The sequence below is a fragment of the Lutra lutra genome, chromosome 4 (assembly GCF_902655055.1).
Source record: "Lutra lutra chromosome 4, mLutLut1.2, whole genome shotgun sequence".
NCBI lineage: Eukaryota > Metazoa > Chordata > Mammalia > Carnivora > Mustelidae > Lutra > Lutra lutra.
The window spans coordinates 163,283,779-163,828,985 of record NC_062281.1 but is presented as its reverse complement, the minus strand read 5'-3'; the positions used below and the strand labels follow the sequence as shown (position 1 = coordinate 163,828,985).

The window sequence follows — 545,207 nt, the reverse complement described above, 5'->3', positions numbered from 1 at the left end:
ACCAGATATACCAGAACAAACTTGCTTTTTCCATCCCAAGATCCAGCATGGTGCCCAATTCCAAGAAATATTTGGTTCTCTTGGTAAAATGTAACTTCCTCAATTTAAAGACCTGAACCCTGAGCCCTGGGGCTATGTATTTATGTCATTTTCTGAATTTATATAATTTCATGCAGCCTGTAGCAGAGCCTTTATCTTTTCAAAGTCGTGAGTTTATGCTGTTTGCATTTCACTCCGACTTCCTTAAGCTCTTTCCTACCTTGTTCTAATACAAGAGCATCTTCATTTCTTTTTTGAGCTACCAGTCTTTATACTAAACCCTTCTATACAGCAATGCTCAAATCGGATTCCACAGATCATGTTCTATATTTTCATGTCCAACCATGTGTTCACTTACAGGTGCCTAGATGTAAGAATAGCAGCATTCAAGTGTTACTCAGTTATTGTTATTTTTTTGAGCCACTGAAGGTGCATCACTAAGGTTTGGGAACCGATCTTCCCTGCTTTTCTCAGTATACCCACAGTAGTCCATATCACACAGACCCGTGATTGCTTGGAACCACCTTGGAAAGGAAGTGAAGTCTTCGGTAAAGTTTTCCTTTCATAGCTTTCTCGTGGATCCAAGCACATCATAGAGAAATATCCACGGTGCATCCACATTAGGACTCTCCCACTCAAATTTCAGCGCATTTAAACAGAATCATCTCACACACACAGTACGTTGAATAACATCATTATACAAGACAGCATGGAATCATTTTATGAAAATTGTTTGCATGAATGATCATATAATATTCTTGGAAAGGTATTATCATATTTGCTGTTTCATGTTATACGCCCTTATCTTGCAAAGAAGATTTCCTATAACTGGCCCTTTAGTTTCTATTCTGTTGCTGGTGGTCCGGATCACATCCAGACCCCCTCTCCTTGCGCCCTTCCCTTACATGTGCGCACTGTTAGTGACACACAAGTCCCTAACAGCCTTAACTAGTGCCAAGTTATTTAACCAGATACCCCATGCAAACTTTAAACTTGGTTAAATACAACCAATGTATGTGTGACTCAAAGGGCACAGGTGTGAATATTCAAAAAGCTGGGGTTTATATTGGAAATTTTGAAAAATCTCAGCAACCCTGAACAGAATCCTATCCTTCCCTTGTTTAATCTTTACACATGTGAATTCTACTCTGGGTGTTATGTACCTACTTTTTGCTTCTTGTTTCTTTTTCAATATGTATCAGATATATGTAGGGAATATATTTTTAGGAAATATAAATAAACTCAGTCTACCTTACTGTTCTCTTCCCCTCTAGAGCTTTGGCCGTTCTTTCAACTGCATTTTATTCCAAAATATGTTAATCCAAAAAGATTTTAAATATCCAAAAGATTTTGTTATTAAGTAATCTCTACACCCAACATGGGGCTCGAGCCCCCAACCCCTAGATCAAGAGTTTCACACTCTATCGACCGAGCCAGCCAGGTAATCCAAAATATGAAGACTTTTATCATTCCCCTGCTGATGAACAAGATTGCCTCCAAATCATCACTATTACCAACAATAAGCATTCTTGTCTATGTTTTATGTGTGTGTACAAATACAAATATTTCTCCATCATCTGTCCCCTAAGAGGACTTGCTGGGCCATAGGACAAGGGCACTGAAAGTTCTAATTTGGGGCGCCTGGGTGGCTCACTTAGTTAGGGGACTGACTCTTGGTTTCAGCTCAGGTCTTGATCACAGGGTCATGAGATCAAGCCCCACACTGAGCTCTGTGCTTAGCACAGAGTCTGCTTAGGATTCTCACTCCCTCTCCCTTTGCCCCTCCCCGTTGCTCTCTCTCTCTCTCTCAAATCAATAAATCTGTCTTTTTAAAAAAAGAAGAAAGCTCTAATTCACCACTAAATTGCTCTTCAAAGGGTTTTATCAATTTGTATTCCTTCTGACAGTCTGTCATAGAACCTATTTCCCTATATCTTCATCAATACTGAATCATATCAGTTTTTAAGATTCTTGGCAACCATGGGATGCCTGAGTGTTTCAGTCTCTTCAGTGTCTGACTCTTGATTTCGGCTCAGGTCATGATGTCAGGATAATGAGATCAAACCCCACGTCGGATTTGGGGCTACATGCTCATCAGGGAGTCTGCTTGAAATTCTCTCTCTCTCTCCCTCTGCCCCTCCCCTGCTAAAATAAATAAATAAATCTTTAAAAAGATATTTTCGCCAACCTGAAGGGGAAGAAATGTCTTTTTTTTTTAATTTTTTAAAAGATTTTATTTATTTATTTTTGAGAGAGAGAGCGAGCAAGAGAGCACAAGCAGGAGGAACAACAGAGGGAGAAGGAGAAGCAGACTCCCTGCTGAGCAGGGAGCCTGATGTGGGACTCGATCCCAGGACCCTGAGCTATGACCTGAGCCAAAGGCAGCCGCTTCACCCACTGAGCCACCCAGGTGCCCTGGAAGAAATGTCTTTCAAAATCAAGTCCTAGGGGCACCTAGGTCCCAGGTCCTGGGTTCAAGCCCCACATCGGGCTTTCTGCTCAGCAGGGAGCCTGCTTCCTCCTCTCTCTCTGCCTGCCTCTCTGCCTACTTGTGATTTCTCTCTGTCAAATAAATAAATAAAATCTTTAAAATAAAGAAAAAAATCTTAAAAAAAAAATCAAGTCCTTGATTACTACAGAGGTTGAACATCTTTCCAGGTGTTTATTTGCCATTATTATTCCTTCCTCTGTGACTCACTCACTGGTAACCTCTGTCCGCTTCTCAGTTGGATTCTTAGTATTCTCATGAATCAGTTTGTGGGTGCTCTTTTTTTTTTTTTTAAAGATTTTATTGATTTATTTGTCAGAGAGAGAGAGGGAGAGAGAGCGAGCACAGGCAGACAGAATGGCAGGCAGAGGCAGAGGGAGAAGCAGGTTCCCCGCCGAGCAAGGAGCCCGATGCGGGACTCGATCCCAGGACGCTGGGATCATGACCTGAGCCGAAGGCAGCTGCTCAACCAACTGAGCCACTCAGGCGTCCCTGTGGGTGCTCTTTATAGAAATTCCAGACATTACGTCTTTGGCTCTTTTGCTTATCTTTCACTTTATTTAAAGCAACATTTGCTGTTCAGAGTGGAGGAGGAGGGCGGCCTTTCCTTGGAGGTTCTTGCTCCCGTGTGGAAAGAAACCTGCCCTCTGTCTTCCCCCGGGGCGAAGGAGTGACCCCCGCGGTTGGTAACTTGGGCAGAAAAGAGAAGCCAAAATGCTCAGTTCAGTCCCATCCTCCCTGATCTCTGTAAGAAAGCACTCCTACTCTGCCGGGGTCTCAGCTCTCACTGGCCTGACCTCAGGGTGGAAACGCAGCAAACCTGCTTGCCTGGCAGACCTAAGCCATATTGTCCAGTATCAGCGGTGGCAGTCATGAAAGGAATATTTGTCTCTCCATCTGTCACACTCCTGTGTCTATCTCTTGATAGGTTCTTGGATCAGTCAGAGTCCAAACAGAAAACAGATGGCACATTCAAATTAGGATAATTCAGGAGATTTTAAAAAGGCACCATTTACGGAGGTGTGGGCAGGGCGTACGTGAGATCTGCGGGCTAGCCCAGCAACCCGGGGCTAGGAGCAGCAGGTCCGCCGCCATTCCCAGGCCTGGCAAGGTGAAGGGGAGGGGGGGCGGGGGAACTCGAATCCAGGATCATGTGGAGACAGCTGCCCTCCAAGGAGCAGAAGCCCTCCATTGAAGGACACTGGTGGCTTGAAGCGGCTTGCCGGGAGGAAGCCGGAGAAATAGGTATCCAGACCTTCCTGTCCTCCGTGCTTCCAATCTCTAGATAAACCAAACAGATAAGCCAAACCGAGCAGACACAGAGAACAAAGGAACCCATTGATGTAATCCACATAGATCTGCCTACTTGGACAGAGAGCAAGGAGAACAAGCTCTGGAGGGACACACACAGTTCATGTCGCTCCTCCCTGGGGATACCCTCTCATCCTGCATCTGATTGAGAAACTCATGTCCCAATCCACGGGATACACAGAGTCCCATTGGCTCCTGTTTTGCCATGAGGCAATCTTAATCTGGCATAATCCCCTCCCCCAAAACTAAAGCATTATTACCACTGATCATCTTCAGGTAAGGAATCAGGTGAAAGTTAAGGGAAGTGAGCCAGCAGAATCCCGAAGTGTCCTCTGAAATTCCTTCTCCCAGACATATGCACACCTGCTTTCCAATGTTCAATCAAACACTCATTTAGGTACTGCTAGAAAGAGAGTTTGCAGATGTCATTAATGTCCCAAACCAGTTATGAAAGGGAGAGTACCCTGGGTGAGCCTGACCTAATCCGGTGAACTCCTGAAAGGGTGAGGGCTCTTCCTGGAAAAGAAGGAGTCTATGGAAGCTTCCAGCCTCCGGTCACAGGGAACTGAATTCTACGCCAACCATGTGCTCCTGAAAGCGGACCCTGAGCTCCAGAGGAGAACACAGCTCATTACTGATATTAGCCTTCTGAGGAGAGAGCCCAGCCATGTTCACCATGCCTGGACTTCTGACCTCCGGAATGTGAGCTGATGAATGGGTGTTGTTTTCAGCTGTTGTAGTCGTGATAACGTGTCAGATAGCCATAGAAACCAAACAGGGGGTGAGCAGTAAAGTCACGTAAGCATAGCTGTTACCATCCTCATCTCTAGCTGATGATAGGCCCAAAGCAGATCCCAGCAGGCTGCTGCCAACACCGATCCAAGTCCCCTCTGCCCTCTTCCAGCCCTTCGTAAGGTCAGTGGGATGACTCACGCCTTCCTTCTGGAGGAGACGAGTCATCGGTAGTCTTGACGGTACTGGGTTGTCCATCTTCCACTGACCAGAGCTTCAGAGCAAGACAAGAAAAGAGGTACTGGCCAGAGTCCTCCTTGCCCTCACGGGGACAACACAGTTTCTCCCCCGGCGATCAGGAGTCCTTGCCCCCCTCCACGTTTGAGAACATCTGCGCTGGCTGTGCAGGAACACGAGAGCCTAAAATAAGCAGGGTCCATTTCAGCTTCGCGTTCATGAGCACCATGACATTCTTCCTGTGGAAGAATGGCATGCTAGAAGCTTCAGATCCCCCGGGGCCTGCGGTTCCGAGGGCGAAAAGCCAGAAGGTCTTCTCTGAATCACACGCATCCTGGCTCTGGGGGATGTGGCTCATACACTGGCCTCTGGCTTAAAGCCTATGCTCTTTTTCCTTTTTTTTAGGTTTGTTTGTTTGTTTATTAGTAATCTCTACACCCAACGTGGGACTTGAACGCACAACCCTGAGATCAAGGGTGGTGTGCTCTTCCAACTGACCCAGCCAGGCGCCCCCAAGCATATGCTCTTTGGAAGTCATTTCCTTCCTGATGGCACGTAACCCAGGCTGTAGTAATCCCCTTCATCGTTCTCTCCAGCCACTCGGGCCCAGGCAGGAAGCCAACATGGTCGTACCAGTGAAGTTCACAGGCATGTGCCCACGGCCACACTCCTTGTGCCATAAAAGGCGTCTCTTGTCTGAGGTGCGGTGTCTGATACCTCAGTGAAGGCTAAGGCGGGCTGTAAGTCTGCACGTGATGCTGGAAGAAACGCATCAGGCAGAGAAGACAAAAAAGCAGAATACGTATTTAACCCACAAGAGCAAAGCTCTGCTCCATCCACGATGGATTTGACCCCGGTCCTCCCTCTGGCCCCAACGTGTCCTTCATTGTGCTGTGACATTCAGGAGCCAGCACCTTGCCTTTCACTCTAGAAGGAGGCCCCAGACCCTTGAGGCCACAGAAATTGCACCTACGTGGTAGGGTTCTCAGCCTCCGGCACACACACACATCTTAGAGAAGCATCTAGAGTGCTAGGCACTTCGCCCGCCCCAGGTCAATTAGCAGAGCAGCCGTCACCGGAAGGAACCAGGGTGACATCCTGTAGGATATCAAGATGACTGAGTCCCCCTGCCACAATATGATGGCAAGAGGAGGAGACACAGCAGCGCAATTCATACCCATAGGCCTGTGCGTGTCAAGGACTGTATGCAGTCTGGCCTACGTCAGTCACTTTCCAGTGGTACCACACAGCTGGTTTATTTTGTTTTTGTTTTTCTTAAGATTTTATTTATTTATTTGACACAGAGAGAGAGAGAGAGAGAGAGATCACAAGTAGGCAGGGTCAGGGGGAAGCAGGCTCCCCGCTGAACAGATGTGGAACTTGATCCCAGGACCCTGAAATCATGATCTGAGCCGAAGGCAGAGACTTAACCCACTGAACCACCCAGGCACCTCCAAACAACTTATTTAAAAATCCTGTCCAGCTTTTACACTTGTTCCCAGGGGGCAGGATGGTCCAATACAAGCTACTCTCCATTGCCTTTTATGATATTTAGGTGTTTTTCTTGGTTATACTTTGAAATACAGAATTTATTCAAAAGGATATGTATAACATACAGATAAATTATTAAAAACAATAAAAGATAATACATGTTTTAACAATATAAAAAAATAAAACATAATAGTGAGGTGAGGGAGAAACTTTGAGGTTTTGCCTGTGACCCTCTTTAAAGGCAAATTCATCCTCCTCCCTGAACCCAGAGTTAGCCGCTCTCCCAATCTGATGTTGATCATTTCATGGCTTTTATTGTTTTTTTCTTTTTTTTTTTTTTTAAGATTTTATTCATTCAGGTGCCTGGGTGGCTCAGTTGGTTGAGGGACTGCCTTCAGCTCAGGTGATGATCCTGGAGTCCCAGGATCAAGTCCCACATCGGGCTCCCTGATCAGTGGGGCGCCTGCTTCTCCCTCTGACCCTCCCCCTCTCATGTTCTCTGTCTCTCTCTCATTCTCTGTCTCTCAAATAAATAAATAAAATCTTTTGAAAAAAGATTTTAGATAAGATTTAGATAAAATCTTTTTATTTATTTATTTATTTTTATTTTTTATTTATTTATTTTTAATTTATTTTATTTATTTATTTGTCAGAGAGAGAGATAGCACACACAAGCAGGCAGAGTGGCAGGCAGAGGCAGAGAGAGAAGCAGACTCCCCGCTGAGCAAGGAGCCCAATGGAGGGCTCAATCCCAGGACTCTGGGACCATGACCTGAGCAGAAGGCAGATGCTTAACTGACCAAGCCACCCAGATGCCGCATACCCAAATATTTTTTTGAGTGAAGTGTCTGTTACAAACGTTTGCCTATTTTTAAATCGAGCTATTTTGTTGTTACTGAGTTTTGAGGGTTTGTTTTTTTTTTTTTTTAATGTCTTCTAGATCCGTATCCTTTGTCAGATATGTTTTGGGCAGAGAGTTCCTCCTAGTCTGTGACTTGTCTTTCTATTCTTCAGCAGGGCCTTCCACAAAGCAGAAATGTTTAATTTTGATGAAGTCTAATTTATTTTTTTAATTAAAGTTGTTATTTATCTTTATTTAAATGAATCATGCTTTTGGTCTCCTATATAGAAAAAACACAGCAATTCTCTTTTATGTTTTCTTCAAGAAGTTTTATAGCTGTAGGTTTTACATTCAGCCTGTGACCCATTTTGAGTTAATTTTTGTATAAAGTGCAACATATGTGTCAAAGTTCAGCTTTTACTTGTGAATATGCCAATGTTCCAGCACCATTTATTAAAAATATCATTCTTTTTCCACATTTGCATTTGCATCTTTGTAAAAAACAAAAAAAAAGCAAATTGACCACATACATGTGGTCCATTTCTGGTCTCTCTTCTTCTTTCCTACCTTGTTTACTTTCTAGAACTTTTGTTCGGTTTCTTTTCAACTCTGCCTAATCCTTCCTGATGGTCTGTTGCTCCTTTTTCAAACTTTTGGTGTCTTCTGCATTTCTTGAGGCGCCTGGGTGGCTCAGTTGGTTGAGTGTCCAACCCTTGATTTAAGCTCGGGTCATGACCTCAGTGTGGTAGAATCAAGCCCCGCATTGGGCTCTGTGCTCAGCACGGAGTCTGCTTGTCCCTCTCCCTCTGCCCCTCCCCCTCTCTCTCACCCACTCAATAAAAATTAAAATGAAAGGGGCACCTGGCTGGCTCAGTCAGTGGAGAGCATGATTCTTGATGTCAGGTCATGAGTTTGAGCCCCATGTTGAGTGTAGAGATTACTTAAAAATAAAATCTGTAATAAATAAAATGTGTATGAACTCATGTTCTTTGGAAATTTCTCTGAGCAAAGTGAGATCTCGGTGCAAACGTGTTCCTCCATGGAGGAATCTTCTATGTTCACTTCTGCCAACTGATTGGAGACACCACAAACCTAGAATCTATTCTAAGTTTCAGACTTGAGAGGTTTTCTTGACACACAGTTATCAGGCATCACTTCCAAGTGAGGACAGCCTCCAGGTCTGGAGACAGAACATCCTCATTGTCTTTTTCTGTCGGTAGTATTTTTCAGTTCAGTCATATCTCTAGTTCACCCACAGGGAATCCCAGCCTCACCTGGAGGTTTCCCATCCAAAATCCTTCCAGGCACACCAGAGGTGGTATCATTTAAATCAACTTTTAATACAACATTTCCAGGGCACCTGGGTGGCTCAGTTGTTAAGCGTCTGCTTTTGGCTCCGGTCATGTTCCCAGGATCCTGGAATCAGAGCTGCACATCAGGCTCCCGGCTCAGCGGGGAGCCTGCTTCTCCCTCTGCCTCTGCTGCTCCCCCTGGTTGTGACCTCTTTCTTTCTCCCTCTCTCTCTCTCCCTCTCTCTGTGTCAAATAAATAAAATCTTTAAAAGAAAAAACATGGGACGCCTGGGTGGCTCAGTTGGTTAAGCAGCTGCCTTCGGCTCAGGTCATGATCCCAGCGTCCTGGGATCGAGTCCCACATCGGGCTCCTTGCTTGGCGGGGAGCCTGCTTCTCCCTCTGCCTCTGCCTGCCATTCTGTCTGCCTGTGCTCGCTCGCTCTCCTCTCTCTGACAAATAAATAAAAGAAAAAACATTTTTCCACCCTATTTTCTGTTGCTCATGGGGGCGGGATATCTAAAAGAGTCATGAAAACCTATTATTAAGTGAGATATCCCCAACATAAAAAATTGTACTAATATTCACTCCTTTAGTGGCTCTGGGATTTTTACTCCTGCGTATTGCTTTACGAATAAATCAAACATATCCAAAAATCTGTATTACAAAGTTTCTTTCTAATAATCCAATTTTATCACTTGATCAGAAGGAAGAGGGAACTAGGTCTTCTGACATAAGGATGAAGCAAACACAGGTCAACATCATTTCATGTTAAAAAAAAAAAAAATCAGGGGCGCCTGGGTGGCTCAGTGGATTAAGCCTCTGCCTTGAGCTCAGGTCATGGCCTCAGGATCCTGGGATCAAGCCCCGCATCAGGCTTGTTGCTCAGCGGAGAGCCTGCTTCCCCCTCTCTCTCTGCCTGACTCTCTGCCTACTTGTGATCTCTCTCTCTGTCAAATAAATAAATAAAATCTTTAAAAAAATAAAACTAAAATTAAAAAAAAATTTTAAATCATACATTTTAAAGAAGGAATTTATAACTTTGGATTCTCAAAACCAAAAGTCATGCTACAACAGAATTTAATATCAGTTTAAAGACCAAGTCAATTTTCTATCAGGCAAATTCACTGCAATAGATGGAAAACAGAATATGTTGCAAAATAATTTACAGTGTGTTTTTCATAAATTTTAACATAGGCAGAGGAAAGAGTACACTGCTCAGCCCCCTTCACATGTAGGCAGACAGACGTTAGAAAGAGAACATCAGTTCACAGCATAAATTTATATTTTCAATCATGTTAAATTGTTACTTGGGAAGCACAATCTTAAGGAAACAATAATTTCTGAAGCCCTATAAATACTGTTTTTTGTTTGATTGGCCCTCAATCAAGCTAAAATATCAAAGAAGACCTCTAGAACAAAGCTCTCTATTCCAGATATCAATCCCACTTAGAAGAAAAGATATTAGGGGGGAAAGTTAAACATGCTTTTTAAAGATCTATTTTTATTTTAATCAGTGACTACAATTCATGGGTGGGGTTGGGGGGACCTCTTCTTGGTTCTTCTATTAAGGTATAATGTTATTATGTACAATAAAATGCTCAGATTTTAATGGATTTTGACAAGAATATGCATTCAAATATCATTACAGTCAAAATATTAAATATTTCCTTTGCACAAAAAAGTTCCCCCTGCCCTGTTCCAGTCATCCCTCACCCTCGCCCGCAGACATAGCCACTATTCTCATATCTGTTGTCATGGTTGTTTGTCTGGATCATAGGTTGAAAACTCTTCTGTAAATAAGAGTATTCTGTAAAGAATAACAGAGCTCCTGGCTGTCTCAGTCTGTGGAGCATGTGACTCTTGATCTCCGGGATTGTGAGTTTGAGCCCCATGTTGGGTGCAGAGACTCCTTAAAAATAAAAGGTCTTTAAAAAGCGACAAATAGTAAGTATTTCAGGCTCTCAACCATTTATGATTTGTGTCATTACTACTGCTCTTCCTCCTCCTCGTTTACAATCCTCTAAACATGTAACAACCACTCTTAGCTCAAGGTCATGCAGAGAAATAGGTATCAGGCCAGATTTGACCAATGGGCTGTCTCTCATCTAGAACCCCATATAAATGGAATCAAACAGTATGTACTCTTTGGGTCTGGCTTCTTTCACTTAACATGCTTTTTTTTCTTTTTTAAAGACTTTATTTATTATTTGGCAGAGAGAGAGTACAAGTAGGCAGAGGGAGAGGGAGAAGCAGGCTCTCCGCCGAGCAAGGAGCCTGATGTGGGACTCGATCCCAGGTCGCCAGGATCATGACCTGAGCTGAAGGCAGAGGTCCAACTGACTGAGCCACCCAGTGTCCCTTAACATGCTTTTAATATTCAAACCATGTTATACATGTATCAGTCACCTGTCTTTTTTTTTACTGATTTGAGGGTTGTTGATTTTTTTTTCTGTTTGGTCTGTTTTCTCTTTCATTTTTTCTACACTTATCTTATTATTTCTTTCTCCTTTATTATCTGAGTTTAAATTTGCTCCTCTTTTTCTAGAATTTTAAGGTGGAAACTTAGATCACTGATTTGTAATTTCTTGTTTTTTTCTACACATTAGCATTTAAAGCTATAAATGTCTTTCAAAGTGTTGTTTTAACTGCATTCCCTAAATTTTGATATGGTATGATTTCATTATCCTTCACTTCCAAATATTTTTAACATCCCTGTGATCTCTTAGTGATATATAGGCTAAAAGTGAGTCCTCTAATATCTAAATGTTTAGGTATTTTCTGGTTTGTAAATTATTTTTGTTTTTAACTGACTTCCATGGTGATCAGAAGAAATACTCTGTATGGTTTAAGTCCTTTGAAATTCACTGAGACTTGTCTTATTGCCTAGAAAATAGTCTACTTTGGTAAATGTTCCCTGTGCACTTAAAAAGAAGATGTATTCTGACGTTTTGAAATCAAGGTTCTATAAATGTCAATTAGGTCAATTTGGTTGATAATGTTAGTTCAAATTTTATGTATCTTTATGATTTTTAGTGCACTTCTTTTATCAATTACCAAGAAGAGATAACAATTTGAAATAGGCTTACATACCTGTATCAATCAGCTCCAGGCTGCCATAACCAAATACCACAACTGGTGGCTTAAACAACAGATGTTTACTTCACATGGCTATGGAAGCTGTGAAGTCTAACATCAAAGTGCTAATAGACTCAGTTCAGAGCAGGAGCCCTCTTCCTAGACTGCAGACAACCAAGCTTGTCCCTGTAACCTCACATGCCAGAGAGAGGGAGAACCCTGATTTCTCCCTTTTCTTTATTAAGGACACTAGTTCATCATGAGGGCCCACCCTCATGACCTCAATCTAAACCTAATTACCTGCCAAAGGCCCTACTTCCAAAAACCATCATTTCTGTGGATTAAGGCTTCGGCATATAAATTTGGGGCTGGTGAGAACACATCCAACCATAACAGCAGCTAATAACAGCTTCAAAATACATAAAGCAAAATTGACAGAACTATCAGGAGAGCTAGTCAAATTCACAATTACTGGAGATTTTGCCCTCTTTCTTGAAAGGCTGATCCTTTTATGACCAAGAAATGATCTCTTTATCTCTTATAATATTCCTCATCTTAATATTCCTTGTCTTAAAGTCTACTTTTTCCCCCTCCTCTAGACTTTATTTTTTTATTATTTAAATTTTACTCAGTTAACATTCAGTGTAATGTTGGTTTCTGGAGTAGAATTTAGCAGTTCATCACTTACACAAAACACCAAGTGCTCTTCACCAAAAAAATCCACTTTTTCTAATATTAAAACAGCCATAAATGATTTCTTCCAGCCAAAATAGAGTAGCAGGGACCAGATTTACCCTCTCACTGGAAACAAACAAAAACCGGCAAAATATGTGGAACAGAAGTTTTCAAAATAGTGAACATCAGGCAAAGAAGAACAGAGATCACTGAGAGAGGGGAAACAACTGATTTAAAATTCCTCTGATTGTCAGGGTATCTGGGGTAGCTCAGTTGGTTGAGCATCTGACTCTTGGTTTAATCTTGGGGGCCATGGGATCAAGCCCAGCATCGGACGCTGCTTGGTAATGGAGTCTGCTTGGGATTCTTCTCTCCATCTGCCTCCCACTCTGTCCCTCATCCCACTCACACTGTCTCTCTCAAATAAATAAACAATAAATAAATAATTGTTGTTGTGGTTGTTTTTTAAAATGACAGCCCAAATTTAATGCCTGGGAGAGGTTTCTAGATCATGGCATAATGGAAGGAACGTGGGGCAGAATCTAGAGATGCCAGGAGTTGAGAATTGGAACTCAGAATCTGGAGACAAGCAGCTAGAGTTTACAGGACAAAATATAAGATTACAGAGAGCTGCACAGAGAGAAAACCCTGAAGGTTTACAGAGGGATCTCATTCCATATTCAAGCAGAGTCCTTGTCAGCGTATGTATGTGAGGACCACATCCTGAGACCAGAGAAGAATCATCGAAAAGGAGTAAAGGGAACAGTGCCTGACACTGACACAGTCCACACTAGAAAACTCTAAGTTCACCAGGTATAGGCACAGTACTCAGGCATTTATAGAATGCTCCCCAGGAGTGAGAAATAATTGATCTTAGACTGAGCACTGCTGCAGACTCACCTAACACATCATAAAAGCAAGACCTAAAAGGATCAAACTGTCTGAAAGTAACTTAGTTGCATCCCAGAACAAAGCCCAAGAAACATTAAAGGGCCCTGCTTAAAACAAACAAACAAACAAAACTAGTCTGTCAATTTGTACCTTTTAATTGGGATATTTAATCCATTTACAGTTAATATAATTATCAATATTGTTGTGTTTTAGTTGACCATCTCATTACTTGTTTCTATTTATTCCCTATGTTCTTTCTTCTCTTTGTTTTTTTTTTTTTTAGTGAATATGTATTCTTTTTTTTAAGATTTTATTTACTTATTTGACAGAGAAAGAGAACACAAGCAGGAGGAGCAGCAGAGGAAGAGGGAGAAGCAGACCCCTGGCTGAGCAGAGAGCTCAACATGGGGCTTGATCCCAGGACCCTGGGATCCTATGTGCTGGTATTTTTAAAACTATAGTTTTAGGGGCGCCTGGGTGGCTCAGTGGGTTAAAGCCTCTGCCTTCGGCTCAGCTCATGATCCCAGGGTCCTGGGATTGAGCCCCGCATCGGGCTCTCTGCTCAGTGGGGAGCCTACTTCCTCCTCTCTCTCTGCCTGCCTCTCTGCCTACTTGTGATCTCTGTCTGTCAAATAAATAAATAAAATCTTTAAAAAAAAACCAACTATAGTTTTATTGCTTCACATGCCATACAATTCACCTACTTAACATATAATATTCAATGGTTTGAGTATATTCACAGAGTTGTGCACCCATCACCACAATCAATTTTAAAACATGTTCAACATCCCCCCCCAAAAAACCATATACCCTTTAGTTTCCCTTCCTTCTGGGGGGAACCGTCTCCTAGCACTAGCCAACTACTAATCTACTTTCTGTCTCCATAGAATTTCCTATTCTGGACATTTTGTATAAATAGAATGTTTTATCATTTATCATATGGCCTTCTGGGTCCAGCTCATTTCAGTTAACATAATGTTTTCAAGATTCATCCATGTTATAATATGTATCAACACTTCATATTTTTATTGTCAAATAATATTCCATTGTATGGATATACCAATTTTGTTTATCCATTCATCAGTTGGTGGACGCTGGGTTGTTTCCCCTTTTGGGCTATAATAAATAAATCGCTATGAACGTTTGTGTATAATAAGTTTCTGTGTAAACGTGTGTTTTCGTTTTTCTGGAGTATCTACCTTAGAGTTTAGTGTTGGGGTTATATGGTAACTCTGTGTTTAAGCATTTGATGAACTGCTAGATTGTTTTCCAAAGCAACCCATTTTACATTCCCCTGGCAAAGTATGAGCATTCCAATTCCCACATCCTCACAAATAGTTGTTATGATATGTCTTTTTTATTATAGCCTTCCCAGTGAGTGTGAAGTGGTATCTCATTGTGCTTTTGATTTGCATTTCCCTGATGGGGAATGATGTTGAGATCTTTTCATGTGCTTATCGGCCATTTGTATATCTTCTTTGGATTCTATTGGCTTTTTACCTCTACCAGCAAAAGGGAGTGGGATGAGAAAATTCTAATAGCAAGTAGCAGGTGGACTGTGTCAAGATCACTTTCCTTTAGGGGATGGTAGGGGTCCATCAGGCAGATTACCTCCCTAGTGCCCACCAGCTGATTCCTGACTGACTGGTTTAATATTCCATTTCTGGAAGAGGCTGAAAAACTGTAATTAAGTCTCCGTTTCGTGATGTAGGGCTTTACCTAAGTGACTCCATTTGGGGCCTATTGTCTAGTTTTTAAGAACTGCTTCTCCTAAAGTGGGCAGCTAGTAAAGTCTCTCTGCTCAGCTCTTTGAGGCTTCCAGCTGTTTTTTCTCCCGTAATCTCTTTGGAGTCTCTCCACTCATGTAGTTTAGGGATCAGCCAAGGGTTTTAGAAAAATTTATATATAGATTCAGTGCTGCCCCTTCTGTAACTCCCTCGTTTCTGGTTTTCCCTCCTCAATGTCCTACTGCTTTGGCAATCCCAAACTCTGTCCTGTGACTACTCAGGCTAAGCTTTCTGGTTTTTTCTCTATCCCTCTGTTTTGTAACAACTGGGAAGTACTCTCAGAGGAGAAACCATAGAACTGTGGTTCTCACCCATACAGTTGCCTTCTTTCAAAAATTGAATCCCCTCAAGTTTCTGTCCGCTTTTTGTCCTTCTTCGAGGGCATCCCAGTCATTTGTAAAAAATGTTCTGACCAGAGCTTATAATTTTTATCCACAAGAGGGCTAATCTGCTGTAAACCAAACTGCCAGAACCAGAAGTTAGGACCTTGTTCCTGCACGGTTAGCCTTTTACTATTGGTTGTAAAAAGTATTTATTATCGTATCGGGGTGCCTGGCTGGCTCAGCTGCTGAAACATACAACTCTGATGAATCTTGGAGTTGTGGTTTGAGCCCTATGTTGGGCCTAGTAGAGATTACTTAAAAAAATAAGATCACAAAAAGAAGTATTTCTATTTTGTTATACAACTAATAAATACTCCTGTTGAAAAATTACCAAATGATACAGAACTATACGAAAGAAAAATTAATTTTTTAGTAATTAAAAAAAAATACATCACTTTAGTTCTTTATTTATTCACATCTCACACCCTTCTCCAATAATAGTTTGATGTCTCTCCTTTATTAACACACACACATTATTTTTACATGAATGGTATGATGCTATGCGTGTGATTGGACAATCTGCTTTTTGTTCCCTTACTAGATGTTTTAGAGCTTTTCTCTGGGTACCTATTTTTTCTTTCATCACATATTCATAGAGCATTTACTGTGTGTCAGGCACTGTTCCAGGTCCTGGGAACCAACTCAGTGAACCAAACATACCCAAAACTTGGCTTCACAAAGCTTATATTCTGCCAATGGGTAGGAAAAGGTGGACTGGAAATAACCACTACATAAAATAAATAAGGTGCTAAGTGCTGCAGAGAAAAATTAAACGAGAAAGGCAGTAGAGTCCTAGCCCTTTGGAAGCCATGAAGGAAGGTGGAATCTACATGACATTCCATGGAAGAGGACATTTTGACCCCTTGAACCATTAGTATGTTTTCTTCGGTTGATACCACATAGTGTTCCTGTTGAACCTGCCCGCACCATCCGCCCCCCCGCCCAATCCAGTGAATGCTCTTCTCCTCTGCTGAAGGACAAGTTGGGGCCTGGGTCTGTCTTAGTAGAGCTGCAACCCAGTGATAGTTTCCCCAAAACAATGCCATGCCAAGGTACTCTGGCCTAAAGGGCAGCTTTCCCTGTGATCTCTAGGATACTCATTTTGAGCCTGGATCCCACCTTCTTCATGGTCATTCCTCCCTTGGAAATCATGGTGTTCTTCCCGCCAGCAGACCTACATCAACACTTTGGTGCTCCATCTGACCAGGTCAGGTCTGCTTACGGTCCAGCATCAGAAAAGGAGGGCTCTCACCGCCATCCCTTCCTTCTCACAGGCCTGGGGCTTCCAATGCAAATCAGCTTACCTTCTCCTCACAGACCAAGCCTCCACACCAAGGGCGTATGTAAGAATCTTGCTTTTATGAAGCCACAGAAGGCTTCATCCCTCCATTCCCTCAGGGCAAGGGGTGCCTATCTAACTCGCATTCCCATAAATAATGGATACCACTAAGGCTATCCTTCTCTGAAAGGAGGAGACTCGTTTCAAGGTGAAGCATTAAATCCGCCTAAGCTGAGAGGAGGGCCAGCAGCCGGGCACTCTCTTACATATGGATACATCGTAATTTAATTGATTGTTCCTCTACTTTGGGGTATTTGTTCCCCTCGTTTTTTATTATTATAAATAATTCTGCACAAGTATCTTGGCATGAGTGCAGATATTTCTGTAGAAGATTCTTGAAAGCGCAACTGCTGGGTCAAAAGACACATGCATCTAAATGTAAAACATTCCCAAATTGCCCTACGAAACGGCTTTACTGATTCTTACTCCTGTGCCTTGCCCCACTCCATCCTCATCACGAAATATTAAGAATCATTTTTCACTTCTGATATTAATATTGTTTCAATTTCCATATCTCTGATTACCAGTGAACTTGAACATGTTTTTACGTTTATTGACCATTTTTCTCTTGCTGTAAACTGACTGTTCGCAACCTTTGCTTATTTTTCTATCGGATAGTTTGTCATTTGCTTATCTTGCACACATTGTTTTAAGTGTATTCCTAGGTATCTTGAAGTTATCATTGTTAATTGATTGCTGCAGACAAATAGAAAAGCTATTGATTTTGGTATGTTGGCATCCTTTCTGAACATTTTTCTTGATTTTAATGGTTTTACAGTTGATTCTCATTCCTTTCCTACAGAGACCATCGTATCATTTTCAAATAAGTTTACAGTAATTACTGATGTATTTGGATTTATGCCTACTGTTTTATTCTATATTTACTATTGATCATGTTTTCTGATTTCCTTTTTTCCTTCTCTGCCTTTTGAGGTTTGATAGCACATCTTTGATTCTTTTGTGGTCTGGACGTTCTGCATTCCGTTTCTATCCTTCTGTGGTTGTCCTTCATGTTTTGTTAAATACTGAAACACATTTTTCTATCAATGTCAAGAATCAAATTAGTTAATGACTTTTGCCCAAGCAAGGTAAGATCATAATACACCTGAACTCCATTCCTGATCCCTCATGTCCCCTGTTTTATTGAATCATTTGAAATCTTAGCACTGGATTATTTTTTAAAATCTTTTTTCACATTCCATCTCTATTACTTAGGAATCCTTTACTTCATGCTTTTTGCTATACAGAATGCTCTGGGGGCAAACGGCTGGCTCAGTCGGTGGAATGAGCGACTCTGATCTTGGGGTCGGGAGTTCAAGCCCCAAGTTGGGTATAGACTACTTTTTTCTAAAAGCCCTAGAATGTTCTGTTTTCTTTTGTCACCTCCTTTGGTTTAAATCATTGTGATCATTTTTTAAATTTTATTAGTGATTGACTTTTATATCACCAGATATATTCTCAATTTTTTTTTAAATTTTTTTGAGAGAGAGAGAGAGAGAGAGAGAGAGCATGAATGGGGGTGGGGGGAGACTGAGGGAGAGGGAGAGAGAATCTTTTTTTTTTTTTAAGATTTTATTTATTTATTTGACAGAGAGAGAGATCACAAGGAGGCAGGGAGGCAGGCAGAGAGAAGGAGAAGCAGGCTCTCCGCAGAGCAGAGAGCCCGATGCGGGGCTCGATCCCAGGACCCTGGGATCATGACCTGAGCCAAAGGCAGAGGCTTTAACCCACCGAGCCACTTAGGCACCCCAGGGAGAGAGAATCTTAAGCAGACTCCCACTGAGTGCAGAGCCCAAGGCAGGGCTGAGATCACCACCTGAGCCAAAATCAAGAGTCAGTCACTTAACCGACTGAACCACCCAGGTGCCCCAGATATATTCTCATACCTCTATTTCTCCGATTAGAAAAGTTAAGAACAGTCAGCATCTCTTAACTCCCTTCCTCTACCTCAGATGAAGACCTCAGCATGCCTCTGCCTGTCTTGTCCTCTCCCCACTCGCTTCTCAGACTTTCTAAATATAATGGGGTTTATAAATCCAACTTACATTTCAACCATCTATATCCTTATTGTTGTTCAATTCTTACGATATATTTAGTTGGTTTTAATGCTCACAACCCCATCTTTTATAGTATTATAATGTTCCCACTTTCAAGTTCTTGATTTTAATTCATTTCTGGAGCAGCTGAAGTGCATCTTCAAGTTGTTTACTTAGAACACAGGAGTGGTACATTCTTTTGGACATTCTTCTCTGTAAATCTGGAATATATTTCTGTCATTTGTGCAAGTGAATGACAGTTCGTTGGGTACAGAACTCTTGCGTCACAGTCTTTTATCCCGAAGCTCAACCATTGCTCCCTGTCGCCTAGTGTTCAGAACTGCTGAGGCAAAGCCTGTGTTCCCTTTGTCACCTGACTTAACGTATGGATCCATACAATATTTTTCTCTCGTCTTAGAAAAAATAATTTTTTCATTGCCAGGATATGCCCTCATACAGTTCTTCATTAATTTTCCCCGAAACTCATGGGCTTATGTTTACCTCATGGCTTCTCAGCACAGGAAATCATTTCCATTGGGTCTGTAAATACTACTTCCGTTCATTTGCTCCTAATGATTGTAAATATCGCTTGGCTGTGACTTCTCTCTGTGATCCCTCTCCAGGGCCAATACAGTCTCTACCTTCATTTACGACCCTTGAGGCTGTGGACCCGGATCACTTTGTTCACGGCTCTGAACACTAGCTCCCCCACTGCTCTCAAAGTATGATCCAAATCCCGAGTGTGGCCACTGTAGCCTCAGGTTAGTGCCTCACCCCACCCACCACCTCAGGGCCCACTAACCTCCCCCTGCTCCCTCCTCTCCGCCCTGCTGGCCTCCTCCCTCCAGCCCCACCTTCACAGATCCTGTCCCTCTACCCTTGCGGCCTGGCCAACTCCTCTGTGTTCTCTGGAGGTCAGCTTAAATGTTGCTTCCTGAGGAAACTCTCCTCTACTTTCACACCTTTTCTCTGCTATGTCCGGAACTTTGTCCTTTGTTAATTTTTTTTTTTCATTAAATATTTACTGAGTGTCCCCTATATGCTGGGCACTGTTCTAGACCCTGAAGGTAGGTCAGTGAACCAAAAAGACAAATGTCCCGCCCATACAGGGCTTAGTTCAATAGGTATTCTGCATAGCGCTTCTTGAATGACTATGTAAAATTATTGATGGTGGAACTGTTTTATTCTGCCTCTCCCACAGCACAGGCTTGATAACTGAAATACCGCCACTTGTGGAAGCTGGGACTCTGTGTTACGATCCAGCTCTAGCCCTAGCAACCAAAGAGGGGCAGGAGCGTGGATTCCTGAGGCCACTCCCACGGGAAGTCTGCGGGCAGCTCCAGCACCATGCACGGGTAGATAGAGAGCCTCGGTCAGGCCCAGCAAGCCCCCCTCTGCTTCCCACTGTGTGTCCATCCTCTCCAGGGCTGGATGGATCGCCTCCATGCTGCCAGGGGAGACAGGTGCCGCCAGTTGCAAACGCACACATTCTCTGCTTAGCAACCCCAGGGAGAAAAGCGTTTTTCCCCACAGGCGCAGGGCCGCGAGGCCCAGACAACTGGTGATTGGCCCAGCTTAGGTCACATGCCTTTCACCCACCCTATCACGGCATCGGAGAGCGTGGGGCATTCTGATTGGCCAAGCCTGGGCGGAAGTCAGGTGGGCCAGACACCAGGACCTTAGCAGCAAGACGTCTCAGAGTTCAGGAGGGAATTCCCAGAGGAATAGCAGGTGTTACCCGCAGGAAGAAAAACACGTGCTTCTAGGCCAAAAGCAATAATGGCCCATTCTCACACGATGGGTTTTCTTGTATTCTTCACTTCCTGCAGCCCGTATTTTTGCACGCACCTCTCGCGCTCAGCCTGTTCCTTCAGTTTTCTCTTTGGTAGCTGTTTCCAGGAGGTGCTGTCCTCACGCTGAGTGTAGGTAGGCAATGGGGAAACCCAGGGAACCTTGAGCCCGCTCTGCACAAGGCCACCTGGTGAGGACAGTGGCTTCAGATGGCTCTTTCAGACTTTAGGGAGCTCTGTCCCAAGGGGCTGCTCCCCTGGAGAAGTACTGCGCAGACTCAGCCGAATCACCTTGCACCTCTGAAATCACACCTGAAGACCAGGTTCGTGGAAGACCCGGTCTGATTTCAAGCGCAAGGCGCTAGCCCTTCTCTGGAGTGGGGCTGCCCTGACGTCCAGATGCCTGGCTGTGTTCAAAAGTCAGGCCCAGGGGGCGCCCGGGTGGTCGGTTGTTTAAGGGTCTGCCTTCGGCTCAGGTCATGATCCCAGGTCCTGGGGTCGAGCCCTGCATCCGGCTCCCTGCTCAGCGGGGGTCTGCTTTCCTCTGTCTCTGCCTGCCACTCCCACCTGCTTGTGCGCTTGCTCTTTTGCTCTCTCAAATAAATAAATACTGAGTGTCCGCTCACTACCTTTGCAGCCTTGGTGCTCCCAGTGATTCCATGTTCACATACGAAACTCTGACCCCTTCATTGTGTCTTCAGGACAGTTGTGCCTGAGCATTTAGGTACTGATACACAAATACGTCATCTAGCACCATTCTCCCTATATTTCTCCTTTATATTACTCTTGGGGCCTTACTTAGACATTTTTGACATTTGAACAGTTTAGACATTCGAAACTACAATATTGTAGGTAATCTTACCTACGCATTTATTTCAGGCTAGTAAAGGAGATGTTAGGAAACATTGGTGAGAAATGTGCATTGGGTGTGAAGCATGGAGAACGACAGATCTAGAAGCTTGGCGGATGTCAGCAACAAGAAGGAATATTTTTTGTTCAGAGCTATCTTACTTCCCTTAAATAACAGACCCACAGTAAAGATGTAACCTGCCTTGGGCCAGGCTGATTGGTCTTTGATACCACTGGGGACCCAATGGCAGCTAAAATTCAGGTTTTCCACCTTATCCCTCACATCCACCTTATCCCTCACATCCCTCATACCTAGACACCGCTGATCCCCAAATGACCCAGTCCCAGAGAGGAGAGTCCTGGCAGGGACAGACTCACACAGACGTGGAGAGAGGACTCCTCCTGTGTTCATCAGTGGTCTGTATCACTCGTGTTTCCTGGGGTCTCATCAAGTCCCTCATTTTTTTTCCTGAACCCCCTATGGTTCTGGAAGTTTCCTGCTTTGTGGGCCTAGGCTCACATTCAGGGCTAGCACGTGGGCTCCCCTATCCCCCTTTTCCCCTGGTCTTTGTCCCCTGAAACACTGCAGTGTCCTGACCAGCTGGAGTTGGTCTCCAAAGCAACAAAGCCCTCCCTCTCAATGCTGCGGGAGGAGAGCTGGAAGCCTTCTCTGAGTCAAAAGCTATTTCTCCTGGGTGAACAACCTCTCGGGGGCTGGATGGGGTCATGTTTGTCCTGAACACAGAGGAGCAGAAACAGGAGGTCTTCATTGGGATTCCGAGCATGGGGGCCTCTCTCACGCCTCCACTTGAGCCTTCTCTGGGTTTTACTGGCTTATCATGTCGCCCGCATGTGAGTGGACCAAATAGAAGATCTTTCTCCGACTGCCCGGAAGCCCGTTCCTGTGTGTCTCTATGTTTCTGCATCCCAGACACACAGAATTCCAGCTCCCGAGGCAGCAATAAATGATTTGGATTTTCCTGCAGGTTTGTGAGATGACAGCAGAGTGCTAATGCTCCCCACGTGCTCCCTCGCCCAAGTTCTCCTGCCTGCAGCACGTCCCTCCCCTCTCTGCAGCCTCTCTTCCTTGCTCTCTCTCCATGGTGGCTCTAGCCTCCTTACCCATTCTCTCTCAAAATCAGCGTGCAAACCTCTGGCATCATTAGCCGGACAGAAGCTGCTGGTCATTCACCCAGGCATCCCCCAGGAGGCCTGGGCTCACCTCCTCTCCCTCTCCTGCTCAGCAGATGCTTGTGGTCTTCAGCAAAGTGCAATAGGTGTGGGCCCCTGGGTGGCTCAGTGGGTTAAAGCCTCTGCCTTTGGCTCAGGTCACGATCCCAGGGTCCTAGGATCAAGCCCTGCATTGGGCTCTCTGCTCGGCAGGGAGCCTGCTTCCTCCTCTCTCTCTCTCTCTCTCTGCCTGCTTCTCTGCCTACTTGTAATCTCTGTCTGTCAAATAAATAAATAAAATCCTTAAAAAAAAAAAAGTGCAATAGGTGTGCTATTGACTTGTGTCCTAGAAGCTCTTTGGGGTCAAGCCCCGACCACAGCCCCCTCCTCTTTCTGCTCCCCAGCCTTGCCCTCACCCCTGAAGCTTCCCTTGGGGATGTGCTCTCCAGCACCGGCCTGGCTCTTCAGCTACTCTTCCTTCCAGGGCCTCTCCTTGGACCCCAGCTGGCCCATGGGGGACCCTTGGGGGTAACCAAAGCCTTTGGGTGGCACCTGGGAGCTAAGGACTGGGAGACTGTTAGGGAGGCAAACCTGGTGAGTCCTGGGACTCACCAGGCACGGAGCCAGCTTCTACCGGGGCTCCTGGTACCCCTTCTTCCTCCCTCACCCCCTCACTCCAAAGGGAGCAACCAGGGATGCTGCTCTGCCTCCTCCAGGCCCCCAGGAGGAAGGGAGTATTTGCCATGCTCCTTTCCCACGGGCACGGTCCGCTCTAAGATGACCTTCACTGCCTCAGTCCAGTCTCGTTCACAGGCAGGAAAGAGTAGAGGTTTTCATGCCACAAAACGCTGGTGTTTGGACTTGTCCCGGAGACTGCTGGACTTTTGGTGGGACCTAGGGCTGCCGAGAGACCCAGTAATCCCAAAGGGCCACTCTGAAGAAAGTCAGGAGCAGGGGCAAGCCAGGTCCAAGGCCTGAGGTGTCGTCAGATGAGGGTCCCTCTCTTCCCCCGTCCCCAGGTTTCACTTGCCGAGAACTGGAGCTACGTCCTCACCAGCCCCCGCTGATGCCAGCCCTGATCCTAACCGCCCTCTCTTGCTCCTCGTTAAGAGCTAGAATGCAGATAGCCCCTCCAAATTGAGGAGGGTCTAAAATTGTCCAGGAAAGCCTGGCTAAATCATTCCCATGTTGACTGGTTTCAGCCCTCCAGATTCTCAAAGCTGAATTTGTGCCCCTTGTCAAACCACTCGCCCCGAATGTTCCCAGAGACGGTGCACATGTGTGAGAGCACCTCCCCTCCTCGGGGTGATCTGGGGTTACTAAGTCAGCACTGCCAGCTGACAGGCCCACAGACACTTGGGCTGGGGCCTTGGAAGCAAACCCTCAAAGGGGGAAGGGTATGCAGGTGATCTAAGAGTTCCCAGGAGAAACTAGTGGGGGTGGGGCGGGGTGGGAACAAGGCCAAGGAAGGGGGTCAAGTGAGGCAGAACACTGAGCAAAGTCCCACAGAGGGTAACTTTGGCTGGACCGCACAGTGGGCTTGGAGGGTGGTGTAGGTGCTCCCAGGCTTGTCCCGATGGGGAGCAGGGGAACCCCGCAGTCTGGTAAAGGCTGCCCCACACCCCAGGTCAGTTCTCAGGCTTAGATGGAGTGCAGGCTGCTGGGTGGGGAGGCCCTCGGGGAGCTGGTGCGCCAAAAAAACAGTCCAGGGGAATGTGGACGGAGCACTGACCAGGCCAGCCTCGGCCCCCCTTCCATTACTTCTACTGCACTCTTCAGAGGGGAGACCATACTCCTCTGGCATGTTCTAGCCACTCCACTAACTCAGCTCCCATCCTGGGGGCAGAGTCCCTTGTTGCTCCATTGCCTGTCCCACGCATCTGCTCCAGGGACAACTCCAAACAGTCCAGGGCTTTGTGGCATGAAAGCCTCCACTCTCTCCTGCCCTGAGTCCGGACTGAGGGATGGGGGCCTGGAGGAGGCAAAGCAGTGTCCCTGGTTCCTCCCTTTGGAGTGAGGGATTGAGGAAGAAGGGGTACCGGCAGCCCCAGTAGAAGATGGCTCCATTCCTGGTAAGTCCCAGGACTTGCAGGTGAAGCAGGACTGGACCCCAAACTAGTCCAGGTGTATCTTCTCCCAATTCTTCCTTCCTCCAGGAAAAGACCCAACCCCTTAAGGATTTGTAAGTCTGTCCAGGCTCGAGTTTCCTACTTCCTCATAATGGAGGCACACGGATCCCTTCTACACAAAAGGTATCAAGGGGAGCCCCACAGAGCAGGCACCTTCTAGACACGTGGGGTCTGTCTTGGATAAAGCCATCCTCTAATCCATCAACCGAGTGACTGGTGGATTCCCCTGTGCCCCTCTGTTCCTCCTGCCACCTTCCCTCCGTGGTCCTCTTTTCTTCCTCCTTATCCTCTGCTGTCTCCTGATGGAGTGCTGTAGAGAGGGCTGGCCACGGCCCCATGGACAGTCATGAGTGTTTCACCCTGACCTGGGATCAAGGCATCACTGGACTCCCATTCCAAAGGGTCACCAGGCACCCCCCTCACCATCTGTCTCCTCACCTTGTCCTGTCAAGGGGAGGCTGGCTTTTCCTTGGCTTCCCTGGAGCATTTCCTCTTGAGCAGGCTACAGGGTTTAGGGTCTGTGTCCCTCCAGGGTAGAAACTTGGGTGGACGGACAATCTAAGAGCTCTGGCCTCTGGTTGCGTGTTATAACCTATCAAGGATCCTGAGCAGTGCCCCCTCTGATAGGGGGGTTCCTTTACTGCTAAACGGTCTCTTGGCTACCTAGGGCCACCAAATCCATCATGAAATCCAATCTCCAGTCTGCAGCCCTGGTTCTCTACATGGTGAATTAGCAAGAAACCTCTCCATTGTGTTGACAAGAACATCAGCTCAAATTACTTTGAGTAGAAGGGGAATGTAATGGTTTGTGAATTGAAAAGTCACAAAGGTAGTCAGTTCAGGATCTGCGGAATCCAGGATCTTGAACAAAAGGCTGGTCAACTACAGACCGTAAGTCACGTCTAGCCTATCGCTTACCTTATAAATAACTTTTTATTGGGACGCAGCCCTGGTACACATTGCCTGTGGCTGCTCTCAGCGAGCAACCGCAGAGCGGAGGAGTTGCAACAGAGCCTGTATAGCCCGCAAAGCTGAAAATATTGGCTTCTGACTCTTTATAGAAAACTCTGCTAAGCCCTGGCTTAAACAAGATCGTCAGGAATCTACCTCTCTTCTTCCTGACGGTGTTGTCGGTTCCCCTCAGCCCTGGCCCCCAAGCTGTGGAGACAGAGGGGCTGAGATGTGGTTCCCCAAGTGCCGGTCGGAGTTTGGTCTGCAGGAGGAGAGATGGCTTCTGAGCAGGCCAGAACAACAGATGCCCGCTCTCCAGGCTCTGATCTTGTCTTCTGAGCGGTGTTCTAGTGAGCTGCTACGGCGATGAACCCTCAGCCACCGGGAGGGGACCCTTTAGCCTGGTGGCATACGGAGTGAGACTGTCCCTGTGTGTCCCCTTGTTGTCAAACTCAGAGGGAGACCGATAGTGGCTGTGGCTCAGAGACAATGGTCATGATAGAGAAGAACACAGTCTGTGGTGCCGTCCCCAAGGAACCGTGGGGATTGGAGTGACCCTAGACCAGCACCGCAGCTGCTTTTGATCTGGATGGAACATTCCACGCACGTTTCATAAAGTTCTGTGAAATCCCTTGGCTTGGGGTCCCTTTGGGGGAGCAGTCCTTGCCTTGCCATCACAACTCTGCCAGCAAGACCATCCTCAAAACCTCACAACTTCTTGGCCAGGATGTCTAAAAAATGGGAAACCCATAAACGGTGAACCTCTCCTGCTGCACCCCTGCGGCAAAGGAAACGTCTTGATCCCTGGTGGGAGACCCAGGCACAGGAGGAACTGTCTGGTCCTGATTTTGACCGTCTGGCTTCAGAAGACAATAATCAAGGCACACCATTTCTCAGAGCGCCACTCTGAGTCATCTCCAGATAGGCTGCTGGGTGAGCGGTGCCGTCCACGTAGAGCCCTGGGCGCAGGTGTCCCATTTTATTTGGACGTCCTCTGCCATCCTGGGCTGGAGGAACCATGCTCTAATTAGCCCCAGCATCTGCTCCCTCCCCAAGGTCCCAAAATCATCCTGCGTGGACCTCAGGGCTACGGGGCAGCCGTTTTGGACCAGCACCAACTGCTTCCACACTTCATTTATGAAGCCCACGGAATCCTGTGTGCTACCCACTAATTGGGGTGGTCTCTGTCCTCCCTGGAGTAGGACGTTCAGGCCATTAGAAGAATTCTGTATCCCTCCTGCCAAAAGGACCCACTTTTCCCCTTCACTGTCAACAACTGCGCGCTTCCTGATAAAGTTCCTGGCTTGTCCCCCACCTCCTTCTGGGGCTGGGAGGCAGACGTAGGTCACGTAATTCAAGGTCGCAAGGAAAGCTGCAGAGGGTTGCCCCAGGCTGTCAGCCGAGGCTCTTTTCCAGACCCTTCTGCCATTCCAGTTGGCCTGTACTCCCTCATTAAAGATGGTTCTTGTGACCCGAGGAGGTGACCTTTGTAACGTAGCAGCTGCACCTTCAGAGCTATGATAATAACACTGGACTTAATCCGGCCTTCCCTATAATATCTGATTCAACCCTAGGAAGTGAGGCAGGTAAGCAACCCACTTTGGTGGGGGGCTCCATATTCACATTCCTTAAATATATTCTCGATAATCCACTCCAGCATTAAAAACTCTATCGTCTGTTAACTCTGTAGTCTGGGCCTCACTGCCAGATGGGCTTTGATGAGCAAATATCATCATTTTATTCTCTCCACTGACCTACTCTAACAACTTCCATCCTTTCGTCCTAGACCAAGGTGGTTTGCGTTGCCTCTTTCCCTTCAGAGAACCATCCCTCCTTCATTTCCTGTGGTTTAGATGGCACGGATCCCCACTCAGTCCCCGCCTCCAGAGCTCAAAGGTGGGTATGTGACACAGGCCTACAGACCATGCCTTTTCTCCAGCCTTAGTGATCAGTTCAGGGATGGGAGGGAGCACGCAGAGCTGGGCCAACCTGGTTCTTCCCTGGGAGTTTTCTGTCAGACCCATGAAGAGAGAAGTCTCTCCATTCCCAGAGAGCACCAGCTGGAGCTCCCTGTGGCCATTTCATTGTCCCCAGGGAAGAAAAAAATTTACAACAGAAGAGAATGAGGCCAACCGGCCAATCCAACCAGAGGTTAAAGAGAGCTGAGAGATGAACAAACAGAAAAAGAGAGAACTCTGGTGACCATGATTTGAGCCTCTGGCCCCAACCATTTTAGAGCATCTATCCTTTGAGGAAATAAAATATTTTAAGTCCCCCAGTCTCTTATTTTGTCTTTGTTTAGAATTGTCTTGGAAACCAGAGGTTTCAGTAACAATAAATAAGGAATCATCAGAGAATGAGAAGTTACTGGCAAGAGGGCTTTTGAGAATACAAAGCATTGGCTGGATATAATTTTTTGTGTGGCAAAGATTAGAAGTAAGTTGAAAGGTACAAGGCACGGAAAGAGAGGGAGGAGGAAGGAGAATATTAACCATATGGAGTTAAGATCTTATTTCAAATTACATTTATTCTTATTTTGTATCTCGTCGTGATGATATTGCGTAGTTTGTATGCAAGAGGCTCTCCTCTAATATTCTGCTCTAACTACAATGGTTTATTGTTTTATAACCCTTAACCTTGAGACTGTGATGCTTGTTTATTGTAGAAAATTGTATTTACTCATCGTACGTTTGTTAGAGGATATTGAACTTTCCATCAACCTTGTAATATTTAACAGGCTGAGGATGACTTCAGCGGTCTTGTTTTATTTAACCAGCAGTACGGAACCGGTAGATTTTCCTGGCATTTAGGAGAAGTACTTGTAGGTTCTTTCCCCTGCACCCAAGTTGTGGAAGACAAACAGGTACTGATCAGAGCACAGTCACGTTAAAAGCACAATACAACGGCGAACCCTGTTCGATGTAGGAGAGCTGGGAGTTCTCGCCACAAGGAGAACACTGTCTTCCTTTTTTTGATTATTCATAATTTTTTAATAAAAATTTTATTCATTTATTCGACAGACAAAGATCACAAGCAGGCAGAGAGGCAGGCAGAGAGAGAGGGGGAAGCAGGCTCCCCGCTGAGCAGAGAGCCCGATGAGGGGCTCGATCCCAGAACTCTGAGATCATGACCTGAGCCGAAGGCAGCGGCTTAACCCACTGAGCCACCCAGGTGCAGCCCCCCTTTTTTTCTTTTTTAAAATTTTGTCTATACAAGAAGTTGGTGGTTAGCCAAACCTATTGGAGTAATCCCTTCGAAATATATGTAAACCAAACCATCACGATACACACCTTAAACTGACGGAGGTCAGTAATTTCTCAAAGGGCTTTTCACTTCTGCAAACCAATGGGTTTTTTTCCTTTTCTTTTTAAATGTATGTATTTATTTCCTTTAAGTAATCCTCTCTCCACCCAATGTGGGGCTGGCATTCATGACCCTGAGATCAAGAGTTTCTTGTCCTACTGACTGAACCAGCCAGGTGTCTCAAGGCACAGATATACTGACTCAACTTTCCCAAGGCCACACCAACTGTCCTTTCTTTGCCACGTGCAGGGGGAAGGATCCTAACTAAAACACATTCTGAGAAGGAGTGGTGAGGGAGGCCTAGGCTAGAGGGTTCAGCAGACTCAGAGGAGCACAGACGAGCTGATCCCTGGGGTTCTGCGTACACTGCCCTCTTTCAGGGCCCCGGGCTACACCAGGGGTTCTTGGGCACTGACACTTGACCTAGCATTGATTCCTAGGGCTCTAGGATACCCCCGAAGCTCACAGGTTAGAGTGGGAGTGGATGGGGTTGGCACAAATGGAGATCTGGACCTGAGTCCACCTTACAGGAGGTTCTGGAAGGCCCCGACCTTAGCCTGCCATCATTCACCTACTTCCCGAGAACGCAGCTGGAACGCCCAGCCCGAGTAGCTCCCCATCTCTGCCCAGATCCCTGACCTGTATGGATTAAGAGCTTTTTTCATAGAAAGGGCCACATGTGAGTTCCTGGATTCTCCTTCCCAGCTAAACAGAATAAAAGGCCTACTCCATGCCTGACCATTACAGATGCCAGTCAAAGCACTCACCCCTTGAAATATACAAAGTTAGTGATTCCCATCAGCTGACAACTAATTCTCCGATCTTTTTTGACACAACCAGAGAAGGATGGATCTTGGGGAATGGTAGGGGGTCATCACATGTTTCTTTTGTGATGACTTTACAGCAACTATTCACGGTTTGGTGGGATCGAACGTGTTCGCACAGCTCCCTGCACAGGCTGCCTCCCATCCGCAACATCCATGGCTGTGTGGTTCTAGAATTACATCCTCCAGCCATTCTGGAACCAGGCGTGACTGACTGTGACCTCCACCTGGTCTCTCCTCCCCAGCCCTCTCATGTCGAGTGTCCACCGCTCCTGGGATGCCGCAAGGGAGCCCAGAGCTCGCTCAGCTCAGTGGGATGTTTGGGTCTGGTCACAGCTGACACCTGCTTTGGTCAACACTTCTGGGTGAGTTTCCCTCTAATATTATGCTCTAAACATGGCAGGGAGGGGGAAGCACTGTTTATCGTAAATAACCGTACTACTGGCCAGAAACACATACCCAAAGTCCATAAAAATATACAAAATCATGGTTGACTTCTGACGCGAGCTTTTCTTCCAAGTTCCACAAGAGCATCCAGAGAACTGTTTTTGGGGATGGCTGACCCCTAACAGTACCTCTGTAAGCGAGGGAATTTTCTTTTTCTTCCCCCCCCCCACGAGGATTTTTTTTTTTTTTTAATTTGTCAGAGAGAGAGAGAGAGCAGAAGCAGGGGGAGTGACAGGCAGACGGAGGAGAAGCAAGCTCCCTGCTGAGTGAGGAATCCAATGCGGGATTCGATCCCAGGACCTAAGGGCAGACACTTAACTGACTGAGCCACGCAGGCGTCCCACGGGGGAATTTTCATGCAGGCTCTCCCTGCACCTAAAAGGTCCACCCGCTCCACACCAGGAGGAAAAGTTTTCTTTCAAACTCTCCTGCTCTCTGCTTCCACTCCACCTGTTTGTGTACACACAAAGCTTCCCTCCCGTCCTGCTGGAGCCTGCCTTCTGGGACTCGGTAAAAGCTGTCCGTTGTTTGGTCCCTGCTGCGTTCACACCTGGTGAGGGGGGGCGGGGTTGGGGCTGGGGCCCCTGGTTCAAGTATCTACACGAAAGAAAGACTGACCTCCCTACTACCAGCATCCACATCCTCTTGGCATCCGGTCCATGTGCCATTACGCAGAAAGAGCTGTTGACGCTCCATTTGGAGTCACGTGGCCACTTGGTCCTTTTGTCACTCTGGTCTTTGAATGTCCCATGCTTCAGGAAGGCAGCTAGGGTCCCAAAGGAGACCTCATACCGCCGCCGTTGTTATCTCTATCTGAGTGGTTTCCACAATTTCCCCCTGACTTTGAGATAGGATTTCAAATTTCATTACAGCTCAGGCTTGATCAATCTTCATTTCTTTGTGCTTTTAAATCTGCAAGCTTGGCAGTCAGAGCGCGCTTCTTCTCCTCTGGAGCTTGAGAAGAAAGGTTTAATCCAAGATGTAGCCTAGAACCATCACCCGTTAAGTTAAAAAAAAAAAGTCTCAGACTAGGCACCCCCACCTCCCACCAGTGGATTTCCTTGAACCATTGCTTGAAGTCATATACCATGAAATCCCCCCAGATACAAACCTAACTCCAGTGGGACCAGAAGTTCTTGGCAGAGCTGGGAGAGGGGGCTACATGAGTCTCTGGAGAGCAGAAACCCCACAGACACGTGCTCCTGGAACACCCTTCTCCCCGAGGCAGAACCATACTCTCCCTCTCTTCCCCCATCGCTTGGCGGTCGGCCCCTGCCAGCCAGGCTGGCTCAGGCCCTCCCTGCTCTGTGTATCAAAATCCTGCCAGCCTGAATATTCCACTCTGCAAACCAAACTAGAAGCCAGCCAAAGGGCGCTTTGCAAAACAAAAGCCCAGTCATTAGCTAAGCGGCTGAACTAACCAAATGTTGTTCCTCGAATGTGTCCCCGGTGGGCCTCTGTGTCCCCCACCACTCCAGGACACGTACCAGCGTCCAAATTTGTCCTGTTGTTTGAGATGACATTTCCACTCCTACCCTCAACCCATCTTTCTGCACATCCCCTTCTCAATGTGTGCAGTTACAAAAATAGATTGAAAAGTTCCATCCCTCGTTCAATGTGTGTGTTGCTCGTAAATACTGATGGGGTGAACGGTGATTATCTGGTGCTCAATAATAAGATGTTTCATTGTGTGAATAAACTGGGTAAAATTACATCAGAGAATTGACCCTTGACTGATGGGCTGAGAGGAGAGAAAGGTAGAAAATATAGAGGAAGAGACCGGGACCGCCCCCAGATCAAGGGTTCTGCGTGGGGGCACCTGGGTGGCTCAGTGGGTTAAGCTGCTGACCCTTGATTTTGGGTCAGGTCAGGATCTCTGGCCTGGGATCGAGCCCCACGTCAGGGTCCTTGTTAGGCAGGAGTCTGCTTCAGGATCCTCTCTCCCTCTGCCCCTCTCCCTCCCAAATAAATCTTAAAAGTGTTCCACTTGTTGCCATTAAATTGAAACCAAATGAAACACCTTTAAAAAAAAAAAAGATTTTATTTATTTATTAGAGAGAAAGAGAGCCAAGCAGGGAGAGTGGCAGGCAGAGAGAGAAGCAGGTTCCCCACTGAACAAGGAGCCCGATGTGGGGCCCAATCCCAGAATCCCGGGACCATGACCTGAGCCAAAGTCAGCCATCCAACCGACTAAACCACCCAGGTGCCCCCACCAAATTAAATACTTTTGCTGTCTCACAGTTTTACCTTTTTTTTTTTAAGGTTTTCTTTACTTATTTGTCAAAGAGAGAGAGAGCACAAGCAGGGGGTCACTGCTGGCAGAGGGAGAAGCAGGCATCCTGCTGAGCAAGGAGCCCAGTGTGGGACTAGATCCCAGGACCCTGAGATCATGACCTGAGCAGAAGGCAAGCTCGTAACCGACTGAGCCACCCCGATGCCCCACAGTTTCACCTTCTCTACACAAGAAACATATTTCCCTGAATATTTACATTAAATTTTAAGCTCACAACTTTAATCAAGTTTTATAAAAATTAAAAATTAAAAATTTCTGCCCTTGCCAAGGTTGGAACAGGATCACCCTTTCCCCAGCATTCCAAGCTCTGAGCTTACCTGTTTTTATGAAACAACCCTCTGGCCTCACACTACCCAGTAGAACTTTCTGCAGCAACAGAAACATTCTATAGAGGCACCGTCCAATATGGTAGCCATGAGCCCATGCGACTACTGAGCACTTGGAACGTGGCTAGAGTCACTGAGGAAAATAAATTTCTGATTTTATTTAATTTTAATTAATTTTAATTAAAGTAGCCACAAGCAACTGGTTGCTACCATGTTGGGCAACACGACTCTAGCCTAATTCCACCAATGACAATGAAGGCCATCATAAGAAACTGTCAGGAAGGGGTGCCTGGGGAGTGCCTTAGTCATTAAGCACCTGCCTTTGGCTCAAGTCATGATTCCAGGGTCCTGGGATCGAGCCCCACATTGGGCTCCCTGCTTTTCCCTCTTCAGCTCCCTTGTGCTTGTGCTCCCTCTCTTTTTTTTTTTTTAAAGATTTTATTTATTTATTTGACAGACAGAGATCACAAGTAGGCAGAGAGGCAGGCAGAGAGAGGAGGAAGCAGGCTCCCTACCGAGCAGAGAACCTAATGCGGGGCTTGATCCCAGGGCTCTGGGATCATGACCTGAGCCGAAGGCAGAGGCTTTAACTCACTGAGCCACCCAGGCGCCCCTTGTGCTCCCTCTCTTGCTATCTCTCTCTGTCATAAATAAAATAAAATCTTTAAAAAAATAAGAAACTGTCAAAGACAACTCAAAATTACAGTGATTGTAGGATAGAGGTTGGGGTGTTCACTAGCTCATGTGCCATCCTCTCTCTAGGAGATATTTTTTCCTCGGGTCTAAGGACCTGAAGAGGCAAAGGTGCTCTTTAACAACTAGGTCGTTTTGTTTTGTTTTCTATGAATTACATACTCAGTCATGTTTCCTTTTTCCTTCAGCTGTCAAGAAGATCAGCCAACTTTAGACCCTGCTGTGGATACCAAGATCGCCCTGAGTTCCAGCAGTCCCTTTCCCACCCTGTTGTCTTTCTCACTTGTCTGTTTTGTTTTTAGCGTCTCCTTCAATGATTGTTAGTACATTTACAGAGTGGAGAGACTATCCCACACACGTTTCCATCACCCCAAAAAGAATCCTTGTGCTCATTTCTAGTCACTCCATATTCCCACAGGCAACCACTAATCTACTTTCTGTTTCTGTAGATGTGCTTTTTCTGGGCATTTTATATAAATGGAATCCTATCGTATGTGAGTTTTTGTGTTTGGCTTCTTTCACTGAACATAATGTTTCTGAAGTTCATCTGTAGAATCCATCAGTACTCCCTTCCTTTTTATTGCCAAATAGTATTCTACTATACACATACACTACATTTGGTTTATCCTTTCACCAACTGATAAAACATTTGAGTTGTGTCGGTTTTGGGGGCTATTGGGAACACTGCTACTGTGGACTTCCACTTGGGAAGTCCTTCTTCAGACGTATGTTTGTGTTTCTCCCAGGCTCATAGCTACAAGTAGGATTGCTGGGTCACCTGGTAAATGTATGTTAAGAATCGGCCAAGCTGGGGTGCCTGGGTGGCTCAGTTGGTTAAGCCTCTACCTTCGGCTCAGGTCATGATCTCAGGGTCCTGGGATCGAGCCCTGCATTGGGCTCTCTGCTCAGCAGGGAGCCTGTTTCTCTCTCTGCCTGCCACTCTGCCTGCTTGTGCTCTCTCTCTCTCTGACAAGTAAATAAATAAAATCTAAAAAAAAAAAAAAAAAGAATCAGCCAAACCTGTGCCAAGTACTGCACTGTCTTTCATTCCCACAAGCAACAGGCGAAGGTTCCCATTTCTCCACATCCTCATTGACACTGGTTATTGCCTGTCTTTTTTATTATAGCCATTCTATGGGGTGAGTGGTGGGATCTCACTGTGGATTTAATCTCCATTTCCCTAACAACTAATGGTGAGCATCTTTTCACGGGCTTATTGGCCGTCCATATGTTTTCTTTGGCAAAATGTCTATTCAATGTCAATGTCTTTCGCCCATTTTTATTTTTATTTTTTAAGATTTTTAAGATTTAATTATTTGTCTCGAGAAGGAGAGCAGGGGGAGCTGCAGGCAGAAGGAGAAGCGGGCTCCTCTCTGAGCAGGGAGTCCCACACGGGATTTGATCCCAGGACTCTGGGATCATGACCTGAGCCAAAGGCAGAGGCTTAACCCACTGAGATACCCAGGCATCCCTCATCCATTTTTTAAATTTAGTTATTTGTCTTCTTATCATTAAGCTGTCTATTCTGGATACAAATCCTTTTTGGCAGACGTAAGATTTACAAATATTTTCTCTCCTAGCCTGAACCTGGTTTTCACGTGGTCTTTTTTTAATTGAAAAGTTCTTAATTTCGTAAAGTCCAATGTATCATTTTTTTCTTCTATTACTTATGCTTTTGGTGTCATGCCTGAGAACTCTCCTTAACCCAAGTTCACGAAGATTTATTTACTCCTGTGTTTCTTCTAAGACTTATAGTTTTAGCTCTATGGCCCATTTCGAGTTAATTTTTGAGTACGGCATGAGATAGGAGTGTAAATTAATATTTTTGCATATGAATATACAATTGTCTCAGAACCATTTGTTGTGAAGACTATCGTTTCCCATCAAATTGCCTTGGCACCTCCAGCAAAACTCAACTGACCATAATTATGAGGGTTTCTTTCCGGACTCCCAATTCTGTTCCATTTATTGGTATACCTATCTTTATGCCAGTATCACACTGTCTTGATTACTATTTTTGTTTTTTTTTTCTCACTTTCTTCATACACTTACTCTTAATTTTATTTAACTGAAAGAATAGGTCATCCCCTTTTTCTTTCCCCAAATTGATATTAGCTCTTGGCAAGAATGTAATTGGGGCTTCCTAAAATCAAGCCATCAAAACCTCTCGTGTCAAAATCATTGAGCAGTCATTAAAGGGACTATGACCATATTCTTATTCATACAAATCCCAAAGGGGATCAAGAAAGGAGCAGACATTCTACCCTTGCCACAATAATCGGATTTACTGATTCCCAGAGAGAGGGAAGACATACTGCTAATTATGAGGCAGTTAAGGAATTATTTCCTTTCTCAATATGGCTTTAGAATGTGTTAGACCTAAGAAGTAATGTCTGTCTTTGAGCTACGGGTATGAATGCATTTGTTTAGCAAGTTCAACATTTAAGGAAACCCATATGGATATACCATATCAAGAAGAAAGCCCTCAAAGAAAAGAAACACACCTAGAAAGATGGCATGTAGGATGCCAACTTCCCTCACATTACCGACCAACTTAATGAAGCAGCAGACGTGACTCCCCACTTATCTTGACTTGAGGAACTGAAGGGAGCAGGGGAGATAGACGTGCCCTGCCCCATACCAGTAAAGACCTAGGGGATTTTCTGTAAGTGGGTTACAAGGGGAAGTTAAGGCAGGATGAAGTCCAGAGAGAAGCTGTACAATGGAGGACAGGAGAGTACAGTTAACATTTAATTATTGAGATACTAGGGGCACCTGGGTGGCTCAGTCAGTTAAGCCTCTGCCTTCCGCTCAGGTCATGATCCCAGGGTCCTGGGATAGAGCTCCACGTGGAGGGAGGCGGGGGATCTGCATCTCCCTCTCTCCCTCCTCTGCTCCCCCCAGCTTGTCTTCTCTCTCTCTCAAATAAACAAATAAAACCTTCAAAAAAAAAAAAAGAAAGAATCTTGAGATACTTTTCTCTTTGGTCTCGAGGAAAGTCCTACTTATTGTCCGGGTATAATTTTCTCTTCCTGCATTATAATTACTCTTTGAAGCTGTCTTGCCCTTCACTAAAGTAAGACACATATGACAACCCAGCCTCATGTGATGGTCTTGGGGAGAATTAAAAAGGTGCTGTGATGAATGGAGCAGGGGTCCTGCTCTACCCCTACCTCATTGCTGGGTTTCGTGGGCAGGGAGCAGTTTTCTTTTCTTTCTTTCTTTCTTTCTTTTTTTTTTTTTTTTTTGGAACAAAGTTTTCTTAAGGTATCTATATCCCAAGCTCCAAGTGGTGACAACATTATGAGATGTGATCCCTTTAGAACTTAGAAGAATGTTGAAAATGGTGGGCCAGCTCCCCGTTGAACAACTCAAGGTCTAAGACTAAGCCTTCCACTTCTCTGCTTATGTGAGATGAAACTCACCTTTGAAGGGGATATTGGGGAAAGGTGAACATCGATGTGGTATTTTTAAATGCATTCATTTATCCACAAAGATAGAGAGTCCTACTAGGTACTAGGCATCTTATAGTACATGTTCTTTTCTAAGTCACCAAAATCCTTTGTGAAAGAAGATAAGGGAGAGAAAGAGGAAAAACACTCAATAAATCTTGGTTGAATGAATGAATTGCAGGAACCAGATGGCATGAGCCTTAAATGAGCAGGGATTTTTCCATGAGGCTGAAGGAATAATGATCTGGGAGTGGCTTTTGAGAGCGGGGAGGCTCTGCCCCTGCCTCGTCACTCTGTGGTTGTGGAGGATGGCAGCTGCCCTGGAGACAGCGGCTAGGTCCTCAGTTAGGCAGGAATTAGAGGACCTCTAAAGGGGCTGAGGGCTTCTGGAGGGCTACAGGGAAGGTTGAGGAGGGAGCAGTGGGAGGCTGGATCAGGGGAGAGGAAATGCAGAAGGTTGATGGAGGGTGAAGTCAGCTCTCATTCAGATCGGGGCTGAGGATTACCAGGCTATGTGGCCCAGTGGGATTAGCTTTTAAACAGTCCTCCAAACCGGTGCTATTAGAGGCCTTGATTATGCTAATTCTAATAATCATCAGATAGCTTCTATTTTCAAGAAGCTGTGATTTGAAGCTCTGGTGAGCTCTTTATAAACACAGTTTCATGTCATTCTTACAATGCTGCAGAGTAAGTGGCATCCCCTTTTCATAAAGGGGAAACTGAGGCTCAGAGAAATAATTTGCCAAGACCACACAGCTCGTAAGTGCCATGGCTGTAATTCAGATCAGGGGTGTATCCCTCTGGATGCCAGGCTTCCCCCAGCATCTGGTCTGTCCTGACGGGGGCCAGTCCAGCCTGTGGCGCTGGTGGCATTGGCAGCATGTGGGGAGTCCCTGGAAACCTGGAGGTGGCCATGATATGCAGCTCTGCAGCTCCAAGCCCCCAGCCAGAAGCTCTCAATGCACCTCTGAATCCCATTCTCCACATTGCCTGAGATGCCCACAGACTCTGCCCACCTTCCTGCACAGACCTGGGGTCCCGGAGAGAGACGTACGTGTCATTCCTGGTGGAAGAGACAGGGCTTGTAAGAATGTCTAACAAACAACCCTGATCTAGACCAAGGGTCAGGGAAGGCTGCCCCAAGGAAGAGACACTTGAACCAAAAGGGAAGATGAGGTAAAGGTAAAGGTGGGTGTGAGGCAATCATCTAGGAAGACTGGGGGAGGGGGGAGAGGGTTGGGAATGAGGTGTTCATGTGTGTTTGAGGAACTGAAGGAAGCTGGCACAGCAGAAAGGAACCACGCAAGGGGGAGGATGATGCTGGATAAGGTGGTCATAGGCCAGGGGAGGGCATTCGGCGCAGGGTAAGGAGCGGGCTTTTTATCCCAGGAGCAATGAAACGCCATCAGAAGGTCTTAAAGGGGAGTGTCTTATCCTTAAAAGGATAAGACAGGAGAAGGGCAGGACAGGTGCAGTGAGATCAGTTAGAAGCCCCTGTAGGAATCCAGATAAGCTGCAGTGGTGGCTGGGACCCGTGCGGTACCGGCAGAGATGAAGAAAAGAAGGTCAGAGAGATGTTTTAGAAGTAAAATTAGCAGGATTTGATGGTGGCTTCTAGGACACTGGCTTGCCTCTTAGGTGGACAGTGGTGCCACTCACTGAGACAGACAACGTTGGAGAGCGAGGTAGGTCTTGGACACGCTGGGGTTAGGTGCCTTTGAGACATCAAGGTGGAGATGTTGATGAGGCAGTTGGCCTGGCACCTGCTTATCAGGAGCTTAGACAGGAGGTTCCCCGGGGCTGGAGATGCACAGGTGTGAATCATCCGCAGAGGCACAGTAATCGAAGCTATGGGCATGGATGAGATCTCCAGGGAAAGTCCACGGTGAGAGTGGGGAAAAGCCTGGGAATCGGCCTTGAGGAACATGAGCGTTTGGTGGAGGAGGGCGACCCCACAAAGAAGCCTGAGGAGGAGACCAAGAGACAAACCAGGAGAGTACAGTGTCCAGAGAGTCAAAGAGGCCAGTGTTTTAAGAATGTAGTAATCAAGAGATCTAATAAGATGAATACTGGGGGTGGGGGGAGCATTCAGTTTGAGATATGGAGGTCATATCCAGAGCTATGGGAGGTGAAAGCCAAATTTGACTGTTAGAATGAACAAGAGCCCTTAGTGGCCAGCAGTGAGGAAGGGAGCCAGGTGGAGGTTGCAGGGGGCAGGTGGAGAGAAAGAGGGGATAACAATGAGTGAGTGGCCTGGGGAATGGAGGATGGGCAGGTGCCCCAGCCTGAGATAGGAGGAGGGGGGCTTTCTCTAATGCAGCTGGGGAGAGGGCAGATGTAGGGAGATGGGGGCGTTCCAGTCTGGTGGCTTTAATCCTCTCTGTAAAGGAGCAGCAAGGTCACCTCTGTCATTGAGGAGGAAATGGGCTGGTGGGAGACTTAAAGAGAAAGGGGAAGGTTGGAAATAGCCATTGCAGGGAGCGGGTGGAGACACATGTCGAGGGCCCATATGCCGTCAGGGGCTCTGATTTATGGGAACATCAAGCTGACCTGTGGAGTCACTTGGCTGCTTGAGCACACAAGATGGGAGATAGGAGGGGCGCCTGGCTGGCTCAGTTGGTAGAACACGCGACTCCCGATCTCGGAGGTGAAAGTTTGAGTAGAGATTACTTACAAATAAAATCTTAAGAGACCCCCTGGGTGGCTCAGTCAGTTGAGCTTCTGCCTTCGGCTCAGGTCATGATCCCAGGGTTCCTGGGATGGAACCCCCCCATCGCATCGAGCTCTCTGCTCAGCGGGGAGCCTGCTTCGCCCTCTGCCTGCCATTCCCCCTGCTTGTGCTTACACTCTCTCTCACTCTCACAAATAAAGAAAATATTTTAAAATAAATAAATAAATAAAATATTAAACAAAGAAAAGGCAGATAGGAGGGCTCATTGGGGCTGGGGGTGTGCAAGACAGATATGATCAAAAGGCAGAGAGGCAAAGGGTTTGGGGTATTGGCAAGTGTTATCAAAATGCAGGGCGTTGGCAAGCACCTGGGTGGCTCAGTTGATTAAGCGACTGCCTTCAGCTCAGGCATGATCCTGGAGTCCCAGGATCAAGTCCCATATTGGGCTCCCTGCTCAGCAGGGAGTCTGCTTTTCCTTCTGACCTTCTCCCCTCTCATGCTCTCTCTCTCTCTCTCATTTTCTCTCTCACATAAATAAAGGAAATCTTAAAAAAAAAAAAGTGGGGCGTTGGCATCTAAGTTGGCCCAGAAGAAAAGGGAAACAAGGAGAAAGCTGATATGTTAGGAGAAGCCCAAGAGATGAACAGGGTGGGGTTCTGAGGAGAACCAATAGCTATCTTGAGGTCACATGGGCAAGCTGGGAGCAGTGAAGGTTGTGGTCAGAGATGGGGCCTGGGGCGCCTAGCTGGTTCAGTCAGTGGAGCATGAGGCTCCTGATCTTGGGGTTGCGGGTTTGAGCCCCACAATGGGTGTAGAGATTACTTAAAAAAAAACAAAAAAAACAAAACCTTAAAAAAAGCATGGGTGGCCTACATGGTCTGTGGAAGATGGACATTGTGATGACGTCAAGGAGCTGGCCTATCTGAGCTTGGACGGAAGTGACCCAGACAGGTGGCAGGAAGCAGCAAAGGCTGCTGGGAAGTCCACTAAGCTGAAAACAGAGTTTGGCCATTGGGTTTTGCAAAATGGAGGTGAACGAACGGTCATTATGTCAAGAGCAGTTGCCGTAGAGTGTTGGTGCAAGAGCGAGGTTCTCACATCCAGGGAAGTTGACTGTGAGCATGAGATGGGACAGTGGAGAGTTCATGGGCTCTTGGGTTTGCTGCGTAGGAGAGCAGAAAAATGCTCAATGTTTCCCACTCTGAGGGGAGTGTGGGGTCAAGGCAAGGAATTTCCCCTAGGATGGGAGAGATCTAAACATGCAAGCTGGTGGGAATGATACAGTAAAAAAGATGGGGGTGGGGGTGCCTGGGTGGCTCAGTGGGTTAAGCCGCTGCCTTCGACTCAGGTCATGATCTCAGGGTCCTGGGATCGAGTCCCGCATCGGGCTCTCTGCTCAGCAGGGAGCCTGCTTCCCTCTCTCTCTCTCTCTCTCTGCCTGCCTCTCCGTCTACTTGTGATCTCTCTCTGTCAAATAAATAAATAAAATCTTTAAAAAAAAAAAAAAAAGATGGGGGTGGGTGGTGGGGGAGGGGGAGCTGAAGCTTCCTGCACCCAGGTGGGATCAGCCTCTGCTGTGGTGGGAACCAGGAGGGAGTGGGGGGGCGGGGGAACAGAGGGAGGACGGACTGTGGATTTGGTAGTGGGGGGGGACGACGGAGTCCTCTGGTGGCTTCTGTTTCCTCGGAGAGGCTTGAGGCCAAGTCATCCCCCAAGTGTTCTGTTGAGAAATTAACCCCTGGCTCATTTTCCCCCTTACAGTGACTCATCAGGTAGGAATGAGAGGCATTAACCAGGGCTTTTGTGTTTGAGTCCTGAGGCCCCACACCTGAGAAGGTAAACACACTGCTTTGCAGTTCTGGATTCCCAGCTCTTTCTGGTGGGTTAAGAGGGAGAACACCAAGTATCCCAGGGAGTTCATTGGCCAAAATGGAAGAAGAGGGGCCCAGGGGTCAGGCATTTGCCATCCCCCTGGGATGCAGCCTCCAGGAAAGTAGCTGTGTAACACCAAAAATGCCAAGATCTCAAGGCTGCCACTTTGTGCGTCTAGGGGGAAAGGTCCCCTTGAAAGGGCCTGGAGGGAGGGAGAGGGGGACCCCTTACCAAAGCCCATGCTGGACAAGGGAGGCCCTGCAGATGAGAGCACGCAGTGGAGGCCCTACGGCTGGGACGGCTGATGGCTGCAACAGTGCAGTGGCCTGAAAAAGACTTCAGCCCTTCCTGGCAAAGCTGTGGAGCCCACGGGGCACCTGGGTGGCTCAGTCAGTTAAGCATCTGCCTTCAGCTCAGGTCATGATCCTGGGGTCCTGGGATCGAGTCCTGCATCAGGTTCCTTGTTCGACGGAGAACCTGCTTCTCCCTCTGCCTGCCACTCTGCCTACTTGTGCTCCCTATCCCTCTGTCAAATAAAAAAGCTGTGGAGCACAGACTGACCATTTGGGGGTTAGGCAGGCCCTGGAGTTTTCAGACAAATGGAGGAGTGTTGTGAGTGGTATGGAATTCTTGCAGATCTGCTGGGTAGGGACTCAAGCTGAGGTTAATCTGATTTAGACGGACTAAGAGATGTATTTACGACATGAGTTTGAGGAGTGCGTCCAGTGGGCCCAGGCCCTGGACAAAGGGTGAGCAGTGAGTGGGAGCTGACATCTGGCTCTCCCCTCACCCTGCACCCTGGGGCTGGAACACAGCAGACACAGAACTACCACGTGGTACCGCTCGGCCTTCACAGATGAGCACAAGGACGTCCCTCCCCGCCAGGCCTGGGAGCAGGGAGGCAGGTCAGTCCCACACAGACCCGGTGCTCAGAGTCTGGCAATCTGGACAGAGCCTTGGCTCCTCTCCTTCCATAGCTGTCACGCACTCACAGGCCTGGCCACCCTGGGGCCTGGGACTCCCGTTTCTCCACCTTGGCCTGGCGTCCAGTTGCATGCGAGGCCCCATGCAGGCTGCACACAGCTATCCTCGTGCCCTGGCTCAGCCCACACTTGACCGCAGGGGGTACTGAAAGATGGGTGAGCAGGGGACCAGAGCCCAGAGGGCTGTTTCCAAAACCACTGTGTCCTTGTGGAGGTTGAAGAAGAGCCTGGGTAGCACAGCAGAGAGTGGGGTCTGCTAGCTTCCACCGCAGGCCTGTAAAGGCCCTTGCCCGCCCCATAAAGGCCCTTGCCCACCCCTCCTCCAAGTGATGTATTCATAGACCAGGCTGGGCTGGGCGGGAGGGAACTCAACAGCCGGAACTTCAGACCTCGTGAGGTCCGGGCTAGCTGGCATGTGGGTCAGCAGACATCACAAGCCTCTCTTGAACCTATGCTGGGCCTACAGAGGGCCCAGGTAGGGACGAGCTCTGAGGCTTGGTCAGGGAGCTTTTCCCTCCCTAGTCATTTTGTCTGATGGATCCCTGAGCACAGAAGAGGAAAACTGACCTTTCCACTTCTTTAACAAATACCTATGGAACCTACTGTGAGTTAGGCCTTCATGTTGGCCACAGGGATATGGCAGTGGACAACACAGTCTCATCCCTCCTGCCCTCAAGGAACCCACACTTTGTGGGGTGTTGGTACCTAGCACTTAGCTTTTAGGTGGGGAAAGCCCTCAACCCAGCTGGGGACTAAGAATAGCCTCCTGGGCTGCCTGGGTGGTTCAGTGGGTTAAGCCTCTGCCTTTGGCTTAGGTCATGATCTCAGGGTCCTGGGATCGAGCCCCACATCGGGCTCTCTGCTCAGTGGAGAACCTGCTTCCCCCCACTCCCTCTGCCTGACTCTCTGCCTACTCGTGACCTCTCTCTCCATCAAATAAATAAGTAAAATCTTTAAAAAAAAAAAAAAAAAAAAAAGAGAGAGAGAATGTCTTCCTGGAGGAAACAATGGCTATAAACAGGTTCCAAGTTACCCACTTACGGGCACCTGGGTGGCTCAGTCGGTTAAGCATCTGCCTTCAGCTGAGGTCATGATCCCAGGGTCCTGGGATGGAGCCCCAGCCTGGCATTGGGCTCCTTGCTCAGTGGGAATCTGCTTCTCCCTCTGGCTGCTGCCTCCCCACAACCTCCCCCACCGGGCTTGTGCTCTCTCTCTCTCTCTGTCACTAATAAATAAATAAATAAATAAAATCCAAGGTACCCTTTAAGGAAGAACAAATCTTTTTTTTTTTTTTAAACATTTTATTTATTTATTTACTTGTCACAGAAAGAGAGAAAGCACAAGCAGGCAGAGGGAGAAGTAGGCTCCCAACCAAGCAGGGAGCCCAATATGGGACTCTATCCCAGGACCCCAGGATCATGACCTGAGCCGAAGGCAGATGCCCAACTGACCGAGCCACCCAGGCATCCCAGGAAGAGCAGATCTAAAGGGGGGTTCCTTAATCACTGTGTGCAAGGGATTTTATGACCAACTGGTTTTGTATGGACTGAAACCCCCAAATCAGAAACTCTCTCTCTCCAACCCCCCCACCCCTTTCCTTATCTTTCCCCCTACCTCCCACCCTTTATGTCCCTCACAGAGCCACGTGGTCTCTAGTCCCTTTTGATTTTTCAAGATTTGCAGGACTGATAACTGATTGGATGGGGGTGCAGGAGAAAAAGAGTCTGTGTTTCTGGCCCTGTGACAGGATGAATGAGGATGCCATGGCCTGAGATGGGGACTCCTGATGGCCAGCAGATCTGGGGTGGGAGAGATAGTGAATTCAGTTTACCCAATGAATGTCTAGGAAGTGGTATGGAAAAGGTTCTTGGTTAGATGAGAACTGAAAAAGAAGAGAAGAAGAACTGGGCCAGAAAAGAGGCCCAGACTGGAGACAGATTGGAAGTCAATAGCATACAGTTGACGGTGGCCAGGATGGTCCAGGAGTAGGAGCGGAAGGGGAAAAGCCACATCCTAGGATAGACCCTGGGAGGAGCAGGAGATGGTAAAAGAAATTGAGAAGGGGTAGCCAGTGTGGAAAGTATAGGCCATTGAAGCCAAAGGGAAGTCAGCAAAGAGCAGGCGTAATTGGCTAAAATTATATGTTTTTAAATTTGGAAATCAAAACCAAGAAACTAAACGGGATCCAAACTCAGAAAACCAAGCAAAATGTCTAAAGATACATAAAACTTACAATTCCTCCCCCGCAGTACACCAAAATTACCAATGGGTAAAAATCCACTGACTGGGAATACTCGTTTTTGATCTATTTGTCATGAGGATCTAATTGTTTGCCCAGAACCACCGGAGCCAGTCCATCCCCTTCTCACACACCAGGGGGCGCACATGCACTGCTTCTGAATCCAAGTGCTGGGCAAAAGCAGGCAGTGAATTAGGTGAGAACCAGAACTTGACCCCTCAACCCAGATCCCTAACCACCACCTCCAGCCCTACCCTGCACATTAACCCCTGGATCCAGGAGCCTCAACAATCCCAAGCTTTATTTATTTCTCACCTGACCTCCAAACTCACAAAGGGAGACCCATACCCGATTAGAGACCCTAAAGGGGTCTACTGACTGAGGGCAGTAGGGGCAGGTTCCCATCTTTCCCAGGGAGGAGGTGGTTCTGTGGCTGATTCTTAAATGGTGGTGATATGGACTGGGAGAGTGAGTCTGGAGCAGATGAGGGGGGGTTGTTTTCGTGCCAATGGGTGTGGCTTTTGGTTTGGAGCTCACCAAGTCTCCCTCTGAGTTGGGACTTGGAATAAATCTTCAGATAAGTCGTAGGTTTAGCCCAGAAATTAATAAGGACAGCATTTGAGTTTGTTAGGAGAAGTCATAAACTCGGTACCAAGGGTGTTTTTGTGTGTGTGTTTTGAAATCAGGTTTGGGGGACCAGTGAAAGACTTGATTCAGATTCACAGTTGGAACTGGTTTAAGTATTAGGGTATCGGCCCACCTCTGGTTGGGGTTGATAACAGGTCAGATAAGTAGAGGGTGAGCATGGGGATGATTTGTGTGGAGTTTCCGCAAAGCAAGTCTCATTAATCTCACGCTCTAAGATTATTATTAAAGTTGAGGTAAGTTAGGGTCTTAAATTGCCCCAAGGATTTGTGGGGTTTAAGGTCAGTATCTGTGGTAAGGTCCTTTTGATGATCCAATTCAGTTGTGGAATCGGGAATCCCAAGGCAGAAAGTATTGGTGTTGACCTGGGACTCAGAGTTTTATGTAGGTATGTAAGTTTTGTGTAAGTCTTGGGGTTCAGAAGAGACTACTGGGGTTTTATGTAAGTCTTGGGTGCAGAAGAGAGTACTGGGGTCCATAGCAAGGTAGCTGTTGCACTTTAAGGTCCATGTAGGGATCTGGGGATCAGCATTAGTGCTGGGGTCCATTTAAAGGCCAGAGTTGGTGTTGGTGTCACAATGAAGTTTAGGTGGGTAGAGATGATAAAGGGATTTAAGACTCAGAACTGATATTTTGGGTCAATATGGGGTGCAAATTAAAATGACTACTTGTGCCACTGCGGGGGCAGATTTAGGAGTTTGGACTCCATATTGTGTTTGGAGATCGGTCTAGGCTCACTATCAGGTGCAAATTTGTAGACGAAGGAAATGTGGTCCTAGAGTAGTTATGAGGTTCGTATTATGAGTGGGAGCCACTTAATAGGATCTGGACTTCTTGTGGGGGTTTGGATCTGTCCATGCTCGTTACTGGGGTTCTGGTCCAATATTGGAACTCCAGTCGGTTTAGACTCAGGGCTGGGTTGTGGCCTCGCTGGGCCTACGCGGCTCCCCTGCTCGGCGAGTGAGAGTGCACGAGGGGAGGGGCGGCGCCGGGGACGCGCACGGCAGGGGCAGGGGCGCGGGCGCGGGCGCGAGCGGGGGCGCGCGGCTGGAGCTGGCGCGGGAGCGGCGGGAGCGGTGGCGGCGGCGGCAGAGGCGGCGGCTCCGGCTCTGGCTCCGGCTAGGGCTCCAGCTCCGGCTTGGGTGGCGGTGGCGGGAGTGGGACCCGGCGGCGGCGGCGGCGGCAGAAGAGCAGCGGGAGCAGCGGCCCCAGCGGCCTGGGGGGGGGACATGCGGACCGACGGCCCCTGGATAGGCGGTGAGTGACCCCCGGGCCCCCCTCCAGTCCCCTCCGCGTCGGTTCCTTCCCGGCTCTGGCCGCCCCCTCCCCGCGTCCTCCGAGCCCGGCTAGAGGCGCCGCTAAGGCCGGGCCGCGCCCCCACCTGCCGCGCCCGCAGCCTCGGCTGGGCCCCCCTCCTCGAGCCTGGCGGCTCCTCCCCGCGCTTACCCCGCGGCAGACGCCCCCCCCCCCCGCCGCCGCCGCCGCCGGCTGGCTAGCCCCTCGCCGCCCCCCTTCTCCCCGCCCTCCGCGCCGCACCTGAGCCGCAGCCCGCGCCCCCCAGTGCAAAGTTTCCCTTTGCATTTGTGCTCGGCGTTCTCGGGCCCGCCTCGTCTCCCCCCTGCGGCGCGGCCGCGCTCCGGGGGCGGCCCTCCACCTCCCACCGCCACCCCAGCTCGGGCGGGTCCAGGCCGCGCCCCCGCCCCCGCCGCACAGGCGCCCCCTCCCAGCCGGCGGGGGAGCCGCAGCCGACGCGCCCCCGTCTCGCTCGCGGCCCCGGCGCACGTGCGGGCCCGGGGTGCGCCGGGCGCGAGTTTGGAGCCCCCCACCTGCCTCGGTCGCCGGCGCGGTTACGGGAGGGGCCCGGGCGGGCTGTGCCCACCCCCACCCCGGCGCGAAGACCTGAAGGCCCCAGAGCGACCTGTCCCGTGAGGACGTGTCCACTCGGACCCGCTCCGGAAAGTTCACTCAGTCGCCGCCCCGCGTCCCGTCCCGTCCCGTCTCGTCCGGGTGTGCCCCGGTCCTCATCGCTGTGCCCACGTTTCAGGCTCAGCTTCTGCTTTCCTCGGTGTCTCGGCCTCGGTGCCCTTCAGTGTCTCTTTATCTCTGTCTCCCTGTGTCACTGCCTCCCAGACTCACCCCCCGCAGCCCCAGGGTTTCTCCCGCTGTGTGTGGCTCCCTCCCCGCGTCTCTGTACTCCCGTCCCCATCTCTGAGCCTGTCTCTCTCTCGTCTCATACTGGCTTTTCGATGTCTCTGTCTCCCACTGACCAGGATCTCTGCCCGCGCTCTGCTAGGCCCCCTCCTCATTTCTCTGGAATGCCGCCTCTCTGGTTCTTCCACCCCGGGGTGGGGGAGGGGCTAGCCTTTCTCCCCATTTCAACAACCCCCCCCAACCGCGCAGTGCAGGGCCCCCCAAGGTGGAGCAGATTGGGCGGTAGGAGCCCGGTACCTGAGCTGTGAACTGGAAGGGAGGGGATTCTCTGGATTCCCCTGAGGGCGGCCAGGCAGAGCCTAGGAGGCTGGACTGCTGAGTGTTGGTGATGAAGGCTCCACTTTGGTTCCCGAAGAGACAAGGGCAGGGATCCAGAGTGACCTGGTGCGCAATCCGGCCAGAAAATCCAGGAAAGTGCACTGGGGTGGAAGGCCTAGGAAAGGATCCAGGAGGATCTTTCCGGGGGATCCTCAATGGTGAGGGATCCCCTGGGAAGGGATCTGCTGAGAGATCCTTTAGAAGGCATGAGAAATCTGATGGGATCCAGAGGAGGGTTCTGAGAGGAAATCTCAGAAAATTCTATGCTTGGCGCCTTAGTAACTCTTGCTTCAGGGAGCAAGAAAATCCCTGTTTTTCACTGATTATATGAATGAGCCTAGGGCTTCAAGAAGGAGCAGGTGTAACTCCCTAAGCACAGCCTCCAACATCCGCAGCCCCAGGCACAGGCCACACAGTCTCTCTCTCTCTCTCTCTCTCTCTCTCTCTCACACACACACACACACACACACACCCCTTCATTCCTGCACTCAGCTTCCCTCCCCACCCCTTGCCTTCTTGCCCTCACTCTTGCACACCGGGGCCTGCCCAGCCGCTGGAGCTCAGGTATCTCGCATGCCCATGCTCCGCTCGGTGTGCTCGCTTGTGCCCTCACAGCACCCCTTCGCACAGCCCGGGGAAGGGTGTGTGCACGCTCACAGTCTAGTCTAGCACACTCCCCTGCACATACTTTCTTGTAAATTTTGGCTGGCTCAGTTTCCCTCTTATGATCTGAAATGTGTCTGCAGATTTGTTTTTCTCTCCAGTTGTTCTTTCTCTTTCCTCTTTCTTTTCTTTAACAAGGAAATAGTTTTAATATTATTGCTTCCTTCCTCCTTGTCCTTCCTCCTGCAGCTCCTGGCCTCCTCTGTTCTCCCTTGTTCACACTGTGAGCATGGAGGTGGTGTCTGGGGCATTGATTTGGGGGCTGTTGAAGCAGTTGGAGGGGAATGGCTACAGTAAGAGTAGATGGGCTGGAAAGCTTTTCTGGGGAATTGGGTTGATATGCAGCAAAATGCTGGCCCTGGCAGTTTGTGATCTCTCCACTCTCTCCCATCGGCCCTGACTAATAGGAGTTCAGTGGGGGGACCCAGGCCTCTTTGATGGAAACTGTGACACATGTCCTAGCTTCTCCACTTTCCAGCTTGTTCCTCCCTGCACCTCAGTTTCACCCCCTGTGAAATGGGACAGCTAATCTGACCCTGACCGGGTCCCCAGGCCATTGTGAGAATCCAAGGGACTGTGTGGCAGTGCATAATCAGCAATGGCAGGCCCGCCTGGTGTGACTGACACTGTTGTGTGCTTGGGCCAAGCTTGCAGCTAGGGCCCTGCCCTTGAGAAGCTCATGGTCCCAGGGGGAATAGATTGCATCATGGGAATGCAGAGCAATTCACTAACCTCTTATTGATTGCCGACTGTGTGCCAGACACTGGGCTAGGCACTTTCAGCCAGGCTGCCCTGCTTCCTAGGGGACTAGCCGCTGTGTGGAAGAGGCAGCCCTCCCCGCAGGAACTGCCGAGGCTGAGCCCAGCATCAGCTCATCTGAAGCAGCTGCGGTCCCGAGCTGAAGTCACAAGGCTGGGGAGTTTAAGGGTCAAAGTCAGATGAGTTCCAGAGGAGACTGAGAAGGGGCTATCTGAAGTGGGTTTTGAGGAATGAACAGGAGTTTTCCAGCTGGACATAGAGCACTCCAGGCAGAGAATATAGTGTGAGTGAAGACTCAGAGGTCTTGAGGAATTCTAAGGTATAGCAGATCCCAGAGGGCCTTTAATGTCTTGTAAGTAGCTGTAACTTTATTCTGAGAACATAGAAGGGAGAGGCCGAAAACGTAAAGCTTGGGCTGGGGCCGTGGAATGTGCTAGGATCATACTGATGCTTCCAGAAGAGGATTCCGTGGCTATGGGAAGTGGATGGACCCAGAATGCCCGGTGAGGAGGGTGTGGGTGAGAAGTGATGGTGGCTTGGATAGGGCAGTAGCATGGAGCCATCATGAAGGCACATTGATCAGGACAGAATGATCTATTGGACGTGGAGGTAGAAGAGAGGAAGGAAGAGGTAGGGGTCCAGGTTCCTGAGAGTGACTGGGTGGGGCCTTTATGCCCAGCAACATCACTGAGCTGGGGATGGGGAGGAGAGGTAGATTGGGGGGTGGGGGGAAATAATGAACTTGAGGTCACGGTTGGACACGATGTCTTTGACATGCTTGGGACATTTGAGTTCCTTTGTGGGCAGGGGAGACATCCAGGAGGGGGCTGGGTATGAGGCTCTGGAGTTTGGGAGAGAAACCTGGGCAGAAGAAGGGCAGAGATGTCTCTCAGAGAGTGCTGGGCTGTGCTTGTCAGTGACTAGTGCAGGCTCTGGTTCCAGACCGCTGAGGCACCCCTCCGCTGACTAGCAGTGTGACCCCAAGCAAGTTGCTTAAGTCTCTGAGTCCATTTTCTCCTTTGTCAGGTGGGGTATGAGACAGTTCCGAGCCCAGTGGGGTTGTGGTGAGGATTAAGGTTGGGTATGCAGGAGGTGCTTAGAACAGGGCCCGGCCTCTAGCGAACACGATAACTCAATGGTATTAGCAGGCAGTCCTGGTAACCATCAGCGAGGGTGCTGCAGACCCACTCTCCTCAGACTCATGGGGTGAGGGCTGGCGAGGGGGTGCCTTTAAATCAATACCATGTTAAGGTGAGGAGGGCACCCGCTCTCCTAAAGTATTTGCCATCCTGAAGTGAGGTTCGTGGGTTGGGGGAGCTCAACCAGGAGAGCGTCTGGCCCCCAGCTGCCTGCCTTCATTGTTGTCCGTGGGAGCGTGTGTATTGCTAGGATTTGTTTGTCCTTCTGGTGGGCTGGAGTGAGACTGGAGGCCTCAGTGTGCTCCATCCCCTCTTCCCCCTCCCCGCCCAGGCGTTGGGTGTCTGATGAGGTTGTGCGTCTGAGGTCTTGATGCGCAGGTCTCTACGTGTCCCTCACCTCCAGATCTGAGAGCAGTGGTTTTTGCTGCTCAGCAGTGTTTTGGCTGCTGCTTCTGGGGACCATCCCTGGCGTAGCCACAGGACCTGCCTGGGCGCTGCTCTGGAGGGGCCACGGCATTTCTGGTCCTGCTGCCAGGCAGGCCTCCAGCTGTGGCACATGCCCGAGAGCCCTCCTGGGGGCCAGCTGTGGGTGGGTGCCAAGGCCTCTTACCTGATCCTGATCATCGCCGCCCACCTCCGCATTTCCAAGGCCTTTCTGGGGGCCAATGAGGGATTCCAGACTTGGGTTCGGTACCAGTTAGGCCCTTTCCGAGTAGCTCTCCAGTTGGCCTTCTGGGTGTATCTGGTGGTCCTGATTGTTCTGGGTTCGTCCCAGCATAAGTGTAGCGTGGTTCTGGGAGCTGCTGCAGGTGACCGTGAAGGGTGATTCTGATTGCCTGTCCAGGCTGTTTGGGGGCCCGTTTGATCCTGGACTGGTGTGGTACCAGGTACTGTTCTGGCTGTTCCAGGATCCTGCCCTTGTGCTGTTCTATGTACTTTAAGGTCTTCCCCAATGCAAAGTTTTATCTGTTCTCTGACCTACCCACCTCTGGGCCATTTTGAACATACACCTCTCCCAGGTGTGACTCCTGGTCAGTTTAGGTCCATGCCCCTAGTGCCAACTGGCTTAGGGGACCCTCCCCATTTCCTGCCTCAGACTCTGTCCCTCTGCCCCTGGGTCCCTGAGCAATGGAGGAGCCAACAGCCCACATCTGGCAGCATGAGACCCCGGCGGGCGTCCCCAGACAAACCAGCCTTTGAGTCTAGGACGTGGAAGCTGGTTTGTCTGGCCAGACCTGCCTAGCAGCCTATGTGCTGGGAGCAGCGGCCACAGGGAATGCTGTAGAAAACTCAGTGGACCCAGGGAGGGAGGTGCACAGCCCTTCTGAGGGCCAGGGCTATTGGATCAGGCAGGGGCAGGGGCCAGCAGCGGCCCAAGACGGGGTGAGCTGCAGGGTCAGCCTGGGACGGTGGTGGGTTGGTGAGGCCCGTTGTGGTCCTTTATGTTGGCCTCTCCATCCATGAAGACATCCTCCGTGGTGGCAAAGGTGGTCAGTCTCAAGGGAGGACAGTTCCCAGGTGCGGGAGGCTGGCTAGGTGTTGGCGAGGGCACCCTCTGACCCCCATCCCTGAGTGTCTGTTTTAGGAGGAGGCGTGGGGCAATTGCTGTGTTCCAAGTGGGCCCCGTGGCGTCAAGTCACTGAACGGTGGCGAGGTGGTGACAAGACTGTGTGGGCATGTCCAACCCCCCACCCCAACCTGGGCTGGCGCCCATGCTTCTGAAGGGAAGAGCCGGGCTGTGTGGCTGTGTGTGTGCCAACGGAGGAGGCATCCAGGGGCACACCTTCATTTTAAAAAATTATAGAGAAGCAGAAAGTCAAAACTAAATGTTGCTGCTGAAGCTTCTTTGAGGGCTGCGCGTATGCTGGTGTGGTTCTTCTGAGCTGGGGTATTCTCTGCGCGCTCATTCATGTGTTCATCCGCTCATTCGGCATATCCTGGGGGAGCACCTACTACATGCCTGCTCTCTGCTGGGGGCTGGGGACACGGAACTGAGCCGGGCACATGCGCGGCTTATGGTCGTGACTCGGCCACCACTCAGCAATTATATAAAAAAAAAAAAAATTCGCGGGGCACCTGGGCGGCTCAGTCAGTTAAGCATCTGCCTCACAGGTCTTGATCCTGAGGTCCTGGGATCGAAACCCCCGTCAGGCTCCCTGCTTGGCGGGGTGCCTGCTTCTCCCTCTCCCTCTGCTGCTGCCCCAACTTGTGTGCTCTCTGTTTTTCTTTCTGTCAAATAAATTAAAAAAAAATTTTTTAAGATTTTGTTTATTTGACAGAGAGAGAGAGAGATCACAAGTAGGCAGAGAGGCAGGCAGAGATGCAGGCTCCCTGCTGAGCAGAGAGCCCGATGCGGGACTGAGTCCCAGGACCCTGAGATCATGACCTGAGCCAAAGGCAGAGGCCCAACCCAATGAGCCACCTGGGCACTCTTAAAATCTTTTTTATAAGTTAAAAAAAAATATTGGTGACATTTGTGGCCACTACTCCTAGGCAGAGTCCAAGCATGTAGTCTGGGATACCACGGAAGGTCTCCCTGAGAAAGTGCCATCGGCTCCGCAATCCAAGGGGTGCTTGGCAGAGGCGTTCGGGCAGTGTGTTTCGGGCACTGACAGGGCTGGAGGCTGCACAAAATGGGGCACATTTGAGGATCAGAAGAGGAGGTTCTTGTGGTTGGCTGGCAGGCCAGAGCTGGGGGTGGGGCGCAAAGGTGGAGGGGCCTCTGCTCCGCTGGAGGGGTCCCAGAGGGGTCTAACTGGGGGGGGTCGCTGGGGGGCTAGCTGCAGGGTTGGTGGGGGCTTAGTCTGCGTGTTGCTCGCAGCATACTAGGGTACCTGGAAGAAAGCCCAGCACATAGTAGATGCTCAGGAGTCCTGAAAAGAGTGAGTGAGCAAGTAGAGACGATGGGCATTTTTACTGAATGGGGAATGTCCTGCATGAATAGTTTCAAAACCTATTTTTTTTTCCCATAAACAGCAGATTTTGAATGTCTTTCTGTGTCACTATCTACTCTGCTGTGCTGACATTCTTGGTGTTTTCTCATGCTTTCCTCTCTCTCCAGGAAGGAGCGGAGACCCCGGTGCCCTCCCCTCAGTGCTGGTTGTCCAAGAGTAACTGACGTGAGCAAGCAGAGACCTGGTGAGTGTGCCCCAAAAGGTGGCAGGAGCCGGGCCGCAGAGGGGTCCTATGGCCAGGCTGAGTGGCTGGGACTGTGATGCAGGCTGGCGGGGAGCCGTGGAAGAGTTGCCACTGGGCACATGACACAGTCGGGGGTGCACACGGCTGAGGGATGCTGAAGGACCAGGGAGGTGGTGATGGAGGTGGAGAGAAGGGACGTTAGTACCATATAGGGACATGGAGGAGATGGGACATGGCAAAGGGCTGAATGTGGCACATGAGCGGGGAGGGGAGGTGTGAAGGGTGATGCCTGGGTTTCCGGCCAGAATGCTTGATGGAGGTGGGTGGGGAGTGATATCCAGCTCATCAGCTGCTGTAGGTGTGAAATAGGCTTCTGGGTGATGTTCTGGGACTTACACTGTTATCTGTCTGCTTCTCCATTTGTTCCCGTCAACTGGAGGCTGTAGTAGAGAGAGCAAGGCATTCCCGAGATCTGGGCACTTCCTTCCCTGTCTCTTTCACTTTTCTCACTGCCTTTCTGCGGGAAGCACAGAGCAGGTGGGTTGGGGTTGGAGATAGAGCGTGGTGAGCCTTGGGTGTCCAGCTAAATAAAGACTCTATAGACTTTTTCCTGTGGGTGGTACGGAGACATTGAAGGTCCGTGCGCGGAGAAGCATCAGCCGTGCATCCGTCTCTCCGCTTGCCCACCCATTCAGTCCTGAAACACTGTCTGTGCGTCTGCTAAGGAATCAAGCAGTAGAATGCACCGGAGGGCCATGATTGCCTTCACGTTCTTATAAGCTGGGGTGGGGGCGGGTGGCATTGTTTGTGGGCAGGGTGGACAGGAGCAAGCTGAGACAGGAAGCACCCTGAAGAGGTCCACGCTCCTGGGGTCTCACTGGCATGTAGTGGTTGGAGAAGAACAGTGCAGATTTTTTTTTTTTTTTTTTTTTTTTTTTGCTTTAAAGATTTTATTTATTTATTTGACAGAAAGAGACACAGCATGAGAGGGAGCACAAGCAGGGGGAGTAGGAGAGGGAGAAGCAGGCTTTCCGCTGAGCAGGGAGCCCAATGTGGGGCACGATCCCAGGACCCTGGGATCATGACCTGAGCTGAAGGCAGGCACCTAACCAACTGAGCCACCCAGGTGCTCCGGGCAGTGCAAATTCTGACTTACTGCCCAGTTGGTTGTGTGGGGAGAAGAAGAAGGAGAATTTGAGGAGGACTGACTGGCTTGGGGGGACTAGGTCCGTGGTAGTGCTTGTCACTAAGATGGGGACCAGGGGGTGGGGATGGTTCTGGGGAGGATGAGTTCTGGTTGGGCCATTTTCCCTAAGCTCCTGGAAGGCCCAGCCCTTGGCTGTCTTGTTCATCTCCCTACCCCTTGGCTCAGGGCCCAGTAGGGCCCACTGAATAGTTCTGCACGGTCAGCTGATGAGAGGGGTCATGAGAGATGGGTTCGGCCTAAGCAGAGAAAGGGAATGAGCACGTATTGGGGATCTGTTAGGGGCCAGGTCCTATGCATGACTAAGTGGGCATCGGGATAAGGTGGAGGGTGCAGCAGGAAGGCTGTGTCACAGGTGGGAAAGGCCAGATGGGGAGGCATGTGTCCCTTCACCTGTCCATCCGCAGATGTTGGGTCTGACCTACCTGGGAGCCCATTCGCAGCAAAAAAGGTGCCTGAGAGCAGAGTTCTCTGTCTTGTAGGCAGGCCATTGCTGATGGCCTATGTGAAGGGGTGTGGAAGATGTCCTGTAACACCTGGCTTCCAGAGGCAAGGCTGACTTCAAGGGGGAGTGGGAGATGCTCTACGATCCTGAGGCCCGGGGACAATGGATAGAAGAGTTAAGCCAGGCTGGGATGTCTTTGGGTGGAGGGCCCAAGGTGCTCACTGGCTTCTGGACTAGGCCCTGGCCTACGTCAGCAAAGGATCTTGCTGTCTATAGCAGCATTTTCAACCTCAATAGTATCAACATTTTGGACCAGATAATCCTTTGTTGCAGGGGTCTGGCCTATTACTGTAGGATATCTAGCAGCATGCCTTGTTTCTTCCTGCTAGTTGCTGGTAGCACTTGCCCCTCACCTCCAGTCTCGGTGGCAAAATATGTCTCCACACGTTGCCCGTTAGTCACACAGGAGTTGGGGGTGGCTACAGAATCACCCTGGATTGAGAACCCCTGTTCTGGGGTGCCTGGGTAGCTCAGGTCATGATCTCAGGGTCCTGGGATTGAGCCCCACATCGGGCTCCTTGCTCAGCAGGGAGCCTGCTTCTCCCTCTCCCTGCCTTTTCCCCTGCTTGTGCTCTCTCTTTCTGTCAATAAATAAATAAAATCTTAAAAGGAAAAGAATCCCTGGTCAACACCACCTCTTGCTGCCTTCACTAAACTGGGGAGGGTCACTCAGGGGTGATTCACAGGGATGCGGCATTCGAGCTGAGTTCTGAGGGGTAAGCGCACGGCTGGGGGCAGGAGAAGGGCGTTCCTCCCTGTAGGGGGATCAGCAGGTGCTGAGGCCTGGAGGTGCTGGGGAGCATTCACCCCAGGGAGGTTCTGCTGCCGGAGGGAGGGCACTGGAGGGCTCGTGGCTTGGTGGGGCTATAGCTGTAGGCAGGTGCCTCTGCTGGACCTCATGCCGCCTGGAGAGACTCTGGGTTGTGCTTCCTAAGTTCCCCCTCCATTCCCCGGGGAGCCCAAGGAGCCCAGGGCTGTAAGAGAGTAGGGGGCCCCACTGTGGGAGGGTGGGCCGGCTCTTAAAAGCTATGCTTACAGGCTCTGGCCACCTGGCCGGCTGAGGGAAGCTGCCTCCTGCTGCCTGCCTCCTTCCCCAGGGCTGGGGTCGAGGCTGAGGCTGATTTATTCCCGTCATAATCCCGCGGTCGGTTTGGTGAGAGTTGGAAACATGTTGGTTTTCCTTCCCAAGTGTAACAAGGCCTGTTTCCGCCTCCGCGGCCGCTGCTGCAATGCCACGCGGTGAACTGTCCAGGACATGACAAAAGGGCTCGGTTAGCTGCCCACTTTGAACGTGAGTGGCTCCCGGCTCTCCCTGCCCTCCCTGCCCTCGGGCTTCTCTTACCCAAGCATTGGTCTCTCCTCTCGGGGGCCCTGGGGACCCCTTCTCCTGTTGATGTCCATTTTGGGGCCCTAGCCTCCAGGGAGCCAGGGTCCTGCTCTGGGGGTAGGGAGCTGTAGGAACAGGTGGTATTTGGAGACTAATTAATATTTGTGAATAATAACACGTGCCCAAGGGAAACAAATCAATCTGTGTTTGCATATTCATGAAGAGGACTCAGAATGATCCCAGCTGTTCTCCAGCCAGGGATACCCCCCAACACCGCCGTCTCTGGCGTAACATGGTCTCTCAGGGCTGGGGGGACCCATTGAGGCTGATAGGGGTGCTTAGGTCGGGCTGCCTGGAGGTGACATGGCCTCTGTTACATACATTTCCAGGACATTCTTATTTGAGTCTTGTGGCTTGGTGTGGTGCCTGCCCCTTCCTTTTTCCTCAGAGCAGTGATTCGCAGGCTCTTTGATTTTGCGAACCAGTACACTTTCCAGAAGTACTTGGGGCTCAGACACGGGAATGGCAGTTTTTTATTTGGCCAGGTAAGGATGTTATAGAAAATACTGCTATCGGCTACCACCCTTATTGCACACCAGAAAGGACATTTTAACACCAAAACACAATTTGAGAATAAAGGACAGTTCTTCTTAAGAAAGGGGATTTGCCAGCCTTACACTGATGTATCAAAGGAAGGATGTATCCAAACCATTCTGAATGTAGAAAAATCACACCCAGCTATATTCCTATAATGTCATACGGTATGGAGTTGTTTACCTGCCCCAGTATGTCAGTTGGTAGGACCAATGGGCCACAGTGCATTTCAGAGACAAGCCTTCGTTAATGTCAAGAGCTCAGGCCTTGTTCTCGTCTCAGTTGTTAGAAACACAGACTCACCCAGCCATGCTGGGGGGAGTGGACACTTGGCTCTTAACACTGTCGCACTGGATTCAGAGGGTGCTCGGCGACCCCATCAGGGTTAGCATCAGCCTCACCTCCCTGCTCCTTTCCCACCTTCTCCCCCCAGGTGACCTGGAGCACTCTGGGGTAGGGACAGGGCCAAGGTCTAAACTAAGGTGAGGCCCAGGCATCCAGGACTCGGAGGAGGGGGCCCCGGGGCTGGGGGCAGGCTGTGTTTCCAGAGTCAGAGGCGGGCAGCAGCTCGCTCTTGCTAGGAACTGGTGACCCGAAAACCCCTGGCTTAGACGGCAGTATGATTGCTGGAGCAGTCCCCTGAGAATGTGTCTTTGCCCATGTGTTCCCAGTGTTTCCAGTCTCTGGGTAGCTGTGTCCCTATGTCCACGGACCTCTAGGAGAAGCTCTTTGGAGAGGGAATATCTTTGTTTTCAACTTCTCTACCTTTGTCTGTCCTGCTTTGTGTATCTGGATAGCGTGCAAATATCCCCAACTTAGATACACAGGGGGCCCTTGGAGTCCCCAAGTCAGTGTCACTTGTCTTTCTCACACTGGGGAGTGGCTTATCGGGGCCCCAATTCTCCTGACACCCATGGCCAGAATCATATCCTAGACTGCACCACAGGACCTCTGTTCTGGAGTTAGGGCCCCTCGACAGCTGTCCTGACGATGTCTGTGTCAGGGTTGGGGTATGTCCCATAATAATGTACTGGCAAGTTCCGCCCCTATAATGTCTGTCAGGTAGCTCCACCCCCAGGATGTCTGCACCTTCTGTCTACTCTCCTGTGATGTCTGGATTGGACGGCCGCACCTCCACGATGTGCCCACCCAAGAGTTTAGGGATCTGATTTCCATAGCCAGACAGGGATGCGCCGCCATGAGATGCGTGCTGGGGCGTTCCATGCCCTGCTTGCCGGGCTGTGCGCTTGTGCCTCCATGATCTCCCTTCTTTGTACCTTTATCACCTTTAGTTCATACCAGGGAGATCTACCCCCATGCTGTGAGTGTCTGTGGCTTCCACCCCCATGGGGTCTGCCCCAGGGAGGGGGCTCCAAGCCTCTCTGAATATGCTCTCGTGGCACACCGTGATACTGGGACTAGCCCCCTCTGCCCCGTCTTTGGTGCAACAGCCCACCCCTGAGCTGTAAACCCACGGCGTCTGTACCAGGGGCGACAGGATGACTGTGTCAGGGGGCCGCAGCCTGGCCAGTTCACTGCCGGATGTCTGCCTTAGAACTTGACTTCTATGGTGGGTGCCATGGCTTCACCTCAGCGCCGTGGCACCCAAGCTCAGTGGGACCTCTGTCCCAGACCGGCTGAACCAGGCATCATGGTGGGGACCCCCTCTCTCCTGGTCTCAGCCACCAGAACTTTGTGATCCCAGGCATGGCGTAAATGGGGTCGGATGCCCACTGTGCCCCTTCAGCTCTCTTGCCTTTGCTTCTTTGTTGCTGTCTAAGGCTTGTAGCCAGCTTTGGGACAAAGGACATCTCCCGCACTTTGCCCTCTGTGCTCAGCCCCCGCCCCACTTCCCAGCCCTGCCTGTTTTGTCTTAGCACCTCTGCTTACCTACCGCCCTCCAGTCTTCTGACCTCTGACTGTCCCCGTTGAGACAAGAGTTCGAGTTCCAGGCAGGAGCAGAGCCGTCTTCGAGCCCGGCCCCGGCACTTCCTTGCGAATCCTCCTACCACTGTGGGCCAGCTGGGACCTGAGTCTAACCTAGACTCTCCCCCCAGAGTCCCTGGGACCACTGCGGGGTGCCCGGGGGTGTTCGTCATCACCCCGGCCCCTCTGCATCCTGCTGTGCTTCCAGAGCATTAGCAAGGGGCTTCTTATGTGCCAGCCGCCTGCTCAGAGTGAAGTGTGAGCAGAGCTGGTGGGAGCTGTTGGGGATTCCCTGAAGCCCCCTGCAGGGGCATCATCAGGGCCGTGGAGTGACAGCGGTGCAGTCGGTGTGCTGTGGCTTCACACAGGTGCCTGGCAGACTGGGAGGGCACACCTGCCAGAGGAACCCTAGGAGCAAAGGCCTGGGAGGGGTTCCACCGGTCCCAAACACAGCCTTCCCTGTGCACAGGTGCCTGGCTCAGGCTGGCAGGTGGTTCTGAGCAAGCAGCTCCCAGAAGCTGGATCCGCCCTGGGCCACTAGGGCAGGGGCAGAGGAGGTACGGGTGGAATCTGAAGGTCCAGCACCCCTATCCCTGGCCACACCAGGGCCTCCCTGGGGTTTCCTCTTGGAGTGGGAAGGTGCCATGGGAATTGGGTAGGACGAGGGTGGCCAGGCAGGGCAGCTACGACTTGTCAAGAGCATGTCCTGGCGAGCCTGGACGGGCTGTGGCTTTGGTTTCAAGCCACTGATACCTGGATCCTGTCTGCTGCTAACAAGTCTGTGCTCTGGGGCCTGTCCTCAGCGTGCGGGGTCTGGCCCACTGCCTCCTCCCTCCCTGCGGGGGCGAAAAGAGACAATGGGTCCCCCTAGCTGCATGGGTCAGTTACCTTCTCACTGCTCCCTGTCTCTGTCTTATTTTGTTTGGTCTGTATGTCTCTGTGTCTTCTGACCCTGTTTCCCCATTCGGGTCTCCTAATGGAGGCAGGTTGGAAACTCACAGTCTGGGACAGAACAGCCCTGTCCATCCTCTGGTCTCAGTGGCCCCCTGCCCTCCTACTCAGGTTTAGAGAATGACCTGAAGGCCTCTTGTGCTGTCTCCCTATGGTGTGACTCTTGGGTTGTCCTTGGGGTCACTGAGGTGGGGGGATCCATGAGAAGCCTGGGTGGTCACAGGGCTCTGTGGGTCTGGGTGGTCATCGCACAGTCCAAGGTCGAGGAGGGGGCTGTGTCTGTGGAACCGGGCTTTGGATGGTCAGTGAGGATGAGCAGGGTCTGGGTGGTGAGTGGGGGCTAGGAGGTGGCACAGATGGGCGGTAGGGACCTCGCTGGATACCGGCTAACTGGCTGTGCCCTTCTCTCCATCACAGGTTGATTGTTCTGGGCTGTGGCTGGCCCTGGTGCTGGGGCCCTGGATGGCCCCTGAGCCAGCTCCAGGGAAGACGATGGTGCCCCTTGTGCCCGCGCTTGTGATGCTTGGTTTGGTGGCAGGTGCCCATGGTGACAGTAAGTCTGATCCATCAAGCTGCGCATTCCTCCTAGCAGGATCCTAGGGTGGGGGATACGGGCAGCTAGGGCAGCTACTACAGGAAGCAGGATCCTTAGACAACCCCCTAGACCCCCTACTGTTAGAGAACCTCCCCCAAGAAGTACTCCAGCACCGTGCTTCCTAGGAACTGCCTGTGGAATGCCTGCATGTCCCTTAAGGCACTCTAGGGTGGGGCATGGCTAAGTGTGACCCCGTTTTATGGAACGGGGGTGAGACATGTCCAGGATTCATGTGGTCATCGGGTGACGTGCTTAGGCGTGTACTGTGTCTGCCATGGCAGATCTGTCCAGAAGACGCAGTGTGAGCTGTGTCAGAGTTGAGTGGGAATGGGAGGGGTGGTACACAAGCGACGTGCACAGGTGTGTGAATGGGACACCGGCGGAGTCCACAGGTCCACGGAGTGATCAGAAGCCAGAGCCCCCGTAGCCCTTTCCCTGGGCCGGACCCTGGGGTTCAGATGTGGGGACACTGAGGCCCTCCTTCCCCTTCCCCACTGCCTTCTAGGCCAAGGGGCAGGAGACCCCTTCCCCCAGCCTCTCGGCCTAGGGAATGGGGGGGAAGATTGCACCTGGTCAGTAGGAAGCTGGGCTGTGTGTGTGTGTGTGTGTGTGTGTAAGTGAGATTGTCCCCTGCCCAAATCCAACTCCGAACTTTCATCCCTTTCCTGCTGCCCTTCCCCCTGCCTGGCACTATGAGACTGGCCGCAGCCCGCCCCGTCACCATGGTTACCACTGCTTGGTTACTGGTGGGAGGCGGAGCACAGGGCAGATTGAGCCAATCTGCACGCCGACTGGGAGGGGTGAGGTCGGAGCCAAGGTCCCTGGGGGAAGGGGCTGTTCCCAGCCTGTCCGGAGCCCAGAGGTGGCCAAGGGCCAACCTGGGGGTCAGCAGGCCATAGGGCTTCCCTCACCCCCCACTCCCAAGTGTCTTGGCGCAGATCTCTCTCCTTGCCCCACCCAGGAGGTCTTTTCCTCTAACGGCTCATTAATTATTCAGGACCAGATCCTGGAGAGGGGTGGGACCAGGGCACCCCGCCCTTTGTCCTCTGAGGCTGGGCCCTGGTGGGGCTAGTAGGGCCCGGGAAGGGGAGCCTGTTCCCCCTGGGGGTTGGGGGAGGGGGCGGTGAAGGGCACTGGGAGTTCTGAGGTGCAGGCCCACGTCGGGGTGGGGGTGATCTCCAGGCCTGGCTGGGGCTGCTGGGGAGAGCTTGTGCCCACATGGGCAGGTTGGGGTGGAAGTCACTGGGTGTGGCTCTGACGTTGGCTGGGAGGCAAAGGCTTGTCAACACTCAGGTGTGGTCAGTCGCCCTTGGACACTGAAGTACTGTCCTGCTCCCCGACCTCACCCTGGACAGTCTCGTGGCCTTTGGACAGGAGATCGAGGGCCAAGGGAGGAGCGCCCAGCTGGCCTTGCAGACAGCACATCCTGGGAGACTAACTGCTTTCCCTTCTTGCTGCAGACCAAACGTGCCCTGACGCGTCCCCTCATCCCCCCAGACCTGTTCCTCTTTCTGTGTTCACTCTCCTGGCGAAGGCATCACCACCCGCCCCACCGAGTCAGAACCCCGGGGCCTCCTCCCTGTCTCATCCCCTGTGTCCAATCCATCACCAGCTTCTGTTTCTCACTTTTAAACATCTTTGGAATGCATCCCCCTTCCCCTCCACTGCCTTCACCCAAGCCACCCTTGGCTCTTTTTTGGGTTTTTACACGAAGTTGCCTCCCCATGGCTTCCCTGCCTCGGTTCCCCCATAAGCCATTCTTCTTTCCAGAGTAAGAGTCTGGTTGAAAACGAAAGCCTATGTTTCCCCTCAGTTTAAAATCCCTCACTCTCCTCCCCTGTTGCCTCCAGGATCAAGCTTAGGGGTCTCAGTGCTTCTCAAGGCCCTGCATTTTCCAGCCTCTGCCAGCCTCATCCTTCACCCTGCGCCCCACCCCTCACCCTGCCGTGCTGACTTCTCTGTTGCCCATGCACTCCCCAGGCTCCTGTTCTCCTGATGCTTCTGCTTGGAATACTCTTCCCTGACCAGTTCCTGTACACTTCCTCCAGCAGTCTGGGTCATGGGCCACTTGGGGGGCAGAGTGGAACAATATTTGGAGCAGAGTCCCAGAACCTCCATGTTGGTCCCCTGAGACCGAGAACCCAAAGCCCAGGGTCTGGAAGGTAGGAACCAGCTGGAGATGCTGAAGTAGGGTGAGTGAGGCTCTGTCCCCAGGCAGAGAGCCACGGGAGAGTGGCCTGGGCTGGGAGCTGTGGGGACCCGGCCCCTGTCTTACAGACTTCCCTATGCCATGTATGCTTTTGGAGCTGTACCTTTCCCACCGTGTTCAGGCTTAGGGGCTTGGGAGCCTTCTAGGCGGGGGTGACTGGGCAAACGTGGACGGAGCTGCCACAAAAGGTAGGGCAGGTGCCCCTAGAGAATTGACGACCAGAGCAGTGAAGCGCGGAGCGGACAAATGTGTTTCTATAGGCCTCTTAACGAGACAAATGAATGGGAGCCCTGGCCTCTGAAGGGAGCGGAGGGAAGGGGGGGTGGAGAAGCAGCTGCCAGGAGTGAGCCCAGAGGCCCCAGCGTTGCCGCAGAGTCAGCGCCGTTGGAGACCCAGGCACGCAGGGCTTGGGCAGTTTCCCGAGCGCAGGGCTTTGTGGTTTCTCAGGGAAGCAGCTCGTGGGGCTAGAGGCAGTCCTGAGCAGGAAGAGGTTTCTCTACTGCCCTAATGTGCGAGTCAGGTGCCAGGTGGCCGCACGGGCCTGCCTTTGGACCCCGCAGTGTGAGGTACTCTGGCCTGTGCTCTGTTGGGGGGCAGCACTGCACAGAGGTCGTGACCTAAACCCCTGGTGGGGGCACTAAGAGGCTTCCTGGAAGAAGGGAACCCTAAAGGGTGACTGGACATTTGCTAACGGGGTGGTACATAATGGGGTGAGATGTCAGGGTTGTGGAAAGGAACAGCCCTGGGCTTCTCCATGGAGCTCAGGAGAGAGCCACAGGGTGAAAACCTTTTGTCCCCAGACAGTGTGGGACAGAGGCAGAGATGCAGCACAGGTGATCAGCTTTGAGCGGGGTCCCTGGTTACAGCCCAGGGACTTGGAATCCTAAGAGCGTGGAGCAGGATGCCCCAGTTCGGGCGGGGTGGGGGTAGGGTGGGGGGCAAGGGCCCGTGTAGCTGAGGGGGTGTGTGTCCTGTTCTACCCCTGCCCTGCCAGCCTTGTGGTAGGCAGGGCCACCAGGTGGGTAGGGCCTGCTGGCCTGCCTAGACTCTGCCCTCTGTGGCACTTCCGGCAGATTGCTTGCTCTCTCTAAGCCTGTTTCCCTCTTGCACAACGAGAGTAATCATTCCTACCTGGAAAGGTTAACTGAGGTCCCATGTTCAAGGCACCTGGTACCTGGTGTGTGGTCCCTCGATCCAAGGCCATGACCCAGGGCTCCCTGTGTGTCCCCTGGGAACCCAGGGCTGTCTCTGAGCATGGTCCCCTCTGGAGAGCACCGGGAGCAGTCATAGGAGCCAGAGTTAATGAGTCCCCTGCTTATTAGACTGTTCAGGGCCTGGGAACTCCACCTCCAGGAGCTCCCTCCCCTGCCTCGCTGTCCCTCACTCCCTTATGGCTGTGTGTCTGTTCTCTGCTTCCGTGTACACCCATGTGCACGTGTGTGTACGTACTCCACAGGGAAGGCATGAGATAGCAGTCTGTCTCCCGGTGGAGGAGCCTCCAAGGGGGGCCCACTTTGGCTGGCTAAGCACCTGTCACCCAGAGGCATGCCCACCCTCTCCCCAAGCTAGCCCACTGGTTTCCTTTATGAGGCCACTCATTCCCACTGTGCGTGGGCTCAGTGGCCTGCTTGCACAGAGAGTGTCCCTGGGCATAGTCTGGGAGCTCTACCCAAAGAGATGTGTGGCCCCCCAACCTCCATGCAGTGAGGAAGGGGTCAGGAGGGGTACAGAAAGTCAGAAGTTCTTCAGACCCTCTCTGAACACCAGCTGGGAGTCAATAGGAGGCCAAATGGTCAAGTGGCCTGACGTTGATGGCATGCCGGTTGCGGTCGTCAGTCAGGGTAGCTGTGATCAGTGCTGGAATGGGAACCCCAAGTGCTGCTGGACGCAGGGCAGGCTCCCACAGGGGGTGGGGTACAGGAGAGGGGCAGGGCACACAAAGGCAAGGAAATGCCCATCGGCCTGGCCTTTCGGGGCAAGTCCCCTGGCTAAGCTGTGTGCAAGGCACAGTACTCAGCCCATGGTAGTTCGGTTTGGAAAGAGTCAAGGAAGGTGGAGCCTGGAGAGGTTAGCAGGAACGCGCGTGGGGACAGCAGCAGGGAGACTGCAGTCAGCACAGAGATTATAGCTGGGGAGAGACCTGGTCAGATGTGTGCTCCCCAGAAGCTGGCCTGTGGAACCAAAAGGGCAAGGGCTCGGCAGGGCTTTGGGACAAGGACAAGCTGGGCTTTGACTGCAGGGTGGGTGAGGAGACCCTGGGTGGGAGTGGGAGTGGGTTTGGGAAGCTGAGACTGGAGGGAGGGGAAGAGTCTGCCCCCTGGGCACCAGGCTTGGGAGGCGCTGCCAGTCTGGCCAGTGGGTGGGCTGGGCGGGGCGCTGGCTCCTCTTCAGCCTCCAAGGGGATTCTGCCTCCTCGGTGGCCCCAGGCCTTGGGCCCCGTCCAGCTTCCAGACAGTGCTCAGGCCTTTTCCCTTCTCTCTGCTCTCTCCTCTCTTGTGACCCGGACCTGGCTCTCCTCCCCAGCTTCTGGCTCTTTGTTTGGCGGGGAGGCCCCGCCCCCAGGCGCCGGCCCTTCCAGTTCCGCAGGTTCTAGCCTCTGGTTTCTGCACGTCCAGGCAAGAGCTGAGGAGGGTTTGGTTTCTACCCTGCACTGCTTTCCCTGATGGAACGGGCATCCCCCTGGTGTGGAAGGGACTGCAGTCTCCATCCTCCTTAAGCATATCCCTTGTCGGGTCACTCCTTCATTTGTTCCACACCACTGTGCGCCAGGTGCTGGATCGGGCACCTGGGACAGGGCCGAAACAAAGCAGGCACGGTGTCTGTTCTGCCCTGGGGTATTGTTCTAGGTGGGGAACCAGCTGTGAGCCACATACTAGCCCCAAACATAGGAAAAGTAATAACCTCACACACGGACTATGTAATAAGCTGGAGCAGTGCTATTACAGAGGCAGAGGGAGTGACCAGAGAGCTTCAAACCAGGAACCGAGCTAATGGAGCAGGAGACAATGACAGGGAGACCAAGGAAGGTTTTCTGAGGAAATGATGCTTAAGCTGGAACGGGAAAGGCAAAGAGGATGTCTAAGAGGTTTGTGACAGCAGGAACAGCTTATGCAAAGGCCCTGAGGCCCCAGGGAACATTGTTTATCCAGGGGATGGGAAGCCAGGGCTGGGGGGGGCATGATGGACAGTGGCTGGGGTCAGACCTGGAAGGGCTCTGTCCACCATGAAAAGGAAAAGACTTGAAATTTTGTTTTGATAGCAGTGGGAGGCCCTCCCAGGGTTTTAATCAGGAGTGAAGCAGTTCACTCTGGCTGCTGAACGGAGATTAGACCGGAGGGGGCAAGACTAGAGACAGGAACACAGCTTGTTGGGCTGGTAGAGTGTCCAGTCAAGGGAAGGTGGTATCTGGACTAAGGTGATGGCATTGCAGGATGAGATCCACGAAGCTGCTGGTGTGCAGGTCCTCAAGTGTGGGAGAGGGTTGCACAGGGTGTGGGGGAGGTGCACGTGCATGGAGCCTGAGTGGGCAGAGTCCTATGCGAGAGGACCCATCTGAAAGGACCAGTAAACAGCGACAGGTTCTGCAGAACACCATAGAATGGGAGAGTCTGGAGCCTCCTTCAGAGTGCAGAGGAAATATGAAGCAAACTGAAGTTTCTAGAGGCTCTGTTATCCCCAGGCCACTCTGGCTCCCACCAAGGCTGCCCCTGGCTTTTCTGGCCCAGCTGCCTCCTGCCCTCTGTTCCAAGGGCAGTCAGGTGGGGCCGAGTTTCCATCCTCCATGGAGCCTTGGGTGCTAGTGCTAGAAGATGAGCTTAGGATTTAGAACACCAGTCAAACCCTAGCACCCCCCCACGTCACTGTGACTTATCCGTTACTTAGCCTTCTGAGCCACCGGCTCTCCATCTCAGTCAAAGATGCTAAGACAACCCATGTTGTTGTTTCAAGACTAACGATATGAGTGAGAGTCTGCACAGACCCTTGGGTCACTAGCACCATTTTGCAGATGAGAAAATGGAGGCTCAGAGATGACGAGTGACTTGCTTAAAAATTACATAAAACCCTCCCTGGGCCCCGGGGTGCTCAGTGAGGTGGCTCCCTTCCTTTTCTCTGTACCTGCAGCTGTAACTGTGACCCGGTGGTCCCCCGACCCCTCTGCTCCTCGGGGACTGCGCCTGGCTCTTTCCGCTGGACCCTGAGGTTGTCCCTCATGTCTTAGGAAACCAAAAAAGAAACCAAGATGTAAACCTCCCTTGGCCCCTCATCCCCTCTAGGCACCATCTTTTCTGTACCTTCCTCTTGTAGCCAGTGTCCTGTACACGGTCCCTGCACTCTTCCCTCCCCTTCCTCACTTCCCACTCACTCCTTCACCTTCTTTGGTCCAGCTCCCCACAGCATGCCACACACCCTGACACAAGGCCCCTCTCTTCTGCCCCAGGTGTCTTGGAGTCATACAGGCTTGAAGTCAAGTCTCAGATATGCTCCTCATTGGCTGGGTGACTTTGGGCAAGTGACTTGACCTCTCTGAGCCTGTAAACTGGGAATAACAAGAGCGAAGGACTAAATGAGATGAAGTTCTTGGTGCAGATTGGGTCCTTAGGGAGAGAGTGTCATCATGGCACACACACCCATTTCTGTGCCAGGGATGGGGTCAGGTCAGACCGGGGCTCATCGGCACTGAGCAGGTGGTCTGAAAGGTCATTTCTCACGGTATTAGCCTTCCTCGAGCTGTTCATTGGCCTGATTAATTGGAAATGGATCCTCTGTCAGGATTAACGAGGCATTGCTATGTCTTAATAAAAGCAGGTTTCTCTGGTCTTGTGACCCTGGGAGTGGGGCTCACAGGGACAGGTGTGCCCATTCAGACCTGGTGGGCATACAGAGGTGATGTGAGCAGGGCAGTACAGTGTCTGGGGCCCTTCCTCCTTCCCCTCCCCCGCCTCCCGGTGGCCACCTTGCGGGAGATGTACAGGCCAGCTGTATCAGAAGGCAATAGCCAAGCTAGTGGGGGCGGGTGTGGGTACAGATTTACAGGAAAGCATTCACCTGGGAAGACGTCCAGAGACACTTAAGAGGTGGAGTGTCTAGGCCCTTTGGGACTGCTGGTTATGTGGGGGCCGAGAGAGAGGAGGAGTCACGGTTTCTGGCTTGAGCTGTGGGGTAGATGGAGGTACCATCACCCAGAATGAGAGCAGTGGGGGAGGGACAAGTCTCGGAGAGATGCTGGGGCTCTTCCAGACAGCTCTCTGCATGCCTTTGTCCTGGAGCTTGGAATTGATGGGGGAATGGGAGACAGAGTGTAGCCATTAATGCCTGGACTCTAGAATCAGAACTCCTGGGTTCAAATCTCAGCTCTGCCACAAACCAGCTGTGTCATGTTGGATAAATCCCTTAACCTCTCTCTGCCTGGATTTTCTTCTTTACAAGCAGACGTAATTATAGCCCCCACTGCATATGCTACAGCTCTTTGAATAGTGCCTGGCATGTAGTAAACACTTTATAAGGGTCAGGTGTCACTATGAGTATTTTCTTTCTCTCTTTCTCTTTCTTCCTCTCTCTTCTTTTTTGAAGATTTACTTATTTATTCTAGAGAGAGAGCGGGGGGGTGGTGGAGAGAGAGAGAGAATATCTCAGACTCCTCACTGAGTGCAGAGCCCGATGAGGGGCTCGATCTCACAACCCTGAGATCATGACCTGAGCTGAAACCAAGAGTCAGATGCTTGACCGACTGAGCCACCCAGCTGCCCTTAATATTTTCTTTATAGATCTTCTTGCCACCACCTCCCCCCATGACTGTGGAGTGTTGGCCATCTCTGTAGGACTGTACCATGGTGACTCGGTGTCTCCGTTTCTCCAGGCAAACCTGTCTTCATTAAGGTCCCTGAGGACCAGACTGGGCTGTCAGGAGGAGTGGCCTCCTTCGTGTGCCAAGCCACAGGGGAGCCCAAGCCACGCATCACATGGATGAAGAAGGGGAAGAAAGTCAGCTCCCAGCGCTTTGAGGTATAACCTTGGGTGGGAAGGGGCAGGCGGGGCTCATGGTCTTCCTGTCCTCTTCCAGAGCCTGGCCCTGCATTCCCTCTCCTTCATCTCTCTGCTCGGGGGCCTTTTGGATGTGGGAGGATGTCTGAGCTGGAGCGGGCTGTGACCCTGTGTCTGTCCTCTGGCAGGTCATCGAGTTTGATGACGGGGCAGGGTCTGTGCTGCGGATCCAGCCATTGCGGGTGCAACGGGACGAAGCCATCTACGAGTGCACAGCCACCAACAGTCTGGGGGAGATCAACACTAGTGCCAAACTCTCCGTTCTCGAAGGTATGTGCTCGGGAGCCACGTGGCATGTTGGGTGGGTAGAGTGGCGCGTAGGAAGAGCCGGTCAGCCAGCCCTGTCCCTGCTGTGAGCTGGCATGTGTTTGGCAGAAAGGAGAGCTGGCCATCTTGGCATCGGCAAAGGTCAGATGTGGACGGGGATGGTCATGGGCTGCGACAGTATTGTCTAGCGTGCGCCTGGTGTCTCTGTATCCTCCTCCAGAGCCGTGCCATTGCTCTGGTAGGGTCTGAGGTCTGACTTGGTGTGTGGGGCTGCAGTTGTCCATCATTTGAGTTATGTGGCTTGTGGCCGTGGATGTGATTTTTCTGTGGAGCCTGGCAGGGGGCTTCAGAGAGGTGTGTTCCCTGTAGCCTTTAGGAACAAGGACCCCAGGCTGGGGACTAGGACTCTATGGATTTTAGTGTCTTCTCACCTCCTGGTTCCTGCCTTCATTCACAAACACTCCCTATTGCTGCTGTGAAGTCCAGAGGGTCATCTGACCTGGGCCCTGCCCTTGAGACAGTCTCCAGTAAGTTTTATGAGGGCCGCTAGGGGAGCACAGAGGAGAGGAAACTGTTGTCTGAGCTGAGCCCGGAGGATAAATGGGAGTCAGGGTTGGGGCCTAAGCAGCACGTGCCAAGGCCCAGAAGCCAGAGAGAAGGGACCTTTCAGGGAGCTCAGTTGTTCAGTTCGGCTTGGGGGGAGTGGGTGGAGTTTGAAGGCGTAGAGAGAAGGCGGGGTGATCTAGAGAGGCTGGAGGGCAGATCACACAGGCCAGGGCTGAGAAAAGAACACTTTCCTGGGGGCGCAGGAAACCGTGGGATGGGGAGTGACACACTCAGCCCCCAGCCACAATGGAGTCATCAGCCTGAGTATGTCTGTGTGTATTTTCAAAACATAGCCTAGATTGTTGCCTTTTAAAAAAAAAAAAATTGCAGTAACAATACCTGTTCACTGTTGAAGATTTGAGAAGTATAAAGTAGCACATAGGAAAAAGTAAAAATCACCTGTTATCCTGCCTCTACCAGTGACACTTGGTTATTTCCTTAGGGTCCATTTTCTGGGCGGGCATTGTGTATGTAGTTGACCCTTGAACAGCATAGGGGTTAGGTGTGCTGAACACCCCCCCACACACCCTTCACTGCCAAGCTCTGGAAAATCTGCATGACTTTTGACTCTCCCAAAACTTAACTACCAAGAGCCTGCTATCTACTGGAAGCCTTACCAATAACATGAAGTCAATCAGGATTGCCTGGATGGCTCGGTCATTTAAGCATCTCCCTTTGGCTCAGGTCATGATCTCAGGTTCCTGGGGAGGAGCCCCATGTTGGCCTCCCTACTCAGCGAGGAGTCTGCTTCTCCCTTTGCCTCTGCCGTTGCTCATGCTCCCTCTCCCCATGCTCAAATAATATAAAATCTTTGATTAAGACATCCCTCGTGTATGTATTATATACTGTATTCTTATGTTAAAGTAAGCTAAAGGAAAGATCTTACTAAGAAAGTCATGGAAAGGGCGCCAGGGTGGCTCAGTGGGTTAAGCCTCTGCCTTCGGCTCAGGTCATGATCCCAGGGTCCTGGGAACGAGCCCTGCATTGGGCTCTCTGCTCAGCGGGGAGCCTGCTTCCCCCTCTCTCTCTGCCTGCCTCTCTGCCTACTTGTGATCTCTCTGTCAAATAAATAAATAAAATCTTAAAAAAAAAAAAAAGAAAGAAAAAGAAAATCATGGGGGAAAGAAAAAAAAGAAAATCATGGGAGGGACACCTGGCTGGCTCAGTCAGGAGAATATGTGACTCTTGACCTTGGGGTTGTGAGTTCAAGCTCCACGTTGTGTGTAGAGATTACTAAAGAAAAAAAATGAAAAGAAAATGATGAGAGGTCATACATTTGTATAGTACTGTACTGTATTTATCAGGAAAAGTCCACATATAAATGAACCTGTGCAGTTCAAACCCATGTTGTTCAAGGGTCCGTTGTATAAGAAAAATGGGATCACATCCTGCCCAATGATCTATAGACTGCTTTTTTTTTCCCCTAAGATTTTGTTTTTAAGTAATCTCTATACCCAGTGGGGGGCTTGAACTCACAACCCTGAGATCAAGAGTTGCATGCATGCTTCAGCGACTGAGCCAGCTGGGCGCCCCTCATTTGTAGACTGCTTTTCAAGATAACATATCAGGAACATTTTCCTCACCATTAAGTATTCTATATCATTGTTTTTAATGGCTGTAGGTGTCACGCAAGGTGCCTTCATTTATTTAGCCATTCCTTTATTGTCGGACACGTATGTTGTTCCCATTTTCTTGCTCTTATAAATAAAGTGCTATGCCCTTCCTTGCAGATAAGATGTGATCACCTTCCTGATTATTTCCTTATTCTAGATTCCTGGAAGTGGAATTGCTGGGTCAAAGGGCACATGAATTTTTAAGCCTTTCAGTATTTCCAGAAGACTGTGTCAGTTTACACTCCCACCAAGCAGGGCACGAGAGGGCCTCTTTTCTGCACATCCTCACCAGCAGTGGGAATTATCATTGAAAAAAAAAAAAAACTTTGCCAAGTTAATAGGCAAAAATGGCATCTCAATTTAATTTGCATTTCTTTGATTACAAGAGCAGTTGAACATCTTTTCACATTGGCCATTTTTACGCTATGGCTTTACGTGCTCCCGGGCATCTGTTCAGTAACTCCCTGGCGCCTGTGTGTCTCCTGCGCTTATGTGGCTGGGGTCCAGTTTAGAGGGACAGTGGTTACGAGCAGGGCTCCTGATCCCTTCCTCTCTTACCCAGTGACCTGGACAGGTAGTGGTGCCACCGAGCCTCATTTGCTCCATCTGTAAACGGGAAGGTGATGCCTGTTGCCTGAGCTGGTTTGGAGGATGGAATATGACATCAAGTAGTTCTCGGAATTCCGGCAGGAATGGTAGCTGCTGGCTGCTGGGCTGGGAGCTGCCGGTACCTGGCTTCCATGGCATCATCTAGATGGTGCAGCCCCTCTGTCCATTCCCACGGGGAGTACTGACCTGTAGAGCAGGGACCCAGAGGACAGGCCCTGGGCCAGGACCTCAGTTTCTATAGCTACAACCAGGGGACAGAGTAGTTCAGCCCTGCCCCAACCTCCAGCCCCCCCCCCCCCCCCCCCCCCCCCCGCTGCTGCCCAGCTGTAGGCCCCAGCATGGAGCCGTCTGTCCTACCCTGGCATTTGGGAGGTGGCTCCTGCCCTAGAGGGCATCTGGTCAGACTCTCTGAGGAAAGAGGACCTCCATGCTAGTGTTGAAAGAAAAGCACCCCCACCCCCTGGAGTCCCTACACCCCAGTTCCTTTGTGGGCACTTCTCCCCCCCGCCCCCACTGTCCTGGGCAGCCTTATCTTTTAAAGGATCCAGGAGGATGTGGATGGTCTTTTAGGCCCTGAGGTGAGGAGGATTCAGACTTGGTGAGGGGACCCCTCCATCCTGGGGGGCTTTCTTGAATGAAGGTTCCTCTAGCAGGGGCCTGGGGGATGTCTGGGCTGTGGGGGGTGTCTGATGAGGTTGGGATCAGTGTGGGGCAGGTCCCTGCCCTGCTAGTGCCCCGTCCCTGTGGGGGTGGGACTGTGAGCCTCAGCGAGCCCCCACCCCCTCCCCCTCCTCCTTCTCTTCCTCCTCCCCCTCCTCCTCCTTTTGAAACGTAGCACCCGGAAGACGAAACGCTGACTTACCAGGCTGGTCTGTGTAACCTTGACCAGGCTCCTGGCTTGGCAGCCCGCAGTGGAGTGGGAGGCCTCAAAGGTGCCAGGAGGTGGGGCCCGGAGGAAGCAGCCCAGACTGTGACCATCCCCCCGCTCCTCCCGGGCCCCCAGGAAAGGTGTGTGCGGAACAGGATTGAAGGATGGTCTGACTGGGGCTGTGGGCTGGAGCCAGAGGAGAGCCAGGGCCGCTCCTGGGAGGCCTTTACAGATTCTAAGGAGGCCTGGGGAGAGGAGGAGGCCAGTTTGAGGGCTGGGAATAGGAGTGTGTCCCTTAGGGGTGTCACACACTGCACGTACGCCCAAAAGCACACACACGTGCATACATGCTTACTACGCACTGGGCTGATCATGGGAGTGGCTGAGGGCTGCCTGCGGCGACCTGGCTCGAGGTCTGAGGAGTCAGCATGCCCCGAAAAGGGAGCCCAGGCTGACAGTTCTGGTCCTGTGCGCCCTGTTCTATGTGGTTCCCCACCAGGCCCAGCCTCCTGATACACGGCTCCGGTGAGCTCCGGTGAGCTTCACAGGAACACCCCTGCTGCTGGAGGCCCTCCACTCCCTGGTCCCTCATTCCAGTCTTTGCCCCCCGCGCCGGGGCTCCACTGACACGACTGGCACTCCCCGCATGTCCATGTGTGGCCCATTGTGGCCCCACAGTGCTCTGCGGGCTGCTGCGGCGGTGCCCGGCACCAGTGGGCCGGGGGCGAGCCCGTCCGGGCTGTGACGCGCGGGGCCTGCCGCCCAGTGTTCCTGTCTGAGTGGTAATTGAAGCCATTAGCGCGCCAGCCTCTCCCTCGCCCGGTAATGGCAGGAAAAGCTCTTCTCACTCCGCACTCTTGAGGCAGTGGCTGAATCACTCCCCCTCCAACCCGCCCGCTGCCGCCACTGAGACAGAGAATCTGACATTTTCCCTCTCGAGGGAGGGGGAGGGGAAGCAGGCTTTAATTCTTGTCCTTTCCTCCGGGAGGTTGGGGGGGCAGTGAGGGGCTCAGAGCTCCTTCTGGACAGTATGATCTGCCTGAGCCAGTGGGCTCCAGGCCAGGTAGGACAGTGGTCAGCAAAGCCCCAGAGGAGGCCAGAAAGCAGAGATGTGGGCAGGGCCCTGGTGACTTAGGTAGGTTCTGGGAGGGCTGCGGAAGGGGAGGGGGAGAGGTGGAGGGCGGAGGGGGGAGCCCAGGAGCAGGAGGGAGCTGTTTCTGACTCTGTCCTGGAGGGACCTGGCTCTGAGGGCTCCACACTCCCTTTGTGATCAGGGACATAGCAGCTGACCTGCACCCCGTGTGTGCTGCAGGTGCCCCGTGTGCCCTGGGTACGGCAGTGTGTGGGATATGTGGCATGTGCTGCATGTACAGCAGTGGGTGTGTGGCAGGTGTGTGCATTTGCATGCACGCGCTCCCATCCAGCCCCACGGGGAGGTGTGATATATCCAGCAGGCAGTGTACATCAGGTAGTGCCTGTGGGTGTGCGCACATCGGGGTGTTTGTGGGGCGTGGTATGGTGTGTGTGGCAAGCAGCCAGAGCTGAATGTGTGGGGGTCAGTCTGACCCTGGGGGGGATGGTCAGAGAAACTGTCTAGCCTCATTGTCTCGGGGACCCATGGGTTCCCTGCTCAGAGCTGTAGGTCATCGGGACAGCTGGACAGATGAATGTGGGACAGAGCAGTCAGGCTGACCTGTTCTCCAGTACAGTGGCTCCCCAGCAAGTCCTCTGCAGCCAGGCCAGGAGGGAGGGTGCAGAGGGATCCTGCTCAGATTTTGGGAGCCCTCCTTTTCCTCCCCTCCTCCTACCAAGGCTAGGCTCCCTTTCCCCAGGTTCCACCCAGCCTCAATGCCTGCTGTTGGACTAGGACCATACCGTCCTTGGATGCCAAATGGGCTCAGGAATCCAGCTGCCCACCTGGAGTGTGTCTGGTCTTCCTCCTTTGTGGCAGGCTCTGGGGGGTGCCAGCTGATGTGCGTGTGGGACAGAGACTGGGGCAGCGGGACAGTCAGTGCTGGGCCTGGACCCATGAGTTCTGCAGTGGCTCTGACCCTGGCTGGCTTTGGGACATGTGGGATGATGAAGGACCTCTCGGGAACCCCCACCACTCCTCACCCCCATACTCAGTCCCTTTGGAAATAGCCCCAGGGACAGGAGGGCTGATGAGCAGCCTGTGACCCTGTCCTGAGATCCTGGGCTGGGCTGCACCTGGAGCAGAGTTGGTAAGGGAACTTGCTCTCAGGATGGGTGGGAGTTTTCCCAGGGAGTTGGCACGCCTTACTCTCCCTTTCTCTCTGCCCCTGGCCCAGGTCTGACTGGGGTTGGGGCGTTTGGAAAAAGGGCTACTACAGGCAGAGGATGACTTCCCAGATGGCAGGCTGTGCCCTCTCCCTGTTGCCTGTGTATGTGTCTGGACCTGTCACCTCCCTGATTTGCAGTCACAGAAGACCTACAACCCAGGCCAGCTCCTACCTCTCCCCTCACAGCTGAGGCATGACCTACATGCTTCTGGTCCAGTGACTATGGTCTCTGTGACCTAGCCTTCCACCTCCCCCCACCCCCTGTCATGACTACTATAGCACTGGGGACCACACAGACATGAGGCTCTGCAACCATTTCCTGGAGAGTTCTGGGCCCTAGGCATAGGGCTGGGAGAGGTAGGTGGGCAGTGCCAGGAGGGCCTTCAAGTTTAGACTCTGGGTTTCTTGGTACGTAAAATCCCGCATTTTCTCTAGTTTTAATCCTTCTCCAAGGGCCCAACTGGACTTCCTTCTGAATGGCCCTCCTGTGGTGTAGGCAGTATGTTCGTGTCTTCTATTAGCCGGATGGTAGGTACCTCCCCTGTGCCCAGCCTGCCCCCGCCACCCCTGCGGTCACAGGTACTGACCAGGCCCAGCTGTGTGTTTGGCCCGCTCGCTGACTCCCTTCTCCCCCAGCCTCATGACCACAGAGTGGAGCCAGCAGCTCTGGGAACAGCTCACCAAGTCGGAGGCTCTCAATGCCCCTGTCTGTGCACATTCTCTGTCCTTGGTAGGGTGCTCCCTCTGGTTGCCAGGGGAGAGAGGATTTTAATCAGAGGAATGACATGATCAAATATATGCTTCAGAAAGGTCCCTGAGGGTACATAGTGGGGCAGCAGAAGACCAGTGAGGGTCTGGGGCAGCCCTGCAGCCCAGGCAGTAGGTCGCAGTGGCCCAAACCCAGGCAGCAGGCAGGGGAGGAAGGGAGAATGGGTGGCCAGCGGTGGAGAGAGAGTGGTGAGCTGCCTGGCCACAGTGGGGCTGGGGAGATGGGAGACTCTGGGTTATGGCTCTGGGGCCAGGTAGATGGCAGGACCATTTTCTGAGGCTCAGGACCCAGTCTGAAGGGGCAGATTAACGAGGCCAGCTAGAAATCTGTCGTAGTACGCATGTGCGGGCATCCAGGGGGAGGTATCCAGGAGGCCTTGTTCAGATTCGCCTGGCGCTCCAAGGGACATCTGGAAATGGAGTTTTGAAGGCTGAGAAATGGCACATCTCAGGGAGCCAGAGCCAAGAAAGGAGGAAGAGGGCCCGGATGGAACCCCAGCTGGCTAGTACTTCATGTTGGGGGGTGGGGGGTTTCCATAGGAATCTGGTGAGGAGAGGCCTGAAAGGGAGGAGGGAAACCCAGAGGGAGGCTGTGGAAGTGGAGAGAAGAGAGGTATGTGAAGGAGGAGGGAGTGGTCAGTGGGGCGGGGTGCTGTCAAGAGGTCAGGCAACATGGGCACTCAGAAGTGTCCTTTGGACTTAGCCCTGTGGGGTCACGGTTGACTTTGATGAACTGGCCAGAAGCTGTAGAGGTGGCAGCTGGGTGACAGGGGTCTGAGGAATGAGTGGGAGGCCATCGGAGGTCTGGAGGGACTGGGCCTGAACCTAGGGGTATCAATGGATAAAAAGAATCTTCCTGGCGTAGGGCCAGGGTGGGGGAACCCCAGGAGGAAAGTCCAGCCTGGGCCCGGACCCACAAGCCAGAGGGTGGGTAGGGTGTATGGCTGGGGAGAGCACCAGGATTCACTTGGGGCGGTGTGGTGGGGAGGCCTCCCCAAGCAGGTTGAGGAGGGCAGTGTGAGGTGCCAGGGAAGCCCTGGGGGAGGGGGAGGCCATGGCTGCTCTCCACTCCCACCGCCAGTCTCGGGCTCTCGCTGCCGACAGGCCCCAAACAGCTCAGATTCAAAAACAAAACAGGCTTTTAAGATGCCAAGTTTGATGAAATCTGAGTGCTGGAAGAGGTGGGAGTTTTCTCTTAGAAAAAGCTGAAAATCGAGACTGAAAGCTGAGAAAGAAGATGGGCCCAAGGCTCCCTGGGCCCCCCCCCCCCTTACTGCCTGGAAGCGGGGTGGGGGTGCTCTCTGGGAGAGCAGGAGCCTCCAGGGCTGGGGAGGGCCTCTGGGTCCATAGCTGGTGTCTTGGCCCCAACCCTGCTGAGGGTGGAGCTGCCTCAGGGACGAGACTCGGAGACTCGGTGGCCTTGGTTTCCTTAGAGCGCACGGGGTGGGGAAACCGCCCGTGCGCTCCCTTCACACATCTCCACGCATGTCTCCGTCTCCCGTGTCTCTGGGTACCCGTGCCCCAGCATCTTTGCAGCTCTGACTGCCGGTCTCCCCGTGTGTGTGCAGTGCCCATGTGCTCAGCCTCTGGATCTGCTTGCAGGAGTCTGTCTCCACAGGTGCCATCACTGCAGGTGCCCCTCCACACACGCATGGACATTTCTATTTCTGCACCTGTCTCTCTCTCCCAGGTACCTCTGTGGCTGCCTGGCCGTGCATGTTTCTAGGTGTCTGTGTTCAGAGACAGGGTGAGGCCAGACCCAACACTCAGGCACAGGGGAGGAGGTCAGGCGTCCAGATGGTGCCGCCCCAGGGAGCCTGCGGATGTGTGTGCCGGTGTGTGCCTGCGCGTGCATGGAGACGCCATGAAGCTGGGTAAACACGGGTGAGAAGGTCGTGCCGACAGACGGTGCCGCCCGCCCCAGGACCCTGCAAGGCGTCTCCATCTGTCGGCTTCCCGGGTGCAGCCCCCTCCCTCTGGCCCAGACTCAGCCCCAGGCATCCCAGGCTGAGCTGGACAAAGAAACCTGTGTGTGCTTTGTATGGGGCCTCACCAACCTCCCTCCCCGCAGCCATTGCAGCCAGCCTCAGCTCATCCCCTATCTGCCCCTACCCTAGCCTCATCTGCCAGTACCCCAACATTTGCCTTAGCTCCAAGCAGACTTGCCTTCCCACTGGCCCCCCCAGTCTCCCATAACCTTCACTCAGGCAGTCCCACCTTACCCCTTCAGAGCTCTCCCTGCGTCCCATGTTCAAGGGTTTAGTACCCTTGCATCTCTCTCCTCCTCCAGGAAGCCACCAAGATAGCAAGTGAATCATGGTGGTGAAGCAGCTTCACCACTGCTGTGGGGCCTCAGCCAAGTTTCTTCCCCTCTCTGAGCCTTCGTCTGGCAACACCCTCCTCCCGCGTGCGCGCACGCGCGCGCGCACACACACACACACACATACACCCTGTCATGTTCCTCTGCCCAGTGGGGACAGCAAGGGAGGAATTTAGATCTCCTGTTGCAGTATCTAAAGCCCAGTGCAGTTTGCTGCAGGAGCCGTTAAAGTACACATGTGCACCCAGCACGGTGTGCAGAGATCCGTGGGGGCAGACCCCTGGGAACGTGTGTGCACCCTACTGTGCGTGCTGGCGGAATCCACAGACAGCTGTAGAGACTCGCGCTTCCTGATTCCTCTGTAGTCCCTTACAGGCCTCACAGGCTTCTCTTTCCCTCCCAAGGACCCCCTTGTCATAGAACGGAGGGGCCTCCGGCGCAGACTCCGGGATTGCCCTGCTGAGGCTTTGAGGCAGGTGTGGGGAGCCCCTGCTACTCATTGAGCCATTGAGAGGGAAGGAAGCCCAAGGGGGAGGGGAGCAGAGAGTTGGGGAGTTGGAATGGGGGAGCAAGGTCCCGGGAGGGGAGGGGCCCAGGCTGCCCAGGGGTCAGGGGGCGGCAGCTGCTTGGACCAATGGCGGAGGCACGCTAGCTGGGACACGGGCACGCGCGCAGCCTTCCTCCGGAGCCCGCCTCTCTGCCGTTGCCATGGTTACCGGGTGGCCTGGAGGGGGAGGGGCCCATCCTCCCTTCCACCCGCAGCCTGCGGGACAGGTTTTGAGGGGACTCAATAAGCATACACTGGGGTGTGGGGATGTGGGTGCGTGCCCGCAGGTGGCCACGTGTGGGGTACAGTCGGGTTTGTCTTGCCGCTTGTGTGCAGGGGCTTTCCGTGGAGCAGCTGAGCCCTGAAGCTGGAGGAGGGCGACGTATGGCAGGATGGTGGTACCATTCCCCAGGGGCACTCCTCCCAGGAGCCCAAGGCCCAGCCCTGCCAGGTGTGGGGCCCACCCCTCAGGATCATCCCAGCCCCCCTTCTCATTTACCTGGGTGACCTTGGCCAGGTCTCTAAGACCCGGGTCACTCTTCTACTGCCTAGGGTTTTGGCAAGAATAAATCATTTTTTAAAGCATTTTAACTCTCTACTTGGAACACACTAAATGCTCCCTAACAGTAACCTTCTATGCCTCCTATCTGGGCCTCAGTTTTCCTGACTGTTGATGGGTTTGCAGTCATCATGTGATGTCAGACTGAGGGATTTCCCCAGGTCTGTGGCCCCCCGTGGTTGAGACTGTAGTGGACCTGGTCTCTGTGGGTCCTGCAGGGTGTGCAGGGGATAAATGTGCAGACTCGTGGATGGGTCAGTTTCCACTAGTGTGCCCAGTGCCCAAGTTGGCCAGACACACGATGGGCATCAGTAAGCAGCTGCTGACCTTGGCTATGTTTGAATGTGCTGGAGGCCTCCCGGGGAGCAGAGAAGGAGGAGACAGCAGCAGGTCACTCCTGAGGGGCCGGTGTCCTCCTGCGAGACACGCTTACCCTGCTGGAGGTGCAGGACGGCAGCCTTCCGAGCTCTGACTAGAAGCCGAGTTGGCACAAGCGACCGGGTTTTGGGTCCCGCTGTTTTATGGACAGCTCTTCACACATGCCGATTTTAGGCTCTGGCGGCAGTGCCTGAGGCGTGATCTGAGCCAAGGACGGAGCCATTGAGGGCGCGATAATTGAGGGAGGAAAATTAATTGTCCTTAATTTGGCGTAAATCCCCAAGACCTTCCCCGTGTCAGGAATTCAGAGTAGATTCCAGGACACGGGGGGCCGCAGGTGTTTGTACTTCTTCCCTTCTCCTTGATCTCCCTTGCCAGTGGAGATGGGGGCTGGCTGACTCCTGGGCCCGGACTCTGGCAGACTCTGTCACCCCTGTGCCCCCATTTGCTCAGCAGGGCTGTGCAGGTAGGATTGAGGACTGTCACCCTGCTGTGCTAGGGTGGCTCTGACTGTCCTGAGTGTCCCCCAGCTGCTGAGGAGGGCAAAGAGGGTGGACAGGGGCCCTGGGCCTCAGGCCCTGCCTGGCCCTTCCTGTTAAAGCAAACCTCAGCAGGCCCAAAGGCAGCCGCCTCCTGCTCGGTGTACCCCGAGTCCTGCTTCCTTGCCACATTTTCCTTTTAAAAATCAGAGCTGGAAGTCAGGACACTGTGGGATCATATTTACAGCCAAGGAGATGCTGGGTTCACATCTGGAGTTTATAGGGCTGCAGGTGGGGAAGAAAGCATAGCGCCAGCTGCTGGGAGAGGCTGGGGAGGCAAGGCTGTGTTCGGAGTCCTTCTGCTCTCCAGCGCAAGACCCCATCTCTTCATGCGGCCACGGTCCCTTTGGGATGCCACTGGCAGCTAGAGCCTTGGCAGAGCCCCCGTCCCACCCGCTCAGGATCTGGCAGCAGATAGAGGGATGTTTTGCCCCTGCCTACTGGGGTTCCTCCAGCTTCCTCTCCTGCCTGCCTCCCCAGTCAGTCCCCCTGGGTCTCCAAGAGTCTATAGGGAGGATCAGCCCTGCCAGTCTTTATTTTCTGGAATCGCTTCTGAGGATGCCATATGCCTTCTTCCTGTTCACAGGAGTCTAACCTCAGCTAGTGCCCCACATACCCATCTTGTGCTGGGCCCAAGGGAGGAAGGTCTAGGCAGTGCTGTCTCCTGGTCTCTGCCACCACGGAGCCTTGCTCTCCCACTGGAAGACTGACAGCGTTCCCCAGCCTCCACTGGGCATGTCTGGTGTCCACACTAACAGGCTCTGCCAGGTTCTCGAACGCAGGCAGAGGCCCCAGCCCCAGGCCCTGGGCTTGGTACCTGACTGCCCCGGTGGCTCAGCAGGTGCTCCTTATAACGGTAATGTCCACTAATCCTCGTTGGTACAGATTCTCTGTCACACTCTCCAGCACCTTGTGTGTCATTAGATGTGCTCCTTGCAATGGCTGTATGAGCTGGGCGCTTGAACCTGGTTTATAGATAAACGGAGGCGTGGAGAGGATGAGTAATGCACCCGGGTCACAGAGCTAGTTGGTGATGGAGGTCAAACCCCCACTCCACCTGCTCTAGTCCAGAGCCTGTGCTCCCAGCCCCTTGTGCTTCCAGGGGTGGCGAGTGGCCAGCCCTGCTCCCCCAGCCTCAGGGGCCGTGTGTCAGAGTGTCTGTGCAGTGGGTATGGGGGTGTGCCGATGTCTGTTGCTTCTGCACAACGACTTGTGTGAGCCGCCAGCCCCTGGTGAGGTGGGAAAGGCAGTCAGGGAGGAGTTTCGCTTCCCTTCATCAAATTTGGTGTCCTCATAGAGCTTTTTTCTCTCCTTAGCCTCCACATGCTCCAACATGGTCCACAGACCTGACCACAACCCCCAGGGAGTGAGGGAAGAGGGTCAGGGTCAAGGCTATAGTAGAGAATGGGCCAGGGTCAGGACCGGGAGATGCAGGGGGTCACTTGTAGGGCAAGGGTACCAGAGTCAGGTCCAGAATCCAGGCTGTGATGTAGGATTCTGCCATGCTGTGGAGCTCAAGGCCAGAGACAAGCAGTGGAAGGGACACAACATGCAGAAAAGGGAGTGGGAACTAGGCAGCACCGGTGGGGGGGGGGGCTTTGGGCTGCGTTGTGGCCCTGGGTGCTGCCATATGAGCTGTGCCCCCACCCCCAACAGCCCAGCATCCGTGTAGCACTTTCTGCTATGGCCAGCAGAGCATCAGTCCTCGTTTTTCACAGGGCCCGGAGAGAGAAGTGCTGATGTCTCCAGTCTGAGGCATTGTTTCTCAGACCTGGAAACTCCCTGCCAGGGCCGGGTGTGCCCCATGGTCAACTGTACCCCCCACCCCAGCCCTGCAAAGGGCAGGCCTAGGAAGTGGGACTCAGGAGTCTGGGTCCTCACACGGAGCAGGCTCCACCCTTAGAAGTCAGAAATTGGGAGACGAGGGTCTCGAGGGTCCCGGCCAACCTGGGAGTCGGGAGCAGCTACCCACGGCCGAGGGTTCTAGTGGGCAGGCGGTGCCAGCCCTGACTTGCCCTTCTGTTCTTTGTCTACAGAGGAACAGCTACCCCCGGGGTTCCCCTCCATTGACATGGGGCCTCAGTTGAAGGTGGTGGAGAAGGCACGTACAGCCACCATGCTTTGCGCAGCAGGCGGGAATCCCGACCCTGAGATCTCTTGGTTTAAGGACTTCCTCCCGGTGGACCCTGCCACGAGCAATGGCCGCATCAAACAGCTGCGTTCAGGTGAGCAGAGGGCGAGGGGCAGGGGCCGCACAGACTTCAGGAAGGATGTCCTCCTGGCGCCCAGCGTAGCCTTCCCTCTTGGGTCTGGGAGCCTGGGGCCGGCCCTCTGTGGCTGCGCGGACGGCATCCGGTGGGCGAGTCTCATCTGGGTACAGGCCCTCCTGGCCCAAGGAAGGGAGCTTGACAGCGACGCTCGTTGTCAGGGATTCTCCTCCCTTCCTGGGGTCGCCAGAGTCTAGACTTCGGTGTAGCCCGGCTCCTCGCAGCATGAGTGGAGCGCCCGGCGTGGCGTTGGGCTCTGCAGAGGTGCTCCGTGGCTGTTCATCCTCCGTCCTGCCTGGAGTCTGGCCTGGGAGGAGGCCTACTCGATGCTTCTCTTTACTTCCCCAGATAGCAGGGCTTAGCCAGGAAAAGAGGCCAGAGATGCCTGATTCGTCAGGCTTCAGAAGGCCAGACCTCAGGAGCTTCGAGCCAGGAGGACTTACTGCCATCCCTTGGCCACCAGGGCCACCTGTCTCCTCTGGATATCTCAGTCGAGCCGGCCGGGAGCCCTTGGCAGCAAGGATGCCGTCATGACCAGGCAGGAGGTGTTGCCCTGATGATCGATCTGCCTCCGAGGCTCCCGCCAGAATAATTGATTCAGTTTTTGTGGGAACGGTGCAGGCGGGAAAGGAGGCTCCACGTCAGTTTAGCTGCGCTCTGCCTTTGCCGCCAGCGAAGGCTGAGCCGATGGACCTTGGTCCAGAAACTCTGCTGCGAGCTGTGGGGTGGTGGGCTCGGGCAAGACAGCCAGTGCCGGCCAGAGCCCCTGCTGCCCATTGGCTGTGAGGTCAGCACTGCAAAGGAGGACGCGACTTTGCCTGTCAGGGCTGTGCAGGCGTCAGAGGTGCCCCTGCCACTCCCTGGGGTCCCAGCCCCTCCCCCCTGCCTCCCACCAGGGAGCTGCCCCAGCAGCACCAAGCGGGGAGGAAGGAGAGGTGAGCTGCCCGGCGGGGGCCGGGTTCAGGCCTAAGCCAGGGCCGCCTGAGACAGCCTACAAAGTGTTAGCTCATTTAATTTAATTAAAACTCAACAAGATGGAGGCAGCTGTAACGCAGTTAATTAAAACAGCCGTAATCAAGGCAGGAAATGGTCCAGCAGCGTTTGCAGCCACTGCCCAGCACTGCCCAGCGGCCTGGTTCGGCTCCTCTGCGCTTGCCTGCAGTCCCCCGGGCAGGCGCCCCAAACAGCCAGATGGTCCTCCCCGCAGGCCTGGCCTCCGCCCCAGCACGCCCTTGGCCGTCCGTGACAGCAGTTCTGGGAGGGCTCGCCGTCTCGCACGCTCGTCCATCGACTATTTATGTGGTCCTTACTGGGGGCCAGGCCCTGTGCCCCCCATTCGCTGCCTGTCACGCCGTTGGCAGCCGCTCCTCCCCCCTCCCTGGCTTTCCCCTCACATCTGTCTCCCTGAGGCCTCCTCTTCCTCTGCTCCTTCCGCCAGCCAGGGAGCCCCCGTCCCCAGCGCTTGCTCCGTGAGTGGGGCCTTCCCCCACCAGGCCAACTCACCCCCTCCTGTAGCTTCAGGTGTCCTCTCCACACCCACACGCCTGGTTCTGTCTCCCAACACCACACAGCTTGCCCGAGTTTGAGACCAAAAAAATCTAACTGCCTTCTGAGTGTCACCCTGACTCGCCAGGAGTGGTGACTTCCTTCCCAAACAGCCACGGCCTTCTCCCACTGACCACCTCCTTGCAGGTGGCCGTCCCCTCGGCCTGAACGCAGGGACACGCCTCAACTCCTGCTCCGATAAGGAAGCATCACATCCTCTTGTCACCCACCTGGCTCCCACGCCAGACCCCCTCCCTCCTTCCGCTGCCTTGGCGGGAGCCCGGTCCGTAAGCACTGTGCTCCCTGCTTCCGGGCTCTCCCTGAGAATCCAGCCCCCCACAGCTGCTGGGTTTCTGCTCGTGCCCCTCTGTGCTTGGACAACCTCAGTAGCCCCTCACTGCTGGCGAGCCCAGGCTCCTGCTCCTGAACGAGGCACACAGAAGTCTCCTGATCTTCCCAGCTCAGGCCAGCAGCTTTACCTTCTCGGGTCTCAGCTACGCCACTTACCAGCTCTGCAGCCTCTGTGAGGTTCTTTAACTTCTTTGAGCTTCTGTTCTCCCACCTTTAAAAAGGACTAAGGGAGACAACAGCAGTCGATGCTTTAGTTCACTGCCTGGTGCACGGGGAAGGCTCTGGCCACCCCACACTTGCACGGAGCCACCCTGACCCCATCCTTGCTGTCTGCTCTGCTTCACCAAATCAGGAAGCCTCTCCCTTCTGTTCCTAAGTAAGGCCTCCTCCTTCAGGACCCACCCCACTCGATGCTGTACTGCCTGGCCCCATCTCTGCTCACCTAGGCTGGGCCATCCTTACAGGAAGGGCATGGGTTTGGCTCCCCAGTGCGAGGTCCCCTTCCCCCCACCTCCCAGCACAAGCCAGCTATAGGACAGGTGGTTCTCAGGGACGAGACCTTTGGGCCCTGCTCCTGCAGACAGATGTCCACTCCCCCTGCTGCTTAGGCCCAAGGAAGACCTTGTTTCACCTTTGCCGCCACCTGGGAGCTGCAACCTGAGGGTTATGGACCCAGGATTCAGTTCCTGAGGTGGCACCTGAGGGGTCTTCATCATCCTGTCTCTAGTAACGCACAGGACTCTCTCCCCTCACTGCTGCCTGGCTCTGGCACCAGGCCCTCAGCTCCAGGAGCTGCTGCCCCTGTCCTGTTACCGTGTGAAAGGGTGCTGACGCCCATCTGACAGGGAGATCCATCCCTTCATGCAGTGGATTCAGGCCCCCAAGTGCTTGGCTGTTTACAGGGAGCTTCGCAGTTTACGCGTCACTGAAGGATCACAAAGTATTTCCCTGCCTTTTGTTGCACTTGATTCTCCTGCAACCCTGAGAAGTAGGACAGGCTGTGATTATCATGCCCACTTCACAGCTGAATTAAGGGAGTCACCTGGGGTCACACGTGGAGATCCAGGGCCAGGGAGCTCCCCCGTGCAGTCACCCAGAGGCCTTCTGGCATCACAAATGCCAAGCCTGGGGTCTGGGGGATAGTTGGGCCCCGTGAGCACAGCAGAGTGCCACAGTCCTGTCCTCTCCCGACCTCACACCCTCCCTGACCCATCCCCAGCACCTGTCAGGCACCTGCAGGCTGAGCTACAGCCCCTGGCACAGGGCACGGCCCCCGGAACAGAGCTGGAAAGAAGGGCCGCTGGTGTGAGCGCCGCCCAGGCCTGAGCTCTGCTCCATGGGTGTTTTCCTCACTAAAGTGACATGACATACTGTCACAGAGCCTCTTGGGAATTTGAACTTGAGGTGGGCGCAGAAGACTGGAGACAAACTCAGGGAGAGTGGAAGTCAAGTCAGCAGCAGGCGGTGTCACCGGAGCAGCAAGGGGGGGCTCATCTCCAAGTGGGGCTCAGAGCCACTTCCAGGTCTTGAAAGGAGCTGGTGGCCCACACGCTCGGCCAAGCCCAGACAGGGTGCCGAGGAAACCTCTGGTGCTCCGCTTATCCCCATGGCCTAAACATGCAAGCCGCCATCCCTTTGCCATTGAGGACAGCCTGACCACATCCATGCTCTCCCCCAGAGTGCAATCTCCTTGCACACCGTCTGACACCTGAGCTGAGACTACAGGGCCTGAGCAGAGGTGCCCGCATCTGGCTGCAGTGGGGGGAGCCTTCTGCCATGGCAGATGGGACCCAGAGCCAAGCACGGAGCAGACTCTGGGTGGGTCTAAAGGCTGCTGTCCCCAACCCCGCTGGCTGGATGGCCCAGCTCTGACCAGAAGAGCATGTCCCCCCCCCACTCGCCCCACCTCTCTGCTGGGTCTGCAGGAGGGCACGCGGGCGGTGCGTGGTCAGGGTTTCCCTTTGGCCCGAGCACACTGGCCCTTCTCAGGATCAGCACTGACTCCTGCTGACTCCTGGGTCCCTCCAGTCTCCCACACCCACCCTCTGACATGGTAAGGTGAATTCTTCTTTCAGTCTGGTGGAGAAGTGACTCTTCAGAGAGGTTCAGAGACTCGTCGCACAGCAGGTTAGGTTTTGGGAGAGCAGAGGCCAGAAGCTAGGGGGCCCAGTCCTGGACTGTTTACCCCGCCACCCCCTCCCAGGCCGGGCCTACACTGTAGAAGCAGATCAGCAAGCGGTTGTTGACTTTTTTGGTCTGAGGACCTCTGACCGTAAATATTAGAGGACCTCAAAGAGCTTCTGTTGGCGTAGGTTTTATCCATCAGTATTTACCGTATTAGATGTTGAGAAAAGTTTTAGATACTGAAATTTTCAAATAATGTAAAAATCTATTACATGTTAAAAAGCATTTTTAAATGAAAAATAATTATGTTTTCTAAAACAGAAACATCTCGTGAGGAGAGTGGCATTGTTTTACATTTTCACAAGTCTCTTTAATTGGGGGCTTGATAGAAGACTGTTGGATTCTCATGTCTGCTTCTACATTTGGTCTATTGCAATATCACACTTCGTGGAGCGTCTGGAAAACTCCGCTGTATATTCATGAGAGAGCTAGAGTGAAAAAGGCAAATGACTTCTTAGTGTCATGAAAATAGCTTCAACCTTGTAGACCCTCTGAAAGGGTCTTGGGGACAGTCACGGTCCCTGGAGGATCACGCCTGGGGGATCACTGTGATAATGGTTCTTCCCAGTCTCTCTGCAGCCCCTCCACACCCAGCCCAGGTCCCAGCACCTGTCTTTGCCTCCCCTCCAACTTCTGTGTCTGCACGAGGCAGCCTGATCCAGTGGGAAGGCTGTGCACCAGACCTGGTTAGTTCCTGCCACGTCACTCACAGGCCATGTGACCTTGGGCTTTGGGGAAGCCACTTACTGTTCCTCGGCTTGTTTCATCATTCTTGTGTGGGCATGGATACTGCCTCCTAGGCTGGTGTCATCAGGGTCGATGAGGGAGTGATCGGTGTTTGTCCCTTGACATACTTCCCTCCCCTGCAATAGGCGGAGAGGGGAGAGGGGCAGGGTGGACAGCACAGGGCTCAGGCCCACCCATAGGCTCGTCGCTCCTGCGGATGAGGCCGTGGTAGAAGATGGGGCCTGAGCACAGCCTCAGAGGAGGCCCCTGTTTGGACCTCATAGCAGCCCTGCACTGGGCATTTGGAGACGGTGCATCTGGCCCTCTGGGCTTGTAGCCCTGACCAGGTGAGGGGGAGGCCCTGGCCTCTGGCTCTCATCAGTCAGGTTGGGGGGAAGCTTAGTAGTCACTCACTTTTTATCTGGGTTGAGTGGGCTCTGCGGGGCATCTGTCCCTAGGTTGTGAGTTCTCCCCAAGTCCCCCGGTGGGGCTGGGCTGGTGTGTCTGCTTGAAGGAGACCTGGCCTGGTAGTGGCCTACGGCAAGCCTTCCCTTTAGCCCCTACTGTGTGCTTAACTTGGTTTGTTTTGGTAAGTGCTTTGTTTTGAAATCGTGCCCACCTGGGATATTGGGGTGCCCCTGAGGAGTGGAGTTGCTCCCTCTTTTGTTCACTTTCCCCTCGTTGACCTCAGCCAGCACAGTCTGCAGGAGCCCTGGCTCCATCTTCCTGATCCCGGTTACCTCTGGCCCCACGACCCCAGCCTCACCCCTCGCCCCTGCCCGCCTCCGAGCAGTGCCTGTGACCAGGGGGCACCGCTTCACCTGCACTCAGCCTGGCTCAGCCTGGCGTTTGTGCACCTATCACCTGTGTCGGTCTAACTCAGGCCTCGATTTCTCCATGTATTTAAGGCCCTTTCTCATGTTTTATTTGATCTGATTTGGCTTTTTGTGGCTTTCCTTCCTTTTGTACTAATGCTTCTCTCTGATCTTATTTGCATTCAAATTACCTCGCCAGGTGGTTCACCAATCAGAGGTAAGAATGCTGTCCGTGCATCTCGCCACGCCACGCCACGCCACGCCACTGCTGTCACCACCACTCCATCCCGTCCAGTCCGTCACCTCCCCCATCCCCATCCTGACCTCTCCAGCCTCCTCATCTCCAACTCCGGTCCCCTCAGCACCACCGGCCACCACACACCTCCACTCTCGGTCATTCCCTCCTGTGGACTCATCCATTGCAAGTCTGGACTGTAGAAAAACTCCGCTGAGCCCTGCGTTGGGGATGGCAAGCCCTGCTTCCCCAGCCTTTCAGGCCAACCCCACAGAAGGGACCCTGTCCGCTCCCATGGGGAAGCCACGTGCTGAGCCCCAAGCCCAGCCACAGACGGAGAGTCTTCCCAGGAGGTGGGGCAGTGTGACCAGGCCTCGCCTTTCCTCCCAAGAAGCCCCTATTTCTTGGGGCCCTCAATGATTGCTTGACTTCCCTTAACATCCTGGCATTAGAGCAGGGTGAGGACTGCCCCATAAATCCCTGTGGCCCAGCATACTCGAGGAGGAGCACTCAGGGAAGACTCCAGTGTAGGTGTTGCAGTGACACAGGGAATAACCAGGGTCCACCGTGACTAGCTCAGACACCCTGCCCGCCCTGGCTGCTTTCATACCCCAGATCCCTGTGGCCCCAGGCTTCAGAAATCACACTCTGGACACTCAAAGATCCGGGTGCAAGTTTGACTCGCTGGCGTGGCCTTCAGAGAAGCAATCCCTCTCTCAGAAGTCTGCTTCCTCCTCTTTAAATCAGGGCCAGGGCCCACCTCACTAGTCACGAGGTTTAGAGGAGGGGACGAGGGTCCGGGCAGTGTCTGGCTCAGAGCTGACCCACTGGAAGACAGTCGCTTCTGGACTGATCGTATTCACCTCATTTCTTCACGCCTCTCAGCATCCTTAGGCACATCTAGTCCATCAGTCCAGGGCCAGGGTGGTCTCAGGACTAAGAGGATCCGTGCCTCCCTGCAGGGTGTCTGGTCTGTTACCCTCCAAGGAGGGACTCACCCTCCAGCCTCCCCACCCATCCTGTCAGCCTGCACTAGCTCTTTGTGTCCCCATCACTGGGTTGTGTTGGTTCCAGATGTTGGGGTTTCTGTGTGCATCCAGGCTCGGGGGCTGTGTTGGGTCCCCCACCAGGTCCAGTTCTCTGCAACAGGGGAGCCTCCTCCCCCGGCAGGGGTCTCACCCCACCACTACTTGTCCCTGCCTGTGGCGTTGGCCACCAGGTCTCCCCTCCCTCCCCAGCTGAGCTGACCTAGTGCAACACCCCCCACACACCAGCCAGGGGCCCAACCCCACCTGCTTGAAGGAACATTTTCTGTAAAACGTCCATCCATCCCATACACGTGACCTGTTGGGTGCCCATCGGGGCTGTTCTTGCAGAAGATGGGTATTTGGCCTGTGCCCTGGGCCCTCATGCTCCCTGATGACTGGTGGGGAGGGCTGAAGCCAGGACCACAGAGTAAGCCAGCCCTTCGTCCTGCATCGAGGTTAAGCCTTGGCAGGCCCTTCCTCTACCCCCAGGCCCCAGCCCCCTGTGTGTTCAGGGCCCCTCCTGCTGCCCTGGGTCTGGGTGTGGAAGATGGGTGTCAGGAAGTGAAGGGGCTGCAGCTGGGACCCATGGTGCACCTCCCCTGGGGCGTGGGCCATGAGAGTGTGACTTGGAACTCTTCCTGTGGCTCTTATCCAGGCCAGTCCGGTGGGGTCCAACAGGTTCTGTCTCTGTCCTTTGTGGGTGTGGTGACCGTCAGCCAGACTGAGGCCTGGGAAGGGGCTGTTAGGGGCACTCTGGCTGTTCTGTGCAGGTGGCGGTTTTCTGTCAGGCCATGTGCTGTGGGGTGATTCAATGTCCGTTGGACTGTCCTGTGTGGGTTTGTCTGTCGGCTTGTTCCAGGGAGGGGGTATTGCCTGTGGCTCGGGGTGTTACTGTCTTAGACGGTTTGCCTGGTGTGCTCTCAAGAACGGTGTTTTCAGGTGTTTATTGCCAGGGCTGGGGGTGGCCAGGTCGAGTGGTTTCACCCCCTCACACACCCCCTGCTGCCTTGGGCTTCCCTACCTGGATCTGCCAGAGGGTCCTTTTCAGCTGCCCCCCCCCCAATCCTGGCTCCTGTCTGTCCGTCTGCGGCCAGAGCAGCCCCTCAGGGCACTGGCCCGAGTGGGAGCTGCAGCCTCCATTAGCCTCCTGAATTATGCAGCAGCCGCGGTGGGTCGAAGCACTTTAGCAGGACCAGGCTGAGGAGAGGAGCCGGAATGGGCGGGGCCTGAGGGATAGGGGTGGGGTGGGAGGAGAGGGTGGGTGCTGTGAGCGGAGGCTGCTAGGCACCAGCCCCCCAGAGCAAGCTCCTTCCTTCCTGTAGAATTCTGGTGGGTGGCCGATTCCCAGGCTCTTGCCCGGTGAGCCCCATCGTGTGCTTGCAGCTCCCAGGCCAGCGGGGATCCAGGCTGCTCCCACCCACGCCTGGCTCCACGTTGCCTGGCAGGGCCGGTAGGTCTGGGAGCACCCATGGGCATGCTGACTGGCCAGTGGGCTCCGGGATGGGGAGTCCAGGACTGGACACTCCGCGGAGCTGGGTGGGGGGGATAGGACGGAGCCCCTGGCCCAGCCGACAAGCTCTGCGAAACTGCAGGGGTTAGGACGGGCAGTTTGTGCTCCCGATTGCAGCGCCTGCTTCTGGCCACGAGGCCGCGGGCTCATCAGGGAGAGCTTCCTGGAGGCAACACTGGTGCCCAGGTGTGGCCCCGACATCTTCAACCTCTGGTCAACACAAGCCCAAATGCCATCGAGACCCCTCCCCACAATCCAGGCCTGATCTCTGTTGCTGTGTCCCCGCAGGTGCCTTGCAGATTGAGAGCAGCGAGGAGTCGGACCAAGGCAAGTACGAGTGTGTGGCAACCAACTCTGCAGGCACTCGCTACTCGGCCCCCGCCAACCTGTATGTGCGAGGTAAGGACGCGGACAGCGCCCAGCCCTGTCTCCATGGAGCGGAACTGGCTCTGCTGGGCATGCGGTCTGGAGCCCTCGGTGTAGGCAGTGGGGGCTGCCCTCCGCCCAGGCTCTCCTTTCCCCGCCTCTCTGCCTCAGGAAGGACAGCCAGGACTGCTCCCACTGGGCACACTCCCGATGTCTGCTGCCACTTTGCCTTCCTTCCCCGCAGGCCCTGTGGGATGCAGCGGCTCTTGGGAGCATTTGTATCTCTTATAGGTCCTGCCCCGTGGGCCCAGAGCCCCATGGGAGTCTAGAGCCTTCCAAGCTGACTTTTCACTGTGTATGTATGTGTGTGTGTGTGTGTACGTGCGTGCGCACGCACAAGCAAACACACTTGTTTGTATGTAAACATGGGCAGACCTCCCTGGCATTCCTCGAGTCTGCCCACCCCAGCAAGGGGGGTACTCCAGGCCAAGTGAACCTGCCCTCTGGCCAGGTCTGCCCAGAGCCTTTCTGGAGGAGGAGGCAGCTGTGCTCTGTCACCAGCCAGGTTCCTTATAGAGAAGGCCAGTCCGAGACTGCTGTGAGTCCCTCCGGGTGAGCACCTACCGTGTTTCAGGTGTTTCTCCCTGAGACTTGGAGGATCCTGCGTCTTCACAAGTCCAGGGACCCACCAGAGAGGGCCTGGGGGCTGTTTTGGAGTGTCTAGCGTCTGCTAGGCTCATGGCCCAAGGGTGACCAAAGCTGGCCACTCGCCCCTTCCTGAGAACATGCTGGGTGTGATGTGCACAGTGCATGGGAGGGGCCCAGAGCCCCTCCTACCCCCACATCCCGGTCACTTAGCCCTCCTGCACAGATGGACTTCATTACGAGTGAAACTGTCTCCTCTCAGGGGATTTGAAGAGGAAAGTGGACGTGGCTTTTTTGCAGCGATGACTTCATCACGCTGAGTGCTTAGTGCAGCTTCTCGAGGGCACCGTCTGCCCGTCCGGCCAGCAGTGTCCACAGCCTGTCCTGCTCTTTAGGGCCACCTAGTCAGACAGGGTGGAGAGAATTAGGCATCAACCGTGTAGTTGGTGAGGAACTGCTCCAGGTCAGGGCACAGGTTCCCAAGAGGCCAAGGCTGCCAGCCCCTTGGGTGATGGGCACATGGTGTCTCAGAGACCAGGGGTGACACTTCATTGGAGTTGGGGGTGCAGGGTGGGAGGCTCCCACTGGCCCTCTTGCGAGGTATCCTGCCCATCCAGGCTCTCCTAAGTGGCCCCACCTGTCTTAAGGAACAGCGTCAGAGCAGAGAGTCCGGGGGGGAGCCTGAGAGCCCCCACAGATGGCCGAGATGAGGGGAGCTGTGACGTGCACGGCCTTCCCCCTACTGCTCCAGGCAGAGCTTCTGACAGGCGCATGGGGCTGACAAGCCCCATCCTAGAGAGGAGCCATTGGGACAGCCCTTCTCAAAGACCTGCCTCCTTCCACCCGGACCGTTCCAAATGCCATGCAGATGCAGTCCTAACCGAACACTTCTTTTAAAAGATCATAGGGTCAAAAGAGTTGAGGTCCCAAGAAAGCCTTTCGCCGTGTGTGACTGCACTAGGGAGAGGAGTGGCCCAGCAGAGCCACTGAGAAACCCACGCAAGCTGCGTGGACATGGTCTGATGGGCACGTTTCCTAGGGCACAGCTGCGGGAGAAGGCCCAGACATAGAGGAAGGACCCCATGCTGTTATCCTGGCTGAGTAGCATTCTCTGAAGTTACTTCGCACCGGCGGCAGCCCTGAGGCAAGGTGGCCGGTCTCTCTGGAGATGAGCCCAGCTCAGCCGCCATAGCTGGCAGCTCGGGCACAAACCGGAGTGCTCTCACCTCCAGCCCCACCAGGTGGGCTCAGGTCCTGATGTGGCCCATCCCCCACTCCCACCTAGCCTCCCTAAATCAACTTTCCTGCCCACACCCACAGGCCTTTTGGGCAGCAAGTACGGGGCTTTCTTTAGTTCTAGCCCCACTTGCCAGGTACCCCGACACAGGCTGTCCCAGTGCAGCTTTGCTTATCTTTCCCTCTCTCACACGTGTTCCTGTGGACCCTGACGACCACAGGCCAGTCCTAAGTCTCTGAGCCTGAGACCTGCCTGATAGCCAGGCTCTACCTGCACCTGTCCCTGCCCTGTTTTGTCAAGAGCGACTTGCCAGGAGCTTCACACGCGCTGTCCCGTAGCCCCAGCACAGGCCCTACTAACGAGACTTGGAGACACCTAGAAAGCCAGTTGCTAGGAATTTTGCCTCTGGTGTCCCCACCGCTCCTCATCTCAGTCCTGGCAAAGCCCGTGTGTTCTACCCCCAGCGGTGCTCAGGGCCCATCAGCCCCAACAACTCTTGAGACGGCCTCTCCCGTGCTGGCCACCGGCTCTGTCCCGAAGGCTGCTTGTGAGTGGACCACCTGTGGTGAAGTCCCCCAGTGCCCACCCACCTGCTGCCAGCAGAGCAGCTCTGAGACCTTCCAGAGCGGGCAGGCACCTGTTGCCCTCCGGTGGGCACCGGCTGTCAGGAGCCTCAACATCCAGGCCCCTGTGGCCTCCAGCCCTGGTTTCTCAGCCTCAGCACCATTGACCCTTGGGGCCTGATGACTCTTAGTTGTGTGGGGCTCTCCTGGGGGTTGTGTGATGTGTAGCGGCTCCTCTGGCCCCCGATGGCAGCAGCACCCCTAGGCATGAGAACCCACAACATCGCCATCCCTTGCCTGGTGTCACCTGGGAGGCTCTCTCCTTACCCCCACATTGGGAACCGGTGCTCTAGATGGACATCCTCCCACCAGCATTCATCTCTCTCCATCTCCCTCTTCTCTCGCTGTGTTCACTCGGCTCAAGGCCACATCTCCTCCTGGGATTTGTCTTCAGTTTCTCACATCCTTCCTCTGTCCACCCCCCTGCAACTGCCGCATGTAACAGGACAGCGCGTGTGAAGCTCCCGGCACCGTGGCGGGCGCAGGGGAAGCACATGGGGGCCAGTGACTGCTGCTGCTGGCAGGACAGCCATTGGGGGATACGCCGTCCAGTTACATCTGCCTTTGTTTGGTTGCCTGCAGCTCCACCCGCAGTCCAGCAGGCCCAGGCAGGCTGGGCGGACCAGCCCCTCTGTGTCACCATCCATCTCCCTCTCTGAGTGACTCACCCTCTCCTTCCCTCCACAGCATCTCTCTCCTCCAGCTCTCAGGACGCAGAGCTGCCAGGGGCCAGGGCGTGGCCGTGCCCTACCTACCCCCAACCGACTCTCTTCTCTGCAGGGAGCTGGTCGTTGGCCACAGCTGTCTCTAAACGGGGCCGTGTCTCCACAGCCTTTCTCCACATAGGTGCCCAGACCAGCTCTTCACGCTGGTGCCGTGCAGTGTGGGGCTTTCTCAAGGTGGTGGGAATCTAACCGCCCGTTTGCCTTGGTGGGTTTGCAGGCTGCAGGGGCCCCGACCCTACAGCCCAGCTCACTGGGTCTATCAAGCCGTGGGGTGTGTGTGAGGCATGGGGGCCCGCCTGTGCTCCCTTTCCAGCCCTCCCTGTCCCGCCCTTGGCATCCTGGCACCTGCCAGTGGGACCCAGCCCCGTCCACCGTGTCCTCCATGAGTCCTGAGTCTTTTGTGAGCTGCGTGGTCCGCGCGCACCTGCGTGCACGTGCGTGTGCGTGGGGCACAAGAGTCTTGTCTCGTGTCCATGCTGTGTGGGCAGATGAAGGTTGGCCTGTTTTTACTCTCTCTGTGTTTCTCCTTGTCTTTTTTTTATTCCCTCCTCATCCTCATCGCACTCTGCCATCAACCCAAACTCTCATCTCTCAGATCAGCGAGAAGGTTGGTCCTTTTCACTTCTTATCCATCTACAGTCCGCCCGTCGATGGGATGCTCCTGTCAGTAGGGACCAGCGGGCTCGGTCAGCTCCCTCGGGCTCGCTCCAGCCAGGCCTGCCTGCCAGTCAGGCTCTGCTCTGCGTTGTTTGGGCCGGCAGACCTGCAGGACTAGGGGTGGGTGGGCAGCCCCATCCTGCATGCCTCCGATGCTTGGGTCCCTGATGTGCCACGTGCCTGCATGTCCCCTTAGTTGGGCTCCCCTGCCAGGCGGTCAGGCGGGCATGGTGCATGACATGACATGGTACTCCGCCGTTACTCCTGGGCTGGGCCAGCTGTCTGTTCCCGGTGGGGCTCAACCTTGAGAGGGGTAGTGCGTCACACATGCCTGTGGGACCTTCCTTCCACAACCTGGTCCCCTAAACTCCGCCTTTGCCTGAGCTCACCTGCAGCTGCTGGGAAGACTAAGGGAAAAGCCTAATCTAGAATGAGCTCATACCTCAAGGTCCTGCAGCACAGGACAAGAGTCCCACAGGTCTGCCCTGACCTTGAGGTCCCCACCAAGCTCAATGGGGGTGGCCAGCCCGAGTCTGCCTTGTGAAGCTTGGTGTCCATGGCGCAACTGGGTGGCGTTACCTTAGGCGTGGAGGAAATCTACATTCTTGTCTGTTCCCTCCCTAAGCGGAGCCAAGCAAGGATCTGCCCACCTGCCCCAGCCGCCCTCCCCCACCTCCCTGCCCAGCCAGCTCCTGTTTCCTCAGGCCTGTACTGGGTGCTGAGCGTCAATTCAGGGAGTTCATACCAGACTGGACGGTTGATTGCAACTTGGGAACCCAGAGGAGGTCCCAGCCCAGCCATAGGTTGGGAAGGGCCCCCAGAGACCCTGCTCTAGCTCAGTTCTCAGCCCCACCCTCAGAGCCAGACTGCAACCCCTAGTCTTCGGGCTGGCAGCCGGGGCCAGCGGTCATTCCTGTGTCACGTGGTCCAAGTGGTCAGAAGAGACGCACCTGTCCACTGGACTTTGGGCTGAGCCCCAGGGAGCAGACTTCGGCCACCTGCTCCTCTCTGCATCATATCTCCGTGGCTTGGGTTTCCTCCAGAAGGGGGAAGGGAGCCAGTCGGGGGGAGGGCTGTGGCCTTAGCTCGGGTATCAGCCCTGAGCATCCATCCATATGCACTCCTGTGCTCTGGGGCATTTCGGTTATACCATTTCGCTGACCAGGCGGATCTGCTGGGGCGCTCAGAAAGCAGTCATCAGCAGAGACAGCCCAGCCCTCAGCCACCTCCCCTTGCCCCCCTTCCCCCACCACCCTGGTCCCTTCCTCTTCTCCCCCTCTTTGGTCCCACCAAAAATAAAGCACGTACACAAATATTTAACGGGAAGGCAGAAATGAGTTTCTAAATATTCCAGGGGGATTTGCCGGGCTGGTAATTTGTTTGGCGCTGATAATTACATCTTACATTTTTCCAGCTTTACTTAAAACTGTGTGCCGAGTGCGCCGGCATTTAATTACTGCTCTGCGGCAGCCACAAGGTTATTTATTAAAGAGTTATTTTATCTTGATACAGTGGATCCTGCCCCTCATCCCCTCCTTAATGTTGTGTTATTTTCATCAGAGAAATTCCTGCGAGCGAATGCAGATTGCTGGGCCTCCCTCCCCCTGCGATTAGGCTGTCACTCCACTGAATGCAGATGCCTCCCGGCGCCACACCGCCCTATTATACGGGCTTGTCAGCGCAAATAATTAGACTTAAAAGTTACAGCTGAAATATAATCCAGAAATGGCAGAGCCCTGTTTTAGAAATTGTCTATAAAACGTCAGCACCGAGGATGCACGGAGAACAGTAGTAGACCGGCCTTGCTGGAGCCCAAGATGAGACCTTAAGTGCGTTTTTCCCTGGCCCTGGGTCTTTCTTCCCTGCTGTTACTTCTGTCAATAGACCGGGTCCAGGGCAAGTCCTGCCCCTTTCAGAGGCCTGGTGTCTGGGACAGCGGGAGGGGTGGCGGTGGGGCTGCTGTGGGGAGGTGGCAGCCACACCCGGCTGTTGGGATGGTGGTGGCTGTCCAGGCGGGTCCGGGATGCAGGGCCCCACTGGCACTCAGGATCTCCTGCCCCCACCCTCCCTCTGTAGACCTACTCTAACCTCACTCACACTGCAGGGAGTGTGAGCCTGAGCTGCAGGAGATCTCGCTCCAGAATGCCTTGCCTGTGCCTGGAGCCTAGTGTTCTAGCGAATGCATCCGGGGTGCCGTCCCCAGCAGTCTCCTGGCTGGAGGCCCCTAAGGGTAGCTTCTGACTGCTCAAACTCATCCTTCGCTCCTGGGGTTCTCTCTTCCACCTACATGTAGGAGAGGAAATATAAAACTAAAAACAAAGCTATTCCCAGCGCTTGTTCTGAAAGGCCTCCATTTCCAGGCCATGGAACAGAAAACTTTACCCTCCCGGGACCACTTGGGGTACGGTCCTATCAGTTTTCTACACTGCTTAGGTTGGGACCCGAGGTTTATTGGCCAAGAACCTACTTCCTTTCCCTGGGGCTCTTTGTTTTGCTGTCCAGATACTAATCAGGCCCCAAGATTCTGCCACTGACCAGGGTCAAACTTGCAGCCATGACCTTTCCTGGCACAGGCTCTCTAAGCCCCATCCTTCTGCCAGCTGGAGAATATCTTCTGCCGGCCTTGGCTACCCAGAAGCCCAGGAGCTTCTCCATAGAGCCTTCTGTGTGTCTTTTTTCCATCCCATCAGCCAGGCCTCAAAAGGGCGTGAGCTTTTCATCCCACTGACGCCCTCCTAATAATACATGAACTCAGGCATGTCACTTAAAAGTATCAGTCTTAAAAGTCTGTTCCCTTGTCTGTAGTCTGGAGGTGATGGGATCTATAGCAAGGAAACCTTCCTCACATGGTAGGAGCTCAAGAGTGGTTTCCCTTCGCTGAGCCTGTTCTGATGCCCATGAATGAAGAGCACACGGGCCACCCCTGGCTGAGATTAAAGACCTGATCAGTTAAGGCTGTGCCCCTGTGCCTTTGTGCTCCAGCCAGGGCTATGCTGGACCCCTCCCTTCATTGGCAGGCCTGGGCCTGGTCAGCAGACAGACTTGCCTGCCTGAGCCTCTCCTCCCATGACCTGCCAGCCCACGTGCAGCTGCAGAGCTCGAGGACGGCACCCAGCGCCAGGCTGGGTGATGTTAGTGTCCGTGCCTCCTGGTCTCACTCTCGTGCCATCTGCGGGATGCTCAAAGGGTGTCTTTGTTGTGGGTCCCTCCTGCCAGCCATGCCCGGTATCTACCTGTTGTCTGCCATGCAGATGTCTCTATGGATGACATGCTGTCATTGTTCCGGGACTCCCAGCATTGGGCCAAGTGACAGAAACTGACTTAATCAGCTTGAGCAAAACAAGCAGATTCTTGTCTTACCAAACTAAAATCTGTAGAAGTAGATTTGGCATCAGGCAGGGCTGGATCCAGATATTTAAGCAGTTTGATCAGGCTTTTGGGTTTGTCTCTTAGCTCTGCTCTCCACAATTGATGTCTTTGTTCTCCAGCGTGTTCTCCCTTGTGTTATGAAAGGTGGCCCTCAGTTCCTCTAAGGCTCTAAGGTTGGCTGCTGCAGTACAGAGAGAAAGTTGTTCTCGTGGTTTTTGCCAAAGTCCAAAAGCTGTATCTTGCTAGCTGGATCTGGGTCACATGCCCCACATAGCAAGAGTGGCGGGGAGAGGTTCCCCTAAAGAAAATGAGGAGGCCAGTTCTACAAGGTAGAGCACCAGGTGTCCATGAGACACACTGGGACCCCAGTGGGTTTGGTGGCACAGAGGGAACTTGGCCCACGATGCCAGGAACAGATGGCTTCCTTGGTGGTTCTGTCCGGAGGCCTCAGACTGAGGCAGTGTGGGACATAGTTGAGGTGGGAGCCAAGTGGGGGGTCCAGTCATGCGGCCTGTGGACTCACTGAGGGGATCAGGCAGGGGTTTTTAACAGAAAGCTGATGTGAACAGACTGGTGCTAGCTGTTAGTGGAGGACCGGTCCTGGAAGAAAGCAGTGAATACAGCAGTGCCACGGAAGAGGGAGGTGGAAGAGGCACTGGTGGGAGCAGTAGCCTCTGGGTTTGAAGAGAAGTTAGTGGGTTTGAAAGATACCTTGGGTTAATGGGACCTAGATGTCTAGTCTCCGGGCCACAGCCTGACCCCCGTGCAGGGAGGTCAGAGGTTGGACCGGGTGGCTTCTGGAGTTACTTCCGGCTCTACTTTGGTGGGCTGAGGCTGTCGGAGCAGCAGAGTCTGGAACCTACAGTGGAGGTGCCCCTGTTGTGACGGCATGGGTCCTCTGCATGCCAGGCTTCCCAGCGCGGGTCCTCGGAGACCTACACGCACTCCCAGAGATGCCTTTCGGTCGCGTAGCCTCACTGCCTGCCTCCCACTGCCCTCTCTATAGGGGTGCCTGTGGAGGACACACCTCGGCCACAGCCCCCCAGCTGCATGACCTGTCAGCACGCCCAGCATGCCTGCCCACTGCTAGGTTGCACCCGACTGCCCTCCCTCTGCATGTTCCAAATGTTTGTGTCAAGCTTGCAACTTTGAGGGGTTCCAGGCTGCACGCTGGCCTGGGAAGCTCAGCACGGCTTCTGGCCTGGGAAGTCCAAGGCCGGAGGTCCTGGCCAGGTACAGCCAGCCTCCCCCTTGAGACCTTCGTTCATTGGCACAGAAAGCCATCTGTTCGGTGCCCTCATCATGTTACTGCCATCGTCATGCCCATCCTGCCCGCGGACCACGTCCCTGGCCCGCCCTGGTCCCTTGCCCTGCCCAGCCTCTTCCAGGGGGCGGCCCTTTCCCTTGGGTTCCCAGCCTGTGCCTTGAGCATGGCTGAGATCATCTCTTCCCTCTGGTTGCGGCTGGGTCGTGGAGGCAGTGACTCCAGAGAAGGTGGCCACGCCCCTCCTGGCCTGCCCCAGGCACACTCTGAGGTCCTCCACCCTCCAGTGCCTGGACTTCTCTCACTGGTGCTCCAGTTAGCCCTTCTGGAGACCCATGGTGGGTGGGGGGCAACACTGGAAGACGACCTGGAATGTGGCCCTGACGACCCCTCAATGTAGACCTGAGGCCTGAACCTTGCACAGAGTCCCTGTGTGACCCTGGGCAGACAGCAGGACTTTGCTGGACCTCAGTTTCCTAGGCTGTAAAACGGGAGCTTGTTTATGGAATCTCTCGTGTTCCAGTCTCTGAGCGTGGGGGCTACTCCTAGCCCAAAAGTGGAATGGGAGGTGTAAGCCGGGGCCCAGGGACTCTGCCCCACCTGCCTCTGAGGTGGGTCTGGCTCTGACGAGGGGGGCTTCATGGATGAGGGGCCCCTGCCCTTGCATCCTCTTGAGTGTCTTGCCCGGCCGGTGAGTGCCTCTCTCCCTCCTCCTGCAGTGCGCCGTGTGGCTCCTCGTTTCTCCATCCCTCCCAGCAGCCAGGAGGTGATGCCGGGTGGCAGCGTGAACCTGACCTGTGTCGCGGTGGGCGCACCCATGCCCTACGTGAAGTGGATGATGGGGGCCGAGGAGCTTACCAAGGAGGATGAGATGCCGGTGGGCCGCAACGTGCTGGAGCTAAGCAACGTCGTGCGCTCTGCCAACTACACCTGTGTGGCCATCTCCTCGCTGGGCATGATCGAGGCCACGGCCCAGGTTACCGTGAAAGGTGAGTACCACTTGTGAGCCGGCTGGGGCCTGGGGCCTGCCCCGTCGCAGAGGGCAACAGGAGGTCCCAGCATCTGCGGCAGGGGCATATGGCCGTTGTGGGGATGCATGGGGTTGAGGGGTCACTGTCCTCTCCTGGGTACACCCTGGCGTCCCACCGGCCCTCAGTGGCAGAGAGAGGGGTTTCTCTGATTCTTGGTGTTCGTAATAATAGCCAACAGGTACTGAGGTCCTGAGGGCAGTTACCGTGGTGGCAAGCACAGATCGCCCTGTTCAGTCTGTGTTACCCTGGGAGGTAGGCATTCTCATTCCCCTTGTACAGATGAGGAAACAGGCACAGGGTCATGTGGGAGTGAATGACAGAGCAGGGACTTAGACCCTTGGGGTCTGATACTACAGCACGGCCCCCTAGCCACCACACACCACACCCTCAGGCTCACCAGCCCCCTGACAAGGATGCGATGAAAGAGTGGCCAAGGAGACGTGGGCTCTCTGCCTGAGCCCTGGAACGGGCACACACAGCCCTCCAGACTCACTGCTTCCACTCCCCCCTCAGAGCCATCCTCTGTTCTGCAGCTAGAATGGTCTCTTGAAGATATAAAGCAGGATCTCACCACTCTGAAAGAAACAGCCCTCCAGTGACTTCGCATTACTTTTAGGGTTAAAACCGGAATCCTCACTCACCTGGCTCGGCTTAGTTCCGCGCACCCTCTCCATGCTGGTCCTCTCCCTGCCCGGGTCTCGGCTCTGTGAGCCCTTCATGGGTTTTCTCTGGCTCAGCACCCTCTCTCCGCTGTCCTTTCATGTTCCAGAGTCATGATTATGGACTCGGCGCTTTCCACTTGCCCTAGAACGTAAACTCCACGAGAGCGGGGCTGTGACCCAGCTGTGTGACCCTGCGTCCTCAGCCCCAGCGCAGTGCCCAACACCCAGTAGGCGCTTGGTAATTATTTGTTGAGTGGTTGGCCATAGATCTGGGACTGCTCCATGTTCCCTCGGAGCCAACCCACAGGGGTGTAGGACCAGCAGCCTCATCACTCTTTCTAAAATCCGGGCTGTTCTTTTGGGCACTTCTCTCCCAGACACCAGCCCCAGTTACACGTGAGTGGCCACAGGTGAGTGTAGGCTACCCCAGAGGCAGACCTGCGCCTTCCAACCTGTGCGCCTCCCACCTGCCCAAGACCCGGTCAGGCCGCACTACCTCTGGGTGTGTTGTTGGGGGTGGAGGGAATCCACTGAGTTCTGGAAGCAGTGTGGGCAGACACTAGATGACCTAAGGCTCCTGGGCGCACGGGCAAGTGTCACCCTTCTCCACTAGGTGGGGCCCTTAGAGGTCACCTTGAGCTTTCCAGGCCATTCTTCAAGGTGGGCTACAGGGGTTGACCACACTCTGGATAATACCAAAGGCAGGGTTGGTTTCTGGGGTCATGACCTCAGGCAGCTCTGAGCCTCCCACTTTGTTCCCAGCTCTGCCGAAACCTCCGATTGACCTTGTGGTGACAGAGACCACCGCCACCAGCGTCACCCTGACCTGGGACTCTGGGAACTCGGAGCCTGTGTCCTACTATGGCATCCAGTACCGCGCGGCAGGCGCGGAGGGGCCCTTCCAGGAGGTGGATGGCGTGGCCACCACCCGCTACAGCATCGGCGGTCTCAGCCCCTTCTCGGAGTACGCCTTCCGCGTGCTGGCGGTGAACAGCATTGGCCGGGGACCGCCCAGCGAGGCGGTGCGGGCCCGCACGGGGGAGCAGGTGCCCTCCAGCCCCCCACGCCGAGTGCAGGCCCGCATGCTGAGCGCCAGCACCATGCTGGTACAGTGGGAGCCGCCCGAGGAGCCCAACGGCCTGGTGCGGGGCTACCGCGTCTACTACAGCCCCGACTCCCGCCGCCCGCTGAGCGCCTGGCACAAGCACAGCACAGACGCGGGGCTGCTCACCACCGTGGGCGGCCTGCTGCCTGGGGCCACCTACAGCCTGCGCGTGCTGGCCTTCACTGCCGTGGGCGACGGCCCCCACAGCCCCACCATCCAGGTCAAGACGCAGCAGGGAGGTAGGTGTGGGCAGCGCACCGGCCGGGCATCAGCAGAGGGGCCGGGGAGGCCGAGCCTGTGGCGGGGCCCCTGCCCTCCGGCCGGGGGTCTGGGGGCCTGCGTTCCACATGTGTGTGGTCGCTGGGGATGCAGTACAGGGGTCCAGGGGTGTCTTCCCCTGCCTCCTTTCTCTGGGCACCCCTGCCATTGAGGGGAACAGGTAGGCTCACAGCGCGTGGCATGGGGGTGTTGCAGTGCCTGCCCAACCGGCGGACTTCCAGGCAGAGGCAGAATCGGACACCAGGATCCAGCTGTCATGGCTGCTGCCCCCGCAGGAGCGGATCGTCAAGTATGAGCTGGTGTACTGGGTGGCAGACGATGAAGGCCAGCAGGTGAGTGCTGGGTGGGGACAAGAGAGGGGAGGAGGGCTGCTCCGTCCATGGGGGGCTCACGCACACAGGCTTTCTGGATTCTATAGTTGTACGGACACAGGACCCCTGCCTCCTCCCTGGGGCCCTGGGGCTCACGTGGCCCATATGATCCACAGTCTTTGTCATGCCTGTGCTGGGGGCAGGGTCCCCAGGTCTCTCCTTGGGTCTCTTGGGGCCTGTGGCTTACGTGGCAATGGCAGAGCCCTCAAATTCCCCACCAGAGGCCCTTGTATCAGGCATTCGTGGCCGTGTAGTCGGCGAAGTATCTGTGGCATGGGCTGCGCCAAGTCCCCTGTGTGGTCCAGGTGGCCTTGTGACCTGGAGCCAGCCCTGGAGCCACAGTGGGTCCAGAGGGGTCAGCTATAGCCCGTGCTGGGTAACAGCCTCTGAGGGACCTTTGAGGTCCGAGTGGTCAGTGAGTGCTCCCTGCTCTTCCAGCACAAGGTGACCTTCGACCCCACCTCCTCCTACACTCTAGAGGACCTGAAGCCTGACACACTGTACCACTTCCAGCTGGCCGCCCGTTCCGAGATGGGGGTGGGCGTCTTCACCCCCACCATTGAGGCCCGCACAGCACAGTCCAGTAAGTGTCTCCGGAGGCCACTGCCTGCTACAGCTGGGCTGGGACACAGACACACACACGCTTCCCCCTTGACCAGGGGGGGTGGTCTGGTCTGCTGGGTCCCAGACCAGACTCCAGTCTGGGCTCTGGGTCTGCACCCTGAGAGAGGGACAGGTAAGTTCCCGCCAGTCTACATCCAGGCAGCAGCTGCCCACGCTGCTCCCCACCCAACTCCTGCCCCTCCCTACCCCCGGCCCCCACCCCCGCCGGCCAGGTAAGTTCTGTGTCTGTGATTCATCCACCCCCCCGCCACCCCCCCATCTGTGCTGGTCACACTAGCTGACTAGGCCATTCTCAGTGGTAGGATGGCCACGCTGGCCACGTCTCGGACATGTCCCCGCTTTGGCAGCTGTCCTCCCTCTCCATATCCCCACATCTCATCTCCCTTATCACCTGCATTCCCTGCCTCATGACCCCCACCATGAGAGGAGCATGTGAGCTCGTCATCTCACGCTGAGCCAGCCGCACGTAGGGACACGTCTATGAGAATGAGCCTGTGTGACTGAGAATGTCTACGTGCCTGCCTTGGGACCACACGGCCTTCTGTGTGGGAGACAGTCTGCAAGACCGTTTGCGTGACAGCCTTGTGGCTCTGTGTGTTGACCATGTTCCTTTGTACCTGAGACGAATGCTGTGAGGCCACGTGGGGCCCCGTCTGACCACGTGGCTGTGCTGTACCTGTAGGAGCACGTGTCTGGTGTGCCCCAGTGACTGAATGGCCATGAGGCTCCATGTCTTCACAGTGGGGGCCACAGATGTGTGGCTGGATGGGACCATGGCACTGAGACAGGTAGCAATTCAACACAGCAATGTCTGTGAGGCAGTTCAGGTGACATGGGACTGTGTGTGAATGTGCCAGTGATGTCGGGAGGCCACGCGTGACCTTGTGTGGATGGATTCATCCTACCCGCACCTGCGGGGGCCTGTGCACAGCGTGGGCCTGACAGCATGACCCGGACATGGCCTCTGCCTGCAGGGATGCTCATCTGGTGGGGCATATAGGTGTTAGACCTGCAATTACCCAAATGAGCTTTTAATTACATTCGTGTGAAGTGCTGTGGAGGAGACAGACAGTGGAGTGATGACGGGATGGGAGCTTCATCTGGTCTGAGGGGGCCGAGTGACATGGGCCCCAGGCAGGAGGTCAGCAGGTGCAAAGGCCCTAAAAAGGGAAGGCACTTAGATGAGGTCAGGGGCGAGCAGGGGGCCAGCGTGGCTGAAGCAGCTGGCCGGCTGCTGGCCGAGAATGCCTAGGACAGCCCAGCAGCGTGCCAGATACTGTGTAGGAGACTGTACGGCCATCTAAGCAAAAGATAGCAACTCAGACACAGTGGTGGTGGTGGTGGTGGTGGTAAGTTAGAGAGCCATCTGGGGGTGCCAGCTGCCCAGGACTAGGTGATGGACTGGCTTTGGGATGCTCAGGGCAAGGGGCACGTCAGGCGAATTCTGTGCCTCTGGTGTATAGACCTGGGAAGAGGGAAGGAAGTGGGACCGAACCAGGCACCCCAGCCAGGGCCTTTTACCATGCGAGTGGCGATGCTGGGCTAGAGGTGGGGGACCTGAGGGGGGATGACCAGAGATAGCAGGAAATCCTGAAGAGGAAAGTGTCTCAGAGGTTGGAAGAAGAGGGTTCAAAGGAGCATTCCAGGTGCTGCTGCTGAGCCCTCAAGTCCAGAGGAACACAGGAGCGACTGGCCACTGCACTGGGTACCTGGAGGAGAAGGGTCCTGGGGCGAGGGTTGTGAGGATAGCTAGAGGGAGGGGACCACTGCAGCTGGAGGAGGGGTGCTGTAGGCCCAAGCATGGGATTTATCTTTTAAAGTAAGAAAATTTGAGCGTGTTTAAGTGTTACTAGGAATGACTCCATACGGAGAAGTCGAAAATTCAGGAAAGAGAATTTTGGAGACTCGGGAGTTGGGGGAAGGGGAAGGAGCGTGGAGGGAAGAGTGCCGCCTTAGGCAGGGCACGCCTCCCTCCTCGTGGGAAGCAGGGGTGGCTCGGGGAGACTGTATTTGTTTGGTGGGTTTGGTAAAGATGAAGGGAGCTGCCGGTGGGAGGCTTCGGATTTCTCTGCAAAGTGGGAGACAGTTGTGTGCTGAGAGCTGGAGGTTAGCAGAGCGTGGAGGAGGTTGAAAGCGTTCTGTGTACAGCGGTGGAGGGAGCTGGGCAGAGAACAGAGGCCGCAGGCTGCAGGCAAGGCCCAGGTGAGGCCACTGGGGACGTGCTGATAGTATCCCAGTCTTCCAGGACAGGCAACATTTTTCTACCTGCCCCAGGGCCAGCTTCAAGAGGGCAGAAGATTGGGTCCAAGGCTTGGCACAGGCTGGACAGGAGGTGGGAGAAGTAGGTGAGGGAGTTGGGGGTATGTGGAGTGTTGAGGTGCAGGACCTCGGGGTCAAAGCCCAATACCAAGGGCAGTAAGGATGGCAGGTCCATGGCCGGTGGTCTGGGGTGGGGGTGAAGAGCCAGCACAATTCTGGGGACTTTGAGCAGCCACGCTGGGACAAGGTGAGGGTCTGCAAGGGGATGTTGGAGGCCACAGTTTGGGGAGTAGGGCCATTCTGAGTTGCGGCAATACCTAGAGCGTGGCCACAGCAGTGCAGGAGCGGGGAAAGCCCTGGGGACGAGGGGCTGCTGGAGGGAGACTGCTGAAGTGCCCGGGGCAGGGGGTGGGGGCAGAGGAAGCCACGTAATAGCGCCAGGCTCCTCCATGTGGATAAGGCCTGGGAACTGGGGGTGGGGGTGGGGGCTAGACCTGCCTCCTAACCCTAAGGAGCTCCCTGAGTAAGAGCACCTCCACAGGGTGTGTTTTCTCCAGATTAGCCTGGGCCATTGGCCTCTATCTGGCCTCTAGTCTCTGTGGCTGCTTGTGGCTCAGGCACAGGCACCCTGTCCAAGTAGGCCCAGGTCACAACGACCTTGTGCCAGAAGAGTCACTGGGGCTGTTAGTCCTGCCAGGGGCCATGGGCACAGCAGCAGGAGTCACGGCCCACGCCTGTGTGTATTTGGCAGGTGTGTGTTTTATGCGAGACAGCGTACGTGTGGGAGAGACCTTGTGTGTGTGTGAGGTGCTGTTAGAGCCCCATATGTGTGAAAGACACCATATGTATGTGTGGGAGACACCGTGTGTGTGTGTATGTGTGTGTGTGTGTGTGTCTGTAGCCTGTGGTCCAGAGGGAGCCGGGCTGTCTGGCAGCAGTGGTGGCAGCCTGCCTAGGAGGGGCCCTGGGTTAGCCATTCTGCATTCAGGGAGTAGCCTGCCTGGGTGAGTGTCCCATCCTCTGTGACCAGTTACCGTGCCTGCGACCCCCACCCTCCATCTGCCTGCTTCCCCCCATTTGTCTTCCCCAGCCCCCTCTGCCCCTCCCCAGAAGGTGACCTGTGTGAGCACGGGCTCCACCACAGTCCGGGTAAGTTGGGTCCCGCCACCGGCCGCCAGCCGCAACGGCGTCATCACCCAGTACTCGGTGGCCTACGAGGCAGTGGACGGCGAGGACCGAGGGCGGCATGTGGTGGACAGCATCAGTCGTGAGCACTCCAGCTGGGACCTGGTGGGCCTGGAGAAGTGGACGGAGTACCGGGTGTGGGTGCGGGCGCACACAGACGTGGGCCCCGGCCCGGAGAGCAGCCCGGTGCTAGTGCGCACAGATGAGGACGGTAGGCGGCCACGCCAAGGGGAGGGGCGGGGGGAGGGGAGACAGCCCTCCCAGATACCACCCACCTTGCATCCCCAGGGCCTTTGCCTCACACAAGCCAGGAAGGCCTTCCCGGTACAGGCTGAAGAGCCCACACTGGGGAACTGTAACTAACTGATGGGCTAGCCTGGGCCCAGATCCCTGCCTTCAGGGTGAGCTCCGAGGCAGCTGGAGCCTGGCAAGGCTAAGACAGAAGGAGCAGCCCCGCCTCAGATTTGGGAGGTGGAGACTGGCAAGACGAGTGCAAGAGACATTCAGAGTAGAATCAATAAGACTCCGTCTTGGCCAGACATTGGAGTGATGTGGGTGGGGGCCCAGGAGAAGTTGGGATGGCTTGTGCTGACTTTAGGGTGGCCTGGTGCCTAACCCCTACCCTACCCCCCCAAGTGAGGTAGCTCAGGGCCTGAGGGGTCGACAGGCCTTCCTTCTCAGCAGGGACAGTCTACAGAAACTCTATCAGAGCCTTCCCGGGGCCGTGGAGTGCAAAGGCAAGGCCCTGTAATGTGCTGTGCCCCCCTGAACCGAAGTCCATCCCCCCAGGCCTGACTGTCTTCTCTTCCCGGTCCCCAGTGCCCAGTGGGCCACCACGGAAGGTGGAGGTGGGGCCGCTGAATTCCACTGCTGTACACGTCTCCTGGAAGCTGCCTGTCCCCAGCAAGCAGCATGGCCAGATCCGCGGCTACCAGGTCACCTATGTGCGGCTAGAGAACGGCGAACCCCGTGGCCCACCCATCATCCAGGACGTCATGCTGGCGGAGGCCCAGGTGTGCCGCTGGGAGGTGGCGGGGTGGGAAGGTGGACAAGGCCAGCACACCTCTCTGTGTCTGTGGAGCCCAGGTTTGCCCCCTCCCCTGCCTGCCTTCAGAGGACTCAGACGCTGAGATGTCCTGCTGTGTGTCAGGCTCGGATGGTGCTCAGACCGGGAAGTTAGGGCTGGGTTTCAGGAACACTCCCTCTTCCGTCTTGGGTCTGCCTGAGCTATGCCAGCCCCATCTGCCCTGGTGACTGTCCCAGCGTGGCAGTCAACCTCTGTGGCTCAGATACCAGCACTGGCAGTCAGGAGCACAGACCCCCTCTTCCATTGTCTGCTCCTGCCCAGGCTTCGGCACCCCCAAGCCCTGCTTTGTGTTTTGCAGGAAGCATGTTCACTGTCAGTTGGGCTGGGATTTAAGATTTGCCTTCCTCCTCAACTGTGCTGGGCTAGGTGACTGTTCCTCTCCCAGCCAGGGCAGGGACAGCGTTCCTGCCACCATCTGCCCCCCTCGGCCTTTGACCGTGGCAGATTTTTGTGAATGGCTGAGCTGGGGTGTTGCTCTGGGCCTGGAAGCCAGGCTCATGTCTTCCTCCGTTGCTTCCTCTGTTCTCCGGGGGATAATGATTTCTCCTGTGAGCTTGGGGTAAGGTCCCCCAGGGTATCCCGAGCGCTGGTTTGCTATTCCGGGTAAGAATCTGGATACTGGGAGGGGATGTGAATGGCCCAGAACTTCCCAGGTAGTCAGTGGCTGAGCTCAGACAAGAAACCCAGGCTCTGGACTCCTGGAAAGAGCAGTAATAGCTATGGCAAGTTTTCTCCCCAGATATTCTGCCAACGAGTCCTGACACTGGGTGTGGTGTGCTTTCAGGGTCTGCCAGCAAGAATTGGGACCTTGGGAGGGGATCCACAGTGGGCAGCACTGAGCCAGCCCTGGGAAAAGGAGCCCAGATTCCCTTCAGAGCCCACGTGCCCTCCCTGTCCTGCTTTTCTCCCCTCTCTGGGCCGGGCCCAGAGGTGCAGGGAAAGACCCCGTGTTCTCCATGCTGTGCTCAGGATGGGCTAAGCACTTGGGCAAAATTCCTCTCTGGCCAGAGGGTGCTCTCTTCCTCCTCTCAGCCTGCCCCGCACAAAGAGAATGGGGGTGGAGGAGGCAGACATGTGCCCCTGCCTGCATTCCTGGGGCAAGTTGGGGGCTCCTCCTAGAGTCTCCACAGACACACCCACCCAGAAACATCCCGGGAATGGGCTCCCTCCCGCCCCTCCCATCCTTGGGGGCCAGCGGCACAGCTGCAGCCAGTGGGGTTCAGAGCCTCCCTTTCAGGTGCCCCCTTCTGGTTCCAAGTGGTTGGAAGGGAGCTGGGCCACAGGAGGAGGGACGCTGTCCTTGGGGCCTCAGACATGCCATGACAGCAGGCAGACATGAGCCCAGGCTCCAGGAAAGCCAACTGAAGTTGGAGGGCCTCGTTCCCAGCTGGCCGCAGGGCCTAGCTGTCCCCTGACCACTGTGTCAAGGATACTACAGCCTGTCCTCCTTCATCCAGCTTATCTGGTCAGCTGAGGGACCCCTGTCAGTTCTGGAAGAACCGTCATGTCCCCCTCGAGTGTGCAGCCAGACCTGTCACCTTTTACGTATGTCTCCATCTCGGGTGTAGCTGCTGCTTACAGTATGTTTTTCCTTCCTCTCTCTGGAGGCCTCTCTCGCCTCTCCTTCCCACTGCTCCACTCTGTCCTCTCTCCCTCCATTTTGCTTCATCCACTTTATGTCTTTCCTTCTCCCTCACTTTGCCTCTGACACAAGAGAGGTGCTCTTGTGAGGACCTTCATGCCCAGGCCTGGCTTGGACAGTGAGAGTCTTACCCTCCTCCCCAAGACAAGGGACCTAGAGTGGAGATGGGTCCAGCCACATCCTTGAAAGTGGCCACAGCCAGTAGGGATCCACAGATGGCCTCCTGCCATATTCTGTCCCATGTTCCTCATAAGTCCTTTCCAGCAGAGCTTCCCAGAACAGGGGGAATTGGGGTCAGCAGGCAGAGGCCAGACCAGCACTTTGAGGGTGGTTGGGCCAGAGGACCTCATGGTACCTCTCGCCTGGGAGGGCCATCTCCCCGTACTATGCTGGACACCAGCCAACTTCAGCCCTCCGGTGCCACAGGACCACAGAAGGGACACCTCACTCCCTCTGTCCAACTAGTGCACCTACACGCACTGTGGCCTAAGGAAGAGCGTACTAGGAAACAGCAACATTGCCAGCCCTGAAGTGTACCTTCCTACTGCAGTGAGATCTCAGGCACCCCTAGGAAGGAACAGCAGCCTTCCCCTGTGCCTGTGGGGAAGGGCCCAGGCTCCAAGCTTGGCATTCACACTCTCAACATCTTGCTGGCCAGCCTGCCCCTAGCCTCCCGGCCCCGGTGCAGCTCTCACTGTTCTTGGGATACAGTCCTGCCTGGGCCAGCTGTGTAATCTGTCTCCCAACTGGGAGATTTTAGAAAGTGAAAAGAGAATAATCATACCATGACAACAGGCATAGGCCTGGACTGCCCAGGCCAGACTCTCGCAGGCCCCATGTCTGGCAGCCTCTCCCTCAAAGCACCTGTACGTGGCACTCTCTGCTCCCTGCATGTCCTGGAGCTGGGAGCCCTCCCCCATCAGGCTGGGTGCCCTCCTGGTCTCCCTCCCCTCCTCAGTCCTGGCACACAGCACGGGCTGCTGGGATCTGCGGATGGGGAGTGGGCCTGAGGTGCTACCCCCATGGGCAGGCCCTTTGGATTCCCACGCCCTCCCTCTGCCCTGCCAGGGCCAGGCCCACTCCACTCAGAGTCCTTCACATCCTGTCTCCCTTTCTCTCCCTCCCGCGGTCAGTGGCGGCCAGAGGAGTCCGAGGACTATGTAAGTAACAGGTGTGCGAGCGCGGGCGAGACCTGGGTCAGGCTGGGCTCGTGGGACGCTCCCCTCCACCGCCTTCCCCCCTAGCCTGAGCCGCCGAGATCCGCAGGGCACCAGCCACATCCAGAGAAAATTGGCGTTTAGACGCAGGCGGCGAGCTGAGCAGTGATTGGCGTTTCCTCTAATCCTCACTTCTCGCCTGTCGAGCAGCAATTTTAGGCCAGTGTTTGTGATCGACCAGGGCCTGGCCCCTGCTCTGGCCAGAGGGGGATGGAGTTAAATCCGATCCTGATCATTAGGCCTTATTGATCCCAGGAGTGAAAAATCACCGGCTCCGGGGCCCAGGCTGGGAGGGAAACCCGGGGAGCCGGTTCCGGCATTGGTGTCTTCTGGAGCCCCAGCCCTGGGACACTCTCCAGCTGGGGCAGGAGGGTCTCTGCAAGGAGTCAGGGGTGGCTGCAGTGGCCCTACCTGAGACTCAGAGCTGGAGGGGCGCCAGGGTTGGTGGTGACAGCTCTGTTCCCACTGCACGGTGGCCCCTCCCTTCTTCCCACTCCCCCCTCCGTGTGGCGTGGCTTGGCCTCCTGTGGGGTTTCTCCGCATGTCTGGAAATGATGCCTCGGCTGGAGATGGGCATAGGCAGGGTCTGCCAAGGCTGGGAGCATCACCCGGGACAGTGGGGTTCCCCGCGGTGGGGGAGGGTTTCCCATCCTCGTCTTTCCTCCCTGTCACACGAGGTATCATGAGGCCTCCGGTGTTCACAGAGCCCATTCCCACATGAGGTCGGGTGGGGCCCTGGCCTGGTCCTGCAGGATAGCACCTTGGCCCATTCCATCTTGCTTATGGGTGTGGGTGTGGATGGGTGTGGGGGTGTGTGTGCGTGCCAAGAGCCGTGCAAGTGCTATGTGCGTGCAAAGCTCTTTGCTGTGTGTCCTCTGTGCACAGACCTCGTGATGTGGCATTTGTGGTACAGTGGAGTAGAGGAATGGAGTAGCCTTCTGTTCTTACCTGAAAGGAAGGGGGAGCTGTGTGCTCCAGGTGTGCAGCTCCTGGGACGGGCGGGGTCCTTCCAGGCCCACGTCCCACGTGCCTGCCCCATATCCGGCAGAGTCCAGCATTGCACGGCGCCCTGTGTGCCCCAGAGCCTCCCTGCCTGCTGAGGTCCCGGGGCGCCTGGCACCGTCTGGTCTCCTTGCTCCTCGGTGATGGCAATGGGCCCCTCCTCCTCCTTAGGAAACCACCATCAGCGGCCTAACCCCAGAGACCACCTACTCCATTACCGTAGCCGCCTACACCACCAAGGGGGATGGTGCCCGCAGCAAGCCCAAGATTGTCACAACGACTGGGGCAGGTGAGTGAGGGATCAAGGATGGAGCCGAGGGTGGGGCGGCCGGGCAGGAAGCACCGAAGCCCAGCGCGTGGTTGTTCAGTCCCAGGCCGGCCCACCATGATGGTCAGCACCACAGCCATGAACACGGCGCTGCTGCAGTGGCAGCCCCCCAAGGAGCTCCCCGGAGAACTGCTGGGCTACCGGCTGCAGTACCGCCGGGCCGACGAGGCGGAGCCCAACATCATGGATTTCAGCAAGGACAAACAGCACTTCACAGTCATTGGCCTGCACAAGGGAGCCACCTACATTTTCCAGCTGGCCGCTAAGAACCGGGCTGGCCTGGGTGAGGAGTTCGAGAAGGAGATCACAACGCCCGAGGATGTGCCCAGCGGCTTCCCCCAAAACCTGCGTGTGATAGGGCTGACCACCTCCACCACGGAGCTGACCTGGGACCCCCCGGTGCTGGCAGAGAGGAATGGGCGCATAACCAACTACACAGTGGTGTTCCGTGACATCAACAGCCAGCAGGAGCTGCAGAACCTCACGGCCGACACTCGCCTCACACTCTCCGGCCTCAAGCCGGACACCACTTACGACATCAAGGTCCGCGCACGGACCAGCAAAGGCGCCGGCCCACTCAGCCCCAGCATCCAGTCCCGGACCATGCCCGTGGAGCAAGGTGTGTGCTGCGGGCATGTGGCCGCGCCTGGGGAACTCTGCTCTCCTTGACCCACTGCCCTCTGGCGACTGTGATCCACCAGCCTCTGCTGTGTAACCCTCCAGTCTCTCATGACCGTGACCACTAACCTCTAGCCAACAGGCGCCACGTTCTCAGTGTGCCACCCTTGATCTCTGCTCTCCTTGACCTACTGACCTCTGCTGTGTGACTCCAATCTCTTGTGACCTTGACCCACTGATCTCTTTTGACTGCATCACCATTCTTGGGTGCGGGACACTAATCTCTCAGGGTCATGGCCCACTGACTTCTAATGAACGCGCTCCACTGTGCTTTGGTGTGGGGTCACATGCTGCTCATGACCAAATCCCACTGACATCTGGTCACTGACCAGCACCTCTGGAGATCCCGACCACGTGTCCTGTGGCATCTGCCCGGCTCGGTATTCACTGTGAAGAGTTTGGGCGGAGAACTGAGCTGTGTGATTGGAAGCTGACTAGGAGTGGGGTACCCAGCCTCTGCAGCCATTCCTGACCCCCCATCCCTGACCGGCATCTCCTCCTAGCAGGGAATCCTTCGCCCCAGCGCGGTTACACAGCTGGAGCTGACTCCCCTCCCCACCCCCCATTGTGTTCCACAGTTTTTGCCAAGAACTTCCGTGTGGCCGCTGCAATGAAGACGTCTGTGCTGCTCAGCTGGGAGGTCCCCGACTCCTACAAGTCGGCTGTCCCCTTCAAGGTGGGTGAGGCTGTTGCCAGCCAAGCCTAGCACACACTCAGGCCTGCCGTGGGCCGTCCCTCCAGTCCCACGTGTGGGCGTTGGTGACGCAGCTTCCTGGCTGGGCGTGCGCACCTGCTCGGCCCATGGGCCTGTGATAGGGAGGCTCATCTCCATGCACTGCCTGTCCCTGTCTCTGCCAGATTCTGTACAACGGGCAGAGCGTGGAAGTGGACGGGCACTCCATGCGGAAACTGATCGCAGACCTGCAGCCCAACACAGAGTACTCATTCGTGCTCATGAACCGTGGCAGCAGCGCGGGGGGCCTGCAGCACCTCGTGTCCATCCGCACTGCCCCGGACCTCCTGCCACACAAGCCGCTTCCCGCCTCTGCCTACATAGAGGACGGCCGCTTCACCCTCTCCATGCCGCAAGTGCAGGATAGCTCCCTCATCAGGTGTGCAGGGGACGCCAGGCTGGGGCCGGGTGGGGCCAGGGGCCTGGGGCCTGCGCAGGCGCGATGACCACCCCGATTCCCACTCTGCCCACCCAGGTGGTTCTACATCGTGGTGGTGCCCATCGACCGCGTGGGCGGGAGCGTGCTGGCCCCAAGATGGACCACACCCGAGGAGCTTGAGCTGGATGAGGTGCCTGGGCGGACAGGGCACCCCTCGTGACGGCCCCCACCACGCCGGTTGGCTGTGGCCCCGGTGACACCCCCAAATTGGAATCCCTCTTTGGCTGCTCTGGCTGGCAGCCTGGGCCTCTATGGGACTCTGAAGCGGCCCCCTGGGAGTTCTCTGAAAGCTCCTGGGAGGCTGACAGAGACTCCCTAGAGGGTTTGGCTGAGGATCCCCCAGGATGGAAAGAAGCAGGGAACACTCTGCGGGTCTATAGATATGAGGCAGTCCTGGGGGGCTGGAGTAGAACCCCCCGCATACCGGGACTCCCCTGTCCTCCTCTGGCAGAGGTGTGGAGCCAGCCCTGTCTGGTTAGGGTGAGGAGTAGGTGACCCGGAGGCCCTCCTCTGGCTGGGGTAACTGAGGGAGTGGGGGCAGGGAGTGGCATCGGTGTGTGGTGTTATTCTGCAAGGTAGTGGGCCAGGCCAGGCTAGAGCCCCTTATACAGAAGGTGAACCTTGGCCTCAGTTCTGGGGGAAAGACTCTGAGGCCACAGGCTCAGGGGCACATGTCTGAGGTCAGGCATGACTCCCGTGCTCTGTCAGCTTCTAGAGGCCATCGAGCAGGGTGGTGGGGAGCGGCGACGTCGGCGTCAGGCAGAGCGGCTGAAGCCCTACGTGGCTGCTCAGGTGGATGTGCTCCCCGAGACCTTTACCCTGGGGGATAAGAAGAGCTACCGGGGCTTCTACAACCGGCCCCTGTCTCCGGACCTGAGCTATCAGTGCTTCGTGCTCGCCTCCCTGAAGGAACCCATGGACCAGGTCAGCCTTAGCCACCTGGGCTCTCCACACCCTGAGAGGGGGCCAGACTCAAACACCGTGAGATTCCAGATCTAGGGCTGCCCCAAACACTCTGGACCTGCACTAGGTTATCTCAAAAGCCATCAGACTCGAGGACCCAGGAGGCCAGACCTGATCTAGCCCTGGGAACTCGGTCAGCTGGCCAGGCTCAGGTCAGCTGCTTGGGATCCAACCCTGTACAGCCCAGCCCTAGAGCCTTTCCTCCAGGTTGGGTGGGCAGAGGGTAGGGGAACTCACACTGAGCTCATGACCTGTGCTTTTCCTCTGCTGGGCCACAGAAGCGCTATGCCTCCAGCCCCTACTCCGATGAGATCGTGGTCCAAGTGACGCCAGCCCAGCAGCAGGAGGAGCCTGAGATGCTGTGGGTGACAGGCCCCGTCCTGGCAGTCATCCTCATCATCCTCATTGTCATTGCCATCCTCCTGTTCAAGAGGTGAGTGCTACACTCAGGGCTCCAGGGGACAGCCACCTGCCCCTGGACTCGGAGGGCCTTCCTGGTATGGCTCTTGCAGGTACAGGGCAGCCCCGCTCCTGGGCTCAGTGGGAGGCCTGGAACAGCAGAAGCAGCGTGTGTACACGTGTGTGTGTTAACCTAGGTGTAACGAGGAGCCAAAGCTTCACAGCAGGCTGGTTCACTTGCTTCCCTGGGCACGTCTGTCCATCTGTCTCTTTGTTTTGGTGGATGTGAGCATGTCTGTCTTTAAGCTTCAGGACACTGCCCTCCCTGGTCTCCTACCTTCAGCACTCGCTCTGCCACCATCCCTAGGTGGCTCCCCAGCCTGGCTTTCCCACTTAGGCCTCGAGAGGTCCGGACCCACCAACAGGCCCCCATGCCCGCCGATGTTCACTTGGTACACATGGTGATTGCGCTCCTGGTGTAACCACAGCAGCCATGGCTGTCCCAGACTCAGTGTGTCTCGAACCTTCCTCCCTTGCAGTCGCTATCACAAGGGACTGGTCCCTCCACCTATTAGCAGCTGGAAACGTGGGTGCCAGCCTCACCTCTCCTCTTCCCCCTCGCTCCTCCCGGTCCCCTGTGAGTTCTGTCCTGAGGATGGCAGCATCTGCCCCCCTGCCCACCCAGTGGGCTCCCCAAATGGCAACACATGTGCAGCCGTACTTGGGCACCTAGCCCGCAGTGCTTCTTGGTCCTCCTGGGTGGCAGTAGCTACCTGCTCTTGGAACCGCCCCTTCTGTCCATCCACCTGGATGTTGCAAAGGTATTTCCCAAAGATTTGTCACTCTCCGTCTGAACTTTTGGGGGGCTCCCAAGATAAAACACTATCTCTGTCAGCTGACGACCAAACGTCTGGCTAGTCTGGCCCCTTGGCTGTTTCTGATGTTATCACTGAGCTAATGCGCTACGCCCCTGCCATTCTGGAACCCTCTGGCTCAGGCCCACCCGCCTTAGCCGTCACAGCCTTCTTGACTCCCTTCCAGGGTGCCTGGCTGGCTCAGTCAGCAGTGTGTAACTCCTGATCTTGGAGTTGTGAGTTCAAGCCCCACATTGGGCATAGAACTTAGTTTTTTAAAAAAAGAAAAAGAAAAAAGACTCCCTTCCAGACTCTGGTACCCATGAGACTCTCCTGGGTCCCTGCTCCTTCCCCACATTGTCCCCCATCTGCCCCAGTGGGTACATCATGAGGCCTATGTTTCTAGCACCCACCACACTGCTCAGCCTGTGGGCTATGTTCATGAACACTTGTAGTTGAGCACATGCTGGTCTGTATATCTGAACACATAGGCTTTCCTTGCCCTGTGCCCCATCTCTCCCCTACCCCTGATCCCTGACCTGGACCGAGGGCCCCTTCTTGAAGAATTCATTCCTTTCCTCCTAGCATGAATAAGGGATAGGCTTTCCTGGTCTGGGGCACGGGGATGGGCGGGGTGGGGCGGTGGAGGGCAGCCCGAGGAGTGTCCCAGACACCCACTCATCCTCCTTCCCACCCCATCTGGGTCCTGGAGTCTGTCAGGAGAGGTAACCCTTGCCTGTGAGTGCCACATAAGTGCCATAAATAGGTCCCTCAGTGTCCCCCTGGTCGTAAGAGGGCCTGAGTGTTTGGCAGAAACAATGACCATTCCTTTCTTCTGTCCTTGCCTGTCTTTCGGAACCTAGTAAACAAGAAAGGTAGGAGTCATTCCTTCTCTCTTCACACGCTTCCCCCTTCACTTCTTATCCCTGTGCACATGTCGGGCCCAGCAGGGAGGGATGGGGCTTTGACCAGAAGCCTCCTGGCCTGTGCTTGTCTGGTCAGCTCAGCAGGCTCCCGGGTGGGCTCTGTGACTCTCTCGACTTGTACCCTGCACAGGGGATGCCCCTTCCCCAGGGAGCAAGCATAGTTCAGACTTCAGCACCCTCCTTGAGCGCACAGACTCACTCTGAGCTCACCAGAGCCTTCTACCAGGCTCCAGTTCTTTAAGATGACCCGCTAAGCGCTGCAGGAGATAAAAGTGCAAAGAGCACTGGCTGCAAGGCAGGGGGAGATGTGTGTTTTTACACACTCGTGCACACTTATGCACACACCCATGTCCACATAGCAGGAGCGGCTCCTGGATGCTCGTCAGCAGCTAGACCCCACAGTCTGTCTCTGACCCTGTCCTTCTAGACAGGGGAACTGAGGCCAATGCGGGAGGACTCTGCCCAGCTAGGGTGACACCTTCCCTGGCCCTGCCCTGCTGCTCTGGACGTGGACCCTGATACCGAGAGACAGACAACTGGGGCCCAGCTCTCTGTGATGTTTGCGTATCTTATGTGTCATTTGCATGTTTATTCCTGGCGGCCTTGGGGACAGCAGCCACTGCCCAGCAGTGACCTGCCCTTTATTGGAAGGCACCGCCAGCCTCTGCCACTGCCCCCCCCCCCGCGCTCCTCACTGCACTGGCCCTGCGTCCGCTCCCCAGTCCTGCTGTCTCCACCCCCCAACCCCACCCTGTGTTCTCCATGTGTCTGAGCTGCTGTGCCACTGGTTCCCCCATGCTCAGGGACCCCAGGATGAGTGGGGAAGGGGGAGGGCCCGAGCTGTAGACACAGGGTCTCTGTCACAGCCAGCCGTGCCACCCCACTCTGTCTTCCACCTGGACCTCAAGTCCTCAGCAGCCACCCTTCTGCCTGTCTAGGAAGAGGACCCAGTCCCCGTCGTCCAAGGACGAGCAGTCAGTCGGGCTGAAGGACTCCTTGCTGGCGCATTCCTCTGACCCCGTGGAGATGCGGAGGCTCAACTACCAGACGCCAGGTAGGGTGGCTCCCCAGCCTACCTGCCCCCAGCCCGGCCCACGGGTCCCAGAGTCTGTCCTAAGAGTCCCTGGCCTCGTGCCCCCATTTCCTACTCCTGTTTCTTCCTGCTGCTCACTCCCTGGACCCAGTGACAGAAGCGCCGATATGCAGCAGCTGCGTGGAAGCCCTGGCACCCCAGAGCCTCTTGAGGCAGTGGGGGGCGGGCTGCTTAGGCCCTGCTTCATCTTGAGTCAAGGCCTCTGAGTACAGGCTAAGGACCTAGCAGAGCCCACATCCCAGCCACAGGGTGGCCAGCGTCTGCACCTGCACTTTGTCCCCTCCGCACAAAAGGGGGGTTCTATTGGTGGGAAACACCCCATCAGACACTTGTAGTAGGTGAGGGTGCCCAGACTTCACTGTGTGAGCACAGGGACCCCACATGGGACGTTATACCTGCCCTTCCTTCTCCAGCCACTCTCCCATGGCTCTCTGGCTGGCCCTTCTTCCCAAAGCGTCACTCCATCCCCGTGCCCCAGGAGACACAGCTCAGACCCCTCCCAAGATGAAGTCTTCCAGCCCACCTCAGTGCCCACATAGGCCCGGGGGTCTCCCCTGCCTTCCAGAAGCTATCTGCTCCTTCCAAAATGACACCTCTCACCCTGGGCTAGAATGGCCTCAATGACAATCCAAGTTCTGTGGAGCCAAGAACTGTGTCTTGTTCATCGCCATCCCTTGTACTGTGCCACACTGTGGACTCTAAGGGGATACCTGTGAAATGGACACCCAGACAGTTGAGTTGAGAGAGTGAACTAACATACATACAGGGCATATGTATACGTGACATGTATACATATGTATATGTAACACATATAACACGTGTTACCCCTTACAGTTTTTGTGGATTAGAAATTCAGACAGGAATATAGTAGGAATAGCTTGTCTCTATTCCCAAATGTCTGGGCCTTCACCTGGAAGCCCAAGATCTAGAATCTTTTTTTTTTTTTTTTTTTTTAAAGATTTATTTATTTATCAGAGAGAGAGAGGAAGAGAGAGCGAGCACAGGCATACAGAGTGGCAGGCAGAGGCAGAGGGAGAAGCAGGCTCCCTGCCGAGCAAGGAGCCCGATGTGGGACTCGATCCCAGGACGCTGGGATCATGACCTGAGCCGAAGGCAGCCGCTCAACCAACTGAGCCACCCAGGCGTCCCTTTTTTTTTTTTTTTTAAAGATTTTATTTATTTATTTGAGAGAGAGACAGTGAGAGAGAGCATGAGCTAGGAGAAGGTCAAAGGGAGAAGCAGACTCCCCATGGAGCTGAGAGCCTGATGTGGGACTCGATCCCGGGATTCCGGGATCATGACCTGAGCCGAAGGCAGTCGTTCCAACAACTGAGCCACCCAGGCGTCCCTAGAATCATTTATTTTTTAAGATCTTATTTATTCATTTGAGACAGAGAAATAGAACATGAGCGGGGAGAGGCAGAAGGAAAGGGAGAAGCAGGCTCCCCATGAGCCAGGAGCCTGACACAGGGCTCGATCCCAGGAGCCTGAGATCATGATCTGAGCTAAAGGCAGATGCTTAACTGACTCAGCCACCTAGGTGCCCCTGAGAGCTAGAGTCATTTAAAGCAGCACTCAGCAAACTTTGGCTCATGGCCAAACATGGCCCACCACCTGTGTTTGCAAATAAAGTTTTGTTGGAACGCAGGTATGTCCATTCATTGATACATAATCTATGGCTACTTTTATGCTACAGAGGCAAAGTTAAGTAGCATCTACCATATGTCCACAAACCCAAGAATATTTACTATTTGGTCTTTATGGAAAAGTTTTCTGTCCTCTGAATTCTGATGACTCATTCATTGTACACCTGGTGTTGACGCTAGAGTCAGCTATGAGCCACCTGTTGGTGTCAGCTTGTGACAGCCACATGAGGCCTTGTCACGTGGCCTAGGCTCCCCCACAGCATAGTGACTGGGTTCCAAAGGTATGCATCCTGAGAGCACGTGAGCTGGGTGACCTAGCAGGCTGCTGCAACCCAGCATGACCATATCTGTGAGGCATCCACTCTCTAGACTGCTGGGGGCCTCGAGGGCAGAGAAGCCCTCCTATGAGAGGGGATGCCAAGCCCTGTGGGCATGAGTCAAGCGAACAGGGGATGATGGGAGAGGGCTCCCTTCAGTGGAAATAGCACTGAGGAGGGCGCCCACAGACGCTGGCTATCCTGCAGCATTGGAGTTGGGGTACTGAGAGCCCGCAGACAAGAGGGTAGACAAAGGTCCACCACAGGGGAACCTGAGCGCCAGGCTAAGGGGTTTGGACTTCATCATGAGGGTACCAAAGAACCATTAAAAGTTTTCAGCAGGGCAGGGCGCCTGGGTGGCTCAGTGAGTTGAGCATCTGCCTTTGGCTCAGGTCGTGATCCCAGAGTCCCAAGGTCCAGCCCAATGTGGGGCTTCCTCCTCAGTGCAGGGGAGAGGGGTGTCTGTTGCTCCCCTTCTCCCTCTGCTGCTCCCTCTGCTCCTGCTCCCAGTCTCTCAAATAAATAAAATCTTCTAAAACGTTTTCAGCAGGGGACCGACAGGGTCAGAACTGTGTTTTGGGGATCTAGCTCTGGCTGCCGTGTGGAAGTCAGATTGGAGGAGAGAAATTGGGAGACTAGAGAGCCACGGAGTGAGTGCAAGGTGCCGAGGCCTTGGCCGAGCAGGGTGGCCATGAGGGCGGAGAGCGGTCTCAGGCAGCGTGAGGAGCCAGCAGGGCTTAGGCTTAGGGCTAAGCAACGGGCAGGGGGCTTCCAAGTGGCACCCAGTCTGCAGGTCTGTACCTCTGCACTGCCTCTCGCCTGAAACTACGGGCGTGGGAGGTGGCGAGCAGCGTGTGATCGTCCAAGCCAGAGAACAGAAGGGGGGCAACCAAGAAGGAGGTGCAGTGAAGAATAGCCAGGGAGGCTAAGAAGGAGCAGCCAGGGAGGAAGAGTATGGGAAGAGTGGGGTGTCCCCGAAGCCAAGGCCGGGGATGGCTATGCACCAGGAGGACCGTTGGCTTTGGCAGTGGTGACCATAGAGAGAGTGTGGTGGCCGAGTCCTAGGGGCAGAAGCATCTCAGTGGGTTGAGGGGCGGTGAGTGGGGAGTGAGCAGGTGGAGAGACCCCTTTCGGAGGCCACGGTGTGACAGATAGGAGGGACAGGACCATAGCAAGAGAAGTCAGGGGTGTGGGCTTGAGAAAGGACTTTTCTTTTTACCAGTATGGAAATTGTTTACAGATGGTTGTCGTTCATGTGAGCATTTGAGATGGCAGGGGCTGCGATGCTCACTGTGGGACAAGAACCCGGAAGCCTGCTCTAGGCCCCGGCCTGCATGTGGGAGTGTGACAGAGCCCAGGGGAGCAGTGTGGGGATGCCTCCCTGAGCTCTAGGCCCGAAGAGAATGGGAGTTGGGGGAAGCCGGTGTAAGGGAACATGCTGCTGGAGCTCTGGGCTGGTGGCCCCGATTTTCTCCAAAAGGAAAAGAAAGCGGTTAAGGCGCCAGGGAAGGTGTGGCCTGGCTGTGGGTACTAAGCAGGCATGTCTGGGAGGGTTGCCGAGCCGCCAAGGGCCCAGGGTTGGCTACAGGGGCTAGAGGGAAATCTCAGGGGTTTGAGAGCAAAGGAGCGATGAAGAGGGGTGCACAGATGTGGTAAAGGTGGAGTGCAGATGGATGGGGGTGTCCAAAAGGGGTTGTGGGCTGGGGCCAGCCATGGGGCCAGAGGTGCAGAGCCCAAGAACTGGGGCTGCCAATGGGGAGAGACAACCCTGTGGACATGGCGGTCCCCAGCCTGTTGAAGGAACCAGGGACCAGAAGGGACATGGGGAGGGATCAGAGGCATAGCAACTTTTCTTTCTATTTTTTTAGTTCAATAAAGTGGTTTGTTTGGGGTTTTTTTGTCCTATCATTTAATCTTTATTCCGAAAAATTTTCAAACCCACAGAAAATACAGGTGTCATCTGCGTACCTTTGTACAGATTGACCCTGTCATTTCTGGCCTTACTTGCCTCCTTTCTCTATGTGAAGGCGCACTCCCCTTTCGCCTGATCATCTGAGTATAGCCAAGGTCAAATTTTGATACCAGAGGGATGAGGGTTGGTTCAGATCTAGAATTTCATCTTAGAAAGAGGCCCCCAAGGCTGCCCAGGGGGTTGGGAGCGCTGTGCTCTGGGTGGGAGATGGGGCTGTGTTCCTCAGGGGCGGGGGGGCCTGTTGGTGGGGCTCACCGCGCCCCCTTGGTCCCTCTATGTGTCCCTGCAGCTGGAGGCAGTGGACAGCCTCTCTCCTCCTGCCCCGCTATTTTTTGTGTTTTCTTTCTCTGCAGGTTCCGGTGTCCCCAGTTGCCCGAATATCTCAAGTTAGTTTTTTGAGTTCGGGGGCTACCCTGGCTTCTGTGTCCATTTCCTCCAACTTTTTCTCACCCCATCAACTCCTTCCTTTCTTGACTCTTCTTTCCCTTCCCTCCTTTCTCCTCCCCAGCTCCACCCTCCCCTCCCCCCACCTTCCTCCAGTCCTGTCTTCCCTCCTACTGTCCCCTGGCCCTGTCTCTCTGCCTCTGTCCCCTCCATTCCCCATCTGACACCCTGCCAGGTGCCTCCCCTGTCTCCTATCTCCCCGTCTCCCTCCTTACTTCTCTCTCTGGATTCTTCCGTGTCGCTCTGTCACGCCTACTCCATCCACACGCTCAGTGTAGAGACCATATGACCGAGTCTTCCACAGTGACTGGCGCCAGCGAGGGGCAGGAGGGCTGTCCACAGGCTGTGCCCGTGGGGCGGGTGTGTAGCTGCCCCCGACCTGGGCTTCCAGCCCCAGCCGGGAGGAAGGAAGCCTGGTGTCCCTTTTGCAAACCTGCCAGGCGGGGCCCTGGTGCCCCCTGACTCCATGCTCACACGTGCCCCCAGCACACACACTCCCCTCTGTCCTCTCCTGCCCTCCAGCCGCTGTGTGCCCAACCATCCCTGTCGCCGCATGTGCTGCTGTCCCCATGCCACCAGTGCCGACTGCTCCATGGTCACACATGTTCACATGTGCACATCACATGCATCGGGGCTGTCTCTACCACCCGGTGCCAGCCTCAAGCTGACTCCGCCTTGATGTGCTCCCCCTCCCCCAGGTATGCGAGACCACCCACCCATCCCCATCACCGACCTGGCTGACAACATCGAGCGCCTCAAAGCCAATGATGGCCTCAAGTTTTCCCAGGAGTATGAGGTAAGATGTCTTCACCCCCTGCCTTGGGCAGGGCCCAGGCCTAGCCCCATGCCCGCCCTTGCCCTGCCTCAGGCCCCAGCTGGGGGTGAGGGGCTCCAGGCTGTGGCAGCTGGGGAACTCAGCTTCTCAGGTACTAGGCCTGGCAGAGGCCCTTTCAAGCACCCCAAGTCTGGACACTCGGATGCCTCCCCACATGCTAACAGAGGCAGACGAAAGGTCACCCCTACACACACATGGATCAGTAGGAACGGCTTCTTTATCAAGAACTTACCGCAGGCAAGACCAGACTAGGCCATTTGCACGCATCCCTTCATTGTGTCCTCCTTGCAGTACGAAGTGGTTATTATCCCATCTTACAGATGAGGAAACAGAGGCTCAGAGAGGGGAAGTGACTTGCCCAAGGTCAAACAGCCAGTGCGTAGTGGAACCAGGAGTCAGACCCAGGCCTGCCTGACAGCGTGTGGCCTGTACTCATATAGCCTCACGTGCGTTCTCAGAGCCACACGGGCCATAGAGTGGGGAGTCGGGGGACTCAAGGCCCGCTGCTCAGGCTGCACAAGCCTTCCTGCTCTCAGCCCTCCATGTGCTGTCTGCACTCTGGTCTTGACTCCTACCTGCTCCCTACTGGGGGCTCCCGCGTTCCAGCTCCGGGGGTCTGAGGGCTTCCAGGCCACCCAGCTGGGGAGGGCTCTGCTGGAGAAGGAGGTGATAAAGGAGAACCCCGGCTTCTGTAAGGAGCACTCCCAGAGGTGGTGTTCTGCCCCAGCTCCTCTCCTGCAGCCCCCTGCTCCCATCCAGGCCTGGCCCAGCACTCACCGTCAATCAATAATGGATAGATAGGTGATTGATGGGCTCGCACAGCCCAACCTGTGAGTCTGCTCCCTCTAGTCGGATGTCCACTGCTGGCGGTACTTGGTACCCTGGGGTCCCAGGATTCCCCTTCCAAGGGCTGTGGGCCAGGTAGGTTCTGAGGGCTATGGGCCAGGTTTCTGCAGAGGAAATTGAGCTTGGCAGGCAAATTGATGAATGTGTCTGTCATGAGGAAGGCATGCCGCCTCTACCTGTAGAACCTCACGGGGGCCTGCTTTGCCGTAAGACCCTGCTGTGAAGGTTAACAAAGTTTGTGAATTACACTCGCTGCTTTCAGTTCTCTCACAGGCCCGGAGGGCCTTCCGTGGTCTCTGCCCACACCCACCCAGTCCCACGTCCTGCATCTTCCCACGGAACCCTGCACCTCTGTCCAGGCTCATGGTGCTCCCCCTCTCACGTTCTGCCCACTCCTCTCCTCCAGCGTGAGCTTTCCCTCCTCTTCCAAGAAGCCTTCTCTGCCTGCCAGGGCCTGCTGTGGGCTTTCTCTCACCAGGATCCCACAGCTCTGTCACCTTTAACGTCAGTCGGTCGTCCACTATGGAGCACACACCGTGCTGAATGCTGGGGACCTGGCAACGTCAGGTCATTCTGCTGGTGGGGAGGCCGGCTCAGACAGATAACCAACACTGAATCCGACAGTATACCCTTGTATTAGATATGACAGAACGTGCAGAGAGAGCAGGCCGCAGCACCACAGCAGGCTGAGGGGTAGGGTGTGCTGGAGGGTCTCACAGATGCAGAGCCTGCCATCCTGTGGAGAGTAACAGGCTGGTGTCAAAGTACGGAGAGCATTGGGTTCTGTCCTTCTGTAAAAGGAGGTGGTACACAGCCTGCTTCTTCGGAGGATGAGGGTGAGGGAATATGGTGCGGAAGTGCTTAGAACGGTGCCACGCACACAGTGGGTCTGCATGGAGACTCCGCTATTATGACCTGGGGCCCTGAGGACCCCTGGAAGGCATTGAAGCAGGAGAATGACAATCAGATCTCTCTTATCTGAGGATTGCTCTGGCTACAGGACAGAGGGCGTCAGAGTGGGGCGAAAGCAGAGAGACAGGGAGATGGCCAGTCCAGATGGGGCAGCCTGGCCAAGGGAGTGGGGAAGCACCAGGACATGGTGACCGAGGGGACAGGAACATAGAGGGGTTTTTGAGGATGACTTGAGGGTTCTGGCTGGGGTTTGGAGATAAATGGGTGAAGGTGCCTTTGACCAAGACAGTCTTCCCGTGGCAAAGCCCAACCGGAGGGGAATCGGATGATCTCTGCTTGGCAAGGATTGAGATTGCAGGGCTCATGGGGCCCCCCATATGGGGTTGCCCAGGAGGTGGCTGGCCATTCAGCTTCGGAGCTCAGGGAGGCCGGGCTGCAGCTGGAGTTGTGAGCAGCTCCAGCAAGTGAGTGCAAGATTCTATAAGGAATTGAGGCCCCAGAAAGGTTGTAGAGTGCAAAGAAGGCCCAGGAAAGAACCCCAGAGGAGTGCTGTGCTCTGCCTGTGGGAGGGGCAGGGGGAAGGAGAGGAGACAGAGAGGAAGATGACCAGGGAGGTAGGAGGAAAGCTGGACAGGGTGATGCAGCAGGTGCCCAGAGCCCTCAGTGGTTTCAGGTGCGGCACGGCTGGCTGCCATGGCTCCATCTTGGTCTGTCCTCATGTCATTAGTTGGGGGCAGGGCTGGAGGGACTGGTACATCACCTCCCCAGCAGGCGCTGATAAGGCAGCCTCAGCTCCACAGCTGGGGGTTGGAGCTGGTGGTGACTCAGGCATAAAGGCAGCATGTGGACACCGCCTGGCAGGCTGGGTCTTGGGGGCAGGAGGGAGACCCCAGCTCTTACCCTGCTCTATCTGCCTCCTCCATTTCCTATAGTCCATTGACCCTGGACAGCAGTTCACATGGGAGAATTCCAACCTGGAAGTGAACAAGCCCAAGAACCGCTACGCAAATGTCATTGCCTATGACCACTCCCGAGTCATTCTTACCTCCATCGACGGTGAGCCAAGGGCCATGCACCCTCCCATCCCTTGCTCTCCTCCTTGCTGGCAGGGGTGACATTTCATCCCAGGAACCCCAGGGGTGCTCCAAGGTGTGGTTGGGCTGGGCAGGGCTTGGGGATAATGCTCTCCTGTGTTCCTTCCTGTTCACAGGTGTTCCAGGGAGTGACTATATCAATGCCAACTACATCGATGGCTACCGCAAGCAGAATGCCTACATTGCCACGCAGGGCCCTCTGCCCGAGACCATGGGCGATTTCTGGCGGATGGTGTGGGAACAGCGCACAGCCACTGTGGTCTGATGACACGGGCTGGAGGAGAAGTCCCGGGTAGGATAGTGCGAGGGCCTTCCAGCCGGGAGGTGGGGTGAGAGAGACTCAGTCACCAGGTGACTTCCAGGCCCCCTTTCCTGTGTCTGTCACAAGTTCCCCCAAGGGATGCTCTTGTCTTCTTGGGATGTTCTCACGCTCCCCCGGCTGCTGGGTATTCCTGGGATGTGGCCCATTCCCTAGATGCCAGCACATTCTTCCGATATTAATATGTTGTACCAGATGCTGTCATTTTCCGGGAATGTTAATATGTTTCCCAGTTGCTAGCATGTTCCCGGGATGTTCACATGTTCCCCAGATGCTGGAGTGTTCCTGGGGCATTAGCACATCTCCGAAGTTAATTAGTGGAACGAGCTGCCGTTATCTGCTTTTGCATCGCAAAGCATCGACTGGAACGTAAAATTTACAGAGCTTGAAAATGGCGCATAAACGTTATGGGTAAATTTGGCAGAAAATGTGCCTGGTGCGATCTGGTCATGAATAAATAATTTTCAATTATGGCCCTCGTTCTTGCAGCTAGGGCAGGGATGGAAACGTAGCATGAGAACCTGTGTGGTTTGGTGAGGGGGTGGCATCACCGATCTGAGGGTTCAGGGCTGGGAGCCTTGCAGCCAGGTAAGCTAGACCTTCAGCCTTCTTCTGCCCCAGTACCCCCGCCTATCTGAGCGTTTGAGTACTTCTAAGCACCCTTACACCTGCCTCCCTTGTCGCCCTGTAGGTGAAGTGTGATCAGTATTGGCCGGCCCGGGGCACTGAGACATATGGCCTCATTCAGGTGACCCTGCTGGACACGGTGGAGCTAGCCACGTACACTGTGCGCACCTTTGCACTCCACAAGGTACCGCCTCCCCGTAGCTTGTCCCCCACCCGGGCCCTAGCCGGGAAGCGATCTGAGCACAGTGCGCTGGGGATGGATGAGCGATTGGTGCCAGAACTTGGGGCTCAGAGGCGTGTGAGCACCTTCTGGCAACCAGTGCCATGGCTGGGATGACTGGAAACGGTGCCTCCAGCTCCTTCAGGCCACCTCCCATGGCTTCTGAGTTGGGTCAGGTGTCCCCTCCCAGAGCCTCTAGCAGACACGCTTCCCTGTTGCATCATGTCTCCCCACGCTTCTCCCCAGAGTGGCTCCAGCGAGAAGCGAGAGCTGCGTCAGTTCCAGTTTATGGCTTGGCCAGACCATGGGGTTCCCGAGTACCCCACACCCATCCTGGCCTTCCTGCGGCGGGTCAAGGCCTGCAACCCGCCGGATGCAGGGCCTATGGTGGTGCACTGCAGGTGAGCAGGGGGTGCAGCACCAGCAAGGGGAGTTGGGGGTGGGCTGGAGCTCTGCGCCAAGCCATGCCCATGTCATACAGCGCGGGCGTGGGCCGCACGGGCTGTTTCATCGTCATCGAGGCCATGCTGGAGCGGATGAAGCACGAGAAGACGGTCGACGTCTATGGGCACGTGACGTGCATGCGCTCGCAGCGGAACTACATGGTGCAGACAGAGGACCAGTACGTGTTCATCCACGAGGCCCTGCTGGAGGCCGCCACGTGTGGACACACAGAGGTGCCTGCCCGCAGCCTCTATGCCCATATCCAGAAGCTGGGCCAGGTGCCTCCTGGAGAGAGTGTGACTGCCATGGAACTCGAGTTCAAGGTGGGCTCAGGGGCTTGGACTGGGTCACGGGGATGATACCCCACCCCCCACCGCCGAGAAGCCAGGTCTGACCAGCCCATCCCTCTGTCTAGTTGCTGGCCAGCTCTAAGGCCCACACATCCCGCTTCATTAGCGCCAACCTGCCCTGCAACAAGTTCAAGAACCGCCTGGTGAACATCATGCCCTATGAGTTGACCCGCGTGTGTCTGCAGCCCATCCGTGGCGTGGAGGGCTCGGACTACATCAATGCCAGCTTCTTGGACGGCTATAGGTCAGCATGCCTGTGACATCCCAGCACACTCTACGGGGGCCTAGGCCTGCGGCTGGCTAGCCGGGGGCCCGGCAGAGTAGGGCCAGCCCAGAAGATCAGAGTGGGCTTTCCCGGAGGAGGGGTAGGCGATCTGAGCGGGACTCCAAGGAACTAGGCGGTCTTGGGGAGACTCGGGCCAGTGGCACCTCCAGCATATCCAGTCTTCTGTCCACCCCAGACAACAGAAGGCCTACATAGCCACACAGGGGCCTCTGGCAGAGAGCACCGAGGACTTCTGGCGCATGTTATGGGAGCACAACTCTACCATCATCGTCATGCTGACCAGGCTCCGGGAGATGGGCAGGGTGAGCCCACCCCCCCCCAGGGCCCCTCCCATACCTGGGAGCGCACCCAGCGCCTCTGTACTGCTCTCTTCTTTCATACCCAGACTCCCCTCAGCAGAGCCTCAGACCCCCTCCTCAGCACCTGAAGTGTCCCAGCACTCCTCTGAATCCTGGAGCTCTCCTCCCCCATCCCTCCCTACCTGCTCATGGGGCGGGGCCTTTGTCCACAGGAGAAATGCCACCAGTACTGGCCAGCAGAGCGCTCTGCTCGCTACCAGTACTTTGTCGTTGACCCGATGGCCGAGTACAACATGCCCCAGTACATCCTGCGTGAGTTCAAGGTCACGGACGCCCGGGTAAGTGCCGAGCGCATGTGCCCGCGTGAAAGCGTGTCTCTAGTCGCCTGAGTACGCGTGGGATGGGGCCCTGGCTCGGACTGAAGGAGTCTGATGTGAGGGTGCTGGTGTGGGGGCGTGAGCACCTCTCCCGGGGGCCTCAGGGGTCAGCATCTCATGGGTGTGGACGGGGGCACTGTATTGCCCGTCCAGCCCGGCAGGACTGTGGGGTGAGGCATGGGTGCTGACCCTGTTCCCCACCTGCCTCTCCCAGGACGGGCAGTCGAGGACAATCCGGCAGTTCCAGTTCACAGACTGGCCTGAGCAGGGCGTGCCCAAGACGGGTGAGGGCTTCATCGACTTCATCGGGCAGGTGCACAAGACCAAGGAGCAGTTCGGGCAGGACGGGCCCATCACGGTGCACTGCAGGTAGGGCTGACCCCATGGAGGGCTGGGGCAGGGCTGGGGGCGGGAGGGGGCTGTGGGCCTGGTGGGCAGGACCCCTGATCCCAGTGCTGTCCCGGAGCAGTGCCGGCGTGGGCCGCACTGGCGTGTTCATCACCCTGAGTATCGTCCTGGAGCGGATGCGCTACGAGGGCGTGGTCGACATGTTCCAGACCGTGAAGACCCTGCGCACGCAGCGCCCAGCCATGGTGCAGACGGAGGTACACGGGCCCGCCGGCTGGGGCAACAGGGCAGCCCTCACCTGCACGCGCGGCTTATTGTTCCCTGCCCTGCCTGAGGCACTAGGGCAGGGGGAGTAGAAAGGGCTCCCCCTCCTGCAGCTCTACGCTGAGCGCCAGCAGTGTGCCTGGTGCCCGGCTAGGCCTAGATAGCAGCCCTCATGGGGCGCTGGGTCTAGGAGCAGAGAGACATGATGGGAGTGGTGGGAGAGAGGCAGATAGGTGCAGGGCAGCAGGAAAGGGGGAGAGCTGAGCCTTCAGAGGCCCCTCCAGGCTCCTGGACACCCCCACAGCAGACATCTGGGGCTCACACCTGCTCGGGGCCCACCAGCTGCAGGGGGAGTGCCCTTGGCCAGTGCGGTGGGAGAACCCACTCCCCCTGCCTGCGGCTGACCAGCCCCCTGTCCCGGCAGGACCAGTACCAGCTGTGCTATCGTGCAGCCCTGGAGTACCTTGGCAGCTTTGACCACTATGCAACGTAACTACCGCTCCCCTCTCCTCCGCTGCCCCTGCCTGGGGCTCCGGAGGGGACCCAGCTCCTCTGAGCCATACCGACCGTCGTCTAGCCCTCCTGCACGGATGCTGTTGCTGGCAGAGCACAGCCCACTGGGCTCACAGTGTTTCAGGAAACATCACCACACCAAATGGAGAGCCCAGAACACCCCTGGGCGAGTGGGTGGGCTGGCAGGCCAGTGCCGTGGCCCGTCTCTGTCCACCAGGCCCGCCCAGAGCCTGCTTCGAGCTCTCTGTTTCGCTGCCGCGTTTCTCATGCTTCTTCTCATGGGGTGGGGATGGGGACAAAGTCTCCTTTTTTATACATTAAGTGGGGTAGACTGAGGGATTCTAGCCTCTTCCTCTGATTTTCCTTTTGCAAATCCTTAACTGCAGAATGGGCCTCTGTGGGGGTTGGGTTCAGTTGTTTTCTTTTTTGAGTTCACTTTGGATCCTTTTTTTGTATGACTTTTGCTGCTGAAGGACAGAACCTGCCTTCCTCTCTGCGGAGCTGGGGCCACCAGGCTGAGTGGAGGCCCAGCCGTGGGCCCGGGAGGCACCCCTGATCTAGCTGCTCTTCCAGCCCTGCAGATGAGATCCTGTTTCAGCCAAATGCGGGGAAACGACTCTTTTTTTGTTTGTTTTTTGTTTTGTTTTGGGTTTTTTTTTTAGTTTAGTTTTGTTTTTCCTTCAGAGCCTTATTTGAGGTCCCACAGACAGTGGTGGGCGGGGAGGAGATAGGAAACACTCATCTCCAGTTGTCTATTCCCGTGTGTGTGTGTGAACATTCACAGCCCAGAACCACAGACGTGTCCCGGGGAGCCTGGCAAGGCGTTCCTCATCACCATCGTGTTTGCAAAGGTTAAAAAAAACGCAAAGACAAAAACAAAAAACAAAATCCAAAAAAAAACAAAAACCACCAAGAAAAAACAGAGTCATCCCCCTGGCCTCTGCTTCCAGCCCCCAAGAGGGGAGGTGGCCCCTTGTGCCTGGGCTTCCCGGGGAAGCTGCCAGGCTGACCTCTGGGCCCACAGAGCCTCACTTTTGTCCCCGGCATTGCGGTTTGGCGTGGTGTTGGTAAGCTGTGGATCCGGCCGTGTGGCCTTGGTGACTGACACAGGTCAGGGTGTGTATCACACCCCGAACACCTCAGGGCCAAGCAAGGGCACAGCTGGCCCTTCAGGTTCAGGTCAGTGGGCCTGGGAGCACACGTCTGTCCTCAGAGCCGGGGCTGGGTGATTTCCCTCCCTGGTTTGCAGCTGTCTTCAAAGCCCCTGAGAATCGCTCTTTTCCACTCCTTCAGGATGCCCTCACAAACCAATGTGGCAAGACTACTGGACTTCTCTTAATGGTACTATAATCAATCCTTACTCTCTCGGCTCGCTGAGGGGCAGGGAGAGGGCCTCTGGGCAGCACTATCTAGGTAGGTAAGTGGGGGCGGGGAAGGGTGCATAGCTGTTTTAGCCGAGGGACGCGGAGCAGGCGTCCCCAGATCTAGCTAGGCTCAGTCAAGATCAACAATCCAGGGTTGGTAATGTTGGATGAAACATTCATTTTTACCTTGTGGATGCTAGTGCTGTAGAGTCCACTGTTGTACACAGTCTGTTTTCTATTTGTTAAGAGAACTACAGCATCGTTGCATAATTCTTGATGGTAATAAATTTGAATAATCAGATTTCTTACAAACTGGGCCTCTGTCTCAGCTCTTTCTGGAACCAGAGAGGGGGCTCTGTCAGTTCAGTATGTAGGGGTAGATTCTGGAGATTTCCTCCTCCGAGGGAGACAATGAGGATGGCCTGAGTGTGGTATGTGGGGCTCCCAGCGTGGCTGCTGACTTTCAGAAAGGAGCATCACCACGAACCCTGAAAACCAGCTGCCAGCGCGTGTCCAGAGCAACCCACCAGGGACCCCGGCTCCCCAGGCAAAGAGCGGATGCTTTGCCTCTCCTCACAACACCCTCCCCTCCCCTTCCCTCTTCACATCCCCCGCGCTGTGAGGACAGAGATGGCACACGCTGGTGGAGGCTGGTAGGGGTGGAAATCAGTGAGTTGAGGACTCCTGTAATCCCTGCGATGTGGCTCCTGGACTCCAGACACGCAGCAGCGTGGGCTCGTGGAGCCTGGCAGCCTCTCCACCAGTGATCCGACCGGTCCTGCCAGCCTGTTGAGCCGTGAACTTCCCCGGGGCACAGGACAAGTGGGGGAGAGCAATAAGTCAGCAGTGACCAGGCTGTTAGTGCCCTGATGTGTCCCGCCCCCCTCCAGGAGCGGTGGGTACACTGAGGCAGCACCGGATCCCACAGTGGGGCTGATGCAGGCTCTTCCCCTAGAAGGGGATATCAGCAGGATGCTGAGCGTTTCATGGGGGTGAACAGGGATCGCTTTTAAAAAGTGGGGAAAGCATTTCCAACAGAGAGAACAGCTTGTGCAAAGGCTTGGAATTGTGAGCAGACGGACAAATGCGAGGAGAGCAGTTTTGGGGAGGAAGAGAGACGCAGCGAGGAAGGCAAGCTAGAAGCCACCAGACGCACAGCTGAGGGGCTCCAGGTGACATGGAAGGGATGCAGTCCCTGGGAGGCGAAGTCCCTCTGTCACATCCTGCCACCCCCACCTCGGGCCTCGCCACCCTCCACTGTTGGCAGCAGTCTCCTTGGGGGCCGTGAGTGACTAAGGCCTGGGATTTGGGCTTCCCAGCACCTCAGTCAGTGCCTGGCCCTAATTCTACCTGTTTAGAAAAATGACATCATCGCATTGCTCTTGATAGTGTTAAATTTGAGTGATTGTTTACTAAATAAAAGAAGGAACCGGCAAACATCTCCAAGTGAGGGATAAATATCAGATTGTCACTTGAACAAGAGCATGGGTCCTGCAGGGCAGGCTTTGCACCGAGTACTTTAGGTCCTGATCACTAGGCCTCAGAACCAGCCGGCTGAGCAGACCCTCTCGTCTGCACAGACGGGACTGAGGCTGACATGGATTCATTTGTCCGAGACCTCAGGGCAGGTAAGCGCCAGAGCAGGGACCCACATGTGGTTACGCCCACGCCAGTCTGCCCTTCCCCTCTCCCCTCCTCCCCTCCCCTGCCCCCCATCCTCCGGGCCCCCCAGCACAGTGTGCAGCACCCCATCCGCTCAGCTTCCTCCCTCATCCCACACTTAGCTGATGGGCAAACCCCGAGCATTGGGCCTTCCTCACCCGTTGGATTCTCTGCATTTCCCCTGCTGGTGTCCCCTCACCACCCTCTTGCCTCGACGGCTGCCACACTTTCTACCTGGTCTGCCTGTGCCTAGCCCCGTCCTGGCCAACCCATTCTCAGCACAGCAGCCAGAAGGATTCTTCCTGGGGGCAGATGTGACCATGTCACTGTCTTGACCAGACCCTGCCAAGCCCTCACAGTCGGCCCAAACTGCATGGGTTTTCAAGGTGGCAAAACCTGGCCTCTGCAGCCTCCTTGTGCCTCCCCCCTTACCCCCTGCCCTCTAGCCACGACGCGGTCCACTCTGTCAGCTTTGTACCTGCCTCACCATTCTGCCTCTCTGCTCCGTACCTTCCCATAAGCTGTTCTGGAACATTCTCCCCCACCTCTCTAGCTGGCTAAATCCTGCTCATTATGTCTCCACTGAACTATTTCCTTCAGAAGCTATCCTTAATCATCCTAAATGAGGCTTAAGTGGCCCTCCTCTGCAAGTAATTTGAAATTTTTTCCATGTAATCCTCACAATACATACAGTGTGGGTCCTATTACGCCCATTCTGTAGATGAGAAAATTAGGTTTCATCCACTTAACTCAACACATATTTAATGAGCATTGCCTATGTGCTAGTTACACCATTGACCTGAACAAAGACTTCCGCCCTTGTAGTATTTATACCATAGGAGAAAACATGGAACCTATGAAAAATGACAAATGTCTATGTAGTCTGTTACTGATAAGTGCCGTGGGAGGGGATTAGAAAAGGAGGGACCAGGCACGTGGGGAAGTGTGGTAGACGACACCTCACTGAAAAGATGGAATGTCAAGAAGACAAGCTGGTAAGGGGGTTTTGCCTCCACCAAACACGAGCATCCAGGCAGAAAGAACAGCCAGAGCAAAGGTCCTGGGCAGGAATGTGCCTGATTGTTGAGGCTGGTGCGGTTGTGACACTATGAGCCGGGGGTGAGAGAGTAGTGGACGATGAGGTCAGAGAGGAAATGGGAGCCAGGTCTAGGCCCTTGGCAGAACCCCAAGTGTGGTGAGAAGGGACCAGATACTGGTTCATCTTGGAGGTGGCATTAAGATAATTTGCTTATGGACCAGATGAAAAAGTCAGGTTGACCCCTTAGCCTTGCCTTGAGCCACTGGAAGGATGAAGTTGTTTATTGAGATGGGGAAGGCTGAACATAAGTGTTGAATAACCACCCCGAGGGACCCCAACTGGAACATGGTGGAGTTGACAGCACTGCCGGGTCCGCCTGACTCCAGGGCTCTTTCCACACTGCTACCCGGCCATAGCTAGGAACACAGACACAGTGGGAAAGAAATATCTGGAAGGATACCAAGAGTTGTGAGGTTAGGTAATGTTCTTCATAATTTTTCAAATTTACTGGAAAGAATTACTATTGCTTTAATTTTCAAGAAATTTTATTCATTTGATAGAGAGCAAGAGAGCATAGGGGAGAATGGGCAGTTTAGGCAGAGGAAGAAGCAGGCTCCCCGCTGAGCAAGGAGCTCAATGAGGGGCTGGATCCCAGGACTCTGGGATCACGACCCCAGCTGAAGGCAGACACTTAACCAACTGAGCCACCCAGGCACCCCAATATCTCTTTCTTTTTTTTTTAAGATTTTATTTATTTGACAGAGAGAGAGCTCACAAGTAGGCAGAGAAGCAGGCAGAGGGAGAGGAGGGAGGCAGGCTCCCTGCTGAGCAGAGAGCCCGATGGGGGGCTCGATCCCAGGACCCTGAGATCATGACCTAAGCTGAAGGCAAGAGGCTTAACGCACTGAGCCACCCTTGGGCCCCTTTCTTTAATTTTTTAAAAGACAAACTTAGGGGCGCCTGGGTGGCTCAGTGGGTTAAAGCCTCTGCCTTCGGCTCAGGTCATCATCCCAGGGTCCTGGGATCGAGCCCCGCATCGGGCTCTCTGCTCTGCGGGGAGCCTGCTTCCTCCTCTCTCTCTCTCTGCCTGCCTCTCTGCCTACTTGTGATCTCTCTCTGTCAAATAAATAAATAAAATCTTTTAAAAAAAATAAATAAAAGACAAACTTAAAATTGTATAATGAATTCTTCTTTGTTTAAAAAAAAAAATCTAGGGGCGCCTGGGTGGCTCAGTGGGTTAAGCCTCTGCCTTCAGCTCAGGTCATGATCTCAGGGTCCTGGGATGGAGTCCCACGTCGGGCTCTCTGCTCAGCAGGGAGCCTGCTTCCCTCCTCTCCCTCTGCCTGCTTCTCTGTCTACTTGTGATCTCTCTCTGTCAAATAAATAAATAAAATATTTTTTTTAAAAATCTTCTAAATTGGATAGAATCAGAAAATGTTAAAGTCCCCATTCTTTTCCCTGCCCCTGAAATCCCCAGAGGGAGTCACGATTTAGTCTACATCCTTCCGGGCATTTTCTATAATGTATATAAACATGTATATAAACTCTTTTTTAATAAAACTAGAATCCTAGTCCTATCTTTCTGCAGATTGCGCTTTTTCATTTAAATACATTGTGGACCTCTTTGCATCTCAGTTCTTCAACTTTTTTTTTTTTTTAAGATTTTGTTTATTTATTTGACAGACAGAGATCATAAGTAGGCAGAGAGGCAGGCAGAGAGAGAGGAGGAGCCAGGCTCCCTGCTGAGTAGAGAGCCCAGATGCAGGGCTGGATCCCAGGACCCTGGGATCATGACCTGAGCTGAAGGCAGAGGCTTTAACCCACTGAGCCACCCAGGCGCCCCCAGGGTTGGGAGTTTAATCAATTATATGACCTTCCACTTATACCTCCTGATTTGGTTAGCTATATTATTACTTTTCATTTTTCTGGAACTCCCTTATTAAACATCTATGTCTTGATTTATCGCCTTCAGCAGTGCCTATTGATCGCCCTCTACGAAGAACGAGGACAGGGGCTCACTTCCCTGAACTCCTCCCTCCTCCCTCCTCCCCCTACCATTTTTTGTTACTTAACGTTGTCAAGATTTACAATATTTTCTGTTCTATTAGTACAGTTAAGCCTTCCATTCTAGAAAGTGAAAACCGATAAACATTTAAATTGTATGTTTACCAAAAAATCTTTCAAGCACCAATTTCCAATAAGTCTTTTCCTGCCTTTTTTTTTTTTTCTTTATTTCCTCCACTTGTGGGTCACACACCACTGCCACGGTTTCTCGTAGAACGCGTTAATCTTTTTCTTTGGTGAGTACTCCCTTTGAGGTGTTCGCACACAGGGCTAGACACTTTCTGATTCTTGTCTGAAACTATCTTTCTTTTACACTCACTTGCAGTTTTAACTTTGCCTGGCATGGGCTTCTTTATCAAAAAAATTGTTTTCTGCAGAAACCTGAAGATATTTTTCCTAGTTCTGTATTAACCAGTTGTTGAAGGAGGAGGGGTTGTAGGGCGACTGTGGACGCTTTGCTAATGGGTTTCCTTAAATTACCTCAAATTACCCTGATATTTAAATTACCTCAAATTACCCTGATATTTGCCCTGTAGGCCACTTTGATTTTCATTTGTCAACTCTGAGCTTAAGACCTATCCAAGCTTCTCATAGGAAGAACAACCTTTGACTCAAGTATTTTGGCGTTAAGGGGGCGCCTGGGTGGCTCAGTGGGTTAAGCCTCTGCCTTTGGCTCAGGTCATGGTCTCAGGGTCCTGGGATCCAGCCCGGGGAATCGGGCTCTCTGCCCAGCAGGGAGCCTGCTCTCCCGCCCCCTCTGCCTGCCTCTCTGCCTACTTGTGATCTCTGTCTGTCAAATAAATAAGTAAATAATCTTAAAAAAAAAAAAAAAAAAAAAGAAGAAGTGGCGGGGTTTTGTTTTGTGTTTAAGAAAACATGGTTTTCTCGGCTCCCATTTCTCCATCAATCGGCTTACTATTTTTTGGAACTCTCTCTCTCTCTCTTTTTCTTAAGATTTTATTTATTCATTTGTTGGAGAGAGCCCTCTCAAGCACAAGCAGGGAGCAGCAAGCAGAGGGAGAAGCAGACTCTCCACTGAGCAAGGAGCCCCAATTCGAAACTCCAGGATCCTGGGACTATGGCCTGAGCCACCCAGGCGTCCCTGGATGTCTTCTAAAAATACTTTGGTGGAGGTACCTGGCTGGCTCAACCTGTAGAATGTGCGATTTCTGATCTCCGGATCCTGAGGTACAAGCCCCATAGTAGAGGGTAGAGTTTACTTTAAAAAAAAGGTACTTTGGTGTATGGTTTTTGTTTTTTTTTTTTTTTAAGATTTTATTTATTTATTTGACAGAGATCACAAGCAGGCAGAGAGGCAGGCAGAGAGAGAGAGAGGAGGAAGCAGGCTCCCTGCTGAGCAGAGAGCCCGGCTAGATCCCAGGACCCTGAGACCATGACCCTAGCCAAAGGCAGAGGCTTTAACCCACTGAGCCACCCAGGTGCCCCTTGGTGTATGGTTAAAGAGAGTTGGGTTCCTCCCCCAAATTGTTTTTTTCACCCAAATAATTATTTATTAGATCACCTTTCTCTCTGCACTGATTTGTAATGCCTCCTTTTTATCACCCATGAAATCATTATAAATACAGTGTCTACTTCTAAGTCTCAAGTCTATTTCATTCATCTCTCTAGTCAAAGCCAAAACTACTCATTTAACTGTTGTAGCTTTGTTTTGTTACCTGACACAGCTGGTCCCCTCCATCATTATCTTTTCTTTTCTTTTCTTTTCTTTTTTTTTCAAAAGTAGAGCTATTCCACTGTTTTTCTTCCAAACGGATTCTAGGTTATTTTTGGAAAATTCCCCTCCCTCAGTGTTGGTTGCAGATTTGATTCTACCTCAATGAATGAAATTGACAGCAACACATCTGAAGAGTGTGTTAAAATAAAACAAAGAAAAGCTGAAGTCTCAGTGAAACCTAGAACTTGGGGTCAAAAGCAAGCTGTGTGCCTCCAGCACTAATGAAAGGGAGGGAACGCTGTATGGTATCCACAGTCATCCCAGTTTCTAGAAAAAGTGCTGTAATGTGGCTCCAGAATGCTGCAGCCTGGGGGTGGGGGAGGGCTCAGTCATAAAGCATCTGCCTTCCTTTGGCTCAGGTGGTGATCCCAGGGTCATGATCCCAGGGTCCCAGCCTGTGAGTCCTACACTGGGCTCCCTGCTCAGTGGGGATCCTGCTTCTCTCTCTGCCTGCCGCTCCCCCTTGCCTGTGCTTGCTCACTCTGTGACAAATAAATAAATAAATTCTTTAAAATATACATATATTTTTTTAAATCTATGGGCAAAGATTCAACACAGCTTCATTTGTAACAGTAAAAAGTTAGAAATAAGCCAAAATACACACACCCACACCCACACCTACATGGTCTTCAATCTTGCTCAAATGAATTTGGAGACCACCAGTATCCGTATCTGGGGATGTTTTAGAAACAATCTCAGGTCCCACTGCAGACCTACTGAAACAGTTTTCCTTCTGACAGTTTCTTAGGGTATCTGTATGAGTGCTAAGATTAGAGGAAGCTCTGGCAAGAACATACACCACAACGTTCGTGGTGATTTTCTGGGTAGTGATGTTCCTTGTTTTAAATGCATTTGTGGGGCGCCTCGGTGGCTCAGTGGTTAAAGCCTCTGCCTTCGGCTCAGGTCATGGTCTCAGGGTCCTGGGATCAAGCCCCACATCGGGCTCTCTGCTCAGCGGGACGCCTGCTTTTCCCTCTCTCTCTGCCTGCCTCTCTGCCTACTTGTGATCTCTGTCAAATAAATAAATAAAATCTTTAATAAATACATAAATAAATAAATGCATTTGCTAGTTTGTCTACCTCTGACCTGCACCATTTCCATAAGAATGTGTCAATCGTAGGACACTCCACGCTGTGGCTGAACATGCCTGGACACCCTTCCTGGCCCACCTCAGCCAAGACCCAGGAAATCTCCTCCGCAAAATCCCAGTCTTAGCCCCTTCCTCCTCCTCCCTCAACCAGACAGCCTCCCATCCAGCTGTGTTGTTGGTCCAGTAACCATAGCACTGGGCCGAAATTATTATTCTTGCTTCTTCAGCTGTTCACAAACTAAAATAGGAAAAAAAATACCAAAGAAATTATCCAGGCTGCAGTGCAGAAAGGAAATGCAAATTGACGTTATAATTATGGTTTGATTCATCTGTCTCCTCCAGTGGACTGTGAACTTCAGAGGACCAGGTCTCACTTGCCTCCCAGCTTCGACCCGCCCAAAGCAAGGACTCAATAGATGTTTGCAAAGTGGATGAAAGAGAAGGTGTTTTTTGCCCAGGCCCTGAGGCAAAATCTGATTTGTCAGGAAGAATTCTGGTGGGGGCTGTCAGCATGCTAGGCCCTCCTCTCCCACCTCCTCTGAGGCCTTCCCTTTGCTTCCACCCTGAGCACACGCCCTAGGGGGCTCTTAGAGGGACGTCTCATCCCCCAACCACCTCAGCTGAGAGAAGACCTGCACCCCCCACACCAGACTCTCCCCCCCCCCCATGAGCTGCTTTTCTTCCCTTCCCCCACACCAATGGCAGGAATGGCTCAGATAGAGAGTCACCAAGCAACAGTATATATATATATATATATATATATATATATATATATATATATATATATACATATATATATATTTTTTTAAGATTTTATTATTTATTTGACAGAAATCACAAGTAGGCAGAGAGGCAGGCAGAGAGAGAGGAGGAAGCAGGCTCCCTGCTGAGCAGAAAGCCCGACGCTGGGCTTGAACCCAGGACCTGGGATCATGACCTGAGCCGAAGGCAGCAGCCCAAATGGGTGGAATTTGAGTTACATCTTGAAGAATGGATGGGATTTGGCTTTGAGATGAAGACCTGTTGGTGCCTGATACCAAAACCAAACCAAATCAAACCAAACCCCAATAGAACAGCTGGTGGGAGCAAAGACTTAAAGGCTGAATGTGAAGGAGAAACAGTCCACGGAGCACCCATTGCTGCCGCTCACCAAGGCTATTTGTGCCTTTGCTCCTGACCCTGACCCATCCTCTGCAGAGCTGGAAAATAAGTCAGGGCGAGGAAGAAAAATTACGTTTTTATTAATGGAGGGATCCAGCCTGTATTTCATGTTTGTATTTTTATATTTCATAGGCTAGAAGGCCCTGGTCTTTCCAACCTGATCTTGTCTGCAAGGCCGAATTCTCTTTCTATTTGCATGGACTGACCTGGCTGCAGGACCTCAAGCCCCGCCCTCAGCAGACTGGCCATGCAGGTCAGGCAGAGTCCCTGCTAGTTCCTGTTGCTTGCGGAGCTCGGCTGCCTTTTGGGGCCGCTGGTGTCAGGTGCTTTCCCCGAGCCTCCAAAGCTCCAGAGAGAAATGTTGAACTTTAGTAGATAGTGCCCACTGGCAAAGGTTAGAATAAGACCGACCCATGGGGCGCCTGGGTGGCTCAGTGGGTTAAGCCTCTGCCTTCGACTCAGGTCATAATCCCGGGGTCCTGGGATGGAGCCCCACATCCCATCAAGGCTTTCGGCTCAACAGGGAGCCTGCTTCCCCCCCTCTCTCTCTCTGCCTGCTGCTCTGCCTACTTGTGATCTCTCTGTCAAATAAAGAAATAAAATCTTAAAAAAAAAAAAAAAAAGACCGACCCAGAGGTGAAGACCGAAAGCATCTTAGCTTACAAACAGCCCTTCCCGCTTGTTTACTCATTCAGGTCATCACTCAAACCTAATCCCCTCCGCTATAAAATGGGGACAGTCATAATGCCTTCTTCAAAAGCTCATTAGGACAATGAAATTAGGGAATATCATTCATTCACTCAACAAATATTTAGCACAAAGGGCTAGGGGTGTCTTAAGTGCTCAGGATAGTGATGAACAAAACACAGATCCTTGCTCTCACGGAACAGAAACAGACATTCTAATGGGGAGAGTTGATAGAAAAATAAAGCACACAGTGGTGGTCAGGGAAGCCTTCACTGAGGAGGTGACAGGTCAGCAAGGCTCTGAAGGAAGTGAAGGAGCAAGCCATTAACACCTGGGAGAATGGACAAGTGGAGGAATGAGCTGAGACAGTTAGTCAGGAATGGGAGTAGGGGAAGGTTTTAGGCCATCAGAGGACTTGGCTTCTCTCCAGAATGAGACAGTCTATCGTTTGATGTTTTTAAGAGAAAGAGCAACATGATTTGGCTTCTAGTATTAAAGAATCACTCAGCTGGCTGTGCTGGGGAGACTGTAATGGGCACAGGCAGTAGCAGAGAGAGGTATCCTGATCATGCTAAAGGTGATGGTAGCTTGGCCCAGAAGTGGAAGGAAGTGCTGGATTCAGGATGTATTTTGCAAGCAGAGCAGAACTATATACATGTTCATGTCAATGCACAATTCATTAAAAATTTTTTTTCAATAGGGGCACCTGGGTGGCTCAGTGGGTTAAAGCCTCTGCCTTTGGCTCAGGTCATGATCCCAGGGTCCTGGGATCGAGCCCCACATCGGGCTCTCTGCTCAGTGGGGAGCCTGCTTCCTCCTCTCTCTCTGCCTGCCTCTCTGCCTACTTGTGATTTCTGTCTGTCAAATAAATAAATAAATAATCTTTAAAAAAAATTTTTTTTCAATAAATTAGATTTTGTCAAAGTTAAAAACGTTTGGGTTTCAGGACACTATTAGGGGCACCTGGGTGGCTCAGTCATTGTCTGCCTTCAGCTCAGGTCCTGATCCCAGAGTTCTGGGATCTTGCCCTGCATTGGGCTCCCTGCTTGGTAGGAGGCCTGCTTCTCCCTCTCGCACTCCCCCTGCTTGTGCTCCCTCTCTTGCTCTGTCTCTCTCTGTCAAATAAATGCATAAAATCTTAAAAAAAAAAAAAGGCACTATTAAAATGAAAAGACAAGCCACAGAATGAGAGAAAATATTTACAAAGCCAATATCTGATAAAGGACTTGTATCCAGAATATATAAAGAACTCTTACAACTCAATGTTAAGACAATTCAATTAAAATATGGACAAAAGATTTAAATGGATATTTCACCAGAGAAGATGTATGAATGGCTAATAAGCATATGAAAAGATGTTCAACATCATTAATCATTAGAGAAATGCAAATCAAATCCCTAATGGATACCACTTAACATTCATTAGAATGGCTATAATCAGAAAGACAGACAATAACAAATGTTGACAAGGATGTGGAGAAATGGGGACCCTTGTCTATTGTTCATGGAAATGTGAAGTGGTACAACCATTTTGGAAAACAGTTTGGTGGTTTCTTAAAAGATAAACATAGATTTACTTTGCAACCAGAAATTCCACCCTTAATTATCTACCCAAGAGAAATGAAAACACATGGTCAACACAAAGATTTGCACATAAATGTTTATAGAAGCTCTATTCATAATAGCCAAAAAGTGGAAACCACCCAAATGTCAATCAGTCCTGTAAACTAACTCAGAGGGTTTGCCCCTTAGAAAGCTTATCAAATTGAACACAACCCAAGAAACTGTTGAAAGCAAATAACTTTTTATTACTTGCTACAAGTATGGAGAGGGAGAGATCGTGCTTAAAGCACTGTCTCCCCATTGGGCTGGCAGAGGACATTTTTATTCAGTTTAATAGGGGGTGGGGTCTGGGAGATTACAAGCATTTTCAATTGTGCAATTCAATTCCGTTCAATTGTGCATTCCTAACATGTCAACACACTGGTGCATCCATCTTATGCTCGAAAAATGGAGGAAAACAGGAGTGCCTGGGTGGCTCAGTTGGTTAAGTGTCTGCCTTCATTCAGTTCAGGACATGATCCTAGGGCCCTGGGATCCAGTCCCACACTAGGGCGGGGGGAGGGGGGATGTGGGGGGGTGGTCCCTGCTCAGCGGGGAGCCTGCTTTTTCCTCTGCCTGTCATTCCCTCTGCTTGTGCTCTCTCTCTGTCTGACAAATAAATAAAATCTTTAAAAAAAAATGGAGGAAAACAAAACAAAAAAATGGCAGAAAACTCCACACAAAGGAGAAGATCTTAGTATTAAGAAGACCTAAAGGCGGGATGCCTGAGTGGCTCAGTGGGTTGAGCATCTGCCTTTAGCTTGAGTCCTGACCCCAGGGTTCTGGATTGAGTCCCGCATTGGGCTCCCTGCTCAGCGGGAGCTTGCATCTCCCTTTGTCTGCAGCTCCCCCTGCTTGTGCGCATTCACTCTCTCTCTCTGACAAATAAATAAATAATATCTTCAATAATAATAATGACCTAAAGGTAACTTCAGGACAACGAGGGCGGGACAGGGAGAGGGGGCGATTCTCTGTAGGTCCAGAGCTCCAATCCATCTCAAATTGGCTCATGTAAGGGGTGATCAGGTGAAAAACCAAGTTGGGTGTCTCCTTGGCTGAAACTGTTGGTTTTGCAAAACAAAACACATTCCTTCCCTGCTTTTGTCCCTTCCCCTCCTCCTTTCTGGTGAGTAACTTCCCATGGCACCCTAGCCAATAATGGTACAACAGGAGGGCACCTGTTTGGCATAGTAGATAGAGCATGGGGCTCTTGTTCTCGGGGTTGTGAGTTCAAGCCACAGGTTGGGGGCAGAGATTACTTAAAAAAAAAAAAAAAAAAAAAAAGCCTGTTACAAACACTGCATATTGTATAGTTCTATTTGTATAATTCTATTTATATGTCTAAAAAATGCAGATTTATACAGACAGGAAGTACATGAATGGTTGCCTGGGGCTGGTAGTAAGGACAGTGATTGTAACTGGGCACAAGGGTCTTATTGAGGTGATGGAAATGTACTAAAACTGGACTGGTTGATGGTGGCACAACTTAATTAATTTAATTAAAAATCGTTCAATTAGGGCGCCTGGGTGGCTCAGTGGGTTAAGCCGCTGCCTTCGGCTCAGGTCATGATCTCGGGGTCCTGGGATCGAGTCCCGCATCGGGCTCTCTGCTCAGCAGGGAGCCTGCTTCCCTCTCTCTCTCTGCCTGCCTCTCCATCTACTTGTGATCTCTCTCTGTCAAATAAATAAATAAAATCTTTAAAAAAAAATCGTTCAATTATACCCTTAAAATGGGCAGATTTTATGTTATATAAATTATACCTCAGTAAAGTTGTTTTTATAAAAAGAAAAATGTCAATGAGAGTGTAAACAATTTGTGTATATATAAAGCACTTAACATTGTGCCTGTAACATAATAAGTGCTCAATAAATGTACTTAATTTTAGGGGCACGTGGGTGGCACAGTCAGTTAAGCATCCAGCTCTTGGTCTTGGCTTAGGTCCCAAGCTAGCCCTGCATGAGACTGAGCCTGCATGGTCTTGGCGCTCAGTGTGAAGTCCACTTACACCATTTCTCTCCCTCTGCCCCTCTCCTCTGCATGCTCACACACACTCTCAAATAACTAAATAAATCTTAAATGTAGTTAACTTTTTTTCCTCTTAAAATAAACTCTACACCCAACATGGGTCTTGATCTCATGAACTTGAGATCAGATGCTCCACCAACTAAGCCAGTCAGGTGCCCCATTTCAGGAGACTTTTTGCTGGGTCTGATAGGAGGAGTAGTTGCTGCTGACACCGTCCCCTTCCTCCTTATCCCCATGAATGAGGATGGGATGTCTGGAGCTTCAGCAGTCCCCTTACCACCATGAGGAGCACACCTCTGAGGGCCAAAACCAGGTTGTGAAATATAGACAAAGGGGAAAGCAGCCTTTTTCTTTGGTGACTTTGTTGAGCATTCAGCCAATACCATTAAATACCTCCCTTCAGGGCGCCTGGGTGGCTCAGTGGGTTAAGCCGCTGCCTTTGGCTCAGGTCATGATCTCAGGGTCCTGGGATCTAGTCCCGCATCAGGCTCTCTGCTCAGCAGGGAGCCTGCTTCCCTTCCTCTCTCTCTGCCTGCCTCTCTGCCTACTTGTGATCTCTGTCTGTCAAATAAATAAATAAAATCTTAAAAAAAAAAAATACCTCCCTTCAGACTTCTTACTGCACATGAGGAAAAAACCCTTGTATTTATTTAAGGCACTGTTGCTAGGGTTTTTTATTTCTGGTAATAGAACACATTCCTCAATGATAGTATCAATAAGACTGAAGTGAGACCCTTGAGAGATTTTTCTAATGGAGGAAGATGGACATGTAAACAAATCCAGGCACTTGGGGAACACTTGTGTGTGGAACTCTGTAAGGGGTGAGGTCATGGACTGCAGCAAGGAGTCCTTAGTTACACACGGGCCTCTGGCTCAGGAGACCGGGTAGATGACCTCCCCAGGAACTCAGATGCAAAACCTAAGAGGTGGAGCTCGTTTGTGGGGCAAATACATTCGTTCTCTATTGGGCACGTGGGTGGGTTTTAGGTGCTCATAGGAATCCAGGGGGAGGGATCCAGAGATGGGTGGATGTTTGGGTCTGAACACAGGGGAGAAGATTATGCTGGAGTACAGAATGGGTGTCATCATGTGCACATGAGTGAAGCTTGAGAGTGTAAGTGTTTTGAGCTCTTGTTTCAGGCTTTATGTTAAGTGCTTTGTATTCTTACCACCACCATCATCATCCATTCCGAAGCTAACATTTACGGAGCACTTAATACATGCCAATTTGACTTCTTAGTACTTTACCTGCATTATCTCATTCAGCTCTCACAACCAAGAAAGGGAAGTACTGTTCCAATTTTAGTTATAATCGAGGATTAGAGAAGTTAAGTAACTTGCCCCAGGTCATACTGCTAGCGACTTGTGAAATCAGAAACACCTAAGGAGAGTTTGTAAAGGAGACAAGAGCCCAAAAGACAGAGCACCATGAGGACAGCAACATATTTTCAGTTCTTTAAATATTTTTAAGTTAAAAATTAATTTTGGGGACACCTGGGTGGCTCAGTCGGTTGAGCGTCTGCCTTGGACTCAGGTCATGATCCCAGAGGGCTGGGATCCAGGCTCCCTGCTCACTGGGGAGTCTGCTTCTCAACCTCTGCCCCACCCCCTTGCTCATGCTCTCTCTCTCGCTCTCTTACTTGCTCTGTGTACCTCTCTCTCAAATAAATAAAATCTTTTAAAAAATTAATTTTGTAATTTTTAGAAAAATTTTTAAAGATTCTATTTATTTATTTGACAGACAGAGATCACAAGTAGGCAGAGAGACAGGCAGAGAGAGCGGGGGAAGCTGGCTCCCCACTGAGCAGAGAACCTGATGTGGGGCTCGATCCCCAGGCCCTGGGATCATGACCTGAGCCAAAGGCAGAGGCTTAACCCACTGAGCCACCCAGGTGCCCCAATATTTGTAATTTTTAAAAAAGATTTTATTTATTTATTTATTTGAGAGAGAGAGAGCTAGCACAAATAGGGAGAGCAGCAGGCAGAGGGTGAGGGAGAAGCAGGCTCCCCAACAAGCAGAGAGCCTGATGTGGGTCTTGATCTCAGGACCCTGGGACCATGACCCTAGCTGAAGGTAGACACCTATCGACTGAACCACCCAGGAGTCCCTTAATTTTGTGATTAAAAAAATTAAGGTATCATGGGGCCTCTGGTGGCTCTGTCGGTTACACATCTGACTCTTGGTTCCAGCTCAGGTCATGATCTCAGGGCTGTGGGATCAAGCCCTAAGTTGGGCTCTGCATTCAGTGTGGAGTCTGCTTGGGACTCACACTCACTCCCCCCCAGAATAAATAAGTCAATCTTTTTTTTTTTAATATTTTATTTATTTATTTGACAGAGATCACAAGTAGACAGAGAGGCAGGCAGAGAGAGAGGAGGAAGCAGGCTACCTGCTGAGCAGAGATCCTGATGTGGGGCTCGATCCCAGGACCCTGGGATCATGACCTGAGCCGAAGGCAGAGGCTTTAACCCACTGAGCCACCCAGGCACCCCAATAAGTCAATCTTTTAGAAAATTAAGGTATCATGTACATTGAATGTTATGGACAACTTATAAGTGTACAGTTCAATGAAAATTTTAAATGTGAACACACCAGTGTAATAATCACCATCCAGATCAAGAAACAGAACACTAGTAAAATGAGTGCCTGGGTGGCTCAATCGTTAAGTGTCTGCCTTTGACTCAGGTCATGATCCCAGGGTCCTGGGACCCTGTGGGCCTCCCTGCTCAGCAGGAAGCCTGCTTCTCCCTCTCCCACTCTCCCCACTTATGCTCCCTCTCTCTCTGTGTCTCTGTCAAATAAATTAATAATTTTTTAAAGATTTTATTTATTTATCTGACAGAGATCACAAGTAGGCAGAGGCAGGCAGAGAGAGAGAGGAGGAAACAGGCTCCCTGCTGAGCAGAGAGCCCGATGTGGGGCTCAATCCCAGGACCCTGGGATCATGACCTGAGCCGAAGGCGGAGGCTTTAACCCACTGAGCCACCCAGGTGCCCCAATAAATTAATAATCTTAAAAAAGATACTAAAAGAAACAAAACAAACACACAAAAACAAACAAACAAAAAACCCTCCCACATTATTAATACCCAAACACCCCAGAAGCATTTTTTAGGCTTCTCTCCCATCATTCCCTGTCCCACATCCAAAGGTAATCCCATCTTTGGCTTTTTTCACCATGATTAATTTTGTTATAAATTAAGGGGTGGGACAGGAAAGATGAGCTTTAAAAGGTGACTAAGATAAACTGATCAGGGAAATGGGAAAATGTCAAGAGAACCTGACTTAGGCTTCAACTATCATGTGCTCACAACCAACTGGAAGCTTGTGATACAAAGTAGCAGCGACCCTGGAAAATCCTTTTTGGCAGTGCTGGGGAATGTAGCAAGATCGAATTCAGAATAGTTGGTAGTCACAGCAGTACTAGCAACTGTATCCATGCCCAGGTCAATGAAGTCAAAAGGCATGCTGTAGCATGGGTAATTTTGGACATTTTTTAATGATTCTGGTTGTGAGAATTCCACTTTTCTTTTCTTTTTCTTTTTTTTTTTTAAAGATTTTATTTATTTGACAGACAGAGATCACAAGTAGGCAGAGAGGCAGGCAGAGAGAGAGGGGGAAGCAGGCTCCCCGCGGAGCAGAGAGCCCGATGTGGGGCTCGATCCCAGGACCCTGGGATCATGACCTGAGCTGAAGGCAGAGGCTTTAACCCACTGAGCCACCCAGGCGCCCCAGAATTCCACTTTTCTACCGAACCTATCTGAGCGTCCTGTAGGCTTCCTCGCCCATCATCCCTCATAATCTGGGAGCTCCTTAGAGCGACTCAGTGCCCCTTAGGAACAGTTCCTAATGACTTCTAGGTACCCCCTCAACTCTCCAGAAGTACGTCTAATGACTCCCAGGATCTTCTCCCCCGCCCCAAGAGTTGCTCCTAATGACCCCCAAATCCCCGCTCATTGAAGAACTGCTTTTTAATGACCCTAAGGACATCTCCCCTCCCCCAGAGCTCTTTCCCCTTCAGGAACTGCTCCTTTCAGGAAACGTCTCATCTTGCCGGCTAATGAGAGGTTTCCCATGATACGGGACTTTCAGTTTTCAAAACCAAGGCAATCTCGGGCAAAACGGTACAAGTTGGTCACCTTATCAGAAAGGTGCTTGATCTCGGAAGCTGCCCCTAAGGGCTCCAGCGCACGTCCACCTTTTGCAAGGGTCCTACTCACTCTACAAAGACCGTGCCCCACCCTTTCATTAGTAACATCCTACAATAATCTCACTGTCCCCACCCCACCCGACCATCCCATTCCTAGGCGCTCGCCTTTTTTAATGCTGATTAGCTATGGGCGGCCAGAAGCCCTCCTATGATTGGCCAGCCCCGCGATTCAGCCAAGATGCTCAGTGGCCGCAGTCCCGAGCGGTACAGCGTTTCCTCCTGGCAACAGCCCGACCCGGCGCTCATAGGCTGAGCAGACTGATATGCCCGGACTTTTGGGCGACTGCAGCGCGTGCTCATTGGCTGTTTGAGGAGTGATAGCGGCCCTCAGATTGGTTGACGCTGTGCGTCTGCGCGAGGACCGACTTTTTGGAGGAGGCGGGGCTTCGTCCTCCGCCGGCTGGAAAAGCGGTAGGTACGGCTAGCGGCGACAGCAGGAGCCAAGCCTTAGCCCTGCCGGGGCAGTGGGCTTTAGGTAAGAACGATGCCGTTTTGGAATCCTTTAGGTTTGTTGCTGCTGTGGCCGTGACCGTGAGCTCCGATGGGGGAGGGGCGGGGGGGTTTGCCGTCAGCGGAGAGTGATAGGCATGGTTCTTGGCCAATGAGAACAGGAACTTCTAAAATGGGTCCTGAGATTGGTCCTTTCTAATCTCTTTTGGCCAATGCACATCGGGAAGGGAGGCGGGTGTACTGGGCCTTATTTTCTTCTTCCTGCGGCCCGGCCTCACTCGCCTAGGCGGCGGGGCCGGGAGGGGCTGTCCCTCTACGCGGTGAGGTTCGGGGACCTTGGGAGAGGGGGGACTGCCTTGGGAATGGTACCCGCGGGGGCACCTGCGAGGGGAGGGGGCGGGAGTTAGAGGAGGTTGTTAGCTACAGCGACCTTTATTGAGTTACTAAGTACCGGGCCTAGTGCTTAGCGTTTCGCTTGCATCATCTGAGTTAATCACAGCAACCCTGCTGGGCCAGGAGGTTGGGATCCCCATTTTACAGGTGGGGAAACTGAGACTTGAGCAACTCACACAGCCAAGGTCACACAGCTAATAAATGGAAGAGACCGGATCTGAATTCAGAGTTGTTTTGATTCCGGAGCCGGGGCTCTTCAACCACTAGGCTTTGTTGCTGAATGGGGGAAATGAAGGAGTCAGGGAACAGGAGCTTTCCCCAGAGAATAGGTTGGGGGAAGGGAATCCTAGGGTTGAAGAAGGGCAATGAGCAACTGAAGTGGGGGCGAGGAAATCAGTTATTCAACAGTTCCCGAGCCTCTGCTCTGTGCTGTGCATTGTTCTAGGTTCTAGGCATACAAAGATGACTAAGTCCAGAGGCGCCCGGGTGATGGGGCCTAACACCCTGTTCACATGATTATATGTTTTTGTAAAATTGGCTGAAGTAAGATACTTTGTGTTTTTAAAAAAGAGGGTCTTGGAAATTGGTTAAACTTGAGGTGCCTCCACCCTTGGATCTTCCCTGACAAAGGGCTTAGTCTAGGTGGAAATTATGAGGTAGGCAGCATAGGATAATGGCAGAAGCACTGGGAGTGCATTGCAGGATGGTGGGGTGATGACCTGCTGTGTAAAGCGGGGATAGTCGTATACCTTCCATGTAAAGTTTTTGTGAGGCGCACGAAAAGCTCCTGGCCAAGAACATACTTCGTTGTTTTTGGTGAAATGGAAGCTTGAGAGATGTGGGTAGTAAGGCTTGTCTTCTCTCCTTCCTTAGACAGTTCTGTGCCATGCTGTCTTCCTAGTCTGTTAGTAGGTTGCTGGTAGGTTGGAGGCAGTTGCTTGAGGCAGTTGCTTCCCTTCTGAGTTCTTCAGCTCTCAGGGGAACTCTTGGAGCTGAACTGCCATGGGTTTGGAGCCCAGATTCGGGGAGTTGAGGGAGATGTTTTTGCTTCTAAAGTGGCTCCTTTCAGCTGGTGTGCTTGGTTCTTACTTGGTTGGAATAGTCTATTGTGTTACCAGGCACTGGGATGCACCCACTTAGTTGCTGGCCTCATCTAGAAACAGTATTTCACCTTTTCCAATCAGTTTGAAGTTTGTCCTGTATTGTCAGTGTATTGCCCATTTAAATTTTGTCTTTTGAATTCTGGGTATGGTGCAGTTGAACTAGTCTCTAGCTTGACCTCCTGTAGTACTGCTGAAATGACATTTTGGTTTAGGTAGAACAGTTTCAGTTTAGGGTTTGAAATACTAGCATCTGAGTACTTTTTTAACTCTTAAGCTTTGTAATCTTGTACCCAAATAACTTTCCTTAGGAATCTAGAGTCCTATTTTAAAGTTGTCACCTAAACTTTTAAAGTTGTGCCCTAAACGGGAGCCCATAGGTGGTTGTTGTTTTTAAAGATTTTATTTACCTATTTGACAGAGAGACACACAGCTAGAGAGGGAACACAAGCAGGGGGAGTGGGAGAGGGAGGAGGAGGCTTCCCACAGAGCAGGGAGCCCTATGTGGAGCTCAATGCCAGAAACCTGGGATCATGACCTAAGCTGAAGGCAGAGGCTTAACGACTGAGCCACCCAGGTGCCCCTCCCCTGTTGTTTTTTAAATCTAGTTGTTTAAAAAATAAATAAATAAATCTGGTTGTAATACATTAACACGACCCCCCCAACCCAAGCAATTATCAAAGGTGAATAGGGAGGAACTTGAAAGATAGGAGTAAAAGAGGGGCAGGGCAGCTGTAGAATTGTTAAATGGGACCAACAATTTAGTAACAAATTTTAGCTGAAACAGTGTTTCCATTTAAGTGAGATTTGATTACATACAATTTTGATACATTGAATTCTTTTCTTTCTTTCTTTCTTTCTTTCTTTCTTTCTTTCTTTTTTTTTTTTTTAAGATTTTATTTACTTATTTGACACACAGAACCATAGCCAGAGCCAGAGAGGGAACACAAGCAGGAGAAGTGGGAGAGGGACAATCAGGCTTCCCACTAAGCAGGGAGCTAAGCAGGGAGCCGGATGTAGGGCACCATCCCAGCCTGGGATCATGACCTGAGCTGAATGCAGACGCTTAACGACTGAGCCACCCAGGTGCCCCAATACATTGGATTCTTTTAAGCAGAGCCTTTTCTATTTGTATTCTTGTTCACTTAAATAACCTACCTAGAGGCAGATTCCAGCTGCGAGGTCTTAATGCTTCTTCAGGATTTCTACACCTTTTACTGTTTCAGCACTGACATTCCCAGCATTTTTTTTTCTTTCTTTCTCAAGTTTTATTTAAATTCCAGTCAGCTAACGTAGAGTGTAATATTAGTTTCAGGTGTAGAATTTAGTGATTCATCACTTATTTACAACACCCAGTGTTCACAACAAGTGCCCTGCCTCCTTAATATTCATCCCTCATTTATCCATCCCCCCGACATTCCCACCATTTAGTTCTAATTACATTCTGTGTTCTTTTTTTTTAAATAAAGTTTTTATTTATTTATTTGACAGAGATTACAAGTAGGCAGAGTGGCAGGCAGAGAGAGAGGAGGGGGAAGCAGGCTCCCTGCTGAGCAGAGAGCCCCATGTGGGGCGCGATCCCAAGACTCTGGGATCATGACCTGAGCCGAAGGCAGAGCCTTTAACCCACTGAGCCACCCAGGTGCCCCACATTGTATGTTCTTAATGTTTTTCTTCAGGTTCCTGTCTGACCAAAGTGACGTCAGAAAGGAGGGAAGATGGCTTCTGAATCTGAAGCTCTGAATCCCAGTGCTCGGATAATGACCTTTTACCCAACCATGGAGGAGTTCCGGAACTTCAGTCGATACATGGCCTACATTGAGTCCCAAGGAGCTCATCGGGCTGGGCTGGCCAAGGTGAGGTTGGGTGGGGTGATTCTACATGGGTTTTATGACAGGGCAGCAGGAATTTTTCCTGAATGGGGAATGAAAGCCAGTCAGGATGCTCAGTGTATACTGTCCTGTTTGCAAGTTAATTCCTTTCATTAACATCTGAAGCATCTTTTGGGTAGGAGGAGAGCTGCTTGGCATCTCTAAAGGGAAGTAAAGAGCCAGTGTCCCAGGGCCAGGTGCTGTGCTGCTTCCATCCGCATGGTGGAGATGTGTGTTTTAGTGGTTTTACCTGTCACTGAGGGCTTAGACCTTCCACCTTCTCATTTCAGTCCCATCCAGCAGCCTGAGAGCAAGTTGGTTCTTCATGTGCACTTTCTGTTAAGATTAAGAGAGAATCAGCTCTTCATCCTTTTGTCTTGGTGTCCGGATAAGATACAGAGCTGAGAATGAGTATTGCTTATCTTTGGTCATTGCAACAAGGCAGCTAGTTGGTGGCCAAACTAGATCAGGGCTAGCACATCAGTGTAACTTGCTATGTTAAATCAGAGTCACTTTATAGTAAAATCGGCTGGTTGGATAGCAGCCCACCCACATCCTGGACTGTGACCAGCTTGCCAGCTTTCTGATCTCTTTGTTTCTTGTGTTCCCTACAGGTCGTTCCTCCAAAGGAGTGGAAGCCACGAGCATCCTACGATGATATTGATGATCTGGTCATTCCTGCCCCCATCCAGCAGCTGGTGACGGGGCAGTCTGGCCTCTTCACTCAGTACAACATACAGAAGAAAGCCATGACTGTTCGTGAGTTCCGCAAGATAGCCAATAGTGATAAGTGAGTGGAAACCTGTCTCTTCCTACCCTTCATAGGGTCTAGGAGTTAACGTCTCATCCTCATAGCTGTCTCCTAACCTTGCTGCTATGCCACTGAAGGGCGGTGTGCTCAGCCCTAGCTCTGTCTCCCCTTCTGCTCTTTTTATGGGAGTGTCCTTACTATTCCCAGTACTGCGTCACATTCTAAATGCATCCATATTCTTACCTAAAGTAATCCCACTGTTCTTCCCGCAGAAGTGGGATCATTCTCTGACCTTGGTAAGTTGCAGAGTTGCAAAAGAGAAAGTTGGGAGTTGGTTCAAAAGGAGTTTTTGCCAGGTGTGTTAATAACACCTGCTTATCGAAAGCTGGCCCTTATAGTTTCTTCTCTTCCTTCTGGGTGCTTCTGTCTTTTATCATGCTCAAACTCCTCACCACCCGTCCAGCCGCTGTCTCCTTTATGTTTGGACATAACAAAGTGTGAATAAACTGCCATGCTGGTTGTTACTTTCTTTTTTTCTTTTTTTTTTTTTAATTTATTTTCTTAAAGATTTTATTTATTTATTTGACAGAGAGAAAGATCACAAGTAGTCAGAGAGGCAGGCAGAGAGAGAAGGGGAAGCAGGCTCTCTGGAGCCTGATGTGGGTCTCGATCCCAGGACCCTGGGATCATGACCTGAGCCAAAGGCAGAGGCTTAACCCACTAAGCCACCCAGGCGCCCCTGGTTGTTACTTTCTTTGCCTTCGTTCATCATCCATACATCCTTATCTCTCTTAGACACGCCTTTCTGTAGGCCCTCTGTTTTCCTCTGTTTCTTCTCTGTTGTTTTGAATATTTAGCTTTCATTCGATCTCAGATTTACAGAAGATGATTTTGTGGTTCCCTCTTTTTTTTTTTTTTTTAAAGATTTTATTTATTTATTTGACAGACAGAGATCACAAGTAGGCAGAGAGGCAGGCAGAGAGAGAGAGGTGGAGGCAGGCTCCCTGCGGAGCAGAGAGCCCGACGCGGGGCTCGATCCCAGGACCCTGGGATCATGACCTGAGCCGAAGGCAGAGGCTTAACCCACTGAGCCACCCAGGCGCCCCTGTGGTTCCCTCTTGAGCCCTTGACTGCTCCGTCTTAATCCTCTTTCTTGGACTTTCTCCTTTCCCATGTTACTCCTTAATTTTGAGTGTCCACAAGAGATTCCTTCCTTTTTTCTTGCTTTTTTTTTTCCTGTGCCCTTTTGATCTGTACACATCTTGATTTCAGCCAGTCAGATATGTTAGATTGTGTCTTTGCTGTGAACGAGCCCAGAGCTGGATGTGTGTCTTGGCAGTCTTCACACTTCCAAGGGCACTACTTCGTGGCTTTACAATCACGCTCTCTCACATCAGATCTTGTTCTGTTTCTGTGCTTTGCCACCTTTTCCTTTGACTTACCACAATTCAAAATGTGGTTTTCTAGTTCTGTTGAGAGCTTAACTCTTTGAACATCTGTATCGCTGACCAACCTGCTGTTGAAAGAGTGAATTTATGTAAGAGCATGTTGAAGAAGTGTGACGAGCTCTGCAGATGAAAGGCTGTGTCATTCTTTATGTCTGGTTTTTAGCTATGTGCTGGGGCTGGGCTCACCTGCCTTCTGGCTCATGGGGCTCTGCCAGAGGCCTCAGTCTCTTGTGTCTGGTTTCTCCTGTCAACATATGGGAGGCCTTTTATTTCAGGATGCCTCTTTTTCAATTAGCAAGTCTGTGTCTTTCCCCTTCATCTGAAATGCAGCAAATCCTTACCCTTGATTTCTATGTGCATGGTCAGCCAGCTTTAAGAAAACCCAGCAGGTAAAAATCTGAATTTATAAAGCAGATCATTTGGAGGTGGAAGAGTTTGAAATATTTCAAAGGGCATTTAAGAGTCCCAAACTTCATTATTCAGTAGGCTGACATTAAATTGTAAGGCCGTATTTAAAGTAAGATTTTTTCCCATTCATTCCATTGTCTCCCCACAGTCTGTTTTGGGTCTTCACTTCCACTATATCCATTCATATTTTTTTTGCCATTTGAGTTACAATGTGCATTTTCTTTTTTTTTTCTTTTTTTTTTTTTTTTTAAAGATTTTATTTATTTATTTGACAGAGAGAAATCACAAGTAGGCAGAGAGGCAGGCAGAGAGAGAGGAGGAAGCAGGCTCCCTGCTGAGCAGAAAGCCCGATGTGGGGCTCGAACCCAGGACCTGAGATCATGACCTGAGCTGAAGGCAGCGGCTTAACCCACTGAGCCACCCAGGCGCCCCTACAATGTGCATTTTCAGATATCTATTTGATTTACACATTATTTTTTCTTAAATTGCTGTGTAATAATTTTTGAGTGGTTTGAATTTTTACAAGACTTTTTGGAATAAATTCTTAGAAGGTGATAATTGAGCTAAAGAATAGATATTTAATGCTTTTATAGAGGCATACATACAGACAGCTACGTGTGTGAGTACATACGTAAAAATATATTTTTCCCTTTTTTTTTAAAGCATCCTATTTTTTTAAGATTTAGTTTGTTTTTATTTATTTGACACAGACAGAGAGAGCAAGAGAGAGAGAGAGAGAGCACATGTGCACGTGCACACACACAGGCAGGGGAAGCAGCAGGCAGAGGGAGAGGGAGAGGCAGACTCCCCGAGGAGCAGAGAGCCTGATTCTGGGCTTTATCCCAGGGCCCTGGGATCATGACCTGAGCTGAACGCAGAGGCCTAACTGACTGAGCGACCCAGGCGCCCAAAATACTTTTTAAGAAAATAATAAAACAATACTTTGTTTTTAGGTGTGATTATTTGTTGAGTTAGCCACTGCATGGGTGCTGGAAGTGTTAGTCTTGTTCGTCTGAAATATCTTGTCCCTTGAACAGGGGATTTTGTCTTTTGCGGTTCATAGTGCCTAAAGAATTTAGTCCTGGTAAGTGGTTAATACTTGGTTTACTTTTGAAAGGTACTGTACCCCACGCTATAGTGAGTTTGAAGAGCTTGAACGGAAATACTGGAAAAATCTCACGTTCAATCCCCCAATCTATGGTGCAGATGTGAATGGCACTCTCTATGAAAAGGTGAGACTCACTGGAAACAGCAGCGGTTTTGTGATTTAATACCATTTAAAAAAACATTTTTTTTAAAGACTTTATTTGCTTGAGAGAGAGAGAGAGTGAGGGGGAGAGAGCATGAGAGGAGAGAGAGAGTCAGAGGGAGAAGCAGACTCCCTGCCGAGCAGGGATCCCGATACTGGACTCCATCCTGGGACTCCAGGATCATGACCTGAGCCGAAGGCAGTCGCTCAACCAACTGAGCCACCCAGGTGCCCCAATTTTTTTTTAAGGCGCCCCAATTTAATACCATTTTTATCTGACCAGCACATCGTAGGCACCTAAAAGCTGCTTTCTGAATGAGTGGCTTTGCAAAGAACCTCCACCAAGGGCTGATGTGCCGAGCTTACTTAATTGTGGGTATTTTTGCATGTGACTGAATTTTATTTCTCCCACTCTACATGTGAATTGGGCGATGTGGTGTTCTTTGCAAGGGCTGTTAGAATAGTCTGTGGGTGGTAGCTGATGAGTTCTTCAAAGGGTGGGATCACAGTTAATGAAAACGTTGGGGGAGAGGCAGTGTGGTTCCCGCAGAAAAAAGATCACCAGCTAGTGAAAGGGGTGGATATTTAAGAAGAGAAACGTATTTAGATTTTCAGAACCCTCAAACAAGATTTCTTTTCTTTTCTTTTCTTTTCTTTTTTTTTAAGATTTTATTTATTTGACACAGCTAGAGAGGGAATACAAGCAGGGCGAGTGGGAGAGGGAAAAGAGGCCTCCCGCTAAGCAGGGAGCCTGATGCGGGGCTGGATCCCAGGACCCCGGGATCATGACCTGAGCAGAAGGCAGACGCTTAACGACTGAGCCACCCAGGCGCCCCCCAAACAAGATTCTTTAGCAGAAGCTATTATAACAGAATGCATTGGATTGGGGTGTGGTGTTTTTCGGCATAAAGAACAACCTTAGATAACAGTCTTAGGAAGGAATATTTGGGATGGTTTTTGGATGATTAAAAAATCTGTAGGGAGTTGGAGGGATTATCACTCAGATTAATGTTTTTGTAAATTATTGGAAGGAAGGGATTTAAATCTCAAGTTTTTTCATGGCAATTTTTTGAGTGATGGAAAGTGAAACTTACAGATGTAAATGGCAGGCAGATACTATAAAGGTCTGGGACGGCGAGGTACAAAAGCCGGGCACGATAATCCAGAAGGGATTTATGAGAGGTGGGCTCCTAGCAGACCATTACAGTTTAGGAAGAGTATTTGGGTGACACTGTAGACTTTTTACGGAAGACACTGCCCAGTAGAAATTGGGGTTGAAGAGTCCGAAATTGGGATAGTTGATTACCATGTTGTATTTTTGGTAGCGTTAAGAGTTCTTTCCTATTTTGACGTAAGTTTTTTTAGCTTCAGATCAAACTCCTCCTCCTGGGGTTAGGAACGGGCTGGCTGTTCCCTTCTGATTTGTCTTTCATATCTTGGTTTCCTTTACCAAGTGGTATTTGGCCTTTGGAGGTCTAATTGCGTCCGTTGCAGTGGTGGCTGTGAAGAGTGAGTGAGGGGGGCTGTGGTTTTGGGGTCGAGGCTGTTTCCACATTATTCCACATCTTTCATTAGAGGTGACAGGTCACCTATTGCCTCTTCTGTGATTTGTAGGTTAAGAGCCTTAGTTTATTTTTACTATAATTGCCCTTAACTGTGATTTTCTTTGCAGCACGTAGATGAGTGGAATATCGGCCGACTGAAAACAATCCTGGACCTGGTGGAGAAGGAGAGTGGGATCACCATCGAGGGTGTGAACACCCCGTACCTGTACTTTGGCATGTGGAAGACCTCTTTTGCCTGGCACACCGAAGACATGGACCTCTACAGCATCAACTACTTGCACTTCGGAGAGCCGAAGTCCTGGTAAAGCTGGGCTGCCCTTGGCTCTGGGGCTTCTCGGGCCACCACAGGACTCTCAGCTCTTGTGTGCCTACACGGTACCTCAGGATCTGGTTAAAAGGCAGATTTTGCTTCAGGAGGCCTGGCCTGGGACTGGCATTTGACATTGTCACCAGGTGTTTCAGCCAGGGGCTGCTGTTGGAGCCTGGTGCTCAGACTGGTCTGTGAAGAGCAGGGCTCTAGGTGGCAGAGCGTTTAATACCCCTGTGTGAAAAGCTAAGTTGGCTGAGTTACTGAGAGCCCCAGAGGCTCTTGCAGGCTCTCCCACTGTGATTAATTTTTCTGAACAGGCCTGAGGCATTTCTTAGAGGCAGGCTTCTAAGACTGGAGGCACTCCTTCAGGTAACAGAAAGCTTTTTTTTCCTCATGGAAAAAATACTTGGTGAGCAGCACTGTGTGCTTAACCCTGAGAGGGGATGCAAGGCTTCTCAGCGTATCCTTCCTGCTCTCCAGGATGTTCTCAGTCTAGTTGGGGAGAGAAAGATCTGTTCTCTCCTCTCTCCCTGTGCTGACCCGTCTCTCAGTCCCAGCATTTTAGTGAAGGTGCTATGTTGGACAGCAGTGACCAAAACAGATGAGGCATCCATTCACATAGGTAGGAGACTGAACATGTGAGGAAATAAATACACTGAAAGAAGTTCTGATGGGTGCTCTAGGTCCGTATAGGAAGGGTACGTGAACATGGGGTGGGTATTGGAGAAGGCTTCCCTGGGAGAGGTGACAACGAAGCTGAGCCCTAACATGAGGAGGCCTAGCTGACTGGGAAGATGGCGGGTTTGGGGCAGGGAAGACTGAGGAGAGCGTGTCCAGGCAGTTGGAACAACACATACAGGGAGCCTAAGTTGAGAGAGAGCACGATGTCTTCACAAACTAGAGGAAGTCCGTTGTGGTGCGGGTGCTGTGTATTAGGAGGGAAGAGCTAGGAGGCCGGCAGGGACACCATGGGCCAGGTCACGAGGAGTCGTACAAACTGCATCTTCATTTCCTTTGCCAGCATCTTCAGCTGCCTCTTTTTCTCAGAGGTTTTCCTTTCTTTTTTCAGATGCTTTCCAGTTTCTAATCATGGTGGGGGCAACCTTCTGAGCTTCTGTTCACCCCCTAACTGCTGTCGCATTTCTTTTCTTAGATGGCTAGACTTCTAGAATCTGTATGTGTTGCTTTTGTGTCTTTTGCCTTTTTAGTCCTAAATTCCCTGAGGTTGGATTTTCATTATTCTGTAGAGAGAAGATTTTCTGGTTATTACACGTGCTCTTTAGGTCATTGGAAGAGGGACCTCTAGAGACTTCTGGTCAATGTTGCCTGATGGACCCAAGTCCTTTGGATGAGCAGCATTTTCTGCTCCTCCCCATCTGTTTCATAATGAAATTATTTGGGATGAGAAATTTTTGTTGGGGAATGATCTTTAGAGTCAATTATGAAGGTTAAAGTAGACTTACTATGAGTTTCAGAATATAAAGTTTTAACAGTGTTGTGAAAATTTTAAGTGGTTCCGTGGTTTCTCTCTCTCTCTCTCTTTTTTTTTTTTTTTAAGATTTTATTTATTTATTTGTCAGAGAGAGAGGGAGAGAGAGCAAGCACAGGCAGACAGAATGGCAGGCAGAGGCAGAGGGAGAAGCAGGCTCCCCGATGAGCAAGGAGCCCGATGTGGGACTCGATCCCAGGACGCTGGGACCATGACCCGAGCCGAAGGCAGCTGCTTAACCAACTGAGCCACCCAGGCGTCCCTCTCTCTCTCTTTTTAATTGGGGCACCTGAGTGACTCAGTCACTTAAGTGTTGTTGTTTTTTGTTTTATTTAATGAGGAACAATTTCTCTTGCATCTCACTACCCTGCAGGGTGGAGGAGTAATTAATTATTGGGTAATCAGTGTAGCTGTTACAGAGATGAAGAGAAAAATGGGCTCAGCAGCATCTCTGGGGCCTGGTCTGTGGTATCAAATCCCATTTTCACCTCGTTTTCCATTCCTCTTCTATCCTATCCCAGTTAGGCCTTTTTAGGCTGTGCCAGGAGCACTTAATGCTATCCTTTTAAAGAAAAAAAATTTTTTTTTAAAATATTTTATTTGACAGAGAGCGAGAGAGGGAATACAAGGAGGGGAAGTGGGAGAGGGAGAAGCAGGCTTCCCACCAAGCAGGGAGTCCGATGCTGGGCAGGACTCTGGGATCATGACCTGAGCCAAAGGCAGACACGTAATGACTGAGCCACCCAGGCACCCCCAAAATTTTTATTTCTTGAACATTATAAAGGAGAGTAACGCTGATTACATACCATAAATTCTGGCTCTTGTCTCGGTAAATGAAAGGATATAAGAGAAACATATTCACTCGTACTTACTTGTGGGCTCCTCCCTCCTGGCCCCCAGTAGTCTAACAAATCATTTCTCCAGACTCCTTTCTAGTTTTTGTGGTTAGGAAGTTGAAAAATCTGTTATTTTATGAGGAAAAAAAAGCTTTCTGTCACCTGAAGGAGTGCCTCCAGTCTTAGTCTCCCTGTTTGAGGGAGAGCTGTTTTGAGAATGGGAAAGAGTTCCTTAACCCCCTATAGTGTCCTCTGCTCCACATCCGACGCTTCTCTGTGACTGCAGGTACTCGGTTCCCCCGGAGCATGGAAAGCGGCTGGAGCGCCTTGCCAAAGGTACTGTGACTCCTCCCTGTGCTGGGTCAGACCTCCCCGTGTGCTGTGCTCCTTGTTCTAAAATGTCCGTTCCCTGGTCAGATGCTTATGTTGTCCTTCCTCAGGCCTGTGTGTAGGGGGTGAGCTGGGCTGCCAGATTGGTTACCCCAGCAGAGCAATTAAATTGGAAACTTTCTCCATTTGTCCTGGGAGGGGACTAAATAATTCTTTTTTTTTTTTTTTTTTGACTGCTAAGTAAGTAATTCTTCGTCTTTGCCTCAGTTTTATCAGGCATGGGTTTATTTGACCAGAGATCGTGTACCATGCATATTGGGTCTTGTTCTCCTGTCGGAAACCCAAATGTGAAAATTCGGTTTTTGTGCTTTTGTTCAAGTGGATTTTAATAAGTTTGTACCTCCATAGAGCCTGTTTCTGGAGAGCTTGGGTGATCTGCATTGTGGATGTGTTACTAACGAAGGACTGAGGGATTCAGGTTAACAGAGGAAGGTCCTAAACAGTTTGAAGGCTTTTTGGAAGAACAGGGGAGCTTGGGTGATCTCAGTCTCCCAAACAGAATTTGATTACCCACGTAACAGCTTGCACGGGAGAGAGCCTAGGGGCTCACTGTAGAATCTTAGGATTAGCTTGAAGCTAGAAGGATCTGTGGTGATTTTATCCTCCTCATCATCTGGATGAGATGCCCAAGGGTACAGCATCTCTAGGGTTGAAGAGCTGGCGTGGAGCAGTGTCTTAACCTGGGCCCATGTTCCTTGCAACAGGTTTTTTCCCTGGAAGTGCTCAAAGCTGCGAGGCTTTTCTCCGCCATAAGATGACCTTGATTTCCCCTTTAATGCTGAAGAAATACGGAATTCCCTTTGACAAGGTGAGCTGATTTTATATACAGAAGTCTTTCGTGTTACCCTTTCTGGTCTGTTTCACCAAAGGGCTTTAATCTAGTTCATCCTTCTGTACCAGGCATGGGCCAGAGCTAGCCTATATAGCAGTACTTTGATATACGAGGATATTGAAGGTGGGAAGGCAGCTTCCCAGTGCCCGAGCAGCTCTGGTCCCCTTGAACACTGTTGATTTGGAGGAATGGTCACTTACAGTGATGGGGTCGGATATGATAGGGCTTTGCATTTTACAAAGACCCCCGGTAGTTCTAGGACTTTCCCTGGGTTACTCAGCGAAGCTCGCGGCGCTGGAGGTCAGACGTCCAGCTGGGTAGACTTCAGCCATTTGCTGTGGCTGCTTCAAGTCCGCTCTTGTTCAGGTCACTCAAGAAGCTGGAGAATTCATGATCACTTTCCCGTACGGTTACCATGCCGGCTTTAACCATGGCTTCAACTGTGCGGAGTCCACCAATTTTGCTACCCGGCGGTGGATCGAATATGGCAAGCAAGCAGTGCTGGTAAGTTTGTCTGGTTTCTTTCTGTAACGCCGTGCCCGAAAAGGTCTGGTGAGCAAATTCTTGTTAGCTACACTGGCTGGCGATTAGAACGTTCTTTGAACTGCCGGAATTCAGAAACGGAGTGACAGGAATGGGCAGAAGTGCCCCCATATTGTGTTCATCTAGAATTGTAAAAAGTTCAGGTTTGGGCCACCTCAAGTGAGGTTTCCATGCTTACATCCATTGAGCTTGAAAACCACACCCGCACACACTGGTGCTTCTTGCTTTGGCCCCTGTGGGTTTTCTCTGAGAAGTTCTTCGGGTTAGGGAAGCAGGCAGGGCTAGACATCTGACTGGGCACACCTGCTCCTGTGGGCCTGGCTGGGCTAGAGCACGGATGGAAGGCGGGCGTCCGCCTTCCCGGGCGTGAGTGCGGAGCTTCGTTGCGGTGTTTTTCTGTGCAGCCTGGCAAAGGGCCTGGGTGGGCACACCCCAGCGCCGCTCATGCCTGCCTGCTTTTTCCCTGCTTCCCCCCCATGCTCAAAGGTTCCGCAAGGCCAGTCGGCTCTCAGCTGTGAGTGCCAGCAGTTTGGCTTTAAATAGGCTTGTATCTTTATTTCACTTGGGGGAAGGAGATGGGATATGGGGGTCGTGGAGAAGCCGTTAAAGCATGCTGACTGGAGCTCTCCTGGTTCCCTGGGACAGTGCTCCTGTAGGAAGGACATGGTGAAGATCTCCATGGACGTGTTTGTGAGGAAGTTCCAGCCAGAAAGGTACAAGCTTTGGAAAGCTGGGAAGGACAGCACAGTTATCGACCATACTCTGCCCACGCCAGAAGCAGCCGAGTTCCTTAAGGAGAGTGAACTGCCCCCAAGAGCCAGAAACGAGGAGTGTCTGGAGGAAGATGACATGGAAGGGCTTGAGGATGGAGAGGAGGGTGACTTAAAGAGAAGGTAACCCGGCGGCCCTCTGGGCCCAGCTGTTTGAGGGAGAGGTGCTTGGGCAGCTTCCGTAACCTGTCGAGAGGCTGTTTCTAAGTGGGGTGTTGGAGCCACAGCTGAGGGAATTTTTATTCTTGGTAAAGGCTCTAGAATCCTCAGAGCAAGGGCATCCAGGCTCTTCCTTAACAGCCACCACCCAGGAATGACCACATCTGTATGTGGACCTGTAACTGGCTGGAGCGAAGGTCACATACAAAGAGAACGCAGCTCCCTCTGAGCCAGAAAAGTCATTTTCTCATTGCCACCTGAGACTTTTTTTTTTTTTTTTTTAATTTATTGTCTTAAGTAGGCTCCATGCCCAACTTGAACTTATCACCTTGAGATTAAGAGTTGCATGCTCTACTGACCCATACAGGTGCCCTGGCACATGAGGCAGTTTTTACAGAGGAGAATGTCGTGGCTGGAATGAGACCCACAGGGGCTGGGGGGTGGCAGGATTGAGGTTGGCCAGTGTCCTCGGTGTCTGAGCGGGAGGATCTGTCTTCTGCCTTGAGCCACATGGAGAAGAAAGGAGAACTGGTTACGGGGTAGCCAGGAGCTCCGCCAGGTACTCAGCGTACCTCATAAGCCTGACATCCAACCTCTGAGGGGGCTGGGGATGTTCCTGTTTCCCACTGGATAAAATAGGCAGGGAGAGGTGAAGTCCCATGTCTCCCACAGACGAGAGGTGGGACTCAAGCTTGAGGCGCAGTGGACAGGCTCTGGCTGTTCGCTCATTTTGGGTCATGTGTGATGTGGGTGAATGTGTGTGGATGTGACTGTGTTTGTGGGCCCTTCAAAAGTGTGCTCTCTTCCTCACAGCCTCGCCAAACATCGTATAGGGACCAAGAGGCACCGGGTTTGTCTTGAAATACCTCAGGAGGTGAGTCAGAGTGACCTCTTCCCCAAGGAGGAGCTGAGTTCTGGACAGTACGATGTGGCGGAGTGTCAGGCTGCCCTCGCTCCCGTGAGGCCCACCCACAGCTCCGTACGGCAAGTCGAGGATGCTCTTCCCTTCCCAGGTCTGTTGGCTGTGATGTTTTTCCCACAGCGTCACTGGGCTCTGTTGTGGGTTAGATGCCATGTTGTGTGCTGGGTCATAGGTATTGGGGGAGATGGGTCTGTGGGCAGAGAGTGGTAGTGGAGTGTGAGAATGGCTGTGAGGAGCCCTTTGGAGAGGGGCATGCTGGGTGGAAGATAGGGGAAGTACTGCTTTCCTCTGCCTGATGAGGGGTCGGGGAGACACCGAAGTCGGGGAAGTGATGCTGACTCAACTCTTAGGAGAGAGGTTGGAGTTTTCCAGGCAGGCAGAGAGTCAGGACACCCAAAGGGGAGTAGGCAGGGGCGCCAGCATGGAGGTCTGAAACCACATGAGCTATTCGGGGAGCTGGTAGTGATTTCCTGTAACTCGATTACAGGGGTGGGATGGGTAGAAGACAGCGGTGCTAGCAGGAGATGAGGCTGGAGAAGTAGGAATGAGACGGTGAGGGGATTGGCCGCCATCTTAGAGTTTGCTCTCCTGGGGGCTTGAGGGGCTACTTGGATTTTAGGAAGGAAGTGGTGTGGACAGCCACTCTACCCGCTGGGATGGTGGTTGGGGGGCTTGGGTGAGCCTCGGGTGAGGCTTGGCGGATCTGTACGGAGGCTGACTTGGTGCACTTCCTGGCAGCTGGACAGCACTGCGGAGCGGGGCCCTGGGGCCTGGCTTCCTCTGTTCAGCACTTGCTCTAGCTTGGGGTCACCAGGCCTGCTGCGTTCAGGCCTTGGTTCCTGCAGGTGACTTCTGAGGGTCCGTTGTGTGCCAGGCTGTGCTCCATAGTAGACATAGAACCCTGGAGATAGGTGGTAGGCTGCCTACACTCCACGGGACGAACCTGGAGGCCCGGGTGGGGCTGAACAGTCAGTCCCAGATCACACAGTGACCCTGCAGGTGACAGAGCCTGAATCAGAAGCTGCACCATAGTCACTGCCTGTGTTTCTCTGTGCTTTGCCCCTTTGCTTTGCTTTGGCTTCAAATGTGCGTGGGGAAGTTGGCTCTGGCCAATGTGCGTGTGTGTTTCAGATTATTCTGACTCCTCTGAAGTCAAATTTGAAGAGCTTAAAAACGTCAAACTAGAAGAGGAGGATGAGGAGGAAGAGGAGGAACAAGAAGCAGCTGCCTTGGATCTTTCTGTGAATCCTGCTTCTCTAGGGGGACGCCTTGTCCTCTCAGGTTCGAAAAAGAAATCATCTTCTAGCCTGGGCTCCGGTTCTTCTCGAGATTCTATTTCTTCCGATTCAGAAACCAGTGAGCCTCTGTCCTGCCGAGCCCAAGGGCAGTCGGGAGTTCTCACTGTGCACAGCTATGCCAAAGGGGACGGCAGGGTCACCGTGGGAGAGCCCTGCACAAGGAAGAAAGGGGGCGCCACCGGAAGTATCAGTGAGCGGGAGCTGGCAGAGGTAAGGGCTCTGGGCAATGCTCCCTGGCTGGGATCCTGTGGAGGAGGGCGTCTGCTGGGGGTGTGGGGGTGCTTGCTGCAGGTATCCAGGATGGCAGGAGAGGCCATCAGAATGGGCCTCCAGTCTGCAGTGTCAAGCAGAAAGCCGGGTGGCACTGGTTCACTTCCACTTTGTTCTTTGCTGGGGGTTCCTTTTCTCTTGCCCCTGTGTGACTGTTCCAGAGAATCCAGGCGTCTTAATGACAGCTGCAGATCTCCAGGTGTTGGACACACCTGCCCACCCCACCTGCTCTAGAGGCATGAGGGTTAGAGTGGCAGTGGTTGCAGTCCTGTGCAGTCTGTGGGTGGGGATGCAATGGCTTTTTGTACCTGAAAATTCAAGGTTTTTTTTTCCTGAAAATCTCCACCGCCTTGTAGCCACCCATGGGAGTTCTCCCCCCCCCCCCCCATTTATTCTTCATCTCCCAGTACAGCAGTATTGATAGAGCATCTTTTTGGAGACCAGGATGAATTCCCAAAGCCGTGAATGTGAATGTTCAGGCTTTCTTCTAGAACATGCTGTCACCAAAAGCTGTTTTGTGTAAAAAGGCTCTCTGGAACTGAGTGGGACACAGCAGAGCCGTGTTGAATGCAACCAGACTCAACGCCTACCCAAGTGACCTGTTCTTACTCCCCAGCCTCACAGCTTATGGGTCAAGTTGTAGCCTTGAGTGGGGCTGGGGTGGGGTTGAAGTCAGTGCAGAAAAGTTTTAGTTATTCCCCATTTCCTTACCTTTACCTTTGAAAAATTGGTCTTCGAGAAGTTTTTATTACGAGATGTTTTGAAAGTCTGTGCAAATGGAGAACCATCCCCAGCCCCTCAAGTATACTCATCTCTGGATGTTAGCATTCAGCCTATTGGCTTTCTCTGTTCTTGGCTGAAATACTAACCCTGAACCCGTGATAAAGTTCTTCGGGTTTTCCGAGTAGAGGATGGTTGTGGTTGGTTTGTCCCTTGTCTTTCCTTTCTGCCTTCCCTCAGTCTCAGGGCTCAGTTTCTGTAGATCTCCTTTTCCACCACACGTCCATCCTTTCGTCTGGGCAGGTGCAGGCCGCTAAGCTGAGGACCGTGTTTCCTCCTTCTCGGTGCCTCTCGTGGCTGCTCTCTGCTCTCCTGTGGCAGCTTCCACAAGAGGTGGCTTTCCACCTTAGACAACGGAACCCCTTATGGTCCCTGATGCTACATCAGAGCCATTCCTCTTCGCAAAGCTCTTGGGTCCCCGTTGACCCTGCTGTCACGCTATAGGTCACACTGTCCTCGAGCAGCGTCCCCCTGACTTTCTTGCTTCTGGTTCTAGTCACAACCACAGAAGCAGCTAACGATAGCAGAGAGTTACTATATGCTAAATACTTTCTCCACATGGTTTAGACTGTATGTTACTTGTAAGTTAATCTTACCACAGAGGCAAGTTGTCTATGTGTGTTTGGTGGGAGGAGCCAACAAATCATACCCATCTTTTTTCCTCTCAAATTAGGAACCAGTTAAGGAATGGATGCAGGAGTCGGGGAAATGGAGCTCAGAATGTTACTTCGTTATCAGTTAAAATAATTGAAGGGAGTGGCTTTTAACCTATGGCCTAATGGCTCTGCTGCTCATTTAACCTCAGTGAGACAGGTTACCCACCTAGTCCCCAGGCAGCTGTGGAGGACGCAGGCCTCTCACAGTGGCTGAACGTTTTCCAGTTGCCTTTCATGTGTGGAGGACACAGACCTGAGGGTACTCCCTCCACCAGAGACAGACCCCTATGCGGTGAAGCTCACTAAGGTCCAAGGGCTGGGGAGAAAAGCCGGGAGACCTTCCATGTGGAGATACGCTGGGAGAAGGAGGTCTGACGTGCCTCTTATTCCTGCTCAAAGACCACGAGTGCCTTCCTGGCTCCTTTTTTTATATCTGTGTGGCCTTTTTTTTTTTTTTTTTTTCTTAAGATATTATTGATTTATTTGACAAGAGATCACAAGTAGGCAGAGGGGCAGGCGGAGAGAGAGAGGGGGAAGCAAGCTCCCCGCTGAGCAGAGAGCCTGATGTGGGGCTCAATCCCAGGACCCAGAGATCATGACCTGAGCCAAAGGCAGAGGCTTAACCAACTGAGCTACCCAGATGGCCTTCTTAGCCTTCTTAGTCTGATGGTAATACCATTCTCCACTGCATCGTCACCTGGCCCCTTGCCCCCAACCTCCTGGATATACTGCCTCTTTTTTTTTTTTTTTAAAGATTTTATTTATTTATTTGAAAGAGGGAGAGAGCATGAGTAAGAAGGTAAGAGCAGAGAGAGGGACAAGCAGACTCCCCACTGAGCATGGAGCCTGATGTGGGGCTCAATCCCAGGGACTCCCGAGATCATGACCTGAGCCACAACCATACACTCAACCAGTGAGCTACCCAGGTGCCCCTGCGCTACCATCTTTGAACTACTTCACATTCTTTAAAAATAACTTGGCTGCTCTGCCTCTTTGCTTTAAAACTCTGTAATGACATACAGCATGCCTGCTCGGGGCTGGGACTGTGTCTTCAGGGAGCTCAGAGTCTAGATGTGAACAAATAAATCCACTCCTTCAGGATAAGTGTTGTAGTCCAAGTGGAAGAATTAGTAGCTCAGCCTGGGGTTGGGGTTAAGAGTATGGGGAGACTGCAGAGAAGCAGGCCTTGTAGCTAGGCTGAGGGTTTGCAGGAGTGTGCGTGGCGGCTGGAGGGAAATGGGGAAGGGAGTCCAGGAGAGGAGTGTGTTCTAAATGGTGATGGTCACACATGCCAGGGTCAAAGCATGTGCAGAGTTTGGTTGGTTGCAGGCGTATGGGTCTGGAGAGGGCCTTGGGAGGTGCTGTGGAGGGTCTGTCTGCCTGTGTGCCCTGAAGCAGCTTGACTTTGGCCATGTGTTTCTGGAAATTGGAGCGTTCTAGAATACATTTTTAAGTGCACAAAGCTGCATGTGGATTCATAAAGGAATCTCACAGATGCTCTTGGCTGGGGCTTGACGGTTGTCAGTACTTGGCCACGCTTGCTTCACTTCTCCTTTTGTCATTTGAAGCACTCCTATTGTATTTGTTCTTCACATTTTAGGTTGGTTTGTTTTTAATTGTGCTAAAGTATACATGACATAAAATCTGTCATTTCAACCGCTTTTTCGTGTACCATTCAGTGGCCTCCTGTGCCTTCTTGTGTATTGTGTGGCCATCACCAGGCTGCAGGTGGCTTTGAGGTGGGAGGAGGCAGGGAGTCCTCGATGCACGTCTCTCTTGGAACAGTTCTCTTGCTGATTGGAGCCCAGCCCTTTTCAGAAGTCACTACTCGCAGAAACCGTTCGTTGCTTGCCATCTGCGCGCCCTTTTACCTCGAACACCGGCAGCGCCTGGCTGCCTTTTTACGACAGTGTGTCGCACTCTCCGGACGGTTGTCCTGGGCCAGGGAAGGCAAACTGCCAGGAGCCAGGCCCTGTGCCACACCAGCCTGGCTTCTTTGGGCACCAGCATAGTCCTAGATCTTGGCCCATGAGCCTTCTGGAAACGTGGAAGGCATGAATGGAAGTGTAGTTTTAGTAGGAAGCTGACGTCAGGATTGATTGGGTTGGAATGGGGGACTGACAGTCAAGGTTTGGGGCGGAAGCTGCACCATTTTACCCACCCTTGGAGAGGTCTGATGGCATTCTATCTATATTTGGAAGTAGCTGGGTTTTGAAGAGCACCCTTGTGGCCCTTCTGCCCCCACTTTGAGCATCCCACATGCTGTAATTCGGGCCTCTTGCTGTTCAGTTAATGTGCTGCTCTATGTCAAGGGCCCTGGTAAAAGCAGCCAGGTTGACTGACTGCTGAAGCACCAGAGCCACAGTGATGTGTCTGTTGTAACATTTCTTGTTAGTTGAAGCTGCTTTGAAAAAGTTCCCAAAACAAGGAGGGAGTAGTTGGCTATTCTCTGTTCGGGACAAGCCCCATTAAGAACATTGACCTTGACCTGGTGCCTGACATTAGAAAAGAACTTAGGAGCCTGAGCGCTAGCTCTTGCATGCAGGGGCCTGGGAGACCCTAATTGCTGTCATACCCCATCCTCCCAAAGAACCCGTGGTGGGGGGAGATTTCACTGCTCCCACTCAATGAGTGGAACACTACTTGCCTGGGCTCACACAGCTAGAGCTAGGGTTGGAACCCAGCCCTTGCTGCTACATAGTGAAGGAATTTAGAAGTCGGAGCATATCTCAGGGAAGAAGGTGATGCAGAGACCACAGAGTAGGAGGAGTAGTTAGGCCGGAAGATGAGAAAATATGGAACGGTATTTAACTATTTGAATAGATCAGACTACTTTGGTCAGAGGCAACGGGACAGTAATGGAAAGGACAGAGACTTGAGACTCGCACACCAAGTCCACCTCTGGGTGGGCCATGAGCTCCTTGAGACCGGGGATCGTGTGTCACCGGTGTCTGCATTGCTGCCACGCAAGCACGGTATGTGGGATGCATAGGCTGGCATGCAGGAGTCAATCAGAACAAACAGGGCTAGAGACTGGCATCTTCTTCCCCAGAGCTCCCTTCTGGTGTTCTTGGTCTTGACCTCTCTACTTCCAGCATTTGGACCTCCTAAATGACCTGTTTATATCTCCTACCCCACGCTCATTTCCTATTGCCGCTTTTTACAAGTTCCCAGAAACTGAGAGTCTGAGGCCAGTACAGATTTATTATCTTCCAGTTCTTCAGGAGTCTGACATGGGAGGCACCAGAGGGAGACGCCTTGTCCTGCCCAGCTTCTTCAGGCTGCTCACATTCCTTGGCCCGTGGCCTTTTTCTTCTGTCTACAAAAGCAGCCACATCCGCCGCCAAGTCTTGCTCACATCACGTCACTCAGACACCAAGTCTTCTGCTTCTGTCTTCATTATTAAGCACTGTTTGATTACACTGGGCCTGCCCAGAGAATCTAGGATAATCTCACTATTTTATCCGATGAGCAAACTTAATAATGTTTTGTCCTGTCAACATAGCATTCACAGGGATTAGAACTGCACATCTCTGGGGGACTGTTACTCTGTCTGCCGAAGGCTTAGTATCTCTCCTCTCACAGGCTTCTTCACTCTCTGCCTGTAAAACCGAATGCAGGGGCGCCTGGGTGGCTCAGTGGTTAAGTGTCTGCCTTTGGCTTAGGTTATGGTACCAGGATCGAGTCCCACATCAGGGTCCCTGCTCAGCGGGGAGCCCGCTTCTCCCTCTCCTTCTCCCGCTGTGTTTGTGTTCCCTCTCACTTGTCTCTCTTTGTTATAAATAAATAAAAATCTTTAAAAAAAAATCATATGTAGGGGTGCCTGGTTGGCTCAGTGGGTTAAAGCCTCTGCCTTCAGCTCAGGTCATGACCCCAGGGTCCTAGGATGGAGCCCCACATCGGGCTCTCTGCTCAGTAGGGGGTCTGCTTCTCTCTCTGCCTGCCTCTCTGCCTACTTGTGATCTCTGTCTGTCAAATAAATAAATAAAATCTTAAAAAGTCATATGTAGCTCCCTTTTTCAAATACAATTGGAGGGAATTCCTTATGATCTCATTTCCTCCCTTAATCTTCTCAAGAAGAGTTTTGATGCCTTCATTCCTTAGTATCTAACTTCTGTCTGCTGGAACTTATCTCAAAAAAATCCTGACAGGGGTGCCTGGGTGGCTCAGTGGGTTAATAAGCCTCTGCCTTCAGCTCAGGTCATGATCCCAGGGTCCTGGGATCGAGCCCAACATCGGGCTCTCTGCTCAGCAGGGAGCCTGTTCTCCCCTCCGCCCCCTGCCTGCTGCTCTGCCTACTTGTGATCCCTCTCTCTCTGTCAAATAAATAAAATCTTTTTTTTTTTTTAAGATTTTATTTATTATTTGACAGATAGAGATCACAAATAGGCAGAGTGGCAGGCAGAGAGAGAGGAGGAAACAGGCTCTCTGCGGAGCAGAGAGCCCAATGTGGGGCTAGATCCCAGGACCCTGAGATCATGACCTGAGCCGAAGGCACAGGCTTTAACCCACTGAGCCACCCAGGCGCCCCTAAATAAATAAAATCTTAAAAAAAAAAAATCCTGACACCTCCCAGTTGCTGTGTCCTTTGGCCCCTTCCTGCTCAGCTCTTCGGCATCCCTTGGCACTGTGGCGTTCCCCTCCTTGCTTTCTGTATTCCTCCTGTATTCTCTGTGGCTGGATCTCTTTTCTGTTTTCTTTCCTTTCCTTTCCTTTTCTAAAGGTTTTATTTATTTGAGAGAGATACTGAGAGCAAGAGCAGGGAGCAAAGGGAGAAGCAGGCTCGATCCCAGGATGATCCCAGGACGTGGAGATCATGACCTGAGCTGAAGGCAGACGCTTAATCTGCTGAGCCACCCACAGGCCCCTGGATCTCCCTTTTCTCTTCCTCCTCCTATTCCGAAAGGCTTGTTCTACATTCAGTTTATCTTCACTGGTAATAGCCACTCCCTCGGTTTCAATTCTGAACCCGGTTTCAATTCTGAACCCAGTTTCAATTCTGAACCCGATTCTCAGCATCCCTAAATCTACAGCTCTTGCTCTGACGTGCGGTCTGAACTCTCAGGCTAATTCCTTTTTGCCCCTCTGGGTGTTTCCAGAGAAACAGGGCAGTTGGTAGTGCCTATCATGTTTAACTTGGCTTTTTTTTTTTTTTTCCTTTTCCTTTTCCTTTTTTTTTTTTTTTTTTTTTTTTAACTTGGTTTGTTACTCCTCCCCCTTCATCCCCGAGAATCCTCTTAAGTCTCTCTCACCTTGATGACCCAGGCTGGAAATCCCATCATTTCTGGTTCCTTTTATTTTTTCTTACTTCTGGTCTCTGCCACTGCCACACCCCAGATACAGGCCTGTTGTCTAGGTGGTCTTCAAGGCAGAATGTAAGAAGATTATTGGGATGCAGAAATAATAGGACTTTATTTATTTACTTTTTAATTTTACTTTAAGTAAACTATGCCACAACCCTAAACTCAAAACCCTAAGATCAAGAGTCTTGTGCTCTACTGACTTAGCCAGCCAGGCTTCTCATTGGAATTCTATTTTTTTTTTTTTTAAGATTTTATTTATTTATTTGACAGAGAGAAATCACAAGTAGGCAGAGAGGCAGGCAGAGAGAGAGGAGGAAGCAGGCTCCCCGCTGAGCAGAAAGCCCGATGTGGGGCTCGAACCCAGGACCTGGGATCATGACCTGAGCCAAAGGCAGCGGCTTAATCCACTGAGCCACCCAGGCGCCCCTGGAATTCTATTTTTTTTTTTTTTTAAGATTTTATTTATTTATTTGACAGAGAGAGATCACAAGTAGACAGAGAGGCAGGCAGAGAGAGAGAGAGAGGGAAGCAGGCTCCCTGCCGAGCAGAGAGCCCGATGCGGGCCTCGATCCCAGGACCCTGAGATCATGACCTGAGCCGAAGGCAGTGGCTTAACCCACTGAGCCACCCAGGCGCCCTGGAATTCTATTTTTATCTTTATCTTTTTACAGTCTTTTTTTTTTTTTTTTTAAATTAAGATTTCTTGGGGCTTCCAGGTGGCTCAGCCAGTTAATCGTCTGCCTTCGGCTTGGGTCATGATCCCAGAGTCCTGGGACTGAGCCCCACATCGGGCTCCCTGCTCAGCAGGGAGCCTGCTTCTCCCTGTCCCTCTGCCTGTTGCTCCCCCTGCTTGTGCGCTCGTGCTTTCTGTCAAATAAATAAAATATTTAAAAATATATATTTTATTTATTTGAGAGCGAGCACGCATGTGCATGGTGGTGAGGGGAGGGAATTAGGGGCAGAGGGAGAGAATATCTGAAGTAGACCCTGTGTTGAGCGCAGAGTTCGCCACAAGGCTCCATCTCATGACCCTGATATCTCAACCTGAGCAGAAACCAGTAGTTGAATGCTTAACCGCTGCACTACTCAGGTGCCTTTATAGTCTGTTCTTGTTTCAAAATGTACGTGAGCACATTGTTGTATGTAATTTGTTAGTATGGTGGGAGTGCCTGTCTCTAAAGTTATTATTTTTTTCCATGGTAGCTCTGTGAAATAAACTTAATGGTCTAGTTTTCCAGTTTGTTTCAGCCCAAGAACCCTTTCTTTAAGTAAAATCTTACTCATTTAAAAAGTATAAATCAGGGGCGGCCTGGAGGGCTTGGTCGTTTAAGTGTCTGCCTTCAGCTCAGGTCTTGATCTCAGGGTTCTGGGATTGAGCCCCACATCAGGCTCCCTGCTCAGTGGGGAGTCTGCTTCTCTCCCTCTGCTCTGCGTACAATTCATGCTCTCTCGAGCGTGATCGCTGCTCTCTCTCTCAAATAAAATCTTTTTTTTTTTTTAAGATTTTATTTATTTATTTGTCAAAGAGAGAGAGAGCGAGCACAGGCAGACAGAGTGGCAGGCAGAGGCAGAGGGAGAAGCAGGCTCCCCACAGAACAAGGAGCCCGATGTGGGACTCGATCCCAGGATGCTGGGATCATGACCTGAGCCGAAGGCAGCTGCTTAACCAACTGAGCCACCCAGGCGTCCCTCAAATAAAATCTTTTCAAAAAAAAAGTATAAATCAAAAGCAGGGCTGTTTTGGTTGGAGGCTCTTGAGCTTTTTATTTTAAAAGATTTTATTTATTTGACAGAGAGAGCGCTTCAGCAGGGGGAGTGGCAGAGGGAGAGGCAGAAGCAGACTCTCTGCTGAGCAGGGAGCCTGATGCAGGGAGCCTGGTGCAGGGCTCGATCCCAGGACCCTGGTATCACGACCTGAGCCTACGCTTAACGACTGAGCCACCCAGGCACCCCGAGGGGCCTTCTTGATGTGCACTTGGGAAATTGTTGGTTTAGCCTGGCTTAACTCGACTGAGCACCTAGGGGTCTCTGAATTAGTATTTTTAAAAGATTTTTTGGGTAAATAAGCAGATTACTGGGTTGTTAGGTAATGTTGTTTTTAATTTTTTTAAAAACTGCCATATTGTTTTCCACAGTGGCTGCACCAGTTGCATTCCCATTAACAGCAAAAGGGTTCCTTTTTCTCCATGTCTTCATCGATACCTGTTTCTTGTGTTAATTTTTGCCATACTGAGGTGTGAAGTGATACCTTGTCATGCTTTTGATCTGTATTTCCGTAATGATGAGTAATGTTGAGCATCTTGTCATGTGTCTGTGGGCCATTTGGGTGTTTTCTTTAGAGAAATGTCTGTTCTCCTGTCTTCTGCTCAGTTTTAATTGGATTATTTGGTTTTGGGTTATTGTTGGGTTTTGGGTATTTGTGTCATAGGAGTTCTTTATGTATTTTGTATACTAACCCTTTATCGGATATATTTTTTGTAAGTGTCTTCTCTGATTCCGTAGGCTGCCTTTTAGTTTTGTTGATTGTTTTCTTCACTGTGCAGAAGCTTTTTATTTTGCTTGCTGTAGTCCCAATTGGTTATTTTTGCTTTTGTTTCCTTGCCTCAGGAGAGACCTATCTAGAAAAAAGTTGTTGCAACCAATGTCAGAGAAATTACTGCCTGTGCTCTTTTCTAGAATTTTTATGGTTTCAGGTCTCACATTTAGGTCTTTAATGCATTTTGAATTAATTTTTGTGTCTGATAAAAGAAATTGGTCCAGTTTCATTCTTTTGCCTGTGGCTGTCCAGTTTTCCAAACACCATTTGTTGAAGAGACTCTTTTCCCTGTGGCATATACTTATGTTATTAATTAGTTGAATCTTAGTTGACTATATAGTTGTGGGTTTACTCCTGGATTTTCTGTGCCATTGATCTGTGAGTCTGTCTGCCATTAACATACTCTTTTGATTATAGCATCTTTGTAACATAACTTGAAGTCTGGAATTGTGATGCCTCTAGCTTTTTCTTTTTCAAAATTGTTTCAGCTACTAGGGGTCTTTTGTGGTTCCATTCAAATGTGAGGATTGTTCTAGATCTGTGAAAAATGCTCTTGCTATTTTGATAGAGATTACATTAACTGTGTAGATTGTTCTGGGTAGTGTAGACATTTTAACAGTGTTTCCTCTTCCAATTCATGAGCATGGAATGAATGCCTTTCCATTTCTTTGTGTTGCCTTCAATTTTTTTTCATCAGTGGTTTTTTTTTTTTAATTTTTTTTTTTCCTCATCACTGTTTTCTATTTTTCAGGGTACAGGTCTGTCACTTCTTTGGTTAAGTTTATTTCTAGGTATCTTATTATTTTGTCATAATTGTAAAGGGGATTGTTTTCTTAATTTCTCTTTTTGCTCCTTCATTATTGGTGTATAGAAATGCAGATTTCTGTAGGTTGATTTTGTATCCTGTGACTTTACTGAATTCCTTTATCAGTTCTAGCAGTTTTTTGGTGGCATCTCGGGTTTTCTGTATATGGTATTGTGTCATCTGTAAGTGGTGAAAATTTTACTACTTCCTTATCCGTTTGGGTGCCTTTTATTTCTTGTCTGATTGCTGTGGCTAGGACTTCCGGTATTGTTGAATAAAGTGAGGAGATTGGACATTCTTGTCTTGTTCCTGACCTTAGAGGAAAAGCTCTATTTTTTCCCATTGAGGATGTTAGCTGTGGATTTTTCCTATATGGCCTTAATTATGTTGAGTTATGTTCCCTCTAAACTTACTCTATTGAGGATTTTGATCATGAATGGGTATTGTACTTTGTAAAGTGCTTTTTCTGAGAGGATGACTGAGTTTTAAATACATTGATTGGAAAGAAACTCATGTGGTATTACTGACTCTGTCTTGTACATTCTAAACCTAATTGCATTTGCTCTGCCATTATCTAAATACAGCGCTAATTACATTGACTTTTGCTTTTGTAGCTAGGCTGGAGTTTTAATTTTTTTTTTTTTAAGATTTTATTTATTTGACAGAGAGGGATCACAAGTAGGCAGAGAGGCAGGCAGAGAGAGAGAGGGGAGGAAGCAGGCTCCCTGTGGAGCAGAGAGCCCGACACGGGGTTCGATCCCAGGACCCTGGGATCATGACCTGAGCTGAAGGCAGAAGCTTTAACCCACTGAGCCACCCAGGCGCCCCTAGGCTGGAGTTTTAGATGTGCACTCTGTCCTGTTTCCATGAGGAAACTAACTGAGGAATGAACAGTATCAGCTAGAGCTGAGGGCTTGACAGCCCATCAGGAGAGGCTGGCCTATTTTACTTTAGTGGGTCAGCTATTCCTCACCCCTTCGGATGTCCTCTAGCTTTACAAGTCCAATGGCCTAGCTTCTTGGCCCTTTGTGACAGGTGCTGCTGCCCTTCTGGTTCAAGAAAAGGGGCACCTGGTTTCTCTGGGGCTCTGGGAGACGCAGTCTCATGACTGCGAGCTTAAGGGAGGGGGCGTGGCATTCCTGTAGAGTACATTTATTTATTTATTTATTTATTTTTTTAAAGATTTTTTATTTATTTATTTGACAGAGAGAGATCACAAGCAGGCAGAGAGGCAGGCAGAGAGAGAGGAGGAAGCAGGCTCCCCGCTGAGCAGAGAGCCCGACGCGGGGCTCGATCCCAGGACCCTGAGATCATGACCCGAGCGGAAGGCAGCGGCTTAACCCACTGAGCCACCCAGGCGCCCCAAGAGTACATTTATTTTTTGTACATTTGTTTCAGGCTGCTTCTGAGAGGAACAGGAGCCACACTTGCGAGGCACAAATTTTGCCCTAAAATGTTTACATAATCCTAGTTTAGATTAGTTTGCACGGTACTGTCATTTTGGTTTTTCCAAAGCCAGGTGTGTTCTGTTTGGCTTTATATTTCTTTGTGTCTCTCGGTGCCTGTTCTTTCCCTTGCCTTTCATTGTAAGACCAACTTCTGCTATGTCCCAAAGTGGAGACAAGACCAATTTGATCTCTTCTTGTGCTTTGCCCAGGTGGCAGATGAATACATGTTTTCCCTGGAGGAGAACAAGAAGTCCAAGGGCCGTCGTCAGCCCTTAAGCAAGCTCCCCCGCCATCACCCACTCGTGTTGCAGGATTGCGTCAGTGATGATGGTAAGTGTTTTTCCCTCCTCACCAGGAAGAGGAAAGGGTTTCACCCCATTAGGACTCGCAGTGACAGGACATTGGGATGCCCAGCTGAGTGTCAGCGGTGGGCCAGTGGCTTAGCTCTTCTCCCAGGTACTCCGCAAAGAGGACAGGATCTCACTTGATGCTTAATTTGTAATCATATTTCTTTGTATGTCTGTGTATCTTGTAATGTGTCTAATACAGGGTGATCGCATACAGGGTTTTCTCTTTCTCTATTAGGAGGTACAGGCTGATTTTTCTGGATAGCACTTCTGTCAATGATGCCAAGCCCAATGCTGAATGTGTAGCTACAGAGATAACTAAGATATGTCCATGCCCTCAAAAGCTCACAAGGTAGTGGGGCAAACTGACAGGTAAACAGATCCAAAGAAAGGAGATGTTAAACAGCACAGAAGGGTGCGCAAAGAGAGATTCAGAGGGAGCTGCTCATTTTGGCCAGGTCAGGGTGGGGCTGGGTGGGGCCAGAGTGAGGTTGGGGGAGACTGAAGAGGGAGGCCTTGCTCTAGTGAGTTTTAAGTGGCCAGACTGACATTAAAAGGATTGCTGCTAGTGACTGCTTCTTGAGAATGGCTTTGAGGGCAACAGATGGGCTTTTGTCTTGGTCTCTGAGAGACAGGGGAGGGTCTGAAGCAGGATGATGGTGGTAAGGATGGGGAGGGATGTAGTGAAGGTGTTGGGAGCACAAAGTCAGTTGGATTTGGGGGTTGGGTGTAGACCTGTGAGTGTGGTAGGGACTGAAGAAACCTGAGTTCAGTGCCTCCTTGACTTCTAGCTTTGGTTGGGATTAGAAACCTTTGTTTAGTGTCTGTGGAGGATGTAGACTTGGGGCCAAGCAGAGGTGGCGTTTGATACCTTTTTAAAAAAAATTATTCAGGATGGGGCACCTGGATGGCTCAGTTGGTTAAGTGTCCGACTCTTGATTTCAGCTCAGATCATGATCTCAGGGGTCATAGGATAGAGCCTTGTGCCAGGCCCTGCACTCAGCGGGATCTGCTTGAGATTCCTTTCCTTTTGTTCTCCCTCTGCCCCCAACCCCTGTGCTTGCTTTCTCTCTCTCAAATAAATATTAAAAATTTTTATAAAACTTTTTTTTTTTTTTTTTTTTTTTACTTGAAGTGTAGTTGACACGGGACAACTGTGTTACGCTGTGCTGACCAAGTGTAGCTACTGTCTGTTTGATGCCTTTACCTGGAGTACGTGAGGCTGCCGGGGGGAGGACAGAGGCTGGGATAGGAGGGCAGGAAGAGGGGCCTGTGATGGAGACAGAAGGGGAAAGGCAGGGATCGGGGTGGAACTGGGAACTTCGTCTATCGCTGAAGCTCAGGGTTGTTGCCATCAGCTCAGTGTGGTCTTTTTTATGCGGCCTGGAGCTCAGAGTTCCAGGAATGTGACAGTGCGTGGGTGAGTCTCTGGCAGGTCCTTGTTAAAATTGCCTAATGCCGGGCCCTTTCTTACCCTGCCCCATCCTTCCTGGCACCAGTTCTGGCTGGGAAGATCCAGAGTCTGACCAGCCTCTCTGCTCCATAAGCAAGCCCCACATTCTCTTTCTGATCTGATGCTGGTGCCCACCTCTGCTGTTTCCCTCGGTGGTAGGATTGTGATAAGTAGGTGGGGAAAGTCTCTTGAGATTCAAGGCCAGACCTTGAGTCAGAGTCTTAGGAAGTCTTCTGTGCTCTTGCTCTGGCCCAGAGGGGGCTTGGGTTCTCCGGGTAGCAGCACCCTAGCTTTAGGATTTCCAGCCCCAGTGCTATAGAAGCTCTAAATACAGGTTGTAGACAATTGGAAAAACAAAGTTATAAAGTGGACAGAAGGGGCACCTGGGTGGCTCAGTGGGTTAAAGCCTCTGCCTTCGGCTCAGGTCATGATCCCAGGGTCCCGGGATCGAGCCCCACATTGGGCTCTCTGCTCAGCAAGGAGCCTGCTTCATCCTCTCTCTCTGCCTGCTTCTCTGCCTACTTGTGATCTCTGTCTGTCCAATGAATAAATAAAATATTTAAAAAAAAAAATAAAGTGGACAGAATTACTGTGCAAAGGTGACCACTTGATGTTTCAGTGTGTTAATCTTCCTGATTTTTTAGTCAAATACTGGATTGTATCTATCCATGCATGTCTTTTTATAATAATGTAGTTGAGATCATAACATACGGCCTCCTGCTCTTTATGATCTGTTTTAAGTGCGGAGAAGTTGGAGGAATGAAAACTCCCGTATCCAGCAGCGGATTCTCCCATCTTCTCCCATTTTCAGCCCGTTTTAATTTTTCCCTGCTTACCCCAGAAATGTGTTTTATAGCTTTTTCCCTTTAAACCAGTATAAACCAAACCAGGGTCACCCATTTCAAAGCTTTGTTTCTTTAAAGATTAATTTTTTATTTTTTTTATTAACATATAAAGTATTATTAGCCCCAGGGGTACAGATCTGTGAATCGCCAGGTTTACACACTTCACAGCACTCACCATAGCATATACCTTCCCCAGTTTCCATCACCCAGCCACCCTCTCCCTAAACCCCCCACCCCCCGCAACCCTCAGTTTGTTTTGTGAGATTAAGAGTCTCTTATGGTTTGTCTCCCTCCCAATCCCATCACAAAGCTTTGTTTCTTTAGTCTCTCTTTGTCTAGCATGTGCCCCACACCCCTTATCCAGTTTTTTTTTTTAATTAAGATTTTATTTATTTATTTGACAGAGAGATCACAAGTAGACGGAGAGGCAGGCAGAGAGAGAGAGAGAGGGAAGCAGGCTTCTCGCTGAGCAGAGAGCCCGATGTGGGACTCGATCCCAGGACCCTGAGATCATGACCTGAGCCGAAGGCAGCGGCTTAACCCACTGAGCCACCCAGGCGCCCTCCAGTTTTTTTTAATGGAGGCATAAATACTCATGAAATTACATACGTCTTATTTGCACATCTCAATGATGTTTTGTATTTGTAAACTGTAAAATTCCTGCAAGTTTCATTTAACATCTAAGTGGGGTGATTTTTGGCCACTCGTGGTTTTATAAACAGAGCATGTCACTGTGTTAGTTTTTCTTTTGGATTGGGAGGCTGTTTCTGTTTCTTCTATTCTATCTTGGTCACTCTTGTTTTGGCCAGGGTAAGGAAAATACCTGCTTTGGTTTCGGCACCGTGGTTCCTGGCTGGGGCTGGTCGATGGGGCTCGTAGGGGCTGATTTTAGTTGTCTGTAGTGGCCTCACGATGTTAAACAGTGTACTTCACCGAGGTCACACACATGGCGCCTGCCAGGTCTCAGTAGAGTCAACGTGACTATGAAGGCCGAGTAGGTAACTTTGTACACTGAGCCAGAGTTGCCAGAAATGAACAAGTAAATGCGAGCTAGTGCAGGTATGTACCAGAGTGTTCCTGGGCTGCTCTGCATAGATCTGTACAGGGCCTCTTCAGAGCAGTTCTATCTTGGAAGCAGTGGGATCACTGGAGGGGTTGTAGCTGAGGATTCCTAATGCCCGCACGTAGCATGATACAGTGATCCCATGGAGGGCGTCACGTGGTGTGGCTGGCACAGAGCTGGTCTCCTGTCAGGTGCTGCCTACTTGGACCTTTTTTTGGACTCATTTGCCAAAGAAGGACATCCCAAATGTAACCTCTTGTACTTGCCTCACTTGGGGGAGCATCTGGAGAAACACTGTGGATTAGTTTATTTCAATATTTGTGGTTCCTTTTACCAAAGACTGTCTTCATTGACCCATAATCTTAGAGTTAGAGTGTTTTCCTACCTCCTTGACCTTGCTTCTGTTGGAATCTGGTGGGCTCTGCCCATCTCACTGATTTAAGGGGAACTGGAAAGTGTGCACTTTTATCCCTTCCATCTTGTTTTACGAGCACAGTTTTTTGTTTTCTGTTCAGCAGTGTGTCTCTTTCTTTATCCTTCCTCAGGCAGCGCTGAGGCCCGCTGAGTCAGATGTTCTGCTGGCTAGGGTGATGAAGAGATACAGATTTGTCATACAGACTAGAGGTCTGGGAAAGACCGCATAGTAAATATTTCAGGCTTTTCACCTTCTGTCACATACTCTTCTTTCTTTCTTTCCCTTAATCTTTTAAAGATAGAAAAATAATTCTTAGTTCCCCAAGTGGATCGCATTTGTCCTGTGGGCCATTGTGTGCTAGGCCTTGGTCTAGACTCAAGGTGCTATATCCTTTGGCTGGGAAAGAGGGTTTGTCTTGGTCGCAGTCTACTCTCATCCTCTGAGCAGAGCCAGGATGGTTGGGGATCCCTGTCCAGAAAAGGCAGATACCCCACAGATCTTTCCTGAGGGAGCTGGAAAGTTCTGACCAAGGCACATGGTGTAGAAACTTGGAAGGCTTGCCATTTCTTTGTTATTTTTGTTCCTTATTTCCCTTCAGTGCAGCTATAGAGGAAACTCTTAAAGGTAAGGACTCAACATGCTGGCACATTGGAGGCAGCAAGTAACATGGTTTCTGGCAAGACTGTGTCTCACTGTGCTGCTTTCGGGCATAGGATTTGAGTGCTGGCAGCTGCCAGGGGAAAGGAGAATGGGCTGCACTCGGGTATAAAGCTTAACCAGAGAAGGCGGCACAGGCAGGACTGTCTGCAGTACCTTCTGAGTACTGAAGGAGTCTTTTGGAAATCACTTCTGCCCTTTGCCTTTATCAGACCGGTAGGATCTGAGGTTTAGGCCAGACCTGGGACCAAGAATCCAGGGAGCTCATTGTCTCTCTAGGCAGAGCTGCTGATGTGCGGGGCTGGTGCTGACCCGTTCTCTGCTTCCGGCTCTAGAGTCATCCGAACAGCTGACCCCGGAGGAGGAGGCTGAGGAGACAGAGGCCTGGGCCAAGCCCCTGAGTCAACTATGGCAGAACCGACCTCCGAACTTTGAGGCCGAGAAGGAATTCAATGAGACCATGGCCCAGCAGGCCCCTCACTGCGCAGTCTGTATGATCTTTCAGACCTACCATCAGGTACGCCCCCTTTATCCTCTCTGTGTACTCAGGCCCAGCAGTCCAGAGGGAAGCCAGGTTTAACTGTGGGTACACAGAGCTTGTCACTGGTTGTCTTGGGAGAGCCTGTTCTTCTAGCGCTCTCTGCCTCATCTGTGTCCTCCTGGTCAGGCTTCTCCAGGCAGATAGTCCGGCAATGTGGGTTTTCACTAGAGAACGGTTTGCTGAAGAGAGGTGGCGGGGTGTGTGTTGTGTGTGTGTGTGTGGCTTAGCCTCGGTGGGATGCCCTGTGGCCATCCTGTGGCATTCACACTGTTCACGGAGGAATCTGTTCTCTTAGCATTCTGGTTGGTGCATGTTCCTTCCAGGCGGTTTTTCGTCCCGGCTAGTCTGGAGCACTGCGTTTCTTTACTGCAGTCTGCCAGATCCGCAGTGTTGTCGTCCTCTTGCCATTGCCACAGTGAACACGGGCAATAGTCAGAAGGAACTGGTGGGGGGGTGCAGGGAGGGAGGTGGAGAAGCATCCTCTGGTGGTTGTGGAGGCCTGGCTGCACTGAGCCTGGCGTGGCCCCAGATTGACGCTTGCCGAAGACTGGGACGTCGCACTGACATATTTTGGATTAGTAACTGGCTGTGCCTTTCCATTGACAAAAATGCAAAGCTGAAGAAATATATGTGCCCCTGCCTGTGAGACAGGCGAATGGCCTGGTGGTGCTGTCAGCAGACCCTCACTGCGTGGGTCTCAGAGCTTCAGGAGGGGCCTGTGCCTCGGGTTGACATATTTAGGGCCCTGTCCTTGGAATGGTTATAGAGCCGGCAGATCCTGGCAGTCAGGCTGTTTGCCAAGGGAAGTACGTGGGCGTAGCATTCTTTACAAAGGAACCCCGATCCGGAAGTCCCAGGTGGGGGTCCAGCCGCGTGGCAGTGCTGCAGCTCAGGTGACTCGCTGCTGTGGGCCCTGGGGGAACATCTGTTCTAGTCCAAGAGGAGTGTCTGCTCCAGGTCTTGTCCCTGGGTGGGGCCAGCCATGCGGTGCCGCACATCGGGGAGCCCGCAAGAACGACCTTGCTAACGTCTCAGCGCGTTTTATTACTACGTGGTTTGGGAAGATGGAAATCCCAATTGCCTCTTACCTCACTCCCTTTTTTCAGTTGTCCCCAGGGGCCTCTGTTTGATGCTGCTGTGAGAAATTGAATTTGAGTCATTAGCGGTAACTTCAATTAGCAGCCCTGGGATAATGGCTGTGCACCGGGAGCCGTAGCCAGAGTCCTGCCAGTAAGAGAGGCAGCTTTCTGCTGACAGAGCAGGTAGAAAGCTGGGAACACGGGCGCGTGTTCGCTGAGGGATGCACTTGCTCTCTCTCCTTAGGTCGAGTTTGGAGGCCTTAGTCAGAGCTGTGGAAACACTGCAGCTCTAGCTGTCCAGAAGCAGAGGACCAAGCCATTGATTCCAGAAATGTGCTTCACCTCCACTGGCTGCAGCACCGACATCAACCTTTCTACCCCTTACCTTGAGGAGGACGGCACCAGCCTTCTGGTTTCCTGCAAGAAGTGCAGTGTCCGCGTCCACGCCAGTGAGTGCCTCGCCTGTCGCCTGCGACCTGACCCAGGCGCCTGGGCTTGCTCAGTGCCGGTCTCACCCCATGTTGGCCTCCCTCCAACCTGCCAGTGGCCTCCCCAGGCCCTCAACTGCAGATTGCTCTTGTGTTGTTGGGGAGTTTGCTGCTGATGGACTTGGAATTGCACTGACTTTGGGGTCTACTTTGTGCTGTTCACTGGGCCTCAGATACCAGGAGGTGATTAGTCTGTGCTGCTCACTACGTGTTTAAACCAGGCAATGTACAGTCTCTGCCTTTTCGAGACTTTGGGCCACGGAGCTGTATGGGTGAGCCCTTAGGTCCCTGACTCTAGAATTCAGGGGTTTTTCTATAAGATTTGGTTGCAGCTTTCACACTGGTAGTGTATGGAAAGGAGTTGCAGGTGTACATTCTCACCCTGGCCTCTGGGTTTAATTTGCTCATCTTGGTGTCCTTGTTAGGTTGTTACGGGGTACCCCCTGCAAAGGCTTCTGAAGACTGGATGTGTTCTCGGTGTTCAGCTAATGCCCTGGAGGAGGTGAGTGGTCCACGCTGTTTTGTCTTCCCTGTGACACTTGGCTTTGCTCAGGGCCGGGCTTTTTCATGTGGACTTCATGTCTCCGGCAGTCTGCACAGTGTGCCTGGTACACAGTGATGGCAAAGAGGGCAGATTGTCAGAATAAATCCCCAGGACAGCATGGCTGCCGCCCAGCTGTGGTGGGCCATGAATGGGGTCTGGAAGCTGTGTCAGCTACATGGTGTCCGGACCCCGTAGAGGTCCTCCTGAGGACCAGCTGTAAGTCCCTTCAGAGAATCTCGCTATTGGGTTGGGTCATCAAAAGGGGCTCATGGTTCTTTTGGTAGCTTTCTCGTCATCAGCCCCTGCCCCGGAACTTAGCAGTACCTATGTAGGAGGCAGGCAGAGCCCTGTAATGCCTGCAGTTTGAGCAGAGTGTTCTTGGTGACTGCTTCCAGTTATAATTAGCAGGAACAGCGAAGAGGATTATGTTGAGTCAAGCGAATACTTGGTGTACTTTAGCCCTGGGTGGTCTCCCTGTCTTCCTGTAGGGGAGTCCTGCTTACATGGACTGTGTAGGCGAGGCCCCACATGGCCGGTAAGCCGCTTTCTTATGTGGAGGCTGCAGTTACCCAAAGGAGGCCAAGGAGAGAGCAGATTGGATGTTAATGACTTGGTGGTAACCCCCCTTCCTCCCCCTCCCTTCTTGGCAGGATTGCTGTTTGTGCTCATTACGAGGGGGAGCCCTACAGAGAGCCAATGATGACAGGTGAGTTTCCGAGTGGCGGCTCTGATGCTCTGTTCCGGAGCAGCGTGCAGAGAGGCACTGGGAGGGCAGTGGCTGTTCGTCACAGTGACTGATGGAGGGCTTGGGAAGCACATCATTGGAGCTGGAATAGCATCACCAAGACTGATTTTAAAAACGGGATGCCCAGGGGAGCCAAGCAGCCTTAGACCTTTCCAATCTAGCTTCTCTGAGGAGGAGATACGAGTGATGTCTTCCTTTGCAAGGAGCTAAGACAGACTCAGAGGTTTGGAGAGCCCGCATAGGTGATATGGAGGCTCCAGGGGCCGGACGTGAGGACAGTTACTTTATTGTAGCTGGGGCTGGTGTAGAGGTGGCTGTAGCCAGGGGCTTGTGAGCACTTGTCCACAGGCACATACCCTGGCTTAGACCTACTCTCGGAAGGAGGGTGCGTGTCCTTTGGGAGCAGAGCGGGATGTGGAGGAGAGCTCAGACTTGCCCACCTCCTGTGGAGTATGATCCACAGAAGTCTGGGCATTGTTGCTGGCAGGCAGCAGCTTTTCACCGAGCTGACCCTTTGTGCCTGGTCTCTGCTTATGCGTTCAGAGGTAGAAGCGTGAGATGGATGAAGGGCCTGCTCTGCAAAAGCTGGCTGAGTAGGGTATGGTGCCCACAAGTTAGCGGGCAGCTGGTCGTGAGTATCCTCCTTCCAGCTCCTGTCCCATGGGGACTGGAGCCCTTCTGGAGTGCAAGAGCCTCCCCCACCCTTTGTGCCATTCCAGGTAGATGACTCTTCTTGTCGCTTCCACGCCTTTAAAGACACTTGCTGCCATTTCTTAAGGCCACTGTGTTCCTCATAGTTGTGAGAGAGCACTGTTGCAGGTTCTTCCTTATTTGGAGTGGAAGTGGCTTTGCTTGAGCCTCCCGCCTTCCCTGTATATTCCTGATTCTGCCCTTGTGGGGCTGCGCCCAATCAGTCTGCTCCGGCTCCCTTGCACAGAAGCCCCACTGTGTGTGGTAGGTTTCCACTGGGCCTGGTTTCAGGGGCTCTCATCATGGTGCACATCAGTTTCTCGGAAGGTCCAGAATAGTAACTCTCCCAGGGTGTTCATTGAACAGACCCGTCAGAGTAAGGCCTGGGCCAGACCTTAATGAGTGAGGGTGCTGTGGATGAAGGGAGCAGAGGGAGAGGTTATCTCAGCCCCGGGGAAGAGTTTGGGTAAAGGCCTAGAGGGGAGATCTATGGCTACTGGCAGATAGGGCGCACGGGGAGACATTTTGAGACATTACCACCCTGCTTCTGTGGTAAAAGAGGTCTTTTATAGAGCTCTCAGATTTGTTTTCACTCCCCGAAACCTGCCCCACTCAATTAGCTATGGTTGTACCCATTTTGCAGCAGACTGGGAATGAATTTGTGGTGTGAGAAGCACAACCCTGGGCTAACCCAAGGCAGTTTTCTGGGGACCCATCCCCATACTCAGTGTGGAGACACTCCTGGTTCTTACCTTGCTGGGCCCGGGGACCTTGCAGGTGGAAGTAAGAGGCCATGTTGGGTCGGGGACGGAGCACTGTGGGCAGGCCCACCCGCTCTTGACTCTTGATAGATTTGATGAGGAGGCCGCAGGACCTTGGAGCCAGAGGTGACTGAGGTAGACTTTGCCTTTTGGCAGGTGGGTCCACGTGTCTTGTGCTGTGGCAATTTTGGAAGCAAGGTTTGTCAACATTGCCGAAAGAAGTCCAGTGGATGTGAGCAAAATTCCCCTGCCCCGCTTCAAACTGGTAAGGAAGAGATGAGTTTGGGGACTCTGTCCATCATTGCCCCATTTACATGTCTCTGGGTGGAGAGCGTAACAGTTCTGGGGGCATCCTTTCCTCCGCGTGACCCAGTGTTCCTCTTTTACCCTTGGTTTTGGTCAGAGTCTCTGAGTCACAGTATGGTTAACACTATTTCATGAGAACACAACGTGTTCAGATAGGAGTTTGGAAGAGGTGTGTGTGTCCTCTTGTTTTGGGAGGAAGGTTGCTCATTGGGCTCTGTGCATCTGGGCTGGGGAAGGGCAGAGGAGACGGCGCTGGTAGCTCCCGGAGTCCCTGGCTTGCCTCCCTCATGTTGTAGAAATGTGTCTTCTGCAAGAAGCGGAGGAAAAGGACCGCCGGCTGCTGCGTGCAGTGTTCTCACGGCCGCTGCCCGACCGCCTTCCACGTGACCTGCGCCCAGGCTGCGGGGGTGGTGATGCAGCCCGACGACTGGCCTTTTGTCGTCTTCATTACCTGCTTTCGGCACAAGATCCCCAGTCTGGAGGTGAGGGAGGATGCTGGTTTGCAATCCTCTTACCCGTCCCTACGATCATTTTCTCTGCAGGCTGTCCATTAACTGTGTCGGTAAGTATGCTCTCTGGCGTTCTGCCTTGCGGAGAGTGCTGGTGAGGAAGGGACAGAGAGGCAGCCCTGGTCCATCTCTGCTCCCTGCCTGGCACCAGACTGCTTGTGGTTGAGTCCTTGTGATTACTGTGTACTTGTTTGCCACTCCTCCTTGAGGGGCCCTAGCTTCTTAATGGGAGCACCCCTGTTCCCTAATACCATGTCCAGGACACAGCGGGGGCTTGGCAGATAGTGTGAACTGGTGGAGAGACCTCGGAGGACTTAGCCATTAATGAGCATACGGTAGACATTTTTGTGCTTCTCTAAATAGTGAAACTTGGAGAAAATTACCTGTCATCCCAGCTAGACAAGTTATGAGAGGGTTTGGGTAGAAGGTGGCAGTTGAAGTGGGACTTCAGCAGGAGGTAGGAATTGGGGCGTCTGGGTGGCTCAGTGGGTTAAGCCTCTGCCTTCGGCTCAGGTTATGATCCCAGGGTCCTGGGATCGATCCCTGCATCGGGCTCTCTGCTCAGCAGGGAGTCTGCTTCCCCCTCTCTGCCTGCCTCTCTGTCTACTTGTGATCTCTCTCTGTTAAATAAATAACTAAAATCTTAAAAAAAAAAAGGAAGTAGGAATTGTGAGAGGGAGGGCTTTCGGGGCTTCAGAAGCAGAGCGAACACGTCTCAGGAGAACAGACACGTAAGACTGGTTCTAGGAATGTGGCTGGGCTGGCGGTTGAGGCCCTGGACTGCCCTTCTTGGGAGTTTGAGTCCTCTCCTGCTAGATGAGAACTTCTCAAAAATTATGATTTTGAGCCATATTTCTTAACAGTTACTCTGGTAGTGGATTCAGAGGGGGGCCGTGTGCTCTGGGGCAGGCAGCGCTGGTGTCATGTTCATTGGTGCCCCACGCTGCGGAGTTGCCATGGGGTCTTGCGGTCAGGAGCCGGACTGTAGTTGGGGAAGTTAGAGTTGCATAAGAGTGGCCGCGATAAAGCCTATCAGCAGTACAGTGAGCACGGTAGTGCAGGACACGAGATACTGGTCTGGAGGAGCAAACCCGTCACTACCATGTGGCATCATGGCAGAGGCCTTATTGGCTGACTGGATTCTTCTTTTTCATAAAGATCTTTAACTGAGCACAAGAGATGATCAGGTGGGTGAGGAGCTCAGCAAGAGGGAAGCTATTCTTTGTGAGGGAGAGACTAGAGGGGTGGTGGGTGTGGTTGTGCTGAGCCTTCAGGGCTCAGGGGGCAGGAGTTTGGTTATGGAGGCAGGACAGTGACTTGGGGATTGCCATTGGCTCTCCGTATCCTTAAATTGGCAGCCGTAGACTCCTGGTGCTGTGAGAAAAGGGGGGACCGTTGAGTATTTCTTTCACTCTTTCACCCTTCAAATACTGACTGAGCGCCTCTTATAACATGTCAGGTTCCCGTGTCGGTGCTGGGAGTGTTCCAGTGAACCAGGCAAAACCGAGCCTGTCCTGCTACATGTAGTCGAAAGACTGGGAGAGACATGTAAACATACAGTGTATCTGATGGGGAGGAGTGTGGTAGATGAAAACATAGCAGGATAAGGGGAGTGGAAGAGGCGTAGTAAGCCACAGTGTCCATAGGTTGACACTGGGATGTGAGGGGGCCTGTGTGCAGCTGACTGGGGAACAGCATTTCCAGTAGAGGGGCCCCGCAGGGCTAAGATTGAGCTGTGGGCCTGTTCAGCACACATGCTGAGGGTCAGCAAGGCTGCCAGTGTGACAGAGCACAGTGCTTGGGGAACTCGGGGGAGAGTGGTTGGAGAGGATGCCACCAGATGCTCTGGGATACCATTTGCATCAAGGTCAAGTTCAGAATAAGAGCCAGCAGGGCCCTTAAAGTCCCTGGTCACAAGCAGCTGAGGACCTCTGGGGAACCTTGACTGTTGTGCTGTAGCTCTGAGGGTAGAGCTCGTGCTGAGATGAGCATGGAGCAGTGTCTGGGGCCCTGGGCTCGGGTCTCCTGAGGAGTATCCACCCTGTTGTGTCTGAGCTGTGTGCAGGAGTGGGTGCGGGAATAGGTCCGTGTCAGGCAGCAGTAAGGAAGTGACAAAGGTCTCTTCTGGGAGACAGTCTGGGGTAAGGGAACTAGGCGGGCCGTGTAAGACAGTATGGACCGGGAATTTAGGAGGTGCTGCATTTATGGAGGAGAACGGGATGCTAGTGTTTCATAGCATCCCTGTAGAGGTGTGGGTATCTGAAAAGTCCAGGTCCACCTGCCACCCTTAGTCCTTTTTACATTTTCATTTCCGTGCTCGTCTCTCCCTGGGAAAGAAAAACCAACTGATCTTGGTCCCCATTTTCCAGTCCTGTCAACTGGATGTGGGAGTAACCTCCACCTCTGTTTTTCCCAGCGTGCCAAGGGGGCCTTGCAGAGCATCACCGCTGGCCAGAAGGTCATTAGCAAGCACAAGAATGGGCGCTTCTACCAGTGTGAGGTGGTCAGGCTCACCACCGAGACCTTCTATGAAGTCAACTTTGATGATGGTTCCTTCAGTGACAATCTCTATCCCGAGGACATAGTGGTAATGTCTGCGAGGAGCTGCTTGGGTGGTCTGGGATGGGGGTGTTTCTAGGTCTGGCTGGCAGACTGACTGTGTGCCTGCCTGCCATTTCTAGCCAGGCCTGAAGTTCCATCGGTCTTTCCCTGAACAGAAAGGAGCATTTGTGTTGGTCTTTCCTCACCAAGAAAATTGTGTGCTGCTGGGCTACCCTGCTCCGTCTAGAAGCTCACAGGAATCTTTGTTTTCTGCTGTACTTTGCAACGTGCTTCTTTAGTCTAAGCCATCCTTGCAAGGGGCTGTAAGGCAGTGCAAGAGCGCAGGCAGTGGAATCTGACTGGGGGGCCAAGACCAGCTTGTTTGCTTATCAGTAGCTGTGTGAGTTTGGAGAATTAGCCAACTCTCTTTCCTGTCTGTGCCCTCTTAGTAGACATAGAATCTGGTTTGGTTCTTTTTTTTTATTTTTTATTTTTTAAAAGATTTTATTTTTTTATTTATTTGACAGAGAAATCACAAGTAGGCAGAGAGGCAGGCAGAGAGAGGGGGAAGCAGGCTCCCTGCGGAGCAGAGATCCCGATGTGGGGCTCGATCTCAGGACCCTGAGATCATGATCTGAGCCGAAGGCAGAGGCCTAACTCACTGAGCCACCTAGGCGCCCCTTGGTTTGGTTCTTTATAGGTGACGGCTTCCGGGCCAAGTAGGAACTACTTAGGAGCTATCCCTGGCCTGCTTAAGTTATTGACAACCGACACCCACACTTCTAGGTTTCCTGGCTCAGTATTGAGGACTTAGTTCAAGTTTCCCTTATCCTCACTCTGCCTTTTCGTATGTTAGACTGAGCACCAAGGTAGAGGGATAAAGCTACTTCTACCTTTAACAAATCTGGTATTTCCCACCTTTATACTGCATTAGCAACCTAGTTGCTAAAACCACATTCATTAGTTACAAGGTAGACTTAAGTCACAGTAAAGATGGTGTTAATAGTATCTGTGGCAGTAGAATAGGTGTAACTTACCAAGCTTTTCTAGTCTACCAGGCGCTATACTAAATGCTTCATGGCAGGTGTCTATCTCACTTTTCATACCAGTTCTGAGAAGCCGGTGGCGGTATCTCTAATTTACAAATCTGTGACCTCAGGACTCTGTTTCTAAAAGTTACTGAGGACCCCACAGGTTTTGTTTTTTTTTTTGGGGGGGGGGGGTAATGTCTATCAGCGTTTATTGGAAATTAAAATGGAGATAACTGATTTAAAATAATCCTTTTTTTTTTTTTTTTTTTTTAAATGGGGCGCCTGGGTGGCTCAGTGGGTTAAAGCCTCTGCCTTCAGCTCAGGTCATGATCCCAGGGTCCTGGGATCGAGCCCCGCATCAGGCTCTCTGCTCCTCAGGGAGCCTGCTTCCTCCTCTCTCTCTGCCTGCCTCTCTGCCTACTTCTGATCTCTCTCTGTCAAATAAATAAAATCTTTTAAAAAAAAATTAAAAAAAAAATAAAATAATCCTTTTTTTTTTTTTTTTTAAATGGGGTGTCTGGGTGGCTCAATTGGTTAAGCACCTGCCTTCGGCTCAGGTCATGATCCCAGGGTGCTAGGATCAAGCCCCACGTTGGGCTTCCTGCTCAGTGGGGAGCCTGCTTCTCCCTCTGCCTCTGCTGCTCCCTCTGCTTATGCTATCTCTTTCTCTGTCAAATAAATAAATAAAATCTTTTTTAAATAAATAAAATCTTAAAACAATCTGGGTTTTTTAATTGAAAAGTAACCATTTTAAAGAATATTAGAGGGAGGAATTCTATTTTTCTACAATTCTGCAAATCTCCTTATTCTTTTAAGATTTTTATTTATAAGTAATTTTTACACTCAACATGGGGCTCAAACTCATGACCTTGAGATCGAGTCTCGTGCTCTACTGGCTGAGCCAGCCAGGCACCCCAGATTCTGCAAATCTCTTTAATGTTGTATCTTCATTCCGTTGTGATGTATTGTTTTGGTTAAAAGTATATGAAGAAAATTCAGTGTCACACAGTTCTGTAGTAAATGGAAGGGGGAGGAGTGTTTTAATAGCCTTTCATACCATTGTGATTATTCTTTGGGTACTATACCAAAAGTCAATGAGGAGTGGCTTCTTAAAAGTTAGTTGCTGGGTGGAATCTGAAAGTAGGTAAGTGAACTTATATTAAAATCCACTGGCTTATGTTGCACTGAGAATGAATCTTTACTTATGCCTAATTTCATAACATCATACATTGTGTATTTAGAAAGTACTCATGCATTAGACTATGAAGATCTTCCAAATGTTAATTTTTTTTTAAGATTTTATTTATGTATTTGACAGAGATCACAAGTAGGCAGAGAGGCAGGCAGAGAGAGAGAGAGAGAGAGGAGGCAACAGGCTCCTCGCTGAGCAGAGAGTCTGATGCGGGGCTCAATCCCAGGACCCTGGGATCACGACTTGAACCGAAGGCAGAGATTTTAACCCACTGAGCCACCCAGGTGCCCCTAAATGTTAAATTTTTATTATACAGTATCAAAAACCACATTTATGGGGCGCTTGGGTGGCTCAGTGGGTTAAAGCCTCTGCCTTCAGCTCAGGTCGTGATCCCAAGGTCCTGGGATCGAGCCCCACATAGGGCTCTCTGCTCGGCAGGGAGCCTGCTTCCCCCCCCCCCCCCCCTGCCTGCCTCTCTGTCTACTTGTGATCTTTGTCTGTCAAATAAATAAATAAAATCTTTAAAAAAAAACCAACAGGGGCACCTGGGTGGCTCAGTGGGTTAAAACCTCTGCCTTTGGCTCAGGTCATGATCTCAGGATCCTGGGATCGAGCCCCACATCGGGCTCTCTGTTCCGCAGGGAGCCTGCTTCCTCCTCTCTCTCTCTGCCTGCCTCTCTGCCTACTTGTGGTCTCTGTCTGTCAAGTAAATAAATAAAATCTTTAAAAAAAAAAACCCAACATACCACATTTATTAATATAACTGCTCAGAAATAAATTTATTTATTTAAATGATTTTTTTTTTTTTTTAAGTAATCTCCATACCCAACATGGGGCTTGAATCTACGACTCCGAGATCAAGAGTCACATGCTTCACCTGGTGCCCCTCAGAAGTATCTTTAAATTTGGCAAAGCTTCAAGCTTAGTGTGGTGATACAACTTCCCTGGAGTTCTAATTTTTCTAAAAGCTTAAGTTTTATTATTGGCAGTACTATGACTTCTTTTCCTTGAAGTGACAGGCTTATTTCATTCGTTTCCAAGAGGATGTCTGCCAGTACTCAAGTCTGAATAACCGTAGTTTGTCAGCCAGTTTTTCAAATAGAGCCAGTGCTCCATGAAAAAACAGCTCACAGGTCGGTTACTCGGCGCTTTTCCTCAAGATCACCATTGTTCTTCAGCAGGTGGCCAAAGTGTCCGCCTTTGAGTGCTCACATGTACTCAAGGACTAAGGTTTGACAAAACAAGTTTTTCTGCTTCATCAAGAGACATTGTTAGGTGAAACCAGGTGTTTTTCCTTTTTTTTTCTCCCCCCCCCAAATTAGCGCACAGCGGTGAGGAGTACGATAACAACTGCTAATGCTCGCAGCCGCTGCCTTGTGCTAGAAATAAGCAGTTTTACCTGTTAGAGCTTTTACACCATAGCTGCAAAGGTCAACTCCGAGAAAGAGGCTAATAACGTTTTTTGTTTTTTTTTTGTTTTTTTTGTTTTTTTTTTTAAAGATTTTATTTATTTATTTGACAGAGAGAGATCACAAGTAGACAGAGAGGCAGGCAGAGAGAGAGAGAGAGAGAGAGAGAGAGAGAGAGAGGGAAGCAGGCTCCCCGCTGAGCAGAGAGCCCGATGCGGCCCTTGATCCCAGGACCCTGAGATCATGACCTGAGCCGAAGGCAGCGGCTTAACCCACTGAGCCACCCAGGCGCCCTAATAACGTTTTTTATACTCCGAAATCCTCATTCTAGTATTTCTTCAGGGCAGAGCTCTGTCCTTCGATCTTTAGCAGGACAGTTAAAGGAATGTGAGAAGGATTCTTGATCTTGGCACTGTGTTTATTAAGTTTACTGGAACCTTATTCTGGCTGCCCTTTCCTGTCACCTCAGAGCGACAGGAGTAGAGATACGGGGCTGACCCAGACTCAGCGGGTAGTTCTTTAACTTGTATCTTTCCGCCCAGCGAGAGCTGCCTTGCTTGGGCAGACATCTGAGCAGGAATTTGTCCTGGTTCCTTCTTCCCTAAGTAGATGGTGATGAGGGATCTTCCTTTCACTCTTCTCACTTACTGTTCCCTCAGAGTCAGGACTGTCTCCAGTTGGGTCCTCCCGCTGAAGGAGAAGTGGTCCAAGTGAGATGGACAGATGGCCAAGTCTACGGAGCCAAATTTGTGGCCTCCCACCCCATCCAGATGTACCAGGTAGCCAAAGGTTTTTTTGCGGGGGGGGGGGGGGGGTTGCTGGGGAAATACTTGATTGATTCAGTGTTTCCTCTTGAGGAGAGCTCTAGGGAGAGCTCACCGGTTAGTAACCTTTTCAGAGCGTGCGTCTGCCCTGTGTCCTGTCTGCCAGAAGCGGCTTCATTTTGGTAGTCCTTTTTTCAGTGTTCTGGATCCTTCCTGTGATGGCAGGAAATTGCCACTGTGCACAGCGGACCAGGGAGTCAGGGATATCACAGCCAAAGGTCTTTGTTTACTCGGTAGGTGGAATTTGAGGATGGCTCACAGCTTGTGGTTAAGAGAGATGACGTGTACACGCTAGATGAAGAGCTTCCCAAGAGGGTCAAATCCAGACTGGTGAGTGTGCCTGCTGTGTGCCCTTGACTGGTGAGCATGCTTTCTGTGTGCCCTTGACTGGTGAGCATGTTTCTGTGTGCCCTTGACTGGTGAGTGTGCCTTCTGTGTACCCTTGACTGGTGAGCATGTTTTCTGTGTACCCTTGACTGGTGAGCATGCCTTCTGTGTACCCTTGACTGGTGGGCATGTTTTCTGTGTACCCTTGACTGGTGCGTGTGCCTTCTGTGTACCCTTGACTGCTGAGCGTGTTTTCTATGTGCCCTTGACTGGTGCGTGTGCCTTCTGTGTGCCCTTGACTGGTGAGCGTGTTTTCTGTGTGCCCTTGACTGCCGAGTGTGTTTTCTGTATGCCCTTGTCTGGTGAGCGTGCTTTCTGTGTGCCCTTGACTGCTGAGTGTGTTTTCTGTATGCCATTGACTGGTGAGTGTGCCTTCTGTGTGTCCTTGACTGGTGAGTGTGTTTTCTGTGTGCCCTTGACTGGTGAGTGTGTTTTCTGTGTGCCCTTGACTGCTGAGTGTTTTCTGTATGCCCTTGACTGGTGAGTGTGTTTTCTGTATCCCATTGACTGGTGTGTGTGCCCTCTGTGTGCCCTTGACTGCTGAGTGTGTTTTCTGTATGCCATTGACTGGTGAGTGTGCTTTCTGTGTGCCCTTGACTGCTGAGTGTGTTTTCTGTGTGCCCTTGACTGGTGCGTGTGCCTTCTGTGTGCCCTTGACTGGTGAGTGTGCCTTGTGTGTGCCCTTGACTGGTGCGTGTTTTTTCTGTGTGCCCTTGACTGGTGAGTGTGTTTTCTGTATGCCATTGACTGGTGCGTGTGCTTTCTGTGTGCCCTTGACTGGTGAGTGTGTTTTCTGTGTGCCCTTGACTGTTGAGTGTGTTTTCTGTATGCCCTTGACTGGTGAGTGTGTTTTCTGTATGCCATTGATTGGTGAGTGTGCTTTCTGTGTGCCCTTGACTGCTGAGTGTGTTTTCTGTATGCCATTGACTGGTGCTTGTGCCTTCTGTGTGCCCTTGACTGCTGAGTGTGTTTTCTGTATGCCATTGACTGGTGAGTGTGTTTTCTGTGTGCCCTTGACTGCTGAGTGTGTTTTCTGTGTGCCCTTGACTGGTGCGTGTGCCTTCTGTGTGCCCTTGACTGCTGAGTGTGTTTTCTGTGTGCCCTTGACTGGTGCGTGTTGTTTTCTGTGTGCCCTTGACTGGTGAGTGTGTTTTCTGTATGCCATTGACTGGTGCGTGTGCTTTCTGTGTGCCCTTGACTGGTTGAGTGTGCCTTCTGTGTGCCCTTGACTGGTTGAGTGTGCCTTCTGTGTGCCCTTGACTGGTGCGTGTGCCTTCTGTGTGCCCTTGACTGGTGAGTGTGTTTTCTGTGTGCCCTTGACTGGTGAGTGTGTTTTCTGTGTGCCCTTGACTGGTGCGTGTGCCTTCTGTGTGCCCTTGACTGGTGAGTGTGCTTTCTGTGTGCCCTTGGCTCCCATCTGGGAGGGAGCAAACAAAACAAGGGTGTGTCCTTTTGTTCTTTCCTCCGGGTGGTTGGCTACAGAGTGCTCATTGCTTGCTTTTTCTTCTGTAGTCTGTAGCCTCCGACATGCGCTTCAATGAGATTTTCACGGAGAAGGAGGTTAAGCAGGAAAAGAAACGGCAACGAGTGATCAACTCAAGATACCGGGAGGATTACATCGAGCCTGCACTATACCGAGCCATCATGGAGTAGGTGCTTCTGGGGGCCAGCAGGTGCCCAGCCATCAAGGCGACAGCACTCTGGGGTTCCACAGCACAGCAGACACTTGGAACTCTGAAGTCTCTGCGAGTGAAGTTGTAAAACGAAAAGGAATGGAATAACCGACCCCATCATCCTCTCACGCCCCTGTTCCCCATCGCATTCCGCTGTAGTGAAAGGACAGACTTTCTTGGACTTGTGGCAGCCGCGCCTATCTCCCCGCTGAAGGGCTGAGCACTGAAACGCAGGGCTGCACTGGCCCTGGTCTACAGTGGGGTTGACTGCGCTGGTCGGGCTGGTTGCCTAGGACTTAGCTTCCTGACAGTCACCTGCACCAATGAGGCCAAGGTGCTGGTGTTTACTCCCTCCCCCTTTTGTATTTATGTGTGTGTGTGTGTGTGTGTGTGTGTGTGTGGTTGGACCAGCTTCTGCCAGCCCCTGGCCTTTACTTTCTTCTTTGCCTGTCCAGGGCAACAAAATGTGAAATTCTGCCCTCAGCTGAGCTGAGTAAAGGCTCCTGGGGGTTGGCTGGAGATGGAGTGTGGCATCTGTCTGTCCCTGGAACTGCCTCAAGGGAGTGCTGGCAAAGCTGCAGTATCGAGATGTCACAGAGTTAATGCCTCCTCGTCGTCCTGTCTTGGAGGAGAAGACTGGGGGTAACATGGGTGTGTGCCTGTTCATGCTAGGCACAGAGCCTCTGTGGCACAGTATTAGAGGGTATGGCTGGGGAACACCCTGAAGGGGGTTCTTAACAATGGAAGCAGGCAGAGCCTGGTGGGTGATTCTGTCAACAGAAAATTGCAATCATGCAGGGGCTGGGAGGGTTTAGATGAATTGGGGCCATTGGAGACTAGGGGCAGGTTTAGACACGTCCCTGGTCTGGGGGTGGGAGGGAGCTGATTTGTGGGTGGGGGTGGGAATGGAGGGCAACACTGAAGGGGTTAAACAGGTTTTTGCTCCTCATGAATTTGTTTGCCTGGGCCCAGGATTGGAGGGCTTCACACCTATACCCTGTGTATACAAGAATCAGATTTATAATACTTCCCTGTTTTTTGTTACGTATGAACGCTATAAACCAAATTATTTTGAAAACTGGTGCATCACCTTGTCCTTAGCAATAAAATGTGTTGAGCAGAGGATTGGTTGTGTCTGCCCCAAGGAGCCTGAGTGGCCCAGGGTCAGGCTGGAGGTATATCTAGTCATAAATTCTGGAGCAGCGCCAGGTATTTTAAAGTTTTTTTTTTTTTTTTCTTAATATCTATTTATTTGACAGGCAGCGCAAGAGGGAATACATGCAGTGGGAGTGGGCGAGGGAGAAGCAGACTCCCCACTGAGCAGGGAACCCAATGCGGGGCTCAATCCCAGGACCCTGGGATCATGACCTGAACCCAAGGCAGGCATTCAACGACTGAGCCACCCAGGTGCCCCCAGGGCCAGGTATTTTAAGAAGACTCAAGCAGGACCCAGGAAGCTGTCCTAAAACCTATGGGTTCCTTGTCAAGGTCTGGTCCTGTGGCTGTGTGCTAGACCAGACAAGGTGACAGACACATGGGAGAAGAGGCACTTGTGGCTCTGAGCACCTTGTTTTGTTTCCTTTGCCTTAGGGATGGGAAGGAGGGAATGGAGGACCAGACCACTTTCACAGTCAAACAGGGTTTGGTCTCTCACTTCTGCTACACTTGATTATCTTCACCGGGCTGGTCCAACTTAATATCATGTGTTCCATGCAAACTGTGGAACCAGCCTAACAGCGTTTTAAGGGACTTGGCCCCCAGTGGGATCCAGTGGGGTCTTGAAGCTACTTTGAGCTGCCTGTAGTTGGTGAGAAACTTCCCTGGAGGATCCAGTCCCTTTGGTGGGTTCCTGGGGTATAGGTGGTTGAGGATGGAGCAGGAGCAGGGTAAGGAGGCGCCAGTGACTATGAGCCAGACTCGGGGGCACAGCAGAGCTGTTCCAGCTGGCCCTTGGATGACCAGGCACTTGTTTCATGGCCTGTCTAGGGGCTAGAGGCTTGGGTCAGCTCAGCAATCCTCAAGGCTGCTTTATATCCCCGGCTTGGGAGGTGGTTGCTACATGGTGTCTGATTGTGGGGGGGGGGGGGGGGGGGGGGGGGGGAGGGAGGAGCTGCAGGTTTCAAAGATAGTTTTCTATGCCAACTCCCTCCTGGGGCCAAGAAAGGAAAGCTGAATTTTTGTCCAGCATCCAACAATTCATTGGGAGATGAGGTGGGACTGGTCTTCATGGATTGTTGAGCCCTGGGAGCACATATCTTTGAAGGGAAGGAACACACTTCTCTAGACTTGGCAGGGTCCAGACCCTCCTACCTCTCACGGACCCCACCATCTCCATCCCCATTCCTGCTGAAGGACCTGCAGGGCTGAGGTGCCTGGTCTAACCCCAGCAAAGCTCTTAGCAGCTGACCTTTCTAGACATTATGCACTTTGGATTTTGGCTTAAGTAATAACTCCGGGGAAACCGAATTTTAAAGAGGGGATGAAACTTGCTCAAATCCTACAGAACAGGCCTCTTCCTCATTGCCTGCCAGTGCAGTCAGGCCCAGGCTGGAATCCATCCTCTGATGGATTCCAGGGAAGCCTTTTTGTCAGGGCAAACTGCCCTCCTTTCCTAAGGTGGCATCTCTGGGTTGGCAACCAAGGATCGCAGCCTGACGGTACCTTCTCCCTTCTGTCCATCCCATCAGTGGTGGTAAACGTTTCAAATGGTGCTCCAGGTGGATATGCTGGTGTTCACGGGCGGGAATGACTGTAGGGTGGGAGAGAGCTGGGACCTCGGGAGCTGCAGGGCGAGTAGTCCTGTGCGCGGACTAGGCATTTTCTGCCACACTGAAATGGGCAATACAGCAGGGAACCCTGTTTCCTTATACGCCACAGGATAGGGCAGGGTCGCCCAGCCCGTAGAGGCTGCCAAACCTTGGGCCTCAGGGAGCCCACCAGCGGCGCTCAGCCGGGTACCCGGCGGCAGCTGCGGCCCTTGTGGAATGACGGTGGCCAGCCTGCATCTGCGCCCGGGCGGCCGCCGGCCCTTCGCGCGCCTGCGAGGAAAGGCTCCGGAGGAGCTGGGTCACGCCCGCGGGCATCAGATGTTCTCCTCCCGGCCATGAGGCCATGAAGCCGGGGGAGGAGAACTGCTCCAGGCGGCGGATGTGCTCCGGAAAACTGAGGCGAGGTGTCCCCGCTGACCTGCAGGCCGGGCCGCCTCGGCCGGACGCTGCTCCGCACCTCCCGCAGCCCGGGTCCCCGCGGAGGGTGGGGTGGGCGGGTCGGGAAACTGGGGGTGCCGGTGCCTATTGGGTCTCCGCGAGCTTGCGCTCGCCCGCTGCCGCAGCGCAGCTCTACATTGGTCAGCCCGGCGCCCCGCCCGGCTCCCGCGGCCCGATTGGCCGCGGATGCCCGACCCCCGGCGAGGGCGCTGAGGCGGAGAGCGGGATTGGTGGTCGCGTTGTCCCCGGGTCGCGGCCGCGCGCTCCGCCCGCCGCTGCGTCCCCACTATGGCGGCGCCCATGCAGCCCACCGCGTCGTGGGCGCCCGCCGGGGTCCCCCGCGGCTGTTGCGGCCACCTGCGCCCTGGCCTTCGCCTTCCCGCCCGCGTCGGGCTGGGCGCCGCCTCCCCACTGCCTCCCTCTCCGCTGCGGTAAGGGCCAGTCGTGCGCGCGTCGGGGCGCAGCAGCCACCGCAGTAACGGTGGCCGCGCCACCCCTCCCCTCCCCCGCCGCCCCTGGTCCCGGCGGGCGCGGAGTCCGCCCGCTCGCGCTGGGGAAGGGAGGGTTGGGGGCACGGCCTAGCTGCGCCCCCCACCCCCGAGCAGTGAGGTCCAGCTTGGACTGGGGGCTCGGGCCCGGACTGCGGGCCCCGAGCGATTTCGTCCGGGAAGGTGGGGCGGACAGCCAGGCCCGGGGGGAGGACGGCTGGACCCGGGCCGCGCTGTGTGAGGTCACCTGCGTGCGAGACCCCTCAGCGCTGCGCACCTTGGCGCAGAGGAGGGACGGGCGAGCTGGCCTCCGCTGTGGGAAGAGGAGAAGGAAAAGTCCAGGGAAAGCTTGAGCGGGAATCTGTAGCTCACTGGGTAGCGGTTGTCATTGTTTACTGCTTTCCTGGCAGCCAGACATTCGGGGGACCGGGTCAGTTTGATAGGCAAAGGACGCCTTTTTGGCTTCCTTTCCTTCTGGCACTTCTCCCCATTGTTAATTCGGGAATCTTGCTTGCAAGACGAAATATCTTCGTGATGAGAGCAGGTTTGGGGAGGATGGTGTCCCACGAATGTTTTGGGTTTCTTTTTGTCACTGCTCATTTTTAAGATTCCTCAATAAACTTCATTTCTGTTTGCGCTTCCCTCACAAACGAGGGAGGAGTGGAATGCGTGAACTAAATCAAAGTAGTTAATTGAGAGAGAGAGAGAGAGACCAATGAAAGCGGCTGTTATTTTGTAAAAACTGGGAACTTTTTTGTGGTTGTAATTTGAGTTGTCTATACTATACCTAGTTGAACTTGAAGGTAAAACAAAATTACTTATTAGGTTCCTGGAAGTAAAGTAGTCCTCATGGAAAATTAGGCTATCTCTAAGTCAAAATCACCTTGGAGTGATGATCGTTGAGCTGTTTGGCATACCTTCAAGTCAAAAAGATTAAAAGGAAGCCGGCACAAAAATTTATGACCAAACTGTGTTTTCAGATCACCTCTTAAGGCAGTAACAGCTCCTACGATGAACGATTTTTCACTCTAGGATATCTTGAAGTATTAAGTGATGAATCTCACTGTTTTGCAAGTCTACGTGTGTGGTCGTGGTTAAATAAAAGGAAATTATTACAGAGGGAATAAGATGTGCATGTTCTTAGAGTAATTGACTTTGGATCATCAGTAGTGTCTCATGAATACATATTATGTGCAAGTCAGTAAGAATGTGGGGGAACTGAAGACCTGTAAGGTTAGAGACTTGTTCTGATTAGCCTAAGAGAGAGTTGTGGGAAAACAGGGCACACAGGACACTGATAACTGGTCATATTGCCTCTAGAATTCCTAGACAGTAGGTAGGAGAATTTGGGAAGAGAAGAAACCCATATATTTGAGAAAGGTTTCACAGGGAAGCTGATGCTTGCCTTAAGCCATTACTGGGTAAGCCTGGGGGATGAAGAATAAGAAGACGGAAGATACAAGAAAGGATGGTCAGGGGGCAGGGGAGAACCGGAAATGCTCATGGGTGATTCTAGGAGGTTCTTGTTAGAGAAACTGGGAGGTAAGTTTGTATCAAAAAGGTAGGTGGGTGGCATCAGATGGAGAAGTAACTTTGTCTCAGGCAGAGCAAAGGATAAAAAGGTAGAAGCATGTAACTCCAGCTAGCCTTTAGAAAGATAGACAGTAGCACTTTGTTCATTCTTGTCACTTTTCTGATTAATCCCAGGTGTGTGTACCGACAGTCCTTGTGACTACTGAGATTGAGGATTGGGGCCTCTAGATGCCTTCTTGCCTTCCTTCTCTCCCCTTGTGTTCACTTTGTTGCCAGGTCTTGCGGCTAGACTCCCCACTGTTTTTGTCATCTGCTGCTTTCCATTTCTGCTGTCATCAGTCTTATTTGGGGTCATTGATACCATGCCGTTGAGTTATTGTAGGAACTCCACCCCCAACATTCCCCCCCTCCCATCTATGCTGTGTACTGCTCTCTCACTTCCAGGTATCTCACTTCCCTAGTCAAGACTTTTAACAGCTCCCCATTGTCTGTTGAATTAAGCACAGAACAGACTGGCAGAGACACTATGGGTAAATTCATTTCTTGCATTCCCTTAGATTTTGTTATTTTTTCCAGGTCAGTAGAACTGTTTGCTCTTTGTGCTTTGCTGTTTGTGCTTCATATCTTTGTTGATGTTGCTTTTTCTATCTTAAATGACCCCCTTGAATCTCTAATTATTGGTTCTTACCTATGTTCAGGGCCATGTGCTATGGAAGGTCCTTTGTGAAACTTCCCTGTACTTTTCTTCCCATCTAGATGGGACTTGTCTCTCCTTTAAAACATTTTATGTTGACAACTGTGCCAAAAATGCAGACTCTAGCAGGCCATCTGATTTTGCTACCTCCTGAGGGCACTATAAAACTCCCATCTATGGGAGTTTTATAAAACTGAACTTGTTCAGAGCATAGACAGTCTTCATCATCTAATACAGTATTTTGTACATAGTAGGTACTTGACAGGCTTGGGTTTTTTTTTTTTTTTTAAGATTTATTTATTTATTTGAGAGAGAGTGACTGCGCATGAGAAGGGAGAGGGTCAGAGTGAGAAGCAGACTCCCTGCTGAGCAGGGAGCCCAATGCGGGACTCCATCCAGGGACTCCAGGATCATGACCTGAGCCGAAGGCACTTGCTTAACCAACTAAGCCACCCAGGTGCCCCTGACAGGTGTGTTTTATATTGAACATAGCTTTAAACCAAGATGGATGCAAAGAAAATTCTTTGTACAAACAAAATGTTCATCATAAAATCTGTAAAGAAAGTTACTTATGTGAAAGAATTCCTTATTAAGAGATCTGACGAGGGGTACCTGGCTGGCTCAGTCAGTGGGACTTGTAACCCTTGATCTCTGGGTTGTGAGTTCAAGCCCCACATTGGATGTAGAAATTACTTAAAAATAAAATCTTTAGATTTTTTTTTTTTTTTTAATGAGAGAGAGAGCATGAGCAGAGGGGAGGGGCAGAGGGAGAAGCAGATGAGGGAGAAGGACCTGGTGAGGGGCTCGATCCCAGGACCCTGAGATCATGACCTGAGCTGAAGGCAGTTGCTTAATCAACTGAACCACCCAGCTGCCCCCAAAACAATTTTTTTTTTAAGATTTTATTTATTTATTTGACAGAGACACAGTGAGAGAGGGAACACAAGCAGGGGGAGTGGGAGAGGGAGAAGCAGGCTTCCTGATGAGCAGGAAATCCAACAAGGGGCTTGATCCCAGGACCCTGAGATCGTGACCTGAGCCAAAGGCAGATGCTTAACCACTCAGTCACCCCAGCACCCCCCAAAAATAAAATCTTAAAAAAAAAGAGAGATCTGATGATCTGATGTATTGATCTGGAGGGCTTGGATTAGGCTGCATTAACAAAAATCCATTAAGACTTAAGTAGCTTAACAGAACAAAAGCGGATTTCTCACTAGCACAAGTGCCCAGGGAACTGTGCTCCTCACAATCACTCAGGGACCCAGGCTGATGGAAACTCCATCCGAACATGGTGTTTCAGCGATCATTTTGATCTGAGTGAAAGATGGTGGTTAGGGGGCATGGTCCCTGGATGGCACATGTCACTTTCGTTCACATTTCATCCCCTAAGGCAAGTTACATGGCCAAACCTAACTTTAAAGAAGAGCAGGGAGGGGTACCTGGGTGGCTCAGTTGGTTAAATGTCCAACTCTTGATTTCAGCTCAGATCATGCATGATCTCAGGGTTGTGGGGTTGAGCCCCGCATTGGGCTTTGTGCTCAGTGTAGGGTCTTCTTGTTCCTCTCCCTCAGTTCCTCCCCTATGCATGCTGTCTCTCTCTCAAACAATTAAAACAAAACAAAACAAAACAAAAAACAGGGAATTGCAACTTTAGCATGTGCCTGGGAAGCAAAGAGCCAGATCTAATTGGTGGGCAGCAGGAAGGACTAATGCATCTTTTATGAGTACCACAGTCCATAGAAGATTGGAGGTAGCAAAGTCAGATGGCCTGCTAGAGACGAGCGTATTGACAATAGCAAGAAATAGGATCTCTAGCTAGGTATGGGAGGAAGCTGGATAGGGAAGTTGGGACTCCATGACAGGCACTATACATATCCACAGGCCAGGGCTGCTGGTACTTGGGCAGGCTGGTGTACCCTAGTCCCAGCAGAGTCATGCCAAGGGCATCACTGTTCTATATTGCCCTCAGTAATGAACACAGGAATGGTCCTGAGGCATCCCAGAAAAGTTGAGTTATAGTCAAGTAATTTAGCTAGGAGGAATGAAATAATTGGAGGTACATTTTCACTTGTATAACTAAACTAAGAAGGAAACTTAGTTTAACATTGGTGAAATTGGGTTTCCTTGAGACCATCAAACTTCAGGGAGGAGAGTCTTTTTTTTTTTTTTTTTTTCTTTAAAGATTTTATTTATTTGAGAGAGAGTTGGGGAGGGACAGAAAATCTCAAGCATTGAGTGCAGAACCTGATGGCGGGGTTTGATCTCCTGATGCTGAGATCATGACCTGAGCTGAAACCAAGAGTTGGATGCTTAACTGACTAAGTAACCCAGGTGCCCTGAGATTTCACTTTTGATAAAGAATAGAAACATAGAGTGTTGTTTGGAGCTTTGGTGCAGGAGATAAGATCTGGGTTGAAATCTTGTTTCCGCCACTAATTGTCTGACATTGACCAAGTGTCTTCTTGAGCCTGACGTTATCAGTAAAATATGCGGGGTGAATCAATAGAGTTGGTTTATGTAAAGCGCTTTGCATAGTACCTGGTTCGAAGTAAGCAGTCCTGTTCATGAGTATCACCACCAGCAGCAGCAGGATTTGAAAAACACTTTTTTTTTTTTTTTTTATTTGACAGAGAGAGATCACAAGTAGATGGAGAGGCAGGCAGAGAGAGAGAGGGAAGCAGGCTTCTTGCTGAGCAGAGAGCCTGATGCGGGACTTGATCCCAGGACCCTGAGATCATGACCTGAGCCGAAGGCAGCGGCTTAACCCACTGAGCCACCCAGGTGCCCTGAAAAACACTTTTGAGCAAACCTAGGAATGTAAGTAGAAGGCTTCCCTCAAATTTTCCTACCTTTTTTTCCCTGTCCTTGGATAGCATTCTTTTACTTTTTTTGAAGATTATTTATTTATTTATTTGACAGACAGAGATCACAAGTAGGCAGAGAGGGAGAGAGAAGCAGGCTCCCCATTGAGCAAAGAGCCTGATGCAGGGCTTGATCCCAGGACCCTGAGATCATGACCTGAGCCGAAGGCAGAGGCTTAACCCACTGAGCCACCCAGGCGCCCCCTTGGATAGCATTCTTACCATACCTTTCTTATTTTCACGTTTGTCATATTTTATTTTACTTAGTCGTATGTATGTCTGTGTCCACCATCACACAAGGCACTCCAGTCACCTATTAACTGAGCAGGTGCTGTTAGGTGCTTGTGCTGTTTATATTGGCCTCGGTAATGTCACTCAGGGAGCAAAAATCAACTTTTGTTCTGCTCTGTTTTCAGCACTAGCAAGGCCCTGTGCTAGGTCATGGCATTGTAAGTTAAGAAAGGGATGGCACTGGCCTAAAGGAGCCTATAGTCTGGTAGGACCAGAAGCCAGTAAGCTGGCAGATAAAATACATTGTCACAAGGGCTGTGTTTGAGGATCCCTTGGGATCTCCAAAATGAGACTTGCTATCACACTGGGAGTATAAATAACAGTTTTCCAGAAAGGTTCACACCTAACCTAGGTCTTGAAGAATCACTGGCTATTAGCTTTGTGGATGTGGGTTTGAAAGGCTTTCTGACAGGAAATGATGTGTGTAATGGCCTAGAAACACGAGCGAGTGTGGCTACATCCTGAGGACACTTGAGTGGCAGGAGAGGGAAGGGGTGTGTGGAGGCTGTGAAAGGCACCTTGCGAAGGCTTTTTGAGTTCAGGAGTCAGAGCTTTATCCTGCAGAGGAGTAGGAGCCATTGAAGGATTTGAAGGTAGGAAATCAGCTTTGTTCCTTAGGAGGGTCACTGCATGTCGAGGAGGCAGAGCAGTGGGTGCCCCGTTTCCCTGACAGGGGAAGTTCTGAGGTTTGCAGCCGTGGTCCCATGCCCTGCTACACAAGAGTCATAGAATGTTCATGTCTGGGGAGAGATGAGAGTGAGGTGAATGGAGGGAGGGCACCGATAGACAGGGGTGGTGATGTGAGTGGGGCCTCGGGGTCTTTCCTGGGGGTGGAGGACAGCACCCTTTCCAGAGGTCCACAGACCAGGATTTCCATCCTGGTTTCCCTGGTTTCTGCAGTATGACCTTGGGCAAACTGCAGAACCCCTTGTGTCTTGTTGGTTTCCAAATCTGTGAAATGGGGTAAAAAATCCCTACCTTGCAAGGTTGCCGCTCTGGCGATACAAGCAGATAGGAAGCCCGGCATGATTAGATAACATAAGGGGCCTCCTGTGATAAAAAATAACATTTTTAAGATTTCTAACGTCTAGAATATTACTGGGTTTGTGGTAGGTGCTCCTCAGCCTTCAGTCCCACCTCCTGGAGATAGCCACTGCCCACATTGTGGTTTTATTTCTATATCTTAAGTGATTGGTGAGTGCTGGTCTGGGAGTGGTAGGCATGGGGGATTATTCTGAGAGCTAGAAGGGAAGCATCGATATGGATAGCACACCGACTTAAACATTCTTTAAATGCCAACAAATTATATATGGCTCTTCAGCTGCTCCCGCCCCCGTCCGGAAGCCACGCGTGCACAAGGGCACACATTCCTGCCCTGGCTTTGCTCCGATGTGCACACTGCATGTATGGCTGGAGCACGTGCTGCTTTGGCCTGTCATCGTTGACTGTGTCCCCCTGAAGTTTTGCTCCTCTTCAGTCTTCTTCTGAGCATGGTTTTAAAGATGATAATGGGGCTTGAATCAGACTTGTTTTCCATTAGGTTCCTCCCTGGTCATCCCCACTGATGGGGAGTTCCTCCCCTCCAAGCTCTTGTGCAACTTAATTTACTTTACTCTGATTAAATGTCATCTACTGTCGTCTTGTCTTACCATTCATTATTTGTCTACTTGGCAGTGCCTTTCTCCTTTTCCTTGATATCGGTTTTTCTTACAAAATCACGGAAAGATGGCATTATGTATTTTTGACATGACTTAAAAACCCACTGAAACCTTTTTTTTTTTTTAAGATTTTATTTATTTATTTGACAGAGAGAGAAATCACAAGCAGGCAGCGAGGCAGGCAGAGAGAGGGGGAAGCAGGCTCTCCACTGAGCAGAGAGCCTGACATGAGGCTCCATCCCAGGACCCTGGGATCATGATCTGAGCTGAAGGGTTAAGAGGCTTAACCCATTGAGCCATCCAGGTGCCCCACCCACTGAAACCTTTTGTTTGAAATATGTTGAATGGGTTAAAAAATTCTATGACTGGGGCACCTGGCTGGCTCGGTTGGTGGAGTGTGTGATCTTTGATTTGTGGGTCATGAGTTTGAGCCCCATGTTGCATATAGAGATTACTTAAAAATTTTTATAAAAAACAAATTCAGGACCCCTGGGTGGCTCAGTCAGTTAAGCATCTGCCTTTGGCTCAGGTTATGATCCTGGGGTCCTGGGATCGAGTCCAGCATCAGGCTCCCTGCTCTGCGAAGAACCTGCTTCCCCCTCTCTCTCTTTGTCCCTCACCCCCCGGCTTGTGCTCTCACTCTCTCTGTGTCAAATATATAAATAAAGCCTTTAAAAAATTATAAAAAAAAAAGAAAAGAAAATTCCATTGTTTGGTTTTTTAATTAATTAATTAGTTAATTAATATAAGTAATCTCGACGCCCAATATGGGCCTCAAACTCACTGCCCGAGATCAAGAGTCACATGTTCTTCAGACTGAGCCAGCCAGGTGCTCCACCACTGAGATTTGATTTGATGTGATTTGATTTGATTATTTTTATTTATTTTTAAAGATTTTACTTATTTCTCTGACAAAGATCACAAGTAGGCAGAGAGGCAGGCAGAGAGAGAGGGGGAAGCAGGCTCCCCACCGAGCAGAGAACCTGATGCGGGGCTCGATCCCAGGACCCCAGGATCATGACCTGAGCTGAAGGCAGAGGCTTCAACCCACTGAGCCACCCAGGTACCCCTGATTATTATTATTTTTAAAGATTTTATTTATTTATTTGACAGACAGAGATCACAAGTAGGCAGAGAGGCAGGCAGAGAGAGAGGAGGAAGCACTCCCTGCTGAGCAGAGAGCCCGATGCGGGGCTCGATCCCAGGACCCTGAGATCATGACCGGAGCTGAAGGCAGAGGCTTTAACAGACTGAGCCACCCAGGCACCCCCATTTTATTTTATTTTTTAAAAAATATTTATTTATCAGAGAGAGTATGTGGTAGGCAGAGAGAGAAGCAGACACCCCACTGAGCAGAGAGCCCAACATGGGACTCTATCCCAGGACCTTGAGATCATGACCTGAGCCGAAGGCAGACACTTAACCGACTGAGCCACCCAGGCGTCCTGAGTTGTTGTTGTTGTTGTTTTTTAATTGAAACACAGTTGACACCTTATTACTAAGTCTTTAAAGTATGTGAAGAGTAAATTGTAAGGCAGCTATTCTCAAGAGTTTTTGGTCTCCGGACTCCTTTGTAAGTTTAAGGTTATTGAAACCCCAAAGAACTTCCATTTTTGTGGGCTTTGTCTATTGGGATTTAATGTATTAAAACTTACCGAGAAAATTTCAAATTATAAGAATATCACCATACATTCCATTAGCTGTGAGGACAGTGATGTTGTCACTTGTCATCATATGTTATGTAGCCTCTGGAAAATCTGCTGGACTCTTGTGAGAAAATGAGAGTGAACAGGCAAATGGTGTCTGAGAATTATTATGAAAATAATTTTAAACTCGTGGATCTACTGAAAGGGCCTTGGGGACCCTTACAGGTCTCTGGACCAGTTTGAGATCTGCCGACATATAGATGTAAGAGTTTTTGTACATGACACTTTTATATCTTTTTGGCAACAAAATGAAATAAGGTGAAAATACTACTAAACATCAGTTTTTGTTTTTTATTTTGTTTTTTGCTTTTTGTTTTAGAGGGGATGAGGGGCAGAGGGAGAGGGAGAGAAAGAGAGCATCTTAAACAGGCTCCACGCCTCGTGTGAAACATAATGTAGGGCTTGATCTCACAATCCTGAGGTCATGACCTGAACTGAAATCAAGAGTCTGTTGAAAACATCAGTTTTCAAAATGCACTCAGCACAGATTTTTTTAAAAAAAGTAACTAGTGGGGCGCCTGGGTGGCTCAGTGGGTTAAAGCCTCTGCCTTCGGCTCAGGTCATGATCTCAGGGTCCTGGGATCGAGCTCCGCATCGGGCTCTCTGCTCGGCAGGGAGCCTGCTTCCTCCTCTCCCTCTGCCTGCCTCTCTGCCTACTTGTGATCTCTGTCTGTCAAATAAATAAATAAAATCTTAAAAAAAAAAAAAGTAACTAGTTTCTAGCTTTGGTTAAAACATGTTCTCTAGGGGCACCTGGGTGGCTCAGTGGGTTAAGCCTCTGCCTTCAGCTCAGGTCATGATCTCAGGGTCCTGGGATCAAGCCCCGCATTGGGTTCTCTGCTCTGCGGGGAGCCTGCTTCTCCCTCTCTCTCTGCCTGCCTCTCCGCCTACTTGTGATCTCTGTTGAATAAATAAATAAAATCTTTTATAAAAAGTTAAAAAAAAAACAACAAAAAAACATGTTCTTTACCTTGAAAGGACAGTTGTGTGAGTACTTTTGGAATATCTGCTAAGTAGCATACTGCTAACAGATACTTGCCATTGCCAGTAATGGTCAGCAAACTGTGCCTTTCACTCCAGAAATCTTTTTTTTTTTTAAGATTTTATTTTATTTTATTTTATTTTATGTAGGCTCTCTGCCCAGCGTGAAACCTAGTGTAGGGCTTGAACTCACAACCCTGAGTTGGAGACCCAAATTGAGATCAAGAGTCTGATGCTTTACTGATTGAGCCACCCAGGTGCCCCTTCTTTCTTTCTTTTTTTTCCTTTCTTCCTTTTCTTTCTTTCAGATTTTTATTATTTTTTTTTAAGTTTGTTTATTTTTGGTAATCTCTGCACCCAACATGGGACTCTAACTCACAACCCCAAAATCAAACGTGGCACGATCCACCCCCTGAGCCAGCCAGGCAGGCCCACGTTTCCTAATGATGTACTTTCAACTCACAACAACAGAACAATATAATGACATCTGTCACTAAGTCTTAATATGCCATATTGCTTCAGGGTTTTGTTTTGTTTTGCCTAAAAAAATAGAATGTTGCATTTCCAGTAAATGTTCCCCTACGTATTTTTTTCTCATCTCTTTCCTTGTTCACCAGAGAAACAGTATCTTGAATTTAAACTTCTTAAATTCCCATACTTGTTTTTATGGTTTTGCTCCATGTTCTGTGCTCACACGCCGCACACAGCAGGGGCCGGGGGCTGGCCGGGCTTGCTGGTGTCTCTGGAACCCTGGCGCGCGTGCCCGTGTGTGAGTGTTGTTGCTGACTGCTTTCAGTTTATGGTGTTTTAGGATACATGGCCATCTCCCAGCCCCCTTCAACACCAGCCTCCACTCTTTGATCTCAGCTGGCCCAGGCAAAGGAGGGTTGTCTCTTCAAACATTCCGGTTGAATTTTCTCAAGACTGATTGCATTCAGTATTTTTAATCTTACACATAGAATTTACCTTTTCCAGATAAAACATCATTACCGCAACCTTGTCCCCAGGACACCATTAAGCAAAACCCCCTTAAAACCAAACCTTAACAGCTCCTATTCAGAAAGGGTCATTTTGTTCGCTTGTTTATTTTTTGGGTAAAAACAAAGATGAACTGAAGATTGTGTTCCCTTGGATCCCTCCGCACCCACCTCCCACCACCAACCTGGCTTTTACTCAGCTGCTTCTGAAGGGAGCATCCAGTCAGAGACAAAACATTTTTCAGCCTTCCGCTTCTGTCTTCTATTTTTATAACCTGGGTGGATATCTAATTTCTACTTAGAAAGTCACTGACCACCTGTGTTACAGGAGTCTGGGTCCAGTCAGGAGAGAGAAACCACATGGTACTTTTAGCAGGTAAACTTAGTGTAAGAATTATTAACTGTAACAAGAATTTGGAGTAACATGAGATCAGCTAGTAAGAAGGAAAGAAAGAGGGGCGCCTGAGTGGCTCAGTGGGTTAAAGCCTCTGCCTTCAGCCCAGGTCATGATCCCAGGGTCCTGGGATCCAGCCCCGCATCGGGCTCTGCTCGGCGGGGAGCCGGCTTCCCTCTCTCTCTGCCTGCCTCTCTGCCTACTTGTGATCTCTGTCTGTTGGATAAATGAATAAAATCTTTTAAAAAAAAAAAAAGGAAAGAAAGAAGCACATGAAAGGATGCTCAACACCATTAGCCATAGGGGAAATAGGAAGCAAAACTATAATGAGACACTTACCCTCACCCCAGCCTCTCTGATGATCCATTTTTTATATATATACACATATGTGTTTATGTATTATATGTAATTTATATATTATATATAATTTATATATTTATAATAATATATATGTATATTGTTTCATTTGCTTGGTTCACACCCACTAGGACAGCTATAATCAAAAAGACAGATAATCACTAGTGTTGGCACAGGTGTGGAGAAATCAGAATTCTCATATGTTGCTGATGGAAACATGAAATAGCTCAGCTGTCATTTCCTCAAACAGTTCAATGTAGAGAGTTACCATGTGACCTAGGTATATATCACTCCTAGATGTACCCAAGTCCTTCTCTAGGTACGTACCCGAGAGAAATTAAAAATTTATGTCCATATAAAAATTTGTATATTGGTGTTCCTGGAAGCATCATTCTTCCAGAAAGTAGAAATAACCCAAACGTCCATCAACTGATAATTGGATAAGTAAAATGTAATTTATGTTCATATGGTGGGATGCTTTTTGGCGCTAAAAAGAAATGCAGCCCTGATCCATGCTACAACGTACGTGAACCTTGAAAACACTCAGGCTAGGTGAAAGGAACCTGTCACAAAGGACCACATAGTGTATGATTCCATATATGTGACATGCCTATAAACATTTGCCTATTCTATAGAACAGAAAGTAGATTAATGGTTGCTTAGGACTCAGAGAATGGGAGGTTGGGCAGGGGGTGCAGCTCAGGGGTGCAGGATATCATTTTGGAGTAATGGGAATGTTCTAAAATTGATTGTGGTAATGTTTGCACAACTATGTGAAAATACCAAAAGCCATTGAAATGTCTACTTTGAATGGCTGAATCGTATGGTACGTGAAGGATACCTCCATAAAGCTTTTCTAAAGGAGTAAAGAGAACCCCAAAGGAATCTAGGCGTAGCACATATAAGGCCTGGGGCTGAGAGAGAGTGCTCAGTGAAGAGCTCCCCAGTCTACCCCACACCTGGTGCAGGCCGAGATAAACTTTGGGGTGCAGTGGACATGACGATGGCTCACTGGGTCACCGATGAGTTACTGTGATGCTGCATGGTGGGATTGGCTGGAAACCAGCCTTCTTGGGGGCTGGGGTCTCTTTGCACAGAGGGGTCTCACCAAGGGCACTGTGCTATGCAGCTGCCCAGGCTGGGCGCTGAGGGCCGCTATTGGCCGCTGCTCATCGTTTATGCCCGGGCACTGGAGAAGCCAGGTGTGCTGTTGGAGTCTACCCGGAGGAACATACTGGAACCCAGAAACAAAATCCCATTTTCCTCCAGCATGGGCTCTCCAGCACCTTCTACTGATAGAGCTCGTATCATGCCAACCAGCAAAGAAAAATATGCACAAATATGCCCGGGCTCAGATCCATCTTGACAGAGCAAGCAAACGGGGTGACTATGGAGCAGAGAGGCAATAAACCTGTAACCCACACAGGAGTCATGGGGATCTCAGCAGCCCCCGAGCTTTTTACTTCCCTTTGGGGTTCCAAGGTTATCCTTGTCCCTAGGCAGCTGTGATTGGAGAAGCCAGGACACTGTGTCTTTGAGTCAACTCGCCCTCAGCCCAGCTCTTTCTAGTCCATTTTTACATCTTTTTCTGTTCTATATGCCTGGTTCTCTTTTTCAGATACCAGTTATGCTTACCCTGGATCTCCTATAACTACTGTTGCTGCACATTTTTGTTTTGTTGTTTGGATTTGTTTTAGTAATCCTCTTACACTTTTGCTTTTTTCCTTTTTTTTTAAAGATTTTATTTATTTGAGTGGGAGAGAGCGTGCGCTTGTGAGCGTGAGTAGGGGAAGGGAGAGGGAGGATCATGACCTGAGCCGAAGGCAGATGCTTAACCAGCTGAGCCACCCAGCTGCCCTTATTCTTTTTCATTTTTTCTTGTTTTTTTTTTAATCCACCTTCATTTCCTTCCTTCCTTCCTTTTTAAAAATTTTGGTTATTTTAAAGTAAACTCTACACCCGACGTGGGGCTCAAACCCACAATCCCGAGATCAAGAGCCACAGACTCCACCCCCTGAGTCAGCAACGGGTCCCCACCGTCCCCAGGGTTGCTTTCATGACTCTTACCATCTTTTCAGCAGCGACCACTTTGTTGGCTACCGCTGAGGCTTTCATTTCCGTGATGGTGTTATTTTTCTTGGTTCACTCTTCCTGAATGCTAATTTTACTTTATTTAGAAAAATGGCGTTGTCTTAGTATTTTTTCCCTGAGCTCCCCCTTTCATGTCTGCTCTTAGTTAGCTCGTGTTCTAGAGAGCCAGTTGGGAGTGGGTGGGATTAGGATAGTCTCTGTTAATGATCTTTATCTGTTCTGTAACCACATTTTTTCTGTCCTGTCATCTTCATCTACCATGTTTTGCCCCAATCGTCCCATTTCCTTTCTTCCACTGTGTTGTAGCATTTCTCATTAGATTTCCTGTACTAATTTCTTTTTATTGCTGTTTTGATTTAGTCTAGCACTTCTTCAGATGCAAAAAGTTACGTGACTGAAGCCAGATCACTGGGATTTGAATCCTGGCTTTGCCATTTGCCAGCTCTGTGATCTTAAACAAGATAATTCAACCTCTCTCTGCCTCAGTTTTTTCTGTATGTAATGGGAACGATAGATAACCTCATAGAATTGGTGAGAAGATTCAGTGAGTTAAATCGTTCAAAACTCTTAGAACCGTGGTTGGTCCACAGTAAGTGCTATATGAATATTTACAATATTGACTTACCCTGCTCACTAACTTGCAATTAGAAAATGCACGTTCCTCTGCATAGGATAATTTAACATATTGCATATTAATTAACTACTTAAATCTGCCTAGTCGTGCGTAACAGCTGAATAGGAGCTGTGCATTCAGCAAAAACGTTTGTTAAAATATTGATGAGCTTTGGGGCACCTGGGTGGCTCAGTGGGTTAAAGCCTCTGCCTTTGGCTCAGGTCATGATCCCAGGGTCCTGGGATCGAGCCCTGCATGGGGCTCTCTGCTCAGCGGGAAGCCTGCTTCCCTTCCTCTCTCTCTGCCTGCCTCTCTGCCTACTTGTGATGTCTGTCTGTCAAATAAATAAATAAAAAAATCTTTAAAAAAAAATTGATGAGCTTTTCAATAAATTTTTTTGGGAAGCTGGATAATAAATAGCATGGTATATAATAACTTCTCATTAGTTTGCCTCAAAAATATTCACAGGAGTTATGCTTTGTGGTTTTTGCTCTGCATACCTTTGTCTTTTTTTTTTTAAACATTTTATTTATTTATTTGAGAGAGAGAGAGAGACAGTGAGAGAGAGCATGAGCGAGGAGAAGGTCAGAGGGAAAAGCAGACTCCCCGTGGAGCTGGGAGCCTGATGTGGGACTCGATCCCGGGACTCCAGGATCATGACCTGAGCCGAAGGCAGTCACTTAACCAACTGAGCCACCCAGGCGCCCTGCATACCTTTGTCATACCTGAGTTTATATCCAGTATGGCTGATATTTGAAGGTCAGCAAAATTCTGACATCTTATTTTCTTTTATTTATTTTTAAAGATTTTTATTTATTTATTTGACAGAGAGAGAGAGACAGCGAGAGAGGGAACACAAGCAGGGGGAGTGGCAGGCTGAGGGAGAAGCAGGCTCCCCGCTGAGCAGGGAGCCCAATGTGGAACTCGATCCCAGGACCCTGGGACCAGGACCTGAGCTGAAGGCAGATGCTTAACGACTGAGCCACCCAAGCTCCCCAAATTCTGATATTTTAGACTAAAAATTGTTGCCAGGTATAGTTGAGAAAATAACCATATTGTAGGGTGTTTTAGAAATGACAGGTGTTTGGTGCAGTTTTTTTCCATGAATTCAAATTTTTATATGATTTTTAAAAAAAAATTTTATTCATTTATTTGACAGACAGAGATCACAGCAGGCAGAGGCAGGCAGAGAGAGAGGAAGGGAAGCAGGCTCCCCGCCGAGCAGAGAGCCCGATGTGGGGCTCAGATCCCAAAACCCTGGGATCATGACCTGAGCCGAAGGCAGAAGCTTTAACCCACTGAGCCACCCAGGCGCCCCTATGATTTTTCTTTTTATGGCTAAATAAAAAGAACCTAGCATAATAAACCTTTGGTCCCTTTCTTTGAGCATCCTGTAACTGACCAAGTAGTTGGTCAGTGAGCCGGTCACTCTCAAAGACCTACCAGGGATACAGGGATAAACAACATGGGCTGGTCCCTGCCTGCATTAGCCCGAATATAAATGTTAAACAAATTACTGTAAATACGCGTAAGATTCTAAGTGCCCTGCGAACTGGGATGAGGATAAGCAGCTGCTGTGGGAATTTGTAACAGGGAGGCCTAACCTGAGGTGTGGAGACAGGTGAGGCTTCTGTGCGGGATTCACCTGGAAGCTGCGGATTCCAGGCTGAGTGGGAGTTGGTGCGATGTTGCGGGAGGGTCAGGACAGCGTTAGCCTGACCTTGGGAGAGAGTGAGGGGACCGGGAAACACTGAGAGAGCGGCCGTGTTGTGGACCGGACCCCTCTGGGGGAGGTGTAGGGCCTGGAGAGAGGTGTGGGAAGAGGTGGGAAGAGGTGGGCAGGGGCCAGAGCATGCCCAGCACGCTGAGCCTTACAGGCCCCGTTAAGCGATTTGGGCCCTTACTCCGAGGATAGCGGGACATTTGCGAAGTTTCAGCCTGGGGGTAAGATAAAGTCACATCGGCTGCTGTGTGGAGAGTGGGAGGCTAACCAGGGAGCTGTAGTAGGAGCCCAGGCTGAAGGTTAGAGTGACTTGAAATGGGACAGTGGCAGTGACGTTGGAGGGATGGATGCATTCAAGAAGGATTTCGGAGGTGCAGGTCACAGGACTCGGTGACTGAGTGTATGTGGAGGTGAGAGCGAGGAGGGTAGTGTCGAGGATGACTTCCAGGTCTCTGACAGGAGCCCCTGTGAAGGTGTCGCCTTTTACTTGAGAAAGAGGAAGTTTGGGGCATCTGTGCAACATCTAGATGGTACTGTGGAGTATCCCTACTCCCTAAATAGACGGACATGGGACTCAGAAGCCGTTATCTGGATGGAAGAGCTCAAGTTTGGGCTGGTCAGCGTAATGACAGCAAATTAAATCACAGAAGCGGAGCAAAATTGCTTCAGGGATGTCTGCAGAGTGGAAATGTTAGGACAGCCTCACACAGGACCCCAGGCTTCTCTCCTCATGCAGCATTGCTATGTGTCTGTACGCGCACACAAGTCATGCCTTCAGGATGTTACGTTTTGGAATGTGTACAGCTTAGATCGTGTCTGGAATTGGGACATGTAATTAGAAATACAGTAGTTTATTCTTTAAACACACACTTCTCAAGTGTTGCTATGTATGGGCGCTGTGCTAGTAGGCGCAGGTGATTCACAGAGCTAAGTTAGAGATCATGCTTTCAGGTGGTATACTCCTCCTTTGCAGAGACAGAGGAGCGGGCATGATGTTTCATAAATACTGTGATGCAGGTAGGCATGGGACGATATGGGAGCAGACATGGAGTATAGGACTATGAGTAAGGAAAGCTTCCCAAGGGAGGTAAGACTTGAACAGAGCCATAAAGATGAGCTGGCAATGGTCGGCAGAGAAGGCAGAGGAAGGGCCCTCCCACTGTGCTGTCCTCTCTCAGTCCCAGATGCCGCAGGAAGGTCAGGGCATTAGAGGATAATCACGTCCAGTGGGTTTGACAGTTAAGACGTCAGCGGCAGACTTAGTGACCCTCTAGGGCAGGGTATGAGTTTGATTGTCTTAGTGCCCCCCCGTGCTCTGCATAACTCCTAGCTCTTAGTGTTTGCTGCATCAGCTCTGGACAGAAGAGGGACATCTCCTTCCCCAAGATGAATACAGGGGAAGGGGATGAGTCTGGATTGCTGCATTCCCTCGACGGCCCAGACGGCCTTACGGCAGTTTTCTTTACCTTCGTGCTTCTTTATGGCTGTGCAGGGAGGCCAAGTGAGCTCCTACAGCCCCAACAATCGTAAGTATTAATCTAGTGTTAGTGTTTTTATGTTTTATTCTAGTCCTTTTCTTTTCTTCTTTTTTACTTGTCTCTTTCTTCATTTTTTTTTAAAAGATTTTATTTATTTATTTGACAGACAGAGATCACAAGTAGGCAGAGAGGCAGGCAGAGAGAGAGGAAGGGAAGCAGGCTCCCCACTGAGCAGAGAGCCCGATGCGGGACTCGATCCCAGGACCCTGAGATCATGACCTGAGCCGAAGGCAGCGGCCCAACCCACTGAGCCACCCAGCCACCCTCTTTCTTCATTTAATAGTGTATCATAACCGTTTCCCCGTGTCATTAAAGTGTTTTCATAAATTACATCTTTTTTTTTTCATAAATTACATCTTAAGTGGCTGCCACATCTCTCATTTGGACGTTTATTTGAACATTTGAGCATTTGGTTTATTTCTTTTTCTCTTGAAATAATTTGAAGTAATTACAAAAAAGTTGCAAAAATACTACAGAGAACTCCCGTAGAGCCCATGGCTCGTTTATGGCGGGGTCTGTCGGATGGCTCCGTCGTCAGGCTCCTCTCCCCCACCCCCCCCTCTGTAATTAAGAAGCATCGGGGCACCTGGGTGGCTCAGTGGGTTGGGCCGCTGCCTTCGGCTCGGGTCGTGATCTCAGGGTCCTGGGATCGAGCCCCGCATCGGGCTCTCTGCTCGGCGGGGAGCCTGCTTTCTCCTCTCTCTCTCTCTGCCTGCCTCTATGCCTGCTTGTGATCTCTCTCTGTCAAATAAATAAAATCTTTAAAAAAAAAAAAAAGAAGCATCTGGTGGGCGCATACTTGAAGACTGTACAACACCCCATTTCTCAAAATTCTACCCCTTAACTTGAGCATTCTTTGATGTGTCTTTAGCTGAATTATTACTGACCTGGTCCCCAAATGCTGACTTTGTGATTACATTATTCCTTCTGCATTCATCGGTTGGCATTCTGCTCTAAGGGAGCGTTCTCTCCACTCCTCATTTATTAGGCTCTTCTTTCGTGGGTTGTAATCTGTTATTAGTGGTCTGAATTGTTCCAGAGCTGACCATTAGGAGCCTCTCCACTGGCTGCTTTTTCCTTCTGACACAGCCTCACCCTCTGAGTCTCTTCTTGCTTCCAGGCACCACGAAAAAGCCCAGCCTTGGCTTGTTTGTGCCTCCTTTGCCTCAGTTGTGCAATCAGCCATTCTTCCAGGGATCCCTGGTTCCCATTAGGGAGATTCGTATTTAAAAACCAAGCTCCAGGTGCCAGATGTGCTCCTTGGAATTGGGGCATGCCTGCTGCTAGGCCCTCGTCAGTGACCACAGCGAGGGAACGTATGCAAGTATCACACAAAGGCACACACACTGTCTTTTCTCATATTTTTGTATCTTTATTTACCAAAACCCATCCACTCAACACCCATCCCTTCAACTTGAGTACAACTCCCCACATTTATTCTGGTTTTTCCCTTTTCCTATTTGCAACTCCCTTTTCTGTCATTGAGAAGTCCAGCTCTTGTGTGCCTCAGTACATTTACTTACTCGGTCAATTCCAGTATTGCGGGTTCCCACGCCCCCAGGACCCTTCATAATGGCCTGATGCCCCACACCTCTCTTCATTCCACATAGGCATGCCTGCCTTGATTGGTGCCCAAGGCTTGATGACTTTTAGATTAGATTATTCAGAAAGGAGGACCGGGAGAGAGCACATGCCTTTTGGCTGCATCACCCTCTATTCTGGGGGTATATACCTTAGCTTATTCAACCCCTATTGAAGGACTTACTCTCTCATATCACAAATAGTGCTGCAGTGAATAGCCATGTGCACAAGTCATTTTGAATTTTTATCCATGTGTCTCTGGGATAGTTTCTTTTTTTAAAAAGAAAGTATTTATTTTAGAGAGAGGGAGAAAGAGCAAGAGGGAGAGTGAGCAGGGGGAGGGGCAGAGGGGAGGGAGAGAAAGAATCTCAAGCAGACTCTGCGTGGAGCACAGAGCCCAGTATAGGACTCCATCCCAGCACCCTGAGATCATGACCTCAGCCAGAGTCACGAGTAGAACGCTCAACGGACGGGGCCACCCTGGCGCCCTTGGGATAGTTTCTTAAAAGTGAGATTATTGGGTTAAAGGGCAAAAGCACGTGTGATTTCGTTAGACATGGCCCAGCCCTTCCCACCACCAGGCCAAGTGTGAGACCTGTTCCCCCTACAGCCTCAAGCTTTTGTCCTAGCAGCGAGTTTGAAAGTTTATCTCTTGCCGAGTCTTGAATTGTTCTTTTCCTGGTGTTGAAGGTTTTGACTTATTTTAAGCTCTTACTTGGTTCTTTGTATGCTCTCCACTTTTGGAAATTGGTTTCCTCTTTGGGTTCCTCTTTGGAAAAGGATCTGGAAGAGCCTTTTCTGTAATGGAAAAGATAGAAGTAAAGTAGCAGACTGGTTCAGCCTTCTCACTGTGCTGTTTGCTGAGTGCATGGGTTAAATCTGTGGACTGACCCATGGTTTTATGTCTGCTGGAGCTTTAGGTCTTGGTCATGACCACGGCAGCTCAGGTTGTCATAGCTGCCTTCAGGACAGGAAGGAGGGGGTGGGCCTGGGACCAGCTGCCTGCTGAGAGGAAAGGCTTTCCAAAAGGCTGCTTACAGCTTAAATTTGTTACCATTGGAAGCACCAGATGGGATACAGTGTCCTTTGTGTTGCTGGAACTGCAAGTCTCTAATTTCTCTTTCAATTTGAAAACTTTCTATGTTTGTTATGTGCATAAATATAAAAATAAAAATTAAAAATAAATACACTAATAAGAAGATTGTGAAAAACAACCCCCTCCACTTTTCGGAGGTAGCCATTGTCTACAGTTTGGTGCATATTAACTATGGACTGAATATGGAACCTTAGTTTTCAGTATTCCTGTCGCCCTTGTTTGTGACCAGTATGTGGCCATACGTACACATTCGTTACTAATCTACAACTCGTTTTTTTTTTTTTTTTTTTTTCCATTTAGCAGTATAGACTAGACATTTTTCCCCATGTCAGGACAGACAGCTGTGCACCATTCTGTCTGGCTGGTACATCATACTTTATCCTTGTTGTTCTCCTGCCTTCATTGATCACTACCCACCTTGTGTCCTCTGTGCTGGTGTCTGACTTTGAAGAACGGCATCATCTCCGCTTCCTTGCCTTCTGGCTTCCCGTTGGAATCAGCTGATAAAAGACACTGAGGGATCAGAGGGTGAGTGCTGAGAGAAGTCAGAGCATTTCTTACTCACCTCCGCCCCTTGCTGGGGCTCCAGGAGCCACTGTGCCCTCCACAGCAACGCTCCTGATGGCCAGCCTCTCTTTTCCAGGGACACCCTTCCATCTCCTGCTCTGTTGCCTCAAAGGCAGACGTGGCTTCCTACAGTGGAGAGTCCCCAGGTGCTTCACCGCCCCCTGGTTGGTTCCTTTAACTCTAATCACATAGCTATAAAAACCCCCATGATTCATTTCCTTTGGTTAATTCCTCTGCGTGTGCCATCTGTTTTCCTGCCACGACCCCCACTGATCTGGATGTCACTGTGTAGACGTACCATAATTCATCTATTTGGTTCCCTATTGATGGACATTTGAATTTTTTCCCAGTATTTTGTTCTTAAAATGAGTGTTGCTAATGAACATTCAGGTACACATCTTGTAAAGTATTTGTTGGAATGTTGCTGTTGGAAGAAGTCACCGAAATGGAAACGCTGGGTCGAGGGGCATGACTGTTGTAAATTTCAGTAGCTGTTGTCCAGTTGCTCCTGAACGAGTCCACCAGTTTCCATTTCCACAATGTGTTGTTTGATATATATTTTTTTAATATTAAAAAATCATGGAGTGTGGGGCGCCTGGGTAGCTCAGTCGGTTAAGTGTCTGCTCAGGTCATGATCTCAGGGTCGTAAGGTCAAGTTCCACATCAGGCTCTGCGTTAAGTGTGGAATCTGCTTAAGATTCTCTCTCCCTCTCCCTCTGCCCCTCATGCGCTCGCTCGCTCTCTCTCCCTCAAATAAATAAATCTTAAAAAAATTTTAGAGGTAAGGCTTGTGACTTACAACAAATAACTTTAACTTAGGAGGATATAAAGGAAAAAGCACTTCCCATTGTTTCATCCTGTTCCCTGCAGTTAACCACATCAGCAGTTAGCTGTGTATCCTATCGTGGTTTTGTTTTTCATTATGAAATTTATGTGCTTATCATAGAATAAACTCATGTATAGACAGATAAGGTAAATTCATTTTTATGTGCGTGTGTGTGTGTGTATCTCTGTCTGTCTCTTCTGAGAGCTCATTTGTAGACTCTGCTCTACTGACCTTTTTGTCTTTTCCTGCGCCAGTGCCCATCGATCTTAAGGATTACAGCTTTGAGTTGGTTTTGATATCTGGTGAGGCATATCCTCATCTCATTATTTTTTATTTAAAGAAATTTCTGGGCTCTTCTTGGGCATGAAGTCTTCAGATTAACTTGGATTTAAGTTAAACACACACACAAAACCATGGGTTTTGACGAGTCAGACTGGAGTTATAGAGAACTGACATATTTCCAATATTGAAACTTCTCACTTATGTGTCTTTATTTATTCAGGTCTCTTATGTCCGTTAGTAAAAATCTTGCCCATTTCCTCCTGTTTATTTTTAGATATTTTATAGATTTTATTGCCATCATGAGTGGAATCCTTCCCCTTACATCTTCTCCTCGGTGTTGTTTGCATAGTTTTTAAGAAGCTGTTGATTTTACCTTCTTTTTTAAAAATTTAAATTCAATTAGCCAACATATACGACATCATTAGTCTCAGACGTAGAGTTGAGTAATCCATCAGTTGCATATAACACCCAGTGCTCATCACATCATGTGCCCTCCTTGATGCCTGTCAGTAACCCCATCCCTCCACTCCCCTCCCCTCCAGCAACCCTCAGTTTGTTTCCTGTAGTTAAGAGTCCCTCATGGTTTGTCTCCCTCTCTGATTTCTTCCCATTTAGTTTTCCCACCCTTCCCCTATGTTCCTCTGCACTGTTTCTTATATTCTTCATATGAGTGAAACCATGTGATAATTGTCTTTCTTTGACTAACTTATTTTGCTCAGCATAATACCTTCTAGGTCCATCCACATCATTGCAGATGGCAAGGTTTCATTTTTTGATGGCTGCATAGTATTTTATTTTATATATGTATCACATCTTCTTTATCCATTCCTCTGTAGATGGACATCTGAGCTCTTTCCACAGTTTGGCTATTGTGGACATTGCTGCTATAAAAATTGGGGGTGCAGGTGCACCTTAAGATCATTATATTTGTATCTTTGGGGTACAATTGCTGGGTCATAGGGTAGCTCTGTTTTTAACCTCTTGAGGAGCCTGTAAGAACCTATGGATTTTTATGGGGCACCTGGTTGGCTTAGCTGGAAGGGCATTTGACTCTTAATCTTGGGGTTGTGAGTTTGAGGCCCCTGTGGGGTGTAGATTACTTAAATAAATAAAACTTAAAAAAAAAAAAGAAGCTGTTGGTTTTTTGTAATTTAATCTTTAATCACCTATGTATTAGTTCTAAAGTTTTTTTTCAGTTGATTCTCTTGGCTTTTCTGGATGGACAGTTAAATCTGCAAATGGTAACATTTTATCACTCTATGGTATTTATATGTAATTTCATGTGTTATTTCCTGGCTAAGCTATCTGAGTGAGGCGGGGGTGGGGAGGCTGGATGTTCTGTTTCAGGTGAGCATCAGAGAACGTGCCACCAGTGAAATAGTGGTGTGGCGGAGAATGTCCCAGGCAGGCCTCAAGGGGAGAAACAACAGGGCTATGTTCGGTGAGTTGGAAGAAGAAAGGCACAGGACACAGACAAGGCTGGGAGGTGCAAGAGATGGTCTGGAGAGTAAAATAGGGGCACAGTGAGAAGCTGCTAGTCTCTAAGGAGCAATGACTTCATTTTAAAGGGATTGAGAATTTAGTGAAAGGTGTGTGAGGCAGAATGGCACCCCAAAGATGTCCACACCCGCATGCCTAGAATCCATAAATATGTCCCGTCATGTGGCTGAAGGGGTTTTGCAGATGCAGTTAAGGCTACAGACCTGGGGCACCTGGGTGGCTCAGTGGGTTAAAGCCTCTGCCTTCGGCTCAGGTTATGATCTCAGGGTCTTGGGATCGAGCCCCGCATCGGGCTCTCTGCTCATCGGGGAGCCTGCTTCTCCCCCTCTCTCTTTGCCTGCCTCTCTGCCTGCTTGTGATCTCCATCTGTCAAATAAATAAATTAAAAAAAAAAAAAGACTACAGACCTTAAAATGGGGAGATTATCCTGGATTCTTCAAGTGGGCCCAACCTAAGCACAGGAGCCTGAGAAGCCAAGAGACGTTTCTCTGACTGGAGGCAGAAGAAAGGTGTGGTAGAAGGGCCAGCCAGAGAGATTCCGAGTGAGAGGGATCTAACCCGCCGTGGCTGCGGGGGGCCACGTGGAGAACAGGAGACTGTGTGATCAGGAGCAGGGAGCTGGGGACCTTGGCCCTGCAGCTGCAGGGAATTGCCTGCAGCCAGCAGCTGGAAGGTAAATGAGCTTGGAGGCGGCTTCATCCTCAGAATCTGCGGAGCGGAGCCTGGCTGTATGGCCGTGTCTGTCTGGACCACCCCAGTTTATACATGTAGTCCCAGTGTATGGCCAGGTCTGTCTGGACTACCCCAGTTTATACCTGTAGTCCCAGTGTAACGATTAACCAAGCCCCATTTCCATCTCAAAAGTTGAAGAAGATGAAGAGCTCTACGGCCCCCCCAGCTCTGTGCTGCCCCCTTGGCTTTGGCTCTTGGGAGACTCCACGAAGAGAACCCTGCTGAGCCCCACCAGAGCTGGACTTCGGACCGCCAGAACTCTGAGCCTCCGAGTCTGTGGTTCTCTGTTTCAGCCGCAGTGGAACACGAACACAGAGGGGTTTGAGCAGGAGAGCAATGTCCAATTTTGTGTTATTAACGGATCCATCCTACTTCTTTGTGGAAAGTGGATTTGGAAAGAGTACAGTGTGGAGGCGGGGAGCTTTCCTCTGGGACTGCAGTGGTGGCTCGGACCAGGGTAGTGATGGGGGGGCAGGGGCTGTGACTGGGGACTTACCTGGCGGGTTGGGATTGCCAGAATTTGGTCATTGATTGGATGCTGGGGATGAGGGAGAGGAGGGATGCAGGGATGATTGCTGATTTCTGCCTTGGGTGCTGAGTGACTGGTGAAGCTGTTTCTTGAGACCAGGACTAGCAGGTTGGAGGATGCCACGAGGGGAGCTCAATGGTAACTTTAGGTGGCTCTTCATGTGGCCATTCTCCTGTACGTACCTATTTTAAGGTAGAGTGTATCACCAAGGCGACTGCTTTATCCTTTAAGACCTAAATTGGTTTATTTTTTATTTTTTTTATTTTTTTATTTTTATTTTTTTTATTTTTTAGGTCATGTAGGAAATCGTAAATCATGTGAAGATGGGACTCTTGGTATTTGTGCGCAATCTGCTGCTAGCCCTCTGCCTTTTTCTGGTACTGGGATTTTTGTATTATTCTGCGTGGAAGCTCCATTTACTCCAGTGGGAGGACTCCAGTAAGTATGGCCACTCCAGCCGGTCCCCAGGAGAAGCCCGGCCCAGAGCGCTACCTGGGCGCCCAGGGGCTGGGGCTGCGGGGCTCACTTATTCCTCAGAGACAGGCAGTGAGAGGAAGCCACGCCCTCCTGCCTGGTAGGGACTCAGACCTTGCCTGCCATTTCTGTTGCTGTAGGTTGATGTTTTTCAAAAAAACTGCATGCCATGGCGTATCCTTTTATGATCACGGTAAAAACATGCTATTCTGCAATAAAATCCCAGACCCTACCAGTAAGTCTAGTTTTTCGAAGGCTGTTCTTTTTAATGACTGTGGTGTCTTGCCTCGCCCATGTGTCTTCACTGCCTTCGGGGTGGGGATTGAAGTCAATTTTCTCCTGCCCTGAAAACAGTCACCTCTACCTCTTCCTTTGAATTTTCACTTTTCAATTTAATATTGTCTTTGCTTTATTGCCCCTGAAGAAATTTTGCTTACCTAATTATTTTGCCCTTCCTGGCCCTGAACTTGGACCTGAATGGAAAAACGGCTTTTCCTCCCACCTCCCCGTATCTCCTAATCCCTTTCTTTGGCTTGTACCTTCGGCCTCTGGGCTACACAATGTTTCTCACGTAGCCTTCTGCTTAACTCTGACTCGGTTTCGATTCACCCAGTGTGCCCGTGGTATGGTTTTAGGCTCGGGGTTGAAGGGCTCACTGTGGGCTGCATTGACCTTTGCATGTTCTCTTCTTGGAGGTAGCTTGAAGTGTCCCACAGTGGCCATAAGTAGTTTTCCTTTTGGTTCTTTTGTCTAATGGCTGGCTGAGCCTGGATCTTGATTCCTAGTGAACGTGATTTCTCTAAGATCGTTTTGTTTTTACAAACGTCAACTGGATACCAGTGTAGAATTCACTCAAGAGTAGAGCCGGTCTCGGGGTGCCTGGGTGGCTCAGTGGGTTAAGCCTCTGCCTTTGGCTCAGGTCATGATCTCGGGGTCCTGGAATCAAGCCCCATATCAGGCTCTCTGCTCGGCGGGGAGCCTGCTTCCCCCTCCCCTCTCCCTGCCTCTCTGCCTACTATTGATCTCTGTCAAATAAATAAATAAAATCTTAAAAAAAAAAAAAGAGTAGAGTCAGTCTCTAGGTGTGAGGTTAAAATCTGTTAGAATGAATTGGAAGAGGCCACTGGCAACTGGCCTGCTAGTGTATTGAGACCTTTGTATGGGAACCATTCCAATGAAGTAGTTCACTTATTTCTTACCTGGCCCAAACTTCTGAAGCAGTTTCAAGCCAATTTTTTAAAATGTAGTGTTTATCTTTGATTTCTTGATTTATATTTGATGTTTAAGTGGTTCTTACATGCATAGCTTATAATTTTAAATAATTACTTTGGGTTTCCAAAGTTTATTTAAATTTCTCTCGTCCAACTTATTTTTAAAATCAAGGAGACTACCCAGAATAAAGTGTTTGTGTCAGGGCCGTACAAAATTCTGTGGTGAAAGGCACTGTGTATATCCATAATGGATGGATTCTGCTGTATCTGTAAAATAGATGGGAACAGATTCAAGGAATGGAGGTCTCCTTTTTTCTTGAGAACTACTGACCTGTAGACAACATACCCAAGAATTAGATAATATTTTCCCAGAGAAGTTGAGAAGGACATTAACTTTATGGAAAGACTATTATATATCAGGTTTTAGGCTAGACAACTTAGAAATCTAGGTTAATTTACTTCTTGGGGCTCAGTTGGTTAAGCATCTGCCTTCCACTAGGGTCATGATCTCCAGGTCCTGGGATCGAGTCCCACATTAGGCTCCCTACTCAGCTGTGAGCCTGCCTGTTCCTTTCCCTTTCCCTCTGCTTTCCCCCCCTACTCTGCTCTCTCTCCCCTCTCAAATAACTAACTAAACTTTAAAAAAAATTTGCTTCCCACTCTAAACATGTGGAGATGCTGTTATCCCTGTTTTCCAGCTGAGTAAACAGAAGTATTTAATTGATTTACCTAAGTTGTACACCTAATTATTAAAGCTGGAATTGAATCCTGATTTATCTTTATTTAAAAAAAAATTTTTTTAAAGATTATTTATGTATTTGAGAGAGAGAGAGAGAACACGCACGCACAAGCAGGGAGCAGAGGGAGAGGGAGAAGCAGGCCTCCTGCTGAGCAGGGAGCCGGACATGGGGCTGGATCCCAGAGCTCTGGGATCATGACCTGAGCCGAAGGCGGGCTCTTAACTGACTGAGCCCTCCAGCTGCCCCCAGTTTTTAAAAAAATTTTTAAGGGATTTTATTTATTTATTTTAAAGAGAGAGTGTGGGTATAGGAGCAAGTGGGGAGAGACAGAAGGAGAGGGAGACAGAATCTTGAGCAGAGCTCAAGATCAGGGTACAGAACAACCTTGAGATTATGACCTGAGCCAGAAGAAGAGCTGTCAAGAGTTGGATGCTTAACTGAGTGAGCCACCCAGGCATCCCCTGATTTGTCTTTAAAAAAACTATGTCCATTATGTTATTGAAAAGTACAGTAAGTACGAAGACTAAGGATAGGATTGAATTCTGTATTCTGATTGGTAAGAAGAGAGGAGAGGGATTCTGAAGAAAGGGTGGAGAGCATCAGGAGGGTGGTAGACAAAGAAAAAGGAGGGAGTAAGAGGAAGGGAAAGAAAGAAAGTGCCCCAGAAGACAGGGGTGTACGAGGCAGGAGATGACGTGGTGCTGTCACGAGTGAGTGCTGTAGGCTTGCTCTATTAGTTTAAGAATAGCTTTGTGCTTTCCTGTGAGTGAATTATCAGCTGACTAACCACTGTTTGCATCTTTTTGTTACTCCGACTTCCACGCCTTTCAGATACTTGGCTTTGAATAGGTTGTTTTAGACGGACTTACTGGAACATATAGTTTTCTGTGCTGTCACATCGGAGGGCAGGGTACTATGACTAACTGTGATGGCTAACCAAGGCCCAGAAGGGGCAAAGTCTGCTGGAGGGAGCTCCTGAAGGCAGGGAGATGACTATGGAGGAGGGAGAGTTAGGCTGTGGTTGATACCGGTGCTGCGGCTAATAATGAGAGCAGTGGCTTAGTGATGAGAGTCTCAGGTCTGTGTCCATCCTGTCATGAGAACGTCACATTCCCAGTTCCATTTGATCCTCCTAGTGTAGATCAATCATTGCTCTCCTGTCTTACAGACGTAGATACTCAGGCTTCAGAGAGGCTCAGTGAGAGTCTGTGTCTTCCATGTGTGGGCATTTACAAGTTTGAAATATAAATGCTTTAGCGTTATGTTTCCTGCATTTTTATACTTTTTGTGACTTACCAAGATGATGTATTGGAATTCCTTCATAGCGTGGTGGTAGAGAGGGGTCTAGAGATTTCTATTATTAAATTACTAACTTAATAAGTAGTATATTCCTATTATGGGCCATATGCTGCTCTGTGTAAACCGGATGTAAGATGCATAGGCCTTTATGCTCGTGGCCTGTAACACGAGAAAGAACTCAAACAGCTCTCACATGTTGCATTCTGAAAGAGATGTCTGTATGAAATGCCCTTTTGGAGCATAGAATCCCTTCCAGATGGAAAATATCATGATTTCATTAATCCCAAGACATACTGTGGCAGGATGCAAACTGCTTTGTTTTGAACTGCTTAGAGCTGTGCGTGGTCAAGTCTTGGTCAGATCGCTAGGACTTGGGTCAGATGCTTAACCTGAAAGACTTTAAGTATAAGATTGGTCTAGTTACCAACTTGTTTTTAAATCTATTTTTTTTTATTAAATTTTATTTTATTTATGGAGCCCAGTGTGGGACCTGATCTCAAGACCCTGGGATGGAGACCAGAGCCGAGATCAGGGGTTGAACACTCAACTGACTGAGCCACCCAGGCACCCCTCAGCTGTTTTTAAAAAGTTCTGTAGCTTGGGGTGCTTGGGTGGTTCAGTTGGTAGAGAGCATGTGACTCTTCATCTCAGGGTCATGAGTTCAAGCCCGGTGTCAGGCATGGAGCCTACTTCAGACAAATAGACAAAACAACAACACTGAGATACCACCACATATCTATGAGAATGGTTGAAATCCAGAACACTGATAACACCAAATGCTGGTGAGGATGTGGAGCAGCGGGGCTCTCATTCATTGCTGATGGGAGTGCAAAATGGTACAGTGATTTTGGAAAACAGTTTGGCAGTTTCTTATAATACTAAAGATACTCTAACTCTGTGATCTGGTCACATTCTGTGGTATTTACCCAAAGGAGTTGAAAGCTTATGTTCACACAAAAACCCTGCCTACAGATGTTTATAGCAGCTTTATTCATAATTGCCAAAACTTGGAAGCAACCAAGATGTCCTTCAGTAGTTGAATGAACTGTGGTAGATCCAGACAGTGGAGTATTATCAAGCACTAAAAAGAAATAAACTATCAAGTTATGAAAAGACACGCAAGAGCCTTAAATGCATGTTTCTTATTTATTTGAGAGAGCAAGACAGAGATAGAGACCAAGAGCACAAGTGGGGAGGAGAAAGAGAAGCAGGCTCTGCACTGAGCAGGGAGCCCGATGCAGGCAGGGCTCAATCCCAGGACCCTGGGACCATGACCTGAGCCAAGGCAAATGTTCAACCAACTGAGCCACCCTTGCGCCCCCTGAAATGCATATTTCTAAGTGAAAGAAGTCAATCTGAAAATGCTATATACTGCATGATTCCAGCTTTATGACATTTCTGGAAAAGGCAAAACTAGGGAGACGATAAAAGGATTAGTGGTTGCCAAGGTTGGAAGTGAGGGAAGTGACATACACACAGGGCGTAGAGAATTTTTAGGGTGGCACATCTTTATGATATCATAATATGAATATGTTTTTGTACTTTTGTCCAAACACAGAGACTATGTAACCCGAAGCATAAATCCTTACATCAGCTGTGGACTTTCAGCGTAGGTTCATGACTTTTGAGAGTATACCACTCTGATAAGGGATATTGATGATGGGGGAGGATATTCATGTATGGGGGCCGGAGATACACAGGACATCTCTGTACTTGCCCCTCAGTTTGCTGTGAACCTAGTTCTGCTCTAAAAATGAGAAAAAGAAGTACTGTAGAATTATCATACGTGTGTGCATGTATACACACACACATATAGTATGATAGAAATATATATGTACATGTTATTTAACTTAATGGACAAATCAACACAGTCTTGGGAGGAGTGGGTGTACTTCAGTTTCATCATCTCCAAAATGGAGACAAAATACTGACATTTCTCTTGGCTCTGATGCTTTATTCAGGTCAGGCCTTGGAGAGTTGTATCAGTAGACCTGATGTTTAACGGTCTGTTTCATGGACACTTTGCATACTTTATTATTTTTATCTATTCATATTTCATAAATTAAAGTGGATATTTTATAGGAGTAGGATTAATTTCTTATGAGACCTTTAAAAATTCATACTACCACGTTTATCAATATAGCAGCTCCCTCTGTGTTCTTGCCTGTATTTACAAAAAGATCATAACTGAGAGATTATAAAATATGCATTATTGATCTGATTACTGTGGAGAATACCATCTGGCGAGTAAGTTGGAGTTCGGATCTGATATTGGAAGAAGAGTAGATTAAGTTTAGCTTATAGACATAGGAAATTATATTAACTCTGTTTTCCATCTTAAAAATGAAAGGGAGGCTGGCATTTTTAGCCTGTAGCTTAGGGTGACCCTGTGCTGCTTGTAATAATGGCAACTGGTATTAGGCCAGCCCTCTCTCCGTAGTTGTCACACAGGACAGAATAAATGAAGCAACCCTTGTCAAGCAGTAGGCAGTAGAAAATTTCAGTCTCTAAGAAAAGGAAGACTCGTGAGGTGAGCTCCACAGTTCTCTTGGGGGCAGGAAGGAGGCAGTTTCCCAGCCCTGTTCAGAGAGCTGGGATCAAAACAGACTGCAGTGCTCAGAGCATAAGGCAGCTAAAGTGGTTAGAGTCCATGACATGGGTCGTCACTGAATAGGGTCAGGGTCCTGAAAGTCTGGGGTCGAGGGCAGTTCCCATGAGTCTGTAGCTGAGGACTGGGATGTATGTGAACAGGGCAAAACCGCTGAAATTAACCACATCCGCAGGATGGGAGTAGAGGTCAAGCAGTGGGTAGGTCAAGTAGAGGTCAACACGTGGGTAGCTGAAGTGTCAGGGTCTTTGAAGTGCCAGCCCGGCCAGGGCGGAGAAGGCTCATGAGCGTTTTACTGCCTCTGGCACTGAGATGCCAGCAAGTCCAGGCCGTAAGAATAAAGATCCCACTCTAGAGTAAGATCTTCTCAAGACTCACCCTAACAAGACGAAAACCAAGCCCTACCAATGCAGATTTTGAAGGTTGGGTCCCACCAAGTTAGAGAAGTCGAAAATGCCCTGGATTTCCTCAGATCCACACTAAACATTGCATAGAATCATGCCTACACAGATTCAAGGTCAGGCAGTATACACATCGATGCTCTTCAGTATTTGTATGTTTCCGCATGCCCATCCCCACTCTTCAGTGTTCAGTAAAAAGTTACTAGACAAACAGACACCCAGGAAATTGTGATCCATATTCAAGAGAAAAAAAAAAGGTCAGTAGATGAGATAGCTCAAATATTGGACTTAGGAAAGTAGCTATTACAAATAATTTAAAGAATTACAGAAAAAGACAGTGAATAGTAAGTAGTCCCAGCAGAGAAATCAAAACTATTTTAAAAAAAAATTGTAGTACTGAAAAGTATAGGAAGAGAAAATGAAGTTTTCACTTAACCGTAGTTGGAATATAACAGAGGTCAGCACACTTGAAAAGAGTGCAATAGAAATGATCCAGTCCAGGGGCGCCTGGGTGGCTCAGTGGTTTAAGCCTCTGCCTTCTGCTCGGGTCATGATCCCAGGGTCCTGGGATCGAGCCCCGCGTCGGGCTCTCTGCTCAGCAGGGAGCCTGCTTCCTCCTCTCTCTCTGCCTGCTCTCTGCCTACTTGTGTTCTCTCTCTGCCAAATAAATAAATAAAAATCTAAAAAAAAAAAAAAAAAAAAAGAAATGATCCAGTCTGAAACACAGAAAGAAAAAACTATGGAAGAAAAATGAACAGCCTCAGGGACCTATGGCACAATATAAAATTGTCTAGTATATGTGAGTATGGGACAGAAAAAAATTTGAAGACATAATGGCTGAAAACTTCCTAAGTTTGGTGAAAAACACTGGATTATAGATCTAAGAAGGTCAGCAAACTTTAAGGATAAATATTGGGAAAATCTAGGTGTATCATAGTCAAACATCTGAAATCTAAAGTGAATATCTTGAAAATGGAGAAAGAGAAACATTCTGATGGGGGTAAGAAATCCCACTTGACCCATCACCATAAACAGTAGAGTTCACACAATGAGGGATCTTTAAAGTGCTGGGAAAAACAAAAACAAAACAAAATAAAAAAACCAAACACTTGTTGTCTCAGAATTCTTTATCGGTTAAAAATATCTTTCAAAAATGTGGATGAGGGGTGCCTGGGTGGCTCAGGTCATGATCCCAGGGTCCTGGAATGGAGCCCCACATCCCTCGCTCGCTGTGTCTCTCTGTCAAATAGATAGATAGAATCTTTTTTTTTTTTTTTAAAGATTTTATTTATTTATTTGACAGAGAGAGAGAGAGAGAGAGATATCGCAAGTAGGCAGAGAGGCAGGCAGAGAGAGAGGGCAAAGCAGGCTCCCTGCTGAGCAGAGAGCCTGATTCAGGGCTCCATCCAAGGACCCTGAGACCATGGCCTGAGCCGAAGGCAGAGGCTTTAACACACTGAGCCACCCAGGCGCCCCTATAGGTAGAATCTTTAAAAAACAAAACAAAACAAAACAAAACGAGGATGAAATGAAGACCTTTTTTCAAACAAAGAAAAGTTAAGAGAATTTGCTGCTAGCAGAATGGCATTACAAAAAAAAAAAAAAGAAAGAAAGAAAAGAAATACTAACAGATATCCTTTGGGACACCAGGACGTGAGACCAGGTGGAAACTTGAATCTATAGGAAAAAATGAAGATCACGGAAAATGGTAAAAATAATGGGTAATATAAAAGACTCTTTTTCATTTTTTCTTTTATAATTTGCTTAAAAGACAATTGCTTAAAGCAAAAGTAATAGCCAGATGGAATGAGGTTTAGAGTGTGTGTAGAAGTAAGATGTGATAAAACTTACCCAAAGAATGGGCAGAGGGGAGCTAACAACTACGGGGAAAAAACAACAACAGGAACAACCCCTGTCCCCCACCAAATATATATCTGCGAAGCCAAAGAAGAAATAAAAAGCACTAGAAAAATATCCAGTTAACCCCAAAGAAAGTGAGAAAACAGCGATAGAAAGAGCCCAAAACAGAAGAGCGAAATGGAAGACAAATGGTAAGATAGCTGACTTGTTCCTGACTATATAGGCGATTGCGTTTACACATGAATGGATTAAACCTCCCGCTAGAGGCAGATGTGGTCAGAGTAGTTAACAAAGCATGATGTATGTCCTGACAGGAGAGACCTAGATTTTAAATTTAAAAATGGGTTCAAAGTCAGGGCCCCTGGCTCGCCTAGTTGGCTGAGCATCAGACTCTTGGTTTCAGCTCGGGTTGTGATCTTGGGGTCGTGGGAATGGACCTGGCATCGCTGGGCGCCGAGTCGGCTTGGGTTTTTCTCTCCCTCTCGTCCACCATTTCCGACCCCATGCTCATAAATAAATAAATCTTAAAAAAATAAAACAGGTTCAGATTTAAAGGATGGAAAATATATAAACAGTAAGCATAGGAAAGCTGGCCTAGCTATATTAATTTCAGCACGTCCTTAAGAAAGAACATTATAAGAGATTGTAGAGGGTCATTACATAATGATAAAAGGAGCAATTTACTAGGAAGACTTACATAAAAATGGATGTACCTAATCAGAGAGCATCAAACTTCATTAAGCAAAAACTGTTAAGACTAAAAGGGAGAAAGGAACAAATCCACCATCATGTTCAAATATATTAATATCCTTCTCTCAGTAATTAATAAAATGAACCAAAAATCTGTAAGGATATAGAAGATCTAAGCAACTCAATGAACTACCTTTACCTAATTGACATTTATAGAACACTTTACCCGGTAATGGCAGAGTACATGTTCATTCCGTGTGTGCACAGAATGCTCATTGAGATTTTTGTGCCTTTGAGGACATCGTAGGCGAAGTTAATGTGCAGATAATATGTTGGGAGAAGACAATTCCAGTATTTGTTAACTATACTGGAATTAAAAAAAAAAAAAAACTTGCTAGGGTTTATATTTAGAATACACAAGGAATTCCCGCAAATCAAGAACAAGGCAGCATTCCCGGTAGAAAATGGGCAAAGAGGGATTCCTGAGTGGCTCAGTTGGTTAAGTCACCAACTCTTGATTTTAGTTCAGGTTGTGATTTGGGGCTGTGAGGTTGAGCTCCCCGGCCAGCTCCGTGCTTAGCGGGGAGTCTTGTCCTTTTCCCTCTGCTCCTCCCCCTGCTCTCTCTCTTATATATAATCTTTAAAAAAAGGAAAATGGGCAAAGAATTAGAACAAAGAATTTACAGAATAAAAAGCCCATAGGCTAAGCGTAGGAATAGATCTTCAAACTCTGGGCTATAACAAATATTAAAATTAAAAGAAGATACTACTTTATACTTCTTAGACTGACAAAAAAAGAATGCTGGATAATGGCCAGTGTTGGCAGGAATGTTAGAACATAGTAACCAGTGGGGCGCCTGCTTGGCTTAGTCGTTGAGTGGCTGCCTTCGACTCAGGTCGTGATCCCAGGGTCCTGAGATTGAGCCCCGCATTGGGTTCCCTACTTGGCAGGAAGCCTGCTTCTCCCTCTCCCACTCCACCTGCTCATGTTCTCTCTCTTGCTGTCTCTATCTCTGCCCCCCCCCCAAAAAAAAATCTAAAAAAAAAATAGAATATAATCAGTATTCTTTGCTGGAGGGAAAGTAGAGTAACAAAGCCATTCTGGAACATGGTCTTGTAATAACTAATCAATTGACGTACACACACATCTTTTAGCTGGTAAGTCTGCACCTTTATATATATATTCCATGGCACTTATCAGATACTTTAGTTGTCTGTGTACCCAGGAAGCCCAGTGTGCTTCCATCCTAGGGGTAGGGGTGAAATAGGTAAAAAGTAGGGTATTTATATCCTATGTTTATATCATGAATCCATGTTTATATCATGAAACAGTGTGCCACTGTTAGAAGTAACAGATCATACTACTTGAAACAACATGGATGGAGCTTTAAAAACATAGTTTAAGTCAAAAATGAAACAATAACAATGCCACTTTTTATAAATTAAGAAAGCATACAGAGATTTCTTAGGATACAAAAAACATGAGCCATAAAATTAAAATTTGATTAATTAAACTTCAAAATTAAAAATGTTTGCCTAAAATGTTTTGCCACCACTAAGAAAATGAAAAGGCAAGCCACAGAATGGAAAGGAACATTTAATACTTGTACATATAATATTCAGTTTTAACATATTCAGTACATGATATGTTTATACCTAAAATATATAAAAAGCTCTTACAAGTTAATAAGGTGAACAGCTTAATCAAAACGGGTAAAAGATTTGAAGAGACACTGTACACAAAAGATGATGAAAGAATGGCCAATAAACACATGAAGACATTCCCAAATTGTTACTCAGCATAGAAATACAAATTAAAACCACAGTGAGATAACATTAGATACCAATTAGAATGACTCAAGTTTTAAAAAAAGATGGCAAAGTGTTAGCGAGATTATGAAGTACAGTGGGACTTTCGTACTGCTGTTATGAATATGAAATGGTGCCACTGCTTCAGAAACCAGTTTGGTGGTCTCTCTTTTCTTTTCTTTTTTTTTTTTTTAAAGATTTTATCTAGTTATTTGACAGACAGATCACAGGTAGGCAGAGAGGCAGGCAGGAAGAGAGAGGAGGAAGCAGGCTCTCCACAGAGCAGAGAGCCCGATGCGGGGCTCGATCCTAGGACCCTGGGATCATGACCTGAGCCGAAGGCAGAGGCTTTAACCCACTGAGCCACCCAGGCGCCCCAGTTTGGCGGTTTCTTAAAAAGTTACCCATACACCTGCCAAAAGGACAGTCATTGCACTCTTCAGTATTTACCTAAGAAAATTAAAAGAATGTGAGCACATAAAGACCTGTACAAGAATGCTCAAAGCAGGTTTATTCCCAGGAGCTCCAAAATGGAAACCAACTTAAATGTCTCTCAAGTGGTGAATGGATAAACAAAATGTGCTATATTCACACAGTGAAGTACAATTTAGCAATGAAATGGAAAAAAACTTGATCCACGCAACATCATGGATGAATGTCAGACTCATTACTCTGAGCAGAAGAAATCAGAGAAGACAACATGTTATATGGTTCCATTTATATAAAATACAAAGTAGGGGCGCCTGGGTGGCTCAGTGGGTTAAAGTCTCTGCCTTCAGCTCAGGTCATGATCCCAGGGTCCTGGGACCGAGCCCTGCATCAGGCTCTCTGCTCAGCGGGGAGCCTGCTTCCTCCTCTCTCTCTGCCTGCTTGTGATCTCTGTCTGTCAAGTAAATGAATAAAATCTTTAAAAAAAATCTGTATAAAATACAAAGTAATTATTAGTAATTAAAAGCTGATTGTTGGTTACCTTGGGTGAAATGTGAAGGGGAGGGGTGGGTTGCAGAAGGGTACGGGAATTTTTTGAGATTGATGGAAATGTTCTGTGTCTTGATTTATGGCAGTGGTTTTGTGAGTGTATACAGTTGTCAGTACTCTTCACAATTGTATATGTTCAGTTGAAACAGTTTATATAAATTATTCCTGTTGATAAGAAGAGTTGTAAGTTGATAGGAAAAAGTAAATGCTTATCAAACATACATATAGTAAACGAACATAAGCAAATATATGTATTAAACAATAGAATAGTTGCCTCTCTAGGAGGAAGGAAATAGGAAAAAAAGGGAAATAAAATTTGACTTGATTTATATTATTTTCCAATTCCTTGCAATTCCCTCAGTGTGGCTGGATAATTGTTTCTGTAAGCCTATATATTCCGTGACAGGAGGACAGGCTGTCTGAGTGAGGGAAAGAAGACCCTCTAGGGAGCAGAACAGCCAGTATATACACTAAAACCCACAAACATTGCTGTGTGAGAAATGAAAGAATACTGAAATAAAGACCCCTTGTTCATGGCGCAGAAGCCACGATGCTAAGATCCCGAACCTCCCCAGTTTGTTTTAAGCTCAACACATTTCCAATAAAAATTCCAGAAGAGTTGGTGGGCTATTTTTAAATTTATTTTTTGGTAGAAATTGCTAGCTCACTGTAAAGATTATATGGAAACACAGAATTTAAAATAGTCAAAACAGTTTTTAAAAAATAGCAGGGATGCCCGGCTGGCTCAGTCAGTGGACCATGTGACTCTTGATCTTAGGGTTGTGAGTTGAAGCCCCACGGTGGGTGTAAAGCTTACTTAAAAGCAAATATTAGAAAAAAGTAACTAAGTTGGAAGATTTATATACTAACTGCTTTCAAAACTTATATAAAGCTACATGATCAAGATAGAGTGGTACTGGAATTACAGTGGACATATAGATCAATGGAACAGAAAACAGTCCAGTAAGAGACCCACACATATATGGCCAATGGAATTTTTTTTTTTTTAAGATTTTATTTATTTTTTTGACAGCGAGCACAAGCAGGGGGAGCTGCAGGGAGAGGGAGAGGCAGGCTCCCCGCTGAGCAGGAGCTCAATGTAGGGCTTGATCTTGGGACCTCAGGATCATGACCTGAGCTGAAGGCAGACACTTAACCAACTGATAACGCCCAGGAGCCCCTGGAATTTTTTTTTTAATTAAAAAAATATTTTTAGGGGCGCCTGGGTGGCTCAGTGGGTGAAAGCCTCTGCCTTCAGCTCGGGTCATGATCCCAGGGTCCTCTGTTCAGCAGGGAGCCTGCTTCCCTTCCTCTCTCTCTGCCTGCCGCTCTGTCTACTTGTGATCTCTATCTGTCAAATAAATAAATAATCTTAAAAAATATTTTTAATTTGGGCATAGTTGACACACACTGTTACATTAGTTTCAGGTGTCCAGCTTAGTGATTTGACAAGTTTATACCTTATGCTGTGTTCACCACATTTGTCCTGCTATGTTGCTATAACAGAGTCATTTACTATATTCCTTACGCCGTACCTCTTATTTCTGTGACTTATTCATTCAGCAGGCAGTTGATTTTTGATAAAGGTGCCAAGGCAGTTCAGTAGAAAAAATACAATCTTTTCAATAAATGGTAGCAAACAAACAAACCTTGACTCATGTTTCTCATCATATACAAGATTAACTTGAAATGTATTATATATATCTAAATGGAAGTGCTAAAACTATAAAACTCATAGAACAAAATATAGGGGAGAATCTTAGTAACCATGAGTTTGCTAAAGATTTTTTTTAAGGGTTGACTGATTTGAGAGAGAGAGTGCATGAGCAGGGGGAGGGGCAGAGGAAGAGGATATCCAAGCAGACTCCCACTGAGCATGGAGCCTCACACAGGACCGGATACAGTGACCCTGAGACCATGACCTGAGCTGAAATGAAGAGTTGGACGCTCACCCAGTGGAGCCACCCAGATGCCTCGGATTTGCTAATGATTTCTTAAGGAGGGTAAGCATGAAAAAAAAATTAATCAATTAGATTTCATCAAAGGTAAAAAATTTTGCTTTTCAAAAGACGTTTTTATAAGATTTTTAAAAAGATTTTATTTATTTATTTGAGAGAGAGGAAGAGATCGGGAAGGGGCAGAGGGAGAAGAACAGAAGAATCTCCAGCAGACTCCCTACTGAGCACAGAACCCAAGCTGGGGCTCGATCCCAGGATCCTGTAGTCATGACATGGGCTGAAATCAAGAGTTGCTCGCTTAACCAGCTGAGCCACCCAGGCACTCCGCAAATGGGATTTTTAAAAATACGGTATAATGAATATGAAAACATTGGAAGTTCTGTATAACTCCATGAATTAATTTCGTGTCAAAAGCCCACAGTTGGAATGTTCACAAATCACGCATGGCAAAAAGTTTTGTTCTAAGTGTGAGATAGACCAGTGGATGTTTTGTTTGTTTTAATTTTTTTTTTTTAAGATTTTATTTATTTGTTTGAGAGAGGGACAGAGAGAGCACAAGCTGGGGAAAAGCAGGAGAGGGAGAAGCAGACTCCCCACTGAGCTGGGAACCCGACATGGGGCTCAGTCCTAGGACCTGGAGATCATGGCCTGAGCGGAAGGCAGATACTTAACCTTCTGAGCCAGCCAGGTGCCCCAGACCCATGTATGTTGATGTAATAAAGTATGAAAATGTTTCCTGATAGGGTTTCAGATTCCGTATTGCCAGTAACCTTTAAGAAACGACTACTTTTTGATTGGAATATCCATAGCCATCTGAAATACCTCTCCCTCTTCTTTTTTTTTTTATTCTTTAACCTCTCCCTCTTCCAACTGTATTATCTGTGAGATAATAACCTGTGAGAGGCCAAAATTTTTTTCATATATTTAAAGCAATGTCTCACAACAGACCGAATGTGGACACTGAGGAGAATCCACACTTCTTTTATCAAGTTGTAAATTAAAGATGTTTGCGCACATGTAAAACAGTGCCAACTTCCTACTAATTTGTTTTTGGAGAAGTTTTTTTTTTTCTCATAAAATTGTATTATTTATGGTAATATTTAATGGTCTTAGTATAAGTAATTTTAATTAAACATTTCTTATTTTTAATTTCTTTTTATTTATTTATTTATTTTTAAAATTTGACAGAGATCACAAGTAGACAGAGAGGCAGGCAGAGAGAGAGGAGGAAGCAGGCTCCCTGCTGAGCAGAGAGCCCGATGCGGGGCTCGATCCCAGGACCCTGAGATCATGACCTGAGCCGAAGGCAGAGGCTTCAACCCACTGAGCCACCCAGGCGCCCCTTATTTTTAATTTCTAACAGTAAATATTAACTGTTAGCTCACACATAAAACCCTTTTTGGAGTTCTCAGTAAGTTTCAAGGATGTAAAACGGTCCCGATACCAGAAGCTTAAGAACCACTGCTTATTCTCGAGTGTTCCAGAGAGTGGAGTTCAGGCCTTGGTAGACGTTCGGAATAAAGAGTGTTTAGGGATTGGCTGACCTTTTGCCGTGGACACGCAGTTGTTCGAGGAGGATTGTTGCTGAATGGGGTGGCTTCCAGAAGCCTGGTCGTTGAAGTGAAGCTGTTGTTGATTGTCTGGCTTTTCAAAAGCCCGCACAGTGGTGCGAAGCTATCATTGATCTGGGGGAGTTTGAAACCGGTTCTGGTGGTCCCTTCTGGCTGTAGACAAAGAACAATCAATACTCTCTTAAGTGGTTGGGAACCTTTTATTCTCAATGGAAAAGATGGGGGAAAAAGCAGGATGTTCAATTCTTACAACCCGGTAAGAAGAAGACAAGCCACTTCTAATGGGCAAGGAATCCTAATGGCCATGCTGCCCAAGAAGATGCCGGCGTCTCCTGCCTTTCAGAAGTTCGGGTTAGCCCCCTCGCTTTTACTTGACACCTGCATGGCTCGTACCTGTTTTTGTGCGGAGAACCCTGAAGAGGATTTTTGCCTTCGTGAAAAAAAGGTGGAAAGAGAAAATAGCACTCAGTGTTGTTCCATTTGCCGGCAGCTGGGACAGCGGCAGCGCACACTCCGAGTGGCAGGAGTGGCGCCCCCAAGCGCCTTCAGCGGGAACTACACTCACTGTGGCTGCATGGCGCCGCTTGGAGCTTTGAACGGGCCAGTGAGCATCTCTGCTTGAGCTCGATCTGTTTTGAGCCTCCTTTAGCTAGGTGTGCCCTAAGGTATCAGAGAGGCCTAAAGGAGTTATTTTTGGGGGTCTAGCAGCGCACAAATATTTTCCCATATAAATGAGGGGTGTCGAATGTTTATAGCAGCGATGTCCACAATAGCCAAACTATGGAAAGAACCTAGATGTCCATCAACAGATGAATGGATAAAGAAGATGTGGTGTATATATACAGTGGAATACTATGCAGCCATCAAAAATGAAATCTTGCCATTTGCAACGATGTGGATGGAACTATAGAGGGTATTATGATGAGCAAAATAAGTCAATCGGAGAAAGACGACTATCATATGATCTCCCTGATATGAGGAAGTCGAGAAGCAACATGAAGGGTTTGGGGGGTAGGAAAAGAATAAATGAAACAAGATGGGATCAGTAGGGAGACAAACCGTAAGAGACTCTTAATCTCACAAAACTGAGGGTTGCTGGGGGTAAGGGGGTAGGGAGAGGGTGGTTGGGTTATGGACATTGGGGAGGGTATGTGCTATGGTGAGTGCTGTGAAGTGTGTAAACCTGGCGATTCACAGACCTGTACCCCTGGGGCTAATAATACATTATATGTTAATAAAAAAAAATAAAAAAATAAAAGAAATAAATGAGGGGTGTTTCTTCACTGTATGCCATTTTGGCTTATGAAAGTTTTCATGGGAACGCTCCACTTTTGGAAAGCAGGGGAGGGGGAGCCTGGCTACATCGTCAGTATCAATCACACTGAGACACCACTTACCATCTGCTAGCATGGCTGTAATGAAGAGGACAGAGAGTAACAAGTGTCGGTGACGATGCGGAGAACTGAGAATCCTCGTGCGCTGCGTGTCCGAACGTGAATTGGTGCAGTGGCTTTGGAGAGCAGGCCGGCAATTCCTCAAGAAGTTAGACGTCGAGTTGCCATTTGACCCAGAGTCCACACCTGGGACCTCAAGAGAAATGAAAGCATATGTCCAAACTAAAACTTGTAAACAAGTGTTCATAGCAGTATTATTCCTAACAGCCAAAAAGTGCAAACAACCCAGATACCAGTCAGCTGATGAATGGGTACACGGAATGTGGGATGTCCATACAGTGGAAGGTTAAGAAAGAAACAAGGTGCTAATATATCCTGTAACATGAATGAACATTGAAAACATGTGAACCTGTCATAAAGGACCACATATTGTAGGAGATGTCCAAATATGGCAAATCTGTAGAGGCAGAAAATAGATTGTTTGCTTAGGACTTGGGGGGCCAGTGGGAGTATGATAGCAAAAGGGTACAGGGTGGTTCTTCCTTAACCCGTGGATGCCAAGGCCACATCGGCATGGGCACTGGGAGGGATGGCCCTCCTGGGAGCTTGAGCAGTTCATTTCCTGTTGGTCAGGGTTTGGGAACCTGGAAAATCTTTTCAGATTTAATAGTCACGGGCTGTTGCAGATGGGGCTTGGGATTTCTTTGCCTGTACACTTCCCTTGAAACCTGAGGCAAGCTGTAGAAAGATTTCCTTGAGATAATTGTGGAGGTTTGAATATGGACTGAGCATTTGATGATATCAAGAAGTTACTAACTTTGTTAGATGTGATAATGATGTTGTGGTCATATAAGGAAATGCCTTTGTGTTTTATTTTTATGTCCAGACAAAGTATTTAAGAATGAAACAGCGTGATGTCAGGGACTTACTTCAAAATTATAAGGCCCAAACAGAGAGAAGGGGAAAGAAGGAGGAGCAGGGGAGGGGAGGGAAGAGAGAAAGAATGAAGAAAGGAGTGAAGCCGGGAAGCCAGTAGCTGAGGTTTTAATTGTTGAATCTGTAGGATGGGGTTCATTACACTCTTCTTTCTACTTTTATGTAGTTAGAGAACTTTCATTATAAGAGTAAAATAAATGATCTTTCAGCGGTAGATAACCATAGATGTCAAAGATCTGTATAGACTCTGATCTTTGATTTATCGATCTCTGTGCCCTATTCTTCCCTTGAATTAATTTGTGGCTACTTTGTGAAACCTTTTTTTTTTTTTTTTTTAATTTTTATTTATTTGACAGCGAGAGAGCACAAGCAGGGGGAGCAATAGAGGGAGAGGGAGAAACTGGCTCCCCGCCCAGCAGAGAACTGGACCCCAGGACCCTGGGATCATGACCCAAGCTGAAGGCAGATGCTTAATGGACTGAACAACCCAGGCCCCCCTATTTTGTGAAACCTTTTCAAACAGGAGGCTGGGGTGGGGGAGCAGCACTTAAATCTCATCTTCCCCTGTGGGTACACTCCAGTTGGCTGCCACATAACTGTGGCTTGAAAAATGTTTGGGGCCACAGTTTTATCTCTCGTCAAAGTTGATGCTTGGCAGTATCCCCTTACAACTCCTTTAGTTTGCGACGTGAGCGCTAACATTTGCATTGAAGGGGAGAGGGAAAGTCTTGTGCAGGTACATTCATATTTATATACACATTTTTATAGTACATATCGATTTGCATGCATGTGCATAAAATTACTCTGGAAGCATAAAACCCCAAAAACTGATAGCTGGGAAAGGATACAGGATGAAAGAGGACCAAGGACCAAGTCCTGTGGGAATTTATAACTAAGGGTTGATCACCCCAAATAAAGCTGGTTTGTAAACTTTTAAGAAAGCACAAGAAGAAGCCTGAGAAGGAGCAGCCAGAGAGCTAGGAGGGGGAAGCTAGGAGGGGGAAGTCAGAGAAAGAAGAGAGTTTTAGAAAGTAATACAAAGGCATGCAGTTGCCCTTTGACCCCACATTTGCACTCCTGGGAATTCTTCTGCAGGTAATCTTGCAAAATGGTCTGTGTACAAGACGATACAAGACGATCCACTGTGGCGGATTTTCTTTGTTTGCTTGTTTGGCATCGTTGTTTTTTTTTTTTTTTTTTAAAGATTTTATTTATTTATTTGACAGAGAGAGATCACAAGTAGACGGAGAAGAAGGCAGAGAGAGAGAGAGAGAGGGATGCAGGCTTCTCGCTGAGCAGAGAGCCCGATGTGGGACTCGATCCCAGGACCCTGAGATCATGACCTGAGCCGAAGGCAGCGGCTTAACCCACTGAGCCACCCAGGCGCCCCGGCATCGTTGTTTTTAATAGCAAAAGCTGGGAAGGCCATCAAGTGTTCACCTTTGGGGCCAAGTTCTCCCATTCAGGGGGGTGCCCTGCCCCTGAAGGATGAGGAGGCTGTGTATTTGCTGCTATGAGATTTCTAAAATATACTGTTAAAAAGTGTGGAAAGCAAAGGCCGGGAGTTTTGTTTGGGGCTTAGAAGGTTTTAAACTTCTGTTCCTGTTCGAGTGGATGTAGCTGTTGTCCCGTTCCTTACTCTCCTTACATTACAAAATACTGATTTGTTTTTGTCTGTTCTCCAGTACTGTTGTTCTTCTTACGATCTTATTACAAGCAGTGGTTGTCACAGAAGAGTGGCAAGGTCAGATTTTTGAGTTACTGAATCTGCTTCATTTAGAGCCCATCCCAGCTGCCTCCTGCTGTTTCTTGTGACTGCCAGTTGCCTTTATATGGTATGTTAGCTTTTTAATGGGGCTTCAAGATGTAGTAGTGTCCTTGAGCCACAAGAGGGCAGAAGAACCTTTGGAATCGCCAGAGGACAGTTCTGTGCTGGGTCTCTTTCTGTGCTGGGTCTCTTTCTGTGCTGGGAAGAGTTGTTTAACTCATTCCCGGGAGCCTGCTGACCGAGACGGCAGTGCCTGTGCCTGTCATGGAGAGGTGGGTGAGAGGAGAGGACAGGTTTTGGAATCATAAATACTTGCCTTTTGCTCTCGCTTTGACCTTGCAAATTACTTAGTGGCTAACTCCTTATATAGTAGCTTGAATATGCAGGGCATACTACAGAGTTGAGGTTTTGGAGTAATCCAGACCTGACTTTGAGTCCTAACTTCTGGGACTTTAGGTAACGTATTTACTCTCTGTGAGCCTGAATTTTACCACCTGCGGAACGTATAAAGAGTTTAATGAGATAATGTACGTGAATAAAGGTCTTAGCTCAAAAAGTAGCCACTCTAAGTGTAAAAATACCAGATACCTGCATGGATGAATAATAGAGCCTCAGTAATTTTTGTTACATACCTCTTTGTTATGTACTTAATAATTTATTTGACCACAAGCCAGGTGGTAATGTTTTCTTGAGGACAATTTCAAAGCTCCTTTTCTCAAAGTGTTCATGGTTTCTCTTGTTTCCTTGAGAAGAGTCTGTCTTTTAATAGTCTAATCCATTCTGAATTTTTGTAGAGAGTCTCCATTTTATTTTTCTGAAGTTTTCATTTCAATGCCAGCTAGTTCACCGACAGTGTAATAGCAGTTTTCAGGGGTACGGTAGAGCGATTCCACACTTCCGTACAGTCCCGGCTGCTTATCACAGCAAGTGTCTTCAGTCCCCGTCACCTGTTTCACCCATGCTGGAGAGTCTCAGTTTTAGAGCTTCTGTCCCATTGTGACTTTGTGTATTTTCATTGTTGATCAGAAAACCTGGTATTCGAGCCACCTGCTGAGGAGGGGGGAGGACAGCCTGCTGTTGTGTCAGGAATACAGAACCTATCTCGGGTTGGGGTCATGGGGAAGTGACTCTGAGGTACATGTCAGAGTCTGGAAAGCTTACTGGGGTATTTGGGGTCAACACCCGTGATGGGAAAAAAAGGAAAGGGAGGAAAAGGAAACAGGATTGTGCAGAGGGAGAATCTGGGATGTGCTTTAGTCCTAAGAAGGGCCTCAGCCAACACGGGGCGGGGGGGACGGCCCTCCTGAGTTGGGGTGAGGGGGCTGTGCCTTTATCGTTTCTCCTTGACTGGTCACAGACTGCCACTAGTTATTGGAAGGCCACCCCGGAAGGGCATGACGCTGGGCAAGCAGTTCTGTTCAACTAAGCCAGTTCCCGAAGACGCCTGATAGCTGGGGGCTTTCTGCTCACAGTGATGCCGGCAGATGGGGACTAGTCCTTCATTCCTTCCCCGGGGGAGGGGGGAATCTGAGGGGCATTCTACAGCTCCCACCAGTCATCTGAAAGGGAGAACAGTAACAAAAGAGCTTTAGACAGAGTTGTTTGTAAGTAATACTCAGGAATGATTATCCTTTTTAACTTTAAGAATTCAGGATAATATCATTTTAGTCAGTGGGGACTTTCTGTTATGACAGACGACTCCTAAATTGCAGTGGTTTACCACAGTGAAGGTTGATTTCTTTCTTGTCACCATCTAGTGTAGGGCTGTGGGGGCTGGGGGAAGAGTTCTGTCCTGCTTCATTCGTTCAGGGATGCAGACTCCTCCCATCTAGTGACCCTGCCAGCCCCTAGGGGCTCCAAGAGTCCTCCTCTGGTCCTGATCCAGTTCACAGAGGAGAAAGAGGGCAGAACATGGAGATTTTGCAGGTCTCTGTGGGCCGGGACTAGAGGGAATAATAATGCTTTTGCAGCCCAAATTCCATTGAGCAGACCGCCCATCACCGACTGAGGGGAGCTAGCACCTAGAGTAGTTGGGGGGTGGGGTGGGGGCTAGAGGGTGGGGGAGGCATTGGGGGGACGACATAGACATGGAACCCTGGCTGCTACAGTGTTTTATATTGCTCATACCTTGCAGTGGCTGGGTCTCACCACTCTTGGGGAACAAAGACGCTTCAAAACTATATGTTTTTAATTTCTTAGAGTTACATATTTAAATTTCCAAATCATACTATCACAGTTTCATTTTTACCTGCGGGTATTTTTAAAAGGCTCAGGAAAGGAACATTTTCCCAGAGGGTGGGAGCAGAACAGAGTAATACAGAACTGAGAATTTAAGGATTATTTACTCTGGAAAGGCAGAAAGAGGCCCAGCAACTTGAGTTGTACGTCTGCGTGTGTATGCATGTGTGTATGTATTTCTAGGGCAACAGAAGAACATTGAAAAGCCTCTGGTTCTGTCCTGTAGCTAGGAAAACAAGCTCTTGTCTCTCCCTCACTTATGCAGGAATGTCTTTTGCATGGTGACATGGAGGGGGTTGGGAGGTATAGGATTACAAGGAAATATTCATGCAGACAGCACTGATAGTTCCTGGGGATTCCTGGGAGTATCACCCAAGCAGCCCTTGAATTGGATGGGGAGAAGCTAGCGTAGAGAGATCAATGACTTCGTCAGTCAACAGGTCTTACTGCTGAGTGACCTTGGGCATTTACTAGCTTTGTTCTAGGCAACGTGGGGCACAGGGGACGAGAGCACCAGGGCCTGAGAACTTGGCAGCCTGAAAGCTATGGCTCAGAGAAAGGAACCAAGGGTAAGACAGGGCCCAGTTAAGTGTTCAAGAGGTGAGGAGGAAGGAGTGAAATTGAGGGGGCTTTGAGAAGGACCTGCATTCTGAGACAGGGACCCTGATGAGTGGGGTAGGACATTAGGGGGCCTGGGTAATGTGCACCAGCTAAACAGAACATTAGTAATACTTCTGAAGCAGCAGGGATCGCCGAGAGCCACATGTGAATCTTGGTGGGGTGGGGGAAGGGGCGCGGAGGAGTGGGACAGAAGACTGGATCGGGGGCAGAGTCCATGACGGAGGCCTGGTCCCAGCTCTCCAAGTTCAGGTTTGATGTAGCAGGACCATTAAAGGTTCTTAGACGGACTGGAAACACCTGGCGGAAACGTGGTGTTCCAGCCTTCAGTGTGAAGAATTAACTGTGCACAGCGCTTTCTTCTGAAATTTCTATTTGGGTATCTAGAATTGGAAAATTGTCTTCCTTTATTTCCACCAGTGAAGTTCATTTAGTTGTACCTATTAAGCTAGTTACTGTGCTAGTCTCCTAAGATCAAAATCATATAAGCCTCAACCCCTGCCTTTAAGGAAATCATAGTCTGGTTAGGTAAGACATACTTTAAAAAGTTAGTGTGCTGGGCGTTACATAGGCTAAGACAGAGGGAGGTAGGCGGTGCCCACAGTGCTGGCCCACCTTTTACAAAGGCCGCACTCTGCCGTGAAAACCCCCGAATCCTCCTGAAATAGAATAAATAACATAATTAACAGTTCATGAAGGGAAGTTCTCCCCACCTCTGCCCTTGATCGTTGCCGTTACACAGGGAGTGGTTAACTTGCTGGGGAAGGGCAGTGTTGGGGGTGGGGGTGTAGGAAGGACCTGGTGGAAGAAGCCACTCTTGGGCCTGGACTTGAAAACTGCAGGAACAAGGCAGAAAGTGCATTTTAGGTAGAGGGAACAGCAGGAACACAGGTGTGGGGACCCGGAGAAGGGCTGGGAGAGAGTCCTATATGGAGCACCGAGTTCAGGCTCTGGGTAGGGGGATGTGATGAAAGGACTGTGCACAGGAGACGTGGCCATATCTGCACTCTAGGAAGAGAACTCTGGCCCCAGCCTGGAAGAGAGAGGGTGAGGGAAAAGCAGGTGCAGGTCCTGGCTGTCTCTAGTAGTTCAGGGATGGGGAGGGGGGTAGGAAAGGCCACATGGTGTGGGGGGGTCTGAGCTGCGGAGAGGAGGATAATGAGGAGGAGCAGACGTTAGCACTAGGGCATTTCTGGCAAAGCGAAGATTATGGGCAAAGGCACAGAATGTGAAAGAGCCTGGCGTCTTCAGAAAACCACAGGGAAGCCCGTGTGGCCAGCAGGCAGGGCTCCAATGAGACGATGTCCCTCATGGGGCAGGTAGGTTCATGATTCAGGTCACACTGAAGAGTTCAGACTTTCCTAGAAGAGGAAGCCTCAGGCAATACATGTAGCAAGTCTCAACACATTTCCCAGGAGTGGTAGCACATGCAATAAATTCTCTGGCCACAGTAGAATTAAACTAGACATCAGTAACAAAGATAGCTAGAAAATCCTTGTAGGTCTAGAAGTCAAAGAGATAAACTTGTAAATCGCTGCATCAACGAAAAAAATCATAATGGAAATTGGAGAGTATTTTGAAGTAAATATTAAAAACACTACGTTAGAATGTGGGTAATGCTACCAAAATCAAGCTTAGCGGGAAATCTACAGGCCTCAGTACATATATTAAGAAAAAACGAAGGCTGAAAATCCGTGTTGGAAGCATGGTTTTCAAGAAGTTAGGAAATGTATAGCAAATTAAACCCAAAGAAGGGAACTAAAATAATAAAGAGTGGAGTTTGAAGAAAAAAAAAAAAAAACACCACCTTAGAATATAGAAGATTAACAAACCCAAAGTTTGTCCTTTCGAAAGACTGATAAAATGGACAGACCTCTGGCAGGGCTGACCACGTAGCGATCCGGGGAGAGAGATTGTGGGAGCACCAGGGCCAAATGAGCAGCACCCGCCGTGGAAAAGGGACAACGCTAGAGAAACTACAGACATTAAAAAGATAAAAAGAGACTATTACGAGCAATTTTATGCCAGAAGTTTTGAGAGAGAACTTCTGGCTCAGTGACTGGCCTTCATTTGTCAGCTGTTTGTAGAGCTGAGCAAAGACAGAGGAGGGAGGTGCAAGCCCATCTTGGCTTGGTGAGGCAGGACAGGTGACTAAATCCTAATGAAGGGACACATCTTGTTTAAAGACCACCTCGACCAGAGCAAAAGCCATCCTGGAAGCAAGCACAGTGATGAAAATTAGCTGGACGGTTTTCGACTGGCTGTCAAGGCTGGAAACAAAGCATCTGATCCACTCTCCCCTTGCTTCTCGGCACTTAGAAGGAGAAGAAATAATTCAGTTTAACAAACATTGCTGAATTCCTGCAGCATGCCAGATACTTGGCCAAACACCTGGGATGTTAAATCAAATGAAGTCCCGTCCCTGAGCTGGAAGGAAGCCTTGCACCCTGGTCCCGAGCAGGAAGAGTTCAAAACTTCCCATCATGGCATACAAAGCCCTTCATGTTCTGATCTCCGACCGATGCATCCCAGGGCCTCACCCCGGCTCTGCCAGCCTCCGATCTTCACTCCCCCACTTGCCAAGTCCAGTGGGATTCCCTCGTCCCTCATCGGCTCAGCATCAGCTTCTCCGTCTGCCGTCCCCAGCCTCCACTTTGCCCTGGCTCCCTCTCTTTGGGCAATCAGCATCCACACAAAATTGGTGAACACATTCTCTATCCAAAATGAGTGCGTGAACGGGCCTGCCATAAACAGACTGACTGGTTTAGAAAACATGAATTAGAGACCTTTTTCCATGTACTGTGAAATAGGTTCTTGGAAATCACCATTTATATTTAAATAAGTGAGACTGGGTCTTTCTGGATACGACTTTTGATGCAGTAAGCTCTAAATTAGACCAGTACTCGGGTTTTTCATAAAACTGTGTGTGTGTCTGTGTGTTTGAGTCATGATAAAATAAGGCTCATTTTAGAAAGCACACCTATAGTTCCATCATTCAGAGGCAATCCAAGGTAATTTTTGTTTTATTTTCTTCCCGAACTGCTTCCTGTGTCCCAAACGTTTTTCCTTGTTGTATATAATTAATCACATTGGCATATAGATACGTTTTTTTTCAAAGTTTTCCATTATAGTCTGCTTCTCCTGCTCCCTCTGCCTCTCTCACCAGTTTGTGCGCTCTCTTTCTCTCTCTCTCTAATAATAAATAAATAAACCTTAAAAAAGATTTTATTTATTTGAGAGTACATGAGTTGCAGGAGGGGATGCCAGGTTGGGGGGCAGTGCTGAGGAGAGGAACAGGGAGGAACAGGGAGGAACAGCCTCCCCACCGAGCAGGTTGCCCAACACCTCCCAGGCTTTGTCCCAGGACACGGAGATCATGACCTGAGCTAAAGTCAGACACTTAACTGACTGAGCCATGCAGATGCCCCCAGATCACTTTATTAATGAATTATTTTTAAAGATTTATTTATTTGAGAGAGAAAGTGCACACACATGTGCACATGCACACATGCAGGAGGCCAGGAGGGGCAGAGGGGGAGAGAGGGTTTAGGGAGAGGGAGAGAATCTCCAGCAGACTCCCCCGTGAGTGCGAGGTCCATCATGGGCCTTGATCTCGGGACCCTGAGATGATGACCTGAGCTGGAATTGGGAGTTGGAGGCTTAACTGACTGAGCCACCCAGGCGCCCCTGGATGAGTTTCTAAATTGGGTGGTGAATGTTCTCAGTAGGAACACGGAAGTGAAGAAGGAAGAAGGGAAGCCTCTTGAGCGTTGTAAGCACAGTGACTTCTCAATGACCTCAGTCCCTAGGCTCACATCTGACCCACCTCTGGTGGCTGGAATTTTGGCTCCCAGGTGACAGTCAACCTGTGAGGTTTTTTTTTTTTTTTTTTTCCTTTCCCTCAAGGAGTGGAGAGATTCTGGCCCAGCCTTCTTGGGAATCTTAGTGTTTTCTGACCAAGGTTACTACGTGCTCTGGTCTCAGGGCTTCGGTTCTGACCCATTGTTAATCCTTTTTATTTGTTTCACATCAACTTTCTGCTTTGGAAAAATTAAAAAAAAAAACAACCCAGTAAAAGTTGAAAGCACAGCACAGTAAGCATCAGGATCCTCTCAACTAGATTTTCTAGTTAACATTTTTATGTTTTGCCACATTTGTTCTGTCTCTGTAGACAGACACATTTTTCTGTACTATTTGAAAGTAAGTTGCAGAGTTTTTATTTTTAAGACTTCATTTTTTCAGAAGAGTTTTGGGTTCATAGCAAAAGATATTTCCCATAAACGCTCTGCCCCCACACTTACACAGCCTCCCCCACTGGCAACACCGCCACCATCTCCATTTGTTAACAGTCGATGAACCTGCAATGATGTGTCAGTGTCACCCAAAGCCCGTAATTTACAGTAGCGTTTACTCTTGGTGTCAACACTGTGTGTGACTTTGGATAAATGTATGATGACATGTATCCTTTATATTACTATACAAAACAGTTTCACTGTCCTAAAGATCCTCTGTGCTCCACCTGTTCATCTCTCCCTTCCCCCAACCTGTGGAAAATGCTGATCCTTTTACTGACTCCATAGTCTTGCCTGTTCCAGAAGGTCATATAGTTGGAATCACAGAGATTGTGTCCTTTTCAGATTGGCTTCTTTCATTATGCAATATTCGTTTAAGGCGGGGCGCCTGGGTGGCTCCGTGGGTTAAAGCCTCTGCCTTCAGCTCAGGTCATGATCTCAGGGTCGTGGGATCGAGACCCGAATCGGGCTCTCTGCTCAGCAGGGAGCCTGCTTCCTCCTCTCTCTCTGCCTGCCTCTCTGCCTACTTGTGATCTCTGTCAAATAAATAAATAAAATTTAAAAAAAAATATTCATTTAAGGCTCTTCCGTGTCTTTTCATGACTTGATAGTTTATTTCTTTTTAGCGCTTGATAATATTTCACTGTCTGAATCTACCACAGTTCATTCAACCACTAAAGGACATCTTGGTTGCTTCCAAGTTTTGGCAATTATGAATAAAGCTGCTGTAAACATCTGTGTGCAGGGTTTTGTTTTGTGGACATAAGTTTTCAAGCCCTTTGGGTAAATGCCAAAGAATATGATTGTTGGAGTGTACAGTAGAGTATGTTTAGTTTTTTTTTTTTTAAGATTTTATTTATTTATTTATTTATTTGACACAGAGAGAGAGATCACAAGTAGGCAGAGAGGCAGGCAGAGAGAGAGGAGGGGAAGCAGGCTTCCTGCTGAGCGGAGAGCCCAATGCGGGGCTCGATGCCAGGACCCTGAGATCATGACCTGAGCTGAAGGCAGAGGCTTAACCCACTGAGCCACCCAGGCACCCCAAGTATGTTTAGTTTGTAAGAAACTGCCAGGCTGTCTTCCAAAATGGCTGTACCACCTTGCATTCCTGCCAGCAATGAATGAGAGCTCCTGTCGCTCCACATCCTTGTCCGTATTTGTGGTATCGTCGGTGTTCTGGATTTTGGCTATTCTGATAGGCATGTACTGTATGTCATTGCTGTTTTATTTAATTTGCGTTTCTCTATTGGCATATGGTATGGAACATCTTTTTTTTTTGAAGTTTTTACTTTTTTATCTTATTTAATTTATTTTAATTAGACTCTACACCCAGCATGGGGCTTGAGCTCACAACCCTGAGGTCAGGGGTGACATGCTCTGCCAACTGAGTCAACTAGGTGCCCTGTGGAACATCTTTTTATGTGTTTATTTGTCATCCATATATCCTGTTTGGTGAGGACTCTATTAAGGTCTTTAGCCTACTTTTTATTTTTTATTTTTTTTATTTTTTATTTTTTTAAATATTTTATTTATTTGACAGAGAGAGAGAGATCACAAGTAGGCAGAAAGGCAGGAAGAGAGAGAGAGGGAGAAGCAGGCTTCCCGCTGAGCAGAGAGCCCGATGCGGGGCTCGATCCCAGAACCCTGAGATCATGACCTGAGCTGAAGGCAGAGGCCCAACCCACTGAGCCACCCAGGTGCCCCTTTAGCCTACTTTTTAATTGGGTTTTCTGTGTTCTTATTATTGAGTTTTAAGAGTTCTTTGTATATATTGGATCATTGTCCTTTATCAGATTTGTCTTTTACAATTATTTTCTCCCAAACAGTGCTTGTCTTTTCATTCTCTCTCTCTTTTTTTAAAGATTTTATTTATTTATCAGAGAGAGAGAGAGAGCGCGCACACAAGCAGGCAGAGTGGCAGGCAGAGGCAGAGAGAGAAGCAGGCTCCCTGCTGAGCAAGGAGCCAGACTCAGAACTCGATCCCAGGACCCCGGGATCATGACCTGAGCCAGAAGGCAGCGGCTTAACCGACTAAACCACCCAGGCATCCCGTCTTTTCATTCTCTTTATGGAGCAGAAGTTTCTCATTTTAATGAGATCTAGTATAACAGTTCTTTCTTTCCTGAATCACATCTTTGGCACTGTATCTAAAAAGTCCCTGCCAAGGGGCGCCTGGGTGGCTCAGTGGGTTAAAACCTCTGCCTTCGGCTCAGGTCATGATCCCAGGGTCCTGGGATCGAGCCCCACATCGGGCTTTCTGCTCAGCAGGGAGCCTGCTTCCCCCTCTCTCTCTGCCTGCCTCTCTGCCTACTTGTGATCTCTGTCAAATAAATAAATAAAATCTTAAAAAAAATTTTTTTTTATTTAAAAAATTAAAAAGAAATGTCCCTGCCAAACCCAAGGTCATCTAGATTTTTCCTCTGTCTTTTAACACTGTTACATCTTTTTGTTTTATATGTAGGTCTGTGATCCACTTTGAGTTTTTTTTTTTTTTTTTTTTTAATTTATTCATTTGACAGACAGAGATCACAAGCAGGCAGAGGGGCAGGCAGAGAGAGAGGGCGAAGCAGGCTCCCCACTGAGCAGAGAGCCGGATGCGGGGCTCAATCCCAGGACCCTGGGATCATGACTTTAGCCGAAGGTAGAGGCTTTAACCCACTGAGCCACCCAGGCACCCCCCCCACTTTGAGTTTTTTGAAAGGTCTCTACCTAGACTCATTTTTTTTTTTTTTTTTGCATGTGCATGTCCGGTTGTTCCAGCGTCACTCGTTGAAACAGCTGCCTTTCTCAGAGATCCGTTAACTATATATATATATATTATATATATATATATATAATATTAAATTATATTATATTTATATAGGTCTGTTTATACAGGTCTATATAGGTTATATAGGTCTGTTTCTGGGCTCTCTATTCCATTGATCTGTTTGTCTCGTCTTTGGCCAGTACTACACTGTCTCGATGACTATAGTGTTACAGTAAGTGTTGAAATTAGGAATGCCAGTCTCCCACCTTTGTTCTGCGGTATTGAGTTGCCAGTTTTGGGTCTTTTACCTCTCCATAGAAACTTTAGAATCAGTTGGTCAGTATTCATAAAATCACTTGCTAGGATTTTTATTGGGATTGCCTTGAATCTATATTGGTCAGGTTTAGAAGAACTAACATCTTGGCAATATTTAGTCCTCTTATGGAATGTGGGATGTCTCCATTTTTTTAGTTCTTCATTGATTTCATTCATCTGAGATTACATTTTCCCTCATATAGATCTTGTATTTTGTTAGATTTAAACCCAAGTATTTCATTTTGGGGGGTACTAATGTAAATGGTATTAAATTTCAAATTCCATTTTTTCTTTTTCTTTTTTTTTTAAAAGATTTTATTTATTTATTTGACAGAGATCACAAGTAGGCAGAGCAGCAGGCAGAGAGAGAGGGGGAGGCAGGCTCCCTGCTGAGCAGAGAGCCCAATGCGGGGCTCGATCCCAGGACCCCGAGATCATGACCTGAACTGAAGGCAGAGGCTTAACCCACTGTGCCACCCAGGCGCCCCTCAAATTCCATTTGTTCAATGCTAGTATATTGGAGTGATTGACTTTTAGGTATTAATATTGTATCTTGCTGAAATTGCCTATTAGTTCTATGAGTTTTTTGTCAATATTTTCAGATTTTCTACATAGACAGTCGTGTCATCTGTGAACAAAGACAGTTTTATGTCTTCCTTCCCTATCAGTATACCTTATTTCTTTGTTTTTGTTTTTGTTTCTGTTTTTTTTCTCATTGCATTAGCTTGGACTCCCAGTACAATGTTGAAAAGGAATGGTGAGAGGAGCTGTCTTTGCCTTGTTCCTGATCTTAGTGGGAAAACTTTTAGTTTCTCACCATTAAGTGATATTAGCAGTGGGTTGTTTGTAGATATACTTTATCAAGTTCAGAACGTTCTGTTCATTTCTTAGTTTACTGAGAGTTTTTATCATGATTGGGTGCTAGATTGTGACAATGTTTTTTCTGCAACTATTGATGTAATCTTGTGCTTTTTCTTCTTTATTAACCTGTTGATGTTGATGTATTACATTAACTGATTTTCAAAAATCAAGTCAGCTTTGTGTACCTGGGATAAATCCCACTTGGTTGTGGTATGTAATTCTTCTAATATATTGCTGGATTCAATTTTCTAATATTTTGTTGAGGATTTTTATGTCTGTATGTTCATGAGGGATACTGGTCTGTAGTTTTCTTTTCCTGTAATGTCTTTGTCCCATTTTGCTATTAGGGTAATGCCAGCTTTTTAGAATGAGTGAGGAGACATTCCCTCTGCTTCTGCCTTCTGGAAGATATAATAAAGAATTGGTTTAATGTCTTCCTTAAATGGTTGGTAGAATTCACCAGTGAACCCATCTGGGCCTGGTGCTTTCTGTTTTGGAAGGTGGTTAATTATTTATTTAACTTCTATAATAGATACAGGCCTGTTCAGATTGTCGATTTCTTCTTGTGTGACTTTGGGCATATTGTGTCTCCAAGGAATTAGTCCGTCTCATCTAGGTTATCAGATTTGTGGGCTTAGAGTTGTTCATAGTATTCCCTTACTTGAAAGTAATTTGCAGAGTTTTTAGTAGTTTTTCTTGAATATTTCATCTTGCATTTCCTAAAGACAAGGATATCATGTGACTCTTGAGTGGCTCAGTTGGTTAAGCATCCAGCTCTTGATTTTGGCTCAGGTCATGATCTCAGGGTTGTGAGATCAAGCCCCTGCTTAAGATTCTCTGCACCCCCCCCCCCAACAAACAAACAAACCACAAACCAAAGATATTCTACATAGCCACAGTACCATTATCACACTAAGAAAATTGACTTATTAATTCCCCTATTAACTTCTTCTTTTTTTTTTTAAGATTTTATTTATGCAAGAGAGAGAGAGCATGAGCAGGGTTAGGGGCTGAGGGAAAGGAAGAGGGAGAAGCAGACTCTTTGCTGAGTGGGGAGCCTGATGTGGGGCTTGACCCCAGGACATTTAACCAACTGAGCCACCCAGACACCCCTTGTACTAATTTCTTGATAATGAACTTACTAACCACAAGGGGGAAAAAGTGGTCTGAGGGCCAATACCTTAACCAGATGATCAAATTTAGCAACACCAATATGAAAATCTGACATTATATGCCTTCTAATGTGATGCAGTAGTAAATACCTATCATCTACAGAGTGTTTATGTCAAAAATGTTCAACCCGAATCTAATATTGAGGACATACTCAGACAAATCCAACATGTAGGATGTGCTAGTTAGCTGACCTGGACTCTTTGGGGAAAAAAAGGTCAGTGACATGAGTAATCAAAAATGGAGGAGGTGAGCTGTTCCTAAATTAGAGAGGTTTAGGAGACAATACAGTCACATGCAATGGATGAACTTTAATTGGAACCCAGATGTGAGGAGAAAGGCCATAGAAGACATGGGGGTGGCAGTTGGTTAAATCTTAATATGTGCTATATGTGATGACACCGAGTCCTTGTTACCAGGTAGAACTGTTAGAAGTTGTGGTGATTCCACTTCAAACTTGGTTTTTTTCTTTTGATGTTTTTATTCTTGTTTCACTGACCAAATGGGGCCATATAGCTTATAATATATTTTAATAAGAATCAAAGCTGTTTTCTCTACCATTCCCTTGTGGAGAGTTTTGCAGTGGATGTTTCCAGAAGACTGCACCTTGCTGTAAGTGCAGATATGTGGGTCACAGAGTGACCTTCTTTCTCTGTCAGATTCAGGACCTTTGCGTTGCTGACCATGAACTGGAGTTTTTAGGTTAGGGGTCAGAGACAGGACTAGAGTTATAAAGCCCTGTAGGAAGTACGAAAACCCTGCATGGAGGTGGACATTATTCCTCCCTCTGAGGGAGGCGGAACCAAGCATCCTGTGGATATTCGGAAACAGACTTCTAAAAATCTGTAGTAACTCTATGACAGTGTTCAGTCCTTTCCTTTGTAGTGAAAATGGACATGATAAGATTTTTGTTTCCTCAAGATTCCCTGTTTCCGGATCCCTTTCCACGTCATTTGTTCATTCCTTTTTTTATCATTCGGTAAATATTTATTAAGTGTCTGCTGTGTGCCAGGTACTGTGCTAAGTGAAGAGTATGGTGATAAGACTATATGAGTCACCTGGAGGTTTTTTTTTTTTTTTAAGATTTTATTTATTTATTTGAGAGAGAGACAGTGAGAGAGAGCATGAGCGAGGAGAAGGTCAGAGGGAGAAGCAGACTCCCCATGGAGCTGGGAGCCCGATGCGGGACTCGATCCCGGGATTCCAGGATCATGACCTGAGCCGAAGGCAGTCGTCTAACCAACTGAGCCACCCAGGCGTCCCTCACCTGGAGTTTTTTTTGTCTGTGTAGGGAAACCAACATTAAACACAAGTCAATACTCAGTTCTTCTGTAGTAAAGGCTGCAAAGGAAAGGTAGAGCAGCTCTGACAGAGAATAACAGGAAGACTGTCCCAGCCTGTGTTAGCTCAGCATGTAGCTCTAAAGATGTCTGCCTTTCTGTCTCCAACTTCTGCCTCTGGTACACCCAGTCCCTGTCTGCCTGATTCCTTACCTTCTCTTCCCTCATTTTGGAGTGAGAACTGGCTTGAGTATCTGTGAGTCCTTCGGATATCCGTTTACAAACCTAATTCATTACCATGCTTAATTTAAAAGAAACCTTCTTCTCTATTACCTATTACTCTATCTGCCTATTTTTCAAGAGAGGCTGGAAATCTAGATTTTTTTTATGCGAAATCTCCTGACTCATAAATGTTAACGAATTCAAAAATTTTCATATACTTTGTGCACTTCAGTTGCAGTATCTGCTTGAGGGGACAGAAGTTCAGGTACAGGAGGATTCTGGGTCAAAAGATTAGGCAAGGGGCGCCTGGGTGGCTCAGTGGGTTGAAGCCCCTGCCTTCGGCTCAGGTCATGATCCCAGGGTTCTGGAATCGAGCCCCGCATTGGGCTCTCTGCTCAGCGGGGAGCCTGCTTCCACCTCTCTCTCTCTGCCTGCCTCTCAGCCTACTTGTGATCTCTGTCTGTCAAATAAATAAATAAAATCTTAAAAAAAAAAAAAGATTAGGCAAAATTCCCTTCCTCTTGTCTATTCCTAAGTAAAAAAAATGAAGTTACTGAATAAGAGATTCAGAATACTAAGGAAAGAAACCAAAAGAGGGTTTTATTTATTTTTTTTTTAAAGATTTTATTTACTTGACAGAGATCACAAGTAGGCAGAGAGGCAGCCAGAGAGAGAGGAGGAGCAGGCTCCCTGCTTAGCAGAGAGCCCGATGTTGGGCTCGATCCCAGGACCCTGGGATCATGACCTGAGCCGAAGGCTTTAACGCACTGAGCCACCCAGGCACCCCCAAAAGAGGGTTTCAAAAACCAGGTCCTTTTTATGCTTTACTCAGGATAATAATTAAGTAAGAAGTAAAGATTACGTTCACTGATTCCTTAGCTCTCTACTGGGGTTTCTTTCCTGTCTTCATTTAAAAAAAAAAAAAAATCCAAACAGTAAGGTTCCCTGTGTTCAGAGGAGCAGACAAAGGCAAATTGTCCATGGTTAGCCTCCAAAACCACAGAGGTCCATGTTTCCCTGGAGGGAACATGATGTGCCCTCCTTTCTCCTCCCCCTTTCTTTAGGTAGCAGCTTTCTCAAAATGTAATTGAATATGCTATCGCCCACCCATTGAAAGTATACAATCACACGTTTCTTAGTGTATTCAGAGTGTGCAGACATCGCTACAGTGAATTTTCGAACATTTTCCTTATTTTAGAAAGGAACCCTGTACCCATGTGCAGTCACGCTCCCCTTTCCCCCAACCTCTCCTAGCCCTAGGCAGCCACTAATCTACTTTCTATCACAATAGATTTGCCCATTTGGGACATTTCATATAAATGGAATCATACAGTATGTGGTCTTTTGTGACCGGCTTTCACCTCGTATGATGTTTCAAGATTCATCCATGTCGAAGCATGGAACAATACTTTATTCCTTTTTACGGTGAAATGATACTCCACTATGTGGATATTCCGCATTTTGTTCATCCATTTATTAGTTAATGGGCATTTAGGTTGCTTCCACTTCTTGGCTATTGTGAATAATAGCTCGTGAACATTGATGTTCAGGTGTTTGTGTGGACATAAAATTCTCTTGGTTGCTGAGTCATACAGTAACTCTGTTTAACTTACTGAGGGGGCGTCCAGCTGACTCAGTGGGAAGTACCCTGCGACTTGATTTCAGGGTCGTGAGTTCGAGCCCTGCATTGGGTGTAGAGATTACTTACATAAATAAATAAAAACTTAAAAAACAAAACAAAACAAAAACCTACTGAGGAAATCCCAGACTCTTTTCCAGAGCTACTTCACCATTTTACATTCTTACCCGTGATGTATTCCATTTCTCCCTTACCCTCCACTCTTAGTACTTAAGATGAACGATGTGATGGCAACGAGCTATTAGCTTTTCTCTTCTCAGCTGAGGTACTACACGGTGCCTATCCTCCCTTTTTAAATAGATATATATTATGAAGTCATAGATACATAAAATTTCTCATGAAAAAATGTAAAGACTTGGTTGAGCAACCTTTTATTTTATTCTCTCCCTTTGCCTTAACGAAGTTATCTTTGGAGAACAGAATGGCACCATACTCTTTTAATTAATTAATTAATTTTAAAGATTTTATTTTTTAAAATAATCTCCACACCCAACATGGGACTTGAACTCATGATCCCAAGATCAGGAGTCACACACTCCACTCACTGAGCCAGCCAGGCACCCCAAGTACCATACTCTATATATTTTTTTAAATTTATTTATTTACTGTCCAAGAGAGTATTTCAGGCAGACTCCCTGCTGAGCAGGGAGCCCAGCTTGGCACTCTGTCCCATGACTCTGAGATCATGACCTGAGCTGAAATTAAGAGGCAGATGCTCAACCGACTGAGCTACCCAGGAGCCCCAGTACTATAGTACTATGGTCTTCTAATGACAGCCTACCAAGTATATGCTTTTTTTCCAGATAAAGCATAGAATGTCATATGGCAAATGACTTAAGAGTCTGAACCTATCTGGGGGTCTCTGGCATATGTGAATAGTGAAGGCCCTGTTCTCACAGAAATGTGTCTCTTTTTTTATTATTTGGATTTCTAAAAAGTTAGATTTTATTTTATTTTATTTTGTTTATTTATTTTTTTAAAGATTTTATTTATTTATTTGACAGAAATCATAAGTAGGCAGAGAGGCAGGCAGAGAGAGAGGAGGAAGGAGGAAGCAGGCTCCCTGCTGAGCAGAGAGCCTGATGCGGGGCTTGATCCCACCTTGAGATCATGACCTGAGCCGAAGGCAGAGGCCTTAACCCACCGAGCCACCCAGGTGCCCCTTAGATTTGATTTTAGAGCAAATCCTAGACATTATGTCATTTTACCCATAAATACTTAAGTAAACATCTCTAAGAGAAGAACTTTTTAAAATAGAGCCGTCATACTACTACCTCACATTAACCTTATTCCCTAATATCTTCTGACACGTGATCCATGCTCAGGTGTCTGTAATTAGAGATGCCTTTTCATAGTTGTTGTTGTTTTAATCTGGGTCCAAATAAGGTCCACACATTTGGTTGTTTTGTCTTTTTTTTTTTTTTTTTTTTTTTTTGCCCCCCCCCGGTTGTTTTGTCTTTTAATGATCTTTATTCTAAACTGATTATCCACATATGATTTATCAAAAATAATCACAAAATAACATAAGACAGTATCTAGTAAGGCGTTAAGTAAGTAGGATGTGGTCAGGTATGAGTCACCTAGATTTCGAATAGACTTCATTGGCTCTGTTGGTAGAGACGTGACAAATAGGTCAGAGAACCAGAGCAGCTAGATTAGAAGCCCCATTCCTACCACTGTAGGTTGTGTAATCCTGTGCAAGTTAATTCAGGGTTTGTTCTCAGTGAAGTTGTACCTGTGCGTGGTTTAGATAAAACAGTTCTGCAAGGCTTGTTACCCACAAAAATGAACAAGAAAAAAAAGCACGCCCCCCCATTACCGCTACTACTTGATTTCCTACCTTTAGGAGACATCCAATTTCACCTCTTCCAAGTAATTTGTTTGGTATTTACCTCCAGATCTCTAAATAACATACTTCTGCTGCCAGTTGTTAATATTTCAATTTTGGGTATTACCTGTTGACATTCTACTGTAGAAGGTGGAGATTAAGTACTCCATCGCCCTCACTGCTTCCTCACCACAGACAGGAAGTCTGTCCTCCCATTCTTCCACATTCAGTCCATATACCGTGACCATGAAATGCTCTTCATAGATGACAACATGACTGTTTTTTCACTGCGCATTTTGTTTTTCCCGAAGTCAATTAACAGTCTTGCCTTCTGTTTCGCTAGTTTTCTGTGAATTTATACTAATTCAATCCCAAACTCTTCCTCAGTTGTATGGATCTGTTCTCCAGACATTCAGACGCGTCAGGTGGTCTGTCAGTTTCATTTCTTGAATAAAATCTCTCTAGAGGAGCCTTCTGATGGGCGCAGCTCTGGACTGTTTGCTCTTGATCCCTGCTGCAGGGCTGTGGTCTGGGAGTCACCTCTACCATCATCCTCTTCTGGTATCTCTTGTTTCCTCAATCCCATGTTTTTGTTTTTATTGTTTTCATTTTCTTCTTCATTTAATGGAACACATCCTCTAATAATTTCCTGAGAAAGGATGCCTGAGAGGCACATTTTTCAGACCTTGCCTATATGGAAGTGTCTTTATTCTAAACTCATACTTAATTGACAGTCACGCTGGATGTAGAATTCTTGGTTAGAAATTGTTTTCCCTCAGGGGCGTCCATGTGGCTCAGTCTGTTAAGCATCTGGCTTCTGCTCAGATCGTGATCTCGGGGTCCTGGGATTGAACTCCAGGTCAGACTGCACTCAGTGGGGGAGTCTGCCTGACCCTCTCCTTGTCCCTCTCCCTTTGCCCCTCCTGCTACTCGTGCTCGCTCTCAAATAAAATCTAAACTATATATATATTTTAGATAAAAAAAATATATAATAAGTATAATATTATATATATATTATATATATATATATATTTTTTTTTTTTCCCTTAGTATTTTGAAGATATTGCCCCACTGCATTCTAGGCTTTCAGTGTTCCTGTTGAGGGGTCTTATGTCATTCTGATTTATTTATTATTTGCATAAAACCTGTTGTCTCCTGGAAATTTGAGTGTTCTGAAATTCCATAATGCTGTACCTTGATGGAGGGTTATTTTCATATTGTTCTGTACGCTCAGAGTTTCCTTCAAACTAAAAAGAAACTCAAGCCCTTTAATTATGGAGAACTTTATTGAATCATTTCTTTGAATATTTTCTCCCTTCATTTTTTTTCTTATTTTCTCTTTCTAGAATGCCTATATTCAGATGTCATGTCTCCTAGACTGGTCCTCTGATTTATTAAAATTTTTAAAGGTTTTATTTATTTATTTGACAGAGATCACAAGGAGGCAGAGAAGCAGGCAGAGAGACAGGGAGGAAGCAGGCTCCAAACAAGGTTCCATCCCAGGACCCTGAGATCATGACCTGAGCCAAAGGCAGAGGCTTAACCTACTGAGCCACCCAGGCGTCCCCTGGTCCTCTGATTTAAAAAGAGTATTTTTCTCGCCTGTTTTCCATCTGTCTTTTGCTTTACATTCTGAGAGATTTTCTCAACTTATTTTCCAATCTTTTTCATTTCTCCTATCATGTCTTAATTTTCAAGAGTTATTATCTTTTTATTAAATGTATGTTTTTGAAAAATTGACGTTTTACTTGTTTCGTGAAGTTTCTTCTCTCTGGGGAATTTGATGATTTTTTTTTTTCCCCCAAGTTTTCATCTTTATGTGTATTTTCTGTTTTTCCACACTGCATTTATTTTCCAGTTGTTTTGGTCTCTGTCTTTACACTGGATACTTTTTTCTAATGCCTTGTGATCTCAGCCCATCCTTAAGAGTGTCGTGTCTTGTTTTTACTACTGTTTGCCCTCCCACTTCAGTGGTACCTGGGGCGCTCAATGCTTGAGCCTTTGGGGAGTTCTCTGGGGGCATTTCAGGTTGTATGTCAGCTTTCCCCACTACTAGTATAGGATTTAGCTTTGTGGGGGGTTTGCTGAGCCACAGCCTCCTGTTCACCTGCTTTCCAGCTTCAGAACTTTTACTGCTGGTGTCCCGTCTCCTGTTTTCTTGGTCTTTGCGTCCTTCTGTATTCCAGCAATCTTCGATGTCACCCAGACGGGTTTGGAAGGGAGTGCAGGTATGTATGTGCGTCCTTGAAATCAGAGAGCAGCAAACGAGAGTTCCTGCACCCGATCCAGCCCTTTCCTCTTTTGAGGGCACCAGACTAAAGCTTTTCTGCGTGTGTGCGGTTCCAGACCTCATCCAGCGCCTCGCTCCATTTCCGCGCATGCCTGGTTTTGTGGCTTCTGTTGCGCGTGTGGGTTTGTAAGCAGAACCCCCCTCCTGCCCCGCCCCCTGCCCCGCCCCTCCCATCCCCCAAGAGGGCAGCGCGTAGTAGAATTCCAGCAACTCCCAGACTGCCTGGTCTCCCTGTGGGTGCTGATGCCCCAGGGGGTGGCCCTCCCCTGATCCTCAGCCAAGTGCCTTTTGTCTCCTGGATGATACAGCACGTACTTTCTCAGTGTCATGGTGACTCACTTTTTTAAAAATAGTCTTTGATGTGTCAAAGCCTTTTCTGAAAGTCTACACAGATTGTATTGACGAGTTCCCTTTTAGTCACATGCATTTTTTACCTCCTGAAAGGAGCCCTAATATATTAATTAGGTATGATTTTAGCTTCCTGAAACCACACACCCCTCACTTTCCACGCTTCAGTGCCTCTCCTAAGCTGTTCCCACCCTACCAGCACAGCCTGTCCTATAAGGTCATCTCAAGCTAGGTCAGCACCACCGCCTCCCTGGTTTACTAGGTTCTCCCAGCAAAAACTCTCTCTTGCATCTGAACCATAGCAACTTCTCTGTATTCTACTCCTGGTGGATAGTTCATAAACTCTCCCATGGCGAGGACATGTCTAATATTTTCCTGCAGTCTTTTGAGCTTAGTAAGAACCCTATTACATAGGTTCAGTGGGTTAAATTAATTAAATAAATCTAGGCACCTGGGTGCCTCAGTCGGTTAAGCATCTGCCTTTGGCTAAGGTCATGATCCCGGAGGCCCTGGCATCAAGTCCCCCATCAGCCTCCTTGCTCAGTGGGGAGTCTGCTTCTCCTTCTCCCTCTGACCCTCTGCCTGGCTTGTGCTCTCACTTGCTCTCTCTCAAGTAAATAAATAAAATTTTTTTAAAAAGAAACCAAAAAACACACACACAAAAAGTAAATCTAAGAAACTTCTTAAAATAAGTCTACTGTGTTTACTGTATTGATTCAGAGCTGAGTCTGCCCTCTGATCATTGTATGGAAAAGGTTCCCACTGAGGTTACAGATGTCTTCCCAGTGAATAATTCTGCTGTATCTTTTCATCCATCAGCTTCTTCCACCTCTTGCCACATTTCCGTATTCCTTCTTGTAACCCGTTCTCACCTCCTCTGGCTCCCTCTGTCCTGCTAGTCCTGTCTCTTTGATTATTTCACTGATTCTCTTCCATATATCACATGCCTCTAAATTAATGGTTGTACTTTGTTTTCTGTCCTCAGGCCTTTTTTCTCTGTATCTTCAGGAATCTCATTTACTCAGGTTTTGTTTGTTTGGGATAGGGGAGAGAGGGAAGAAATTGAGGGACCAAGACTAGGGGTTAGAACCCTCCCCTGAGGATCTAGGCAATGGAGAATCTAGAACAAGAAACAGCCACGTGGCCATTAAAATATCAGTTCTGCTAACAGACCAATCAAACCCTCAAGTTGAGGCTCTTCTGTAAAGCTAGATTAGAGGCCACATCTTAGGCCCAAGGTTCAAGTGGGGCCTTCTGCTTCTCCTGTGATTCATACCCTGTGGGGTGAGTTGTCCTTGGAGCAGGTCCAGCCTGGTTAGATCCACACGTTATACCCCATCATGGGGAAGGCAGAGAGGGTTCTAGTGTATTAAAGGGTGAGGACTGGAAGGTAGAGGAAGTGAGCCCACTCAGACTATAGATGGCATATGTGATGGCATATATGATATATATATGGCATATATGATAACAAAAGGACATGGAAAGTTGAATCTCAGTTACAGAATAAGCCTCAGAGGAACCGAGGAAAAGCTGAACCCTGAGGTCGAGTGGAAACGTGGTCTAGTTGAATGCCACAGACACCGGCACTGGAAGAACATTCTGGATTTAAGACAGCTCTTCAAGATGTCTTGTTGCCCTCAGGGGCAGGGTTGTGGCTTTCACTCTGATCTCTGCCTTGAAGGTGGGCGCTCGGACCCAGCATCAAGTCTGGCCCATGGCCTCCCAGTCTTGGCTTCTTTCTCTGCTTGTGTCTGCCCAGCTCTCTATACTTCCCGGTTCAGGTCGCCCAAAGGTAGACTCTGTGTGCCTCATAGATGGGTTTTGATCAGGGTTGGGTACCCACTGTGGTCCAGTCGTCAGTGGCCAGAGGAGAGGCAGGATCATGGGGTTCACATGAAGGGCACTCCCGATCAGGCAGCAGTTGCCGTCTAATTTCCCAAGTCCCAATGTACATATAATTCTCCTCCTTCCTTATCTCTGACTCTCATCACCGGTCACTCGTCCTGGAAAGTTTCCCTTCTGAACATCTCTAGCATCCATCCCTTTTCTCTTCCTGTTGCCATTGTCTTGGTTCAGGCTGCTGTGTTCTCTCCTCTAAAATGAGCATTCTCCTCCTTATCAATCTCCCTGCCTTCAGTCTCTCTGCCCTCATCTGTCTTTTACTCCCTTGCCAGAATAGTCAATTTTGTTCCCACATAGCAGTCAAAGTTTATATTTAAAAAATAAATCAGATCATGTTGCTCTCCTGGTTGAAGCCGTTGAAATACAATCAGACTCTTTCTATGGCCTCCTACGTAGGGCCTCCCAAGGATCTGGTTCCTGTCATCCTCTCTGACCTCATTTCACACTCTCCTTGTGTTTTCTGTGCTCTGCGTTCTAGCAACACTGGCCTTCTCTGGTCCTTTTTTTTTTTTTTTTTTTAAGATTTTATTTATTTATTTGACAGAGAAAGATGGAGTGAGAGAGGGAACACAAGCAGGGGGAGTGGGAGAGAGAGAAGCAGGCCTCTTGCTGAGCAGGGGAGCCCGATGCAGGGCTTGAACCCAGGACTCTGGGATCGTGACCTAAGCCGAAGGCAGACGCTTAACAACTGAGCCGCTCGAGTGCCGCTTCTCTCTGGTCCTTAAATGTACTAAGATTGCTAAACTTGCTTTTTCCTTTCGCCTGGAGCTCTTTTTTTTCCCTTCATCTACTCTTGGCTGGCTCCTGTCTTCAGGTCTCAGCCCACAGGTCACCTCCTCAGAGAAGCCTTCCCGAAACACCCCATCTAACTTGGCCTGTACCTCACCGTCAGTCACTGTCACATCGCTGAACATTCCGTGTACCACTTACTGCCTGAACTTGTTTTGCTCATTTGTTTACTCATTTTTTTCATCTCCCTGCATAAAACATAAATTCCTTGAGAATAGGAACAGTCTTGTTGTTCTTTTTTACTGTTGTATCCCTAAGTCTGGTGTGTGAGAGTTGCTTTGTAAATATCTGTTAAATTAGCAAACAGTGAACTAGCGCCTTCCTTACTCTTTAAAAAAAAATTTTTTTTTTAAATTTATTTGACAGACAGAGATCACAAGTAGGCAGTGAGGCAGGCAGAGAGAGAGGAAGGAAAGCAGGCTCCCTGCTGAGCAGAGAGCCCGATGCGGGGCTCGATTCCAGGACCCTGGGATCATGACCTGAGCCGAAAGCAGAGGCTTTAACCCACTGAGCCACCCAGGCACCCCTCCTTCCTTACTCTTATTTCCATCCCTCTGTGTTATGCTTAGCTTTTCATCCCCAACTTTAGGAAGACATAATTGACAGCACTGTGTAAGTTTAAGGTGTACAGTGTGATAATTGGACATATATCTCTATTTGTGGAATGATCACCACAATAAAGCAAGTTCGCCCATCCCTCAACTCACCTAGTTACCTGTGTGTGTGTGTGTGTTTGTGTGTGTGTGTGTGTGCACGTGTGGTGAGAATATTTATGATCTGCTCCCAGCATATACCAAGTATATAGTACAGGACTGTTAACTATCGAATGCTTAGCTTCATACGTGTTTTTATTTTACCTGCTTGCAAGCTACTTAAAGGGACAATTTCTCTTTTGATCCATTCTTCCATCTCTAGGGCTTCCACGTGGCAGATAGCAGAAGTTAAGTGTTGAGTGTGTACCGCGACTGCTACCTCGTCCCCAAATGTGTGGCTTGTCTGCAGAATTTGAGCTTTGGAAGCCCCTCTGGTGACTGGAAAGACTAGGCCCCATTCTTTCTACTCCTTTTATATTCCTTTTATCCAAAGCTTCAGAAACCAGACACAGGAAACATCTGACCATAATAAAAGACTTCCAGTAAATTCTAGGTTTCCTCCTTGAACAAAGTCGTGCACAGCAACGCTCTGTTGTACCTTGGTCTGGAATTCTGTTTGGTCACTTGTGTAGCACACCACATGGCTGCCTCTGGCCTGTTCTTAGCCAGGAACAGCTGGAGCCTGGGCTGCTTGAAACAGCCAGACAAGGAGAAGTCTGGATATTCTTGCTCTGTTCCTTGCAAAACAAACTTCTTGATTTGTTGAATACCAGGTTTTCGCTTTTGCTGTCCTAGTGGTTTATGACTAAAATGATCTTCTGTCCTTTAGAATAAGCACAAATGACGAATGACCGAACTGATTTCTCAAGTCTGTGCTTTTTAATGCTCCAAGCAAAATCCATCAAAAGTAACACAAAACACGAAAATGTCACTAACTTCCTTCTGAAATCTCTGCCCTGTCACTCACTGCCCTGTCACTCTTCCGCAGTGCGTACACGTGCTCTCGGGAGCCGTGCGCTACCGCCAGAAGTCATAGCTGCGAAAGCCCTGACTTTTTCTTTCCAGTAAGACGCTCCTCTGCTTCCTACTTACTCTTTGCATACGTTTATCCACTTTATTTTTATTTCAGGTGCCAATGAACTTGTCCGTCTTCCTTGGCTGTGAGGCAGAGACTGGCTCTTATTCAGCTCCCTGCCTCTAATATCTGGCACAGGGCCTGGCACACAATTGGCATTTGATAAATTTGTCGGGGCGTGGAGGGGGTGGGGAGAGAGGAGATAAAAAGAATAATAATTTTAAAAAGTCCGGTCTATTTAGGAATTGATGTAGCTGAGGTATATTTAAATGGCATGAAATAGGGACGCCTGGGTGGCTCAGTGGGTTAATCTGCTGTCTTCGGCTCAGGTCATGATCTCAGGGTCTTGGGATCGAGTCCCGCATCGGGCTCTCTGCTCAGCAGGGAGCCTGCTTCCCTCTCTCTCTGCCTGCCTCTCCGTCTACTTATGATCTCTCTCTGTCAAATAAATAAATAAAAATCTTTAATAAATAAATAAATAAATGGCATGAAATAAAAGGACAACCTCAGTAACTATAGGAAAAAGCTGAACAGCTTATTAGCATGTACAGTGGAAAATGAAGACCAGTCAAGAACCTTCCATTCTTTTGTACTGGTACCTCTGAGTTAGAGGTTAAAATCCTACAGGTGGATTAGAGAGTTCTTTTTTTTTTTTTAAGATTTTATTTATTTATTTATTTGACAGAGATAAGTAGGCAGAGAGGCAGGCAGAGAGAGAGAGAGAGAGGAAGGGAAGCAGGCTCCCTGCTGAGCAGAGAGCCCCGTGAGGGGCTTGATCCCAGGACCCTGGAATCATGACCTGAGCCGAAGGCAGAGGATTTAATCCACTGAGCCACCCAGGCGCCCCCTCTTTTTTTTTTTTTTTTTTTTTTTTTAGTTTTTTACAAATGATGATGATGATGGTATAAATAATACATGTCACTGTACAAATTCTGCAAAAACAGAGTAGAAACATAACCTGTAATTCTTTCACCCAGAGACAGCCACTGTTAGCATTTCATCTTGCTGCTTTTAGGCTCAGTTACGTTTTAGTTTGTCTTTTACTTGACTTTTAAGCCTTTCTTCTTGGTTTATGTTGAAAAGTTTAAAAAGAGATTATTTCAGGGGTGCCTGGGTGTTTCAGTCGTTAGGCGCCTGCCTGTGGCTCCGATCCTGATCCCAGGGTCCTGGGATCCAGCCCTGCATCGGGCCCCCCCGCTCAGCGGGAAGCCTACTTCTCCCTCTCCCACTCCCCCTGCTTGTGTTCCCGCTCTCGCTGTGTCTCCCTCTGTCAAATAAATAAATAAAATCTTTACAAAAGAAAAGAGATGATTTCAGGACTGCTTGAGAGTACAGAGAAGGTAAATTGCAGTTGGAATGGTCCTTGTCAACTGCAGTAAAAATTTGAGATGCTGTTTTTATTGTTGCTCGGGTGGGCAGTCAGCTAGCTGCTCAGGAAGCTGGTCCTAATCTTCCCCAGGTGGCTGCAGCCTCTAACCTAGAAGCTTCAAGGCCATTTTTTGTATTCCCCTTATGCTGATTTGTATACATGCTTTTTTTTTTCTTTTTAAAGATTTTATTTATTTATTTGACAGACAGAGCTCACAAGTAGGCAGAGAGGCAGGCAGAGAGAGAAGAGGAAGCAGGCTCCCTGCTGAGCAGAGAGCTCGATGCGGGGCTCGATGCGGGGCTCGATGCGGGGCTCGATGCGGGGCTCGATGCGGGGCTCGATGCGGGGCTCGATCCCAGGACCCTGAGATCATGACCTGAGCTGAAGGCAGAGGCTTTAACCCACTGAGCCACCCAGGCGCCCCTGTATACATGCTTTTATCTTTCTAGGAGGAGGCCACACTTGAACCCCTGACGCTTCACTGTGGAGGGAGTTAGGTTGACATAATTGAATGAGAATCTGTATGCAAAATGGATATTCCCCGCCCCCATCCCCCGCCCCAGCCCCTGAAATACCACTTAGATCACATCACCTTTGAAAGCAAGCAAGGACATTTACTTTTATTACTTTGTTGAAGAAACCTATTGAGTACTTCCTGTGTGTCAGTCACCCAGCCAGGAATCACTGCCTCAGAATGAAGACAGGTTTCTTGTCCTCAGGGAACTTGAAATGCTTAACAGAAAAAGAGGTAACCAGGTGTTATGATAAATGATATAATAATAGTCCAGTGATGTCCTAAAGAAGAGGGTGAGCAGAACTGACCAGAGGAGGTGTCAAGAGGAGGGGATGATTGGGGCACACGGGGGAGCTCGGTTGGCTAAGCGTCCTGATTCTTGATCTCTGCTCAGGTCTTGATTTCAGGGTCATAAGCTCAAGCCCCACACTGGGCTCCATACTGGGCATGGAGCCTACTTTAAAAAAAGAAAAAAGAAGAGGGGATGATTGAGTAGAATCTTAATGGAAAAGTGGGAGATTTTTGGCATGCAAACAGGCAGTGAGCACAGTATGTCCGATGAGTGAAGGCACACTGGTGTATACCCCTGGGGAAGTAGAGGTCGTCTGGCCCATCTGGAATATGAGATGTATTAAAAATGGCAAATGAGGGGGAAATGAGAGAATGAATGTCAGAGCTTGGATTCTGTCTTACAGGCTGCGGGAAGCCTCTGAAGGATTTTAATCAAAAGCAAAGCCACAGTGAGGTATACTTTTCGGAAACATCGTCAGCGGTAGAAACGGTGGTGGAATCGGGGCCACGTTGGAGGCAGGGGTGTGGTTAGGGGATGTAGAACAGCCCCAGCAAAAGTGGGTAGGCAGATGTCCAGCAAGGCAAATTTATAGAGACAGTAAGTGAATCAGTGGTTGCCTGGGGTTGGAGGTGGGAACGGGGCAGGATAAAATGGGCAGGAGGGATCTTTTCAGAGTGATGGAAATGTCAAAAAATTGCATGTGGTGATAGTTGCACAGCTCTGTAAAAAAATCCATTGTACATTTAAAATGAGTGAATTTTATAGTATGTAAATTATACCTCAATAAAGCTCCTTAAATAAAGAGAGAAAGAGGGGTTTCTCTTCTGGAAGGGCAGTAGCATTGAGAAAAGACGATGTGTGAACTGTTGATAAAGAAATAGCATTTATGGGCGCCTGGGTGGCTCAGTGGGTTAAGCGGCTGCCTTCGGCTCAGGTCATGATCTCAGAGTCCTGGGATCGAGTCCCGCATCGGGCTCTCTGCTCAGCAGGGAGCCTGCTTCCTCCTGTCTCTCTGCCTGCCTCTCTGCCTGCTTGTGATCTCTCTCTGTCAAATAAATAAATAAAATCTTAAAAAAAAAAAAAAGAAATAGCATTTATGAGAGTTTGACCTTGATTTTGTCTCACAGAGGCAGGGTGGTCATCTGTCGGGTCAGCCAAGTGGCCTTCCTGGGTTTCTGCACTTTTGTAAAAAGACCTCAGCCCTATCATCTCCTTGGTAGGTTTCAAAGCATGTAGATCTGTCCTTAACTGGCAGTACAGAGTCTGTGCTTTCTGATCCTTATCAAAAAGGACCTGTGGTCCGTTCATTTCTCTCGGCACTGTTATCCAGCAGATGGCTATCAAGTGCCAGGCATTGTGTGGGTAACGGGGCACGGGATCAAGCAGGTACAGTGTCTGCCTTCAGGGGGCTGATAGTTCAGCAGTGGGGACACACATTACTTACAGTTAACATAACTGTTGTGTTGGATTTCCTTGTACAGTAAGAAAATGACATCAACTTGAGATCCAAAGGGTAATGCTGGGGTGGCAGTGGGGCTGTAGCCCGGGGCACGGGATCAAGCAGGTACAGTGTCTGCCTTCAGGGGGCTGATAGTCCAGCAGTGGGGACACACATTACTTACAGTTAACATAACTGTTGTGTTGGATTTCCTTGTACAGTAAGAAAATGACATCAACTTGAGATCCAAAGGGTAATGCTGGGGTGGCAGTGGGGCTGTAGACCCCGGTCCCATACGCATCCAGCTGGCTTTCCTTGTTGGTGGGTGAGCCTTTTGAGTCTGGGCTACCTGGGGCTGTCTGGGGCCTTATATTATCTTGGTGTTCCGTAGAATTTCTTTTATTGAACTATACGTTGGCTTCATTTTGTACACGCTTGTGTTGGAAGAAATAGCCTTAACCACATTCACACTCACTTATTACAGAAATGCTGTGGAGGTTACAGTCTTCAACATCATACAGCGTCCCCCTCTTACTATTGGGACCCACAAGAGAAATTTCCTTCTGATGACTGTTTGCTATTTGCTTTGCTGTTTGGTCTTTTAGTCACTCTGAAGCATCCCATCCCATCGAGCTTCAGATCTCCACACATGGCGACCTCTCTGCCTGGAATGCCTCGTTCCATTCTTGTTACGTTTAACTCCTGCTTCTGTTCAGCTGTTAGTTCCAGTGTGCGTTCTTCAGGGAAGCCTTCCCTAACCAACACCCACTCCCCTTCCTAACTAGGTCCGGGTGGCTTTTTTGTTTTTTTTGTTTTTTAAATTTTTTAAGTAGGCTACACAACCAGCATGGAGCCTGGTGTAAGGCTCGAACTCACGACCCTGAGATTGAGACCTGAGATGAAATCAGGAGTCGGATGCTTCACTGACTGAGCCACCCAGGCGCCCCCCTAGGTCTGGTTCTTTCTTTTCTTTTCTTTCTTTCTTTCTTTTTTTTTTTTTTAAGATTTTATTTATTTATTTGACAGAGACACAGTAAGAGAGGGAACACAAGCAGGGGGGGTGGGAGAGGGAGAAGCAGGTTTCCCCACTGAGCAGGGAGCCCGATGCAGGGCTAGATCCCAGGACCCTGGGGCCATGTAGGTCTGGTTCTTAATGAGAATGTTCACAGCACTCTTTTTGACTTAGTCAGTTTTGAGTTGGATGCCTTGTTGTTTGGTAACTTTTTTTGTCTCCTATACTGATGGCAGGGAGATCCGTGAGGAGACTATGCTTTTTTGTTCGCTGCTTTATCTCAGAGTCACGGTATAATATCATGCCCAATCAATACTTCTTGATTGGTCGAATGAATGAATGCACTGTAGTGTAGGCACTAAATCTTGTAACTGTTCATTCTCTCCTTTCCTTTGGTGATTTGGGAGCTCGGGCCTCCTTGATTCTACCTCTGGTTCCCATGGCATGCATTTTGTGGACTAACATTCCCCTGACTATATATTTCCTTTCTTGACTTCTTCATTTTTAAGTTCCAGTGTGTACTGTAAATTCCTGTAGGCCACTTAAAGCCCTTTTGGAGAAGAAATAATAAACAATTAGGTATATGAATAAGAAAAGAAAGGGAGAAGTCAAAGGGAAATGTTAGTGCCTTTAACCAGATGCCGGAGAGTTTTCTGTTGCATTGCTTTAATTTTATTTTCATTGTAAGAAGGGGAAAAAAAAAAAGCTTGTCCCCTAATTTGGCAGGAAATGCCTCTGAAGAATTTGGGGCCTGTCTCTGCCCTGAGATGTTCTTCCTGGTAGCGGAAGGCTCGGGGCTGGGCTCAGCAGGGCCTCATGGCCCAGTTGGGGGGTTGGGCACGGACCCATGGATGCTGTCTGTGCATCTCAGTGTTCCAGTCCAGTTGACTTTCCCCTGGGGGAGGGTTTGGGCAGAGTTGGTGGGAGCTTTTTTTTTTTTTTTTTTTCCCTCTAAGAAGGAGAAAGAAATGAACTTGTCCTCTTGTGTTGCAGATTCAGTGGTTCTTTCCTTTGACTCCGCTGGACAAACACTAGGCTCAGGTACCAATCCCTCCCCCTCTATCCTTTCAGCACTCAGCACTTGGCCACATTTGAAGTGGAGCCTGGTGAGGTGGGGGGCGGGGTATCTGGGGAGGGCAATGGAATATCTCAGAACCGTGGGAAAGTCTTCAGGAGCTTTTCTGGGGACTCATGGTTTAGAAAGTGGGACTCAACATCCAGAAGACTTGGCCAGCTGCTTGAACAGCGGGCACTTGGGGGAGTGTGGGTAGATGCTCCCTCCTCATTCAGAGTGTTCCAGGTTCATATAAAGGGTGTGTGTTTTCTGAGCACATATCGTGGCCCAGAGAGCAGGGCAGAGGTCATTGAGAGGCCCCACGCTCTGGGGACGCTAGAGAAGATTGTCATCGGGGCTCTCCAACACAGTGTCAGGCCAGTGGGAGTACGGCAGCTTCCTGAGGATATGCACATCCCATTTACTGAAATACACACCTCCCCTGGGATGCGCACTTCACCGTGCACTTGTGCCAACCCACGTGCTGGCCGACAGACGCCCTCTCTTCCCCGAGTCTAAGCGCAGGACATACAGGCTGACAGACCCACTCCTTGGACACCAAATCCCTCCAGTTCAGTGGAGCTTGACTCTCCTAGGTCTGAGGCCGTCTCCCTGCTTCACACCACTGTGCTGTTGGCGGTGAGCACAAAGAGACATCACTTTGGGTCTTTGGCTTGCTGCCATTACGTTGGTGTGGGAACGTCAGGATGACCCTACTGTGTGAGAAGAGCATCTCCAGGCATCACACCTGCGTTTTTAGTCAAAGATGGTGGTTCTCGTTTTGGTGGGTGCCGCCTGTAACAGGGAGGCTTGGCTGGCATGCTGAGGGCAATGAATCCATTTCGCTGTCCTCGAATGCAGTAGATATGATCAGTGTTTCACAAAGCAGCCCTGATGTTCTGGCAGCTGTGGATGAGGGGAAAGAGTAGTTCGGAGGATGCAGTCACGGCTGCCCCTGTTTACTAAGGGCTTCCTGTGTGCTGATGCCGTGGTAGGAGCTTCAGACACATCTTGCAAGGTGGATAGTGTATCTTTGATTATAGATAAAAGAAACTGATGCTCTGAAAGGTAAAATAACCTGTCCGGGCCACTCAGATCGGTCCGCCTCTGCAGCTCGTACTATCTCCCTTGTTATCTTGCTGTCTCATGCCTCATGTGCTTGAGATGTACTCCACCTAAATGCTGAGACAAGAGAGATCACTTTAAGAGAGAGTGGACAGGGGCACCTGGGTGGCTCAGTGGGTTAAACCCTCTGCCTTCAGCTCAGGTCATGATCCCAGGGTCCTGGGATCGAGCCCCACATTGGGCTCTCTTCTGAGCAGGGAGCCTGCTTCCTCCTCTCTCTGCCTGCCTCTCTGCCTACTTGGGATCTCTGTCTGTCAAATAAATAAATAAAACCTTAAAAAAAAAAAAAAGAAACAGGTCATATAATGTGTTCAAAATATGTCATTAAAATCGGTTTTATGGTATGTTAATAAAAATTCACGTAGGATTAAGAAAAAAAAAAGAGTGGACAGAGAGAAAGTTTTTAAATAGACACAGAAGTTATGTCTACTTTTATAGGAAAAGATTGATCAATTTTATTACATCCAAGTTAAAAACTTCTCATTAATCAGAAAGACACCTTTAAGAGAGTGATAGAGGCAATCCAGGGCAGAAAAAAGATCTTTGTAACACAAACAACCAACAAGGGCCACGTTTCCAGGATGAAGAACTGCAGAAATCAATAGGAATAAAGAAACAACCTGGTATCAAAACAAGCAAAAAGGCCTAGGTAGGCACTTCACAAAAGAGGAAATCCAGATGGCGAATAAACTTATGAAAGGGTGTTTGATTGCATTTTGCATTGCAACCTGGGGAAAGGCAAATTGGGATTTCTGTGAGATCCCTCTGCACCTCTACCAAAGTGGGAAAACTGGAAAAGCTTGCTATTCCAGAGTTGGTGAGGATGTGGTAGAGTGGAAACTCTGAGCCTTTACTGGCCAGAGGGTAAGTTGGTTACAACCTTTTCACAAATGACCATGTAGTATCAAGCAAAATTCGAATAGACACATATCTCATGACCTGGCATTTCCTCTCATAGCTATATTCCCTACATAAGTGCATGCTTCTGTAGGTACCAAGATATGTGTACAAGATACATGTACAAGAAACTCTGTCATTGGATGCAGCTAAAGGCCTGGACAGGTGCATTTAGCAGCTGTTTGAGGACTCTGAGATATGAATGGCAGCAGACAGATTGGGGAAAAAGACTAGAATTAAACATGCTGCACACTGGCAATGAATTTCTCATTTTTCTACCAGTGTCCCATGTGCTAGACTGAAGCAGGGCACATCAGGGTACACAGGGAGTTTCAGAAGACCTCTAGTTAGGGCTCTCGGGCGGGAAAGGAGCTCCGAGGCTCAGGCAGAGGAGAAGTCCCAGGGGTTCTTTTCCTCTGTTCTCTTGTGCCCTAGTCACCTGGCTGTCCCACAGTAGTTGTGGTGGTGGTGGGTTCAGTGGCAGCAGTGGTCTTCAAGCCCCTAAAACTGAGAAAGGGAAACCTTCCTCTCTGATCAGAGGATGTGTAATCCCGGGAGGGCGGGGTGAAATTGGTTGCCTTTTTCTCCTCTGCCTTCCTGCTGGTTGGATTTGGATACAGTAAGATCCCAGCTTTCAGGCCAGAGAACCAAGAAGGGGAGGCCCAGTGAACTGGAAGGTACAAGGAGAAAATAGAGAGGGAAGAACTCAAAGTGGTTCCAGAAAATTACATAGGACCTTCTGGGCTAACCCCTGAGCTACGCATGTATGCTTCTGATCCTAACCAACATACCAAAGACTTTGAGAACTGATCTGAAAGATAGACCACTGCCTGAGTCCCAGACTGAACAGTGGGTGGTGCACACAGAGGTCACACATGAGTGGGTTTTGACATTCAAACCACAGTCCATGGAAGGCTGGTCAGAACTCGCCCCCTAAATCCAACCTGGTTAAGAGTCTGGTAGAAAAGAAAGGTCAACATTGCCCACTGGATTTATTTATTTAATTTAAAAAATTTTATTTATTTATATGACACAGAGAGAGAGAGCACAAGTAGGCAGAGAGGCAGGCAGAGGGTGAGGGGGAAGCAGGCTCCCTGCCGACCAGAGAGCCTGATGTGGGGCTCTACCCCAGGACCCTGAGACCAAGACCTGAGCCGAAGGCAGATGCTTAAGCCACTGAGCCACCCAGGCGCCCTTATTTACTTTTTTTTAAAGATTTATTTATTTTAGAGAAAGAGACTGCACGAACAGGGGACGGGGCCAAGGGGGAGAGAGAATCCTCAAGCAGACTCTGTTGCTAAGCACAGAGCCTGCTAAGCACAGAGCCCGACACAGGGCTCAATCCCAGGACCCTGAGATCATGACCTGAGCTGAAACCAAGAGTCAGAGACTTAAACTGACTGAGCCACCCCGGTGCCCCCTCCCCCAGGATTTAAGCAAGAGCTAAAGTTTCATTACTTCATATTCAAAATATCCAAGGTATAATTCAAAATTACTTACCATGTGAAGAACCAGTTAAATCTCAACACAGATGTTGGAATAATCTGACAATGACTTTAAAATGGCTCTTATAGGGGTGCCGGGGTGCCTCAATGGGTTAAAGCCTCTGCCTTCAGCTCAGGTCATGATCCCAGGGTCCTGGGATCAAGCCCCACATCGGGCTCTCTGCTCAGCGGGGAGCCTGCTTCCTCCTCTCTCTCTCTCTCTGCCTGCCTCTCTGCCTAATTGTGATCTCTGTCTGTCAAATAAAGAAATCTTAAAAAAAAAAATGGCTATTATAAAAATGCTCCACAAAATAAGAGCAAACAGTGTTGAAACAAAAAAGATAGAAACTGTTAGGCCCTCCCTCCACCACCAAAAAAATAAATAAATAAAATAAGAAAGAACCAAATGGAGATATAGGGGAAAAAATGCAATACTGACATTTAAAAAAACTCAACTGAATGGACTCAGGAACAAAATAGAGATGAAGAGGAAAGAATCAATGACCTTGAAAGGAAATCAATAGGAATTACCCAGTGTGAACCACAGAAGAAGAAAGAGTTAAAAAGTTGAGCAGAGCCCCAGTGATGCATGGGGCAACACCCGCTTACTGTCTCCCGTTGGAATCCTAGAAGAAGAGGAACAGTGCAGTACAGAAAAGTCACTCAAAGGAATAAGGCCTAAAACTCCCCAGATTTGGTGCCCACGTGGGGTTTATCCTGCAAATGAAAGGCTGGTTCATCATTCAAATGTCAGTCAATGTAGAGTGCCATATTTACTGTCTAAAGAAGGGAAACTACATGGCCATGTTAATTGGTGAAGAAAAAGTATTTGACAGAAATTCAGCATCTACTCCCAATTTAAAAAAACTCTCAGTGAACTTAGAAGGGAACTTCTTCAACTGGATACAAGGCATCTCCAAACAACGTACAGCAAACAGCAGGCCTCATGGTGAAAACTTGCTTTCCCTCTGAGATCTGGAACCACTCCTGCAAGTCCTAGCTGGTGCAGGAAGGCAAGAAAAAGGAACAATGAGAGCACAGATAGGAAAGGAAGGAATAAAACTGACCCTCCTCATAGGTGACATGATTGCCTGCATAGAAAATCTCAAGGAATCTACCAAAAAAACGCCTCCTAGAACTAGTAAGTGAGTTTAGTGAGATGATGCGATATAAGATCAAAGTATAAAAACTTAATTATATGTCTATATACTAGCAATGAATAATTAAAAATTAAAAAAATTTAACAGCAGCCCCTCTCCAAACTGAAATACTTACGTATAAATCTAATGGAAGGTGTGTGGGATCTGTGCATTCAGAGTGTTTCTTCTCCCACTTTTTTGGTCCCCTTCCCCCCAAGTGTTCAACCCACAGATCTGACAGCCACTTTGATTGTCGCTCTTCCTCTTTCCCTTTCTCATCTTCTCTGTCTTCTGATGTGTCCTTGTCCAGCCCTTTTCTAGCAGCTCTGTCCAAGGTACCATCTTTTCTCCCCTGGTTAAGGAAGCACCTACTGGTCTCTCTGCTCATTTGTTACCTCCTGGTCATCCATTCTCCACACGGTAGCCAGAATGATCTTTTCAGATGTAAGTCAGATCATATCTTGTTCCCACTGAAAGCTCTCCTTTGACTTCATGGTGCACTTAAAATAAAATCCCAACTCCAAGACCTACAGAGTCCGACTTGCCGGCTCCCACTCCTGTTTCTCTGGAATTATCTCACATTTATGTTTTGTCCATTTGCCCCTCACTGCCCTCAAGCCACATTGGCATTCCTACAAGTCTGTGAATAGGCCAGGTCCCTTTCTGGTCAGGGCCTCTGTGCTCAGTATCTCCTCATCCTGGAATGCTTCACTCCCACTTCCCGTGACCATCCCAGGTCTGTGTTCAGATGTCCTCCCTGCAGGAAGGCCTTCTTGGACTGCTGCACCTAAAGTAATCTGCTGTCTTGACACCCAGTACTTCTCTAGGAAGGTATGTCTTTATTTCTTCTTTGCACTCATCCTTCCTTCAAAGTATCTGCTCTTTACTTGCGTACTGTCAGTCTCCCCCAGTAGAATTTGGCCAGGGACCTTGCCTGTCTTATTCATCACTGTGTGCCTGGTACTTAGAGAACAGTAGCTGGCACGTAATAGGTGCTCAGTAAATATTTGTTGAGGAGTAGAAAAATAGAAATGGCGATGTCCATCATGCAGTGCGTACTTAAGGATTATGTAAAAAAATGGTACATCCATATGGTGGAATACTGCATAGCCATTAAAAATGATGATGTAATTTTATTTTTATCAACACAGAAAGACATGGAGGATATTTTTGAGTGAGCAAAACAGGGACAAAGAGCATGTATATTGAGGCCACGTATAAGTAAAATTATATATGCACATTCACACATGTATTTCTGGAAAGAGAGATTTCTGAGAAGATATTCACCAAAATGTTTATAGCAATTAACTTTAGATCATGGGAATTTAAAATGATTCTTAACTTCATTCTTTAAAAATCCAAAAAAAAACCCCTTATTATATAGTTAATAAATATCATGTGTTAATCCTACTGCTGGGGAAAAAGGAAAATTATATTTTTTGGAGAGAGGGACTCTGTCTTATTTTATGTAACAATTGCTTGGTGATTATTTGTCCTTATCTACCCTACGAGGTGATAAGCTCCATGAAGTTTAGGATACTGACTGCAGAGTGAGCTGTTTTTGCTATGTCTTGTCCCCACTGCTCTTTTGACAAGTTGTCTGCCAAAATTCTCCTGCAGCTTCACTCAAGATACCCTGGCATGGTCTGGACACACTTGATAGAATAGAATAGAATTCCCTGCGTGCCCTGCTCAGGGCATGGCTGTTTCCCAGGAGAGAGGGAACCAGGTGCATGACCCATTGGCTGTCACCGGCTGGGCTGGGACTCCTACCTCCCAGTGAGGTTCCACTTTCTGCTGGCCCCAGGTGTCTCATGCTGGAGAAGAGCTATGCTGTGCTGGGACAGAGGGTCCATAGTCTCATGGGACCACGACTTATCTGGAGCCTCTTGTGAGGGCTCTCCCCTCCCCCGCACCAGCATGTACCCATTTAAGATTGGATTTCAGTTTGTGAACTTCTGAGTTATTTTACTGGGTCACTTAATGTAGTCTAGGTCAGTGAATTTTTCTGTGTTTATCTTATAATACTGCTTTTCCTATTTTAGTTTGTCTTTGATGAATTGATCCTCCGATATGATTTATTTCCCTGACTTGAGATGATGTGGGAGCTATTTGCGTGTTGGCCAGCCCCTCTGGGCTATTGCTGACTCCCATGACTCATGTGGGGCATGGCTGGGGCCTTTGTCCATCACCCTGGGGCAGAGGCGTGGAAGTAATAGATAATTGCTCTCTTCCTATGTGGGTCTGCTGTTCTTATTGCCTCTGAGAGTCAGTATGGCATAATTTAAAGAAAAGCTTCAGAGTCAGACCTAGGTTGGTTCAACTGGTCTGCTTACTGGTTGGGGATCTAGAACATGTTCTCTCTGCTCTCTAAGCCTCTGACCCCTCACACATAGAATGGAGACGGTGCCTGCCCCGTGGGGCCATAAGGATTAAATAGAGAGTATAGGTGAAAGTATTGAGACAGTGTGAGTACACAGTAGGTGCTCAATAAACAGTTGTTTCCCCTCACTTTCTCCCTTCGTCTGCCGTGTCTGACAGTCCATTTGCAACTGTTGCCAACTTTCCCTTTCACCCGAGCCATGATCTATATTACTTATATTTAATATAGCTTATGACTTTTATTGGCGACTGTGCAGTGCCCTTCCTTTGGAAATGAGAGACCTCTTTTGGTTGGGATAGGTCCTCGTTCCATTTACCACTCAGCCCTTTGCACTTAGCCATTCATCACAGCTCAGAGGCTGGAGCCAAAGACAACCCCGTCAGAGAAGATCTGGCTACAGAGCTGCTTCCATAATGTGGTTGGAGTTTTCTTCCTGGTGGCCTGTCCTGCCTGGCTGGCCTGTGTGTATCCTGATACAAAGTACTGTCATTTTCCCATAGAATGACATCCGTATCTTTAGCCCATGAACTAAACTTTATATACCCTGGTAGTGTTTCTCAAACTCCTCCTCTTTGTGGGAAATGTTCTGATGTCCTCAACAGCCATTAGTTACTAAACATCTGCTTTGTGCGGATTATAGGGACAGCTGGTGGGAATTTGTGGTGGCTCTTTAGACTGAAAAAGGGAAGTGGGTCACTGGAGGCCAAAAACACCAGTAGCACAGTTGGCTCACGATGTGCACTTGTGTTCCAGAAATTCCATTCTGGGTGTCCGTGGCCTAAGGATGAGGCTAGAGTAGGATACCTTGCTTGGGGACCTTCGAGGGAGGTCTCGCTTCATTCTAGAATAGGATCTCGCTGTGTAGTGTGGTGTTCCCAGCTGTTTACACATGAGAGCAAAGGTTGAGAATGATTCTATTTGTACACCATGCTAAAATAAACAGGGGGCACTTAGGGTTATCTAATTGGGTACTGTGAGAGCATTTATAATTTTTTTTTAATATTTTATTTTTTTTTAGAGAGAGAGACACGTCGAGAGAAGGAACACAAGCAGGGAGGAGAGGGAGAAGCAGGCTTCCTGTAGAGCAGGGAGCCCAATGCAGGACTTGATCCCAGAACCCTGGGATCATGACCTAAGCTGAAGGCAGATGCTTAACGACTGAGCCACCCAGGCATCCCACATTTATGATTTTCTTTACGGAATTATGAACAAAATGAAATACAAAGTATTATGGAGTATATTAAATGTTGAATTGCTGTAAGACCCAAATAGGCATTTTCAAATTTTTAAGTGAAAAGCTCAAGCTTATTTCAGTGTTCATAATTTTTTATATCAGGGTTTATGCCTCCGAGGTGGTCAGTTTTCATGAATGTTCCATATATGCTTGAAAAGAAAGTGCATTCTCTACTCGTTGGATGTGAGGTACTCTATATCAGTTCAAATTTAGTGATTGTTCTGTTCAGGTCTTCTGAATTCTCATGGATTCTGTGAGCCTGGTTTTTCAGTGGTTCTTGTGTTTCCCATTGTGATGACAGAAGACTTATATATTTCTCCTTGTAATTTCGTTAATTTTGCCTTAAAGAGAGAGAGGGTTCATCGCTAGGTGCATGCACACTTTAGTGCGTAACCTCCTTTTGTTTATGTCCAGTGTCTGAGCCTCCTAGGAGTTTGCATGAGCTCAGAACACCAACGTGGTCCTTTGGAACGGCAGTGGAAGAGTTAATGGTTAATTTCAAAGACCGTTGCACTCCTTCATGTGTCTGACGTGGTGCAGGTGCGGGAGGAGAAAAGCAGAGATTTGCATTATCCATGCCACTTCCCACCTGGAGCCAGGCAGCGGACACACATGTGCTCCTTGGTCAGGGATTTTTATAATACTGAGCTTTGCAGCTTGGCTAAGGCAGGAAACCCAAACCACCAGACTAAACATCTCTCCTTCACTGCATGGCTGTGGGCTTGCTGCTTTGACACCTGAGGAGAGAGCACCTTCAGGCCCTGGGGGCACTGTCTATGCACATTGGCCTGCGCAGTGCCCGCTGACTTGCAAGTCCCAGAGTCTTGTGTACTTATGACAGACTCGACATCCATGGGCTGCTGGTGAGACCCAGGCTTTAACGCCAGCTTCCCCAGCTGCAGGTTGATCCTGAAGAGTTGGTACACTCAAAATAGCATTTCTCTTGTCTAAGCGGCATTCGCATGCAGCTTCAAAAAACACATTTGTATAGAGTAAGATGCTCTGGGCTCTGCAGCCTTGCCCAAACCCGACAGTAAGGAACTTTGCTCCTGTGTCACAGAGCATTATGTCTCTGCCTCCCTGATTGCTTTCTGTTCTAGTTTACATTTCCTAAAGATCAGACTTCAGCTTTCCTGCTAGTCTGGGAGCTCCATGAGGAACAGGGCACAGATCAGTCCACCAGTTCCCAGCTTCTGACTCTCAGAGCACAGATTTGGTCAGGTCAGATCCCTGGCTGCGCTGGAAATGGGGTAGTCACTCGGGAGCCTCAGGAAGTCTTTGTGGAGAAAGTTGAGTTTTTGGCTTTTACAAATGACACGGGGGAATTGCCTGGGCAAATGTGGAGTCCTCAGAAGGAAACCCCAAAGTAAAAGTCAGAAACTGAAATGGGGGAAGAGTGCCTAAGAAGAGCCAGGGCAGGCTCTGTGTGGGCAGGTGACTGTGACATAATTGTCTGGGTGCGCTGGGAGTGCTGTGAAAGGGGGTGGGGCTGGTGACAGGGAGCTGCAGCTGCTGGCGGCATCATGGGTGCACAGTTCCTGTTGCCCCCTGCAGCAGGGGGTGGAGGGAGACAAAGAATCCAGGTCTTAGGGCTACTCATTAGGCTCTCTTGGTCATCTGGTCACTCCATTCATTCTTCCATCTGTTTAGCAAGTTGATGGAATACCAGCCTCTATGCCAGACCCTATACAAGATACATTGAGTTAGGATTGTTTAACGGCAAGCAACAGAAATGGAATCTGGCTACCTTAAAGGAAAAAGGAATTTGCTGGAAGGTCACATGTACCCATAGAACCCAATTAAAGGTCAAGCAGCTGGTCCTCGGAAAGGACATGAAGGGCAATGCCAGGAATCTAGATTACAACGTACGGTCCATGTCTTCAGCACCCTGTTTAAGAGAGAAAGAGACCAACTTACTAACCTAGCTTTTGTCAAGTGCCTCCACTCTGGGCAGGCAAATCCTGTTTACAGTCTCACCACTCGCCTACAGAAGAGAAGGGCAGTTCCTTCAAAGAAATTCAAGGGGCTTGTTTCCAAAAGAAGACAGAAGTGCCATGAGGACAAATGATTGTTAGCGCTCTAACAGTGTGTTAGAGGAGCCTGAGAGAGGGGTCACAACCTAGGCACGAGGGTTAGTGAATGCTCTTCTTCTTTTTTTTTTTTTTAAAGATTTTATTTATTTATTTGACAGAGAACACAAGTAGGCAGAGAGGCAGGCAGAGAGAGAGAGAGAGAGAGAGAAGCAGGCTCTGCACTGAGCAGAGAGCCCGATGCAGGGCTCAATCCCAGGACCCTGGGATCATGGCCTGAGCCGAAGGCAGAGGCTTTAACCCACTGAGCCACCCAGGCGCCCCTAGCGAATGCTCTTCTGAGAGTACATTTGAACTAGGGTCTAAAGGATAAGTGGGAATTAAGCCAAGTAAAGAGGTGAGGACACATTTCAGATTGAAGAACACTTCTTCTAAGAAAAAGTCTTATGTTGAGACAGCTCATGGTTTTATTATTATTATTATTATTATTATTATTATTATTATTCAAGGAACTGAATGAAGGCTGGAATGGCCAGAGCAGAGAGCACAGTGGGGAGGATAGTGCAAGATGGAGATAGAAGGGTAGGTAAAGGCCGAGCCACAAAAGTCCTTGTGGCACTACCAAAATACCTGTTAGATTTTGCTTTGACAACTGTATCTCGAAGGATGAGTGTGTTTGCCAAGTCAGCAGGATGAGTGAAAGCACTGCAGATAGAGGAAACATTGTCTGCAGTAGCTCTCAGGCGAAAAGGCCGCCCAAAGGGGAGTGGCAGAAGGTGAGGCCAGGAGGACAGGTACAGACAGAGGAAGAGCTTGCCACACGGCCTAAGCAACAGTGCCGATCCAGCAAAAGCAGTGACCACGGTGCAGGGAGAAGGATCTGTATTTAGAAATGAGAGAGGATACACCAAACATGTCTTTCTTGGAGGACTGAATGGTAAACAAACAAAACAAAACAAAACAAAAAAAATAGGACTGGGGGACAGGGTGCAGTTAAGTCTGATTTGCAGCGTTTTGAGTTTGAGGTGACTGTGGGTCACTTAGGAGCAATGTGTAGGGAATAACCAATGTGGGAAGGGGTTGGGAATAAGGCTTAAAAGCATGTATAAAGGCCTAGAGATGGTAAAGATACTTTGGAGGAAAATAAAGTAGCTCAACCTGGCCAGAGCATAGCATTTGGCAGGGGCAGAGTGGGGGTGATGCAGGGACTCCAAAAGTTAGGTTGGAATGGTTGCTGTAGGTCAGATCCTGAAGGGCCTTATGAACCAAGAGACTGGGATTCATTCTTAGAACAATAGAGGGCATTCAGAGGTTTTAAGCAGAGTTATTTTATTTATTTTTTATTTTTATTTATTTTTAAAATGTTTTTTTAAAAGATTTTATTTATTTATTTGAGAGAGAGCATGAGAGGAGAGAGGTCAGCGGGAGAAGCAGACTCCCTGCCGAGCAGGGAGCCCAATGTGGGACTCGATCCTGGGACTCGAGGACCATGACCTGAGCCGAAGGCAGTCGCTTAACCAACTGAGCCACCCAGGCGTCCCTATTTTTATTTTTTTAAAAGATTTTTTAATTTACTTATTGACAGTGAGAAAGAGAAATCATAAGTAGGCAGAGAGGCGGGCAGAGAGGGGAAAGCAGGCTTCCTAGTGAGCAGAGAGCCCGATGCGGGGCTCGATCCCAGGACCCTGAGATCATGACCTGAGCTGAAGGCAGAGGCTTAACCTGCTGAGCGACCCAGGTGCCTCTTTTTTTTTTTTTTTTTTTTTTAATTTTATTTATTTGACAGCACAAGGAGGGAGAGCTGCAGAGGGAGCGAGAAAGGCAGGCCCCCCACTGAGCAGGGAACCTGACATGGGCCTCGATCCCAGGACCCTGGGACCATGACCTGAGCTGAAGGCAGACACTTAACTGATTGAGCTGCCCAGGTGCCCCTTAAGCATAGTGGCTCAGTCAGTTAAGTGTCTGACATATGACATAACCATATTTGTCATGTAGAAAGATAGCTCTGGTCACATCAAGAAGAATCTGTTAGAGAGGGACAAGACAGGAGGCAGGTAATCCAAATGAGAGGTGAACCTGGCTTCTTAGTCAAGTATAGTAAAAATGGACAAAAGTAAGTGGATTTGAGATCCATTTAGAAGATGAAATTTAAAAAAAAAATGGTAATTCATGCACTGCAAGGTTTATAGCAGCATTATCCACAACAGCCAAATTATGGAAATAGCCCAAGTGTCCATTGACAGATGAATGGATAAAGAAGATGTGGTATATATACAATGGAATATTACTCAGCCATAAAAAGGAGGAAAGCTTGCCATTTGCAAGGACGTGGATAGAGCTAGAGAGTGTTGTGGAAAGTGAAACAAGTCAGAAAAGAACAAATACCATATGATTTCATTTATTTGTGGAATTTAAGAAGCAAAACAAATGAGCCAAGGGGAAAAAAGAAAAAGGCAAACCAAGAAACAGACTCTTAACTATAGAGAACAAACTGGTTATCAGACATGAGGTGGGGGGAAATAGGTGATGGGGATTAAGGAGTGCACTTGTGATGAGCACTGGGTATTGTATGGAAGTGTTGAATTGCTATATTGTATACCTGAAATTAATATTACATCACACTGTATGTTAACTAACTGGAATTTAAATTAAAACTTCATTATTTTAAAGATTTTATTTATTTATTTGGGAGAGCACGAATGAGGTGAGAGAAAGTACAAGCCAGGCTGTGGAGAGGCAGAAGCAGATTCCCCGCTGAGTAGGGAGCCCAACGTGGGGTTCGTTCCCAGGACCCTGGGATCATGACCTGAGCTGAAGGCAGACACTTATCAGAGTGAGGCATCCTTAAAGAAAAACTTAAAAAAAAAAAAAAAAAAAAAAGGACACGGTAATTAAATAGAAGGAAATAGGAATCAAGGAATTCTTTCAGGTTTCAAGCTCGGCAGCTGGGTAAATAGTGGTACCATTCATTAAGGCAGAGACTTCAGGAGAAGAACCAGGTTCTGCACGTGTGAGAATGGTAAAAGAGAACTCTGTATGGGGCAGCCTGAATTTCAGGTGTCTGTAGGAAGCGGATATGTCCAGCAGACAGCTGGATATACAAGTCTGGATCTCAGGAGAGGAAAATCTCAGACTGAAGACTGAGACTAAAATCCACTTTGCCTCTCATCTTAACCTTACAAAGCTTAAAAGCAAACCTCGAAAGGATCAAACTTTCTAAGTAATTTAACTGCATCTCAAAAATAAATAAGGAATGCACAAATATCCTGCACCCAACAAAGTAAAGTTCACATAGCTGGCATCCCATCAAGAATGACCAGGCTCACCTGCTCACCTGAAACTAATACAACACTGTATGTTAACTATACTGGAGTTAAAATTAAAAACTTATGGGTGCCTGGCTGGCTCAGTCTCTGGAGCATGTGACTCTTGATCTCGGGGTTGTGAGTTTGAGCCCCACGTTAGGTAGAGATTGCCTTTTAAAAATCCTTAAAAAAATTTGGGGCGCCTGGGTGGCTCAGTGGGTTAAAGCCTCTGCCTTCGGCTCGGGTCATGATCCCAGGGTCCTGGGATCGAGCCCCGCATCGGGCTCTCTGCTCCTCAGGGAGCCTGCTTCCTCCTCTCTCTCTGCCTGCCTCTCTGCCTACTTCTGATCTCTCTCTGTCAAATAAATAAAATCTTTGAAAAAAAAAATAAAATAAAAATAAAAATAAAAATCCTTAAAAAAATTAAATTAAAAACTTAAAAGATGTTTTATATATAATGACCAGGTAATTCAGAAAAGCATGAAAATAATCCATAAAAAAGAGAAAAAACAGTCAATAGAAATAGGCCTAGTGATAACAAGTGATAGAATTAGTAGGCAGAGACATTTGAAACATATACTGTATCTTTAAGAAGATAGAAGAAAACATGAGAATATTAAGGAAAGACATTTAAGATATAAAAAAAGAAATTTAGAGGTAAAAAATAGCGTTTGTGATGAAAACTGTACCAAACCAATAAATAGTCAATTAGATACTGCAGAAAATAAGAGTGGTGAACTATAAGATACTTTAATAGGAATTATCTAGAATAAGTACAGAGTTCAAAATTACTGGGAAAAAAAATGAACAGAGCACTTCAGTGAGTGGTAGAACGTCAGGCAGCCTAATACTTGTATTATTGGAACTCCCCTGAAGAGAGGGGAGAGCAGAAAAAATTTTGAAGAAATAATGGCTAGAAGATTTTCACATTTGATTAATACAGATCCAAGAAGCTCCGTGAACCCCAGACCCAGGAAAGGTGATGAAAACTGCACCACAGCACATCATGAGTACTCCCCCTCATGGCTCCAGGAAGCTGGCAAAGTGAGGTCTCACACGGCAGAGCCAGGCTTCAGGTCTACCGGAAGGTGGAGGGAGGTGAGCCAGAGGGCAACATGAGAAAGATTTTAAAAGGAGATTGGTGCGGGAAGAAAAAAATCCCACAGCAGCATGAGGATGAGAGGAAAAAAGTCCACTGCCCATTGTAACAGTGGCCTATTTGACGTAGTCTGTGGCCATACCTGTTGTTCCCCCAGAGGTTAAGCTAGCTCTCAGTTTTCCAAAGACTTCCTACTGTTCCTGAGAGCCTGCATTTGTCCGGGACAGCACATTCCTTCTTCTGGAAAATGCTCCTAACCACATGTGTGCTATGGGAATCATGATTCTTTTATAACCCTTGTCTCCTGTCACTGTGATGAGAGCAGGTGTGAGGAACGGATGCACACCAGGCCACTCCTGGACCTTCGCTGGGAGTTTCGCCATTAGGAGCAGAAAGACCGAGTCTCTGTCTGTTTTCAGAGGCAAAGCTGAAGATGTGTTTCTGAAAGTTGCTGGCAGCATGTTTTCTGACAGGAAGGAAGCCGGTCAGGAAGAGTAATGGCTGAGGGAGGCCCAGTGGTGTTCCAGTCAACTTTCCATGGTCCCTGAAGCCCTCTGCACCCTGGTCCTTTCCACAGTTCAGTTGTGTGAACCATTAAATTGCCCTTTTTGCCTGAATTAGTACAACCAGTGTATTGAACATTCAAGACACATCAGGGAGTAATCAAAGCTGACTTTATTTTGTCTCCCTGTGTCCCCTTAAAATGTTTTCAGTGTGGGAGGTCCAGAGAAATTTTTTGATACCTCTGAGGTGATAAAAATCCCATGGTCACATTGAGTCACAATTCCAAAATTAGAGTATCCAGCCTTATGTAAGAGCCATAGCTTTCAATTCATTCAAAGCTACAGTGACTTCCCCTCCCTGCCCTCAGGGCTTCCTACCAGCAGGTGTCTGACCCTGGGAAGGCGATGTGCCTTGCTTGGCCTTCTCCTCCCACTCCTCCCCAGATGCTGGCTGCCGCTTCTGACCTCTTTGGAATCTTTGGAATCGCTGGGGAAGGGAGAGAGAGAATGGGAACAGAAAAGACACAAGATCCTGTTAACACTCTCTCAGCTGCTGAGTGTTTAAAGCTAACGTTTGGGGCGCCTGGGTGGCTCAGTGGCTTAAAGTCTGCCTTCGGCTCAGGTCATGATCCCAGGGTCCTGGGATCGAGCCCCACATCGGGCTCTCTGCTCACCAGGGAGTCCGCTTCCTCCTCTCTCTCTGCCTGCCTCTCTGCCTACTTGTGATCTCTATTTGTCAAATAAATAAATAAAACTAAAAAGAAAAAAAGCTAATGTTTGTGGGGTGCTCTGATAGGCATTTTAGAGACCTTCCTCCAACGAGGAACCTCTGCTTTGCAGTTCCCCTGAGAGGGGCAATGTGCCCACCAGAGCCTCGTCACTCCTTCTGCAGCTCCTGGACTTGGTGTCTGCCCCACTGCTCTCTGCGGCAGCCCTGGCCACCCTCCAGACAGGTGTTTTGGAAGGGACCCCAAACAAACCCACACCAGCTCATTCACACATCCTTTTCTGCAACAAATCCTGGGAGCACTGGCCAGTTCTAACGCACCTCTCCTTTGCATCCAGCCCACCTTGTGTCCTTTACACCGGTCAGGTGGAAGTCAGGCACCCGAAGTCCACCATGTTCCCCACTCTTGAAGGGTCAAAGTGAAGCCTCTCTCACCAGGTGTGAGGGAGAGACGAGTACTGCCCATCCTGCCCCTTCAGTGAGATGGAGTCCCTAGCACAGCTCTCTCCAGGGAAGCAGTTCAAATTCTCCCTCCTTAATTGCTCATAGCTGGTTACTTTTATATTTGGTGGAGGGAGGGCCTTTCGAATTATGTGGCAAGCTCTCAGATATTTTTTATAGCTCAGTCTAGAACCTCACTTTAGTGTCTGAAGTGTTTCATCCCACAGGCTTGGCTGAAATACTTTTTTTTTTTTTTTTTTTTTTTTTTAGAGAGCTCAAGCGAGTGAGCAAGCAATGGGGCGAGGGTTGGGTGGCGCAGGGGGAGACTGAGAATCCTAAGCAGCCTCCAGGCCCAGTGCAGAGCCTGACTCGGAGCTGGATCTCACGACCCTGAGTTCGCAACCCAAGCCGAAGTCCAGGGTCGGATGCCTCACAGACTGAGCCACCCAGGCACCCCTGAAATACTCTTTTTAGCGTGCTATTAGATTATTGATTTGGATACATGACCGTCTTGACCAAATAGTCCCGGTAATAACAGTCAGCAGACACTTAGGGACCATCGACTGGGTGCAGCCACAAAAGAGAAATGTCTCCAGTCCTCTTGGGCTGCCGGCCTAGGACAGAGTTTATAGACAGAGAGCCCACTGGCTGAGTCCTGCCTGGGGACATATTTTGGGTAATCCTCCTACTAATCTTTAAATTTTCCTTGAATGTACTATTAATAGTTACACATTGAAAAGGTTTACCTTTAAAGAACCAGATTCTTGGCTTTAAAAAAAAAAAAATCAGAGCATGGCAATGCTCGGTCTGCATCACTGGCTGCCTTTGTTATCTGGCGCTGGCGGAGACCCCCCTCCTTCAGCAAAGCATGGAGTCTCCAGATGGGCTCCACTCCCTCTTGGCTCTGTGACCCGAAGGCAATGTCAATTGCCATTTATCACTGTTGGGCTCACACAGTTACCTTTCCTTAAATTACAGAGTAAAATGAAATATCTCTGGTACTCAGAGCAAGAGCAAAGACAACAGTCCAGGAGAGCCACGAAGGGAATTTCTTTAGAAACACAAAGTTTTCTAATCTATTTAATATGCAGTTAGCATGTGTATGTGGGAAACCAAACTTAAGACACCACTGGAAAATAATCTGTAGACATTATGGCTACTGTACAAAAATGCACAGTGAGAAAAAGACATTTCGACAGGATGGATTTGTTTTCAGTGCAGCTAAAATCAGTAGTATGAGTTACTATGGGAGAGTATCACATTCCCCCTCCTTCCCTCGTTTGTGTTATGTTCTTACTTGGCCCTGACATCTGAGTTTGCAATGAGGGGAAAACATTCTCTGGTGTCTGGAAGGAACCAGCCAAAGCATGGATTCATTGTATGTCCAGGGAAGTCTTAGCTTGGGCCTGAGGAGCTGTAGCAGGCTGGTTGCCCCAAGGTTATGACCACATGGGGAGAAGCAATAGGTGTGGGCACATTAATGAGCTTTTCTTTATCTTTTTCTTTTTTTTTTAAATGGAATGACGAATAGTCTTGCTGGAAGAGTATTAACCTTCGAAACTAACCCTTTTTGCAAATTTTGTTCTCAGTTTATTTTTAAAATTGAAGCTTTTTTTTTTCCTTGCTGACTTTTATAGATTCCTGATATATTAAGCAGTCTCCCATCCACTTATCTGAGTTAGAGCAAAAGCAGAATTATTTTGAGGAAAGGCTTTGACTGCCCGAGTGTATTCTCCTGGGAGGCCAGCTTCTGTTGGGCTGTGTGTCCTAGTTGGTATCTTCAATTTCAAGAAGAGGAATTACTTTTATGCTTAAGAAAGAGTTCTTTAAAAAAAAAAAAAGAAAGAAAGAAAGAAAGAGTTCAAATCCGGGCCTTACTTGGCCTTGCAGAATGGCTCCTTCAAGGTACTTGTCAGTATGTGTAACTTCCTTCTCTTGGCCCTTCTTTGCTTATTGAAGACAGAGTTCCTCCAAAGCCTTGCCTCATGGTCTTTTTCATTTAGTTGTTTGGTCTCGGTATTCTCTTTTATCCTCAGGTGAAGCCAGGCCAACTGAGAGCTGCATTCATAGGCTGCCTTATTTTGATGTAGCCACTCTACACACACACACACACACACATTGAACAAAGGTACAAGAAATCACTTTACGGCACTTCTCAAGTCTTCGTAGCATGAATGGCTGTGATTCTCCTGGTTTATTTTATGAACACTATAAACCATTTTATCAGTGCTTTGCACTTAGCTTTTGCTAATGTTGAAGAAATCTTGGGGCGGGGTAAATCTGTAACCTTCCTCCAGCGAGCACATAGGACCTTATAGGTCATCCGGTTTTGGTATTCTTGTCCTGGTTGTATTTTGTTATTTTTCTTATGCTTATTTTCCCCTTCAGTCCCAGATATCTTCTTTTTAAAAATCTTGTACTTCCTGCAACTTTGTAAAACTACTTCAACTTCATTTTACAATGAGGGAAGATGTAAAGAACTTAAACTGTCCAGGATTTATCAGTTGTCATAGACATCTTACAACTTATTTTTAGATTTCATTTTCAGTTCCCTAATATTTATGTAACTAGATCTGTCAGGTCTTTGTGGCTGTCATGAAGAGGCTGGGTTCATTGCCACGGATTCGAAGACCCCTTGGCTATGGAGTGAAGATGTAGTGAACACGACTACTTCAGCAAAAATTAAGATTTGAGCTTAGAGGAAGCAGAGATTGCTTCTGGCCCTGTTACTTCTCCGGGGGTCCGGTTTTGTGGTTTAAGTAAATTTCAGTCAAGTACCACATTTAAACAGGAAGGCTATTACATGCCAGCATAGGACTGTTGGCCTAGAGGGTCTGGGAAGCACCTGGCATTGAACCTGGTCCTTCATAAAACAGGTGTTCAGCAGTTCTCTGACATAAATTTAGTCGTGACTTATGTGTTTGGCTCTGTTCCTTGAGCAGTTGTCTGTCCCATGGTCTGTGTCTGGGAAATGCAATCAGCAGTGGCTTGACTCCAGTGACATTTTCTGCTTTTCTTTTTCAGAGTATGATCGGTTGGGTTTCCTCCTGAAGCTGGACTCCAAGCTGTGAGTAGAATGCAAAAGCGCCTTAACTCTGTGGTAGAGATGTCTGTGGGGGCTGGGGTCCAACTTCAAAGGGTCACGTGCTCTGCCCTGGGTCTGTTGCGGGACTCCCTGGGGCCTCTGGCCTCAGTCTGCCAGCAGACTCTTGGAGCATGTACCACTTGCGGGGGCCCAGAGAGGATGGGATTGTGGGTGCAAACATAAGGCCTGAGACTTGGCTGGCACGAACAGCTCCTGCCAGGTTCGGGGGACAAGGAGTCCCCCGGGAAGGCTTCTGCTACAGAGCAAAGGATGGTTGAGTATGGTTGAGTTGCAGCAGGAAGCAGTGACCAGGCAAAGATGTCCTGCAGCCTGGCGTGCAAAGCCTTCTGTGATCAGACCCCCTCCCCCGCAGTAGCTCCTATCCCTCTGCAGGCAAACCCTCCATTCCCCTCCACCTCGGCTTATGCTTGTTATCTGTGCCTGCGCTGCCCTTTCCTTGCTGCCCACCTCGGAAAACTCAAAGACCGCCTCTTCCCTACACAAAATTCATGATCTCTTCCATGATGCTTCCTCTGTCACCAGTGATCTCATCATACTATAATTAACTGTGTGATAATTGTCAATTTATCAAGAGCACGGGCTTGGTGCCAGGCTCACTTGGTTGGAATCCCGGATTGCCATTTCCTCTCTTTGTCATTTGGGGCAAACTCCTGAGCCAGTTTGAGCCTCAGTTCCATCTGTAAGATGAGGACACCAATATGCCTACCTCCCAGCGTTATGGTAAGGATTTAATGGAAATGATTAATTCGTACGGATTTTCAACTACAGAGTATCTAATCCTCTGTTCTGGCCTTCTTGGTCTCCCTAGCACCTAACCAGGGCTGGCGTGTTTGTGAGGTGCTGGATAAACCCGGGCCGTGGCTGCATGGATGGATGCATGAAGGACAGGTGGATGACCGCGCACTTCCCCCTTAGGCTGGGATGCCTCGAGATGGGGCTGCAGCCATTCTGTGTGTCCGTGCCCTGCATGGCTCCTCGCGCCTGGCTGGTTTGCAGTAAATGGTTGCAAAACCACCTGTGGCTCCTTTCGGTTATCCGTCATCTTTGTGCACCCATGGCCCTTGTTCCGTCCCAGATGGATGTGGAAGATGGGAATTGTGTCTCCTTCCTTTCCTCCCTTGCATGAGCCCTTGACCATAGCTGCTTGTGATGGTGATGACTGCACCTACACACAAGACATCGAATCCGGGGCTCTCCAGCTTTCCCACTGAATTGTCCAGCCTCTAGGCCTGTTTCATGGTTGTCTGGCTTTGTGGTTCTTGTACCTCGTACTGTGAGTTCAGGCGTCGTAATTCTCCCAGCTTTTACACATCACGGAGGCAGCCCCAAGGGAAGGATGGTCTGCTCTTTACACCAGGTGAGCAGAGAGATGTCAGCCACATGTTAACATCTGGGGAATGGGGCCCAGTCATGCTAGAAAGCCACAGGCTACCCCCTAAGAAAAGTTCTTAATTTAGTGCTCTGGGCGAAAAAGAAATCAAGCATAAGCTGTAAACAAGTGAAATGCCACCAGAATGGAAGAGATGTAGTGATTTACCAAGTCAGAACACATTGATGAACAAAAGGCATGTTTCCTAGGACGTATTAACTATAGTTTTGAAACTGTCTCCAGCAGCATGAGGAGGGGAATTAGGAGGACAGTCCTGTCGCTGCTGAGCTGGCTAGTACATGGTGGGCTGTTGTGCGGCTCTCTGTTGCCCACCAGGCCAGGCCAATGAACCATTTGAGTCAACTTGCTCTTTAGCCTAGGGAATAACTCACAAGTTAAGGTACAAGCTAGAACATTTCTGCCTCTGATTGCAAAGACCTCCAGTCCAGTGCTTATCTTCAGAAGAAAGCATAGCCATGTGGGAATGATTTTTATCTGCTTCCAGGGAAAAGTTTCCAAGTTCAGGGTTCTGAGCTCTGGAGGTGATCCCTTAGCAATGGCCGGATCTCCTCTTCTGAAGTAGCCTCTTTCTGTATTGCGTTCTACTTCTGAAGTACAGGAGGGAACCCGGACTTGAATCAGAAGGGCTAGATTTAAATTCTGCCCCTGCTGCTTAGAATTACATGACTGTAGATAATTTGTCTGAGTTCTCTGAAAACCAGTGTTTCCTTATGAAAAACACAGATGATAATACCTGCCTCCCAAGGTTTTTAGGAAGAATAGAAGAAAGGGTTGTATAAAATATAAATACATTTATAAATGTAAGAATTTCTTTTTATTTGTCTTGATTGGATTTGTTTAGATTTTTAAATATTTAATTTTCTAAAGTAAACTTTTTTTTTTTTTTACAGAATTGATTTTTAAAATTGAATTATAGTTGACACACGATGTCACATTAGCTTTGGGTGTACAACATAGTAATTTGAAGAGTCTGTATGTTATGCTTTGCTCACAGCAAGTGTATCTACAATCTGTCACTATACTTCTGGAGTATAGGAATGCATATGTTCTGGAAAATTTTCAGGCATTATCTGTTTAAATATTGCCTTTGCCCACTCTCTCTCTACTCCCCTTTAATCAGTTTAAATGTTAGACCTTCTCATTCTAGCCTCCAGGTCCACCATCATCTCTTCCCTATTTTCCATCTCTTGATCCTTTCCACATTAAACTGGAATCCCAAAGGACTCCACGTAGGATGAACTAGAAGGAACCTGCACTTCTCCACCAGAAAAGGTTGCCAGAACTCTGAGTGGATCAGGGCCATAAGTTAATAAAAAACGACACTTGGTATTTGCATCCAAGTGATCTATGGAATCTTGAGCCATGAACTTTAAGTATATGAGAGTTTAAGGTAGCCTAGACTGGCAGTGCCGCCAAGGTCTTGGCAGAGGCAAATGTAAGTCTGCTCTGGAGGAAGACGTGAGCTCCTTGCAAATAACCTTTCAAGGAAATGAACAGTAAAAACAAATAAGCACACGAAGAAATAAGGCTCCATTAGTGAGAACCATGAAAAACCCCAGACAACAGAGGGGGACCCACAAAGACTTGTGAAATTGGAATTACCAGACACAATTGATAAAACAATTGCATATATACTGTATTTAAAGAAACAAAGACAAGATTGAATTATGTATTACATACATGGAATAGGGGATTATAAAAAAGTAAAATATTAGATTGGAAAAACTAAACTTCTAGAATTAAAAAACACATTTAGTAAAATTAAAAAGTCAGTAGGATTTAGCAGTAGATAGAACTGAAGACCGTGTGAGTGAATGGAAAGATAAGTCAGAAGAAATGATCTGTAACGCGTTGGCCAACTTCTTCTATAAGGGCCAGATGGTCACCATTTTAGCCAATGTTGGCTTTATTGTTTCTGTTGCAACTACTCAGCTCTGGTGCTGTAACGTAAAAGCAGCCAGGGGCAGCACATAGACAAATGAGTAGGTCTGTGTTCCAAAGAAATTTCATGTATGGACACTGAAATTTTAATATGATTTTTATGTATCATGAAATAGTCTGTTTTTTTTCCCTCAGCTATTACAAGTAATTATTAACTCATGGGCCTTAAGAAAAACAAGATAGTGGGTTGGATTTGGCCACAAATCCTAGTTGCCTTAATTGAGAGTTCTGCACAGATAGAGCTGCATGAAAATTGTCTCCCCACCTCAGGCGCATTTCATTCTTGAAATCCTATTACACAGAAATACTCTTTTTTTAAAAATATTTTATTTATTTATTTGACAGAGAGAGATCACAAGTAGACAGAGAGGCAGGCAGAGAGACAGAGAGAGGGAAGCAGGCTCCCTGCTGAGCAGAGAGCCCGATGCGGGACTCGATCCCAGGACCCTGAGATCATGACCTGAGCCGAAGGCAGAGGCTTAACCCACTGAGCCACCCAGGCGTCCCTACACAGAAATACTCTTAATTAAAATGTTTCTATATCTGATGATTCTCCACAAATCTGGGAGTAGATGTTTTGGATTTTTGGTGGGGGGGGTCACTATATTCTCTTAATTATATCTCTGTGGAGAAAAATAGTTTTCTATTTCTTTTGGGAATTCCCTACTGCTAGTGTTAGAGGACAAAATCATGTGTCAACACTACAGAAAATATTCAGAATACTTATATGCAGTGAGCTGTACAAAACCTTTTAGCTGCAAGCTATGATGTTCAGGAGGGCATTGGGTTTTGGTGGTTAAAACTTTGGGTGTCAGATGTGGGATTTTTAAAGCCCAATTCCACGTCTTACTAATTATAATCTTGAGTGAGTTATAAAGTGGGGATAATACTAATCATCCAAGGATACGATTCAGCTTATCAGTGTCTGCTGAACTGGGAAGGGTATAACCCCAAAATGAGACTTGAACCTCAGCTTACCTCCTGCTCCCTGTCCCAGATTTCATTTTTTCACTTATTCACTTAGCAAATATTTCTTTAAAAAAAAAATTTTATTTATTTGAGAGAGAAAGAGTGTGTGTGCGTGAGTAGGGAGAGGTACAGAGAGAGGGGTAGAGGGAACCCCAAGCAGACTTCCTGCTGACAATAGAGCCTGACCCAGGGCTTGATCTCATGACCCCGGGATCATGACCAAGAGTTTGACACTCAGCTGACTGAGTGTGCCGCGCAGGTGCCCTGGAAGTATTTCTTGAGGACCAACTATGCTCTTTGTAACTGGCATAAAACTGGAAATGCTAAGCCAAACAGATGACCTTATAAGCGTGACTGGAAAGGGTGTGTTGTGAGCTAAAGACTTGGTGAATGAGAAGGGAGTAAATGAGAACAGTGCGGGCGAGCGGTAGGAAGTAGTGTTTTTGGATAGCATCAACAATGAATGGGTTTTTGTTTTTTATTTTATCTGATAAGAATGACATAAGTGGTGGCTTGAGAGCATAGATGGAGTGCAGAGAGGATACAAGGGGTCCTCAGCTGGATGGGGAAGACAAGAATGAGCAGCCTTGGGTGCCTGGGTGGCTCAGTTGTTAACTGTCTGCCTTTGGCTCGGGGCATGATACTGGGGTCCTGGGATGGAGCCCTGCCTCGGACTCCCTGCTTGCCAGGAAGCCCGCATTCCCTCTCCCACTCCCCCAGCTCGTGTTCCTGTTCTTGCTGTTTCTCTGTCAAATAAATAGATAAAATCTTTTAAAAAAGAAAAGAAAAGAAAGAGCAGCCTCCATCACACAAGGCTGGAGAGGAAATGGCATCTTGGGGGGAGTCCCAGGTTTCTGTGAAAGCAGCAGATGAAAGGCGCGTTCACTGAAGAAGCTGAGGATGTAAAGGGACAAGACTTCACAGATCACAGTGGAAAGTTAGCATAGTGCAGACAGGGAGAAGTGGGAGACGGGGCCGAGAAGAAGCAGAGAACAGTGACTTACGCATGAGGAAACCGACAAGGACATCATTGAGGGACCGAACAAGAACAGCCAGGATGTGAGGCTGCCCCCAAATTGCCCAAGAATTAATCTCGTGTTCCCCTGGGGTGGGCGTGGGGGACACTCAGGCTCTCAGTGTACTCAGCTACAGCTTGATGGGATGATACCTGTAGGGGGAAGGGAGGCAGTCTGGTTCCTGGGGAGGCTCTGGGTTCTCTAAAAGTCTGACATTCAAAGTTGGGGTTCCTGAGGAAAGGCTCAGGGCTACCGGCTTCTGCCCCAACAGTGAGGTGAGCAGTTTCCTCCTTTATTCAGCCAATGTCTTGAGCAACTTCAGTGTGTCAAGCAATGTTCTGTCCTATGAGAATATCCCAGTGAGCAAGATAGTCATTAAACAAAAAGTGTAACTGAGGAGTAAAGTTTTCAGTATCTTGGAAGGTAAGAAGTGGCACCGCAGAAAATAGAGCAGGACATGGGAACGCTGGAGGAGAGATTATGAGTTTGAATGAGGTTGTCAAAATAGACCTCATTGGAAGGTGACATTTGAGCGAGACCTCAAAGGAAGAGAGAGCGTTAGGCCCACCAGTAATCTGGAGGCAGAGCACTCAGCACAGAGCCTGAAGGAAATCTCACTTAGGAGGGATGTGACACCAGCAGCCAGGAATGTGCGCATGATTCTGGTGGAGCGAAGAGCCACCAGAGCCTCAAAGGAGCCCACCCCTGGTGCCCAGGTAGGTGTGTTTCCTGAGCTCATGACAGCCGTCAGGGAGCTGACTTAGCTAAGCGGGGGTTTCGTCTGTTTCAGCTCAGTGTGGGTAGGTGCTCTGCGCTCTGGAAGGGTCCTGGCTGCTGCCAGCGTGTGGTGTGCTGTAGTCACCATGTGGGCGAGGGCACGGGACTTCAGTGCTCAGTCTGCTTTTGTAAGGAATTCTCTGTGAAGACACAAAGATAACGAAAGCCAAAACCAATCATTTTTAACCTCCAAAGGCTTGTGAAAACGCAGGTCATCTGTGAAAGGCCTATAAACCTGGGACAGTCTAAAATATACCCCGAGGCCTAGTTTGCTGTCTTGCACCTCCCGCCAAGTTCCCTATAGCTACACCGGGAGAGTGTTTATTGAACACGTGGTATATGCCTGGTGCTGTACTTGGCACTTCCTGTGTTACCCATCCTCACCACAGCTGCTGAGAAGACCTCACCAGTCCCGTGGCTTAGATCCCCTGTCATCCGAAGCTGATGACTCCTGAACATACAGTACAAGCCTGGTCCTCCTTACCCTGCTTCAGAATCATTTACCCAGTTGCTTCCTTTACGTGGGTGTATAAGCATCTCCCACTTCACAGGTCTAGAACCAAACTCTGGAGTCACACCTTGTGCTCCAGAATCTTCCCTAACCCAGTACATGGTAACTTCATCCTTCCAGTTGCTCGGGTCAAAAACCTTAGCATCGGGGCTCCTGGGTGGCTCAGACGGTTAAGCCTCTGCCTTCAGCTCAGGTCATGGTCTCAGAGTCCTGGGAGCGAGCCCCGCATCGGGCTCTCTGCTCAGCAGGGAGCCCGCTTCCCCCCCCCTCTCTCTGCCTGCCTCTCTGCCTACTTGTGATCTCTCTCTCTGTGTCAAATAAGTAAATTTAAAAAAAAATCTTAAAAACAAACAAAAAAACCTTAGCATCATGTCTTTGACACTAACCATCAGCAAAACCTGTCAGCTTTACCTTAAATATCTGGAGATCCAGCCACTTTTCACTCCCTCCCCCACCGTCACTCTGTCCAGACAACCACCAGCTCCTACATGATAGCACTCCTGCCTGCTTTCACGCTTGCGTCCTGGTGGGCTAGTTCCACACCTGAAGCCGAAGTGATCCATCCTGTTAAGTGCAAGATAGACTCAGTTCTCCTGTGCTCAGAACTCCCCCATGGCTCCCCATTTCTCTTGGAATAAGAGCCAGAGTTTTTACCACTCTCAGCCAAGGTCCTTCCACGGTCTAGACCCCTGTTATCTTACCACTCTCCCTGTTTATTATACTATACTGGGCTCCTGACTGTGCCTCCAATACTCCAGGCACATTCCTGCCTCCAACTCTTGGCATTTGCTCAAATCTTTGTCTGGGATGCTCTTCCCAAGACATCTGCAGAGACTGCCTCACCTTTTCAGACTTTAGCTCAAGTGTCCCCTGCTCATCCCACTTAAAGTTGTAACCCTAACCTCTGTTGGCATTCCGCATTCCCCCTACTGTGCCATTTTTCTCCAGAGTGTTTTTCACTGTTGGAAATCTGTGTTTTATCTACTTAAGTGTCTAGAGGGAGGGCAGGTGGAAGGGGTTTTTCTGTTTTTTTCACTACTATGTCTTAGCACCTAAAACAGAATTACCAGCACCTGGTAATTCTCAGGAAACATTTATTGAATGAATGAATTGGTGGACAATTCTATAAAGTAGGTGGTATTTTTTTTTTTTTTTAGGATTTTATTTATTTGAGAGAGAGCAAAAGAGAGAGAGCTTGAGAGCAGAGCAGGGGGAAGGGACAGAGGGAGAGGGAGAAGCAGACTCCCCACTGAGGAACTTGATGTGGGACTCTGATCCCGAGGACCCTGGGATCATGACCTGAGCTGAAGTTAAACAGTTTAACTGACCCAGCCACCCAGGCACCCCAGAAGTAGGTGGTATTTAAATGCATTTTTAAAAAATGATTTTATTTGTTTAACAGACAGAGATCACAAATAGGCAGAGAGGCAGGCAGAGAGAAAGAGGGGGAAGCAGGCTCCCCGCCGAGCAGAGAGCCCGATGCAGGGCTCCATCCCAGGACCCTGAGATCATGACCTAAGCCGAAGGCAGAGTTTTAACCCACCGAGCCACCCAGGTGCCCCTATTTAAATAAATTTTAACAAATGAGAAAGTCACTAGAAATAATTTACCTGTTTACAGAACTGTATGTGATCAAGCCAGCATTCAGACCCCTTTCCACCTGGCTTCAGACTATGTCCTCATCCCAGTCTTCCATAGAACTTTCTCTTTTTTCCCAAATCCACACTGTCAGTTTGATCCTAAGTAAGCTTTATAAGGACAGGAGGTAGGAATGTCCCACTTCCAGGTGTGCTCCCAGTGCCTTGTCTAGTGTTCCTGGTGCGTAGTGAATAGTCAATAAATGTGTGGGAAGTCAATCAAGGACAGAGGAGGATAGAAGACAGAATAGTGCCATCTGTAATAATGGAACCCAGACCCTAAGTCTCAGTATTGGAAGATTTTGGAGGCTTGGGAAGTGCAGGGACGAGGACTGTCACGTGACCCCATCTTTAACCCTGAGCATCACTATCTCCTGGAGGGTCTGTCACCTCAAGAACTGCCCCCACCATCAGGTTGGCTGTAGAGAGCATGGGTTCTCTTTAATGCTTTAAAAAAGAGTGGGGGAGAAAGCAACAACAAAATTCTTTCTTCTTGGTTCCTTTAAGCAAAGCTAAAAATATTTCACTGAAGACGAAAAGAGGACAACAGAGAAACAAGCCCCAAGAGCACAAGAAAGCCAGAAAGGTAGTCTGGTTTGCAAACTACAGCATCCTGCTTCTTCTGTAGATAGCTCAAGCCAGCGCCTCCTTAGTTCACAGCAGGAGAGTGCAACTTGGCAGGATTCGACGGGGGCTCCTGGCTTCACATCTTCTAGCCTGTTCACAAGCCCCATTGTTCAAAGACTTCCTCCTGCACATCTCAGTACCTATGTGATCAAGCCCCAAAGAGCCACATCTCTACTTTGCAGCTCTCCTGGGGCTCTCAGCACAGTAGCTCCTCAACCGGACTGAATATTGGAATCACCCGGGGAGCTTAAAACATGACCCGTGCCTGCGTCCCACCGGACATGGATTCTAAAGTCATCAGGTTCAAGTTTGGCCTGGGCATTGGGATTTTTTAAGCTCTTCAGGTGAGTTCAAAGTGGTTCCAAGTTGAGAATCACTGCTCTAAAAGATACTGTCTCCTGTCTGAGGAACTCTGCACTCTCCCAGTTGGTTGATACCAAGAATAAACTCGGGTTTGAGGGGGGAGCCCTCCCAACACAGAGCAGTCTGTCTACATACGTTGGCTCTCAGCCCAGGTCCTCACCACCCAGAGATTCTGATTTAGCAGGTCAGGAATCAGACTTAGGTGCCTTAGTATTTAAATGTTCCCTCAGGTGATTCCTACATGCAAGGGTTGAGAACCATGGAGGTATAGTCTTAAGCCTGTCACTATAATAATATCTGAATGTATCATAACCACAGCAGAATGTAGTAGTAGTTTTATTAGGATAGTGGGATTGTGGGTACTTTTTTCCTTTTGAGTTAACATTTTTCGTCTTGTCCTCATATATATTTACAGTGAAAAGATATATTTGGATGTGCCTTTTCTGTATTTTTTTTCAACTTTCATTGTGATCTCTAGGTCTCTAAACACTACTTTCAGAAATCTTATATTAATTTTTGGTTACCAACCCTTTCTTTAGTTTCTCCTTTATGGGCTTTTAAAATCTGAATCAATTATTTTAAGAGTTTCCTGTACATTCTATTAGCCTATTTAAGTATCTCTTCCTTACCTATAATTTCAGTAAATATTTGTGTAAAGACTTACTGTCTTTGCTGTGCTGTCAAATCCCCAGGAGGTCTGAGAGTGAGGCATGATAAGTCTGGAAGAATGGGCAGACCAAATCATGCAGGGCTTTTGATACAACAGGAAGAAGTTCTGGCTTCATTTTGAAGGCAAAAGATGCCACTGAAGTGTTTGAAGTAGGTGAAAAACATAGTCAGTTTTGAACTATAGGAAGATGACTTTGCAGAAGGGTAGATGGATTGGAGAGGATAGAAGTATGAAGAGAGATAGTACATAGGAGGCCATCAAAGAAGTAAAAAGCAGGGGTGCCTGGGTGGCTCAGTGGGTTAAGCCTCTGCTTTCAGCCCAGGTCATGATCTCAGGGTCCTGGGATCGAGCCCCATATCAGGCTCTCTGCTCAGCAGGGAGCCTGCTTCCCCCTCTCTCTCTCTGCCTGCCTCTCTGCCTACTTGTGATCTCTCTCTCCCTCTGTCAAATAAATAAATAAAATCTTAAAAAAAAAAGTAAAAAGCAGAATTCAGTAGAGAGAAATCAACAAAACTAAATGCTAGTTCTTTGAAAATATTAATAAAATCAATAAACCTCTAGCTGGGCTAACCAAAAAAGAGAGAGAGAGGGAAAGAGAAGATACAAATGACTAATATCAGAAATAAAAGGAACATCGTCATTACTGATCCTCTGGATATTAAAAGGACAATAAAGGAATATTGTGAACAAGTCTATAAAGGCAGTTTGATAACTTAGGTACAATGGACCAATTCCTTGGAAGACACAAACTTCCAAAACTCACACAAGAAGAACTAGATCATCTGAATAGCTCTGTTATCTACTAAAGAAATTGAATCAAAATTTAATAACCTTCCAAGACAGAGAACACTGCATTTAGTTAGTTTCACTGATGAATTCTTTCAGACGTTCAAGGAAGAGATGATACCAATTCTCTACAATCTACAATAGAAACAGAGGGAACACTTCCTAACTTGTTCTGTAAAGCTAGCATTATCCGAAAATCAAAACAAGATGAAGACACTATAAGAAAAGGCTGGCTCAGTCAGTAGAGCATGTGACTCTTGATCTTGGCGTCATGAGTTCAAGCCCCCTATTGGATGTAGAGATTGCTTTAAAAAAAAAAAAAGACATTATAAGAAAGAAGAACGACGGACCATTATCTCTTGTGAAGATAACATAAGGCTGGCTCGGTCGGTAGAGCATATGACTCTTGGGGTCATGAGTTCAAGCCCTACATTGGATGTAGGACACTGTTTAGGAAAAAAAAAAAAAAGACATAAGAAAGGAAAACTGTAGGGCTCCTGGGTGGCTCAGTGGGTTAAGCCTCTGCCTTTGGCTCAGGTCATGATCTCAGGGTCCTGGGATGGAGCCCTGCATCTGACTTTCTGCTCAGCAGGGAGCCTGCTTCCCCCCTCTCTCTCTGCCTGCCTCTCTACCTACTTGTGATCTCTCTTTACCAAATAAATAAATAAAATCTTTAAAAAAAAAAAAAAGGAAAACTAGAGACTGTTCTCTCTCATGAACATAACATAAAGATCCTCAAGAAAATATTAGCATATTGAATGTATATTCATTGTATAAAAAGAATCAAATACTACAACTAAGTGGGATTTGTTCCAGGTGTGCAAGACTGATTCCACATCAGAAAATCAGTGACTGTATTCCATCCCATCATCAGGCAAAGAGGAAAATTACATGATCATATCTATAAGACGCAGGAAAAGCATTTGATACAATCCAATATCCAATCATGATTTTAGAAAAAAGAGTCGGCAAACCAGTAATAGAGTATGTTAAAGAACACCTACAAAAAACCCGGCAGTTAACATGCTGAATGATGAGAAAACTAGATGCATTCCCCCAAGACTGGGCAAAAGCAGGAATGTCCCCTTTCACCACTCCTTTCCAGTATTATACAGTAACCTCCAGCTAATTCAAGTAAAAAAAAAAAAAAGAAGAAAAGAAAAAGAATTAAAAGGCATAGAGATGGGGAATGACAACATAAAACTGTCTTTTTTCACAGATGACAGGATTGTCTCTGTAGAGAAACCCAGAGACTTGTCAAAACACTCCTGGAGCGCGTTAGCAGGTATAGCAAGGCCATAGGATATGAGGTTAATAATACAAGTCAATCTTTTCCAGTATACCAGCAGTAAGCAATTGGAATTTGACATTAAAAACATAGTATCATTGAAGGAGCACCGCGACAGTGGAAGCAGAGAGCGGAGTGATGCATCCACAAGCCCAGGAACACCGAGGGTTGTCAGCTGCTACAGAGGAGCCTAGAGCAGATTCTCCCTCAGAGCCTCTAGAAGGAACTGCCTGAGGAAACCACCTTGATTTTGGACTTCTGGCCTCTGGAACTGTGAGAGGATAAGTTTCTGTTTTAAGCTTCCCTGCCCCGTGCCTTTGGGGTAATTTGTGGTGGCAGCCCCAGGAGCCTGATAGTGGGAGAAAGGAAGAAGTGCCAGGCAGGGGACCAGTGGCACAAACACCTGGGGTGCCAGGAAGGCCTGCTCTGCTTTGGAAGAGGCTGAAGATGTCCATCAGAGATGCCCAGACCTGCATGACTATGTTTGATGTAGTTATGACACCTGTAATGCATAGTTGTTTCCTACTAGGTCGTAAAACTAGACTGTGACCCTCTGGAGGATAGCGAAGTTGCATGCTTTAATTATTCCAATGTAAGCTTTGGATTAGCAGAAACTGATGACATCTATACTAATTACTAATAGTATATTGCATGCCCACTAAGCACCAAGCCTTATGTACATTGTCTCATTCAGTCCTCACCTCTAAGGTAGGTACCATTATTATCCCTGCTTTGCAAGTAAAAACTCGGGCCTTCAAAGAATTGCTGCATCTGGGAAAACAAACCCAATAGCTCCCACATAAAAAAAATCGATCAGTCAGTCAATAAAAATACAGCATCATTTACATAGCACACACATGCAGAGAAAGACTTAGGTATGAATCTAACTACACACACACATACCTATTAGCAGGGGTTTGGAGATAGCCAAGTGAGTTAGAGAAAATAAGCCAAGTAAGAAAAAGGGAACAGTTTTTTCCTCATTAGATTAGTGAAATGGTAATTCAGATGATCTAGAAGTAGTAAAAGCAGAAATCAAGCATTAGAACAGGAGCAGCCACTGACATTTCTGTAACTTTGCAAAGAATGCTCTGACCTACACTGTTGCAGGAAATCATTTGATCTTTCTATCCATTCTAGAAAATATGTGTTATTACAGCTGTTGTAAGAGTTGAGGAAACCAATTACCTCTTACCCGAGGTTACACAACTAGTAAGTAGAAGAGCTGGTTACTTAAACTCAAGTCTTTTTATCTTTATGGACATTGTTCTTTATATCAAAGAAAGCAAGGGCTTTGGGAAGACCAGAAGATGGATTTTAGACTCAGTTTGTCTTGTCAAAAACGAGAATAATACTTACCTTAAAGTAGGGCTGCACCAAGGGTATGCAGAGCCCCAGCTAAAAATATTTTTTTAAGATTTTACTTATTTATTTGACAGAGAGAGAGCATACATGAGCACAAGCAGGGGAAGTGGGAGTGGGAGAAGCAGGCTCCCCACTGAGCAGGGAGTCTCATGTGGGGCTCCATCCCAGCACCCTGGGACCATGACCTGAGCTGAAGGCAGATGCTTAACAACTGAGCCACCCAGGCGGCCCCCGGCTAAATATCTTTGTAACACCTCTGGTATATAAATGTGTCGATGGCTCCACGTGTGATACAGTGATTTACTGATGAGGATTTAGAAAGATAAGGAAAGAAGAGATGCTTATGTATTTGTTTATTGTCCATTCAGGTCACATGAACGTTCTTCACAGTATCCAGATGCCATCTCTTTCCTGTTCAGGTTCAGGCATCTCTTCATGTATTTTATTGTCCAGTGCATCATTCCTGGCTAAGTCACACCTCCTGCCACAAGAAAAAACTAATAATACTCTTACTATCCTTAGTACGTTGGCTCTCTGCAACCGGGTTTTGTTGTTGTTGTTATTTTAAGATTTATTTATTTTAGAGAGATAGCATGCATGGTGGAAGGGGCAGAGGGCAAGGGAGGTAGAATCTCGAGCAGACTCCCCGTGGAGTGTGGAACCTGACGTGGGGCTGGATCTCATGACCCCAAGCTCGACCTGAAATCAAGAGCCAGATGCTGAACCGACTGAGGGACTCAGGTGCCCCAGCATTTGACAGATCTCCACATCCATTTATAATAAAAACTCTCAACAGGTGGGAATAAAGGGAATTTACCTCAACATAATAAAGACCATATATGACAAACCCACAGCAAACATCGTCAACAGTAAAAAGCTGAAAGCTTTTCCTCTAAGATCAGGAACAAGACAGAGAGGTCCACTCTCACCACCTTTATTCATCATAGTGTTAGAAGTCCTAGCCCAGACTGTTAGATAAGAAGAAGAAAGGCATCCAGAGCAGAAAGGAAGAAGTGAAAGTGCCTGTATTTGCAGACGATGTGATATCATATAGAGAAGATTCTAAAGACTCCACCAAAAAACCACGTGAACTGATAAATGGATTCAGTAAAGTTGCAGGATACAAAATCAATACACAAAGATCAGTTGCACTTTAATACAGCAGTAACTATCGGTAAGAGAAATTCCTTAAAAATCCATTTACAGTTACCTCAAAAAGAATAAAAGACTTAGAAATAAATCCAGCCAAGGAGGTGAAAGACCTGTACCACTGAAGACTATGAGACTTTGATGAAAGAAATTGAAGAAGGCAGAAATAAATGGAACGATGTACCCTGCTCTTGGATTGGAAGAATGAATTACATACTACTCAAAACAATCTACAAATTCAATGCAAGCCCTATCAGAATTTATCATTTGAAATTTTATTGTGTTAAAAATAGAACAGTAGGGGCGCCTGGGTGGCTCAGTGGGTTAAGCCGCTGCCTTCGGCTCAGGTCATGATCTCAGGGTCCTGGGATCGAGTCCCGCATCGGGCTCTCTGCTCAGAAGGGAGCCTGCTTCTCTCTCTCTCTCTCTCTCTCTCTCTCTCTCTCTCTCTCTGCCTCTCTGTCTATTTGTGATCTCTCTCTGTCGAATAAATAAATTTAAAAAAATCTTAAAAAAAAAAAATAGAACAGTAGGGGCGCCTGGGTGGCTCAATGGGTTAAGGCCTCTGCCTTCGGCTCAGGTCATGATCCCAGAGTCCTGGGATCGAGCCCCACATCGGGCTCTCTGCTCGCCAGGGAACCTGTTTCCTCCTCTCTCTCTGCCTACCTCTCTGCCTACTTGTGATCTCTGTCAAATAAATAAATAAAAATCTTAAAAAAAAAATAGAACAGTACATCTTCCAACTATGTCTTCTCTTGGACTCTACACCCCGGATGCCTGGATCTCAGGGCTGTACAGCCTTAGAAGACTATGGTAAAGCTAAATGAAATAATCAGGTCAACTATTAGTATATGGTTAATGCTCAGTAAATGTTAGTTTCCATGTTCTTTCCACTATCACCCTGAAAGAGGATGCGGTTGTCTTGTTTTTGTTTTTGTTTTTGTTTTTAAGAAATGTAGAAACAAACTTGAATTGGAGCAGTTGCCACAGATCCGGATGGGGAGTCTCTGTGAGCATTTCCTCTACAGCTCAGGCTAAAGCACTTGCAAGAGCTTATAGGAGAGCACCCTCCCAGCCAAAAGGAAAGAAATGACCAGGTCGTGGAGACAAAAGTAACTGCAGTAATGTCAGCTCCAGAATCACCGAGCAAACAGCAGAGTGGCCTGGTTCATTGAAAAGGGATTACAGTGTAAAGTAGCAAGGCCTGAAAGGCAGGTCCTCTAGAGCTAAGAAATACCACCAATTCCAGATGGCTCAAATGAAGCCAGCCATCCCTCTGCCTTAAAGCGACGAGAGAGACAGAGGACAGTGCTGCCCAGTTTGTGATAGATCACCGTAAATGGGGCCCAAACTCTATGGGAGCCCTAGCCTCCACTGGCGTTCACGAGAGCAAAGGGTCAGTAATGCCCAGGGCACAGTGGACTGGCCACCCCCAGATGTGGGTGAATGAAGACACTGATGATAATGTAGGAGGAGCCAGCAGACCTGTAATAATGCCGCTAGTCGGACAAGGCGGTCGGAGGAGATAGAAGTTACCCTGAAGGAGGGAAGTTTCATCTTGGAGCTGAAAGGACCTACGGCAGTGTTAAGTAGCCTTTCTTTCACTAGTCCGACTTCAGAAAGAAAGAAAAATGAAAATGTTTCATGGCAGAATAGGGTTGCTAAAGCTAACCTAAGCTGCTGCTGCCATTTCCCAAGTCATGTTCTGGACACGGGTCTCCGGTAGCTGGGGAAATGCATCTTTTTTTTTTTTTTCTTTCAGTGTTCCAAGATTCATTGTTTATGCCCCACCCCCAGGGCTCCGTGCAATATGTGTCCTCCTCAAGACCCACCAGCGGGCTCACCCAACCCCTTACCCCACCCCCCACAAAACCCTCAGTTTGTTTTTCAGAGTCCACAGTCTCTCATGGTTCATCTCCCCCTCCGATTTCCCTCAACTCCCTTCTCCTCTCCATCTCCCCTTGTCCTCCGTGTTATTCCTTATGCTCCACAAGTAAGTGAAACCATATAATTGACTCTCTCTGCTTGACTTAAGAAATGCATCTTCATCAGGACGGTGAGGGAGGATAGCATTGAAGAAGCGGTGGTGGGGCTAGCTCTGGGCTGAGGGTTCTTTTTTTTTTTTTAAGATTTTATTTATTTATTTGAGAGAGAGTGAGAGAGAGCATGAGAGGGGAGAAGGTCAGAGGGAGAAGCAGATTTCCCATGGAGCTGGGAGTCTGATGCAGGACTCAATCCCAGGACTCCAGGATCATGACCTGAGCTAAAGGCAGTCGCCTAACCAACTGAGCCACCCAGGCGCCCCTGGGCTGAGGGTTCTTACCCGATGGTAATATTGGCTAGCTCTGATTAAATTGCTCTACTGGCTTGAAAGGACACTACTGTTTATTCACTGCTGTTAGTCAAGCGGCGTGTCAGGTGTTACCTACACAGTCTGGTTCCATGGTCACAACCAGTTCCTGAACTCCACGGCAGTGAGCTGGGAGCCAAATGAAGGAGGAGACATAGTAGGGGGCTGATCTGATTTCAGTCCTCTCGGAGAAGGTTCTGGAAATTAGGTCATTGCTCACAAGATGCCCATCACTGGACTTTAGAGGCCCAGGAAGAATCCTCACAGGCCCATCTCCATTTCTCACAGCCATCACCACGTCTCCCCCACACTTTCTGCTAATTAACCTTCCAACTAGTCAAGGTAACCAGTTGAGTTCACACCAACAAACATTTTGTTGGGTGCTCTGTACTCAGTGCTATGCATGGTGCCCAGGTGCTCTGCACCAGGCTCAGTTTTCATGGTCTAGGAGAGAAGGCTCATTTAAAGGGACATTTACTCTTCAGTGCAACTGGTGGTGGGCCAGAACCAGATCCTAGCCATTATTGTGTCCCTAATCCCAGGCCAGTGTCCCACAACAAGGCTGTTACAGTGAGCATGTATTGAGAGAAAACTAAGTGCCAGCCGTTATACTAAGCACTTTATTCTCTTTCTTTTTTAAAATAAGTAATGTTAGCAATTTTATTCAAAATCATCAAAAACTGGAAGGAGCCATGATATCTGTCAAGGTGAATGGATACACAAAGTGTATCCATACAATTAAATAATATTCAGTGACAAAAACAAATGAACTATTAAGCCACACAAAGACCTGGATGCAGTTTATTTGTTGTTGTTGTTGTGTGTGTGTTGTTGTTGTTGCCTTTTTTGTATTTTTTGGCCGTGTTTTTTTTTTTGTGTTTGTTTGACATTTATATTTTAATTCCAGTTACTTAACAGCACTTTATTCTCACCCTAACCCTCAGGACAGTTGTGTGAGTACCATCCCAGTTTTTTTTGTTTTTTTTTTTAAAGATTTTATTTATTTATTTGACAGAGAGAGATCACAAGTAGACGGAGAGGCAGGCAGAGAGAGAGGGAAGCAGGCTCCCCGCTGAGCAGAGAGCCCGATGCGGGACTCGATCCCAGGACCCTGAGATCATGACCTGAGCCGAAGGCAACGGCTTAACCCACTGAGCCACCCAGGCGCCCCCAGCCCAGTTTTTAAAGATGTGGCCGTGAAGGCACAGAGCAAATCCATAGCGTGGCCAAAGTCATGCAGCTAGGAAGGGTGGAGCCAGGACACAAGTCCGAGCAGAGTGACTCACCTCCAAATGTTTGTTGAGTGAATGCATGAACGAATGAATGAGAGGGATGGAAGGGAGGGGGCAGGAAAGAGCATGGCAACAAGTGAGCCAGCTAAGGTGAAAGTAGGCTGGGTGAAATGAGGTCTGTAGGCAGGTGGGTTGGTTCTGCTGGGGAGGGAAATGGGTGCAAAGGTGACTAGGCAGTCGCTGGACAGGGTGGGGAGGGGCTCTCAGAGGAAGGCCAGCCCTCCTACTTTTGTATTAGGTCTGTTCCCCTCCTCCCCCTTCCCTACCTCCTCAAGGACATTTGTCCTATAGCTGTCCTGTCTCTTGACGCATCAGGAGTTGCCCTCTTATTCCAGCCAAATTACAAACGTGCTAAACTGTCTCCTAACCTCAAAAAACATCTTTCCCTGCTTCCTCCCTTCATCTGTTGCCGCATTTCTCTGTCTCCCCTTAGAGCAAAAACAGTAGTCTCTGTTCTGCGACTCCACTCGTTCTGTTTTCCCTTAAACCCGGTGAAATCAGCCTTTCACCCCCACTCTCCAGTGAACCAGCTCTTTCAAGGTTAGGAGTAACCTCCGTGTTGCCAAAGCCAGCTGTCCAGCCACTGGCCACACCTTGCCAGGCCTTCCACTGTGTTCCATGCAGGTGGTTCCTGTGTCCACCTTGAAACACTCCTGGCCTTCGGCAACGGAGGGAGCACTCACTCTCTCTAGATTAGCGTTCTGTCTCATGAACTGCTCCTTCCAGTCTTTCCTTACCTCCCCAGCATTGATCCCTAAATGCACTCTCCCACTGGGCATCCTCCAGGGACGCACCCCTATCACAGAATCCAAATCGGAGCGAGACATTTGGAGCCTCTGTGATCTGGATGCCTGCCTCTGCCACCTTGCGTTTCGCGTAACCGTGTGTGATGCTCTAGGGGATGGCCGGTCCCTCCGAGGGTGCTTTCTCACCACATCCTCCCAAGATCCCTGGGAACTGAGTGGTTCCAATTTGCAGATGAGCAAGATGAGAATCAGATTTTCCATCACTTGCCCAAGGTCACACAACTTGCCAATGACCTCTGGGAAAGTGTCTCGTTGCAGATCCCGTGCTCTTCCCACTTAGAACCTCTGCGCTGCCTGATCCTTAAACTCAGTGCTGCTGGGTGAGGCAGGGGAGTGGAAGTGTGGTTCCTTCTCTTGGGTTCCAGTCTGTCCGCCTGGCCTGGCTTTCCTCTTGAGTGCAGGGGTTCGAGCTCTTCACCCCAGGGGCTTGGTAGTCACGTTTGCAGGACAATGGGTGCTCTTACTGGTTGAAATGCTAAATCTCCCAAAATGAAAGGCCAGCTGGAGAGTATGAGAAGAACAAGGGCTGAATGATCTGATCAGACATCTGTGGGGGCCTCCTGGCATTTGGAGTGTGAGTGCCTTAGAGAAACTAACTATTCTGGCCGGAGGGAGGGAGTTGGCGACTGTTAATCTCGGTGGTTTTGACCGCTAACTGCCCCAGAGGTCCCAGCCTGCTGTATGACTCAGAATCCCCAACACTCCCCCTATTCTTCTCTCCCTGGGGTAGTCAGGAGGCCACTGCTAAGGCATTTTAATTTGGTAATAACTTGACCTGGCCCACTGTCTTCGGGGCTGTATGTTCTAAAACTTACTGTCGCTTTTTAAATGGGGGTTGATTTAGAACTGCTCATCCTCCACGTTGGGCTACCTTGTGCTCTCATGGGAAGAGCCTTCCCGGCTGGGTTCTGGCTTCCCTGTGCTCCAGCTGGCCAGTGTCCCCTCTTCTTCACGATAGATGACCTGAGTCTGCAGACCTGGGACCGCCCATGGCCCTTATTCCTGAAGCATTTCGCCAGAGGTTGACAGTGTAAACCAGACAGAGGAAAGATGTGGCCAAAGGCTTGTCTCTTGTCGTGTATACATTTCTGTGGGGTGGTGTGTTTGAGGGGCAACTGCAATCCTTCTTTCGTCTTCAGTGTGAGACCTTCTGGAACTGAGAAAGAACACAGGAATGGTTACAGGGCAGGCACACAGATGGCAGGGGGTTGGGAGGCACGGGTAGGAGGAACTCACTACACCTCGCTGTTTGTCTACACACTTTCAAAGAGTGGTGTGAGGCCTTCTTGACTCTCTTCTCTACCCCCCTCTACCAGCGCTGACCATTTCCGTGCTGCCCGCGGACTCGGCACTTCCCTGTGTGATGGCACTTACCATGGTCCGCGCTGTAGTGGTGCCATGCTGGGAGCTCCTGCCCTGCTGTCTGCCACTTCCCTAGCTGTAGGATCTTGGATAGAGCTCCTGTGTAAGTTAATTACTAAGAGGACCTACTCACATGACTGTTGAAGACCTGAAAAAAAAAAGTCTTTCAGTCACTGTGCCTTGTCTGAGAGCTTCCTGCAAGGTCATCGATTGTGCTAGAGTTTAGATTTCATTTCGGAAATACAGTTGCTTACAAAAGAAAATAGTTATGTAAATTCTCTTGTTAAACCTTTGACTCTCCTTTGCCTACCAAATAAAGTCTCAGCGCTGGCTTAGCACTGGGCATTCGCATCTGCATTTCTGGCTTCACATTTCATTGGTAGGAAAGGCTGTTTAAAAAAAAAAAAAGTAGACTTCTGGAAGAAATTGCACATGGATACAGCTGAGTTTGTCTAAATTCAGTGAGCAGTTACTCTGTGCCAGGCCCTGGGCTAGGCCCATAAGGGCACATGAGTGAATCACACATGACCCACGCTAGCGGTGGCATCATCGTTCCTGGCTCTCCAGTTCAGGCTCCAGCTCCCTTCCCCCCCCAGACCTGCCCCACCCAGTTCCTGCAGAAGGCAGCCCCGAGGGGAGACTTACCATGGGGCCCCAGCTCGGTGGAGCAGCTGGGCATCAGTGTGTTGGCAGCGGGCCTGAGGGTGGAGGCGAGGGGAGGGGGTTTGGGCCTGGGAACTGGCAGCCTGCCAGGGCTCCCTCAGGTGCCCCAGCATGCAGGGCCTCCAGCCTCGCAGCCACTGAATGTGTCCTGTTCTTCCATTGTGGTTTTCTCGGGACTGACTGGCAAGAATTTTTGGTGGCGGGGCAGTGACTCCAGCCCCACAGGGAACACATAAGGACATCGAAGCCCAAAGATATGAAGGGATTTGACTGTAGTTGCTGCCACAAAACCAGAGCTGAAACACACAAGTCCTCTGAAAAAATATCCCGCGGATATTCAGCAAACACTCTGGGTTGTGGGCTCCTGAGATTGTCTTATTTCCGGTACAAGTTCGTGAGACTGTAGCAGAGTCATGTTGCTCTGTCAGAAAATTACAGACATCTTCTGTGGGCCCATCTCTTCACAAGGGACTGGAGATGCAGGGTTAAATCAGACTCCAGCTTTGGGAATTCACAGCATAATGAGGGAGACGTACTCCAAGCAATTCTAGTACAATACAGCATATAATGTGGGTGGCAGGGGGACGGACTGTAGGGCACAGGGGAGGCACTTAGCCCAACCTGGGGGTCAGGGGATTACTCCCAGTGGAGTGGAGACCTGAACTTAGTTGTGAAGGACCAGTAGGCATAGCCAGGTGGAAAAGGGCAAGGAAGAACATTCCCCGCACAGAGAATAGGAGAGGAGGAGAGCATCTACAACTAAACATCTGATCATGACAGCTGTAGCCCCAACATATACTTGGCTTTAGGACACTGAGAGTGGTTCCCACTGGCTGGGTCCTAGTACATCTGTGTGAAGAGAATAGAGGCAGGCGTGGCTGGCGTGTCAGGCCCCACAGTGAAGCCTAAGAGGTCAGTGCCTGTGACTGTCAAAGGCCGGGCTGCTCTTCCCCTAGGTCTTGGGACTCCACTTGCCCAGCCTGGGAGCCTGGATGGAGTTCCTGCTTTCCTTGGTATTAAGCTTGCTGCAAAGAATCTGTGCAAAACCCAATGAGTTCCTTTACCAAATTCTCTAAGAGGGGCGTTGCTAATTTATTTATTCCTTTAGGCCTTTGGGTTTAGGATTTCTCCCCCCCCCCCACCCCATCCCCCAGAAGTGTTGGTGTAGAAAAGGGGCTGAAAGCCTGATTGCTGAGAATGAAGCTTTATTCAAGGTTTTAAAAAACCTACAGCTCTTCAAGAACTAATACCCCACTGATTGCTCAGTGCCTGGCAAACTGTGACTTTCCTTCTCTTCCCATAGGCCTGCTGAGTTAGCTACCAAGTACGCAAACTTTTCAGAGGGAGCTTGCAAGCCTGGCTATGCTTCAGCCCTGATGACTGCCATCTTTCCCCGGTAAGTGCTCCCCTTTCTTCCCAAAGCCCAGGATGTGCTCTGAGAATACGAGATCCTGTTGTAACTCACCTCTATGTCCTAGAGTCTGTGGGTGCCTGGAAAGGGCTTATTTGGGTGGTTCCTATGCCAGTCCTACTCTCTGCCCTTGCTCTACCTTACCCACATTCTGCCTCTGGGAGCTTACACCTGCCAGCACAGCCTGTCTCTCTGGAGGGGAGGGAGCTGGTCGAACCTTCGTGGTTGCTGCTTGGAAGCCGGGTACCCAGTGGCAGCCAGACAAGGCTACCCAGCACAGAGGCTCTGAGCCACGTATCAAAACTACGAGGCTTCAGGGAAACATATCCAAGTAAAGCAGGAAACAAAGAGGAGTTTCAGAGGCTGGCTGTTCTAGCACCTTCTCTCTTTGTCCATTTTGCATTCTGGCGTTCCTGATTTCCTGATACCAGTCTTGCTGAAAGAAACCATGCAAAACCCTGGGAGTTCCTTTCACCACTGCTGAAGGGCCTTGCTTACATATCTGCCTTTTCCTCTTGGGTTTTCTTTCCGCAAAGCCGTGGTATAGAGACGGTTAATGACATGCCAGTTTGGATTTTGCAGTCCGGAGTGCAGGGAGACTATCAGGGTCATTTTGTTCCTTTGGAAAGTTCTTGGAGTGTCTGACTTAGAGTGGCTAGAGGAAAGGCTGCCCAGGACCCTCTGGGAGTCAGGTTGTGGCACTTGTGCCACGGGAGGAGCTCTGGAGGTGGCAGTGGCCTCTTGGGGTGTGATCTGTTCACTGTGGGAATGGTTTGCATCCCATCACTGAGCAGGCTGAGGTTAGGGCACACACCGTGCCTGCAGAGGAATGCTGAGAAACAGCTTGCCTCAAAGTAAATCCAGAATATTCAGTTTTTATGCTTTTTTTTTTAAGATTTTATTTATTTATTTGAGAGAAAGCATGCACATGCATGAGTTGGGGGGAGGGACAGAGGGAGAAGCACAAGCAGACTCCCCCTGAGCAGAGAGTCCGATGCAGGGCTCTATCCCAGGACCTTGAGATCATGATCTGAGCCAAAGACAGACACTGAACGGACTGAGCCACCCATGCACCCCACTCCTTTTCTTTTTCTAATGTGAGCAACCCAAGCTTGGCTCCTTGTCTGAAACAGGGGCTCTACTGGCTGAGTATCTGGTGTCCCGATGGAAATCTCTTTGTCCAGGGTGTACCTTCTGACTTTATTCCAAACAATATTTTCCCCCCATCTATTTATTGAGCACCTCTAAAGTGTCTGGTGCTATGTTGCATATTCTTTTTTTTTTTTTAAAGGTTTTATTTATTTATTTGACAGACAGAGATCACAAGTAGGCAGAGAGGCAGGCAGAGAGAGAGGAGGAAGCAGGCTCCCCGCTGAGCAGAGAGCCCGATGCGGGGCTCGATCCCAGGACCCTGGAATCATGACCTGAGCCGAAGGCAGAGGCTTTAACCCACTGAGCCACCCAGGCGCCCCTATGTTGCATATTCTTATAAATGTTTTTGTAGGCCTATACTTGACTCGGTCTGCTGGGCCAGACACCCGTGAGTTTTTCTTGACCTGGATATAGGCGTGGTTTGTCTTATTTTTTTTTTTTTAACTTTTTCTAATTGAAAGTAATACAAGCATATGGTTAAAGAAATAATAACTGAAAACATGCAAAAGGGTATATACTCCTGCTCCAGATCCCTGCCCCAGAGACAGCCAGGGGTACCGTAAATAGAGCATCATGTTTATTGTTTTGTATCTTGCTTTTTGTTCCTAACAATATATGTTAGAGATTATCCTCTTACCAGCATATATGGTAATCTTATTTGTATGATTGCATAACATACGATTGTATGGCTGTATCATAATTTTTTAAAAAGTAAGATTTATTGAAGTTTAAATGCAGTAAAATTGACATTTTGATGTAGTTATAGGGGTTTTGATAAATGCATACGTTTGAGCAACCACTACGACAGTCCACCAGAACATTTCCAACATCAGCCCCTGAAATTTCCCTTGACTGCTTTGTAGTTAACCCTTCCCCTGACCCCCAGACCCTGACAACCACTGATCAGTTTTCTGTTCCTGGAGTGTCTCCAGAATGTATATTAATGGAATCACATAGTGGGAAGCCTTTTGATGGTACCTCTTTCATTTGGTATAATGTATTTGAGATTCGCATGTGTGTTGTGTGTATCATTTGTTCCTTTTTATTGCTGAATGGCATTCTGTTGTATGGATGTAACATAGTGTGTTCATCTGCTCACTAGGCAAAAGACATTGGGGTAAGTTCTAGTTTGGAGTGATTATAATGAAAGCCACTAGAAACATTTGTATACAGGGTGTATGTTTAACTCTATAGGAGATTGCCAAACTGTTTTCCAAATTGACTGTGCTGTTTTGCTTTCCTGCCATCAATGTTGAAGAGTTCCGGTTGCTCCACATCTCTGCCATCAGTGTTTTGAGTTGTAGCTATTCTAATTTATAGTGATACCTGACTGTGGTTTTAATTTGCATTCTACGGATGACTAATGATATTCAGTTTCATTTTCATGTTCTTATTTGGCATTCTTTTTTTTAAAAGATTTTTTGATTTATTTATGTGACAGAGAGAGAGCGATCACAAGTAGGCAGAGAGGCAGGCAGAGAGAGGAGGGAAGCCGCTGAGCAGAGAGCCCGATGCGGGGCTTGATTCCAGGACCCTGGGATCATGACCTGAGCTGAAGGCAGAGGCTTAACCCACTGAGCCATCCAGGCGCCCTGGCATGCTTTTTTTTAAATAGATTTTATTTTATTTCAGTGTTCCAAAATTCATTGTTTATGTGCCACACCCAGTGCTCCATGCAATACGTGCCCTCCTTAATATCTACCACCAGGCTTACCCAACCCCCCACTCCCCTCCCCTCCAAAACCCTCAGTTTGTTTCTCAGACTCCACAGTCTCTCTTGGTCTGTCTCCCCCTCCGATTTCCCCCACTCACTTCTCCCAGTGCCCTCCGTGTTATTCTTTATGCTCCACAAATAAGTGAAACCATATGATAATTGACTCTCTCTGCTTGACTTATTTCACTCAGCATAATCTCTTCCAGTCCCGTCCATGTTGAAACAAAAGTTGGGTATTCATCCTTTCTGATGTTTGGCATTCTTTTATCTTTGAGGATTTGTCCAAATCTCTTTTTTTTTAAATTAGTTGTCTTCCCATTGAATTGTAAGACAACTTTACATATTGTGGATAGATGACCTCTGTCAGGTGATTTGCAAATATTTTCTTCTAGTCGATGGCTTGTCTTTTTATTCTCTTAATAATGTCTTTTACAGAGCAGAAATTTTTAATCATGATGAAGTCCAGTTTATTAATTTTTGTCTTTTTTTTTAAAGATAGATATATATATTTATTTATTTATTTGACACAGAGAGAGAGAGAGAGACAGCAAGAGGGAGAGCACAAACAGGGGGAGTGGAAGAGAGAGAAGCAGGCTTCCAGCTGCGCAAGGAGTCCAGTGCCGGGCTCGATCCCAGGATGTTGAGATCATGACCTGAGCCAAAGGCAGATGCTTAACCACTGAGCCACCTAGGCGCCCCTCAGCTTTTTCTTTTATGGATTTTGTTTTTTGTATTTTACCTAAGAAATCTTACCCTAGTCCAAAGTCAAAAAGTCTTTTCCTACGTTTTCTTCTAGATTTTTATAGGTTTAGCCCTTACATTTAAGTATGTGACCTGAATCAAATGAATTTTTATATATAGTTTTGCATATGTACGCTCAGTTGTTCCAGAACCATTTGTTGAAGACTAGTCTGTCTTCATTCAGTTATGTTGGCATATTTGTTGAAAATCAACTAGGCATGTATATGTGGGTCTCTTTCTGGAATCCTTGTTCCATTCCACTGATGTTTATGTCTGTCCTTGCACCGATATCACACTAATATAAACTAATATAAACAATCAGGTCTTCTGTTAATAAAAACAGTTTTATTTCTTCCTTTTCTTCTTGGATGCCTTTCTTTTCTTCCTTTTATTTCTTCTTGGATGCCTCTTTTTCCTTTTTCTGGCTCATTGCACTGGCTAGAATCTTCAGTATAGTGTTGAACAGATGAGGTAAGAGTGAATATACTTGCCTTGTTTTCAGTCTCAGGGGGAAAACCTTTAGTCTTTTACCATTACGGTGTTAGCTGCAGGTTCTTCATAGATAACCTTGCAGATAGAGGGAGTTCTCTTCTATTTCTGGTTTATTGAGAATGTTTATAATGAATACTGTTGAATTTTGTCAGATGCTTCTTTTTCTGGATCTTTTGAAATGACCATATGGCTTCTTTTTTCTTTAGTCTGTTAATATGGTGAATCACAATGATTTGTTCTTCATTGATTGATTTTCGAATGTTAAACCAACCTTGTATTACTAGAATAAACATCATTTGGTTCTAAGGTATTGTTCTTTTTATATATGGCTGGGTTCAGTTTACTAATGTTTTATTAAGGATTTTTGTTCATATAAACAGTCATGTGAAATATTGCTCTGTAGTTTTCTTGTAATGTCTTTAGTTTTGGCATCAGGGTAATGCTGACATCATAGGACAAGTGAGAAAAATATTCCTTCATCTGCAGTTTCCTGAAAGTTTTGTGTAGAACTGATAATAATTTTCTTTAAATGATTGATAGGATTTATCAGCAAAGATACCTAGGAAGACCTAGGTTTTGTATTAAGAAAATCCCTTTGGGACGCGTGGGTGGCTCAGTTGATTGAGCATATGACTCTTGGTTTCCACTCAGGGCACAATGTCTTGAGTTGTGAGAGTGAGCCCCATGCGGGGCTCTGCACTCATTGGGAAGTCTGCCTGAGATTTTCTCCCTCACCTTCTGCCCCTCCTCCCCTCTCTCTCTCGAATAAACAAATAAATCTTAAAAAAAAAAAAAAAAAAGGAAAATCCCATTGTGGGCAGGTTTTTTAAACTAAGAATTATATTTCTAAAAAGAAAAAAGAATTTCATTTCTTTAATAGATCTAGAACTTTCATATTTCTATTCAGGTTTCCTATTTCTTCTTTGGTAGTTAATGCCTGACAGGGAATTTGTAGATTTTGTGCTCGCTTCGGCAGCACATATACTAAAATTGGGAATTTGTAGATTTCATCTCAGTTGTTAAATATACTGACATGAAATACATAATTTCTCTTTTTTTCCTAGTCTTTGTGGTTAGAGGTTTATCATTTTGTTTGATCTTCTCACAGAACTAGCTTTTGGGCTCATTGATTTTTCTTTTTTGGTATTTTTCTCACTATAATCATTGTTTTCTACTCTTTATTATTTCATACCTTACAATTATTTGGGGTTTAATTTATTCCTTGTTTCTTGAAATAGAAGATTAGACCACTGATTTGATTCCTTGATTTCATGCTACAATTCTTTCTCTATATGCTGTATCAGCTGGTATGCCTAGGTGGCTCAGTCGGTTAAGTATCAGCTTTTGGCTCAGGTCATGATCTCAGGGTCCTGGGATGGAACCCCGCATCAGGCTCCCTGCTCAGCAGGGAGTCTGCTTGTCCCTCTCCCTCTGCCCCTCCCCCTAGCTTGTGCCCTTTCTTTCTCTGTTTCCTCTCAAATGAATAATAAAGTCTTTTTAAAAAACTATCAGCTACATCCCACAAATTTTGATATTGTATTATTATTTTCATTGAGTTAAAGATATTTTCTAACTTCACTTGTGATTTCTACTTTGACCCGTGGGTTCTTTTGACATCTTGCTTCATTTCCAAATATTTGAGGATGTTACAAATATCTTTTTGTTGAGGATATCTGGCTTATTTTTGTTCTGATCAGAGAATATTTTTTGTATAACTTGAATACTTTTAAGTTGATTGAGACCTGAGTCATGGGATAAAATGTGTTCCATTTTGGTGATGGTTGCTATCAAAAAACAGAGAGAGAGAGAGAAAATAACAAGTGTTGACAGAGATGTAGGGAAATTGGAACACTTGTACACTGTTGGCCAGAATGTAAAATAGTGCAGCCATTATGGAAACAGCGTGATAATTCCTTTTTAAAAATTGAAAATGGAGTGACTATGTGACCCAGCAATTCCATTTCTGGATATACACTCAAAAGAAATGAAAGCAGGGTCAAGCTGGTATTTGTACACCCGTGTTCAGAGCAGCATTATTTTACAATAGCCAAAGCAATCCAGGTGTCTGTCTAGAGAGATGGAAGGATAAACAAAATATGATATAGTTGGGCACCTGGGTGGCTCAGTGGGTTAAAGCCTCTGCCTTCAGCTCAGGTCATGATCTCAGGGTCCTGGGATCAAGCCCCACATCGGGCTCTCTGCTCAGCGGGGAGCCTGCTTCCTCCTTTCTCTCTCTGCCTGCCTCTCTGCCTACTTGCCATCTCTGTCTGTCAAATAAATAAATAAAATCTTTTTAAAAAAATGATATAGTTATACAATGGAACATTATTCAGCCTTAAAAAGGAAGGAAATTTTAAGATGCTACAACATGTGTGAGCCTTAAGGACATTATGCTAAGTGAAATAAGCCAGTCATAGAAAGAAAAATACGTTTGGTTCCACTTATATGAAGTACATGGAGTAGTCAAATTCGTAGAGACAGAGAACAGATTCATGGTTACCAGAGGTTGGGGGGAGGGGAAATGGGAAGTTGCTTAGTGGATGTAGAGTTTCCATTTTGGAAGATGAAAAGAGTTCTGGAGACTGGTTTCATAATGTGTATGTATGTACTTTCATACTACTGAATTGTATACTTAAAAATGTTTAAGATGTGGGGCATCTTGCATGCAACTCTTGATCTTGGGGTCATGAGTTTGAGCCCCATGTTGGACATAGAGCTTACTTTAAAAAAATGTTTAAGATGGGGGCACCTGGGTGACTTAGATAGTTAAGCGCCTGACTCTTGATTTTGGGTTGGGTCATGATCTCAGGGTCCTGGGTTCGAGCCCTGCATCAGGTTCCATGCTCAGAGGAGAGGCTGCTTGAAGATTCTGTCTCTGCCTCTCCCTCTGTCTCTCCCTGTGCTTACATGGTCTCTCTCAAATAAATAAATCTTTAAAAAAGAGTTTAAGGGGCGCCTGGGTGGCTCAGTGTGTTAAGCCTCTGCTTCGGCCCAGGTCATGATCCCAGGGTTCTGGGATCGAGCCCTGCACCGGGTTCTCTACACAGTGGGGAGCCTGCTTCCCCTCTCTGTATACTTGTGATTTCTCTGTATACTTGTGATTTCTCTCTCTGTGTCAAATAAATAAATAAAATCTTAAAAAAAAAAGTTTAAGATGGTAAACTTTATGTTATGTGTATGTTACCACAATTTTTAAGTGATCTCTACACCCAAGGTGGGGCTTGAACTCACAACCCTGAGATCAAGGCTCAGTTGCATGCTCTACCCACTGAGCCAGCCAGGTGCCCCCAATTTTTAAAAAAATTTTAATGAGAGGGAAGTCTATTATAGTTATCCACAAACTTTTTTTTACTGTGGGTCTTTCTTCCTTTCTATAGATACATATTTCCATAGGGTTTCCCTTTTTATCTGCCTGAAGAACTTTTTTTTTTCTTCTTTTTTTTAAGATTTTATTTATTTATTTGACAGAGAGAGATCACAGTAGACAGGCAGATAGAGAGAGAGGGAAGCAGGCTCCCCGCCGAGCAGGGAGCCCGATGCGGGACTCAATCCCAGGACCCTGAGATCATGACCTGAGCCGAAGGCAGAGGCTCAACCCACTGATCCACCCAGGAGCCCCTGCCTGAAGAACTTCTTATAATGATTCCTATGAGTCAGATTTAATGGCAATGCAGTCTTTCAGCTTTGGTTTCGCTGATAAAGTCTTTATTTTACATTAAAATTTTTCTCTTTTCAAAGATTTTATTTATTTGTCAGAGAGAGAGGGAGAGAGCGCAAGAGGGAGCGGGCAGGCAGAGGGAGAAGCAGGCTCCCTGCTGAGCAGAGAGCCCAACACGGGGCTCAATCCCAGGACCCTGGGATCATGACCTGTGCCAAAAGCAGACGTTTAACCCACTGAGCCACCCAGGCATCCCTTACATTTAAGTTTTGAAAGTTGTTTTTTTTTTTTTTTTTGGTGAGGGGGGCAGGGGACTGACGATATAATTCTAGGTTGAGGGTTTCACACACACCAATTACTTTGAAATTATAACTTCATTTTCTTTTAGCTTGCATAGTTTCTAATAAAAGTCTCTGTCATTCTTATCGAGTTTTACCTCATATGTAATGTCTTTATCTTCCTCTGGCTGCTTTTTGAGATTTTTTTCTCTTTGTCACTGATTTTCAGCAATTTGATTATGATGTGCCCTATTATGGTTTTCTTTAGTTTGGGATTTTTTCTCAGCTCCTTGGACCTATGGGTTCATAGTTATTCATTTTTTAAAGATCAGATTTGGACTTTTTCTTGTCCTTATTTTTTTTTCAAGTGTTTTTCCTACCCCACCTCTCTTTCCAGGAGTCTAGGGAATCCCACAGGCCACTGATGCCCTTCCCTCACCGCCCCCCCCGTCTTATTTCTCTCTGTGCCTCATTTTGGGTAGTCGACATTGCTAAGACTTCACGTCCACTGAGTTTTTCTTTCGTAGTATCCAGTCAGCTGTTTATCCCATCTGGTGTATTTTCATTCTAGATACTGAGTTTTTAATCTCTTGAGTTCCATTTAGGTCTTTTTATATCTTCCATTTCATTCCTTGTTATGCTCATGTGTTCTTCTACTTTCTTAAACATGTGGAATATATTTACAATAGCTGTTTTCATATCCCTGTCTGCTAATTCCATCATCACTGTCATTTCCGGAATGGTTTCTATTGATGATTTCCTTCCCAGTTATGGCCCATAACCGGGATTTCCCTCCTGGTTATGGCCCTTTTTGGTTCTTTGTATTCCTTGCCCCACATCAAATTACCTGCCTGGTAATTTTTTATTAGATTCCAGACATTGCAAAGTTTATATTTTTCTGGGCTAGATTTTTGTTGTATTCTTTTAAAGAGTGCTTGATTTTGCTTGGGCATGTGGCTGAGTTACTTGGAATCGGTTTTAGCCCTCTGAGGCTTGCTTTTAACGCTGTTAGTGCAGGTCGTGAGCAGTCTTTTGTCTGGAGCTAATTTATCCCCATTTCTAATGTTGTACCATTCTGAGGACTCGACCCCGTGTCTTGTGCTTTATAAAGTATTTCCACTCTGATTTATTTCCCCTCAGGTTTGTGTAAATATTAACAATTCCCAGCCCTGTATGGGCATCAGGAACTGTTTGGTCTCCTGCTTCCTGGTGGTCTTTTCTCAGCCTCAGATTTTCCTCTCATATATATATACAGAGAAGTGCTTGGCTAAAGATCTGAGGGGACCCCTTCGCAGATCTCTAGAGCTTTCTGTGCAACTCTGTCCTCTATATTGGTCTTCTCCACAAGTTCTAGCCCTTTGGTCTTTTAAATTGTGAGTTGTTTTCTGAACTCTGAAAGACCACTGGGCTCTCTTTGGGTTCCTCCTCCCTAGACTGGTCTGAAAACTGTTTGTTTTTTTTGTTTTTTTGTTTTTTTGTTTTCACATAGTTTGACTTGTTTCCTTGTTGTTTAAGGTAAGAGGTTAAATTGCATCCCTGTTATTCCATCATGGCTAGAAACAGAAGTGCCTTATTCTGTTTTTTTTTTTTTTTTTTTTATTTGACAGAGAGAGATCACAAGCAGGCAGAGAGGCAGGCAGAGAGAGAGGAGGAAGCAGGCTCCCCGCCGAGCAGAGAGCCCAATGCGGGGCTCGATCCCAGGACCCTGAGATCATGACCTGAGCTGAAGGCAGCGGCCCAACCCACTGAGCCACCCAGGCGCCCCGCCTTATTCTGTTTTATGTGGCATTTCATTGTATAGATGTACAGTAGTTTAATTAGGTAATTCCCTGTTGATGAACTTTTAGGCATTTTCTAATCTTTATTACAAATATTATTACATCATTGAATAACCTTTTCTGTACGTCATTTCCTACACATGTGAGGTCACCTAGAATAAAGAAAAATGTTTCTGGATCACAATTACAGGCGTTTGCAACTTTGAAAGTTACTGGCAAATTGCCTTCAGTAAGAAGTTTTTGAATTTACATCCATACATTGTGGTCTGTGAAGGTGTCTTCCTCTGTGCTTTCTTCTAGTCCTTTTATACCTTTATTATTTATATTTGAATTAATCCGTCAGAGTTTTTGTTGTCGGTGTTTCTTGTTGTTTTGGTGTCAGGAGTGATCGCTGGTGTAACTTGTGTTTGTGTTCTTTTTTTCTTTGTGGGTAACTAGAATTTCTTGATAACTTTGACCAAATGTACTAAGTAAAAATCAGGATTTTGATTTTTATAGAATCAACTTTTTTTTTTTAATTTATTTGAGCTAGAGAACAGGAGAAAGAACACAAGCAGGGGGCAGAGGGAGTGGGAGAAGTGGGCTCCTCACTGAGCAGGGAACCCAGCATGGGGCCTGATCCCAGGACCCCACTGTTGTGACCTGAGCTGAAGGCAGACGCTTAACCGAGTGAGCCACCTGGGTGCTGCTGTGGCATCAACAGTTGACACAGAAGGTCTTAATGCAGTTTTGTTTGTTTGTTGTGTTTTTTTTTTTTTAACGATTTTTATTTATTTATTTATTCATTTGACAGAGATCACAAGTAAGCAGAGAGACAGGCAGAGAGAGAGAGGGGTAAGCAGGCTTCCCGCAGAGCAGGTAGCCCGATGCAGGGCTCGATTCCAGGACCCCAAGATCATGACCAGAGCTGAAGGCAGAGCCTTTAACCCACTGAGCCACCCAGGTGCCCCCGTAATGCAGTTTTGATGTGGTAGTTTTGACACAGTCTAAATCATTAAATCTTTATGTTTGTTTGTTTGTTTGTTTGTTTTTAAACCAAGTGCTGTGTGAAACCTACATTCTTAGTCTGTTCCTAAACCTTGTTCCTCCCGGAGCCCATCCAGTCACTGACTCCCACACCCGGGTACATATGGGGGAGCAGGCGGTGGAAATGGAAGGGACGCCGATGTGCCAGCCTGTTCTGCCTACAGAGTCCTGCTTCTCAGGAAAGCCAGCCTGTTCCCTCATAACCCTTTGTGCTGTCTGCTGGGAAGTCTTCCTTTCTTTCCCTGAGACTTCCCTGCCTGGAGACATCTTCTGCTAATGAGAGAGACAGGGAAGAGGGGGAGCCCTCAGGAAATGGAGAGACCGAGGGTATGAGGGTTGTGGTACAATACTCTTCTAATGGAAAGAGTGAAGAGAATAATTATTTTGATGTAGAAGAATTATTTTGACATATACTAATACATGAAAGATTGGAAAGAGATGAGACAGAAAGTTCTCACTTAACATACTGTGGGATCTTGGAAAAGTCTGAATATTACTTATCTCATTAAGTCAAGAGAATGAAATGAGATGAGGTGTCTTAGGGGTATAAATGTTGATCACTCCAGAAAATTTTTATGTTAGACGCTTACTAAGTGAATTCCCACTTTTTCAATGACTTTTATCGTGATCGGGTAAGTTTTTATCAGGAAGGAATAAAGATCCCAGAATAGATCATGATAAACATTTAAAATGTAGGTTTTAGGAGCAGGGTAGGGAATGTACGTTTTTTTTTTTTTTTAAAGATTTTATTTATTTATTTGACAGAGAGATCACAAGCAGGCAGAGAGGCAGGCAGAGAGAGAGGAGGAAGCAGGCTCCCTGCTGAGCAGAGAGCCCGATGCGGGGCTCGATCCCAGGACTCTGAGATCATGACCTGAGCCGAAGGCAGCGGCTTAACCCACTGAGCCACCCAGGCGCCCCGGGAATGTACGTTTTTAAAGCAAAAAGTGTAACTGATGAAACTTGGCACACCCTATTTTCCTGGCAATCTTTGCTACATATGTTTGAGTCACCTTTTCTGCTTTGGTGAAAGGTTTTTTTGTTTTGTTTTGTTTTGTTTTTTTAAGTTTTACATTTATTTTTGGTGGGGCAGAGGGAGAGAAGAATTTTAAGCAGGCTCCACACCCAGCACGGAGCCCGACTCTGGGCTTAATCTCACGATCCTGAGATCACGACTTGAGCCAAAATCAAGAGTCAGACCCTTAACTGACTGAGCCACCCAAGCACCCCTTGGTGAAAGATTTAATATCATGTCTTTTAGATGGTGGCCAATGGAGCCACTCAGCATGGGGAGGGAGCATAGCATCTACAGGCTAAGCCTGGGGCAAATGGTCTCAGCAGAAAGCAGAAAGAAGAAGCCAAGTCCAGGCCATGGCCATGCTCCAGCGGCAGTGATAGCTGACACCTCTTGATGTATCAGATTGTCTGATGAGACCTTTTCCCATCTTTCCTGTTTTAATCCTCCCAACAATCTTATGAGATAGGTGTTGTCATTAATCCAGTTTTAAGTATGGGAAGATGGGGGTGGAGAGAATGGATAAGTTTGCTAAAGATAGGAAGTGATGAAGCCAAGTTTCAAACACAAGCACTCTGACCACAGAGTCCGCCAGCTTACCTGCCACATGCTGCTTCCTCTCCTAGCTGCTGTCTCATGGAAGGCTGGCTAGTGGCCAAAGTACAGAGGTCTAACAGATATCTGGTGCTAGCTGATGAGGTACTGGTGTAGAAATCACCCTCTTTCCCAGCTCTATAGAGAAAAACGTCACTTCTCTTGAGATCCACTTTGCTTTAGAAAGGCCAAGGTGCATGGTGTCTATCTGTGACTGTGTGTATCAGTAATTTTCATACCGTTAAGGAATTATTGCCATGGTCCAAGCTGGCTGAATTCCCAAGAGTGTAGGGATGGCCTTTGAAACCTTGCTGAGCTCTATGAAGCAGGAAGTCTGGAATATTGACAGAGTCCCAGCTGCATGTTTTGGGGCCCTTGTGTGAGAAGGTACAAGAAGCCTAATGCACTGCCTTCAGGGGTTTTGAAAGTTTGCTGGCTCCTGGCCAGGGTACCTGGGTACCTGGTATCCCCACATTCTATAGCTCCTCCCTCTCCGCTCTTCCAAAAAGGATCCTTGGGATTCTTACTACTACAATACCAGGGAGGGGTGGTGGGATTGAAAGGCATCCCTGCTAAGCTTTGTCGCATACCATAAGTTACATAGGAGAATAGAGCACCATCCACTTCTACAAAATTATTGTCCTTCCAGACTGGGAGCAAGTTGAACACCCTTCAACCAAGGGTGTACAGAGACTCATTGCAGTTGCTTCTCTACCCCGACCACCTTCCTCCCCGAAATGCTCTTGCTCAGGTCACTTGAAATGACTAAGTGACAAATCCAAGGGTAGACCTTCTCTTTTTCTGACCTTTCTGAAGCGGTTTGCATTATTGATCTCTTCCTCCATTTTGAAACTCTCTCCTCAGTAATCTTTGTCCAAACTCCCTTCCAGTTCTCCTTCTACTTCTCTGATTGTTCCTCCTCAGTCTCTCTTGCAAGCAACCTTCTTTTCCTGTGCCCACCTCTAAGTGCTGATGTCTGCCAGGGCTCAGTTGTGGTCTTCTTCACTTCGTACTTGACCGTGTCAGTTAAAACCCTTGTGCCAATGACTCTCAGCTCCAGATCTCTTGACCCAGATACCCAGCTCCCTGCTGGACAGCTCCACTTGGATGACTCAAGCATCTCAAACTCAGTATGCCCAAGTCCTTGAATTCCCTTTAAAGCTAATCAGTCCATATTGCCTCTTTCCATGAATGACAGCAGTATCCACCTGAGAGTGTCACCTGAGCCGGAAATCTGAGAGTTCTTCTTTCTCCTCCTCTCAACCAAATGTCCAGTTAGTCATTGTGTCCTGACACTTCTGCCCTCTATATTATCTCTTCTCTGAGGTCAGTCCTTTCTCCTGTGCCCTGGTTCTTCAACCTCTCCTAGATCTTGGACCAAAACCCGAGAACCCACATCTTCATTCTCTTTATTGACTTCTTCATACCCTGTTTTATCATACTGAAGTCTCTTGTATTCCTTAAAAAATTGCCACATTGGGCATCTGGGTGGCTCAGTTGGTTGGTTTCAGCTCAGGTCATGGCCCCATGGATTGTGGGATCGAGCCCAGAGTTGGACTTTGTGCTCAGCAGGGAGTCTGCTTGAAGATTCTCTCCTTCTACCCTGCCCCAACTGCTCTCTGTCTCTAAAATAAATAAATCTTTAAAAAAAAAAAAAGTTGCCACATTGACTCTATTATCCTCTAAACCTAATGGTAATAGCTCCCATTTCATTTGTTCAAGAAATCTTTAATGAGCACCTCCTATATGCCAGACACTTTTCTAGGTGCTAGAGCTTCAGCATTGTGTAAGATACATGAAATCCGTCCCTCAGATACCTTACTTTCCATCTGCAGACATACACAGTCTGTGTGTATAAGAGGTCACGCAGTTTTAGAGGACTCCTACTATGTGCCAGCTGCTGTGCTAAACATTGTATATTCATTATTTCACTTAGTCTTTGCAGTAACCCTTTGGAATAACTGTTATTAATACCCATTTTACAGGTGAAAAAGCTATAACTTGGCCCAAGTCACAGTCGCACAGAGCTAGGATGCAAACCCACCAGCCCCACCTTATGTCCTGAGTCATGGCCCTGAACTGTGAGCCTGTAGGGGACTGTAGCTTCCTTTTGATTGGAGAGTGTTTTAAATATTTTCAGTGGGTGCTGCTGCAGGGAAATCCCTGGGTGCTGGACCTTTCTGGGAAGTGCAGAGCACTCAGTAACTCAAGCTTCTCTGCCTAATGTACAAGGGTCTGCAGCCCTGTGTGGGCTAGACAGACTAAATGCCTGTCCTTGACGTGGACTCCAGTTTGAAGCTGGAAGAATTGCCATCTGTGTCCTCTTGGTTTCTCTGCTGTCAGTTTTCTCTTCATGTATTCCCCAGTGTCCGTTGTTCTGACTTTGGGGAACCAATCCTTGATCTGCTTATAAATTAGTACCACTTCAGGGGCGCCTGGTGACTCAGTGGGTTAAGCCTCTGCCTCCAGCTCAGGTCACGATCTCAGGGTCCTGGAATCAAGCCCCACGTCGGGCTCCCTGCTCAGCAGGAAGCCTGCTTCTCCCTTTCGTCTGCTGCTCCCTGTTTGTACCTTCTCTCCCTCTCCTGTTCTGTCAAATAAATAAATCAAATCTTAAAAAAAAAAAAATTAACACCACTTCTGTGTCAGCCTCCCCCTTCTACCTCCCCTACCCTTCAAGGAATTCAGCCCCCCAGGCCTCCTGTCCCCGCCCTGTACCTTAGAGCTGGGAATTCCATGTCCTTCCTCTTTGTTCTGTACATAAACCCTTATAGGCAAGTCTGTTGTAGGTGGCCAGAAGTTGTTTTCTGTGGGAAAAGCTCCTTCCCTAGATGACTGGGGACTCCTACTTCTTTGCACTGGTGACTGTTGCAGAAAACCTGCTGGGTTTTTCCGTGGTTCTGAATTCATCTGCTGCTCAGTCTGCTGAGCAGGCCTCAGTCTGCTAACTGCCACAGATGATGTCAGTGTCTTTGTCCTGCCAGGTTCAGGCCCTGAGGAGCCATGTCTTGTCCCCTTTCCAACTTCTCCTCAAGGTAAATGTCAGGCAGAACCCTTGGGTATCAGTCAGGTGGAAGCCTATTGTATGCTATGGAATCAAAAGTGATGTGGGCTGGTCTGCAACAAGATTTTTGAGAAATTGACAGTAAAGTTTTAGAAATGTCAGTAGTAACTAGAGTAAGTTTATGTCAGTTAAATCTGAAAATTTAAAAATGGAGCTTATATTTTATATATGCTTTAATTTTGCTGGTGATTCATTTTATTTTTTAAATTTTTAAATTTTTAAAAAATGATTTTTATTTATTTATTTGATAGACAGAGATTGCAAGTAGGCGGGGAGGCAGGCTTCCCGCTGAGCAGAGAGCCAGATGCAGGGCTCGATCCCAGGACCCTGAGATCATGACCTGAGCTGAGCTGAAGGCAGAGACTTTAACCCACTGAGCCACCCAGGCGCCCCTTATTTATTTATTTTTTAAAAGATTTTTATTTATTAGAGAGAGCGCACAGTAGGAGAGGGAAAAGCAGACTCCCCTCTGAGCAGGGAGCCCAACACGGGGTTTGAACCCAGGACTCCGAGATCATGACCTGAGCCAAAGGAAGACCCATCACTGAGTGAGCCACCCAGGAGTCCTTATTTTTATTTTTATTTTGTTTTTGTTTTTGTTTTTTTAAGTAGTCTCCACACCCATGTGGAGCCCAATGTGGGGCTTGAAGTCATGCCCCTGAGCTCAAGACCTGAGCTGAAATCAAGGGTCAGAGGCTTAACTGACTGAGCTACCCAGGCACCCCCATTTTTATTACACTTTATAAAAGTGTCACTGTGGGACTTGAAGTTTCAAAAACCAAACAAACTGGCCCTTCTTCACAGGTGGGTTGAGAAGCACAGAACGTAATTGCAAGAGCCCAGGCTTTGGAAGTGAGTGGAGCTGGCCCTCCCTCTCCTCATCTGGACCTCCAGGCCTCAAGATGAAGGGAGGCAGCACACGGACACAGGCGCAGATCTGCAGTCTGTGCTCTGAAAGCCCTGAGGACAGAGGGCTGTGGAGGCCCAGAGGAGGCCTGCAGGCAGGAGGGGCTGGTGAGAGATGTGGGAACGGGATCCCTGGGGCCGGTGATCTCTGAGCCGTGCCTGGAAGCCGTACCTGGGGCCTCTGCGGCAGCCTCCTCCCTTGCATACCCCACCGGAGGCTCTGTGGGGCGGCAGGAGGCCTGGAGGTGCTTAGAAGTGCGGTCCCTGGGGAGAGCAGGCAGGCAGGCCAGCTGCATTCCTGTGGTATTTGAGGATTGATCTTGTCAGATTAGCGGCTTTGCTTTTCTTGGTTGAGGTACAAGATCCCCACGTGGGGAGCTGCACGGCTCGTGAAGAGCAAAAGCTGGTGAAAGCACAAAACGTGATCCTGGCCCTTCTCCCAAGCCGAGCGGCTCCAGGCCCGGAATAGCCCTGCAGGGCTCCATCTCTCTGTCTCTCCATGTCTCCGTCTCTCCATCTCTGCAGTGAGGGGGAGGGCTCCCATGCGAGCTCCTCCCACACCCGTCCCAGGGTCCAGGCGGAAGGTGGGCAGAGAGGAGGCTGCTGGCATTTTCAGGATCCGGTCCTGCCCTTCTGACTCTGTCTGCATTTCGGGGAACGGGGATGGTCTCTCTGGGTGACTGGCCTCTTCGGAGAAATAGCCAGAGGGGAAGTGGAGAAGCAGTGCTGAAGCCTGATCTCTCCTGGGGGCAGGCAGAACGCCAGCCCACGGTGCCTGCCTTTGGTCCTGAGAGCTTTCTCCTGTCTGCCAGCACTGTGCGTGGAGTCCAGGCCGAGGCACATGAAGTAGCCCGAGGGAAGCCACAACCCCACCCAGATAGCGCGAGTTCAGTGAACCGCTCCATAGAGAGGTCTGGGCTGGAGGAACAGTTGGGAGGTGACTCATATATGAACCTCAGAGGGTGGGCGAGATTGTCCCAGATGATGTGGTCTCTGCTCTGGGGAGACCCCGATGGGGAAGACACAAGCCTGACCCGTGGCAGCCTCACAAAGGCAAGTTCGTTGGCAGCCGGCCCTGTGACCTCTCCGTGCCTCTTGTGTTGGCTTGTGTTGGGTCAGACCCACCTCCTTCCCTGTGTTCCAGACCCTTAGTCTGGGGAAGTTTCGAGAAGTTTGAAAATGGATGGTTGGAAGAAACAGAAGGACACGTTGCTCAGACCCTCAAGAAAGAGGGTCTAGGCCAGAGGCCAGCTATAGAGCTTGCCTGAGAAGCATATGCCCAAATGGAACAAGACCCCGACATGGGGTAAGGCAGTGGTGCCTGGGGTCTGGGCTCTGAAACCAGCTCTGTGGAGCCTAGTGATGGTTCCATCCCTGCTGTCTGCACTGGCCTTGCTTCCATGCTTCCTGTGGTGGCTATGACCGGTGCAGTTCTGGCCAGGTAGAGGGCTGTCTCCACCTGACTCCCTGTCTCCCGCTCTACTGTCCCGCACACCCCCAGGACCCATAAGGTGGATTAAGGGCAGGACTTGGCCCGCTTTGTGTTTGCCTTTAGGACCCTCTATCAGCTGCTGCCTATACACCTGGGCCTTTCTTTTCCTGCTCAGAAGCTAACGAGTGCACAGCGGCCCCTCAGATCCAGGTCCTCTCCCCCTCAGTGGGCTTGGCTCCCCTCTTCCCCTGCCCCTGAAGGAGGGTGCAGTGAGAATGACCCCTGGTTCGTTTAGGTCCTGGGAGCCCATGTGTTTCCCCTGATGGAAGGAATCCTTCCTCAGAAGCAGTAACCATTTTTTTTTTAACATGGCCAGTAGCTTCCTCTGATGGAGCCAGTCCTGCCAGCAGCCTAGTCCTCCTGAGGCTGAATGCAGGGCAGCACGGCAGACTGTGCCCAGGGGCTCAAGGCTGTGGCGAAGGACAACTCATCTGAGATTTTTGGGCCTTTGACCCAGCCCAGTCTCCAGCAGCCTCCAGCAGTCTCGGACGTGCATGAAAATGCATTCCTTTACTGCTCAGATTATCAGGAGGAAGCAAAGGGTTTGGGGACTGTAGCCTGGCCAGGGTGAGCGGTAGCACAGTCACCGCTGCTCAGAGGGTGCGGGGTCAGGAGTGAACCTGGCTTCCTCCGTCTGTTTTGTGACACACGGAGACTCATGGAGGAGCACTTGCTGAAGGAAGAAAGGACAGACTGCCCTTGCTCAGCCGTGCCTCCAGAGCCCCAAGAGCCCTGGGGCCCACCTCTGTGAGTAGCAGCTCTGGGCCTTGTGCAGCCGTGAGCCCTCTCCAGCTGGAGCCTGGGGGCTGGATGCAGGCAGAGAGAGGGGGGCAGGAACACGGGCTCCATGCAGCCCCTACCCTCTCTCTAGCTGGAGGCTGCTCATTTTCTTCCCAGGCCATGACTGCACTGAGGTACTGGCAGTATTTCAGCCTTTTCCTGGGGGTTGGCCTGGATTTCAGGAAGCAGAGAGCTTTGTAGCTGGGACAGCAGTGGTCCGACCATATTCAGACTGTCGTGACTTGGTGCCAGGGCGAAGTTGGTTAGGGGCCATGGGGAGGGACGTCTTTGCCACCTGACTTCACCACGGGGCCAGGGATCGCTTGAGGTCGGGGCCCCGTCGACATCTCCTTCAGGCTGTCCAACAGAGACTGAATGGGGCTTGGGGGTGCCCTGCCTCGGGCTGCACAAGTGGAAACAGCTTGGTTTTGGTGTCAAGCAAACCCGGGTGTGAGGCCCAGTGTTGCCACTCAGCTGGCTGCACGACCTGGACAAGTTCCGCTAGTCATGCCAGCTTCAGCTCCCTCCTCTGCGAAGTTGGGGGAAGAGTCCTGCCCCGTGGGCCATCATGAGGGAGGAGTCCACGTCCGTGTGGCTGGTGGCCTCTTGCTGGCCGACACGACAGCGAGCGCCTGACCAGAGCACGCCTGGTCCGTGGCAGTACTTGCTGCTGCTGGGCTGTCCTCATAGCCCGGACCCTTCTGTGCTCCGTGAGGCCTTCCAGTACCTCGGCTCAGCCAGGAGCCGTCGGGACTCGCACAGACTGTGTATACAAACCCGCGTGATTGGCATTTGTTGATACAGGAATGCCTCCATGTATCAGGAAGTGTGGCTCTGGGCAACTCCAGCCACACAGGATGCAACTGATAACTTGTAATTTAGTAAGAAGGCTTCTCAGAGCTGTCAGAGCACCAGGGAGCTGAGGCCTCCTGGTGCCATAACCCCGGGGTGGCCTCGCCCTGCTAAGCCTTAGTCTTTTCACCTTTGTGCTGCACATGCTGTCTTCCCCCAGCCTGGAATGCTCTTCTGCAAACTCTGTGCCTATGGAAGCACTACTTCACTCAACAAGCAGCCCGAACGTCACCTGGCTTGGCGCACAGTGATCTCTACTCCAAGAGCTGCTTGTGGCAGCTTCTCCCTCAGAAGGGGCCCGGACGGGGCGTGCTCTCAGCCTGGGGGGCTGGCCACACGCACCTGCTGTCCGGAGGTTCCTCCTCATGCTCTCCATCTCTCAGACTCCAACTCAGATGTCACCACCTCTGCGAAGCTCTTCCCTAGGTCCCCAGGCAAGAGCTGGTTTGGGGGCTCCCATAGCTTTGTGCGTCTCTGTCTGTAACACTTCACACATGGGTCTGTAGTGCCCTCCTGGATTCCTCCACTGATGCTGGTCTAATGTTCACCTTTAATTCTCCCTGTGTCCCCACTTGCTGGCAGTGAATTGAGGATAGCTCCCATTCCCCTGGCCCTTGTCCACCCTCAGCACAGTTGTCACAGCTAGCTTTGGCCTGGAGAGGGAAATGGAAGCAGGGGAAGAGAGGGAAATGGAAGCCTGCAGACTTTCTTGCGCCGACATCCAGACTGACCATGTTGCTGGACCCGGCGCTCTGGGCTTCCTCCCTGGCAGCCACACCACCAGCATCCACAGTGGGAAGAGTCTAAAATGATTCTGAGAATATGTTAATTTCTAGATAATTCTCTCCTCAAAACACAAGTTTGATGGTCTCCCTCAGCTCAAATAATTGAGAATTGCATTTTTGTTTATTCAGTGAATGCATTTTTATTGGATGCCTATGTTGGACACTGGGAAAATGGTTTTGAAAAAGGCAGGTGTGGTGCCAGATCACCATGTGGAGAGTGTAAGTTGAGGTTGTACCTCAGGGTTCTGGTGACATTCAGGCCGGGTTGTCTGAGAGCCTCCTCACCGCTGCCTCCCCACACTGGGCCAAGTCTGGCGACTGCATAGGCCATTACAAAGTGAGTGTCACACAGTAGCCCTCAGAGCTGCGGCAGGACTGAGGGGATGACAGCTTTGGAGCTGCAGAAAAACTGGCTTGTGAATGGCTTTCATGGAGCAGGGCTTTAGGGAGACAAATGACATCTGAAAAAGACTCTTCTGAGCAAGTCTTCTTGGCATGTTCACCCAAGTCAAGCCTAAACAAAAGGCTGTTGATGACATTTCTTCGGCTCAAGTCACGAAAAGCTTCAGACCGAGGGTGAGCAATTTCTGCTTCTGCAATTCAGAGACCGTAAAGAATGAAGAATGGCTTGGGGAGAACAGGGCTCCGTCATCAAGCCACCGTCTGCCCCCTAGAATTGGGCGTGTCTGCACAGCATGTGGTCTCCTTCCCCAGAGGGGCCCCCCACCTCCCCGCAGAGACTCCGGCCAGAGACAGGGAGTGCCCTCAGCATGCAAGAGAGCCTTCCACATCCTCCACCACTGTGGGGACCAGACCAGGCCTCACAGTGGTGCCTCTGGACCCTGCCCGTGGAGACTGCTTCTTCCTCCACTCCTGACCCCAGGGACCCAGGGTAGATCCTGCCCCTTCCCCAGCCCCTGAGCATCCCCTCTTTGACAAGTCTTGTTCAAAGCTTTGGAGGACAGTGATAAGAAAGAGTCACTGCCTCCTAGGAATTTATGGTGAATGGGTGACAAGCAGGACAACAGGATGACTGCAAGGAACGAGCAAACCAAGCAGATTAGGGACATCTAACCAAACAAGGGCAGGCAGGCAGGGAGGACTTCCTAGAGGAGGTGCCACCCGTGCTGACTGTTGGAGGACATTAGCAGCTGGTCAGGCAAAGAGTCTGGGAAGGGCACTCACCCTGAGGGAGGGAGGCTCCCTGGCAAGTCATTTGGGCTGCCTGGAGTAGAGGCTGTGAGGTGGGAACAGGCCCTGATTGCTAAGGAGTTTATGATGTGCTCAGTGAAGGTTTCAAGCAGGGAGGGAAGGGACATTGGATCTGTTCTTTGGAAAGGTCATTGTCTGGGGCACCTGGGTGGTTCAGTAGGTTGTGTCCGACTCTTGGTTTCAGCTCAGGTCATGATCTCGGGGTCCTGGGATCAAGGCCCTGCATAGTAGTTGGGCTCCGCGCTCAGCAAGAAGTCTGCTTGAGTATTCGCTCCCTCTAGCTGCCGCCCCCCCACTCTCGTTCGTGCTGTCTCTCTCTCTCTCTCTCTCTCTCTCTCTCTGAAATAAATAAATAAATATTTTTTAAGAAGAAAGGTCATTATGGGAAACGGGTAGAGGGAGTGGTCGGAGGAGATGAGAATGAGTGCAACACTCTGGAGGCAGTGATGGGACAGGGTTGGGTTGGTGCGATGTTAAGAGAGGAGCCATGGGGACAGTAGGTGGCTGGTGGAGGAACAAGTGAAAACAGCCCCGTGTCTGTTCCAGGCAGCTGGGGAAATGCTGGCTCCACTTCCTAACCTGGAGAACGCAAGTTTGGGGGCAGCTATTAAGTTCATTTGGGGGAAATGCTGACCTTGAACTTCCAGTGGAACATCGAGTAGAGATGTGGAGCACCCATGTCCTTTTTTTTTAAAAAAAATATTTTATTTTATTTTTATTTCATTGCTTTGAACAATATTCTTAAATGAGGTCTTTATGCAGTTCCTTGACAATTTCCTTGTGTCTCTGACTTAATAAAAGATATTTTTCTTGATACCACACTGATTCATTGTATATCTCCCTTTTTATCACCAGACTTCTCCACTTGAAATCTGTTTGCCTAAATTCCCTTTGACTCCTTCCCCCATTATGTGTCTTAGAAGCATTTCCATATGCTGGGCACCGTGCTGGCTGCTAAGAATGCAGAGTAATACATAATTCACAGCCTAGAATCCAGTCTAGATGGGGAGTCAGGCATGAACACAAAATGATTGTAATATAGAGTGTGGGTGCTATGGTAGACAAAACCATAGGGTCCCATGAATATACGGAAAGGAGACACCTAATTGAATTGAGGGAGTCAGAGGAGGCTTGAATTTCTGGGTCCACTCCTCCTCTGCCATTATTATTCACAGGACTTCTCGGCCTTCATTCTAATAATCTTAAAAGTCAGAGATGATCCTCTCATGGGTCCATTGGTGAGTGTTATCTTACTATCATTTGGTTGAAAACTTATCTCTTTTTTTTTTCTTTTTTGGTTTTTTGCTTATTATTTTCTATTTGACAGGAGTGGGTGATTTAAGTGTCATTAGGTAGGATAGGTCATGTCAGTAGCTCCTCAAAATACGTGGTCTGCAGACCTAAAATATTAATGGGCGCCTCAAGGCCATGTCCAACCAGGACCAAAAAGCTGTGCCCTTTTCTGGTCTCCTGACCTCCTCTGGAATCACTCATTATCTACCCCACACTCCCGTATTTTCTTAATGCTGTCTGTTCTCAGAGACCTCCAGGTAAGGACATGTCATGGTCCCCTTCAGCAGCCCAGGCAAAATGTCTTAGAAGTTCCTTTCCCTCCCCTGCAATAAACTTGCAGGAATGGGAGGGTGTCTAACAGGAAACACCTAAAGAAGCCATCTTTTTTGAGTGAAGTGGTCAGAGAAGGGTTTTTGAAGGAAGTGGTATTTTATCCAAGTCTTAAAGATTACATAGGAATTAGGCAGTTGAGAAATGATAGGACAGGTGTTCTAGACAGAGGGAATGAATAAACTAAGAGCAGGAGGCACCGAAGGATATTCGGAGAATTGCAAATGGTTTGGTAGGGTTGGAGTGTAGTGTTATGTCCTAAAAGGCTGGAAGAAGTCATCCAGGGGCAGATCCTGGGAGACCTCACAAGTCATTCTGCAAGGATTTTGATTCTATCCCAAAGAACCTGGGGTATTACTGACATGTTTTAGACAAGAGACAAGAGAATGACATGGCTCAGATTTGCTGTTTGGAAAGATCTCTCTGACCCCGTATGGAAGATGAATGGGAAGAGGCAACTTGGAAACATGGAGATCAATTAGGGCACTTTTACAGTAGTTGCTAATCAGCAATTCTGTGCGGACAGAGAACAGAGACTGTTCTAGGAATGCTTAGGAAACAGTATCAAAGTGTCCCTTTTCTCCTCCCAGAAATGAAACATCGTTTCTCAAACCACCACCACTGCAGCTGACCATGACATTGTTATCTGTCTCCCCCTCCAGGACAGGGACTGCATATCATCCCTGTTTGGGACCAACCCTAGCACCCAAGAGTACCTGGCACTGATAAGGTACTCAGGCAAGTGCTTAGTATGCCTACTGAATTGATCTAATAATTTGGAAGGCTAGCCAGAGAGAAGAATCTGGAAGGACTCCCAAATTTCTGGCTCCAAAGATAAGAAAAATGAGGGTGCCATTCATTGAGATAGGGAACCCAAAAGAAGGGCACTTGGTTTTTGGTTTTAGATCTCTGGCCTTTGTCAAGAGGAGAGGAAAGGGTGAAGATCATGAACTCGGTTGTGGAACTAACGATTTTGAGATGCCTTGAGGATACTGGGGAGACATAGAGCAGTCATTTGTGTGAGTGAGCGTGGAGTCCAGGAGGAGAAGTCAGGGCCAGAGATGACACAGTGGGAGCTCTTAGCATATAGATGGAAATTTGGCAGTGGATGACATAGTATAAGAATAGTGTGTAGACTGGGTCCCAAACTGGCTGCTTACCAGCTAAATCCTCCTGCAGACACACTTTGTGTGGCTGGCACAGTGTTTTCAGGTAATGTGAATACCTTTAGGCAGTGTGTATACTCCAGCCCGCCAAAATCCCGTCACTTCTGGCCCGCCACTCACATCTGGCCCAATTCATATATTTATAGCACCTTCTTGGCTCTTACAGGCATTTGAGTTTGTAATTTGGGGAGGAAGAAGAAGAAAACAGAAAGACATAGCTTCGGGGAACACCAACACATAAGAAATGAACAGGAGGAAGAAGGGCCCTTAGAGACTGGAGGAAGTCATGAGAACAGCATTTCGTTCTCTCCAGAATTATGGAGGGCAATGTAGGCAGTGTGTAATAAAACATAAAATGTGGATTCCATTTGATCCAGCAATTCCACTTCTAAGTATTTAACGTAAGGACATAATCATGTCTGTGCACGCAAGTCATTGTAATGTGATGCTTGTTGCCACATGTTTATAATAGGAAAAAACTGGAAACAACCTAAGTGTCTCTTGGTTGAGAATGATTAAATATAGTATGTCTGTATGATGAAATATTATGTAGTCATAAAAAATGATATCAGATTATATTTACTGTTATGACCCCACAGTTTATTGTTAAATTTTTCAAAGGCAAGTTATGGAACAGTACGTATAAGATAATCCTGTTTATATTAAGTGTCTGATTATAGAAGGAAAAGTCTGGAAGGTTTCACATAATACAATCGCTCCCAATAGCTAAATCTAGTAGACCTCTCTCTGGCCTCAGTGGCTTTGACCTCTCTGTGGCTTTTGACATTATTAACCTTTCTTGGCTCCTACTCCTTGTTGTTATTCCCTGACCTTTGTCTCATAGGCTGGCAATCGGGACTGAAAAATGGCGGTCTCGATCTTGGGAGAGCCTTTCAAAACTGGCAGCTTGTTTATGTCCTAGGCACGTCCAAAGCAGGGCACTCGCTGGGTGAGTCTCTGGAAAGGAGGACGTAGGGAGAGTATTCCCGTGTTGAGTCTCCATAACTCTTCTGGGCTAAAACCCTTCCCAGGGTCTCTGGGTACAATTTTCATCTCCACATCCACCTCCCGACCCTCCAGTCAAATTGCCTGGCTGTCCCCTCTCTCCCACGCCTTCTGTTCAATCAAGGGGTTATTTTTAACAGTGTTGTGTATACCATGCTTAAATCTTGGCAAAACACCAAAGCTTTGGAGTAGACACCCGAGATAGAAATAGTCTCCCGCAGCCTCCCCCCCTTTCTAAAGTTTTTCCTTTTAAAGAGAGAAAACAAGTTATCCAAACTGTAGACAGCCCTACCAAGAAAGTCCCCAGACAGTGGCCCTGAGTGAATTTACAGCCTCCGCCACAGAGGTGGGATTGGAGGCCGGACCTGCCACCCACTTCAGCCCAGGGAGGCCCAGGAAGGAGAGGATGCCTTCCCTTTCCCTGGTCTTGGCGGGGGGGGGGGGGGGGGGGGTTATAGAACTCCTTTGTCTCTGAACCACAGAGATTATCTGGGCCATCCCCAGTTCCCAATAGCCAGAGGCTCTTAGCCTGCAGAAACAGCCCATCCATTTCAAGATACTCAGTAACTAGCGAGTTTTAACTAAGAAAAAGCAAAATCTGCCTTTCTGTAACTTCCACCAGTGGGCCTAATTGTGCCTGCCAGAGCCACAGAGCAGATCTGATCCCCTCTATCAGATGGTCAGAGATTCCAGGCTGGTGATCAAGCGCCCTCAGTCCCCTCTCATACTAGCCCTGCTCTCATGAGGTACCGAAGGCCTCTGGCTGTCATGGTCATCCTCCTCTCTCAGGCAGGTCCACTTCATGGCTGTTTCCTTGGGAGACACCCAGAGTGGAGCTCGGGCTCGCTCACAGGCAGCCTCGCAGGCAGAGAGGATAGCAGGGAAGCATCTCCTTCTCGATGCTCCTTCTTGTCGTGACCAAGCCCCAGCAGACGCTGCGTTAGTGGACACGTCTCATAAACCATGAGTCTGCTCTACGCAAGCCATTGCCATGGCCCCCCATCCCTGTCCCGCTCAGCACGTGTGATGGAATTTATGGGACCAAACCCGGCCCCGCCGTGTAGCTGCCTGTCTAAAACTTTTTGGATCCTCCTTAGACCTCCAGCATAAGCTCTTTCTTTCCTTTCTTCATCTTCCATAGATTTGGTGATTAAGCCATTCTATCCCGTTTCCAAACAATATACATAAAAACAGTGACCAAGGTAAGCCTACAACAGAATCGACCCCCGGACTTGCAGGCCTGAGCAGAGCTGTTCACCAGCTACAAACTCTTTCTTGAACCATCCTGCCACCTCGCCCACTTTGCTATCCATCTCTTAAACCTTGCTGAGTCCACCTGAGAGGACATGGGCCCCATGCTCTTCTGAGACCTTGTCACAGCCCACATGGGGTGTCTGAGAGTGTACAAGACTCATCCTGGAAAGGAGCCCTGCAGAATCCCAGGAGCCACACCGACTTTGAAACCAGAAATCCCAGGTTTCAGACCTGGCTCAACACCTTCTCACTGTGGACAAATCACTTAAACTTTTAGAACCTCAGTTTCCTCATTTGTAAATGGGAGGAAATGCCTACCCTGCTCCCTTCCAGTGGCTTTGGTGAGGATAAAAGGATTATATTATAGTGCAGAACAATAGGCAAGAGTAAGGTGATGATTATCGTTTCATACACACATATCGAAGACCTACAAATATGGAAGCACAGAGCGGGACCCGCATGGGAACCACAGGAGCCCTGCTGAATTTTGATCCAGCAGGAGGTTTGGGTGTGCCACTGGCCCGTGCCAGAAACAAGGGAGCCAGAGCTGGGATCAGGGGAGGTCAGTGCTCATGGACCCGAGACAAGGCAGAGGAAGGGTTTCCCAGGAAGGTCTGAAATTAGGCTGAGAATGGTCAGCCTTCTGGTCCAGTGTCAGAACACATGTTTGAAGAATAAGAATAAGGGGGCAAGGCAGGAACGGGGCCTTGTGGCTGGAACTAGAGACAGAGAAGTCCTTGATGAGACTTGTGTCTCTGGGGTGGAGGACCTGGAGGGAGCCACACATTAGGCTGAAAATTGTGAGGCAGGCCCTGTGGTCAGTGTGTGTGGACTCTTCCGGAGAATGTGCTTGTGAGGGAGGGAACAGGTGCATGCAGCTGGGGAGGTGTGGCCACGAGGGTAAAGAGGGTGTCGAAAGTTCCCAGGACCGCCCCCGCCATGCTGTGTGGGGGGACAGTAGTGGTCGCTGGGGGACAGAACACCCTGGGCAAAGTCCAGCAGGTTGTACATTGTAACATGGAGGGGTCCTGAGCAACTGTGGTGGAGAATTCTGGAGAGGGGCTGGGGAGACAGTGAGGCAGCATCACTGCACGAACCTGCGAGACTAAGACATTAGCCCAGGGGCAAGGGCTGTCGGAGCGGGAGCAGCGACAATGTGTGTTCAGTGTGTGTGCAAGAGGCTCGGGTACTCAATAGCCCCTGGGCCTTTGATACAAAGATCTGGTTGCATAGGGGATTCTGAACCCCTCACTCCAATATCCTGGAGCCTTCAGCTTCCTGAGGTAAAGCAAGGTGGCTCACATCCAACCAGAGAAATCCGTGTCCGGGAACCAGACTGCACCTTGGGGCTGAAGGTGTTCCAGGAGGGCTGTTGGTGGTTGCTGGTAAGGCAGCTACTGCCATCACCCCTACTTCTGACCTGGCACTACCCGAGGGAGAGGGAGGGCATGGCTGATACCACAACTGGGAGGGGAGGGAGGAGAGGGAGGGAGGGGAAGGAATCTGACAGTTATTGAGCAACATGGTGTGCCAGGAATTTTTCATGCTTTATCTCATCTCATCTTCACCGTAATCTGTGAGGTGGAGGTGCTCACCCCGCTTTACATTCATTCATTCAGCAAATATTTATGGTGTGCCTGCTAGGCGTCAGGTGCTGCTCTGGATGCTGGAGACACAGCAGGGAGCAAAGTCAAGAGGCAAACGTCCGTGCCTTCCTGGAGCTCACGTTCTAGTGGAAGCAGTCCAGACACCCAAGACATAGAAGTAAAATGTATAGGGTATGACACAAGGCCGGGGGCGGGGAGGGGTGCAATGCCAGAGAGAAATAAAGCAGGAATGGGGACCAGAAAGTTAGGAAGGGGCTGTCACTTTATTTTAATTTTTTTTTTTATTATGGTCAGTTAACCAACATACAGTACATCATTAGTTCAACGATTCATCACTGCATGTAACACCCAGTGCTCATCACCACACATGCCCTTCTTAATATCCATCATCCAACTACCCCATCCCCCCACTTCCCCTCCTCTCTGAAACACTCAGTTTCCCGGAGTCCAGAGTCTCTCATGGTTTGTCTTCCTCTCTGATTTCCACCCCCTTTAGTTTTCTCTCCCTTCCCCTATGGTCCTCCATGCTATTCCTTATGTTCCACATATGAGTGAAACCATATGATAATTGTCTCTCTCTGTTTGACTTACTTCACTTAGCGTAACACCCTCCAGTCCCATCCATGTCTATGCAAATGGTGGGTATTCCTCCCTTCTGATGGCTGAGTGATATTCCATTGTGTATATGGACCACATCTTCTCTGTCCATTCAATCTTTCAAGGGCATCTCAGCTCCTTCCATAGTTTGGCTATTGTGGACATTGCTGCTATGAACATTGGGGTGCATGTGCCCCTTTTCTCTACATCTGTATCTTTGGGGTAAATACCTAGGAGGGCAATTGCTAGGTCATAGGGTAGCTCTATTTTTAACTTTTTGAGGAATCTCCATACTGTTTTCCAGAGTGGCTACACCAGATTGCATTCCCACCAACAGTGTAAGAGGGTTCCCCTTTTTCCACATCCTCACCAACATTTATTATTTCCTGCCTTGTTAATTTTGGTCATTCTAACTAGTGTAAGGTGGTGTCTCATTGTGGTTTTGATTTGAATTTCCCTGATGACTAGTGATGTTGAACATTTTTTCATGTGTCTCTTAGCCATTTGTATGTCTTCTTTGGAGAAGTGTCTGTTCATGTCTTCTGCCCATTTTTTGACTCGTTTTCTGGGTGTTGAGTTTGAGGAGTTCTTTATAGATCTTGGATTCCAGCCCTTTATCTGTACTGTCACTTGCAAATATCTTCTCCCATTCTGTAGGTTGACTCTTAGTTTTGTTGACTGTTTCCTTTGCTGTGCAGAAGCTTTTGATCTTGATGAAGTCCCAATAGTTCATTTTCGCTTTTGTTACTTGCCTTTTGGAGACGTGTCTTGAAATAAGTTGCTGTGCCCTATGTCAAAGAGGTTACTGCCTGTGTTCTCCTCTAGGTTTTTGATGGATTCCTATCTCACATTGAGGTTTTTCACCCATTTTGAGTTTATCTTTGTGTGGTGTAAGACAGTGGTCCATTTCATTCTTCTGCATGTGGCTGTCCAATTTTCCCAATACCATTTGTTGAAGAGACTCTCTTTTTTCCACGGGGTATTCTTTCCTGATTTGCCAAAGATTAGTTTACCATAGAGTCGTGGGTCCATTTTGGGAGTCTCTGTTCTGGTCCATTGATCTCTCTGTGTGTTTTTGTGCCAATACCATGCTGTCTTGGTGATCACAGCTTTGTAATATAGCATGAAGTCAGGCAACGTGACGGCCCCCAGCTTTGTTTTTCTTTTTCAACATTCCCTTGGCTATTCAGGGTCTTTTCTGGTTCCATAAAAATTTTAGGATTGTTTATTCCAGCTCTTTGAAAAACGCTGTTGGTGGGGGTGCCTGGGTGGCTCAGTCATTAAGCGTCTGCCTTCAGCTCAGGTCATGATCTCAGGGTCCTAGAATCAAGCCCCACGTTGGGCTTCCTGCTCAGCGGGAAGCCTGCTTCTCCCTCTGCAGCTCCCCCTGCTTGTGTTCCCTCTCTCACTGTCTCTCTTTGTTAAATAAGCAAATAAAATCTTAAAAAAAGAAAAGAAAAATGCCAGTGGTATTTTAATAGGGATGACATTGAAAGTGTAGATTGCTTTGGGCAGCATAGACATTTTAACAATATTTATTCTTCCAATCCATGAGCATGGAATGTTTTTCTATCTCTTTGTGTCTTCCTTAATTTCTTTCATAAGTATTCTATTGTTTCTAGAATATAGGTCCCTTACCTCTTTGGTTAGGTTTATTCCTAGGTATCTTATGGTTTGGGGTGCAATTGTAAATGGAATCGATCCCTTCATTTCACTTTCAGCAGTTACACTGTTAGTGAAAAGCAACTGATTGCTGTGCACTTTAGATAAGGTGACTGGGAAAGCCCTCCCTGGACAGGTGACACGGAGGTAAAACCCTGAGGGAAGTCAGGGAGGGGCCCTGCTGCTACCCGAGGGAAGAGCCTTGCTGGGCAAGGAAGCAGCCAGTCTGAAAGCTCTGAGGTGGGAATCCCAGAGCAGGAGAGGGGCCTCTGTTGCTGGACTGTGGCAAGGCAGGGAGTTCAACTAGGAGACTGTCATAATAATCTACTGGAGAGATGGTGGTGACACAGACCTCGGTGGACAGTGGTTCAGACATTGTCGCATTCGAGATGAATTCTGAAGGTAGAGGTTACCGGTTTGCCAGCAGCTCAGATGTGGCTGTGTGTGAGAGAGAGAGAGAGAGAGAGGCATTTCACCTGGGCAACGAGAAGAATGAAGAAGAAGCCCTTTACCAAGATGAAAAAAGGACTACCAGAGGAGCAGGTTTTAGGGGGAGTATCAGGACCTCGAGTTTAAACATGCAGAGTTTGAGAGCGCTCTTAGACATCCAAATGGAGGTGTCAAGGAGGCAGGGGAATATAGAAGCCTGGCATTCAGGGGAGAGGTCCAGGCTGTGGAAGCAGGAGAGACTGCCAAAGAAGTGAGGGTAGGTGGAGAAGAAAAGCAAAGACTGAGCCCAGGGCAACTAACATTTAATGCTGTGGGGAACAAAGAAGAAATGACAAAGGAGAAAGAAACAGAAGCATGCCCAGTGGGATATTAGGAAAACAAGGAAAATAGGACATTCTGGAAACCAAATTAAGAAAGTGTTTTAAGAGGAACAATTAACTGTGTAATATGTTGCTTGTAGGTAGGGTGCTCCTATAAGTTGTTGTCAAAACTAGGAAACTTTTTTTTTTTTTTTTTTTTTTAAGAGAGGGAGAGGAGCCTGGGTTGCTCAGTGGATTAAAGCCTCTGCCTTCGGCTCAGGTCATGATCCCAAGGTCCTGGGATTAAGCCCCAAGTCGGGCTCTCTGCTCAGGGAGGAGCCTGTTTCCTCCTCTCTCCTCTCTCTCTGCCTGCCTCTCTGCCTACTTGTGATCTCTGTCAAATAAATAAATAAAATCTTAAAAAAAAAGAGAGAGAGAGAGGGAGAGGGAGGGAGAGAATTCCAAGCAGGCTCCATGTCCAGTGCGGAGCCCAACTTGGGGCTTGATCTCACAACCCTGAGATCATGACCTGAGCCAGAATCAAGAGTCAGACACTTAACCAACTGAGCCATCCAGGCACACCCAAACGAGGACACTTAGTAATCACTCCAGGATAAGACACACAATCCAAGATCATCCCAGGAAAATCAGAATGTTGTGTGGTCACTCTACTGATAGGTCAGTGGAATTCACCATTGGATTTAGCAACACGAAAATAATTGGTGACCTTGAATGATGAATTTAGGGGTGATTAGAATGGATTCAGGAGAAATGCGGGGAGAGAGCTCAGGGATGGCAAATACAGGTCACGTTTTCAAGGTGTGTTTCTGTAGAGAGAAAGAAAGGAGTGCACGGTAGCTGAATACAGGTGATAGTTATATAGGTGATCATCGTACTGGTCTCTCAACTTTTCTGTATGTTTGACTTTTTTCCTAATACAAAGTTGGAAAAAACAAGAATGTTAAGGCTTTAAAAGAGGGGGGGGGGGGCGCCTGGGTGGCTCAGTGGGTTAAGCCGCTGCCTTCGGCTCAGGTCATGATCTCAGGGTCCTGGGATCGAGTCCCGCATCGGGCTCTTTGCTCAGCGGGGAGCCTGCTTCCCTCTCTGCCTGCCTCTTTGTCTACTTGTGATCTCTCTCTGTCAAATAAATAAATAAAATCTTTAAAAGAGAGAGGGGGCGGGAGAGCTCCTTGTGGGGAAGATTTTGTCTGTATGCTGACGGGAATAATCCAGAAATGAGATGATGTGGGAGTGGAGACTTCCCAGAGCAGTGTCCTATAGTCCATGGGAAGGGATAAGGTCTAGGGAACACAAGTTGGCCCAGTGAGAAGTATGGTCTCTTGAAATAGGAAAGAAAGTAGAGACAGTGGACACAAATGCAGGCGAGTGGTGGTACGGAGGTTGTGGAAATCCTGTTTTGTCTCTGCTGTTTCCATGCCATGGTAAGCAAGGCGATCTGTGGTCAGTAAGGATGAGGGAGGAGGTGTTGGGAGGAGGAGAGATTGTGACTAGTCATTTAGGGGCATGGGAGCATGGCTGAGCTCATAGCATTTCAGGTGAGACAAGCCAGTGTGTGTCTTTCTCTGGCCCACGTCCTTCATCTGTTCAGAAACATGCCCCGACCAGGTAGGAAGTGGGATTTAACCACCATTGTATTTAAGCTGAATGAGAGAGAAACGAAGAAGCCAAGGGATTAAGGAAGTGATTGTTACGATCGATGCGGAATTTCAGATGGGTGAGAATTGCAGTACGAACAGAAGGAGGTGAAAGACAGTAAGAAAGACGGTTGGACCTGTGGCCTGAAGATCTCGTGGGTTGAAGGGTTGGCGTTTAGCCCCAAGAGTAGGTGGGTTATAGATACTTTGATAGGTGGAGGCCAGAGAACCAATTTGAGATTGGGATGAGAGAAAGGCTTCAGTAGTTACCAATGACCCGGTCTGGGGTGTGATTTAGGAGTAAATAAGTCAAGGGAGGGTAGAGAATAAGATCACTGTGGGAGGAGGGGAGGTCCATCCAGGCCTGCCTTGGAGCTTACCAGCTTCTAATTTAGAAGGAAGCTCATCTCTCCTGTTTCTTACTTGGGGAGGAAGGAATATGCTACAGGTGTTGAGACTGATGATAACTGCTTTAGGGTTTCTCTTCTGCACTTTATTTTGGACTGAGACTGAAGTTGAGGGGACAGGAGCTTGCTAAAAAAAAGGAAGGTGGTGGTAGATTTCAACAAATGTGGGGACTGGTCTGCGGCCATAGTCAAGGCTGGCCGAGATCAGAAAGGCAGCAGAGGTCATAAGGGGAGGAGAGCCAGCTGAACATCAGAACTGAAGGTCTTGCAGGACTCCTGAGTGGCTCAGTTAAGTGGTTAACCCTTTGACTCAGGTCATGATCCCAGGGTCCTAGGATCGAGTCCTACATCAGGCTCCCTGCTTAGTGGGGAGCCTGCTTCTCCCTCTGCCTGCCACTCCCCGCTGCTTGTGCTCTTTCTCTGACAGATAAATAAAAATCTTAAAAAAAAAAAAAAAGAAGAAGAAGAAGAACTGAGGGTCTTGGCAGGCAGGTGTAAGAGATTAAGTCACAGAGGCCCTTGTAAGGTGCCAATAGGTAGGATTAGGGCTTTGAGCCTATGTCAGTGATATCAACGATAGGAAGCTTCTGAAGATCTTCCAAGGAAGGGCAGGATGGGCTGGGGCCTGCTTGTCTCCAGGACCATTCATTCTAGCAGGCATTACCAATGCCATGTGTTGGGAAGGTACCTAGAATGACTACAGCAGGTTCCTGGTCCTCCTTCCTGGGGGTTGGCTGGATGGCCAGCCATGCAGAGCTGAGTGCAGCAGGACGTAGGTGAGCCTAAGGTGGATGAGTGTGAAAGAGGGAACTGAATGCTACAGCTCGGTGGTTTGTGGCTGTGAGAAATCCCTGCCCTGTGTGCAGTGCGCTTTTGTTGTGACTGGTCATTCGTTTGTTCACTGATAAACTGCAATCTGCTGAGTGGTCTTCTAAGATTAAGGATGTGGTGATAAGTATAGGACGTGGTGGTAAGAAAGTCTGTCTCTCAGGGCACCCCTCTGCTTGTTGTTCAGATGGAGGAGCTCTTGGGTTTGCGGGGGCCAGGACATCAGTGTAGAGGCAAAGAATGGCACAAGGCATGGGAGTAGCAGCATCTGTGTTTTACGTGCACCGGAATTCTTGTCGTAGGACTGTCTTCCCTGTGCATCTGGTTAGGAGGATGGTGACATTCAGGGTTCCCATCGACCGCTAGCCTACCCATTTGGCAATTGGTCCGATGTTGGGAGAGAGAAAATTGTCTGTGCAGCCTTACCCAAAGTCTCTGAAGTCAAGAGCAATGCTGGAGCCCTTGGACTGAAGAAGATAGCTAGAGTACTTTTCTCTAGGAGCAGCATGCCCAGCTGGGGCCCAAGGGGACCTGCAGAGGAAATTCCAAGAGCAGTGCACATGGATGTCTTGCCCCACCTGGGGCAGTGAAGGGCTGTGGGGGTGCAGAGGCTCAGGCTTCTGTGGCCAGCGGAGCTGGCACAACCTCCAGCTTCCCTGCAGAGAGAAGCAACAGAGGGCCACACTTGGGCCCTTAGTCTGGGACTTGGGTGCTCCTCGCTGAAAAGAAGGAAGGAGGCATAGGTTTAGGGGAAGACCATGGATTCCTTTTTAAAATTATGCCAAACCCAGGTGCCAGCAAGAGATCTTGGCCGAGACGCTCCAGGTGCACTTGGATAATAAGTCTTGAGCACAGGGTAGAGGTCTGAACTTGAGACAAAGATTTGGTGGCCACCGGTTGGACATAAGCATCTGGGCGTTTGGAACTTGAACCCTCTTAAAACAGTCTTTTCTTTCCAGTCCTCCCTGGGCCTGAAAGCAGTTGTGGGATGCAGCAACTGTCCTTGCATCCCTCCTCTGGGCTGCCTTCCCCAGCGCCCTCCTCCAAGGGCAGAAGGTCTCATCTGACAAGACCACTTCTGTTCACTAACCGTCCTTTATCATTCCTAAGTAGAGTGGGGAAGAATTTCACTTCTCTGTGGGGCTCAGAAAACAACATACCTGTATGAGTTTCCTGTAGTCACTATAACAAACGATTCTCTCAAAGTTCTGGAAGCCTGAAGACCAAAGTCCTCATCCTGGCCCAAATCAGAGTGTCAGCAGGGTCACAGGTGAGGTGCTCTGGGAGATTGTGCCTCGCCTCTTCCAGCTTCTGGTGGCTGCTGGCGTTGCCTAGCTTGTGGCCACATCACTCCAGTCTCTGTCCCTGAAGTCACATTGCCTCTTCTTCTGTATGTGGTGAAATCTCTCTCCACCTCTCCTCTGAGGACACTTGTGAGTGCCTCAGAGCCCACTTGGATAATCTAGAATAATCTCTTCATCTCAAAGTTCTACCTTCATGAGGTTGCTATTCTAGCAAGGAAGCCCAGACACTAAATGACTAATAAGTAGACTACTTAGTAAATCAGAACAAGGTAAATACTGTGGGGAAAGAAAGGGCATGACAGCGTGGTAGGAGATCAAAGTGTTAAATAGGATGGTCAGAGGTCACCTTGTGGAAGAGGCAAAATTTGAACAAAGACTGGAGGGAGGTGAGGGAGTAAGCCCGATGAATCTCTGGAGGAAGAACATTCTGGGCTGAGGAAACAGCTCGAGTAAAGGCCCTAAGGCAGCAGGGAATTCAATTCGACTGTGTTGCAGTGAGCAGGGGGATTGTAGCAGGAGAGGAAGTGGGGTAGGGGGAGTATCCGTGATCACGGATGACCTCGTAGACCATTGCAAGGACTTCACACTTTACTGTGACTTAGATAGGAAGACATTGCCCATGTGGGGGGCTGGATCTGTGGTAGGAGAATGAACACTACCTCAGCTTTACCACGAAGGATGGAGGAGGTGGTGGGGCAGACGCAGGTGCTTTTGTCGGTTTGGTGGGAGGCAGACCTCTGACCTCACTTTGCACGTGCTTGTTTAGCACCCACCGTGCCAGGCACACTGCTCGATGCTAGGAGATATGGTAGTGAACAAAACAGGTGGATCCCTAATCCCGTAGATCTTGTACTCTCCGTATTATCATAAACTGGTACACACGGGAGAGAATAAGCAAATAACAAGATAATTTTATACAGTGCTATGAAAGAAAGAAGAAAATCAAGCTGAATGATAGTGGCAGGAGGAGGAGCCCCCTTAAGGCAGAGGAATCAAAGGAGACCTCTCTGAGGAGGTGGCCTATGAGTGGATCTGAATGAAAATGAAGATCCGGAGTGTTCTAGAAAATTCCAGACACAGAAAAGTGTGTTGTGTCCAAGAGTTTGGACAGAGGCCAGTGTAATGTAGGAGGGCAAGTAGGGAAAAGGCCTAAAATCTCATGAGACGTAGGTGAGGGTTTGGCGTTGCTACCTGTGGTTTGGTTTTATCCAGAAAGCTCTGGGAAGGTCTAAAGCAGAGGAATGGTGTGATATTATTGGTAACTGAGTTGTATCATTCTGGCCTTTCTAGAGAACAGATGGAGGGGCAGGAGTGGAAGCTGGTCGCCGACCATTGCCGTAGTCAAGAGGTGATGGTTTAGCCCTGGGTGGAAGCTGTGGAGAGGGAGATGAGTGCATAGATTTCTAGGATGTTCAGAGATTAACAGGATTTGCTGATCTACTGGATGAGAGGCAGCCAAGAGAAAGAGCTGAGTCAAGACTGACTCTGAGGGAGACCGTCCAGTTGGCAAGATAGAGGTTTGTTTGTAAAATCGGCATTCCCCTTTGTAGAGTATGCTGACCCTGGGTCAGTGGTGCTAGAATGGAAAACGGGGACTCTTGGGTTTTTCTTGGTCAGCTGCATTGGCCTGGCCTGGCCTTCCTCACCATCAAAGCCAAAACTGCCCCAGCTCCATGGTCCTAGGCATCACCGGTGCTCTCCTCACTTCTCTGAGTTCCATTATGTTCCTGTTCTGCCAATGAACCTGAGACAGCAATGCCCGTGATTGAGTTCATCCGGCCACTTCTCTGCCTCCGCGCCGCTTTAGCTGCTGGTAGAGAACACAACACAACACACGCACTGGCCCCACGGGTCTCCCATGGTCTCCTGCCTCTGCTGAGTGCTCAGCACTGCTCAGCACTCCGTGTCCCTGGCGGACCTATCACAGTAACTGTTCCACACCTTCACCATTCGTCAGTTACTGAAGTCTCTACCTCATGCCCACAGTCCCCCAAATCCCCAGGCCCAGATATTTCCCAGAGAAGAGATTCTGTCTCGTGAGCATTCACTCAGGAGCCATCTTCATATCCCTCTCACCCAATCTCCTGGGAGAAGATATCCTGCCTCTGTGTCCCTCCGCTCCTACTCTGCATCCTGTCCCCTTCCCTCCTGGGGCCTCATTCCCCTGTCCCCCTGCCCCATCTCTTGTCCCCACTTCTGTTTGAATCCTTCCAGCCCAAATACAGACACGCTCATTGTCTGCTCCTCGCCTTGACCCTGCAGACACCAACTGCATTCCGTCCTCTCTTCACCACCAAGTTTCTGTAGAAGTTGAGCTCTCCTGAGCACTTTCGTACTTCTCTCCCTCCTCGACCCCCTGCAGTCTGGCTCCGTCCTCTCTCCATCTCTGACTTCTCTGACCTCTGCTTCTCAAAGAGGCCAGTGCCTTTCCTGTGTTTCCGAAGGCAGTGTGATCCGTGAAAATATGGGCGCAAGTAGTGCCAATCCATGGGTTGTTGTGAGGGTGTAATGTGGTCAGGTGCACAGAGCACGTGGGGCAGTGCCTAGAACGCAGGAAAGGTTCTACCTGTAAACTGCCGTCATTACCGCAGTGATGATCCTGGCCTTTATCAGATATTTCACGCTGTCTCTGTCTGCACTTGGCTGCTTTACCCATTATCCGCAAAGGTAGGGACTCCGAGCTGTTTTCATGTTCCCAGTGACTAGCGCAGGGGCTGGGATAAGCTGGGGCTTATCACATGTTGGCGAGAGGGATGGTGGGCACCAAGGACACATGGGACCATGCCCTTGAACTCTGGCTTAGGTGTCCCCTGCAGGCAGTCTGGCCATCACCCATGCTCTCACAGGGGGAGGAGTGCTTGCCTCTCAGCAGCTTCTCAGATCACAGCTCTCCCCTTCGTCTCCCCATGTCTCCTTCCCCTCAGGAGGAAGTCTGGGCCCCTCCCCTCCCTCCTTCATCCACACTAGGCACAGGCTGTCAGCATAGTCAGTGGGAGCCCTGTCAGCAGGAGCCCGGACACTGCTCCCTCGAGGGCCCCTGGCTCAGCCTTTCCTCTCCTCCTTCAGCATAGGCCTCCCTGCCTGTCATACATGTCATGCGTGTGGCTCCAGGCTGTCTGTGGCCGCAGTCCCTAAACAGGCTGAGGGGCAGTAGCTGGCAGAATTTCAGTCTCAGGAAGGGTTTGCTGTGAAACAGCAGAGACCTCGCTGGAAGCCTGACCCTCTGGAACAGAGAGATCCATGCGTCCGTGAGGATCCCCAAGAAAGCAGCCCCCAGACCTCCGCAGCGGAGCAGAAATCTGGCCTGGACTGGCCCAGCAGGATCTACACTGTGGGGTCTGCCCCCTGAGCTGTTCCTCTGCTTCTGGCCGGCAGGCATTTGCCGAACACCTGCCGCGTGCTCGGCCATGTGCTCCGGGTACCCCACAGTCTGGCGGGGAACCAGGCGATGACACCAGCATGCAGTGAGTGCCGTGAGGACAGAGCACACAGAGAACCGTGGAGACCAGAAGGGCCTCCATCAGCCCTCTGTGGCTCAGGGAAGACTCTCACTTTTAGAAGGTAGAGATGCTGGAGTCCAGTTGAAGAGGAGCCTGTGAATGAGAAAGGGAAAAGAATTGCAGGCAAAGGGAGTAGCGGGTATAAAATCAGGGAGGCATTAAAAAGTCTGGCAGGTGGTAGAAACTCTAAATAGTTGGGAATGGCTGGCACTTTGGGAAAGGGAGAAGAACGTAGACGGGAGTCAGGTCACAGGGACTAAACAGCTTAAAGTGTTTCTCCTAGTTAGCAGCTGCTGCTGGTAGAAACCAGTATCAAACTAATTCAAGCACGGAGAAAATGTCCTGGTTTATGTAACCTAAGTGCAGGAGCTGGACTATCTTCAGGCCCACCTGATTATAGGACCCAAGCAGTGTCTCTCTCCCAGTGTTTTGGCTCTGTGTCTGTCTCGGTTTGCCTGTTCTGTGGACTCTTTCCTCCATGTAGCCACGGAGATGGCTCCAGCAGCTCGAGGCCCAGGATCAGCCAATTTTTTCTTAAAGTCCAATTTGTAGATATTTTGGTTTTGCAGGCCATCAACTATTGCCACAACTGCTTGACTCTGCTGTTAGAGCATGGAAGCAGCTGTAGACACTAGGTAACTGAATGAGCATGGCTGTGGTTTAATAAAACTTTATTTAGAGAAACAGGCAGCTGGTCTAGGGGCTGCAGTTTGTACAAGCCCTGTTCGCTGGTTTTTTTTTTTTTTTTAAGCATTTTGAAGATTTTATCTATTTATATGAGAGCATGTGTGCGCACATGCCCCTGCGAGAGAGAGAGAGAGAGAGAGAGAGAGAGAGGGAGCGCGCGTGCACGAGCACTCACATGAGTAGGGAGAAGGGGAGAAGGGGAAGCAGACTCCCCACCGAGCGGGAGCCCAATGTGGGGCTCGATCCCAGGACCCCGGGATCACAACCTAAGCCGAAGGCAGCCACTTAACTGACTGAGCCATCCAGGCTCCCCTGTGCGCGCCCTCTTCTTGCCTTACATGGTCATGACAACTGACTATCTCAGAGAGAAAGGAAGATTCCTTTATCCCCCAGTGTCCACATATTTGACCTCAGAGAAGAATTTGATTCATGCCACTTGGATCAGGTGCCCTTTGTTGAGCTACTTACTGTGGTCGGGTTGTCTTTCAAGGCTCAGCTCATTTTGTTGTCATCTCCTTCACGAAGATTCTCCTGGTCCCCTAAATTGGTCTAAGACCTTTGTGCCCCTCCCTATTACAGAACACACAATGTGCACATGTATTTTATGATCATCTGTTTACCAGCGTCCGCTGTTTCCTCCTGAAGGGAAGGACCAGGGCTAATTTTCCTTGAGGTCCCCCACCAGCCCTTGGCACAAGGAGCTGGCAGCGAGGAGGCAAGTAGCTGTTGGACGGGGCTGCTTTCTTCACTCTGCCTCGTCCCACGTGGGATACGGAGGTCGGAGCTTCGAGCTGATACTTGGAACGGGGCTTGCGGGTTGCTACCCGCTGTTTGTCTCCTCTCCCTCTGCACCACTTCTCGCTGGGCATATGTCCACCTGCCCTACAGATTTATCGTCCTCTGTCCCCCTGCTCTGCTGCTCTCTCAGGGGACCCACTCAGGTGGTCAGCAAGGGAAATATGCAGGCACGTATCAGTTTGACAAGGCACTTGGGAAATGCTCGTCTTGCCTTGAGGGATGTATACCACTTATGGGGAGGCTGCTGCGCAACAAGAACCCCAACAAAACCAAGGAAAATTCTAGAAAGCCCCGTCCCTCTGCTTTGTCCAGCTCACCATTTCCCAGAATAAGGTCGAGGATGATGGGTCTGCGGGGTTTTGCTTTCACCCTTCTGGATGACAGTCTCACTTGCGGGGGGCCAAGGCCTGTGGCTGAACCTAACAGACTGATGTGTTATGACCCCTGGTCCTCAGGACCCATTACTGGGCTCTGCCTTCCCTTTGACCCCTAGGTGCTTGAGCTGTTCACACTTATTACTGGGGTGAGTAGCTAGAAGGCTAACCAGGCCCAGGTGGAGAGCTTAAGGGATGTTTTGCCCTGCTCCAGTAAACCCACACCTGGAGGCACTTTTTCCATTGTGTTGGTGGCAACCAGGAGGAAGACTGTACCCTGGGTCGGCTGGTGGCCACAGATAACCACTCCCCACCCCTGATGAGACCTTGTCCCCTCTCCTGCTGGTCCCAGGATACAGGCTGAAGTGCTGGGCCCTCAGTAGTGGTTTAGGTTGCTGGGGACATTCTCCTTCTACACAGCACCTCAGTCACACCACTGGGCAGGAAATGAGCTGAAAGATATCTTCAGAGGGTCCTGGGTTGCCCTTCCTAGCTGGTCAGAGTCTGTGGACAGGGCAACCTGTGGGCCCTTGGGTCACAGCCTTGCTATGAGAGGTAGAGGGGTCACACACGCCCTCATCACGTGCCCTTCAGAGGTTTAGGATCTCAGGAGAAAAGAGGGACAGGTTCCAGTGCAACTTCCCTCTCCTCCTTCCCCACGGCCTTCTCACGCACTCACACACCCTACTGAAACCTGATCCTAGAGCTGCCTCGCGTGCTGGAGCCCTGGGCTGGCAGGCTGGGGCCTGTCTGCTGGAGCCCGCCCCACCCTCCCCTACTACCCCCCCCAGGCCAGGGCATGCAGGTCGGGCGTCCCACACCCCCGGCCAGTCTGACCAGTCGATCTGCACCTCGAAGGCCACCTCCGCCCCGGGCCGGGCCCCCAGACTGGCACACTGCTCCCCGGACAGAAGCCCCTGGTTCTCTTCCAGGTGTAGCATGAGGCTCTGCCCAGGCCACCTGCAGAACTAACACAAACACACACACAGACATCACTGCTACCATCACCCCACCCCATTTCCTGTTGTTTATGGCCCCCGGCTCTGATTCCAAAGCCTCTGTGGGCCCTGAGCCACTTCACGGGGGCTAAGCGAAGTACAGTGGAAAGAAACACTAAAGGAAGAGGACAAGCCTACCTGGGGGCATGGGGGAAGGCGGTGCAGAGGAAACAGCATTTGAACTGAAAGAGTAAGAAGGGATTTTCCCAGCAGAGAGAGTCAGAAGTGGATCGGGGGTTAGAGTGTGAGCCTTTGGTGGGGAGCTACATTTCAGGCAACGACACTGCCCGTGTAAGCACATGCTGGCTGGCATGTTCAGGGAGCTACAAATAGGGCATCGTTGGTGGAATGTAACATTAGTCTCCAAAGAGTGAGTCCCAATGACATTAGATTGAGGGACATTAGACGGCGTATCCGTTGCTGTTTCTAGAGGTTTTGCCACAAAGGGATAGAGAGCGAGATGGGTAACTGAAGGGGTACATGACCAGGAAAATTTGTTGAGTGGGTTTGTGTGTTTGTTTTCACATAAGAGAGACCTGAGCTTGATCTATGCTTGGGGGGAAACAAACAGTAAAAGGAACCGTAGCATGCTGGAGAGATCCACTTGGGTGGGCCTGCGCGGTGTGCGGGGTGGAGGAGGGATTTCTAAGGAAGGGAGAACCAGAATGAGTTCCTCTCTGAATGTCCTGGTTTGGACCATGAAGTGTGAGAAGAGGTAATCTGCTTAGAGAAAGTTGGAAAGGACAGAGCGTTTGTGAAGCTTGGAGAAGGTTTGAAATAGCTACTCAGCAAAGTTGAGGGTCCAACTAAAGTTCAAACCCATGAATTTATAGTGGCATCAGTTCATGTGAGTGTGCGTGTGTGTGTGTGTGTGAGAGAGAGAGAGAGAGTATGTGTGTTCTAGCAGCACTTAAAGTATAAAGAATACAAAAGTTATAGGATTAGATTAATCTCTGAGTAGGTTTTACCCAATGGGTGGGACAGAAAGACGGTGGAACTAGGCGTACGGAGTCCTGGCAGGAAGGAAGTAAGAAATGGGTGGGATTCTAGCCAGAAAAGAGATGTAACCTGGGAATGACGAGAACTTCTCTAAGACTCAGAATCCAGAAATAATAAGGTTAAAAGGTTGGTAAGTTTGACTATGTTTAAAAAAAAAAAAAATCTATTGACAAAAATGAGGGGGGGGGAGAAAAAAAGAAAACACCATATGCCAAGTAAATATTAAATGAATAAACTAGGAGAAATATTTGTAATTGTTTCTCAGAAGGTTTATGTATTTAATATATGCAGAGCTTCAAAAAAAGAGAAGATTGTTAACTAGCGCTGTGGTGGTGGTCAAAACGCATTATAGAAGCACATCCGATCAACACGCCAGACGTCTTACATAGCAGCGTAACTTAGATGTCAGTTATACGTTCAAAAAGCTGGGAGAAGGGCACCTGGGTGGCTCAGTGGGTTAAGGCCTCTGCCTTCGGCTCCGGTCGTGATCTCGGGGTCCTGGGATTGGGTCCCGCATCAGGCTCTCTGCTCAGCGGGGAGTCTGCTTCCTCCTCTCTCTCTGCCTGCCTCTCTGCCTACTTGTGATCTTTCTCTGTCAAATAAATAAATAAAATCTTTTAAAAATTTAAAAAAAAGAAAGCTGGGAGAAAAGAAGAAAAAGACCTATAACCTGTAGAAAAATGGGCAGAAGATAGGAACAAAGGTAACAGAAAAAAGAAGTGCAAATGACCCTTTTAGGTATACACCAATGTGCAGTTTCACTTACAATAAAAGAAATACAAATAAAAACAACACAGATAGCGTCTCTGTCCCATCAGACTGGCAGAACTGAAATGTTTTACAGCATGTTCTCAAACATCGCTGGTGGGTCCTGTGATGGTGCAATCCCCATGGAGGGCCATTTGCAATATGGAGGAAAATTACTCAGATGCCTTTTTCCTTTGACCCAATCCATCCACTTCAAGGAATCCATTCCAAAGATATATTGCCAAAGAGAAAAGACATATACACGAAGTTGTTCATTGTAACTGCCTTGGTAGAGGCTACTTTACAAAAAACCGCAACAGCCCAGGGGACTGAGTAATACTGTCAAGTGTATAGTTCTGTATACTGCTGTGGAGTGATCACTGCAATATATTGTAGGTGGCAAACAAAACAAAACTCAGTAGGCAAAACCATATATTTAAATATGCTATCTTTCTATTTAATAAAGAAGGGACTAGCAATATACACTCTGCACACACACATAAGTATTATGTATTTGCTCACATCAAAAAAATAACAAAGGAAGGATAAAATAAAAATGAATTCATTATAGGAATGATACTAATCTGAATAAAATAAAAATAAAATGAATTTAATAATAAAAAAGAAATACTATATGGGAATAGAAGCAGCAGGAGTCAGACACAGAGAGAACCATTCGACTAGATGCCTTTAAATATATCTTGTTTTATGAGTTTAGTTTTGGCATTGTATAAAGTTTTATATCATCATAAAACAAAATTAAATTAAGATAAAGTATAAGCAACCCGTAAAAAGCAAAAGCAAAATGAAACAAATGAACTATGTATCATTGATTAATTAAAGCCAGCAGAATTTTTTCAAGTGGCAGAAGCAAAGTCATTTGTCTGTACTTCTCTAGTAGCATATAACCGAAGGCAGAAACAACTATAAAGAAACTTTAAATTGTTTTTAGCAATGATAGTGTTAGTAATGTTATAATGAAACTATTATATTTTCTACACGTACCTATATGTGTGTACAGTGTTAAAGCAAACAAGCAATTGTGTTAATACCACTATAAACAAGAATGTCTACTGAATTGAAAAGAGATACAAATATAAAATAAAGGAAGCTTACATAGATAACATTTATATATGTGAATTATATCTCAGTGAAGCTGTGACACAAGAGAAAGAAAGTAGAAATCTTGTCATCCTGAATTCGGATTGGGGATGCTAGTATAAATGCAGGATGTATTTTTTCTTTAAAAAATTATCTCCTGCTTTGTCTTCCTGGAAAGGCGTGGGGAAAACGGCTAACCGTAGCAACGTGAGCACCCTAGCCATCGAGATGGTGGTCTCTGAATACCATTTCCAAGGAAAAGGAACCAGGACTCCTTGGGAGATGACCGACTCCAGGTAGAAGCAGGAAATGTACAAGATGAACCTGGGACATCTTTATGTACTGGACAGCAGGGGCGGTTTCTAAGATTCCTGGGCTGTGTCAGAAGGATTCAGGAGCCAAGATGAAAAGGCCAAAGGGAGAAGAAGAGAGAGGAGGAAACCTATGGATTTAAAAGAGACTAGAGACCAGCCCAATTGAATGTGTGGACCATGCTTTCATTCTGACCCAAATAACTATTAAAATAAGCAGCAACAGCAAACATTCATGAGATAATAGGAGAAATCTGAAACTATTTATTGCTCTTAAGAAGTTATAGTTAGTGTTTCAGATTGATAATGGCTTTGAGAGGAGTTGTTTAGGTGTGGTTATGGTTTTTTGTTGTTTTTTTTTTAAAGATTTTATTTATTTATTTGACAGAGAGATAGATCACAAGTAGGCAGAGAGGCAGTCAAAGAGAGAGGAGGAAGCAGGCTCCCCGCTGAGCAGAGAGCCCGATGCGGGCCTCCATCCCAGAACTCTGGGACCATGACCTGAGCCGAAGGCAGAGGCTTTAACCCACTGAGCCACCCAGGCGCCCGTGGTTATGGTTTTTAAGGTGGCCTTACCTTTTAAAAATTAATGCTGAAGTATTTTATGGATAAAATGGCATGATTTCTGTGAGTTTCCAAAATAATATATAGAGAGAGTGGAAGGCGTCTAAGAGAAACAAAACTGACCGCGGATGATCATTGCTGGGATCAGGGTAACAAGTCCATGAAGGTTCACTGTTTTGTTTTTCAACTTTTTTTTTTTTAAGATTTTATTTATTTATTTGACAGAGAGAGATCACAAGCAGGCAGAGAGGCAGGCAGAGACAGAGGGGGAAGCCGGCTCAATCCCAGGACCCTGAGATCATAACCTGAGCCAAAGGCAGAGGCTTTAACCCACTGAGCCACCCAGGCGCCCCTTGTTTTTCAACTTTTATGCATATTTTAAATCTCCCATAATAAAGAGTTTTAAAAATATATCCACAGGAAAAAAGAGCATCCTTTGCACAAAGGCGCACCCAGCTAGCAGAAAGAAATGTTTGAGGAGGTTGGCTCCGTCTGTCAAGGAATAAAGGGGGGCTACAAAATGCACAGCTAAAACACAAAGACCCCATAAAAGAACAGGGAGGAACAGATAATAAAAATAAGAAATAAATGGGTTCTACATTAGCGGCAAAGATTTTTAAGAAACGCTTATCAGACCCATGTCATGCTTTTTGCCAGGATCTCTCCCGTGAATTATTTTTGTTGATTACTTATGGCCTTCGTCAGCGCTAGCTGCTTTAACAGACTACCATAAGCCGGGTGGCTTCTCGACAACAGAATTGTGTTTCTCACCATTCCGGAGGCTGAAGTCTGAGATCACAGTGCCAGCAGGGTCGGGTTTTGGTGAGAGCCATGCTCAGGTTCCGATGGCTGGCTTCTCCTTGTATCCACAGATGGTGGAAAGAGAGCTAGTTAGTTCCCTGGCCTCTTCTTAGAAGGGCACCGATCCCACTCATGAAGGCTCTTCCCTCATGTCCGATTACCTCCCAAAGGCCCCCCACCTCCAAGAACCATCACCCTGGGGATGAAATTTCAACATAAGAATTTGAGGGAACACAGACCTTCAGGCTGTAACAGTAATACTGGAACTGATGCTTTCTTGGGTCATATTTTCACTTGTGTATCTGTGTACGTTTGACTGTTGGAGTCGACTTGGGTCGGGTTACCAGCAGCTTATTGTTTTTGTGGTTTGATCCAGTCTGTGTATTGGGAGAAAGTTTCGTCCATTTGCAGGGCGAAGTTTTCATTATTATAAAGTGAAAAAGGAGTCTACAGAGTTCGGTACAGACATATACTGAAAGGTCAGTTGCCTTTGTATTTTAGGATTATGGGTATTTTTGATTTATTCGTGTTTGCATGTGCACCCATCAGTATTTTTTTTCCCCCAAAACTGACACTCATTACAAGCTACACCAAAACTAAGGTTTTTTAAAAAGTAAAAATTAACATAATGAACTTTCTAATCAGCAGAATAAGATAGGGAAAAGGAGAAAAAGATGTTGAGAACGTTTGGCAAGATCTCAAGAGATTTTATTAGCATATGACATCCAGTACATATCGGGAAGCACATAAAATCCTGTCCAAGCCCGACTGAGAAACTTTGCAAACGTTTTATAAGCTCAGTCCTAACATAAGAGGAGAGGTTCTTGGTGCGGGCTTATCCAGGGACCTCGTTCCCTTTGCTGTTCCTCATAGGCTGTGGCCAGGACCTTCAGTGCCTCTGAGAGAACATCAGATGTATTAATGTACTTCGATTCGATCTACCAGGTATGAGAAACATGCCTGACCCCTGTGTGCAGAAGGGAAGCCGCTCTGCAGGGAATGGCCTTTCTGTGCCATCAAGGGTTGATGACTTCTTCCCAGCCAGGAGTAATGAGGGGGTGGAGTGGGCAGGATGTCGAGTTTTCTGCCTCTCTCAAGTTCACTTCAAAATCTCTGGTAATATTAGGCCTCCAGGTGGTCACTGGTATTATTCCTCCTGGGTAGGGTGATCATGATGGCCAGTGAGGATGGAAGTGAGAAAGGTTTGCTTGAGTTGGAGGACATTCAGTGGCTAAGTTCTCCCTCCTGGGCTTGGAGGGCTTCTCTTCTGGTCGTCAGGTTTTCTGGGGCTGATTCAGGTTGAGTTGGAAACACAGGGATGGAGCCAAGGCCTAGGCCTCCACCCTCTCATTCTTGGCCAGCAAGGCCCCAAGCAGTCCCCACAGCGAGAATCAACACACAGGGGATGACTGGGAACTGGCTGTCTTCTGAGCCGCCAGGTGCCCCAAGAAAGGTCTCAGAACTGGGTGCTAGGTTCTCTGCATCCCTCAAGAGCCTGGTTTCTCCCTTTGCTCTCCCCTCACTGCCATCTCCATCCCTACTGACTTTGTCCTCACCTCCCAAAGCCTGAACGCTGGCGAGTGAAACTTTCTTTTCCCTTCTCAGCTGAGCATCATCTTGACCTTGCCCTTCCTTCTCTCCCCCTTCCCCTCCCATCTTTCCTTCAGGCCAAAATTACTCCCTCCCCTTGTGCCCATGCCCCTCCCCTACCTCCTGAGGCACTTTGGGCTCCTTCCACCTGTGGGAGGCCTCCCCCAGCCTGCCTCCCAGCCACAGGATGCTGCAGTTTTTCTCTTCTCTCCCAAACGTCAGGCCTCCTGTGGCTTTTCTCCCCCTCACCACAAATTCTCCTTCCTCCTCACCCTGGGTGGTCCACCTCCCAGAATCCTCTGCAAATTTCAGGCTCCGTGCACTATCTGTCTTTGGGTCTCTTTCCGCTCACCTGGTCAGCGAGTCACCTCCATGTTTCCAGACTGCAGGGACTGTGTGGAAGCATGCCTGGGGCGCTTGCCAGAGAGCTTGCCGTGCGGCATCTCCATCTGGGCCGAGTAGTCCTGCCTCTCCACCCCTGCAGCCGGCTGCGTAGGGCCTGGTCAGACATGCCCCTTCAAACTCAGACTCCACTGGACAAGCTGTGTCAGATGCCGCACAGCAGCTCCCCACTGACTGGGGGCAGGGAGGGCGTGCTGGAGCGAGAAGGTGCTTCGGGCAGATCCACTGCCCAGACAGACGTGCCAAAGAGCCAGCCAGCACTCCCGCTTTTAGCCTTTGGGGATCCTCAGCAGCCCTATTGTATTCCAGGTTCTCCAAGCCAGCACCCATGTTCCTGGACGACTCTTTCCGCAAGTGGGCTAGGATTCGGGAATTCGTGCCGCCTTTTGGGATCAAAGGTCAAGGTACGTTGGGAGCCCTGGCCCACTCTATATTAACGTGAGATCCCTCAGCCTGCCTCCCTGCACTCGGGACAGGGCTGTACCCTCAGAAGTCCCCATGCTAGGGATCCACCTCTCCTTCCCGCTTCCCCTTCCTTTCTGTCTTCCAACTTCAATGGACAGCAGTTCACTCAGAGCCCACCACTTGGCCAGGGCCAGGCAGACAGCAGTGGAGTAGACAATATAGTCCTGCTCTTAAAAAAGCTCCAGTCTAGTGGAGACACAGATATTCAGAGGTTAGGATGGTAAGGGCTCTGACAAGGAAAACACAGTGAGATCACAGGACAGGATGCCAGGGACATCCATGCCGGAGGATCAGATAACGAGGGGGAGATCCTGAGAAGACGGAGGACATCCCCCACAAAGACCCCAGCCACCTCCATCATCCCCTCCTTATTACCGTGGTCTCCCCTCCAGTCCTTTCATGCCCTGTCCAAGGCTCATCTGTCCCCTCTGCCCTCAGAACTGTCCCCTTCCATTGCCTGAGGGACCTTACCCATGTAGCTCCCTCCTGACTTAAGACTTTCCCGCTCCTGACAGTTGAACAGTTCTGTTGCCCTGTCAAGTGGCTGTACTGTTCTGTGGCATGGCAGAGTTTGGGCTTAGGGTCAGACATTGAAGGATCAGATCTCAGTGCTACTTTTTTTTTTACCAGCTATGACCTTCGACAGGTTGCTTAACTTGTCTGTGCTTCAGTTTCTTCATCAGTTAGATGGAGAAAATAATACCCTTATATTAGGTTGTGGTCAGAATTCAATAAAATCACTATTGAAGGCGTGAGTGATATCATTTGGCCAGGGGACTAAAAAATAACAGAATCCTCCCCTCAGTCAGTCCATCCCTCCCTGAAAAGAAAACAGGGACCGGCAAAAGAACTCTCTAGAATGGGAGTTTTGGCCTCAGATCCCCAGGGATAAATCTAATGGGTAGGACTGAACTGTGCGAAGAACTCCTTTTTACTTGGTATGGGTAGCTAAGCAGCCTCCTCTTCTCCTAAATTCTTGCTCAAGCTCCAATCCTGCTAAGCTAGGAAGGCCTGGAAAGGCTGGTACGCAGCCTGTTGGCCAGCAAGAAGAGAGCCCCTGCTCATTTATACCCTTTCTGCTAAAGTCCCCTCCTAGGAGACAGAAACCCAAGCCATAGCCTTGACTTTGGCCAATGGATAGCAATATACTTTTCCTTCGAGGTGAAATGGAGGGGTTCTCTGGCCTTCCCTGAAGTCCTCCAGAAGGTAGACCTGAAGGCACTGAGTCTAGAACTCTCCTTAAAGGTCTGTTCCTTACTCATTCTCCTTCAGCTCCGGGGAAGACTCACTGTGCCTGCTGCCTCCTCTTTCTCACCATTTAGTTCTGAGCACTCCCTTCCCCTCCTCCCTGCCAGTGACACTGCTCAGTGCCCCCTGTGAAATCCAGAGGGCCCGTTTCAGTCCCTAACTTGACCTCTTGGCTGCATCTGACAGTGTCGTCCACCCCGGCTCTTAAGAAAATGATGGGGTTGTTATTTTTAAGTTGGGATACATTCTTGTTTTACATGGAATACTTCAGGCATATAAAAAAGAATGAAGACTAGTACAGTGAGCACCCCTGCACTGTGCACCCAGCTTAAGGAATAAAACATGAGATACAATTAAAGCTCTGTGTAGCCCTTCCTGTTCCATTCCCCTTCTTCTCTAGGAGACCATTAGTCTGGTTTTGGTGTTACTGTTGCAATGCCTGTGTATCTATTTCTGCAACATATTTACATATCCATTGAAAATATGGTATTGTTTTTGCATGTTTTTACATTTTACAGATAATAGTGTGTGTGTGTGTGTGTGTGTGTGTGTGTGTGTGTGTGTGTGTGTGTGTTTCAAATTAATTTTTTTGCTTTTGCTTTTCAGGTTTATCTGTATGAGTACACATAGCCCAAGGTCACTTCTTTATTTGTTTTTGTCTCTGTGTAGTATTCCATGTACCACATTTAATCTGTCTTTCTTTGGCGAACATTTAGTTGGCCTCCAACATTTGGCTATTACAAACAGGTCTGCAGTGAACCTTGTACGAGCCTGAAACAAATGTGAGGGTTCAGATGCTGTCTTCCTAGGAAGAGAGTTGAGCGATCTTAGTCTGTGCAAATCTACATCTTTGCTTCATGTTCTTAAGATGCTCTCCGCTATGGCTGCACTGATTTCTTTACTGTATCTCCAGATCTCCATGTACATTATCTTTTCATCTTCCTCACGACTCTGCAGCGTTGGAATTGCCATCTTCATTTGAAAGATGGGGAACTAAAGCGTGAAGAAAGGAAGTGACTTATCGGCACACAGCCAGGCTTTGGCTCCAAAGCCAATATCATTATGTTATGTTACAATGTTCTCATTATGGCAGAGTTTGAAAGGAGAGCAGTTCCCATCACCAAAGCCAGAGAGAGGCCAGGAAGAATGAGGTCTGAGGGGTGCTCACGGGATCTGAGGACACAGGTCCTGGGCCCTTGCTGAGGGCCTCCTGAGTGGAATGCCGGTGGACAGATGCCAGACCTCAGGGGTTGGAGATGGAAGGAGGCAGACACAGGTTGGCATGACCAAGACTGGAGATCGGCAGTGTTGGCAGGGGAAGCAAGGGGAAGACAGGATCAGAGAGTGAGGCAAGGGGGTCTGAGTTGGGAGCTGGGAGAGCCCACTTGAGTTCTTTGTTGGTGGCCTCCAGGCACAGCGTGGTCTCTGTCTCGGGACAGGTCCTGGGCCTGGGGATCCAGATCTTGGGGCTTGACTGCAGAGCCTCTGAAAGCCAGAGGAGACCTCCCAGGAGGGGCTGGGGAGCCCTGGGAGAGACTGGCTCCAGGCAGAGCCGAATGTGCCTGCCTGTTCCTGTGCCTCTGTCTCCTTCCTTGGGGAGAAAGCTAAGCCAGTGGCCTGCCCCTGCCCTGTGCCCAGAGCTCCCTCTCCCACCCTCACATCCGCCTCCACCTGGTGCAGGAGCATGCGCCTCCCACGGGAGCATCGTCCGCTGATGCTGCACGGGTATGCCAGGGACCCTCTGACGGTAACCCCCCTCCTCTGTCCACAGACAATCTGATCAAAGCCATCTTGTCCGTCACCAAAGAGTACCGCCTGACCCCTGCCTTGGACAGGTGAGCCCCTTGCTACCCAGCCCCCTGCCCCTCAGCTGCCTGGCATGCACAGAGACATCGAGGCCCCTCTAGCCCTGGCTGGACGTGAGCAGATGCTCCAGCGTGTCCACAGACGCACATAGAGCGCACACGCGGGGGTGGTGAGCACATAAGATAAGGGGGGCCATCCAGCTGGCCTGCACCCCCCGGGCTGTGAGTGCTTGGCGATCTGTTTCAGTCCTCAGCTGGCAGAAGTCTGAGGGTAAGGATGGAAGACAGCAGGCTGAGATTAGCCGAGCACTGGGACTGAGGGACAGGGTGGTCGAGGCAGGTGAGGGGCCCAGGGCTTAAAAGCAGGAGGCAGTGACTGCTCTGAAGCCAACAGAGCCTGGAGCGGGGAGGCCCCAGGCAGGAGGAGCAAGATGCTTAGGGCTTTCTGGTGGCCATGGAGCATGGAGGCTTCTGAGCTGAATATAAGCCCAGCCTTGGGTCCTGGAGCCTCCAGGCCTGTCCTCTCTGCTTGCTTCTCTGGCACAGCCTTCAAACTCAGCCCACTCTGCCATTCTCTCGAACTCCACTAACCTTTGGGGAACGTTTAGCCCAGAATGCCATCCTACCAGAGGCTCCTTCCTCACCACACTGAGCTAGTGCCCTTGCCCCTCGCACAGCCATGCTCTCCTAGAGAGTATCTGGGACTAGGGATGTCAGAGTCCCAAGTGGCCCAGCTGCTCACAGTATGGCTTTGGCCTCAGAATGCTGCCGGAAGCCCATCGCCCACCTGGCCAAAGACGTGAGGTCAGGGGCGAGAGGGGTGGGGAGAAGGAGCCCTGGAGGACAGCTCTCCAGAGGTCTCTGCCTCTGTCCCCTCAGCCTCAGCTGCCGCCGCTGCATCATCGTGGGCAACGGGGGTGTCCTTGCCAACAAGTCTCTGGGGTCCCGAATCGATGACTATGACATTGTGGTCAGGTGAGCTTCCCAAAGCAGTGCCTCAGGCATCTGCGTGTCCTGGCCCCAACCCTCATCCCCAAGTCCACTGAGAACCGTCCGTCCGTCTGGCCAGTTGGGCTGGAGGTCAGCAGAAGCCTAGAGAAGAACCCTGGTGTGGAGGGCTCTGGAAAGCTAGGTGGCTGCAGATGACCTGGGGAACTCTAGGGTCCTAGTGCCTCCCCGAACACAAGCCCGCAGGCTACATGCAGTGAGCCCAAGGCAGGCTCTGACTGGGCCTGCTCTCTGTAGACTGAACTCCGCACCAGTGAAAGGCTTTGAGAAGGACGTGGGCAGCAAAACCACTCTGCGCATCACCTACCCCGAGGGCGCCATGCAGCGGCCTGAGCAGTACGAACGCGACTCTCTATTTGTCCTCGCTGGCTTCAAGTGGCAGGACTTCAAGTGGTTGAAGTACATCGTCTACAAGGAGAGAGTGGTGAGCTCCCCATGCACCAGCTCCTTCCCCTCTCACCCTGGCCTTGCCCGGCTTCCAGGTCAGCCCCTTCCCCCTCTCCCCCGCCAAACCCAGCAAAGAACAAGTAGGAACCTTTCAAAAGAAGCATTAATGACCCAAAGGTGAAAGACACCCAAACTCAACCAAGGGACAGAGAGGCCAGGGGATGCCGAGGGGCACTGGTCTGGGCTCCTGGAGCTGCTCTGCCTGATACCTGCCACCCGCCCAGATGCCCAGACTGCGTGTTCTTTTTCAGCCTTCTCGAGCCAGACCCTGAGCCCCTCCCTAGTAGCCCCTGCAGGCCTTTCCCTGGCCTTAGGGCCCCCTGGAAGGAAAGCTTTTCTTTGGCTAGCCTCAGCATCACTCCTAACCTTCACACTCCCCTGCCCTGACCCTGTAGTGGCCTCTCCAAGCCCCTTACCCTCTGCAAGGCCTCTCTGACTCCCATGTGGATCCACCCTCCTTCCCAGCCAGGGGAGGAAAATCTGGACCCTGGGGCCATTCTGCAGGGATCGTAGACCCCTCAGTGTGCCTGCAGAGGCCAGTTTCCAAGCCCATAAGTCCTGGCCTCCCCCCCACTTTGTACTTTTACTCCTGACCTACAGCTGGCTCCCCAACTGCCACTGAGTCTGGTTGCAGTCCGGCAATGATCAGCTTCTGTTCTCATTGTTCTAGGCGAGCAAGGGCCTGGGCCCATCCATTGCTCTAGGGAGATTGTGTGGCTGAGTAGGGTGACTGCTCCTTGGTGGACCACCCACCGAGTCCCCCCTCCTGAGTTCTCTTTTTCTCAGCTCTGGGCTCACGGGGATACCTGCCAACGTGTCCGAGCCCATTCCCCCTCTCCCCTCAACCAGCTGTCACCAGCCACCCCAGGGGACGGGTATTGCAGAGTTCAGGCCATTTGTCTTCCAATACCCGAGACTCTTACCAGAGGAGAATGATGACAGCTGGCCTCCGCCTACAGTAAGAAGCTCGTTGTTCTTTCTGGAGGTTTAGAGGCGAGTTCGGGGATGGGAGCAACGTAACCTGCCTATGGAGGTCTCAATGCAATTTGGTTTAACTCCACAGCCCTTTCCCAAGCAATGCCAAGTGCAGGCAGTGTCAAGTAGGTAGCAAGCGAGAGAGAAGACAGAAGTCAGGTCCAGAAATTCAGGTAGGTGGGACAGTGGGGAAGGGGAACCGCCCCCCACCACCAGAGCCAAGCCGAACGAGGCAGCCAGGCTCCACGGAGTCCAACTTGGCTTCCCAAAGGGGAGGAAGGGAGTTGGCTTCAGCCTGCTCCAGCTGCTGGAAGGCCCACTGCCCATGCAAACCAGGGAGAGAATGGGGGCTGAGGGAGCACCCCTCTGTTTTTAGAACCGTGGCCTGAAAACTAGTGTCCTCAGGGCCTGTTCTTCTCTCTGCCTTGAAGGCAACAGAAGGGGGATCGCAGGTAGGCGCTTCTCCGGGGAAATGGGAGGGAATTGCGTTTGCCTTGGTGAAGTCCAGAGAACCTGAGGGCTGCTTTCTCACCCTGGCCTCTTGCCCACCTGCCCACCCCCTCCCGGCGCACCCTCTCCCCTGCACATAGACACCTGTCAGAGGCGCTCCTAAAGGGCAGGAGGGCCCTCGTCCCATTGGCTTTTCTAAAACCCCTCAATGCCAAGTCGTCATAAATGAGTGGAGTTGGCTCAAAAACACTAGATCGTGCTTCCTGTCCAGCAGACCGGGACCGAACAGGCAGGCCGGGGGGGGTGGATGTTCTCACATGTTCCTTCCGAGAACACCAAGGTCAATTCGTTCAAGGCCCTTATACCTCATCCTAGGAAGTAAGGAAAGAAGGCCGAAAAGGAAAGTCAGCTAGCGTCGGGAGACTCGCGGTGCTCCGGCCGCTCAGGGAGTAGACAGGAGGGCCTCACTATTCCCAGGAAGACCCTGAGGCACTCCCCGCTGGCTGCAGGCTGACCGAAGGCACTGGAACAGTTGGGATGAGGAATTAGGAGCTGTGCTCAGGCACACGCTCACCCATGTGGATGTCCATGTCCTGGCCTACCCATGCCCGGGGATGTAGGACCAGCCTTGTGTTAGTGAGAACTCATTCCCAGGGTTGATAGGGGTGAGAGAGGGGACCGGGAGGAGTCCTTTGCAATTCCACAAGCCTTCCCTGGCTCCCAAGTCAAGGATAACTTGGGCCTTCAGAGTGAGCTGCCAGAGGAGAGCCAGCGGTGCCCATGGCCTCCCCAACCCTAGCCCTTCTTGGCGACAGGGGAAGCCCCTCCTTTAGAACCCTTCCCTACCCCAAGCCCAGGGCTGATGCCTTCACATCCCCTGCTCTCCTTCACTTCTCCGGCATCTGAGACCCAGGCAAATGTTGGGGAGGCTGCTTCTTCAGGCCCTTCCTCTCTGGTGCCAATCATAGGCTTGTCCGGCTACAGCGAGGTTTCCAACCTTGCAGTGTTGGGCTGCTGGGGAGCTCTCTACACCTGCCTGGAGCCTCACCTGTAGAATTCTGGCAGGAAGGAGGCAGCTCTGTGTTTGGGAGCCGAGGCCTGGCTGGATGGGGCTGGAGCAAGTATTAGGCCTGGTTCTTGGCTGCTGCCTTCCACTTGTATGTGAACAGCTGCTCAACTGGGCATCACTTTCTGGTACCCAGGAGCCCTAATGGGATCTGGAAAGAGGAAAGATGGGAAAGGAAGATGGGGCAACCCAAAAGACAGCCTGTGCTAAGGCCAGCAAGCCATACTTTCTTCATCCTTATGAGGGCTCTTCTTGTCACCATTTGTGGCCATTTGGTTCCCTGCCTCACAGGACAGCTGCACAGATGACTCCAAAGTTACCCAGAGGCTCGTTGTCTCCCGGGCCGCGGGAGTCCTGAGCTAGGTGGCAAGCTTGGAGGAGTTCTCAGCCGGCCATGTGTGAGCACCAGGGGACTGTTGAGTAGGGACTGAGGTCAAAGGGAGGGAGGAGGAACCGGGGTATGGAGGTAGAGGTGTGTAGAAGTCTGTGGTGGGACAGGGCAGCCCCCGGCTCTCATGAAATCCTCGGAGACACATCTCACTCCATCTCTCCATGCGCTCACTCAGCTTGCCGGTTGTCACTAAGGTATTGCGCATTCCTGACGCAAAGTCTCTGACAGTCTAGTGGGGATGACAGTCCTGAAACCAGAGTTATGACGCAGCCACCTCTAATGGTAGGTCCTATAGCTGAGCGTTCTCTTCCTGATGTTTGCTGAAGGCTGGAGACGCTCCCTCCACTGTCCCTGGGGCCTGGAGAGACAGGACACATGAGAGGCAGAGCTTCCCACACAGCCACTCAGGCCCCGTTCCTCCTGCCTCCACCAGCCTCCCCTCCCCATACCCCAGGATGCCTGGTAACCCAGAAGGGAGCTGCCCTCTTAGTCCCCTTGGCTGCCTCCTCCTCCTTCTCCCACCTCACCCTCAACTGGAAGGCTGGCCTCATTGCTGCTGGTTCTCTGACTGGTTATTAGTTCCTCGAGGCCCTGAGACCTGGCCTGAGCTGGGGTGGGTGTGGTTCCAGCCCAGCACGGGGACAGGAGAAGACGGGCTGGGTTGGCCCCTGGATAGCCTCACACAGGCCTGACCTCCCAGTGGTAGCTCAGGCCTTGCGGAAGGAGGGAGCGGCCTGAGGCCAACCAGAGCCCCTGCATTCATGGCACAAGCCAACCGGGCCCCAGAATTTAGGAAGACAACATAGTTTAAGAAGGGAGCACAGATCAGGCCTTGGAGTCATACAGACTTGGTTTAAATTTAGACTCTGTCACTTGTTGGCTGGGTTAGCTTAGGCAGATTACCCAGCCCCTTAGATTTAGTCTTGTCCCCTAAACAGGAGTAATACTACCCGTTGTTCAGGATTGTTTCAGAAGATAAACCAGGAGAAATACAGAAGCACCTGGCATGGTGCTTGACACTTAGTACGTGCTGTCTGTGACAACGATTAATGCTATTTACTAGTATTAGTATTAGTATTAGTGCTGTTAGAACAGTCCGGTGGCACTAGGGAATGAAGGATTGTCTGTAGGGTCTGATCTAGGAGGTGACCTCAAGCAGGGGTCAGAGGCCAGGCCTAGAGGAGGGGGCTCCTCCTGGGAGAGACAGCAGTCTGGGCTAATAGTCCAGGAAGTCACCAGGGCAAACAGGAACACCAAGTCCCTGTATATGAGGCCTTATTGGACCAGGCCCAAGGTGGGGCCTGAGTGTCCATCTGTACCTAAACCTCTTGCTCTGTTCCAGGCCGGGGAGGGACGCAGAGACTTAGGAGCTCAGGATGCATATCGCCTCACCACAGGGAAGATTCGGTGCAGGGTACCTGGCAAGGGCGCTGAGGCCGGCACACACTGTGGCCTCTTCCTGTGTGACGAGGCTTCTTCTGAGTCAGCATCTGGGTGTCTCCCCCCACCCCCCTCCCCACCCCCACCAACTGCTCCCCAGGCCTCGGAGACAAGCTCTCCTGGGACACCGTTTCCTTTGCAGCACTTCTAGTGGACACGGCTCATTCCTCTTCTCCCCTGGGAGGACCAGGAGGCCTCTATGCTCATCCCCACAGCCGCATCCTAACCGTTGCTCCTCCTCAGATAAAAAGTGCTCAGGGATTGGGGTTCATGCTGCCCCTGCCCCCTGCTCCTTTCGCCGCTGTCATCTACGACCTCGTGGTTACTGTGCCTCATAATCAGTATTCTCTCTGCTGTCTCCTCTTCCCCCTCTTCCTGCCTGTCTCCCTCCTCCTCGTCCCCCTCCTCCTCTTCCTCTGTTTCTTCTTCCTCCTTCCAGCGTCCTCATCGTAGCTGGCATGTACAAACCTCTTCATTTTGCCAGCCTTCTTGGAATTCCTTCGTTCTTGGAATTCTCACAATGACCCTATTAGATCAGTTCTGTCACAATCCCCATTTGGGGGATTGGCAAACTGAGGCACAGGGAGAATGAGTTGCTTGCTCAAGCTCACATAACTGGCTAAGTGGCAGAGCTGAACTCACACCCAGCTCTGGCTGCTTCTGGGGTCTTCCTAGGAAAGAAGCCTGACCGCATCACCCTCCCGCTTAGAATCCTTCATCTGTCAGCTCCCCTCCTGGCATGGCCCATGAGAATGGTTTACTGAGCCCTCCACGTCCAGGCCCTGAGCTGCGAGGTTTCCACGAAGTACCTCAGCCGGCCATGTCAACAGCCCTGCACAGCCAGATGACGAGTAGTAGTTAAGTGGAAGGGTAGTGTTTTGAACCAGACGGGTCTTGCATCACCGTCGTACTGAATTACCTCTCACTGATTCATTGGTTCATTCATTCAGCCAGTCCAAATCAGTCAGCAAAGTCACACAGAGCCCCAGGTTTCAGATGCTGTCTTCCTCCCCTGACAGCTCCCTCGTGCTCTCCCCCACCATCTCTGCCTCCAGCCAGTGCAGTGCCAGGGAGCCCCCCATGAAGAGGTACGCTACAGTTGAGAAGGTGGTGATGCTGCTTGCCACCCCTGTGTCCTGTCCCTGGCTATTGTTCTTCTCACAACCTATCTGCCATGGTCTGCAGTTCTACATGACATCCCCGCCCCTGTTCTAAGCAGAAGTCTTCCCATCCCGCGAGAAAACAAAGGTCGTCAGCAGTCAGGAACTCTGGACTTCCCAGCCTCCGGTCTCCCAGCTTGGTGGGATCCCCATCCACCCCGGCTTACCTCCTCACTGTCCTCTTTGTGCCTCTCCCATTCAAGGTCACTTTTCTCCCAGGCTCTGGACGCCATCTTGTCCCACCTTCTCAGGGACTTTCTTTCTTCTTTTCTCACTTCTTCCTGGATCCTCCTCTCACATACGTGATTTCATTCGGGTCTCTCTCACCTTAAAAAAGAAGGCCCTCTTTCCTGTGTGTTCCTCCTCCCTGCTTCCCTCCTTTTCGGGTTTCTGGAAAGAGTCCTCACTTGTCTGTGACACATCTCTCTGCCTTCCCCTTCTCTTTCTCAACCCTCTCCAGGCCAGCTTCCAGATCTCTCTCTCTGCTGGCGGTAGCCTGATTCCAAATCCAGTGGGCTCAACTTCTTCCTCCCTTAAGAGGAACAGCTTGTCGGCAGACCCCCAGCGAGCACTTACTGTGAACAGGGCTCGGTTCTGAGTTGTGGGAATGATCCTCGGCCTTACTAGCTACTGGCCAGATGCCGGGGTGGGGTGGGGGGAGGGGTGGTTTGGCATGCTTCATTCCCCACCTCTTTCGCCCTCTGGACTTATCCAGTTTCCAAATCTGGGACTCCTGCTTTTGAGAATGCCTCGATTACACCAGCAGCTTCCCCTTTCCCTGAGTCCTGTCGGGTCCCCCTCCGGTCCGTTGTCCACATCTGTATCCAAAAGAGTCCTCCTCAGGTGTCCATCTGGGTGGTTCCTTCTGCTTAACTGTTCCCATTGCCTACATGTTGTGGCTCTCAAAGGGCCATCCCATGCCCTCAGCACCGGTATCACCTGGAAATGTGTCAGAAATGCATTTGGGCCCCCCCACCCCGCTTCAGCCTTGTGAATGAGAAGCTCTGGGCGCGGGCCCAGCAGTCTATCGTCATGAGCCGTCCAGGAGGTTTGGGTACGGGCTCAGCTGTGATACAGCCAGATTTCATGGCCCAATGCCCTTGACCTGGCCCCTGCCACGCCCTTCTTTGTCCTTGCGCCTCTTTCTTGCATCCAACACACCCCCTGCACTCTGGCTGTGCCGGCACCCATATCCTGTTTCCCGCCTCCGTGCCTCAGCTGCTCCCCTTCGAGAGGCCGTCGTCAGAGCCCACAGCGAAACGCTCCTTGCTCTGTTCCCCTTAAGGTTTTGCGTTTCTGTCAGCTCTTATAAGCCCCCAGAGGACGGGAACGGTTGTGTTTGTCTCTCCAAGTCCATCACCTCCAGCCGTGTCTTAAACATTTGGCCACACATAAGTGAATCAGTATGTGTGGAAACTGAGGCTCAGAGTAAGGCAGGAACTTCTGGCAGAGTCAGGATTCCAACCCAAGTCTTCCAACCCTCAGTCAGGGCTCCTTCCTCTCCTTCGGGCCGTCTCCTTCTTTCATGGCCCTGGGAGGTCGTTCTTTTAGATCCAGACCCTTGCTCTCCTCGTGCCTCTCCTAAGCATGCCTTTCCCTTAAGTATGTTTGATCTTCCTTTCGCGGGTCAAGTTCACTCTGCTTCATGAAGAAATGAGAGCGTCCCCATCCTTGATGCTCTGCGTCTTTCCCTTGTCTGTCAGCCTCACGGAGCTGGCCCCACGCCGACTCCTATTCCTGTTCATTGCTTTTTCCAAATATAGCTTTCAAAAGGTTTTCTGACCTTCTCCTCATAGCGCACATCAAGGTAAATTCCAAATGGACTAAAAAGTAAAAATATAAAAACATGACCAAAGGGAACTTTGAAGTAAGTAGAATAGAAACAGATCCCTGGAGGGGAAAGAACTTTCAAGGGATAGACGTGCTAGGAGAAATCAGGTTTAATAATATATGAAAATTTATGCCGAATTAACAAAGAAAAGACTAGAGATACCATAAAACTTAGAAAAAGTTTATTTGGGAGGTGTGACGGACCAATGGTTATTGTTACGAAAGCTGACAAGAAAAGCTTCAGGACCCCGGCGGATAAAAGGGCAGGAGACTGAACAAATCACACAGAAGGAAATATAACTAGGAACAATAAAAATATGCTGAATTTTCTAGCAGTCAGAGAAATGCATGCAAAGGCAATAGGATGCCTTTATCACCTACCCCATCTTTAAAGAACGTGTTCGAATTCTGATACATGATGCTGGCAAGAGTGTGGTGACAGGTGCTCTCGGAGGCTACTAGTCAGAGTGTAAACGGGGACAAGGTTTTTGGAAAGGAAATGACATTTGGCACCAACAGCCACTATCCAAAGGAAGGACAAATGTGCACACAATGATTTCTATTACAGTGTTATTTATAATGGACAAACCCAAGTGTAACCTGAGGGGTTCATTACATAAATTGTAGTTCAACGACAGGGAGGAATGTCAGCGACCCTGCGGGGGAGGGGAGGGGGCTGACCCTGCAGCCGGGATGGGCATGGGCACTCGGGCCAGTGTTGCCATGTTGTCTCGGCCACCCCCGCCCCTGCTGCTTCTGTGTGGGCAAGGTCAGCGAAGCGGCACTGGATTCCGTGTTGGGAACGAATGATTCCTCTTCCTCAGCCAGCGGGTGACCACCACCTTCTGAGAAGTGAGACTCGGCCAGCAGGGGCCCAGGAATGAGTGCGTCAGGGAGGGCAGCGGGCCCTGGGCACAGGGCAAGGGCCACCTGGTCAGGAAGATCCCGCCACCTCATGTCTTGGCCTCTGGGACACTTGAAGCCCAGGACCCTAACCAGCTAGTTTCCTGGCCCAGCCTCTGTAGATGCTGGATGAAGTTCAGGGCACACAGAAGAGCATGGGCGACAAATGTATATTCAGTGACTCAGTGTAACTGGCATGTGGCATGAGTGAGGTTGTGCCCCAAGACCTGGCCCAGGGGAGCGCATGGCTCTTCTCTGGCCGCACCATTTGCTGTGGACTAAAGAAGGAGTTGCCTCCCACAGGCCTGTCCTCACTCGGTAGACCATTACCCACAGCTAGAGACTCAGAGTTTCTTGGGCTAACAGGGCCAAGTCCACTTCTATCCTCCCAAAGACAGCATATGCCTCCATGTGTGCAGACCTAGAAGCCCAGCAGGGGCTGTGTACAGAGGCTGGGAGCAGAAGGTGGATATGCGGGCTGGGGAGTAGGCGTACGTGTGCACAGCACTTCTCATGGTGTGGGGTAGGGGGAGAGCTGGTGTGGGGAGAGGAGGGAGGCAGGGCAAGGCGGGCTCTCCTGACACCACCGTGGCCCAGCCCAGATCTGCAGGAGTCAGGATTCTAAACGCAAATCCGGATATCCAGATGGGTTTTCAAGGGAGAGTAGAATATATTTTATTTAACAGCTTGATAGCTTAATCTGTAACTTTCAAACATTTAGAATCTAAAATTTAGACCTGTGGCACGTGGAATCCATTTGTAATTTTGTGCCTCGCCCCACATGCACTGGGGAGCGGCCTGCATGGATGTGGGGGCAAGGACTGCCGATGAGGCTGGGTAGGCAGGGGGTAGAAGGTGAAGGGTCACATCGAGGATCTTGGACTTCATCTTGTGGTATAAACAGTAGCAGAAGCCAGCGAGCTGACTTGTTGCCAAATGTATTACACGCAGGACTGATTTGTCGTAGCACAAACCACGATGAAGGAAGACCTATTCTTTCCCTTATTTTATAGATGAGGATGAGATGACTTAGGGCAAATAACGTGGCTGGGACACAGGGTTGGTAGTTAGGGTGTCAGGGTTCAAAGACAGACCTACGGAATCATGGGGGCAACCCCGGCCACCAGCCGGGCTGGGCTGACGGACAGTGTGAAGGTGGGAAGCATAAGGTTGTATGATGGGTCTGCCCAGAAGCCACAGATTTGGTAGTTGTTTGGTTCCTGGGGGTGAGGGAGAGGGAAAGGTCAGGGGAGGTGGAGGACTCATGTCTGCATTGTTGGGAAAGAAGGATGGTGGTGGATCCTCTGGGAACATAGATCAGAGAAGAAAACAAGCCTCTTGGGCCTTGGTTTCTTCATCTGGGAACTGGACCAGATGCTGGTAAAGGTCTCTTTTTGTATTATTGTAATCTGTGTTTGGGGGGTCATTGGTTGTCCAAAATGTTAGAGAATTTCTTTGTATAAAAAGTACGTGATTTCTATGTAACAGGCCCTCAAGTATTCATTGATTGGTTGATCTGGGTTAAGCATTAACTCTGAGCTATTTGAATCTGTACATAGCCTACTTTTTGAGCTCTTCATTTTTTTTTAAGGGGGAAGGGACAGAGGGAGAAAGAGAATCTATGGAGCCCGATGCAGGGCTCGATTCCACAACCCTGAGATCATGACTTGATCCAGAATCAAGAGTTGGTCACTTAGCTGACCGAGCCTCCCAGGCGCCCCTCGAGCTCATTTCACCTGTGATTTTGTTAGTGTCACTTTGCTGTCCCTCCCATTTTATGTGCCATGCACTTGAAGGTTTTTTGGATGAGTCTTCTCTGTATATATTTTAAGTAAGTGCAGCAGATATTTTAAACCTCTCTTCGGCTCTTTCTCACATTATAACCACCCTACCATGTACGGAGGTGTTTGTATACCGCCCTGTCTTTCCCACTGCGTTACAGATTTCTGCTGGATTAGGAAAACAAAACCAAAAACCAGACCTACGCTTTTAATTATCCTGCGAAGCTGTCCCAGTGGGCAGCGGAAAGCCATGGAATACGGTAGTCCTGAGAGCGTGTGGATCAGATTTGTGCAGGGAAGTGAAGAAATTGAAGGCGGAGGTGGGGAGACCTGGCGGCCTTTGGGGTGACCCCAGGGAGAAGAGCTGGCCTGTCCCAAGGCGGGAGCAGTGGGGAGCAGGAGGGAGCACACCTGCCCTGCTCTGGGCCACAGTGAACCAGCCCATGGTGAGCCTCTCCACTCCCAGACCTCTCCTGAGGGACAAGGGGAGGAAGGAAAGGGCTGCAGGAGGAGATTCCACGAGGGGACGGGGAAGCCACAGGCCCTGGCTGGGGAGGCGCTCTTGTCCTGAAAGCTTCCCCTGTTGCTCTTGGCTGTGCTGAAGACCAGGGCAAGGCATATCCGCCGGAGAACTGCAGCGGCCGCACACTGCACACTGTCGAGCTGGGTCCTGACTTGACTGAGCCAGGGACCTTCCTGGAAGGGGAGGGACTCGACAAGGAAGGAAGGCAGTGTCCAGCTGGCCTCGAGGAGAGGTTGGACCATTCTGTAGGCCTCTGCGTTATGTCCTGTGGGGCAGGGAAAGGAGCCGTGAGAGGCCTGGAGCTACATTTGGGTAGGCCTTCTGGGACAGGGCTGTGTTCTGGTGGTGGGCTTGGGAGTGTCAGCCAGTGGGGGAAGGCTCCAGCGCCCACTGCCCTCCTGCAAGGAGCCAGAGGGAACACACCCCCGCCCCGACTTTGGATGTCTGGATATCTGTGTCCTGGCACTTGGGGTGTCTGGCTCTACAATCCATACAGTCCTCCCAACTCTGGGAAGTGGGTTCCATCACCTCCGTTATGCATGAGGACATTGAGGCTGGAGGAGATGACGTGACTGCCCCAGGTCACACATGTGTGCAGTCGGGACGTGAAGCTCAAGTTTCATGGGCTCCAGCCCTCCTGCTCCCGCCCGGCACCCCGCCTCTCTCATGGCTCCCGTCAGTCTCCGGGGCCTCGGCTTCCACCTGCCCCTTCAGGGTTGGCTGCAGGTTTCTCATCCCCTCTCACCCCATTACCAGAGATTCTCTCTCTCTTTTTTTTTTTTTTTCCTGTCCAAGTTTTTATTTCAATGTCAGTTCACATAACAGTTTATTCAGTTTCTGGTGTAGAATGAGGGATCCGGTACTTCCGTATAGTTGCCGGTCAGGCGCCCTCCTCTGTGCCCGTCCCCAGTTTCCCCCCTCCCAGCACAGGGGTTCTTCAGCAGGGGTCCGCAGGTCCCTTGGCTTCGGGGATCCCATGACCCTCACATCGGTGTGCAGAATGTAAAATGTGTATGTGCTCATGTGTGTGTGGTTTTTTCTGAGAAGAGAAGCCATAGCTTTTATTTTAGGAGACAGGCTGGGGGTTTGTTGGTACTTGGTATTTTTATGGCTGGGAAAACCCCGACATGCCCAAATCATGTCTTGGTCTTATTTCTCCTTTCCCTGAAATTCCTGAGGAGTCTCTGCCTCAGGAGAGTGACAACGGGAGAAAAGAAACCAGAGCTGCTGAACTATTCGGTGCACCAGTTCCGGGGCTCTCCGGCCGGGCTCTCTGGGACTCAAGACCCATGCCCAGGCCTCCTTTCCCCAGAGGCAGGGAGCAGAGGCCGACATCAGGAGCTGGGCCTGCTGCTGTATGACAGCACGGAGCTAAAGAGGGGGGTGTGTGTGTGTGTGTGTGTGTGTGTGTGTGTGTGTGTGTGTGTGTGTGTGTGTTTTAGAGAGAAAGACTTCTTGCCTATCCCAGTAATTGTGACACTCAGTACCCTCAAACCAAAGTAGCCAGATCAGTTGCTTCTCCTCTCCACCGAAGCTTTGGTCGGAGTCTCACAGAGGATAGAGCTGATAAGCTCATTTCTGACGGTTTTACATAGTAGTCATATGGAACTTCAGAGAGGACACCTCATGTCATGGAGAGAACCAGCTTCTGAAGCTGGATCCAGCCAGATTCTCCCCTTGCCTTTCTGAACCCCAGTCGCCTCCGTGAAATGGGATGTGGGGCACCTGCCAGGCGACCCCTCCTCACTTTGGAGCCCAGGTCCCAGACTTCCGGAGGCAGGAACAGTAGTGACGACGGTCATTGGGGTGGCAGAACACCCATCTTGGCCTCATGACACTCGGGTGTCACACTTGGCCCAGCCACCTCTGTGACCTTGATTGCACATGTTGCTTCATCTTGGGGACTGTACCTGTGAAGTGGTGAAAGCAGAGGAGATGGAAACGAGTAAGGTCTGTGAAAACCAGCCAGGAGACTTGCTCCCCACCACCCCGGCCCCCCGCTGTGCCCTCCTGGTTCTCCTGAGCCACCCCGTGCCTCCTGCTCTTCAGGTGGGGGTGAGGGGCAGGTATGGGCGGGAACCCCAGGTGCGGAACTGTTGGGCCTGCCAGGTCCCACAGAGGGGACAGAGGCCTGGCACAGGCTGGCACCTGCATTCCTTTCAGTCCACACCTGGCCCTCTCAGCGGGGGCTCCTCCCCAGGTCTGCATAAGATCTTGGCCATCTCCACCCTTCCCCTTCCTGCGGGGTCCTGTGGTCCCTGCCTTTGGGTCTGTGGGATTCCGAGATAGAATCGAAAGAAGCAGATACGCAGTAAGCCAGGATGGGCTGGAGAGACAAAGAATCCAGTGCGGACTCCCGGGTTTCTGGCTTAGAAGGTGGGGTGGATAGTAGAAGGGATAGAAGAACATACAGATAGTGGAAGAGGAGTCAGAGCAGATCTGGAGAAACCAGAAACCACGTTCACGTCCAGCAACAGCGGATTGGTTCAGTAAGTTATGAGACATCCTGGTGAGACCGGTTCTTAGAAAACAAACTTTTGATGTCTGTAACGATCAGTTATATAGCTGTATCATTTAGCCAAACCTCTGCTGTATACTTCTGGATTTTCCTCTGGTTTGAATTGTGCTTTTATAAATAACACCGAATAAGCAGCCTTTTTTATAAAGGTCTTCACCATTCCGATTACTGTTAGAAGAGAAAGGTTGCAGTCATCAGATACAAAAACAGCCTTCAGGCTTTTGGTCATATTGTCAGTTTCATTTTAGAAAGGCTCTACCAGTTTTACTCTTATAGCGGAGTGCAGGAGAATACCGCCTGGGTGTGCCAACCGCCACAGTGCCAAGATACATACAGAGAGACACATGCACACACGTACACGTATTTTATTTATTTATTTTTAAGATTTTATTTATTGACAGAGAGAGAGAGAGAGAGAGATCACATGTAGTCAGAGAGGCAGGCAGAGAGAGAGGGGAGGAAGCAGGCTCCCTGCGGAGCAGAGAGCCCTACGAGGGGCTCGATCCCAGGACCCTGGGATCATACCCGAGCCGAAGGCAGAGGCTTTAACCCACTGAGCCACCCAGGCGCCCCAACGTACACGTATTTTAGAGGATAACAAGGAACACCTTATTTCAATTTGCGTCTCATTGTCACTATTGGTTTTTTTTATGCTTATTAACCTCGTGCTCTTTCCCTACTTTTATGGTGTCCTGTTAATTTTTTCATTAATTTTTAAAATATGTATTTCTTTTTTTTTTTTTAAGATTTTATTTATTTATTTATTTCACAGGGAGAGATCACAAGTAGGCAGAGAGGCAGGCAGAGAGAGAGATAGAGGAGGAAGCAGGTTCTCCGCTGAGCAGAGAGCCCAATGCGGGACTCGATCCCAGGACCCTGAGATCATGACCTGAGCCAAAGGCAGAGGCTTAACCCACTGAGCCACCCAGGTGCCCCTAAAATATGTATTTCTTATTATCTGTGCAAAATGTTTCTCACTTTTTTGTTTCCCTCATAATTTGATTTGTTCTATTTTTTTTTTAAAGATTTTATTCATTTATTTGACAGAGAGAGATCACAAGTAGACAGAGAGGCAGGCAGAGAGAGAGAGAGAGAGAGAGGGAAGCAGGCTCCCTGCTGAGCAGAGAGCCCGATGCGGGACTCGATCCCAGGATCCTGAGATCATGACCTGAGACGAAGGCAGCGGCTTAACTCACTGAGCCACCCAGGCGCGCCCCTGATTTGTTCTATTTTTAAAAAAGATTTTTATTTATTTATTTGACAGAGACACAGTGAGAGAGGAAACACAAGCAGGGGGAGTAGGAGAGGGAGAAACAGGCTTCCCACGGAGCAGAGAGCCCCATGCAGGGCTCGATCCCAGGACCCTGGGATCCTGACCTGAGCTGAAGACAGACATTTAATGACTGAGCCACCCAGACACCCCACTTACTCTATTTTTGATACAGCAAAACCCTTAAAAATGTTTACAAAGTCAAAATCTGGGGTTTTTTGGTTTTTTAGTGTATTTCTGACATTGCATTAACATGTCAAAAGTTCAGTGATAAAATATACACCTCAATTTTCTTTTAGTTTTGCTTTTTTAGCATTTAGTAATTTCGTGTAGGGTGTGAGAAGAGGAAGTAAAAGGATCTTTTTTCTAAAGAGCAGATTTTCAAATACCACTTGCTGAGAAAATGTTCTTGGGCCCACCAGCAGTGAAGCTTCCTTTTCCATAACCTTAGCTAAATGCATATAAATCTGTATATGGTTCTGCTTCCGGGCTCTCTTGGTTCATTGCTGTTTGTGTTGATTCTAAAACATCTATCAATGCCTTAATAGTTGCAAATTCGTAATATACTCTAATATCTAATATGTAAATTTGGGGGCTATTTTTGGTAAATTTCAAAAGTCCTATTGGGATTTTTCTTAGACTTCTGTGAAGCCCATATGAATCTGGGCAGACTTGGCATTGTGTTAATATTCAGCCTTCCCATCCAATAACATAGTTTGTCTCTCCCGTTTCTTTTTTTAAGTCATTTTTTTATGTCTCTCGATAAAGGATTATCCCTTTTTTTTTTTTTTAAAGATTTTATTTATTTATTTGACAGAGAGAGATCACAAGTAGATGGAGAGGCAGGCAGAGAGAGAGAGAGAGGGAAGCAGGCTCCCTGCTGAGCAGAGAGCCCGATGCGGGACTCGATCCCAGGACCCTGAGATCATGACCTGAGCCGAAGGCAGCGGCTTAACCCACTGAGCCACCCAGGCGCCCAGGATTATCCCTTTTTTTAAAAATATTTTATTTATTTTTTCGACAGACAGATCACAAGTAGGCAGAGAGGCAGGCAGAGAGAGGAGGAAGCAGACTCCCTGCCAAGGAGAGAGCCTCATGTGGGGCTCGATCCCAGGACCCTGGGATCATGACCTGAGCCGAAGGCAGAGGCTTTAACCCTCTGAGCCACCCAGGGGCCCCGGATTATCGCTTTTTTAAAAGTATTGTTTCAGGTCACATATCTTTAAGTCTGTCGCTCAGTAGTTGATATTTTTTGTTAGGATTGCAAATGGGATCTCCTTTGTAGTATATCTGGTGACTGTTTCTGTTGGAGTTCACGTCCCATTACTAAATTATTCTGTCCATTCTAGGTTTAGTTGTTTTTCTTAGGTTTTCTAGGCAAATAACAAACACCCTGAGATACCAGGTTGGAGTCCATGGCTGGGTAACGCCTCCAGTTTGCAGGGTTGGTGCGATTCTCTCCAGCGGTAGTCGGAGCCCAGTGGGTGGAAAAGGTGGATGAATGGGTCGAGCCCAAGTTGAGGGGCTCCCGAGGCTGGGGCAATAGAAGGGCAAGGGGCAGGGGGCTGTGAGCTCTCCTGTGTGCTCCCTAGGGTGACCGACTTCAGGGACTAGACCAGGAAGGGCTCATGGACTGTACAGAAAGGTAGGGCTGGGGGCTGGAGGAAGGGAGAGGGTCAGGAGAGGATGTTGTGGCCCTGGAATGGATGCTGGGATGTCAAGTTTTGAGACCTGATGCCTTTCCTGTACGGGACTGGGCTCCCCGAGATCTCCACTTTGCAGTTAGAGACACTAAAGCTCTGAGAGCTTGTCACTTGCCTAAAGTCACCCACTGCCATCAGTGGCATATTGTGTTCTGCTGTGCCTTACTAGCTCACGTTCTGTCCTTATTTTTCAGGTTCACTTTAGAATAGTTAACTGAAAGCAAGGAGAGACAGCAGAAGGGAAAGGAGGCGAGCCCAGCAGAGCAGCTAGGAGAGAGAGGGCAGGATCCTTGTGGGCCCCTCAGCTGCAAAGGGGAGGGGACAGCTGGCCTGCTGGGTCCTCCTGCTGACCCAAGAATCCCCTCGAACCAGAACGGCACACCTCAGGGCCCCACCCAGAAGTGCCCCTGCCCTGCGATTCACTCTATGTCCTCCCTCACACGTGGTGGCCCCACCATGCGCTCCCTGTCCCCCATCACCTACTCTTGTCTCTGTCACACATCCTGTGTCGTGACCCCCCACCCCTGACCGCAGCATACCAGCTTATCCCTCTACCAGGCTGTCTGTTCCCTGTGCCCCCGGTCCCCCAGTAATTACATAATGTCTGCACCTTGTTTCTCGTTTGCCTGTACACACTTAGGGCCCTGCCCCCCACACACACGGTCCCATGACGAGCTGTGTGCCCAGCTCACGCCCACTTAATGCTGTGTCTGCAGAGTGCTTCTGATGGCTTCTGGAAATCTGTGGCCACGCGAGTGCCCAAGGAGCCCCCTGAGATTCGCATCCTCAACCCGTACTTCATCCAGGAGGCTGCCTTCACCCTCATCGGACTGCCCTTCAACAATGGCCTCATGGGCCGTGGGGTGAGACGGCAGGACCCTGGGGGATGGCAGAGGGGAGCTGGGCCAGAGATGCCTCAGGAGGGGAGGACAGGGTGGCGGCGGGGGGGCAGGGGCCCAGCCCTGGGGCATGGAGCTCAGCTCTGGTGAGTGTGGTTAAGGGTCTCACCCTGGCTCAGTAATCCAGCTGAATTCTGCCCTCCTCCGTCCCCACCAGAACATCCCGACCCTTGGCAGCGTGGCGGTGACCATGGCACTACACGGCTGTGATGAGGTGGCAGTCGCAGGCTTTGGCTATGACATGAGCACCCCCAACGCACCCCTGCACTACTACGAGACCGTGCGCATGGCGGCCATCAAAGAGGTGCCGGGCTGGGTGGGGGGCGGTCCCTGAGCAGGGCCGAGGGAGGGATGCTCCCAGCACAAACGGACAGAGTGGGGTGAACCAGTGGCTGGTCCAGCTGCCCTGAGCCCTGCCTTTAGCTAAGTTGGATCACAGGCATCCATCCCTGCCTTTGGGTCTCTGGTCACCAAGCATCCTCTGTGCCCCTGAACCTAGCGCCCCCTTCCCTGCCCTTCTCTCCTCGAACTTTCCCTCCCTGGCACGCTCCCTGCCCTGGTCCTGCACCTGCCTCATCCTTGCTCTCCCCAACTGCCACATGCTAATCCTGGCACCAGCTCAGCACCATCTTCCCCCAGAAGACTTCCGTGCCCTCTCAGACCACCCAGAGACATTGCCTCTCCGTACCAGAACAGTCCCTGCACCCCTCTGCGTTCCCTGGGAAGGGACGCCCTGTAGCATGGATGCTCTTGATCACCCAGAATGGCTTTCCAGGTGGTCCACATGTCCAGGTGACTTCACGTTCAAGAAGCATTCCTGGTGTCCGGGCTGGCAGCCAGCCTCTTCTGACAGCATCTCTGCCTTCACATCCAGAGCCCATGTGAATCCCTCTCCCAGTCCCCTCACTGCCACCACTGGCCTTCCACAGATGCCAGTCCTCGACCTGCACATCTTGGGCCAGTGCTTTGAGCAGCTTCTCTGCTTCCACATGGGGGGCTGGGGTGGAGCGGGAGAATGCCTCCCCTCTGTGCAGACTCCTAGTCCTGTAAATGTAGTGCTTCCCATCTCAGCCAGCCCTCCCTCCTGCTCGGCACCGTTTCACATGCCCCCTCCAGCCCCGAGCCCTGGATTCCCTGAAGGCTCCCCCACCATCCCTGCGTCCAATGGGAGCACAGGCTACAGCGGGGACTCGGGCAGCTCCTGTAGGCTCGTCCCCTCTGCCCTCCTCACTCCATCACAGCCCGACTTCCCCCTTCCCCTGCCATGACTCCCACAAAGGTCACCATGACTCAGCGCAAGGCTGCCAAATCCAGTGGACACGTGTAAGCCTCATCTCTCCTGACCTCTCAGAAATGCTTTTTAAGTTGACCACTCCTTCCTCTTTGAAACTTTTCCTGCTCAGACTTGCGAGTCCGAGATCTCCGGTGTTTCTCTCATTTCACTTGCCAGTCTCTCTCATTCTCTTCCTCAGCGTCCTTGATTTCAGTCCACCCCCAAAGAGTCAGGATTCAATAGGGCTCCATCCTGGACGGTCTTCTCACATTCCACGTTCTCCAGGAGCTTGACGTCCCCGCCTGTGGGTTAAGTTCCTTTCTGTAGGATCTCACATATGTTGTTCACTCAGGCACCTTAAGCCATGAGAAGTTATTGCAGGAATTTAAGCGTGCCTTGGGAAACCCGGAACAGCCTTATGGTGGGACCCCCCCTGTTGCCTGGAGTGGGATTCAGGAGTGGGGGGGCCCACCGCGGAGCTAGGACAGCTCCAGATTAATGCCATCGCCTTCAGTAGTGGTTCCAGGCCTGCCTCCTCGTTGCCAGGACCCCATTGGTCTTTCCCTCTGTCTCTTTGTGTATCTTCTTGCCTTTTTGGCCCCTGCCTGCACCCACTCGGAACCATTAACACAGCATTCACCTGTCTCCTGGCTTCTGTTCTGTGGTATCTTTGGCCTCTTACACAATGCTTTCATGCAAACTTGGTGTCCGGGTTCCAGGCAGAGGGTGGGAGCTGTAGCCAGCTCCCGCAGGGCTTCTTGTGTTGCGGCGAGGAGTTTGGACATCACTCCACTGGCCGGGACGAGCCACGGGAGGGTTTCAGGCTGCATGTAGTAGGTCACTAGCATGTAGTGCGTCACCTGCTAGCATGTAGTAGGTCACTCTGGCTGCAGCACGAAACAGAAGGCCACGAGGCAGAGATCGAGCTAGCCAGGGGCCTGTCCCAGCAGTCTAGCCAAGACACGAAGACTCCGTCGACTCCAGAGTGGATGAGAAGACGGAGACAGAGACAGAATTTTCGACCGGTAGGGCCTGGGTCTGCCCCAGTGCAGGAATGAGAGAGAAGGGCTGCACCTTCCCTGAAGCCCTCGGGGGAGCCTGTCCCCTTTCTTCTTGGGCATGCCAGATCTCAGTTTCCAGGCCAAACCGCCCCCCCACCCCACCCCCATCATCCTCTGAAACCGGCTGCCTTGATGCTCACGGCATTGGCTGCACCTGCTCCATGCAGGGTGCTGGGGACTTCAAGTTAGGAGATCCCATGGCCTGGGCGTAGAACCTGGCTCTGTACCTTTCTTTCCTTCCCAGTAAGGGGGTAATGATAGCACCTATTCCCTAGGTTTGGGGAAGATTAAACCCAATAATGTGTTTAGAAAAAAAGGCCTGGCACCCAGTAAGCATTCATACTGTTAGTTGTTATTATTAACGTTTTATCTGTACTTGTTACTGTTAACCTCCCAATATCCTGGTTGAGGATTCACTGGAAATGCTGGTGCCTGTGTTTGGGGTCCCCACTGTCCACCTTGAGTGTCTGTAGGAAGCACTTGAATCGTCCAGCTCCCTGGCCCGAGCACTGTACCCCTCTGCTCAGCCCATGGGCCCATTCTCCAGGCCCAGCAGGAAGGGGCGGGCAGCCGAGGTTCCGTGCTGGGGGATCTACAAGGAACGTCAGAGGAGTTTGGAGAGGGGACAGAGCAAAAGAAGGAAGGAGTTAGGAAGGTGAAGGGTTGTGGAGACCAAGGGAGCAGCGCGCAGGGACTGTCCACCACATCTGGCTCTGTTGAGAAGTCTGGTGAGAGGAGCACTGGGAAGCGGCCAGGGGCTGCACCAGTGAGGTGGCCCCGTGTACGGTGGGGAGAGCAGCCTCGAAGGCCAGTGGCTGAGCAGGGAGTAAAGGCAGTGCACAGAGGCAGGCATGGTGCCCAGTACGTGCTCCCAGGAAGCAGGGAGGAGGAGGTGGAGGATGGAGCAGCAGCTCGCTCAGGGCTGATGTGGGCTCACACAGGACTGTGTGAGTTGGGAGCACAGCTGCCTGTTGAGGTCCATGGTCGGCAGGGAGGGGAGCGATTGCCCAGGGAGAGGGAGAGCACTGAGCACCAGCGGTCGGCACAGCCCCAGGGTTTAATGACTGGGTGAGGGGCGAGGAACCAGAGATGGATGAAGGAAAAGAGCTGTAAAAAGAACAGCTGCATCCAGAATCAGGGGTCCTGCTGAGGCTGGGAATCCAGGACTGCCAGAATTCGGCCCCAGCCCGTAGACAGTGTAGACAACACAGTATAGACAGCTCTGGTAAGCCCCTGTGCCGTCCGCGTGGAAGGGAGAATGAGGTGGCTTTGCCTGGCCTAAGAGAGCTACAGCCCAGGGCCATTCGTTGTGTTTCCTGTTTTATTATGGACACTGTCAAACATATTCATCAATGTAGACAGTAATATAATGAGCGCTCATGCATCTATCACTGACCTCCCTCAATTATCAGTGCCTGGCCAGTGTTCACCTGTCCTTCCTTTCGTGCACCCCTCCGCACTGATTATTTGGAAACAAGTCTCAGATATCGTATCATTCTGACCATAAATATTTCAGTAACTTTCTCTAAAAGATAGGCACTTTTAAAAAATTATCATACTACTATTATCACACCTAAAAAAACTTTTAACAGTTTCTTAATATCATAAAAAATGTCCAGTCTTGGGGTGCCTGGCTGGCTCAGTCAGAAAAGCATGCAACTCTTGGTCTCAGGTTCATGAGTGCCAGCCCGACAATGGGTGTAGAGATGAATAAAAATAAGTAAACAAGCTTTTTTAAAAAATCCAGTCTTCCCATGAGCTTTCAACCATCAGTGTGACTCCTGGTGGGTGTTCTTGAAACAAACCCATCAGTGATTGCTTCTTCCTGGGGTGATAGAGGGGAGGTGTAAGGAAAGAGTGGTCTAAGTGTACACATTTGTTCGGATCCTGGCCCTGCCATTCCTCCAGGCCTCTGTGTTCTTACCCTCAAAATCTAATTTCATTCAGCACATCTTTATTGAGCACCTACTATGTGCCGAATAGTCCCTGCCTTCAAAGAGAGACAGTGTGCCGAATGAATGACTCTTCGAGGGATGAGGGCAGATCACGCTGGGGGTCTGCAGCAGGAAGGGACAGGTCACAGATGGCAGAGTGTTGTGACAGGAGCCTCAGGGGAGCCAGAGGTTTTAGGGAGTTTGGAGGGGCAGTAGTGTAGATGCAGCGATTGAGAGAGGCAGACCCTGCAGACCTTCCAGGCACTGTGGAATGTGGAGTGGAGAGAAGAAACAGTCACCATTTGAGATGTGTCTGGGGACACTGTCCTTAGGAGCAGCCAGGTTCATGGTTAGCCCAAGAAGTCGAAGGGCATAGTCAGAGGATACAGGGAATTTGGCCTGCGTTTCCGATCAAAAAGATTTGGCAAGCTGGAGAAGGTGGACTGGATGAGACTAGGGCCAGGACAGAGCCCTGGGTCCTTAGCCCCAGCCAGCAGTGCCTGTGAACACCACGGTCAGGCTCCCGCAGTACGGTCAGGTGCATACAAACTCCAAAGAGGCTATCTGCTTTCCCTGAGCCAGTCAGTCCGTCCTTTTTCATTCTTTGAGGGACTTAGCCACCAGAGCCTCCTGGTACAAGTACCAGGGACAGGAGAGAGCCTGAGCCCAAGTGCAGTCTTCGCCCAGGAAAGGCCCAGAAGGCGGCATCTTCCCTGTAATTTCCACATTCACAGAAAGGTGAGCCTCTTGTCCTCAGCCCCCCACCCCCATCCCCCGGCTCCTCTGATCTGGGAGGCAGGATTTCATCAGCCTGGAGACCGCGTTGCATCAGGCCAGAGGATGACTAAGTGACCCCCACGCAGTCCTCCTTCCAGCAGGCCACAGCCCCCAGGTCTGGGCCAGCTCTCCCTGACTCACATGGTCTACCCTCAGGGTGCCTAGGAGCTAGGTGCTCTGGATGCACAGCTAGACAAGGAGGTAACATCTGTTGAACAGAGTGTGTGAAGGCCCCTGTCTTCGAAGTCTTGGAAGGAGAGGAGAGGCAGAGTTCTCGTAGGGCGAGGAAAGGGGTTCTGGGAAGGGAGGACGATGAGCAGATTTCCCAGTCACAGAGCACTGGGAGAGTGTTGGGCAGAGGAGAGCACCGAGCTCCACTCATCCCTTCCCTGTGCCTTGCCTTCCAGTCCTGGACGCACAATATCCAGCGAGAGAAAGAGTTTCTGCGGAAGCTGGTGAAAGCACGTGTCATCACTGACCTAACCAGCGGCATCTGACGTGGCCCCAGCACATGGACACGGAGGTCCTGGCACCGCCAAGAGGAAGCAGCAGCCACCACCACCTGCCCACCCCATTGGCCTCAGTCTGGCTCTGCCTAAAAGGTGCAGGAGTCTTCAGACCCAGAGAAGGACAGTGCCAAGTGGTCCCAGGGGTGGCGAGGCCTTGGCAGGGCAGCCAGAGCTGTGTCTGCCCAGAGGCCAGCCTCAGAGACCAGCACTTAGCCTCATTCTCAGCCTGGGTCCTTGAAGCCAGAGGGCCGGAAGGCCACCGGTCGTGCCCAGCAGGCCCAGCATGCAGGAGGTGGACATCAGGCAGCAAGGCTGCTGCTGGAATCATTTCTCCAATCAGTGTTTGGTGTATTATCATTTTGTGAATTTGGTTGGGGGGGGAGGGGCGGGATAATTTATTTTTAAATAAGGTTGGAGATGTCAAGTTGGGTCCACTTGCCATGCAGAAAGAGGCCCACCAGGGGGCCCGCCGGGCAGTGGTACCAGCAGGCTCCCTGGAGAGTGGGGGGGGTGGTGCCACGACTAGCCCGTGCCCTGCTTGGGGCTTGGCAGAGGTGGGCAGGATCTCATGCCAGCCCCCTCCTGCTCCTGACACTGTTTGGCCCTTCTTGAGGAGAAGATGGGGTATTCCCATTCACCAGCCCCTAACTACCCCACAGGGAAACCATCATTTAAGCCAACAAGACAGACCCTGGCTTAAGCAGAGAGAACTTGAAAGCTCAGGAGGCGAGGCCTGGCCGAGCCTGATGGAAATGCCCCCCGCCCCCCAGCTGATCCGTAGGACGGTGCCCCACAGCCTGGACTGACCAACTCGGCAGCTGGACTGGAGGGAAATGAGGCTCAAGGACCTTGTCCAGGCTGTGGCAGCCGTCCTGGAAGCAATAAAGCTCTTCCCTGAATCTGGCCTCCTCTGCTTTCTGTGATGCTCCCAAAAGAAGCAGGACCCTGGGCCTCGGCAACGACATGAAAGCCAAGGGCCATCTCTCTAGCCCACAGATTCCTGGGCCCCTTCCTCTTCTCCTTCTGAAGCCTCTCCCATCCCTCACAGTCTCGCACCCTCTTCACCTTAAGAGGCCGACCAGAAGTAGGAGGGCATGCCCCAGGGTCTGCCCTACCCCGAAGGAGCCAGAGGGCAGGGGGCTGAAGTCCCCAGAGCCCCAGTTACACAGGGACAGAGATTCCTGCAAGCTCAGGAAAACGATGGGCTGAGCCCCGACATAGAGAGGCTCATCGACCACACTCGCTCCTGGCTCCCAGGGCTGAGCTCCAGAGGGAATAGGCCCCATCCCCACCCAGAGCACAAAGGCACACCCCTCCCCGCAACCCCTCTCCACCCACACAGAACAGGAAGGCAGAGCCCAGCTCTAGGCACCCCCAGGTGAACCCGGGAAAGAACACCCCCCACCCCGATGCCGAGAGACCTAGAATCGGATGGCTCCCCTCCCAGTGTCCCCAGGCAGGCCTGAGATCAGGGCAAACCACACCCACATCTGAGGCAAGGAGTGCACTTCCTGCCAGAGCTGCCACTGTGGCAGTAAGTGAGGCTGGCTGGCTCCCTTGCCTTTCGCCTGCCATCCCAAGGGCCACCAGCGTCCCATATGCCCCCTTAACTGCTGCGGTTGGTTCTCGGGCAGAAGCCGCCTCTGCTGGGGGGAAAGCCAGGCCCTGACAGAAGGACAGGTACACCCAGAACTCCCTTGGGATGCTGCTGGAAACAGGGCACCATTCCAAAGAGTTCCTGCATTCTACGGGAAGGCGCCCCCTGGAGTTGTACTGGGCCTAGATGGCGGCCTACAAGAGGCAGCCATGACTGATTGAGCCCCAGGTTGCAGGAAGCAACAAAGGGAGGAGCTATTCCCTGCTTGGTCCCCTGTCCCCCAGGGGTCCTGTCAGGCCCGCAGACAGGCCCTGCCCCCCCAGCCCCAGCAGCTCTCTGTGCTCTTGGCTTCCCCTGCACGGGACCTGCTGTCACAAAGCTATGGTTCTCGGCCCTGGCCATACACCAGGCCAACCCGTGCAAACTGGAAAACCTGCACATGCCCACCCCAAGATTCTGATTCAGGTCTGGGGTGGGGCCCAGATGTGGGTGGTTTTTAAAGGTCCACAGGTGATTCTGATGCATAGACAAGGCCTAGCTGGTCCGCACACGTCCCCTGAGCACTTTCCTCCCCACCCACGGCTCCCAGTTGTCGGCTGGTCGGTAATTCCCCAATTGCCCTCTTCAGCCCAGCTCTCTCCGCTTTGCTCCAGGCTACACAGTCGGCTACTTCCTGAACATGGTCACTAAGGTAATCCACAGGTCCTTCCAAAGCCACACGTCAAACACCCAACTCCGTAGCTCCTGTCTCCAACCCATCCTCCTCAAGGGAGCCCTGCTGCCAGCATGCACCCCTCCACCTGGTCACCCGGGCCAGAGGCGCATCTTTTTCTGTCTTACCTCTTCATCCCATCCAATCAGGCACCGACTGAATCCAAGAAGCTGTGGTCTGAAAAGCTTTGTGGCCCTCTGCCCCCCAACCCCGAGTCTCTGCCTCAGTCTCCTCTCTCCCCAGCAGCCTCCCTACGTCTCCCACCACCACCCCCGCAACCAGCCAGTCACTGCAGCACATGTCTGGTCGCACCAGTCTCCTGCCTGCCACCTTCAGTGGTCCCCAGTCCACTGGTATAAAGTCCAGACTCCCCAGTATGACACACAGGATCTGGCCTTTCCTTACCTCTATCCGTGTTACTCAACCTCCACCTCACCTGCTAAATTGCTGTAATTAGGCACCTGAAACACTACCCTCCAGCTCCTACCTCAAAGCTTCCGTGCATGCGTCTCTCCTCTGTGACCCTCCCCTCTGCCGCCGGGGAGCTGCTGCCCCAGGGAGCGCAGCGTTTGCCAGGCGGGCGGCAGGGAGGCTGGAGCAGGGTCAGGCCTCCGGAGCCCCAGCGCCCCACTTCACCAATCCAACAAGTCCATGGTTCTGCGGAGAGAAGAAGCTTGCGGTGGGCCAGGGATTGGAGAGCAGCCACGGTGGCTTAGCCAGCTGGGACCCCGGAGCCCACGCCAATCTCAGGGCCCCACAGCAGAGGCAGCGACCGGCCTGTCTCCTCCCTGCCCGCCCTCCGCCCAGCCTCCCAACTCCCTACTTTGCGTGCCTACAAACTCTGAACTCCCAGTTCCCGTGCCTCTCCACCGCCCGGGCTCTCCACTCTGCATCCCCAGGGTCCCTTCCCAGCGTCTCCTCCCCCAGCCCAGCTTGGGGGACCTAGCGTATCCCGGGGGGACCGGATCCCAGCAGGTGGAGCGGCCAGGTGAGCCCTGAAAGGTGGGGCTGGGCGGGGGCGCTCCGGGCCCCACCCCGGGATCCGGTGACGCCAAGGCTGGAATTTGACACCGGATGGCGGCGGGCATGAGGCTGCTAAGGGATGGAGTTGGGCTCGGCCCCCAGACACGGCCCACGGGCTCTGCCAGCAGCAGGTCCCTCGGGCCCCAGCCCTCACTGCGTCCCGGACCCAGAACCCTGCACCGCGGTAAGCCGACCTGTTGGCCCACCCTTGTTCCAGCCCTGGGGCTAGGGGGAGCAGGCAAGAGAGTTCCCCTCCACTCCTCTCTCACATCCTCCCTCTCCTGGGCCAGAGGCATAGCTCTCCGCCCCTCCCAGCCCCCTCAGTCCCCCTGTCGCTGGTCGGACTGCGCTAGCTCGCCGTAATGTGAGGCTCCCGCTGCCGCTACAGGGCGCAGACTGGATGCCAAGGCCACGCTTTTGGCTGAAAGGGGCGCTGCCAGGTGCACAGCCCTGGGCATGAGCCTTTTAAGCTGCGGAGGAAAGCTCAGCACCGGTCCCAGGAAAGGTGCCTAGGAGACCACAGAGGAGGACCCCTGTGGTGAGTATCTGGCTGGCAAGTGGGGAAGCAAGGACTGGAGGACCAAGTGGCCCCCAGACGGCTAGGAGGGAGACGGCCTGACCTGCCCTCAAGAGACCAGCTCCTGAGCTCCCCCTAGCGCAGGGGGTCACTGAGGCTGCCTGGCCGTGGCTTGCACTCCATCAATGAGAAGTCACTAGCCTGGTCCCTCGAGGCCGGATTCAAGTAGAAGCACACCAGGGAGGCCTGCCTGGGGAGATCTGGTCCACAGGTATGCAGGCGTCCTGTGTGCTGTGGGGTGGGACCCAAGGGCAGACCAGCTAGTGAGGGCTCTAGGGCCCCAGAGGGGTGTTTGGGAATGCCAGCCAGGGTGGGTTCACCAAAGTCTTGGTGGGGCTCAGAAAGGCTGGCTGGGCTCAGGAAGCATGGCTCATGGGGTAAACTTAGAGGAGTAGGGCCAGGCTACCAGACCCACAGGAAGCTGGAGGGGGACAGACCTGGACCAGCTCTCAAAGACCAGGTTGAAGTGGAGGCCTGGTTGGCCCTCCTGGGAGTTGCTCAGGCATGAGTCTATCTGAGCACGGCCAAAAGCCGCCCCCCCACCCCCCCACCCCCGCTTTGAGTCTGCAGGCTTGGCAATGCTGCCCCCTGGTGGCCACAGGGAGCCATGCCCAGGCCCCATGTTCGAGGGCCATCAGCCCCCATCATCCGCTGGCTCATCTGTGGGGAGAAGAGAGAACTCTGGCGGCCCTGGGTCCAGACAGAGATCACAGAGGAGCAAGGAGCAGCAGCGCTGGGTGGGCAACACGGGCTGATGCTGGGGCATCGCCGACATCAGATAGGTCAACAGCAAACACCCTGAATCCTCTCTAGTCCACATCCTCCTCTGTGCCATGGAGACAAAGGTCTCTGTGGGACCCAGAGTGTCCAGCTACTTCCTTCTCCAGCTGCTCCTGGCAGCTCCAGCCCTGCAGCACAGAGCAGTGAGGTCCTGGGGCAAGAGACCTTGGGATGTGAAGCAGTCGCCGAGCTTCCCTGGGTCTTACTTGTGCAGGTGGAAAATGAGGATTATGCCAGCTACCTCATGGAGTTGTGAGGACTGAAAGAGGGAACAGGTGCAAAGTTCCAACACAAAGTTAGGTTCTCAATGCAGTTACTTCTCCTCCCGGGTTGAGTCCAGCCATCCAAGTCCCTTGTACTTCGTCTGGAAACACGGAAGAGGAGGGATAACCTACCCAGAGGATAACTCATCTCTCATTGTCCCAGGATGCCTCAAGAGGAGGAGAGGGGTGGGAACAGGTCAGCTAGGGCTGATGGGCGCACCTGGTATTGACAGATGGAGCCCGGATGTGGAAGCCCTTCTGTGCTGCCCCACTGGCCCCCGCCTAGGCGGCAGGTGAGTGGTTCTCCCAGTGACTGCCACCTGGAATCGAGGGAAGGTGGTTTGAGTGGGGAGGCAGCGTAGGGCTTGGCCTGGGCTGGCGACAGAAGAGGTAGAAGGAAGGGTCAAGGAGGGACCAAAAGTAAGGAGGAACGTCAGTGATCTGTCCCCTCGGCTCCCTGAGGCAGCAGACCCACTATCCTCCAACCTAAACCCTTGGGGAGCTCCCCCCACCCAACTAAGCGCCCATCCTCTCTCTGAACCCCGCTGCCCCAGCCCCTTCGCGACCTCCCTCCACCCCAGCTGACATTCCTCCCTGAGGCTCCACTGCTGTCTCTGCGCAGCCGGCCCTGTGGCCAACCCTGGCCGCTCTGGCCCTGCTGAGCAGCGTCGCCGAGGCCTCCCTGGGCCCCGCGCCCCGCAGTCCCGCCCCGCGCCTCGGCCCCGCTCCGGCCCCGGCGCCCCCCACCGGCCACCTGCCCGGTAGGTGAGAGGGCGAGGGGGCGGGGCGGGACGGGGCTGGCCCGGGACCCGGTGCGTGACTCCGTCTCCTTGCAGGGGGCCGCGCGGCCCGCACGTGCGGCGGAAGAGCCCGGCGGCCGTCGCCCCAGCCGCCCCGGCCCGCGCCCCTGCCGCCCGCGCCCTCGCCGGCGCTGGCCCGCGGGGGCCGCGCGGCGCGAGCCGGGGGCCGGGACAGCCGCGCGAGCCGGGGGAGCCGCACGCGGACGGCGGGGGCGCGGGGCTGGCGGGGCTGCCGCCTGCGCTCGCAGCTGGTGCCGGTGCGCGCGCTCGGCCTGGGCCACAGCTCCGACGAGCTGGTGCGTTTCCGCTTCTGCAGCGGCTCCTGCCGCCGCGCACGCTCCCCGCACGACCTCAGCCTGGCCAGCCTGTTGGGCGCTGGGGCCCTACGGCCGCCCCCGGGCTCGCGGCCGGTCAGCCAGCCGTGCTGCCGCCCCACGCGCTACGAGGCGGTCTCCTTCATGGACGTCAACAGCACCTGGAGAACCGTGGATCGCCTGTCGGCCACTGCCTGCGGCTGCCTGGGCTGAAGCCTCGCTCACGGGGTTGGCGGACTGCACCCTTACCCGCGGCTTCTGGCGCCCGGGGCCCTATCGCAGGAGAGCCCGGGGTGGGGTGGGGGCGGGGGGTGGCTCGGGCCTCAGCCCAAAACCGAGGCCTCTGCCCGGTGAATGATGGCCATGAGCCCCCGAGAGATATAGGGACTACGGGCCTGGGGCCCTAGGGTCCTCGCCCTGCCAGTCCCAGCCCTGCAGACACCAGACACCTCAGCTGCGGAGACCTTAGGACCCGCTTCGCACAGACTCTGGCACTGACTCGGCCACGGCCCCCTGGCCTCAGCCCAGGCCCTGGGGGCACAGAATCGGAGGAGACACACGGCAATCACATTGCCCACGAGGGCCTGGACTCACTCGTGGGAGCTGGACCCCTATTTATTATTCCTAAGTTATTTATTTACTTCGGTGGTTTGTCAGATCCTTTCCTGGGCAGTGGGGCTGAACGGGTAACAGCAGCTGAATGGGGATCAGGGGCTGGCCATCACCCTGTCTTCATGCTGACTCAGGAATCACATGCCTGGCCTGGATTTGCCATTGCTTGCCTGCAGTCACCAGCTCTGGGATATGGGGCATGGAATACAGGCAGAGTGGGTGGCACAGGGGTGTTCTCCAGTCCCAACAGGCCAGCTCACACACCCCTGCACCATCCCCAGCCCTTGGGACCCAGAGTTACAGTTGGAGAGAACCCTACCCTTGCCACATCAGGCATTCTGGGGGCCTCACTTAATGTGTAATGACACAGAGAACCACAAACTGCCCACCCCAGGGTCACTCATCTGTGTCCTACCCTCCAGGGCACTCTGACAGGTGCATACACTGCCTCTGCTTATAGACAATCCAGCACGGGGAGCTCACTGCCCACATTCCATGAAGCAGCCCAGGGCAAAAGAGCATCTGCAAAGGCTTCGGTGGGGGAAGAAGGTGCAACTGGTTTGAGGGCGGGGGGATGAAGCAGAGAGCATCAAGGGAATTAGAGGGCAGGAAAGGACTGAGGGGGCCTCCCATAGGGACCTGCATTTTGAGAGATGAACAAGGATATTCATTTATTCATTCAACAAGTATTTATTAATTACCTATTATATGGTAGACACCAGAGATACAGAGGTGAAAGGGACATGATCCCTGCCCTTAAGCTTAACTCAGGAGAGACAGACTATAATTATGGAAGTTCAGTTTGACAGATAGTATGAAAAGGACAAGAAGCTAAGAGGTACACACCTGCTTCTGGAAGGAAGAAGAGGTTAGTTCTGACTCTGGCCTTCCACAGTGTCCCCGAGTCATCTCTCAAAAGTCAGTGCAATCATCTGAGCTTTCCTGCCTGTCCCTATGAAACCCTGTTTCCTGGGTCCTGTGAATTTGTCTGATATGATGTTCTTCTTTGGAAATAAGATGAGGGCCTGCATTTAGAAAGGATGCCAAGTCTGAGGAAGCACAGGGCATCGAAGGGCCATCGGGAGGAAGGGATATGTGGTCTGGAGCTGAGAAGGGAGGTCTAGACTGGAGATAGATTTGGCAGCTGTGAGTACAAGGGCAGTGGCTGTAGCCAGGGGCGCATGAGAGCACGGTGGGAATGAGCTGGCTGAGGGTGGTACCCCTCGGGCATCTGCCACTGCTAACCAAAATTCCTTCCAAACTGTCTAAGTGCCTGGCTGCTTTGGCACAGTTGCCTCCTTCACTCGGGCCAGAGTGAGGAGCAGACAACAGGGACGGCTGTGTGCGTTCTGGGTCAAGGAGGAGAAACGGGTCTGTGCTTCCACTCTTCCATTTTCACTGCCCCAGTTCTAGGTGCTCCCCAAACTCTGGTGCTCTCACACTGCCTTCAAACACCCCTTTGCCCCGTCTCTCTTCCTCCAAACTGATTGAGGATCCTCAGTCCCCAGCCCTTCCCACCTGCACCCGAAGAAAATGGAACCAGTGCCATGCAGTTTGCAGACACCTCATGGAGGCCTAGGCCCTGGCCCTGGTTGGGGATGAAGGAGGACATCCCATCAAGCAGGGTCATGGGGTCCAAGGAGCCCCTGCTGGAAAGACTTGAAAACCTGGCCTAGCCCCCAAGCCCTCCAGACCCTGTCCTTCAGGGGTCATTTCAGCTCTCAGAGACACTTAAAGAAGACAGACTGAAACCACCTCTGACAATGCTCAAGAGAGCACTGACCTGGCAAGAGAGCCAGATCAGAACCCAAGTCAAGGGTGCTGGCTCTCAACAGTCCTGATTGCCAGTCCTTGAGCAAGTAGGGTCCCTCCAACTCAACGATGCATTCTGGGCCCCAGAGAGATTGTGCCCAACATCTCACACAGTCCCAGCTGAAACTGTACCTTCTCTAAGAAGAACACAGTCCCACAAGAACCCAAATCCCTCTTAAAGAATAAAATAAAATAAAGCCCCTTTCCCCCAAAGGAACAAGTTCCAGAGCCCGTAGTTCTCAGCCTACAACTTCGCAGAGGTCACTGGCACGTGAACTCACCAGGCAGAGCACTTTCCACTCCCGGAAGCCACAGGTGGTATTTCCATTCTTGACCGTAGTCTTTGTTTCACATTTGCAAAAAAACTACATTGCTCCTTTGAGTGGTCTTCCCAGAACCAAGCTATGGTCTCCTCCAAAGGGCTATCAAGTCACCAACTCTTATAAGATGGAAAACTACAGGCAGCTTTGAAATGGCAGTTTTTAAAGCTTCAGGGAGCACCCAAAACTTCCCTGAACATTTGGTTCATCCAGGAACTGAGGTGTGGGGTTCCATGTGCTGCCCCCTGCACTTGCCAATAGCTTTCTTCCTCTCCTGTCCAAAAATGGTCCTGTTTCCCCTGTGACAGAGTGTATGTGCACCAGCTGACTCACTGAGGTCTCATCTGGGAAAGGAGAGGCTGTGTAGAAAGCTAAGGGATCAGAGAAAAGATCTAGGAGAGTCTGCACTATGTGAGATCACCTTTCTTGGTCACAGGAGTGGTTCTTAACCTGTTTGGGGGTTGTAAAGTCCTTAGGAACTCTGATGAAAGCCGGGGGGTTCGCTCCCTACACCCCCAAGTGATGAATTCAATTTATCCTACATCCTATAGATAGGTTTTTCTAAAATGCAAATCCAATCATCACTGCCCACTTGAAACCGCACTTAAGATTTGTTGAATGACTAGACTCCGACTAGATTTTGCTTCCAAGCTAATCCAGCCCCCCTCCTTACACCTTTCTTTCTATTCTTCAAGCCCAGACCAAGTTTCTCCTCCTCAGGGAAGCCTACACTCACCTTCTTCAGCCTTAGCAGGTATTGCCAATGTCAGCTTCCTCCACTGAATACAAATACAAGTCCTCCTTTCCCTTTTGATCATTTTCCCCCTGCTGGGATAACTGGCAAGAGTTAATTAAAGATCGGGGTGCCTGGCTGGCTCATTCTGAAGAGCATGGGACTCTTGATCTCAGGGTTGTGAGTCTGGGCCCCACCGTTGGGTGCAGAGATTATTTAAATAAATAAACTTTAAAAATAAGAGTTAGCATAAGGACAAGTGGAAGTGAAGGAGTAGGGTCTGCTGGGGTCTGCGGTCAACCAGATCTATGCTGGTCTCTGCTACACTAGCTGAAAGCTCAACTTTTCTCAACCTGTTTCCTCATCGGAAAATGGTGACTAAAAAACCCACCGCAGAGTTGTCCAGAGAATCGGACTTAGGTATGCAAAGTACTACTTGTTCCTAGCACTTAAATGTGAGCTATTCTTATTCTAATTACTCATAAAGAGAAGCCGCTTCCAAGCACCCTAGGAAATTCTCCGAGTACTGTCCATGGTATGTGGTTTCCTGGTTGGTCACTGGGCACTCCGAGAGCCGTCCTTTTTTTATTCCTGGGGCGCACCAAGCCCCCTTTCTACTGTGGGCGGTGCTGATGCCTTCTGCCCAGATCGCCCTCTTCCCGGACCCCAGGAGGCGCCGGCAGCGCGGCACCACGGTGACCTGTTTCTCCACACCAAGCCCCAACGCACGCCTTTTCCTCTAGACTGCATTCCCAGCTCCAACCACCGGCCCCCTCGGTCACGTCCTCCTAGGGAACTGCTCATCAGCGCCTCCCGCAGATCTGACCCTGTGGCCGGCCGGAGGTCTGGGGCCGGCGGGGCTCCACTGGTCCCCAGCCCACGTGCTCCCGACCTCAGCCGCAAGGCGCCGCCCTCCCGCTAGCCGCAATGCGGACTACGTTTCCCAGGGTACCCAGCGGCGGGGCCTTGGCTCAGTGGGGGCCTCGAGCGGCGCGCCGCTCCGTCGCCTGCTCGGGGGCGCGCGGGCCGGCGCGAGGACAAGACCAGAGACCCGGAATGAGTTTCTGCGCAGTTCCGCTGGGCCGTGCCGGGCTGGGCCGTGCCGGGCTGGGCCAGGGCAGGCGCGGGGGGAGGGCGGCGCCTGAGTCGGCTGTGCCGGGAACAGGCGCTGGGGGCAGCCCGCGCCTCGCTGAGGTCCCCGCCCCGTCCCGGCCGGGCCGGCTCGCCTGTCAGTCACTAGGGCGGCGGCGGCGGCGGTAGCGGGGCCGGAGCCGGGCGGTGAGAAGAGCGCGGGCCAGGCCGAGCGGAGGAGACCTGCCACAGCCCCTCAACTCTACGGACTCTTCGCCCCAGACTCGCGAAGCTGCACCCCTGCGCCTCGTCGGACGCCTCCGTAACCCGCGAAGGGCTCTCTCCCTCGTCACCCCCTACCCCGTGACCTCCTCGTAGGACCCGAGAGCTCCCTCAGACGAGGGTGTTGTGGGTACAGACCATCGACCCTGTGACCTCTCACGGGCCAGGGGCTCGGTTTCTCCCACAGGCCTGCCTTCCCTATGACTCCTTCCTCAGAGATTCTGGGGACAGAGCCGTAACCCACCACCGGGACCCCCGCCTGCGAACTCTTCATTGACGGCTCCCTCCTCGGAGTCCCCCTCATTGGCTTCCTCTTAAGAGCACCCTTTTGGCCTCTGGCAAGCCCACCATCCCCGACCGAGGTGGGGAGGCCTCGGCAGCCATGCCCGCCCTGGGCCCCCTGTCACCCCACCGCTTCCTGGGGACCCAAGCCGGGGTCTAGCAGGGGGCCAGCAGCCAAGGGGCTGGGGCAGGAGACAGGTCAGGGTCCACCTCCCTGCTGGGGAGGGAGCAAAGATGGAGCGGCGGGAGGAGCAGCCAGGGGCTACAGGGGCTGGAGCAGCACCAGCCTTGGACTTCACTGTGGAGAACGTGGAGAAGGTATGAGGGCCCTGGGGTGGGCGGTCCAGTGACAGAGCAGAAGTTCTGGGGACTGATACCAATGCCAGAGCCCAGGCTTGGGCTGGGTGCCTGCTGGGATGGTGCCCCCAGAGCACCTGGCATTTGCTGTCTCTCTGGGCAGGCATGGACAGCAGTGTAGTGGTGTCCTAATGGTCTATTTTTGGCTTTCCTTAGACATGGGCTCTCTGTGGATACTCTAGGGTCTTGGGATGGTCCCTCCAGAGTGCTGATGGCCTAGACCTATAGCCACACTGGCTATTCTCCAGCTCCATGGGAACTGCATGAGCAGTGCAGTAAGAAACCAGGAACCCAGGAGACCTGCAGCTCAGTCTCCAGGAACCTTACAGATGCTGAGCCATCCTGGACCTGTTTTGTGACCCAGGGGCTCAGAAAATTACCTGAAACTAAAACAGTTTGGGTAGTTTTTACTCTTTCTTGGAGAAGGGTCCTTCTTCTATTGGATGGAGGCCAGACCAGTCCTGGGCAGGCAGGAAGGGCTGGCCCCCTTTGTTTTGTGCTGGGTCCAAGGGGTTCAGGCCTGCTGGCAGCCTCAGGGTCCTTTCCCTGCTCTCCTGCCCACAGAGCTTCCTGCCATGGCCTTCCCAGGTTCTCCCACTGCCCCGGCCTTCTTTTTTGAACTACTTCTCTGGTTCTTTTCTGTGTTCTGCCCCAGAGGCCTGGGATGCAGAAATGCCTCCCCACTGTGATGTATGGGGAGATAGGGCTACCTTGCTGGGAAGCAGGGAATGGTAACAGATATTCACTTGTTATTTTTGATCCTTTTTTGCCATTCCACATGCTAAGAATGCAACCTTTCTGCTTTTCTGTGCCTGCCTCAGCATCCTGGAGTGGTCAAAAAAGGGACAGTAACTAGAACTTGCTGTCAGAAGTACAGATTGGGCTAAGAATACTTGAATGGAGCCTGCTTAGGGGGGTCAGAGTCCTGAGCTGGCTGTTCTACTCCCTGGGGCTGGGCGGTGTTGGCATGGTGGCTCACTCTTCCATGTGCTGCCAGGGAGACAAACCACTGTTTTCTTACCGTGTGAAGTCCCTATGGAATTGGGGCCCTGGGGATTTGGCTAGTTGAGAGCTCCAGACAAGGCATTTGCCAGGGCTGCCAGCCAAGACTTCTTGACCAGCTTTTTGGACCCTCACATGTGCTCTCTGAGGGCTGTGCTCACCCTCCCTTCCAGTATGTCTCTGGCCTACCGCTGCCTGGCAAAATCTTAGCCCTGCTCAGATTTCACACTGGCTTTGGTGCCAGCATCTGGAGTGACCTAGGGATGATCCTGGGGGAGCGGAATAGAAGTCTTGGAGTTGATGGGAGCAGCTGTGCCTGGGAGGGTCAGGGTCCCTCAGGCTATTCCATGTTCTACTCAGGCTTAGCGTCATCCCTGTGGAGCCATTCCTTCAACCTGGGTCTTGTCTTTTACCTCAAGTGTCTCCCTTTTGGGGAGCTCAACCTCCTCTTTCTGACTTCCTGTGGAGGTTCACTCTCTGAACCCATAATGCTTTGCTATAAGGAGAAGAGAATATGGTAGAGCATGGGCAGAGTTCAGGCTCTCAAGATATCAGTAGAACCCTGGGCTCAGAAAACACTGTAGAGCCCTGGGCTCTTCCCGCTCAGGCCCTCAGAGAGAGCAGACTTGCAGGACCAAGTCATACCCTCTGTTCTGGGCTCTGGCAGGATCCAGAGTGCCCAGCACCTGCTCAGTCCTGTGCTGTCCTGCAGGCGCTGCACCAGCTCTACTACGATCCCAACATTGAGAACAAGAACCTGGCTCAGAAATGGCTGATGCAGGCCCAGGTCTCCCCACAGGCCTGGCACTTCAGCTGGCAGCTACTGCAGCCCGACAAGGTGCCTGAGATCCAGTACTTTGGGGCCAGTGCCCTGCACATCAAGATCTCTCGCTACTGGAGTGACATACCCACTGACCAGTATGAAAGTCTAAAGGCACAGCTCTTCACCCAGATCACCCACTTTGCTAGTGGCTCCAAGATTGTGCTGACTCGGCTCTGTGTGGCACTGGCCTCCCTGGCTCTCAGCATGATGCCTGACGCTTGGCCGTGTGCTGTGGCAGATATGGTACGGCTCTTCCAGGCTGAGGACTCGCCGGTGGATGGTCAGGGCCGCTGCCTGGCCCTGCTCGAGCTGCTGACAGTGTTGCCGGAGGAGTTCCAGACGAGCCGTCTGCCTCAGTATCGCAAAGGCCTGGTGAGGGCCAGCCTGGCAGTGGAGTGCGGGGCTGTCTTCCCGTTGCTAGAGCAGCTGCTACAGCAGCCCAGCTCACCCAGCTGTGTGCGTCAGAAGGTGCTCAAGTGCTTTTCCAGCTGGGTGCAGCTGGAGGTGCCATTGCAGGACTGTGAGGCGCTCATTCAGGCTGCCTTTGCTGCTCTGCAGGACTCAGAGCTCTTCGACAGCAGTGTGGAGGCCATTGTCAATGCCATCTCGCAGCCTGATGCCCAGAGGTGAGCTGGTCCCCATCTTCCCAGAGAAGGACAGCTTGCTTGGCCATCCATCCATCCATCCATTCAGTAAACACTATTTGAGTGCCTACGGCATACGTGCTCCTATGCTGGTGATACACAAGGAAGCAAACAAGACGTGGTCCTTATGGTTCAGAGGGGGAGACAGACAACTAACCATCCAACAAATTATTCATTACAATATTTGACTCTTTCTTCTTTTTCTCTCCACCAATCAGTCTCCAAGTCCTGGCTGTTCTGCTCTTGACCATATTGCAAATCTATTTTTTCCATCTCCACTGCCACCACCCTAGTCCAAGCTGTCATCATCTCTCTCCCCAAATTACTGCAGAGCTTTTTCACTAGTCCCCTGGTTTTTTTTTTTTTTTTAAAGATTTTATTTATTTATTTGACAGACAGAGATCACAAGTAGACAGAGAGGCAGGCAGAGAGAGAGAGGAAAGCAGGCTCCCTGCTGAGCAGAGAGCCTGATGTGGGACTCGATCCCAGGACCCTGAGATCATGACCTGAGCCGAAGGCAGCGGCTTAACCCACTGAGCCACCCAGGCGCCCCAGTCCCCTGGTTTTTACTCTTGTACCTTTTACTGCACACCCAGCAGCCAGAGTGGTCTTTTGAAAATGAGGATCCAGTTTGTCCTTTCTGCTCAGACCCCTTCAGTGGCTTTTTACAGTTCTTAGGATGAAGTTCAGAGTCCTTAATGTGATTCACAAAGGTGCTGCACACTGTGGCTAATCTCCAGCCTCTTCTCATGCCACACTCCTTTCTTCACTCTCACATGATCTTTTCAGTTCCTTGACTGTCCCATGCTCCTTCTAGCCTCTGAACCATCCCATGTACTTGGCACATCATCTCTACCTCCGCTGAAACTTCACTTTCTTGGGAAAGTCATCAGTGATTTTTAAGACTAAGTTTGGTCTCCTCGATTATTTCATCTCAGAGCTCCTACTGTTTCTCCTTCTTAGCCTATAACGCAGTTTCATTGTAAAGTACCGTGTGTCTCCCCATTGGTCTCTCAGCTCTGTGAGGACAGGCACTGTGTCATTTGATTTTGTCACACTGTCCCTGGCGGCATTTGGTAGCATTCAGTATTTTTTGAACAGAGGAGAAGTAGGAGTTGCCTGAATGGTGAGAGGTGGGAGCGGGGCGGGGGAGGTTAGGGGAGGAGTGAGTGTTCCAGACTTCAGAAACGACAGCAGGGGCAAAGGCCTGTGGTAGTGCACCGTAGTACCCACAGGGGCCTGAAGGAAGGTGAGTGTAGTGAGCTGTTTGTGCATATGTTTGTCAGGCACCTGTTTGTGTCTTGGGCCCTCTGCTGGGCACCCGGTGCGCAAAGATGAATGGGTTGACTTCAGCAAGCCAGGAGCTCACAGTCTAACAGACACCTGAAGGGGCAAGTATGGTCAATGAGATGAATGCCATAATGCAGAAAGCGGGGTTGGGGGTGCTGTGAGAGCCCAGAGGAGGCATTTAACCCTATCTTAGGGTTGTGGAAGGCTTCCCAGAGGAGGTATGCTTTAAAGAGCCTGAGCAATGAAAATGTGTTGAGAGAGCCTGGTGAGTGGGGGTGATTAAACAGCAGGGTTTAAGGGCCAGTTGGAGGTCTGGTCCCAGATCATGCAAGGCCTTGTCAGCTAGGTTTAAGATTTTGGTCTTCATCCTGAGGAGGATGTAAAGATATTAAAGGATTTCAAGCAGAGAAAATGGCATGATGAGATTTTTAGTATAGGTTGGATTGGCCAGGGCAAGACTGGAGACACTAACAACACTATAGAGATAGGGCTTTTAGGGCGCCTGAGTGGCTCAGTCAGTTAAGTATCTAACTCTTGATCTCAGCGCAGGTCGTGATCTCAGGGTTGTGAGTTCAAGCCCCAAGTTGGGCTCCACACTGGGCATGAAGCCTACTTTAAAAAAAAAAAAAAAAAAGGGAAGAAGAAGGAGAGGTGGGGCTTTAGAAACGCTTGACAGAGTTGGAGGGGAAAACACCGAAAGAGAGCATCAGAGAGTGGTTAATGCCTCCAGCCTTGGCATTAGTCACGTCTGAGTTTGAATCCCAGATGGTCCACTTGCTAGATCTGAGACCTTGGGTAAGTCATTTTTAAGCCTCAGTTTCCTCAACAGTAAAATGGGTGTGATCATATCAACCACACAGAGTTGTAAAGGCTTAAACAGGATAATATGCACAGGGCTCCTGGTGCTCTATAAAGAATATTTTGGGATGAGGATCAAAGAAGAGAAGGTCTGTGAAAGGTCTTGCGTGGTTCCTGTACATCCCATAAATAGTACTTGCTAGTATTTGATATTGTTACTGCATTGGTAGTTAGTCTATCTTTCCTGTGGTTTCCCAGGTTTTCCAACTCAAGGTGGGTACTGAGTCCCAGGGCTAGCCTTCCTCAGCAGCCTGTAGTTCAAGTGCCAGCTGGGTTTGGACAGTTAGTGGCTAAGGGGAATTGCCTGGGGCCACTACATGGGTGATATGGGGTATCCTTGGATACACCCAGGTTTACCCACCCAGCCAGTCTCGAGGGCTTTGGCAGGTAATTGATGCCTCTTCTCCTCTGAACGAATGAACGAACAAGGAGCCAGTGAGGGAACCCACAGCCTCCTGAACGCCCATTGGCTGCAGCCCCCATGGTTGCTTAGCAACTCTCCCCATTTTCTCAGCTCTCCTCCCGGAGCTCTAATTGCAGGTCTGGGCTGAGCTCAGTGAGAGTGGCAGCCAGCAAGTTCTAGCAGCCCTGGCCCGGCAGCTTGAGCTGACCAGTGGGAACTAGGCCTCTTGAACCCAGTCTCAGCCATGGCCTTAAAGATATCCTCTATCTCCCTCCCCCAAATCTACAAGCCTCTAGAAGCCTCCGACTTGTTCTTCTGCCTACTCACAGTTCTCAGGAATAGGTGCCCAGGTGGTAGGAAATCTAAACAAGGGTTTTCCCTGTTGGTGGGCTGCACCCATCCTGGTGTCAGAGTTTAGGCCTTGCTCTGTTAGTCCAGTTTCCAGGACTCTGGCTGGAGAAAGTCACCTGTGGTTTTGACTCTTGGGTCATCTGGTCACTGTTTTCCCCAGGTGTCCTGATGTTGGCTGTCCCCTTAACTGAGCTTGCACTCAGGTCCCCTCTTTCCCACTCTTCCAGAAGCTGCTTGGCTCTCTCTGCCTTGATTTTCTTTTTCCTGAAAATGTGTTTTTAATCCTAGAAAAGTTTTTCAGTGGGGGCTGAGGGGAAGAGAAAAAGTGAAATTAGACAGACTCTTGGGGGCTCTTATCAGTTCGAATTTGAGATACGGACTGAGATTTGCATAGATCATTTGGAGATATTCAGGCTGGGCCCTAAAAGAGCTGTCCTGCTGCAGTAGAAGCGGCTGCCCCAGCCTGGCATTTGTTTCTAAGTTACTATATGACCTTGAGTAATACTCAGAGATTTCTAGACCATATTGTCCGTGATTGAGCCTATTATGCAACTCAAATATGACAAATCAAGAACCCAGTGAAGATTGAGTACCTGCTGTGTACATCAACTTCAGCAGGTGTGAGAGCCTTGGTAGGGATGCTTTGGGGATAGAGCACTACCTCCTGCCCCCATCTCAGCTGCTGGGAAGCTCGTAAGCCAGGGCTTTGGCCCTCCCCCTGCTCTTTGTGCCAGAGTCTGGCCTGAAGGTACCCATTGTCTGGTGGTGCGGCCTGTGTCAGGGTCATGAGACTGAAGCTATCCCAGCTGTCTCCAAGCTGCATCCTCTAGGGCTGTCTCTGGGTTGGGGGTATCCTGGCATGGGCACCTTGTCCCACCAGAATGGGGATTTGGAGAAAGCCAACATCTTGGGCTGGTTGCCTCTTGTTGTTTTCATCCTACCCCTGAGGTTATGAGACTACCTGCCTGCCTAGCAGCCTGCTTAGGGCAAATACAGATAGAACTCCTCTGGTCCATCAGTCCCCCTTCCTCTCCATAGATTGCTCTGGTGACACCATGACTGGTAGCAGAGGGTCTCAAGCATCTGATCCCCCAACCCCTGCCGAGAATATCATTTCCTCTGATTAGTCTGATCTCCACAGAGCAGGCTGCTGGAGAGGGGTCCAGTGAGTGAAGCTAGTGTTCTCTGTCTCTTTTGTATACTGTGCTTCCCCTGCTCCCCCTTTAAGATCATTGTGCCTCAGGACTCTGACTTGGACCCTCTTTTCTCTCACTCAGTGCTTTCTTCCTGGGCAATGCTCATCTGCTACCATAGCTTCAATTATCAGTTGTTTGCTCCAACTTCTCTCTTGGGCTTCAGGTTTTCATATCCAACTCTCTGGACACTTCTGTTTGCAGATCTCACCAGGTACCTCTGATTCAACATGCCTAATGCTCAACTTACCACCTTCTGGCCTTCCATTAAATTTAGTACTATCCCCCTCCACCCACTCCTCCTGACCTCAGTAAATAGCTCCCCCATCTTAGCAGTTGTCTCGTAACCTGAGAGCTGTCCTTAACTCTTCCCCATTGTTGTATCCAGTCAGTCATCAAGTCCTGACCATTTTGCCTCTTAGCTGTCTTCCAGTTCATCATCTACTGCTCTTCCTTCATACTGCCACCAGAGTACAAAGGAGTTCGGATTTGGTGGTAGGGAGTTGAGTGGACAGTGGGGATTGATTCTGTTGGTGTCTCCTGGAGTCTTTATCAGGGCTCCTGAGCCTGTATTAACTCCTCTGTTTCCTATCCTTGTTCAGTCTCCCTTAACACTGTCTATATTAGTTTCCTGGAGGGGCCATAATAAAGTACCACTTTAAATAAAGTACAATGGATAGCTTTAAACAACAGAAATTTACTGTCTCGCTGTTGCGGAGGTTTGAAGTCCAAAGTCAAAGTGTTGGCTTCCTCTGAAAACCTATAGGAGAGCCCTTCCTAACCTCCACCTAGCTTCTGGTGGTTTGCTGGCAGTCTTGTTCCTTAGCTTGCTGTTGCATGACTCCAATCTTTACCTTTGTCATCACATGTCATTCTCCCTGTAAGTCTGTCTTCATGTGGTTGCCTTCTTTTAGGGATACCTGTTGTATTAGAGCTCTCCCCTACTCTATGACCTCATCTGCACTGACCCTGTTTCCAAATAAGATTACATTCTGAGGTATTAGAGATTAAGACTTCAGCATATTTTCTGGGGGGAGGATACAATTCAGCCCATAACAGTCTGCCCTCTAGTTCCCAAAATTTATGTCCTTCCCACATGCAAAATATGTGCATCTCATTTCAATTTCCCCAGACGTCTTAACCCATGCCAGCATCAACTGTAAGTCTAATTAGAGAACATAATTCAACCCATTCAACACTGACCTTCTTATACTTTCTTCCCAGAGTTCTCCTGGAGGTAGGTCCCTGACCTGAGGTTTTTCCCAACATGGGCAGCATTAAAGCTACCATGTAGGCCCTGACCTCTTTTTCACTTTGGGTTTAATGTAGGGGAGGGGACTTGCTGGAAGACAGAGAGAATGTGCGTCTCTCTCAAAGCTGGTGGGGGATGGGCAGGCGGCTCTGATGGGTCTCCTTAACCTCTTGCCTCCAGGTATGTGAACACACTCCTGAAACTCATCCCGCTGGTGCTGGGACTACAAGATCAACTGCGACAGGCAGTGCAGAATGGGGACATGGAGACCTCCCATGGCATCTGTCGCATTGCTGTGGCCCTGGGCGAGAACCACTCCAGGTAAAGAGTCGGTCAGCTGTCGGGGGGGTGGGGAGGGGATAGCAGGGCCCTCTAAGAGGTGGAGTTATGAAGCCCTACTGGGGGAGGTGGAATGACCTTATTATACGTCCTCCTTCCAAGGGCCTTGCTGGATCAAGTGGAGCACTGGCAGAGTTTCCTGGCCCTTGTCAACATGATTATGTTCTGTACTGGCATCCCTGGCCACTACCCTGTCAACGAGACCACCAGTTCCCTGACCCTCACCTTCTGGTACACGCTGCAGGTGTGTCTGTGTGACCTCCAGTAGGATTGAGCTGTAATGATAGAAGGCAGATCATGGACTTCCAGGCCTGGTGCCTAGGTGGCTAACTTCCTTCCCTGGCTCTCTCAGGATGACATTCTGTCCTTCGAGGCAGAGAAGCAGGCTGTATACCAGCAGGTGTACCGGCCAGTCTACTTCCAGCTAGTGGATGTGCTTCTGCACAAGGCCCAGTTCCCTTCTGACGAGGAATACGGATTCTGGTCCTCAGATGAGAAGGAACAGTTCCGGATTTACAGGTGATGGTAGCAGGCCAGTCCTACCTCTAAATAGAGTCCTGAACTGATGAAGGCAATAAGGAGAGGAACCCAAGGCCAGCCTTTCTGAATCCTGGGGCTCCTTTCTCTATTCTCTAGGAACTTTTGCAGGGTTGTGAGGGAATTGGTGGGGGTGGGCTTCTGGACTTGGGGGCAGGATCGGGCAGTGTATAAGGTCTTCATCTGCTTCTTAGGGTGGACATCTCAGATACGCTCATGTATGTGTATGAGATGCTGGGGGCCGAGCTGCTCAGCAACCTCTATGACAAGCTGGGCCGTTTGCTCACCAGCTCAGAGGAGCCCTACTCCTGGCAGGTACCTCCCAAGCCTGATTCCCTCAGCCCTCCCAGAACTGTCATAACCTCCTCCTCAGCCAAGCCAGTGGCACCCTCTTTCCTCAGCACACAGAGGCCCTGCTCTATGGCTTCCAATCCATCGCAGAGACCATCGATGTCAATTATTCTGATGTGGTGCCTGGGCTCATTGGCCTCATTCCACGGATCAGCATCAGCAACGTGCAGCTGGCGGATACTGTCATGTTCACCATTGGTGAGACCTGGCACACACCCATGAACACATTTCCAGAGCCACAGGCACCCATCCCTAGCCACAGTCAGCCTGCTGGTTCCTGTCCAGAATGGGAGAGACACACATGCCCACATACACAATCAGCATTGCACCCAACAGACTGTCCTGGCACATCTAGGGGTCCTTCCTACAGTGTTCTGAGCTGCAATTCAGTGAGGCTAGTTTGCTGTCAATGGAACAGCGCTGCTAGGCCTCTTCTGAGTAACTCCTTCCTGCTTCTCAGCTATAAAGCTCCTGTTTGAGGATGTGCATGCATATTTCCCTATTCAGTACTAAGACTGTAACTTGATCCTGCCAGAAGCTCTGTGTGCCTCACAGGAACATGGTACAAAGCCAGCCTGGCCTGCCTCCAATATCCTCCCCTCTCCCTTCTTCCCCCAGGAGCTCTGTCTGAATGGCTGGCTGACCACCCTGTCATGATCAACAGTGTTCTGCCCCTTGTACTGCATGCCCTAGGCAATCCTGAGCTCTCTGTCTCTTCTGTGTCCACCCTCAAGAAGATCTGCCGAGAATGCAAGTATGACCTGCCACCCTATGCTGCTAACATCGTGGCTGTCTCCCAGGTAGGCAGGGGCCTAGGTGGGGCTGGGTGTCAGGGCCCATTGCACTTCACTGATCCCATATTCCTTCTTGTTTATCTCCAGGATGTGTTGATGAAACAGATCCACAAGGTGAGCCCAGAAGTTTCTAGGGGTTCTTGGGGATATTGTGGAGATCTGTGGAAATCCTCTTCTGCCTTTTCCTACCCCTTCCTTGTCTTTTGTTCCCTGTTCTTGGAACCTTCCCCCAAGAGGTTCATTCCTCCTACCCACGACCAGATATGTCCAGGATTGACTCTCTGTGTTCTGCCCCACAGACGAGCCAGTGCATGTGGCTGATGCAGGCACTGGGCTTCCTGCTGTCAGCCCTGCAGGTGGAGGAGATCCTTAAGAACCTGCACTCACTTATCTCGCCCTACATCCAGCAGCTGGAGAAGCTAGCAGAGGAGATAGTGAGTGAGCTTGGGCGGGTGTGTGTGTGTGTGTGTGTGTGTGTGTGTGTGTGTGTACACATGTAGCCAGAGGGCAGGGATGGGCTTCCCTTTGTGTGGGCTGTGGCTGCTGGTGGGTGGGGTCGAGTTGGCCGTCGGGGCTGGGGTCAGGAGCCAAACTGAGGCTGGGAGATCCAGAGCTTGGTTTGATTCTCCCCGTAGCCTAATCCTTCCAACAAGCTGGCCATTGTCCACATCTTGGGCCTTCTCTCCAACCTCTTCACCACACTGGATGTCAGTCATCATGAGGACGATCATGAAGGCCCTGAGCTCCGGAAGTTGCCAGTGCCACAGGGACCCAACCCCGTGGGTGATGTTGCCATTGTCCCCCCGACCACACACCCTGTGGGAATGTCATTGTTTCTCCCCAACTTTATGGGTAATATTGTCATTGTTCCCTTGGCCCCGTGAGGCATGATACATTTGGTCCTCTGACCCTGTGAATGACCTTATCATTGCCCTTCACTCTATAGAGAGTGATGTCATTGCCTCATCCAACCCTGTGGGCAATGTTGTCTTTGTCCCCAGCCCAACTGGGGTGATGTCATTGTGGTTCCTTCGCCCCATGGGGGACACTGGCATTATCCTTCAACCTCCTAAGTGATGTAATTATGGACCCCTGTTTAACCCCCAACTTCTACTTCACTATTCACTGTTCCCTATGGGCACTGGGGATACTTACATGCTCTACATGTATACATGTAATCAGATTGTCGCAAAGCAGTGTGACAAGTACCATGGTAAGCTTAGGCACAGTGGGGTTGGGGTGACCACTTATAAGCTGTTTGATCTGGGGCCAGCCTCAGCTTTCCATTCAAAACCATGAATGTCAGACTCTCTGGCTTGCTCATCTCATAGAGCTGTGCTGGGTACCATATGTGAAAGTACTTTGCATACTGTAAAGTTCTGAATAAATGTGGGAGACTGCTTGGATCATTGTGTCCAGGATTTCTCCTGGAGAAAAGGAAGTCACGGTATCCTGGCTCCTCTCCTCAACTCCTCACCTTAGTTTCAGTTTCCCTTTTGGCTCTAGATCAAACTTGGGCCAGCATCCTCCAACAGAGCCCCTTCTCTTTCCATGGTAGTCATTGTCCTGCCTTCCCTCACCTCCCAGGACCTCAGTCTGCTCTCTGCTCCTCCATAAACTGCCATATATGTGTATACCTTGGAGCTCTCCACCCTAGGCCTGTTTGGGTGACATAGCATCTCCACTTCTTCAGGGGCTAGCCCTTAGGCTTTGGCACTAACAGGATTTTTCTGGGCAGAAATGGAGAGAGTGATTTTTTTTTTTAAAGTTACAAAGTTTTGGTAATTTTCTGAAGCCCTCATAATATCCCTGCTTTGCACTTTGAGGCTTCCTCTAAAATGATCCTTAGAATTCAGGATATCCTCTTTCACTCATGGGGGATTCAGTGAACTAGCCCTTCCCCCAAGGTCCCATTCACTGAGGACTCAATGTCTAGTCTAGGGTAATAGAGTTGAACTTCCAACCTGCTTTGTATTACCATGTCCATCTCAGGTGGGCGAGAGTGGTGGTGGGGGCACCTCACTTCTTCCTGTGTCTTCAGGTGGTTGTGGTGTTGCAGCAGGTCTTCCAGCTTATCCAGAAGGTGCTGAGCAAATGGCTGAATGATGCCCAGGTGGTGGAGGTGAGCCCCCGTCCTTGCTCTCTACCCACATGGTGACTGTGCTTAGATATGGAGCAGGAGGAAGGTGTTGCTGCCTCATCTCGGCTTGCAATGGTCTGGAGGAAATAAAGGAGGTGAATCTTGCCCTACAGGTACAAGGAATTTTTTGGGAAGACATTCAGAACTTCCCAATATCACAAAGTACTTGACCAAAGCACTATGATGTTGGTGCTGAGCGACAGTCAGGGGTCTGCTTTGTAATCAGAGAGCTGCCTTTGGTCCCTTTCCAATTCAGGATTTTCTTGCTATTGCTGCTCTGTGAGAGGAAATGGTGGAGATGTAAGTAACAAGACTTGAGTTGCAAAGTTCCATCCTGTGCCCCTTTGAGAAGGGCCTTTTTGCCTCCTGCCTTTCGGGGTGAGGGTCAGACTTGTTTACCTTCCTTGACATGCAGGGTCAGGCCAGGCTTATAGGTAAGGGTCCCTCCTTAGGCCTCCTCTGTGCCGGGCTTCAGTTCTGTTCCAGCTGATTGTGAACTGCTAACCAGGGCCCCTTTGCTTTCTGGTTTCTTTCTTTCTTTCTTGAAATATATTTGATGTTTAACATTGTTTAAATTTAAGTGTACAGCATGTGAACTTGGTATATTTCTGTGTTATAATGTGATTGCCATTGTATGATAATTGGCACCCCATCACATCCCATAATTATAGTTTCTTTTTAGTGGTTGGAGTAATTAAGATCCAGTCTCTTGGCAAGTTTGATGATCATAATACTGTTGTCTATTTCATGGGCCCCTTTGCTTCCTTCCCAAGGCGGTATGCGCTATCTTTGAGAAGTCCGTTAAGACCCTGCTGGATGACTTTGCCCCCATGGTGCCACAGCTGTGTGAGATGCTGGGTCGGATGTACAGCACCATCCCCCAGGCCTCTGCTCTTGACCTCACTCGACAGGTGGGCCTTCTGACTGAGGCAGCAGTATTCTAGATTTCATCTGACCTTGGGATGGGGTGGATGGGTGGAATGGGGTGAATGGGTGCCCTGGCAGGGGTTCTGACCTGCATTCCGGGGATGCTGGCCAGTTCTTGGTGAGACAGGGCCTCAACTGACCAGCATTCCCTGCTTTATTGTAGCTGGTCCACATCTTTGCTCATGAACCTGCCCACTTTCCCCCAATCGAGGCCCTCTTCCTGCTCGTCACCTCCGTCACACTCACTCTCTTCCAGCAAGGTAGGTCCTGACCAGGGTCTCTGCTGCTGCCGCCACTGCCACTGCCTCTGCTTCCCTGACTGGGGAGCCAAAGCTGCCCACTCTGTTCTCCTCTGTCCCCTGAGTTGCACATGGGACTTGATGGGAAACTTACAGGATCAAGCACAGCACAATTGTCACCCTACAAACAGCTGACATCTTAGGTTGAAGTGGATAAGAGAGTGAATGATGTCTTCTACTGGCCTGCTGGGCTCAGGGCCAATCTTGATGTGTGGGAAGGTGGAGCCAGAGCTCTGAGGGACTTGGGGCACTAGGCTGGCTCCTTTTCTTTGGGATATAATGGAAAGGGGAAAGAACATGGGCTTTGGAGTCAGATAGACCTAGATTCTAAGCTCATCACCACCAACTAGTTGTGTGACCTTGGGCAAGTCACTTACCTTTGTTTTGTGGAGCCTTTGTTTCCATGTCCATGGAGTGGAGATTTCATGTACTTGATAGGGTTGTTATAGGTATGAAAGTAGTGCCTTTTGGTCCCCTGATTTGGGTTTTTTTGCACAGGAAGTACTCAGGGAGTGTTGGTTCCTTTCCCTACGCTCTAGGTCAAAACCCTTTGGCTGTGGCCCCAGCACTCTATTCTCTGTGGCCCTCTTCCTGAGAGAGCTGGGAGCAGGGGGCTCCAGGTTTCCCCTGCTGTCTACCCCAGGCTTCTAACTTGGAAAAGAAATGGTGCTGCTCTGCCAGCCTCATGGATTTGTGGTCACAGGCTGGGTGCTCACCAGGGCTTTCCACTGGAGCCAGAGTGCTCTCTGCTTATATGGTCAGTGTGTGGTCCCATGATGCTGGCCTCTGCTCCAGTGGGCTGTGGGTAGGTACGAAATGGGCAGAAACTTGAACCAGAAACCAGGTGTGGCCATCCTTAACTCCACCTCTCCCACCCCTCATGTCTAGTCGGGGGCAAGTCTGGGTGGTCCTGGACCCTGATTATCCCATAGTCTGCCTACCTCTCCCCTCCCTCCATGACCACACCTCAGTGTGGGGTGTCTGGATCACCTCAACAGTCCTCTAACTGCTTTCCCTGACATCTGCCCTTCTCCCCAGGCCCCTCTTTGCACCCTGCAGTTGTAATGTTCTTTAGGAAACACACATCTGAGTAATTTCCCTCCCCGGTTGGAAACCCTTTCGTCGTTCTCCATTGCCTCAGCTCCTGTTTACTCCCACCCACATGATGCAGCTCCTGTTTACTCCTCAGTGTCTTCTCCTGCCAGCGTCCCCGACATGCCAGCAGTCCAGCCACACCGACTTCTCCCTTCCTGTGTCCCATTTGATCCTCTGACTGGAATGCCCTGTGCCCTTTACTGGGTGAGCGCCCCTCCTCCAAGCCTTGCCCACGCATCGGTTCTTAGAGGCTTCTTTGGGGCAGAATTGGGTGTTTCTGACTTTGGGCTGGAACTACATCATGTACACACTGCTGACACAGCACCAGTCCTACTCAGTAATCTGCTTTTGTGTGTTCATCTCTCTCCCTAGACTAAGCCCCTCAAGGGCAGAGTTGAGGCTCTTCTCTCTGCCTCTTCAGGGCCCAGAACAAGGCCAGCATAGAGTAGGTATCAGACGCTGTTGAAGAGAGGAAGGTGAGGTCTCCCTGCCCTTGGAGCCTTTCTTCCCCACCATCTGGGGCCCACCGCTAGCAGGGCATGTGCTGAATATCAAACATGCTGTCCGCAGGGGGACCCAAGCATGGGGCACATTGGGCCTCACTTTCCAGGACTTGAGTAACTCGGGGCTCAGGTGTGAAGGAGATGGGCTTTCTCAGTGGCTCCTTGTAGCCTGGAGAGGGAGGCAGGAAAGAGCTCATGGTCTGCTTTATGGTTGGGGAAACTGGGCATTTGTGGCTTGCACAAGATCACACAGCTCCTTAGTGGTGTTTCAGGCAGATGCTCGTGCGTTGCCTCCTCCTCAGAGTGGAGCAGCCCAAGCAGCAGCTCCAGACACATGCCTCGCCCTTGCCACAGGTGTCAACAGCATTGGAAGCAGACTAGTGTCCAACGGCAATCAGATTTGTTGGCCTTATTGGTTGTCTTGCAGGACAGAATGGCCCTCTTACCTGTTACACTTCCCAGTCTTGCCATTCCTTTCTCAGCCTCTGCCCTCCCACTGCACCATGGGGTGACATGTTGACTGGTTTCCTCTTACTTCGTGTGTCCAGATGGTGGGAGCTGGTGTTTAGCCCTTAGCCTGGCCCTCTGCTGAGTCGGTGTTCATGTGGAGGGACTTTGCTGGGTGGGGCTCTCATTTTGGGCCTCATGATACAGTTTCTTCCCCAGACCCTGCCGGTGGCTTGGCCAGCCATCTCCACAGCATACTGAGCCCTTCCCTAGCCAAGGAGAAGTCCTCTGGTTTAAGTGGACCCAGAAGATTCCTTTCCTTGGCCAGACACAGAGCTCTAAGGCCACGGAAGTGAGAGGGCACCTGCTCAGGCCCTGATGCCCTCACCTTTCCGGGGCCTTTGGCCAGGCATTCGCGGGAGTTACCAAGGACTGACCTCCCACCAGCCCTGCCCTCCTCTTTGATGGCGAGGGTGGGGAGGTATGTGCTAGGAGGCAGTGTAGGGCCACCCCAGCCAGCCAGAGGCTGAAGCAAGAGTGTGGGGGTTGTTTGTTCAGCTCTGTGGAGTCCAACATTGCTCCAGCACCAAAGGATCACTCGGGGGACTGGCCTGAGGAGGAGTGGGGAGTAGGTGGAAGGCCCCTTGGGAGGGAGCTGGGGCAGGCCCGTCCTTCACTTTGCCGTCTCTTTCTGTTGGGCTTCTCCCAGTTCATGGTTTTTGTATGTTTTGTTTCTTTATCTTGCTTCCTGCTGCTCATGTGCCCCCACGCTGTCTCCCTGCAGGCTCTCAGTCCCACATAACTATATGAGGTTGAGTTGCTGTTTGTATAATTTTTTCTTAAGTTCCATCTTTATTATATTTTAGGGCCCAGGGATCATCCTGATATTGTTGATTCATTTATGCAACTCCTGGCACAGGTGTGTTTTAGTTTTATTCATTCACGTTCTGTTCTCTCTCTTTCTCTTTCTCTTATGTTGAAATTCAATTTAAGCCTATTTTTAGCTTTCTGTTGACAAATTTTTTTTCTGTTCAGTTGAATAGAGTTTCTTCATCTGTTTCCGTGGAAGTTGACAACCCAACATCCTCCTTTAGTGCCCCTTTGCCTCAACTAGCTCATTCTTCCACCAAGACCAGGGAGAGGCGATCCTGAAGGGAGGGAGCTGGGCTGGCCTGGGTGGGGGAGGGGGAGTAACTGTGCCCAGCAGCTCCTGTGCAGCTGTGATGCCCGAGAAGTTCGGGGGTAAGATTGAAGTTAAAGGGCCTGGGGTTCATTGTCCCCGTGCTCCTGCCGGGAACTGCCTGCCTCAGTGCCCGCAGCCTGCTCTGGAGACGTGGCCGGGAGGAGCTCTGAAGGGAGGGGCTAAAGATGAATGTGCTCGGGGCGGAGTCCTGAGTCCTGAGTCTGGCTGGCAGATGGGTTTGCTGCTGCTGGGAGGTGGGGTGCTGGCTCCATTGTGAGACTGCGTTGGGATGTGTTTGTGTTTGGTGTGTGTTTAAGTGTGTTGGACCTTATTTGTGTGTTTTGACTTTGGAAACAGAAATCATGTAGCTGCTCTATTTATCTATTGTCTTGGGATAAATGTATAGTTGAGTGTGGGCGTGTGCACTGATGGATGTTGTATATTGATGTGCATTAGGCATTGATGGGCTTTGGACAGTGATATGTGTTGGAGGTATGTGTGTTGGGCTGTGGGAGTGTGTATTTTGATGGAGGAGTGTATATAGTGGTATCAGTAGGTCTGTATTAGGGGATGTAGGTTGTGGAAGATACATGTGTTGAGCTATGGGGACATGGGGTTAGTGTGGGGTTGATGGGGAGGTTCCTGTGGGTTGGGGTAATGATGTTTCTTTGCTTAATCATTCCACAAATATTTATTGAGTGTGTAATACATGTTTGGTACTCTGCCAGATGCTGAGGATGTAATGGTAAGCAAAAGCAGGCACAGTTCTTACTCTCTTAGAACTCAAGTCTAGTAGAGGGGGTGGGGCACAGTGGGAATGGGGAACAGGGAGTGTGTTCTGGGCCTGGATGGACGTGTGTGGGTATCTATGAGGGTGCATCCTTGGGGGTGAGGCACTTATATGTGTGTTTGTGGATGGGTGTGTCGGGAGAGTACACATGCTAGAGGACTAGGTAGCTTGAAGGTGTGGGCATGTGGACATGGCTGGGGGATGTGGGGAGGTTTGGGGGTGTGAATATGTAGCAGGGTGTGTTGCAAATGTGGGGAAGTACGTATAAGGGATGTGATAGAGTTGTGTTTGAGGGTAAGTAGGGTGTTCCCAGAGAAGGTATGCGTGAGTGTGTTTGTACATGAGTGAACCTAGGGTAGTGAAAGGTATGTGAGGGGATGGGGGTTAGGCATCTACATGGTATGCTTTGGGGGGCTGCTGGAGAGCAGCAGTGTTTGATGACTGCTGGAGCTGTGCAGAGTATCTCCTGTGACCTGAGGATGTGCCTGCCATTCGTGTCCTGGTGCCACTTGGGATGGGCTCTCTGGCCCCTGTACTCCTTCCATTCCCCCCACATGGCAGCACTGACTCCTGGGCTGGGTGTGGCTGAGAAGGGCCTGGACACAGGGTGTCCTGGTTGAATGGTGGGGCCATTGGCTCCAAGGCTCCTACCCTACTTTTCCTATTTCTAAGCTGGAGGGTGTTTGAGGAATGCAGGTGGGATGTGGGGAGGGGTGCTTTTGGACTGGGCTTCACATCCCGCTGCCATCTCTTCCTGCTGTCCTGTTAACAAATCCAGGGGGTTTTGACTGCCTCCAAGTCAAAGCAGTCACTGCTGGCTACCTGGAACCTGCAGGAGATCTGACCTTGATGGAGGGGAGAATAAGTGTTTGCTCAGGGAGTGACTTGGGACCCAAGCTTTCTGTATTGTGACACCCCCCCCCCCACCTCTCACACACACCAGTGCATTCAAGTACACGTACATGTACATAGTATCCCCTGGCTGCTCCCCTCCTGACTGACTGAACTGTGGGGTGGGGTGGGTCCCCCAGAGATGGCTGGGTGGCTGATTTTGGCAGCCTGTAACCTATGGTGTGTGAAGTTGGGGCCTGGGGTGGCAGGTGAGTGGGGGGTAAAGGGGGTTGGTCCTTGCAGCTGGTTGGGGCTGGGCTTACCAGCTCCACCTCCTGCAGGCTCTGAAGCGGAAGCCAGATTTGTTCCTGTGTGAACGATTGGATGTCAAGGCTGTGTTCCAGTGTGGTAAGTGGGGCCAGGTGGACAGGAGGGCCTGGGGCCCCCTCAGGAGCATCTTTAGGCCCTATCTGATCTGCCTCTGCCTCTCCCGCAGCTGTGCTGGCCCTCAAGTTCCCCGAGGCACCTACTGTCAAGGCCTCCTGTGGCTTCTTTGTGAGTCCCACGCTGAGTCCTAACCCCCCACCACCCTGTACCCAGCCCTGTTCAGGACTCCAGAGGGTAGGGGTGTGGTGTGCCGGTCTTGTCCCCAGGGAGAGTGGGGAAAGAGCTGAGGCTGACAGGCCTCTCCATCCTCTGTAGACAGAGCTGCTGCCTCGGTGTGGGGAAGTAGAACCCGTGGGGAAAGTGGTTCAAGAGGATGGCCGTATGCTGCTCATAGCAGTGCTGGAGGTGAGATGGAGCCAGTATTTGAGGGTGGTGGGGCGCCCATCACTGCCAAGGCAGCTGCCCTTCTGGGAAGCTGGAGCCTTTGGTTCACTAAACTCTCTGACTCTGTTTCTTCATTAGTTAAATGGCTGACAGTTGTTAGGGTTGCTGTGAGGATCAGCCGGCTCTCAGAAAACAGCATTCACTTGTCATGTGCAGTTTGGCTGAGGAACTGTCCGGGAGTGGGTGGGATGTGGCTAGGCACCCTTGCCACAAAAGGGGCAAGGCCCTGGTGTGCTGAGAACCCATCTCCCTCAGGCCATTGGGGGCCAGGCCTCCCGCAGCCTCATGGACTGCTTTGCCGACATCCTATTTGCTCTGAACAAACACTGCTTCAGCCTCCTGAGCATGTGGATCAAGGAGGCCCTGCAGCCACCCGGTTTTCCCTCCGCCCGCCTCAGCCCTGAACAGAAGGACACCTTCAGCCAGCAGATCCTTCGGTGAGCAGAGCTGGCGGGGCCTGGGCTTGGGTCCAGAGGAGAGGGCGGCGGTGGTGGATGGTACTAACCTGATCTCCCTTCCCTTTTTCAGTGAGCGAGTGAACAAGAGGCGGGTGAAGGAGATGGTGAAGGAATTCACACTGCTGTGCCGGGGGCTTCATGGCACAGATTATACAGCTGACTACTGAGGGGCGCCCCGTCCCACCCACGCCTCCTCACCCCTCCCTGTCCCCAAAGAGTAAACCTGGATCTTCACTGCATTGCTGTCTCGGCTTCCTTTCCTCTGCCACCACCACCTAACTGGACGAAGGCCTGGGGGAAGAATGGGAGGATGTTTGGATCCAGGCCTTTGTAGGGAGTTGTGGGGCCAACTTCTAGCTCCTAGAGCAGAAGGGATCCACTGTAGCCAAGCCTCGTAGGCTGGAGCCGTTCATAATATTGCCATTGCCTTTGGGTTGGAATGGTCCTGCAGTAATGTCACCAACCTCCCCCCCACCCACACTGATATCCATTAAATTAGTCCCAGCATTCGTCATGCATACATTTATTAAATCAACAATGCTGAGTACTAGTCCCCTAGTTCTGCCTTGCTTTGTTCTCTCTGAACAAAGGCTAATCTACTCCACAGCCACCATGTTCAGCTGGGAGAATGGGACCAGTGAGGGAAGGCTGCATGGAGGAATTTTTATTTCTTTTTTGTTGTTGTTGTTTAAGATTTTATTTATTTAAAAAAAAGATTTTATTTGTCAGAGAGAGCATGAGCATACACAAGCAGGGGCAGTGGCAGGCAGAGGGAGAAGCAGGCTCCCCACTGACCAAGGAGTCCAATGTAGGACTCAATCCCAGGACCCTGAGATCATGACCTGAGTCAAAGGTAGACTCAGCCACCTAGGTGCCCCTCAACTTTCATTTCTGATGGAAATGGATGGTTTCCTAGATAGAGCACTTGGGGCTGAAGTGAGGTGGGGCAGGGTCCAGCTTGAAGGGAGGAAATGGAGAGTGGTTTTAAATTCCAGGATAGGTTTCTTGTATGGGGTTATGGAGGCCAAACTTGCACATGGTGGAGGAAAGATATATAAAGTGGGGCTGAGCACGTTTGGTAGGAAGCATGGCAGCCCGCAGAGGAAGAGGAATGCATAACCTGGAGCTGTCTTCATACCCTGAGCGCTCCCACCTCTGTGGTACCTGACCAGCTCCTGATGATCAGGGCTCAGTCAGGACCAGGGACAGCTCTTGGATGGCTGTTGATCTCCTCCCTTAGCAGGGTTCTGCCCCTTTCTGTCTCCACCAACCTTGTCTCTTAGATACCCAGCCTTCTCCTCAGTAAGATCTTAAAATCAGGGTTCGGATCTCCCCATTTCCATTCCTGAACCTTGTGTCTCCTCGGAGGTGATAGGATGATAGGAGAACTAGTTACTCCCGTGTTTGTCTCACTCCTTCCCCTGTTTTTTCCCCATCTTTGCCCAAGAATGGAGGCACATCCTCATTCATTCTCTTTCCATGCCAGCCAGCATCATTCCCTGTTTCATATGCCATCTCAAGACCCTTCTTCAGTCCCATTCTCACTTACTTTTGATTTCTCACTTCTCCTGAAGCATGTAGAGATGTTTCTTTTTTTTTTTTTTTTAAGATTTTATTTATTTGTCAGAAAGCACAAGCAGGGGAGCAGCAGGCAGAGCAGGCAGAAGGAGAAGCAGGCTCCCGGATGAGCAGGGAGCCCGATGTGGGACTCGATCCCAGAACCCTGAGATCATAACCCGAGCCGAAGGCAGACACTCAACCGTCTGAGCCACCAGGCACCCCAGAAATGTTTCTATTAGTCCTTTTCTCCTACTACATGGTATCCAAGTGTCTTCCTCGCTATCCCCCATGATTAAATGTAGCATATATAAGCTAGGAGAATGAGGGGGTAAATTAAAGCCCACTTTCTGAAGTCAAATCTGGGTTTGATACTGATTGTGCCACTGACTTGCTGGGTCTTACTAGGACCTCAGTGTCCTCATCTGTAAAATGGGACAATTCTTTTTGTTTTCTAAGATTTTATTTTTTAAAATAATCTCTATAACCACCATGGGGCCCCAACTCACAACCCTGAGATCAAGAGTCCCACGGTCTGCCTACTGAGCAAGCCAGGTGCTCTTGGGACAAGTTTTACTCCAAAGACTGTTAACTTTAAGAATGTAGTACCTGGTGAACAGTAAGTGCTCAATATTTACCCGGTTAACAGACTACTGTGAGGATAACAGCGATGCTTTCAGTATATGATATGCAAAGGACTACTTTGTAAACTTTTGTATCTAAATTCATTTGAGCCAGCAATCCTATTAGGAATCCTCTTGCTACAACCCCCAGTTACGGATGAAGAAACAGCCACAGAGACGTTGAATAAGTAGCAATGGCAGAGCACAGTATCCAAACCCAGGCAGTTTGGCACCTGAATTGAAAATTATGCAATGCTACTTCCTAGATGATAGAAGGAATGAAGTGCTTAACAGTGTACCACGATGGGAGCTGCTCAAACGAGTATTCTCAGGGGGTCGCTTTTTTTTTCTAAGTTTATTTATTTAATCTGGAGTCAGAAGCGCTACCGTTGCGCTACGAGGTCTATTTATTTAATCTGTACCCCGTGGGGCTCCAACTCACAACCCTGCGATCAAGAGTCACATGGTCTTCTGACTGAGCCAGCCAAGCACCCGGGGAGTCACTTTTTCTGAGTGCCATTGGCGGGCTGAACAGGAAAACCAGCCGCTGGAGAAGAGGACCAGGAGAACTACAATACCCACAAGGCTCCGCGCCTTCCTCTGTGCCTCCCAATTGACTTGGGCTCTGGAGCAGATCATTGGTTCTCTGAGGGCGGCCTGGCGAGGATTGGAAGGCGGGAGCAGTGCTAGTTTATGATTGGCGAAACTACTGCCAGCCCCGCCTCAAAAACCCGGAAGCAATCCCCCACATGCCCTCGTGTAGTGGTGTAGCCGAAAAACGCGAGTTTGGAGGCGTGGAGGGATGGTCCGAGGGCTGCGCACCGACTTCCCAGATTCGCCGCTCTCATTAAATGACTCTGACTTATTGAGGGCTGCTTTTAAGGACACGGGGCCTCAAGTTGACCGAGGGAGTTCCCCGCTGCTTTCCGCCACCCAAGCGGTGCCTCATGGAGTCTACGTTCAGCAGCCCCGCTGAGGCAGCGCTGCAGCGAGAGGCGGGCGCCCCGGGACAGCTCACTCCTCCGGAGGACCTGCACCGCGTGTACGAACTGGAGCGAGTCGCTGAATTTGTCCGCGACCTGGGGTGTCAGCGGGTGAGCGCAGGTTAGGGAGGGGTGGCTCACCTCGGAATGGGTCTCCCAGAGGATCGGGATATTGGGATGGTTTTGTGAGGATTGGGCGGGGGGTGGACGGGGGCAGTTGCTCCTCTGGGAGGAGGGGCTTTGAAGGTTAGGCAGAGACTCCTGGATGGTTTTCCTTGAAGAGGGTGGAGGAGAGGCTGTTCCTATGGCTTATACTTACAGGTGGCCTTGCAGTTCCCTGACCAGCTATTGGGAGATGCTGGGGCCGTGGCTGCACGACTGGAGGGGACCACAGGGTCGAAGATGTTCATTCTGGGCGACACGGCCTATGGCAGGTATGAATTTGAGCTTGAGGGTTGGGGACTGGTAGGAGCTGGGGAGTAGGTCTAGAATCCAAGGCTCTTGGTGTTTCCCTTCTATGACAGCGTCTGCCCCCAGTGGCTTGTGTTTTTTCTTGATGATGATGCCCCCTCTTATAGCTGCTCCCTGAATGACACTGTCTTCATTTATAACATCGTTTACTTCACTGGCGACATTTCAGCCTTCACATTTCCCATGAAGGGCAGCAGCTGTTTTCCCGATGAGAACTCTTCTCACTAATGGTATCTCCCCTGCAGCTGCTGTGTGGATGTACTGGGTGCTGAGCAAGCTGGAGCTCAGGCCCTTGTGCATTTTGGCCCTGCCTGCTTAAGCCCTCCAGCCCGCCCACTGCCTGTGGCCTTCATCCTTGGTCAACGTTCCGTGCACTTGGAGCTCTGCGCCAAGGCCTTTGAGGCCCAGAACCCAGACTCCAAAGCGCCTGTGGTGCTGCTAAGTGAGCCGGCCTGTGCCCATGCCTTGGGTGAGGGTTTTGCTTGGGCTTGCAGGAAGGGTGGGCCAGCTACTTTGTGCCTTGATAGTCACATTTCAGTATACTCCCACAGAGCTCTTGATATGGGCTTGATCCCAGTCTTTGCTTTTGGGTCACATTCAGTCTCCTGGGGATGATGGGGTTCCTCCTTTGGCAGACCCCAACTCTAACACCACCTCCTCCTTCCAGAGGCCTTGGCCACTCTCCTCCGCCCGCGGTACCCGGACCTGCTTGTCTCCAGCCCAGCTCTTCCATTGCCAGTGGGCTCCCGTAGTCCAGAGCCTGAGCCCCTGGAGCGTTTTGGGCGCCGCTTCCCCCTGGCTCCAGGGAGGTGTCTGGAAGAATATGGTGCCTTCTATGTGGGGGGCTCTGCAGCCAGTGCTGACCTTGACCTTGACCCAGACCTGAGCCGGCTGCTCTTGGGCTGGGCACCAGGGCAGCCCTTCTTCACCTGCTGCCCAGATACAGGGCAGACTCAGGATGAAGGTGTCCGGGCTGGGCGGCTAAGGGCACGTAGACACTATCTAGTAGAGAGGGCCAAAGATGCCCGTGTGGTAGGGCTGTTGGCAGGGACACTGGGTGTGGCCCGACACCGTGAGGCACTGGCACACTTGCGGAACCTGGCTCAGGCTGCAGGCAAGCGTAGCTATGTGTTGGCCCTGGGGCGGCCCACGCCTCCCAAGCTCGCCAACTTCCCTGAGGTGGATGTCTTTGTGCTGTTGGCCTGCCCTCTTGGTGCTTTAGCTCCACAGCCTTCTGGTGGCTTCTTCCGGCCTGTGTTGGCACCATGTGAGCTGGAAGCTGCCTGCAACCCTGCCTGGCCACCTGCGGGCCTGGCTCCCCACCTCACACATTATGCGGATTTATTGCCTGGTGAGTGCTGGGGTACTGCCTGAGCTGGAAAGACGTGGGGCAGGAATCGGGCCTGTATGGATCCTCTTTCTCCCTCCCAGGTTCTCCCTTCCACGTGCCCCTCCCACCACCTGACTCAGAACTGTGGGACACCCCAGATGTGTCACTCATTACTGGGGAACTCCGACCCCCACCTGTGTGGAAGCCATCAGATGATCCTGGGTGTTTGGCCCTGACCTTGCGGCCCCAGCTAGAGCTGGCTGAGAGCAGCCCTGCAGGTAAGTGTGCCAAGTCTCTGCTCCCAGCTGAACTCTTTCCCCAGATTCCGCCCACTTGGCCTCAGTCCCCTCTCTCTACAGCCTTGTACCTTAGTTCTCGGAGCTGGCAAGGGCTGCAGCCCCGTCTGGGTCAGACACCGGTGACAGGAGCTGTGAGTGGAAGACGAGGGATTGCCATCGCCTACGAGGATGAGGGAAGCAGCTGATACCATCTGGCCCGAGACACAGATGGACTTAAGAATTGCTGCAAAGACCTTTAATGCTCCCTGCATCCGCCTCCTCTGCCAGAATCCTTGAAGGAGCCTGGATTCAGGGAAGGGTGGACAGCCCCTCACTGAGGAAGGGAATCCTGCTCTGTCCCTGTCCTGGCCCTGGCACAAGGCTTAGCATATAGTGGCTTGATAAATACCTGTTGGACTGATGGGACTGATTTGGGGCTTTCCTGAAGTCTTATGGGCCCATCTGTCCTCCTGGGAACAGCCCAGGACCTCTGGCCAGTCCCAGTTTCTGATGTGCAATTGAGGGTTTGCCCTCTAGATAGTCTAGACCAGGGTTTCCTAACTTTGGTACCATTGACGTTTTGGACCAGATAATTCTTTGCTGTGGGAGGCTATTCTGTGCACTATAGTAGGTTTAGCATTGTCTCTGGCTTCTGCCACTCACTCGATGCCACCAACATACCCAATTGTGATTACCAAAAATGCCTCCAGACATTGACAGGTGTCTGCTGTAGGGGCAAAACTGTCCCTAGTTGAGAACCACTGGTGTAGACCTGTGTTGTCCAACAAAGTATCCACTAGACACCCATGGCTGTTAAATGTGAATTTGAATTAGTTAAAATGAAAAATTTCTCAGGGTGCCTGGCTGGCTCAGCTGGAAAAGTGTGCAGCTCTTGATCATGAGTTCAATGTGGTGGGTCAACAGATGACTAAAAAAGTTAACTTTAAAAATAAAAAATAAAAATTCAATTTCTCAGTCAGACTAGTCACATTTCAGTGGTCATTTAGCCACATGAGAGGACAATGCAGCTATAGGACGCTTCCATTATTTCAGAAGTTTCTGTTGGACAATGCTGGTCTATACTGATTCCTGTTTTGTTTCTCACAGGAGATCACAGAAACTTGAATAAACTGGATACTTTTTCTCCTGTTTCTTTTTATTCATCAAACACTATAGGTCCTGAGTGGAGATCTGAACTGTATTTAACTGGATTCCTGTCCTCACAGTGTAGTTAGGAAGAGAGGCAGTTAAATAAGCAATTACAAGACAGTGAAACTACTTTCAGTGAGGAGGGAATGCCCTGGGAGCACTTTTTTTTTTTTTTTTTTAAGATTTTATTTATTTGACAGATAGCACAATTAAGCAGAACGGCGGGCAGAGGGAGAGAGAGAAGCAGGCTCTCTCCAGAGCATGGAGCCCAATGTGGGACACAATCCCAGGCCCCTGGAATCATGACCTGAGTCAAAGGCAGCCGCTTAACCAAATGAGTCACCCAGGTGCCCCATGGGGCATTTCTTCATTACCAAGTTTGCAGACATTCTTGGCATACTGGCACTGTCCAAGGTGTTGAAGAAGCAGGTAAACGGAGATGTGGTCCCTCCTCTCAGGGAGTGCTCAGTCTACTGGTAGAGGCAGATCTGTAAACTGACTGTGGCAGCGGACAAAATGGGCACCAGTTGTGTATTTTACAAATACATATGGAGCACGCACTGTGTGCCAGGCACTGGAAATACAGTAAGCTCAAAAGAAACCCTTTCATGGTACTTACATTCTCATGGGGGGTGGAGGAAGAGAGATGGACAAAATACTTAGTATGGGAAATGGTGATAGGTACTATGGAGAACTTTAAAGCTGGGAAGAAGCATAAGGAATAGTGGATTGCAGTATTAAACGAGATAATTAGGGAAGGCCTTTTGAAGAAGGTAAGCAAAGACTGAAAGGAAGTTATGGAGTGAGCCATATGAATAAGTAGGCGCAGAGGGAACAAATGCAAGGATGATGTAGTGGGGATATGGCTGGTATGTTCAAAGAATAGCAAGGAGGCCAGTGCAGTTAATGGGGGAATATTAGATGAGATCAGGTAAGGGGCATGGGAAGCTGCACCAGGAGAGGCCTAGTAGTAGGCCATTACTAGGACTGTGGCTTTTATTCTGAGTGAAATGGCATTTTATTAAGTATTTTATTTATTTGAGAGAGAAAGCACAAGCAGAGGGAGATGGAGTAGCAGGCTCCCCTGCTGAGCAGGGAGCCTGATGCAGGGTTTTATCCCAGGACCCCAGGATCATGACCTTAGTCGAAGGCGGATGCTTAACTGACTAAGCCACCCAGGCACCCCTGAAATAGCATTTTAAACTAAAGAGTGACAAGTTTCATAGGGATCACCAAGACAGCAGGGTAGCCCAGAGCAGGCACATTGCCCTGCCTCTGGGTTAGGAAAGACTTCCTATAAGAGTGTTTTCTGGGGACCAATAGGTGTTAGCTGGGCAACGAGATGAACACGAAGAAGCGTGCTTCAGGCAGAAAGGAGCATAAGCAAAGTTAGCAAGACACCCTCGCTGAACTGGGGAGCACAGCAAGGGAGGAGGCCCATGGAATCAGCACGGACTTGGAGGCCTGCGAGGAGGCTCTGGTATAAAGCGGGGCCGGTGAGCCCAAGTGGAGCTGACTATAGGGGCTGAGGAAGAGCGGTTTGGAGAGAGACGAAAGTGACCCGCCGGAGGTCGCGGTACTGAGGACAGCTGGATCCCTTTCCGAAGCGAGGGACTACAACAACCACAATTCTCAGCGTTTTGGCGTCGCCAAAGTTCTGGACGGACAATGGCGCAGGGTTGGGCGTGGGGTCACGTGGTGTCTGCGCGTCACGTGGGTGAGTCAGGTGGCGCTGCGGGGCGGGCGGACAGACTGCGGGGCGCCCGGTGGACGCAGGGACGCGGGTTTAGCTGTGGCCCCACAGACCCGAGCCCCGCCGTCGTTGCCGCCATGACGGGGCTAGCGCTGCTCTACTCCGGGGTCTTCGTGGCCTTCTGGGCCTGCATGCTGGTCGTGGGTGAGGCTGGGCCCTGGCGGGCGGGGCCAGCATTCGGGCCCCGCTGGCGGGGCTGGAGCCCAGCGGGAGAGGTGGGGTCCTGGGAATGCTGGGCCCCAGCGTGGGGTCTGTGTCTGGGGCCCCAGGACTTGCCTCAAGGCTGTTGGGGCTTTTGACCCTGACAGAGGAGACCCGGATCTCTAGCCCCTTGAGGAGGGGCGCGGACGGGGGGAGATGGGGGCCGCGAGAGCAGCTCCGTACTTCTCTGTCACTACCGCCCCTCCCCCATCTCACTGTTTCGATCCCTCGCTTGCTCCAGAGGGGCTTGCTTAGGTCACGAGCCGGCCGTTCCAGTTCCTCTTTTCCCGGTCGTTTGGCCCTCCGCCCCCACCCACAGCTTGTTGGGTAAACAGCGGCTCAGATCCGGCTGGTGGGATCCGGTGCGCTCTCCCTTTCTTTGGGGTATTCAGACCTACTGGTAGATGACCGTGGAGGGTCTTGGTCTGGGAGGTGGTGTCACTGGGAGATGGTAGGTTACTGAGGGAGTGGCAGAAAATGGAGGCCTGAGCCGAGGAGTCTGAATAGATAGCTGTGCTTTCACATGGAGGCCAGCCTGACAAGTCTCCCTTGACTTACCTGTAGGCAGACCTTTGGGGACGTTACAGCTGGGCAAGGACTTCTTGTCTAAGTTGGGAAGTTTCTCTCGAGAGAACCACCTCTAACCCTTTTTTCCTCACTCCTGCAGGAATTTGCTACACCATTTTTGACTTGGGTTTCCGCTTTGATGTGGCATGGTAAGGGACTGCAGGGAGAGGATTCCCCTAAGAGCTTCTTTGCAGCTTTCCTTCACTGATCTAAGCCCCTACTCCACCCCATCCCCAGATGCATGGGACATGGACCTTTTGGGACATAAGATGTATTTTATCTCAGCGTTCAGGACTGGTGGGCTTGGAGGGCTGGGATATGGATTTTGTGCTCACTTCTCCACCAAGGCTGAAACTGCTTTCCTCCCTGTTTCCACACCAGGTTCCTGACTGAAACTTCCCCCTTCATGTGGTCAAACTTGGGCATTGGTCTAGCTATCTCCCTGTCTGTGGTTGGGGCAGCATGGTGAGTGTTGGGGTGGTGGGACTGGGGAGAGAGGTGAGTCATAGCAGGTGGTGTCAGTGGGTCCTTAGTCATCTTGGGGGCAGTGACAAGCTTGGGCTCTGCTCATCGTTTTTTTTTTTTTATCTTTCCACCAGGGGCATCTATATTACTGGCTCTTCTATCATTGGGGGAGGGGTGAAGGCCCCCAGGATCAAGACCAAGAATCTGGTTAGGTAAATGTAAGACCTTTGGAGGGTTGCCAGACCATCTGCATTGGGAGCGCCCTGTTTGTTTGACCTGACATGCTGCTTCTGACCAGCCTCCTGATGGGGTGGGAAATCAGTAGGGGAAATGGTGGCTGGGGACTCTCTGGGGGAGGAAGATTTGTTTCTTTCTCATCTTTTTCTCCTCTCCACCCCCATGCCCACCACTACCAGCATCATCTTCTGTGAGGCTGTGGCCATTTATGGCATCATCATGGCAATTGTGATCAGCAACATGGCTGAGGTATGGAGAACCACGGTGGGGTGGGCATCTGTTCCAGTGTGTTCTACACAGTGGTTAATGATACTGGAGGAGGAAGAGTGGCTTCTGATTACTTTTCTGCCTCCTGCAGCCTTTCAGTGCCACTGACCCCCAGGCCATTGGGCATCGAAACTACCATGCAGGTAGGTGGATATGTGAAGGAAAAAAGCTGGGGCTTTATGTCTGCTTCCCTTCTTCTGTGCCCCAGCTTAGACCCATCATTTCAACATTCACTCCATTTGTTTGGCCTGCTTTGCAGAGTTGGGAGTGGTGACTAGCCCCATGAGTCCATGTTGGGGCCTTGTCTTCCTCTCCCTTTGTGCCTGGCTTGGCCTCAATACTCTTCCTTCCATCCCCTCAGGCTACTCCATGTTTGGAGCTGGCCTCACAGTGGGCCTCTCTAACCTCTTCTGTGGAGTCTGCGTGGGCATCGTGGGCAGTGGAGCTGCACTGGCTGATGCACAGAACCCCAGCCTCTTTGTGAAGATTCTCATCGTGGAGATCTTTGGCAGTGCCATTGGCCTCTTTGGCGTCATTGTTGCAATCCTTCAGGTGATGAGCCCCCTGGGGAGCCTGTGTCCTTGTCCCCAACCCAGCTTCACTCTCTTTCCATCTATAACCATAGAATTCCTGAGCATTTCCGGCCACTTAATTCCCATTTTTCGGTTTTCCCCTTTTGAAGCTTTCCAGCGTGGTATCATTGACTAGTGTAATGTGTATTTCCCTGCTGCTTTGTGTCTATAGGTCTTTCTTCGGGGCTTTCTTTTGTATTATTTTTTGGTCTTTATTTGTAGTCTAGCCTGGATTGGGATTTTGTCTGTCAGTCTGTCTTGTTGTGTTTGACTTTGTATCTCAAGGCCTGTGTGTATCTGTTCTGTGAGTAGAACAGTATGTCTGAATTGTGTGCATCTTTTCTAACAATGTGTGCGTGTGGCTGAGGATCAGCCTGGTGGTCTGAATGGGAATGCTTATTGGGTTGACTCTTGGTAATGGGTCCTGTTCATGTGCCACTCCTCTATCTCTCTGTCCCACAGCCTAACTCTGGTTGACTGACTGTCCCTGTTCATCAGTGTTTGTCACAGCATGTCCATCTTGGTCCCATCATCCATCTGTTGTGGTCTGTCCATCCCACCATGGGTTTGCTAGAGCTGATCTTATGTTATTTGTTATTACTGTCTTACTTATTCCTCTGTCACTGCCTGATTTCTCCTTGTTCTTCTTTTGCAGACCTCCAGAGTGAAGATGGGTGACTAGATGATCTGTTTGGGTGGGGCCGTGTCCCACTCTTATTTATTTGTGGTTTTCCCAGGACAGCTGGAGCTGTCACCCTTGGCCTTTCAGGGGGCTTGGTGTTCAGGGCCCTCCCTGCACTTGGCTTCTCGCTGCCCATCAACTTGGAGGCACTACCTGGCTGGAGCCTCAGTGTGGGAAGTGGGTCGCTGATGACTGTGTGCCCCTGTGCACCTGTGTCCCGCCTCTACCCCCAACCCATCTTCCCAGTGTTTGTGAAATAAACGTGGTTTTTGTCTGGGTCAGTGCTGCTTCTGTTGCCCTCCTTTGTTACATTCTTTCATGGAGAGAGGGTAAACCGACCTATAGGCCTCAACATTATGCCAGCTTCTTGGCACCTGTCTCATATACAGTCTCTGCCTTGGACAGAGCTGGTTCCTGGGTGGAGAGGAAGGGTGCTGGGCTGAGGACTCTAGCCTTGAATATCTTTATTGAAAGGAGCAAGGGACGCTGGGGATGAATGGACCCAGGTGTTTGTGCAGAGGAGGGGGCTATCCTCCCAGTCCCAGGTCTTTAAGGTTCTGTCTGCTAAGCCCATATGGGCCACATCTATCTGGCTCTACCCTCAGGCATCCCTCACTGTCTATCCCTGTGGGGCTTGGAGCCCATTCGTTTGCCTCTGCATATCCCAGTGCCATCCCCTGCCAGTAACTAATTTGAGCCCTTGTTCCCAGGGCCCCAGCTCCTCCCTCTTCTGTGCAATCTTGTACCAACATCCTGTCACCCTAGAAGTCCCTGCCACACACTTCTCAGGCCTTTAAGGGTCCTGCCCAACCAGCAACCACCCCCACCCCCACCCCGCGACCGCTGGCAGACCTATAACCCTGTTCCCATCAATGAGAGAACAAATCCCTAACCTCCCTGCTAGAGTCGCCTAACTTCTAAGCCCCCTTTTGGCGGAGTTCACGCTCCAGCCCACACCCACACCCTCCCCAGTCCGGACCCCGAATCCAACCTCTGGGATGAGCCTTACCGATTTCTTCCGCCCCTCTCTGGTCCCGTGCCACCTCTGTCCCCTCGCTCCGCCGCGCTTGGCCGCCGACAGGGGCGGACGGCAGAGGCGCGCGGCGGGTGCGGGCGCGCTGGAGGCGGGGGCCGCGGGGGCGCGCGCGCGGGCGCGCCGGCCGGGCCTGCCCCTCCGAGGCGCCGTAGCGCGGGAGGGAGGCGGCGGCGCTGTGGTCCATCGGTCCGCCGGTAGTGGGTCTGCCCGGCCGCCCGGCCCCGCCCTGCCCCCCGGGGCGGCTCGGCTCCATGGCCCGCGGCGGCGGCGGGAGGCGGCCCGGGGGCCGCGGGGGCCGCTGACCCGGCGGCGGGAGGCGGCGGGGCCGGGCCATGGGGGACGGAGCCGTCCGCAGCCACGGGAGCCGGGAACCCAGCCCGAGCTGGAGCGGTGCCCCCTGCTGAGCCCCGAGCGCCGGGTGAGAGGGGTGCGCGCGCGGCCCCCAGCCCAGGGCCCCGACATTCCAGACCCAGCCCCGCAAGGAGCGCCCGAGCGCGGCCCCGCGATCCCCGCCCAGGAGCCGGTGAGAGGCGCCGGCGGCCAGACCCCGGCCTGGCGTTTCCCCATCCCTCCCCCATCCCTACCCCTCGGCTCTTCCCTCCCCTCCCCACCCCCCGCCCCGAGCTCCTCTTGCCCGCCCCCTGCCAGCCTCTCTTATTGTCCTCGCTCGCCCTGGCTTCGTGGCGCGGGGAGACGCTCCACTCACGTTTCCCCCGGCCTCGGCCCCCGCCCCACATCCACTCCCCCAATCCACGCCCCCCCCCAGACTTCACACCCACCGGGTCCTCACTGCCTCCCCCGTCCCGGGGAGCCACGTGTTCAGGCCGGTCTGCCTTTCAGCCCCGCCCTAAGGCACCTCGCAGCCTGGCCGCCAGCCTGACCCAGAACCCCTGCCCCGGAGGGAGGGGTGGGAATGTTTGCACGTGGGGCCGGGCGTCCGAGCTGCCCGAGAGCCTGCATGCATGGCTGTGTACGTCGAGGAGCAGCGGCTTTGTTTGTGAGTGTGTGACTCTGCGTTACTGTTACTGTTACTGTCACTGGGGTGTGTCTGTGACTCCATGTAGTTCTCAGTGTGTGTGAGTGCAGGTGACTTTAGCTGGGACCCACGGTGGCTGTGGTTGTGTGGTGCTGTGTATCTCTGAGTGAGACCCAGCCCCCAGAAGTGCTGCTCTGTTGGAACCCCAGCTGGAGCCATGGCCCAAGACCCTTCCCTGGCATGCTGGTGTACTGTACGGGTCTCCAGGGCCTAGGCGTTCCTTCTTCCCGGAATCAGAACCAGCAAGTGCTGGGCAGACTCCAGAAAGTTCATCCCAATCCTTGAGGTCTTAAAGGAGGGGTGTTGTATGCCCCACCTTGTATTTTGAGCTCCCACTCCGGAGGGCAGGGATCCCATAAACATCTTGTTAATATTTGGGCCTCCTGGATGCTGAGGGCCACTTCCCAGCCTGGTCCTAGTTGGCCTGGCCTACTTGTCACTGGTACCTGTCCAACCACACCACTGCCCACCATGGTCCTGGGAGGACGAACTGAAGTCACGAGTACCAAGGGTTCCTGCATGCTAGGTACTCAGTAAATGGTCGCGCCTCCCCAGACCAGGAGTTCTGGGTTGAGGATGCTGGCCTGTGGGGTGTCTGTTCTCTGGGGCACAGGTACACATGTGGGTCTGCAAGTAAATGTGTTTTCATTGGGAGGTATGAACCACCGTGGTCAGAGGTCATGTGTTCATGTTTCTGAGGACACACAGGGTTGTGTGTCGAGTCACGAAATAAGGGCGTGCACCTGAGTGTGGGAGCATGAGGTTGTGTTTCTGTGTATGTGTGGCAGTGAGAATGAGGAACGTGTGTGTCACTGGGTTAGTACTCAGGTGTGTGAGGCTGTGTGAGTAGTGAGTTGCCAGGGACTGTGTCCGTGTGAATGGGAGTCCGCGAGTGTCACAGGATGTGAGCAGGTAATAAGTGTAAGGATGCGGTTCTGTGAGGGTGAGCAGCAGGCAGGGGCGGGGGCTGGGTAGCCTGGCTCATCGGGCCCTGACCTGCTGGGTCTGTTTCTCTCTTCCCCCTGCTCAGGCCGGCAGCCGGATGCCCGGGCCCACTGGGCGGGCCGGCGGCCGCCTGCGGGATGAGCAGACTGCTGGGGGGGACGCTGGAGCGCGTGTGCAAGGCCGTGCTCCTCCTCTGCCTGCTGCACTTTCTTGTGGCCGTCATCCTCTACTTTGACGTCTACGCCCAGCACCTGGCCTTCTTCAGCCGCTTCAGTGCCCGCGGCCCTGCCCGGGCCCTCCACCCAGCTGCCAGCAGCAGCACCAACTTCTCTCGGCCCAACGCCACCACCCCCAGCTCGGGGCTCCCCGAGGCTCCCAGCGCCCGGCCCGGCCCCACGGCTCCTGTCCTGCCTCCCTGTCCTGACTCGCCGCCAGGCCTTGGTGAGCCTGCAGGGTAGGGCCAGCCTCTAGGGGTGGGCAGAAGACCGGTGTGGTTTGGTTCAGGGAGTGACCCATGGGTGTACAGGGGGTCCGGGTCTGTTGCAAGAGGGCTATTCCGGGGCTTCCCTGGCCTCCCCCTGGGGCTGAGCAAGAGGGCCAGCGTCCCTGGCCTCGGACGGCCAGCTGATTCCTGCCACCGTCCTGCCTGCAGTGGGCCGACTGCTGATTGAGTTCACCTCGCCCATGCCGCTGGAGCGGGTGCAGAGGGAGAACCCGGGTGTGCTCCTGGGCGGCCGCTACGCGCCCCCCGACTGCACACCGGCCCAGACAGTGGCAGTCATCATCCCCTTCCGGCACCGAGAGCACCACCTGCGCTACTGGCTCCACTACCTGCACCCCATCCTGAGGCGACAGCGGCTGCGCTATGGCGTCTACGTCATCAACCAGGTGTGCTGCCTGGGGCCCCAGGGCTGGGCACCATGAGCACCTGCGGCTGGGGCGACCCGTGTGCCTCTCAGTGAGTGAGTGCGGGCGGGAGCGTTCATGGCTTCTCGCCTGCCTGTGGTCGTGTGGGGCTCTGTGTACGTGCCTGCTCACGTGGGAGGGTTTGCAGGTGCGTGATGGGGAGTGTGCACGCGAGCATTGGCACACACGCTGATGGCCATGTGCATAGCCTCAGCGCAGATGAGCCCCATGGTCTACCCTTGGCAGGCCCCGTGTAGACCCTAGGGTCAGCTGGCTGTGAGGAGCTATGGAGAAGCCCTTGGAGAGGGGCGGGTTAGAGCCTGAAAGAGGGATGAAGTCTGTGTGAGGGCCACAGCCACAGCAGAGGCCCCAGGAACTCAGCTCAGGGTCCAAGCCCTGCCCTGGGCCTGGTGAGGCCTGGCTGCTGGGACCTGGGGAGGATCTGATATAGGTCCTCCTTCCAGTACTTGGGACTCCCATACTTGGACTTGGATCCCCATAGACTCCAAGACAACTGTGTGGGATGAGTTGGAGCAGGGGGCTGTGGGGGCACAGATGGGCCTTGAACAGTAGCCCTGGGGTGAAGTGGTGGTTGAGATGGGGCTTGAGGGATGAGTAGGGATCAGTCTGCAGACGGACTGGAGGCCCCAGGTCCCACCCAGAGAGCTGGTCTCGTGTCTTCAGGAACCACTGGCGGAGGTGTGGGATCCAGCGTGTAGGGTGGGTAGCAAAGATGAGCCTGGAGTTGCTGGCACAGGCCAAATCCAGAAAGGTCTCCGGAGGCAAGCGAAGCAGTTGACTTCCAGCCTAAAGGTAGCGTGCCACCACTGGATTAAGCGAGGAGTATCATGTACGCTTGCTTCCTGGGAAGATCGCTCTGGTTGCATGTGGGGAATGGGACGGAGGGGGAGGCTGGTGGCAGGGTGACCAGTTGAGAAGGGGTATGACATTCAGCAAAGAGACAGTGAATCTGTGTGGGGTCAGCAGCAGTGGTGGCCGTGAAGGGAGAGATGTGACACGGTAGAGAGTAAGGAAAGGGAGACACCAAGACACCTGAAGGGTTCTTCCTGGCCATTTGCTGTATGGTTAGCTGCGCCTGTGAGTGAGACGGAACAGAGGAGCTGGGCCAGGTCTCAGGGAGAGCCTGACCCTGAATTCTTTTTTTGCATGGGATGAGTCTGGGTGCCCACGCGAAGTACGAAAGGAATGTTCAGCTGGCAGTTGGACCAATGAGTCCTCCCAGCGGTGAGGTCTGAGGTGCAGAGCGGGATCTGGGAGCCACCAGCATGCAGATGGTCCCTAAACCCAACAACGTCCATCCTGCCTGGGGAGCTCAGGGCCTGAGAGAGGAAAGCCAGCATGTAAGGGATGGGTGGAGAAAGGGACAGCACTGCAGACTGGAAGGTTGGGCAGAAGAGGTTCGAGGAGTCCCAGGAGAGTGTGCTGTCCCAGAAGCCCAGGAGTAAGTGTCCAGAAGGAAGCATGGCAGCTACGTGAGCACTGCTGGGGGAGGAAGGATATGGACTAAGCAGCGTCCAGTGGATTTAGCAACAAGGTGGGCCCAGCGAGAACCATTTCAGGGGCATGGTGGGGGCGGAAGCAGATTGCAGTGGGTTGAAGAAGGAATCAGATTTGACAAAATGGAAATAGCCAATTGGAGGCAACTCTTTAAAAAAAAAAAAAAAAAAACAAAAGAACACTCTGCCGAGAAGGGGAGGCAAAGGTAGGGTGGTGGCTGGAGAGGTTTCTTTTTGAGATGGGGTAAAATTGGACATGTTTATGAGCCGCGTGGGAGAAACTCAGGGCTCCTGGCTGGTGAGAAAGGTCAGAAAGGAGAGCCGATGAGCCAGGAGAAAATGCACAATTGCTGCAAGGGCTGGTGGGAGGGAAGGTGCAGGGCCAGGAGAGAGAGCAAGCAGGGTGAGCCGCTCCCACCCTGTGGGGCTCAGGCTGGCTGGTGGGAAGGAGGGGCCGTGATTCCTCCTCTCGCTCTCAAGGGGCCCGCCTAAAGACTCCGCTCCAGGGCCATGCCCAGCTCCAGCCTAGAGATGGTAGATTGGCACAGGGGGCTCAGCAGTCAGCTCCTTCCATGGGATCCTCCTTGCTCTGGTTAGAATTGGGAGCATGGGCATGCATGGCCAGGAACCCCGCCTCAAAGAGGCCTGGCCCTGCAGCCCCGTTGCTCAGGGGACCCCCCGGCTCTCTGGGCCATGACTGCCTGGGGAGACTGGGGAATCTCGCCAGGTCCTGTTCCGGTCTCAGAGGCTGCCCGGGGTTTTAGATGCGGATCCAGACGAGCCAAAGGGGCCGGATGGCTCAGTCCCTATGGTTTCTTTGTCTTCGACACTGGTCATTTGGGGCATTCACTGTTCATCTTCTCTTGTGAGTGTGCTCAGCAGGGATGCAGTCGGCTCCGGGCTGCTCTCCTCGAAGGCCCCCACCGGCCCAGAGAAGATGCCGGGCACCCAGGACAGGGCTACAGGGCATGCTGGGATGAAGGGGTGAAAGAATGAAAGGAACGAGCACTCTAAGTCACAGTGTAACTGGACACTCAGTGAAGCTCACAGGAAAGAACGAACGAACGACACAGAGGCAGGGAAGTGTGATCAGGGATGCCTGTCCACACACCAGCTTGACCGTCAGAGGAGAGCATTCCAGAGCTAACAGCAAGGTCTCGAGGCAGTAAAGAGCCTGGAGTGTTCCAGGGCTGCTGAGGAACGTATCGTAGCTGGGCCTTGGGTTCTGAGGGCAACGGCTGGAGGGGAGCCTGGAGCCAAGTCCTGGAAGATCTTGGAAGGCAGGACTTAGGGGAGCCATTCAGAGTGGGGTCGGGGGAGGCAGGGAAGTAGGAGCCCCTTGGGGAGTGCTCTGGCCAGTGGTAAAGTGGCCGGTGCCTGCCGGTCACAGGCCCAGAGCTGACTTGTCCCCTGCACCAACCCCAGCACGGCGAGGACACCTTTAACCGGGCCAAGCTGCTCAACGTAGGCTTCCTGGAAGCGCTGAAAGAGGATGCCACCTATGACTGCTTCATCTTCAGCGACGTGGACCTGGTCCCCATGGATGACCGCAACCTGTACCGCTGTGGTGACCAGCCCCGCCACTTTGCCATTGCCATGGACAAGTTCGGTTTCCGGTGAGGGCTCCCTTCTCAGCCGGACCCAGACTCCTGCCCTGACGGTCGGTACTGCACCCAGCGTCCCCTTGCTCCCAGCCCCTCACCCCGTCTCCGGCCCTCCCCCTGGAATTCCCCTCAGGCCCTTGGCTGACACCTGCCCTTCCGTGCCGCAGGCTGCCCTATGCCGGCTACTTCGGAGGTGTGTCAGGCCTGAGTAAAGCCCAGTTTCTGAGAATCAACGGCTTCCCCAACGAGTACTGGGGCTGGGGTGGCGAGGATGACGACATCTTCAACCGGTGAGTCTGGGCGGGGCGGGGAGTAGACTGGGTGCAGCAGGTGCAGCGCAGACCGGGCGAGGCTCCTTGCCCTTCCTGGTGCCTGCTCCAGCCCGTCTGTCCCCATCCCCAGGATCTCCCTGACTGGGATGAAGATCTCGCGCCCAGACATCCGCATAGGCCGCTACCGCATGATCAAGCACGACCGGGACAAGCATAACGAGCCCAACCCGCAGAGGTGACCCCAAGTGCCCCTAATCCCTTACTTCCTAGAAGGGACTTCCCAGTGCCACTGATCCCCAGACGTGATTCCCAAGGCCTCTGACCCCTTGACTCCTGGAGAGGACTCCCATGCCCCTGATCCCTGTTCCCCAACCCCTAGCTCACCCTCACCCCAGACTTCTGTCATCCCTGGCCTAATTCCTAGAGGTCACAACAATGTAAAGGCAGGGTTCAAATCTTCCCCGAGTAGATTACATTCCCGTTGGTGTCCTCACAGACCTCCCTTATGCCAGAGCAGACAAGACAAGAGGTAGCGGGCACCGGGCACAGCTCCTGGGCTTGGGGACCCAACGAAGGTGGCCTGAGCAACATGGGGCAGGGCGCGGACAGACAGTGCTGACCCCTCTGAGATGGGAGCAGGCCGTTCCATCCCTGAGGACGTAGCAACATTAGGTGCTGGTGCCAGCCGGGAGAGGCACCTGAGGGCATGTGCAGTGTAGACAAGGGCTTCCTGGCATTGCTCTAACCGGGGGGGAGTGTGTGTGGGGAGTCTGGAGCCAGTCCCTGCTGGACAGCCCGCAGAAAGTTCACTCTAGTGAGAGAGACAGGCAGCCAAGGCCCCGGCGATCAGGGCAAGGTGCTGTCCCAGCAGAAGAGGGAGTGATGGTGGGAGGCTCTCCAGGAGGAGGTGATGGTAAACCAGGGTTTGAAAGATCATGCATTCAACAGGTGTTTGTCACATGCCTGCCTTGGGCACAGGGCTGTATTCACCGGGCTAGTGGAGGAGGCCAGTTTGGAGAAAAGGAATGGTATTTGCAGGAGTCTGGAAATGTGAACGTGCGTGGTATAAGTTAAGAGTCTGGGACTCTGGTATTACAGTCTCTGAGGGCTGGCAGTGACAGCAGTGGGGTCAGTGCTGGGTGTCTGGGGTCTCGGATCCCAGGTTGGGAGTTTCACTTTTGTGCCAGGGCGATGGGGAGTCATGGGAGGGCTTTAAGCAGGGAAGGAGCAGGATCAGATTCGGCTTTGAAAGATCACCCTTTGAGTTTGAAGAAGGTGAAGAAGGGCTGGCAGAGCTGCTGGTGGGCCAGGAAGGAAGCTTGGAGGAATCACGGGGCCCAGGGGTGTGCTGAGTATGAGGCTGCCACACACCCGGATAGAACAGTAGGGGTATTCTGCTCTGAAGCCAGGTGGAAGAGTGGGGAGATAGGCTGCAGCACCAGTGGTGGGCTGGCCTCTGGCAGGAGCATGAAGCACTGGGCATCCAGGGAGCTGATGGAAAAGCAGTTCAGATGAAAAGCAAGGTGAACAGGGACGGGAGGAGAGGGGCTGCAGGGCATCTGAGGGAGAGTGCTAGGTGCTGGGGTGGCTCTGGAGAGGGATGTGAGCTGAGCTCAGAAGGACCGGGAGGATCAAAACAGTTTCAGTGAAGGTGGGAGGGGAGCTCTCAAAGCACATGCCGGGAGCCTTGGTCCTGTTTCGGGTCACCGTGTCCTCATGAATTAGTGATGTCCGCCTTGGGTGAGGAAGTGGCAAGACAGCGAGGCATTTCTGGCTTAAAGAAAGGAATGATTCCATCCACCTAGTGGCTTTTGCCTCAAATCTAGTTTCCCTGGATGATTCTTTCACTCACCCTGTGTATCTAAACCGTCAGTAGGTTGTACCCGTGCCACTCCCAAAACATCTCAGCCCATCCGCTTTTCCCTTCACCCCCTCTGCCCCAGCACCGCCTCTGTCCTCTTGTCTGGACTCCTGCAGTCGCCTCTCACTAGTTTCCCTGTTTCCCCCTCGTCCTTCTATTGTTCCTGTCCTCTGGCCCTTCCCACTTGCCTCCCACTGGGCTAAAAATCCCTGTCTTCTCACTCCTAGAATAAAAAAACCCTGCATCCTCTGACTTCCAGAGCCCCATCCCTACACGCTCCAGCCTCCAAGCTGTTCTTACGCCCTTGGCCCATTAAGCTCGAACCACTGGCTGTGCAAATTCTCATTTCCAGTTTAGGGTCAGCATGTGCTTACCTCTGCCTGGAATGCCCTTCCCGCTGCTGTCAGCTTTGGTGTCATGCGCTTACGCCTCCCAGGGCAGCCATCTTGGTCTCTCTGCCCTGTCTCCCCCTTAGCATTCTGATGTGCTCCTTGTCTGTTACCTATCTCCCCTAGGGGAACAGACTTGCCATGAGAGAAGGACTTACTGTCCTGTTCCTGACTGTGTCCCTGGTACTTAAGAGCAGAGCCTGGTACTTGGGGACTGCTCAGTGAGTAAGTGGTAAGGGACACAGAGAAGATAGCAAAGAGAAGAGGGGTTTGGGGAATACAGATGATGACTGACACAGGACCCCTTGCATTTGCGGTGCCTGTGGGATGCCTGTGTCTGGGTCTAAGGCTTAGGAGAAAAGGCTGAGATCAGAGAGAGATTTGTGAGGGTGTCACAGTTCTGGCCTCAAGGGGATAAGATCTCTGTTTTGAAAGCAGATGCCAGAGCAAAAGGGCTCCAAGCAGGTGACGGGCAGAAGGTTTGGTGAGAACTGAGCCATCCCTGGAAGAAGCCAGGGTGGCTTGATTCTTAGCCCCAGAGATCCCATATTGAGTTTATTGGGTAGCCCTGATCTGGACCCACTTCTATCCTATCTAGGTTTACCAAGATTCAAAACACGAAGCTGACCATGAAGCGGGATGGCATCGGGTCAGTGCGGTACCAGGTCTTGGAGGTGTCTCGGCAACCACTCTTCACCAATATTACAGTGGACATTGGGCGGCCCCCGTCATGGCCCCCCCGGGGCTGATACTAACGGACAAAGGCTCCCAGTGCTAAGGATTGCCTGCCAGAGGACTGACCTCGATAGCCTGGCTGGCGGCTACTCTGTGGGACCCCCCAGGACTGAGACTGTGGGCTCTGTTTTCGGAGGGTCTTCCATAGGCACCCCCAGCTGCACCTGGAAGTTTCAGAACCTACTTTGGGGGACTTCCAACCTGGGCAAGCCCCTCCAGTGTGGCCCTCTCTGGGGTCAACCCTTCTTCCTGCCCCTCCCACCCCAGCCCAGCCTTCCCTCACTGTCAGGGTCGGGCCAGCCCCTGCACTGCCTCACCGAGTGGCCTGGGCTAGGTCACTCCACCTCTCTGTGCCTCAGTTTCTCCCCCCTTGAGTCCCCTAGGGCCTGGACGAGTGGGAGGTACAACTAGGGGGCAGTGTAGCTTCCAGGGGGAATTCTCAGACCTGGGAATCCCCCATGCTCCCAGGGGAGGGGAAACCTTTTTCATTCAACATTGTAGGGGCAAACTCTGGTGCGCCCCCTGCTGAGGAGCAGCCCCAGGAGGGGACCAGAGGGGGTGCTGTGTCGCTGCCTGGGATCTTGAGGTTGGGCTTTTGCATGGGGGGCGGGTGGGGCTTAGATCAGTCAGCCTGGTTCCCGCCTCCCTGTCTCAGAGAGAAGGCAGTAGCCCCAGGGCCGGCTCGTTGTTTGTACATTGCACAGAAACTTGTGTGGGTGCTTTAGTAAAAAACGTGAATGGAGCAGCCCCTTTGTCTGCTTGGGGTTAGCGAATCTGGGCCCAGATTCCACACCGCGTGTGTCTTGTGGGAGGGCACCTGGCCTAACCCGTCTGTCTGGCCCGGGCTGTCCGGGTTCCCCAGGCCCCAGTCGCTCGCGAGACTTCACTGACTCTAGGAGGAAAGGTTTACTGTGCCGCTGCCTCCCGCCAGGAGAGGCAATGAGGTAATAACGGTCCCAGTGGGCTCCAATTTCTCGGTTCTTCCCACCTGCCCCAAAGCCGAAAGCTGCCACGAGACGAGCCCAGAGGGCTTGGCGTCAGGACTCTGGATGGTTCGTACTCCCAGACCACCTACCTTGGCTGCCGGTCCGACTCCCAGCTAGCCGGCACCGCCCACCCCAACCTGGAATGGCTGGGGGCGGAGCCTGAGTAGCGGCGCGGTTTCCCGGGTGACAGCCGCGCGGAAGGGGCGGGGCTATAGCCCCGGTTCCCACTTCCCGGCTCCTGGGGGCCGTGACGGGGAACCGTGGCCCCCGAGAGTCAGCCAAAAGCGGGGCAGAAGGGACAGCGCCAGAGACCGGCGGCTCCGGACCGGGTAATTCAGTCGCTGAGACTGGCGGCAGAACAAGGGTGGGGCTTGGGCAGTCCGGGGAGAGCGACGGGCTGGGGGCGTGGCCCGTGAGGCGAGGAGGGGCGGGGCGCGAGGGGGCGGGGCCCACCCTTGAGCGACTGGCCTTCTCCAGGTAACGCAGCCGGGCCACCTGCTTTCCCGCAGGTACGAGCCCCGGGCCGCTCGTCGGGGGGCGGCGGCGCGGGCGGGCCATGCTCCGGGACTCCCCGTCTCTGTGGGAGCTGGTAGAGGAGCACGTTCCGCTCCCGGAGCGGCCCGAAGTGAAGAGGATTCTGGGCGAGACGACGGTGGACCTGAGCCTGGAGCTACGAGCAGAGGTGGGGAGTGGGCAGATGGGCCACACTCCAGGTCTGTCCCAGGACTCGGGTGATTTACCCCACCTCCTCCGGGTCCCCGGTCCTGCCTGATGGCTCTCGAGATCTTGCCGGATCTCACCGTCCCCTGCCCTCTTGACTCTGCTCTGCCCCTCAGTCCCCCAGCCCCCTTCACTTCCGTCACTTCTCCCCCGAGTCCCAAGGTGTCCCAGCTCTCCTTGCAGGTGGTGATGCTACAGTCACTGCTCCAAGAGGCTCGATCCTCCCAAGCCTCTGGCTCCCGCCCCACCTCTGATCCCTCCTCCCTTCTGGCACCACCGCCCCTCCTAAGAGACCTCATGCGCCAAGAACTGAGGCAGCTGCTCCTAGGGCTCCGCCAGAAGGCCATCTGCGAGGGCAGGTGGGAACCTCAGACCTAGGCCCTGCGGCAGAACTAAGAGGGGCTAGCTGTGCGCCTGATAAGGGGCCAGGATTGCCTTTGATGGTTCCCTGGAAGGAGTCCCTGAATTACCTTCAGTGCACCTTCTGCAGGGACCAGACCCAGGCTTGGGTCCAGTATAGCCCCAGGGTCCTGCGCTTTGCCTTGGAGGAGCCTAGGTGTGATTTGCCAGAACAGGAGGTATTGCAGATGAGAGCTGGTGAACTCAGGTAAAGCGGTGGTAGGAGAGGAGGGAGCTGTTCCTGCTTGGCAGAGGACCCCATCCAGCTGGTGGGTTCCACTTGGCTCCATGGAGAAGTTCCTGGCCTGGAGCTGGACCTCCTACAACCATATGTAGGGATCCAAGAGAGCTGGGCTAGAGAATGCTGGGGACTGCCTGAGATAAAGGAGAAGGAGCATGTTCACAAGTGTATAAGCAGCCACTTATTTCTAGTTCTCACACAAGCCTTTAGGGGAATGATGGCCCCCTTTTACCGACGAGTATCTGAAACTCAGAAGGGATAATCCATTTGCCCAAGTTCATGCACATTGAAGGGTGGCAGAGCCGATTTGCAAACCCAAGCTCCAGAACTCCTCCCCTTTGTGGTCTATTATGTTGCCTTTGTGAGAAAAGACGCAGAACTGTCTAGGAGAAGTGGCATTTGTATCCTGAAGGCCTGGGGTGAGGCAACATGGGGAGAGTGACAGTGACCTCATCTGCCAGCAGCAGTCAGAGGGACCTCAGCATCATCAAGGACCAACTGAATGTGTCCAGCATCGACCAGATTGCTGGACACCTGCGGTGAGGCCCCTGAGTGCGCATGGTGGGGTGGACACAGGGAGGATGGGGCTGGGACAGGTCTCCAAGTACCGGGACTGGACTGCGGGAGAGGAAAAGGAGGACACACGCCTGGTGGGGACCAGGAGAGGAAGGCTGACAAGTGGAAAGGGTGGGTTGCTGCAGGGCTGCTGTGGAGGAACTGTGGCAGGGTTTTAAGCTGGGGAGGGGCTGTGATGTGGGGGAGAAGGGAGGCTGGAGGAGGCCCCTGCAGGAATGCAGAAGGCAGGCTGGTGGGCACTGTGAGGTCGGCACAGGGAGGACACATCCTGTCCTGGCAGAGGCTGGCAGGGGTGGAAGGCTGCAGCCAGTGCCTGGCCCCAGAAAGCAGGGTGGCCTGAGGCAGGAGGTCCTAGCGGTGGGGAGGCTGGAGGTTAGGGGCTGGGTGGAGGGCTTAACTGAGACTGGGTCTCACGGAGCTGGCTGTGGCTGCCATACTCCCATGTGTCCCAGGAGCCTCCTAGAGGAGGAGTGTCACACCTTGGAGAGGATGATCCCTGTCCTGCAGGTGAGTGGCAGCCCGGGGCCTCCCTGCCCAGAGCCTTTCTGCCAAGTGTAGACACCACGGCCTCTCACCTGGCATGGGGGAGCCGCATGTGTGTGTGTTTGTCTGGGTGCACATGTGCATGGAAAGGTGTGTGTGGGTGCTGTGGCCATTTCTCACATGTGCACGGTCCCTATGTGTGTAAATCCAGAAGGTTCTGTTTGAGCCCCTAGCCCAAGGTCAGCACTTTTAGATTAACTCGCTGAATTGTCCCTTGTCTTTGCCTCCTTCCCTTCCCTAAGTCTGAGTCCAAGCCAGCCACCCCCTCACCAAGAAAGGCTTTTCAGGGGAGCTAGTGTCCCCCCCTACCCCTGTGGGCTGCCTGAGCCTGTTTGGGGGGCCCTGCCATGGGGATCTTGGCCTCTGCACCCTGCCCTGCCCCACCCATGCCTCAGGCCAGGCACTGAGCCAGCTCTCCCGGCAGCGCTGCCTGGAAGAGGAGTACACAGGGGCACCCCAGCCCTCTGAGGCAAGCCTAGCGCCCACCCTGGCAGGTGAGGACCCCCAGGAGTCCCCAGAGCACCCAGCCTCCCGCTCCCCACCCCACACTGGTGTACGGCCCAGAGCTGCTGGGCGCTGTGTGTCAGAGGTGCCTCTCCTGCAGAGCTGAAGGAGCAGAAGGCAGCCATGCGCCGGGAGCTGCAGGCACTTCCGAGGCCCTCCCATGTCTCCTCCAGCCTCAGGTCAACCCCAGCGGTGGCCCAGCCGGACAGGGTGGCCAGAAGGTCAGGCCGCTGTTCACTCACTGCTGCTCTTTCCTCTTCAGGCAGCAGCCCGTGGGATCCTCCAGCCCAGGGCTCAGACCCCGGCCTTGCCCCCTCCGGACAGCTGGGGTTTGGACAGGGCCTGGCCAGTGCTGCCTGCCCGCCCCACCTCCTGAGTGCTGCCCTCGCCCCCGACACCTGGCTACCACCTACCGCTGGGGCCGGAAGCTTCAGGGCAGCCCTGGGGAAAGGCCAGTGTCTACTCCAGCATCCAGCACAACACCCCAGGCCTCTACCTGAAGGGCTGATCATCAAGTAGGCCTTGGCGTCTGCTGGAACTCACCCCGTCCGCTGCTGCCCACCCCTCAGCTGCTGTGACCCAGCCTTCTTCAGATCTAGTCTTGGATGGGCCCGAGCCAGGATGCAAGGCTCTCCCATCTGTCTGGCCCTTCTTGCCCCTCCCCCTCGCTGAGCCCCTGGTGTCTGGTTCTGACCATCAGAGCCTTTGGCCTTTCTTCTCCCGGTCCTCCACAAAGGCCTGGCAGGCAGAGGTCTCATCCCGGCCCCGACTCTTGTTCCCCTGGGGGACTCAGACAAAGCACAGCAGCAGCTCAGAGACAGGAATAGAAATTTCATTAAAATCTATGGACTTTAAAATCCTAGTGGTGCACGGATGGGCAGGGGTGGGTGATGCACCATTATTGCTACAGACGATTAGAGGTGGCTCTTCAGGGCTGTCACTGCACAGAGGGGCACAGAGGATAGACAGACGGACACTGTGGGGCTGGGGGGAAAGGAGCTCTGGCTCCAGAGGGGATGGGGCACGCAGGATGGGGCCATTTGGCACATGAACAAGGGCAGCCCAGTTTGGGAGGACTGGACCTTAGCCTGGTGGAGGGAGGGCAAGGGGGTTTCGTGTAAGGTCCCCTTCCCTGGGGCTCTGGGCTCAAACCTCCTGCTGAGCAGCACCCCACCCCTACCCCCCAGAAACGAGTGCTTTGGGCAGGCTGCTGGGTGATGGGCCTCTGCTGGCTGGGCCTGACAGCCAGGGCTGGAATGAGGTGTGGAAACCCCAGAGCAGCCGAGTGAGGTGCAGGCAGGCAGGGAAGACAGAGGGGCCCAAGGCGGGGGGCATGGGAGTGGCAACCACAGAGAATACGATTTTTACAAAAATAATCACACAGACAAACAGGGCTGGGCAGCACAGCCTGACAAATAACACTGTACAGCCCCTTAGCCCCTCACCTTCCGGAAGACCCAAATTTGCCTGAGCAGAGGCTGGGGTCTGCTCTGGGGGCAGAACACTGGTCAGGAGGCTGGAGGCCTGAGGACCAGGACAGGTAGGGGCCCACCTAGAACTGCAGCTCCGGACAAAGTGTGAGGGCATCAGAGGCCATGTAAAGCCCAGCAGATCTCTGGGGACCTGGCCTGAGACCCCCTCCAAAGTGCTTTGGCCCCACCCCTGGCAGCCCTCCTATCGCCCACACCCATCCCCAGCTGCCATCTTGACATCCAAAGGACCTGTAAACACTGGGGACACGAGCACAAATGACCACGCTACCAGTGGTGACCAAAGTAACAGCAGCCGCCCTGGCTAGGGCATGGCAGGGGCAGGTGGTGACACCTGTCCCCTCTCTCCCCAGTCTCTGTGGTGGGAGCACGGGCGGGGGTGGGGCCCTCCCGGGCTGCTGTGCTCATATCCGGGAGTCCTGCAGGCGGCTAGAGCCGTTACTGCCCACCATGGGGATCTGGGCCTTGTCCGGGTGCAGCGGCTGGACCTCAAGTCCGTCTTCAGGAGAGGGTGGGATGGTGGGGGCATAGCGCCCAGTCTGGTGCTCCAGGAGGGCAGGGCCCCAGTCTCTGCTTGGCTTTGTGGCATTTTTCAAACGCTGCAGGAGAGGTAGACATGGAGGGCGGATGGGTGCTTCAGAAGGGGGCCATGAAGCCCCATCCACCCACCCCCTTCCGGTTCACATGGCTGTGGCCTGCCCCCACCCCTCACCTGGAGGAGCGTGTCCCCATCTGTGCGGCAGAGCTGGAACAGGGCATAGAGGGGGATGCAAATGACGGAGGACAGAGCCATCAGGAAGCCGATGGCCACAGCCCAGCCTGGGTATTGGTAGTGGTTGTAGGTGATTGGCCGGTACTGGATCACGGTGAAGACGAGAATGAACTGCAGACAGTAGGGGAAGGGAGTGCCCTTGAGGCCAGCCCAGCACCGCCCCTGCACCCCCGCCCCTCCATCCTCCACCCCTCCATCCCCACCCTTCTCCAGGCCTCTGCCCTCCACCCAGCACCCCTTCCCCTTCCTCTCTGGTCTCCCGAACTAGGAAGAGGCATTTGGGGCAGGACAGAGGCAATGTCAAGGTTTGGGAAGGGGAAAAAGCAGGTGGAACCAGGGGTCCAGAGCCTGGGGGACAGGTAGGCATCAGGCATCATGGAGAAGAGGTCTGTCGGCACCATAATCCCGAACCGGCCAGGGAACAACTGATAACCACTGATAACACTGATAACAACTGATAACCACCCGAGTCAGTTCCGCTCAGAGACTCTCGATGGCTCCCTTTTGCTGAATCCTGGGCCATAGGGTTCTTACCCTGATCTCACCCTGGTCTCAGTGTCTGGGCTGCACCCAGCATTTTCCTCCCTCTTCATTTATTCTGGAGAATCCTCTCCATTTTCCTGTCAGACCCTATGTAAATGCCATCTCCTTCAAGAAGCCTTTCCAGATTTCTCATCCCTCTTCCTAAAAGGGCTCTCAATGGCATTTTCCAACTGCTGAGCACTTGTTTCATGTTTCCCATAGGCCTGGGGCCTCCTGGAACCCCATCAGGGTCTCCAGTTCCCGGCACAGTACCTGGCACAACTTCACTGCCGATTTGAACTGACTTGTGCAGAGAGATGGGAGCGATGCAGGAGAGGATAGGGCCAAGCCCCACCTGTCTAAGGCTCGGGAGCCACAGGGGAAGCTCCAAAGGCTAGAAATGGTGAATGGCAGGCTGGGGACCAGGAACGGTTTTGGAAAGAGAGGAGTGGAATGGGAAATGAACCCCGGGGCCACAGCAACGACAACAAACTAAGGAAGCAGAAAGATGGGCAGGTGGCTCATGGGCCATTCCCCGGGGGGCCTCAGCAGCCGCCTCCCGCCTCCCAAGCCCTCAGCAGCATCCTGGTGCCCAAATTCAGGGTGGGCGAGATCCACATCCACTAGGGGCCCCCTCCCGGAAGCCATGCATAGTAGGAGCTTATGACAAGTTTCCTGAATGGAACTAGATGCTGATCAAGATGTAAACAAGTCCCTTGTCTCAGCTGACAGAAAGACAGTTTGTCAAAAAGAGCCTTTCAGAAATATAAAGAAGTAAAGCCCCCAAAGAAGACATGACAGCCCAGAAATATGGGTCCACAGGGCCCAGAGTCCTCGGCTTAGGGCGACTCCGGCCTGGCTTTCTGAACTCAGAGATGGTACTGCCCACTTTGTCTCAATCTCACAGAGACATGGGGCCTGGGCCCAGTCTGCCACTGCCCTGCCCAAACCTCGGGAGCCTTCCTGTGTCCGTCTCCTCCCTGCCTCCTGCTCTGCCTTGGCTGGTACCCAGGGTCTCTGCCCAGGGTGGCAGCCTCTTTGGAGTTCTGGAGGGTGAGCTCCCCTCTGGAGGGTCCTGGGCCTTGGCCTCAGCCACAGCCCCCAGGGGCTCACGCCTGGCCACAGTGCCTGGCCGCCCCCACCTCCCACCACTTACAGGAGGCTTCCGTTGCTCCTGTTTCACAGCTGGGCCAGTGGCCAGAGCTGGTGGCTGTGCCAACCTCCGGGAAGATCCCACACCCCATGTGACAGAGGCCTCCTCAGCCTCGGGGGCCTTTTCCCTCCCCCAGAAATAGGAGCTCAAGTGGAAATCCAGTGCTGAGCTCCCTGTGGCCCAGAGAAGCTGGGCATGACAGGGACATGACTGAACACTGCTTCCCCTGCCACTAGGCTCACCCTTCTGTCACTCAGGTGGCCCTTCCTCTTCTCTGTGGAGCCACCATTCCATCGTCAAACACTTTGTGGCTCCTCCCCCAACCCTGGGCATAAAGGAGCAAAATCAGATGGTTTTTAGCCCGTGGACCAGTCCGCCTTCCTGCAGGCGTTTCTGGTGTAGCCTGGCCCAGCACACAGGCTCCAGACGGGACCACCGGCTTCCAAGGGCGATTCTGTCCTTTATTAGTTGTGTCAACTTGGGTCAATGACTGAACATCTCTGTGCCTCTGTCTCCTCATCTGTCAAGTGGGAATGACAATGATACCTTGGAGAGTCGAATCACATGAGTTGATCCATGAACAACGTGCACAAATTCCACTCCCTGATGGGAGTCTCCCAGGTGTTGATTATCAGTGGAACGAGAGCATTCCCTCTCCAGAGCCAGGCCACTCTGGTGCCTAGAAGGCTTAGGAGGCTGCCTCTAGTCTGGAGCTGACATCTGACTCGCACAACCCACTTCTGGAACACCCATGCATTCACACTGCATACCCCGAGCACCTGGGCTTAGAGGGATTGGAGGTGGGAGCTCAGCCAGGCCCAGCAAGGGGGACACCCATATCACTAATGGTTGCTGAGGCCCATGGGGGACAGGCAGGAGGGAGGGCCAGCTGCCAGTCTGCTTTCTTCAGTCGAATAAGGGCTCTCAGCTCCCTCCCTACACTGAGGCCGGTGCCTGGGTGGTTCTGAGTGGTTCTGAGTCTCCACCTGATTTTGTGCAACCTCTTTCAGACTCCCAGTGGCCTGGGTGCAGAGACCCCGTTGGGAAGCTCTGGCCAGACGGATGGGCTCCCGAGCTCCCTCTGCTGGTTCCCAATAGAAGGACACTTGCCAGAGGTCAGCAGGGAGGGAGGGGCCAGACTAGAAACTTACAAAGATGATGGCTGGAGACACAAAGCGCCAGCAGATCTGGAAGAAGAGGGGCGGTGGGAAGCCCAGCATCATCTGGATGTCCTGGAAGTAGTTCCTGTGCCCTGAGAGAGGGGTGTCAGTAAGCCTGGCAGGGCAGCGTGGGCAGGCCAGGGCCTGGGACGTGAGAGGACACAGAAACTTGGGCACTTACCATAGATGTACATGATGGACACACACATGATGCAGGAGATAATGACCAAGGAGAAGCTGGCCGCATAGTTGTCCATTAACAGCAGCCAGTAGATGCCTGCCTACGGGACAGTGGGCAGCTGAGTCGGGAGTGCCCGAGGCCCCGATCTCCCGCCCCAGAAACCCCCTACCCTGGCCACTCCAGCCCAGGCTTTCCCTCAGGTCTTACCTGGCTGGTGAGGGGGATGCCCAGCAGGAAGCCAGCCAAAGCCACACCCAAGGTCACGTAGGTCTTTTTCTGCAGGATCCACTCATTTCCCACCTCGTCCACAATGGCTGTGACCAGCGTCTCTAGGAGGCAGAACTGCAGGGTGTGGCTGTCAGAGCAGGGGCCTGGCCTCTGGCCCCACCTCCTCCTTCACCGGGCCCCTGGCCCATGTCCTGCACCTCCTACCTGAGTGCCCAGCCCCAGCAAGATGAGCATAAAGAAGAAGAGCAGGGACCAGAGTGGGGAGATGGGCAGCAGGGTGAGGGCCTCGGGGTAAGCCACGAAGGCTAGGCCAGGGCCATGGTCAGCCACACGGGACACGTCCACACCCAGGTGATTGGCCATGAAGCCCAGGATGGAGAAGATGACGAACCCGGCGTAGATGCTGGTGGCACAGTTCGTGATGCTAATGATGATGCTGTCCCTTGGGGGAGAGGGAGGGAAACAGGCTTCAAGATGAGCAGCTGGCTTGCCTCTGCCCTCTTCCCTTTGCCCAGTTGGGCAGGGAGGAGACCTGAGATGGAACATTCTAGGAACAGAATCCCCCTCAAGCTCTTTTCTGGTCTGCTCCTGGCCTTTTTAAGTGGGGTAAGCCTCTCGAGTCCCCACAGACCCATAGGGCATCACCGTTCCCCACCCTCTTCTCGGGATTCTCCAGCGACCCACTCCAGACCCAGTGCTCCCAGGACCTCCAGGCCATGCGTGGAACGGAGGGCCCTCGGGGGAGGCTGCACTGGGTCTGGGGATCTGGGAAAGCCTGGGGAAAGCTGCAGGGTAGAGGTGGCAGCCCAGGGCTGGCAGGGGCGGGGGGGTGGGGATCTCACCGATAGCAGTTGTTATGGAATTTGTTGTAGGAAGCCATGGTGATGAGGCCTCCCCAGGCACAGCCCAGCGAGTAGAATATCTGGGAGGCAGCATCCCCCCACACCTGCGGGGCAGGACAGGCAGAGGAGCTAGGGTCAGAGGCAGGCACCTCTCGGCCCCTCTCCGCCCCTTCCAGGACACACTCCATGGCCCACCTTGGCCTCCAGGATCTTGTCCCACTGGGGGGTCAGGTAGTACATGATGCCAGTGAAGGCTCCTTCCAGGGTCACACCTCGGACGAACAGGATGGTCAGCACCACGTAGGGAAACGTGGCTGTGAAGTACACCACCTGTGCGCAAGATGGGCTCTGTTGGGCTCCTCCCAGCTGTTGTTCCTGCCCTGGGCAGCCCCTGCCTGGTCCCCCAGCCACCACCAGCCCTCTGGCCCTTCCCTCCCCTCCATGTCCCCTCATCACTGCCTGCGCCCAAGCCCTATACACTAAACCCCAGCAGGGGAGGCAGGGTCTTCCTGGGTAAGCACACACCCTGCTGGGGTAGGGGTACTTACTTTCCCTGAAGACTTGACCCCTCGGATGAGGCAGAGGAAGACCACCACCCAAGAGACACCGAGGCAGCCAAGGAGGGGCAGTCGCACCTCCCCAAAGTTCCCGATGTCATCTGAGAGCTTCAGCACGTACAGCCTGGGGAAGGGGACACTCTGTTATTGAGGCCTGGGCCCCTGATGCCCAGCAACTGAGTCCCAAGGCCCAGGGTACGGCCTGGCAGGTTCCTTCTTTCTCATGAGGTCCCAGCATGGAAGAAGGGGGCCACTGGGAGGCCCCAGCCCAATGGGCCCCACCCCACCCCTTCTGCCTGCTTCCCTGAGACACCACTACTTGCAGCCCCTCCGGGACCCTCAAAGGTGCCCGGAGGTAACACCCTGAGCCTGGACCAGCCTCCTCAGCCCCCGGGGTGTCAAGGTCTCCCCACCCCTATTCGGGCCCATCCCAGACCCTGGCTTGTGCCTTTCTTCCTTTAGTAATGCCCTCTCCTCTAGAATGGACACATCCTGTCAGGCATCACCTCCTCCAGGAAGCCTTCTGGGAACTCTCCACCCACACTAGCTTCTCCATCCCTGATGAGCTGAGGGAGGTGGTGGAGTGCTCAGTAAAGACTGGAGGCTCTGACACACACAGGCCTAGGCCTGAACCCAAATTCCTCCCCTTTGTATGTGTGGCTCTATCTAGTGCCCTACACTGCCCCAGCAGTGCCTTTTCAATCAACGGGACACCTATGGGCTGGGCCCTATGATAGGTGCCGGGCACAGAGACCCAGATCAGGCACATGGGCACCAAGGAAGGGCATCTCGATCCCAGGCGGAGGGGCACTCTGGAAGGCTTCCCAGAAGAGGTGAGGCTTGAGCTAAGGTGTGAGGAAGGGAGCAGGTGGGTGAAGAGGAGGACGCGCATGCCAGGTTGCGGGTGCAGCTCGCAGCAGGACAGGGGATCATGAAAGAACGTGGCCTGACCTGGGTCTGTCAGTAGCTCAGCAAGGCTGGAACAGAAGGTGAGGGAAGAGAGAAGGATGAAGGAAAGGAAGAAGCCAGATTATAAGAAGCCATGAAAGGCAAGGCTGAGAAGTTTGAATTTTATCCCGCAAGCAATGGGAAGATTCCGAAGGGTTTCTATACTAGCACTTTCAGGGTCTCTCCTTGGCTCAAAACTTTGCAGTAGCACCCATCTCTCACCAGGGAAAAGCCTAAGTCCTTACAGTAGCTGCAAGGCCCGAAGTGGTCCATTGTCCCCAGTCTCTGGTCTCCTCTGTCCTGTCCTCTGTCCTCTGTCTCCTGTCCTCGCACTTGATGCCCCGCTCCCTGCCCCAGCCGCATGGGGCTCCACATAGTTCCTGAACCATGCCAGGCATGCACCTCCCTCAGGGCCTTTGCATGCATGAGCTTTCCCTGCGTCTGGAGTGCTCTTTCCCCAGACATCCATATGGACACGTGGGTGTGAGGCGTGTGCAGTCACACAGGGCCCCCTGCTTCAAAGGGCCTTGTGCTGGACTTCACGTTCTGCCACTGACATCTTGAAATTCTGACTACATCTGAATAAGGGGGCCCATATGTCCATTTCACACTGGGCCCCACAAATTACGCCGCTGGGTTTGTTGGCATCGCCTTCTCCCTCCTCAGCTCCTTCAGGTACTTACTCCGGTACCCTCTTTGCAAAGGGACCTTTTCTGGCGACTCTGCTTAAAATGGCAGCCCTGGTCCCTGCCCAGCACCCCTTACCCCCTTTGCTAGATCTTTCTCCACAGCACACATCTCCTTTTTTTTTTTTTTAACCTAATTTATTTTGTTTGTCATCCATTTTCTTGGAAGGCAGGAGTACCCAGCTCCCCCACTGTCTAGCGAAGTACCTGGCACGGAGCAGTACTCAAAAGATGTTGTTGAATGAATGAATGAATGAGTAAGTGAATACCGTGGTAAAGGGACTCGGAAGTAGAAAGGAGAGAACCTGGGAGCGGGGACCAGCCTGGTATTGCAGTTGTCCAGGCCAGAAGTGATGAGCAAGAGGCAAGCTCTTGAGCCTCAGTTTCCGCATCTGTGAAATGGGCATAATAACACCAATCTAGCATAATTTGTAGCTGGACTTAGGTAAATACAGGCTCCCTTCTGTCCCCTCTCATAGCTAAGACCTCTCAGAATAGCTCATAGAGTGTCCTCTATCGTTCTCAGCTATTCTCACCTTTTTTTCCAAGTCCGTTCTCAAACCTCACGGTGACATTTTTAATACCTTGTGATGCGATGTTGCTCTGTCCCCTCATGGGACAATGTTGCCAGGCCTGGGACTTGGTGTTTGCTCCGCAGGCCTGTCTCTTTGCAGCCACGGAAATTCCCCAGAGGCCACCTTTTGCACCGCAACCCTCAGAGGGCGCTGTCCGACACATCCCTCTGCGCCCCCAACTCCAGGCTCTTGGTCAAGGAGATGGCAGAAGTTCAGGAGCTGCGGGACCCCCACCAAGAGGCACCTGGTCCCCTTCGACAGTGCTTTCAACCTTTTTTCCTTCATAGTACACAGAAAAAGTATTCTGGGAGCTATTGGGGGTAAACAGACGAAATCACTCAAAGCTGAAGGCAGTTGGGCTGAGGCTCCGGGCTGCCCAGGCCCCACTCTACGGGGCACACCGACTGTGGGCACGTGCGTGCTGGGAAGTTCTCCCCTCTAGAATAGCCACAGGGTCCTTCTGCTTCTACCACTCAGAGCTGCCTTACTTCAGGCAATAGCATTCCATGTAAAGAAACCATTTCTTGTTCAAAAGATTTTTTTTAACTTTGTCTAATTATGTGTATTCAACTGGTAGTGTTTTATATGACTTTGTTTAATCATTTATATGATTTGCAAGGGCACAGCATTACAATACCAGGGGGTTAACAAAGTTTAGAATGCTAGCCTGGGCACCAAGTAGTGAATTCTACCTCTCTTTTTTATGGCACCATATTTAGTTTTTTTGTTTTGTTTTGGGACCATGTGCTTTTGAGATCAATTAACCTAAGAACTCTTGGAACCCAACATCTTTACAAGTTGGCTCTCTGTGCATAACATCTCTGGAATTATTCTGCATCATTTTTTAATTGCCCCAGCCTGGCCATCAGCTCCTTGAGAACAAAACAGCCTAATCTGTTTCTTTGCGTCTCTAGCAGCAGCTGGAGCTCGTCGGCAGGCATCATTGTGCTACCCGAGCACCCGTCCCTGTCCTTCATGGTCCATCTGTGTGATCTCATCTCCTCTTTACAACAAGGTAGGTGCTGTGACCCCCTCCCACTTAATGGATGAACAGCTATGACTTTGAGAGGTTGGGTGGTCTCCCGAGGCCAAACAGTTGATAAGCGAAAGAGCCACGATCTGAGGGAGGTCTGTGCAACTCCAGAGCTGCCATGAAGACACTGGGAGCAGGGTGCTGGGGCCTGAGTCCCACTGGGTTTCGGGTGCTCTGGGCTCCACAGGCTGTGGAGGTGAGGGCCTGGTCGTTTCTTAGGACCTCCGGGCCTGAATCAGACCAGCACGCAGATGATCGTGAAATAAGACTGAAGGGCTGGTAGGAGAGAGGAGACCATGGGCCAGAGGGTGGGCAGGAGGCAGACTGGGGCTCAGAAATCTGTCCTCTACACTTCTCTTGCTTTAGAAGTGTCTCCTAATCTTTTTTCTGACTTGCTTCCCTCATCTATAAAATGGGACTATTTTATACTACCTGCACGAGCTAGCAAACAAGGTTGTGGTGGGGCTCCAATGTGATCACACAGCTTTCTGAAGGGGTGTTGGAGAGCGTGGGCCAAGGACACCTGCAGAGTCTCACTGGCGTGATTCATACCATCGACCTGATTCACACACGGGGGAGGGCGTGTATCCTGACCCAGCGTGGCCGCCTAGTTCCTTAATCTCTGAACATCAGCCTCTGAATCTGAAAAATAGGGGTACTAGGACAGGAGATAATATGCCTGGCACATAGTAGGGGCCCAGGAAATGGGGGTGCTTGCTCTCCCCACTTCCTTGCTGAAGCCAGCCTGGGCAGACCTCTCAAGGGTCATTTTCCCAGGGTTTCCAGAAGGGGGCAGCAGGGAGCCATCCTGCAGGGAAGGAGTCCCGCTGGGGCTGTGGCTAGTGAGGCAGGCCTGGCTCCAGCCTTGACTGAGGAGAGTTCAATGGGCCACCCAGTGAGCCCTCCCAACCCATGAGCAGTTTTCTTTGAGGACTATTCCCCTCTGGATAAAATCTCCAGAATTTTGCCCTGGCTGGTCCTAGCTAGCTGGGACTTCCTGGCAGACAGCTGCTAGGGTGAGGGCTTCGGAAGCAGCCTGGTGGGTGTGGGTGAGGCTTTGTGCTCCCCAGACTCCCCACCCCCGCAAGTCTAGATCAAGTTGCCAGCCCACACCGTGCCTCAAATGTAGTACAACACCTAACTGGGCAGTAAATTGCCTGGTCCTTTCAGTAGATGGGACCTTCATGAGGGCAGGGGCCGAGTATCTCAGTCCTCATGCTGTCTCCCTTCCAAGGGCAGTGTCTGGTACCCACTAGGTGCTCAAGAAATGATCTGTCCAGGGGCGCCTGGGTGGCTCAGTGGGTTAAGCCTCTGCCTTCGGCTCAGGTCATGATCTCAGGGTCCTGGGATCAAGCCCGGCATCGGGCTCTCTGCTCAGCGGGGAGCCTGCTTCCTCCTCTCTTTCTGCCTGTCTCTCTGCCCACGTGTGATCTCTCTCTCTGTCAAATAAATAAATAAAATCTTAAAAAAAAAAAAAGTAAAGAAATGGTCTGTCTAGCGACTGAGGGGCTGAGTCAGTCTGGCTACCGGTAATTTTGCCTGCCCCTCGCTGGGAGGCAGGAGCACTGTTGTCTACACCGTGAGCCCCTGGTGGTAGTGACCACATTTTAGCTGTTTTTGAACGTCGGTGGCACAGCATAGCGGCTGGTGCAGGGAAGCCAGGCCCTGTGGGGTCAGAGCACCGGGACCAGGCTCAGAGGATACTGACTTACTAGGATTTCCAGCCTCCCCGGGGCCTCGGCCCTCTCACCTATGGCTCTCTGCCACTTGGTGGAGAGACTTCAAACCTCAGCCACCTCGCAGCCATGGCCTACCTTCCCATGTCTCTCCTAACCCTTCTACATCTCCCTCCTCCCTCCTAGGGGAAGCCTTCTGGACCACCTCCTCTTGCCCCCATCCCTTCAGAACTGGCCACCCCCTCTTTGTGCCCCTACTACACCTCTGCCCTAATTGGACCCCCTCAGGGCTGTGGACTCCTCAGGTGAGCGCCTCTGGGCTCTTCAGACCCCATGGGTACCCAGGACCTGGCAGAGCAGACCCCGTAGATGTGGAATGAATTAACGTGCCCTACCCACAGGCCCCCAACACTCTCTTCCCACCGGTTCCCCAACAAGACACGGGGAGTCTCCTTCAGGACTTCCCCTGCGCCCTCACTCCTACCCCGTGGGGACAAGGTGTTCTAGAACACTCCAGCAGCAGACTGAGACTCCCATCTCTGTCACCATATTAGTGCCAGGCTATCTTTCCTAAGCATAGCTTGATGATGACAGCCCTGGGCTCAGGAAACTTCTACAGCTCCCTTCGCCCTGCAGTGGTATGTCTACGCTTAATTCATAGAAGTTCTCCAAGAAGACTGGTGCCCCTCCTTGGCTCCCTTAGGTCCCAGGAGTTTCCCACACACCTGTGAGTCTCAGCAGAAGAGCTTCCCTTCAGGGTTAGGACCAGCCTCTGCTCCTCTGGGACCTGAGGACTTTGCTCACGCTGTTCTCACAGGGAAGACACCCCACTGTCCCCACTCCACTCTGCTTTGTGCCCGACTGCTGGAGCCCTCCCTCCCTCACAGCACCCTGGTCAGGATGCTCCACTCAGCGTCTAGCCCTCCAGCGCTGTCGGCTGGGTCAGCCTTCTCTCCTGAGCTTGTCTGTAAGCTCCTGAGGCCCTCTCCCCGGCTCTGGTCCTGGCCCCCTACCTGCTCAGCAGAAAGTTGCCCGATGGCTGGGGGTGCTGGGCAGGGAGGTGCTGGGCAGGGAGGGTGGAGCGGAGGCGGGGAAAGCCAAGGCTTGGCACCAGGTGTCCATGTCGTCCCTCCTCCCCACCCCCCCACCCCACCCCATCCCCCACTCGGTCCGGTCAGGGGCCAGCGGGACCTCACCTCCAGTACTCCTCGCTGGGGCTGGTCCGCTGGAGGGAGTGGTTGAGCAGGTGGGAGAGGCTGCCTGGCGGGGCGGCGGGCCGGGAGCCATTGGTGAGGTTGGAGGCGTCCAGCACCCCGGCACAGTCAGGCGTGTTCCAGGGGTTATCACAGTAAGCCCAGGGTAGCACATGCGTCATGGACGAGAAGAAGTAGTAGAAGGCGATGCAGATGACCACATTGTAGTAGATGCCGATATATGTGGACACTACCATCATGCCATAGCCCACACCTGCGAGAGGGAGGGAGGGGGGCAGCCTCACACATCTAGCTGAAGGAAGCAAGGTTAACGCTGAAGGGCCCCCGCCCTGCCCCCCTGGGGCAGGTTTTTGTGGAGGGCCATCGAAGGGACAGGTCAAGGCCTTAGCAGGGGTGAGCTGGGCGGCCCAGGGGCTTTATGGATACACGTGGTAGGTGGGGAGGGCGGAGGCCAAGTAAACTTGGATCCCAGCATGCATCCATGGCCTTGGCCATTGATGTAGGGCTTGGGGTCAAGCACCAGGGCTCCGGGGAGGTTGGCAGTGTTTGTACAGATGGGTGAGTAGAGCCCCAGAGGCCCGTGTGTGTGTGTGCATGTGTGTGGGGGTGGGGGGCTGGTGTACCCTCCCCAGGCCTCACCTTTGAACATGGGGCTGATCCTCCAGACCCCCAGGCAGCCCTGACTTGCAAACTGGCCGAAGGACAGCTCCATAAAGAAGAGGGGAATCCCGCAGAAAATCAGCATGATGAAGTAGGGGAACATGAAGGCTCCTGGCAGGCAGGGAAAGGTCTGGCTCAGGGTGGGCTTGGGGGCTCTCACCCTCTTCCTGCTGACAACCCAACAGCAAAACTTTCACAATCAGCTAAGGCCCGAGGAGGGTGGGCCACACACTGAGCAGGAGCCTGGGGCTTGAGGTATCCTACCCACAGCCCACCTTTGAACTTGGCAGAGGCTTCCTGAACAGAACCCAGGCCCCAGACCCACCATGTTAGGGTGGGATTTGATGGGTTCACCAAGCAAAGTCACAAACCTAAGTTGCTGGGATCCTCAAATTCCCCAAGCCATTCAGGGGGTTGTTGACACACAGAGGGTGTAAGACAGGGAACCTCAGGAGGCTGAGGTGCCTTTCTCCACCTCTCTTGACCTCAAGGGAGCAGGTTAGCAGGGTCAGGCCCAAACAGCAGACAGCCAGGGTCAGGGGGTGATCGTGCCTTAGGTAAAAGGTACCTAAGCCAGGGATTGGGGCAAAGGAGATGAGAGCCAGAGGCCAGCCTGTCTGGAGAGGGGTCTGTGCCGGGGAGGGGGAGCCCGGGCCTTGGTGGGTAGGCTCTATCCGAGTGGGTGGTCCCTGCCCTGTGCCCGCTGGGTACCTCCCCCGTTGCGATAGCAGAGGTATGGGAAGCGCCAAACATTGCCCAGGCCCACGGCATAGCCCACGCTCGTCAGTACAAACTCGATCTGGTTGCCCCAGTTGCCCCGTTTGAGGTTCTGGTCCCTCTTGGTGGCCTCGCTGGGCACAGCACCATTCTGTGGGGACAGGAGAGAAGCTACCATCAGAAAGGCATTTGTGCTCCCGTGCCTGACCCTCTGGGCCTCTCCCAGCGGGGACACTATGGACCCTCCAAGCCCCCACCCCCACCCTGGGCTTCCCATCTGCTGGCAGGAGCTGCTGGCGGGCCTGGGAGAGAAGGGGAGGAGGGAGGAGCGGCTGCCAGAGGATTCCAAGCGGGGCCTTGCTCACCAGCCCCCCAGCACCCTGTGCCAGGGGCACCAGCCCACCTGAGCAGCTACTCCCAACATCTGAGAGGTGGGATGCGGAGTGGGAGCTCAAGTCCAGAGCCCCCAGCCCCAGCCCCTCCAAAGCCTCCCCTCTCCCCTCTGGGTGAGGATCTGGGAGCAGCTGAGCCTCATACCAAGCAGCCAAGTCGGGCTGGGCACAAAGGGGCCTGTGTCCAGACAGCCCCCCCCACCCGCCATGACCACATCACCAGGCTAAGCACGCCTGCCCATGGGCAGGCAGTGCGGGGGAGGGGATGCCCGACCCCTCCCCCAGCCGAAGACACTTTCCTGGGGGCACAGGATGGCAGGGCCTCGAGGTGGGAGATGGGAGAGCAACTGAACTGGGCCAGAATCAGGGAGGGTGTTCTGGGACTCAGGATGGGAGGACCCAAGGGAGCCACCTATACTGCCATAGCTGGGGTGGGGGGTACCCTGGGGAAGCTGACCTGGGCTGGGTGGTGCTGGCCATGAGCTGGGGGAGGAGACCAGAGTTGTAGGCACCATGCCAGACTTGGAGGACAGACTCTGCTAGGGGAAACAGAGGAAGGGACTCCGGAAAAAGGTCTCTGAGCTGAGAGGGGATGGGCTGTGGAGCAGGGGGCTGGCCAGGAGGGGCCGATGAGGGGATTTGCCCCAAGGAGAGGAAACCAGGCCTGCCCTGGGGAGCTTCAGGGCTGGGCTGGGTGGCTTGAGGCTCCACTCAGGACAGTCCCTATTGAACCCCAACCCCACAGTTGGAACTGACTCAGCAAGTCCCTTTACAAGTGTAAATATGCCCCTTCCCCATGCCATGGCCCTTCCACCTCCTCCCAGGAAATCAAGCCACCCTGAGCGAGCACCTAAAGGATTGGGGGGCATCTCACTGGAGACCAGGGACCCTGAGAATCACCAGCAGAGAAGCACAGAGCCCTGGAGTGACAGAGACAGCCTCTCGGAGATGGGCTGTTCTCTTGAGAGAAAGAGACAGGAGTCCCTAGAGGACACCAGGATTGGAGACAGAACAGCATGGCTCCTGAGAGACGTGGCTGAAGTGACACCAACCCTCAGCTTGAAAGAGACATAGTCAAGGACAACAGTGACACTGGCCCATAAACAAAGAGGTCTAGTGCTTTGAAATGCTATCGGATCCTGACACTGACTGACTAATGCAGAGGGGAGGAATAGCTTCTTGGGGTCCTGTGTGCTTTCCAGAAAGGCCTATTTGGGAATGCAGACACAGGGGGCACCAGGGGCCAGTAGAGGCCCCAGCCATGGACCCCTGGTTCCCACGGTGGGCACCCTTCGGTTTGCGTACCCTGACCCCTACAACACAGACACTCTTGTGAGGTGTTGTGGGAGACCATCCTACTCCCCCAAACTGGTATTGACCCCGGAGGAGATGCTGACCTTCATGCCCTTGAGGGAGGCTTGGCACCGAGAACCAGGGTCTGGTCCCCTTCGAGGAGTGCCCAGAGCAGGCTGACAGGCTGGAAGAGCCCACATATATTCATTCCCGCAACCACGGAGACTTACTAACACCCCCTGTGTGCTAGGCCCCACCCCAGGCACTGGGGACCCAGCAGTGAATTGAACAGACACGGCGGTGCGCTCAGAGCTTAGAATCTGGTAACGGAGCAAGCCGGAAATGTCAGAAACAAATCCGTGATTTTTATATCACAGCCGTAAGGTGACCACAAAGCGGAAGTTCTCAGGGCACAATGATAAGGAAGGAGGCCAGGTGGGGGGCACTCGGGGTGAGGTCAGGAAAGCTTCCCTGATGAAGGGGCTTGAGGGCCAGTCTGGCTCTGGGAGAGGGTGGCTCACAGTCTGAGGGGGCCCTCAGGGACAGGTCTATACAAAATCTTGCCTAAGGCTGTCACCACCTCTGAAGGCCTTCTTGGGGACAGGCCTAGCAATTCTGCATGGTCCGGGTGGCGGGGGAGCATTTTTTCAGAGGGTGTGAGTCCGGCCGGGGGACAGTTTCTGCATTCCCAAACAAATCCCGGCCAAATAGGGCTCCTATATGTTGACCCTACAATAACAGTTTTATTCTGTCCAAGGCTTGTTTACTTAGGGGCACAATGGGAGACTGTGGCAGCTGCCCAGTACAGGGGTGGGGTCATGAAGCAGCGCTCACAGCTGTAACAGAGACAGCGAGGGGCCAGGAGTGTTTCACGGGGCAGGGCAAAAGCAGGACTCCTTGCAGACACCGAGGTCCCCAAGGCTGGAAGGCTGGGGCATCTGTCCTGCCCCCAGCTCCCCCCGACCAAGTTCAGCAGGACCTGACTGGGATTTCTGAGGTCTGCTCCTTCCCTGGCATCGAGGGAGACAGGGAGGGTGAGAGTGCTCCCCAGCCACGTGCCCCAGACGGCCCTCAGGAGCCAGCACCACTCAGTTAATGAGCCGCACGCACGCTAAGCACTTTAGTTATGCTGACCACAATCCATGCCTCGGGGAGGCAGGGGCCCTGGGACTGGGCCCAGGGGCGGGGAGCCAGGGATGGGGCTCTGGTGGGAGTCCCTGACCACACTAAGGGTCTGCGGGAAAGAAGGAGCTGGGGGTCAGCGACGCTCTGCAAGCCCCGTGAGAAGTGCCCCGCAGACGCAGCACCCGCTCAGGCTCCCGGGCCCTGCGGCTCAGCACCATGCACGGGGCAGACTCCTGGAGCTGTGGCTGGGAGGTCACCGTGAGAGCACGGCTAGGCCTCTGACTTCTGTGCTAGATCAAGCTATGTTCAAGGGACTTGGCTGGTGAGGGCTTGGCTCTCTGCAGAGGACATAGCAAGCCCCCTTTCTCCAATTACGCTAGAGGAAAGGATCTCCAAAATGCATGCCCCGCGGGGCTTCTGAGGGCTCCGGGCTCCTTCTCTGCTCTCCTCTGGGCACTCTCGGCCGCTGCCTTCCTCGGCAAGAGAGGCCCACAGCTGGCAAGACTTTCCTAGTATTTGCCTCGATTTTGTTCTCCTTGAGTCCTTTCCCCTAGCCCAAGCCGCTCATTTTCTTCATCTGCTGGGTAGACACCTGTGTCACTGATCAGACCTGTCCCTGCAGTGGACGTCGGCTCTCGGGCACCCACGATAGAACCCCTTTGTGCTCACAGTTTCACCCAGACCGGTGGCCCGTCTGCCTGACCCAGCTCAGCCCTGCTGACTGGCCAGGCTCCAGGCTTCTCCTGCCCATCACCCATCTTTCACTCTCAGCCCCTCACTGCTCTCCCTTCCTCCCCTGCTCACACCTCGGTGATGAATTAAACCATAGTGCGCTGGTGCTTCCTCCCCAGGCTCCCCTGATAGGCCCCACTCTCACCTGGGACTCTATGACCATGGGCCTGATCGGTGGTCTCCAGGATAGGGACAGCCCTGCCCTGTGCCCAAGCTCCCCACGTGAAGTAGAAGGCAGGCTCTGGGGCTTTCTTTCCATGGTTGAGAGCGGTAGGCTGGCTGATCGTCGTCCTCCACAATGCCCACAATACATAGACAAATGCACATAAGACCCTCACGTAAGACCACACATGCACAGATGCCCTTCCCCTTAGGAGCAGTCCTTGAGGCAGCAGGGTCCAGTCCCACACAAGGACTTGTCACCTCCCACCCCATGCCTGCCTAGCCAGGTGAGCCATACAGAACAATCACTTACATAAGTCCTTTACACAGCCCTCTGCCTGGCTTAGTCCCCGCTAGATCAGCTCCTGGAACGAGCGGTATTCAGCTCCGAGGGCAGAATCCAGATATCCCCACTGTGCCTTGGGCTTAGCAGGGCAGGACCCTGGGCCAGGAGTGAGAACCCCAGCATTCTAGATCCTGCTACCCCAGCGACTCTGGGCAAGTCATTTCCACTCCCTGCGACTCAGCGTCCTTAACTATGAGATCCGTTCACAGACCAGGCCACCTCAACAGATCTACTAGCCTCTGCAGTTCTGCCTTGCCTGGAATTTTCCTATTTCCAACGCTCTTCTGAATCTCCCATTAGTTCCCACTAACTTTCTAAATGATTTTTTTTAATGTTATTGTTTTTCTTCCAATTATAAGAGCATTATAAGCTTATCACCAAAAAATGAGAATCCACAGCAAAGAGTGAAGAGGAAACAAAGATGCAGAGCCCCCTCCCAGAGGTAACCACCAACACGAGAAGCACCCCCTCTTTTCTCTATGCACAGACTCGGACAGAGCCCGGATTTCTACCCTGGGCTACGGCTTTCCTCTGGCTCCTGACTCCCACCCTCCCGGATCAGGGTCCACTGGATATTTTTGTGAATTGTGAGCTCCCTCCTCCTACTCTCGCTGGACACAGAAGAATCCTGGAGCCGCCTGGCTGGGCAGGCCCCGCTGGGATCCAGCAGGCCTCTGGTTCAGAACTCCACAGCCCCAGGGTTTGCTCATGGGATGAAGTCCCATCCAAGACAAACTTTATGAAGGAGGACAGACAAGACCCCACATCCCAGACTGACCTTGAGCCAAATCCAGATCACTGGCAACTTTCTCTGAGCCCCATCAGGGAATTCAGGCAGGAACGCCATTACAGTAAATTGTGGCCGCCTTAGAAGACCTCACAACGGCCTCATACCCCTAGATTCTTGTTCCCCCAAGTTCTCTCCCCTTGGTCCAGGGGCCAGGCTGGCCCTTATGTAGCACTGCCCTGCAATGACAGAGCCTTCCGTCCTTCATCTGGCTTCGCTGATCCAGATCCGGGAGAGAGGGACCAGAGGTGGAGGGACAGGACCATGGGAAAATCTGCCTGAGGCTCGCACAGTACCTGGGGGCTGTGAGTGCCTCTGGCCTCCAGGAGAGCTTCAGAGAAAGCTCTGGGCACCTGTTAGGAGTCTAAGCCTTCGTAGAGCAGGTGAGAGAGGCAAGGGGATACCCTGTGCTGTCTTGCCCAGAGCCCTGATTGGTGGAGAGAGACACGGCAACACTATGGACAGCAGACAGAAGAGGCACCCCCAGGCATGCCCAGCTCCGCTCCAGGCCCTGAGGAGCAGTGGTGGGGAACAGTGGGTGGGCCTGGAGAAGTCCAGCAGCCCGGCCTCACGCGCAGCGGCTGTGGGCAGTCTCTACCCCAGGCAGTTGGCATTGGGGCTGGCACTCAGAGAAGTGGCTCTGGTCTGTGACCCTGGCAGTTCTGAGGTCTGAGGGCAGCTCTGCATAATGCTTCCCCGGGACCCAACCTACATCTCGCCGGAAGACATTCCTTCTCTTGCCTTCTGAAGGTCAAATCAGGATGCTCTATAGGGTGGGGAAGATGGCTCTCCCTGTCCCCCTCACCCTTGCTGCCATCAGCCCCATTTTCCCCAACATCTTTGCCCAACCCCAGCTTCCAGGGAGGAGGCCACAGGGTGCCCACCTCATCCGGGCACTTGCTGTGGACACTGGTGAATGTTCTCTGGGGTCTCTCTCCTCCCAGCGGAGATCCTCATCCCCTCCTCTTCCCCCACTGTCACTGCTGAGTCCATGTACCATGTCCCCCTACCCCCTCGCTCACTCTCCCCATAGGAGTAACTGCCGTGGCACGGACAATGGGGCTGTATTGATTAGTACAATTCCTGGGCACCTCCGGCCCGTCTCCCCGGGAGCTGGGACAATGCAGCTTTGATACACAGAGCAGATTCTCAGCAGGTCCTTGGGCTGGGGGAGCCCACAACCCCCCCACTCTCCTCCCCCAGGCCCCCACCACACAGCTAACTCTTCCTGCACTCCTTCGCACAGTTGTAACTTTCTGGGTCACTTTTGCTGGTGTCTGTCTCCCTGGCTGGCCGTGCCTGCCCCTCCCTGGCACAGACCACTCAGCCCCTCTCCCCACCCCCAGCCCAGCCTCCCACACCGCCTGGCTCCAGGAGGGGGGCGCTCAACCTTCTGGAAGGTGACTGACCTGTTCTGGGGAGGAGAGGGCCACAGGTCCACAAGCGGAGGCCATCCCAGGATGAGCCCTCAGAGCAGAGTGCTCGTATCTCCGCTGCTCATTCACACCTCTGCCAGCTCCAGGCGACACTGACGCATCCCTGCCTCTCCCACTGCTGGCTGGGCAGCGTCAATTACTTTCACCTCATCTCCTCCCGAAGCTCTGCCTCCCCCTCCCCTGGCCCTCCCCCTCGGGCCAGTCCCCACAGCAGCCCAGCGCGGGTGCTCTGGAGCTGGAGTGAGGCGTGGGGTTGTTGTGTTTTTCCCTTGTTCCCAGCAAGTTATTGGAACAAAACACACACACACTCACAACCACAGAGTGAGGCAGAGCGAGCACTTAAGAGAGTGAATGGCCTCAGGGCCCAGATGCTTCTGATCTCCCAAGCCTGGCACTTGGTGGGCTCCTGGTAGGGTGGTTGGGTGCCATTGGGCACTAGACCTGGTGAAGGGCAGGAAGAAGGGGGGGCATAGTCCACAGGGCCCTAACAAAGCACCTTCGACTACCTAGAGTGATACGGGCGGGGGGAAGGGGGGGTGGGCCCTGGAGTTGTTTCCCTCCTCCCCCTGCAAGAGCTGGAGACCCTCAACCAGCCAAGATGATTGAGGTCCTCACAGGAGAATGTGGCTGACAATGCAAGAAAGCTCTGGTCCCAGGAACTACCCAGTCACCGTCCTAAGAAAGATGGCACCAGCCCAGAGAGTGGTCACCACAGAGTCCAGGCAAAGGAGGACCCATGGACTAGGTAGGACTCAGAGATCTGTACTGCATTGTCCAGAGCCTGACATGTTGCTCTGGGAGTCTGTGCCGTGTGGGCTGGGTTCCGTCCAGCAGGTGTCCCTGTCACTGGGGCGGGATGTCACTCAGACCCATCCAGTCCCACTTCTCTGAGACCACACTCACAGGTCAGTCTCCAGCTGATGCTGACATGCCAAGACCAGCGGTCAGGAAGGCGGACAAGAGTGTTCCAATCCCCGGAAGGCGAACCTCTCTTTGGAAATGGATAGGTCGGCAGAGTGCCGGGCACATGGTACAATCTTATCAAACACCCACCAAGTGGAAGCATGCAGTCTGATGTAAAAAACCTAGCCTTTCTGTGAGCTTGGTAAGTATGGTGACCTTGAAGGGAACAAGTCAGGATGGCTTTTTTTTTTTTAAGAATGGCTTTAAGCAAACAAAAAAAGGCACAAGATTTTAGAGTCAGACAGACCTGGTTTAAACCCCAGCACAGCCAGTTTCTCACCATATAGACAGGCAAATCACTTAATATGTCTGGTCTTAGCTTCCTCATCTCTGAAATAAGATTAATATCCACCCATCACCGAGTCTAGTGATAATTAGCAGTAACGGTAATAGATAACACATAGTGAGTGCTTACTATGGACCAGACAGTGTCCTAAACACTATATATATATAGTGTTTAGGATATATATATAAATATATATATATATATTTATATTTATATTTATATTTATATATATATAAATTTGTTTCATCCCCCCGCCCCTTGCCTTGATGTAGACCCATCCCTTGATATTAGCCCCATATTTGGGGATAGATAGAGACCTGCCTTGGCTCAAGCAAGTCTCCCAAGAATGGTCTGAGACCCCACTGACTTCAGTGTCTCACTGGGCCAGCCTCACGCAGCCAGGTCCCCAGACACACTCCGCTGACTTCCTGCGCGCACAGACTACGGGCCAAGGCCCTGGCTGGGCCACTGCCTTCAGGAAGGCCCAGTCACCCATGATGCCCAAATGCTCACTTCCACCCAGGGTGGGCTCCGGCTCTGGCTGCTCTGGCCTGGGCAGGGTGCCCAGAACAGGCAGCCCTGGCTGGACGGCTTTCTCTGGTCCTGGCCATGGGGACAGGAGGCGGCAGCAGCCCAGCTGGGCCCTGGCCGTAATGAGGCCTCATTAGTGGGATCCAGCTGCTCCAGCCCCACTTTGGGAGGCCGACTCCCCCAGCCCCCACGCCTGACTTTTCTTAATAAGAGTGGGCATGCCTCCAGAGGGGCAAGGAATCTAGTTGCTTTGTTGTGCCCTGTGCCTCCAGGGGGAAGGTCCTGCAGAGGGCTGCAGGGAAGCCCTGTGAGCTGAGGGGAGGGCACAGGATGGAGCAGGTGTGCTCCCAGGAAGGTGGGGAGGGGAAGGAGACCAAGGGGAAGGGAGGGCAGAATCTTAGGTCCAGAGAGGAGGCCTCAGGAACATGGAGCCTTTTCCTCTGGATCTAGATATGGTCCATTTCACAGGGAGGGTGTAGTTACACGTCTCCAATCACCTGGTTGATCACCTAGGTCACTCTTCAGGCTGTCCTGGCTAAGAGAGCCCCAAATCTGGGCTAGGCCTCCTATAAGAAGGTGCACTTCTTCTTTTTTTTTTTTTTTAATTATTTTTTTTTTAAAGATTTTTATTTATTTGACAGACAGATCACAAGTAGGCAGAGAGGCAGGCAGAGAGAGAGAGGAGGAGGAGGCAGGCTCCCTGCTGAGCAGAGAGCCCGATGTGGGGCTCGATCCCAGGACCCCGGCATCACGACCTGAGCCGAAGGCAGCAGCTTTAACCACTGAGCCACCCAGGCGCCCCGGAAGGCGCACTTCTTATGCCACTGCCACTATGTGCCGATCCCTGAGCTAAGAGAGTACCTACTGTGTGCCAGGCCCCGATCTAGGAAAGCACCCGCTGTACCACCCCGGACCTGTGTTTGGAAAGCACTCACTGTGGGCCGGGACCTGTGTTAGCAGAGGGCCCACGATGCGCAAAGTCTGAGCTATAAGGACACGTACGGTGCCAAGCCGGGGTGAAGAGAGCACCCTTCCTATCAGCCCAACACCAGCAAACCCCAGTGGTGGGGTAGGTCCTGCGCCAGAGGAGAAGCCCATGTAGGCCAAATTCCGTGCCAGGTAGGGATCCATGGTATGCCCCACGTGGAGCTGGGGGAGGACCCACTGTGCGCCTGGCACTGACAGATGGGCGCCCAATGCATGCCGAGTCTGTCCTGGGTGAGCACCTCCCATGTGATGGGGCTGGTGCTCGGTGAGGGCCTAGCCGAGGACAGGCTCTTCCCCTAGGAAGTGCCTAATGTCGGCCAAACCCTGTGCTTGGTAAACTCCCAGCATGTGCCAAGCCCCTATTAGCTGAGCACTTGCCACATGTCAGGCTGTGGGCTGGGGGAGGACTCACTGTGTGCCAGGCCCTGTGATGGGCATCGCAAATAAGAGATGTACAAACTGTACAAATCCTCCTGTCAAAGCCTAACCGAGCGGGTCAGGGCGGGGCAGCCCCCGGGTGCCTGTGGTGCTTGCAAAGGCTTCTGGGACAATTTAGATGCTCTGGCGCCTACCGCCCTAGCCCAGGTGACTCTGCTCTTAATCATCGCAAGGTTGCCCAATGACAAGAATGACCAGGGTGCTCAAAGACACAGGGAGAGGCCAATGAGGCTCACCAAGGCCTCTGTTGGCCAAGATGCTGTCAGTGGGGACCAGGCACAGGGAGGGGACCAAATCAGCCAGCTGGTGACCTTGCTGGGAGGCCATGTGGTTACAGCCAATCCCAGTGGGGTTCTCCTGTCCTGGGCTCCTCTCCCCCAGCTCCCTGTCCTCTGAGCCTCAGGCAGGCCCGCCCCATGCGGGTACAGAGGCACTAGGTCTCCATGCAAGTATCACCCCACCCATCCCCCAGTGCCCCCAAGCATCCCAGCTGCTCCCAGGCTTGGAGGCACCCTGGCCAGCTGGGTTCTCGCATGGCCCTGTCCTAGGAGCTGCTGAGCCGTGAGGGAGGCAGCTGAGCTAGATCGGCAGAGACCATCTGGGCTGGGGGTGGGGGAGGGACACGTGCAGCAGGCATGTGGGCCTGGGCACGTGCTGAAGAGGGCCTTGCTTCTCCGCCAGGCCCCTGCCCCATGGAGAGCAGGGCAGGAGCTCCAAGGATGACACAGGGTGTCTGCTGACACCGAAGAGAGCCTGGGGATGGGGGCAGAGGAGGGACCCATGTCCTCACACCCAAACCGGACAGAAAGGGGATGGAAGGAAGGACCCGGCGGCAGGGGTTAACTACCCTATCCCCGCATACCAGGTTACAAATGGCAAAAGAAGCCACAGGCCTGGGACCACAGCTTACATGCGTGGCCCTCAGGAGCCTCTCTTCTGCCCTTATGCCAGCATGGAGAGGAAGGCATGTCTGAAAGGAGTGTCCTTAGCTCTCTGCCCTTAGGGGAGCAGAGACACCTAAAAACGGGCTGACTCAGCTAGCCAGGAGGGATGGCGCCCCTCGCAGCCTGTGTCCTAGAGACAGGCCCTGAATGGAGATGGCTTCAGTTTCCAAACTGGGGCCCGAGAACAGAGTAGCCCAAGGTCATCAGCAGAACTGAGAAAGAGGCAGGAATAGAATCTCTAGCAACCGCTGTGGTGGGGGATGGGGGGAGCCCAGGGGACAGATGTTATGGGCCTCAAACCAGCAGTGGCAGGCAGAAGCCAAAGGGCAGAGGGCATCCGAGCCCCAGCTATCTTTAGGCACATCCTGGGGCTGGGAACGGGCGTCCCAAGGCAGCACTCCCTTCTACAGACAGGCTGGCCGGGCAGGGCCCGAAGTCCGGGAAGCCCAGCTCGGGGCAGGGATTATGAGACGCTGTGATTCATGCTCCCTCTGTGGCCCGCATCTCAACTGCTTGCTCCCACCAGTCCTTTCAGGGTCACTCCCAAGACAGAAGAGCAGCCAGGGAATCCTCCGAGGGTTTCTTAGGTTTCAGGGGGCTCAGAATCTCCATGTAGCCTGGGGCAGAGCCACACCCCACTTCCTACGGATGACGGGCCTGTGACGATTCCCAGAGTTCTCTGGGAAAGGGAGGCCATTTTGACTCCATCACGAGACTTCCTCTCCGCCCATCTGTGAGCACCCTGAGTTCAGGCTGGCTCGGGAGTACTTTCAGAAGCTTGGCTCATTCAGACGTGTTCCAACGAGGTAGGAGCCAGGCCAGAGGAGGCCTGAAGGACTGAATGCTAGACGTTCAGAACAGGGTAGAATGGAGGGTCCTTACCCTGGAGGGAAACTGAGCATTTCCGCTCCCAGGCCATTCCTCTGGACCAAGTACTCGGAGCCCCAGAAATCTCTGGTGAGAGGCAGGGCCTATTTAGGGGGTGGGGGAGCTCTGCAGAGACCCTAGGCCAGTCAATCCTTCACAGAATGAGAAAAGCAATGGAAGGAATTGATGTGGGCGAGAGAGGTGCCAAGGGCAGGGTTGTGCTCCGTCACTGGTTTCCTCCCCTGACAGCAGCCCCATCTAGTTTGTCCCCAAGGCAAGATCCCAACAGAAGAAACACAACCACTGCTCTTGGGATGGGATCTGACATCTTTTTCCCGGTTCCTGCTTCCAGTGCCAACCTGCTCTGTCCATTGGCGAGTCTTCCTCCTTCAAGCCCTGACCATGCCCGGCCCTTGCCTGCTGCCTCTCGCGGGGCCTCACTACCACCACTCCTGTGCTCCGTAGCAGTGGGCAAAGGAAAGGCCATGGCTTGGGGAAGGGGGAGAGGGGAGTTTCCTGAGGCCTCGGAAGAGGATTCAAATGAAATGTTCTCTGTTCCTTTTCAGAGTGAGAAGGAACCAGGGAAGGAGAGAAAAAACAGACGGTCTGAAGACCCCTGGGTTCGCACATACGGAATGCTCTGTGTGGCGGGCAGAGCACGGGGTGGGGGTGGGGTACTGGGGTCCAACTGTATGACGGTCCTGGGTGTCCTCTTGTCTTGTTGGCCAGAGCACCTCTTGTAATAAGGATAGGGTGTGCGCTCCTGCCTCCTGATGTGCCGTCGTGGGCTCTGTGGCAGCATCGGCCCTGTTATGGGCTCAGAGCTGCAATACCATTGAGCCTGTTGGGTAAGGGGCTGCCTACTTGGGGCCTGGGACAGCCCTACTACTCAGAAGCCCCAGCAGTGCAGCCAGACTCAGGGCCCCAAGAAGCCCCCTCGGCCCTCCTGTTACGGCAGGCAGCCGGCAGAAGGCCTCCGGGGGCAGTGCTCATGATCCCCCCTTCCTCCCTGCAGTCTGGTTCCTGTACTCACCAGCATCCCTTTGGCACCTTTTCCTACCATGGCAGCAGCAGGTTGGGGGGGCCCTGGAGTCCTGGACCACGCTCACAGGCTCTGCTTCCAGCACCTTTCAGACCACAGACCTCAAGAGCTGTGGAGAGAGCAGAGAGCGGAGTGGGAACCTGGCCCAGGAAAGTGAGGGCAAGCCAGGTGGGGTGGTCAGAGCTCTCCAGGACAGGTAGTGCTGGGCCTGGGCCACCAGCTGGCAGGCCCTCACTCCCCTCCCAGGCTGGCCCACCGTCTGCCAGGCCCTTTCCCATCTGGTCCTTTCTGGATGACCCTCGATCAGCTCCTTCTTAACCCTTCTTCCAACCCTTCCCTTGAATCCCTTGGTCTCCAGGCTTCCTGTCCCAATGGGCAAAAGTCTATTTTTGACTCCAGATGCCCAATTCTATAAAAGTTTAAAAAATGAACACAGGACTGGGACAGGGTCCAATTCCTTCATCGTCTGTGTGGATGGCTTCAACCTTTCTCCTGAAGGGGAGTCAGCGTGGATCAGCACGTGCTCCCCAAGCTCACCCCAGCCAGGCAGCCAGGACGCTCCTTCCTCATCCTGGTGCCACTCATCTGGGGCTCCAGAACAGCTGGGCAAGCTGGACCTGGACCACAGGCTCTGTGAACACCAAACATGCGGTGCGCGGGACCACCTCCCTGCCCTGCCTCAGGCCTTCCCCTGCCTGCAACGTCTTCCTTCCTGCTCACCCAGTAAAATTCTGCAAATCCTTTAGAACCACGCTGAAATGTTACATCTTCTCTGTAGCCTTTTCTGGCACTCTCCCCAACCAGAGTGAACAAACTACTTCCTCCTTTCTTTTTTTAGCAGGTTTCTACTGGTGTCCTTATCAACTCATACTAGACTTATTTGTTTCTGTCCATCAGCCTGAGTCTGTGCATTCCCCGCGGGTTGGGTCCTTGTTTCATTTACCTTCCATGCCTGCCCCTAGCCCAGGGCGCACAAGCAGGATGTCTTGCTCAAATGGGATTGAAGGGCAATGGGTGAGACTGAGGTATTGGAATGACGGTCCAGGCCAGCCAGAGACCTTGGAGGAAGCATCTGAGACGCAGTGTGGGCGTGATGAGCGGAGGCGGCGGACAAACGGAAGGAGTGGCCACACGGCCATGGCCGTGCTGGTGTATACAGGTTTAATGTCAGACACGGATGCAATAGGGGCTCGTTTTTGAGAAGCCTCAGGAGAGGATTCAACCTTCAAGGAGCCTCAAGGAATTCTCTCATGGGAGGAAAACCTGGATTAGGTGGACAAGGATGTTCAACCTCCATAGGGCCTGGTCCCAAGAGGGACTGGGCTCAGCTTCTGGGGCCTTCTCTATCCTCCCAGAGAGCAGACTCTACTCCAAAGGCTGTTCGGTGCCACTCTGCCCCACCCACAGCCACCTGTCAAGGGCCCCCTCTCTTCTATAGGCCCAGGAAGGTTTTAGAAAGCCAGAAGGGACGAGGAGGCAGCTCCTTGCCTGTGAAAAATCAGCTCTTGGATTCCTTAGGAGTTGGCCCCCGCCACTTGGTTCCTGCACAGTCTTCTCCCCAAGGTGGGTGCGGGAAGGGGTATGGTTATGGATAAGACCTGTAACCATTTCCCTTTCGTCAGTCACCCAGTCTGGCCTCTCTGCCTCTCAAAGGGTCCTCCTAAAGAGGTCCCTGAACACGGCTTTGGTCTTCTGGGGGCAGTCAGGAGAAGAGGGGGTCTGTGCTCCTTTAGAAGGTCATACCCTTGTCCTCCTCACTCACTGCACCCCTCCTTAAGCTGTAAACTCTAGATCTGACTTCCCCAAAGCTGTCCCTCTTCAGCCAACAAACGGTAATAACAGCCCATGGCATTATTCAAATACACCTTTTGGGTTAGTACTTATTATGTCCCCTGATTAGGTAAATAAACTGAGGGTACTCTGCTCAGGAACTCAGGTTCCAGAGTGTTCTCACTCAGGTTATCCCTGAGCACAGACTACAAATACAGTACTTGTGCTCAGAGTGTTTACTGGTGACCAGAAGACAGCTTGGCGGTGGCTCCAGGAGAATGAATGAGTTGGTCAGAAAGCTTTGCTGCTTCTCCCACTTCTGCCATTTCTGTTAAATGGCCCTGTCCATCCATTCAAAAAGTACCACATATGGGCCACCACTGGCAAGCAGGTAGTTTAGCATGTGATGAAGAGCTTGGGCTCTGGGACCTGGTAGGCCTGGGGTGGAATTCTGGTTCTGCCAGTTACTACATATATGACTCCGAGCAAGTTACTTAACTTCTCTAAGCCTCAGTTTTCTCTAACTGGAAGATGGGACTAGTAATACTTCCTTTGTAAGTTCTGAAGTTTCTGCTTAATTTTGGACTCTACTGCAAGTCCCCCCCTCTAGCCGATTCATTAAGCTTCCCAAAGCCCTAAAGCCCCAATTCCCCCTCATGGTTCTCCACAGCCAACAGATATGGCCTAGATTGTTTAATGGGCATTTAGGGCTGGTCACAATTCAATTAATTTATTCCACAAATATTTCAGGCTTACTCTGGGCCAGACCTGTGCTGGGCAGCAAGAACTCATTGGTCTCTGCCCTCCTGCATCTAACAGACTAGGGGGAAAGGGAAACTCGTGACTCAGATGTAGACATTCAAAGGCTGAGGGAGAAAGATCCTTCCATGAGAGCTGGGAGCAAGGGGCCATGGCGTTGTTTGAGAGTAACAGGGGACTTTCCTGAGGAAGCGATGTTAGAGGCTCAGGGAGACTTATTCAGGCAAAGTGGCAATAGTGAGGAAGAGAACAGGAAGAGAGATTCAAACAAATTAAATATGTGCAAAGACCCTGAGGCTGCATTCAGATCACCAGGGAGAAAGTGGCCAAAGATGGAGGTGGACAGATAAGCAGGGTCAGGGCCTTTGGAGCCTGGATTTTGATTTTTATCTTGAGGGCAATGGTCCCAATCAAAGGCTTTAAGGCAGAGTTGCACCTAGCAGGAGCAATTGGTAGAAGGTGCATTTTGAAAACATCACCCTAGACATAGTGTGGGGAAAAGATGAGAGGGAGTGGTTAGTGGAAGAGAAGTCAGTCTGGAAGAGGCCAGGCCACGATGACGGGGTGTGCATGAGGAAGGTGGCCATAGGGTGGGGAGAGGTGCACAGATCTGAGAAAAATATAGAAGCTGACATTGGTAGAACCTGGTGATGAATTGCACAGGAGCTGAGGGACAAGCAGGGATCTCTGGTTTCTGCAGGTGCAACAGGAAAAAAGCCAGGGCCAGGCCCAGGGACAGGAGTGTGGGGTGCTGCAGGTTTAGAGTGGGAGGCAGGTGAGCTGGGTGTGAGCTGCCTGGGAGCCACTCAAAGGTGGATGGTGAGAGGGCAGTCCCAGGACCCAGCTACCTTTGCTCTGTCTTTCCTTCTCCCCAGAGGGGGCTGTCTGTCAATCAGTTGTAAGGGGTCCATCTGAGCCAAGCCTTGGAGTCCTCTCGGGAATGGAAAGGTGATGGGCTCTTTCCCTGCCTTCAGGACCTCATAGTTTAGGAGAAGACAGAGGAGGAAACATACATTCTGTTCACTGTGATGCTGGAGCGGAGGGTCTGTGGGAGCAGGGGATGGCTTCTAGTTTTGCCTGGAGCCCAAGTTGGCTACCTGCAGCCACCTGTGGCCATGTGGGACCATTCCCAGAGGTTCTTGCCTCCATGTTCGTGCAGGCAATTCCCTCTTCCTTGAGCATCCTTGTCCCCATTACCATTGTATAGATCCTACCCAGCTTCAAAGCCTGTCCCAGTAGCATTCTCTTCAAGAAGCCTTCTTCCTCCTCCAGCTGCAGTCACCTTTTCGCTGTACCCCAAAGCGTGTACATCTCATGAACCGCTCATCACATGTAGGGTCCGCGGCATGGTTACTTGTGCCCAGATCTCGCTCCCCACGAACTGGAGAGATCTTCCAGGGAAAACGTGTGATTGTTCTGTGTCCCCAGGCTGGGCACTGAGCGGGCACCGCCGCAGTCGCAGTGTAGGCCGACTAAGGGGGGCGTTTTCTCTGCGGTCCTTGAAACACTCGGGCATGCTCAGTGCCGCCAACCGGTTCCCTCACCACTATTCTCCAACCTTCCGATGCTCTCTCACTTTGGAGTTCTCAGGTCCTTCTTTCCTTTTCCATTTCTCGCTCCCCACTTCCACCCCAGCCTTTATCTTCTAACAACCGCAGCATCAAGCTTGTTTCAGCAAAGAAATAGACCCAGGCTTTGTGCAGAAGCTGCCAGCGAGCCGGGGACGCGGCTCCTTTAAGAGTGACTAGCGAGGGGGCGTGGTCTGCGGAGAGCAGGCCCGAAGGGGGCGCGGCTCCTTTAAGAAGCAGCCGGCGAACTGCGAGGAGGCCGCGGGCCGGCAGGCAGGGGCGCGGTCGCTCTTGGAGCTGCGGCACGGCCCGTAGCACCCTGATTCCTCGAAGCCGGGTGCGTCCGCTTTAATCAGGGTGCGAGGTGTTGGGGGGCGGTGTTACATCAGCCGCCACGTGTGGGCCTCTCAGCTGGTGTGGAGGCGGCGGCCCCGCCCCCGGCCCCAGCGGTGGAAAAGTACCCGGGCGCCGAGGTCCCCGCCCCCTGTCCCGCCCCCAGGCCGGCTCCGGCCCCTCCCGGCCCTCCTGGCTAGCCCCCTCCCGTCCCGCCCTAGCCCCGCCGCCTTCTACCGCCCCGCGGTGGCTGCGGGGTGCGGGGCGCCGGCTGGGGGTGGGCGCCCCCGGCTGCCAGGCCCCTGCCCTCACCTGTGGCCGCCCGGGCCCGCCCCACACGCACCCGAAACGAAGGTTGGGGTAGGGAGGGCGCGGATTTTCCCTGGAGTAGCTGCCCCAAAATAACTGCACGGCCGTAGTCCCTTCCCAAAGCCGTGGCCGGGAGCCGCGGACAAAGATCCTGGGGGCGTCGGGACCCCCTGGCGCGGCTTCCCGGGACCCGCAGGCGCGCGGGAACCCAAACCGGGCCGGTGGGTGGGCGGGCAGATAGGGAGGCAGGCCGGCTGAAGTGGCCAGATAGGCAGACAGGCCTGCCAGCGGTGCGAAGAGATGGAGCGGGAACCTGCACGCGGGGCGCAGACCCGACCCGCCGGTTCCCCGCCGCCGCAGGCCCCCGGCTCGCAGACCCACTGGCGCCCCAGACGGACCGTGACACGCTCTGGTTCCGGCGCTGCCCGCACAGCTCCGCGCCCGCCGCCCCCGACCGAGCCGGCGTCGGCACGCAGCGCCCCCCGCTTCGGGAGCGCGCCCCCCGCCTCCGTTCTCGCCCGCTTTAGCTCCTTGGTGACAGCGGTGACACCCAGACGCGCGCACCTACCCCCGATCTTTGCGGCGAGACAGACAACCTCGTGCGTGCACCCACACTCTTACCCACAGATGCCCGCATGCCAGCGCGATCATACACACACACACACACACACACACACACACACACACACTCACGCCCGCTGGTCCTGGGGCTTAGCCTCGAGGAGCCACCAAACCCAGACCGACGGCAGGTCAGACAGAGGCGCGGGCCGCAGCGCTCCCTTCCCCAAGCCCCCTTACCATGCTGCAGCCCCCGGCCCAGGCGTGCTGGGTCCGCACCGCGGTGCGCCCAGGTGGCTTTCTTAAAGGGAAAGTTGCATCAGCCTCCCAAGGCTCAGTGCCGCCGCGAGTCCGCCCGCCCCGCCGCTGCGCTCGCGGCTCCTCCAGAGCTTGTTGTGTTTTGGTTTCGGGGAGGCGGGGGCCAAGAGTTTGGTGAAAGTTTGGAGAGTGGAGAAGGCTTGGGAGACCTAGCCAAGTCCCTCCCCTCCCTGAACACAGCTCCCCTGGCCGCTGTCCCCCCCCCCTCCCCCATTTCATCCCCACCCGCTGGCCGACTTCTCAGGCTCCTCCTCCCAGGGAATAAAATTACAAGTCTCTCCAGCTTTCAGATGATTGATCCCCATAACCCCTGGGAGTGGGCTCCACAAAGGAGCCCCCTTCGCCCTTGCCTTGCTGCCCCCACCTTCCCCCCTCCAACCCCCAGCTGGAGCTCTTGGAGGAAGCAGATGTCATTGCCCACTTCGGACTAGCCTGGAATGAAGCCAGAAGGCCTGGGGCGCTTTGGGGGGCTGGGGCTAGAGTTGGCCCTCCAGGCCTCTGGTCTTCTGCGCCTGCGTTGCCCCCAGGGAGAAGTCAGAGCAAATTCCATTGCCTTTGGAGGGGTGCCTCTGGGGACTATGGGCACAGCTGGGTAAGACCCGGGTCTTAATCCTTGGAACTGGAGGTCTAGGGGTAATTCTTCCTCCAGGGACGCTCCTTGGGCTACTGGTTTGGTCAGCCCTACTTGGCTGTTTGTTGCAGGGCTGCAGACAACAAATCTGGGCCCCTTAATTCCCTCCCTGGGGAGACAGACCTGGGTTCCAATACTAGATAAAGGAGACTTTGCCAAAAGGAGTTTGCTGAGCCTCAGTTTCCTCCCCGGTGAAGTGGAGAGGATAAGCTGAGATAATGTGTATCCTTGTGTATAAAACACATTGCTCCAGGCTGCCTCCCTGGGCGGCAATGCCTGGCAGTTGGTGGAAAGTTTGCTTCCCTTGTGAGAGCCACCAGTTCGTACTGGCAGTCAGAGAAACAGGTCTTGCCGCAGCCTGAGTGGGGCATCTGCCTGGCAGGGGCCCAGCCTGGGGAGATGGTACGCCCTCTGGACCCTGCCTCTGTTTCTCACTGTGGTCTTGTTCCCTGGGGACAGTCACCCTCCGAGAAGCTGATAGCACACACCAAAGTCACACAAGTGAGATTCCACTTGATTAATTTACGATCAGAGGCATTGAGTAAGATAATAGGTATCAGGCACAAACATTTCCTGTCCACAGGAGCTCTCTCAGGCCACACACAGCCCATTTCACAAACTCTCCCCAGGGCTGTAGGCTCAGACCTTACAACCTATTTACACTGGAGACCTGATTGGATCTGGAGAGACACTTTACCTCATCACCAGATTATTTGCATTTTTACCTTGTTCCCAAACCTAGCAGGGACAGCAGTTTAGGGAGTTCTGTTCTAGAACGAATGGCCAAGTGTCCTCTGCATGTGCACGCGCGTGCACGAGTGCACCTCTGCCCCGGGAATCAGCTGGGCCTGTGTCGGCTTACCCTGTGGATTTGAGGAGGTGGGTCTGTGTTTGCTAGAGGAGTTGTTGTGCACTGCTGCCACTTTGTGCAGTGGCATGTGTGTGTGTGTGTGTGTGTGTGTGTGTGTGTGTGCCCCCAACTCCGGGGACTGGCAGCATCAAATTCGACAGGAGTGTCGAAGCCCTCCATGACACTCCTGCCTAGGACTTGCACTCTGTTTCTGGTCTCACTCTCCCTCCCTCTCTGGAGGCTCTTGGAAGAGGCCCCCAGGTAGGGAGTGGGGAAAAGGAAGTGTGTGAGAGGGGGTTTCAATGGGCTCCTTGGCTCTTGGAGCAGTAGATGGAAGGTGAAGGGGTACAAGAAGGCCCCAAGCAGATCTGTGAAGTGTCTGATGATTATTATGACCTGAGGAGACTTCCTACCTCACACTAAGGCATCCATAAGAAGGGAAGCATTTCAGGAGACTCAGAACCAGATGCCCAGGAAGCCCTCAGGTTTTGGGACTGGGGGCAGGGGAGGGTGAGGTGCTCAGGGTTCAGCAACCTGAGGCCTTACTGGGAGGATAGTTAGGCATTAATTGGGAGGGGGGAGGTGAGGAGGCAGTTATCACCTTAGTCCATGGGTTGGGGGAAAAGATTTTCCCTGGGGTGTTTGGTGGGGAGGTTGGAGATTTGCCCATGAGGGTTTTGCTAGACAGAGATGACAGAACACAAAATATATTTGTATACGTATAGAGAGATTCATGGATGTGTGCATTTTACCCACCTTGATCCAGAAAGGGCAGCCATACAGTGAGTTGAATCCTGAGGAGAAACTTAAGAAAGATTTTGGCTCCCTGAGACAGGGACGAGAGCAGCTGTGTTTTTTTTTTTTTTTTTTTTTCTTCCCCAACTAAAATGAGGCCCCAAGGGAGGCAGGTCTGGGCTGAGCCCAGGTCATTCGTCCCTGGCTGGGAGCTCCTGGCCCTGGGCAGCTGGCCCACAAAGTCGCCCACAAAGGCTAGCCTGGACCATTGTCAGGAGAGTAGGGGGATCAGGGCTAGGACAGACAAGAGGACTGGTGGGGTCTGCTGACCTGCTGACCTGCTTCTTCTCGTCTTCTTGGGGCCCGGCGAGAGGGCAGGCAGCCTGTGGAGGGGCCCCACCCATTGTGGGCTAAGGTGTGTCTCCCAAGCCTCCAGTTACAGTGCTATTTCCTGGGAGGGCTGCACCCAGCGTGGGATCCCCCAGTGCTGGCTGGCTTCCTCCTTTGTTGTCGTCAGCCTGCAGGATCAAGGCCTCTGTTGGGACACACAGAGTTGGCTTGGGCCTGTGTCTGTGGCAATAGGGATAAGATCAGACGTGGGCCGCTTCTAGAGGGCACTGAAGGAGCTTGGTGGAGGGGTGCAGAGGGGGAGGGGCCCTGCTGAGACGTTGGGGGAGGGTAGACGTTGTTTTGGGTTGCAGCCTGTTCTGACCATTGATCCCACCTTCTTGGAGTCCCAGCCTCAGGAACAGGGCAAGATTGTTGGGAGTGGCCCGCCTGGGCTCGGCTCTCATATTCTTTCTCCTTGAACTTGGAGCCCAGTGCTCAGTACCTGGCATCTTCCCTGTCCTATCCTAATGCAAGGGAGCAGATTAAATTGGTTCCCAATCCAGGAGATGTCTGTGGGGTTCCGTGTGTCTCTCAGATCATTCTGTTGAGCTGTTTCTGGGTCTGGTCCAAGGGGGCAGCATGAGCCAATCATGGGGCTCAGAGCAGGGTGTCAGGCTGGATCTTAGCAGCTCCAGGTGAAATTAGGCCTATAGACTGGAAACGTTGGCTTTGGCCCTGGCTAGGGGTGGGTGGGTGGGTAGCCCCAATGTCCAGAGCGTGCAAAACCCGGATTCTGAAACACCATAGATCTCCCCAAATCCAGAATACCCAATGCCAAGGACGCCAGAGCTCCCAACACTTCAGAGAACCCAAAATCCAGAGTTCTCAATACCCAGAGCCTCAGGGGTCCAATACCCAGGTGGGCTTATGCCCGGGGTACCCAACATCTAGATCATCCAACATTCCTAATACCCAATTTTGAGTGCCAATGTCCCAACTCACCAGAGAACAACCTGGAGGGGATGGATCAGTGCCCCTGCATGGCCCAGAGCCCTTCAGGGACTGGTGTAAACTGGGGAGCGACCATCACTGGAGTTGGGGCTGTGGGTGGTGCTGGAAATAGCAGTTATGCTTCCTCATTGCCCCCATCTTGGGTCCGCAGAGGCCAAGAGGGGACACAGAAGGGCTGGCTTTCTCCCAGACCCACCCCCACCCCAGTCACAGGTCCCGTATAATCAGACATCCATGGACTCACCACATAGGAGTGTCCATGTGCAAGGTACTGGGAATTTGCTAATCTCTAGGAATACAGAGGAATACATGAGGGGAGAGGGGTCCCCGCTCTTCCATGTGGGAGATAGGATAGTGTGCCTCTGCTGGTGTGTTGGTGTGGCTCACCACGTGGCCATCTGTGGCCGAAGGCCTGGCCGTGAGATGGAACGGCTGTTGGCGTGTGATGGTGTTGGTCAGAGGCTGTGAACATAAACTTGCTGACACAAGGAAGCTGACACACGTGACTGTCAGAGCAGGTCCGGCTATGTCCACCAGTCAGGACATCCTTCTAGTCCCTCCCCACCTCGCCACTTTCCACGGGAAGTGATGCGAGGCCCCTATTCGCCAGCATCAGGCCTCCCTGTGGGGAGTAGGGGGCTGGCTCAGAGCTAGAGGCTGATGCCCAGAGCCACCCTGCAATGGTCCTGGAGATTTCTCCGGCCCCTGCCAGACCCAGAGCCTCTTTGGATTTAGAAGACCAGAGAGGGGTGGCTCTAAGTGAAGCAGCCAATACCAAAAATAGCCATCCACCCTGGAGAGGATGCTGGGACATCCAGCCCAACCCACCCTGCTGACCTGGAGCCTGGCTAAGACTCCTGTCTAACTCCACCTCCCCAACTCCCATCTCGGTGACCCCTTTAGACTCAAAGGAGGAGAAATGATGTCGCCACAGAAGATGACATCACAGGGAGCTGTGACATGGCAGGGAGGGACACCAGGCTCTGGGTGTGGGTGGCATAGGGCTGGGTGGGTGGGGCTCCATCTGCTGGCAGCTCCCCAATGTCCCAGCAGCTGGGGATGGCAGGACTGGATAAAGCCATGTTCGGGGGCCCTGCCTTATCAGTCCCCCCACATGCCTGATAAGCCTCTTACCAGGGCAGGCCCAGCGTGCAGGCAGGGAGCTGGCTGAAAAAGAGGAAAGGGTCAGCTGGGTCTGGCTGAGCTCCAGGACAGACAACAGGGGTCAGGGTGTCCTGGCAGAGCCCCAGGAGGCAGAGGGGAGGGGTCCCTGGGAGAGCAATGCAGAGCAGGGGTTAGGAACAGGGTTTCTGAAGCCAAGATGCCTGCATTCATACCCCAGCTCTTCCATTTCATATGCGGGTAAGCTGGGCCCTCGGTTTCTACAATGTTCCTCAACAAGAATACTATTAGAAGTGACCATCATAGTATTGTGGGGATCAAGTATGTGTGAAGTAGGCATAGAAAAGGGCCTGGTATATAGTAAGTACTTGTCCTGCTTCCTAGGTGAGATCAGAATTCTCACCCAGAGGTGCCCATCCTACCCAGCAGCACATTCTGGTGTCCTGAGCCTCACTGGGGTCTGGGGTTTTCGGGGGCTGTACAGCCCCATGCATATCCCCGCGTGCGCCTCCACACCTTCCCAGTCTGCACCTGCCTCAGGAATCCTTCCCAGGAATCCCAGTCTTTCTGGCCTGGTTTCTTCCTGCACCCCCTATGGACACCTTGGAGCCCTGGTGCCCTCTGGTGACAAAAGCCATACATGGCAGTTACAGCTGGATCCCTGGGCACATCTGGCCAGACAAGGTGTTGTCACTTGTCTGGTTATTTTGTGTCGTCCTCACATCAAGTTTACAAGGTAGGAATTAGCTCCTTTCTCTAGAATCAAGGCTCAAGAAGGTTAAATAATTTGCCCAAGGTTACAGAACTAGTACATGGTAGAACTTGAACTTGAACCCAAGTTGGTCCCGTCTCCCAAGCCTACGCTCTCATCGTGTGAACAATATGCACACAGAGTTGCGTGGCAACCCAGTAGATGTTTTTTGTGCCATACTGATAGTTTGAGTGTAACTATGACTGGGTGTATGGCCATTGAAATTCTCCAACTGTAACTATAAAACGTGAATTGGTTTCAAGAACAATAAGGTTGGGTGTTTGACTACTGGGACCTTTTGTTGGCTATGATGTGGCTGATTGCATTGTGTGAGTATAAACCATGGTCGGGGTTGTCATTGATGTTGTGTGAAATTGGTTATGGTAAAACGTGTGGCTTGTCTGCCCACACGTGCGTGTGTGCCTGCGTGTGGTGCTGGCATGTGTGGTTATTGAGACTGTGTGGGGGAAGGTGACAGAGGGCCCTGAGTTCCCAACACCATTTGCCTTTGCAGTCTCAGGACTGTGTCTGCTCACCATGACACATATGATGGATGACTTCACATGCCTTGTGCACTCCCAGGGGCCAAACCGCTTCTGAGTCCTCTCCCCGCCCCTTTTTGGAGGAAGTAAAGCAAATAGTACCACAAATGGAATTGACTTTCATTTTTTTCCATGGGATATTTGAGAGAGCATTTTACAAACCTTTGAATGATATCTCCCCAAAAAAGGGTCATTTAAAAAGAAAAGTAAATACAACCACTCTAATTCTTCAATTCAAATTTAAGCACCGATTCTCAAGGTCTTGTTCGAAGTTCTCCAGGGGTCTCCAGGACCCTTACAGGGGACCCACAAGACAAAAACGATTTTTATAATAATGTCAAATTTTTATTTGCCATTTTCACTTTGTCAATATTCACGTTAGTGATGCAAGGGCAGCAGGTGGGCAGTTCTAATCTGATGCCCAAGGAGGAATCAGGGCGTGGCTCCCAACTGTACCAGCAAGCTTTGAATTTTGTCTGCCACTGTGCATGCGCAGAAAAAAAAAGAGAAGAAAAAGGATTAAAAGGGAAAAAAAGGCCAGTTTCACTTAAAAATGTCTTAATGAAACAGTAAAATTATTAATTATTTTAACTTTCAACCCTTAAGTGTCTTTTCAATATTTTTGTGACAAATGGGAAGTATACATAAAGCATGTCTTCTGCATTCTGTTGTATGATAGTAATCTTGGAGAAAAGCACTTATGCAGTCGACTTATGAGCTGAAAGTCGTTTTTCTCACTGGTTTTACTTAAAAGAACAAATGACAAAAAATAGTCAGGCTTGGGTATTTGGCATCCACTTTCTCCAAAGTGAACCAAGCGTCACTTCAAGGGAAACAACTTCTTAGTGTTTGTCGCCATTGATAAAATTAGAGCTTTCAAGTGAAAATTAGAATTTGGCAAATATCTATCTGCTACTGTGAGTTTGAAATCTTTTCAAAAAAATTTTTTAAAGATTTTTCGTTTATCTATTTGACAGACAGAGGTCACAAGTAGGCAGAGAGAGAAAGGGGGAGCAGGCTCCTCGCTGAGCGGAGAGCCCCACGTGGGGCTCCATCCCCAGGACCCTAAGATCATGACCCGAACCAAAGGCAGAGTTGCTGTTGTTTTTTTTTAAGATTTTATTTATTTATTTGACAGACAGAGATCACAAGTAGGCAGAGAAGCAGGCAGAGAGAGAGGAGGAAGCAGGCTCCCCACTGAGCAGAGAGCCCGATGCAGGGCTCGATCCCAGGACCCTGGGATCATGACCTAAGCCAAAGGCAGAGGCTTTAACCCACTGAGCCACCGAGGCACCCAGGCACCGCATCCAAAGGCAGAGTCTCAACCCACTGAGTCACCCATGCGCCCCTGAAATCTTTTCAGTTTTGATGAGGTTGGTGATGACATCAATGAATATGGTGGGGGGGGGTTGTTTTGTTTGTATTGTATAATGAAATGTGTCAGTATTTGGAAATCTGCATAACTCAGTGAACCGATATCTTCCAAATGACCAGGACGTGATGTTCAAAATCACACATGGATAAAAGATGCATTCAGGGTGCAGGACAGACCCATGAGATTTCATGTAACAGGATATGAAAAGCTCTTTAATGGAGTTTCAGATTCCACACGGCAACTAACCTTCAGGAAACTACGCCTGGCGAGTTTTGGTGTGGTATGAAAGAATAAGCACAATGGATAAGTCTATTCAAACACTTCCCTTTTCCAGCGACATACATAGTGAGGCTGAATTTCCTTTGCATAACTCAGCCAAACCAACATATGGTGACAGATTGAATGCAGAAGCAGGTATAAGAATCCAGCTGTCTCCTGTCAACCCAGACATTAAAGAGATTTACAATAATGTAAAACAATGTCACTGTTCTCATTAAAGTTTTCATTTTGGAAAATACACAGCTATTTTTCATAGGCATTTTTTTTCTGTTAACCTGTAATACGTGGATATTGTTATTTTCAATTTATATGTATTTTAAGTGTCTCTCACTTTTAACTTTGAATATAGTGAATATGAACAGATAAAACCCACTTAAAAAGAACTTTTTGGGGAATGCCTGGGTGGCTCAGTTGGTTAAGCTGCTGCCTTCGGCTCAGATCATGATCCCAGGGTCCTGGGATTGAGTCCCGCATTGGGATCCTTGCTCAGGGGGAAGCCTGCTTCTCTACCTGCCTCTGCCTGCCACTCTGCCTGCCTTTGCTCTCTCTCTCTGACAAATAATAAATAAATAAAATCTTTAAAAAAAGAACTTTCTGGGTCCTCAGTTATTTTTAAAAGTACAAAGAGGTCCTGAAATCAAAAAGTTTGAGAACCACTGAATGGGAGTTTTATTATTTTTTAATAAATATTTATTATTTATTTGAGAGAGAGAGGGAGAGCGTGAGCAGGGGGAGGGGTAGAGGAAGAAAGAGAATCTCAAGCAGACTCCCCCGCTAGGCATGAAGCCTGACTCGGGGCTCCAACCCACAAGATCATGATCTGAGCTGAAATTACAAATCAGGTGCTTTAACCAACTGAGCCACCCAGGTGCCCCTGGAGTCTTATTTTGAAAACAAAAAAAAGACAACAAAATTGTATTATAAACATTAAAATGGCTAAGAGACTACACCATGATTGTCCCCATTGCCAGAAGAAATGCTAATCAGGGCACCTGGGTGGCTCAGTGGGTTAAGCCTCTGCCTTTGGCTCAGGTCATGGTCTTGGGGTCCTGGGATCGTGTCCTGGCATCGGGCTCTCTGCTCAGCGAGGGACCGGCTTCCCCCTCTCTCTCTGCCTGCTTGTGATCTCTGCCTGTCAAATAAATAAATAAAATCTTTAAAAAATAAAAAAGAAGAAATGTTAATCATGTGAACCAATAGAGGTGTTAGCTAATCACATTGCAGTATAAATGTATCAAATCAATATGTTGTTTGCCTTAAACTTACACATTTTATGTCAATTACATGTCAATGTTTGAAAGAGAGCCCCTTTTCTGCCCTAGACCTCTCTGATTAGTGTACCATGACAAAGTAAGTTTATCCTACTGCCTACATGCCAAAGCTCATAAGCTACAGATTTTCAGTGTGTTCCTACTGCGGTTGGCAGCATTCCCTCTCCCTCATGAAGGGTGCACCTTCTCCCCACAAAGCCTGGTCTTTCTTAATGAGAAAAGAAATTGATCCTTACAAACTCCTGCCCTCGGGACTGATAACATCGGCTGGCAGGCGACCTGCGTGGTTACTGCTGTTCTTGCTTCATACCGTCTCTTCCGTTTCTAAGTGCACTTTTTTTACACTATTATTTATTGAGTACATTCTGTGTTAAGAACTTCACATTCACTTTCCCATTTAGTCCTCACAATGACTCACAAACCAGTTACTATTCTTCCCATTTTATAGATAAGAGAACTCAACCTCAGAAAAGTTAGGAGAGGGACGCCTGGGTGGCTCAGTTGGTTAAGCGGCTGCCTTCGGCTCAGGTCATGATCCCAGCGTCCTGGGATCCAGTCCTGCATTGGGCTCCTTGCTCAGCAGGGAGCCTGCTTCTCCCTCTGCCTCTGCCTGCCACTCTGTCTGTCTGTGCTCACTCTCTCTGACAAATAAATAAATAAAATCTTAAAAAAAAAAAAAAAAGAAAAGAAAAGTTAGGAGAAACCTCTAGGAATGTAACTGAATTTAAATCCCTTTTGTTTAAAGAAAGAGGAATATTTTTAAATCATATAATTTTTTTTTTTCACCACAAGGGCACTCCCTAATCCCCATCCCCTATTTCACCCATCCCCCGACCCCTTCCCTTCTGGTCACCACCAATTTGTTCTCTAGAGTTAAGAGTCTGTTTCTTGGTTTGCCCCCCCCCCCACACACTCCCTGCTCGTTTGTTTTGTTTCCTAAATTCCATATACGAGTGAGATTATATGGTATTGTCTTTCCCTGACTGACTTATTTCACTTAGTATAATCCCTGAAGGTCCATCCATGTTGTTGCTAATGGCAAGATTTCATTCCTTTTTGGGGTGCCTGGGTGGCTCCGTCGTTAAGCACCTGCGTTCAGCTCAGGTCATGGTCCCAGGGTCCTGGGATCGAGCCCCCTATTGGGCTCCCTGCTTGGCGGGAAGCCTGCTTCTCCCTCTCCCACTCCCCCTGCTTGTGTTCCTCTCTCACTGTCTTTCTCTGTCTGTCAAATAAATAAAATAAAATCTTGAAAAAAAAGGATTTCATTCTTTTTTTACAGTGGAATAATATTCCATTGTATAGATACACCACAAAAGACGCTTTTAATTCATACATTCAAAAAGTTATTCACCTGAAGTTTAGTATTTTAACAATTGTTTTTCGTAACAAGTCAGTACTGAAGGGAGGCCCCAGTACAGATCCTCCCCTGAGCCCCATCAGTGCCCTCCCCTTTGGGTCCTTGTCCCTGAGCCCCCACTGAAGTCTCCTGTCATATTTATTTGTTTATTTATTTTAAAGATTTTATTTATTTATTTGACAGAGATTACAAGTAGGCAGAGAGGCAGGCAGAGAGAGACGGGGTGGGGGGGAGCAGGCTCCCTACTGAGCGGAGAGCCCGATGTGGGGCTCGATTCCAAGACTCTGAGATCATGACCTGAGCTGAAGGCAGATGCTTAACCCACTGAGCCACCCAGGTGCCCCTCTCCTGTCATATTTAGGGCGTGTTTGCCCCAAGCCTGAAGTCTTGTACCTATGTCTGGCCTGGATTTTTCCAGAACCTTTACGCTGAGCCTTCATCCCCTCTCTTTTTCACTGGAACCTCTCTGAGCCCTTACCCTGGGGCAACATGCTTGAGCTCCTCACCCAGCCTCCAGACCTGAGCCCACTGATCGGTCCTCACAGCAGAACCTTGCTCTCGGTGAACTACAGGTGGATTTTGGCCTCTGAGGTAGTCCGTTTCAGGGAGCCGCAGAGGAAGTAGAGGCCAGAAGCTGGGGATGCAGCCTGAACTGAGAGAGCAGGAGTGGAGACAGACCTGGGCACTCAGCCCCCAGCCATGGTTGGGAATGTTCCCAGAGAGCACTGACCTCTCACCCCAACCCGCTGCAGTTCCAGGATCCTCTCCCTCCACTGTCCCCACTTCAAGGCCTGGCAGCCGCCTCTGGAGCAACTGGGGTATCACCATGGCAACCAGGCCAGGCCAGTGTGTGGGTGGGGCTGCTTTAAAGACTTATTGCCCCCAAACCCAGGCCTGATTCTTTCATTTTGGTAATCCTCAGGGGCCCTGTGGGTGAGGGGCCTGGAACAGAAGGGACCCTCTGCTCCCCACCACGGCTCTCAACCCAGAGAGATGTTTCTCTGGACTCAGCCCCCACCAACACTGTAGGTGCCTGTGGATCTCGCCCCACCCTGGTTCCCCGGTAGCAGAGCTAGAGGGGAGGCTGGACGGTCTGACCTCTTGCCCCCGCCCTCCGGGCTGTGATTTTTCAGGGGTGAAAACTTGTCCATGGAGTCCCTGATGGGAGGAACAGAGGAGTGGCTGTGGGGGTGGGCGCTGCCCGGGGCTAGGTGACCTACACAGAGGTCTCATGTGGGCGATTAGCTGTCATGCTGGGTCTAAGCTCCTTACCCTGAGAATCTAGCCTCCCCACACCCAGGTCTAATCCTGAGGTGGGGGGAAGGGCCTTGGTGGGTCCCTGGTGACCCATTTAGCATAACCAGCTATGGCCCTCTTGGTGGGGTAGAGCCTCTCTCGGTCCCTGGGAGCGTCTCTGCCTCTTCCTGCCTTGTCTTGGCATCTGGGTTTCTGTCTCCTTGTCTCTGCCTCCGTGGGTATTTTGTGCTTTGTCTCTGTGAAGAGCTTTGTGGCTCTGACCCTGTGAAACTCTGGTTGGGAACAGAGGGCAGGGATGCCACTAGGTAATGGGTTATAGAAAACTCAGTGACAGAAAGTTTTGGGGACACAGGCTGGTAAGTGACCAGGGTTTTAGACAACACGGGGTCTAGGTAGCAATGTGTTGTGGGTGACCCAGGGTGTGAGGAAATTGGGTTGTTTGTATTTGACACTTGCATCGGGTCACCCTGAATTGTGGCTAACGCAGCATCCGGGTCACTCAATGGTAGCGATTCAAAAAGAATCTAGGAGGCCGTAGGAGTGGCCGCAGTGGTTTTTTTTCTTTCTTTCTTTTTTTTTGTCAGAGAGAGAGGGAGAGAGAGCGAGCACAGGCAGACAGAATGGCAGGCAGAGGCAGAGGGAGAAGCAGGCTCCTGCTGAGCAAGGAGCCCGATGCGGGACTCGATCCCAGGACGCTGGGATCATGACCTGAGCCGAAGGCAGCTGCTTAACCAACTGAGCCACCCAGGCGTCCCGACGCAGTGGTTTTCAACAGGGGGTGATCTGTCTGTGTCTGGAGACAGTCTGGGTTGTCACAATTGGGAGAAAGGTGTGCTAAGCGTCTAGTGGGAGGAGGCCTGGAATGCCGCTCACATCCCACAGGGCACAGGACAGGCCCCCACAACAAAGAATATGGGGCCTATATGCAGACTGTCTGCTCCCAAGCTGGCTGCCCAGGCTGAAATCCCAGCTCTCGCACTCTGCCGTCTTGAGCAATTTTCCTCCTATCTAGCATGGACTACGCTTCTGAGGTTACTGGGGTTACTGGGCCCATACCTGGAAAGTGGTCCTCATAACGCCTGGCACTTAGTGACTCTTGTTCATTAACTGCTGCCCAGAGAGAACAAGAGTAGATCTAGATCCCGGGACTCAGACATTCTCTCCCTTTCTCATTACGGCTTCTACTGCAGGTGGGATTCTTCCGGAATCCACACAAGATTCCCCACACAGGATCCATGCAGGAAGCCACACAGCCAAAAGCAGCTCAGGTCTTCCATCACAGGGGCCTTGGTTGTGTGAGAGGAACAGAGGGAAGCTTTTCCTGGCTTTAGTACTTCAAAATCCCGAAGATCGGCTCTGATTGGCTTATTATGTAAATACATTCATTAACTCTTATCATCTTCATACCACCAATGTGGTGAAGTAGGTAGACGCTCTTACCTTCCCCTTTCAACAGCTAAGGAAACTGATGCGCAGAGGTGAAGTAACTTGCCCAAGTCCACACGGCCAGTAAACAGCAAGCAATGGGAGGCAGTCTGGCTCAAATGCATGCACTCACAAAAGCCACCATCTTGAATATATTTATGTTTAGATATGTCCATTTTTGTCAAAAAGTACAATAAGAAGTAATGTTTTATTATCAAGGCTCATTCATAGAGATGTTTTCAACACCAAAGTTTGCTCGTTTTTGTTTTTCTAAGATAAAGTAGTTGTGCTAATAACATGAAGCCACCCATTCTCTTGGGTGAGCTAATGAGAGATTACTCCTGACTTTTGATATAACAGCCTTGGGGAGAGGAAACAATGAGAGCTGGTCCTGAGACAAAAGGTCCAGGGAGAAGGGAGGAGGGGATGCAGGTGGGGATGACCAGGAGAAGAATTAGGTCTAGAGAGGAGACAGCCTGGTCATGAGGTGGGGTTGTCAACAATGTTGACATATCTTTTATGTTTTCGTAATGACCCCAGACCCAACTCAACCCTTTCACTTTTTCTGGAGCATTGACAGGGGTCCGGCACTCTCAAATCAACTTCACTAAAAATGCACCTGTGTCAGTCACATACACTTTGAGGGAAGGAATGACTGGATAGTGAGAGTATCCTGCCTGGGGTCCAAGGGCTCAAGAATAGGGGGATAGATGGTGGTGCTGCATTCCTTCCTTATTCATGCCACTTTTTTAGGTGCTTAGTAAAAGGAATAATCAGATAGGACCATGTAGGTGGGTTATACAGGAAGAGGAAGTTTCCCTTGGGAGTTCGCAGAAGCCATTCTGCGGCGAATCGGTGTTAGAGGTGGTGTTATAGTGCCCTCTAGTGGAATTTAAGCAATAAATAAATACCGATAGGTACGCTGCTAAATTCACCAAAGACAATATTATTTACCAGGGGATGGCTTCCAGAGTGTTTGGAAAGCAGGCCCACGAAAAGAGAGAGAGAGAGAGAGAGAGAGAGAGAGAGAGAGAGTGTGTGTGTGTGTGTGTGTGTGTGTGTTGGGAGCTGTGCGGCTTCTCCTAACTTCACCATGTAGATAGATGTCAGGAAATGGTGATAGAGGCAAAATGTGGGAGTAGCTGATGGCAATGGCCCAAAGATTTTATTTAAAAATGTGAGAAAACCGAAGCCTGTGAGACAGGAACTTTTCCCCTTTCCTAAAGTAGACTCAGTACGGTGGTTTAAATAAGAGAAGAGGCAGAGCCAATAAGTTTCCAAGCAGAATTGGCTGCGTGCCTGGGGTGGTTCTAGATGTCAGTTATGCTGAGAAACGTCTTGATTCCACAGATTCACCTGGAACAGACAGAGAACCGAAGGATATCACAGCCTCATACCCACAGTGTAATAAAGGGATGTTTCTGTCAGAATGGGGAAATAGAAGGGTTTTAGGGGAAGAGCAGATGAATTAGAAGTTCCTTCTTTTTTTTTTTTTTAAAGATTTTATTTATTTGTCAGAGAGAGAGGAGAGAGAGCGAGCACAGGCAGACAGAATGGCAGGCAGAGGCAGAGGGAGAAGCAGGCTCCCTGACGAGCAAGGAGCCCGATGTGGGACTCGATCCCAGGACGCTGAGATCATGACCTGAGCCGAAGGCAGCTGCTTAACCAACTGAGCCACCCAGGCGTCCCAGAAGTTCCTTCTTAATGGTAAATGCTTTTGTCATGAAATGTGTGTTTGAATTTTTCTCTTTCTGAGAAGGTACTATGTTCTGTTTTTTGAACCAGAAACTTCCTCTGATATGACTGGACTGAGAGCTCATTGGTTAAAAGTTAGTATTTGGGGGTTGGGAAAATATTCTTTTTGCTCTTAAGTATGTGAATGAGTTGCCTGATTGTGAGCCTAAGTTTCCCTTCGTGAAATTGTCTTCATGTGTTTGGCTGAGGTATAGTTCGTTTAATTTATGAACATAGTAAGATTTATCTATGAATTAGAGACGTTGAAAAGTTAATTTATTCTGATAATAATAAGATTTTTGGTTTTATGTGTGCAAATACTGCACGAATGCGTTAGCTTAATAACCCTTTAATTGAAATAACTCCCACAGAAAATTTTATAAATCATAAATATATAGCTTAACGCATCATTTCAACTTGAACACATCTGTGTAAACTTAATTGTTTTAGTCAGCTCAGGCTGCTGTAACAAAATACTGTAGATCTGATGGCTCGAATTTCAGGCATTTATTTCTCATGGTTCTGGAGGCCGGGAAGTCCAAGATCAAGGTGCTGGCAGATTCAGTTCTTGGTGAGAGACTTCTTCCTCACTCCCAGAAGGTTACCCTCTCTCTACTGTGGAGGGTGGCGGAGAGGATAAAGGGAGAGGAAAGAGAGCATACACCCTCTTGCTTTCTTCTTCTTTCTTAAAAAAAGATTTTATTTATTTATTTGACACACACACAGAGAGAGAGAGAGAGAGAGCACAAGCAGGGGGAAAAGCAGGCTAGAGAGGGAGAAGTCAGTTGGAGAGGGAGAGGTGGGCTCTTGCCAAGCAGGGAGCTGGATGCAGGGCTTGATCCCAGGACCCTGGGATCATGACCTGAGCTGAAGGCAGACACTTAACCAGCTGAGCCACCCAGGCATCCCTGTGCTTTCTCCTTAAAAGGGCACTCATCCCACCATGGGGTCCCTACCTTCATGACCTCATTACCTCTTAATACCATCACATGGGGGGTTAGGGCTTCAACGTGTGATCTTTGGGGGGCACAAACATTCAGTGCATACAATAACCATTTTGTAAAGAAGTCTCCCCATCACCACCCTCTGTCCTCCCCAGGTAACCACTATCCTGACTTCTAACTCCCTAGACTAGTTTTGACTGTTTTTGAACTTTACATATTGTTAGAATTACATACTATACACTCTCTGCTATTTCTCAGATTCATTCCTGTTGTTATGTGTAGCAGCAACTTGTTTATTTCCATTGCTGTGTGGCATCCCATTACATTAATGCACGATTTATCCATTCGAGATCTCCGGCTTTTTGACTATTTTAAGTAATATAAATCTTTCAGTGCACATACCTACCACTGGAATTGCTGTCCCCCCATCAACTTGAGTAGATATCATCAAATGATGTTTTAAAGTGGTTGTGCCAATTTAGACTCCCACTGTCAACGTGTGAGGGTTCAGCCACAGTCAAAAAGTATTTATGCCACAGAAATCGGCAATTTCTACAAATTAGAGTTTCTTTCTCAGAGAGTCACTTGTTAAATAATTGCCAACAGACCACGGCCAAAACCCCCTGTCACAGAAACCGCACATGCTTTCCAATACTTGGTAGAGTCAGTCTTTTTTTCCCCCAAAAGAAATGATAAAAAATTTTTGATTAAAATTTTAATTGGATATATTTTTAACTCTGATTTAAGAATTTAGAGAAATAATTTTATTTTATTAAGATTAAATATATAAGGAGTCAGACATCTCTTATTTTATACACATATACATACCTCAAATTTAAAAATAGGGTGCTGGGTGCCTGGGTGGCTCAGTGGGTTAAGCCGCTGCCTTTGGCTCAGATCATGATCTCAGGGTCCTGGGATCGAGTCCCGCTCGAGTCCTGGGATCCTGAGTCGGGCTCTCTACTCAGCAGGGAGCCTGCTTCCCTCTCTCTCTCTGCCTGCCTCTCTGTCTACTTGTGATCTCTTTCTGTCAAATAAATAAAATCTAAAAAAAATATGTTTCGATATATTCACACAACAGAATATTACATGGTAATAAAAAAGAACAAAGTAGGGCACCTGGGTGGCTCAGTTGGTTAAGCTACTGCCTTCGGCTCAGGTCATGATCCTGGACTCCCGGGATCGAGTGCTGCGTCGGGTTTCCAGCTCCATGGGAAGTCTGCTTCTCCCTCTGACCTTCTCCCCTCTCATGCTTTCTCTCATTCTCTCTCTCTCTCAAATAAATAAATAAAATCTTTTTAAAAAAGATTTTATTTATTTATTTGACACAGAAAGACAGAGAGATCACAAGTAGGCAGAGAGGCAGGCAGAGAGAGAGAGAGGGAAGCAGGCTCCCTGCTGAAAAAAAGAGCCCGATTCGGGGCTTGATCCCAGGACCCTGAGATCATGACCTGAGCTGAAGGCAGAGGCTGAACCCACTGAGCCACACAGATGCCCCAATAAATAAAATCTAAAAAAAAAAAAAAAGAATTAAAAAAAAAGTCAGACACAAAAGAGTCCATGCTGTGTGATTACAGTCATATGAAGTTAAAAACTGGCATAGCTAGCCAACAGTGGTAGAGATTAGGAAGGAGTTACCCATGGGAGGGGTACTAACTTGCAGGGATGCGAGAGAATCTTCTGGGAAGCTGTACTTATTGTATTCTTGATCTGGGTGGTGATTACACAGGACATATACATTTAAAATCAATTTGTACACATTACCATTTCTAAATTACATGCCAATAAAATGGAAAAGATCGCCTAACACCTGTTGTTTAAGAGTGATATTACTGAGTCACATTCTTAAATTTCTTTTTTTTTAAGATTTTAATTTATTTGTTTGACAGAGAGCGAGCACAAACAGGGGGAAGCGTCAGGCAGAACAAGAGGGAGAAGCCAACTCCCTGCAGAGCAGGGAGCCCGACATGGGACTCAATCCCAGAATCAACCGTGGGATGATGAGCTGAGCCGAAAGCAGATGCTTAGCCAGCTGAGCCACGCAGGTGCCCCTGAGTCAGATTCTTCTGTCAGTGCAGGCTCAGTCTTTTTCATATGTCTTTGACACTGCAGTGTGACATGAAATATCATCTTCCATAGGCATGTGGTAAGAAAGGGGAGAACCAGCTGTTCTTCGGCAATACTTGGCAATACTTTTCATTAAGGCAGCTCCAGAGTTCATTAATCATAAGATTTGACAGCTGACACCTGATATATATATATGTGTGTGTGTGTATATATGTGTGTGTGTGTGTGTGTGTGTGTATATGTGTGTGTGTGTGTACATATATATATATATATATATATATTTTTTTAATCATCACTTTAATGTATTCTGACTCTTTGCTTGTGAGGTTTGGACAGACCTTGGGAATAATAATACTCGGTTTTTAATTTGCAACCTTCTGTCTATAGCCATAGATTCGGGGGGAACGAGTTTACATACGATGTCAAAATCCACCAGCAAAAGACCACAGGAACACACCTGTATCTAATCGAAGTTAAGTTTCTTCGCTTACAGCAGCAGGGAGAATGTACCTGAAAGGAATCGGGTCATCTCAGGCCCGGAGATGCGTTTGGGCTTGTCTGAGAGGTGATGAGGGAAGTAGGAGCCAGGAAACAGGGTGAATGCTGGCAGGAAATGGGGTGGGGGGCCACAGAGCAGGGTGGGAGAAGGTGGAAAGCAGATCCCAAATGGGCAAATGCTGCCCGTGTAGCTTCTCTGAAGTAACTGTTAGGCAAGTGCTTCAGCCAAATGGAAAAGCAAATGAGAAAAGTTAGCTGAGAAACAAGGAAGGCCTGATATGCTGAACACAGCAACGGGTAATCAAAGCAGTAAGATTTATAGTTACGTATTAGTAACTATTGATATTGTGATTGAGAAAAGATTCTTTTTTTTTTTTTTTTTTTTGACAGAGATCACAAGTAGGCAGAGAGGCAGGCAGACAGAGGAGGAAACAGGCTCCCCGCTGAGCAGAGAGCCCGACAGGGGACTCATCCAAGGACCCCGGGATCAACGCCAATATATGGAGAAGGTTACCTATAAATCATTTAATGATGTACAGTTTAAAATAATTCTGTGTTAGGGTCATGGCAGAGATTAGCTGTAGGCCTGGTTTTCGGCTCCTATCAGCTCTTCAACTGTGGTTTTGGCCTGAACCCTTAGAAGGTTGAACAGCCAAGCATTTACTTTAGTATCATTTCCAATGTCTTTGAACTTGGGTGTGGTCCATGATCATGATTTCCATCAATTCTTATCAAGGTAACAATGTCTGCAAATTCAATTAAGGAAGCCATGTTATTTAGGTTTACTATTCATATCTGAATATTTGCTCTTAAACATGGGTAACTGTTTCAGATGCAAATCACTGAAAATGTCCATCTTTGGGGTGCCTGAGTGACTCAGTTGTTAAGCATCTGCCTTCAGGTCAGGTCAAGATCCCAGGGTCCTAGAATCGAGCCCCACATCGGGCTCCCTGCTCAGTGGGGAGTCTGTTTCCCCCTTTCCCTCTGCCATTCTGTCCTCTTATTCTCTCTGGCTCCCTCTGTCAAATAAATAAATAAAATCTTTTTTAAAAAATGTCCTTCTTTGCTTTAGATGCTTAAATTCTTTCAGCCAGTTGAAGTACAAATGTATATTTAATATTTCATGAATAAAATGTTGTAATAATTGATGATTTCAAAGCTGCTAATTGTGTGTATAAAAGCAATGACTAAGAACTTTAAAACCATTAAATATAGGAGCAGATTAACAGTTAATGCAATTCTTAAGGAAAAAGATGTTAACTAGATATCTTTAGGAAGAACTTTATATTATTATTATATTATTTTTTAAGATTTTGTTTATTTATTTTTAATGTTTCAAGTTTTTATTTAAAATTCTAGTTAGTTAATATATAGTGTGAAATTAGTTTCAGGAGTAGAATTTAGTGATTCATTACTTACATACAACACCCAGGGCTCAGCACAAGTTCCCTCTTTAATGCCCATCACCCATTCTAGACCATGGCTCACCCACTTCCCCTCCAGCAACCCTCAGTTTGTTCTCCATTGATGAGAGTCTCTTAGCCGCACCTGGGTGGCTCAGTCAGTTAAGTGTCTGCCTTTGGCTCAGGTCGTGATCCTAGGGTCCCGGGATTGAGCTCCATATCCGGCTCCCTGTTCAGCGGGGAGTCTGCTTCTCCCTCTCCCCCTTCTCATGCTCTCTCTCTTGCTCTCTCTTTCTCTCTCAAATAAATAAATAAAAATCTTAAAAAAAAAATTCTCTTATGGCGGGGCGCCTGGGTGGTAGAGTAGGTTAAGCATCTGCCTTCAGCTCAAATTATGATCCCAGTTCCCTGGGGTTGGGCTCCCTGCTCAGTGGAGAGCCTGCTTCTCTTCCTCCTTCTGCCCCTCCTCCTGCTTGTGCAATCTTAAATAAATAAATAAATAAATAAAATCTTAAAAAAGAGTTTCTTGTGGTTTGCCTCCCTCTTTCTTTTTCCTTTACCCTATATTCATGTGTTTTGTTTCTTAAATTCCACATATGAGTGTAATCATATGGTATTTATCTTTTACTAACTGACTTATTTTGCTTAACATAATGTCCTCTAGTTCCACCCACAGCATTGTCAATGGCAAGAGTTCATTCTTTTCTATGGCTGAGTAATATTCCATTGTATGTATACACAAGATCTTCTTTATCAATTCATCAGTCAGTGGGCATATGGGCTCTTTCCATAATTTGGCTGCTGTTGATAATGCTGCTATAAACATTGGGGTGCATGTGACCCTTCAAATCAGAAGTTTGTATCCTTTGTAAATACCCAGTAGTGCAATTGCTAGATGGTAAGGTAGCCTTATTTTCAACTTTTTGCGGAAACTCCATTCTTTTTTCCAGAGTGGCTGCACCAGTTCGCGTTCCCGCCAGCTGTGTAAGAGGGTTCCCTTTTCTCTGCGTCCTCGCCAACAGCTGTTTTCCACGTTGTTAATTAAGCCATTCTGACAGGTGTGAGGTGGTATCTCACTGTACTTTTGATTTGTATTTCCCTGATAATCAGTGATGTTGAGCATCTTTTCATGTGTCTGTTGGCCATCTGTATGTCTTCTTTGGAAAAATATCTATATTCATGTCTTCTGCCCATTTCTTAACCAGATAATTTGTTTTTTCGGGTTAAAAATGTTATTTGTAAGTAATCTCTATACCCAACATGGGGCTTGAACTCATGACCCCCAGGCCAAGAGTAGCACACTCCTCTGAGCCAGCCAGGCACCCCAAACTTCATATTTTTTAAGGTCTAGAACTCTTTGTAATAATTTAAATAATACAAATCAGAAACTAGAGATCAGATTTTATCATAATTCCAATTTTGTAGAACTGTTTGGTGTAATAGTATTCCTAACATTAATCAAAATACTCTTCACTAGCTGTCTTACTTTCACTTATTAAAAAGACACCTCAGAAGAAATAAAAATATAAACCACAGCAAAGGAGAAGATAATTGTAACACATATAATCAATAGAAGATTAATATCTAGTGTATGTAAATAACTACTATAAAATAATAAGAAAAAGAGAAGGCGTACACATGTGTTCCCTCTCCCCCCTCAAATAAATAAATAAATCTTTTAAAAATAGGGGTGGCACCTGGGTAGCTCAGTCGGTTAAGCCTCTGATTCTTGATTTTGGCTCAAGTCATGATCTCAGGGTTCTGAGATTGAGCCCCAGGTCAACCTCTGTGCTCAGCGGGGAGTCTACTCCAGATTCTCTCCCTTTCCTGCTGCACATCCCCCCAATGTCCCATGTTGTGGGCACACACACACTCTCTCTCTCTCTCAAATAAATAAAAAAATCTTGGGGCGCCTGGGTGGCTCAGTGGGTTGGGCCTCTGCCTTTGGATCTCCAGGTCCTGGGATCCAGCCCCACATCGGGCTCTCTGCTCGGTGGGGAGCCTGCTTCCTCCTCTCTCTCTGCCTGCCTCTCTGCCTACTTGTGATCTCTGTCGAATAAATAAAATCTTTGAAAAAAAAATCTTAAAAAAAAGAAAAACAGAAGGCAGATGCTTTTCTATTTTGTCAGTAGAATAATTGACAAAAGACATTCTCAGAGAAGAAAACATGTATGGTCAATAAATTGATGAAAAATGTTTAACTTTACTAATAATCAGGAGATCAAGACTGGAATGAGATACCATTTTAAATACAGCCAGTTGGCAAAAGTTAAGAGCAATACTTTCTGAAGAAAACGTTGATCAATGAGAGATCTCTTACACATTGACGGTGGGTGTGCAAATTGAACAGCTACTTTGGAAAGCAATTTGGTTTTCTTTTATGCTATTGGATAATCATATACCTAGATATTCAACTCTTGGGTTTATAGCCAACAGAAATTTTTGCCATGTGCATCAGAAGATAGGTGACAAGAAAGTTGCTGGTAACACTTTGTGTAAGAACAAAAAAAATTCAATTTAAGAATAATTCAAGTGGTGCTCGCTTCGGCAGCACATATACTAAAAAAAGAATAATTCAAGTGCCCAGTGGCCCCAGAATAAATGGGTTGTGGTGTATTCACACACAGAATACTATACAACAGTAAAAATGAGTGATATTCCTTTATATGTCACAACATGGGTAAATCTGAGTAGCATAATTCTAAGTGGAAAAGCAAGTCTCAAATGACTATGTTCTTCATAAAGTTCAAAGACAAGGCAAAAACAATATCTTACTTAGGCATCCACATATATGATAAAGCCTTCAGATAGTAGTGACCTCTTGGGGGAAACATAGGTCCCAAGGAGCACATGGCAGACCCATGTTTCTGATAGTATAACTTGGGATGAGTGTTGAACTCATGGGTGTTCATTATGTTCCTTACAAAATTAAAACAATGGGTAAATAGTCCTCACTATGTCATCCTCTGTTACTAATAGGACCTCCAATTGCCTTCAAAGCCCAACCAGGTCAGATGACCAGTCCCACTCCTAGACCAGACTCCCTGCTCCCTTGAGCATTAATTGACGCAACCTTCTCATGTGAATCATTGTATTCGTCAAAGTCCTTAGTTGCAGGCCACAGAATCTGCAATATTGAGTGTAAACAGGAAGGAATTTATTACCAGGTATCAGGTACTCGGTGAGGCTAAAATTCGAGTGACAATGGGTTGTGGCTGACAGGAGGCCTGGGGTGATGCTGGTTGTGAATGAATGATACAGGGTTTTCTAGACTGGGTTTTCTAGAGTCCCTACAAGAAAGCCTGCTGGGGAGATTCCTGCTTAAGTGATTTACTGGATGAGTATGTGGGACAAGGTGAGTGAGGAACTGGATGAGTATGTGGGACAAGGTGAGTGAGGAACAGGACAGGTCAGACGAAGAAAGTTCAGCGAAGATGTGGACATGGTCTCCTCTGGAGACTCCTCGGCCTGGTTCCCCAGGGAACACTGGAACATGAATCGTACCATAGAATCTGTACTTGATTTAGGCAAGTGGGACAGGACAGCCATCTGCACTCCAGAGAAGGTGTCTAACCTCCAGGGAAGTTGATTCCCATGTGGTTGAGGGACATTATTTAGAGAAGGAACAACCAGCTCTCACAGCGACAGGGGCTGGGTGCAGTGACCAGGATATAGTCCTGGCAGTGACCCAGTGCCAGCCTGAGCTCACTGGGAAAAGCCAGAGTTTAGGTGGGGACATAGAGGAGGGCAGCAAGACAGGGGCAGCAGCAGGGGGCTGTCTGTATACCTTGGAAGTATAAGCCTGGGTTCCTGAAGACCCTGGGGGCTTGTCCTCGTGCAGCAGTGACCACTCTTCCTTGTGTGGACACAGAGGGACAGACCAAGCTCTCTCCTTAGCCTTTCATTCCAGTGAAGGCTGAGCTTGTCATCACCCCACCCCCAGTCATCACTGTCACCCTCCCAGTTACTCAGGCAGCCAGAACAGGAGGCTTCTCTCTTAGCAACCTGCTGCCCCCTCCCCCACCCTGGCCTTCTCCTTGATCTCGGGCTCTGACAGTGCTAGATTCAATGTGATATCTGATTCATTGGCTGATGGGCAGTTTTTTCCCAAGCTGTTTGCCTCAGTCTGGAGTGGAACATTCTGGCCTCATAGAAGGGCAAATGTGAGGGGGGGTCGGGAGAGGGGAAGAGGGACATTAACTCCTGCTATGCCAGCATGATTCTCCAGGGCCAGAACCTGGGGTTCTACAAATTGTTTTCTCCAGGATGGCACCAGAGAAAAACCTTGTCGAAAGCTGTAGATGATCCACATACTTCCTCGTCTCTACCCGGGGCCATCGGAGAAACACTTAAACGAAGGGAAAATAGTGTGTCCCCTGCCCCACCCTCCTTTACAACACAATTGCTACCCTCTGCCCTTCTGTCTATACTTTGGGGTCACCACTGGGACATCACGAACCAGGTGGCCTCCCCTGGGCTTTCTGCACACATTTCTCCCTCCCCCAGCAGCATCCTCCGCTCTCAGTGGCCAGGGCCCCACCTCCAGCAGAAATGGAAATTTCAAGGACAGTCACACAGAAAGTCAGAGCCAGCACACCCTCGTGGCAGCAACTCAGAGGCTGAGACAGCCCTGGGTAGGAGACATTCCAGTTCTTCCATCCTTCTGGCTGATGGATAGGGGGCATCTTGGCAGGTGGGGATGGGAATGGGGGCCTCAGCAGGGAGAGAGAGCTTTCCAGGGAGGGGTCTTGGCCAGAAGGGGCTCAGCAGGCTCATCCCAGGCCAGCGGGCTCTCCTCCCCTTTGCCCTCACCTTGAGGGTGCTGAGGGAGAGGCTACATCTCTTTTTAGCCCCAGCTTCTTGGGTGGGTCAGTGTCCAATACCCCAACCCTAAAGGCACCAACGTCCTCCCTTTGCTCTTCCTGGCTCTTGTCCAGCCTTAGCACCTGTTCTGGTGCCTTTAATGCCTGTCCCCTCCTTTAGACCCAGTGCCCCATGGCCCCTCACAGCTGTGACCACTGAGGCCTCGGGAGCATGTGGGTGGGGACCCAACATCCTCAGCGGTCCTTCCTGTGCTCCAAATCCCCCCCACCTTCAACCCTCATGTTCTATCGATTAGACCCTCCAGCATGTTGAGCCTTCAAGAGTATGGGTTTCTATTTATAGTCCATCAACATGCAAAAACCTCCCTTGTTTTTTTTTTTTTTTTTTTTAAAAAGGCCCCACTCTGTCTCCACCACAAGTCCCACTCCCCGTCCTCCCTTCTCTCCTGTCCCCATCAGAGCCAAACCCTGCTGGGCCACCAAACAGAGGAGCCAGGCCTGTGCTGGGGGGCACCACTGAGGAGGAGCAACCCTCCGGAGAAGGAGTGAGACAGCCACGGCAGAAGTTATTTTCAACGAAAAATGGCAATATGTTAACTTTGCATTTAAAATCATTTAGAAAGGGCTTATTTGAATTTAAGCATACATGCAAGTTTTATATTAGTTTGAAAATCGAAAATATATTTTGTGTCATCTGTAGAAAGGATGGGAAGCCTCATCTTTTTTTTTAAAGATTTTATTTATTTATTTATTTATTTATTTTTAAATTTTATTTTATTTTTTTATGTGACAGAGAGAGAGATCACAAGCAGGCAGAGAGGCAGGCAGAGAGAGAGAGGGGGAAGCAGGCTCCCCGCTGAGCAGAGAGCCTGATGTGGGGCTCGATCCTGGGACCCTGAGATCATGACCTGAGCCAAAGGCAGTGGCTTAACCCACTGAGCCACCCAGGCGCCCCAAGATTTTATTTATTTGACAGAGAGATATCACAAATAGGCAGAGAGGTAGGCAGAGAGAGAGGAGGAAGCAGGCTCCCTGCCGAGCAGAGAGCCCGATGTGGAGCTCAATCGATCTCAGGACCCTGAGATCACGACCTGAGAGAAAGCAGAGGCTTTAACCCACTGAGCCACTCAGGAGCCTGGGAAGCCTCATCTTTTCAAGGTGTTCGTTCTCTCTTTCCTCACCCCTTGATCTCCAATCCTGTGTGGCTTCAGACACCATGGAGTCACAAACTGCTCCTGCCAAGGTCACCAATGACCTTCACATTGGTATGTTCTGGGCTCAGCCGTGATGCCCTCTGACCTTGAAAAGCTCTCCTTGCGGGTCCTGTGACAACTGCTCTCTCCCGGTGTCTCCTCAACTTCTTAAGCCTCGCCCTTTCTGACTTCCTCTTGGTTCTTCTTCCCCAAAGTGTTTGTGCTCCCCAGAGTTCTGGGCAGGGCCTTCTCCCCCTCCAGCCCTGTATCCGTCTCTCCTGGTCGGGCTCCCTCCCTTCTCGGGTCTCCGTTACCATCTGTAATTAGGTTACTTCCAAATACCACCCCAGCTCAGCTCCTTAGCTCTAGGTCCATGTATCCAGCCACATGCCCTTCCAGGCACTTGGGTTCATTAAACCTGAACTTGAACTTGATTTCTCCTCTCCCCCACAACACCTTCGGTGGCCTCTATATGGCTGGGTCAAGCCCAAGTGAGCAGCTGTGTCACCTTTTCCGTCCCCAAGCTCAAAGCTTCCTCCCCTACATTCTGCCTACAGCCAACTCCCGGGTCTGTAACCATCTCCTAAGGATCCTGAATGTGCTTCTCAGTTTTCTGGGTCGCCATTATCTCTTGCTTAGGCCGCAGCAACTGCCTCCGAATGGGTCTCTCCCACCTCCACATTCTCAGTCCATTTCCCATGCTGAACCCAGTCTGGTGAGGTTTCACCGAGTTCTCATTGGCTCAAAAGAAACCCAAGTTCCTGCGGGTAATGATCCAGATTCCCCACCTCTGGTCCCTGGTGTATGCTCAACATTAGCTCTCCCCACTCTTTGTCACCCACTCTCTGTCCAGTAGTATCTATCTGGAGCTCCCACTCTTCTCCATCACACCATTTCTTCCCTGTGTTGCCTGGGTCACCTTTGTCCCTTCCCTCAACCCCCGCAGCTCTGATGATGCTTTCTGGGGCAATCATAGCCAGGCTGGAGATGTGGGTGGCTTGGACCAGGGTGCTGACAATGGATGTAGTCCAAGATGCTAGACATACTTAAAGGAAGGTACGGTAGGATTGGTTGGGTTTGGAAGTATGGGGGAGAAAAGCGAGGGTTTTTTTTGCCTAACTAGAAGGGATTAATTCTGCTAACAGATGAGAAGGTAGTGGGAAGAATGGGTTTGAGTGGGAAGATGGGGAGTTCAGTTTTGCAAGTGCTAATGGAAATGGCCCTAAGAGGTCCACTCGGGTATAGGAGTCTGGTTTCAGGGGATCTGAGCTGGAGCTGTACACTTGGAGGAAAAGCAAGAAAATGCAGCACCCTGATAGCCTAGTGGAAAAGGGATTTGATGGAAGAGAGAGGGGTCAACTGTGTCCCAGGTCAAATAAGAGGAGGTCTGAGAATTGACCCCCTACATATGCTAATAGGAAGGTCATTGATGCCGCTGGCAAGAACAGTGCAGGAAATGGTGGGGCAAAAGCTTAGGGGAGCATGTCTGGGAGAGAAAGAACAGAAGGGTGGGGGTCAGGTAGACAGACAACTCTTTCAAGTTTTGCTGTGAAAAGGTAAAGTAGATGCTAGCTGGAGGGTGGGTTAGGAACATGAGAGTTTTTTCTTTTAAAGATGGGAAAAATTACAGCACCTTATTTCAGTATATCTAGGGGATTGATCCAGTAGAGACCAAAAGATGGATGGAGGAAGAGAGAAGAAATATTGGAAACGGAATCCCGAGGGGCCGAGAGAGAAAGGGACCTACTGACAGCACAGAGGTCAGCCTTGGACATCAGATCTTCTGAGCTGTTTGCATGACTTCTTCTCTCCCTTCATTCTGCCCCAATGTCTCCTCTTCAGAGAAGTCTTTCCTGACCACCCTTCTACAATGGTGACCCCCACCCCTCTATCCCTTTATCTTGCTTTGTTTTTATCTGTAGCACTTCTCATAATAATATAGAACACATTTTTTTTACTTTCTATCTTCCTCACTAGAATATAAGTTCCGTGTGGGAAGACTTGGTCTTTTTCCCCCTTGTATTCTCAGCACTCAGAATAGTGCCTCACACAGTAGCTACCCAGTAAGTAATTAAGCATGAAGGAACAAGTGAATATTTCCCTGATAACCATTGCAACATACTCAGTTCTCATTCCATTCTTGTTTTTATTCCATTCTTCTATAACCCACATCTCCTCCCCCATTCACCCAGGAGAACATTCAGCCCCATGCCCATTAGCATCCCTGGCATCCCCATGCCATCCCTCCCCCATACCATCCTCGTCCGATGTGTACCCGCCCTCTTCTAGGTCTAATTTCCTCCATCCCCCATCTTAATTCCCCTTGGAACCCCGGTCTTAGCTCTATCCCCATCCACATCAGGCTCCTCATCCTGATCCCATCATTAAGGCTACTCTCATCTTGGTTTCCACTGCCAATACTGTCTCTGGTCCCCCCACTCCCAGTCCATTCTCTTGCCAGCAACATGTCATCTCCGCCTCCATCACTGTTTCTTCCCCCATTCCCTTCTGCCATCGCCATCACCACCTAACCTGCTTCCTCACCCTAGTTGGAAATCTCCAATCTTGTATGGTTAAGACAAGCAGCTATGGGAAGACAGATGGATGGGACTCCTTCTCATAGTGACTTAAGTAAGTATTAACAAACATATCTTACAAACTAGCATGATTCCCTACAACAAACAGAATAAATGACTCTCTGAAATTTTCTGAAACATGTTTTACAAATATTGGCATTATCTCAAGCCTTGAGACAAGGGGTTCCGAGCCTGAGAGATTAAGCCAAACTCTGTGGTAAAAACAATATGGCTTCTCAGAGGGCTTTCCCCTCCCTACTTAGTTTCTAATGTCAGGAAATTAAGAGAATGTCTGTAAGTTATGATGAAAAACAGAGCAATTCAAATTGAATCTTACTTGGGACTCTGGTCTCTGCCAGAGTCGGACTGACTAGTCAGCTAACAAGCCTTTTTGCGTTGCTCACTGGGTTGTAAGTACTTCATCTTTCTTTATCTTCAGGAGAAATGATCACCACAGCACCTGAATAAACACAGTATTTTTAGTTTCTTGAGTTTTTGTTTTTATAAGTCTTTCCCCTCATCCCAATTTGTGACCTAGAATTTCCTTGTAGTTGAGACTGGACCAAAATATGTATATATTAAAATCAATGAATTAATTAGAGGTGCACCTCATTTTCTTGCACTTCACAGATACTGTATTTAAAAAAAAAAAAAAGTTGAAAGTTTGTGACAACCCTGTGTAGAGCCACTTTTCCAACAGTGTTTGCTCACTTTGTGGGTCTGTGTCACAGTTTGGTAATTCTCAAAATATTTCAAACTGTTTCATTATTATTGTATTTATAATGATCTGTGATCAGTGATCTTTGATGTTACCATTATAATTGTTTTGGGGGACCATGATCTACACCCCTACAAGATGGCAAACTTAATCAATAAATGTTGTGTGTGTTCGGACTGCTCCACTGACTGGCCGTCCCCCCATTTCTCTCCCGCTCCTCAGGCTCCGTATTCCCTGAGACATGATGATACTGAAATAAGACCAATTAATAACCCTACAATGGTTTCTAAGTGTTTAAGTGAAAGAAAGAGACACGTGTCTCTTGACATGATTCAGCTTAGTGAGGAAGGCATGTGGAAAGCCAAGATAGGTCCTAAGCCAGATCCCTTAAGCCAAACAGCCAAGTCATGGCTGCAAAGGAAAAGTTCTTGAAGGAAATTAAAAGTGCAACTCCAGTGAACACATCCGTGATTTAAAAAAAAAAAAAATGGAAAAGAAAAATAACTTTGTTGCTGATATGGAGACAGTCTTAGTGGTCTGGATAGAAGATCAAACCAGCCACAACATTCCCCAACCCAGAGTAAAGCTCTAACTCTCTTCAGTTCTCTGAAGGCCGAGAGAGGGGAGGAAGCTGTAGAAGAAAAGTCAGAAGCTAGCAGAGGTGGGTTCCTGAGGCTGGAAGAAGGAAGCCATCTTCATAACATGGAAGTGCAAGGTGAAGCAGCCAGTGCTGCTGTAGAAGCTGCAGCAGGTTCTCCAGAAGGTCTGGCTATGAGAATTCACGAAGGTGGCTGCACTAAACAACAGATTCTCAGTGTAGACAATACAGCCTTCTATTGGAAGAAGATGCCATCTAGGACTTTCATAGCCAGAGAGGAGAAGTCAGTGTTTGGGTCCAAAGCTTCCAAGGCCAAGCTGACTCTCCGGCTAGAGGCTAAGGCAGCTGGTGACTCAGTTGAAGTCCACGTTCATCTACCATTCCAAAAATCCTAGGGCTCTTAAGAATTAAATGAAATTGACTCTGCCTGTGTTCCATCAAAGGAAAAACAAAGGGGCACCTGGTGGCTCAGATGGTTAAGCATCTGCCTTCGGCTCAGGTCATGATCCCAGGGTCCTGGGATGGAGCCCCACATCAGGCTCCCTGCTCAGCAGGGAGTCTGCTTCTGCCTCTCCCTCTGCCTCTCCCCGTGCTTGTGCTCTCTGTCTCTGTCTCTGTATCTCTGTCAAATGAATAAATTTTTAAAAATCCATATAAAAAGGAAATGCATTGAACTTCTGGAGGGAACAACAAAAAAAAAAGGAACAACAAAGCCTGGATGACAGCACGTCTGTTTACAACATTACTGAATAGTATCAGTCTGTTGTTGAAAACTGCTCAGAAAAAAATGTTCCTTTCAAAATAAGACTGCTCATTGACAAAGCAGCTGGTCACCCAAGAGCTCTGATGGGGATGGACGAGATGAATGTTTTCATGCCTGTTAAAGAAACATCTATTCTGCAGCCCACGGATTGCAGTTTAATTTTGACTTTCAAGTCCTATAATCTAAGAAATACGTTTCTTGAGACTACAGCTGCCATAGAGATGGAGTCCCCTGATGGACCAGGCAAAGTAAACCAAAAACCTTCTGGAAAGGATTCACCATTCTAGATGCCACTAAGGATAATCATGATTCATGGGAAGAGGTCAAAATACTATCATGAACAGGACTTCGGAAGAAGGAGGTTCCAGCCCTCACAGGTGACTGTGAGGGGTTGAGCACTTGAGCGGAGGAAGTGACCGCAGATGGGCTGGAAAGAGCAAGAGAACGAAAGTCAGAAGTGGCGCCTGAAGGAGCGGCTGAGGTGCGGCCATCCCTTGAGAAAACCTGAACAGGTGAGGAGTTACAGCTTATGGAGGAACAAAGACAGTGGTTTCTGGAGATGGAACCTGCTCCCGGTGAAGATGCCATGAAGATCGTGGAGATGACAGTAAAGGATTTAGGACATTCCGTAAACTCAGTTGCTGAAGCGGCTTTAGGGTTGCAGAGGACTGGGTCCCAGAAGTTCTGCTCTGGGTAAAATGCTATCAAACAGCATCACGTGCTACAGGGAAATCGTTTCCGAAAGGAAGAGCCAATCAGTGCAGCAGACTTCTTTGTTGTCTTATTTTAAGAAACCACCACAGCCGCCCCAGCCTTCAGCGCCCACCACCCTGACAGGTCAGCAGCCATCAACAGCGAGGCCAGACCCTCCACAGCGAAAACATTAGGACTCGCTGAAAGCTCAGATGATGGTTAGCACTTTTTAGCAAGAAAGTATTTTTAAGTTAAGGTATGTACATTTTTTTTTTAGACGTAATGCTTTTCCACGCTTAATAGACTATCTATAAACAGTTCTCTTCTATGTCATGGGAAACAATTTCCTTTGACTCTGTTGCTGTATTTGCTTTATTGCATTGATCTGGTACTGGAACTACCATATCTCTGAGGTACGCCTGTATCATAATAGTACAGATATCATAATAATGATATATTATCAAAAATTACTTAATCTATAACTCATTACTGTCACATATTAACAAGACTGTTATTTCCAGTATGATTACGGTTCCTTATATAATTTTATTCCTAGTTTTTTTAATCAGATACCAGCCCGAGGTCATAAGTCATAATCCTCAACCTGGTGCTTAATACCTTTTTAAATTTTTATTTATTTATTTATTTATTTATTTATTTATTTATTTATATATAGGGGAGCCTGGCTGGCTCCATCTGTAGAGCTTGTGACTTCTTTTTTTTTTTTTAAAGATTTTATTTATTTATTTGACAGACAGAGATCACAAACAGGCAGAGAGGCAGGCAGAGAGAGAGGAAGGGAAGCAGGCTCCCCGCTGAGCATAGAGCCCGATACGGGGCTCGATCCCAGGACCCTGGGATCATGACCTGAGCCAAAGGCAGAGGCTTTAACCCACTGCGCCACCCAGGCACCCCACTCAATACTTTTTTAAGAAAAGATTTATGTAGTTACTTGAAGGAAGAGTGAGAAGGAGAGGGAGAGAGAGTTTCAAGCAGACCCCACACTGAACGACTCTGAGATCAGGAGCTGAAATCAAGTGTCGGAAGCTTAACTGACTGAGCCACCCAGGTGCCCCCTGTTCATTAGTGTTCTTTACCAATGAACACACAAAATCCTTTTTCCTGGCTAGAATAAAATCAAGAGACATGTGATTTTGTAAACATCATGATTGAATTTGCTACCATTGTTGTTGTATATAATTTTAACCTATAGGAATGCTTATTTGACTCAGAATCTAAAAAATGTTTCTAAAGTAGGGATCTATTACCACAGAGATCAAGCACGTAGAGTCCTTGCCAAGTCAGTTTCTCTTCTACACGATGGGTAAATATCACCAATGTAATTATCACCTCTGAGATCCTATTTTGTTTGAGGTCCATACTAACCAAGATCCTTCAGACTGATACATTTTGTTTTCTTATAAATTATGAAAGAAATAATTTTTTGCATCCCAAAGGGTAATAAAACAAATAAAAACACCATAGAGAATGTTAATGTACGAAGACTATATGGTGTATATAAAGACCAGTGTGCCCATCATCCAGCTTGGGAAGCAGAGCCTCACCCATCGTTTTGAAGCCTTTTGGAAGATCCTTCCCAACCTTCCTCTCCCTCCTATGCTGGGATAATGGTCATTCTCAATTTTGTGGGTATAACCTCTTTGCTTTTTGTTAACATTTTATTACAGATTATGTACGTGACCTTAAAAAGCATGTCACTAAATTTTATGCAAAAATTTGGGTATTATATGAAGGGCTTCATAAGGTATGTTATACTTCAGTGGTTTACTTTTTTTTCAATTCACATTTTGTTCTTAAGTTTATCCATATGGCTGTGTGTAATCACAGTTTGTTCTTGTAGTATGACAAGGTAAGAACAAACAACCATCTATTTGCTCATTCCCTTGCTGATGGGCATTTTTTTTTAGATACTTCCAGATTTTGACTACTACAAATAATGCTGATATAAACATTTCTGTGCATGTGATGTGGTTCCCATGTGCATCGATTTCAAAAAGGTATGAACCTGGGAGTAGCATTGGTGGGCTGCAGGGTACATGCATTGTAAACTTTGCTGTCAAAATTTCCCTCAAGGTGTTGTGCCAATTTAGCACTCCATCAGCAGGGTGTATGAATATCTTTTATGGTGACACAAACCTTGTGTGCCTTCAGATTTCCTCAAAGGCCTCCTTTTCTCTCTTTTTCTTCCTGAGCATTCAAACTGCTCCTGGTCCCCTGACCAATTCCAGATTTGGCTGAAATTCACACCATGGAGATCTGCCAGAGAGCCATGGGAAGCAGCCTGGAAACAAGAAAAGAAAATGAAACTGAGAGAAGCTAGGAACCAGGAACCTTCTTTCTCTCTTCCAAAGTGTAGTTCATCTTGCAACCCTTCTCACATGAAGAGTGACCATGTTTAATGAACAATCTGCTGTGTCTCTTTGAAGCTGGTTACAAAGCATGAATCACAAGTCTGTGCACATGCAAGGCAGATTGTAGGAACAAAGACGTTTATGGCAACATTATCTGTGGTGGTCTGCAAGCATACCATCACACCCTAGCTTCCCTTGCTTCCTTCCTGTCCTCCCTCACCTCACTGCCCTCAGCTGGCACATCTAAAATAAAGCATTAGTCCTTGTCTTAATCCTTGTCTCAGGCTCTGCTTTCTAGAGGGTCCAGGTCAGGAAATTTTCATTACTTACTTCCTCACCAACTCTTGAGATTGTCAGACTTTAAAAACATTTGCCTTCTATTGGATGTATCTCACTGTGGTTCTAATTTGCATTTCCTTGAATCCAATGATGTTAACCAACTTTGCATACATTTATTGGCTGTTGTGTTTCCTCATTTGTGAAATGCATGCTTAATGTTTTTACCCAATGTACTATTGGATTGTATGTCCTTTTTCTTTTTATTATTGTTATGTAAAATATTTCACTTAACTCCTGGAGGATTAGAAAGTTAGACTATATAAGAGCACATGGGAGATACTATCTTTGGAAAATATGTTTGCCATATACAGGAGTTCTTTTTTTTTTTTTTTTTTTTTTTTTTTTTACTGCCACCTCTCCCAAGCCCACCCTCTGCAATCCCTTATGTACATGAGTTCTTTACATTTTTCTGGATACAAATCTTTCATTGATTATATATGCTGCAGACATCTGCTGCCACTCTGAGGATTAGTTTTCCACTGTCTTAATGGAGTCTTTTGTTGAATAGTATTTTATTTTATTATTTTTTAAAAGATTTTATTTATTTATTTATTTATTTATTTATTTATCAGAGAAAGATCAAGAGAGTGAGCACAAGCAGGGAGAATAGCAGAGAGAGGCAGAAGCAGTCACTCTGCTGAGCAAGGAGCCGGTTGTGGGACTCGATTCAAGGACGCGGCGGGGATCATGACCTGAGCTGAAGGCAGACGCTTAACCTACTGAGCCATCCAGGTGTCCCTGAATAGTGTTTTAATTCAGTCAAATGATCCATCTTTTCCTTTATGGTTGGTGCTGTAAATGCCTCCAGGACAGTGAGGTCATGAATCTCTTCTTTTATAATGTCTTCTAAAAGCTTTACGGTTTTGCCTTTCATGTTTATATATTTAATGCAGTTATCAATTTACTAGTGCTCAGCTCCAAATGCACCCTGTTTTGTCCTGCTTTGTCATCCTGGAGCGGGGACCTTAGGAATGGTTCTCCTTTGTCAGCAGATACAATTCTAAATCTTGCCAGAGAGGGCGCTAGAGAAACACTGCGAGAGGAGGGTAGTTTCTTGGTCCTGGAGCTTTTCCTTCTTGTTCCAAAGGTGCAGCTGCCAGTAAGTGGCTTCCTTGCCATGGTTTCTCAGTGGGTTTTGCTGCAAATGATTCCCAAGTAAGTTTTACCAGCACCCCAGTGGGCAGTTGTCTGTCGGCCAGCCGTGGTCTGCGGCACCTTCTCTCTCAACCAGTGGAGGGCAGCGACACCTTCTCCAATGAGATCTGCAACTCAGCCTTGGGTGGGTGGTGGGCGCTCTTCCAAATGTGTTTTCTTGGGTGCTCTGCCCTAGCCATAGAGGTGGTGGCTGCTCTCTGCGTCTGTTCTGCCTGCATTATTTGTAGTTCTCTACTCCTCTAAGTAGTTAATCCCCTTGTAACTAGTTAGTAATTCTTTATATTAAATTTTTCCTGGGGCGCCTGGTTGGCTCAGTGGGTTAGGCCGCTGCCTTCGGCTCAGGTCATGATCCCAGAGTCCTGGGATCGAGTCCCGCATCGGGCTTGCTGCTCAGCAGGAAGCCTGCTTCCCTTCCTCTCTCTCTGCCTGCCTCTGCCTACTTGTGATCTCTCTCTGTCAAATAAATAAATAAAATCTTTAAAAAAAAATTTTTTTTTCCTGTTCACATTACTCGTGTGGTTTCTTTTGCCAAACTGGATCCTGATTGACAGAGTATTTAGTCTACCTGGAAATAATTCAGTAAATGATACGAGCCAGGAGTCCAGCTTCACTTTTTCCAAATAACCAATTGTCCTGGCACCGTTTAGTGAAAGGACTTCTTTTCCTCCTTTGCTTTTCAATGACAGCTCTGTCATAGAGCAACAGTCCCTGTGTGTGAGTCTCTTTCTAGGATGTATGTCTGCCCCATTTTTCTGTCTGTGCCTGCACTAATGCCTTCACGTCTTAATCACGTCTCATAATAAGTCTTGGTTTCTAGTAAAGCATGTCCTTCCACAGCTATCATTTACTTCAAAATTATGTTGGATTTTTATCAAATGCTTTTCATGAGATAATCTCACACTTTAATCTATGGTGGATCGTGCCGATTGCTTTTTAAATGGTAAACTCTAGGGGCACCTGGCTGGCTCAGTCATTGGCGCATGCAACTCTTGACCTCCCTGGGTTATGAGTTCAAGCCCCACATTGGGTGTAGAGATTATCAAAACAAATAAACTTTAAAAAAAAAAGTCAAACTCTAAACTGTTTTTATTTGTTTCTGTTTCTGCTGCCTCTGTCTCATGGTGGCTTATTTCTCCTCACGTCGTAGTTTTTTTTTTGTCTGTTTGTTTGTTTGTTTTTTGTTTGTTTTTTGTTGCTTGCTCATATTGGGCTAAACAATATGTAAGATTAAATGATATAAATTTGAACCCCAGACTCATGAGAGGACAGGTTCATGGTTAGAACTCTGGACAGGCTATTATTATTATTTTCATTCAAAGTCACGACAGAGACAGACAGGTTTTTTTCTTATTTCCCTCATACGAGCCCAAAACTTATCCCCCATTCCCCATAATGTTTATTTACCTCCAAAGCTTTAGGTTTCTGATAGTGACACCTTCTCCATGACAGCCTAGCTTCCACATTGGTATATCACCAATTCCAGCAATCTGTATCTGTTTTAGGCCCCTGGAGGTTTTCTTTAGTGTCTTAAGGTCCTAGCAAAATGTATGAATGTCTATTTGTTGAAATTTATCCAGTATCAATGTTTTCAAGCAGGAGGGCATTTTCTAGTGAACCATACTGCTGGTGGCAGAAATCTTTTTGTTGTAATATCTCCCAGAATGTTTTTATATGTGATATTACCAATCTGTTCTAAAATCTCAGATAATTTTTCTTAATGGACCTGGCAACACCGTATATTTGGAAAGTTAATGTCCAAAGACTTTTCGTTTCACTTATTTCCTGAGATTCTATAATTTTGCTTAGGGGAGAGACTAGAAGTGGTGCATAACCAGGATAATATCCCCATAATCACATACGCCAGACCAATTCCTTGGATGCCAAAAGTCAGCTCATGTACCACAGATGAAATAAGTCCCAATAAATGATCACCAACAGTCTAATTGGGCAATTGAGCAACTGAATAGCGGAAGATTAAGATACAGTGATGTATTGAATTCAGGGAAATATCATAAGGATTAATACAACATTCATTATAATTACATTGGCCACTGGCCACAGGAACTAATCCATTTTGAATGAAACACTGATACACGTTAATGGCGATGGCTATTTGTGGAAAGAGTATGGAAGTATGGGAAATTACGCTGGGGATGGTGCGTCTGGAAGGCTTTATTGGTCCCATTCCAGCAGCAATCAAAAACAATGGTTTTGCATCCCTGGGCTTCAAAAGTCTTCCTAGAGGAGGAGCATTGGTATCTTGGGTATCCCCTGAGAACTGACCCAATACTTGGTGATGTGAAGTTTCTTTATGAGCCGAAAGAACGGTTTTAAGGAAAGAGTGATATTTTTATCCCTGGATTTTGACATACCAAAGCCATACAACAATAATCAGACAAAGGCCCATCAACGATTTTGGAGTTTTTTCCTTTATCTTTTAGATAGTCCTTTTCTTCCCCTTCCTCCAGAGGAGAAGATCTTTTTCCTTTGGAATGGCACATGTTCTGTACCTTGTAAGCAAGCACCCAAACCAAACCTGTGCATTCCGAAGGAGAGGAGAGCAGGCCCAGGGCCACGGTGACCTGGCGGAACTGACCTCGTTATTTGATTTCTTCACCAAAAGAGAGGGGACCGCGCACTCACTGTGTCTTTAAATTTTTGAGGTAAGAATTGAGCAAGACCTTTTTTTTTTTATAGATCTTTTTTTTTTTTTTTAAAGATTTTATTTATTTGAGAGAGAGCATGAGAGGGGAGAAGGTCCGAGGGAGAAGCAGACTCCCTGTGGAGCTGGGAGTCCAACGAGGGACTCAATCCCGGGACTCCAGGATCATGACCTGAAACAAAGTCAGTCGCTTAACAAACTGAGCCACCCAGGTGCCCCTGAGTAAGGTCTTTTTTTTATCCAATGAAAGACATTGTTCATTTGCTTGCACTTTTTTCCTTGCAGAAGACAGGTTGGTGAGAGAATTACTCCTTTAAAGCTGTGACCTCATTGTGTTGCTCACAAATCAGCCTGCGCTCAGAGTCCATTGTCAGGATAAGTGTCAGCTGGCATCCAGAGAGCAAATAAGGAGACAGCATAAAATATCAGTCAGGTTGTTTTTAAGGTTAAGGTTAAATATCCATGAAATAGGCCTGAGAAGCTGCCATGCCTCTGACATGGATGTCTTCTTGAGGTGGGAAGCCTGGACCAGGTTATGTGGGTGGTTAGTCCAAGCTGGGATGGTTCCTTCCAGGGAAATTCAAGTGATGCCTCTTTTTTTTTTTTAAGATTTTGTTTATTTATTTGACAGACAGAGATCACAAGTAGGCAGAGAGGCAGGCAGAGAGAGAGAAGAGGAAGCAGCTCCCTGCTAAGCAGAGAGCCCGATGCGGGGCTTGATCCCAGGACTCTGGGATCATGACCCGAGCCGAAGGCAGAGGCTTTAACCCACTGAGCCACCCAGGCGCCCCATTTCTCTGGTGCATCTTAAGGTCTATGCAATCTTCAGTTTGTAGATTATAGTTCAGGGTCACCAGGGTGATCTTTCAGGCTTCTTGTTCCTGTGAACAGAAGTTCTGACACACTTGAATAGTGCTTTGGAATAAGGTAGCAAAATGCCATTGAATACATAAATATTTCCCAAGTGGATGGCACTGGAAGGGCAATGAGAAGTTACATGAAGTTATCCAGTTTTTCTGTTGGTATAGTTCTTATGATCTGGAGAATTATAGGCAAGACATCTGACCATTTCGGTCTATACGATTTGGCTAATTTCCTTTTTGAAATCCCGCTTTGGCTTTCTCCCACCTTGAGCTAATTGTGGGTGATGAGAGCAGTGCAATTGTTCATTTCAGCAGGGCTTTACTCACTTCCTTTACAGTTTGACCTGATCACTGCTGAAGGATAGAATCGCCTAAACCTGGGAAAGATTTTCAGAAGTTTTTGATTCATGGTGACTGGGTTAGCCTTTGCTCGTTGCTAAAAACGTACTTGAATTACCAAGGCAAAATGAACACCATTTCTTTGCCTAGGTAGACATCTAAATATTTACAAATGTCCTGCGGGGGAGGATGAGCTACTCATATTTATGGGCAAGTTGGCGTTACTGTTGGTTCAATGAGTATTCATTGAGCACATGCTATATGCCAGACATTGGGGTTAAAGTGGTGAATAAGAAAAGAAGGCAACAATTCCTTCCCCCATGGAGCTCACATTCTAATGGGAAGACAGAAAACAAACCCAGTAGGGAGGTAAAATAGATTAGGTTAGGTGGACTTAGCACTAACGACACAAAACAAGGAAAGTGGAATAAAAGTATGTATGTGGGGGGGCTCCTGGGTGGCTCAGTGGGTTAAGCCGCTGCCTTCGGCTCAGGTCATGATCTCAGGGTCCTGGAATCGAGTCCCACATCGGGCTCCCTGCTCAGCAGGGAGCCTGCTTCCCCCTCTCTCTCTGCCTGCCTCTCTGCCTACTTGTGATCTCTGTCTGTCAAATAAATAAATAAAATCTTTAAAAAAAAAAAAAAAAAGAGTCGGGCAGAGAGCGGCCCAGCCCTGAGGAGCAACAGGGTTGAAAACCTGCCTGACGTGACTTCAGGGGAAAACAGATGTAGAGACGTTAGAGATGGTGAGAACAGACCATTATTTTGAAGGATTTTGCTCTGAAGCGGAGCAGAGAGCCAGTATAATAGCTGGAAGGAGAAATAGGGTAAAGGGAAGTCTTTGCCTTCGTGTTTTCTGGTCTTGCGGGGGGGGGGGGGGGTTGGGAGATTATACAGCATCTTTGAATGCTGGCAGCAATTATCCACTAGCAAGTAAATATCGAGGCTGTGGGGAAATTGCAGGAGCAGAGCGAGGATGCAGACAGCTGAGGCGAGAAGGCAGAGTGCCTGTGGAGGGATGCTGGGAGACCAGCAGGCCAGAGAGCAGGCGCGGTGGGATGCTCTCCTGATGGCCTCTATTAGTGAAACGAGGAGCAAGGTCATCGGCAGGGAGTTAGGGATGAAACCTGTGTGAAGAGGGAGGAAAAGATGTAAAATAATTAAGTACGCAAATAAGAGAGTTAATGGACTAGAAACACGTAGAATAATTGCCAGGAAGTTAAGTGCCCACTGGAGGTAAGTGGTCAGGCATGTGAAGGAGTCCGGCCAACACAGTGACCTTTTTGTTCAGCCGTGTTTTTCTGCAGCATTGATGCCGACATGGAGGAGCTGGGAGAACTGGATTCTGCCAAGGTTTGGGTTTTGCAGAGCAAGCAAAGCAAACTGAGATCTGGCCAAGGGACTTGAGAGCATTGACAATGGTTTGTTATGTTTGATCATGAAAGTTTCACTGGGTAAGGAAGTGTAGGAGCCAAGTATCTTATCTTGGCTGCCATACCAAGGTACTTGGGCAACGTAAACCAGACAGTTATTCTCTCACAATTCCGGAGGCTGGAAGTCCAAGATCAAAGTGCTGGCAGGGTTGGTCTCTGGTGAAGCCTCTCTTCCTGGCTTGCAGACCGTTGCCCTCTTGCATGTCCCCCCATGACCTTTCCTATGTGTGTAGGCAGAGAGAGAGTGAGATTGCCAGTGCCTCTTCTTCCTTTTTTATTAGGTGTAATGGACATATAACATATTAATTTCAGATATACTACATGACTTGGTATTTGTATACATTGCAAAATGATCACTGTAATAAGTCTTAACATCTTCACCATATATATTGACACATTTTCTTTTCTTGTTGTGAAAATCTTCAAGATCTATTCTCTTAGGGGGCGTCTGGGTGGCTCAGTGGGTTAAGCCTCTGCCTTCAGCTCAGGTCGTGATCTCAGGGTCCTGGGATCGAGCCCTGAATCTGGCTCTCTGCTCAGCGGGGACCCTGTTTCCCCCCACCACCACCACCACCTGCCTCTCTGCCTACTTGTGCTCTCTCCCTCTGTAAATAAATCAAATCTTTTTTTTTTAAAGATCTATTCTCTTAGCAATTTGTGAATATGCAATATAGTACCATTAGCTCTAGTCACCATGCTGTACGTCATATTCCCATGGCTTATTTATTTTATAACTAGAAGTTTGTACTTTTGACCCCTTGCACCCATTTTGCCCACCCCATCCCCCACTTCCAGCAACCACCAATCTGTTCTCTATATTTTTGAGCTTGGTTTCTTATATTGTTTTTTGTTTTTTGATTCCACATATAAGTGAGATCTTAAGTATTAATCTTTCTCAGACTAATTTCACTTAGTATAATGTCCTCTTCTAATAAGGATACTAGTCCTATCAGAGGAAAGCCCCACCTATATGACCTCATTTAATCTTAATTATCTCTTAAAGGCTCTGTCTCCAAATGCAATCACGCTGGAGATTAGGGCTTCAGCATAGAAACTTTGGAGGGACATAATTCAGTCCATAACAGTATGGAAGGAAGCAGTCTAGGAGAATGACAAAGAGGTAAAATGAATGGATTGTAGGTAATGGTGAAACCAAAGGCTCCCCGGAGTTGGAGTATTAGAAGGTGTGAGTTGGAAATAGGAGAGGAGCTGATTGGAGGGTGGACTGTATGAAATTAGGATTATAGGGAGTTGCAATAATTTGTAGTGACAAAGTCTGGGGTGTGACCATGGGGCTGAATGGCTGAGGCAGGGTGGATGTCAGGCTCCTGGAGGAGAGGACACCAAAGAGCTGAGAGGCCAAGGTGTGAACAGGCACATCGCTGGCTACGATGAAGTGACCAGGAATGATCACAGGGCAGCATTGCAGAGACTGACAGTGAGCCGGTGTTGAATGGCCACAGAAGGCAGGGGGCATAATGAGCAACACATGACGTCAGTAAGGCAGGACTTTATTGGGACACAACCATTACCAACCAATCATAACTCACAGAAGGAAATATTTGCAATCCATACCCCAAATCGATTTTCCAGAGGCAGATGCTGAAACGTAATGTGAGGTCCAAGAAGCTTACCAGGGGTCAACATGGGTGAGTGGCAGGGGGAGGAAGCAAGACTGGGCAGAGTAAGAACTTGAACTATGATCTGGCTACCACGAGCCTCAACTAACCCAGCAGGGAGCTCTAGCAAGTATCACGCACCACGGTGTTTGGTGTTGGCACACACAGCTGGGCCTTTGCCTGCCCGTCACTCCTCCAGTCCCCAGGTAGGGGCTGCAGGCAGGCAGTTTTCTGCAGATGAGGCCGATTCTGAAATCGTTGGCAGCTGGAGGGCATCTGCCTACTGCGCTCCGTGCAGCTGGAAAACCAGCTCTCCCTGCAGGGGCATCTGAGGGGTGCCTCCCTGCGTCTACATGAGGAGACCTGTATTTTGGCAACTGTAAAAACCCCTCCATGAACTGGCAAATATAACCCCCTATCTGGAATATAAAATAACTCTAAGTATGAAATATAATATGTATCATATACAGATAAATACAAAATAAATATAAATACAAAATAAATATATTCTATAGTATATATAAATACATATAAATATGAAAAACGAAATCAATATAAAAACCCCTCTATAAAATGGCAAAAAAAAAAAACCCAGTACGAAATCTAGGTTGCCATGAATAGTAGCAGCGGCTGAAATCTGAATCTCTCCACATTCCGAATCACAACATGGATGGACCTAGAAGGCATTATGCTAAGTGAAATAAGTCTGAGAACGACAAACACTGTATCAGTTCACTTATATGTGGAATCTAAAAAATAAAGCAAACAAGCAACAGCAGAAGTAGACCCATAAATACAGAGAACAAACTGGTGGTTGGCAGAGGGGATGGGAGTGGGTGTGGGGCAAAGTGGAAGAAGCGGGGTGGGAAGTAGAGGTTTCCAGCTATGAATGAAGAGGAAGCAGGGATGGAAGGTATAACACAGGGAATATAGCCAATGGCGTAATAGCATTGTATGGTGACAGATGGGAGCTACACTTGTGGTGAGCTCAGCCAAGGGAGATGTTGAATCACTATGTTGTACACCTGGAAGTAATGGAACATTGTGTGTTAGCTATATTTCAGTTAAAACAAAAAAAAAAAAAAATGAGAGGGGTGCCTGGGTGGCTCAGATGGTTAGGCATCTGCCTTTGGCTTAGATCGTGAACTCCAGGCCCTGGGATTGGGCTGCCGGCTCAGTGGGGAGTCAGCTTCTTCCTCTGCCTCTGCCTCTCCCCCAGCTCATGCTCTCTCTCTGAATCTCTCCGTCTCAAATTAATAAATAAAACACATTTTAAAAGATTTTATTTATTTATTTGACAGAGAGAGACACAGCGAGAGAGGGAACACAAGCAGGGGGAGTGGGAGAGGGAGAAGCAGGCTTCCCCGCTGATCAGTGAGCCCGACATGGGGCTCCATCCCAGGACTCTGGGATCACAACCTGAGAGGAAGGCAGATGCCTAACGACTGAGCCACCCAGGCACCCCAATAAATAAACTCTTTAAAAAAATTGAGTACCCTGGGGCACCTGGGTGGCTCAGTGGTTAAGCCTCTGCCTTCAGCTCAGGTCATGATCTCAGGGTCCTGGGATCGAGTCCCACATCGGGCTCTCTGCTCTGCAGGGAGCCTGCTTCCTCCTCTCTCTCTCTCTGCTTGCCTGTCTGCCCACTTGTAATCTCTCTCTGTCAGATAAATAAAATCTTTAAAAAAAAAAATTGAGTACCCTAAAGAGCTTTTGTAGGGGCTTACCTCTATCAATATTTAATATTGACTGTTAAATTAGATATTAAACAGAATAATAAAATTCTCTCAGTAAAAGAATTCAGCAAAATAGCAGGATACAAAATTAACAAGCAGATGTAAATAGCCATCAGGTATATAAATAATAATCAGTGGATATGATGGTAGAGAAAAAGCTAATTTACCATAGAGAAGACACTTAGGAAAAAACTTAAGAAATGTGCAAAGTCTACCTGAGGAAAATTTGAAAACTTTCCTGAAACATACAAAAGTAGACATAAGCAAAGGGGAAGACATCCCTTATCATTGGACAGGATGATTCAACATAATTAAATGTCAGCTCTCCCTAGGTAAGCTTAAAAATTTAATTGTGAACCCCCAAACTGTCAACAAGTTGGTACTAAAGTCCATGTGGAAAATAAACATGTAAAAACAGGCTGGAAAGTTATGAGGGGGCTGTAGCTCTCTCAGTAATTAAATTAATTAAAACACATTCTAGGGGCGCCTGGGTGGCTCAGTGGGTTAAAGCCTCTGCCTTCGGCTCGGGTCATGATCTCGGGGTCCTGAGATCAAGCCCGGCGTCCGGCTCTCTGCTCAGCAAGAAGCCTGCTTCCTCCTCTCTCTCTCTCTGCCTGCCCCTCTGCCTGCTTGTGATTTCTGTCTGTCAAATAAATAAATAAAATATTTTTAAAAAAAGATTTGGAGGTGCCTGGCTGGCTCAGCTGGTGGAGCACGCAACTCTTATTCTCGAGGTTGTGAGTTCGAGCTCCACATTGGGTGTCGATATTACTTAAAAAATAAAGAAATTTCTTTAAAAACAGTAAGATTTATAATTCTTTGATTGATTTTGTGACTTTCCTATTAACATTCCTGTCAATGTTTGTTTTTGTTTTTAGGGAAGGTGAGAGAGTTGGAGGAGGGGCAGAGGAAGAGGGAGAATATCATAAGCAGGCTCCATGCCCAGCACAGAGCCCAATTTGGGCCTTGATCCCAAGATCCTGAGATCATGACCTGAGCCAAAATCAAGAATCCAACATTCAACTGACTGAGCCACCCAGGTGCCCCAAGATTCCTATGGTTTTGATAGATAGGTTGGATAACCTGATGAGATAGCTTTGGCTTATCTATTTTATTTGCTTGAGCAAATCACTTCCGAATTTTTGTTGTGATAACTAAGCCAGAGCTTTCAGCGAAATGTAGCATCTGGTGTTATTGAAGAATCACATGTAGAGAGAAGTTAATGGAGAGCAACTTTGGGAGATTTATGGTCACGGTTTTGCTTTGTTTTCTAATCTGTTACATAAGTTTATTAATTGAGTAAAAACAATGTTTTTTCGCCTAATGTGTACTCTACCAAATTTGTATTTGTATTATTAATACAAAAGCAAATAAATATGCCTTCCGTGTTAAATTCTTCAGCTGAATTTACAGGGGCTTTAATGTTAAAGTCAGATATTTCACCTTCAAGAGTAGAATCATTCAAAAGTTTTACTTTAGGGTGCCTGGGTGGCTCAGTGGGTTAAAGCCTCTGCCTTCTGCTCAGGTCATGATCCGGGGTCCTGGGATGGAGTCTCCCATCGGGCTCTCTGCTCAGCAGGGAGCCTGCTTCTCCCTCTCTCTGCCTGCCTCTCTGCCTATTTGTGATCTCTCTCTCTGTCAAATAAATAAATAAAATCTTTTAAAAAAAAGTTTTACTCTGATTGAATGAATGGAATGAAAAAAATCTACCCATTATTGACCTTGGTATCACTAATTTTTCTCTTTGATGCATATGATGTTAACGGATATCAAATTGGCCTAATTTCTACTGTTTTTTATAATTACTAGTGTAGCCAATACTTAAACAGCTAAAATCATGCAAGAAAAAGGAAGAAATTGAAATGATTGAAATTAATTGAGAACAAGCACTTGACCCAGATGAAAATCATGTTTAACAGAAGGATTTTTAAATGTACCTTCTGCAGTGACACAAGTTAAATCTGACCTTTTTTTTTTTTTAAAGATTTATTTATTTTTGAGAGAGAGAGAGAAAGAGAGAGAGCACTTGCACAAGAACTTGCGGGGTGGGGTGTGAGGGAGAATCGCAAGCAGATTCCCCATGAGCTCAGAGTCAACTTAGGGCAACTCAGGGCTCAATCACACTCACGACCCATGAGATCATGACTTGAGCTGAAACCAAGAGTTGGATGTTTAAATGACCGAGCCACCCAGGCACCCCCATCTGACCATTTTTCAATGTAGTCACTAATGTCTTAGTTTTTATGAAGCCAAAGATTTTACCACATCCTCCAAAGTGGATGGTAAATGTCAGCAGACATTTTGTGCAACTCACACATTTGCATAAACTTTTTCGAGAAATGTAACACAATACATGTATTTTTATTAAATATGCACTTTTTAAAAAGTCATCACCATTGAAAGGATTTATGGAAAAATTTAAAAATAAGTTACTGAGTGATTATATAAATATGTATGTACAACTTAAAGTCAATGACAAAACCAGTTAGCAAGAACATTCGATTATTCTCTATACAAACCATGGGGCAATTGTTCAAACTCTATTTCCCCAAATATATTTAATGGAAAGCTAGCCTCTAATTTCTTGATTCCCACTAATACTGTTCATTGGGAAACTGATGTCTGGCTTGCAGATCAAGGTCACAGTGCACTCAGCCTAGGGCAAAATTGGCTGGTAAACCAGGTGTCTAAGTGACTAGAAGAGAGCAGCATCAATGTCACTGGCAGATTGTTTCCAGAAGCAATTGGTTTAATCAGCAAGTGTCCCGCATTTTGTCCCTGCAAGAGAAGTTGATGACACATTTACATGTTGATGACACATTTATGTGCACACATATATGCAACTAGAAAGAGTTGAGAGAAAGAGATAGGCTTCATCTCTGTTGATCTTTCCAATTTACCAAATGTTAAAGTAGGAACTTTGTTTCCAACACAGGCATTTTTTATGGTGTTGGATGAAATATGGAAATTGGAGGTCTACCAAATCCATGATGGCTTACTGAAGTGCAGGTGTTAATAATAATACCATTCTACTCACCAACAAGGTCAATGTATTCATTTTTTCCCATACCAAGCTGGAGTCATCTCGCATGTTGGAGCCTTCTGCTTGGCCAGGTCTGGAAAGAGGGAAAGAGACAGTCACAGTTTTAACCTGTGTATGCCAAGCATAATCTTTAAAAGAAAAAGCAAAAGTCACGTTATCCAAATTCCTAGTTGCCTTGGTAGCCATGTACAAGGACTCAGATGGTCTCATTTGTACTCTTCCTTGCCAAAGTAGTAGAAAGCTTTCTGCCTTACACTGTGGTGCCAGTACTCTGCCCGGGATTGACAGAGTTGGCAGAGGGCGCTTACACAATGTTGGGAGAAATTAGCAAGTCAGAGGGCACCTGGCTGGCTCAGTTGGTGGAGCACATGACTCTTGATCTCAAGGTTGTGAATTCAAGACCCACACTGGGTGTGGAGCCTACTTAAAAAAAAAAAAAAAGTTAGCAAGAAGCTTGTAAAGAAAACACAAAGGACGTTGGCAAAGTAGATTGGGTAAATCTGGGTAAGGTTTTCTTTTGAAGCATTTTGAAATCAAAATGAAGGAGAGAAAATTGCTGTAGTGGGGGTGGGGTGTGCATCCATGTGTGTATGCTTTTCTTTTCTTCTAAAAATTTTATTTTTAAGTAATCTCCACATGCAACTTGGGGCTTGAACTCGCAACCCTGAGATCAAGAGCCGCACACTCCAACGACCGAACCAGTCAGGGGGCTCTATGGCTCTCTTTTTTTTTATTTTATTTTTTTGACATTCCAGTCTCTCTTACATGTGTAGAAGTTGTGCGATTATTTGAGGGAGTGACCAGTTTCACAGTTTTCTCTGCAGAACTTCTGTCACTGCACAGACTTTGTTATCGATCACTCCTTTCCAACCATATTTTCTGAAGCATTTAAAACTTTTTTTTTTTTAAATGAAATGTTTGATAGACTTAAGTTGGCAAATTCAGTTCTGGACCAATTCCACTGTGCGGGGATGGGAACACCTGCCCCTACTCCAGCCCCTACTCCAGCCCCCACCCCCACCCCTGCCACCAAGCACTTCTCTGGACACCAGCTGAGTGTTCTACAATTTAACTCAGTTCTGACTCTATCCATCCAGAGATACCATCAGATCCCACAGGTGAAGGGGTCAGTCTTGCAAGACTGTCCCTCCTACCCCACACTTAAGACACCAATTGCAAACCCAAATTATCACCTGTGTTACCGATCGACCGGCTATACATTGGAAGTTCACACAACCCCTTCCTTAGACTTGAGACACCTGTCACAAGTTCAGGTTGTTACCTGTACTTCTGACTGACTGGCTATAAGTCAGAGGTTCTCACAAACCCCTCCTGGGCTTCAATTAATTTGCTAGAGCAGCTCCAAGAACTCAGGGAAACATTTTACTTCCTAGATCGCTGGTTTGTTGTAAAGGGTGTAACTCAGGAAGGAACAGCCGGATGGGAAAGGGGCATAAGGCAAGGTATGTATGGGGAGAAGGCCTGGAGCTTCCGTGCCCTCTCCAGGTGCACCGCTCTCCCAGAACCTCCGCGTGTTCACCAATCTGGAAGCTCTCTGAACCCAGTCCTTTTGGGGTTTTATGGAGGCTTCATTACATAGGCATGAGTGATTAAACCACTGGCCATGGGTGATTGAGTCAACCTCCAGGCCCTGTTCCCTTCCCAGAGGTCAGGGGGATAGGACTAAAAGTTTCAACCCTCTAATCACATGGTTGGTTCTACAGACAGCCATCCAGCACTGTTAAGTGCAGTCCACCAGTCACCTCATTAACCTAACGAAAGATCTTTACCGGTCTCCTCATTTAGGAAATTCCAAGGGCTTTAGAAGCTCAGTGATAGAAGTAAGATGAAGACCAAATATACATTTCTTATTATAAATCACAATATTGCAGTTGAAAATAGTTATTTTAACTTTATCATAATTTGGTAAATCTGAAAACCTTTTTCTTTAAATTTTTTTTAAAGATTTTATTTATTTATTTGCCAGACAGAGATCACAAGTAGGCAGAGAGGCAGGCAGAGAGGAGAGGGAAGCAGGCTCCCTGTTGAGCAGAGAGCCCAATGTGGGGCTCGATCCCAGGACCCTGGGATCACGACCTGAGCCGAAGGCAGAGGCTTTAACCCACTGAGCCACCCAGGCGCCCCCTGAAAATCTATATACATTTCATCTAAAATGAAATAAGTCAGAGAAACAATATTGGTTTATATGATAGTTTATACAATTATCATTAACCCCTTATTAAAGAGCATGTATGCATTTTCTCTGAAAAAGAATTTAAGGAAGCAAGACCAAAACCTGTCAGAAACATGTGCAAGAGACATGAATAGACAATTCACGAAAAAGATATAAAAATGGCCTTAAACAGATGAAAAGATGTCCAACCTCACTCATAGTAAGAAAAAACACAAAGTAAATTTACTCAGATATACCATTTTTCACTCATCAGCTTGGTAAAAATTTTAAATTGTGACACCTTCTGTTGGTAAGGCAGAGCTGTGGGGAAACAGACCCTCTCCCACACTGCAGGCACAACCCTCATGGAGGAGAATTTAGGAATATCTGCGTAGACATTTATCTCTTGATCTATCCATCCCACTTGCACAAGATATGCCTCCAACAATATAAAAATACTTATGGATGGGGTGCCTGGGTGGCTCAGTGGGTTAAGCCTCTGCCTTCGGCCCAGGTCATGATCTCAGGGTCCTGGGATCGAGCCCCGCATCGGGGCTCTCTGCTTGGCAAGGGAGCCTGCTTCCCCCTCTCTCTCTGCCTGCCTCTCTGCCTACTTGTGATCTCTGTCTGTCAAATAAATAAATAAAATCTTAAAAAAAAAATACTTATGGAAGTGGGCACCTGGGTGGCTCAGTGGGTTAAGCGTCTGCCTTCTGCTCAGGTCATGATCCCAGCATCCTGGGATCGAGCCCCCTATCAGGCTCCTTGCTCATCAGGGAGCCTGCTTCTCCCTCTCCCTCTACCACTCCCCCTGCTTGTGCTCTCTCTCTCCCAATCTCTCTCTCCATGTCAAATAAATAAAATCTTAAAAAAAAAAAAAACAAAACTTACGGGGCTCCTGGGTGGCGCAGTTGGTTAAGCAACTGCCTTCAGCTCAGGTCATGATCCTGGAGTTCTGGGATCGAGTCCCACATCGGGCTCCCTGCTCAGAAGGGAGTCTGTTTCTCCCTCTGACCTCTCCCCTCTCACGCATTCTCTCTCTCTCAAATAAATAAATTAAAAAAAAATACTTATGGACAAGGTTATTCACTTTAGTATTGTTTGTAATTGCAAATCATCAAAAGCAACCTCAATGTCAGACACAGGAAAGTGAATCAACTGTGGTACATCCATACGAATGAGTACTACGCCCTGTAAGAAAGAAGCTACACCAACAAAGATACCAAGTGATTTCCAATATATATTGTCAAGGAAATAAAACGGAAGTGCAGACGAGCAGCTACAGCGTGCTACCTTTTATGTAAGAAGGAAGAGAAAATAGGAAAGTATGTGTGTTTATCTGTTCCTTTGTACAAAAGCAGAACAGAATGGAGATCAGAAATAAATGATCTGGGCACGCTGGGCAGGTTAGGGTGGAAAGAATGGGGGAGGGAAATGAGGGTACTGAGAATGAGAAAGAGGAAAGATGTTTTACTGAGCAGACCTTTTTGTACAGTTCTGAGTTTTAGAATCATGCTAATGTTTTGTATAGTAAAAAAAAAAAAGAAAAAAGAAAAAAAGCAAGAATGGCAGAAGCCTACAGCAGAATAGAAAGAAACAAATGAAACGAAGTGTATTTCAAATGAAAAATATAACCACACGGAAGGCGGGCAAGAGCCAATTGGAATAACTCTTGAACGCGGAATTATGCGGATACACTCTCCAGTGAAAGAAAAACAGATACCTTGAGGTGTACTGAATATTGAGATCTGGTGTGTTTTTTGGAATGGTATAAGCTAGATTTTTCTTTTTTCCCCTGCTCCCCTCCCGGGCTAGGTTTTTCAAACTTCTTTCTCTGCGTATCCCCCGACTGGAACTCTAAGCCAGGTTTCTCACTGTTGGAGAAGGAAGTTACGAACATGGAAAGAGGGAAGGCTGGAATGAAACCCGTACTCGTGTGTGCGTGTGTATATGTATAATCTTATTTCTTAGTTCAGGCCACTGAGGGTCTGAAAACAATAGCACTTGAATAGCAATGAGCTCATCTAGGGCCTAGATCTTATTGTTTTGTTTTGTTTTTAATATACAATGTATTATCTGTTTCAGGGGTACAGGTCTATGATTCATGAGTCTTACACAATTCACAGTGCTCACCATAAAATCTTGGTTTTTAAATGCATACTAAAAGGAAACCAGGGCTCTAAGGCTAGATTGGAGAACTGCACTTGAGGCTAGAATATCTTGTGACAGAAATTAAGGTTAGTACTCAAAGAAAGATGGTGACATGTTAAAAGGAGACATAGGTGGTAGACGGAAGTGGCTCTCCCTGGCCAAATCTGGGACAAGTAGAGCATGAAAATAAATAATGAGTACGGATTATAATCCATTGAATCAAATAGGAATCCATGAGTCTATACCATTATAGAGAAATAAACAAGAGAGAAGGAAAAGCTCTTCCATACAGTAGAAGGCCAACTAACAAATAAATGTAGGATTAGGAAGTTAGAAACTTACTGTCTAGCAACCATAATAGTAAATTTGATTCAGGCAGGACTCACAAATGGATACTAAAACTGGTGGGTGAATTAGCATAGTCTCGAAGATTCTCCCCACAAAACACTGAGTGATTTTGAAAAGAAAATAATAACTTTAATCTCCAAGTATTTGGGGATTTTCCAGCTATCCTTATGTTATTGCTTTCTAGTTTATTTCCACTATTATCTGAGAGCAGATATTGTTAGGATTTTAAATTTTTAAAATTTGTTAAGGTGTGTTTTATCGCCCAGAATGTGGTCTATCTTGTTTCATGAGAACTTGAGAAGAATCTCTTTTCTGCTATTGTTTGATGAAATAGTCTATAGGATGTCAGTTATGTGTAGTTGATGGATGGCACCATTGAGTTCAACTATGTCCTCACTGATTGCCTGCTAATCTGTCCATTTCTTACAGAGGAGTATTGAAGCTTCCAACTATAATAATGGATTCGGTTATTTCTCATTGCAGTTTTATCAGTCTTTGCCCACATGTTTTGTTCTTTCGTTAGGTGCATACACATTAAGGATTGTTATATCTTCTTGGAGAACTGACTCTTTTATCAGTATGTGATGCCTTTCTTTATCCTTGATCATTTTTCTTGCTCTAAAGTCTCTTGTGTCTGAAATTAATGTAGTCATTCCAGCTTTCTTTCGTTTAGTGTTAGCATGGTATATCTTTCTCTATCCCTTTACTTTTAATCTACATGTTTTTTTTTTTTTAGAGATTTAATTTATTTATTTATTCAAGAGAAAAAGAGAGAGCACAAGTGGGGGTGGGGCAGAGGGAAAAGCAGACTTTCCGCTGAGCAGGGAGCCTGATGTGGGGCTAGATCTCAAGGCTCTGAGATCATGACCCAAGCCAAAGGCAGATGCTTAATCAACTGAGCCACGCAGGTGCCCCATGTGTGTCATTGTATTTAAAATGGGTTTCTTTTTTTTTTTTTTAAGATTTTATTTATTTATTTAACAGAGAGAGATCACATGTAGACAGAGAGGCAGGCAGAGAGAGGGAAGCAGGCTCCCTGCTGAGCAAAGAGCCCGATGTGGGACCCGATCCCAGGACCCTGAGATCATGACCTGAGTTGAAGGCAGCGGCTTAACCCACTGAGCCACCCAGGCGCCCTAAAATGGGTTTCTTAATCCCCCTCCAATTGGAGCAAACCAAGCTAGAGTAAAGAACAGAACTTCTGATCTTCTTCACATTTTCATACTTCCCTCTTGCTAAAATGAAAGTATTACATACCATGAAAAGATAAAGTGGGTTTCTTGGAGAAATGTATAGTTAGGGCTTGGTTTTTTTCATCCAGTCTGACAATCTCTGTCTTTTAATTGTTGTATTTAGACCATTGACATTTAAAATGATTATTGATTATAGTTGGATAAATATCAACCATATTTGTTATTGTTTCTTTTTCACGTTCTGGGTATTTATTGTTGAGATAAAATTCATATAACAAAATTCACCATCTTAACCATTTTGAAATGCACATGTTAGTGTGGGTTTTCTTAAGTTTTATTTATTTTTAAGTAATCTCTACACCCACTGTGGGGCTTGAACTCATGACCCTGAGATCAAGAGGTGCATGCTCTTGTAGTAACAAGTAGTAACAAGTAACAACAATACATCACCTTTATTCTTTGTTCCTATTTTTGTCTTCCACTTGTTTTGCCTTGTGTGGTTTTACTGAGCATTTTATGTGATTTCATTTTCTCCCCTTTCATAGCATATCAATCAAAATGTTTTGGCACATCAATAAAATTATATTTTTATTTTTTATTTTTATAGTGGAGAAATTTGTGATCACATTAACATCACTAGTAAAAGGACAAATAGCTATCATATGTCTCCTGACATGTTGCAGTGAGAAGGGCACATTTCTTACCTGGTATTCCTGCCAAAAAATGCATAACCTTAATTACTCTTGAGGAAACACTGAACAATCCCAAATTAAAGAACATTCCACAGAATAACTTGATTTATTCTTCAAAAATGTTAAGATCATAAAGGACAAGGAAAGGCTGAGGAATTACTTCAGAATAAGGCTTTGTGGCATGACTACTATATGTAGCTCATGATCCTAGATTTTCTTTACTTAAGATGAATATTACTTAGGGGTGCCTGGGTGGTTTAGTTGGTTAAGGGTCTGCCTTCAGCTTGGGTCATGATCTCAGGGTCATGGGATCTAATTTTGCTCAGAGGAGAGAGCCTGCTTCTCACTCTCCCTCTGATGCCCCCCTTGCTTGTGCTCTCTCTCTCTCTCTCTCTGTCAAATAAATAAATAAAATATTTCAAAAATAAAGAGTGCTATAAAAGCTTTATTTGAATATATCAATGTACTCCAGTACTTAAGTACTCCAGAAATTAAATCCTTTGCAACTATTTAACTTACAGTGAACATTTTCGATATACTTAAAAATATGTGCCAATTCTTAGGCTAGTGAAACCATTCTGTATACTATAATAATGGTTCCATGTCATTCTACACTTGTCAAGAACCATAGACTGTGCAATACCGGGAGTGAACCCTGATGTAAACTATGGGCTTTGGGCAATAATGATGTGTCGGTGTAGATGCAACAATTGTAACAAATGTTATCACTGGTGTGGGATGTTGACAGTGGAGGCTGTACATGTGTAGAGGTGTGTGTAGAGGCAGGAGGTATATGGGGACTCTCTGTGCATTCTGCTCAATATTTTTTGGTGAATTTAAAGCGGTGGTGGTGAATTTTTGAATAAAAAACAAGTTCTATTAGAAAATGTGTGAGAGACAAAACAAACTGAGGGTTGCAGGGCGGGGGGTGGTGTTGTGGTATGGAGAAGGTGGTTGGGTTATGGACACTGGGGAGGGTATGTGCTATGGTGAGTGCTGTGAAGTGTGTAAGCCTGATGATTCACAGACCTGTACCCCTGGGGCAAATAATACATTATATGTTAATAAAAATTTTTTAAAAATGTATGAGAGAATGCATACATTTTTCAAGTCTTTAGGGGTAAGGGAGAAAAATTTGGGATCACTTTCCTAGAGGATTGGTGCACAGAATATTTACATAAAACCAGATTATTTATTCTGGTTCACCAGAATATTTATATAAAAACAATCATGGCAGCATTTTGACAATAACCTCAAAAACTCCATGGGGCATCAACAGCAGAAGAGATAAACACATTGTAACATATTCGTATTCATATGGAAAATTATTCAGCAATAAAATGAATGAGTTACAATACTACAAAGGAATCTTACAGATCAAGTGCGTGAAGTGCTATGTACATGATTCCATTTATACAGAGTTCAAAAAATAAACCAAACTAAACCATATTGTTTAGAGCCATATGCATATGTGGTATAAAAGAAAAAGAAGCAAGTGATTCACAGAAAATTCAGGATCATAGTTACCTCTAGGATAGAAAGGGTCATGTGATCTGGAAAGGCACTTGTATGGGTGAGGGGCTGTTGTTGGGATGCTAGTTAAGTTCCATTTTTTTGATTTGGGTGGTAGGTAAGTGGATGTTCACATTAGAATTAGTGTTTGTACTTTATATTTTATGCACTTTTACATGTGTTACATTTCACAATAAAAGAGATTTGAAAACTAATAGTGCTTATAATGGGTTAAAAAACAACAACAACAACAAAGAACAATCTCAATTTTTCATGACACTAGTCTCCTGGAGTCCTTTCCTGAATTTGGCAGACATGATCGCCAGAAAAGAATGCACTGATGGTTGGCAGGGAGGGGGAGGACAAAAGCAGTAGTGTGTCCTGGGAAAGGTACGTGGCATCAGCCAGAGCAGTTTTTCTTAATTGCTAGCCTCCCCACAAATCCCCTAGGGATCTTGCAAAAATGCAGATTTTGATTTCTAAATTCTGGGGAGGGACTAGAGATTCTGCATTTTTAACAAGCTCTGGGGTGATGCCGATGTTGCTAGTTCATAAACCACACTTTGAAGTAGCAAAGTGCTAGAGCGTTTCCAGGTAGAAAGATTTTTGAAGAATAATAACTTCTTTTTTTTTTTTTTTTTTTGGGGGGGGGGGATAGCTGCAACAAAAGGTTAGGCGTAGAACAGAGTATAAAGACAGAAATGTTTTCTCCTCCAGAGGTGAAAAATTCCCATTTTCCCACAATAGTCTACAATCGCGTATCACTTCAAATAGAAAAATGAATGGATATAAATCATGACAGATTCATATGTAGCAAAGGAATAAGCTGGGGCAAGTTAACAGGTTTGGCTTCTTGTGCATAGTGTAAGGCAGAGGAAACCTCTTTATACCTTCCTGCTGAAACCAAAACTTCCTATGTGGAACTTTCTGGGAATATCTCACCGACCTGTCAAGATTGGTATTTGGGGAGAAATTAACAGAAAATTGGGGCTCCTGGGTGGCTCAGTGGGTTGGGCCGCTGCCTTCAGCTCAGGTCATGATCTCAAGGTCCTGGGATCGAGTTCCGCATCGGGCTCTCTGCTCAGCAGGGAGCCTGCTTCCCTCTCTCTCTCTCTCTCTCTCTCTGCCTGCCTCTCTGTCTACTTGTGATCTCTCTCTGTCAAATAAACAAATAAAATCTTTAAAAAAAAAAGAAATTAACAGAAAATGTTATTAAATTGGTAATAACCTCAAAGCTATCACGAGCTCTCTCATTATTGGAACTGAAAATAGGCTGGATTTAACAGGGGCATTTATTAAGGATCATGTGATCAGAAGAAGCAATATTTCATATCTGATTTGCTGAGTGTTGGAGAATGTTAGTGCTTGTTTTTAGGAGGCTATCACAGGAAGAGCCACTGTAGGAGGAAGCTTGCAGCTGCTAAGGCTGCCAAACAGATTCAAGATGGCAGACTGACTGCCACCAGTGAGCGCCACCGAACATTCAAGGAGACACAATTACAGTCTAATGTTTCCAGAGAACTAATGAAGAGGGAATGCTCTCCCTTAGTCATTTTATGAGCCTGCATAACTTTGAAACAAAACTTGACAGGGACACTTTGAAGAAGGAAAATTATAGGCTAATCTCCCCCATAAACACAAATACAAAAATGTGATACTCGTTAGTACACTATATCAATAGAAAAAGCATATGATAACATTTAATATTTATTCATGAAAACTTCTAGCAAACTAAGAATTAAGTGACATTTCTTTAACCAGATAAAAGCTATTTACAAAAATCCCGTAGCGAGCAACAAAACTTCTTTTTGAGATGGAAACAAGCCATGGATGCCCACATTATTACTTCAGTTCAACGTTGTGCTTGAGATCATAGCCTGTGATGTATAAAAAGGAAAAAAATTAAATAAAAGGTAAAAGATTGGGAAGGAATAAATAAAACCAGTATTATTCACAGATGCAAGATTATCTATATTTAAAAACCTTAAATAATCTGAAAACAAATAATTATAATTCAGCATAGTTGCCAGATATGAAATCAACATAAAAATCAATTGTATTTTTATATTCCTGTAAGAAACCAGAATTGAAAATGAAATAGTATTTTTAAAAAAATGGAGTCATAGGAATAAGTCTACTGAAAATATGTGCAAGACCTCTTCAGGGAAAATTATAAACCTCTGATAAGAGACATTACAGGAGATCTAAATAGATGGAGGGACACAATATGGATTGGAAGAGTCGTTAGTTTAAATATATCAAGTTTCTCCATGTGGATTTATAGATTCATTGCAATTCATTGCAAAAAAAAAAAATCCCAACATGACAAGAATACTGTAAAATATGTGTTTATCTCCTGAGAAAAACAATGTGTACATCCTACACTACCAGGGAACAGTACTTATTACAAATCTATTGTAATTAAGTCAGTGTATTTTTTTTTAAGATTTTATTTATTTACTTGACAGATAGGTAGAACACAAATAGGCAGAGAGGCAGGCAGAGGGAGAGGGAGAAACAGGCTCTCCGCTGAACAGGGAACCCTATGTGGGACTCGATCCCAGAACCTTGGGATCATGACCTGAGCCAAAGGCAGCCACTTAACCAACTGAGCCACCCAGGCGCCCTAAGTCAGTGTATTGATGCAAGGAGTGGTCACAGGGAAAGTGTGAGTCTGAACAAAGGAAACACAAACCTTCGCATTGGTCAAGAGGACGAGTGAGCCCTGGGCTCCTCACATAAATCACTACCTTCCTCAGAATTGTTACTCTCCAAATTTTGGAGTCAGAGTCTCCTTCAAGAAATGTAGCAATGGCTGGAAGAAGTGCCCTTAATGAGAGCTGGGAGAATGGCTCAGGCTACAGGCCTCTGGGAATATTCTTCTAGGAGATTTAGTAACTCAGTTTATACAAGGAGCGCACTGAAATGGAGTCAATAGAGGTCTTCACTGTCCATGACTGTACTTATGAGAGCACACCTTTTTCTTTCTTTCTTTTTTTTTTTAATGATTTTTTTTAAGATTTTATTTATTTATTTGACAGAGAGAGAGATCACAAGTAGGCAAAGAGGCAGGCAGAGAGAGGAGGAAGCAGGCTCCCCGCTGAGCAGAGAGCCCGATGCAGGGTTCGATCCCAGGACCTTAAGATCATGACCTGAGCCGAAGGCAGTGGCCTAACCCACTGAGCCACCCAGGCACCCCTCTTTTTTTTTTTTAGATTTTATTTACTTATTTGACAGAGAGAGAGCATGAGTGAGGAGGAGAGGGAGAAGTGAGAAGCAGACTCCCCACCAAACAGGGAGCCCAACACGGGACTCGATCCCAGGACCCCAGGATCATGACGTGAGAGCCCAAGGCAGATGCTTTACTGGCTGAGCCACCCAGGCACCTCAAGTACATCTTGTTCTGATGAAGAAATCTCACTCAGTTCATACTGAGAAAATCACTCATAACCATGAGGGGAAAACAACTTCTCAGCTCAATCTGGTGTGACCATCTCTTAGCTCAATCAATTCAATGACAGTGGTTATAATAGGATGTTGAAAGGGACTTTTGTTATTCCAGAGGAATCCTTAGGACCAGAGTTGAGGACAAAGCAGCATCAGGTACTCCAATAATCAAGGGCTAGCCACCCCTTTGAGGACTTGAGGGCTAACCGAACTAAATCTGCTACTCCTAACCATCATTCCAAACCCCCTTCTCCATGTAAGCAGAAGAAAGGGGAGGAAGGAGAGAGGGGAAGAGGGTGTTAGAGATGTGGGATGTGAGTCTCTGGTGTAGGGAGAAGAGTGTACTCCTACGATTTGGAGTTGCCTGTAGGCCAGAGGCCACCATGGAAGATAGCTGAGTTTAAGCTATCCTGCCAGTTCCCTACTCAAGAATGCTGCATGAGGAGACTCCAGCACTGGGAGCTGTGGAGTAGACTGGCTCCATCCTGACTCATTTGAATCACCATCTCCAACCTGATGCCACACACTTCATTGTTCCGTCCTATTCCCATTTCCACTTCCATTCCATCTCCACTCCTATCCCCATCTCCATTCCTCTCTCCTTCCCATCCCCATCTTCTCTAGCCCCCTCTCTATCCTCTGCTTCTACCCCATCTGCATGCCCATCTGGTCTCCATTCCATCCTCATCTCCATTTTCACTCTGATCTCCATTCTCATCCATCTTAACCAACTGAGCCACCCAGGCATCCATTCTCATCCATCTTTATCACCAGCCTCTTCCCAGTGTCATTCCTTTCCCATCCCAATCCCCACCCCTGGGGCCACTCGATCCCCATTACTATTTCATCCTATTCCCAGGGCACCCCATCCTTATTCTTACACATTCATTTTCACCCTCACTTCCTCCAGGGTGAAAACTGAGGAAGATTCATGAAGAACGCTAAAAGTTTGGAGAAATGTTATGAACTATCAAGGTTGATAGTCCCTCTATACAAAATTTCCTCCCCAGGTTCCAAGTATAAACTTCAAAAGAAGTCACTCAAGTTAGATTTCAGATAGAACTTCTCCACCATTCAAGGTGATTACAGGGACTGGAATGCAGACAGAGTAGGAGGGAAGTAGAGCAGCTCTGAGGGAGACACAAGGACAAAAACACGAAGAGAAGATAAGGTGATGTCAGAGACCAGAAGAGACAAAAGAATAACAAATTGGGAGTAACAGATCTCAAGTCCAGTTCATCGGAACCTCTCTCCTGTTCTTCCCACTCTCCCCACAGGTCAGATTTTGCCACAGATACTTAGAGAAGGGGAAAGGTGTGGTCTGCCCCTTCATTCAATCCTTTATCTGTTCACTGTTGCTTTTTTATTCAAATGAAGCAGGAGAATGGAGCTGGAAATGGACAATTATCTCTGATTCACCTGGCTGCAGAGAAGATCCTCTTTAGGATGGAAAGGAAGAAGGATGGGGTGTGATGGAGATGTGAACAGAGGGACAACTGTAATGATGATGACGATGGGTTGATGAATAGGAGACTAGAGTTTTCAATTACACTGAATGACCGGAAGCTAATGCGCTTGCTCATGACATTGTTAAGGCACTGGAAAGAGAAATGTGACAAGTGAGGTGTGACAAGTGATTTTCTAATCACTATTAGAAAAGCCAGTCACCTGCTGTGAAAATTAGTAAAGGGAAATCTCCTTTAGAATGGAGTTGGGAGGCCAGAAGGGGGCGCTCTCGCTTCCTCCCACTCACCAGAGCAGGAGTCTGTGGCAGTCAAGGGCAGACCCAGCAGGGAGAGGTGCACCTTGCAAGTTCACTACTTTAGCTCCTCCTTGACTATCCCAGCGGGAGGAAGAAAGGTTTCCTCCTACCCTGACCAACAGCCCAGCCAATGAGAGACTGTCCCAACAGCAGCCAGTGAAGAACCATATACTCTGAACTCCCATTTTACTCTGGTGGACTTCCTTTCCTCTGTAAGAATGTTCCTCCGTTTTGTTCTCTGGCCTTGCCTGCGGTTGTACGGTAGCTTGTTTGTTCCTGATGGCAGTTCTCTGCTATTCCCAAAGAAACCCATTTTCCCCTGGTAAAATAACTGGCGGATTGACTGACTGATTGATTGTAGGTGCCATGCCGTGGAGCCCAGCATGGGGCTTGAACTCATGCCCTTTAGATCAAGACCTGATCTGAGATCAAGAGGTGGGCATTTAACCAACTGAGCCACCCAGCCACCCCCTGGCAGTTTTATTTTTAAGGTTAATACTGCAGTTTAGGGCCTCTTTTCCCAAGAGGCTGTGTGCTCTCCTGACCTTACCTAATAGTGAGCTTGGAGGTTTCAATGGTCAGATAAACCCATCCTAAGAAAGCCTTGCTCAGAGATTCTGAAAGTTTTCTTCCCTTAATTAGTGCTGGGAATTCAGCCCTGGAAGGTCTGCCCGGTTGCCTCCTATTAGGATTAGCAGTAGAAACGCATGGGTTCAGCCTAATCATGTATTTTCATGACTGCTGGAGTGAAGGGAGGCCTTGTGACTCCACTTTTGCTCTTTTTCTTTTCTTTTCTTTTTTCCTTCTGATTCTTTGTTTTTGTTTCTGGTTATTGGCAGGGTCAGTTCGTCTACGACTTGTTTAACTTATTCTGGGGATCCTTCCCTTCCCAGAACTGGTCCAGGAATAGAAGGAATCAGGCCACCAGACCAGGCTGGACTGCACTGCTGAGAACATAGTGTGTACAGAAGAGCCCAGTGGTGCAGAGGTGGTTCAGTTTTCCCCACGGGAAGCAGTGATGGTCAGGAATCTGATTTTATGGTTTGACCGTTGGTGGTCTCTGCCAGGTGAGTGATGAGCTCTTTCTGTCAGGTGAGAGATGACAGAGAATCCAGTTTGTTGGTTTTGTTGGTCTTGATACCATTTGTGAGATCAGATCACTTAAAATATTTCATGCCCAATGGACAAGGGAAGGGCCCTTTGAGATGGGGACTGGTGAGTGGTTCTGTGGTTCTGTGTCTGCTCAGACTAGTGACAGGTAAAACGGAACCTGCAAACTCTGGATATCTTCAGGCCTGCAAATGAGAAAAGCCTTAAATCTCATTGTGCAGGTCTAGGATGTTTTCCTACAGCTTAAGGGCATGAGCAAATTAGATTTTAAAGAATCTCGAATTAAAGGACATTTATTCTGATTGGTTCATAGAGACTAACAAGAGCTTATATAAATCCAATATTGCTCAAACCACCTGAAAACAAAGAAGCTGAACTTCTAATACTATAAATGGGTTAAGCAAAACCTTTTCTCCTAGAAACTGGTACCTTGGAAGCAATTTTATGCAAAATCCAAGTTTATGCACTTAAGCAAGGTTGAATGCCGGACAAGTCAGACTGACCTGAAATTTTACCTTAAAAAAAAAATTTGTCTTAAAAAAATTGTCTTTTTCCTGATTTTTACCAGTGTAGAGTAGAATACAAACATACATTTTAGTTAGTTTTTTTTTTTTTTTTTTTTTTTTTTAAGAATTTGAGAGAGGGGGCGCCTGGGTGGCTCAGTGGGTTAAGGCCTCTGCCTTCCGCTTGGGTGGTAATCTTGGGGTCCTGGGATCGAGCCCCGCCTCGGGCTCTCTGCTCAGCGGGGAGCCTGCTTCCCCCTCTCTCTGCCTGCCTCTCTGCCTGCTTGTGATCTCCGTCAAATAAATAAATAAATAAAATCTAAAAAAAAAAAAACGAATTTGAGAGAGGAAGAGTAGGGGAGGGGCAGAGGGAGAGAATCAGCGCGGGAGCCCCATGCCAGGTTCAATCCCATGACCCCAAAATCATGACTGAAGCCAAAACCAAGAGTTGAATGCTCAAACGACTGAGCCACCCAGGCGCCCCTAATTTACTTGATTTTTAAGATTCATTTTTGTTTCCTCGTGAAGAGAATTGGTGAGCTGAACATTCGAAGACACAATATACTCCTCTGCCACTTTTGCTTCTGGAATAGCCTCAATCATCCTTATTATAACCTTTACCGAAGTATCCAGGGTCTGTTTCAGAGAGAGAACAGGGTGGGTAGAACACTGAGAACCCTCTATCGCTTACAAATAATGCAGGATATTGGGAAGAAAGGCAGGCAGGGACAAGTCCCCCCCACCAAAAGGAAACTACCCTTTCAAGGAAAAAGACCCCATCCTGATATTTACATCACCCTGGAAGGAGGCGTTTCCCACATGAACAACTACCTGATAGGTCAATGAGCACGTGGACACTAACCTGATTGGGTGACTAATGCGTGGGGAGTTGATCATATTAAAACAGCCTGCCAGCACTCTCGGAAAAACCCGCAGGGGGCGCCTGAGTGGCTCAGTAGGTTCAGCGTCAGCCTTCCGCTCCAGTCACAAACCCTGGATCGTGTTATCGAGTCCCGCATTGGGCTCCCTGCTCAGCGGGGAGTCTATTTCTCCCTCTCCCTTTGTCCCTCCCTCTACTCGTGCTCTTTGACTTACTCTCTCTCTCAAATAAATAAATAAATTCTTTTTTTAAAAATCCCCAAATCCGTTGACTTACCAGTGGGCAACTCTCTCTGGTCCCCTCCCCTTCTTTGGAGGCTTGGTACTATTGTTCAATAAACTTTGCTGCCCAGCACTTTTCGTCTGGTCTACCTCTCATTCTTCGAAGCGGCCTGACCAAGAACTGTGGGCACTTAGGAAAAGACATCCTTAAGAATTTTATCAAATTCTTTTAGATTCCTGGACCCAATTCCAGTGTGTGTGTGTGCACGCACGCCTGCCTGTGTGGCAGCTTCCCCAAACCAACAAGGAATTCTTTTTTTTTTTTTTTTTTTTCTTTAAGAAAGAAATGCAATTTATTGGTTTTCTTTTCTTTTTTTTTTTTTTCAAAGATTTTATTTATTTGTCAGAGAGAGGAGAGCGAGCGAGCACAGGCAGACAGAATGGCAGGCAGAGGCAGAGGGAGAAGCAGGCTCCCCGCCAAACAAGGAGCCCGATGTGGGACTCGATCCCAGGACGCTGGGATCATGACCTGAGCCGAAGGCAGCTGCTTAACCAACTGAGCCACCCAGGCGTCCCCCAACAAGGAATTCTTGGTCACCAGCAGGAGGTCCAAAAATTCAACTGTATTCTGGCACTATCTCCCCAGAGGTAGCATCAGATTCCACAGATGAAGGGTGTAGTCCTACAAGATTGTCCCTACCACCCCAACCTCAGAGGCCAGTGCCAAGTCCAGAGTGTCCCCTATACTTTTGACAGACTGGCTATAAATCAGAGGTCCCACGACCTCTTCCTTGGGTTCAATTAATTTGCTAGAATGGCTCACAGAACTTCGAGGAAAGAATTTTACTCACTAGATCACCAGTTTATTGTAAAAAGGATAGAACTCAGGACCAGCCAGTTGGAAAAGATGCATGGGCTGAGCTTTCATACTCTTCCCAAACATCCATGTGTTCAACCCAGAAGCTCTCTAAGCCCAGTCCTTCTGGGGTTCTACGGAGGCTTTATTATATAGGCATAAGGGATCAAAAGAGTAACTGTGTCAACCTCCAGGCCAGGTCCCCTCCCCAGAGGTCAGGGGGATGGGACTGAAAGTTCCATCCCACTAATCACATGGTTGGTTCCTCTGAGGACCAGCCCCCATCCTTAGGTGCTCTAGGCTTTCCAAAAGTTGCTTCATTAGCATAACAAAAGATACCTTTATCACTACCTTCAGTGAAGAAATTCCAAGGGTTTTAAGACC

At 50.0% G+C, this 545,207-nt stretch overlaps 10 protein-coding genes and 1 long non-coding RNA gene across 39 annotated transcripts; 9 read left to right on the top strand and 2 right to left on the bottom strand.

Annotated features, from left to right (window-relative positions):
• The first annotated feature begins 46,312 nt into the window (after positions 1-46,312).
• Positions 46,313-131,623, top strand: PTPRF (protein tyrosine phosphatase receptor type F). Its single transcript, XM_047724208.1, is given in 36 exon segments — positions 46,313-46,512; positions 53,407-53,483; positions 57,547-57,595; positions 60,408-60,543; positions 68,652-68,797; positions 68,965-69,106; positions 82,247-82,435; positions 91,160-91,270; positions 100,477-100,746; positions 102,213-102,794; positions 103,030-103,166; positions 103,644-103,788; positions 107,179-107,484; positions 108,093-108,286; positions 111,136-111,162; positions 112,393-112,510; positions 112,590-113,168; positions 113,806-113,903; positions 114,086-114,339; positions 114,436-114,529; positions 115,108-115,323; positions 115,641-115,795; positions 118,480-118,595; positions 122,923-122,955; positions 123,712-123,809; positions 126,539-126,662; positions 126,817-126,992; positions 127,711-127,830; positions 128,113-128,267; positions 128,348-128,633; positions 128,726-128,904; positions 129,122-129,248; positions 129,458-129,583; positions 129,837-129,991; positions 130,092-130,227; positions 130,659-131,623. Coding segments are annotated over 33 exon segments (5,754 nt in total). The 5' UTR covers positions 46,313-46,512; positions 53,407-53,483; positions 57,547-57,595; positions 60,408-60,452; the 3' UTR covers positions 130,728-131,623.
• Positions 131,624-149,745: 18,122 nt separating this feature from the next.
• KDM4A (lysine demethylase 4A) lies at positions 149,746-198,547 on the top strand. Of its 2 annotated transcripts, none has more exons than XM_047727344.1 (22): positions 149,746-149,862; positions 153,010-153,186; positions 153,816-153,991; positions 156,926-157,040; positions 158,730-158,923; positions 161,544-161,593; positions 162,352-162,455; positions 162,846-162,983; positions 163,668-163,915; positions 164,765-164,964; positions 166,005-166,381; positions 178,179-178,299; positions 183,085-183,266; positions 184,614-184,818; positions 185,283-185,359; positions 186,052-186,107; positions 187,754-187,862; positions 188,200-188,385; positions 190,829-190,999; positions 195,245-195,364; positions 195,647-195,739; positions 197,309-198,547. In XM_047727344.1, the coding sequence occupies exons 2-22, from the start codon at positions 153,049-153,051 to the stop codon at positions 197,447-197,449; spliced, it is 3,201 nt and encodes a 1,066-aa protein (XP_047583300.1). In that variant the 5' UTR covers positions 149,746-149,862; positions 153,010-153,048; the 3' UTR covers positions 197,450-198,547. The 2 variants fall into 2 exon arrangements, with proteins under 2 accessions (XP_047583300.1, XP_047583299.1); XM_047727343.1 differs by lacking the exon at positions 149,746-149,862 and adding an exon at positions 150,065-150,157.
• Positions 198,548-200,565: 2,018 nt separating this feature from the next.
• ST3GAL3 (ST3 beta-galactoside alpha-2,3-sialyltransferase 3) lies at positions 200,566-393,727 on the top strand. 6 transcript variants are annotated; one of them, XM_047727346.1, is made up of 12 exons: positions 200,977-201,106; positions 225,987-226,131; positions 275,218-275,265; positions 294,670-294,712; positions 317,017-317,109; positions 365,702-365,796; positions 368,877-368,940; positions 369,790-369,885; positions 370,156-370,342; positions 387,092-387,238; positions 387,432-387,578; positions 392,727-393,727. In XM_047727346.1, exons 2-12 carry the CDS (start codon positions 226,017-226,019, stop codon positions 392,814-392,816), a joined length of 1,125 nt encoding a protein of 374 aa, XP_047583302.1. In that variant the 5' UTR covers positions 200,977-201,106; positions 225,987-226,016; the 3' UTR covers positions 392,817-393,727. The 6 variants fall into 6 exon arrangements, with proteins under 6 accessions (XP_047583301.1, XP_047583302.1, XP_047583304.1 ...); XM_047727347.1 differs by lacking the exon at positions 200,977-201,106 and adding an exon at positions 210,777-210,793 and having other exon boundaries at positions 225,983-226,131; XM_047727345.1 differs by lacking the exon at positions 225,987-226,131 and having other exon boundaries at positions 200,566-201,106.
• LOC125098480 (uncharacterized) lies at positions 370,339-373,725 on the bottom strand. Its single transcript, XR_007126836.1, has 3 exons — positions 372,637-373,725; positions 372,041-372,161; positions 370,339-371,430 (listed from the first exon to the last, which is right to left on the bottom strand). It is a non-coding gene; the product is annotated as an uncharacterized LOC125098480 (long non-coding RNA).
• A 2,178-nt stretch (positions 393,728-395,905) lies between the features above and the next one.
• ARTN (artemin) lies at positions 395,906-399,509 on the top strand. Its single transcript, XM_047727352.1, has 5 exons — positions 395,906-396,344; positions 396,549-396,698; positions 398,014-398,073; positions 398,403-398,541; positions 398,617-399,509. Exons 3-5 carry the CDS (start codon positions 398,014-398,016, stop codon positions 399,105-399,107), a joined length of 690 nt encoding a protein of 229 aa, XP_047583308.1. The 5' UTR covers positions 395,906-396,344; positions 396,549-396,698; the 3' UTR covers positions 399,108-399,509.
• Positions 399,510-403,497: 3,988 nt separating this feature from the next.
• On the top strand, positions 403,498-423,943 carry IPO13 (importin 13). 3 transcript variants are annotated; one of them, XM_047726258.1, is made up of 20 exons: positions 403,502-404,324; positions 406,078-406,814; positions 412,360-412,500; positions 412,621-412,762; positions 412,871-413,037; positions 413,250-413,370; positions 413,457-413,604; positions 414,025-414,206; positions 414,288-414,314; positions 414,500-414,634; positions 414,836-414,979; positions 416,242-416,322; positions 417,114-417,251; positions 417,431-417,527; positions 420,478-420,530; positions 422,757-422,823; positions 422,912-422,970; positions 423,118-423,207; positions 423,502-423,683; positions 423,775-423,943. In XM_047726258.1, the coding sequence occupies exons 1-20, from the start codon at positions 404,241-404,243 to the stop codon at positions 423,869-423,871; spliced, it is 2,892 nt and encodes a 963-aa protein (XP_047582214.1). In that variant the 5' UTR covers positions 403,502-404,240; the 3' UTR covers positions 423,872-423,943. The 3 variants fall into 3 exon arrangements, 2 of the variants coding, with proteins under 2 accessions (XP_047582215.1, XP_047582214.1); XM_047726259.1 differs by lacking the exon at positions 414,836-414,979 and having other exon boundaries at positions 403,501-404,324; XR_007126675.1 differs by lacking the exons at positions 420,478-420,530; positions 423,502-423,683; positions 423,775-423,943 and having other exon boundaries at positions 403,498-404,324; positions 423,118-423,201.
• A 2,680-nt stretch (positions 423,944-426,623) lies between these two features.
• On the top strand, positions 426,624-430,092 carry DPH2 (diphthamide biosynthesis 2). Of its 3 annotated transcripts, none has more exons than XM_047727304.1 (6): positions 426,624-426,978; positions 427,189-427,301; positions 427,584-427,807; positions 428,006-428,689; positions 428,770-428,946; positions 429,028-430,092. In XM_047727304.1, exons 1-6 carry the CDS (start codon positions 426,832-426,834, stop codon positions 429,150-429,152), a joined length of 1,470 nt encoding a protein of 489 aa, XP_047583260.1. In that variant the 5' UTR covers positions 426,624-426,831; the 3' UTR covers positions 429,153-430,092. The 3 variants fall into 3 exon arrangements, with proteins under 3 accessions (XP_047583260.1, XP_047583262.1, XP_047583263.1); XM_047727306.1 differs by having other exon boundaries at positions 426,851-426,988; XM_047727307.1 differs by lacking the exons at positions 426,624-426,978; positions 427,584-427,807 and having other exon boundaries at positions 427,223-427,301.
• Positions 430,093-431,811: 1,719 nt separating this feature from the next.
• Positions 431,812-435,120, top strand: ATP6V0B (ATPase H+ transporting V0 subunit b). Its single transcript, XM_047727308.1, has 8 exons — positions 431,812-431,992; positions 432,717-432,765; positions 432,998-433,081; positions 433,216-433,293; positions 433,498-433,567; positions 433,677-433,728; positions 433,947-434,137; positions 434,813-435,120. The coding sequence occupies exons 1-8, from the start codon at positions 431,926-431,928 to the stop codon at positions 434,837-434,839; spliced, it is 618 nt and encodes a 205-aa protein (XP_047583264.1). The 5' UTR covers positions 431,812-431,925; the 3' UTR covers positions 434,840-435,120.
• Positions 435,121-436,155: 1,035 nt separating this feature from the next.
• On the top strand, positions 436,156-445,885 carry B4GALT2 (beta-1,4-galactosyltransferase 2). Of its 4 annotated transcripts, none has more exons than XM_047726702.1 (7): positions 436,156-436,293; positions 437,942-438,297; positions 438,509-438,744; positions 441,705-441,895; positions 442,051-442,173; positions 442,286-442,390; positions 445,004-445,885. In XM_047726702.1, exons 2-7 carry the CDS (start codon positions 437,994-437,996, stop codon positions 445,152-445,154), a joined length of 1,110 nt encoding a protein of 369 aa, XP_047582658.1. In that variant the 5' UTR covers positions 436,156-436,293; positions 437,942-437,993; the 3' UTR covers positions 445,155-445,885. The 4 variants fall into 4 exon arrangements, with proteins under 4 accessions (XP_047582658.1, XP_047582660.1, XP_047582657.1 ...); XM_047726704.1 differs by having other exon boundaries at positions 436,265-436,398; XM_047726701.1 differs by lacking the exon at positions 436,156-436,293 and adding an exon at positions 436,509-436,872.
• Positions 445,886-445,991: 106 nt separating this feature from the next.
• CCDC24 (coiled-coil domain containing 24) lies at positions 445,992-449,955 on the top strand. Of its 7 annotated transcripts, none has more exons than XM_047726709.1 (9): positions 445,992-446,455; positions 446,604-446,808; positions 447,018-447,205; positions 447,337-447,453; positions 447,948-448,025; positions 448,515-448,569; positions 449,030-449,099; positions 449,210-449,261; positions 449,372-449,955. In XM_047726709.1, exons 2-9 carry the CDS (start codon positions 446,683-446,685, stop codon positions 449,607-449,609), a joined length of 924 nt encoding a protein of 307 aa, XP_047582665.1. In that variant the 5' UTR covers positions 445,992-446,455; positions 446,604-446,682; the 3' UTR covers positions 449,610-449,955. The 7 variants fall into 7 exon arrangements, with proteins under 7 accessions (XP_047582665.1, XP_047582663.1, XP_047582662.1 ...); XM_047726707.1 differs by having other exon boundaries at positions 447,951-448,025; positions 449,210-449,288; positions 449,372-449,953; XM_047726706.1 differs by having other exon boundaries at positions 449,210-449,288; positions 449,372-449,953.
• SLC6A9 (solute carrier family 6 member 9) lies at positions 449,928-481,613 on the bottom strand. Of its 10 annotated transcripts, none has more exons than XM_047726691.1 (14): positions 481,392-481,613; positions 475,846-475,963; positions 463,518-463,674; positions 462,786-462,917; positions 462,129-462,399; positions 456,006-456,138; positions 455,653-455,787; positions 455,458-455,561; positions 454,820-455,057; positions 454,595-454,729; positions 454,388-454,487; positions 454,198-454,298; positions 451,312-451,482; positions 449,928-451,198 (listed from the first exon to the last, which is right to left on the bottom strand). In XM_047726691.1, the coding sequence occupies exons 2-14, from the start codon at positions 475,873-475,875 to the stop codon at positions 451,004-451,006; spliced, it is 1,902 nt and encodes a 633-aa protein (XP_047582647.1). In that variant the 5' UTR covers positions 475,876-475,963; positions 481,392-481,613; the 3' UTR covers positions 449,928-451,003. The 10 variants fall into 10 exon arrangements, with proteins under 10 accessions (XP_047582647.1, XP_047582654.1, XP_047582651.1 ...); XM_047726698.1 differs by having other exon boundaries at positions 463,601-463,674; positions 481,392-481,411; XM_047726695.1 differs by lacking the exon at positions 481,392-481,613 and adding an exon at positions 481,162-481,226.
• Between the last annotated feature and the right edge of the window lie 63,594 nt (positions 481,614-545,207).

Excerpts from the sequence above, each read along its gene's own strand:
- B4GALT2 (XM_047726701.1), top strand. The coding sequence starts at position 436,838 with ATGGCTGTGTACGTCGAGGAGCAGCGGCTTTGTTT. Across the intron at positions 438,298-438,508 it reads TGACTCGCCGCCAGGCCTTG|TGGGCCGACTGCTGATTGAG; the intron begins GTGAGCCTGCAG and ends TCCTGCCTGCAG. Across the intron at positions 438,745-441,704 it reads GCGTCTACGTCATCAACCAG|CACGGCGAGGACACCTTTAA; the intron begins GTGTGCTGCCTG and ends CACCAACCCCAG.
- ATP6V0B (XM_047727308.1), top strand. The coding sequence starts at position 431,926 with ATGACGGGGCTAGCGCTGCTCTACTCCGGGGTCTTCGTGGCCTTCTGG. Across the intron at positions 431,993-432,716 it reads GGCCTGCATGCTGGTCGTGG|GAATTTGCTACACCATTTTT; the intron begins GTGAGGCTGGGC and ends TCACTCCTGCAG. Across the intron at positions 433,568-433,676 it reads TGATCAGCAACATGGCTGAG|CCTTTCAGTGCCACTGACCC; the intron begins GTATGGAGAACC and ends TGCCTCCTGCAG.
- KDM4A (XM_047727344.1), top strand. The coding sequence starts at position 153,049 with ATGGCTTCTGAATCTGAAGCTCTGAATCCCAGTGCTCGGATAATGACC. Across the intron at positions 163,916-164,764 it reads GAGGGTGACTTAAAGAGAAG|CCTCGCCAAACATCGTATAG; the intron begins GTAACCCGGCGG and ends TCTTCCTCACAG. Across the intron at positions 185,360-186,051 it reads CAGCTAATGCCCTGGAGGAG|GATTGCTGTTTGTGCTCATT; the intron begins GTGAGTGGTCCA and ends CCTTCTTGGCAG.
- IPO13 (XM_047726258.1), top strand. The coding sequence starts at position 404,241 with ATGGAGCGGCGGGAGGAGCAGCCAGGGGCTACAGGGGCTGGAGCAGCA. Across the intron at positions 406,815-412,359 it reads TCGCAGCCTGATGCCCAGAG|GTATGTGAACACACTCCTGA; the intron begins GTGAGCTGGTCC and ends TCTTGCCTCCAG. Across the intron at positions 412,501-412,620 it reads CTGGGCGAGAACCACTCCAG|GGCCTTGCTGGATCAAGTGG; the intron begins GTAAAGAGTCGG and ends CCTCCTTCCAAG.
- ST3GAL3 (XM_047727345.1), top strand. The coding sequence starts at position 200,581 with ATGAAGCCGGGGGAGGAGAACTGCTCCAGGCGGCGGATGTGCTCCGGA. Across the intron at positions 387,239-387,431 it reads ATGGCCTCATGGGCCGTGGG|AACATCCCGACCCTTGGCAG; the intron begins GTGAGACGGCAG and ends CGTCCCCACCAG. Across the intron at positions 387,579-392,726 it reads GCATGGCGGCCATCAAAGAG|TCCTGGACGCACAATATCCA; the intron begins GTGCCGGGCTGG and ends CTTGCCTTCCAG.
- SLC6A9 (XM_047726690.1), bottom strand. The coding sequence starts at position 469,814 with ATGGCCTCCGCTTGTGGACCTGTGGCCCTCTCCTCCCCAGAACAG. Across the intron at positions 455,788-456,005 it reads GGGTCAAGTCTTCAGGGAAA|GTGGTGTACTTCACAGCCAC; the intron begins GTAAGTACCCCT and ends TCTTGCGCACAG. Across the intron at positions 455,058-455,457 it reads TTCCATAACAACTGCTATCG|GGACAGCATCATCATTAGCA; the intron begins GTGAGATCCCCA and ends CTCTCCCCCAAG.
- CCDC24 (XM_047726706.1), top strand. The coding sequence starts at position 446,683 with ATGCTCCGGGACTCCCCGTCTCTGTGGGAGCTGGTAGAGGAGCACGTT. Across the intron at positions 448,570-449,029 it reads GGATGATCCCTGTCCTGCAG|CGCTGCCTGGAAGAGGAGTA; the intron begins GTGAGTGGCAGC and ends CTCTCCCGGCAG. Across the intron at positions 449,289-449,371 it reads CATGTCTCCTCCAGCCTCAG|GCAGCAGCCCGTGGGATCCT; the intron begins GTCAACCCCAGC and ends TTTCCTCTTCAG.
- DPH2 (XM_047727304.1), top strand. The coding sequence starts at position 426,832 with ATGGAGTCTACGTTCAGCAGCCCCGCTGAGGCAGCGCTGCAGCGAGAG. Across the intron at positions 426,979-427,188 it reads GCGACCTGGGGTGTCAGCGG|GTGGCCTTGCAGTTCCCTGA; the intron begins GTGAGCGCAGGT and ends TTATACTTACAG. Across the intron at positions 428,690-428,769 it reads TTATGCGGATTTATTGCCTG|GTTCTCCCTTCCACGTGCCC; the intron begins GTGAGTGCTGGG and ends TCTCCCTCCCAG.
- ARTN (XM_047727352.1), top strand. The coding sequence starts at position 398,014 with ATGGAGCCCGGATGTGGAAGCCCTTCTGTGCTGCCCCACTGGCCCCCG. Across the intron at positions 398,074-398,402 it reads GGCCCCCGCCTAGGCGGCAG|CCGGCCCTGTGGCCAACCCT; the intron begins GTGAGTGGTTCT and ends GTCTCTGCGCAG. Across the intron at positions 398,542-398,616 it reads CCCCACCGGCCACCTGCCCG|GGGGCCGCGCGGCCCGCACG; the intron begins GTAGGTGAGAGG and ends GTCTCCTTGCAG.